This window comes from Homo sapiens, chromosome 5, assembly GCF_000001405.40.
Source record: "Homo sapiens chromosome 5, GRCh38.p14 Primary Assembly".
In the NCBI taxonomy this organism is placed as follows: Eukaryota; Metazoa; Chordata; class Mammalia; order Primates; family Hominidae; genus Homo; species Homo sapiens.
This window is the reverse complement of record NC_000005.10, coordinates 87,960,909-88,529,968: the sequence shown is the minus strand read 5'-3', so window position 1 is coordinate 88,529,968 and position 569,060 is coordinate 87,960,909. Positions and strand designations below refer to the sequence as shown.

The 569,060-nt window shown below is 37.0% G+C and overlaps 1 protein-coding gene, 3 long non-coding RNA genes, 1 other non-coding gene and 2 pseudogenes across 31 annotated transcripts, besides 19 other annotated features; 3 read left to right on the top strand and 4 right to left on the bottom strand.

Annotated features, from left to right (window-relative positions):
• Positions 27,569–27,678: an enhancer, noted in NCBI's record as "active region_22757". NCBI's record gives its function as "activates an Ori minimal core promoter by ATAC-STARR-seq in GM12878 lymphoblastoid cells {active_cell/tissue: GM12878}" and the evidence as "EXISTENCE:reporter gene assay evidence [ECO:0000049][PMID:35858748]".
• Positions 27,689–27,838: an enhancer, noted in NCBI's record as "active region_22756". NCBI's record gives its function as "activates an Ori minimal core promoter by ATAC-STARR-seq in GM12878 lymphoblastoid cells {active_cell/tissue: GM12878}" and the evidence as "EXISTENCE:reporter gene assay evidence [ECO:0000049][PMID:35858748]".
• On the top strand, positions 90,879–120,987 carry LINC02060 (long intergenic non-protein coding RNA 2060). The gene is made up of 6 exons (NR_105021.1): positions 90,879–90,984; positions 93,926–93,989; positions 100,119–100,188; positions 100,481–100,610; positions 103,176–103,467; positions 120,024–120,987. It is a non-coding gene; the product is annotated as a long intergenic non-protein coding RNA 2060 (long non-coding RNA).
• On the bottom strand, positions 93,295–261,087 carry TMEM161B-DT (TMEM161B divergent transcript). Of its 5 annotated transcripts, NR_105019.1 has the most exons (8): positions 260,850–260,953; positions 259,384–259,443; positions 247,863–247,927; positions 242,347–242,533; positions 238,493–238,585; positions 237,326–237,401; positions 119,775–119,896; positions 93,295–93,696 (listed from the first exon to the last, which is right to left on the bottom strand). It is a non-coding gene; the product is annotated as a TMEM161B divergent transcript (long non-coding RNA). The 5 variants fall into 5 exon arrangements; NR_039993.1 differs by lacking the exons at positions 237,326–237,401; positions 238,493–238,585; positions 242,347–242,533; positions 247,863–247,927 and having other exon boundaries at positions 260,942–261,087; NR_039994.2 differs by lacking the exons at positions 237,326–237,401; positions 238,493–238,585; positions 242,347–242,533; positions 247,863–247,927.
• Positions 132,378–133,254: an enhancer, noted in NCBI's record as "amplified fragment containing the chr5:87692532-87693408 (GRCh37) conserved CAGE region with expression in fetal brain, neurons and optic nerve". NCBI's record gives its function as "drives transgene expression in the brain and neural tube {active_cell/tissue: brain | neural tube}" and the evidence as "EXISTENCE:transgenic organism evidence [ECO:0001131][PMID:24670763]".
• Positions 132,378–133,632: a biological region, named in NCBI's record as "CRE1 CAGE-defined tissue-specific enhancer".
• Positions 132,521–133,632: an enhancer, noted in NCBI's record as "VISTA enhancer hs268". NCBI's record gives its function as "enhancer in: neural tube[6/6] | hindbrain (rhombencephalon)[6/6] | midbrain (mesencephalon)[6/6] | forebrain[6/6] | cranial nerve[4/6]" and the evidence as "EXISTENCE:transgenic organism evidence [ECO:0001131][PMID:17130149]".
• Positions 132,630–132,853: a conserved region, noted in NCBI's record as "conserved region; ultraconserved element uc.165". NCBI's record gives the evidence for it as "EXISTENCE:sequence alignment evidence [ECO:0000200][PMID:18176564, PMID:15131266]".
• On the bottom strand, positions 147,062–147,197 carry LOC124900200 (small nucleolar RNA SNORA70). Its single transcript, XR_007059149.1, has one exon. It is a non-coding gene; the product is annotated as a small nucleolar RNA SNORA70 (small nucleolar RNA).
• Positions 147,198–148,048, bottom strand: RPS3AP22 (RPS3A pseudogene 22; annotated as a pseudogene).
• RNA5SP187 (RNA, 5S ribosomal pseudogene 187) lies at positions 255,593–255,711 on the top strand (annotated as a pseudogene).
• Positions 260,838–261,337: an enhancer, noted in NCBI's record as "H3K27ac hESC enhancer chr5:87564449-87564948 (GRCh37/hg19 assembly coordinates)". NCBI's record gives its function as "activates a minimal SCP1, AML or CMV promoter by ChIP-STARR-seq in naive H9 embryonic stem cells {active_cell/tissue: H9 hESC(naive)}" and the evidence as "EXISTENCE:reporter gene assay evidence [ECO:0000049][PMID:30033119]".
• Positions 260,958–261,147: an enhancer, noted in NCBI's record as "active region_22755". NCBI's record gives its function as "activates an Ori minimal core promoter by ATAC-STARR-seq in GM12878 lymphoblastoid cells {active_cell/tissue: GM12878}" and the evidence as "EXISTENCE:reporter gene assay evidence [ECO:0000049][PMID:35858748]".
• On the top strand, positions 261,124–344,399 carry TMEM161B (transmembrane protein 161B). 23 transcript variants are annotated; one of them, NM_001349407.2, is made up of 15 exons: positions 261,124–261,248; positions 289,053–289,156; positions 301,441–301,524; positions 304,103–304,200; positions 309,250–309,406; positions 322,789–322,940; positions 323,470–323,530; positions 324,015–324,155; positions 326,894–327,007; positions 330,819–330,993; positions 332,204–332,300; positions 333,481–333,593; positions 339,708–339,813; positions 339,919–340,007; positions 340,436–341,653. In NM_001349407.2, exons 1-15 carry the CDS (start codon positions 261,246–261,248, stop codon positions 340,544–340,546), a joined length of 1,605 nt encoding a protein of 534 aa, NP_001336336.1. In that variant the 5' UTR covers positions 261,124–261,245; the 3' UTR covers positions 340,547–341,653. The 23 variants fall into 23 exon arrangements, 21 of the variants coding, with proteins under 21 accessions (NP_001336336.1, NP_001275936.1, NP_001275937.1 ...); XM_024454373.2 differs by lacking the exon at positions 261,124–261,248 and adding an exon at positions 279,788–284,285 and having other exon boundaries at positions 340,436–344,399; NR_110266.2 differs by lacking the exons at positions 339,708–339,813; positions 339,919–340,007; positions 340,436–341,653 and adding an exon at positions 308,209–308,295 and having other exon boundaries at positions 324,015–324,168; positions 333,481–334,922.
• Positions 272,321–272,974: an enhancer, noted in NCBI's record as "OCT4-NANOG-H3K27ac hESC enhancer chr5:87552812-87553465 (GRCh37/hg19 assembly coordinates)". NCBI's record gives its function as "activates a minimal SCP1, AML or CMV promoter by ChIP-STARR-seq in naive H9 embryonic stem cells {active_cell/tissue: H9 hESC(naive)}" and the evidence as "EXISTENCE:reporter gene assay evidence [ECO:0000049][PMID:30033119]".
• Positions 339,669–340,868: an enhancer, noted in NCBI's record as "CDK7 strongly-dependent group 2 enhancer chr5:87484918-87486117 (GRCh37/hg19 assembly coordinates)". NCBI's record gives its function as "activates an origin of replication core promoter dependent on BRD2, BRD4, P300/CBP, MED14 and CDK7 cofactors, with strong dependence on CDK7, by STARR-seq in HCT116 cells {active_cell/tissue: HCT116}" and the evidence as "EXISTENCE:reporter gene assay evidence [ECO:0000049][PMID:35650434]".
• Positions 340,901–341,101: a silencer, noted in NCBI's record as "peak5334 fragment used in MPRA reporter construct". NCBI's record gives its function as "represses an SCP1 promoter by STARR-seq MPRAs in K562 erythroleukemia cells {active_cell/tissue: K562}" and the evidence as "EXISTENCE:reporter gene assay evidence [ECO:0000049][PMID:32103011]".
• Positions 383,443–384,223: an enhancer, noted in NCBI's record as "H3K4me1 hESC enhancer chr5:87441563-87442343 (GRCh37/hg19 assembly coordinates)". NCBI's record gives its function as "activates a minimal SCP1, AML or CMV promoter by ChIP-STARR-seq in naive H9 embryonic stem cells {active_cell/tissue: H9 hESC(naive)}" and the evidence as "EXISTENCE:reporter gene assay evidence [ECO:0000049][PMID:30033119]".
• Positions 388,393–388,894: an enhancer, noted in NCBI's record as "OCT4 hESC enhancer chr5:87436892-87437393 (GRCh37/hg19 assembly coordinates)". NCBI's record gives its function as "activates a minimal SCP1, AML or CMV promoter by ChIP-STARR-seq in primed H9 embryonic stem cells {active_cell/tissue: H9 hESC(primed)}" and the evidence as "EXISTENCE:reporter gene assay evidence [ECO:0000049][PMID:30033119]".
• Positions 388,481–388,530: a silencer, noted in NCBI's record as "silent region_16161". NCBI's record gives its function as "represses an Ori minimal core promoter by ATAC-STARR-seq in GM12878 lymphoblastoid cells {active_cell/tissue: GM12878}" and the evidence as "EXISTENCE:reporter gene assay evidence [ECO:0000049][PMID:35858748]".
• Positions 418,605–429,692, bottom strand: LOC105379070 (uncharacterized). The gene is made up of 3 exons (XR_948547.4): positions 429,637–429,692; positions 426,918–426,948; positions 418,605–418,659 (listed from the first exon to the last, which is right to left on the bottom strand). It is a non-coding gene; the product is annotated as an uncharacterized LOC105379070 (long non-coding RNA).
• Positions 476,861–477,401: an enhancer, noted in NCBI's record as "H3K27ac-H3K4me1 hESC enhancer chr5:87348385-87348925 (GRCh37/hg19 assembly coordinates)". NCBI's record gives its function as "activates a minimal SCP1, AML or CMV promoter by ChIP-STARR-seq in naive and primed H9 embryonic stem cells {active_cell/tissue: H9 hESC(naive and primed)}" and the evidence as "EXISTENCE:reporter gene assay evidence [ECO:0000049][PMID:30033119]".
• Positions 477,402–477,943: an enhancer, noted in NCBI's record as "H3K27ac-H3K4me1 hESC enhancer chr5:87347843-87348384 (GRCh37/hg19 assembly coordinates)". NCBI's record gives its function as "activates a minimal SCP1, AML or CMV promoter by ChIP-STARR-seq in primed H9 embryonic stem cells {active_cell/tissue: H9 hESC(primed)}" and the evidence as "EXISTENCE:reporter gene assay evidence [ECO:0000049][PMID:30033119]".
• Positions 479,750–480,291: an enhancer, noted in NCBI's record as "NANOG hESC enhancer chr5:87345495-87346036 (GRCh37/hg19 assembly coordinates)". NCBI's record gives its function as "activates a minimal SCP1, AML or CMV promoter by ChIP-STARR-seq in naive H9 embryonic stem cells {active_cell/tissue: H9 hESC(naive)}" and the evidence as "EXISTENCE:reporter gene assay evidence [ECO:0000049][PMID:30033119]".
• Positions 514,325–514,825: an enhancer, noted in NCBI's record as "H3K27ac hESC enhancer chr5:87310961-87311461 (GRCh37/hg19 assembly coordinates)". NCBI's record gives its function as "activates a minimal SCP1, AML or CMV promoter by ChIP-STARR-seq in naive H9 embryonic stem cells {active_cell/tissue: H9 hESC(naive)}" and the evidence as "EXISTENCE:reporter gene assay evidence [ECO:0000049][PMID:30033119]".
• Positions 514,826–515,326: an enhancer, noted in NCBI's record as "H3K27ac hESC enhancer chr5:87310460-87310960 (GRCh37/hg19 assembly coordinates)". NCBI's record gives its function as "activates a minimal SCP1, AML or CMV promoter by ChIP-STARR-seq in naive H9 embryonic stem cells {active_cell/tissue: H9 hESC(naive)}" and the evidence as "EXISTENCE:reporter gene assay evidence [ECO:0000049][PMID:30033119]".

Below are 569,060 nucleotides of genomic sequence, written 5' to 3'. Positions count from 1 at the left end.
TGTACACAATGCTTATAGCAGCTTTGTTTATAATAGTTCCAAACTGGAAACAACAATGTTTCCTTCAGTAAACGAGTAGTTAAATAAATTGTGGTATATTCATATCATGGAGTACTAACATTAAAAAATGAAAGTACTACAGATGCACATCACAATTTTGATGGTTCAAGGGAATTATGGTGAGTGAAAAAAAGCCAACCTTAAAAAGTCACATACTGTATGACAATTCTATAAATGACAAAAGTATGAAAATGGAGAACAGATTCATGGGTGCCAGAGGTTAGGAATGATGGGGGGAAGGGGTGGGTGTGACTCTCAAGGGGGTAGTGCAACAAGAAATTTATTTGTGATGTTTCAATAGTTCCATATCTCAACTGTAGCTGTGGTTAAATAAATCTATACATTTGATAATATGGCATAGAACTATCTACCAATGTCAAGTTCCTGGTTTTGATATTTTACTATAGCTATACAAGATGTGAACATTGGAGGAGAGTGGGGAAAAGATACACAAGAAGTGTCTGTACTATTTTGGCAACTTCCTATGAATCTATAGTTATTTCAAAAGTAAAAGTAAAAAGGAATCCATTATTATGAGATTGAAAATACAAGCCACACATTGAAAGAAAATCTTTGCAAAGCATATACTTGACAAAAGACTTGTATCCAGAATATACATAGATTTCTCAAACCTCAATAATAAGAAAAAATACCTAATTAAAAATAGGCAAGATTCAAACACACTTCATCAAAGAAGATATATTGATGACACTAAAGCACATGGAAAGATGCTCACCATTATTAGTTATGTGGGAAATGAAAATCAACAGTACAATGAAATCCAATACTCACCTATTATTAAAAATCTTCTCATAGCAAGTGTTGGTGAGGAGTGGAACTCTAATATATTGGTGGTAATGTAAAATGTTGTGGCCACTTTGGAAAACAGTTTGACACTTTCTTAAGAAGTTAAATATACACTTATCATATGGTTCAGCCAATTCGCTTGGTAAAATGAAGCCCAAGAGAAATGAAAGCATATAGTCATTCAAAGGATTGTTCATAAATTTTGATGACTGCTTTATTTGTAGTAGCTACAAACTGGAAACGATCCAAATATCCATAACATTTGAATGGATAAACAAATTGTGGAATATCTATGCAAAAGAATACTACTCCGTATGAACACAGAATTAACTATGGATGTGAACAACATGGATGAATCTTAAACATAATTTTACTGAAGGAAAGAAGCCAAAGAGTACATCTTGTAGGTTTCAATTTACATAAAATCAATACTGACAGAAACTAGATCAGTAGTTGCCTAGAGTTGGGGAAGAAGTAAAGAAGAGAGTATTAAAACAGAGTATGAGAAAATTTTTGGAGCAATTGATAAGTTTGTTATCTTGGTTGTGGTGATTGTTTCATGGATTTATACATTTGTCAAAACAAATCAAATAGTTCACCTCAATTTAATATTGTACAGTATTTTTAAAATAAGAAGGTGAGACAGGTCTGGTATCTCATGCCTGTATTCCCAGCACTTTGGGAGGCTGAGGCAGGGGGATTACTTGAGGCCAGGAGATCAAGACCAGCCTGGGAAACACAGTGAGACTCTATCTCTAAGAGAAATTTTAAGAAATTAGCTGAGTGTGATGGTGCACACCTGTAGTCTTAGACACTCAGAAGGCTGAGGCTGGAGGATCACTTCAGCCCAGGAGTTCAAGCCTGCAGTGAGCTATGATTGCCCCAGTGTGTGGTCCAGCCTGGGTGACAGAATGAGACCTGTCTTCAAAAAACAAAACAAAACAAACAAACAAAGAAACAAAACCCAACATGTAAAACAATTGACATGGAATTTACTTTCCTCCCCTTTGAGAATACCTCAACTATTAGGTTGGTGCAAAAGTAATTGCGGTTTTTGCCATTTAAAGTAATGGCAAATAATAAAAGAATATGGTAGAATTGAAGTTGTGTGATCTCTCAGATGAGCTAAGGAAAGTCCTTGCAGCTTCCCCAAGTTTATTTTAGGACATGCATCTTTGGAGCTGTCAGCCACCATGTGAAAAGTGTGGCTACTCTGAGTTCATTCTGCTGGAGAGACCTCTTGGCAAGAACACATACAGAAACCCTGAGACTAGGTAGAGATAAAAAATGCCCAAAGGTTGGGTGTGGTGGCTCATGACTGTATCTCAGTGCTTTGGGAAGCTAAGGCAGGGGAGTGCACTATTCCACTCAGCCTGGTGACAGAGAGATCCTGTCTCCAAAAAAAAAAAAAAAGAAAGAAAAAAAAGAAAGAGATGCCTGTATAACTTCCTACTGGCAAGCTGTCTGAGGCCATCATCTGACTGTAACTTCATGATTGAGATCCCACACCAGAACAATCCACCTGAACCCTGAAAGTTGTTTTATACCATGAAGTTTTGGGATGATATGTTACACAGAAAAAGATGACTAGAATGCTACCTATTCTGTATTTTTCATTTTGATAGTATCACTTTTATTCTTTTCGGGAAAGAATGTGTTAACAGATGACTGGATGTGATTTGCGTTTTAAACATTATTACAGCTTTCCATATAAGTGAATTTGGAAATCAGAAAAAATGATTTGTCATTGTGTATGTCTTAGCTTCAAGTTTAGAATAGAGCAACTCTGTCTATGGATTAAGAAAATCACTGGCTTCAGTCTAAAACTTTCAAATTTAGCTGAAGTCAATCAACCAATCAAGAAAGTACTGAATGTTTGACTTCATGGAGGATGCAGATGTCTGGTCTGCCTTGTCCTCCAAGGGTTTATCACCTGGGTGGTGAAACAAGGCATTTTTGCAGCAAGATGTTGTGGAATGTCTTCATGAAAGAGGAAGAACTTGAACTATAAATGATAAATTTCAATATCAGTTATTTGAATGATTTTAATTACTTTTTTCATTTTTGTCTCAAAGGAAATTTTTTGTGCATGATTATCCTGTTAATATTAAACCTCAGGAAATACAATCTAAGAACTCTTATTTGCTAATCAGACAATTTTCCTCCCACTATTTATCCACCTCCTTCAACTCAGGATATTCCTGAGTGTATATTTTTCAAACACGTTGTCAGCTTTAATTTGAAATAATCTTAGCAATGGGACCATTGCAATCCAGCTAATGGGAGGATGAACAGGGGTGCTGCTTCATGCAATCATATTGGGAGGTGATGGATTTGATATAAATAGTGGTTAATAGCATTAACCTGTGTTAGGTCTTGAAAATGATTTCCAATGTTTTCACATTCAAAATTTATACAAGCGTAATGTATCTATCTTTGTACTCAGGCAATCCATAGCCACTGCAGGAAGCAAAGCCCTGGAATGTGTATTTTGAAAGCTGTTATGTACCGTTTAACGCTTTTAGAAAGTTTCTGTCTAGTAAACTGAGTGTTCCAGGTGTGTTGGAGACTGCCTGAACTGGCTTGCACAGGCCAAAGTTGTCACTTCTTTCTGATTCCACAGTCAGTGACATCACATGGGAAGCTTAAAACTAGCCATGGTGGGAGTATTTACACCACAGAAATGGCAAATGCTCCAAGGCAGGCCTCTCGCTCACCCCTCCTTCCACCCCAGAACATATTGTTAAATATTTACCAGTACAACCCTTGTTATACCTCCAATTCTTTAGATACGATTCAATTTCAGTAGATTTCTCTGAGCTGGGACTGGTTTGAAAGTTGATGAATTGTATTTGTTTGTGAGGCCAGTGCTAAATGGGAGGGTGTAAGAGTGAATTCCTGGGAAGAAAAAGAATCAGGTAGTTTTCAAGATAGTATTTAACACACACACACACAGGTACACACACACACACTTTTCCAGTCTCTGCCAATCCTCATGGGACAAAAAGCTGAACTCCTGATGTCTCCAGGAGACAAGTCGGTAGTAATGTCCAGTTGGGTGGTAAGAGTTAGCATCACTGGCTCCCAGAGCACAGCAGAAGCAAAGCTAAATCTTCTGGATGGGAAAGTTTGTACAGATAAGAGATTGGGCAAGCAAGATCACAAAGGAGAGTGCCTATCACGAGAGGTCTTAACATCAGGAAAAGTTCCAAGTGATTATGTGTGAAGATAGAACAAGTAAGTGTTAAATTAAATAATAAAGAAAGGAGTTGACAGAGGAAGAACATTAATTGTAATTAGGTATTAATGAATTTTTATATTTTCCTTTTATTTAATTAATATGCTTTTAAAATACTGTATTTATATTAGTAAACATTTATGTTTACATATCACCATTTTAGAAAAAAAAGCTATTTTATTGTAGAGAAAACATAATGGGAAAATAGTTCTACTCTGAATCCCTGTGTTGGGCCACAATGGGTTGTGAGGTGTTCTAATACTGCCTACTAAGAAATAAATGGCCTCAGGGATAAACCCAGACACATACAGAGTGACATCTAATGAAGAGGGAATTAAATTCTCTCTATGTCACGGTTTGAGAAAAAAACTATTTTGTGGGAGAACTGGACTGAAAGAACATGAAGGATTGGGAAGAACTAGAACAATGTGAAGCTTTCTATAGTAGGGTGGTGGGGATTTGGGATTTTAGAAGTAGATTTAAACTATAATCAGAGATAAGCACCTCTCAATCATAACCATGTTTGGATTTTTAAAATGTAGAATCCAATGATACCCATTGCATTGCTCTCCAAGTCTCTTTTAATTGGTTCTCCATTAATATTTATTTCTGTTTGAGTCTTACTTGAATAAATGTATCTGTTGCACAATTGAAATCTGTTCATCTGTAGGTTCTTTAAATAGAAGGTTATATCAGAAGATTACAGATCTCGACCGTGAAAGTATACATGATGCAATAACATGTGTACAAGAGTAAGTGTGCAATTTGCAAACCTTTAGCTCTAGTTTTCCAGTTGATAGGCCCAGGAGACAACATTAGTCCTTCATATCTGCTGTGTATTTTCCAAGTAGAGTTTCTCTGGGCTATTGCCTCCTGATATATGCTACTTCCCTACACCTCTGCACTGTTTCCTCCTCTCGTTGGCATTTACAGCTCCCAGGCTTGTATCACTTATGGATTTCCTTCATGTGCCATTTACCTTTTTTCCAAATAATTAAGCCCAAAATTACATTAGAGCTTGCTCAAGCTGCTTGCCACTTGGATAAATTATACATCATGACTTCTCCAGTCAATCACCATCTAGGATTTCCAACATTTACTCTATAAGTCGCTTTGTTTTATGTGTTATCTTCTCTGGCAGCTCTCAGAGGAGGAGGCTACCCAGGAAATTACAATGAGGAAAACATAGAGTAGTTGATTTTTGTTGTAACATTTCAACTTGCATATTCTTCCAGTGTCTCTTTTGTGGAAAAGAATATTATTATCCTTTTATATTACTGGTCAGCACTACTATTTTGGAAATCAGTAAAATGGAAAATATTTCCACTAATATTTCACTAAGGTTTAATTTATGTAAATAAATATGGAAATGATTTGCTTATATACTGCACTTTTATGAACAGTTTCAGTTTTCAAATTCTGGTAGATAACAGTTCTATTAGTTATTTTATTTTATTTTATTTTTTGAGACAGGGTCTCACTCTGTTACCTAGGCTGGAATGCAGTGATGCAAACACGGCTCACTGCAGCCTTGACTTTCTGTGCTCAAGCAATCCTCCCCATTCAGCCTCCTCAGTAGGTGGGACTGCAGGCATGCACCATCACACTCAGCTAATTTGTTTTAATTTTTATTTTTTTAGAGATGGGGTCTCATGATGTTACCCAGGTGGGTCTCCAACCTTTGGGCTCAGGCAATCCTACTGCCTCGGCTTCCCAAAGTACTGGAATTACAGGCGTGAGCTACCATGCCTGGCCTAGTTGTCTTTATTTTTATCCTTATTTGGAACTTGTCTAAATTTTGGTAAATGTGGGAGTATTTGCTCACTATTATATCCTCACCACCTAGAACATTGTCTGACATAGTAAGCTCTCCATAAATATTTGTTGAATAAATACTAAGAAAATTACTGGGCTGGGCACGGTGGCTCACGCCTGTAACCCCAGCACTTTGGGGTGCTGAGATGGGCAGATCACCTGAGGTCAGGAGTTCGAGACCAGCCTGGTCAACATGGTGAAACCCCGCCTCTACAAAAAAATGAAGAAATTAGCTGGGCATGGTGGCACACACCTGTAATCCCAGCTACTCAGGAGGCTGAGACAGGAGAATCGTTTGAACTGAGGAGGTGGAGGTTGCAGTGAGTCAAGATTGTGCCACTGCACTCCAGACTGGGCGACAGAGCGAGACCCCGTCTTAAAAAAGAAAAAAAAAAAAGAAAGAAAAAAGAAAATTACTGACTAATAAATTAATAAACTTATTCTCTGATGATAAAAACTGGAACATAAGTTTTATGATATAGAAGCCCTGCCTATATTGTCTACTGATGTCCACTACTTAGCAAGGTGCCTTGGCAATATAGTATGTGTGCAATAAATAAGTGTCTTCAGTATTCCAGAAGATGTCATCTAAAAAAGCAGGTCTGCCAATCTTAGTGTGAACTCCTTAGCGATTATTTATTTATTTATTTATTTTTGAGACAGAGTCTCGCTCTGTTGCCCAAGCTAAAGTGCAGTGGAGCCATCTCGGCTCACTGCAACCTCCGCCTCCTGTTTCAAGCAATTCTCCCTGCCTCAGCCTCCCGAGTAGCTGGGATTACAGGTGCCCACCACCATGCCTGGCTAATTTTTGTATTTTTTTTTTAGTAGAGACGGGGTTTCACCATGTTGGCCAGGCTGGTCTCAAACTGCTGACCTCAGGTGATCCACCCGCCTCAGCCTCCCAAAGTGCTCGGGTTACAGGCATGAGCCACTGTGCCCAGCTATCTCCTTAGCAATTTATATGACCAGTTATCTGGATCTCTGTCATTTCTCAAGATAATTACTCTAGAAGACAATAGTAAATAAATACTCCTGAGTTTCTAGAGATCTAGCCCAAAGTAACTCTGAGACATATTTTTTTTAAGTTTTCTCTTTTTTTTTCTTGGACATGTATGCAAATGTTGCTTTAAATTTCATAACATGTTTCTTATTACCTTAATATAAAATTGATATTTTAGTTACTTACTTGCTACTTATTTAATTCTTCCCCACAACCCCAAATATTCCAGTGTATTCAATATTAAGGAAAGATGTGCAACATGTCCTATGGCATCAATATCCACACACCCACACCTTCAATTCCAGAAAACGTAAGTTTGAAAACCATAATTTTATAAGTGCAGAGCTCTTAATCTTAAAAAAAAATTTTCTTATTACAAAGTAATATATATTTACCTTAGGAAACTTACGAATCAATGATAAGTGAAAAGAAAAAAATTGGGCTGGGCGCGGTGGCTCACGCCTGTAATCCCAGCACTTTGGGAGGCCGAGGTGGGTGGATCACGAGGTCAGGAGATCGAGACTAGCCTGGCGAACACGGTGAAACCCCGTCTTTAGTAAAAATACAAAAAATTAGCTGGGCGTGGTGGTGGACACCTGTAGTCCCAGCTACTCTGGAGGCTGAGGCATGAGAATGGCGTGAACCAGGAAGTGGAGCTTGCAGTGAGCAGAGATTGTGCCACTGCACTCCAGCCTGGGTGGTGACAGAGTGAGACTCTGTCTCAAAAAAAAAAAAAAAAAGAAAAGAAAAAAATCACTCACATTTTCACCACGAAAAATAGACTTAAAATTTTGGTATATATCCTTATGATTATATGTGTAATGTATGCATTTATAGATATTATTACTGTGATTTTGAAATTTACTTATTCTCCACTTAATCTACCACAGACGTTTTACCATGTTTAAAAATGTTCTTCACAAAATTATTTTAGTGACCTGGAATCTTCGTTCCCCAGGTCATTGCATCACTGGTTTCTTCTTACTTGTCAGATCTCAACCTTTTGGGCTCCTTAGAAAGGTTTTCCTTGATACTGTACAGAGTGGCTGCCACTCCCCACCCCCAGGTTTTTCCTATCCCATAACCCTTTTGCTACTTATTTTTTGTTTCCGTTAGTACCTCCTTGAAGCAGAGAAATGGTCTTTATTCATTGTTTTATTCTCAGTGCCTGAAACTTAGTAGGAACTCAGTAAATATTTTTGAAAAAAAAGAATACATGAATGAATAAAAGGAAGAAGAAAATTGCATTATGAACGCAACACTGTGACTTAATGCCCCTATTTTTAGACATTTAGACATCTCTTTTATTATCATAAAAATTACTTTCCTATATATATTTATCTGGAAAAATGTTTGTGCACACCCATGATTTTTTTCTTTTTTTAGTTTACATTCCTAGAACTAAAATTGTTGGGTCTAAGGATAGGTAAAAATTTTAAGTATTTTTAATATGTATTACCAGAAATTCTGACAATTTATACTCTTGTCAACAGTATTTCAGACTGCCACTTTATTCAAGTCAGTAATAGATTTTTGTCATTTTAAAACAATGATAAATGGAAAATTTCATCCCATTTTAAGTGACTTTTTAAATTTTGAGGTACACATATATATTATCATATAATCATATAATTATCTTCATATGCTTATTGTCATTTCTTCTTTTTTGTGAATTGTCTGTGTTCTTTGCTAGTTTAACCTTTTTAATTGATTTATGATTTCATTATATGCTAAGAACCTATCAAATTTTTTATTATTTATTTGCAACTTTTTCCCAGTTCATAATTTCTGTATCACTTTTTTGTATGGAATTAAAATTTTTGTGTTAAGTAAACTTTAAAACACATACAAAAGTAGCAATAACACACATAAACTCCATTTATTCATCATCCAGCTTCAAAAATGATCAACTCATGCCTAGTCTGTTTTACCTTCCTCCAGTCAGTTCTCCTGTTTTACCTCTTCCCAACTCCTGATTATGCTGAAGAAAATCCCACACAGTGTAACATTTAATTAGTCAATATTTGAATACAGATCTCTAAAAGACAAAGACTCTCCTTTTTCAACACAGACTCAAGGCTAAATTTGTAAATAGCTGTATAAAACAGACAAAAATCTAATATTTGTAAAACTTCAATCTTTTTCTTTGTGGCTTCTGCTTTTGTTGTTATTCTTAGAAAACCCTTCTTTACTCCATGATTTTATAAAACTGTGTTCATTTTCTTCAAATTACATCATTAATATCCAACCTTTTTATAAAGTTTTGCAAATACAAATAATTTAAAAAAGAGTTAAATTTCATAGCCCACACACTCCCAATACTATAGTGTAGACTATGTTCTGAAAATATTTTACAATTTATTTTTACAAAATTAGAATGCTACCATTTTGTAACTTAATTTATTTTAAATGCCATTCCAAGTTAACAAATATTGACTGACATTGTTATTTTCTAAAGATCCATAGTATTCTATTATAAAGCTATAATGTAACTTATTTTGTTCAATATCTTAATTTTAGATATTTAGTTGGAGTATAATTTTTTGACAATATACATAATTAATTAAGCACATATTGAACTTCTATGCCAAACACTATATTTGATGCTGAAGATATGAAGGGGATGGGGAACAAAAACAAGAACAATGCATCTTTCTGTATATGGCTTAATTTAATTATGAACATTTTTGTTTAGATATGTTTTACCACTTTCAACTGTTTCCTTTGGATAAATTCCTAAAAGTGAAAAACATTTAAATAAATACTGTCAAATTCTCCTACAGAGTTGTTGTGATACTTTACATTTCTACCTGCATTCTCAGTGTTAATACTAGGTATCCTGGTTCTTTTTAATCATTGATAGATAATAAGATTGGTGAAGAAATGGTGTCACTGTTATTTTATCCAGTATTTTATTATTGCTAGTGCCATTAATTACTTGTTCACATGCTTACTGAACCCTTGCATTTCTTCTTTTGTGAATTGCCTGTTCATGTTCTTTGCACTTTTTTCTTATTGAGGGGTTTGCCTTCTTTTATAATTCTGCTTTAAATTCAAACACTGACTGCATCACAATGGTGGTTGTATGTGGAGGTCATATGTGTAAAAGTGCTGAAAACTTTTAGCTGAGTAAAATTATTGTAAGCCCTTAAATTTGAAGTCTGTCTACAATAATAGTATAAACTCAAGTTGGAGACTTTTTAAAATTACTCAACACTATCTATGTAAATACTGGCTTATATTGAAAGGCTAAATTTAAGGCACCAATGTATGAATAGATTAAATGCTTCTTTAGAGGTAAATGTAAAACAATTATAGTTTTGTACTGAATGACATAAAAAATGGGCCTTTAGTGGTGGTGGAATTGCTAATGGGTTATAGAGTCTTCTGGCTCAAAATGGTAGTATTGGAAGTGACAAAAAGTCATTGTATCTGCTAGCTGTTAGATTATGCAAAATGATGTTGGGAACTCAGAGTAATTTTTAATGTGAATGTAACAAGAGTCACCAATGCAATTAGCACCCTTGTGGGCAATCTCAAGAGAAAAACCAAGGATTGAATTATTATAGTGTACAAAATACATTCTCACCTATGAGACAAATTGGTATGAAAACACAGACTTTCCTAGATAAGACTCTCTTTAGTTGGTAAATAGAGAACTGATTTCAGTTTCTAGGACCATTAATCTCCTACCTTTTATGGATAGTAAATTATATTTAAATTAAAACAAACAAATAGTATACCTGTCAGACTGTGTATCAGTATGAACACAAGCTGTCAACAACTTGTAATTAGGACCTCTAACCTGATCTGCTTAAATGGCTTTGACAAGTAGGGGAACATAAAACCAATTTTCTGTTTCAAAGAGAAAAATAACTTTTAGTAAAACATTTGAAATAAAATGACAACTTTTGTATTTTTTCCTATGACTATCATATTACATTTATATTCTCTAATCACATTTTTATATACAAACTGGATGATATCTCTTGTGTTCATGCCACATGTTTTTTGTTTTTGTTTTAAATTATGTTTTAAATCTCATGCCCAAGAATCGTGGTTTGAAAGTAAAATTACCATCACTCTTGTTTTTGAGCACATGTGAGGTCAGTAACACCACATTTCAAACCACATTAATTATCCACTTGAATGAGTAATGTCATAAGAATATTCTACTTGTCCTCCCTCCAGCATGGTCTGGTAAGAAGGACCACCAGCCTCTGGGAAACCACCAACCACAAAATAGACAGCATGAAGGAGTGGCAGAAACCACTGTAGCTGTCATAGAAAATGTGCTAGATGGCCTACTGTTGTTGTTCTGAGGGTATGCATTGGATAGGGGGAGACCGTTTTCATTTTTCCTGTGATTTCATTTAAAAACTTAAGAAAATAAACAGATACTATGGGAGGGAGTCAGGCAGGATCTTTTATGTAGCATGTGGTAGGAGGGAAAATCTGCTTTAAGCTTGAGTCACGTAACTGAAAATTCCAGAGGTATTCTTACTGCAGATACGACTGACTCTTTTTTTTAAAATATGACATCTCCTTCCCAGGCTTTGATCTCCACATTCTCCTCTTTTAGTTCTATTCACAGATAACCTCTACACTATTTTCTTTCAAAACTTGCAGCCATTGCTCTGACAGGACTTGGCTTAATTCAGATACCCATTATGGAATCAACACTGTGGTCAAGGAAATACTTGACTGAGCCTGGGCTATGGGACCAGAGTGGGGGAGGACAGAGTCTCCAAGTAACTGAATGTAGGAGGAAATGGCAATTGATGTTGTGAAGGCAAACCACAAATGTGTACTCCTGGAGTATAGGTTTTTCTACTACTGGGCTCTCTTCCTTTTGTATTTTGGGTGCTCCTGAAAGAGACATAGCTATAAGAGTAAATTTAGAGAATCTGTCTTGTCATAAGCTCACAAAGGAGGATATAGTCACTCTTTTTTGTTTTTCATGGTTTCCAAACTATGGAAACCATTACACAATCTATGCAAGAAAAACATTAGGAGGAGGTCCTCAGGGTTACATCAGTTCGTTACAAAATGGAGAATGACATTCTAAAAATCAGATTACTTTTGGTATAGAACTACTGAGGTACTGATGCTATCTGCAGGGTGGTCTGGAATGGCCAAATATTTCAGTAAACCTCTGCTTACTGCTATTGATTAAGATATTTCAGTTTTATGTAATTTTCAGGATGGGAGCTGGAAGGCTTTTAATTGATGAAGGTAAAGAATGTCTCCTATGAGCAAGAGAAGTCAACTGGACATACAATAGCATGATAGAAAATTTGGGGGTTTTCTCCTATAATTATTTGTATTCTTACTGAGAGTTGGGAGGAAAAGGGACAAATGGTTACAGGAGAGCTCTTTGAAAATGAATACCTTGAAAAAGAGGTTGTGATTTTAGCAGTATCGTGAACCACAGAGAGGCCTGGGAAGTGAAGTAGATGTTTATGCATTTGCTGGTAGTTGAGTTTATGATGGAGAGAGGAAAATGCAAAGACAAAAACACTTAATCCCTCTCACATTAGTATCTGATTAGAAAATAATTATTCCAGATAATTAAAAATAATTGTTTTGACTACTAGTTGCACAAAAGCTGTAACAAAATTTAAAATCATACTTCAGATTTTTCCTACCCAGCAGAAAATGTGTTACATCTTTTCAAGAGAAACTTGTTAGTTCCTTGTGGAAAACAGTATAGGTTTTGTGATGCATCAATGAGACATAAAAATACAAAGTGTTACCTTAGCAGTTATTTTTATTTATTTTTAACAAAATCATGAGTAATAAAGTATACAATGCTCTAATCCATATTTTTACTCTTTTCTAGGATAGTGTATTATAATAACTTCTTTGGATTGTCAATTTTTATAATAAACTTGTATCAGTTAATTACTAAATCTGAGGACTTCATCATGAAATAGATTATTGTGGTTTTCCTCAAATTGTTATGCTAGAAAGGAGAGAAGATGTGTTTGAGGAACAATCAATCAGTCAGCCACATCAAGAAGTTAACAATATAAAAGGTTAACACGAATAAAATATAAATTATATTATAAATAGATGAATATATTTAAAAGCTATATTTGTATTTCATAATGGGTTATATTGCACAATTGGGCTGCCAGAAGAAGAGATGAATGTATTTGTAAAACCACTAAATCTTTATGGAAATTGATGTATCTGAGGAGGTTTGTAGAAGGCAGAGTACAGAAAAGGTAGGTAGATATAGATGGGAAAATGATGCTGCACTCTGGAGAATAGTCTGGGAATATCCTTGGAGTTAAGGGGACCAGTAATATTTATGTGAATGAAGGGGTCAGAGAGCAGGGAGATATGAGGAAGATTAAATAAGCAACAGTCAATTAGCTTTCATTCCAACTGGTCACTTGAAGTCAGAGTAATCATTTTGAAGCACACGAGGATGACCTAGAATTGCTCAATCATTGGTGAAATTACAAGTGTTTACTCTGTATCCATGAGTAATTGCACTTACAAAATATATCCACGCCAAAATTATACACACAGAGTGAGTTTTACTAGGGAACTTTATAGCCTTTATCTTTTAAGCAATTATAGCTCTCCGAACTATGTATACAAAACGATTATAGAATTGTGGTTAACTACTTCTTTTAACCCCTCATATGTCCTGAAACAGTAATTTAGGGGAAAGAATAAAGAAAACAATTAAAATTTCACCTACACAAGGTAGATAGTTCAATTTGTTGTTTCTCTGCAATGTAATTTATCTACCATTTGCAATGGACTGAATGTTTATGTTTCCTCCAAATCCATACGTTGAAATCCTAAACCCCAAGTGATAGTATTAAGAGGTCGGGCCTTTGGAAAGTGATTAGGTCATGACGACAGAGCCCTCATAAACGAATTAGTGCCCTTATAAAAGACATTCCAGAGAGATCTCTCGCCCTCTCCACCATGTGAGGTTACGGTGAGAAGATAGCTGCCTACAAGGTTTTGGGCCCTCAGACACTGAATCTGCTGGTACCCTGATCTCGGACTTCTCAGCCCCTAGAACTATGAAAAATGAATTTATGTTATCTATAAGCCACCCAGTCTATGGTATTTTTTATAGCAGCCAGAATAAACTAAGACACAATGTACATGTGAAAAACCCTAGTTTGTTATAATAAACTGAATTCCTACAAAGCAAAATTTCAATTGTACAGCTTTTTTTCCTTATTTATTTTTAAATTGTAATTCCTGAAATAAAATTTTTGTTCTTTTGTAATGTGACTATTGGAGTTGTATTTGTGAGTTGTATTTATCGTCCATGTGAATGGCTTCTGTTCAGAGAAATATTTTAGAGGCATTACGGCTTAAGAACTTAATCTGTGGAACCTGATGGAATTGTGTCTGAACTTTAGTGAAGTCACTTAGCAGGTGCTATGGTCTGAATATTTGTATCTCCCCAGAATTTATATGATGAAACATAATCACCAATGTGGTGATAATGGGAGGTGGGGTCTTTGAGGGATGATTAGATCATGAGGGTGAGCCCTTATAAAAGAGGCCCAAGAGAGATGCCTTGTTCCTTATACCATGTGAGGACACAGCGCAAAGAATCAGAAAGCAGACATCAACTCTGCCAATGCCTTGAACTTTCTAGCCTCCAGAACTGTAAGAAGTAAATGTTGTTTATAAGCTACCCAGTTTATGGTATTTTGTTGTAGCAGACTGAATGATCTAAAACACTGGGTTTGAAACCTTGGGCAAATTGCTTAACCATAGTTAAGTCATAGTTTGCTTATTCATAAAATGGGCATAATGATACTTACCCCAAAGGTTATTGTAAAGATTAAATGGAAAGTGATATATGAGTAAATCCCTTAGCAAACTTTCTGGCATACAGCAAATCACCAAGATAGGATAGAAAAATTAGCATTTTAAATTTTATGTGAATTACATGGGAAATGAATATAAATTTTACACAATATAAATGGTTTGCATATAATACAAATTTAAACTACTACTGTAAAGTCTATAATGATAGATGTTTACACATCCCAGGGCTACCAGATATTATATAGTTCTTTGGTCCTTTTCCTTCCTTACTTCTTTCCATTTTTTTTTTAAGAGACAGGATCTCGCTCTGTTGCCCAGGCTGGAGTGCAGGGGTGAGATCATAGTTCACTGTAACCTTAAATTCCTGGGCCCAAGAGATCCTCCTGCCTCAGCCTCCTGAGTAGCTAGTACTATAGGCACCCCTCACTATGTCTTGCTAATTTTTTTTTCTTTTTTTGTGGAGATGGGGTCTCCCTATGTTACCCAGGCTGGTCTTGAACTCCTGCCCTTAAGTGATTCTCCTACCTCTGCCTCCCCAAAGAGTCAGTAGTATAGGTGTGAGCCAACACATCCAGATTTTTCTTTTTTTTTCTTTCTTTCTTCTTTCTTTCTTTCCTTCTTTCTTATCTTTTCTTTTCTTCCTTTCTTTTCTTTCCTTCCTTCCTTCCTTTCTTTCTCTCTCTCTCTTTCTTTCTTTCCTTCCTTCCTTCTTTCTTTCTTTTCTTTCTTTCTTTCTTTCTTTCTTTCTTTCTTTCTTTCTTTCTCTCTCTTTCTTTCTTTCTTTCTTTCTCCTGCTTCTGCTTCTGCCTCTTCTTCTTCTTCTTCCTCCTCTTCTTCTTCTTTCTCTCTCTCCCTCCCTCCCTCCCTCCCTCCCTCCCTTCCTCTGTTTATTTCTTTCTTTCTCTCTCTTTCTTTTTCTCTTCTTTACTCCTTTCCTTTCTTTTCCTTTTCTTTCCCTCCTGGAAATTCTTGATTTAAACAGTCTTGGGAGGAAGCCAAATACATAAAGCAGAGGAAAACAGAGATGCTATGGGGATTGGTGGGGAAGCATGGTGCCCAAACCTCCATCCATTCAATCACTCGTCCTGCTTCCCATCTCCTAATGGCATGGGAAAGGGCACCAAAGAAATCCCAAAGACTCTCTGGAAGAATTTGAAAACCATTTCCTAATTCTCTGCTTGTCAGTAGAAGAAAATGGATCCCAAAGCCCTGGTTTTCTAGTCATTAAGATGGCTGGTGAGAGAGTCAGGATGACTTCCAAGTGTAATGGTCATTGTGCTATGACAACCTGCCTGATTAATCCTCTGCTAAATATATCTAAGGGGGTACGAGACATCTGAATCACTGAGATATTCATTCAAACATGACCCCTGGAAGTTGCATATCTGGACAAGAGAAAATTCACAGACTGCAATTTAAAATCACCAAGTAGTCCTGAAAACTTTAGTGTCCATAAGACTGTTTCTGCTATTTGCATGAAGCCCAGTGGTCCTGTGATAAGCACAGAGGTAAGATGGCCTTTAAAAAAAAAGGTTCTGGAGAGGAGTTAAGGAACTGAGAGTTGGGACCATTGCAATTGCTCTGATTGAGTTGTAGTTTTAAAGAAGGAACTCAGTTCAATCTAGATTTCTTGGTACTCCCAACATTAGTTAGAATCTACTAAGAAAATATATCCAACATGAGAACCTAAAAACTATCAAATGTCCAATTCAGGCTACTTTTTATAATTAAAATAAAGAACAAAGAAATGAGGAAAGACTAAATTAGTGTGTCTCCTCAGACTAGAGAGGCAAAGGCTGAGATGATATAGCTGAAGCTCATGAAATAGCAAAGAATATATACAGAGTGGTTGAGCATAGACTACTCATTAAATAAAACATGTGAGAAATAGGTGGACTTCTTAAACCGATAAATTTGAGACTGATAAAGGGAAAACCACTACATTTTCTCTCCTGGTTGCACTTTGACTAAAAGAGTTTGAGAAGTTACCCACATTATTTGGGATTTTTAATTTTGTTCTCGTTTTTAATTTTGATATAAAATTCTCTGTATTATACTCACAAAATAAAAAGAATTGTGATTTGGATTTCCCAAGTAGCCTAGATGATTTAATGTACTTAGACAATTAGAATGATTTATTTGGGAATTTGGAGACACACAAGTCTCATTTGCTATTCTCTACATCATGTGTAGTCATTTGGAGAGATATTGCACCCTACATAAAATGTTTCCAGTAGCTACTGACTTCCAAAGAAAATCTTTTAAAACTTCTTACTCAGGCTGAGGCGGGTGGATCACCTGGGGTCAGGAGCTCAAGACAAGCCTGGCCAACATGGTGAAACCCCGTCTCTACTAAAAATACAAAAATTAACCAGGCTTGGTCGTGGGTGCCTGAAATCCTAGCTACTAGGGTGGCTGAGGCAGGAGAATTGCTTGAACCCAGGAGGCAGAGATTGCAGTGAGCAGAGATCGTGCCACTGCATTCCAGCCTCGGCGACAGACCCAAACTCCATCTCAATAAAATAAAATAAAATAAAATAAAATAAAATAAAATAAAATAAAATAAAATTCTTACTTAATTCTTCTGGTTATCTCAAGAAGAAAGTCTCAGTTTGATGTTATATGTTTTTAACACCTAACACTTGCTAATATCCCTTTTAACAATGAATAGTTCAGTAGACAACTGAATCTATGATGAACCTGGATAGGTTTGACAAGGCTCAATGGGAATAAAGGAGGAAGTCAAACCCCTGTTAGAGATCAGTATAGCTATTTGCACTATGAGTTCTGGAATCCACAAATCCAAGGTGTTTCCTATGTTCATTTACTCAAAGGGTCTAGTATACTTGGAAATTTTTTATCAAAAAACCGAAAAAATACAGGCTTTAAGAAAGGTTAATCTAAATGCACAGAGGACAGAAAAATATTAAGAAGTCTCAGGGTGTATCCCCAGTCTTTGGTGTTTCAAGTGGCATGGCTCTTTATGCCCCTAGTAGAGACAGAATATTGGATGGACCATGGCTCAGACTCACTAGATTAATACTTGTGCTTTTAAGTGAAATCCTCTATTTCTTTGAAAATACCTCTTTTAAATTGCAGATGAAGCTGATCTGGGGAAAGGTGTCCCTAAAGAGAAAGTAGCGTAAGTGCCCATGTTAGTGCTATCTTACTGTGTGCACAGGATAAATCTAATGCAGATTGAACTAATCTAAAGTTCAACATCTGTTTCATTCCAAGTGGAACATTTGAAATTCAATGCAAAGAAGGACTTTCAAGCCTGGCTTTTATTCTGAACAACTAATTGCAGTAGTCAGTTTCCAATTTTTGAGTCCATAAAGCCCCTTAGCTAGCCCCAATAAAAGTCCCATAAAGTAGCATTATGTTTGATGAATGTATTATAAGTTTCATTCGGTTTTTAAAAAGAGCCATTGTATATAATTTTATAAATTTTTGAATTCAGCAATATTGAGTATCAGTAATATTGAATATCAGTTAAGATCCTGTCCTCTGGAGCTGGACAGACGTGGCGTAGAATTTCACAGCTGTTATGGACTGATTTCGGGCAAGTTATTTATCCTAAGTCCAAGATTCTTTTTTCTATAAAATGGGGATACAAATAATATCACATAGATAGTATTAATGAACTAATGCTTGTTGAAAGCAAGCATTAAAAATACAAAATAATTTAAGTAAGCTCTTAGCATAATACCTGGCAAAGAGCGAGGGGTCAAAACATATTAGCTATAATTAATCACCATCCTACTAGCAGCTTTATTCAGCACTGATCTTTAGATTTAATAGCTTGGTTTATAGAACACAACAGGTTAAATGCATGTTTAAAAAGCATCTCTTGATATTTTCAAACCTGCAGATGTTTGACACAATGAAAATAAAAAAAGAATTTGTACTTTTTATCTGGGAATTTTGATATTTCAACATTCACAATGATAGCAGTGTGAAGTATGCCCATCCTAGTCTTCATTTACTCAAATTTTCTATGACACTCTCTTTAGCTAACTCTGCCCTGGAATGGGTTGTTTCCCACTTCCCTAAGGTAATAGAATGTGTAGAACTGGAGGGTGAGAGCTCAGAGCTCATCTCTGGGACAGCTCCATCAACTTTGCTTTTTGTAAGGGGGAAACTAAAGCCCAGAAGGGTTAAGTGGCGTGCACAAGTTTGACTGAGTCAAAATTTAAACTGTTTCCCATGCTCACTCCATTGCATCACACTGGTCCTCAAAACTGCAAGGGCTCAGCATTTCTATCCACTATACTTTCTAGGCCCGATTAGAAGTTATTTTCTAGTGTATTCTTAAAGTTCAAACACAAACTTTGACTTCAGTGCAAACATTAGTTTCACAAGATTTTTAAATGTTTTAGATATGCTTTCCAGAAGTTTAAGAGACTGAAGCTACACATTGTGGTCCATTTATACAAAGGAAAATGGACTTGACAAATACTGTTCTGGCAAATCAGTGCTAAATATAATCTTAGTTAAGGAGACATTTTCATTAAGCATCCTCTTTCAAATGCCAGCTAAAGCTTTTCCTGTGTATATGCAACATTGGGTATTACATGTAAAATATCCATACATAATATGTGTATTTTATTTATGACAGAGAGCAGTCATAATGTATATTAGGCACTCAGTTATTATTTAAATAATGTATTTGTGAATTCTTGATAATTTGTCTTGTTGTCTAGAGCCTAGGATAGTGCCTGGCACAAAGGCATTCAGGAGATATTTGCTGACATCCTGAATGAGTACTGTCTTACAGAGAACGTGCTGTTGCCAGTTAATGTGCTTTGTACACTATCTATCATGGCACAAAATTCAGCCCAACACCAATTTCAGTCCTTGAAATATTGTCAGGAACTTAAAAAAAGTGCAACTCAGTTATTCCAGCCTCTGTGATAGTTTTTTTAAAATATGCATTTGAAAACTGTGATTATTATATTATAATGTTACAAGTAAATTTCTCTTTGAGAATATATATTAAAATTTCCTTGCCTATAACCATCATACAGTGGCAAAGTAAAAACTCCAGTGGCTCCACAAAAACTCTTCAAAATAATTAAAGTAGAATTGCTGAGCAGATAGAATTAACAAGGGTCATGAATCAAGTCAGTTCGAAGGTGAAATTTTGTGTGGGGCATTGATATCATTTTGGCTCAGTTAAGAAAGAAAGAGGATCTTGAAGAACAATGCTGTAAATCATGAGGAAACAGGAACATGTTTTGGTTTTCTAGAATTAGTTAATTTTTTGTAAAGCAATGTTTCTAAGAAGACATTTTATAAATGTAGATATATTTTAAAATTGTCTTTCTCACTAAAGAATTGTGATATTTCCAAAAGGCATGCAGTTTTTCTGAAAATTTAAGCCAATATCTTGTTGAGAAAAATGCTTTTTAAGATCATATATTAAACCTTAAAGAGAAAACAGCTAAAACCCCAAATTGTGTGGAAAAAAGTCCTGTTCTGTAATTCTGTGTATGATGCTGGGATTAGGCAAATGGCTGATGGCTTGATCTGTCAGGGGCTAACCTGAAAACTGCTGACTTCCTGGATGTGAGCCAAAGGTTGCCCTTGGGGTTAAGATAAGCCAGTTAATCTCCTGACTGAAACAACTAGTCTAGACATTGAATTGCTCTGGCACGGTACTTGTCAGGGATGTTGTGGACTGACTACATTCTAATTTTGCCCACTGTGTAGTCCTGGAATTGCAGGGTGTTTTGGACAAGAGGATGGCACGGTTGCTATAACTTGACTAATTCAGCTGCGGAGACAATGTTATATAAGGTGGGGTGTTGGGTTTTGCATAATTTTTTAGATCAATTCCCAGTCACCAATGAAGAGAAAATAGCTGCATAATAGGTCTAGCTTGTTTTATTCATGCGTAAGGATGTAATAAGGAATCTGTAAGCTGGTATTAGACTGTGCTTCTGATCCTCTGAGAGGTTCTTCTGGCTGTGAGGATCCTTAAAAGTCATTGAGAGAGTCATTTGGGACTGCTGTATGCTGATGACTCTGAACTGAAAGACACATCCAAAATGAAAAAAAGAGTTTCTAAAGAGCCAGCACAAAAATAAAGGCAGTCATTGGACATCAAGCAGAAATTTGACACAAAACTCTATCATTACCTGGTATTTTGTTATAAGAAACACTAAAGCAGATTAAGAAGAAAAATAAGTGGTGCACAGGCCTGGAACAGCCTCAGCCTGGCAAGAATTGAAGACTCCAGCCCAAACCTGGATGTGATATACTGACTTGATCCATTTTGATTTGCACCATATCTTATTCAAGATTGAACTCTTACTTCATTTCAGGATATTTTGGGCTAGAAAGATGAACAAAATGAAGTTCTTCTTTTAATGACTTTATATTCCAGTAAAGATGGTGATGTCAAATGAGAAAAGAATATCACCAAGAAAAAGATGAACAGCCACCATCACATACTTACTTAGAGGAGATTGAGACCTCAGCCGAAATAAGCGAAGGATTCCGGACCCATTTAGAAATGTGTCCTCTTTAATTTTCTTATCTTACTTTACACATTCTTCTTCTACTCATCTAAACCTGTAGCTACTATTGTATTCTATAGACACCAAATATTTTATCTCTAACCTCCTCTCTTTTCTGTTTTCTTTACAACTACCTTTTCTTAGGTTTTCAAAAGTTTTTTATTTGAACTTTTCCAGAAATTTTCTAACTATTTGCCTTCTCCTCTTCTGTATACCTCCCTTTGGTCTAAAACAAATTAATGTCACCCCATGGCTTAAAATCTTCCCCAAACTCCCCTACCACCTGCAAGATAAAGTCCTTATTTCTTAACATGACTTATAAGGAACTTTTTGTATTGAGACCTGTCTACCTTTCCAGACTCATTGCTTCCAGCTGTTCGTGGACCAATACTAGATGCCAGCAATAGAGAAATCACTGCAGTTCCCCAAAGGTACCACATTCTTCTGTATGTCTCTTCTCTTCTATTCCATTTACCTGGAAAGTCCTTTTCTCCACTTATCTGCCTGCTGAATTCATTCCAATCATTCCTTAAAAGTCAACTCAAGTTCATTTCTTTAAAATGCCTCCTGCCCACATTTCTAGACAAAATCATGCACTTTCGTTTCTGTGAGCTCTCATCATGAGCTGTAATTATTTGTTTTTTTCATTTGTCTCATTATTTAGGATGTGAAAACTCCAAAGGCCAGTAACATGTGTTTGTGCCTGTATGTTATAGATAGATAAACTCATCTCGTACTCCCTATGTTTACCACAATTTCTGGTTCAAAACCAGATGCTTAAGAATAAGAAAGAATAGGAAGAAGAGCAAAAAAGAAAGAAAAAGCAAGCAAGCAAGCGAGCAAGACTTTTCTATACTAACTACACACTGTTAGCATAAACTGTTCTTATCAACACCCATGATTGTTTCACTAAGGTCTTTATGAACTCTGTATTCAACTATTTTGTCAACATAGAAACATTAAGATTTAATGAAATTTGTTCTTCATATACTTTAGCTTCTCATGATTTTTGCATCTCTAGGAAAAAAGTCACGTGTTCATGATGATCAAACACAGCTGTTTGATTGGTGTTAAAATGGATCTGCCTGATAAGACCTGGAACTGAGAACCCAAACAGAGCCTTAAGGTAAGCTCCCAAGGGAAGTGCTGGCAGTAGATATTCAGAGGCATTTTGGACAGTTGGGCAATCAGAGTGAGACTGACCCACAAGCAGGCAAAACGTGTATGCATTAGCAGGGGTGTGGAAGAGGGCTAGGTTTTGACTGAGGGTTGGAGAGGACATGAGCTGGTTTTTGACTGATAACGACAAATGAGTGATTCAGGCAGATGGAACCTCCGTGAAATCTTCTGGAGAATCCAGCTGTAAGTAGTGAATACCCAGTCACAGCAACTGGCATTCAGAAGCAGTTGACAAGCCTCGGCAGCCTTGGCAGGAGGGACAAGTCAAAGTTCTAGGTGTCAGAATTGAGGCAGAGAATCAAGTAGAAAATTGGTACAGCAGGATGGAGACCCAGAGTATTAGGACAGAGCTGTGTGGCAGAGGTTCAGTCACTGTGGAGTAAACAAGAACTCATTGTGATCCTAGAAAGTAGCAGCAAGATTATGGTAGGGCTGGTAGGAGGGTGGCCTGATACTGAGACACTGAATGTGGCCTCTGTTCTCTCTTCAGATACAGGATTGGGAGCTATTGGGAAAGGCTTGAAGCTATAGCTTGTGAGAATGACCCTCGATGCTAGAGAGATAATGGACAATAAGTTAAACTTCATTTTAGTCAGGACCCTGGGTACTTACAGTGTCAAAAGCTTCTTCCACTAGTAAGAATCACTAGAAAATTACCAAGACATACCCAATGGTCTATTTATTTTGTGGATGCATTAAAAAATTCTTCAAATAGCCCCATTCTTACTGTGCTTTGACCCGTACACTCCCTATAATTCAGAAGAGTGAAGAAAGAAACAGTGGAGGAGAGAATGTACTTAAAAATACACAGTTAACCTTTTCCTCAAAGCCAAAGCCTAAAGGGAGAACAGCAGTGTAAAGAAAGTAGGAGGAGGGCCCAGGATGACTTCTAAGGGAAAAAGAAAGGCATCTTTTGTCCAAAACTAAAGCAAAATCATGGCGATGTGATGTTGCTTTTTGTCCATAACTAGGTCATAATAGACAAATGAATTTCTAATGATGAAGAACTCAGGATGGGATAGGATCAGGGAGGGGAAAAGCAAGCCTCCCTCAATGTGCACCACATTCATTTGGGACAAGGATGGTGTAGGTGTGCTGTCTGTCAGCTAGAATGTGCATGGGCTTGGGAAGAGATGAACAAGAACAGAGAATGACTCCCTGGGCCATGTTGGGCATTAGTAGACTAGGTCATTCATTTTGCCTTCTGGGATAGCATCTTTCTTTTTGATATCCAAGATAGCTTTGTGATGTGTCATCTTGGCTAGGTTAAACCACTTTCCCCAGAATTCCCATTCAAGTGTGTTTCTGAGTTTTCCAAATGTAATTAAAATGTAATTAAAATGACTGCTCAGCCAGAAATTCTCTGTAATAAGTAAATACACTCACACACATACACACATGTGCATACATGTACATGGATATATGTGTATATATGTCTGTATATTTTTATATATATATATATATATTTAAAATACATATATAAAGGCATCTTTTGTCCAAAACTAAAGCAAAGTCATGGTGATGTGATGTTGCTTTTTGTCTATAACCAGCTCATAATAGATAAATGCATTTCTAATGATGAAGAGCTCAGGATGGGATGGAATCGGGGGGCAGGGGAAAGCATGTATTTATATGTATTTTAAAATATATATATAAAAATATAAAATACACACAAAAATGTGCATACTGGTTCTGCCTCTCTGGTTGAATCCTGACTGATACAATACCTCATCTTTAGCATATTTTTGTATCTCATGTTAGAGTTTGCTAAGGACTTCTGCGTGTTTATTAAGTCCTAGATGACAAAACTGGGGCCCAGAAACAGTAAGTGACCTAACCAATGCCATGTAGCCAGTTGGTGATCTAATCAAGACCTCAATTAAAGCTCAAGTTCCCCAGCCTGACAACATTGCTTATAATGTTAATGTTAACATTTCTAGTGTTATGTATAAAAAAGTTTAATAACAATAAATATACAAGTTAAAAGTACAATAAAACTTTTTTGGGGGTATAGGAAAAGCACAATAAAACTTTTTGGTGGGTACAGAAAAAAATGTATTACAATTTGGATTGAAATCGTAACTTCTCTTTATATTCCTGAAAATTATATAGAACTCCATTTTGGGGAGAGGATTGAAGTTTGTGATTAATTCCAATATTTATACAGAAAAATTTTTTAAAACCCAGAGAATTTAGCAATGGGTTTACCATTTTATATTATGATGCCTCCAGGGCTGGGTGTAGAGTGGCTAGGGAGGGCTGGGTGAGGAGAGATCTTAAAGAAGTAACAGATGTAAAGACCCAATAATAAACTAATACACCTGTGCAATAAGCATTCTATATTCTCTCATGTATTACTCAGATATAACAGTTCTAATTTAATCAACAGAAGATATCATGTCCCATCCTTGCTGCTCTCTAGAAGTATTTAATATCTCAATCACTGAAAGTCAGTATTGAAAGGCTTTAGTCTCTATCTATTATCTATCTATCTATCTATCTATCATCTATCTATCTATCTATCTATCTATCATCTATCTATCTATCTATATCTATCTATCTATCCAATTTTTTCCCCTTGGGAACAACAATAGGTATAAAATCCTAGGATAGGGGAAAATTTTGGAAGTAGTGATAGTTTTTATTTTTTAACTTTTAAAAAATATTTTTATTGTTATATCATAGTTGTACACATTTTGGAAGTTCATGTGATATTTTAATACATGTGTACAATGTATGATGATCAAATCAGGGTAACTAGGATATCCATCACCTCCGACAAGAGTAATTACTAAATTATAGGGTAAACGGCTAAAAACAATGCACTTAGCCTTAAGCATCAACATCTAACTATTCATTGTTTTTTTGTTTTTGTTTTTGTTTTTTTTCTCTTTTGGCCTTCACACAAACTGAGAAAGCCACAGCCCATGTAGAATGGAAATATAGTATTTTAAACCTTTTTTCTTCTGAATACAAAACCCACCTCTTCGCTGGGAAATTGCATTCCCATCCCAATCAGTCTTAGTGAAAACCACTGATTCAGGGTAATTTCCCAGGACATAGTGGGTGTTGTGGGAGTGACAGCCCACATAGAGGGAAAAACTGACTTAAGGAGGGCCTAGGAGGGTCCTCCCTCAGGATATCCTATACAAGCTTGTGGGGCAGAGGGCCATGCCTTCCTGTGTGGTGAAGCTATGGAAGGGTTGATGGTGGTTTACATCCATGTCTTCCAGAGTATGGGAAAAGACTGTCTGCAGTAGGAGTGAATAAACCTAAGTTGTAGAGAGATGCAGGGGAACGGGCCCGCTGAGAGGGAAGCCTGGTACTTCCAATGGGTGGCTCCAGCTATCCCTGAAGCCCTGGTGCTCCGGGGGGTAGCTAACTTTTGGATTACTCTAAACTTCATTTTGATGAGCAACCAAAGAGACTGGGGAATAAGGATTGGTGAAGTGCTCTATTTCTAGAGGCTTGTATTCCAAGATGTGTGTGAGAGTTTTGTCTGCTGGGGGGCCAGGCTAGTACCTGAGAAGTCTGGTCTGAGCTTGCATCTCTGTGGCCTGTGGAGACTTAACATGGAAAGGGATCATCCTGGTAGTTTATCCTTACACAAAATGGATTGGCCTGGGAGTGAAAACTAATTGTACTTGTAAAGTTTCAATTGTCTTTTCTTAAATAAAGGGGGGGTGGGGGCACGGTGCAAAAATTGGGGAAAACCGTGAAAGGGAAAAGCATTTTGAAAAATTTTTAAATGCCCCTTATTATTTTGTAGTTGCAGGATTTTGGTTTAATTTGAATCAGTTAACTCTCAGAGGACATCTGTAGCATTTAGAAAAGGATGGCTAATTTGCAGCAGATACGAGCTTTTGTGCAAAGGCAGAAAGATGTACTGTAACATATGATGCAGATCACTTTAGAGTAATTGAACCATGGCTTTTGCATGCTTTCGATCTTAAGCTTATCTCTATCTGAAGCCTGTAGAAAGTCTTTTTCCATTTACATAACAGGGCAAGAGATTATTACTACTAAAATTAGATCCACGAATTGCTATGCATAGTGCTTTGTAGCATAATCAAATTATGATAAAATAGCCTTTATTTCTTTATAGCTATATAATATAGTTAGGTTCTTTCACAATTTGTTTAGAAGTAAATGGGTGGCAGTACTATCTTATTATATTAAAACATTGCTGATTTTTGGCCAAATTGACAACCTTGCTTGATTGTTTTTTAGAGATGCTTATTTGAAGAATGGGGAGGAGCCTGACAAAGGCTAATATGTTTTCCTTTCTTGCCACTCCTCCCCCCAGCCTTTTTTTTTTAAATGTGAGCCACTGCTCGTAAGTTCTTCCTGCACATCCTTATCACTTACTGTGATAATACGATCCTGAGAAAATGGTTCCTGTTCATTTGATGTGACCAGATAAAGTCAAAAGCCTTATGCCCTGGAGAATCCTTAACTGTTTTCTCCCAGATTCTGAACAGGGCAAATCACAAAAACCTTGTCATCAGTTAAATTATTCTTGTAAAGATGTAAACATGGTAGGGGAGGGAAAACAAACTCAGAGAATCAAGGAAAAAAATGTGGCAGTGGGGGAAGAGAAGAAAATGGAAATTAAGACTTGCAATGGAGGAAAAAACAGCAGAAAGGAGAGAACAGAAAAAATACGACAAGGATATGGCTATGAGGGAAATGAAGGCTAGAGAGAGGGCAAAATATAAAACCAAGGGAAGCTTAAAACATGGTAAGAGCAGATTCCATCCCGTTTAAAGGCTCTGAAAGTTTCTTGATGGCTCTATTGAGCAGAACCCCCCACCCCCATCCCATTCTATATTATTGTTAATGCTAAAGGTAGCTGTAGCTGCAGAGGTGGCATTTCTTCTAATTTAATTTTCAGTTACTGAACTCAGTTACTGACTCTTTAGAGCCGGAGGGAGGATGAGCCTTTGTTAAAGCTGCAGCCGTTAACTTTCACTTTTCTTTTCAACCTCATTAGATTTCCTGAGGTTTAGTTCTAGACTTAAAGCACTGCACTGTGGCTAAACTATGTAAAATAACATTTTTGGTGAAAAGCAACACCTGCAAAAATGTCACACAAATTTCAACTTTAGTTGTACCCAGTGATGTCACCAAATGAAGTGCTAGTGCAGACGACACAAGTAATAGGGTATTAAATTTGTCACGGGCTTCATGGAAGCCACAGCCTGTGACTCCTTCATGGCATCCTGCAGTGCAATGATGAACCAGAAAAACTCCTTGTCTGGTGGCACCTTTATATTTGTGTTCAATGAGTAGCACACCCATGCAGACATAAGCCTCATTGAAGCAGGATTTAGAAGAGGCTGCTTCCCTGGTTTAGTCCACACAGGGCATCAAAATTCTGATTTAATTGGTATGGGTAACCTGTTTCCCATGTGTAGGGAGATTCTTGAACTCAGAATATTACAAAAATGACATTTTCTTGATTTCTTGAGAATGACTAAAGGCTGGAATGAGAACTACAGATGATTGACTCTGAACAATCAGGTACAATGATCTACAAAGTTTATACAATGCATGTGGTGATCAGTCTCTGCTGTCATGTCTTTCGGAGAAACATCTCTATGCTGGCCCAATCTGTGGATCCTGGGGTGGTGACCTCGTCCCAAATGGTCAGGGACAACCAGGGAGGCTTTACTGCCTCAGGACTCACTTTGCTGCTCAGAGAGTCTCTGTGCCTCTGGTCTCTATGACAAGCTGTTTTCTCTCCTCTGTTGTTGCATTCTGTTCTTTATGTGACATAGAAAGACATTTTAAAGCCACCTAAGTGGGACAAGTCCCTCCTGTGAAGGGTGGAAATCTAATTGGATCCACCGTCTCTTTGGTGCCTTGGCAGTGCCTATGCAACACCTTTAAATCTCCTGTAAGCAACGGTAACTTGGACGTACTGTGTAACCACTTCTTGTCCAATATCATGTACGTTTGCTTTTCTTGACATACTAGCTGTGTAAAAGTCACTCTAAAGGATACATAATGATATAGGAATTACTAAAGAAAAAGTTGGCTGGGTGGGTGGCTAAAATATTTTATATTTTATTATTCTCCATTAAAAAGGTAGTGAAATAAAATCAGATTTATTTGATAGAAATATGTACCAGATTTCATTTGGGCTTGTTCTAGAGGAGTATTTTCCACAAGATTTTTATTATTTTTTTTAAATTTTTTTAAATTTTAAGTACAATAGGAAATATATTTAAATCATGACCCATTTATTACAATGTACACAATTCTTACTAAGAAACCATGCGATGTGTTCTGATTGTTTCTATTCTATTTGTTTCATTTAAAAATGCTTGTCACATCCTACTACATTTCCTTCATTACCCGTGAATGGGGAGTGACACACAGTTTGTAAACTACTTTTCTATAATTTTGAGCACAATACGCACAAAGGATAAAAAAATTTCAGGCAGTAGAAATTAAGTAGTAGACACATGAGTCTAAATTCTAAACACGCAGTAGGTGTTTTGTTCTTGTTATTTTAAATATTGGATTTAATTGCAGATTATTTTTTGAAGATTTTGGTGGTAACTAAGCCCTTGTTACCCTGAATTCATTACAATGTTTCAAACCAGTTTTTAAGCACAGCATTAAGGCTCTTTGTGGCTACTATCTTATATAATCTTTAATATAACACTATGAGATAAAAGGCTTATTGGATGAAGAAACTGAGGCTAAGACTGAAGGCAATTTGCTCCAGGTTGAGATACAATTAGTAAGTAGTCAAGCCAATGTTCTCCCAAGTGCTGTGACTTTTCTGCCCACTGCCAGGCCCTTAGCTAGAGAGGGGCCAATCAGAATCACCCAAGAAGCTATTTCCACCCACACAGTCTCTCTTCCTATCCCTCCAAACTCCATCACACTTGGCTGCTGCTTAGACTAACGGAAAAGGAAAAAGTGGTTGGTTTTTCTTCAGCACTGTAAATAGACTTGATCTCTACACCTCCCCAGCGTGACATTTTTATATTATAGTATAACTTGGTTATAATATAATTTGATTTATATAATTTACCTCTAATGACTCACAACATATCATAAGTAGATTGAAAAGTACACCAATTCTTCATGGAAATTTTTAAAAAATTAAATATAGGCACAATTTGTTACTCTTTCTGAAGACAAAGTGATAACTTAGAGGTATTACTGCTTCTAATAAAGAAGCCATCTATCAGCTAACCAAAGCGTTCTTTTGAAAATACAACAGCCAAGAGAGGGACACCTCCTTCTTACTCCCCAGCTTTCTCCATGACCCAGTTGTTGGACTGAAGCTGTTGTTTATTGTAAGTAGTCTCAGGTCAAAGAAGCTGGACCCGAGATAAGGTATATATAGTACTAAATTAATTGGTTACAAGCTCCCAGAAATAAAGAATAGCATTGAAAATATAGCCACTAAGTTACCAATTTTAAATATTTATGTTTAATTATTTAAAGAAAAAAAAGTATATTTCTCTGCCTCAGCTTCCTTCACTTGATTCAGTAGAAGCCCTTGTAGTCCATATGCCTGGCACAGTAGGTTGGTGTGGTGAACACCACTGCTGCTCCTTGGTTTTTCTAGCTCTTCTCCTTTTCTGGCACCCGGGAGGATTACGCTTCTCTACCTCCTTGAATTTAGGGTTAGTCATGTGGCTTGCTTTGGGTAATGTGCAGAAGTGAAGTGCATCAATCTTAGGGGGCATTAACATGCCTACGTGGGATTCTTCATGTTTTCTCTTTCCTTTCCATATTGACCCAGGATGACACATGCTTCATACAGTAAGTGCTTCAGATGCTACCCATGGAGGATAGGTTTCAGAGCCTGCAGATTTAAGGTGAGCAAGCAATAAAGATTTGTCGTATCGTTCACTGAGATTTGGGGGTTGTTTGCTACCACAGCATAATCAAGCCATGCTATTATAGCTGGTAAATCAAAAGAGCTGGTTAAAGCAAAGAATCTTAAACAATAATTAAATGTTCTTTTTAATTTTAATTGTAATTTAAAATTCTTTTTAATTTTTAATAAAAATGTATATAAAATGACCAATATTTTTGTTGTTGTTAGCCAGGACTTTTCTTCAATGATGAGTGTGCTGACTGGATTTCCATATTGTCTTTCATGCAATACCAAATAGATCATGCTTTGTGCAGGGTTTTTCCATGCAGCAAGAATGCAAAGGCATGGGTGAAACCATATGACTGCAGACTCTTCTGGCTTCTTAACATTGCCCTTTGCAAATATTTCACTTTCATCTCTCTTAGCAAACCTTTTTCAAGAGACTTACCTTTATTAAGTCTTTCCAAAATACTCTTTTTCATTTCCATACAAGCACCTTTCATTCTTGTCACACTCATATTTTACTAATGTGTGGTATTTAATTAAATAATTGTATAATTCAAATAACAAGCACAAATGGCAGAAAAAATTTAAGAATAAACATAAGTGATTATTACAAGCATGTAATTCATCAAGTTAAAGCACAAGACTAGAGAATTCTAGAGAATAGCCTACTCATCATGAGTTTTGAGACTTTTAGACAAGGCCTAGAGAATCAGTATATTGGACACAAATCATGTGTATCTTCTCAGATCCCCTAGTTGACATTTCTTCTTCTCTTTCTCAGGTGGTATTTACTTGTACCAAGTCACCCTTCCACTTTAGATATGAATAAAATGCCATGTTGCGAGCATGGGATTTGGCCTCCTGAGTGGTTACCAGGGGACCTAAGAGTCCATTGGCAGTGCTGGGGAGATGTCCCCTTGTGTGATGAATCATGACCAATAGGAAATGAGAGATGGGAGGCCTCTCACAGGTGAATCTCTCCTTTCTTCATTCCATGGACAGCAATAAGGTAAGCTTCTCCTTATAACCTTTTTAGGAAGAAGTCCCTTTGTGCTGAGTTAAGTCTGCCGGTGTACTGTTGTCAACTCTTTTGAACTCTGTGTGAAGTGGTGACCATCATGATAATGATTTGCATTACTCCATGTCTTTTATTGCCTCACTTCTCTCTTTCTCTTCATCTTTATTACCCTGGGCTTATATGTCCATAGTGTCATCACTTTAATCCCTGCCTCAGGCTCTGTCTTCTAGAGGAACCATACAAAGACAGTCAGTTAATCTGATGAGTCAGTTAAAGAGGTTGATTTAAAAAGCTTCTATGGAATAGCATTAGTGCTAGGCAAGGAGACAGTAGGAGCCCAGAGAAGTGGTGGAATATCTAGAGTCATTCACAGTCTGTTGGACTTATTCAGGGAATACAACATATATTGAGATATCTAAAATTAATGAGTCCTAAAGGACAAAAATAGATCATTGGAGGAAACAAGGTTTTCAGTCTGGTAGGAAAGCTTAGGCATGATGAAGGAATAATAATACTATTAATAAAAATCATAACTAATATTTATGGATTCTTACTAAGTTCCAGCTACTATATTAAGTACTTTCGAAAACTTAATTAGATGAGATACAGTCAATTTTACTAATTTTTTATGGAGAAATTGTGGCTTAGGAAACTTAAGAGGTTTTCACATAGTCACTCATCTAAGAAATAGTGGAGCACAAATTCAAACCCAGGGTTTGACTCTTAACCACAGGCTTAAGCAAATATGGGAAAATATTTAAATGGAGCATGAGGCACATTATAGAAGTAGAGAGCAGTCCAGAAAACTGGGAACAATATCTCAGACTCCAAACAGGAGGACCACTTCATAAAACAGGACGGCCTGGGTATGAGTGCTGATGCAGGGTCAGAGGCTCTCTGAACAACTGTTCAGAACTTAAGCAGCCTCCCGGTACAGTAAATCAGATCTAGCTAGAATAGGCTCACTCTTTTTAGAAGAGACTGCTTCTACTTTTTATAGTAATTGTTGCAAATGACTAGATCTTTCAAATTTATTATTTCATTTATCCCATTATTCAACAAATATTTAAGATTTTCTCTGAGCCATGCAAAATTATTGGCACTGTGGATATACAGATAATTAAGGTACAGTCCAAACCTTAAGGAATTCACAGGCTGATAGAGAGGACAGCCAAGTACTCAAAAATGTATAAAGGAATAGCAGTAACATGGGAGTATGGGGAGCACAGAGGAGGGTACTGACCCCTGTCTGAAGTTAGAGGAATGGGGAGACTTCCCAGAGACAGTGAAGAAATTGATTCCTGAGAATGGGACATATTTTTCCCGGGAGACAAAGGGAAAGGAAGAACTCTCTAGGCAGAAGAAACAGCACTGGGAAAGAAATGGAATCATGAGCAAGTATACTGCATTCCAGAAACATGTGACAGCATGGTAGATTTGGAGTATAGGCAGAGTGGCCATGCAATTCACTAACAAAGTCAGAACGATAGTTTTGAGAGTGAAAGGGGTGCTTTTCCTCACTATTTTGGGACAATACAAATAAAAAGGAACTGTCCCAGGTAAACCAGGATGTTTGATCACTCCAAGTAAGGAGACTACAGGATGGAAAGGGTGTTGGAATTACTTAGACTTGAGTCTGAATCCAGGTGTGGATGATCAGAAGCAGTGTCTGTGTTCAGTCATCTTTGTAGCTGATTATGCCTCAGTGTCCTCCTTTGAATCAAAATGAATTGCTTGAAATTAATAATTTCTTCCTTGTAGATTTGTGTGATGACAAAATGAGATAACAGAAATAATACAATTGACACAATGCCAGCCTGTAGTATGTGCTCAACAAATATTGTTTCTCTGTGTGTACTCTTCCCACCATAGGCCAGAAATGGGAGACGAGGTTGGAGGATTAAGCCGGTGGGATTACCAACAGATTGCAAAGATCATGACAAGGAGTTTGAATTTTGACCTGAAAAAAAATAATTAGGCAGATAAATTTCCTAATCATGTTTGTGCTTTAGAAATATGAGTCTGGGCCAGGCATCGTGGTTCATGCCTGTAATCCCCGCACTTTGGGAGGTGGAGGCAGGAGGATTGCTTGAGACAAGGAGTTCGAGAAATATAAATCTGGCATAGAAAGACAAATACCGCATATTCTCACATATCAAGAGGAGCTAAATAATGTGTACACACGGGCATAGAGTGTGGAATGATAGACAGTGGAGGCTTGCATCAGGGAGCGGGTGGAGAAGGGTGGGTGATGAGAAATTACTTAATGCATATAATGAACATCAATTGGGTGATGGGTACTCGAAAAACCCTGACTTCACCACTATGCAATCTATGCATGTAACAAAATTGCGCTTGTACCCCATGAGTTTATACACACAAAAAAGAAATATGAATCGGGCGGCAATGTTTAAGATGTTTATCAGGGCTATGAGATATATCCAGGAGCTCCTGGTAACCTCTGGCACCATAAAGCCATGAGATCTTATGTGACTCTAATTTTAAAAGAATATGAATTTAATATTGTTGTTGAAACTCATCCTTTGCTGATTTTGGAAAATGGGAGTGGAAGAAGATATTACTGTGTTAAGGAGTCGGGCTGAGTCAGAGATGGTGATTTAGAGCAGGAAGTTCTGACAACTCCCTAAATCTGATTCCTGAAGTATGGTCCCAGACCGGCAGCATCAGCAGCATCTGGGAATCTGAACTTGATAGAAATGCAAATTCTTGGCTGTATGTAGACCTACTGAATCAGAAACTCTGGGGGTGGAGGTCCAACAATCTATTTTTACTAGACTTCCAGGCAATTCTGATACATACTATTGTTTGATAACTGCTGTCCTGATTCAAAGTACAGTGCAGAGGTAAAAATTAAATGGGAAATCAAGGTTAGTAAATCAGAGAATAGTGATGAATATGTCACCAAACTGAAGAAGAAATTGAAGTAAACATTAAAGCCAAAGGAATTTGGGGCTCCTGGAGATAAGAGGAAGGAGCCTCTGATTGAGAAAATAAGCAGTTGATATGATACAGCCTTTGAAAAACACCTGAAATAGGTACTGCAGCCTATATTAGTTTCCTAGGGCTGCTGTAACCAAGTACCACAAAGCAGATTGCTTAAAACAACAGAAATTTTGCTGGGCACCACCCTCACACCTGTGATCCCAGCACTTTGGAGGCCGAGGTGGGCTGATTGCTTAAGCTCGGGAGTTCAAGACCAGCCTGGGCAACATAGGGAAACCCCATCTCTACCAGAAAAATACAAAAATTAGCTGGGCATGATGGCAAATGCCTCTAGCTACTTGGGAGGCTGAGGCAGGAGGATCACCTGAGCCTGGGAGGTTGAGGCTGCAGTGAGCGGAGATTGTGCCACTGCACTCCAGGCTGGGCAACTGCACTCCAGTCTGGGCAAGCTGTCTCAAAACAAAAGCAAAAACAACCACAATTTATTCTCTCATAGTTCTGGCAGCTCCAAGTCTGAAATCAAGGTGTCAGCAGGGCTATGATCCTTCTGAGCCTCCAGATAAACTTCTTCCTGGTCTTTTCGTAGCTTCTGGTGGTGGTCTTCCATTCCTTGGCGTTCCTTGGCTTGCAGCTGCAACATTCCAAGCTCTGCCTCTATCAGAGCTTGGCCTTCTTTCTGTGTCTCTCACTCCATGTCCTTTCTCTGTGTTCTTCTTATAAGGACACCAGTCATATTGGATTAATGCCCACTCCAATGACTTTACCTTAAGTAATGACATCTGCAACAACTCTATTTCCAAATAAGGTCACACTTTGAGGTATTGGGGATGACGGTGGGGTTAGGACTTCAATATATTTTGCGGCCAGAGAGGGGGACATAAATCAACCCATAATGTAGCCCATCATCAGCTCTTATAAAACTGGCACTGTATAATTTGGGTTCCCTTAGAAATAGACCCTGAAATAGAGATTCATGTTTAATTCCACTCCCTAGGGGAGTGGGAAAGTAGGGCAGGGAGGGGAAAGCATACAATAAAATTACTGATTATACTTATTTAGAGTTTTTCAAGGGACTTCATTTTCCTAGGTTTCTGAGAATTAGAAAAAAAAATTGAGATAGCTCCCTGATGTCACAGAAGGGCAAACCTGGACAGAGAAAAATCTAACCTGCCCATGGCCATTTAATAAGATAGGGAAAAATTTAGAAAACATTTCCTGCCTCAGCCTCTACTCTGGTCCTTCAGCTACTCAACTGTGTCTGACTTGTCTGGAACACTAAGTAAGCAGAATTGTTACATGGTGCTCTTTCTAAAGAGGCATGATGGATTTCTTATTAATATTTCTTTTTAAGGTGGACACCATGCATTTATATATAGGTAAAGTTTAACACCATTTTTATCATATAAAAAAGGCTCAGAGATTTTTCTTGCTTAAGATTATGCATCAAGTTTTTGAGAGAATCTGGATTATAATCCAAATTTTTTTTTCTGTTTTGTATGCATTACTTCTTTTCACATAAACACAAAGATTTTTTGGTTACTTAGGAGCTATGTATACAATGTGATCCAGTCATCAAAATTGCTGCAATAAAATATATTTTACTGAAGATAGAGGCACCCCACCTAATCTGACCTTCCCATATTTAAACTGCGTGACAAGAAATTTGGCATAGTTAAGAAAGAAGTATTTTCTCCTTTATGGATTGTGTCCTGTAACTCAAAGATTTTATATACAGTATACATGTCCAGTGATGTTTGTTTTGATATCTAATGTAGTGATACAAAATCCAGTATAATTAACCACTGTAACTTTGGATGATAAGCTAACTGAAGTTAAATGTGAAAAAGTTTAGCCTACAAAGAATAATTTTTAACATCGGAATATGTAGCTGGTCCTGTGTGGTCAGGGGTGGAAAGAGAATCCAATTATTACTTTCCCAACATGGTATTTAGTGGGGAATCAAACTTCATGGGCCCATAATTTATAACAGTCTCATGCCAAAAAAAATTATTGACAGTATACTTGTGAGAGTTGTAATCCTACACAAAAATTTTTAGTGGAGTTATGAAATGTATGTGAATTTTATATTTTCTTTTGGCCGTGATTAAAGTTATAAGGAGGATTTTGTACTAATTATTTCTTTGTATACCTAAAGACTTGGTTTCAAATCCTGTCTCCCACTTATTGTAGTATGATTGGACAATTTATTTAATTGTCCTCTGTTTTGTCAGCTGTAAAGCATTTCAAACTTTTATTCCCATCTGCTAACGCAATGCCTGCCATATATTAAGTGTAATTAAAGAGTCTCATTCTAAATAAAACGACTTTAAAGGATTATCATTAGGATAACTGACAAAGCTTGACACCTAAAGTAGACACTCAATAAAAAATATTTTCATTCCCACTCATGGTGTGTGCTATTTGTATGTATCATGATACATGTTGGAAGAAGTATTTTTTAAAAACCCTCAATTTAGACTATGGACACTTTATTCAAACTCTGACAACTTCAGTTGTTTCTTCTCTAAAATAAAAAAAAGAACTACCCTTCAGTGTTGAGAATCAAATGTGTTAATGAATGCATGAGGTTCTTTGATTTTACTTTTTAATCTCTAAAATGGGAATTTTATTCATTACATATCTTAAAATGTTATGAAGGCCAATTTAGGAATGCATCTGAAAAAAATTTTTTAAAATCTGGTTAAGTATTGTACAAATATTAATTTTTGTTATGAAGAGTTCTAGAAACATTAGATTTATTTCTGATCAGTAAACATTTATTCTCTAAACATATAAAGTGTTTGCTGCACTCTCAAACTTAATCAAATCATTACATTGTTGAATATTATCAATCATGACCCTGTATTTAAAAAAAACTAATTTGTGAATATTTAAATTTCTAGGAAAACAAACATATCTGCTAATGATTATTACTATCACAATTCTTTACATTTCAAAAGTGTTTTGTTACAAGCTTCTTTTAATCAGTAAGATCTACTTTATGTTAAATATGTGATTTGATTAGTAAAGTTCCATTTTACATTGCCTTTTACAATCTCACTGTGTAAAATGTTTTTCTGTAATTAAAATGAACAAATTAGAAATATTGATTAATCCTTTGGATGAAGCCACCTGTAATCTCAATTACAAGGTCCCTGCCCCGAGGAAGCTTAGGTATGAAGTAAGATAGAAGACAGGCAAGACTGACATTGTCAATAAAATATCAATGGAGAAATTGATATTCAAGTGAGATACTGAAGGCAAAGAGGATGGGAAATAAGAGGGCAGTGGCCTGTGTAAAGGAGAGCTGGGAATGGCCGGCATTTTCAGAGAAAAATGGATATTGTGAGGTATAGTCAGGCACTGGTGATGAGAAGAAACAGGAAACATGTTGCTTGTGGCAATCATTGTTTTCCAGACTAAGGAGAGAGTGGACAGACGTTGAGTGTTTTTAGCAAAAGAATTATCAACTTAGAAGTTCTGGGAGATTAACTTGTCAGTGGAGTTCACAGTTGAATGGAGTGGAGAGACAGGAAAACTTCTAGAATACCTGTAGTTTGAGTATGACTTGTTAAGGGCCTAGAATGAATATAATGACAGCAATAGATAAAAGGTTAGGAAATGAGTTATTTAAAAAAATAAAAACTAATTGTACTTGCCAACTGATCCAAATGGAATACAGGGAAGTCAGAAAAAAAGATTTTTTTTTTTTTTCCAGAGGGAAAAGTAGGGGCATTGTGGTTGGTAAGGTGAACACAGGTATAGAAATGTTGGGTTAATCTGATTAGGTCAGTTTTGTAGCAGACTAGGGCTGGAGTCTTGAAAGTGGACTAGTTCTGTGAAGGAGAAAGTGTGGGCAGGTATTGCTAACCCTGGTCTCAGATACAGAACTCAGTAAGGTAGAATGAGTATGCCGTAAATCTCCCATTTCTATTGTATCCCTATTCTACTGAAGGCTTTCTCTAAGAGGCTCTTTGTTTCAAATTATCAGGTAAACTTTCTAGTTATGAAAGTTGTTTCAGCCTTCACACTGTCAACCATCACACTTATATCCTGTTAAATTGAATACCAAGAAAAGTTGTAGATTTTTGCATTCATTGTAATGGAATGTTCTTTGCAAAGCTTTAGCTATGGCCACTTAAATGTCAGCATTGTTAACAATGCTGTCTCTAAATTAGATACCTACAGGAAAGCTCTTTTAGTTGGAAGACCTTGCATGTTATAATGCTTCTTATATTTGAATGTATTATTAATAAGAAGTCACTTACAAAGTATATGTGCTTCCAGCTTCAGAAAGACATTTCCACTGTTCTAATCAGTGGGTTTAAATTCAGTTTTAAAAACTTTATGATTAGTTAGGAAAATCAACCCACATCAAAAAAGAATTTTAGGATTTTAGGCATTTAAAATATCTTTTACCAATCTTAGAATTGATTTTAATAAAAACACAACTTGAGACAATTATCTCTATTCACAACATTCAGCTGTTTCCAGCTACTTTGTCAGTTTGGTAAGGCATCAGGATTTCTTCTTATCCCCCCAAGAATGGAGCTCTGGGTTTGTAGCGTTTTCCCTGCTGTGATCCTGTTGTGTCCCTCTCTCATGACCGTATACTTTAGAAAGTTATGTGTGAAGAACTTGGGGCTGTGTGTTTGCGGGAGAGTGTGGACTCCTTTCTTCCTTCTGCTTTAAACAAATCACTCACATATCTAGCTTCCATGGTTTTCTCCATTAGTCTTCCTCATTTTCTTTTAGTGCTTCCTCTGGTGCAGATTCTTACGTCACTAAGAAAAGTATCTCCTATCAGTGGAAGTATTCCTGTTTCAGATATCCATAAAAAATTTGGCACTTTTTCTGAGTCTAGCTATAGAATTTCTTTAAAATAATAATGAAAAAATACCTCTACTTTTTTTTTTTTTTTTTTTTTGCCACTGAGCTAGAAGAAAGGTCTAAGGGAAATTTATTTGTGCTTTCAAAGTCACATGGTTCTTTAAAATTATGAGCCTTTAAAGTTACAAGCCTCCTTCAATAGCAGGAAGTTCACATTTACAGTTGCTAGTATTATTGTTATTCCAATACCAGTATTATAATAAACATTTGCATATCTAAAACCTAATATATTTCCATTGTTCAGGCATTAGTCAAAATAGGATTTCTTACCAACACTCACACAAATATGCACACCAAGTAGCAACTAATACAAGTTTTAGGAACTCAGTAGGGATTTATTTTCTTAATAAAAATAATAAATCGTTGCCAATATTCTTCCTTTTTACATACATACTGAATTTTTTCCTTTTTGAAGACTTTAAAATATGTCATTGAAACAGAATCTCTAGTTATTTAAAGTTTATATATAACAAAAAATACAGTCTAGAATTATACTAAGCATAAAATATAATACAAGCACTCAAGTTATGAGATATACATTAAAGGGGTATATATGCATGTACACAAGATGTGTAGCTACATATATATAGATAGGTAGATGGTTATAGACATATATGCATGCATATGTATACATATATACCTATACGTGTATATATTTACCTATCTATATATCTAGCTTCATATCTTTTTCTACATATCTATATGTACATATACATGTATATTTGTCTATATAATTGTAACTATAACTATATATGTACAAACACATTATGTTTAATTTATCAGCACTGAATTTAATCCTCCAGCCTTTCCAATGTTTAGGCAGCAACACATTTTAAAGATTAGTTAATTATGATTTTCTTAATATGAAAATGGAAAATTCTGCTAAAGTTTAAATTTAGAAAGAGTTACATCTAGAGTCTTCATTATGGTAAAATGCTAATTGCAAAATAACAACTAAATATTCTATTCTGTCATGTTTCACATTGCCTTAAGAGTGTGTGTGCCAAGTGTGGTATAAGCTGGTATAAGTTTGTATATGCTGATAAAGAAGTGCCATTCATTAGTCGGTAGCTTGTCCATTTGCTAATGTAAAGCATTTGTTCAGTTGCAAATCTCTCTTTCCTGAAGGCAAAGGACATGCTAGTGGCCTGGCAAGGTGGAATTCCTGCAGCAGCAGCAGCAGCAGCAGCAGCGGCAGCAGAGCCCAGCGTCAGAGAGACCCTCTTTGTAGATAAGGCCCCGCCCTTTCTTCCTTTAGACAATCTTTGAACCTCATCCAAAAATGAGAACAATTGAAAAATGTTGTCCTAAATAATTATTTTTAATGACAATATTTGTAAAATGTCTTCAATCTAAAGATGATTTATAAAGTGTATGTATCTACATTCTGTGTCCTCATCAAGCGTTCTCACTCGCTGTTTGCTCTGGCTCACTATTCATTAGCTGAGTTTCAACAATGAAGAAAGAAGGATTGATTAGTCTGTCACTGTACTTTGGGGCAGCCAGCCCCCCAAAACATTGCTAAACTTAGTTTACAATTAAATCTACAGGATGCTTTTGCAAAAGTACATACTTTATCATTTGAGATTTCTCACATGTGAAAACATGTGAGATCCAGAGCGCAAGACCACTCTAATGATTTAAGTCTTTTATTTTCACTTTAACTTGAAAACCTTTGCAGGAATTTTTGCTAGCCGCATAAAGTTTACAACTTTGCAACACAATTCTACAGACTGTTTTCCCCTCAATCTATAATAATTACTGTTATTTTCTAGCTATTGTAAATTGAGCACAGCATCATTCATTCAGGAAAGCTCTCCTGGCTTGCGTCATTTTAGCCACATTGTTCTCTGTGGCAGGTAAGACTAATCCTGTAGCATTTTAACTTCAAACTTAAAAGAAGAAAGCAGCACAGCCAAGACACAACTGAGTATAGTTCATCTAACTAAAGAGGCCCTGTTGCCTTTACTATAATGCAGTCACGATGCTCTGCCTTATGTTCCTAGGCTTTTCTTCTATTTGAGACAACTTCTACTTTCACACATTAACACCCTATGCCAAAATCCAGCCTGTGACTGCCTCGTCTGAGAGAATTGTGGGCAAAGTTCTAATTATTGCTTAGTTAGGTGCCTGCTCCATTTGACATACATGAGTCACTTTTGTTCTTTTCTTTTTTGTTGTCACAAGGCTCCTATTCCTTTAGATTTCTTTTTTATTTGTAAAGGGGGAAGTCTCTCCAGGCTTTTCCCACAGTGTCCTCCATCCAATAGGTTACAAAGGTACTAACATGCTAAATAGAAATGGTACCCTTGGGAAAAAATCCATTTCTTCTGAGGTTGTCCCTGTTCCGGTGAATGAAGACTTCTTTGAGGTTACAAATATGTTTAGCAACATCTCCATACAACTGATTACAGGTTGCTTCATTCAGACTCCAAGGAGAAAGCCCTCCTATCCTGGATAGGCATGAGGTGATGAATACACTCTTGGAACAAGGAAGCTTTATTTAAAAGACTCTTTGTGCTCTTCTGAGTACCCTAATGAGCTATCCAGGGTGGTGCATCATTGTGGGAGCAATCAGACAAGTCCTGTATCCTCTTTTCATTAATCCTGCTCTCTTTTGTAGCCGTGCTTGTTGTTGACTCACAGTACCCATCATTCCTTTGACTAAATAGTAGAAAAAACATGACTTTCATGTTATGGCCCACATCACCAAAACCATCAGTTTTTATATATGGCGAAGAGCAGCACAGGAACCCGATCTCTTGCCTCTATGCCTACGAGAGGTCTGGATTTTGCTTCTTCAAACATGGTTGCAGAAAATACCAACCTGAAAGCTTGAGGGGAATGCATGTTTGCTAAGTTCACTGTGTTTAATAAACCTCAAACCACTTGGAATCTAAATTGATTCCATTTAGATGCAGGCAGTCAGGCTGCATCTACACAAATGAAGTGAATATGTAGGAGCTTTATCCAGATAACTTGGGGCCCCTGTATATTTGGTGCTTTCAAGATTCAAATAATGCTTCAATTCTTTGTTTCATGTAACATGTAGACTCAGTCTTAATGGTAATGTTTTCTTATCTTAATATTCAGAGACTAAAATTCACACTGCATTTCATTTGTTTGAGACATAATTTATAATTAAACATTCACAATTTCATCATATTTTAGTAATATAGAGCCTGTGGAGAAATAGAATTCAAAATTAAATCGATTTCTAGATAAAGGTGAAATAAGTTCCTTGCTTAAAATATGCGATACTTTAGGTCTAAGGTAAGGTTTTTCCATATGATTTATTTTGATCATTGCCTTGAGTCTCCATTTTCCTTTGTATGTTTAATAATAGCCTAAACTATATATTGACACCATACTCAGAAACACTGTGACCTCTGCGAAAACCCAAGACAACATGAGTATGTAAAATTTATTTTTGTGGTCATTTACACCAAAATATCATGAAACACCTCATGGTTGATTTGATTATAAGAAAAAGAAGTGAGCGTGTCACACTATCCCATTCAGCTGGTAGCCGCAGACAGATGTAGGCAATTCAAAGCAGAGAGTGCATCCTCAGTTCTTGAACATAATTTTACTGGTGGAATTGAGAAACTCAGTGACTGTGTGGCACTTAACCATCCCTTCAAATCTTGCTCACACTGTCTATGGAATACTTTTCCCTTTAAATAACAGGCCGAAAACTTTTGGCACAGAGTATAAATGAATTAGAAAAGTTGTGTATAAGTAACTCAAAAACTCAAAACACTAATAATTCTCATACTTCTTGAAAAAGAAAACTACAATTCTTACCTGAAAATTAGTCAGTCAATGTACATTTCAGGATGTTTCATAATATACACCTAAAACCTGTACCTTTTGAGGCAAGAAGACAAAAGCCTTGTTTCTAATCCTTGTTTCCTCCAGCCCATTCGCAGCCCCTCGGCATTCTGGCACTCTATTGTATTTATTTTTAATTGAAACCTCAGTTATAATTAAACATTTGTGAGTGAAGGTAGAATGCCACTGCTTTAACCCAGATAAGTGTGCCTGGAGTTCATGGGCATGAGTGTATGACGAAAGATCAAATATCATGTGCAGCTGACATGTTCTGAACAGGTCCTGTATATCCATGTATAACTGTCTGTCCACAGTATAAAATTTGAGTTAGTGATTTAAACCTCTGTACTTAGAAAGTTCCCAGAGCAAATGAAAATGGTGTTCGAGGGTAAAGTGATAGAAGCAATATCAAAATAGTCAGTGAAAATAAACTCCCTGTGTGTATTCCTACGATTGTGCCCAAGGTGCTAATTACACTAAGGACAGGAATTAAAAGGGGAAAGACAAAGACCCAGAGCTCTGAGTGAGGCCTAATTGTATTTACACAGATAAAGAGACTAGATGGGGGAAGAAAAGAAACAACGGGCAAAAGTTCTCCATTTAGTCTTTATAATTAGTTAAGAAACATTTAAATTAATAACACATTCTGAGTAATGCAGCATGTGTGGCATATAGCACATTTTAAATTAATTCTTGAAATAGCTACTGGTGTCCTACTTTATTTCAATTTTGATAAATTAGCTTACAGTCACTTTTTGATGGGTGTCCCATAAAGTAAAAATTAGTATTTCATCTGCCATTAACTACTCTTCCTGTAGAAAAAAAAATAACATATATAAAAGGCAGAATTTAAAATAGATATTTGAAGTTGATCCTATTAATTTGTATTTTTAACAATGGCGTTAGAGAGGAAGAAAGGGTAATAAGTTTTATGAGCTTATTTGTGTAGCCTTATAGTAGAAAAATCTCTTGATTGTCCATGTTTAATATAAAACTGGTCACTTGCATTTACTATTCCTCATTGATATGATACAATAATCTTCTCTGGTATTTTGGAGCTCAGAGAAAAGGCCTCAGATTATAAGACTGCTTCAAAATAGCTAGCTTTTGTCCTAGAATTATGTAAAAATTTACAATCTGCTGATTACACTATTAGGGAGCTGCAGCCTCATTGACCTAATGTCATAGTTACCTTTGGAATCCTTAATGTCTTAAGGCATGATCCAGGGTAGTGCTTCTAAAAATTCTCTAGTTTGATTTTGTCTGCATCTGAGTATATGGAAGTGCATGTGTGTATTTGTACTTAATTTTGGGCAATTGGAAAAAAACTTTTCTATGTGATCCTTCAGCCTAGCAACGAATCAAGCTACTTTTCTTCATGTTTACTTAATTATTTTGTATGCTCCCCATCCAAGCAAGCAATTCAAGTATATGTAACAATCAGAGGGGACCAAACATAAACCAAAAAATGGTCATATGTAAAGCTCAGACAAAAGATTTAGGCACAATAAGGTGAATGTAAGAAGTAGCTAGAAGAATCATTAGCTTAATTTCTAGGTATTCTAATTTTTGTCCCTAAAAGTATTGCAACTCAAGAACAGATAAGTGCATCTTGTTAAATTGAGGAGAAATAAATCAGAAATGTTTCTTTTGATTTATAACTGTCATCAGTGCATGCATGTTCATGGGTACATTATTTTAAAAATATTTCTTTAAGGACTGGTTAATTCTCTCTCATACTTCAGTCCCCTCCCCCACCCTCATCTTTGCATTAATTTGTCTACCCTAGCAATAAGTGTATGCTTTAATCATATATATTTAACCTACTCAGGGTTTCTAAAAGGACATATTTATGTCTTAGAAAACCAAAGTGATTTCACTTTGTTCTGACAGAACAACGTACATTTCATTCAAGTGTCTTTTTTTAGGTGATACTCTTAGCAAGGGATTTTATTTACTGAATGACATTTCTGCTAACCTGGAAGGGAAGATATCCATTCTTCAAATACTGTCATTACCAAGCTTTAAAAAGACTTGATTGTACCATGTTAGGGAAACAGTGTCAGATTTTCCATCAAACTTTCTCCCACTGTAATAACTGAGCATAAAAATGAACTTCGAGTGATGAAATGACTACAAAGCAAATTAATGCAATCAAGTCATTAGTAACAACTCTGTCCATATCTGTTAAATATTTTCAAACTATTCTAAAAAAACACACCCAGAAGGCAAACTAACAGTGAATAGAAACAAAATGGTCAGCAGCGTGTGTCGCATGTTATTTGAATGGAAAGTAATTTATCGCGTCTGAAATAAAAGCTGTTTATTCTTGTGTTTCACTGTCTGTAACAATCTTTACCATTTATCTGTGAAAAAGTGAGAAACTGTACCGTTATTAGCATATGAATACTTGACACATCAAATTGGCTGTACAATAACAGAAGGACATTTGCTATTGGTGTATGCACACAGACAAAGCAGCCATTTTGAAAAAAATTGAAATGGTGTGGGTGGTTTAACCCTTTACTTATCTTGTAGGTTTCCCACTCCTGATTTTGACCGGAACAGTTTGGCAGTTAGAATCAGAATATTTTTATAGCAAATAAAAGTAATCACGGGCCATTATGTTCATGATAATTACGTTGATACATTCACTCTACTAGAAAAATAGAAGCGGAATGACAATAAAAGAGTTTGTGTGAGTGTGTGTATGTGTGTGTACATGCATGTGCAGGGTGGGGGAAGGGAGTGGAGGCCGGCAGTGTGTGGAGGGTGCAGCAATGAAACAATGCCTACGTACAGTTTTATTTCATGGCAACAACATACTGGTCCTTGGGTCAGATGTGTGAAACTATTTCTCAAAGAAACCGCATACATAATTGAGGCCCTCCGAAGGGTTCCCAGTTGAAGTTGCCAGGCTACATTCATTTCAAAAGCAGAGCCATTTGTTATCATATTTAAATTAACTCTCTGCACACTGAACTTGAATTTTAGAGTCCTGCTTACTTATAATTCTTAAAATAGTTGAGAAAGGGGAAAACATGTGTCTGGAAAATGGAAATAAGGTAGTCCCCACAAGGGACAGCAGTGGTTCTCATGCAGGCCTGAGGTGAAACAGCCTTTTATAGCTTAAATTTAGAAAGATCTGTTTGGAAACACTAGAAACAAGTCTTTATTTTCTCATGCAATTTTTTGTATAGATCCAGATGCAAGATTGTTGCAAAATCTTGTCATTTGTAATCTGTGTGTCAGCTAGGTTTTTACCCTTATCAATGTACTAACCTCATTCCCTTTCCTGCTCCCCCAGATTATTCTTTGCCGTGAGATTTAGAATAAGATAATTTCTAAAGTTGCACAAAATTTAAACTATTTTAGTTTAATATGTCAGTTCAATCTTGGCTATAATAAAATACACTTTTTTTTCCCTAATCTGTGAAACTTTACGCATTATTTTAAACAAAGTTTATGCAACTCACTAGATAAATGTTTTGATAATTTTGCCAATTGCTGATACATTCATTCAAACAAACAACTCAGTGGAAATCAAAACATGTAAACTGACTTGTGTTGGGACCTTGCTATAACTGCACAGAGGAAAAACTTTCCAAATGAAAATACTGTGCATGTTTTTTTTTACAAGATGCACAGAGACATGATTGCACATTATTTTGTCTGTTAAAAGTGTTTAAAGTTTAAGCTATCTCCATTGTTAGAATGTTCTCCATTACCTGAGTTGGTAAAATTAATCATGGGACAGACTTTCATTCTTGCTAAGTTTGATACATAGAACTAAATAGCCCATTCTGAATAATCCATGTATTTTTTCTTCTCTTTTGAAATACAAGTTTAAAGGTTTTAATCACTATTCCCTCCTCATTATAGGACACTAATTTGTTATGATTAAGAAAACCTGTGTTCATCATTGTAAGGAAAATTTAGCTTTTTAGACTGCAATGCATAGTAAAATTTCATTTGAAGGCAATAAAAAAGAAACAAAAAATAAAACAAAACAAAGCAAAAAAGTACAATGAATATAAAATACCATTAAAAGCTGTAATGTTAAAAGTAATCTTCCAAATACCTACCGAGTCTCTCATATAACATAAAGAACATCTTATTGTTCTCTTTTTAAGTAATTAGTACTTGTGAAGTCCTACTATAGCCATAGAAAGCAGAAACTGGTCATCTTAATGACATCTATTAATAATATAACAATTGATAGGCAACATGAAAGTTGAAAATAAGTTACACAATTTTAAATTCCTTTAAAATTGTTGAACGAACACATACAAAAAGTGTCTATTAGTCTTTCTTTTCTTCTAATAAAATGTGGTGTTTTAAAACCACAATCCATTTGCTTATTTAAAGTTCTGTGTGGCCAACAATACTACACGGTTAGTATGTCCTCTCAAGTGCTCTTTGAGAATCTTGTTTACTTATTGGAGGAAGTGATGTACAACACTGCAACATGCAGAGCAGTACTAGATCTTTCTTCTTCTTTTTGTTTTTGCAACTGTAATATGAGATTAAAAGTAAGAAGCTAAATCTTATTAAACAGCAGAAGCTTTTCAAAGATAAAACATAAACTTTATGGGAACATATAAAAGTTGCTTGTGGTGATACATTTCTGCTATTTCAAAGCTTTATCCAGGTTCATACTGACTATACATAGTTATAAATGTTAGAAAAATTAGGATAGATAAAACTTTGTAAATTCTTAGATTGGTTCATAATACAAATAATGTAATTTGGCTGGGTCAAAATTGAATCATTAATAATATCAGTTTCACAGCTAATACTTATATCAAACACTGGTCCTCTTTGAAAGCTTCAAGTTATCTTTCTTATGTAAAGTTCTCTTAAAGAAAACTGTTATATGCTCCAGGGGATTATTAACATATTTGTCAATTAACATTTAAAAGCCATTTATGGCCAACAGTTTGTCCCTATTGCTATTTTGTATTTTAAATTAGAATATTTTAATTAATGTACAGGACAGAAACTTTTAAAAAATAAAATGTAAAATTTCCTTTTTTGTTTGCTAAAGAGGTAAGTTTTTCTTATTCTGCAGAATTATTTTAAAATGTGTAATTATTTCAAAGAACCTAAGTATTGTGTAAATAACCATTTTCCCCCTCATTGGTCACTAAAATTACTCACTGAGTCTGACAAGATTCTATTTAAAGTTCCATTTTGGAATATTTCAAAATATGCTAAGCTTTTCTAAATCCAAAATTAAAATTTGAACTCAAGTGATTATTAATGTTTGTTTCATTAGCTAATTCTGTCAATCATCATAGAATTAAATTTGGAGATGACTAGATGTCAACATACCTCAAATCTGATGGCTCACCTATTTGGTACCCTCATTATCTTGACATTCAGTGTTTTTGGAAATTACCTACTAGGAGAAAAGCAACTGTGATATGACTGCAAAATGTCTCATCAATATTTACTGCAAAATGAAGAGATTAAGTTTTGAAAGTATAATGAAAAATAATTGTCTTCTCCTCCCCCTTTTTTCTCCCTCTCTCTTGCTCTCTTCCCATCTTTTACTTCTTTCTCGACCTCTGTTTCCTGCTTATTTCTCCTTTCTGAGCCTCTTAAGCTAAGCCAATCGACTCATAGGCAGCACGCTCTGGAGAAACTGGCACACATATGGCAATGAACTGGTTTGGTAAACATATGTCTTTGCAGGCATTGGATGTCTTGCCAGGAATGAGATATTCCATTTTGGGGAATGAGGGTGGGAAATGCTTAACCACCTACAGATGTTTTGCATCAAAAGCTAAAGAATTGCAGTCAAAGAGCTGCAAAATGTGTAATTTGGAATTTTTCCAGGTTTCTTTTTTTAATAAGAAAAAAGTTAACAGCTTTCCTATTCATCTCTTTTGAGAAAATTTACAGTCGATTCCCAGTTCTGCCCCATTCTAAAGTAAGGACAAAAGACTGAAACCGAAGCTGTCCATCTGCTCCATAACAGTAATGTTATAATGGGTGCTGTCCATTTTTATGCTATTGCTCATGTGTGCCCAGGGGACTGGAACTATTTAATTCACTGACTTCACAGCTCTGTTGTGTGTCACAAAAGGTTAAAAAAAAACCAACACACTTTTTAGCACCCTGTTTACAAGGACTCCCTGTAAACCTAACTGAAGTAACAGATTCCCACCCTGCCCCCCATCCTAGCTCCCTCTAGTTTTCCTTCTAATTTGGTGCATTCAGATAACAGGTAATAGATGGAACTCACACCATTATTGACTTGTCCTGTGCAAATAGTGGATATTTCAAATCTGCTGTGAATGTTACTTTCAAAAGCCCACAAATTCCAGAAGTAGATTTGAAAAGGAAGATGTTTGCCTTTAAGATTTTAGGATTAGACAACTCTGTTTTCCCAGAAGTCCAAGAATTAATGCTCTAGATTAGCAGAGAGTTAATGAAAACCTGCAGAGGAAGACCGATGACTTCTATTCCTCTCCACCAGGCAGGGGCTGAGCAGTCCATGCACAGCTGGTGCATGCTGGTGTTTTGCCAAGGCCGTAATGAAGCGTGTGCACTCCAGGGCATTTTCCTGGAAAGATAGAGGTGGCCAGAAAATATCCACTTGGTTCCATTCTATGGTCTTCTCAGAGCAGTGGTGCAGGGTGTTGAAGCTGGCACTCATGTTTGCTACCGAAGAGAGAATGTGGACATGAAGTTGAGGGGGTTTCTATCTATTCTCCACCAAGGAGGGCCTCAATAAGAATGTTTCAGTATATCAGATCCTTTCCGCAGCCCATTTGTGATCATGTGTTTCTGTAATATTTTTGATAATTAAAATATTAGCCATAAATAATGCACTATCCAGATGCAGTCATCACTTTCACTTTGGTACCATTAATCAAACTTTTCACTTCTCTATGGCAACTGTGAAGATATGTCTATATACCCTTGAAAACTAGTTTGTGTGTGAACAGGCTTAAAGGGCAGTGAGCCTCTCCTCATATGCCATTTAAAAAATATTATTATTTAAAAAAAAAATCCCAGCACTTTGGGAGGCTGAGGCAGGTGGATCAAGAGATCAGGGGTTCGAGACCAGCCTGACCAACATGGTGAAACCCCATCTGTACTAAAAATACAAAAATTAGCTGGGCATGGTAGCAGGTGCCTACAATCCCAGCTACTCAGGAGGCTGAGGCAGGAGAATTGCTTGAACCTGGGAGGCGGAGGTTGCAGTGAGCCGAGGTCGTGCCACTGCACTCTAGCCTGGACATCAGAGCGAGACTCTGTCTCAAAAAAAAAAAAAAAAAAACAATTTTCTTAATTTCTTTTTTCTGTAACAATAGCAAGTATTTATTTTGTATCCACAGGTTACAGGAAACTACTGGATGCAGCAAGCATCTGAAAACAAATTAGAAACGCTCTCTGACCTTAGAGAAATTCTATAACATTGTATATTTATCAGTTAGCACTTCTCAAACTCAATTTGTTCATTTGTTCATTCATTCAAACATTTCCTGAGAATCTGCCATGTGCTAAGCACCTATTCTGAAAAATGTTAATAAGGGCATCTCAAAAAATGAGTTCTGTTGTCTAATAAGTTTGGGAAACACTGCATATTATATTTCCTTTCTTTGAGATATAATAAGCACATGCTATGTATCAGGCAGGCCCTGTTCCGCTGTATTAATACATCTGAAAAATCCTTTATTTCACTTATATTTTCCCATAATTATTAGAACTTATTTTTCCCTCCAACCCCCCCTCTCCAAAACAAAATAAAGTAGTAACATTGGAATCCTAGAGTACTGAAAGATGAAGCTTGACATTCATTTGTGTAATACAGACAAAAGAATGGCAGTTAGAACAATTCTTGTTGCATTCATTTCTTTCTTTTCTTTCTTTTTTTTTTTTTTTTTGAGACGGAGTCTCGCTCTGTCGTCCAGGCTGGAGTGCAGTGACGCGATCTCCACTCACTGCAAGCTCCACCTCCCGGGTTCACGCCATTCTCCTGCCTCAGCCTCCCCAGTAGCTGGGACTACAGGCGCCCACCACCACGCCTGGCTAATTTTTCATATTTTTAGTAGAGACGGGGTTTCACCGTGTTAGCCAGGATGGTCTCGATCTCCTGACCACGTGATCCGCCTGCCTCAACCTCCCAAAGTGCTGGGATTACAGGCATGAGCCACCACGCCCGGCCCTATTGCACTCATTTCTAACGGTAATTCTAGCAGACTTGTTACCCAGAGTAACATTAGTAGGAAAATAGGGGCATTATACTTCTTGAATCCGGGTTCTTTAAAAAATAAAAATTCTGGATGTGTCAAGTTTGAAAACTAGAATCTTAGAACTAATGAGCACATTGTGAGAATACTGTAGATTACAAAACTGATTTTTAAATATAAATAAATTTTGATCAACTGATTCAACCAGGTGGACAAAGGTAGAATTTATTTCTAGAAAAAATTGATATGATGTGTTCTGCCAAGGCATAAAGCTTTCTTTCAACAACATATTGAACCTCTCTTAAAAATGTAGAGATATGTTAAATTCTTAGAAGCTGATGTTTGAGTGATCAATAAAAAAATCCTGAAACTTGTCTAGCCAGTGTCTAGAGACAGACTAAGATAACAGGATATTCTCAACTTCTTACTTTTTAATTTTAAAGTTTTGTTTTTATTCCATGAGAGGTAACTTTACAATGAAATATGTTTTCTTTGTGCATGGCTACTTTTTATGGACCTCATAAATTGGTGCTCAGGATAACTGGCAATTTTGGCTATCAGTTCAACTTCTGATGCCATACTGAAGGAAATTAAAATATGTACTCAAAAGAATGTGACAGTAACAATGATATTCTATAGATTTACATGATTTATGAAGAAGGATCCAATTGGAGTTTATGAATCTTCCAAAAAGACCTCACCATGGAACTATTACTATTATCTTTCTGATATTCTACTGAAAATGAAATACATTTACCAATTCTCCAAAGGCAATTTCTCTTCACCTCAAATAAGTCTTCCTTATAGGTCATATAAATAGAATTAAACCGGTTTATAATGTTTCCTTTTGTTTTCCTACCGAATGAACTCATTATAGCCAGCCCATTAGAAAATGAAATTAAAGGATTTAATTGTCTGTGCATATTAAATATATTTATAATTTATAAAAATAAATATTCTGAGATTGAGTAAATAATCTGCAATAATAGAAATGTGCATGTTGACATACTAGAAATACATAAGGTGATGCAGACACATAGCACTACAATATACAATACGTACCTCTATGAAGCATGTAGAAATTTCAGAGTCTAGAATCTAGACCAAACAAGGGCAAAAATGCGTTCTGGGAAACACAGGTGGAATTGCTAGTAGATTATAAATGGCAATTTAGTTTATTTAGACAATATCTTTGGATGAAATATTGCATTTATGATAATGAGGGAAGATTTACAACAATTAGCATGGTGATCTCTTGGAATGGGCATTCCTCTCCAAGGGGGAAAGTGTATTTGAAAATGTGTCTTTACACTTTCGGAATAACATGTTTCAAACTTGCCTTACTGACAGCTGCCACTTATCAACAGTTTATGTGAAATGAAGAATCAAGTTAACAATTTAACACTAATTAGAAGCATAAACAAAACTAATGATCCAGTAAACTTAACAAAGTCCCAAAGTCCCAAAGTCTCAGAGGTTCTGGAGAAACTTATTATTTCCTTAGTTTCAATTTCTCAAAAGCTCCTGGGAGGGCCTTTTAGCTTTTAGATATGATGGTCAGGCAACAGTAAGAAGGAAAACTTGAAACCATTTTGGAAGCCAGGTAAGCACTTTATTAAAAACCCTGTGTTTATTGTCATACAACATCTATACAAAACTGTCTATATATTTGTGAGATGACCAAAATTGCAAAAATGAAATGAGTCCAATTCAGAAAAATTAATTTAGGCTTAACTTTCTAAGGTAATTTTTTTCTAAAACAGATTTACTCAGTTTGAGCAGAAAAATGCATGATTAGTGTTGAATTCTAATTTTCTGTGTGTTCTGAAATGATAAAAAAAATTGAGAAATTTTGAAAAATATATACTTGAGGAAATTTTGAATTACAAATGGGTCATTTAAAAAAATAAAGTTAAACCACAGACAAATAAAACTTTAAAGATGTAGATTAAAAAAATCTCTTTAGTTATTCTAAAAAACAAAATTTCTTCAGTTATCCTAAAAAACAAAATAAAATTTTAAAACCTTCATGAAGTAAGACGAGCCACTTCTCGTCATTTCTGTGCTCTTGTAACATCTAATCTAATTCAAAAGGCAGAAGTTTCTATTATGTACAAGGTGCTGGGTCTCCAAGCTAATAAGGGCTCCTTTGATTTCCATATTTTTGTATTTTTTGATGGTTTTTGTATTTCTTCATCTCCATTTTTCCTGTATCCCATTTCCCTGAGTGGAACACCTATATTCTGCTTGAGACTCCTTGATTACAACTGCAGCAAAGATTTCATCGATGTGATCTGCCCACACTCATATTACTTTGTGTCAGTAGTGGTGAGTTCTTTGGAGACGGAAATTGTGCCTTGTTGATTTCTGATTTCCCAGTAACTCATATGGCACATGGAACATAGTGGGTGCTCAATAAATGTTCTCTGAATAAATCAAGTAGATTTAACAAATCTTACAGAGTATTGCACTTAAAGCTGGGCAAGAGGGTCCAGGGCACCATGCTTTAGAGCAGTGTTGTCCAGTAGAAATTTTTGCAATTGTGAAAAGGTTCTATATCTGCATCCAGGGCAATAAAGTAACTACTAGTCATATGTGCTATTGAACATTTGAAATGTAGCTAGTCCAACCGAGGAAGTGAATTACAATTTCACTAAATTATATTAATTTGAATTCTAATTAAATAGCCATGACTGACTAGTAGCTAGACAGCTTTAGTCCTTCAACTATGTCCCTTCCCATGACAGAGGACCGGTCCATGATAGCCCATGCTCCCCCTACAGACCAGGCCTTCAGATATTCAGAACTCCAGAATTCCCTGCCTACTATGTACTCATGTCCAGGGCTGCTTCATCTTCTTGCCTGGTCTATCTTCCCAAGGACAGAACTTGCTGCTGGTGTGCACATCCTGTACCAAAGCAGTGTCCAAGGAATGGCAGTTTGTTGTAGAGGGTGGCTGGGTAGAGACACCATGAACAGGTCTTACACATGTAGCTGACTGTCCCATACATGCTCACGAGACCTCTTGAAGTGCTGGAGGATGGGACAGGAAGCTGGAAGTAAGAGAGTAAGTGGTGCAACTTTCCCTAAGTGGCCATGTTCCAGGTTAGTGGTTTTATCACAAAACATATGCAAGAAATAGATTAATTCTTAGTACACCACACGCGGAATGATTCAATGATCATTCATTCACTCACCAAACACTTATTGAGCACCTACGGTATTCCAGGTAGTGTTCTAGGCTCACAGCAGTGAACAAAATCAGCCCTTGCCTTCATGGGGCTTATATTCTTGTGAGGAAGACAAGAAGCAAATAGGCACAATAAATGTGTGTGTGTATGTATGTGTGTGCTGTAAAGAAAATTAAAGCATCCTGAAAGAATAGTGACAAAGGTGTTCTTTTAAATAAGGTATTCTCTGTACAATCTTTCTAAGAAAGTTATTTTTGAAGAAAGACCCAAATGAAAGGAGGAAGCAAGTCATGTAAACACTTAGTGGGAAGAGTTTTCCAAGTAAAAGGAGTAGCACATGCAAAGACCCTGAGATGGGGGCATCCCTGCCATGTTCAAAAAAATAGTAAGAATGTTAGTTTGCTTGGAATGCAGTGAAATTGATTGAAATGAAGTAGGGGAGATAGCTAAAATTCAGATGATGTAGGGTGGTATAGGTTGTGCTAAGGACTTAGGATTTATCTTTTTCTTAGTTTGATGGGAATGCATCAGAAGTTTGTGATCAGGGTTATGACATTTGCTCTTCAAAAAGATCATTCGGTCTGCTTTTTGGAGAATAGGTGGTAGGGTGCAAGAGTGGAAGCAGGGAGACAATTTCAGAGTCTCCTGCAGTAATTCAGGTGGAAAATGCTGGGGGTTTGATTTGGGCTGTCAGCACTCATGTCTTTGCAGCAAGGCATGAGTTTAAAGTGACACAATGAACTTCTTTCAATCTTGTCAGTGTAGCTCTGCAGCTGTATGTGTGACCTCATTTAGAAATAATGTCCAAAGTCTGAATTTGAGATCTCTGTGATTGTGAGTCTCAGGGTCAAAAGGGCCTTCTACTCTCTCCCCAAAACGACTCTGCAACTAGCTGGATGAGCCTTATGGAAGCAGTTGTACCTCTGTCTAAATATCACAGAGGTTTCATAGACCTTCAGTAAAGCTTGTACTTACTGTATTACAACACCCAGTAACTTCAATTGCAACTGCTGTTTCTCATGAAAAGTCTCTGTGAATTTTCATGGTAGTAACATAAATCGCTTTCCTTTTGGACATAGGTACAAACTGCCTTCAAGAACTCTTAGGAAGCTGTAGTCAGACTTTGTGGGGGAAGGGGAGGATTAAAATATTCCAGGCCCATGTTTTCCCACTACAAAGTCAGTCTACTCCAAACAGCTAGCTTCATGTAGATTAGAGAGAAGCAGAAATACCTTTGCCTTGGTCTTTTTAAAATCTTCCACAAAAGACAAGTAAAGCCCTTTAAAAAAGGAAAAGAGCAGTTTTGTACATATATTTCTATGTCTTTTCTAAAGGTTTTTATTAAAATTTTTTGTATTTTTTTGAATCACTCACTGTAATATGGACTTTTTCCTCTTCCCCTTTTCCTCCAAGAACATAATATTATTGCAAGCTTTCTACCAAAAGATAAAATTACTGCCACAAGTAGTGGGAAGCCGCAGAAAGATCATATTCCAGATTGAATCGCTTCTGAACAAAATGGATGCTTTTTTAAACATTCTACTAAATGTGACTTTTCAAGGGCTGGTGTAGACAGTCCAGACGATAAAATTACCTAGCCTATCTGCAGATGAGAGGGAGCAATGGACCTCCAGGAAGACCTCCAACAACACATAGGGTGGTCTGTGTCATTTGGAAAGAGCTTACTGAGGTTCAAACTTCAGAGACACTAGTTTTCTTTCCTGTCCGATCACCTTCATGGTGATATAATATTATATTCCCATATAATATTTCATATATAAAAGGCCCTGAAGTGACTTTCAATATATAAAATATTTTATGGGAAATTTTTAAATGTTCTGTTTATCTTGTAGTTTCAGTGTTTCAAAGCACTGTCACATTTATTAAAAATAAACACATATGAAAGCATCTTATAAGTGGTAAAGCACTGTGCAAAAAAAAGTTATTAGGATTGTCACTGTTTCATATTTTCTATAAAATCCCAGAAAAGGCAAGTGTTATTACAACCCTCAAGATATAAAGAAGAAGTTGGAACAAGACCAGAAGACATTGGCTTTGTGTCCTTTTAGTGAATGATTTGGGGATTAGAGAGAGCCAGTTAAGCATTGTATGTATCAACTCTTTTCTAACTATACCACGGGTTGGATGCTCATTAGCTACAACTGAAGCAAAGATTTTTTCAGTGTGATCTGCCCACATTCGTGTTACTTTGTGTTAGTAGTGGCCAGCTCTTTTCATATATTTATAAATATATCCCCCTCTTAAATTATTTTTCCAATGCAAGTTTTACTCCCTTTCAGATCTTGGTATAACTATGTATAATTTTTTAAAAATATGTGAACTGCAAAAATGGAAAAGAGCAACAGTATATTATAGGAACAAAAATTTGGAACCTGGAAAGCAGACAGATAAGTATACCAGCTTTAGCAGATACAAGAAAACTGAATCCTGAGCTAATAATGGGGAAAATGAAGAACTAAGGCTTAGAAGTTAGCAGTACCAAGTACTCACAGGATAGGGTGTGAAGGGGAGGAGGGTGCCAACATTATATTGTATTCATTCCTAAGTTGTACATTTTTTTCCCTTTTTACAACTTTGAAATGGGTGTGCACATTTCAGCTGATGGCATTTACAATTGGAACTAGAAGAATTCTTTCTTTCTTAGATGGGAAATAATGGTGTGTCTTGTGATCGATGGAAACTTGTTTTAGAAATATGAAATACCTAAATCCATGTCACTGGTGTCTCTGCAGAAGCTGAGAAGGTGGGATCTCTAGATTGAGGGATGTCAGGTACATTTAGGGCCATGAGTACTATATCAAAAACATAAGAATAAGGTGATACCTACATTCTGTAGGCAGCATACTAAATGCTGAGATGTCTAGCTTTCTCCTTCCTCTCCACCCACTGATCTCTAGAAGCCAAAAATTCAGACTCCAGGAAGGGTATTGATGGAATACTTAGAGGGATATCTGACCAGCTGCTGAACAAAAGCCTAAAACTGATGTTGAAGGGTTCCCAAATATAACCTACCTATATCATCCCAAAAGGAAGATCAAAGTAAAGAAATTCCACCTACATGCTCAGAGTGCGATAGTATTTCAGTCTTCAACTCTTAATCATGGGCATACAACTAAGGATTAGGAGACATCTAAGGAAATCTAACAGAAGGAAGAGAAGCAAAAAAGCATTTTAAGGAAAGAAAGGCTCTAGAGGAGAAGAAAATTTTTAAGATTATAATTATTAACCTCAGAGAGGTAAGAAAAGTAAGAAACTTTCAACTAAACTTCTATTGAGTTTTTCAATTTCAGATATTGTGCTTTTAATATTTTTATGCTGATTGTTCTTTTTATGGAGTCTCCTGTTCTTACTTTATGATATAAAACTTGATAGAAGTACAGATTCAAAGCTAAAGGTGAAGAAATACCCAAGAAAGAAGTTCAAAAAGATAGAGAAATGGAAAATATTAAAGAAAAGGAAGAAAAATTCGAATATTGTTCCAGGTGGTACAGCCTCCAAAAATATAGTACTATAGTCCCTAAAAAAGAGAAAAGAAAATCATCAAAGAAATATTTTAAGAAAACTTCCAAGAATTAAAGGACATGATTTTCCAAACTAATAAAGCTCCAGTGCTTAACCTGGATGACAACACCAAGTCTCTGAAATTTGAAAACATTGAGGACTAAATAAATAAATGAATAAATAGCTTTCAGAGGAAAGCAAAACAGACAACTCAAAAGATCAGGATTAAGCATGGCTTTGATCTTCTCAACAACAGCACTAGATGCAAGAAAACAGTAATAATGTATTCAAAATTCTAAAGAAAAACCTAACGTTTCTAATCTAAAATTCTATATTCTACCCAATTTTCAATCAAATACAAAGTTACTATAAAAATAATTTCAGGGCCGGGTGTAGTGGCTCATGCCTGTAATCCTAGCACTTTGGGAGGTTGAGGTGGGCGGTTCACGAGGTTCATGAGTTCGAGATCAGCCTGGCCAAACCCTGTCTCTACTAAAAATACAAAAAAAGAAAATTAGCTGGGTGCAGTGGTGGGCACCTGTAATCTCAGCTACTCAGGAGGCTGAGGCAGGAGAATTGCTTGAACCCGGGAGGCGGAGGTTGCAGTGAGCCAAGATTGCTCCGTTGCACTCCAGCCCAGGTGATGGTGTGAGACTCTGTCTCAAAAATAAACAAATAAATAAATAGATAAATAATATATATATATATATATATATACATTCAGATATATAGTCTCAAAATTTTTACCTTTTATTCATCTATTGTATATCATGGTGACTATAGTTAAATAGTAATATACTGTATACTTGAAAATTACTAAAAGAGTGATTTGAAGTGTTCTTAAAATCACACAGAAAATGATAGGTGAAGTAATGCATATGTTAAATAGCTTGATTTAACCATTCCACAATGGATATATATATATATATATATGTACATATTATATATATATATCTCAAACATCATGTTGTATACCATAAATATATGTAATTTTTACTTACCAATTTAAAAAATATGTTTTAAAAAAAGAGATTTATAAAGACTGAGGATCCCAGAAGAGGAAGTAATTCTGCCTCTAGACTCCAGACTTTGGACTCGAGACTTGCAACATTTACTCTTGCCAGAATTTCCAGCCTGCTGGATTTCAGATCTGCCAGCCTCTACAACTGAATGAGCCAATCTCTTAAAGTAAATCTATTTTTATACACACAAACGCACACACATTTATATAAAGAATTACATGAGTTACAGAAAACAGGGTATCCACACAAAAAAGAATTGAACAGAATCTTACAGATGATGTTGATTGTCCTGGACATATCAAGATAAAAATTGTGCACCAGGTATAAAAGGCAACCAGTCCATAATTGACAGTGTGACTCAAAAGACAGGCATGTTGAAGGTTCTCATACTCATACTCTTTGCCTCTTTTCTACCTGAAAAAACTTCTAAAAAATAGATTTCATTAAAATAAAGGAGCAGACCCAGAAAGAGAAGACATTAGGTCCAGGAAATGAGAAACAATTCAGAAGGCAAAGGAATTTCTATAGATGATAGCAAAGGTATAGAAAGACAACTAAGAAATGGGCATGAAGAGCAACCAGATGAAAGTAGAATGTTGGTTCCAGGAATGAAGGCTTCAAGAAATAATATGTAGTTTTAGAAATGTGATATGATTGAACGTGTAGAAACTTGTACTAAGAAGTTATTAGAAGGTAAGGAAAATTAGCAATAGGTGCAAAGAAAATTAAATAGGTGAAAAAAGCAAGGCAATCAATAACTTCAGAAACACATAAAAATAAAAAAGGAAATGGAATAATTGTATTGTACTATCTGACACATGACTGTGAAAATATTTGATAGTCATTATAAGTATCAAATATTATACTGTTTGGAGATAGAGAAGGGAAACAGAGTAGGACAGTGTAAATGTTAAATCATCATTTATATTAATAGAAAGTCAAGAGATAGTATCTTAAAATGATGAATCAAAAGACAGTATACACATTATTTGGGAATATGTAGATGTGTAAATGTTGGATGAAATAGCTAAAAGAGTTGAAAGCGTATGCATCTATAAGAGAGTCCTGGATAAATAGGGGTTAAGGCAGAGAACTACTACACTTTATTAAAAATCTCCTGGCAATAATTGAATTTTAAAAGTACGTGACTGTATTCACAAAATAATTTATTTAAAAATATAAAAATTTAAAAAAAAATATATAAAAATTTTTATTGTAATTGACTGGTGCAGTGAAACATTACTAAGCAATGAAAACAAACATATTTAAAATAATTTGCAAAGAAAGAATAAATGAAAAACATCTGAATAAAAATTACTAATAATTCAAAACTCAGATTTTTATATTTCTCTTGATTTATTAGAAACATTTTAAGTTATCTTCAACTTGTTCTTTATCTTCCTAAAAAAATTATTTATGTACTTAAACATGCAGAGTTATAAACTCTTCTCTCTCTCTTACCACTAGAGCTCTTCATCTCAAATATTTCAGTTCAAATAATATGTCTATGGTAAACACAAAATCTTAAAAATACATTTTACTAGTTTTATCAACATTTTAAGACTATAAGGAGAACTTTGCTTACCCTTTGTACAAATGTCAGAGGCCAAGTGGTACCTTTAAAATGCCCAGAGGAAAAAAAACTTGCACCTGTAGGCGACCCAGTTAAAGCTGAGTGAGAACTGCAGTCTTCAACATGTGTTTGAGGTACTCTGTAATTTCACCTTGCCTTTTGCAGCCTGTGCTTGACTCTGCTTGTAGTTTAAGATTCCAGTTTGTTCTTCAGAGCCTTGCATCCCCAGAATGGCTGTTGGGACATCATTGTGAACACTAATTACTGTCCCCTGCCTCTGTACAGTTCTTGATGTTTCTACCCAGAACATAGACTAAACCCAATGTCTGATCATTCTGCTTAATATCTGCCTGCCTCACTCTACCAACACCTTATGGAGAAGCTGTGTGCTAGCCACATAGCCAGGTTTGGGATCAGTGACACCAGGTTAGAGTTAAGAAAGAGTGTTAAGAGTTAGCAGGAAGCCAAAGCAGAATGCTTTTAGAGTCAAGATCAAATACCAAGGACATCCATTTTAAACCTCAAATTAAAAGGCCGAAGAATACTGAAGATTAGAGCTGCAGTATCTATTAAGCATCAGAGTTGGGGAAAATGGGGAAAAATGGAAAGTGATTGAGAATAGTTCAAGGAAACAAAAGATCAGAATGACTATAGCATTAAGACAGGAACCAGGAAGAGGAAGGACAGGGTCCTTAAAACGGAAGGCCTGGTATGAGGTAGCTTCTAAAAAGCTTCATAAAACATCCATTCTTTCATTCAACAAATATGCATCAAAAGAGACTTTTAAGCCCTCATTCATCATCCGACTTATACTTATTACAAGACTATGTAAGCAATTACTTCATTATTTAATTCATTCATTCAACAAATATTTACTACTTGGGTTGGAATCCCTATTATGTCACTTACCAGCTATGTGACCCTAGGCAAATTACTTAACCTCTCTGCCTCGGTTTTTTTTTTTTCATTAGTTAAATAGAGACAAATAGTATCTAACTCACAGATTTATTGTGAGTATTACATGAGTTGAGACATGTAAAGTCCTTAGAACAGTATATGACTATTAAAAGGAAATCAATATGAGAAAATAAAATCAATAAATCCAAATATTCCTCCTATTTACTAAGTGTTATGGGTTAAATTGTGTTCCCCAAAAGATATGTTGAAGTCCTAACCCCAGTACCTGTGAATGGTACTTCATTTGCAAATAGGATTCTTACAGATGTAATCAAGTTAAGATGAGGTCATTAAGGTGGGCCTTAATTCAGTGTAACTTGTGTCCTAACAATAAGAGGGAAATTTGGATGCACAGAGAGAAGACCACCATGTGAAGTTGGAGGGAGCAATTGCAGCTAAAGAGTGCCTGGGGTGGCAAGAAGCTGAAAGAGAAAAAGAAATATCCTCCCTTCGAGACTTCAGGGGATATTGGACTTACAGCCTTCAGAACTGTGACAGAATACATTTCTGTGATTTTAAGCCACCCAGTTTGTGGCACTTTGTTACAGCAGGCCTAGGAAACTCATATAATGAGAATCTACTATGCTTTCAAGACTGTTCTAGTTTCTGGTGAACAAATGCTTAGAAATTTGAATTTTTTCCTAAGGATGATGTGAAGCTTTGAAGGAGGTGACATAATCACATTTTCATTTGCAGGAACACAGAGAATATTGTGGGAGAAACAAGTTGGAGGTAGGAGAAGCAGACAGTAGGCAGTCGCAGGAGGTCAAGAGAGAAAATGGTGGCCCTTGGTGAGGTTGGCAGACACTGGGACACAGAGCAATGGAAGTATTGAAAAGACATTCTTGTGGTGGAGTGTGCAAAGGAAATTAAAGGAGAGGTTTCTGCCCATAACTGGATTGATGGTGGTACCATGTAGTAAGATAGGGATCAAAGGAGGAGGCACACATGGGTTTAGGGGAAGAAGATGAGGAGTTACATTTTGGACATGTTGAATTTTAGGCATCTGAGGAACATATGAGAGAAATCCACTAGGTAGTTGGATATATGAATCTGGCACATGGGGCAAACAGATCTTAGCTGGAAGCATAAATTTGAGAACTATGAATACTGATGGCAAGTGGAGAAGATTATATTACGAAATTGGGTAGAACAGGGAGAGGTGTCTTATCTAGTGAACCAGCTTAAATAATGCACAAAACTTTTTTGTACGTATCTACCGGTTTTTTTTTTCTGGAGTAAGCACATAGCTTTCCTCAAATTCTCAAATGCATCAGTGGCTCAAAAAAAGAAGTTGAGAACTACCAGTATAAATTAAGAGGAGAAGAGGGCATGGGACCAAACACTGAAGCATATAAATATTTAAGAAATAATCTTAAAAGAGTGACCAAATAGGTGAAAGGAAATCTAGAATCATGTAGTCAAGGGGTGACAATGTTCAAGAATATGGGTATTGGCAGTTATGTCAAATATTTCCAGAAGCTCAAAATAAAAGGAAAATGAACTTACCTTCAGGTGGTTATTGTGACCTTGTCAAGAGCAATTTAAAATGAACTGGTTGGAACAGAAATCTTCATGCTGAGGGGTAAATGAGAGGTGAGAGAGAAGACCATCAAACTTTAAAATAAGAAAATCCATTTTTTAAGCTAATTTCAAGGTTAATAACCATAATTTATTCTGTGTTTTTCAAAATAGGTTAATTAACTTTCACCCTTTCTTGTACCCATTCTCCTTTCATTTACCTTGGAAACCCTGTTTTTTTCTTCTTATTATTTAGTGACATTCTGTTTTTTTTCTCTAAAAGAAAAATCAGAAGAAAAAAATCTGCAATGAAAATCATTAGGCCTACATAGAAACTAAAAGCAGTAGAATTTACATTGTGTCACAAAACATAAACTTACAGATGTACATTTTCATAGCAACAAGTGAGCACTCAAACCATAGTTGAATTGAATTTAATTATATTCAGAGAATCACTTGGCTGAACAATGATTGTAACATCAAAAACTTTGAGGCTTCCACGCAAGAGTCTAGGCTATGTCTAAATTATGTCCAAAATATGTATTGCAATTATCAACCAAATGGTTTGAGGAGAACATGCTGGTAAACCAAAGAATGAGTTGTTTAAATTTTTATTTTTCAAAAGATTGCTTTGGCATCACAGAGGCAAAAATACTGTTAAAGATAACTTTTTAAAAAATAAAATTATTCAATAAAAGAAATGAGGATTATGCAGATAATGTGGTTTCTTTTCCTTAATAACACAAAGCCTTAAAAGGACACCTTTTCTGTGAAGTCAATTACACAGAATTGAAAATGCTTCTCTCTCTTTCTCCCCACACTACTCTCACAATTCATGTAACAGTGGTGTGCTTACTCTTTTGTATGTACATTTCCCTCCACTACACACTAAGCCTCTTGAGAGAGGGACTGTAGCATACACATCTTAATGTCCCCAATCAATAGTACAATAACTGGGACTTAATAAATGCATTGAATAAATGAATGAATTTTAATTATTTACCCAAATACATCTATTAGTCTCATTCTGAATTTCCATTTATGTAATAAGAACTGGGATTTTTCTGCTAGCTTATAGTTAAGGATTACTATGTTCCCCATAATACATTTGGAACATTATTAATAAGACAATGGAAAAGAAAATGTCACAATTCATTTGAAATGCAAAGAGCAAATAAACAGCAGTTAAATAACAGACATTAAATGTAGCACATATGTCAAGTAATAACAAGAATGCTTTTCTTTAGAATTTGAAACATTGATGAGTGAGATTGTTAGTGCAATATAATTTTTTAGGCTAAAACAGAGCCTGATATGGAGTAATAGTTATGTGCATTAAAAGAAAGAAGAGAACAGTGAATCTGTAGAAGCGGTTCTACTGAGAGAAGACTCCATAACTTCAAAGCTTATTATTTGACGTTTTACAGGAGTAACTGGATTGCATATTGCTGGAGGAGAGAACGAGGACGGTTTTCTTTGCTTGTAGTAGTTACACTTTTATAGCTTCCTAGCTCCTCAGAGATCACAAGTGGACCCACTCAGGTCAAAGTTCCTACTTCACTAAAACAAAGCATAACAAAACAAACTTTAAACAGCAGCAGCAACAACAAAGAACAGCATACATACAGACCATTAGGTAAATTCACTGACTTGGACATTTATTTACTTGTCCAACTCCATCTATAGTTATGATGAAAGGGGAAATGAGAATTTTAAAGTGATTCTGATCTATTAATGATTACAATTAATAAGATGCACGGAAAGATAAAACCTCATTTTCATATTCTAAAAAATTTTACGCAGAGTATGGTGGCTCATGCCTGTAATCCCAACACTTTGGGAGGCCGAGGCGGGTGGATCACCTGTGGTCAGGAGTTTGAGACTACTCTGGCCAACATGATGAAACCCTATCTCTACCAAAAATACAAAAATTAGCTAGGTGTGGTGGCGGGTGCCTGTAATCTCAGCTACTTGGGAGGCTTAGGCAGGAGAATCACTTGAACCCAGGAGGCAGAGGTTGCAGTGAGCCAAGATTGTGCCACTGCTCTCCAGCCTGGGTGACAAGAGTGAGACTCCGTCTCAAACAAACAAAAAAAACTTTTAATGTGGCAATATTCACTTGGTTAACATTTTAAAAACCTGGATAGTATACACCCAAAAATACTTGTGCAATTTTAAAATATGGAATGATGATCTTTAGTATGATTTTGTAGGATAACCAAGTTTATACAACCCTGCAATACTTAAGAGACTCCACTAAAAAGTGTCACGGAATGACCATGGTCGTCCATTTATTTATTACATCATCATACATCTTTTGGAAGCCAGGTCCTGATATCACTTCTCTAGTGATAACAAGCAAAAAAGCAATTTAAAAGACATAGCATGTTTTTTTTTTTTCTACAGAAGACCATGTAAAATTTATCTGCTTATTGGAATTCTGAGTAAACTTTTCTATTTCTAACATATTCCAGGAAATCACACAAGAATGTTTGCTTGTGGAATTTCTGACTCTTGTTCTTGGATGATATACTGTGATGTCAATAATATTTGCAGCTACCGCATGAGCATCTTTTCCTCCAGATTCTTAAGTAAGAATCTAAGGATAAGGAAAAGGTGTCTTTTCTCTGACCATATAAGCACATCAAAATGAAGTTGCCACAATGAGTTTTTCATCCTTAAAATAAATGAGTTTTTCAAACAAATCAGCAAGAAAAAAAAAAAACAAAAACAAATAATCTCATCAAAAAGTGTGCAACGGACATGAATAGACTTTTCTTAAAAGAAGATAAAATGGCCTCTAATATGGTCTGTAATCCCAGGACTTTGGGAGGCTGAGGCAGGCAGATCATGAGGTCAGCAATTCGAGACCAGCCTGGTCAACATGGTGAAACTCTGTCTCTACTAAAAATACAAAAATTAGATGGCTGTGATGGTGTGCTTCTGTAATCCCAGCTACTCAGGAGGCTGAGGCAGGAGAATCACTTGAACTTGGAGGGCAGAGGTTGCAGTGAGCCAAGATTATGCCACTGCACTCCGGCCTGAGCAATAGAACGAGACTCCATCTCAAAAATAAATAAATAAATAAAAAGATATACAAATAGCCAGCAAACATATTAAAAAATGGCCAACATCACTAATCATCAGGGAAATGCAAATTAAAACCACAATGAGATACCACCTTACTCCTGCAAGAATGGCCATAAGTAAAAAGTAAAAAAACTATAGATATTGACATGGATGTGATGAAAAGGAACACTTTTACACTACATATAAAGAAAATGTATATATACACCATGGAATACTACTGAGACATAAAAAGGAATGAAATAATGTCTTTGCAGCAACTTGGATGGAGCTGGAGGCCGTTATTCTGAGTAAAGTAACTCAGGAGTGGAAAACCAAATAGCATATGTTCTCACTTATAAGTGAGAGCTAAGCTATGAAGATGCAAAGTCATAAGAATGATGTAATGGAATTTGGGGACTCTGTCTGTGGCGGGGAAATGTTGGGAGGGGGGTGAGGGATAAAAGACTACACATTGGGTACAATGTACACTGCTCCGGTGACAGGTGCACTAAAATCTCAGAAATCACCACTAAATAACTTATCCATGTAACCAAAAGCCACCTGTACCCCCAAATCTATTGAAATGAAAAAAGAGAGAGTAAAGAATCAGAACAAAGAAAAAATAGAAATATAAAATAAGTGAGTTTGGAAAAGGACTACGTCAAAGAAAGATGGCTTTCTGCACCTCCGCCTTCAAAGTGGGACAACTAGCCTCCATTTCTGATTCTCTCTCCCCATGAAAGAGAAAACATGAGATCATATTGAGTACTATTTGAAAATTGGAAGATTTTTAAATGTATTATTTTATTTGATCTTATGTATGCTTCTATAGTTATATGTGTAGCCCTACCTCACCTGACCTCCAGACTTACAGCCCAACTGCCTGCTTGAGATCTTTGCTGGCAGTTTAACAGGCATCTCAAAGTTAGCATACCAAAACTTGATGAGGTTCCCTGTGCTTTCCAACAATGCTCCTTTCCTATAGTCATCTTCCCTGCAGCAAACTGCACCATTATCTACCCTGCAGCCCAGGCAAGAAATCTCAGAATCAGTCTAATTTTGTATTTCCTTTACATTCAATCAATCCTGGAGCAAGTTGTATTAGTGTTACTTTCAAAACATATCCTGAATATGTCTACTCCTCAGCATGCCACAGCTACCATCTCAGTCCAAGACCACTGTCTCTCACCTGAGTGATGCCAAAGACCTCCTAAAACTGATCTATCGGCTCCACCTTTGCCACTCCACAGTCTAGTCTCCACTCAGTGAATCATCTTTTAAAAACAAAAGAGTGTGCCTCACTCCATTAAATCATCTGATGGCTTCCCCCTGCTTTCTCTTTCCACAGCCTACAATGCCCTATGTGGTTGGGACCCTGCTTCCCTCCTCTACCACATTTCATCCCACTCTTCCCCTTACTCACTGCATCCCAACCAGAGAGTCTGCCCATTTACAAGCCAAGTTTACACCTCCTTACAGCCTTAGCATCTGCTCTAATGCCCCAGATCTTACATTTGGTCATTTGTTTTGCTTTTTTTTTTGGTCATTTGGAAGTCAGCTTAAATGTCACCTCTTCTGATGTCTTTCCTGACCACTTAATCTAAATCTTAACCTGCACACATTCTATCCATTACCCTGTTGTTTTTCTTCCTTCGTAGCTCATATCACTATCTGATATTTTCCCTTTTTGTTTGTTGTTCAACTCGCTCGAGTAGAAAATATTATCCAGGAGAACAGGCATTTGATCTGCTATGTTAACTACTGTTCCCATAGCAGCTAGAACAGTGGTGGTCTGTAACAAGCAGTCATTAATATTTGTTGAATGAATACATAAATGAAGCCCCAGATATTTTTAAAAATTATATTTAGAAATGTAGCAATTAATAACACTATACTAAAAGTAACATTAGGCTGAACCTTTGTGACATAATCAATTATTAATGTTTCAGCTTATAAAGAGGCTAATAAATCCAGATGATAGTATTTCAGTAGTCAAAATACAGTATACCTCTGGGAAGTGGGTCTTTGAAGTATTATTATACACAAAGCAAACTTTCTGGGGTTGTTGGCCGAGAGGAACTCTAAAATTAAAAACAAAAAAATCCAGGGATAGAGTAAAATAGGCTGACAAAGGCACCTACATGCAGAGTGAATAGAGTGAGAGTTGTTCAAAGTTCTGATGGTGAAAGATGACCCGGGAAGTGAGAAAGTCACTAGGCAAGAAGAGCGGACTTCACCTGGGTGGACCTGAATTGAGTTCAGTTTACAATGAAGGTTTAGTGGGGTGGGATGCAGTTAAGAATTATTCTTGTATAATAACATCTTGTAAATACAGTAAACTTCAGTGAGAGCACTCTATTTAAAGGATTTTCTACTTTTTTATTAAGTTAGGTAACTCTCACTGAAACAGAGGAGATAATGCTTATATGGAGTATGGAAATGAAAAGCCTCCTGCAGAATACACACATTCTAAAAAAATTGTAAAAGGAAAAGATGAGATCCTGACAAAGTCCAAAAAAAGGATATAAATCAGTAAATGGTAACCTGGGCTCATAAGAGATGATACCAAATTTAGAGTTAAAAACACATGCAATCAGTCCTAATTATCCATGGCAACATGGCAAATGTTAACCCAGGGATGCTTCTCATCAAGCGGCAGTCAGAATTCAATGTGTGAATTTGGAATTGAAACTCATTTCACTCTCACACAACATAATTATGAGGTAAATTTTCTGGAAAAACAATGCATGTAATAGATTCTAAAGTCAAGTGGAAGTGATTTTTAAATTATTTGCTATTTTGGGTTATTCAGAGTGACTAAATGTTGATTTTATAGTTACATCATCATATATTTGAAATGAGTAAAAGAATAAATGAATTTATATAAAGTGAAACATTAGACTGGGGTGGTAGCTGGCTGCAAATAGAAAGGTGGGGCAGTTCAATATATAAGCTTTCATTTCTAGTATAGCTTTATGTTTTAAAATTTATAAATGTTATATATATATGTGTATGTGTGTGTGCACATGTCTGTGTTTGTGCGTGTGTACAAATAAATTTCAGGCTAAAATGTACCTGATAGATTATCAGGTCCAATCCTTCATTATTATGGGCTTAAATATTCTTTCCTTTACCATTAATCATACACTGATGAAAATCGCTGTGTAAAGTGTGGCTAAGGTACCTTAGCCGTGAGAGGTCCTGGGTTTTGACCAAAGTCACAGTATTGATTGAGGGTGGAACTGGCATGGCTCTTGACTCACAGTACTGGCCCCCTAAGAAACATACATCTCCATTTGTACCATTAGGTAATTCAAACCGATTCGCTTAGGACTATTTGAATAGATTATTTCTCTATCAAGTAATTTTTACTTTTAGTATCATTTTTAAAATTTTCAGTACCATTTGAATTACTTTTTTATTGTCTTCTAAAATTACCTGTTACAAAAAAGGCAAGAAGTTTAGGCCATGTTTTCCAACACTGTATGTATAATGATTTGAATTTTAAAACCCTAATATTTGAAGGAAGTATTCTTGGGCTCCAGATCTGTCTTTATTCTCTGGCTTACGCAACTATGGAAAAATTACACTTGTAAGTTCAGCATCCTAAAAATATGTGTTTTAAATATGCTATAAGAATTTGTCACTTTTTATGGATTTTTTGAAACCAAAAGAATATGTCTTCATTTCCTGTAGGGACGCAAACACAAAAGTGACTGTTGACACCTGATTTCCCTTTGGCAGATGACCAGATAGAATCAGCATTAACAATGTGCAGAAAATGCCAAATGTGGGGGAAATGACAAATGTGTCAGGTGATTTAATATTGAGTAAAGATAAAGGTTAACAGAAATGATCTTTTCTTCTCCGTTTGCAAAATAAGTTAAAAGTGCTTTTGCCTTTGTAAAATACTTTACAAAGTATGCTTTAAAATGAAGATAGTGGTTTTATATATGTTCTGTAAAAATACCGTTATATACCTGATAATCACAAAGCAATTTTGATCAGTATATGTTTAGTAGTAATGGGAGGCATTTAAACCCCAATACTTGGGGAAAAACTAAGTAATTATAATCAGATGATGAATTTCTTCAAGTAGGTTGAGCAATCATAATCAAACCTGAGAATATTTTAAGTATAAACTCATAACCAGGAGCTTGAGAACAAAGTCACTCATTCCATTTCTTGTTGGCCTGTTGCCATTAATACTGGTGTTCCTTGCTCTCAAGGAGTCTTGGTGACTCCTTGTCACCAGGGAGTTTAATGGCAGAGGATGGTGGATTGGCATGAACTGAACATCATGACCACCGACGAGAGTGAACTGAATAGTTTTTCCCTCTCCTTTTTAATGAGGATATCTTTATAACATCCTCCTAATTTAAAAAATATTAAATAGCCAATGAAGATAATTTTTAAAATGCAGAGAAGCACAAAGGAAAGATTCAAAAAAATTTTTTTTTAATCACCACTAATCTGACCACCTAAATATAATCCCTACTAAGATCTTGGCATATCTTTACTAGTGCTCCAGACTGTTTTATTTCTCAAATTATTCATAATGTCAGCAGATTAATTTTATTCTTTGGCATTCTGTTTTTCTTTTCAAATAAGGATACCAAGTAAAGTAAGAATAATTAAGGAAGAAGCATCTAGTTTGTTTTTATGAATAAATATGTTCATTAGAATAAAGCGTTATAGAGGTTATAAAAAGTATCTTTTGTCAGTTTGGCATAGGATGTATAATATTGAATGAATCGTTAAATTAGCTGTAGTCTACTAAAAAACTTATATATATATATATGATATATCTATATCTATATATACATATATAGATAGAATCTGAGTTATGATTCTGGATGTAATCATAATCTTAGAACAACCAGCACATTTCTTTTTGTGAAAGTTTTTATTCTCAGTCATATCTACAAGGTTTGTTTCAATATCTTTCTTTTTTTTAGCTTTAAGTTCAAGGTACATGTATCTTCCTTTTTTTAACTTTAAGTTCAAGGGTACATGTGCAGGTTTGTTACATAGGTAAGCTTGTGTTATGCAGGTCCAATATATTCTTTAGCAGCCTACTAAATACCAGAGACATTGAGGTTGGCTTGAAATTGGCAAAAAGTTATAGGCCCATTTTATCTCCTAATAAAAAAGTTTTGATGCCATTCTTGGATCAAATTGTTAATTTAAATATGATATGGCAATGTTTAGTAAAAAGCATGAATTAGGAAACATTACAAAAATTTTTCTTTTTACTTTTTTTATTATACTTTAAGTTTTAGGGTACATGTGCACAACATGCAGGTTTGTTACGTATGTATACATGTGCCATGTTGGTGTGCTGCACCCATTAACTCGTCATTTACATTAGGTATATCTCCTAATGCTATCCCTCTGCCCTTCCCCCACCCCACAACAGTCCCCGGTGTGTCATGTTCCCCTTCCTGTGTCCACTTGTTCTCATTGTTCAATTCCCACCTATGAGTGAGAACATGCGGTGTTTGGTTTTTTGTCCTTGCGATAGTTTGCTAAGAATGCTGGTTTCCAGCTTCATCCATGTCCCTACAAAGGACATGAACTCATCCTTTTTTATGGCTGCATAGCATTCCATGGTGTATATGTGCCACATTTTCTTAATCCAGTCTATCATTGATGGACATTTGGGTTGGTTCCAAGTCTTTGCTATTGTGAATAGTGCCGCAATAAACATATGTGTACATGTGTCTTTATAGCATCATGATTTATAATCCTTTGGGTATATACCCAGTAATGGGAAGGCTGGGCCAAATGGTATTTCTAGTTCTAGATCCCTGAGGTATTGCCACACTGACTTCCACAATGGTTGAACTAGTTTACAGTCCCACCAACAGTGTAAAAGTGTTCCTATTTCTCCACATCCTCTCCAGCACCTGTTGGGAAACATTAAAATTTTTTTTAACAGGGAAAAGGAATACAGACTGCTCAGCCATAACAGCTGTTAACAATGGCTAAACAGAAAGATATGGTAGAGCACTACTCAAATGTGGAGTTAGGGAATGAGAATAAAACCCAAATAAATAGTTTCTGAGATACAGTGAAAGCACGAATGAACTGATTTTAACCATGGAATAACTGAATTTGTTAGTAAACAAGGATTTTTCTAATGAGTTTATTGTACGTAAAACTTTGTTCTGCGCTTTTTCTATCCCTGATAAATAAGACTTCTCACTTTACTACCCAATTTTCATGGACACTAAACAGTATGAAACACACACACACAAAAACAGACACACACACACACATTTTTGCAAATCCTTTCTTTACTACTTTGAAGAGTAACACTGTAAGTCAATCGTCTTTATAAACTGGAACATTATGAATGGGGATGTTCCCATAATAGAGATATGAAATAGGTTAATAATTTCATATTAGATGCTATTGCTCTTCTGGGCAGGTATATTTCTTAGCCAATAACACAAAATCAAGAAACACATCCAAACCAAGAACATATTTTGTTGCTGTCTTTTAGGAAAGGAAGTATTCTTTCTTTTTCCTGGAATTAATTTCTTGACTCACAGCTGGAGTAACTTCCATTTTTATTTCCCAAAGCCTAAAACAAATTCCACACGTATTTTGGATCAGAATACAAGCATTTTGAAAAATCTATATAAACCAGCTGTTTACATGCCTCTTTTTTGTTTCATTGTTTACCTGCAAGAGGGTTTTTACATAGACCCAGGAATACAGAGAGAATTCTCTACAGCCAAATCTAGCATATCCTGTGGTACAATATTAGAAGAAAAAGTACATATTGTTCTCAAGATCAGATTCTTTAAAGCTGATACACGATGATAATCTGATAATAAATATCAAAATGAAGCTCTACATTTTTTTGCATTATACAGATCATACAGCTATATTGTGCATTTTGAGATTAACATAACCAAATATATAATGATGTCAGCAACACTACAATGTTAAACATATAAAAAATATTCTGGTTGCATTTACTCTCTATTTGGATATACAATGCTAGCATCAATTTTAAGATGCTATATTTTTTGTTACCAGAATACGTCTCCACAAGCAGCCAGTGTTTAGACAATAAAGCATCATATCAGTGTGTGTGTGTATCATTATATAAGTTAAACTCATATTTACTGATTTTGCAAAGGATTTTAAAATTATAATGACAATTTCTTAGATTATATGCATGCTGATTTTCCCCCTAGTATTCTTGTTCTCTAATCATATAAGTAGAGTTTTATGTGATGTACAATAAAATATGTGCTATAAAATCAGCAACAATTCTTACATCTTAATAATACCATAGTTTAACACAAAAATCATGCTTTCTTCCTTCTCCATTCCCTGAAAGCCACAAAACTCTATTAGTTATCTGAGTACATCTGCAGGAAGCAAGATAGGTAATTTTTAGAGGTATTCCAAATTGTAATGGCACAATTGGAGAGATTCTGTTTGAAAAACAGTAAGAAACTTAATTTCTGCAAGTAACTCTCTTGGACTCTCATTAAGCCAAAGCCTACACAGATTTGAAAATAAATAAATGAGTAAATGACCAGAATAGCCATGAAGTTTATAACTATCAACTAGGAGTCAGATAACCTGAATATGAGTTCTAGATGAAGAAGGGGTTGTGTACATTGATTGTGCTTGGCTCTATCCCAGGTGTTTGGTTTATCCTCACATCCTTATAGAATATGCATTACATGTTCCATTTAACAACTGTGCAAACAGAGACCCTGTGGTTTGATGTAACTTACTCCTAGTGACTGTGCTAGAATGAGCACCTGAATTTGCAAGCAAGGTCCATCCTCGATCCATTACAACATACATTCTCTGGCTCCATCACTTGCATTGAACTTCTTGCCTATTAGTTTCCTCATGTGTGGAAGGGAGAAAAGAATGCTCAATTACACATCTCCTAAGGTTTTCAAAGAATCAATTGCAATGTAAAACAACCTTTAAAACTATGTGGCCCCCTACAAACTTAAGGATTAAGAGTATAAAAAGCTAGGAGTTATTAGCAAGAAAAGCCAGAACCCACATTTCATCACAGTTCCTTTTTCCTTTTCTCCCTTTCCATTTATTCCTCTAACCCCTCTCTTCTGATTAATCTCTTCCTGCCACACTGAAAATTCTTGTTTCTGGCTGTTTAAAGTTGCCCAACAGGAGAACTGAGCTTAGATCCTAGGATATGCCCTCTTGTTTTCCTTCTATTTCATCTTCAACTCTCTGTAACAGGAGTTTGATTCAATTAGGAAAAGTGCATCTCTTCCTCTAAAGATGGCTAAATGAGTGAAAATAGGTTGGTGTCTTTGTTCAGTCAACAGCTTGTACAACTATATTTGGCCAGTGAACAATGCGTTGGCAAAGTCACCAATGACCTTTTATTGGCAAAATCCAATGGACACTTTAAAACTTCACCTTGTTTAAATTCCTTGTGACATTTGACAATGCCGAGAATTCCTTCACAGAACAAATCTCCCCTCCTTAGTGAAGCTGATACCAATAACTCCTGATTCTCTTCCTAAAGTTCTGACAGTTTCTCTTAGTTTTCTTCACAGGCTCTTCTTCCTCTAGCTTCTTCTAGGGTCTATCTGTGTAGAGAGCTCTTTTTCCTCACTACATACCAATAATGAGCAACCCATAAGTGACACTACATGAGGCTTGGGCTAAGACCTATAGCAGACTGAAATCTCTGAATGTGAGGAAAAACTCAAACCCAGCCCTTGGTAGAAGAGGTAGGATGCTCTGGGAGTGAGGCATTAGTGCTGCACTTGTTTTCTTGGTTCACCCCACTATGCACTACTCTATCCATTACTGTCTGTCCTAGAGAAGCCATAGGGCTGTAGTATGGAGACAGTTGGTGGTGACAAGGGGCATCTCATCCATGTTCATAACTAACACTTGTCACAAGGCCTGGTACACAATAGGTATTGGGGGACTATTTCATTGAATTGAATGAATGATGTTAACCGTACCACTTTGAGGTGCTGAGTGACCTCAGAAAAGTCACTTCACACTCTCTGGACCTCAGATTCTCCATGTGTAAAACAGAGAAAATAATAATAACAATGCTTTCCTGGAAATTTAATTTTAAGGCTGAACAAATATTTTTGAACCCTGAGGTGTTATGCAGATGTCAAGGTTAAAAGATTAGGGAATTACCTCCATGTTACTAATAAATGTGCCTAGTTATTACTAATTTGATGACTGAAAGAAAATGTTTGATTTTTTCATTTATAATTTTTTTATTCAATAAAACAGATAACCTAAATGTAGAAATTCACTTTTTTTCCTAAAGAATTTAATTAAATTAGTTTAATCTTGAATTGAAAATTACACCCAATTAATAGTTCTCTGTTTCTGGAATTTAATTAATCAGAAGTTGAAAAATGTGCCCACCTCTGTTTCATTGCTTCCCTGAGTGATACATGGAGCTCATGGCTTCAGCTCCTACTTCTTTGCAAATGACTATGGAACTATTGCAGTCTGACTTTTGTTCCCATAAATTCTCTGAACTGTTCTTATCAAGATGACCAAAACCTCCTTTTTGCTAAATCCAGTAGACACTTTTAGCCCTCTCTTACTTGACCATCTTAGCAGGATTTGACACAGTCAACCATCTCTCCTCATTGAAATGTTTGTGTAGCTTGGCATCTGTGACACTCTACTCTCCTGATTTTCCTTAACATTTAAAATTTTTCCCTCTCAGTTCTTTTTCTGCATTAATTATTCTTTGGAGTTATGTTCTTGGCTTTTTCCCCGTCTACATTTACTACTCAGGTAATCTCATGCACTCTTAGGCTTTTACTCATGATCTACATGTGGGTTATTCCCAAGTCTTTTCTCCAATTCAGGCCACTCTTCAAAGTTTCACACCCAAATATTGAGATGTCTTTTTTTGTTTTTGAAAAAAACAGCCAGATGTTCACAGACAATTTCAACTCAACGTGTTCAGCATTGAACCATCATCTTTCCCTTCCTCAGATATTCTTCCTGTTGTGTTCCTGGTTTAATGAACGAGTCCATGTAAAAGGGCTCATCCATGAAAGGTTCATGCATGAAAAAGACAGCAGTCTAAGTGTCTTAAGTAGAAGGAATATAATTTAGGGCCTCTGCACATGATGTTCCTTCCATCTGAAGTCCTTCCCCCACTCCCCAACTCCTGCCATGCTGCTATCTTTGTTCAGTTAATTGTTACTAATCCTAAGGTTTCTGATTTAGGTGTAACCTAATCCTGGAAAATTCCTTGACCCTCAAAGTCTGAATAAAGGGCCCTTCTTATACATTTTGTCAGAAATCAGTCATAGATACTTTTCTATCACAGATGCTCATCATATATCATATTGTATTGTAATTGTAAGTTTGTCTGTCTCACACACTAGGCTTTAAGCTACATGAAGGCAGGAACCATATCTGTTGTACCTGTCTTTGTACTCACAATCCTTAATACAATGGCAGGCATAAGCCATTTCATGCGTCTACCTGCATCCTTGCTGTTTGAACTGTCTCCCTTACCTTCCCAGTGGCACGCATTTTCTCAACATTCCTGAGTCAGCTCTGGTGTTACTTGCACTATACTTTTTTTCTTGACCTGAAAGGTAGAATGCATTCCTTTCTCCTTTAAAATCCATGCCCTTCTTGAAGATTGTTTACAAGTAGCAGAAATGGATTTCAACTATTTTCAGTGAAAGTGAGGCTTTATAATGCAGATATAAGCAGGTATGCTCAGATACAGCCATAGCATTGGCTAAAATCTTGAAACATTTCCATAATAGTTGCTAAATAGCCACGACCTGTGTTCCTACAAGAGCCAGCCCAGCCACTGCAGCCACTCTCCCTGGATCTCTCTGTACAAACAGAAACTAACTACCAGGAGATCCCCAGTATCTGCTCCAGCACCATGGATAGTGGTCATGAGGCCCTGGAGCATGGAAATATCTCTATTAATCCAGAAATACATGGTCTCAGACCTCTTCTTCTCTCTGCATATCTGCTCATATTTTTTATTCTTTGTCCATAGACTTTTATGTATCTTTAAGTACAAGAAGGCAAATGTAGCTACCCCAACTTCCTATTCCTTCCCAACACCTACAGAGACAGCATCTGTGATTGTTAATTTTTTAAACATTTGTATTATATAATTTATTTTTTCCTTCCTTTATGACACGTTATTGAATTTTATCATACAGAGGCACAATAGGAACTCCTAAGCCAGTGAGGGAAACTGTCTAGTAAACAGATCATTGCAGTTCAGTCTAAGTGGTACATAAAAATATGGACACAGTATCATGGGAACACAAATAAGGAATTAACTTTGCATGGAGGATTGAGTCCTGGATTAAAGATCTAGGCAGCATAGGGTTAGATTCAGGCCTGTTAGTGTAGGCCTGAACCCAAAATGCAATGACCAAGAGGGAAAGAGAGCTCTAGTCAGTCTAAATCTCACGTATTCTGTGCCTTACTCTGTTATAGAAAGAACTTTTACTTTTCCGTGCTAGCCCATCTCTATAGGGGTGAAAGCAGTTACTAAAGGTGTTTCGAATTTCTTTTATGGTTAAAATTCCTTCGATGTTAGCTTTGCCAACTGAGAAATGAGAACACATGGCAGCACTCACTCATTCATTCCACAAACACATAATGAAGTCTCCTACGTGCCAGTCATGATGCCGGGAATTAGTGGTTTATGAACAAGTTAAAATCCAATGTGACTGCTAATTTAAATTCCTGGGAGAAAAAGTCTGGCTTAAAATGGGTGTCAATCCTGGACTATTCACCGGTGACCACAGAGCAGGGTCACACATTGCAGAAATAATTGCATGTGTCCAACTCTGTACCTGGAGTAGATAGTTCCCAGAGAAAGGGACATGTGCTAAGCTCCCACCAAAAGGCATCTTCTTTACTCCCCTGAACACAGCCTAGGATGCTAAAGCAGCCTAAAGTACTCTTTTACACTTACTGCTATATATATATATATATATATATTTGTGTGCGTATATATATTTGCATATATATATTTGGAGACAGAGTCTCATTCTGTTACCCAGGCTGGAGTGCAGTCGTGTGATCTTGGCTCACTGCAACCTCAGCTTCCCAGGCTCCAGCCATCCTCCCACCTTAGCCTCCCAAGTAGTGGGACTACAGGTGTGTGCCACCATGCTTGGCTAATTTTTGTATCGTTTTGTAGAGACCAGGTGTTTCCATGTTGCCCAGACTGATCTGGAACTCCTGAGCTCAAGTGATCTGCCTGCCTCGACCCCTCGAAATATTGGTATTACATGTGTGAGCCATTGCTCCTGGCCATAGATTATTTTTCTAATAGACTGTAAGTAGCTTGAAGCGGGGACTATGACTTATATTTTAATATCCCCAGTGGCTAGAACAGCACCTCACACAAATAGGTGATCAGTAACTGTTCATTTAACACATAAATGAAAATGATAGAGGGGGAAAGCAACTAGAAACAATCATCTAGTCTATTTTTCTTGTATCTGTGTTCCAAACAGCACTAATACTGTAAGACACTCTACATCAGGAATAAGCAAATTTTTTCCATAAAGAGCCAGATAGTAAATATTTTAGGTATTTCAGGCCACATATGGTCTTTGTTGCATATTCTTCTTTGTGTTATTTTTTACCCTTTTAAAATGTAGAAGTTATTTTTAGCTCATGGACTAGATAAAAACAGGCAACAGGTGGAATCTGGCTCATGGGCCATAGTTTACTGCAGGCTGCTTTACATCATAAAATAAGTTTGATGTGGTAGACAGAATAATGGCTCCCAAAGATGCTCATACCCTAATCCTGGGGACCAGAGAATATGTTACCTTTCATGGCAAAGGGGAGTTTACAAATCTTATTAAGTTAAAGATCTTGAGGTAGGGGGGTGAGCCAGATGGCACCAATGTAATCACAAGGGTTCTTATGAGAGGGAGACAGAAGGACTAGAGGCAGTCAGAGACAGATTTGAAGATGCTCCACTGCTGGCTTTGAAGATGAAACAAGGGCCCACTAGCCCAGGAATGCAGGCAGCTTCCATAAGCTGAAAAAAGCAAGGAAAAAGATTCTCTCCTAAAGCCTCTAAAAGGGTTGTAGCCATGAAGACCCATTGTGTACTTGTGAATTCCAAAACTGTAAGATAATAAATTTGTATGGTTTTAAGCCAGTAAATGTGTGGCAATTTGTTACAGCAGTAATTGAAAACTAATATATTTGGGAAGTATAGTAGAGTATATTCCTCTTCTTGGATATTCATTATGTATATTACAGGCTCTAAGAAATCCTGATAGAGAAAATTGTTTCTATTTATTTCACAGAGAATTTTTCAAAGTCATTCTTAGTGGACACTTGTTTTGGCTGTCCAGCATAAGTTCTATCTGTATTCCAGTTATTTTTTATGGAACTCCTTCCTCCCCAATCTCACTGCATGTGGTTGGGAAGGAGCTGACCTCAGGTCTAGAAATAGGCATGTGATTTATATCAATAGCATGTGGTGGACACATGATCCATTTCTAGTGAATGGAAAGCAGGCCAAGAACGTTTCCAGAATTTACTAGGGAAGAAGCCTTTTCTTTCCAAAAATGCTATTAAGACAATGGGAAGGAGATTGAAACTGTTGGAAGCACCTGGCTTGTGAAAGGGGCTGACAAAGATGCAGAATCCGGAGATGAAAAGCACCAACTTGTATTAGTTTTCTGTTGCTGCTGTAACAAATTACCACAGACATAGTGGCTTAAAGCAACACAAATTTGTGATCCTACAGTTCTGGAAGTCAAAGTATGTTATAGGTCACTAGAGTAAAATCAAGGAGTGGGCAGGGCTGTGTTTCTTTCTGGAAGCACTAAAGGAGAATCTAATTTCTGCTTCTTTGGGTTGCTACTGTAGGACCAAGGCCCCATTTACTTTCTGCCTGTTCAATTGAGGGTTGTTCCCAAGTTCTAAAGGACACCACATTCCTTGGCTTGTGTCTCCTTTCCTTCATTTTCAAAGTCATCAACAGTGGGCTGAGGCCTTATCATGTCCATTTCTCTGACCAACCCTTATGTATTCCTCTTTCACTTTTAAGCACTTGTGTGATTAGATTGGGCCCAGGATAATCTCCTTAACCCTTAATCACATCTGCAAAGTCCCTTTTGCCATATAAGGTAGGATTTCACAGTTTCTAGTGTCAGGGCATGAACACCTTTAGGGGAACATTATTCTTCCCGTGATACAGGTACCAATGATATTCAAGCCACAGAGTCACCTAGGCCAATGGCCCCCTCTACCCCTACACTTTTCAGCTATCTGAGAGGATAATCCCCATTTTTTAGTTTAGCTAGCTTGAGATAGGTATTTCATAATGTGTAGCTTTAGGAAACCCTAACTAAAACATAATTGGACTAGAAACTCTTGCATTAAAAAAAAAAAAAAGTCGGGCATGGTAGTTCATGCCTATAATCCCAACAGTTTGGGAGGTTGAGGTGGGAGAACTGCTTGAGATCAGGAGTCTGAGACCTGCCTGGGCAACATGGTGAGACCCTGTCTTTACAAAAAATAAAAATAAAAAATTAGCTGGGCATGGTGCCATACACCTGTAGTCCCAGCTACTTGGGAAGCCAAGGCAGGAAGATCACTTAAACACAGGAGGTCAAGGCTTCAGTGAGCCATGTTCATGTCCCTGCACTCTAGCTTGGGTGATAGAGTAAGATCTTCTCTCAAAACCAAACAAACAAAAAATTGTGTGTATTTCTCTCAAAGAGCTGGTGTTCCAAAGCATACTCTGGGGAGTACTTATTCCCCAGCTTTCTAATTTTATAAAAGAAGCCAAAACCTAAAAAAAGAAAAATAGTTTTCCTAAAGTCACAAAACTAGTTCATTTCAGAATCAGTCGTGAATATCCAAATTCCAAACTCCCACTACAATGTTTGTCAGTACATGAAAAGTTCTTATTTATTTTTTTTGAGATGGAGTTTCACTCTTGTTGCCCAGGCTGGAGTGCAATGGCACTATCTCGGCTGACTCCAACCTCCACCTCCTGGGTTTAAGCTATTCTCCTGCCTCAGCCTCCCGAGTAGATGGGATTACAGGTATGCACCACCATGCCCAGCTAATTTTGTATTTTCAGTAGAGACAGGTTTCACCATGTTGGTCAAGCTGGTCTCGAACTCCTAACCTCAGGTCATCCACCCTCCTTGGCCTCCCAAAGTGCTGGCATTACAGACGTGCACCACCATGCCCAGCTATTTTTGTATTTTCAGTAGAGACAGGTTTCACCATGTTGGTCAAGCTGGTCTCGAACTCCTAACCTCAGGTCATCCACCCTTCTTGGCTTCCCAAAGTACTGGGATTACAGGCGTGAGCCACCATGCCCAGCAAGTTTTTCTTTTATTATAAATGTCTAGTTTTTCCTACAGTAGCCAACATCAGCACCTCCTTCTATAAAGACATGCACAGTCTCCATTTGTGCCCAACAGGCTAACATCTGGATTTTATTTGCTATCAAAACTACTGCCTTTCTGCCTATCTAGAGTAAGTCAACTCACTACTTGTTTGGTGGACTAATCATTTATTTACTCATTCATTCATTAACAGAATTACTTAGCTGCACTAATAAACCAAATTATCTCATAGTTGTTAAACATTCATTAAACTTTTACAAATTAGTATATCTTTTCTTTTTAAAGAAATGTTAGAAATGTTTAATAGAAATATTGCGTTCTTTCTGCAGACAACTGTTTGTTACTGTTTTAGTTCCTGACAACCTGGGCCAAGGTGACCTTGTTCAGTTCCTAGTGGGAAAATGCATCCTTTTTCCTGGCAAGGGTGAAAGAATGTACATTGGAGAAGGATTTCTAATTTCTGGGACTGAGAACAGCTTAGTCTCATAAGTCACTCATGACTAGCTCAAGAGGTGTCTGTGGTGTTTGATTCTGTTCCCAGCTATCAGCAATGGATTAAAGAAATGAAGTAGCATTAGCATTAAATGACTTAAGATTTTTCAGTGTTAACTTTTGTGTAAAACAGTATGCTTACAAATTTCACTTTATATATTTGTTTAATCAGTTTTTGAAACAGCAGAAGTAAATATGTGCTGCTTTGTGTTTTTCTCTCCTCCTACCTTCTTTGCTCTGCACCATGTGAGCCTAAGTGTATCCCTATGCTGGGCTCCTTTCCCAGCTGGCGAACTCAGTACCCCAAGGCCTCCTTTTCATCTTCTCCAGTGTTGGTTGAAGTCTGGTCCAGGGTAAGGTCTGTGGGACCATCTGGTATGGAGAGAAAGAAGGGTTGCTCCCTTCAGATCTCTTCAAGAAATTGCTGTGATTTCCCCACTCAGGCCAGAATCCACTGTGAGAGTGCATTTACTTCTTTCCTTGTCTATTCAGAGCTACTGCCTCAATTCTAGAAAGTATTTTTTTTTTAAAATATTTCTAGATTTTTTCCATGAAATGGAGATGAAATGCACATGCTTTTGCTGATATATGAGGCTTTGCTTTTCCCACTGTGGCTAAATTTTTAAAATAAGATAGGTGTAGTTTTATTTCCATTTTCATGTTAGTAGGGGTAAAATTGTGTGTGTGTGTGTGTGTGTGTGTGTGTGTGTGTGTGTAATCTATCTATCTACCAACTATCAAACATCTATTTGTCTATTTTCTCATGGTTAACAAAAACTAGGCTCCAGAGTCAAACTACCCAAATTTAAATATTTTAAATTCTTATTCTACTACCAACTAGCATCATAATTTTTGCCAGGTTATTCAACTTCTATATTCCTTATCTCTCTCATCTGTATAATAGGGCTAACATAAAATGATTTACTCCTAGTAATGAAATGAAATAATGCACATGGAATGCTTGGACCAGCATCTGATATACAGTAAGCACTTTAAAAAGTGTTAGCTACTATTATTATTGAAGTAAACTGTGTGTCTATGTGAACCAAGGAAAGAGATAAATTCTAGGCAGAACCAAAGGGAAGGGTAAAGCGAAGAAAAGTAGATATATCTAGGTTACTAGGAAGAAAAGGAAGAAGCTTAAGACTTCAATTTTTTCCCTCAATCAAACCACAAGAAGCTATAGCACATCCTTGCAGTAAGCCTCATCTTTAGGCTTTTCCATACAAGGGGATTATATTCCATAGCTTGAAAATACTAGATTGAGGAATTCTCCTGGTTAAGAAGTTTTCCAAGTACTAATTTGGTTACCTTGCTATTATTTTTACCATTATTTCTATGGAGAAAAACATATTACAGATTACAAACAAACAAAAGTAGAATAACTTTTGAAATGAGCGCCATCAGTAAACTTGGATAGCCTAGAGAGCATATTTTTGGTTGATGAAAAGAAAGGAATGTAGGTGTCCCATTGATGATCATGTTCTTGTTACCATCAAGCTGTATGTTTTCTGAAAAAAAGAAAAATAAAAATGAATTTTACTTTAGTCTTTAAACCTTTTTTTAGAGACAGAGTTTTGCTCTTTTGCCAGGCTGGAGTACAGTCACGCAACCATAGCTCACTGTAATCGCAAACTCCTGGCCTCAAGTGATCCTCCTGCCTCAGCCTCCCAAGTAGCTAGGACTACAGGCAAGTGCCATCATGCCTGGTTATTTTTTTTTAATTTTTGTAGAGATGGGGTCTCACTATGTTGTCCAAGGCTGGTTGGTCTCAAACTCCTGGCCTCAAGAGATCCTCCTGTCTCAGCTTCCCAAAGTGCTGAGATTACAGGTTTGAGCCACTGTGCCTGGCCAAAAACGATTTTTAAATGTTAATTTAATTTCAAACATGGGTAGAAGTAATATCTTTACTAACAAATTGTAAATTAAATATTTCATTGTATTTGTCTTTCTTGTGGAATAATAAAAAACAAACTTTTCTTCAAATGAGAATTCTTACAAGTTTATAGTGAATCTGGCAAGAAATGTTTCAAATTTTAAACACATGAGAAATCCAGGGGGTGTTTATCAATCATGGTACAAATATCTGAGGAAATAATTATTCCAAAAGTGTACAGTTACAGCCGATAGTAATTGCTACACAATGTAAATTGTTGTTTCCTTAAATTTTTAAAAAAGATTTTGCTTTCAGAAAAAATATAATTTAATTTTTTGGTTAATATATCTTGATATTTACACAATAGACAATAGTATCTTTAACAAAGAAGAACTTAATTGAAATGCCAAAAAGTTCAACCATTTAAATTATTTTCAATTTTATGCAAATAATAATGAAACTGTACAGAAAGTTAAAGTAGAAAATGTTTTTAATACAGTACCTCATAAAAAGTCTCAATCATATTTTATACTATTGAACAGTGTTTATTTATTTTATCTCATTGGATAGATGCAGATGAGATGGGATAGATTGTGTTTCTAAAACGAGAACACTAAATCAGCAAACAGCAAAGCCATCATCGCGGTATCCCTTTGGAGTTGCAATCCCTGAGTTTCATCTTGACTAAGACTCTTCCACTGTTGTAGCCAGCCCCTGAGATGGCCTCCAGTGATCCTTGTCTCTTGGTATCCTATGTTGATTCTTTTCACATTGAATAGGGCTGACTTGTGCAACAAATAAGGTATTGTGGAAATGACAGAGTGTGACTTCTGAAGCTAGGTCATAAAAATCATTGAAACTTCTATCCTTTTCTCTTGTATCATTTGCTTTGGGAGGAAATAGCTATTGTGAGGACACTCAAGCACCCTATGGTGAGATCAATGTGGCAAGGAATCCTTTCAGACTTGAAAGACCCTGAGCCAGAACCACCCATCCAAGCCACTTCTGAATTCCTGACCATAAAATCACTATGATAAAAAAAGTTTGTTTGTTTTAAGCTGTCAAGTTGGAGAAAGTTATTACATAACAAGAGATAACTAACATCCTTATCTTCAAACACCTGGATTATGGCTCATCTTTGGCCACGGTTTCTTCCAGCTACTATTCATATAATTGTTGGTAATATCTCCCAGATTGCAGTGATGCTTGCCCTTCATAATGCCAAATGTCTTCCACCAATCTCTAATTTTTTATTAGCCTTCAGCCTGTATTTCCTCCTTCTTTTCTTGAAGTCTCACACTTTAATAACATCTAGCCTGATATAAAATTTAGGTGAAACTTCCAGGACAGCCAGTTGTACATTCAGTCTCTTATTATTGCTCAAAATTACTGACCAGAGGAAAATTAATGATAAAATCAAACAAACAACATAGCAAAGTGCCACTGAAGAAAACAAGAATGATACCTGAATGCTCACTGGCTGAAAGCTTAAAATGGTACTAATCGTATGTATTGGATGACCGGCTGTGAGAAAAAGCCATATTTATTTATATTATATTTGAAACAGTCAGGATAGGTTAGGTTGTGCTATAATATAAACAATCCCAAAATCTTAGAGATTTTATAGAACAAAGATTATTTCTTGCTCACACTACTTCTCCATGGGCTGACTTGGTATTTTGCTTCGTATCATTCTCATTTCACATCATCCTAACTTCAGTCTAACTGAGTAGCAGTTGGAGCATTTCCAGTTACCACCACAGAAGGGAAAGGTTATAACAATTTGTACCCAATTTTGCCCAAAATCCATTGACCAAACTAGTCACACTGCCATACCTAATTTCAAAAAAGGGGAGGAAATATAATACTATTGTGTGCACAAGGAGGAGAATATCTGGTGAACAACACATATGCCACAGTATGTATACAAATTTATCCGAAATATTTCTGAGTTGAATAGCACCACATAGGTGATACTATATAAGAAATGCTTATAGGGTGACTTTTTTTCAGGCATAGGTGGGATGGGGTGAGATGAAGATGAAATGAAGTGGAGAGAGTATAGAAGGACCAAAAATGTTGCAAGGACAATTAACTGCGCTTATTTGTTATTTTTGTGTGTTAAAGATCTAATGTCTCATGGCATGGGGAAGAGGAAATGATGAGAGTAACTAGATGTTTGAAGACTCAATAAGTTAATGGATAAACTAATGAAGCATACACTTTTGAGTATCTCATTAGTGGTCTCAGGTGGCTCCAGGACTCTCAAAGTTAAACCAGTCCCTCTAGTAGTCTTTTTGATTAACTGATTGCCTTCCCTGGAATGCTCAGTACCTGTGCTAGGAGTGACCTAGGCTAGTCTGGAATAATTGAACCCATGGGAGATTGTGATTTTTCAAATCTGGACCACAATGAACTTGAGGTCTTTCTCTATAAGTTGTGGCATTTTCTTCCGTTACAGAATTTATGAATGTCCTAACATCACCCATGTGAGATATCTGTCATTAATTCATAAAGATAATTATAAGCATCAAGGTAATCAGAACTTTTCCTAAGAGAATTTGATCCTTAAATTCTCTTTCTCCCACATTTTGCAAAGTAAAAAACAAATTTACTGCTTTGACCAAATAACATGGTGAAAATTTTAAATAAATACAGTCATGCATTGTATAATACTACATAACAACATTTCAGTCAACAGCAGTCAATGTGTAATATTATAATGGAGCTGAAAAATTCCTGTCACCTAGTGACATTGTAACCATCCTAATGCCTAATGAAATGTTTGCATGTTTGTAGTGATGCTGGCATAAACAAACCTACTACATTGTCAGCCATATGAAGTATATCACATACAACTATGTATAGTGCATAATATTCGATAATGATAAATTACTCTGTTGCTCATTTATGTATTTACTATAGTATACTTTTAATCACTATTTTGTGTACTCGTTCTACTTATAAAAAAGAGTTAACTTTAAAACAGCCTCAGGCAGGTGCTTCAGGAGGTATTCCAGAAGAAGGTGCTGCTATCATAGGAGATGGCAGCTCCACACATGTTATTGCTTCTGAAGAACTTCCAGTGGGACAAAATGTGGAGGTGGAAGACAGTGATACTGATGATCCTGACTCTGTGTAGGTCCAGGTTAATATATTCATTTGAGTCTTCATTTTTAACAAAAACGTTTAAAAAGTATATATATAGAGAGAGAGAGAGAAAGAGAGAGGGAGAGAGAGAGAGAAAATTTATAGACTAGGATATGAGAAACATTTTTGTACAGCTGAACAATGTGTTTGTGTTTTAAGCTGTTATTACAAAAGTGTAAAAAGTTGTAAATAATTAAAAATCTGTAAAGCTACAGTAAGCTAAGGTAAATTTATTATTGAAGAGAGAAATTTTTAAGAACAAATTTAGTGTAATCCAAATATACGTTGTTTATAAAATATACGGTAGTTTACAGTAATATCCTTGACCTTCACATTGCATTCACCAAGCTCCCTTCATGGTAGTGCCCTATATGGGGGTATCATTTTTTAAAAATTTTTTAAATTTTTGATTATTTTTGGTTTTTAAGGAGTGGAAAGTTTAATAGGCAAGAAAGAAGAAAGAAGAAAATGGCTCCCCCGTACAGAGGGTGGGGGGCTCCGAATGGACAAATCCCCATTTAAAAAATCTTTTATACCATATTTTCACTGTACCTCTTTTAGATATGTTTAGATACAAAAATACCATTGTGTTACAATTGCCTACAGTATTCAGCACAGTAACATGCTGTACAGGCTTGTAGTCTAGAAGCAACAACCTATACCACATAGCCTAGGTGTGTAGTAGGCTATAACCTCTAGGTTTGTGTAAATACATTCTATGATATCTGCATGATAAAATTATCTAACGACACATTTCTCAGAAACTGTTCATCGTTAAGTGGCACAAGATTGTCATTGCCCACTATAAAATATTTTCCTCTTCAGCTGTTTAATAAACCTGTGTATAACCTTTGCAGTATTACTACTTAATAAGGTATTTTGAGATTTTTAAATGAAGTGTAAAATATCAAATAGGTTTAAAATACGATTACCCTCTGAATAAATGTTATACTGTGTCAAACTATTTGGACCACCAAAAGGTAAAAATAGAAAGAAATGTGTAAGTACCTTGATTTTTTTCTTCCCAATATTTTCAAATCTCTCTGGGACCATTTAAAATAATACTATTTCAAGATCTCAAATTTCAGCATTTCTTACCTATATCATATTTTCATTTAATAACTGCTCTGCTAATGTCTTTGCTTGTCATCTTGCTTTGTACCCAAGATTAAAGTATTGCATGTATATAAATACTGACTGCTCTATCACCTATTTTGTTACAAAAAGGCATTTCAATAGAATGTTTAGAAACATTCTTAAGGTGTTTGTAAATTTAAACTGCTTTCTGATCACAGCTACCAGACTGAGACACTTTCAAAAGTAAGTTATTTATCTATAATTTAAGTTTCAAATAGAAGCAGTCTCACAGTTTTTAGCATTTTATAGTTATTAATATCGTTATGAAATATTTTGAGAACATATTCTAGAAATAAGCAAGTTTTCAGCTTAGGGAAATTATAACTTAAAGCACGACAAACAAGTAATTACAGAACAATCTAAGGAATTACTAAGATGAGGAAGGGATGTTCCCAGAAGGAGAAAGCAATGGAAAGGCATCAAGTGAGGATATGAGAAAGATTTGCTAAGCTAGTTGCCACTGCTCTTTCAGGTGAAGACGTCATTTGAGTTTCACCAAGAAGAGCTGAGTCTCCCATATCAATAGTTGATCATTTTCCCTTATTCTTTGTCTGACCCAGGAAAGCAAATGAAAGCTGACTGGAAATGAAAAGGTGCAGGTTCTAATGTTAAGTTTACCTTACTTGGTCAAGGCCCCTAAGTAAACTGTCACTCATTATTTCTTCATCTCTGAAAAAGAGATGAGACTAGTGGAATTATATAATTTTATAGTTTTAGCACATCACTACCACAATTAGTATTAAATGAGTCAAACAAAAGGAAAACTTAGCCAAAATGAAATGAAGCCACTTTGAGATGAATAATGGCTTTCCATTTCCAATTAACCTAAGGCACTGCAAAATAACCAGATAATATTATCAGCACATAGCTAGTTCACCTGCTGTTCTAGAGTCTAGATTAAGCAAATCAAAAAAGTCTCTGGGCTCTTAGGTCAGATTGCTTTAGATTTAACAACAAAGAGGAGTTTCAAATTTCAAGATGCTAAAGAAAGTGTTTGATATAATAAATGGCTGATTATGAGATTGGGGAAAAGAAAAGGCTTGCTCTGATGAGTAACTATTTCCACCCTTTGTATTTAATTTGTATCATAAATGTTGGTATTTTATAATCTTTTATTTATTTATATTTATTTATTTATTTTACTTTTTCAAGCTAGGAGTAGGACTTCAGTATTTTATAATCTTTTACCTAAAGTTTTGTTCCAAAGTTGTGATAAAAGACCAAAAAAGGTAAAGTCAGTTAAGTATGTAAAAAAAGGGAAAAAAGAGGGTGACAAAAGATAAAAATACAGTCAATTTGAAAGGCAGTATTTCATCCATATGTTAATAATGGTATGAGTTCAGGACTTAGGAAGCAAGATAACTAAATGGTGAGGTTCTACTCCAAATGCTCCAGAATATACAGACACAGTTACAATGAAGTGCAGAACTGAGATTTGGATACAGAGAGTTCTCAATCTTTTTCTCAGCATAGTATTAAGTGACTACCGGCTTGGGGATGCCCTCCCCTTCACCACTCACGTAGACACACACAAAGGAATACTTGGAAACAGAGCAGGGCTTCCAGTATCTCATAAATACAACGACAGATTACCCAAGAATTATACTCTGGATTAGAGGAAACCAAGGATGGAAAATGTTCTTAAAAAGAAAATCCATAAAGAGATATCTGACCCTAACCTCAGCTACCAGAGCTACAGAGAAGAGAAACAAAGACTTTGTTATAAAGAAGACATTAAAACAAACACATGTACAACATTGATAAGCATTTTACTCAAAGGGAGAAAAGAACAGGAAGGGCTGAAAGTCTCCACACAAACCAATCTTTTTGATGAAAACATATTTCCTTTTTTCTTCTGGTCTCCTCTATAAGACAGTGCACAAAGTGCTCATTTATGTTTTCTTTGTTTTCATCCCAAAGCTAGAAGATCAAAGAGTTAATAAAACCTCCTAGCTATAGAAGGTCATTACAAAACTAAATGCAGCAATTCAAAGCGGAAAATAGAATGAATGCCAAGGAGATGTTTAACGAAGTAACAGTCTAGATGTATTCTTTGAAGAACATTTGCAGACTCGTTTGATTGCTTTAGAGCGCACAGGGAACAATGCGGCTGCATGGAGCTAACATTGACTGATGGTTGCATTCTGCCGGACCAAAGCCAGGCCGCTTAGAATCACAAGTATATTTGATATAGAACTACCTAATATAGTGGAAATATTCATGTGTATTTTGCATAGCAAAATAGTATTAAAAACTTCTACCTTTTTCCCCCTTGGGCCTAATTAAATGCCCAAACATAAGACACGAGTCTATTCATTGGAAAAATAATTTGAAGCACTATTTTTCCAAAATCTGACAAAGTTGGGTGGCAAGATAAGGGATTAGCTTAATGCTTCCCATTAGCTATTGAGATCCTCCTTCTTTTTCTTTTTTCTTCTTTTTTTGTTCTTTAGTGCTGACATCCTTATAATGGTAGCAAATACAGAATACAAAAGGGAGGCTTTGGAAATCATCAATATTGCCACATTGATTTATTCAAAAGAGACAGGCTGGTACACTGGTCTTGCATTACAATGTGACATGCTAGAGTTTGCCATTCACTGTATGCTGTCATCTAAATGTTTGTGTTCCCTCAAAATTCTTATGTTGAAACCTAATCCTCAATGCAATAGTATTGAGAGATAGGGCCTTTAAGAGGTGATTAGGTCATAAGGGCAGAGACCTCATGAATGAGATTAGCACTCTCATAAAAGAGGCCAAAAGAAGTTTGTTTGCCCCTTCCTCCGTGTGAGGACCCACCTAGAAGTCACCATCTATGAAGCAGGAAGCAGGCCCTCAGCAGACATGAAATCTCCTGGTGCTTTGATTTGGACTTCCCAGCCTCTAGAACTGTGAGAAATAAATTTCTACTGTTTATTAATTGCCCAGTTGAAGGTATTTTTTTATAGCAGCTCAAATGGACTAAAACACTGCAGCCCTGGGATCTCAGCATTAGGACCCATGAAACAGGTTACTTCCTGGAAAAGAAACAGCAGAACATTGGAGAACATCAGAAGTGCCCATCCTGTTGGTAGGGCCATGGCTATGTGGCAACATGAAGGCCAAATGATAGAGGGTATTTAAGGTCTCCTACTGAAGTCTAATCAGATGATGTTTTTCCCACTATTTGAAAACTTGGGAAAAAATTGTTTTCATGTTGAGGTAAAAGGAGATCTTTCCTAGGGTAATTTGAGGGCAGATTGAAGATTGGCATAGCTAGTAATGATTTTATTCAGGAGAGTGTAATTTAAAAAAGCATAGAAATATTTAAATAGCTGAGATTAAGCTTTAATCAATTAAACTTTTTAATTATTTGGGGCAAATAACTAACGTTTCACTATCAAATGAATCTGTTTTGAAGTACCATTGAAAGTTGTGCTGATGCCAATAACAGTCTTTTTGTTTGTCTTTTTGCATCAGTGGTGCATGTCACCTTCCTGCAAGGCAACTAGTTTGCAGATATGGCCAGAGGGGAAATTACTGGACAACAAAATGAAAAGGGGGCATAAGTCAGCCAGCTCTCTCAATCCTAGGAAAGGAAACTTCCCTCCTGCTTATGAAAGAGGACGATTGTGCCCAGTACCACTTATCCAGTGCCAACAATCTGGTAAACCCTCTATTCAGTGCTACACCAGGGCTACAGAAAGGTGACCTGGAGTTTGGGGCTGAGGTCAGGGAAAGGTCACTGCCTGAAAAATGAAACTAGTCAAAAGAAAAGAATCCTAGGAATGGGTGAGGTTACTCATCCACCAAAGTAACCCAATCTAAAAGATGGCATAGAAAGTATTTTTTTTTTTCTGGTAGTCTAGTGGTTGGGGAAAAAATAAAACAGAAGGAAAAGGGTTTTAAAAAATATATATTCAAAATTCCAAGCCTTTTAAATAATCCTGCTGGACCTTGCAAGCCTGTCCTAGCATGCTTTGAAGTGCAGCCATAAGAATCAGCATTTTGTCACTACCATGCCTACAGACTTTATTTTTTTACTTCTGCTTTTTAGGTTCATCAGTTCCCCTCTCCCCTCGCTGATTTTCCTCCCCATCACCACCACTGCAATTTCAAAACTAAAAATCAGATGTTAGGTATGAAGACACCATTACCCTGTTGTTTGAAACTTGCTCTGAACTAGCTGGTTGACCTTCCCCTCCTCAACATCTTCCTGGTACCTTTCTATAAAGGCAGCGTATCCAACACATGCCAGTATATGGACCTTAGTTGGTCATGGTATACCAGGAGTGCCTGTTTTAAATAACCCCTTTTAAGGTTAGAGGAACTTTAATTCTTGGCATATTTATTTGCCCTTTCATAGCTTTTATCTTTGAGATGTAGATGAGTGCTTACAGGGTGCCTGGAATGGAAAGAGGCTATAGGATGAAGGAGCATGGGCTCAGGGTTGCATATTTTCGGGCTTCCCCACCTCAAAAAAAAAAAAAAATCCGTGACATTTCTTTTCCTGGATGGCAAAATGAAAACATTTCATGAATAAATCTACAAATAAAATGATATCACTTTAAAGATGTGAAAAATCTAGGTGTACTTTGAAAAAGATTTTCATTTTAAATAGGTAGCCAGAAGCAGATATGTGCAATTGAAATGTTTACTATTCATCTGATTTCTTTTTCTAAGAAACACAAAAATCATGACATTAGAAAGAATTCAATTAACTCTCCTCAGTGTGTAGAAGGATGTAGAAGGAGTTTCAACTTCCTTTTGTTTTATATTTGTTGTCAAGAATTCATACAAGAAAGTCAATTTTATACAAAATAATTTTATAAAATTACTTTTAAGATAGTCAATTTCCATAGCTCAACTTCAGTAGGTCATATAACATGTCTTTTAATATGAACTCCTTAGCTTCATTAGTGCATTAAAAATTATTTATCTTGCAAAACAATAAATTAAAAACAGAATTAGGATGTCTTTGGTTTATATAGCCATAGTATTAAGTTAAAATAGTATAATGCATGTTATACAAACAGAAATGTAAATGTGGCCTAAAAGAAAATTTTTAAGTCAGTTTCACATTAAACATTGAATAGAAAAGTTGACTTATCTTAAGTAAAGCAAGTCACTACATCACTCTGCTACAGCAAATGTTTCCTTGTAAATGAGGATGAACTGACAATGCTTGAAAGTATAGTTCATCAAAATCACAAGAAACCAAATATTATGAATGTGTAAAATTCCATGTTTATTTAATATCAGTCACACAGTTTATTGAAACCAATCTTTGTAAAGACAAATAACATGTCTGAGGAACATAAACAATATCATATAGTTGAAATTCATCCTGTATTTTCACCTGAATAAAGATGTCATTACGCAAGAGTTTCAACAATAAAGACCCTGCCTTGAATTGGCATGGCATCTCTCAGAGCTTCAAGGCAGCACAGTCTTTCATCCAACTCTAGAGAGATTATCAACTCTGCATCAGGGAACTTCAGTGATTAGCTTGTCCACACTTAGCTACCATGGAACCTTCCCCCAGTATCTGCATTGGCCTCCAGTGTGGTCGGTGACATGGGCACCTTCTCAGAGCACATATCCAGAACTCGAGATGGGTATTCCTAGGACAAAAAATATGCAGATAATGTAAAAAGGCTCATTCTAGTCACGGAGAAGAATGAGTGTTATACTACTTAATAATGATACCAACGAATATTAATTTTATTGTTATAGTTGCCCATATATATTAAAGTTTACTATGTGCCAGGCACAGTGTTAAGCACTTTACATTCAGTAGCTCATAAAATGGACATAAGAACCCTGTAACTACTAAAATTATCTCTGCTCCAGAGGCCAAGAAACTTGAAAAAGTGATAGAAGCAGGGTACCTTTTGCATCATCAAACACAGCTCAGGTAAGACTAGTAGCTTCCTTCACTCAATGTTGTAATGAACTAATAGTTTCTTAAAAGCCACTCACACCTTTTTTTCTGCCCTGCCTTTCTCTCTTTCTTTCAAATTTATTTTTTAAATTTATATATAAAATGCTATATATTTACTGTGTACATCGTGATGTTTGGAAGTATATATACATTGTGAAATAGTTAAACTTAGCTAATTAACAAATTTATTACCTCATGTATTTACCATTTTTGTGGTGAGAACACTTAACATCTACTCTCTTAGAATTTTCCAAGATACAATCTATCATCATTAACTATAGTTACCAAGCTGTACAATAGACCTCTTGAATTTATTCCTCCGATCTAACTATAAATATGTAGCCTTTAACTAACAAGTTCCCCCCACCCTCAACCACCTAACCACTTAGCCTCTGGTAACTATCATTATACTCTCCACTTTTCTTTCTTTTTTTCTCTCTCTCCCTCCCTCCCTCTCCCTCCCTCCCTCCCTCCCTCCCTCCTTCCTTCCTTCCTTCCTTCCTTCCTTCCTTCCTTCCTTCCTTCCTTCCTTCCTTCCTTCTCTCTCTCTCTTTCTTTATTTTCTTTTTCTTTTTTTTTGTTTTGAGACAGAGTTTCAGTATTGTTGCCCAGGCTGGAGTACCAAATGGCATGATCTCAGCTCACTGCAACCTTTGCCTTCTGGGCTCAAGCAATTCTCTTGCCTCAGCCTCCTGAGTAACTGGGATTACAGGCACCTGCCACCACTCCCAGCTAATTTTTTTTTTGTATTTTTAGTAGAGACAGGTTTTCACCACGTTGGCCAGGCTGGTCTCAAATTCCTGATCTCAGGTGATCCACCCGCCACGGCCTCCCAAAGTGCTGGGATTACAGGTGTGAGCCACTGTGCCCAGCCTTATACTCTCCACTTCTATGAAATCATCTTTTTTAGATTCCACATGTAACAGATCATGTAGTACTTGTCTTTCTGTGCCTGGCTTATTTTACTTAACGTAATGCCCTCCAAGTTAATCCATGTTGTCAGAAATGACAGGATTTCCTTTTTTTTAATGGCTGAATAGTATTCCACTGTTTGTATATATACCACATTTTCTTTATTCATTCCACTGTTGATGGACATTTAGATTGATTCCATATCTTGGCTATTGTGAATAGTGCTGCAATAAACATGGGAATCCAGCTGTATCGTCAACATATCAGTTTCCTTTTTCTTCGGATATATATTCAGTAGTGAGATTGCTGGATCATATTTTGAGGTTTTCGAGGAACTTCCTTATTGACTCTGTAATTGCTGTACTAATTTTAAATTCCATCAAAAGTGTGCAATGGTTCTCTTGTCTCCACATCCTCACTAATACTTGTTATCTTGTTTTTTTTTGATAATAGTCACCCTGATAGGTGTGAGGTGATATCTGGTGGTTTTTTTCATTTGTGTTTCCTGTGTGATTAGTGATGTTGAATGTTTTTTTCATATGCAGTGCAGTACCTGTTGGCCATTTGTATGTCTTCTACTAAAAAATGTCTATTCAGGCCTTTTGCCCACTTTTTAATCAGGTTATTTGTTTTCATACTATTGAGTTGCTTTTATAGAGGCTGGAAAACTAAATTTCTTGATATTCTAGAAAGACTTCTTTCTGCCTTTCTGATAATATTTTTCTTTTTCTTACAATTTTTATATTCCAAACCACAACACAGCTCTCCTTGCAGCCAGGAGTGGCCATATGATGGATTCTGACTAATGAGATGCAAGCTGAAGTTGCTAATTGGGACTCCTAAAAACACTTTTAAAAAGTGATGGACTCATGATCTCTTCACCCTTCTTCTGCCTGTCTCGAATTGTCCATCCTCAGACTTCTTGATACACAAAAAATTTATTTTCGGCTAGGCCATGTTAATTTGGTTTTCCACTACTTGCAGCTGACTGTACTGATTATCTAAAACTGCTTTATAAAGTTTTGTGACTAGGGGGTGGGAGCAATGATCACTAATATTCATTAAGTGAAAGGATAAATGATTGAATTGTGTATCTTAATTGTGGTATATTCTGTACAACATTTTTACAATAAATTAATGTTGAATTAGTTTATTTCTATTTGATACTAAACACTAGCACATCTGAAATAGTTGTCAGTTTTTCCCCTTGCTAAAAGTACACAGATTAAAAAATAAGATAAGCCATCTGGGCCATGTGCACTGAAAGAATGGCTATAGCTCTTGCCCTGATTAGAGGGTTTCACAAACTAGCATTGAACTCACTGGGGGTTCAACAGAGAAGAAAAGGAGGAAATCCAGGAGATAAATTAAGGAATTTTTGGAGAAGGTGAGATACTTAAATTTTATAAATATTTTTCAATTAAATTGAATAAAACCCACTTTCTACTCTCCCCCTGTTAATGATTGAAATCCCATTTCCAACACTTATTGGGTATGTGATCTTAGACAAGGTTGTTTCACCTCTCTGAGGTTACTACATTTTTTAGCCATAAAGTCAATATTCTACAATCCATCTCATAGTATTATTTTTAGGATTAACTAAAACAATGGATGTGAATTGCCTAGTACTGCACTTGACACAAAATATAAAGTTAGCAGACTTTCATTCCCTCTGCCTCCCTGCTACCTGATTCCCCATGGCTCATTTCCATTGACAGAAGAATGATTTTAAAGACATCTGTCTAATCTCCGAAAGCATTTTTCCTTTTCTTACCTCACAGCCCAGTCACTATATAAAGACATCATTTCGTTGGACACAGATATTAGTGAAAACAATGCCTCCAACCAGGGTGTAAGTTTCTTGAAGGCAGTAACCATGACTTAAAATGTCTATGTCCCTTACAGAACTTGAGTTTCTAAAGAATTTCCAACTACACTATCTGAAAAGAAAAGAATTTTGAGCTATTTAATTTTTAAATAATTTTTATCAATCCAAATGACTCCTGTTTTTCAAGGTACAATCTTGTCAGCATTTCACCCAATAAGCACAATGCTTGAGGACCTACAAAGTAGTTCTAAACATAGACAAACCCATATTTTTGATGATAATATGAAGGCATACCAAAAAGAAAAGAATCCCAATATAACTTACAATATAATGGTTGTTTACTATGAACTGTTCACTATGCTAAGCACCTTCATACTTTACCAATCATCCTTTCTAAAACTCTGCAAAGTAGGTGTTGCTAGCTCCATATTATGGAAAGGATAACCAAGGATACAAGACTTGACTAGCACTAACTGCTAAGTGAATCCAGAACACCTTAGCCAGTGTGTGAATTCAGATCTTTTATGTTCCAACGTTTGAGTTCTTTGTACTTCACACACTGCAGAGCAGAAGACACGCAGATTATGAATTTCTGGGGAAGAAAAGTCAAAAATGTCCACATAGTTTGATAGAAAGCAACATTTTGGGATCTTAATTATTCAGATCCATAGCATCAAAATTAATTGTTGTTTATAAAATAAACAATAAAATAACAAATATTTTTAAAGCAACATACAAAGTTCTTATTTAATCTTTACAACATTTCTGTAAGGTAGATATTATTACCTCTTCATATGAATAGATGTTGAAATTCAGAGAAATAAATGACTTTTCTAGATAACAAACCTTGAACCCACACCCTGGCCTCAGGATAAGAGTTCTTTCCACCACACCACAATATTATACTTCCTGTGTTATTTTGCTTGAGTTTCAACGAAAAAAGGATAAAGAAATGGATGAAGGGTGTTATGGTTTGGCTCTGTGTCCCCACCCAAATCTCATCTCAAATTGTAATCCCCATGTGCCAAGGGAGGGACCTGGTAGGAGGTGATTGGATCATAGGGATGGTTTCCTCCATGCTGTTCTCATGATAGTGAGTGAGTTCTCAGAAGATCTGATGGTTTAAAACTGTGGCACCTCCTTCTTTGCTCTCTCTCTCCTGCCATCATGTAAGATATGCCTTGCTTCCCCTTCACCTTCTGCCATGATTGTAAGTTTCTTGAGGCCTCCCCCTCCCCAGCCATGCAGAACTGTGAGTCAATTAAATCTCTTTCATTTATAAATTACCCAGTCTCAGGTAGTTTTTTATAGTAGTATGAAAACAGACTAATACAGAAAATTGGTAGCAGGAGAGAGGTATTGTCATAAAAATAACCTGAAAATGTGAAAGTGACTTTGGAACTGGGTAACAGAGGTTGGAACAGCTTAGAGGGCCCAGAAGAAAACAGGAAGATGTGCGAAAGTTTGGAACTTCCTAGAGACTTGTTGAATGGTTGTGACCAAAATGCTGATAGTGATATGGACATTGAAGTACAGGTTGAGGTGGTCTCCGATGGAGATGAGGAACTTATTGGGAACTGGAGCAAAGGCCACTCTTGTTGTGCTTTCACAAAGAGACTGGCAGAATTTTGTCCAGAGATCTGTGGAACTTTAAATTTGAGAAAGATGATTTAGGGTATCTGACAGAATAAATTTCTAAACATCAAAGCATGAAGATGTGACCTGGCTTTTTCTGAAATCATACAGTCATATGTGCTCACAAACAGATGGTTTGAAATTGGAACTTATGTTTAAAAGGGAAACAAAGCATAAAAGTTTGGAAAATTTGCAGCCTGACCACGTGGTAGAAAAGAAAATCCCATTTTCTGGGGAGAAATTCAAGCTGGCTGCAGAAATTTGCATAAGTAATGAGAAACCAAATGTTAATAGCTAAGACAATGGAGAAAATGTCTCCAGGCCATTTCAGAGAACTTCTTGGCTTGGGAGGGAAAAATGGTTTCGTGGGCTGCTCCCAGGGCCCCGCTGCTCTGCGCAGCCTCGAGACATGGCACTCTGCATCCCAGTTGCTCCAGCTTCTGCTGTGGCTAAAAGAGGCCAATATATAGCTCAGGCCATTGCTTCAGAGGGTGCAAGTCCCAAGCCTTGGTGGCTTCCACATGGTGTTGGGTCTGTGTGTGTCCAGAAGACAAGAGTTGAGCTTTGGGATCCTCTGCCTAGATTTCATAGGATGTATGAAAATGCCTGGATGCCCAGGCAGAAATCTGCTGCAAGGGCAGAGCCCTCATGGAGCACCTCTGTACTAGGGCAGTGCAAAGGGGAAATGTGGGGTTGGAGCCCCCACACAGAGTCCCCACTAGGGCACTGCCTACTAGAGCTGTGAGAAGAGGGCCACCATCCTCCATACCCAAGAATGGTACATCCACCAACATGTTGCACTGTGTGCCTGGAAAAGCCACAGGCACTCAACATCAGCCTGTAAAAGCAGCTGTGGGGCCTGTACCCTGCAGAGCCACAAGGGAAGAGCTACCCAAGGTTTTAGGAGCCCACCTCCTGCATCAGCATTACCTGAATTTGTCATGGAGTCAAAGGAGTTTATTTTGGAGCATTACAATTTAATGGCTGCCTTGCTGGATTTCACACTTGCATGGGGCCTGTGGCCCCTTTGTTTTGAACAGTTTCTTCCTTTTGGAATGGGAACATTGCCTGTACCCCCATTGTATTGGAAGTAACTAACTTGTTTCTTTTTTTTATTTTACAGGCCCATAGGTGGAAGAGACTTGCCTTGTCTCAGATGAGATTTGGACTTGGACTTTTAAGTTAATGCTGGAATGAGTTAAGACTTTGGGGGACTGTTAGAAGGCAGGATTGATTTTGAAATGTGAAAAGGACATGAGATTTTGGAAGGACCAGGGGTGGAATTATATGTTTAGGCTCTGTACCCCACCCAAATCTTATCTTGAATTTTAATCCCCATATGTGGAAGGAGGGACCTGGTGAGAGGTGATTGGATCATGGGGGCAGTTTTCCCCATGCAGTTCTCATGACAGTGTGTGAGTTCTCACAAGATCTGATGATTTAAAAGTGTGTAACTTCCTTCTTTGCTCTCTCCTGCCACGATGTAAGATGTGCTCACTTCCTCTTTGCCTTCTGCCATGATTGTAAGTTTCCTGAGGTCTCCCCAACCATGCTGAACTGGGAGTCAATTAAGCCTCTTTCCTTTACAATTTGCCCAATCTCAGGTAATTCTTTATAGCAGTGTGAAAACAGACTAATACAAAGGCATGGACTAATCACCGTCTTTAGCCCTTCTTACTTCCATTATCTAAATTACTCTCTTCTGAACAAATACTTTTTTTCAACAGGTGTCTTCTGAGAAGTCATTTTGATACAGTATGAATTCAATAAGACAAGTCTTCCATTGAGCATGCTTGGGCAAGTAAATATTAAAGAGATTTTCTAAAGGTCTTCAGTTCATGCTTGGTGTTCAGCATGCCCTTTTTCTCCTCCTTAATGTTCGTTTTCAAATGAGCAGCAAAGAATAGCTTTAAGGGCTAGAATAGCTCTGGGGTATTTAACAGGTGCTGAAACTTATGTTTAGGTCACCAGTTCAGATCCCAAGATATATGGTTCTCTCTTCTGCCATTCATTATTTTAAGCAGGAAGACCAGACCAATACCTTTAAACTGGCATGACCTACCATAAAACTGTTCCTCCTTACCATCAGGTACTGGTGAGGAATCACCTGGGGTTGTTACCATTGAGAACTAGCAGAACAGTAACCATCATTTGCTCCAATGACACACGGTGCATCTCTTATGCTATTAGAAGCAGGACAGCTGGATATAAGCAACCAGGTGAGGTGGGATAGCATATATTCCTTGAAAAAACTCTTCTTGAGTTTGGGAAAGGTGGGATTATGGTGAGCAGCAGAAAGAACAGAAAGGAGTAGGTGACAAAGAAGAAAGATGATGATCCAAGTTTGGACTAAATTAGGACAGAAAGAATGATCAAACTAGTCAATAGCTAAACATGTGAGAGAAAAGGGGTCAAATGATGTGTCAACTTTGAAGACCAGAGAACCCTAGATAATAAAGATGAAAGTCAAAGCAGTTTACTCTGTTATTCTTAATTAGTCTTAGTTATCTTTTTATTATCTCTAAGTGTTATAAACATTGTCTTCAGGTATTACTAAGAAATGATGCTGAATTAGGAAGACCCAATAATATTTGTAGTTAATATCCTGGTTCCTGCAGTGGATGTAACAATGTATGTCATAATTTAGGACCTGTAAGGCTCCTTTCCATTTGGCTGTGCCAGATAGTGCATATTTTTTATTTTTTTCCTTCTCAGACCTTCGTTGACTGTTGTGCAATACCTTATTACCAAGAGTGAACACTTTTATTTTACTGTTCTCTGTAACAAATCTTTACTAATTTAATCATCAAAGCAAACTTGTGAGATCAAATTTATTATTATCCCCATTTTACAAATATGGAAATGATGCAAGAGAAAGCCCTGGTGACTTTCCCAAGGTTGTGTAGTTAGTTAGTAAAGTTAGGGTTTAAACTCAGTTAGTCTTCTCCAAATCCTTCTTCCTAAGCATCACACAATAATGTCTTGCTTAGATATTTCATGGAGTTAAAATATTTTAGTCTTCTAAGGATAAGAGTTCAGTACAAACAAAGTTATAGTTATGTTTCTAAGAATTTAGTGAACCCATCACTGACCTAAAAAGCCAAAATTGTTTTGTATTATAAATCTATGATTTAATTCCTAATCCATTTAGGTATGCAAATTATATTTTTTAGAAATAAAAGATTATAATATTCTTTTATCTACCTAATGACAACTATTATAGAAACATGAAAATTTCATGAAGAACTTAAAAATTATGATACTTAAATGGTTTTGTTCAAAAAGCTAAGCCAGAACTAAATAGGGCACCTCTTTGAGGAATGTCTAGTTGACAAATAATGAAAGAATCCTATATTCCTAACACCATTTCTGGGCACTATAAACATTGTTTGTATTAGTGAAAATGGTACTGCTGTTGGTGGCATTTCAAAAAAGGAAGCAGAAGCTGTACTTGGGAGCTGAACATAAATATAATCAGAAAAGATGATGAACTAAATCATATTTACAAAAGGATTTAAAATAATGGTTCATGAGTCCTGTAAAATAATTTCCCCTTTTTAACATAGAATCACATATAGTACCCTATTAGTTCATTTTTTTGGTGTCATTTATGCTATAAATCTCCTTGCTAGATAGGAAATCTAGGCCATACCACCATTCTTTAAATTAAGCTTACTGCTCTTGCTTGGTGATTGGATGAAATAAAACCAAAGATTACTTAATTTGTTTCATTTCATTTTGAAATCAATTTAGATCAGTGGCAATTAAATAGGCAAACTCCTAAAATTTATGGCATGGTCAGGGAGCATATGCATGGGAGTCTGCGTGTGTGTGTGTGTCTGTGTGTATGTGTCTGTGTGTAGTTTATGCATGTGCCCAACTGGAGACTATTGCAGTGATGACAAATATTTGGTAGTAGAAACTCGTTAAAAAGGGGAAAAACGAAAATTTAAAATGAGGTGAACTTTTTCTGTATTGCCTGTTTATCTACCAAAGTCATAGAAAACCCAGACTCATTTTAGGCTTCTTGAAAAGTAATCCAAAAACTGATTTAGCATCTCTTATAAGATGTGGACATATAGCTGGAATGCTAACATCACATTGTAAAAAAAAGCAACTTTCTACACTTTCCCCCCCAAAACCCTATTCTGATTGTATTCGTCTGCTTGGGCTGCCATAACGAAATACTATAGAGTGGGTGGCTTTAATAACAGAAATTTATTTTCTCACAGTTCTGGAGGCTGGGAAGTCTGAGATTTAAGTGTTGGACCATTTGGTTTCTGCTGAGGGCTCTCTTCCTGGCTTGCAGACTGCCACCTTCTTGCTATGGCCTCACAGACGGACAAAAACATTCAGTTCATAGCACTGACCAAAAATTATTTCCAGGCAATCCAGTGAGTAAAGTCTGACTATATTAGCCTGAGGCTTTTCTGAAGTATTCCTGTATCCACACAGCTCAAGTTTCCATCTCTGCTCTTACTAGAAGCATAAACTTTCTGTCTATATATCCCAGATATACACTATCTAAGAAAACACCAGAATAAAGTACAATAGAAAAGTGGTTCTCAAAATGAGATTCAAGAATTTCTGAAGTTCCGTGAAAATCCTATGTAGTCTATGGGTGGTCCCTGTGTTATGTAAAATAATCAATTTTGAGTGGCAATGTCCATCCTTTTTGTTCTGGCATGAGCTAATAATTTACTTATCAGATATAGTAGAATTATGTGTCAGCTCACTATTACATCATCAAGAAGAGCACTAATTCTGATAAATTACTTTGACAGGTACAGCTGGAATAGAAAAGATAGACAGTGGATTCTTTGGCTTCATCCAAGTGGGCTGAGGATTGAAGTATTTTTCCAGTCATGTTCTTGAACACCTACTTTCATGGCATGCTGACATTTCCAGACTACTGAAGATGTGATGATTAACTGATCCTGCATTTGATGAAAAAAAAAGTTTGCACATTCCAAAGGAGATAGGTTTCAAATGACTATATAGGGTACAATTTCCACTGAAGTGATTTCTCTTAATCTTAATCCTTAACCACTCTCATTGCTACAGTACCTTCCAAAAGTAAGCATAGTTCATAAAGTCTTCAGACTGCCTTTTAGCACATTAACATACTCTTCACAATCCCACAATAAAAGCACCTTAAGTGCAGGGATATTTTTCTTTATTTTCTTTCTTTCCTTCCCTCTCTCTTTCCTTCATTTCTTCTTTCTTTCTTTCCTTCCTCCCTCCCTTCTCCCCACCTCCCTCTCTCTCTCTTTCTTTTCTTTCTTATCCTCGGTGCCTAAGAATTTGTTCTATAGAAGTCTATTTGAATGAATGCATGGAGATACCTAAAGTAAGTGATTCTGAGGTACAGTGATACTTGATCACCTATATGTAAAATTACTATCATAAGGAAAGTGAGGCTGGGCATGGTGGCTCATGCCTGTAATCCCAGCACTTTGGGAGGCTGAGGCGGGTGGATCACCTGAGGTCAGGTGTTTGAGACCAGCCTGGTCAACATGGTGAAACCCCGTCTCTACTAAAAATACAAAAATTAGCCGGGCGTGGTGGCACGCGCCTATAGTCCCAGCTACTCGGGAGGCTGAGGCAGGAGAATCACTTGAACCCGGGAGATGGAGGTTGCAGTGAGCCAAGACTGTGCCACTGCACTCCAGCCTGGGTGACAGAGTAAGACTCTATCTCAAAAAAAAAATAATAAATTTAAAAAAAAAGAAAAGAAAAATAGGCTGTGGATATGGATGGGTAGTTCAAAAAATAAAAATAAAAAAAGGGCTCATAAGGAAAGTGAAAAAACATTAAAATGTACAACCATGTCAAACCATGCCAAAATGTCTGCTGATATAAAAAGCCCTTCTCAGTATCATATATAATCATTTACAACAGAACAATGGCCTCCAGTTTCATATCATCGCACCCCTGCCTAACATCTATGATTTCATGTGAATTTAAAAAGCTGCTCTCAATCCCAAGGTTTAGACTCAATAACTTTAGGCTTCAGTGCCCAATTCTATGAAATTTTAGAATAGCATCTACATTACAGTGCTCATGCATCTTACAACATGTTCTTTGATGAGAGTGTTTGGGGAAAAAGTGACCAGTCTCTGTCACCATTCCGATCTCCTAATTTCAGCTCACTTCTCTACTGGCATCTCTTTGGCCCACCAGAAATTTAAGAGAAAAAATATTGTGAAAAGACTATTTAAGTCTGGTCATTGAAGCAATTAGACAGTGCATCAGATTAAAATGACATCACTGTTATAACAAACTAGATTTCTTACAGCACTGGAGAAAAGAAAATTTACTGATGAACTTTGGCTTCAAATTTTGTAAAACTCTAAGACCAGTTGTCATTTATCTTGAAATACTTTGAGATATTTACCTCCTGAACTTAAAATGTCCAACTTTCTTACTTCTGCCCTTCTCCATAATTCTTCCCTCTTTCAAGCAATAAACGGCAACTCAGTCTTCTGGGACCATATCCAATATGGTCTCTTCCATGAAATCTTTCCTAACTTCTTCACTAAAACATGTGCTTTGATTAATTTTTCTTAACATATTTCTCCTTGGTCCAAGTCCAAGGCCTGTGTCTTACTCATTTGCCTGTCCCTAACATTTAGTAGAGTATCTGATTAGTACATGTCAGGTACTCAGCAAATATATGCTAAATGTAAATAGTTAATGAGTGCAACCATCTCCCAGAGATTTCAACTTCTCCCTAAAGCAGAATATAAACTGAAGTCATGGTAGAGGAAGCCATCTTAAAATTTGATATTCATTATTATTATTAAAGGAGCCACTATTTAGGAAGGAATAGAAGATAGACAATTTTCTCATTTGAACTTTCCCAGGGAGGGCATGTCCTTATATTGTCAGAGTGGGCAAAAATCAAACACATTATTATTAAGGCCAATTTAATTCTCATTGTCCTGGAGCCATTTAACATTCAACATAATTATCTGCTTGTACCATTAATAAGGAAGAGAAAAATATACACAACGTAAAGTTATCTACCTTGACAAAACCAGGTTTTAAACAATTCCACACTCTTCACTCTTTCCATGTTTATTATGTCTCTAAGGGGTCAATGTTATAACAGATTTTAAGTTTTTGGTCATTTCCTCAAGCAAATATTCTGAAACAAAGGATCCAATAACATTTTCCATTTATAATATCTCACTACAAATTTTTAATTTTTTTACAAATGAATTATTCAAGTTGCAATTGATAGAGGCTTCCTTTGAACATTATTTAAAGCTCTTTTTAAGTACCTAAAGGATAATAGAGAATAAGAAAATTCTTCTGTGATTGGTTAAAGAGCAGAGGTATGTGTGCTATTGACAATATGGAAAAATCTGCCAAGTGATTTTAATTAAGCCTAATAATGTGAACCCATACTTGATGAGTAGGAGAACTAAGCAGGAAGCCAGTTATAGAGGATGACATGAAAGATGGGAGATCATTGGGTCTGAAATTCTGGAAGCAAAGATAAATGACTTTTTTTTTTTAACCAAAAGGAATGAATACCTTTATGGCTAACTTAGTTGGCTTTTCTTCCATCAACTAGGGTATATTCTTTCCTCTCCTTAAGACTGTTTCCTTTTCTGTAAAATGTGACCATTGTAATACCCTTCATAAATGACCAGGATAGGCAGACCTGAAATAACAGTCCTTCCTGATCTCAGTCAGATAGGGTAAAAGCTGAGATAGAGAATGCTACTGGGAATTACATTGCAAAAGAAACATCTGGTTGGACGCAGATGTAATCCTAACACTTCGGGAGGCCAAGGCGGATGGATGGCTTGAGCCTAGGAGTTTGAGACCAGCCTGGGCAATGTGGTGAAACCCCATCTCTACAAAAATTAGCCAGGTGTGTTGTGTATGTCTGTAGTCCCAGCCACTTGGGAGGCTGAAGTGGGAGGATCACCTGAGCCCTGGAAGGTTGAGGCTGCAGTGAGCTGAGATGGAGACACTGCACTCCAACCTGGGTGGTAGAGTGAGATCCTGTCCCAAAATAATAATAATGATGATGATGATGATAATAATAATAATAATAATAATAATAATAATAATAAATGAAAAGAAAAAGAAACATCCAAATGGGAGGCTGAGTATCAGGGTGTATTCCAATTATGACACAACTATGTGTGACTTTGTGTTGATAAATAAGTAAATAGCTCTTTGTGTCAGATTCCTCCCTGATGAAACAAGGGAGATTTGCAATACACATAAAGCAGTTGACCCTGGGCAAAGTCCTAAAAATAATTTGTGGGTTACATAAATCAAATTAACTCACACTGACATGGATTCTTAAAGAAGCATTGTGGAATCCACACACAAACAGTGTTGCCTCTAGTCTACCCCACCATCCTCTTTTCAGAGATTACAGGAGAGACATTTCTAAAGGTTGGACACTTAAAACAAACTCTCAAATCACCTGGGCTGGGCTACATGACATGATGCTACTAGATGAATGGCAGTCTCATGAGTGAATCAAGGAACTGTAAAGATGAATTTCAGGCCTTTGTGAAAATGGCTTACAAGTGATCCCCAATTTCAAATGATTGTCATTTCTGTTTCTGCTCAGACATTCTGCATCCGAAACAGATCTGCTCATGAATCCTTGCAAGAAAATCTAACAGAGTACAGCAGAGTGTTCCCTTTCCTGGTGAGCTAATGCCCAAGAATATCCATTCTAGAGTCCATGGTGTGCATGGAATGATATTTCTTGGAATTTCCCAGGGACTGAAACTTCTCCAATGACTATTCAGCTGGGCTCTCAGAATTAGGAATAAACATGTCAGAGCCAGAGGGTGGGGTCTGAAAATGGAAATCCTCAAGATGAGACAATATTAGTTAGTTGGAAAGGGTGATAACTTTTCTCTGTCCCTAGTTCACAACCTGGGAGTGATTTAGACATTAGGATACGCAGTGTAATTTCCCATTTCAACCCTTGGTTTTATACTTCACTAATTGCTGTTAGTTATTTCTTTAGATAACCCAATAACACAGAGGTCTATTGGTCTCATTATTTGAATAAAGAAAACTGAGGCAGAGAAAGGATAAAAAATTAGTTCCCATCTGGCTGGGATTTTAAAATGTGTTAAATGTCTTACTCTATTTTACCTCTTTCCATATACATTGATTTTAACATCCAATCAATGCATGAACCAGCTTGACTTTGCTGCCCACCTTTTCATTCCCTCCACTCCAACAAGAGACAGGCTTCAATAAATAGATAATAAGTAGACAAGGTGATAAGAGAAAAGTTTTCAATCTAATTTAATTTAATTTAATTTTTGAGGCAGGATCTCGCTTCATTGCCCAGGCTGGAGTGCAGCGGAACAATTATGGCTCATGGCAGCCTCAATCTCTTGGGCTTAAGTGATCCTCCTGCCTCAGCTTCTGGAGTATCTGGGACTACAGGCGTCTGCCACCATGCTCAGCTAAATTTTTTTAATGTTTTGGCCAGACGCGGTGGCTCATGCCTGTAATCCCAGCACTTTGGGAGGCCAAGGTGGGCAGATCACTTGAGGTCAGGAGTTTGAGACCAACTTGACCAACATGGTGAGACCCTGTCTCTAATAAAAATACAAAAATTAGCTGGGTGTGGTGGTGCATGCCTGTAATCCCAGCTACTCAGGAGGCTGAGCCAGGAGAATAGCTTGAACCCAGGAGGCGGAGGTGGCAGTGAGCCAAGATTGTACCACTGCCCTCCAGCCTGGGTGACACAGCAAGGTTCCATCTCAAAAAAAAAAAAAAAAAAGTAAAATGTTTTATGGAGACAGGGTCTCATTATGATGCCCAGGCTGGTCTTGAACTTCTGGCCTCAAGCGATCCTCCCACCTCAGCCTTCCAAAGTGCTGGGATTACAGGTGTGAACCACCACACCCAGCCAAATATGCAAGTTTTTAATTTTTTAAGTCAATTAAAGATTGACTTTAAAAAGTCCATTTTAATTCAGAAGTGACCATTCTGTCATTCTGAAATTTTGTTCTTTGTCCTTCGGAATGTTTGTTTACTTGGCTGGAGCATCAGTGTGGTTGGAGTCCCTGCACAGTAGGAGGAAGTTGCTCCTGCATCCTTCTCAAACCTCACAGAAACACAAGGATTTCACAAAAATCTGTCGATTTCTTTCCTCAACTGCATTTAATTATGATATTTTTAAGACACAGAATTTCCTCTTAATTTAAAGCTTTCTTTTTCTAGGAGCATTTCAGTTTTTCATTTCTGTAAAAGCCTGTACTTTTTTTAAAAAAAAGATTCAAAGTTTGTCTTGCTATGTTTTCAAGAATTCGAGACTTGTAAACTTAAAACAAAACCCACTTTTACCTTTGCAAACCAGCCTCAAAAGAGAAAATAACCCTACTTTAGCTTTGAATTTAAAGTTAAATTTTATATTGAAGGAATTCTTTTCCATTCGCCTTCTCACTAAGTCATGTCTCACAATTCTGGCTTCATTTTTCTAACAGTTCCTCTTCAATAACCTTGCCAAGTCAATCTTGTCATAATGTGGGGATGAAGAAATCAAGTTTTATTGTTTTTCAACTTCAAACTTAATGTATATTGTTCACAAAGTGATGGAAAAAAGGCCATTTTGAAAAAATGATTCAAGCTGTCAAATAAAGTGGTAACATCCATTTGGTAGGTGGCCTACGGATAGCAGTCCTGATTTTATGATTTTCTGACCTCTCTGGGATTTGGGTTTCACATCTGTCCAGTGAGGGAGTTGGTTGCCAGCTCCCCAAGATATAGTCATTACCACAGCAGCCTCGTGCTTTTTACCATGTCACTGACTACAGCCATTATGTAATATTTCCACTGCTATATTCACTGCACTAATTTTCACTTAATGTTTGTCTTTAAACTAACTCTATTTTTATTTTTAACTTTAAGCATATTTTAAAAGGAAGCTTTGTGCATCTGCCATTTAAAAAAGTGTCATCCATATAGTTGGTAACCCAAAAAATTATATTTTTAATGAAAACCATACAGTATTATTAAATTCTGGCTCTACATAGTTATCTGCTAAAGACGCTGAGCCTGAGGCTTGTCTTCTGTTTCTCAAAAAGGAAGATAAAAGTGTTAGAGACTTCTTTGTTAGCACCAGACTGAGACTTTCTTCTTGATATAATTAGAAGTCTCAAAAAACCTGAAAGAGGCTAATTTTCTTATTGCGTTATTCACTATCCATACGCTTCCTAAAACTATCCTGTACACATTAGAGATCCATATTCCTCATCCCAGAAAAAAACTGGGCTGAATGTTGTTCTTAACAGTTTATTATATTGCAGATCTGTAATTTCAGTTTACAGACACACAAAAGACACAGAGGAGAGGTACATTCCTCTTCTGGTGCTTCAAAAAGCTGAAACACAAGCATCTTGTAAAAAGAGCTGACTCCTCTCTATACTCCATGACTCTGGGTAACTTGTTCGGACACGAAAAGGTAATAAGGAAGTGTGAATAAGAGCAGGAATGAGAATCCAACTGGTCAACTTGATTTGGTTGTTGTAAAATACCTTTATCTAACAATCAGATTGAAAAATGTCATTAAATAAATCAAAACTGTTTTTGTCAGAGCTGAAAGGCAAATGCTGGGATCAACTTGACAAAGTCGTTGTATTTTAATAGAGAATTGGTGCAGTTTTGGTATACTGCAAAATTACTCGACCATCTTTAACTTGTTATAACTACCAGTAGCCACTCATATAGTAAAAGTAAGTGTTTTAAAAGCAGAAATGAATAACTATGTCTGCTATACTTGTTCATAGTTTTGTTTGTATGTGGTTTTTTGTCGTAAGCTTGTATAGTTACACACAAAGTAAAACTTCAGTTCAAAAACTTTACTTTCCCCTTTGTTTCCCCTTTGCTGCTAGAGTTACACAAATGACCAAAGTTTATAATCTTTTCATTATCCAACATGAAGTAAAAATAATAATTAAAGCAGACTCATATTGAAAATAACAATAGAAAATTAGTGGGATAATTCACTGCTTTTTTTTTTTTGGTTTTTAGTTCTACTGCCAACATAAAACAGCATAATGGCAACTGAAATATCAATATTCTTAATACTCCATTTTACTTGGCAGTAACTGCAAGGAAACCTATCCATCTTGAGTCTTAAAGACAATTTCTAAAATTAAAGCTAGTGCTAGCCATTCCTGACACTCACTTCTGAGTAGATGGGTGGTTCACCTTCACCAGAAGCAGTCTCAAAAAATCCCCATGGCATCTGCCACTGTGAGAGAATTTCAAGTTCACGTAAGTTTCAGTTGCTCCTTTATGCCTTCATCTACTTAATTCCTACTTTACCTTGTCTAGAAAAAAAATAAATGAACACAGTCTGGGTCCACAGACTGCTAGGCAAGTTCCTCACAGGATCTGCAAAATCAGACTCTGGGTGGGATCTTGAAATTCTGTGACTTGGTGTTGTGGAGAGCAGTGGCCTGGGAATCAGGAGCCCTGGGCTCCAGGCCCAGCTCTACCACTAACTGTGTGACACTGAGCAACTCTCCTGTATTTACTGGTCTTCAGTATTCCCATCTCTAAGGGAAAAGGCGAGAAGGGACCTAGATAGTCATTTGTTGCTCTAACGTTCCATGATTCTGTCTACTTCCTATAGTGTTACAGTAGTCGTCTAGTGTTAAAAAATAATGTTAAATAATCTCAGACTTCAGAGTAGCAACTCAGTCTGACTAAAAGTTTTTAAAAGACCAGGAAGCATGAACTCTCATCCAGCCATGCATTTTATTAAAGAATTAATAATAGACTCACAAGTAGATAGATATTGTGATTTTGATTGGCTGGTTAACTCATTGCCTCTGCTATGTATTGACTTTCAGGAAGTTAGAGAATAATATAGACCTAACCATTAGGCAGTTGATCTTCAAATACACTTGCATTAATATTTTGTTAATTGCATTTTATTTTCATTGTAATGTGGCTAAAATTCCAGAGATAAATATCTTCCTTTATGTGAAGTCCTCAGGGAACAGTAGCACTGATACATTTATCATTAAAATAAATGCAGGCTATCTGCCCAACAATTATGTATAAAAATACGTTTGAGTGACTAGGCCAATAGAGGCCTTCATATTTTGTTAATTTTCTTTTGTTTTGTTTTTTAAAGAGACAAGTTCTCGCTCTGTCTCCCAGGCCAGAGTGTAGTGGAGTGATCATATTTTGCTGCAGCCTCAAACTCCTAGGCTCAAGGAATCCTCCTGCCTCAGTCCCCACATGCCACCACACCTGGCTAATCCTTAAACATTTTTTGCAGAGACAATGTTTTACTATGTTGCCTAGGCTGGTCTCAAACTCCTGGCTTCAAGTGATGTTTCCACCTTAGCCTCCCGAGTAGCTGGGGTTACAAGCACAAGCCACTGCACCCAGCTTAATACAGGCCTTCACGTAAAATCAATGGCTGACATCAAGCTTCACAGGAAGGGCATGTTTCCACAGACAGGTGGAATATTCCCAAGCTGGAGGACTAGCTGAAAAAAGGCACCCAAACTTTATTCACTTAAAGTCTTTACTTTTCCATAACAACTCCATCAACAGTGCAAAACTGAAAACCAAAGACTATGTTTCCCAAATATTTTTTTCAAAAACAAAAGATCTTTATTTATTTTAAATTTCAGCCAAAATGTGATAACTTCTAATCACACAATGTTATTGTAATATTCTTTTCTTTTTTTTTTTTTTTCAAGAGCAGTATTCTGACTTTAAGAAATGTAGGCTGGACATGGTGGCTCACGCCTGTAATCCCAGCACTTTGGGAGGCTGAGGCAGGTGGATCACCTGAGGTCGGAAGTTAGAGACCAACCTGACCAACATGGAGAAACCCCGTCTCTACTAAAAATACAAAATTAGCTGGGCGTGGTAGCGCATGCCTGTAATCCCAGCTACTTGGGAGGCTGAGACAGGAGAATTGCTTGAACCCGGGAGGTGGAGGTTGCAGTGAGCCAAGATCATGCCATTGCACTGTAGCCTGGGCAAACAAAAGTGAAACTCCATCTCAAAAAAAAAGAAAAAAAAAAAGAAAAAAAAGAAATGTAGCAGATAATATTAAGTTCCTAAGAGAGTCAGTCAACATCTGTTAAAATTCAGCCATTCTAAATAGGTAGCTGGTAAACTTTAGTGGGATTTTGTGCCTCAGCTTGTTATTAAAGTTACTCCTGAGAAATGATCTTCAGTTTGGTGAAGTTCCCTCCCTTTGTGCATTCAGCAAACTAATATTAAGGGCCTACTGTGTGTCAGACACACAGTAATCTCATATGTGTTCTTTAGCATACTCCCTTCTGATGAAGATAGATAAAAACCATCCCATGGCTCAAGCTTGGAACCACATCCTGGATGCCAAATGTCCACCCACTCCTACAAAAGAACAGAAAAGAGAGTCTGAGGCTAAAAACCATGAGAATGTGTTCTGTACCAGAGATCCCAAGATCTCTTTCAGCTCTTCTCCGACTGACTTTCCTGAATTATATACTTCACACCTGATTTCTTCATCAAGAGGAGGCAGCATAGCAAAGAATAATACTGCCTCTGTAGCCACACAAATTTGTTTCTGAATCCTCACTTCCCCACTTACTAGATGTGGAACTTGGGTATGTTCTTAAAAACCTCTTTAAGCCTAAGTTTCTTCTTCTCTAAGTTGGAAATATGCTGCAGGGATAAAATGAGATAATGTGAGTAAAGCTCTTAGTACTGCGCCTGGCAAATGATAAGCACTCAGTAAAGTGTAGCTTCAATTTAATCTTGTCATTAGCTGAGCATAGAGATGACAAATGAACTAAGATTTATTAAGTTCCTAGTGATCCTTGGGCAAAAAGAGATTCTAGAAATTACCCTCTCCCCAGTCTCTCTCCCCACCCCCACCCAAGTTTCTTCTTTATGGATTTGAGAGCTAATTCTCTAGCTTGTGTACCATGCTTTTCCTTAATATCCTCTTTCTAATTCCTCATGATTTACTTTGGAAATATCACCGTATATCAAGAAAACCATCAATAGAGAAAAAAAGAAAAAGAAAAATGGTAAAAATTTATATCATGACCTAAGAGATATTTATTAGTAGCTATTTCTATGTGGTAGAATTAATGATGATTTTTATTCTTTTGTGCTTTTTTGTGTTTTCCAAATTTCTACATTAACAAGTATTGCTTTTCAAAGAACAAAAAAAGGTATTTAAAAAGTGTGTGTGTGTATGAGAGTGTACGGCTAGAGGAAGTGACGTAATAAAATCAATAAAGATGTGGTTGTAGGAGACTGTGTGAAAGTAACTGAAACAGACATGACTACTGAAAGAAAATTATTTTAGTAAAAAGCCCAGGACTTAGAGCTAGAAGACACTGGGTTAAAGTCTAGTTCACTGCTTTGGTAGTTGTAGGACCTTGGTCATTTAACCTTGCTAAGCCTCAGTCTTCTTATCAATAAAATGGGAGTAGTAAGATCATTCTCCTTGTAATTCCAAGTAATTCCTTGAAATTTAAGGGAGATTGCATGTAAAAAATGTATGACACATTGTGCAGAGTTAGTGCTCAGATTACAAGTCAGTTGAAAAACTCCTGTACTAATTAACATTATTTCATGCACTTGGATGTCTCATCCATACCTGATGTGTAACAAGGTAAAAACTGAATGTAATATATTTTTTCTCGTTTTCCCCACCAAAACCAGCTCCCTTTCTTGTATTTATTATACTGTTCATGAAAAGTTCCACTGTAGCGTATTTCCCTATGTTAATAATATAGATTTATTCCAACCCTTGATTTTGCAATATTCAATCTGTTCCTTATTCCAATTGAGGTTTTCTCTGAAATACTGGTTTAGTTCCACCCTTTGTCTATATTTCCATTGACAGTCCTGGCATATGCTGCTCTTTTCCCACTCCAAATGGATTTTTAAACTTTTTTTTTTTTTTGAGATGGAGTCTCGCGCTGTCGCCCAGGTTGGAGTGCAGTGGCACGATCTCGGCTCACTGCAACCTCTACCTCCCGGGTTCAAGTCATTCTCCTGCCTCAGCCTCCCGTGCAGCAGGGATTACAGGTGTGCGCCGCAATGCCCGGCTAATTTTGGTATTTTTAGTACAGACAGGGTTTCACCATGTTGGCCAGGCTGGTGTTAAACTCCTGATGTCAGGTGATCCACCCGCCTCAGCCTACCACACCTGCTGGGATTACAGGCGTGAGCCACTGCGCCCGGCCCCACATGGATTTTTATGATGCCAGTGTCTCTTCTCCCGAACATATTCAAGTGGCCTACAAATCTTCAAACTTCATTCTCATCACATCACTCTTTTTCACTGAAGCCTTCAATCTCGTCTGAGTGTGGTGGCTCATGCCTGTAATCCCAGCACTTTCGGAGGCCAAGGTGGAAGGATCACTTGAGAACAGGAGCTTGAGACCAGCCTGGGCAACATAGTGAGATCCTGTCTCTACAAAAAAATTGAAAAATTAGCTGGGTGTGGTGGCAAGCCTGTATTCCCAGCTACTCAGGAGGCTAAGGCAGGAGGATTGCTTGAGCCTAGGAGTTGGAGACTACTGTGAGCTGTGATTGCAACACCCACTCCAGCTGCCCTCCAGCCTGGGTGACACAGTCAGACCCTGTCTCTTAAAATAAATAAATAATACATAAAATAAAAATAAAGCCTTCAATCTAAACTCTTCATGTTACATTCAGGACTCTGCATGAAATTGTAACCAACTGCACCTCCATCCAACACTTTATTTCTCCAACATCAGTTCTGAATATCCTAAAGGCCCTAGCTTGGCCCTGTCCTGTATACAAATTTACTTCATCATTGTTCTCTACACAGAAAATGGCTTTGAACGTTATTCTCTTTCAGAGTTTGTGAGCCTCAGGACTATCAATATTTGGGCAGCATTACTCTTTGTTGTGAGGGACTGTCCTGTGCATTGTAGGATGTTCAGCAGCATCCCTGACCTCTATTTTGTGACAACCAAAAATGTCCCCAAACATTGCCCACTCTCCCAGGGCAGGGGGCAAAATCATCCCCAATTTAGAACCACTCCTCTGCTATGTTTTTGCCCATATCCCATAACAACTGCACTCTCATATTACACTATAGGTGCACATTATAGTACTATGGACTTTTTAGAACATTTATCCCAAATTTAGCATTTGAATCTAAATCTGTTATAAGGATTCTCCATGTAATTTCCAGAGAGTTGTACAAGAGAATGCTGAACACATTGCATTCATTTTTCAAAAATCATCTGGATAGGGTGGTGCTTCATGTTTTCCTTCTTTAAAGGTGGCACGTATTATTAAATGAAAAGATCTCCTTCACCATTAATCCTCAGGAAAGTAACAATTTTTTTAAAAAGTCCTCTTTTATTGTTATGTAAATTACATCAATATGTATTTTTTACATATTATATTATCTTCTTGTTTGTCTATACTAGAACACATGTTCTAATTGCAGTGTAGGTGGAAAATGCAGTTAATATCTGAAGCTGTCTATAATTTACACAAATGTATCCAATAATGTGTTCATTAAATGTTAAATAATCAAGTATTAGGTGCTTTTTATAATGCATAAATTCTTAGTAGATTATTAAATAAATGTTTAAGAGAGTTTTATTGATTATTGGAGAAATTGGGTTTTTGCATGTACTAAGAATGCATTATTATTTTTCCCATTTACAATATAAATTATTTGCTTCTGTTACACAAAAATTTGCCTTCTCACATGTTTTCAGGAGTGGATTAGATTTAGATAATTAGAAATGGCTATAGTTACATTATTTGAGCACTTATGTAAAGCTTTGTGCTAAACATTTTGTATAGGTTTTTTCTTTAAAATAAACACCAGCAGACATACTTCGACAGGAAAAATAGAGAATAGATGTGGAAGAGAGGTAGAAGATCTCTCATTTTAAATTTTTTAGAAAATATGTAAGTAATTCTGGCTCTTAACTCTGACAGGAGATAAAAATCTGCTTGTTATCGTAAGGTAGGACATTTTGTTCCCTTACTTTCCAATTTATTTCTCCATCCACTGAATTCTAGCTTCTGCCCCCACCATATCACTAAAACTCCATTTGCCATATTCATCAATAGCCTCTTGTGGTGAATCCAATAGGTTTTATTCCTTATTGTATGTGATTCCTTGACTTTCTTTAACACTTTTAACCATTAGGTCCTTTTAGAAATACTCTATTCTCAAATGTTTATCCCAAGCCAAAATTCTTGCCTGATCTGCAGATGCAATATTCAACTAAACACCAGGCATCACAACTTAGATGTCTTACAGACACACCTATGATTCAATTATGTGACTGAATTCATCACATCTTCCTCATCCCAAATCTGCTTTTCCTCCTCTGTTCACCACTTCAATAAATGGCTTCATATCACCTCAATATTTTGAGCCAGAAATAAAGCATGATCCGTGAATTTCCCTGTCCTTTGCTCCTTTACCCAACCAGTCAACAAATCTGTTGATATTTTGTCTTTAACAGCTCTTAAACCTTTTATTTCTCCATCCTCGCTGCTACCACCTTAGTTCTGAATCTCACAGTCTTTGACTACTTTATGCAGCAGTTTCCTAATTGGCCTCCCAGGTGGTCAGCTAAGTATAAAAATAAAGTGCTTATTTTCCTGAACTGACCAATCATGTATGCTAAAATAGATAAGACACCTGACACAGCTGTCAGACAATGCACAATGTGGAACTAGGTACAACAAGACTGCAGGAAGAAGGCAATGAGAGTACTACCAAAGAGCCAGGGGACCTTAGTTCAGGTGGGATATAAAAGGCAGCTAAATGTGACTACCGAGTGTCATAAGGAAAAAGCCAAATTCTAAGGCAAGGACAAGAACCAAGGATCAGCAACTACTGAAACCAACCAGAATTACAGACAGAAACCAGGGAGCAGCAGTAGAGGGATTTATAGGATTCTGCAGAATATCTTATTTTTATCCAGACCATTTTTAATAAACCAGGTGTACACTTGCAGGTTCTTATACAATGGCATCTTGAAAGATGTCATGTAGCATCTTCCTTGAGATACATGGTCTTAAGAAGTGGGGTAAAATATTTTAACTGTATCCACAGTTAGAGATGACTGTATTGAGTCACAAGTGGTCAATAGGAGGGAATAATTCAGTAAACTATTCTGGAAAAAGATAAAATATATGTCTAATTATATGTCAATTTCAGCGCCTCTACCTCAACTTCATTCTAGGAGATCTTAAGGCAAAGAACTTTGCCTTTATCTCATATATAACTCTCTGTTTCTGCTTTGATATCTGCTTAGGCTACATTGGTCTCCCCCTTAGCATAATTTTGCTTATTTTGAAACAGGATTTTGTACAATTTGTTCTTGCTGCTTGCCATTGTATTAGACAAAGTGTTGACATGATACGTTGTTCTTTAGGTAGTAAACAGTCTGTAAAAATAATTAGTTACAGATAAATAATGCGTATAGCAAAGGATGTCATTTTAGCTAAAGTAAATACATGGAAATTGGTAGATTCTGAACAATAAGTTTCTTTAGGCATAAATTAAAATAATGTTTTGAGATATATATACCTACTAGGTATCCACAAAAATAAAAAATAAAATAATAATAAAATAATGTTTTGTTTTCCAATCAATATCAAGTTCTTGCAAATAATTCTTAGGCTTTGAAAACTACCTTCTCTTAATTTTTGGTGAAAATGTTAATGAAAGTAGATAAAATTGTTCTTTGCCTATCCAAATGTTACAAACTTGTATAGATAAAAATGTCAGGTCACCACATCCCTTGCTTAGTTGATAAATACAAGAAATGTACACAATAGAATATGAAGATTGTATTCTGTTTTTTTCAATTTTGTTGTTGTTGTTGATGTTGGTTTTTGTTTTGTTTTGTTTTTATTTTTATTTATTTATTTTTTTGAGTCTTGCTCTTGTGGCCCAGGCTGGAGTGTAATGGCTTGATCTTGGCTCACTGCAATCTCTGCCTCCCGGGTTCAAGTGACTCTCCTGCCTCAGCTTCCCAAGTAGCTGGGATAACAGGCATGTGCCACCACACCTGGCTAATTTTGTATTTTTAGTGGAGGCAGGGTTTCTCCATGTTGGTCAGGCTGGTCTTGAACTCCCGACCTCAGGTGATCTGCCTGCCTCAGCCTCCCAAAGTGCTGGGATTACAGGCGTGAGCCACCACGCCGGGCCTGCTTTTTTCAGTTTTAAGAAATTTAATCTGATACGGGCAAAATAAACATAAAGATATGCAAGAATTATGGAACAGATTATATGAAATGCTGTACAGTTAAGAGTAATTAATAATGATTATGATAGCTATTAATTAATAAATTCATTCTATTTGTAAGTATTTATAATAGTGAAATAGAAAGTGACTTTATGTTAATGGATCATGAGAGAAAAAGAAAAGTTTGTTTGTTTTTTTTTTTTTCTGAGACAGGGTCTCATTCTGCCACCCAGGCTGGAAAGCAGTGGCATGATGATAGCTTACTGCAGCCTTGAACTCCTGAGCTCAAGGGATCTTCCTGCCTCAGCCCCCTAAGTAGCTGGGACTACAGGTATGCCACCACACCCAGATAATTTTTTTTTTTTTTTTTTTGAGACAGAGTTTTGCTCTTGTTACCGAGGCTGGAGTGCAATGGCGAAATCTCGGCTAACTGCAACCTCCGCCTCCTGGGTTCAAGCAATTCTCCTGCCTCAGCCTCTTGAGTAGCTGGGATTACAGGCATGTGCCACCATGCCCAGCTAATCTTGTATTTTTAGCAGAGACAGGGTTTCTTCATGTTGGTCAGGCTGGTCTCAAACCCCTGACCTCAGGTGATCCACCCGCCTCAGCCTCCCAAAGTGCTAGGATTACAGGTGTGAGCCACTGCGCCCAGCCAATTAATTTTTTAATTTTTTTGTAGAGACAGGGTATCTCTCTGTTGCCCAGGCTGGTCTCCGATCCCTATCCTCAAGCAATCCTTCTACCTCAGCCTCCCAAATTGCTGGAATTACAGGCAAGGGCAATTGCACCTAGCCAGAAAGTCTAGGTTTTGGGGAGAGTGGGTATGTGGAAATGTAGTAGAGGATAAAACCTGTTCAAGGTATCATCTAAATGTCTTGACCATAGATACTTTTTTCACATTTCTTCTGAGAAGACAAGATTTTTAAAATTATAATATTCTCTACGTCCAAATGGTTCGGTGCTGACAATTATCCCAACATCACCTCCATATTAACATGGTAAAATGCCACAAGGAGCAACTCACTGATGCTACCTAATGATCTGATTCTCTGAGCTAAAAAAAAAAAAAAAAAAAAAGTGTATTTGCACAAACAAGGTGATGTCAGGATCTAATAAAAGTATGAAGGGCCTGAATCAACAAATATGTACCTGGTTGATATTGCCACGTCACATCAGCTTCTAGTCTTCTGTTGTTTCCAGTGAAACTACCTTATATTTTTATCATACTGTATAGTTTGCAGAAAGATTTCACATAAATTATCACATTGGATCTGAAAGAGAATACAGTGAGTTGAGTAGGGCAGATTTTTGTCAATGATATACTAATAAGAAATACAGACATCTAGAATGTGGCCATAACATATAATAAATACGATGCTGATTTATATCTCCCCTCAGATTAGGAGCCGGGGAGGGATGAGAAGTTAATTGAGCTGAGCATCTCAGGAACAGGAAGTCACAGCTGAGCAGCGAGAGTTGATTCCACCAAGAAAAGAAATCAGCCTGGACAGAAATCTTCATCTCAATACCAAAAGGCCCTTTTGAGTTTTTCTAGCAAGAGTCCCCAGTTCCGGGAAGCCAAGCACAGGGCAAACTCTCTGTGTAATGGCTTCCAGACTGCTTGGTTTTGGATCCCTTCTCACATAGTCTGAAGGGAAAGGAGGCGTACTTATTTCATTAGATTATATGGAACATCAGAAATCAGGTGGGGTGGCAGTGGTGGAATCTCTTAAAAGTTTTTTGAATTCCTTAGTCACTGAACTGGTTCTAGTTAAAACTAAAATCCTGAGCAAAGAGATTAAACAAAAGAAAACAATATCACAGATACTGAACAAAAGGAAATAGTTCATGTATCTGAAGAGCTCTTTAATCCTAAGCATAGTCAAGAAATAGTTGAGGGGACTTGCCTAAATCAATTTCACTTCAGAATGAAGACAATGTCTGGGTCACTGACCAACATTAATAGAAGAAAAAAAATCATTAGCTAAATAATGAAGTGACAGGAGTGAAGGAAGGTGAGAGGAAAGAACACACTAAAAAGGAAAACAGAAGACATGAGCAAAGTACAAAGGAAAAGTAAAAGAAGTTGAATTTTTCTCATTTTTTTCCACTTTGATAAAACATTCAAAACAAAGAGTATAACCATACCTACTGTATAAAGGTTTAACATGCAGGAATTAGTTACACATCAACATAAGACCAGTTAGAAGTTCACGTCCAAGGTCAATGATACATTTTTCTTATTGCAAATCTTATATTTAGAAACCTAACTATGAGGTATGAGGACTGACCCTGACAAAAAGACAAACATTTTACAAAACCAAAATACACCTAATTCTCTAAATAAAAATGTTTTCATCAACACATTTTAAATATTATATCTCTAAAATCAGGATAAGTTTAAGTCATAATATGATAATATGGAAAAATTTGCTTTTCAGGTAATGTAAAATACATGTATTTCTGCATTCACAAATACATTCCACTTGCTAAATAGATTTTGGTTTCGATTTTACTGACATATGCTTAATAAACCCAAAGTTCTAAGCATGTTCTTTTAGTAAAATGTCAATTTGCACATACATTCAATTTGCTTCCAGTCTTTTTTCCCATATGTTTATTGACTTTTAGCTTAGTCCCTGAGGTTCTTACAAATTATTTTCTCTTCCCTTAAGATGGGGACTGATGTAGCTCAAGCTATGCACCTAAAAACTTAGTTGTAAGTAAAAAATAGAACAATAAAAATAACAACCTGGAGTTATCTCAGTTATGTGCTCTGCACCAAACAAGACACTTTGTTAGGTAAATCAGTTATTAGTGCTTCATTTCAGAATAGTCTCAATAAGATGTTTTTGCACCTTATTGTGGATTTTAATAAATTTTTGGCTGAAACAAATTGAAATTTATCAGCCTACATAGTGATATCCACCATAGGCAAATATATTCAGGGAATTTCTGTTTGGCTAACAACATCTTCCAGTGAACACCCCCACTCCGTTTTTGTCACACATGTGGTGGTAAAGAAAGGGAAGAGAAAAATCTTTGGAGATGTTGTGATAAAACACACAATTGTAAAGTCAAAATGCTTGGTGGAGAGATTCTATTTTCTCTAGAAAAAGGTATATTTCAATTTACCTCTGCCTCGAACAATTGTCTAGTCATATTCTGACAGTAGTTTAGTCGCTTGCCGTAAGTCACACAGTTTGCAGCATTGCTAGAGAAAGAATCTAAAACGTGATGCTCACCTCATTCAAGACTGTATCTTTTTTTAACAGGAAAAAATGGAAAAAGTTTTAAGTTAAAACAGAGTTCATAAACATCAACGAGGGGTTGAAGAGGGCAGTCTGAATCCCACAATTTTTTTTAATTATTATTATACTTTAAGTTTTAGGGTACATGTGCACAACGTGCAGGTTTGTTACATATGTATACATGTGCCATGTTGGTGTGCTGCACCCCTTAACTTTACACTCAACTATGCATGGTCCCAGATGCCCAGATAACTCAAACTTATGGTTTGAAGTTTTTGGTTACTGGCTAGCATCCATTCTGATTGGTTGCTATATCCATTTTAACTGGTCTATTTATATTTAACAGCTTTATTTACTTATTTTAGAAACAAAGTCTCACTCTGTCACCCAGGCTGGAGTGCAGTGACACAAACATGGCTCACTGTAACCTTTGACTCCTGGGCTCAAGTGATCCTCCCGCCTTAGCCTCCTAAGTAGGTAGGACTACAGGCATGTGTCACCATGCTTGGCTTTTTTTTTTTTTTTCGAGATGGGGTCTTGCTATGTTGCCCAGGCTGGTCCCAAACTCTGGCCCTTAAGCAATTCTACCACCCTGGCTTCCCAAAATTCTGAGATTATGGATGTGCGCCACCATGCTGGGCCTTAACAGCTTTATTGAGGTAAAAATTGATATGTAACAAACTGCTCATATTTAACTATATAATTTAAATGTATCTCTACGTATTCACCTGTGAAGCCATTATCACAATCAAGATAATGAACACATCCATCACCCCCCACAAAGTTTCCTCATGCCTCTTTGTAATTCCTGCCTCCTAACCCTCTCCAATGATAACTGCTGATGTGCTTTTGTCCCTATACGTTAGTTTGAATTTCCTAGACTGTTACATAAATGATTTGTATTTATTTTTGTCTAGCACCTTTCACTCAGAATAATTATGTTGATTCTTCCATGTTGTAAAATGTATCAGTGGTTTATTCTTTTGTATTGCTGGTTAATATTTCATTGTTGGACTATACTATGATTTGTTTATCTATTCACTTGTCCATGGACTATTGTCTAAATTTTTAGGGTTATTAAGCTATGCAGTATTGAGCTTTAGATGAGTGTACAACTATTATTCCATTTAGCCTATTTTTCTAACCCTACTTAGCAGTTCCTCATTATGTAATTCTTCGAAGGAATATTTCTATTTCACAAGACGTCAACATCTTAGGGTTTGCAAGCTATTGCACTTTTTTCCCCTTTAATTTAGGCTGGATTGGTCAGCTTAGTCAGTCAACAGTGTTTGAGAGACCTGAATAGCCAAATTAGGAAAAAGTATTGAAAGTTTATCTGAGATCCTTGGGAATGAAGATAGTTTTCCACTGAGTTTCATTGATTCTTTTCTTACTTAATCTTTTGTTTCTGTTTGTTTGAAGAAACTATGTAAAACTGAGGTGTTACTAATTTTTTAAACAAAAATTAATTACAGTCATATTTATAACTAAGCTAAGTGTAAAAGATATAGTTAGGGGGTAAACTCATTTTTATTTTCTAATTTTGAGAGGCATTTTTAAAACTAAGAGTGTTTTTTTTTTTGGAATTGAAAAAATCTATTGATGTTCTTCTTTTAACTGAAGGATATAAGACCAAGATGGGGCAGATTTCTAATTTTACTGATTGGCACTGTAGGAAAATGCTCATATTTCACAGGTATACCATTATTAATGCCCAATCCCGTAGTCCTTTTTCATGCAGAACTCCCACTGGGAGTACCACATGAGAAAGAAATGCAGGATGAGACCCGATTATTATAACTCACAAGACTAATTATGACTTTGAGTTTTCCTGGATAAGCTAATTCTTTCTGCACCCTGGGATCAGTAAGCACAAAAGTAGTCTCACTGCATTTAACATTACGTATATTTACAAATAAATTCGAGACACTAAACAGTATTTCAGTTCTCCTCCATTTTCTTTGTAGTTTGTTTTTAAAATTGTAAAAAAAATTTTAAGACAATGTCACAGGTGTAGTTTTACTTTAAAAATAATAATAAAGCACACACCAGTCATTTATTTTTTGGCTTTGACTCATCTGTTTTAAATAGACTGTTTATTTTTATCAGCATCACTGGTGAGTAAGACTAAGGAGGGACATGGGAAAGCAAGGATTAAAGAGAACTTGAAAGAAAAAAGAACGATAGACAAATAGGAGTTGGAAGGAAAAGACAGAAAGAGAACGACTGTTGTAGATAAAAGAAGACTGTGGCAGGAGGGGCTTAATTTTCATTTTTATTTGTGGAGAGCTTTGTGAATGACATAAAATGATTAGATATTCTTGAATGATTTAAAATCTGTGTCTGATTTTCTGGCTTGACAAATCTCACAATCAATGATTCCAGAGTTTTCTATGATGCCACTATCAACAAATCCCTCCAACAGCATTTTTTATTCAGTTATGCATTGTATCTCTATATGAGAGAAAGTCTTTTTGTGTACTAAGTAATTTCCATGTTGTGAGGTTTCTGGTCTTCAGATACCTCCAATTTTATGCTTTAGTCAGAAAACTCACATAGCATTCAAAAAGGAAAACTCAAAGCAATATAGACTTTTGTGCCCTTTACAAAGAATTAGAGCTGTGTGCCCCTACCAATATAGCAATATATTATATAAGGTCAATACTCCTTTTCACATGCCTCTAATGCAGATACATTTTATGAGGTAGAACAGCAAACACTGAATCACTCTAGTAGAGATGCACAAAACAAGTAATTACAGTTAGTTGCAGAAAAATAATTATCCAGTTGTGTGATGAAAACCAGTTTTTAACTGGGAGGGGAAATTCTACCAAAAAAGCATTTGTGAAAGCTAAATGTTGTGATCTGGGAAACTTCCAAATGCAGCTGTATCACCAAAGAGAGGTACCATGCTTTTTTTTTTTCATAATAGCACATTGTACAATGGTACATTGAATGTAATACAGTATGCTCGTGTACAAGGCACATATAATTACTGCTATTTTCTGTTGACTTTTCTGTCTAAATGACCATTTTCTCTATTACCAATTCATCTAATATTTTAGCAAGAATACCCTTTATTGTCACTTAATGCTTACCAGGTAGTCCTTGATTATGATTAAATAGACACCAAGGATCACTAACAGTTCTTATTTGGTGTCGGCTATTACTATCATAAATGTTACCGCATATTACATGTGTTCAAGATATATAAGATAGCATTTAATATAGGAAAAAAAGCAAATGGGGCTTTATTCATAATGTGGCATATTTTTCTATACATTAGAGAGGACATCAATGAAATGTGTACATTTCCACAGAAGGTATTTATCTCAAATATCTAGTGTTCATTCTGCTCTTACATACTCCTAACCCTCATTGAAGCCAAGAGGATTTTGCTTCCTTACTGTTAAGCATGGCTGTTCTGGGCCTTTTAACTAAATCCACTACCATGAATGAAGTTACAGCAGAAACAGCAAGTACAGCTACATTTAGGCTTATATCAGCATTTCCGTTTAACACATTTTATAACTACATTTAAGGAATGTGGAGGTTATGACATGAAATGACAAAACCCAAGCATGTGAGCTGGATGAGACTATCTTTAGCCAGGCTTCCTGGGCCAACGGGAGTGAAGTATATGGCCTAAAGAAAGAGGCTCAGCTTTGCCTCAGAATTTTCAGGAGTGTGGAGGCTCTTTTTAAAGTCTGAATATTAAGCATATCTTATCTATATACCATAATGGCATCTGTGGCCAGCAAACAAGCCTGTGAAGCTCGAGGAAGTTTCCATCCTAATCCTTTCAATTGCTTCTTGCTACTTCCTCCTCCCTACAGCCATATACTGGACTCCATACCACTACAAAATGAAAAGAGCAAACAAATAAGACTACCTTTGGGGCAATTTCCATGGTTGCTTTCAAATGAAATGCAACTTTTCTGCGTTTAGTAATTTGAGTTACTAAACTCTAAAACTGGTTTAGTAATTTGGGTGTAGAAAAGAATTTGTCAAGATAGAACCTTTAAAAATCCATTTTATTATATGATGATCAATGTTAAAATAATGACAAATCTATCTATATTGCACATACCTGTATACATATATCTGTATACTCTTGTGAAATATAGAAACCTTGGTGTGCATACCAAAGGCTCTGTATTCATTTTTGCTTAGTTATTATCATTAACATCTTTGGGACATTTATCCATTGTAAATCTATCTTTATCTCCTCATTTTCTAATCAATTGTAGAGCTTGATAGTAAATACACATGTTAGTGTGACATATTACATTGCCATTAATAACAAATTATTATATACCATATTCTAAATGTTTTAGCAGACTAACATTTTCTCTTGGCAATTTTAATGATACAGCATAACCAAACATAAATTCTGAAATTGTATCTATTGAGATTTTGAATGGAAAAATATTATTAAATCTGTTGCTACTTTGCAAGCTATTTTATTTTTAAAAAGGTAATGTTTTCTTTTAAAACATGGAAAGATAAATATTTGTTGCTAATTTCATACATTTATTTTGGCATACAGCATAGTGATTATTAATAATTGTTCTCTTTAAAAAGTCGACTACTCATTAGGGGGATTGGGTTTTTAAATATAATGTTAAGATTAGTGTAATTAAGTACTTTGAATTCTAAAATACTCATTTAACCACTCCTAAAAAAAATCTAAGTTGAATGCTTTTAAAAGTTCTTCAAAAACCATTGTCAGTTTTATTTTGTAAAATCCTTTTCAAAAATTAGTCTACCACTGTGAAAGAAATGCTTTTAATAGAGAGATGAAAAAAAGCGGGGAGGAGGGATTCAGGAGGAGAAAAATGTCAAGTGAATCAATATGATTAATTAAATTAAATGTGGATTCATAAAGCTCATATTCACAGATTTACACAATATATTCACAGTGACATTTAAAATATGTTTGGAAATCCCTAAATAAAGTCCCACGTACATGAAGACATTTTTCATCTTTAAAAAATAAAAAAAGTATCTACGTAATAAAATCATATATCTTTACTGCTAACTACTATATATGTTAATAGTTCTTTGACAGAAAAACAGGAACAATTTTAAGATGTAAAACTTTTAAAGGAAAATATATCCAGTTTTGCTACTTTCTGAGAGGTTTATCCTTAAGCCTATCGATAATCTTGGCTACAAATATAACATAAATACTTTTTCTTGTTTTTAATCCATATCAAGGTCGTTTTGGTGTTAAGCCATTAAATTTACAACTCTATGCTGTTCTTCTACTGGGTCACTAAACTGTTAAAACTTAGCAGGTCAAATATTTATAAGAATAAATGTTAATTTGTACAAGTTGTGAAATATGATGTAGAGGAAAAGAACTGGTTCTTAAGTTTCTGAAATATATTTAAAAAAAAAAACTCAGGCAACAACACAAAGACAAAAGTGATACCTTAAACCTACTTGTAGAATTAATATCTCTGAATGATAAAAATGACAACAGGGTCTTTAACACAACATAACACCTAAAATAAGAGATTTGGAGAGAATATCCAGGTTCTGACAGTACTTACTGGTGTGATTTTTATGTAAGTCAATTTAACTTAAGAAAATTAATAGTCTTTAGGTATTAATTCTGAGTTGTTTATGATTACTCTGTCACAAAAGTCTATTAATGTTAGTGGGTTTCTCCTCCAATCCTGTGTATTTCATATTAGTATAAAGCCTTTTATTCCTGCTTTCATGAAGAGTATATTATATTGCTTTCACAACAACTCAGTCATAGCTCAAGCTATTTTAACAAATGACAATTTTTCCCTGTAAAAAAAGTTCCAAGATAAAGATTTTACATCACAGAGAAAATGGAGGAAAATTGAGAGAATACTTTATTTCCTTTAGTAGCTTGCTATTGATGATGAAAAACAAGGAAACAAATATAATTGGTAAAACAAACTCCAAAGGAAGTTTCAAGTATCTCAAATAGGGGAATATTCTTAGTTGTAAATAGCTCAATTTTATTTCTAGAACCTAAAATATGTATCACTCTCCCCCCCAACCCCAATCTTGCTTCCAATTTCAATACTTCAGCCTTATCAAGTAAACAAGCTATTGTTAGAATAGAAAACCCAGCTAAGGTTTGAGGGCTGCTGCCACGTCCCTCTCTTCCTAGCACAATTCGGTGCCAATAGCTTTTGGAAAAGGGAAGAAAGAAAGGTCTGCCACTGTGGTGTGTGGAAGTAAAGGGGCAGAGGGGCATCACTTCAATCTCTTGGCTCTGGTTCTTTCTCACTCTCGCATCTCCAGGGAAAAGAGATGCTCTTCATTCACAAAACAAAACAAGAAAATCTCTATAATTATTTTTGGCTCAGCTCCATTGAAATTCATTCTCCTGGAAGCGTCTCTGTTTTAGATTAAAACAATGCTTAGAATATTCATTCTCTGCTCCCCTTTTCTTTCTTTCTCTCTCACTACCCCTGCATGCCACCCACCCCCAACCCACCCACCCACCACCATTTTCCTCTTGCTTTCTCTGTTTCTCAGTCTTGGTTTCTTTTGCCCTCTGCCCCTGCCTTTGGTTATATTTTTTCTTAATAGTACCAAAGTTAGGCCTCAGAGATTGCTAACACCAATGCCTACAAGTGCCTACTCAAGGTCTCCATGTTTAATGTCATTTGTTCAATCTCCTCCCCTCTTCCAGACAGTGAATTTCCCCAATCCTGTGTCACTGGTCATATTTTATGATTGTGGATTTGCTGATATAATGTTTCAAACCAAAAAATAGATCACTTCTTGTCTTACCCTGTTCAGTAAAATTGGGAATACAATTTACTTTATCTTTCCTACAGACCTCTCTTCAATATCCAGTCCTCAAAAGATGAATAAAATCTTCGTTGTCCATAGTAGATGGTAGTTATTAAATTTCAGCAGCAAAGCATAGAAAATTATTATTTTAAAAATCTAAATTCCACCATTTAGTCAGACAAAATTTAATGCATGAAACAAGGATGTAACTGTACAAATTTTTTCTTATCACTTTTAACCTTGATTTTTTTTCTTTATGGTAAAACTTTTGCCTCTTCTCCTTACTAAGGGATAACAATTTCAGCAAATGGAAAGTAGAATTCCTTTTCCAAACAAAGTTTGTGTGTACATATTAACAAAACTTATTTGTGCTATGAAATGTGGGATCCAGTTTCCTGAAACAGTGGATTCATTTTGGATCCTACTACAAGACAATAATTTTATTTATAATGACTTACATCCTGTGGAATTCCAATTTCTCATACCTTTCAATTTTTGGTGACTGTAGACAAAGTTGCTGATAAACTTTTACAGAAAGAGGCGGATCTTATACCTACATTCATTAACATTAATGCATTATTCTATTTCTCACTTTCTAATTGGAATAATGAATTTGAGTTCGTTTCAAATTCTTGGTTGTGAGCAAAGGCATCCAACCTTAGTACCCATCACCCGTGGAGTGCGCTTCCTATTTAGGGGTGCATTTCTGCCCCTTTGAACAACGAATGTTTTATGTGGATACTGTATTCATATATAAGTAAGCTCTACCCTTCCTGCACCATCTTGACAAACAAAACAAAATCCTGACAGTTGCCCAGATCTGAGATGTCTCTAGGATTTCCTATATGCTCAACAACACAAAAGCAATTGTGTAAGTGTGTATTTAAAAGAGTTTGAAAATCCATTTCTAAGACTTCACAAGAACTGATTACTGAACTCCATTTGGTTTACCAAATAAAGATGAGAAAGAAAAAAAAAAGAAAACCACAAACACTGCCATTAATTACACTGTAAACATTAAATAAATATTCTTTCTTTCTATCCTTTGCCCTTTTCAAAAGGAAAGGTGGTAATTTACATGTACTGTGCTTCTTTCTTCTCATTGTTTTAATTCCTTTCTTTCTGGCTTCTTTTTACTTGTATAGAAAAGAGGTGGACATGTTTGAGAAGATAGAAATGTTTACCTAGTATATTTGTACATTTTTTTTCATATAAAGAAAGAGCCTAGGCACCTTCTACTTTGTCTTATGACCTTTGTTAAGCCACTAATCTGGAAGCTGCATTTTAATTACAAAATATTATAAAGGGAATATAGTAGGAATACACAACCTTTGATTCCTAGCCAAATGAGAGGAAGTTTAATAGCAGTGTATGGTTGCAGGAATGGTTATGCTTGGGATCCATATGCATGTTCAACTCACACATTCAGGCAGTGCAATAAAGCAGGGAAAAAACAGCTGATACACAAAAGGGACCGTCTAGACAGTACCCCATCAGTCTGGCTAAATTTGGTGCTGGCATTCCCAATGGGATTGTAATATAATTGTTCTGGTGTCTGCGTTCATTCTCCCTGTCAAACACCATTCCAAATATACATCCTTCTCCCCCCAACCCTTCTTGTTCCACAAATATGAAGCCCAAACTGTGCCATGTTGGAGAGGGTGTTAGATGGCTCAAGCCAAAGAAAATGTTATAATTTAGCAAAATCACATTGTTTAATTCCTTGGGAAAAAAAAACCCTGTTACATCTTAGCTTCAAATAGAATTAGTTTCAGTCAAATTTTAATAATTTAAATTAAGAACATGGAAAAGATTTCAATGCAAATACAAATAACCTGAAAATATTGAGCACCTTAGATGAAAGCAAATAGGCCTTTTTACTCTTTTATATTTATTAGCCTCTGTCAGAAAATTTAACAGAAATCAGAAATGTGAAAGTGTAATGATCGACATGGATCATAAATTCTAATGAGGAAAAAACCTAATGAAAAAAATGTTAAGCAAAAGCATTGAAAAAATGCAAATTGTGTATTTTTTCTTTCTTGGGCTTAAAGCCATAATTTTTTTACTCTAAGCACCTTCTGAAAGTTGAATTTGTGATATTTATATATGAACAACTTCATATTTTTGGCTTTTAATAAAAGAAACCAGCCATATTTACCCATCAATTTATAATAACAATTAATGTTTTTAAAATATTTTGGTTTAAAACACTGAGAAAATGAAAATCACTACTTACAATATACAATAAACCAAAAAGCACATCATTAACATGAATAATACACAGATTATTGGCAAAAACATTTATAATCTAAAAACTTCCACAACGTTGAAATTAAAACTGTCAGATTCCTTTTTTTTTTTTTAAAGGAAAATGCAGTCTTTAGGATTACCATATAATATAACCACCAGATACATTTATTTTATTTTCTGTTTTAACATGTCACCTCTGGGCATTGTTTAGATATTAAAATTGGGCAGTAAACCTATTTCTTAATCTTTTTTTAATTCCAAAAAAAATTATTTTGGGAAAGAAGCTAGGCTGTTTGTTTTGTCTTGTTTTATTAAGTGTAAATCTATGTTTGTACTTCTGATTTTGGAGGTTTAATAATCCTTTCCTTGATGCTGTAAATAGAAATTGGTCTCCCACCTCCCAGCAGTTTTCAGATTCTAGATTAGGAACCCAAGTGAGTGAAGAAATCTCCCAACCCCCATCAGGGACTACTCTAACTAGAGAAAAATCAAAGAAAATACTTCAGGCACTACATCCTGCCTTTATCCAACTTCAGGAGGCTGAGAGACAGACACACTAACCAAAACGGGGCACAAGCGAGAAATGGCTGTTCCAGAAAGAAGCAACACACAGAGCCTCAACTCGCACAAAGACAGAGCACCAATTACACAGAAAACCACCACCAAAGGAACCCAGAAACACTCAGACATGCTTTAGAGATGCCTTAAAATGCTCACGTGGAAAAGAAAGAGAAAATAAGTTTAAGAGATTGTATCCTTTTATTTTTAATTTTTAAAAATGTAATTAGTGACTTCATACTTTTTCCTTCTTTGTATAAAATTGCTATTCTGATGTGCACATGGGTACTAGAAACAGTCATTAAAAAGATAATAATATTTGAGCATAGTGCCTGCCTGAAGCTGGGTATTTTGCCTGTGATTGTTTTTTTTTTATTCGGTTTTATTTTACTTTTTTAGAATACACACATGGTATAAAGTGAAAGAAAGGCATACTGTAGGCCTCTGTGAGATGAAACAGCGTAGCAAAATCTGAATTTTATACTTAGTTTTCAAACTATTGAATAATATCCTAGGAGACCTCTTAGGTCTTAACTGGATTAAAATGAATATATTTGTGCTCCGGCTCTTTTCAGCTAACTAATGTGCATGTGAATTGATAGTGTGCGAGGGAGCAGGCGAGAGCAAGTGTATATGACACCGGGAGTTGATGCAGGGGCCAGGCCGAGTGTGACTCTGTGAAGGAGCGTGCAGGACGGTGTGGGCTGCCTGGACAGAGTGAGAAATGAAAATTAACAGGCCTTGGGGTCTGGTGCGTTTTGTCCAGAAACACAAGAGAAGCTTAGTTGGGATGAGGGGGGAGGGGCAGGGTGTTGGTGAAGGGAGGGTGGAGAAGGAGGTGTGGCGTGTGTGTGTGTGTGTGTGTGTGTGTGTGTGTGTGTGACTCTGAGGTTTCAGTTATGGCTGAGCCTTGGGTTTTTGTTTTGGCGGTTCCCAGCATAAATAGGCTGAAGTTTCAGGTTCAGGGTGGAGTGCATGCCAGGGGATGGGATCGTCGTTCTGAGTTTCTCTTTCTGGCCCTTCTCTATGGTTGCTGCTCAGAACATTGCTGCTGTGAAGGAGTAGGGGGAGAAGCAAGGGATGGGGGTCTGTCTGCAGCTGCCCCTCTCACACTTGAATAAAAGAACTTTTTTTTTCAGGGGTAGGGAAGCTGTGAATACCTTTCCCAATAAGAGATGAGGCATATTGAAAACTATATTAAATTACCCTGATTAACAATTTAGCCACGAACAGGGGAGCTTTGGGAGATCTCTATAGGCAGGACTGGGGGCTATTCATGCCAGCAGCTAAGAGGTCGAAAGGTTTCTGAAGTTCACAGGCTCAGAGCCTTTGTTATGCTAACAGACAATCTCAAATCAGCTGCCTAGTGGAGTGTGAAATATAAATGATTCCTTGAGAACTTCCAATAAGTTGTCACTCTTGCTCTCCAAATACCAGGACAGGCTGCTAATTTCTAGCGGGCCCTTTTGCAACATTGCTAGCCCTAAATGAATGCCTTTGTAGTTCAAATAATCTTTTCAAGGGAGCTGTCCTATCATCATAGCCCAAATGCATCTTGGTTTTGACTATTAAATGAAAATCAGGGCTCAACTGTGCTTGACTTTTCCAAGCGCCCGATGTTTGGGAAGGATGGTGGCAGCTCTCATGCACAACAAGTTAGCACCCACCGCAGGAGGGCCAGGGCATTAATAACAGCCCACAGCCCCGAGCTACCCCAACTCTCACCCCCACTCCCTACTGGGAACAAAGCTCCTGGAGAGATTTACGTGACTTCCCTTGGGCTGGACTACCTTCCTCTTTCAACCACACCAACATTTCTTTAATTTATGGACCCTCTATCCAAGAGGATAGCCAGCTGACCTGCTAGCATCTGACTGGTCACTTCGAAGCATCAACTTTGGGGATGGATCTATTCATTCTTCAAGGCAGACAAGGCCAAGGGGAAGAGGGCAAGGTGTGTGTCCAGGCCATGCCCCTAGTATCAGATGCCTGTGGATATTATTTTATCATTTTCCCATAAGAAGGATGTGAACATGGCTTATGATCTTGAGTGTGACCTTTGAGCAGGTCCCGATGGATAGAAAACCAGTCCTGGCTCTCGGAGTCTAAATTGCAAAGCTTTTAAAATAAGGAAAAGCACCCCCATTCTAAACCTCAAACAAGCTGAGGGGAGTGAGAATGAGAATCTATCAGGGAGAGTGTGCTCAAACATTCTTATAGAAAGGACAATGCAATTTATACAAATAAAGAAAACACACAGACAAGAGGACAGAAATCAAAGGAAATTAGAAATCCATCTGCATCAGCCTTCACAAAGGAAAGGATAAAACCTTACAGCTTGGGTCCTGAAAATTTTGATATTTATGACTCCATGACCTCCACTTCCTTGCTGAAATATAAAAAGGTCCATGATATCACAGAAGACTCAGCTTTTTCCAAACAGAGCAGGTTTGATTTTTGAGGCCAGGAATGGGAAGAAATCAAATGGACTACATTTCTTAGTATATAATTAGGGTAAGTTTACATTCATATAAACAATATTTTAAAATACTTCGTTAAGTAACTTTATGAAGCTGGATGATACAGCCATACAGAAAACCCGAGGGCCTTGATTTCCTATCATCTTATTGTTCTTCTAATTAAAATGATTTTAAATAATTACATCAAAAATATTCTGGGGGAGTTAGTTTCTACTGGTATAGAAACTGGTTTAAGTAAACACTTCTTTGTACTCTAGGTATACTAAAACTTATGACTATTAAAACATGAATTAGATATAAGTAAGAATGGTGGCATAACTTTCATCAGTTTTGAAATCATCTAGCTTACATTTTAAAATCTTTTTAAAAAAGCCGGGGTACACAGTACAATTGTAAAGGACTCTGGGATTCAATTCAGAGATTTTGGTCCTTAGATAGGAGCCAGTGTTTAAGAACCAGGTCATCTTTGTCTTTCAAATTCTTATTTGTTTCACTCAGTAAAAGAATCTGCAAATAATATTGCTTAGGAAAATTCGTTCAGATTACTGACATTACAGGAGTAAAAGTTTATGGTTTCTTCTGCCAAATGTCAAAATTAGACAATAATGTATTATTGATCCACTCACACCCTTCTCAGAGGGACTTAGCATCCTTGTTATCCTTATTTTATAGATAGTAAAGTGACTGGCTTTGGATGCACTTCTAATTATACAAAACAGAAGGCAACATTGATAGCTAAAAGTTCGGCGTATGAGAGACAATGTGCCTAAATTTAACTTTTCATCTCTTTTCCATTTTTAAAAATTTAATTAATATTAAATGGTAGAGTATCAACACGTTATTGACACATCCTGGACATTCAAAAGACAAATACATTCCCTGTGCTTTCCAAATACTTATTTTACCACTTCGAAGTGTCCTCTCTCTTTCCGTCTTTAACACATCAAAACAGGGAAGAAAGCGCTTTTGTGTTATAACTACAGAGAAAACATTTGAGAATGTGTCAATGCACTGAATACCAGCACCAGTTTGGGGGTTGGTTTGTTTTTTCCCCCTGCCGTGGTATTTCTTTTCCCTCTGCTTTTGCAGTCTTTAAACTCTGACCACTTTGAGAAAAGCAATGGTTGAAATGAAAAGTTAGAACAAATTGCATCAAACCTGTGTGTTGCCAGAATATGAGCATGATGAAAGCAGGGTTGGGACATTATGGAGCCATAGCTGCTCTCCACACACAGAAAATTAAAATAAAATAAAACGTAAAAGCTGTTTCTGTTTCTCTCTCTCTCTTTCTTAAATACCTATGACCTAAGAGAAAGGGAATTCCTGTTTAAAAAAAAGTTTCCAGGGTTGCCATTTCTCCATAGTGGGGGTGTCTGAATGCGCGTGTTTATGTGCGTGCATGTGAGTGTGTGTTTGGGGAGAAAAGAAAGAATGGGGAGGAGGAAGGGCAGATAACTTTACTGACATATTAATTCTTTAGATAGCAGTAAATGAATGGTCCAAATAGACATTTGTTTCTCTTAATAAGTTTTGTACAGGTCTCTTACAAGCTGTGGCATATGCTTCATTTATATGTATATTTATTTAGAAGGTTAGAGAATAATAGGTGTAGCTTGGCTATAGTAGCAGTTATTATTTAAAGTCCAAGAGGTTACAACTTTCCTTCTACTCTAAACGTGAATACAAAGGTCTCTTGTATATGCCTCTTGCTTTATGTTGAGGGCCAATTAAAAATAAAGATAATATTCTAACTGTCGAGGCTTAGGAGGCGAAAGAATGAGGCTAAAAGGCAAAACGACTCCAAGATGGCTGCCTCTTCCTTCTTCCCCCTCCTTACTGCCTGTTTTCCACATGAAAATTAATGTAATATTTTGTTTAGAAATCACATTGTAGGTCATTTGCAAATGAGGCAGGCTCTGAGGCACCCACATCTGCCCAGAATACCCTCATGATGCCATCGAGGTATGGAAAGAGATTAAAATGCAAACATTCAAATGTATTTAGGTTTGTACATAGTGACTAGACTCACATACATACACACTTGAATGTGTGAACAACACACACAGCTGTAAATGGAATAAAAGGCCAAAATCCTTCTTAATTCTTAGAACAGAAGGGCAAAGGAAAGCGCCAGGCCACCACCTTTCTCCCCAAAGGTTAGAAAATGCACTGTTCATGGTCTGGATTCGATGTTTTAAAAAAGATATATCTTACTGATGACTCTCTCATTAGCCAGCCTTCTGAAGTCTGGGGACACAAGATTTCCATAAATTATCTCTCTAACTCATCTCATGCTGGTGCAAAATGCAAAGCTAAATTTTTTTTAAATTTTTAATATTTTTTTAAAAAGAGAAAATACTAAGCTAACCAGCTTCCTGACAAACATGTTAAAAGATTAAGCTCACCAGTAATTAATACTATTAATTATAATAAATATATTTTTATCATAAAATTCCATCCATAAAGCTAAACTAAAAATAATGTAGGAAATAAATAAAAGCGTATTTGGCTCTTTCTAATAGATTTATAGCAGGTTACTGAGCAGATTTGACTGCACTAGGCAAAGAACAAAGCAAATGGTTTAGTTCCTATAGGAAATATACTAAAAAGAAAAAAAAGGAAAAACCCCACAACCCTTTATCTAAAAGCCATCAGGGACAAGCACTCAATACAAGTTAACAAGCAGGAACTGATAAGATAACATTTATATGAGGTCAGAAGTCAAATGCCAGTCAAAGGCTTTTAACCTCTTGGGTCATAAACAGGAATAGTTAAAAGTGAGAGGTAGTTATTTATCGGATTTTAAGGGTACCTGATCATTGCCACAGAATCACCGATGATGAAACTAATTGGGATTTATAGAAAAAGAACTTTGTAGCTGTTCAAAGAAAATTAACCTACAAACCCACAATTCTTCAATTGGTAGGGAGAAAAACAAACTAAAAACCCCTCTTTTGGGAGAGAAATAAATCTGGCAATTTAAACAGTAACAAAATCTCTCTCAAAATCAATAATTTATGACTAATGTACATATCGATTAATATATAGTAAATGATTTTAAAAATAAATTCTGTATTAACAATGAAACAACAAAAATAAGCATTATATAAGGTATTTCCAAGTTTTGTTCTTTTTCTTTGTTCCTTTTCAGACCCTCTAAATTAGACAGAATATAACTCCATATCACAATATTTCTTGCCCTCAGAATGCCATCATTTATAAATTTAAATATATATATTCTAATAGCAATTATTTTTAAACATTGGAATATTGAAACTGCGTAATTAAATTTGTATCTTAATCTATCCAGAGAAACAGATGTTTCTTTTATTTGCTGTCAGAATAGTTTTTCTTTGTTTTGATTTTTGTCCTTTTTGTCTCTTTTTAGGTTTACATTCCAAACTCCCAAACGTTCCTGGTTTCTGCATCCATGCTGGTTCATATTTTCAAAGCATACCCACCCCTCTTTTTTCTTTTGTAATAAAAGAAAGCAGATCTAGATATTTCTTTCTAGAGAGAGGTAGAGGGATTGTTGTTAGGCCTGCTAAGGCCCACTGTTTCTTTAAACAGAGTCCATAATACCCTAGGCGAACATTGTGGATTTAAAATGCTTTTAAATATTTATCACTAGTATTTTATCATCATATTCAAATGACACCTGGAGTGCACTCACCTTTATTGACAATCTCTGTTCTGAAAGTCCATTTGCTTCCTTAAAGCCCCCCAAGCAGAACAAGGACTACCCGTTTTCATTCAGTTAATGTTTAGTAAAAAACCAAGCAACCTTAATCAGCATGCTGATTGCATCGTCAACTAACAAATAATTTACTACTCTGAGCATTGCATTCCATTAAAAGCTCATTAAATTTTCTGTTCTCCAATGGGAGGTTTAGCTTTTGAACTGCATGCTTTTGCTTCGAATGATCATTTATTCAATCTTTGCAAAATGTTGTGGTTTGTTTTTTCCTAAAGTATAGGTGAGCATTTCAATACCTATAGATTGCAAACATATGGAAACACAGCCCAGAGTTGGAGAATGTTCAATTTGATTTATAAACTCTGTTTAATAAAAATTCAACACAATCTCTTGTACTTTTAGTAAATTCTGAAACAGTTGAGTATATCTGTGGTTATGTGTGACCCAAACATAATCTCAGAAATATTAGTATATAATCTAAAATATCAGATCCTTTCTTTAATGCTTAAATTTTTCTTTTCTGCCTATTATAGCTATAATTATTTTTTTCTTTGTAAATAGTTGTTTTCTACTGATGAAAAAGGGGCATGATACCACAAAGCTCTTACCCTATTTGATGCCAGACTTAATACTTCGGGGGGGAGGGGGGTGGGCAGTGGCTAGTTACCCAAAGAAATCCACATTTTCTGGGGTTTGCACATTTTTTTACAAACTCATAATCCCCTGAATTGTTTTCATGCCCAGACTTGTCTAGGAAAGAGTGTATTTATTATTTTTAATTTAGGGAAATGTAAGAAAATATCAGGCACCCAAATTAACATGCATCTTTGGATTGCTAATTGTGCTCATTGCAAATTTGGGTCATTTTGCATGAGTGACTCTAATGTAGGGCTGAGATTGCCACGCAGCCAGCGCAGTGGATTCCTGATTCCCCGTGCTAATCCTGAACTCGGTGATTGTGTCAGGTGCAGTTCTGTATGCTCTAGCAGCTGGCTCATCCTCATCAATGCAAATAAGGCAACTCCTACAATCAGAGCCTCGCGAGTGTGAGGCCTGATTGCTGAGGGCAGGCTAAAACACTACACAGACTCTCACTTTCAAATCCCGCTAAGTGAGAAGACAACTGCAATGTCCCTCCAGTTCAAAATCAACCTTTCGAAAACAAAACAAGAAGAAAGGGATGGCTACAAAGAGGAGGAAAACCCCAATGTTTGGGAAGTGGACTTGTTTAGATGGGTTTTATTTAGATACAGAGATAATGTAAAGTGCATTTCAACAAATAATTATTTAGCTCCTATTCTGTGCAAGATACTTTGCTTTAAGAGCTGCAGGGGATACAAGGGTGAGGAAGAACACACTTCCGGCTTCCAAGGAACCCTATCACTTGATTGCAGAAGATGGTAAACATTAAGATAATAGTGGAACTGTTATTAAGGAGCAGTCACGAAAATCATAAATGAAAACCAAAAAACATACTTTTAAGGGAAGTATTTAGATATGGCATATTTGTGGCATAGACGTTAAGAGCAAGGCTTTGGAAGCTTGGGGTTCAAATCCCAGCTTTGCCACTTACTTGCTCAAGTTACTTTGCCTTTCTAAACTGTAATGTCATCATCTGCAAAATGGTGGCAACACAAGCACCTAGCTCAGAGATCTTGAAGAATGAAATGAGATTATGTAAATAACAACTTACCACAGTGCTTGGCACATAGTAAGTGCTCAATGTCAGCTATGATTATTATTATTCCCTTCTTAACACACAAAGAAGGAGGGGATCCAAAAATAACAGTGTGCCACAGTTTGAAAGGCATTTATTTGATCTTGTCTCTAAATTTCCATTTTACATGTAGCACTTACCCGGTGGAAGTGAAAATACAGTGAACGCTAAAAAGCCCTGTGTCTCTCGGTGGTGTCTGGACAACCCTGGCAACTCGGAACATGAAGGAGAGAACAAGAATTCCCTGTGCTTTTCCTTTTCTTCTTTTCCAAACACGTGTGCAGACTTCCCCTGCATTTCAGCCCCACCCTCTTTATTTTACTGCCTAATCTATAAAGGAGGATTAACAGCAGCACGCTGCTTTGGCATAGAGCAGATTCTGGGTGAGGACCTGTAGGTAGAGTTTAATGAATACAATTTTCTAGGACTGTGAGTGCATATTTTTAGCTCCATGCTGGGCTTCAGCGTTGGCTCTTGAGACAGATGAACAGACTCTTTGATCAGACTTGGGTGTTGCTCCAAGAAGAACCTTTTCTCAGAAAGTCGTTAGGAAAAAAAATTGTCTTCTGTTGCCCTTATTCCTAATGTGCACTCTATAGATTCAGATTCCAGATAACTTGTCCTGATCTCAGTAAATTAATTGCATTGCAACATTGAGTTACACCACTGTGGAAAGAAAAAGTACTTCTGGGCAGGAACAGATCCACTTTCTCACAAAAGAGAATGGCTGGTGTTCAAGTGTGTGGTTGCCATCCTTTCCCTTTTGAGAGTAGGGTAGAGGTAGTTAACCTTCCTGGGGGAGGTTTGGCCTAGACAACATCATAGACACTATATCCCCCCTGGAGTTACCAAACAATAAAACTGCTTCCTTTGCCAAACACAAAGAATGGTCTGGAGTTGGATATTAGCAAACAGCAAGCCACATAAAGAAGACAAAAAAAAAAAAAAAAAAAAAAAGGGAGAGAGGGAGAAGGAAGAAAAGAATAGGAAGAAGGATGGAAGAAAGGAAGCAAAATTACGTGAAGAGGAAAGCATAAAATAAGATCGCTTTTCTGCTTTAGCTTGCCAGAGAAAGAGGGCAGCCATCCACTTTTGTCATGATTTTAGCTATTGCCAGGCAAGGATGGGAAGGTGGAGAAGAATGGATTTTGATGTAATGCCAAGCAGGTCAGGGATGAGGCACCGGGTCTTTGGAAATAGCTGAGACTTTAATACCTTGGCATTGGGAGAGTGTGCACAAGATGGGGAAGGATTTGATCTTTTGCATTCCTGCTCAGGACCCTCTCCTACTCTATCTAATAGGATTAACAGATATTTTCCTAAGCAGAAATCAAAATGTGTCAAATCATCTGAGGCAGTCAATTTGTTCACAATGCCCACGTTCTTACAGTACAGATGCAGCACTATTCAAAAACAGTTTCATTTCAAGAGATACAATGCAGCAGAGATGTAAACATTTATCTTCATAATCTTACCCTCCTTTCAGACTGCTTAATTTTTCCCAGTGATTTTCCCCTCCTCTTTCACTCTCCCCGCCTCACCCCCCGCCCCAGCTCAAGCTTCAAAACATCTAGTACAAAAAAGACATGACTTCCCCAGAGGATTCGGGTCTCAGTGATCCTGATGATGCAATGTGTGCTCTCCATTATTCCTGGGAGCTCACTGGATATGTTCCTGTATCCCGCCTCACAGCTTCAGTTGTCCTTATTTTTGCATCCCTTACAAATCCTCCTTAAACACCTGCAAAGGTTACCTCCACCTCTTCCTCCCACCTCATTCCAAGTTATCAGGACTCCTTCCCCACCCTTGCCACCCCACCTCTACACTCTTTTTTATTTTTATTATTGCTATTATTATCCTCTCCACCAGCACAGCCCATGTGGTTTCTCCTTAGGGAGGCATTAAGTTGCCGTCCCTTGGGCTATCTTAAAACTGCTTTTCCTCTTCCAGCTCCTTTTGAACACAACAGACCACCGTCACCTTTGGAAGAATGAATGAAAGTAGTTAGAGTAGGATTCCAACTTCACATTGTTGGCATTCCTGAAAATCTCATGCATTTTCATTGCCTCCTCCCCACTTCCCTTCTTTCTCATTGAGACCCCATAGCAGCAATTAGAAGCTCTGAAATGAATAGAAACAATAGCTACCAGTGTGTGTAATTCTTAAAACTTGAATAGTAGACATTTAGCAAGCAGAATAAAGGCCGATTTTATTCCTCTTTCTTATCACTTGTATATTCAGTATACATGTATAGTTTTTTTTAAAAGTAGATTACTCGCTGGGTGCCGTGGCTCACGCCTGTAATCCCAGCACTTTGGGAGGCTGAGGCGGGTGGATCATGCGGTCAAGAGATCAAGACCATGCTGGCCAACATGATAAAGCACCGTCTCTACTAAAAATACAAAAATTAGCTGGGCATGGTGGTGCACGCCTGTAGTCCCAGCTACTCGGGAAGCTGAGGCAGGAGAATGGCTTGAATCCAGGAGGCGGAGGTTGCAGTGAGCAGAGATCATGCCGCTGCTCTCCAGCCTGGGCGACAGAGCGAGACTCCATCTCAAAAAAAAAAAAAAAAAAAAAAAAAGTGGATTACTGACTATAATCTCCATAACAACATATTTTTCACTGATATATTTTGGGTGTCTATTTCACCATAATTCTCTATGTGATTGTGGTGTCAAAATATGATGAATTGGTCCATTCTCCCTAGAAAGTCCTCTCCACCATTTTTCCTTCCCATCTGTTAAAACCCTACCCATTCTGTGGGATCCAACTTACACCACATCTCTTCTAGGAAATTTTCCCAGATCCTCCCAGAAGAGTTGTTCTCTCTCCCGCAGGGCTCCTAGTGAGGATGTTTATGTCTTTCCTCTCTCACCCACTGGAGTTAGTTTTGTATTCTAGCCACTGTTGATGTCTGTCTGCACCCAGACCAGGAGGCCTGGAGCACAAAGAACATATCTGTCCTTTCTGGTTTCTCTATCACTCCTACAAGAGGACCTGGCACAGCAGAGCGACTCTATCAACTGAAGATGACATACGTATGGATGATAGCTCAGCCTTCTGAGCCTGAGAAAAGGCCACCAGTACCTGTTTTGAGCATGTCTGGATGAGGGAGATGTCAAGCTACTCCTGGCCTGCTTCTCCCAACTCATTCCCACTTATACATGACAATGATTTTGAGGCTTCCTCACATTAGAATTTTTAATATTTTTTCATCTAAATGCTCGTCTTTAGTAAATATGTAACTAGATGAATTGTGAAGTGAGAGAATTAAAAAGTGCTATCTTATATCTGAATGAATAAATCATTTATATTAGCTCTTCTGTTTCTTGGCTAGTCTGGAATTGGCAACAAATACCTAAGCATCAGTACTCTTTGACATAGTGTATTCATTTATTTTTATTTTTTAAGCAGTCTGACAAGTTATTTACCGTATCAATTAGCATTGGCCTGAAAAGGAGTTGTTGTGCTACATGTGTTTATGTTCAGCTTTTGAGTTGTCCTGATAGTTTTGGCTTTTATTTGTACAGGTATTTATCTTGAAAGGATCACCACCACCACCACAAAAACCCTACCTCATAGTTTAACATTTTCTTAAAACCATACCTTGTTTGCAACCCCATCATCTCAGTATTAAATTTTTTTCTCCCAATAAGGCAAATGACACTTTAGCCTTAGTTAATGTAAAAACAGGAAGGTGTTAATCTCATTTCCAACATGTCAGCTCTTCCAGGTAGGGTATTAATACGCAAGATCCCCTGCTGGCAGCCTCAACAGAATCTTTCCAGCTGTGAAGTGAAGTCCAAACCTGGTAATTTTTGCTTTCTTTTATTGTGTGTGCTCAGGTCTGCTTCATTCATTGAAAAAGGTATAGCAGTAGCTAAATGCATATAAAGAAACAAACGGATGTTTCCAAACTATTGACTTAACTCTGTACTCAGACACTATGCTAGGTTTGTTTTAAAATATTCACACACTACAAACATTTGGGTATGTTTGATGATAAATAGCAACTAGGTAAGACATATTTGAAATATCTCCTGAGATCTATAATTTTGCATCAGAGAACTCCAGTCCATTGTCACCAATAGCTTTGTTTAATTTGCTTTCTTTAAAACAATAGTCTGGACTAAACAAGGAACAGTAGGGGCTATGTTGTAGGAAGTATTTTGGGATCCTTATCTAACAGAAAAAATTATATTCTTGAAGTAATGTGGGAACCAAACTTTTAATTTTTATTTTTTCTTCACATTGTAGAGATGAAAGGAAAAAAATGTTTTCATAGTACTGAGTTGGTGTGGACAGTGTGAAGGAAATATGTTTCCTACAGAAATTTTTAGGAGTTTGGGGAATTGGTTCTACTTATCCTACTCTATGTGTATAAACACCAAAGGTGTTTTTTTAGGGGCAATTTCAAAAGAGGGCAGTTAGAGCAAAGAGGAAATCAGTAACTATAGTGAATATATAAGAACATTAAAATCAAGTTTTCCTATTTGTAAATGTGATTAATAAGAAAGCTTAATTTTAAAAAATATGATGTAAATATGATTAATAGGTTTTAAAGAAAATTTCACATGGTTCCAATTTAAGAAAGAATTAGAATAGCCATTTTAATTTCACACAGGAATGGAATTATACGTGGCTTTAAAAAGTTATTGATAAATAGACTGTAAATACTGACAAGCTATTAGTTCATTTGAACTAAAAACAGGAGAGAAACAGAAAAAATAAAATGGGATGGCAGCACAGACAAAATAATATTTACAGGGTGGGCAAGTAAGAGGATGTGGCCATAGAAAAGTATGAAAAGACATGGGCCCTGGAGGCATGCAACTAGTCTTATACCTAGTTGAGGAGAGATTTGAGAGGAGAGATAGTGATGACGCCACTGAAGAGGTTAATTTTTGCCCATGTCCTCCCACTTGCTAGCCACATGTTCTTGTTTCATAGTTGAGACAGGTATTATTATGCCCACTATACAGATAAAGAGACACAAATGCAGAGAAGTTGAGGATCCTCTGACAAAGAGTTACATGCCAGCTCCAGCCCTGTGATTCTTTTTTATTTTTAATTTTTATTTTTTAAGTTAGGATGAGAGCTTAAAAACTGCGAAAGGGAGGGAAAAAAGATGAACCAAAAATATGTGAAATTTTTAAAAAGAGTCACTGAGGAATTCTGAGCTGTCAGGTATATTCAGAAAAATAAAGCAGGGAAAAAGTGAGATGATAGGGTTTTTAAAAATTCCTGTTCAAGTTCGTAACAGGCACAGTGCCTCTTTTTATTCATCTCCTGCCTGTACATATTTTCCCACACACCATTCTGTAGTGATAGAATTCATTCCCTTGCCCACTGGGTCAGTATTTTATTACTTTACCGGTTTCTTTTTGTAATAGCTTTTTATACTCCTTGCCAGTGAAAGTATACTCCCAGAAGAAGAAGATGACCAAAGGAAGGAGAACGTGGGCAGGAAAGGCCTGGCAAGCAAGGTCACTGTTAGAGCCACGTCTTGATTGTTCCATTTCCCCAGTGGGCACTATTACACATTTCCCCTTAAGCATGAGGCCATGTTATTTTCTGTGTCTAGCTTTTACCTAGAACATGGATGAGCTCATCAGAAAATATAACAAAATTAAATTCTATCATTGCTCATTGCAACCACGTAGCTGATATTTTATGTATTGCATCTTAAATCTCCTTCTGGAAGTGTAACAATTATAGCCTGTATAATTTGTACCATTGTTGACATTTTTATCTTCTTGAAAAACAATTTAGTACAACTTTAATTGAAGATCTTAAGCCTCACAGGTTAGTGGGCTTGGAGCAGGATGCGGAAATAATGGGAGAAAACCACTCATCAAAGTAGTTAAATGACTTGAACTCGATCACACAATTGGCTGAGTCTGGATTGAGAACCTGGAGTTTTATTTTAGGCTCTGGATCTTACCACATTGCCTTTCAAATTCATTTCAGCTGGACGCGGTGTCTCATGCCTGTAATCTCAGCACTTTTGGAGGCCAAGCTGTGAGGATTACCTGAGGTCAGGAGTTCTAGACCAGCCTGGCCAACATGGTGAAACCCCGTCTCTACTTACAATACAAAAATTAGCTGAGCATGGTGGTAGGTGCCTGTAATCCCATCTACTCAGGAGACTGAGGCAGGAGAATCACCTGAACCTGGGAGGCGGAGGTTGCAGTGAGCCAAGATCACACCACTGCACTCCAGCCTGGGCAAAAGAGTGAGACTCTGTCACAAAAAAAAAAAAAAAAAAAAATTATTTCAGCCAGTGTTTATTGATCACTTGCCATGTGTTAAATGCTATAGAGAATTGCATTAGAATTCTCCACTTGTGAGCTTATTCTTTTATTAGGGTATGTCCAAACAGGTCTAGAAGAAAAATTTTAAAACATCTTTTGCAGGAAGAGAAATTTCTAAGTCAAAACATTCATTCCCCCAAAAAGCAAAACCCTAACATATATTTAAAATTATGCAACAACATAGATGAGGGAAATCTTTAGCTATAAGTAGTGAAAACAATCAACACTACAAAACTATTGGCCTTATTTGTATGTCTGCCAAAATAAGTAAAAACATAGGCAGTGAAAGAAAAACTTGACTACTAAGATACCTTCCTTACTCAAAGCTACCATCTCCAAATATTCTCCGAGTCAACCAACAAATATCAAGTATTCATTTCCTGTCAGGCACTGGATTAGAGATCTGAGAAGGAACAAAACAGATGTAATTCCTACCATATTGAATGAAATAATTTGAATATCTTTTCTACTTTCAAAATATAAGCTAATATACTTTCTGGCCATTCATATTTTAGTAAGAATTACTTTAAATGAATAATCAATTTTCTTGGCTCTCTGTTATGGGAGGATATTAGTTAGTGACAGCTCAGTTTTATTGTTCATGGTGAGGTTGCAGGGCAGAAAACAGAGAAAGAACAATAAAAAAGCGAAAGGTCATTTTAGAACATGAAGAATGTGGGGAGGGTGTCCCAGAATGCAATGCCAACAAATATCGAGTACTCATTTACTGTCCGGAACTAGATTAGAGACCTGAGAATTCCATGGAATGATGCCACCATGAAAAGCTCATGGTTACCTTAGGGGTTTGGGTGTCTAGAGAAAGGTAGGAGAAGAGTGACCAAGGAAACATTGCTTTCTTATTGCATAAGGATCTTGGTGTCAAATTCATTGACTCAGGAATCTGTGAAGTTAGAAACCTTATTAAAGAATTTGGATTTTTTTTCCCCACAAATAGAACTCTTTTTTTTATGGATAGGATTTATTGGTTGGCATTAGGAGATGGCCACACAGTGGAAGACTTCATGAGTACAGAGCTTGTCATTTGTCCAGAGAGTCACAATTGGGGATGTATTTGACTCCACAGTCATCTGGGATGAGCTACTTCTCAGCCACCATGTCTCCAACTTCATTCAAATTGAACTTGATAAAGCACCACTTCTTTGAGATGTGGATCTTCTGGCAGCCAGGAACTTGAACTTGGCACTGTGTAGGGCCTCAATCACATGCTCCTTGTTCTGCTTGGTGCAGATGGACCTGATGACTTGGCCAATATGAACCCAGGCTATGATACTCTGAAACTTTCCAAAGGCAGCTTGCACACCTCTCTACAGCCTACACTGGGACAGCATAAGGTCAGAGACATGAACATACACTGGAAAGGGCTGCCTTCAAGGTCCCTTAGAGGCAACCCATACAAGAAGCAGGCTGCATACACTACCAAGGAATCTGCTGTTTGCAGCCATTGCACACCAAGCCCCCAGGAGGAAAAGAGCTCGGTCAACTCAATTGGCTGCAGACAGATAGGCTTTTTTATTTGCCACTATTAAAATCAAACTTTAAACAGATTCTTGGACTTGTGGCTCATATCCATCAGCTCATTCAACGTTAGCACCTGTCTTGTCCCCAGTAGCTTTTCCAGAACAACTAACTTCATCATGAAACTCTATTAGTTTTCCCAATTCAAACTTGGGTTTCTTCAGCATTTTTACTTTTCTAATGAATACATCATGAAGAGGATAAATAGATTGGCAAGCATTTTCTATGTCTTTTCCAATGTTGTCTGGAATCAATTTATTGAACACTTTTTTGAAGTCGTTTGTCTGCACTTCTGTGTTTATGATTTCCATCATCTCCTTCTGAATTTGACAGACCTGTTGGTGCTGAGCATAAGAGGTCTTCTGTATCTGATTGTTGCATTTTCTATAAAATCAATACAGAACTGACCAAGCAAATAACCATCGGTAGTCTTGACATTGACATGAGCTTCAGTCATGGTCTACCATTTTTTGACCATGGAACACATTTTGTCATGGGTAAGATCCATGCCATGGAAGTTAGTCAGGCAGTTTTTGCCCTGAACATCTTCAGTAATCAGCTAGTTTATTCTAAATGCAACTTCATTATTCTGCAGATCAGCAAGACCCACTTCAAACACATGACCCTTAAGGTCATCAGGTGCAATTCTTGTTCCTTGAATCCTAGTGTCTTTCCAATACTCCTTATACTGACCATAGCAGGTGCTTTCACGTGATACCAGTCTTTCTTAGAAAATGGATCAACCCCTTTCTTCTTGGCTTCCTTTTAGCCACCTTTCATAAAACGCTTATTCTTGCCAGCCACCATGGTGCTGTTCAGAGACCCAAAAGGCAAGAATTTGGATTTTATCAACCTTGAATAAGGTCTGCAAAATATCACTTCTTAGTAATCTTTCATGAGTGATCATTCTAGCCCCAGAAAGATAGAAAGACTGTTATATGTTCCTATATGTACTGGCTCATGATATGGTCTGACATAGGACAGTCTTTCTGTCTGTTCTATATCAGACCATATCATGAGCCAGATAGCTGATATTTTAGGTAGGTTTAGAACAGTTTTTTTAAAAAACATTTTCTACCAAAGCATCCCTAACTGGTAGTACAGGAGAAAGTTTTGAGTGGCAAAACTCCAACAACAGAATTATACCAGTGATGGTAGGGAACAAGAGAACTGTTGAGGGTAAGTCAAGGCAGGAAGTTTGAAATGCCTTTAAAATCTTGTGGTTGTTTTCCTTAAAAATTTAAGCAATTATTATATACTACCCCATAACAGGTTCATGTTTTTTATTGTTTTCATTTTTGTTTTCAGACAGGGTCTCGCTCTGTCGCCCAGGCTGGAGTGCAGTGGTGCCATTAGGAATCACTGCAGCCTCAACCTCCCAGCTCAAGCATCCTCCCACCTCAGCCTCCCAAGTAGCTGGGACTACAGGCACTCACCACCATGCCAGGTTAATTTTTTTTTGTATTTATTGTACAGACAAGGTTTCTCCATGTTGTCCAGGCTGGTCTTGAACTCCTGGCCTTGAGTGATCCATAAACCTCAGCCTCCCCAGGTGCTAGGATTACAGACATGAGCCACTGCACCTGACCTCATGTTTGTCTTACATTTAAGCAATGCCCTTTAAAATACTTGCTAGTATTCAAATTGACTTTCTGGGAAGAGATGCCATGATAATTGTGTGGTCTCAGTCCACCCACACACTTCGGCACATGCACGAGGATGTTTTACAGGGTTTTGTTGGGGAATATACTGAATACACATGTTCAGTTGTCTGAGCAGTCACAGTGCCATGGTTTAGTTGAATTCAGAGTACCTTGAATTGGTTTGTAAGAGTGTGATTGGTCTGTCTCAGATTCCCATTCATTACTGGGACCCCCAAGTTTCCAAGGATTTTTCTATGATCTACATCTGCCTGCCAATGATATGGGCTTGGATGGCCAGGACAAGTAGAAAATATGAGACCCAGCATTCCAGGTCAAAATGATTCTGGGTGAAGCATCCCTGCCAGCCATCCCCCATATGGGCTGTTGTTGGGGTGATCAGACCCAACACCAGGTCGTGGGGGTGAAGAAGTCCAGCAGAATCAAAGGATTGAGAAAAACACAGTTTGAGAGAGAAAGTGGGACCAGGGGGCCATCACAAGTGTGAAGGCTGCAAAGGCCCCAAGCTCTGGGAGCCCACGCTATTTACTGGTGCTCAAACAAACAGGTGGTCAGGACGTGGGGGTTGAAAGGAAACAGTGTATCAAGTGAATGAGAAACATATGGCTGCTTGAGATAACAGGAGTGCTAGAAGCAAGGAACCAGCAAGTCTAGCAGACATGCAAGCCCTGCCTCAGCTTCTCTCCCAACAGTCATCTTTTCTCCCAACAAGCTGTTAATAGAATTTTGCCTTTTAAACATCCCCCTCTACTACCAGACTTGGCCCCAGAGAAGTCCGACTGAGTGTAAGGCACAGAGAGCACAGAGAAGCTGATGCAACTTTGCTATTATCTAGGTTCCTTCATCCCATCAGTATTTATTGAGTGTGTGGCAGGCATCATTTGAGAATGGGGATAAAACAGTGAAGACAGAAAAGGTTACAGTGGTAGGCAGAATCCTGACTCCTGAAGATGTCTGTGCACTATTCTCTCAGAACCTGAGAATAGTTACCTTAAATGGCCAGAGTCTTTAGCTGGCCACAGTGGCACACACTTGTAGTCCCAGTTGAGGTGAAAGGATCACTTGAGTTCAGGAGTTTGAGACAAACCTGGACAACATAGAAAGACCCCTGTCTTTAAAAATAAAAGTAGGCTGGGCGCGGTGGCTCACACCTGTAATCCCAGTATTTTCGGAGGTTGAGGTTGGCGGATCACTCGAGGCCAGGAGTTTGAAACCAGCATGACCAATATGGCAAAACCCCGTCTCTAATAAAAATACTAAAATTAGCCGTGCATGGTGGGGCATGCCTGTAATTCTAGCTACTTGTGAGGCTGAGTCACAAGAATTGCTTGAACCCAGGACAGGGAGCTTGCAGTGAGCCTAGATTGCGCCACTGCACTCCAGCCTGAGCAAAAGAGTGAGACTCTGTCTCAAAAAATAAAATAAAATAAAATAAAATAAAATAAAATAAAATAAAATAAAATAAAATAAAATAAAGGCTTTGCAGATGTGAGGGTATGGACTTTGAGATGGGAAAATTATCGTGGATTAGGTGGGCCTAATCTAATCGTATGAGTCCTTAAAATCTGAACCTTTTTCATGCTGGGAGAAAGACGAGATAAAAGAAAGATAGATTCAAAATGTGAGGCCAGGCTTGGTGGCTCACACCTGTAATCCCAGCACTTTGGGAGGCCAAGGCGTGTGGATCACCCGAGCTCAGGAGTTCATGACCAGCCTGGTCAACATGGTGGAACCCCATCTCTACTAAAAATGCAAAAAGAAGCTGGGTGTGGTGGCGCATGCCTGTAATCCCAGGTACTTGGGAGGCTGAGGCTAGAAGATTGCTTGAACCCAGGAGGTGGAGGTTGCAGTGAGCTGAGATCACGCCACTGCACTCCAGCCTGGGTGACAGAGTGAGACTCTGTCTACATTTAAAAAAAAAAAAAAGGAAAAAGAAAAAAAAATGTGAGGGATTCAATCCACTGTTGCTGGCTTTGAAGTGGAAGGAGCGGCAATAAGACAAGGAACACAGCCTTGACAACATCTTGATTTTGTCCCAGTGAGACCTGTGTCAAATTTCTGATCTCCAGAACTATAAGATGATAGGTTTTGTGTTATTTCAAGGTACTCAATTTGTGGTAACTTCTCACAACAGCCAATAGGAAACTAATAAAGTTCCCATCCTCTTTGTGCTTGTATTCTAGTGAAAATAAAAATAAATATAAATAACAGGGCATTTAAATATTCTAATAAGAGGTAGGAAGGAAATGAATGAAGTGATGTGAATGGGACTATAATGGACTCATCTGTCAACTTTTTAATGCTTTAAGAATGCTCCAATGCACGAATTTTGGTGTTAGGCAAAGATTAGCTCCCCCATAGGAGTTATTTATGTATCTTTTTTCCAGCTAGAGACAGGCATTTTACTTAGGCTCCACTAATAATACAGCCATGCTAGAATTTAAATTAGAGGCTACTGATGCAAAAGGGAAGGATAGTTCAGGTAATTTCTCTTTCTCCCTCCCTCCCTTCCTCTTTCTTTCCCTTCCTCCAGCACTCTTTCCCACTATCTCCTTCTCACTCTCTATCTCCCTCCCTCCTGTAATAGTAGCTGGGGCTACAAGATAATATAGGGCACAAAACAGCCAACTTGCCTTTGGTAGCCAGAATTACTCCTTCATCAGATAAATTCTGCTTCTGCAATATAGCTTTAGATGCTGTTCTGGAAGCTGAGCCCAAGCCTAGCTCTCCAGCCCTCTCAACAATTCTGTAAACCACAAAACATCTTTTTATTACTCTCTTTCTGCTTAACCAACTGAAGTCACCTTTGATCTCTTGCAACTGAAGGTCCTGAAGGAAATAGATAGTCATTAGACTTTGGACACTGTGGTTAAAGAGGTCTCTCTGAGAAGGTGAACTGGGGCAGGAAGAATGTGAAGGAGCAATTAATATGAACAGCTGGGGAAGCAGTCAGGCTGAAGAAATGTAAAGACTACGGTACTGGAGCTGGGGTGCAGAGAAAGCAGGACAAACAACGCCCTTGCCTTTGTGGAGTTTACCTCTGGTAGGGGGTATCTAGACAGTTAAAGGGAGTCAAATGATAGGCAACATAATTTCAGATACGTGTTATAAAGGAAGCAAAAGAGAGAATTGTAGGCTTCAGGCCAGGAACTATTTTGGATAGGATGGGCAGGAAAGGCCTCTCGGAAGGAAGTGACATTACACAGAGACATAGGAGATTTATGACTTGGAGCATGTCCCTCAAATATAATATTGGGACTCTTTGCTCAGGGAGGTGAATTTCCTAAGAGTTCTTCAAACAAAAACATAAACAAATATTGCAGAGTCATCTCTACCAAGGTTAGGAATATTGGGAAAATTCAACAGATGTTTGAAATGCTCCTAGAGACATACATTTTTCAATAGCAGTTGTGATCATCTTTTTGATGATGTTCTCAACTTTGAACTTGCCAAATACAATTATTTTTAGGGAATAATGCCTTACATTATGAACATTTGTTCACATCTACAAATTAGCTTGAATTTTGTCTTGGATACTTTCTATGTGAATAAGTACTAAAAAAAAAATAAGACAGACACAATGTTGGTTCTTCGGCACTTTTGTCAGAGGCTCTTCTAGTTTGACGGACTAGGCTGTCAACATTGGAATGAAGCCAGTGCTAACAGAAAGAAATGTCAGCTTCAGGCAACAGTCTTCCAAAATAATCTGTTTGCAGGTGGAAGTTGCTGGTTTTATGTGAGCACAAAAAATTAATTATCAATGAAAGGGTATTTACTTCTTTCAAAGTCCATATATTTATTGACAATTTTTTTTAAATCTTCCCAGAGAAAAGAACTGTTTTCTAAAATTGATTAATCAACTTACTGACCTGAGTCAAAGCTTTGATGAAAAACAAAATGAATGTACTTTCTTATATAAATCCCAGAAAACATAGGGCAGGTGGGTTTTTGGCTTGTTTTTATCTAAAGCAGTTATCTGAAGTATCTTTTCCTCTGAAAAATCAGAAAATTATTCAAGTAAAACATTAACAGATTTACTGGTAAATATGGCAAATTGAACATATACATCTACTTTTACTTTCTTCTGAAACCCCACATCTTAGATGGTGCAGGGGTGAGGCAGAGGCGCTCCTCACTTCCCAGACAGGGCGGCCAGGCAGAGGTGCTTCTCTCTTCCTAGTCAGTTGGGCGGCCGGGCAGAGGTGCTCCACACTTCCCAGACGGTGGCCTTTGCCCACTTTTTGATGGAGTTGTTTGTTTTTTTCTTGTAAATTAAGTTATTTGTAGATTCTGGATATTAGCCCTTTGTCAGATGGGTAGATTGCAAAAATTTTCTCCCATTCTGTAGGTTGCCTGTTCACTCTGATGATAGTTTCTTTTGCTGTGCAGAAGCTCTTTAGTTTAGTTAGATCCCATTTGTCAAACTTGGCTTTTGTTGCCATTGCTTTTGGTGTTTTAGTCATGAAGTCTTTGCCCATGCCTACGTCCTGAATGGTATTGCCTAGGTTTTCTTCTAGGGTTTTTATGGATTTAGGTCTTATGTTTAAGTCTTTAATCCATCTTGAATTAATTTTTGTATAAAGTGTAAGGAAGGGGTCCAGTTTCAGTTTTCTGCGTAAGGCTAGCCAGTTTTCCAACCTCCAGTGATGATACCTTTGCCATATTCTATTGGTTAGAAGTTCAAACTTCCACTTATACTCAAGGAGAGGAGTTTCTATAAAGGCAGAAATCATGGGGGTAATCTTAGAATTCTGCTATCAGAGGAGGGGAGGGGATCATTAAACAAACAGTACAAGACAACTATTCAGACTTGAAACATATGATTTTCCAGATTGAAATAACTCATTAAAATGCCAGCATACATGATGAAAATAGATCCACACCAGACTTCGAGAAAACTGTTGGCTACAGGAAACTCTGATGAGAGGGTTCATGTCACAAAACAGATTAGAGATGGAAATGACATTATATTTTTAAATAGCAATACTTCAATGTCAAGGGCAATGGAACAATGTGTTTAAAATTATAAAGCAAAAATGATGTCTACCCTTGAATTCTATACTTAGAAAACCTACCTATCTAATTTCAGTATAAATAAAGACATTTTCAGACATGTACGATCTCAATTATTGCCCATGTACCTTTTCTCAGAAGAATGCCTGAGGATTTGCTCCATTAAAAAGATGGGAAAACAAAACCAAAGAATAGTACAAAGTTTTGTCATCCATTAAAAAGATGAGAAAACAAAACCAAAGAATAAACCAAAGGATAATCAGCATAAGAATAAGGCAAAGGGAATCCCAAGATGATGGTAAAGGAGGATCCCAAACTATCATCGTGCAGGGTTGACAAAGCAACACACCCGGAAAGATTTCTTCCATAAGATGAAATTGAGAATAAGAGAAGAAATTGATAGAATATGTACTGCATCTTAATATACTTGAGAGAAAGTTAGACAGTTGACAGAGTTTGGGCTTGCATTAGTGATAAACAAGTCAGGGAAAACCAAGAAAACAAACAATAATATAAAATAATTAATCCAAAAAGTTGTGCAGGAAAGGAAAAGAAATACTTGTTGACTACATGGCACAGCTATTTACTAGATGACATAGGCAGACACGTGGCACATGAATAATATTTACTATGGTCATAATAATGTAAACACTAAATTGGGGTATAAATATACATACAGAATGAAGAAATGGAAAAGTTGTGTATGTGTTGTAGGGACATAGGGAGGGGAAGTAAGCTAGATCTTCAACTTCTATTGCAATAGATCTGTAGATAACACCTAAAGCTGTGAAAAAAAAACCAAGAGGCTATGCAAGCATCCTATTTGGAGACATGAAGGTAAATATCAAAATATCAGTCAAAAATGATAGAAGTGCTTCTGGGGAAGAGAAAATAGAACAGGGAAAGAGAAGGCAGGAACCTCCATTTTTCTATAGCAAGGTTTATAAATGTATTTTACATTTTACATTGTGCATATATAACTCTGTTGCAAAATACAAAAGAAACAAGTCCAAGCAGAAGTGATCAAATAAAGCAATTATTTAGATAACTGCTTCACTTTTTTATGCTAGGTACATTGACTAATTACTCACATAAGTTCACTGTAATGTTCATTTTGTTATGTTTAAAATAAAGTTTACCAAAACTTAAACATCAAATGAATGTTTTCCTTCAGAGCTTTTACCTTAAGAAGTAAGGCACTTAGCTCAAAGTTGTTGCAACTACTCAAAATATTTTTGGAGCTGTCTTTATAATTTCAAAGCCTATGACAAATTTCTTTAAATAGCTTCAGAAGTGTCAATTCATGGATTTAATATTTTATAAGAACCAGAAATCACATGGCAGGAACATGTGATACGCCTGCTCCTGCTTCGCCTCCCTCCATGATTGTAAGCTTCTTTTGGCCTACACAGAAGCCAAGCAGATGCCAGCTCTGTGCTTCCTGTAAAGCCTGCAGAAGCCTCTCTAACTAGTTCCTGTATCTCTTTGACATATGCCCATTGTGGTTTTCTGTTTTTGTTTCTTGAGCACTTCCTTACTTTCTGGAACTACCAGATACTCCACACTTATCTTGTATATTTTCTACCTCAATTCTAGAATCAGCCATCTCCCCAAGGAGCCCTGGTTCCCTTCATTGGAGAATGATATTACAAAACACAATCTGGGTACTAGGTGTGCTAGTTTCTTCTGGGGCTTCCTTGCCTCTAGGCTGTTTGATAAAAGGGAAGGTGAAATGAGGAAATATGTGTGTGTATACTAACTCACGTATATATGCACATACCTCTAATTTTTTTCCTTTATTCATCTGTGTCTATGTTAAGCTAAACATGATTTCATATTGAAATCTCCAACTCTAATTCATTACCATATGGATCATTCTAGCCTGTTACACTTGCTGATTTGTAAGCTCCCACTCCAATGGGTGAGAAACCTGGCTTCCACCATCCATCATTGTCTTAGTCCCATTTTGTGTTACTATAACAAAATACCACCAACTGGGTAATTTACAAACAATGAAAGTTTATTTGCCTCATTGTTCTGGAGGCTGGGAAGTCCAGGATCAAAGGGCCACATCTGGTGAGGGCTTTCTTACTATGTTGTATGATAGAAGTCACCACATGGCCAGGAAGCATGTGTGGGAGAAGGTAAGAGGGGGCCAAACTCACTTTTTTAAGGAACCCACGCCCATGGCAACTAACCCACTCACATGATAACAGGATTAATCCATTTATGAAGACAGAGCTCTCACGATCTAATCACCTCTTGAAGGTCCCATATCTCAACACTGTTGCGTTTGGGGTTAAATTTCCAACACATGAACTTTAGGGGACATATTCAAACCATAGCGATCATCCATTTACTTAACTTTTCAATTCCAGTATACATGTATGCTGTGTATATGTATTCATACCCCCATGGGAAAATTTACTTGATCAACTATAATAAGGTGCTTATGTACAGTTGCTTTTGCCATTAGTCTTACAGATTCCACTCATTTTCAAATTCCTTAGGTCAGCAACTGATTCTTCAACTACGTTTAGTGAGATTATTTCATATAATTGCAGTACAATTAGATTCTTATGTCACTGTTGCATTTCATTCTGGGATCCTCCAATCTCTGAAATATCTTTAAATTTGCATATATTGTTTTATTCTTTTTGCCATAACATTAGTTTTATGGGTTTTAACAAAGGCATGGCATTATGTAGCCACCATTATAGTAACATATAAAAGAAGCTCACCACTTTAAAACATTCCCCTGTGCTTCTCCTAATCAACATCCCAAACCATTACCACCCAAAGCCCTTGGCAACAACTAATCTTTTTTTAATGTCTCTATAGTTTTGCCTTTTCTAGAATGTTATATAAATGGAATCATAGCTTTCTAGAATGATCTCTTTCACTTTGCAATATGCATTTAAGATTCTTCCTTGTCTTTACATAGCTTAATGGTTTATTCCTTTTTATTACTAAATAGTTTTCCATTGTATGGATGTACAACAGTTTGTTTATCCACTTATCTTTTAAAGGACATCTTGATTGCTTCCAATTTTTTGGAATTATGAATAAACATTCATATACAAGTGTTTGTGTGGACATAAGTTTTCAAATCAGTTGAAATACCTAGGAGCATGGTTGCTGGATTATATGGTAAGACTATGCTAACTTTATAAGAAACTATTAAACTGTTTTCCAAAGTAGCTATGCCATTTTGCATCCCATCAGCAATGAATGAGAGTTCCTGTTGTTTGGTATCCTTGCCAGCAATTGGTATTGACAGTTTTTTGGATTTTAGCCATTTTAATAGATGTATAGTGGTATCTCATTGCTATTTTAATTTCTATTTCTCTAATGATAAATGATGTTGAACATCTTTTTAAATGCTTATTTGCCATCTATATATCTTCTTAGGCATATTTCTTTTTATATTTTTATATATATATTATATAATAGATATAGATATATATATCTATATATATCTACATATATAGATATAATATGCCTATATATCTTCTTAGGCATATTTCACCCTAAGTTTTTCCTTAAGGGTGAAATGTGGTCGGCTGGATTTCACACTTTTTAATTGGTCATATTCTTGTCCTAATTTATCCTGATTGGTGTTTTAATAACTCTCCAAATCTCTGCCTCACTTTTAGACTCAGTATCTTGGAACTTCCAAGGGCCTAATCTCTTTCTTTAACTGTAAATTTTTATTAGTTTAAAGCTCAGAAGGATTCCAAATTCTTAATGTGAGGAAGAAGGACATGACTTCATTGTTGCTTCATTAAGTTCTATACTAAGTATTTTTTCTCTTTAAAAAAAATCATCGTATTTAACTGTAGCCATACCTCAAATATTTTCAAACTGCTTAACCTACTTCATAGGTTTGTTTTTATTATCCCAATATTTTCCTTTAAGCTTTTGTTTAGTGTAGTGGTTCCCCAACTTTCGTGTATATCAGAATCTCAGAGAGCCAGAAAAGAACACTGACCTGGGCTCATTAAATTAGGATGGGGCATGGACTTTTGTATTTTTATCAAGATCCCCAGGTGTTTTTGATATCAACCAAAGTTTGAGAACCACTGGTTTGGTGTTTGGAGAAAAGTGAAAGTGAGGCAGTCCTCTCCAGCTGAGGGCCAATCTAACCCTGAATAGAGAACTCAGCCTGTCTAGACACCAATAATAGCTTCAGAAGCCAGTGCTGTTATCTCACTAAGTTCTCAACCTAATACTTTACTGAGGTTTGTGCACAAGATTTTTGTCTAGAGTTGAAATTGAACATCAGTAGAATATTTTTACAGAACAAGATACTATAAAAAACTGGGTTTATTCTGCAGAGTTCACCAAAGAAACATTTTAAGTCATCTGGACACATCGTACTAGGTTAAATTAAAACTGTTAAAAGATGTGCCTCCAGAATTTGCATTTTAAGAACTACAGGGCAACATACAGGGCAGACAATCCATACTTCTTTTCATATTACTGGTTCACTACTCTTCTATGCAATAAAAATTAAATGGCATTTTTTTTACAACAAAGCATTAAGCTAAATTGAGAATACCAGATTCAACAACACAGCATGTTTTATAACTAGAAAGCAACTATTTCTCAGATATTTTTTCTTTAAAAACTCAGTCTTCATGTGCTTTGTGTCCTAAGCTATGGCTAATATTCAGTATAACCTAAGAGGGAACAGTTCCATTCCAAAGAAAAACTTCATCTCATCAAAACATTATTTGCATATTCATAAGATTTCACCTTCAGGCAGAGACATGAGCTCTTTTTCTTGCAAGCTATTACATCAATAGAAATATACAAATAAGCATCAAGAAAAATGCGAATAAGGATATTAAATGAAAAAATGTTCACTCACCAGTGCACAGTTTAATATTAGGTAAAGAGTATGCTTGCTTGATCACAAGTAAATTTTAAAGATAAATAATTGCACTCATTGTTCATATAAATATTTAGCTGCCATTATTACTAATAATTGCTAATACTGATGAGTGTACTTCTAAGAAATTGTTTGAATTTGCTAGAAAATATGCTGACATGACTTTCTTGGAAAAATATCTAAATTTTACTGGAGGGGCTATTTTTTAAATCAAAATGACACACCAAGGCATGGATGAAAGCACTTTGCTTTTTCAAAAATCTCTCCAAACTCAATTGTAATCCAGAAATGAGTATTTTCCCATGAAAATACAAAATATCAAATGCTTGAGCATCTCTTGCCAGAAACTGGATTATGCTCTTCATTTTACCAGTAGCTAATGATCACTCTTATGAGTTACTATATTTCCTCAAATTTTTGCTGTGAGGGTAACTTTGAAATCACTATCAGGCAAACATAAATGCTTTCGTTTTTTTTAAGAAACTTAAAACTCTTCCTCTTAATCTCATTTTCAGCATATTTGGATGTGTCTAAACTGTGTCTTTAGTTTGTCCATATCAGATCATTTCAGTCTTTCCTCCAAGTTAAAAGGGATCTTATTTATTTCATTTAATACTAATCCTAGAAAGCAAGAAATACACGAAAACCACAGATCCTTAATGGCTTTGATTTATTAATCACTGTCAAATACTTCTGTTTGACCATCACTGAAGCACTAACTGTAACAGTGTTGCATAAGCAAAGCATTTTGAACAGCAGTGGGACACAAATCCTATTAGTGAGGGAGACCCTTCCTAAATAACTTTTTATCAATACTTAGAATTATTAATTTACTGATTAGAAACAAAAGATGTCCCCCATAGTTAAACAAAAAAGTTGACTTCCTTAAACATAATCATGCTATTCCAGTTTAACAACTCTAAAAAGTAGTCTGAGGTGAGGTGATCACAGTTGCCATGAACTAAGCCTGCCTAAAGTTTTAGCTGGCTTAAGAAACCAAAGACAGCCTGCTGCAGTTTGCAAAAATGCTGATTTATGAGGCTCAGGTCATTATTTATTGGTGTCTAGACTTAGAACTTCTTTAACCTTACACTTTAACCTTGGGGGCCCCAAACCAGTTTCAGGGTCAGCAAAGTCCTTTGGTTGTATTTTTGTGAGAATTGAGGATCAGTAGGTGGAGAAGCCATGCTCTAGCCTTGGAATACATTAGAGAGTGGGTTGAGAGCACTTCTGCACAGCTTTTGAAGGTGGTTGCCTTCAGGTTGTTAGCTCACACCCCAGCCTCAGAGCACATCTTATGACTTTATTCTTTATATGGTTTTCTTCTGAAGCAGTGGAGTGGTTTTAAAATTCCATTTCTGACCCACAAGACCCTCAGTGATCCTGTTCTTGCACCCCACATAAGCTACTTTCCTTCATTCATGCACTGCAGGTACAAGTCTATTGTTCACATCTATTAACTAGACATATTGAAAAGGCCTTTACATTTTCTTCAGTGCAAATCTAGAACACTTTTCTCAATTTTAAGTTCTAATAATCATGCTAAGACTTTGATACATGCAGGCCACAAGTGAGAAAATAGACTACATTTAACTTAATTAAATCCTTCTTGTCATTCTGAAACACCGATTTTTAAGGAATTGAAATGTACCTGAACTGTAAATATTTTTTAAATAAGTCACTCAAATATATGTGAAGAAGAAAATATCCAAACCTCTCATATGTATTTCAAAAGAAATTACATCCTCTAATGAGAGTTATTGTTGAAACTGAATTAGTGTTTAGTAGTTAAACCAAGTCATAATACACTGCAGGTCTTTCCTGAATGTCCTACATTTCTCAGCAAGAATCCACTTTTTGCTCAACAACTTTATTCTTAATTCACAAAAGAAAAATAGTTTCACCACTGATAAGTAAATTAAAAGTCAGTGTTAGAGGAATAGTAATCATTTTATAAATGAAATAGAGAGAGTAATTTTCATACTTGGATGTCAAAAGAGAAATCCCAAGTCTGCCATTTGCTTGCCTAAAATGCATGACATGACTTTATGAATATTCATATATGACCTTATTACAATACTAGAAACTGGGTTTATTACCCACTAGATTTGAAAAAACAACAACTTGTTTGGGATCACATAAGAGGGTTTTTGGTGTTTTGGTGCCCAAAGAAGAATGATTTATTGAAGAAAGAAGATGATTTCTGAAAAAAATTTAAATGTATGTTTACATTTGTGTGTGTGTGTATGTGTGTGTGTGTATGAATGCACATATGTAATTATCTGTTACAAAAAAATTCTGCTGACATTGATTACTATCCTCACATGCAGATGTGGCTGAAAAGACTATTTCATAACAAATAACACATGTAGAAGTATAGATGAATGAAGTTTGGTTTGGGGCTACAGGTCTGTTGTAGATCCCGCTGAGGTCTTCCCCTCCTAGACCCTGTCTAGACACTAAGAACAGCGAGTCTTGACCACCAACACTAACATCCATGCATCATCTCTAGGGTGGACAGACTGTCAGAGATCCAGATATATTCTTCATTGTAATTAATCTGCTGTATAGACAAACTGAGCTAATTAGTTTGGTCAAAAGTTTTGGTCCAAACTGTTCTTAGAATGTTCTCTGACATTATACATGATGAAGCTATTTGTAATTTGTAAATTAAAGAACTAGATGACTAAATCAGTTAATTTTGCCAGGAATAAAAGAATTTCAGAGCATTAGTCACTGAAAATATATTCCTAGGCTTCCTGGGAGACAGTAGAGCAGGGAAGAATGTATGGGATTTGATTTGACTAATCTAACATGGTTAGCCATTACCTGCCACGTTCCAACTTAAGCAAATACGCAAACCAATGAAAAACCTTTATGCTGTGAATGAAGAAGGAAGAGCTGAGCCAGAAAATGATGAGATATCTGAAAAGTTCTTTGGAAACACATCTTCTACTTAGGACCCTTTATTGATGTACTGTGTTTAATTTCTGAAATTGTCTAATTCCAAACGGGAAACAAAATATATGGGTATGTTTTACACAATTTTACTCTCTAATCTTTAAAGATGTTATTTAATTGGTTTTTTTTTAATAATAATGTAATAAGCATCTGCAAAAGCACCACACAAGACAAAAGTCAGGACCACGGCGGAAACCTGTAACTAACCTTGTGGTTCGTATCAACTGGAAAGAGCCATCATTCAGCATCCTATTTCATAATTCCAGTGCTTTTCTTTTTATGTAGTCTTCGGGAATTTATAAACAGTAGTTGAAGAATTGTGTTTTTAACTTTATATAAAGAGCATCATGCTATATGTACTCCCCTCTATTTTTCACACCAAATTGTGTTAGGCAATGAGCTCTCTTGCGCCTTTTTGTGAAGTTAAGTGGTGTAAGGAATGTTCAAAATATCGTTGCGTCTTGGGACTTCGGTTGTACTACCATGGTTCCTTCAGATGCCATGATCTTTTCCAGCACAGTCAACAATTGTGAGTAAATACACATATGACAGCACACACAGTCACAGACATAGACAATTAGGGAAGAAATTTGCACATGGGTTGCAGCTTGCCTAGTCGGTTTACAGATTTTTGATTGGAGCAGTTGATCTGGATGTCTATCAATAACAATGCCTGATAGGAACATTCAAGAGGATGACAAAACTACGCAGTTACCTTTAATATGATTATATATCATTTAGAATGCTTTATATTGCAAGCACTGAAAATCCAATTGAAACTAGCTTAAACAATAAAGAGGATTTACTGGTTCAACAGATTGTTAAGTAGTACAGTATAAGCTTCAGGACAAATTTGATTCAATGACTTAAAGACATCAAAATAAAATTGATTTATTTTGTTTTTTCTTGTTTTGTTGGTCTCTCTTCTCTGCCTTGTACATCATCATCTTCATTCTAAAATTGGTTTCTCTTGTCCTGGTAAAAAGACTGTAGAGAGGTCTAGCCTAGGCAATGAAGCAAGACTGTGTCTCTAGAAAATTAAATTAAATTAAAATAAAGGGAAAAAAAGAAAGAGAGGACTAGCTTTTGAAAGATACCACAGAAAATGGAGGAATCTGCTTTCCTAGAAGCCCCCAGAAAAGTTAATCTCATGCTGCACTAGTTTGAATTAGTAAAAAGTCTCTATAATACTTGACTTCCTCCAATATGCTCTTCAAAACGCTGTTATTAATTACTTATTATCCCTAAATAGCTTCACTGATTTACGTAACTCTGGAATTTGTTGTCTCTAAAAAGTGTACCCAATGATGTATCAATATTGGTCCATTGGTAGTAATAAGGGTACTACACCAATGCAAGATGTTAATAAGAGGAAAACAGTTTGGGGGTGGGGAGAGCATGGGGGAAGGAGTGTAATTCGTTTACAATCTTTCTGTAAACTTCATATAGCTCTAAAAATAGTCTATTTTTTCTTCTTTTTCTTTCTTTTTTTTTTTTTTAAATAAAGCAATCCTCTGGCCAGCTACCTTCTTTTTCTGCACACAATGACATTCCAAAATTGTCTTTCCACTGTGTCCTTTGACATTGTTACCAGAAAAGGGGGTATTGATCCAGACCCCAAGAGAGGGTTCTTGGATCTCACACAGAAAGGAATTCAAGGAGTCCCAGAGTTTAGCGGGAAGAGATAGTTTATTGAGAGCTAGTCTGTTACAGAGGAGGACATCTTTAGAAAAGCAAGGGGAGGAATGCACTGCCTTTGTTTTAAGTTGTTCTTATATAAAAAAGAAAAATGTAAAGACTAAACTAAGCTGTGCCTACGTGCGGGTGGGCTGACAGCATGACAAAATTTATTATTCTATTGATTTAAAGAAAACTATCCTTGACATTTTAGTGTGTAAGGACATCAAAGCATAACTATAATTATCTTGAAAGCATATATTGTCATGGGTATTGGAACATCTGGACTTTCTGTTGTAGGAGCTTGTCCTTGCAAGCATTACTAAGCTGCTTCCTTAGCTATAAACATCTTAGGACCATGGGTTGTAACTGGCAAGGAATGTGCCTTGCTAGTTTTAAGATGGGGTTTTACTTAAAATGGCATTACTTCAGCTTTCCTAAGCTCCTGCTTCCCTAACGACATGCATCTCCAAATTTATTCCTAGATGATTCCTCCACCCATCTTTGGACAGAAACATGAATATCATGACACTTCCTAGGCAGCAACATCAAATATCTTCCCAAGATATGCCAATACAGGGAAAAATATGTTATTCCTTCAATCCCGCCATCAATAATATCCAAATTTACTTTTAAGTGAAACTGGACAAATATACAATCTAATAAGGAATGTGTTCAAGTTTTATCGCCTCTTACATCTTCTGAATATAATGATTGGTCAAAAATTAAAGACTTTTGGAAAAAATGAAGAATATATTCAAAATGTTTATAAATAATTCTTTGATTGTTATTTTTCCTTTGTTTTCTCTTTGCATACTCAAAAGAATGTGACATTTATATTTATTTTTAGTTGTACTTTTTGATTAAGTAGCAGAATATCAATATCCTGGGGTATAAATAGCTCTAGCTGAGAGCAAACAAAGGCTTCTGGGTGCCGTGTAGTACAGAGCCAACACAGTTATCATACATTTCACTTCTAACAAAAGACATCAGGGTTAACAAAATTGTTTAATTTGCTTAGGCAGGATGAACCTTGTGCCTCTGCAAATTATTTCATGAGCTTTATGTTGAATAATGCTCTGGAGAGATACTTTTTTCTCCATTTATACCTGAGTAGGAGTTAGCGTCTAGTTTATTTCAAGTACATAATATATGTGAAAAAGCGCTTGCAAATTAGAGGAATTATTGTAACACAAGTCTGCCTTAAGACATACAGGCTCTCAAGTTAAACAGGAATTACATTCTTTAGCTAACAGATTTATGGAATGTAATGAAATTTTGCTACCGGGTAGTAAGAATAGACTGTAGTCTTTTTCAATGGAGAATCAGATAAAGTAAGTTGGAGACAGTGTCGAGAAAGAACAATGGAGTCGGTGTTAGAAGCTCCATGTGACCTTGAGCTGCTTGACTTCTCTGAACTTTAGTTTCTTTATCTGTAAGGTAGTAATTCTAGGACCTATTATTATTAGGATCAAATTATATAACAGATATGAATGTTTTATGCCTTTCAAAGAGCTAACTATATTAATTTACCATGTTATTATAAAAGAGGTAAGGGGACTATCCTAAGGCACATGAAATAGGGTGAGAGGAATATTCTGTGATATACAGGGTAAGCTGTATTAATGAAGAAAGTCTTTGCTAAAAGTCTCTATAAACCCAGATAAGTGTTCTGAGAACTAAGGGAAAGTGTGTAAAGCAGAGCTTCTCAACCACAGTACCCATGAGAAGCACCCAAATCTGGCAAAAAAAACAAAAACAAAAACAAAAAAAACTCCAGGATCTCACCTAGCATGTGTATTTAAAATAACAAATGAAGTGAACAAATGATTTTGAGGGACACACTCATTTAAGAATTACTGGTCTAGTCCAGGAATAAGCAAATTTTTTCTGAAAGAAGCAGCTGGTAAATATCTTCTCTTCTGCAGGCCACATAAGGTGTCTGTCTTACCTTCTTTGTTTTTTTAAAAAGCCCTTAAAAATGCAATGAACATTCTTAGCTCCCCAGCTGTGCAAAAACAAGCCACAGTGGAATCTGACTTTAGATAATGAAAGGGCTCACATCATGGTTTTTAATTTAGTGCATAATACATACACAATATATTACAACTATGTGGATGCTTCTCTTTTTCATTTTTGTGAAATATTTGAATATAGAGTCTCGACTTACTCATTTTTATATTCCTGAAACCTAGCATATTTCCTGGCACATCACAGTTACTCAATAACTATTGGATAGATGGATGGAAGAGAGAAAGTCTATTAAGAAAGTTTAATCTTAGCAGCTATAACATTTGCAAAATCTATTCAATGGTAAGAGAGATGACGGTTTCCCAGTTAATTTCATTATTGTAAACAGTAAAAAAAAAAAAACAAAAAAAAACCTACTGGTTTAATATTAATACTTGTTGACATTAACTATGTCAAACAGATATTGACAAAAATCTATTTTACTTGTTTTGAAAAAACATAGTCTTGATTTTGTGGTACTTTAAGGAAGATGGAAGCTCATATCTTGGATGCAATATTTAGAAAAATTTCTCTAAAAATTGTGTCTGAGGATGAGAATGGCAGTATTGAGAAAACTATCAAATTGTATGTAAAGAAGAAATTTGTCAGGGAGATATTTGATCTCTACCAGTTATGTACTTAAAGCTCTGGATTAGTGCTGAGTATACTTTGTTAATTCTTTAAATGTGACTGGTTATAAGAATGCGTTCCCTAATTTAAAGCTATTGATAGTAACAATATGAACATGATTGTGAAGTATGACATCACAGTGCAGTCATAGTCCTCTAATTGTCTTAAAATATGTCTGCTTCATGTGGTCTCGCTTCTTGGCCTTTTGGATATCAAGATCTGATATCTTGTCACAGATCAAACTGAGTGCCCAATTTCTTGATCTGATTACTGCTTTCACTGCTTTCTCAACTGAAGTAAGCCTCTTCAGTAGTTTTATGGCTCACTTTTTGCCTAGGTTTCCCTTTACGACAGCTTAACTCCATCTCACAGGACAACACTGAGCTGGGTGTTTGACTACCGCTCCTTGATTCAAGTGAACGTTTCTTTCTAAATTGCTGCATTAGCCTGCTAACAGTCTCCTACTTCTGAGATCAACTGCACCAATTCCTCATGTTTCTCGATTTTGCCCTGTTTATCCTACCTCATGGATATTTGTCCTATCCCGTGGCTGTTTATCTTATCCCTGATTTGCTTAATAGCATTTTAGATATTGACAATATGGAACTTTCCCTATCTCTGAGCTATTGGGAAATAGCTACAACAGATAATTAATACTCCCTCACCCCCTGAGCATACTTTTGTGTTCCAGGACAAGGCTTACTGCAAAGAAACAGCCTAACATGCTCATCATCACTGGCCATCAGAGAAATGCAAATCAAAACCACAATGAGGGATCTAGAACTAGAAATACCATTTGACCCAGCCATCCTATTACTGGGTATATACTCAAAGGATTATAAACCATGCTGCTATAAAGACACATGCACACGTATGTTTACTGCGGCACTATTCACAATAGCAAAGACTTGGAACCAACCCAAATGTCCATCAATGATAGACTGGATTAAGAAAATGTGGCACATATACACCATGGAATACTATGCAGCCATAAAAGAGGATGAGTTCATGTCCTTTGTAGGGACACGGATGAAGCTGGAAACCAGCATTCTCAGCAAACTATCAAAAAGACAAAAAACCAAACACCGCATGTTCTCACTCATAGGTGAGAATTGAACAATGAGAACACTTGGACACAGGAAGGAGAACATCACACACCAGGGCCTGTTGTGGGGTGGGGGGAGCGGGGAGGGATAGCATTAGGAGATATACCTAATGTAAATGACGAGTTAATGGGTGCAGCACACCAACATGGCACATGTATACATATGTAACAAACCTGCACGTTGTGTATATGTACCCTAGAACTTGAAGTATAAAAAAAAAACAACTCACTGAGGTCCTTCTTGTTTACCTATGACAAGACCTGCCACAGACCCTCCAATTCTCATTTTTTGCCTCATAATAATTACCTAAGCTGTCTACATTGACCAATCTGGACAAAATACTGAACTTGACCAAAATGTCAGGCTTCTCTCCCACCCCCAAACTCCTGAACTTTGCCCCATTTTTGAGTATTGGAACACAGAACAGTCCCTCCTGAGCAGCCTTTCCAGATAATCAGCAGATATAAGAAAAGACATTTCCCGATCAACTGTCTGATTATGCCACCTGCTCATCCCACTCCCCCATACCTGATTCCTTCTAGCCTTTTTCTACCTTCCTGTAAAAGAAAAATTCCTTTCTGCATGACCTTTTAAGTGTTTGCAGATCTTACAGTCAAAGCACTCTCCCTATTGCAATAGTCCCCTTTCCCATATTGCAATAACTCTTTTGAATAAAATCTCTTCTTATCTAAGCAGATTTGTGTTTCTTTCACAATATCATTACTCCAGCAAGTCTTGGGTTAGATAACTCTTCTAGGAGTATCTATTGCGTTAGATACTCCTCTGAGGGATTTCATAATGTCATGTGATTATCCCAATCAGAGGACTGAGAGGGCTGATCACATTGGGGAACAGGGTTGTGTTCCTGCCTGAATTCCTCATTAGAATGTGAACTTCTGAGGGCAGGCTCTGGGCTCTCTTTACCTCATAACCCTGATCCCTCATAGAGTTCTGAGACAATTGAGAGTCTAATTAAGGGTAACTATTTAATTTTTTAATTAAATTAAGAGCCAACCTTTTCCCCTGTGAAGATGGACAACTGGCCTGAGAAACCGTTTCTGACTTCTGTGAGTAAATGGACTAGGGGTGAGGAAGGGGACATCACATGGGGATTATTTCTTTCCTTCTGCATAGGAATGACATTTGAGCACAGAAGGGGCAATTTTGATTAGACAAAGGTCTGGCAGCAAGCACTGCCACCCTTCACTGTCCCTTATCAAACTATGTAGGAAAGCAATTTTGATTATTGTTGTAGAGGCCATCAGTTCTAGAAAAATATCCCAGAAGAAAATGGGATTTTTTATTCCTTCTGGCTCAAAATAGTGGCTTATACACTTCTGGAGATGGAAGGAATACCAGCTTCAATTTATCAAACACATAAAATGTTAACTGTGTCATTTTATTGAACCTTTATGACATACATCACCAAAATATGATTTATACTACATCAGGAATTCTGCTTCCACACTCTCTACTCCAGCCAAGGGATCCAGTCTCACCTCAAGGACTCCAGCTGAAAGCCTCAGTGTAGGTAATACAGGAGACTGGTTTCTATGTTCAGAAATAGTTTCTGACCTGAGTCAAAATGTCTTTAGAATAGTAACTTTTTTTTTCCCCTCAGGAGTGTTCTAATCTTATTATTCAGATTCTTGCCTAAATTCTTGACTCACTGTTAATTTCCTTATCTAGTTAGATCTCCAACTTTCTTATACTCAAAACTTTTGCCTAGGAACTATCTCTGCCCAATCTAATTTGGTGTTTTGTGGCATCTTGGTCTATCTCACTTCTCTGTCTGGGCCCTTGGACACAATCCATCAATGTCTAATCCACCCAAGCACCTCTAATCCATAGCTACTCTTGAGCCTGATAATGGTTTGCATCCAGCTCATACTGACATCCCATTGGCTGCTCTGCTTCTCCCTGGGTACATGCCCCACCATGCTCACTACGACTCTTTGTTGGCTACTTGTCTTACACTTTTGCATGCTGCTGTCCACAGTTCTAGGAGTATACCATGTAGTTCAGAAATAAAGCATCTGAAAAACTCCAACATATTTTCATTAGTTTTAATGAAAGTAATACATTTACATAATTTAAAAGTCAATGGAGAGTACAGTCAGGAAAAGGTGGGTGTGGGTGTAGGAGACAGTAACTTTACAGTGCAGAAATCTGTCAAACACTACCACAGACAGATTATCAAGTCCAGTATTAACAGTGATAAGCCATGTTGACAGTATGTACCCTTGATATAATATAATGAAAATGACACTTTACCTCTAAGGTCTTCCTCTCAGAAACCTATAACCCCAACATAATCATGAGAAAAACATCAGACAAACTCCAATAGAGAGCCATCTTACAAAATACCTGACGAGTATTTCTTACAACAATAATGTTAAGATTATTAAAAACAAAAATGTCTGGGCAGCTGTCCCAGCCATGAGGAGCCTAAAGAGACAAGACAAATAAATATAATGTGGTGTCTTGGATAGGATTCTATAACACAAAAGGAACATTGGGTAAAAACTGAAAATTTCAGCCAGCTGCAATGGCTCACGCCTGTAATTCCAGCATTTTGGGATGCCAAAGCAGGCGGATTACTTGAGGTCAGGAGTTTAAGATTAGCCAGGTCAACATGGCAAAACCCCATCTCTACTAAAAATACAAAAATTAGCCAGAGGTGGTGGCATGTCCTGTAAGTCCAGCTACTCGGGAGGCTGAGACATGAGAATCACTTGAACCTAGGAGGTGGAGGCTGCAGTGAGCTGAGATTGAGCCACTGCACTCCAGCCTAGGTGATGGAGTGAGACTCTGTCAAAAAAAAATAATAATAACCTTTAAAAATTTGAATGAAGTATGGACTCTGGTTGATAATAACTTACTAATGTTTGTTCATTAATTGTAAGGAATGTATCATTCCTGAAGTAAGATGTCAATAGTAAGGGAAATTGTTACGGGCTATATGGAAACTTTGTATTATCTTCTCAAGTTTCCTGTGAATTTAAACTGTTCTAAAAAATAGTATTTTTAAGAAAGAAAAATGGTATAAATAAATTAGATGACTGGGAAAAAAATCAGTCTAACTATAATACTTAAAATGAAAAGCAGCAGGTCCATGATTACCATAAGTCCTTTGTCCTAGTGGCAACTATTTTCAATTCATTGAATTGTTTCTTATGGCTTTAATGTATATTTCTAAATAATATGCTTTTGTGGCAGTTTTTTTCATTTATTCATACTAGACATTATCCATTGACTTCCTGTGACGGCAGATGAGGACTTAGCTCTCTTCCATCAGGTCCCTTCTGCTCATTGCCCATTACATTTTCACAACTTTTGGTTAATCCACATTCAGTGTTCAATTTACTGTAATTATGTAATCTTATGTACTGTTAAGCTACATTGTGTTCTGATTACTTTTCCTTTATGAACACCATTTGCTTTTACCGAAATTAATAACTGCTTCTTTTCAACATTTGTTTGGTTCTCTATGTACATATAGCTAATTCTTCCCAAACATTCTAAAAGCTACATGGTTAAACCCTCTGGACTTTATTTTTCAAAATAACAGACATCAGAAAATTTATCCATTTCATTTTGTTCTGGCCCTTTTTCATGCAAGCCTTCGCTCTCTCTATCTCTCTCTCTCTCTCTCCTCTAGATTATGCCTTAGGTATCATTCCAAAACTTTGTCACCCTTCTGATGAATCCTATGTTTTTTTGGATTAGATTTCCTCTTTCTCAGCATACTTTCTCATTTAGATGTAGGACATTCTTTAGTATCTTTTTTTACTCCTTTCCATCTTTTTTTAAAAAACCCATATTTTATTTTTATCAACATTATTCATGTACTCAGTTGAAAAGAAAAATCATTTTATAGGTATGTGCAGAAAAATCACAATATCCTTGTTTGGGGTCCCTAGAAAACTGGGTTCAAAGCAGAAGTTTATGTTTTACATATATTTTTTATGGTGCAATCCCAGGAACACAGTAGTGAGGGAAAAATAAAGTAAGAAAGGAAAAGAAGGGGAAGAAATAACAGGGTATGCATTAATTAGCTAGTCTCAGCTTTTCAGTAAGTGTAGCAGATTGGTCTTGTGAGATGTCTTCAACAAGGTCATTTAAAATAGAGAAAAAATTATCTAACAGTTCATGTCTCCCTTTTGTTGAAGTCTGCTCCACTAAATATCAACTTCCCAATGTTTCCAGACTGTCTAACATATCCAGGCAGGTGCTGAGGAAGCCTTAGTCCAGGAATGCAGTGGTGACATCTGAGGTTTAAGCCACAGTGCACACAGACAGTGAGTGGGTCTATGTTAATGGCAACCTCTACCTGTTCACCAGCAAACTGCATCCATGTGAGCCCTGCCAAAGAGTAACTTCTGAGGGAGCATGGGTGCTAAATAGATCCAGTGGCCTTTTGTACTTCATTGGTTACAGAGATGAGTTGAGGGGAAGGAGAAGAGAGGCTCCTTTCCTAAGACATGAGTCAAGGAACTTTTAGGTTGCTCCTATGAGCAACATAAGGAACCAGGAGGAGATACTGCATCAGCCCTGACCAGCACAGAAGGCAGAATGCCATAATGACACAATCCTTGCCATGGAGTTCAACAAACCTTCCACCCACCATGGTAAAAATCTTTTCTCTGTGGCCTGTGAGAATGCAATTCATGTCAGGTGATCTAACTGAAGAGTCATCAGAAGCATTAAGCAGATTGCTGGTTGTGATGGTTAATATTATGTGTCACTTGGACTGGACTAAGGGATGCCCAGATAGCTGGTAAAACATTATTTCTGGGTGTCTCTATGAGGATGTTTCTGGAAGAGATTAGCATTTAAATCCATAGACTGAGTAAAGAAGATTGCTCTCACCAATGTGGTTGGGCATCACCCAATCAATTGAGGCCTGAATTGAACAAAAAGGCAGAGGATGGATGAATTTTATCTCTCTGCTTGAGCTGACACCATCTTTTTCTGCCCTGGTTCTCAGACCTTCAGACTTGAATCTAGACTTACACCATCTCCATCCTCCTTCCTGTACCCCCTAGTTTTCAGGCCTTCAGAGTTAAACTGGGTTGTACAGTGTTGACTCCTCTGATTCTCAGGGCTTTGGGTTCAGATTGGGACGCGATTACTGACTTTCCTGTGCCTCCAAACTATAAATGCCAAGGGTTTTAAGGGCTCAGGCCTTTGTCCCTGGCTTTGGGCCTGAGCTCTTAAAACTCTTGGAATTTCCTGAGTGATAGAAATGCCTTTTATCATTAATGAGGCCCTTTTTAACACATGTGAGTTTATGCTATGAGGTGGGGCACCTAGAGAGTCTCAGGATAGAGCTGGTCACCAGAAAGACCAAGTGATTTCAGAGTTGGAGTTCCTAGAAGATAACATAGGAGGAAAGCTAGATGACCTTGGTTTAGTGATGACTTTTTAAATACAAAATCAAAGGCATGGTTCATGAAAGAAAGAATTGATAAGCTGGGTTTTATTAAAATTAAACATCCTTGCTCTGCAACAGACACTGTCAAGAGAGTGAAAAGATAAGCTATAGACTGAAAGAAAATATTTGCAAAGGACAGTCTGATGAAGGATTGTTATCTGAAATACACAAACAACTCTTAAAACTCAACAATAAGAGAATAAAAAAATCTGATTAAAAAATGGACCAAAGATCTTAACAGTCATTTTCCTGAAGGAGATATACAGATAGCAGATAAGCATATGAAAAGGTGCTCCATGTCATATGTCAGGAAGGATGTGCAAATTAAAACAATGAGATACCACTACACATCTATAAGAATGGCCAGAATCCAGAAGAATGACAATGCCAAATGCTGGTGAGGATGTGAAGCAACAAGAAGTCTCATTCATAGCTGGTAGGGATGTAAAATGATAGAACCACTTTGGAAGACAGTCTAGCTGTGTCTTACCAAACTAAGCATGTCTTCATTACATGATCCACCAATATTACTCCTTGGTATTTACCCAAATGAGTTGAAAACTTAGGTCTACACAAAAAACCTGCACATAGAAATTTAGAGCAGATTATTCAGGATTGCCAAAACTTAGAAACAACCAGTATGTTCTTCAGCAGGTGAATTATTAAATAAACTGGTACATCCAGGCAATGGAATATTACTCAGAGCAAAAAAGAATAAACTATCAAGCCATAAAAAGGCATGGAGGAAGGCCAGGCATGGTGACACATGCCTGTAATCCCAGCACTTTAGGAGGTTGAGGCAGTTGGATTGCTTGAGGCCAGGAGTTTGAGATCAGCCTGGCCAACATGGTGAAACCCCATCTCTACTAAAAACACAAAAATTAGCCAAGGGTGGTGGTGCATGCCTGTAGTCGCAGCTGCTTGGGAGGCTGAGATGTATGAATCACTTGAACCCGGGATGCTCTGGGAGGTGGAGGTTGCAGTGAGCCCAGATCATGCCGCTGCACTCCAGCCTGGGCAACAGAGGAAGACTCTGTCTCAAACAAAAACAAAAACAAAAAAGGCATGGAGGCTTAAATGCATATTACAGTGTGAAAAATCCAATCCGAAAAGCCTATACACTATATAATTCCAATTATTGCCATTCTAGAAAAGGCAAAACTATGAAGACAGTAAAAAGATCAGTGGCTGACAGGAGTTGGGGAGATAAAAGGGATGAATAGAGAGAGAACAGAGGATAATTTTAAGGCAGTAAAAATACTGTATGATATTATAATGGTGGATAGATGTCATTACAAACTTCTTCAAATCTATAGAATATAGAATAGAAAGAAGGAATACTAATGTAAACTGAGGACTCTGGGTAATAATCATGTGTCAGTGTAGGTCCATCAACTGTAAGAAATTTTTTACTCTGGTGGGAGATGTTGACGATGAGGAAGGCTGTGCATGTGTGGGGCAGGGAGACTATGGGAAATCTCTGTACCTTCCACTAAAATTTGCTGTGAACCTAAAACTGCTCTAAAAACAATACCTATTGAAAAAAATCCATCCCTAGAGAATTGTCACTTTCTGACATATCTGGAAATTCCTGGAAAATCTTTATTTGCAGGGCTTGTCATTATTTGACTTGTCTCAGATCTTGCTCAGTGAAAAAAGCCCTATCCCCAGAGTGTTTTTCAAAAACAATCAGAGGAAATTGTTTCACATTGCAGTTTCCTGAGCTAGTGATACCAGTAGTGGCAAACAGAGGAAGACCAAAAGACTTAAAAAGAATATGTAGAAAATAAAATCTCCATGAGAGATTTGAAAAATCCAACATATTCCTGAGAATCCAGAAGGCAGAACAATGTGCTTGTCCAGAAAAAACACCTGAGAACACCCTTATATTTCAACTGTGGCTGATGCTGAGGCCCTGTGCAATCAGGACGTGAGGCTAAAGCAAGGTTATAAACTACTGGAGCCCCACTATACATATGGAGACCTTAGGTGAAGAGTAGAAGACTTATTGTTTTAAGGCACTTAAGGAAATCTATGTCCAATCATTACCTGACTACAAAGTTAATCAAGGATAAACATCGGCAGCTAAATACAAGGAATACAGACTTCACAGAATCAATCCAGACAAGTCACTGAACAAAACAAGTAGTGAAAAAGAACAATAACTAACAGCAACAACAATAAACTCTGGAGGGAGTAGATACCTGATTTCCAGAATTGCCACAATCCATCTTTTACAATGTCTACCTTTCAATTAAAATTATGAGACATGGGAAAAACCCAGAAAAGTAAGGTCCATACAGAAGGGAAAAATAATAGTTCACAGAAACTGTCCTTAAGGAAGCCCAAATATTGGACTAGTAGACAGAAACTTTAAATCAGCTTTTATAAATATGTTGAAAGAACTAAAATCACATCTAAAGCATTAAAAGAAGGTCTGAGAATGTTTCGTCAAATAGAAAATAACAATGAAGAGATAGAAATTATAAAATAATTTGAATAGGAATTTTAGAGTTCAGAAGTATAATAACTAGAATGAGAAATCTATTAGAGAGGCTCAACAACAGGTAAGAGTTAGCAGAAGAAAAAAAGCACTGAACTTGAGGATAAATTGGCTGGGCATGGTGGCCCATGCCTGTAATCTCAGCACTTTGGGAGGCTGAGGTGGGTGAATTACCTGAGGTCAGGAGTTCAAGACCAGCCTGGCTAACATGGCGAAACCCTGTCTCTACTAAAAATAAAAAATTAGCCAGGCATGGTGGCGCATGCCTGTAGTCCTGGCTACTCAGGAGGCTGAGGCAGGAGAATAATTTGAACCCGAGAGGTAGAGGTTGCAGTGAGGCAAGATCATGCCACTGCACTCCAGCCTGGGTGACAGAGTGAGACTCCCTCTCAAAAAAAAAAAAAGAAGATAAATTAATTGAAATTATTCAGTCTGAGGAACAGAAAGAAAAAAATAAAGAAGAAAAAGGAATAGAGCCTAAGATATCTGTGGGACACCATCAAACATCTAACATATGCATAATGGAAGGCCCAGAAGGAGAGGAGGGAGATAAAGAGGTGGAGAGAATATCTGTAGAAGTAATGACCAAAAATATTCCCAATTTGATGAAAATCATTAATCTACACATCCCAAAAGCTCAACAAATTCCAAGTAAAATAATTGAAATTATTGCACACTTAGACATATCATAGTCCAAATTGTCAAAAGCCAAAGAAAAAAAGATAATCTTTTTTATTTATTTATTTATTTTTTTTTTTGAGACCCAGTCTCGCTCTGTCACCCAGGCTGTAGTGCAGTGATGCGATCTCGGCTCACTGCAAGCTCCGCCTCCTGGTTCACGCCATTCTCCTGCCTCAGATTCCCGAGTAGCTGGGACTACAGGCACCTGCCACCACGCCCGGCTAATTTTTTGTATTTTTAGTAGAGACGGGGTTTCACTGTGTTAGCCAGGATGGTCTCAATCTCCTGACCTCGTGATCCGCCCGCCTCGGCCTCCCAAAGTGCTGGGATTGCAGGCGTGAGTCACTGTGCATGGTCCAAAAAAGATAATCTTGAAATAAAAATGACTCATCATTTCAAGGGATTGTCATCAAAGAATTCTATGTTCATCAAAACTATCCTTAAAAATCAAAGGGAAACTAAGATGTTCTCAGATAAACAACTGCAAGAGTTTATGACTGAAAGACATGTACTACAAGAAATATAAAGAGAGTACTTCAGGCTGAAGTGAAACAACACTAGATAGTAACTTGAAACCACACAAATAAATAAAGAACTCACATAAAGGTAACTATATAAGTAAATATGAAAGACCAGTATAAATTTATATTTGTTGCTATCTCTTTTTGTCTCCTATCTGACTTAAAAGACAACTGCATAAAGCAATAATTATAAAACTGCTTATGGGTTAAAGTTGCAGTTTATATGATAATAACAGCATAAAGGAGGGGAAGGAAACAGAGCTAAACTGAAGAAAAGTTTTGGCATTAATCCAAACTAAGAAATAACTCAAAAAAAGTAAAAGAAATGACAAGTGAATTAAAATGGTATACTAGAAAATATCTATTAACATACAAAAAGGCAGTAATGGAGGAATAGCGGAACAAATAAAGACATAAAAACAAATATTCAAATGACAGCAATAAATTCTATTAAATGTAAATAGATTAAACACTCTAATCAAAAGGCAGACATTGACAGAATGGATTTAAAAAACATAATCCAACTATGAGCTGTATACAAGAGATACACTTCACAAAGACAAATAAGTTGAAAGTAAAAAGATGGAAAAAAAGATACACTGTGGAAATAGTTACCAAAAGAGAGCTGGGGTGCCTATACTAATATAAACACTAGTCTCAACTGGGCCAGGAAGGAAATCATTGCTCTTCCTTTATGACTTAACATTTATCTGTCTAGAATTTAGTAATTATCTTTTCTTATTTGCTTAGTTTTCCATGTATTTATTTGATTCCATGCAAATTCCTCACAATCATCTAAATCTCCTTTCAAAATGTTCAAACACATCAGGTATTCCAATTTTATGTTCCTAATGGTGTTTCTCATAGTGTCTTCTGCCATGCTACAATATGTATGGGTTACCCTCTATGCCTGCATTTTTCATCCTAGTATCTGCTTTCATAACATCATGGTTATTACTTTCATCTCGTCTTGGATTGAAAATACTGCTTCTGGTTTGCCAGGCCTTCCTCTTTCTTGGTTTGTTCCCTCATTTTGGTAGAACTTAGCCTCCAAGAGCTTCCTGAGAGAAGGAATAAGGAAAAATTTTTTTTACAAATTTCCTGCCAAAAACCTATTTATTGTATTCTGAAACTTGCTTAAAATTTGGCTTGGTATAAAATGTTTGGTTGCAAGTCATTTTCTCTCAGAATTTTAAAGGCATGTTTCCAATGACCTTGAACTTCCTGTACTCCAGTGTCAAATATTCAACAATTTTGATTTTTAATTCTTTTTATGTGACCTATTTTTTCTCTCTGAAACACTATCTCCACTGTACTAAAATTTTACAATGACGTGTCTTGGTATGAGTCTATTTCATCTGTTTTCTGGGACACTCTGTGGGTTCTTTTTTCTTACTTCCTATGGATATTTAAAGATCTAGCTTACATATAAAATTTGGTGATCAGTGAAAGGCATACAGGAATAAAATACAATCAGAAAAAGCCAAGAGGCTCCTAATCACAGATCTAGAGACACCATAATACAGGTGAGTTCTGGCTAACTCAAGGAAGAGGAGGGAAATATGTTTAAAGAGAAAGAATGGATTAGTTGTTTTAACAAGTATTCAACCCCAATTGTAGTGACTAGGGCAGAAAAACAGAGAGACTGGCAAAATAAAGTTTTTGTGTGGAAGGTTAGTAGTTCTGGGTCATTTTGAGGACAGTTTTCCTCTCAATAAAATATAATATACATTATAGTCTTAATCAAATGTTTTAATGTAAGGTAGTCTTTCAGACTCAGAATGCCTTTTATTTTTTATCATGTCTACAAACCTCTGGGCTTTTAAAAATTTTTTAAATTTTTATACTTTAAGTTCTAGGCTACATGTGCACAACGTGCAGGTTTGATACATAGGTATACATGTACCATGTTGGTTTGCTGCACCCATCAACTCGTCATTTACACTAGGTATTTCTCCTAATACTATCTCTCCCCCAGACCCCCACCCCTCAACAGGCTCCGGTGTGTGATGTTCCCCTCCCTGTGTCCAAGTGAACTTATTGTTCAATTCCCACCTATAAGTGAGAAAATGCAGTGTTTGGTTTTCTGTCCCTGTGATAGTTTGCTGAGAATGATGGTTTCCAGCTTCATCCATGTCCCTACAAAGGATATGAACTCATCCTTTTTTATGGCTGCATAGTATTCCATGGTGTATATGTGCCACATTTTCTTAATCCAGTCTATCATTGTTGGACATTTGGGTTGGTTCCAAGTCTTTGCTATTGTGAATAGTGCCACAATAAACATACGTGTGCATGTGTCTTTATAGTAGCATGATTTATAATCCTTTGGGTATATACCCAGTAATGGGATGGCTGGGTTAAATGGTAATTCTAGTTCAAGATCCTTGAGGAATCACCATACTGTCTTCCACAATGGTTGAACCAATTTACACTCCCACCAAAAGTGTAAAAGTGTTCCTGTTTTATCACATCCTCTCCAGCATCTGTTTCCTGACTTTTTAATGATTGCCATTCTAACTGGTGTGAGATGGTATCTCATTGTGGTTTCGAATTGCATTTCTCTGATGACCAATGATGAGCATTTTTTCAGGTGTCTGTTGGCTGCATAGATGTCTTCTTTTGAGAAGTGTCTGTTCATATTCTTTGCCCACTTTTTGATGGGGTTGTTTGTTTTTTTTCTTGTAAATTTGTTTGAGTTCTTTGTAGATTCTGGATATTAGCCCTTTGTCAGATGAGTAGATTGCAAAAATTTTCTCCCATTCTGTAGGTTGCCTGTTCATTCTGATGGTAGTTTCTTTTGCTGCGCAGAAGCTCTTTAGTTTAATTAGATCCCATTTGTCTATTTTGACTTTTGTTGCCATTGCTTTTGGTGTTTTAGTCATGAAGTCCTTGCCCACGCCTATGTCCTGAATGGTATTGCCTAGGTTTTCTTCTAGGGTTTTTATGGTTTTAGGTCTAACATTTAAGTCTTTAATCCATCTTGAATTAATTTTTGTATAAGGTGTAAGGAAGGGATCCGATTTCAGCTTTCTACATATGGCTAGCCAGTTTTCCTAGCACCATTTATTAAACAGGGAATCCTTTCCCCATTCCTTGTTTTTGTGAGGTTTGTCAAGGCTCAGATGGTTGTAGCTATGTGGCATTATTTCTGAGGCCTCTGTTCTGTTCCATTGGTCTATCTCTCTGTTTTGGTACCAATACCATGCTGTTTTGGTACTGGTACCATGCTGTTTTGGTTATTATAGCCTTGTAGTATAGTTTGAAGTCAGGTAGCATGATGCATCCAGCTTTCTTCTTTTGGCTTAGGATTGTCTTGGCAATGTGGGCTCTTTTTTGGTTCCATATTAACTTTAAAGCAGTTTTTTCCAATTCTGTGAAGAAAGTCATTGGTAGCTTGATGGGGGTGGCACTGGATATTATCCAGGAGAACTTCCCCAACCTAGCAAGGTAGGCCAACATTCAAATTCAGGAAATACAGAGAACGCCACAAAGATACTCCTCGAGAAGAGCAACCCCAAGAGACATAATTGTCAGATTCACCAAAGTTGAAATGAAGGAAAAAGTGTTAAGGGCAGCCAGAAAGAAAGGTCAAGTTACCCACAAAGGGAAGCCCAACAGACTAACAGCAGATCTCTCGGCAGAAACCGTACAAGCCAGAAGACAGTGGGTGCCAAAATTCAACATTCTTAAAGAAAATAATTTTCAACCCAGAATTTCATATCCAGTCAAACTAAGCTTCTTAAGTGAAGGAGAAATAAAATCCTTTACAGACAAGGAAATGCTGAGAGTGAGAGACTTTGTCACCACCAGGCCTACCTTACAAGAGCTCCTGAAGGAAGCACTAAATGTGGAAAGAAACAACCGGTACCAGCCACTGCAAAAACATGCCAATTAGTAAAGACCATCGATGCTATGAAGAAACTGCATCAATTAATGGGCAAAATAACCAGTGAACATCATAATGACAGGATCAAATTCACACATAACAATATTAACCTTAAATGTAAATGGGATAAATGCCCCTGCTAAGAGACACAGACTGGCAAATTGGATAAAGAGTCAAGACCCACCAGTGTGCTGTATTCAGGAGACCCATCTCATGTGCAAAGACACACATAGGCTCAAAATAAAGGGATGGAGGAAGATCTACGAAGCAAATGGAAAGAAAAGAAAGCAGAGGTTGCAATCCTAGTCTCTGATGAAACAGACTTTAAACCAACAAAGATCAAAAGAGACAAAGAAGGCCAGTGCATAATGGTAAAGGGATCAATGCTACAAGAAGAGCTAACTATCCTAAATATATATGCACCCAATATAGGGGCACCCAGATTCATAAAGCAAGTCCTTAGAGGCCTATTGGACTCCCACACAATAATAATGGGAGATTATTAGACACATCAACGAGACAGAAGGTTAACAAGGATATCCAGGACTTGAACTCAGCTCTGCAACAAGCAGACCTAATAGACATCTACAGAACTCTCCACCACAAATCAACAGAATATACATTCTTCTCAGCACCACATCACACTTATTCTAAAATTGACCACATAATTGGAAGTAAAGCACTCCTCAGCAAATGTAAAAGAATAGAAATCACAACAAATTGTCTCTCAGACCACAGTACAATCAAATTAGAACTCAGGATTAAGAACCTCTGCCATTTTTTGCCTGAAACATATATTTTTTGAAGTGTAAGTCTTGTATAAAATGTTGTTAATTCTAAATAGGATTGGAATGAAATTTAAGAAAATATGTTCTACTATCAAAATTCTAGTGCTCAATTCTTTTCTTTTCTTTTTTTCCTTTGAAGCTGAAATCAAAACATTTAACTTAAGGTATACTACCATGAGTACATAAAACAGTATTTTTTAGATGATATACTGTTAAAGCAGAAAAGGAGTTTAGAAAGGATGGGAAGGGATAGGGTTAACTAGAAAATGTGGCAAATATTTTGATTGGATATTATTTTATTTGCAGTATCTTATCTCTATTTAAATCCTGTGACATAAAGATAAATAAATTATATGTGGTCTGTACAATATGTAATATCAGCTTTTCCAACGTACACTTTTCTTTTTTTCCAATCTGTGAAGACTGACAAAGGGAATTTAACAAAGAACTTTTATTCTTTCTTTCTTATCTCATCTTGGGAGATGAACTTAGTAGACACACCAATACTTAACTATTCTATTCCCAAGTTATTTTAATTATTAGGATAAAAAATTTTTGTTCCAATGAGAACACTTGGACACAGGAAGGGGAACATCACACACTGGGGCCTGTCATGGGGTAGGGGGAGGGGAGAGGGATAGCATTAGGAGATATACCTAATGTAAATGACGAGTTAATGGGTGCAGCACACCAACATGGCACATGTATACATATGTAACAAACCTGTACATTGTGCACATGTGCCCTGGAACTTAAAGTATAATTAAAAAAAATTTGTTCCTCGAGGCAGTAATACTGCAACAGTTCATTGGACTTTACCAGAGGGAAAACACTTCTAAGGATGTGATTCATTAGGTCTGAGCTCTTAAACATTGAATGTAGACATTTATCTAAAAACTAGATGAATGACACCAAGCAAAAAATAAAACTTAAAAGTGAGAAATTTAACCTGTCCATGGATCAACTTTTATTATCTGGACATTATTAGTTAAAGCAATGACTAATAAAAGCTGAATGAGCCTTGTAAACCTAATTTTTAAAATTATATACCCTGAGAATAATTTTTGTTTGCAAGATTTAAGATGATCATGTTTCTAGATTCTCAAAAGATATTCTTGATCCCTCTCTTATTCAACCACGTAAAAACTGTTAATTGTATAGTGAGGCTTATTGGTCAAAACAGAAAGGAAAAAAATGCAAGATTTTAAAATATGTGGTAAATACCACAGAAATTTGAGGAGAAGGAGGCAGAAACTATCAAAAATTTGAGAAGTGCATTTTAACAATGACAAAGTAAAGGAACACATATGAAACTAGAAGTCCAACTGGAAAATATGTATTTACCTGAATCACTACTAGTAACAATGTGTTATTTTGAATTGAGAGGGTGCTCACCTGTTAATATTTCTCCATAGCATTACTGTTTATTCTCATATCTAAAATTTTTAAAAAGTCAAGTTGCCCTGTTCTTTTGGGTTTAGCACTAAAATCCTGAATTACCACCAAAGGGTACATATTATTCTGAGCAGGATAGTCCTACAGATTGAAGATTTTAATTATATCTAAAAGTAGAGTTCTGGCACTTTTCTTCCCACTTGTCCCCAACAACAGTATCCTGTAGTTTGCAAAGACTAGCTGAGTGATGAATCAGACAGAACCTAAATTAACTCTGTGAGCCTTTTAATGTTGACTTCTAACTCACAAAAGTACACTATCATATGAGAGGATTATACCACCAGGCTTCAAATAACCACATGAATAACTTCTATTATAGAGATTGTATTAAAGTGTGTAAGTGGTTTGAATGGACACATGCTCTTGAAGTCCAGACCCCGTGAGCATAAATTAGTTAAAAAATAAGTCTCCAAGGTGCTGCCAGGAGTGATGTTCCAAACCATTAAAAAGCACACAATTCTTCCGGTTAGTATTCACCATGGAAGTTGTTCTCATTATGATGAATGCCAAAGTCATCCATGAAATGCCTTCCCTTCACAAATGCAGAGCAAAGACAGCAGAATGAGATAGTATTCAAATTAATGAAATTCTCACAGTGTAATTTTTGAAACTTCTTATGAAAGTCTTTAAACCTGCAGAAAAATTTAAAAACAGCATATTTATATTTGTTTTAAAACAGCACTTTTGATATCATTTTAATTCAATGATTATGAGATTTCATGTATCCAAGTATTTGAGTGCTTGTTTTTGCTTAATCTTCTGTTATTAATTTTAAATTGTATTGTTTTATAGTGAAGAATAAGGTCTCCTTAATTTTTATTTTTAAAAATTATCAGGGTTTTCTTTGTAGTCTATTTATGATCACCTTGTCCATGGATTCCTGAACAATTTGTCCTTTGTTCACGGGGCACATATATACAGTGTGTGTGTATAAAAAATATTCTGCTGGGTGCGGTGGCTCACGCCAGTGATCCCAGCACTTTGGCAGGCCAAGGCGGGTGGATCACAAGGACAGGAGTTCAAGACCAGCCTGGCCAAGATGGTGAAATCCCGTCTCTACTAAAAATACAAAAATTAGCTGGGCATGGTGGTGGGCACCTGTAATCCCATCTACTCGGGAAGCTGAGGCAGAGAATTGCTTGAACCCATGAGGCGGAGGTTGCAGTGAGCTGAGATGGTGCCACTGCACTCCAGCCTGGGCGACAGAGCGAGACTCCATCTCAAAAAATAAAAAATAAAATGAAAAACTTTCCAAGTTGATCCAGACTTTCATTTAGTTAGGACCTTGTTTTAAAATTTCCAATTGAAACTTTAATCTAATAGAATACTAGTTTCCAAATTGGTACAAAACAAACCTATGGGGCTTTGGTAAAGTGGGAAAATGACAAATTATAATATTGCCATATAAAAATAGCTACAATAGTGCCATATAAAAAATAGGCAGGAGATTTCTACTTCTTGGAAAATGGAGTGGAAGTACTTTCCCCTATTTCTCCTAATAAGTACAAATAAAATCCATAAATATGATAGATGAGAAAAATATAAGAGGATTTTGGAAGGTGGAGAGAAGAAGGCAGACTGACTAGAAATGACAGGACCTAAGGAATGCCACAGTGGTTAAGTTCCCTGGGTTTTCTTCTTGCCTCATATATTCCATTCTTAGAGCTGAAGAACCTGAAAACTTGAAAATGTTAATAGGCACAGACAAAAAATAATTATCCAACAAAACTTGCTATCTCTAACCAAAGAACCAGAAAAGGAATAACTTAGCAAGACTAAAAACTTACATAAGTAATAATCACTCTACTCTAGCTGAACCCCACAAAACTGTGGTCCCACCCCCACCTCCATCAGTAAAGGCCAAGTGGGGAGCCTAGATTTTCACTCTTGTAAGGTTGTAGTAAGGATCCCTAACATTCCCACCTGGATGATACTAGAAAAGGAAAGGAAGGAGCTAGCTATTATCCCACCAGTTAGGTGATGAGCATATTCATCCCCATCCTGTCAGTAGAGACAAAATGGAGAGCCTGGATTTTCACCCCCACCTGCCAGTAATGACTTATTCCTTCCCCTCTATGCTGGGACTACACCAGAGGAAATCTAATGGAGAGCCAAACTTTCATTATTATCCCCGGTAATGAAACTATCACCTTAAGGGTGTCAGTGGAGGCCACCTTGGGGAGCTGGGACTCCCACCTTTGCCTATCAGTGACAAGGAGTCTCTCCTGCTCAGGTGTCAACAGAGGTTGGGTGGAGGACTTTTCTTTTCTTTCTTTCTTTTTCTTTTCTTTTCTTTCTTTCTTTTTTTTTCTTTTCTTTTCTTTTCTTTTTTTTTTCTTTGAGAGGGTCTTGCTCTGTTGCCCAAGCCAAAGTGCAATGGTACAATCATAGCTCACTGCAGCCTCCCACTCTTGGGCTCAAGCTTTCCACCTACCTAAGCCTCCCAAGTAGCTGAGACTGCAGGCATGAATGACCATGCCCAGCTAATTAAAAAAGATTTTATGTAGAGTTAGGGGTCTCATTACATTGCCCAAGTTGGTCTCAATCTTTTGGGCTCAAGTGATTCTCCTACCTTGGCCTCATAAAGTGCTAGGATTACAGGCGTGAGCCACTATGCCCAGCTTGAGTGGAGAACTTGACCTTTTACCTCCAGCTGGAAGTAGTGAGGTGATGCCCTCACTTTCCCTGCCAGAGCACTATAAAAAAATTAAGCCAGCTAAAACAAAAAGTTTACAGAATATCCAGAGTTTCATAACATAATATATAAATGTTCAGGCTGCAATTAAAAATTATTCATGCTAAGAGCAAGGAAGATCTCAAACAGAATAAAAAAGACAACCAGTAAATGCCAATACCAAGATGACAGAAATGTTAGAATTTTCTTACAAAGATTTTAAAAAATGCATTGAATGAAAATGAAATTATAACACATCAGATTTGTGGAACACAGCTAAAGCAGGACTTAGAGGGAAATTTATGCAGTAAATGTATAACTTAAAAAAGGAGGCCAGGTGCCGTGGCTCATGCCTGTAATTCCAACACTTTGGGAGGCCTAGGCAGGTGGATCACTTGAGGTCAGGAGTTTGAAACCAGCCTGGCCAACACGATGAAACCCCATCTCTAATAAAAACACAAAAAATTAGCCAGGCATGGTGGCAGGCACCTGTAATCCCATCTACTCAGGAGGCTGAGGCAGGAGAATCCCTTGAACCCGGGGGGTGGAGGTTGCAGTGAGCCGAGATCACGTCACTGTATTCCAGCCTGGGTGACAAGAGCGAAATTCCATCACAAAAAAAAAGAAAAAAGGAAATGGCAAATCAACAGTAGAAGCTCTCACTTCAATAACTAAAAAGCCAAGAGCAAAATAATTTTAAAGCAAGCAGAAAGAAGTAAAGAATAAGGATAATAGCAGAAATCAATGAAGTTGAAAACAGAAAAACGACAGAGAAAATCAATGAAGCAAATCACTGGTTCTGTGAAAAGATCAATAAAATATACAAATGTCTAGCAAGACTGGCAAAGAAAAAAGAAGAGAAGACACAAATGACAAATATCAGAAATGAAACGGGATATCACTACAGAAGAAGATATCAAAATGATAATAAGGGAACACAACACACATAAATTTGACAATTCCTTGATAAACACAAACTATCACAACTCACCCAATATTAAATAAATGTGAATAGGCCTGTAACTATTCACGACATTGATAACTTAGAACTCCTGAAAAAGAATCCTCCAGGCTCAAATGGTTTTACTAGAGAATAGTACCAAACATTTAAAGAAGAATTAACACTAATTTTATATAATCTGTTCCAGGAAAATAGAAAAGAATATTTCCCAATTCATTTTATGATATCAAAACTAGACAAAGATAGTACAAACAATAACAGCAACAACAAACTACAGACCAAAATTGTTGATGAATATTGATGAAAAAAACCTTAACAAAATATTAGTAAATAAATTTTAACAACATACAAAATACATTATCCACCATGATCTAATGGAGTTTATTAATGGATGCAAAGATGGTTCAATTTTTATTTTATTTTACTTTTTTAATTTTTTGACTGGGTCTTACTCTGTCTCCCAGGCCGGAGTGCAGTGGTGCAATTCGGCTAACCACAACATCCACCTGCCAGGTTCAAGCAGTTCTCCTTCCTCAGCCTCCCAAGTAGCTGGGATTATAGGCGCCTGCCACCATGCCCAGCTAATTTTTGTATTTTTAGTAGTGACATAGTTTCACCGTGTTGGCCAGGCTGGTCTTAAACTCTTGACCTCAAGCAATCCACCCACCTTGGCCTCCCAAAGTGCTGGGATTACAGGCATGAGCCACCATGCCCAGCTGATGGTTCAATATTTAAAAATCAATATTCAAAATCAGTCAAATCAATGCTATTAAACAGACTAAAGAAGAAAATCACAAGATCATATCAATTGACAAAGAAAAGGCTTTTGGCAAAATTCAACTCCCATTCACATTCACAGAGAGAGAGAAAAAAATATCAGAAAAGTAGGAATAGAAGGGAATCTCCTTAACTTGATAAAGAGCAACTACCAAAAACTTACAATAATATACTTAATGATGAAAGAATGACTGCTTCCCCTCTAAGATTAGGAAAAAGGCAAGGATGTCCACTCTTACCATTCTTATTCAACCTAGAACTTAAAGCTCTAGCCTGTGCAATAAAGCAAGAAAAGGAAATTAAATTATACAGATTGAAAAGGAAGAAATAAACTGTCCATATTTGCAGGTGGCATGATGATCCACATAGGAAATCCCAAATAATTTATAAAATACTCTTAGAACTAATAAGTGAGTTCAGCAAGTTTGCAGAATATATGATAAACATACAAAAATCAATTGCATTTATTTTTCTTTTTCCTGTCTTTTTAAAATATAAAATATTTTTACTTTTAATTTTTGTGGGTACATGGTAGGTGTATATATTTATGGGATACATGAGATACTTTGATATAGGCATGCAATGCATAAAATCACTTCAGGGTAAATGGGATACAAATTACCTTAGGCATTTATTTCTTATTTGTGTTACAAACAATCCAATTATTTTCTTTTAGTTACATTTAAAATGTACAATAAATTATTATTGACTGTAGTCACTCTGTTGTACTATCAAATACTAGATCTTATTCATTCTAACTGTTTTTTTGTATCCATTAGCCGTCCTCCCTTTCCTCTATCCCCTAACTACCCTTCTCAACTTATGGTAACTATTATTCTACTTTCCATCTCCACGAGTTCCATTGTTTTAATTTTTAGCTCCCACAAATAAGTAAGAACAATTAAAGTTTTTCTTTCTTTGACTGTCATATTTCACTTAACAGGATGTATTACAGTTCCATCCATGTTGTTACAAATGATAGCATCTCATTCTTTTTTATGGCTGAACAGTACTCCATTGTGTATATATACCACATTTGCTTTATTCATTCATCTATTGATGGACACAGGTTGATTCCAAATCTTGGCTATTGTAAATATTGCTACAACAAACAGGGGAATGAAGAAATCTTTTTGACACACTGATTTTCTTTCTTTTGGATATACACCAAGTAGTGCAATTGCTGGATCATATGGTAGCTCCATTTTCAGTTCTTTAAAGAATCTCCAAACTGTTCTCCTTAGAGGTTGTACTAATACATTAATACATTCCCACCAACAGTGTACAGGAGTTTCCTTTTCTCCACATCCTCACCAACATTTGTTATTGCATGCCTTTTGGATAAAAGTCATTCTAACTGGGATGAGATAACATCTCATTGTAGTTTTGATTTGTATTTCTTTGATGATCAATGATGTTAACCATCTTTTTATATACTTGTTTGTCATTTTTATGTCTTCTTTTGTGAAATGTCTACTCAGGTGCTTTGCCCATTTTTAAATATGATTCTTGGATTTTTTTCCTGTAGAATTGTTTGAGATACTTATATATTCTGGTTATTAATCCCTTATCAAATGGATAGTTTGGGTCCCATTCTGTGGGACGTCATTTGGGTCCCAAATATTCTCTCCCATTCTGTGGGATGTCTCTTCACTTTTTCTTTTATTGTTTCCTTTGCTGGGAAGAAGCTTTTTAACTCAATGTGATACCATTTAACTACTTTTGCTTTAGTTGCTTGTGCTTGAGGGGCATTAATCAAGAAATTTTTGCCTACTCCAATTTCCTGAAGAATTTTGCCAATGTTTTCTTTTAGTAGTTTCATAGTTTGACATCTTAGATTTAAGTCTTTAATCTGTTATGATTTGATTTTTGCGCATGATGAGAAGTAGGGGTCTAGCTTCATTCTTCTGCCTATAGATATGTAGTTTTCCCAGTACAATTTATTGAAGGTACTGTTCTTTCCCCAATGTATGTTCTTGGCACCTTTGTCAAAAATGAATTCACTGTAGAAGTATGGATTTGTTTCTGGGTTCTGTATTCTGTTCCACTGGTCTATTTGTTTTTATGCTAGTACCATGTTGTTTTGATTACTATCACTCTGTAGTATAATTTGAAGTCAGGTAATGTGATTCCTCCAGTTTTATTCTTTTTGCTGAAGATAGCTTTGGCTATTCTGGGTCTTTTGTGGCTCCATACAAATTTTAGGATTTTTTTTCTATTTTTGTGAAGAATGTCCTTGGTATTTTTATAAGGATTGCATTGAATCTGTAGATTGCTTTGGGAAGTATGGACATTTTAACAATAATGTTTATTCCAATCCATGAACATGGAATATCTTTCCATTTTTTGGTGTTATCTTCAATTAGTTTCATTGGTGTTTTATAGTTTTTATTGTAGAGATTGCTCACTTTTTTCATTAATTGCTAGGTATTTAATTTTATTTGTAGCTATTGTAAATGGGATTACTTTTTAAATTTCTTTTTTCAGATTATTCACTGTTGGCATATAAAAATGCTACAGATTTTTGTATGTTGATTTTTTATCATGCAATTTCACTGAATTTGTTTTTCAGTTATAACAGTTTTCTTATGGAGTCTTTGGTTTTTTCCAAATACAAGATCATATCATCTGCAATCAAGGATAATTTGACTTCCTCCTTTCCAATTTAGATGTCCATTATTTTTTCTCTTGTCTGATTGCTCTAGCTAGGATTTCCAGTACTATGTTGAATAACAATGGTGAAAGTGGGTATCCTTGTCATATTCCAGGTCTTGGAGGAAAGGCTTTCAGCTTTTCCCCATTAAGTATGATACTAGCTGTGGGTCTGTCATATATGGCTTTTATTATGTTGAGGTATGTTTCTTCTATACTCAGCTTTTTGAGGAGTTTTATCATTAAGAGTTGTTGAATTTTACCAAATGCTTTTTCAGTATCATTGAAATAATCATATGGTTTTTGTCCTCCATTCTGTTGATAAAATGTATCACACAGATCGATTTGCATAAGTAAACCAACCTTGCATCCCTGGGATAAATCCCAATTGATCATGATGAATGATCTTTTTAATATGTTGTTGAATTTGGTTTGCTAGTAGTTTGTTGAGGATTTTTGCATTAATGTTCGTCGGAGATATTGGCCTGTAGTTTTCTCTATTGATGTCTCTTTGTCTAGTTTTGGTATCAGGGTATTATCCTGACTTTTAATGGCAAAAACCTCAATTACTTTTTAATAATACTGGCCTTGTAGAATAAGTTTGGAACTATTCCCCCTTCCTCTATTTTATAACATTTTTTTGAGTAGGATTGGTATTAGGTATTCTTTAAATGTTTGGTAAAATTCCAGTGAAGCCATTGAGTACTGGACTTTTCTTTGCTGGGAGACATTTTATTATAGCTTCAATTTTGCTACTTATTATTGGTCTCTTCATGTTTTGGATTTCTTCATGGTTTAATCTTGGTTGTATGTGTCTAGGAATGTATCCATTTCTTCTAGGTTTTCCAGTTTATTGGCATGTAGTTGCCCATGGTAGCCTCTAATGATCATTTGAACTGCTGCAGTATTGGTTGTAATGTGTGCTTTTTCATCTCTAATTTTATTTATTTGAGACTTCTCTTTTTTCTTAGTTTGGCTAAAGGCTAGTCAATTTCATTTCTCTTTACAAAGAACCAACTTTTCATTGTCTTGATCTTTTTTTGTTTTATTTCAGTTTCATTTATTTTTAGTCTATTTTTTTCTATTAATTTGGGGTTTGATTTGCTCTTGCTTTTCTAGTTAATTAAGATGCATCATTAGGTTGTTTATTTGAAGTTTCTCTATGTTTTTATGTAGGCTCCTATAGCTATAGACTTCCCTCTTGGTAGTGCTTTTGCTATATCCCATAGGTTTTGATATGTTGCGTTTCCATTATCATTTGCTTCAAGAAATTTTTCAATTTCCTTCTTAATTCTTAATTCATTGATCCACTGGTCATTCAGAAACATGTTATTTAATTTCCATGTGTTTGTATAGTTTCCAAAATTCCTCTTGTTATTAATTTTTAGTTTTATTACACTGTGATTAGAGAAGATACTTGATTATTTCCATTTTTTTATGTTTTAAACTTGTTTTGTGCTGAGAATAATAATAATGTGTATTCTGCAGCCATTGGACAAAATGTTCTATAATTATCTATTAGGTCCATTTGGCCTATAGTGCACATTCAGCCCAGTGTTCCTTTGTTGATCTTCTGTCTGGTTGATGTGCTTAATGCTGAAAGTGAGGTGTATAGGTCACCAGCTATGATTATATTGAGGTCTATCTCTCACTTTAGCTTTAATAACATTTGCTTTATATACCTGGGTGCTCCAGTGTTGGATGTATATATATTTATAGTTGTTATATCCTTTTGCTGAATTGACCCATTTTCATTACATAATGACTATTTTCATCTGTTTTTATAGTTTTTGTCTTGAAATCTATTTTGTCTGATATAAATATAGCTACTCCTGCTTTTGTTTTGTTTCCATTTGCACAGAATACCTTTTTTCATCCCTTTATTTTTGGTCTGTGTGTGTCTTTGTAGGTGAAGTGTGTTTCTTGTAGGCAACAGATCCCAGGTCTTTTTTTTTTTTTAAATCTATTCAGCCACTCTATGTCTTCTGATAGGAGAGTTTAGTCTGTTTAAATTCAATGTTATTATTAATAAGTAAGGACTTACTCTTGCCATTTTGTAATTTGTATTCTGGTGTTTTGGGGTCTTCTCTTCCTTCTTCCTTCCTGTCTTCGTTTTAGTTAAAGTGATTTTCTCTGGTGGTATCTTTTAATTTCCTGCTTTTTATTTTTTGTGTATCTATTGTATGTGTTTTTATTTGAGGCTACCATGAGGCTTGCAAATAATTTGTTATAATCCATGACTTTAAACTGATGACAGCTTAACACTGATTGCATAAACAAACAAGCAAAGAAAAAACTAATAAAAACTCCATACTTTAAGTTTGTCCTATCACTTTTTAACTTTCTGTTGTTTCTATCTATATCTTATTGTATTATCTATGTCTTGAAAAGTTGGTGTAGTCATTATTTTGATTGGTTCCTCTTTTAATCTTTGTACTAAACATATGAGTAGTTTATACACCACAATTGTTGTTATAAGATTCTGTGTTTTTCTGTGTATTTACTATTACCGGTGAGTTCTGTACCTTCAGAAGATTTATTATTGCCAATTAATGTCCTTTTTTTTCAGATTGAAAACCTCCCCTTAGCATTTCTTGTAGGACAGATCTAGTATTGATGAAATCCTTCAGCTTTTGTTTAGAAAATCTTTATTTCTCCTTCATGTTTGAAGGATATTTTCACTGGATATACTATTCTGGGGTAAAAGTTTTTTTCTTAGAACTTTAAGTATGTCATGCCACTCTCTCCTGGCCTGTAAAGCTTTCACTGAAAAGTCTGCTGCCAGAAATACTAAAGCTCTACTGTATGCTATTTGTTTCTTTTCTCTTGATACTTTTAGGATCCTTCCTTTATTCTTGACCTTTGGAAGTGTGAATATTAAATGTTTTGAGGTGTCTTCTTTGGGCTAAATCTGCTTGGTCTTCCACAGCATTCTTGTACTTGAATATTGATATCTTTCTCTAGGTTTGGAACGTTCCCTACTATTATCCTTTTGAGTAAACTTTCCAGCCTTATCTCTCTCTACCTCCTCTTTAAGGCCAATAACTCTTAGATTTGTCCACTTGAGACTATTTTCTAGATCTTGTAGGCATGTGTTATTGTTTTTTATTCTTTTTTCTTTTGTCTCCTCTGACTGCATATTTTCAAATAGCCTGTCTTAAAGCTCACGAATTCTTTCTTCTGCTTGATCAGTTCTGCTGTTAAGAGATTCTGATGCATGCTTCAGTATGTGAATTGCATTTTTCAACTCTAGAATTTCTGCTTGATTCTTTTTAATTATTTCAATCTGTTTGTTAAATTTATCTGTTAGGATTCTGAATTCATTCTCTGTGTTATCTTGAATTTCACTGAGTCTCCTGAAAACAGCTATCTGTCAGACAAATAGCTGTTTTAAGGAAACTCAGTGAAATTCAAAATAAAACATGAATTATCTGTCTGAATGGTCACATATCTTTGTCTCTCTGGGATTGTTCATCAAAATCCCAGCAAGGTTTCTTGTGGCTATAGATGAGATTATTCTAAAATGTATATACAAACTAACAAAAAAAAAAAAAAAAAAACGCAAAAGAAACTAGAAAGCTAAAATGATTTTGAAAGAAAGTAATGTGGGAAGAATCAAATAAGCTTTGATTTCCAAGCTTATTATATAGCTACAGAAATTAAGACTATGTGGTATTGGTGGAGAGATAGTCTTATAGATCAATGAAGCAGAACCTGAAACCCAGAAATAGACCCATACAAATATGCCCAACTGATTTTTGTCAAAGGTGCAAAATAAATTAAATGAAGGAAAAAAAGCCCTTAAGGCTGGAGCAATTGAAAACCCATAGGCAACCCCCTCCTCCCAAAAAGAACAAATTTTAAAAACCAACCTGAATTTATGTCTCATATATTATACAAAAAGTAATTCAAAATGGATCACAAAATTAAATGTAAAACATAAGACTATAAAGCTTTTAGAAAAAAAAAAAAAAATAGGAGAAAGTCTCTGGAACCTAAGGGCAAGGCAAAGAATTCTTAGACTCGACACCAAAGCATGATCTGTAAAAGAAAAAAGTTGCTAAATCAATTTGATTAAAATTTAAAACTTTGGCGAGCAAAACACCCTATTTAGAAAATATTTGAAACCATGTACCTGACAAAATGTGGATCTAGAATGTATAAAACCCTTAAAATTCAATGGTAAAAAAGCCAAGAATCCGGCCAGGTATGGTGGAACACACCTGTAAACCCAGATCTTTGGAAGAATGAGGTGGAAGGATTTCTTTTTTTATTTTATTTTATTTTGTTTTATTATTATTATACTTTAAGTTTTAGGGTACATGTGCACAATGTGCAGGTTAGTTACATATGTATACATGTGCCATGCTGGTGTGCTGCACACATTAACTCGTCATTTGGCATTAGGTATATCTCCTAATGCTATCCCTCCCCCCTCCCCCCACCCCACAACAGTCCACAGAGTGTGATGTTCCTCTTCCTGTGTCCATGTGTTTTCATTGTTCAATTCCCACCTATGAGTGAGAACATGCAGTGTTTGGTTTTTTGTCCTTGCGATAGTTTACTGAGAAAGATGGTTTCCAGCTTCATCCATGTCCCTACAAAGGACATGAACTCATCATTTTTTATGGCTGCATAGTATTCCATGGTGTATATGTGCCACATTTTCTTAATCCAGTCTGTCATTGTTGGACATTTGGGTTGGTTCCAAGTCTTTGCTATTGTGAATAGTGCCACAATAAACATACATGTGCATGTGTCTTTATAGCAGCAATGATTTATAGTCCTTTGGGTATATACCCAGTAATGGGATGGCTGGGTCAAATGGTATTTCTAGTTCTAGATCCCTGAGGAATCGCCACACTGTCTTCCACAATGGTTGAACTAGTTTACAGTCCCACCAACAGTGTAAAAGTGTTCCTATTTCTCCACATCCTCTCCAGCACCTGTTGTTTCCTGACTTTTTAATGATTGCCATTCTAACTGGTGTGAGATGGTATCTCATTGTGGTTTTGATTTGCATTTCTCTGATGGCCACTGATGGTGAGCATTTTTTCATGTGTTTTTTGGCTGCATAAATGTCTTCTTTTGAGAAGTGTCTGTTCATGTCCTTCGCCCACTTTTTGATGGGGTTGTTTGTTTTTTCTTGTAAATTTGTTTGAGTTCATTGTAGATTCTGGATATTAGCCCTTTGTCAGATGAGTAGGTTGTGAAAATTTTCTCCCATTTTGTAGGTTGCCTGTTCACTCTGATGGTACGCAAATCAATAAATGTAATCCAGCATATAAACAGAACCAAAGACAAAAACCACATGATTATCTCAATAGATGCAGAAAAGGCCTTTGACAAAATTCAACAACACTTCATGCTAAAAACTCTCAATGAATTAGGTGTTGATGGGATGTATCTCAAAATAATAAGAGCTATCTATGACAAACCCACAGCCAATATCATACTGAATGGGCAAAAACTGGAAGCATTCCCTTTGAAAACTGGCACAAGACAGGGATGCCCTCTCTCACCACTCCTATTCAACATAGTGTTGGAAGTTCTGGCCAGGGCAATTAGGTAGGAGAAGGAAATAAAGGGTATTCAATTAGGAAAAGAGGAAGTCAAATTGTGCCTGTTTGCAGATGACATGATTGTATATCTAGAAAACGCCACTGTCTCAGCCCAAAATATCTTTAAGCTGATAAGCAACTTCAGCAAAGTCTCAGGATACAAAATTAGTGTACAAAAATCACAAGCATTCTTATACACCAATAACAGACAAACAGAGAGCCAAATGATGAGTGAACTCCCATTCACAATTGCTTCAAAGAGAATAAAATACCTAGGAATCCAACTTACAAGGGACGTGAAGGACCTCTTCAAGGAGAACTACAAACCACTGCTCAATGAAATAAAAGAGGATACAAACAAATGGAAGAACATTCCATGCTCATGGGTAGGAAGAATCAATATCGTGAAAATGGCCATACCGCCCAAGGTAATTTACAGATTCAATGCCATCCCCATCAAGCTACCAATGACTTTCTTCACAGAATTGGAAAAAACTACTTTAAAGTTCATATGGAACCAAAAAAGAGCCCGCATCACCAAGTCAATCCTAAGCCAAAAGAACAAAGCTGGAGGCATCACGCTACCTGACTTCAAACTATACTACAAGGCTACAGTAACCAAAACAGCATGGTACTGGTACCAAAACAGAGATATAGATCAATGGAACAGAACAGAGCCCTCAGAAATAACACCGCATATCTACAACTATCTGATTTTTGACAAACCTGACAAAAACAAGAAATGAGGAAAGGATTCCCTATTTAATAAATGGTGCTGGGAAAACTGGCTAGCCATATGTAGAAAGCTGAAACTGGATCCCTTCCTTACACCTTATACAAAAATTAATTCAAGATGGATTAAAGACTTAAATGTTAGACCTAAAACCATAAAAACCCTAGAAGAAAACCTAGGCATTACCATTCAGGACATAGGCATGGGCAAGGACTTCATGTCTAAAACACCAAAAGCAATGGCAACAAAAGCCAAAATTGACAAATGGGATCTAATTAAACTAAAGAGCTTCTGCACAGCAAAAGAGGTGGAAGGATTTCTTAACCCCTGGAGTTTGAGACCAGCCTGGGCAACATGAGAAGACCCCATCTCTATTTTAAAAATAAAAATGTTAAAAAATTTTTTAAAGCAAGGAATCCAATTAAAACATGGGATAGGCAAAAATTATGAAGAGACATTTCACCAAAGAAGATATACAGATGGGCAGATAAAAATAAGATGCTCGACATCATTAGTCATTAGAGAAATGCCAAAAATCACAATGCGCTAACACTAAGCACCTAACAGAATGACTTAAAAGAAAATAGTGACAACACCAAATATTGGCAAGAATGAGGAGGAATTGTATCACTCATACACCACTGGTGGGAATTAAAAATGGTACAGCTACTCTGGAAATAGTTTAACAGTTTCTTTTTTTTTTTTTTTTTTTTGAGACGGAGTCTCGCTCTGTCCCCCAGGCTGGAGTGCAGTGGCGCGATCTCGGCTCACTGCAAGCTCCGCCTCCTGGGTTCACGCCATTCTCCTGCCTCAGCCTCCCGAGTAGCTGGGACTACAGGCGCCCGCCACCACGCCCGGCTAATTTTTTGTATTTTTAGTAGAGACGGGGTTTCACCGTGTTAGCCAGGATGGTCTCGATCTCCTGACCTCGTGATCCGCCCGCCTCGGCCTCCCAAAGTGCTGGGATTACAGGCGTGAACAGTTTCTTTAAAAACTAAACATGCAAACACTTTCCAGCCCAACAATTTCACTCTTGGGCATTTATTCTAGAGAAATGAAGACATGAGTTTACACAAAAACCTGTACTTTGATATTTTTGGTAGCTTTGTTTCTAATAGCCAAAAACCGGAAATAACCCAGATATCCTTCAACAGGTCTATGTGATAAAAACAAACTGGTACATACATACCATGAAATATTACTCAGCAATAAAAAGAAAGTATTGATACACACAACCTACTGTAATCACCACAGAATTGTACTGAGTGGAAAAAAATGCCAAAAATTTACACATTGTTTATTACATTTATATAACTTTTTTTTAAATTGAGACAGAGTTTCACTCTGTCACCCAGGGTGGAGTGTTGTGGTGCAGTGGCACGATCTCAGCACACTGCAACCTCCACCTCCCAGGTTCAAGCGATTCTCCTGCATCAGTCTCTCCAATAGCAGGGACTACAGGTGCTTGCCACTACATCCAGCTAGTTTTTGTATTTTTAGTAGAGATGGGGTTTTGCCATGTAGGCCAGGTTGGTCTCAAACTCCTGACTTCAGGTAATCCACCTGCCTCGGTCTCCTAAACTGTTGGGATTACAGGCGCGAGCCACGGTGCCCGGCCATTTATATAACATTCTTAAAAAGACAAAATTATAAAACTAGAGAAGAGATTAGTGGTTGCCAGGGCTTGAGGAAGGGGTTAATGGGAGAGAAGTAAGGGTGGCTATAAAAGGGCAAACAGAGGGATCTTTGTGTTTATGGAAGTGTTCTGTATCTTGGTTGTATCAATGTCTATATCCTGGTTATGATATTGTTCTATATTGTATTCCTAAGATGCTACCACTGAGGGGAACTGGGTAGGTAAAGGGTATACTGGAATCTCTTTAATATTTCTTACTCCATGTGAATCTACAGCCATGTCACAACAAAAGTTTTAATTTTAAGACACAATTTTTAAAAACAGGCAAGATATTTGGACATTTACCAAGAAACCGTGAGAGTGACAGAACAGAAATATGATATGGCAGACCTGGGGAGGGAGCAATAAAATATAAGGAAGAAAGTGAAGCTTCCAAAAATCAAGAAACCCCTATAGGCAATATTGATGTTTACATTAATGTATATATGAACTACAGCCAACTACTTGCTGAGGTAAAATTAACTGACTGAGATCCACTAGTTGTGACCTACTAAAAGATTTCATCTTGAGAGAAGGAAGGATAGAAAGTGAATCTTAAATTGATAAGCACTCTTTCTCCACAATATGGTTTACATACTTCAATATAAGACATTTAGAGTAAGACCCTATCTGAACCTTCTTGTTTAACTTGACTGCAATATCCTGTGATTTTTCTCAAAGATCATTTATTCTGCAGTTCTAAATATGTGAACTGAAAATTGATGGTAGTTGGGAATCTTGCCTTTTTGTCTCTTATTTGGGTGGTGTTAACTGCAACAAAGCAGAATTTTCTGCAGTTGTTCATGTAACTTAATGGACAAATTGATGACTTTTTCTCTAGTCACTACTATTGACTCTCTACATTTCACATTATTTAATGCTTACTCCACCATTAAATTGCTACAGTCCTAATGTGACACTGATGGCTAATTTTTACTGAGTACTTACTGCATGCCAGACACATACTAGGCACTATTATTTATAAACTATTTATACATTTATTAACTCCTTAATAAGTATCATTTAATATTTATTAACATTTACTAACTTCCTACCAACCCTATGGGTTAGATTTTGTTATTATCATAATTTTACAAATGAGATACAGAAAGGTGCATTAGTTTACTCTAGGTAATCCCTGTGCTACTAAATATTATAGTGAAGCCAGTACACAAATTTCAGTGATTTTAACTCCAGAGCGCATGCTCTTAGCCACTGTGCTTTTTAATTGTGTTATTATTTTTTATTGCTCTATAGGCCTGCTCTATTGCCCAGGCTGGTGTGCAGTGATGCAATAATGGTTCACTGCAACCTCAACTTCCTTGGCTCAAGAGATCCTCCCACCTCAGCCTCCTGAGTAGTTGGGACTACAGGTGCACACCACCATGCCCAGCTAATTTTTAACCTGTTTTAAGGAGAGGAAGTCTCACTATGTTGCCCAGGTTGATCTTGAGCTGCTGGCCTCAAGCAATTCTCCTGCCTTGGCATCCCAAAGCACTGGCATCACAGGTGTGAGCCACCATGCCTTGCCTTAACCACTGTGCTTTATGGCCTTTCATGAAATTGCATTATGTAGTAACATATATGAGAGGTCTCTAAAAGCTGTGTGATACAAATATAAGACATGATGGATTCTAACTAGTTTTGCCTTGCATTTTGGTACAGCCAGGTGACTGAATTTGGGTTAATGGTATGTGGGCAAAATGATACACGTCACTTTCAGGGCTAACCCATAAAGCCTTCCTACCATGATCTCCCATTTGCTTCTGTATCCTTTAACTGAATAGAAAGAACTTCAAGGACGTAGAGGAGGGCAGAACTACAAGGTAGAAGGAATCTGAATCCCTGCATTGCTGCTGAGAGAAGAGCTACCTAGCCAGGAACATCCACATTGGACTGTTGCTTGAATAAGAAATATACTTTCATTATTTTAAACTATTTAAATTTGGCATTGTTTATCATTAGCCAACCTTGAGTAAACACAAGATGTTAGTAGTATTATTATTGTCTGAGTTATCTTCTGTCTTTTGTTCTTTTTCTTTTCTCATATAAAGCCAAGTCCTTAATTCTCCAAGATTTTGTTTACAGTCCTCTTTATTTCCTTTACTCAATCATCTGCTCAGCAATTTTATGTTCGGTGATCTGTTCCATGTGAGTAAATCTGAAGTTTCTTCTCTCTTCCTCTCTCTTATTTATTTTTAATTTTAAAATACTGTTATTGTGTATATTTGAGGTTTGCAACATGATGTTGTGGAACACATATAGATAACTATAGAAACATAGATAATGCAATGGCTATTACAGTGAAGCAGATTAACGTATCTATAATCTCACATAGTTACTTCTTTTTGTGACAATAACAGCTAAAATCTAGTTATTTAACAAAAATCCCTAACACAATACAATTTTATTAACTTGGTCCTTAGGTTGTACCTTAGATCTCTTATTCCTCCTTCAGCGGGATAGTATTTTCCTGTCATTTGGTCACCTCTATCTAGGTGTCCTTTTCCTCACCCTTCAGACCAGTTATGAGTAAACCTACCTTGTCTTTACTAATCTGGACCCTGACATCTCTACTTCTGTGCGCCCAGACTGGAAACGTAACCTTGAATTTATCTTTGATTCTTTTCTGTCCTCCCTTTCTCTCCTCACAATTCAATCAATTGTTGTAATATTCTCCCTCTACAGCCCTTCTCTTTTCTGTCCTCTCTTTTTCTTTTCTATTGTCATCGTTATTTCCGCATTGCATAACCCCTCCTGAACTCTGTAACATCTTCCTAACTGGAATTTGAATTCAGATCGGCTTCACTTCAGTCTCTTTCTTTCCCCCATAATCAAAGCTCTAATCAAGTCAAGCTAGTCACTGATGGCTAGGCTATTAACTGCTGTAATAATTTTAAATGTCACAATTTAACATCCAATATCATCAAACAACAATAACAAAAATAATTCTTAGCTCCATTTCATTCTCCTATACCTCAATAGATGCTTTATGTGCCAGCTAAGCATCACAGCATTAAACATGAACAGCCTAGGCCATTTTCAACTACACATCTACCTGGACTCTTTTTTTCTTGCTTTCTTTCTTTTTAAGAGACAAAATCTCGCTGTGTTGGCCAAGTTGTTCTTGAACTCCTGGCCTCAAGCAATCCTCTTACCTTGGCCTCCCAAAGTGCTAGGATTGCAGACATGAGCCACCATGCCTGGCCTCTTTTTTTCTTTTCCTTTCTTAAAGTGTTGAACATTTTAACATTACATTTTAAAAGCTTTATATTTGTGATACGTAAGATATAGGACTGCTGCTTATTATAGAAGTTACCTCGGCTTATCAAAAGAGTGCTCTTTTGTCAAGGACTATCTCAAATGCCACTTCTTTCATGAAGCCCCTTTTAAGAAACATTTTCTATTATGAAAAAATTAAATATATAAAGACATGAACAAAATTGCACAACGAACCCCCATGTGCCCATTATATAACTTCAGTAATGATGAACTCATACCGAGTCTTGATTCACCCCTACTCACTGCCTTCTCCTTTATCAGGTGCCAAGGTGAACACAACCACTCCCTTCTCTTTGCACCTCTCTTGAAGCACTAGCATTGCTATATGTATTTTATACCTATTTCCATACATTTTGTACTCTCTCCTAGATGTAAAGTCCCTTGAAGGTAAAGTCTCTATGTTATTGCCTTCAGCACCTATCCAGCACTGAGTCTAATAGACAAAAAACAACACATTTTTTGAATTTGAATTGAAATACCTAATGCTATTTTAAAAGGAGTTATTTTTCCTAAAGTTAATAATCAGATCTTTTGAAAAAAATTATCTCTATGCAAAGCCAACATGAGCACCAATCATATTTTTAAATTTTCTGAGGAGGAGATCCATGTGCTTCTTTAGTAATCCAATGCCCTGTTTGGATTATCTCAATAATCACTCAATTCTATACTGGGCGTTAGCTCAGGGTGACATTGGATAAATCATGTGGAATTAGCATAGTGAATATATTCTCTTTGCCTGTTTCCTTATTAGCAAACTACATATTCCCATTCTAGCTCACAAAAGAATTATGAGATTAAATAGCACAGTCACCTATTGATTACACAGGTTATGAACCATTGAGAGTTTATTTTGTGCCCTATCTAGATCTGTTGTCCAATTTTGTGTTTTTTATTATTTACTAATTGTCCTCTCAGAAGATGATGCAAAGGGATGAAGAGGACACAAAGCTTAAATTATGTAGCAGTGAGGGTCAGCAAAAAATTTGGCTGTGTAGAAAATTAAATCAATTAACTAAAATGAAGATCATCTGTCCTTGATTAATATGAATGATAAAGAATCATCTGTGAAGCATGTTGAGTTCCTTAGAGAAAGTCTTTATTTGTGGTTGTTAGTGTTTGCGTATCTGTATGTCTGTTTTTGTGTGTGTGTGTGTGTGTGTGCATGCGTGCGTGCATGTGCTCGCTTTATCATGGACAGCCTTTTTCTTCAAATTTAATATTTTATTGATTCAAGAATTTCATCAAAAATTAAGAATTTATCAAACCTTAAAAGAACATAAAGAATTGAAAATATGAACTTTGTGAAACCATTTACCATGTTTCCATGATAATTTCTACTGTTGGGAATAAAATTGTGGATTGTTTGGTTTCTATTATGCTTATGTGCACTTTGAAGTGAAATACTAAATCCAGCATTAAACCAAAAATGAGATTACAGAAAAGACTATGCAAAAGACTCTGTCTAATATATGGTCAACTAATCTTTGACAAAGACTCCAAGAATACACAATGATGAGAAAGAATAGTCTCGTTAATAAATGGTATTAGGAAAACTGGATATGCTGATGCAAAAACAAGAAAATCAATCAATCAGATCCTTATCTTACACCATACACAAAATCAACTCAAGATGGATTAAAGATTTAAATATAAGATCTGAAACTATTAAGACTCCTAGAAGAAAACACAGGTGAAAAGCTCCATGACATTGGACTTAACAATGATTTCTTGGATATGCCACCTAAAGCACAGGCAACAAAAGCAAAAATAAATGAATGGGATTACATCAAACTAGAGAGTTTCTGCACAGCATAGGAAACAATCAACAAAATGAAAAAGGAACCTATGGAATGGGAGAAAATATTTGCAAGCCACATAGCCATAAAAAGAATTAATATCCAAAACATATGAGGAACTCACACAACTTAATAGCAGAAAAAACAAAGAACCTGAGTTAAAAATGGGCAGAGTGTCTCATGCCCATAATGCAAACATTTTAGGAGGCTGAGGAGGGAGGATTGCTTGAGGCTGAGAGTTCAAAACCAGCCTGGGCAACATAGTGTGATCCTGTATCTACCAAAAGTTAAAAAAATTATCTGGGCATGGTGCTATGTGCCTGTAGTCTTAGCTACTCAGGAGGCTGAGGCAGGCAGATTGCTTGAGCCCAGGCATTTGAAGCTGCAGTGACACACCACAACACTAAAGCCTGGCTGACAGACAAGACCCTCTCAAAAAAAAACAAACAAGCTAAAAATTAAAAATAAAATTAAAGTGGGCAAAAGATCTGAATGTACATTTTTCCAAAGAAGACATAAAAATGACCAAGAGGTATATGAAAAGGTGCTCAATATCTTAAATTATCAGGCAAATGCAAATCAAAACCACAATGAGATACCACCTCGCACCTGTTATGATGACTATTAGCAAAAAATTGAAAGATAACAAGTGTTGGTTAGGGTGTAGAGAAAAGAAAAGTCTCATACACAGTTAGTGGAAATGTAATTAGTACAGCTATTATGGAAAACAGTATGGAGGTTTTTCAAAAAATTAAAAATAGAACTATTGTATGATCCAGCAATCTCACTACTGAATATATATATCCAAAGAAAAATAAAATTGATATGTTGAAGATATAGCTGCACTACCACATTCACTGCAGAACTATTCACAATAGCAAGGATATGGAATCAATCTAAGTGTCCATCAACTGATCAATTAATAAAGAAAATGTGATCCACACACACACACAAAACACACACACACACACAATGGATATTATTTACCCTTTAAAAAAAGGAAATTCTGACATTTATGACAGCATTGAGGAACCTGGAAGACATTATAGTAAGCCACACACGGAAAGACAAGCACTGCATAATCTCACTTATATGTGAAATCTAAAAAAGTCACATTCATGGAAACAGAGAGTAGAAGGTTGGTTACCAGTGGTTAGGGGAAAGGAGAAATGGGAAGATGTTGGTTAAAGAGTATAAACTTGCAGCTATAAGATTAGCAAGTTCTGGAGCCCTAATGTATGGCACGGTGACTATAATTAATAATAATGCATTGTATACTTAAAATTTGCTAAGAGAGAAGATCTCAAATATTTGCATCGTACACACAAAGAGATAACTGTGACGCAATAGATATGTTTATTAGGTTGATATGGTAACCATTTTACAATATATACATATATCACAACATCATATTATACACCCTTAATATATGCAATTTCTACTTGCCAACTATACCTCAGTAAAGCTGGGAAAAATTTATTTATTGAACCAAAAAAATCCGTGCATTAAAAAAAGACTAAACAGTTACATTATTATGCAAGGTTGATGTGAAGGTAAAAGTATTGTAGGTAACAAGTGAGCCTAAAGAATTACCTAGCATTACCATTTCATGATGTTTTTGTAGTTTTTGACTAATAGTATGTGTAGTTGCTCTGATAAAATTATAATATTCTATATTAGAGTAGCGGAGAATAATTATATACTTTGGTGGTATTGAGTAATTTGGAAATTTGCAAAGATCTAAGGATGCATCTTTGAAAAGGCCAGCCTGGTTTATCATTGACAAGGGTATATAGAGTACCGGGAGAAGTCATCTTTTTAGCCCTCATTACTTGAGTTGGGCAGTGCCCTAAAGTTATGCAGAGAAATTAGCTGGGTGTGATGGCACATGCCTATAGTCCCAGCTACTCGGGAGTCTGAGGCGGGAGAATTGCTTGAGCCCATGAGTTCCAGGTTGCAGTGAGCTATGATCATGTCTCTGCACTCCAGCCTTGGTGACAGATTGAGGCCTGGTCTCCTTAAAAAAAACACAAACAAACAAAAATGCAGAGAAGCCAAAGCTGTGGGGCCATACTGAAACTTGTTGGGTGCCCTTGTCTCTATGAGAAGCACCCAGTGAGATGTTTCTCACTGGTCTTAACAAGATATTGCATATATTCATTTCTTTTTTATTGTTATTTTTTGATTTAAATACTTACTATTAAAATAAAAATGTTTGAAAACTACTGACCAGGTTTCCCACAACCTCAGCTTTCCTCTACGTAAGATTTTACTTGCATCTAAAAAATCTCTGACATACCTGTTAGGATCCCATTTGTGAGGTCCTTTATCGATTACATGATTATTAGTCCATGTCTGAGTTAGACGCTGTCTTTCAAAGCCTTCATTTCAAATTCATTTAGTTACCAGTTTTTCACACTAGATAAATTATTTGGAGTCTTTCATTAGAATTTATTTTCCTAAGCATAAGCCCCTCTTTTCCCTATAATTTTCATTTGTTCTTCACTGCTTACCAAATTATGGGCAATCTCTGTATCCTGGCATTTTAAATCTTCGATCACATGGCACCAGAACTGTCTACCACTGCATGCCTACATGTGCCTTAGAGTGCAGTAGAGCTGAGGGCCAGGACAATATCTCACACATGCTGTGTTAAGTCTTACAGAAACAATATCAAACAACTAAATCTGCCATTGTCGCTGTTATGCTTCCCATTGTCAGCCCCAAGTCACTAATTTTTTTTTTCTTTTTTGAGACAGAGTCTCACTCTATCGCCAGGTTGGAGTGCAGTGGTGCAATCTCAGCTCACTGCAGCCTCCACCTCCCGGGTTCAAGCGTTTCTCCTGCCTCAGCCTCCCAAGTAGGGATTACAAGCACGCACCACCATGACCAGCTAATTTTTGTATTTTTAGTAGAGACAGGGTTTCACCATGTTGGCCAGGATGGTCTCAATCTCCTGACCTCGTGATCCACCCGCCTCGGACTCCCAAAGTGCTGGGATTACAGGCGTGAACCACCACACCCGGCCACTAATTTTTTTTTAAAACTCTGATTGAAGGAGAAAAATGTTTTGTTCTGTTTTGTTTTGTTTTCTCTCCCTCTCTGAAAAAAAATGCTTACATTTTATGGCAAGTTGTCTCAGTTTGTTTTGTGCTGCTATGACAGAGTCCCACACCTCCCATAACACCTCCCATTAGGTCCCATCTCCCAACACTGTTGCATCAGGTACTAAGTTTCCACCACATGCTTTTTGGGGTATATATTAAAATCCTAGTAGAACTGAACATTTATATTTTTTAGTTTTGTATTTCTTCTGTTTTTCAAGAAATAGCCTATTTCTTTCCATTTAGAATATATTTTTCAAATCTTCACAACACATAAGCAATATATTTAATATTAAATCTGTAACATGACAATAAGGTTAATAAATGTTAATAAAACCACCAGTTTGTTTACTTTCTGAAAGTATATAAGAAAATAAAAATGATTGATTACTTTATTTGGTAAATTTAGTACTTCTAAAAGATGTCAAATGAAAGACTGAAATCCCTCATTTATTGCCAGACAAATATAACAATGAAACACAGCTTTATCACAGTTATTTATGTAATTAAGCATTCTGTTTTATTTTAGGAATTCTTCGGAGGAGGTACTCTTCACATTTAAAACAAAAATTTTGTTTATTATCTTAAATCAAAGGTTTGAAAACCACATGGTACATTTTTTTTTTTTTTTGAGACGGAGTCCCGCTCTTTAGCCCAGGCCGGATTGCAGCGGCACAATCTCGGCTCACTGCAAGCTCCGCCTCCCAGGTTCACGCCATTCTCCTGCCTCAGCCTCCCGAGTAGCTGGGACTACAGGCGCCCGCCACCGCGCCCGGCTAATTTTTTGTATTTTTAGTAGAGACGGGGTTTCACCGTGTTAGCCAAGATGGTCTCGATCTCCTGACCTCGTGATCCGCCCGCCTCGGCCTCCCAAAGTGCTGGGATTACAGGCGTGAGCCACCGTGCCCAGCCGGTACATTTTTAATTTAATATTAACTAAAAATATGCAAGCAACTAATCTTAGTTGTTTTCTGTTTACTTCTATTCCTGGAAGATTTCTAACATAGTCTCATGCCCAATTTTCTAGAGATAGCTTGCAGCTTATCAGCTTGCTTCCATTTAGTAATAATTGGGGTATTTGGATGCACTAAATAAAATATGATATATCGCAGATTTTGGCAATGCATATAAGTTACCTTAAATACTTTCTGCTGATTGCCCAGTGACTATATTTATGCATATTATATTTATATATCTTATATATAAAAACACATACATGAATTCCTGAAAATGCGTTATAGACTGAGTGATGTTTGTCTTCAATTATAGTACGTGTTTTTCTTTTTCCTTGAATGGCTCTTTCCAGTTTATTCTGTGACTCAGCTACACTAACCACAGTTCAACTTAAACACTGAAATTGCTTTTACATTGCTTATCCAGGTTGGGGGAGAGGATGGAACAGGAGGGTGCAGAGGTTTGGGGACCATGGAGAATGATGAGAAAGCTCAGTGGCTGGGTCCGACAGTTTCTTTAGAAAATGTAATTCAATCTACTTCTCCTTGGCTTTGTATTTGCAACTATTTGAAGTTATGTAAATATTTTCATCTGTTTAACATCTTAGCTTTTCTTTCCCATGCTCATGTCCTCATAACGAATACATTGTTATCAAAAGAAATTTATATTAAAAAAGAATGAATTTCCTGCTACTAATTCCTCTGGAGTATATACCTAGAGTTACCCAAGTGGGAAGCAGTCAATTCAAATTAACTGCCACTTGGAGTCCCTGACCCTCAGAAACCACTGCTTGTTTATTCCCTTCCATTGTGTCTTGTTGCTTATGGCACGCCTCTTCTAAGAGTAGTCATACATGTTGTGCTTTAGTTTCAGCTGCCCTGAGGGATTATTTGCATTTTGGAATCTTTAGTTTCAGTCAGACCATAATAAACATAACGTCAAATTTTGTTAAAATTAGTCCTGAACTTTTCACATGATGTGATAATAAAAAATAGAATACACTCTACACAATATGCATTCTACAATGGAGTTAAAGGCACATATAGGCTGGGTGCAGTGGTAATGCCTATAATCCCAGAGCTTTGGGAGGCTGAGGTGGGTTGATCGTTTGAGCTCAGGAGTTCAAGACCAGCCTGGGCAACACGGTGAAACTCCATCTCTACCAAAAATACAAAAAATTAGCTGGGTGTGGTGGTGGGCACCTGTGGTCCCAGCTACTTGTGAAGCTGAGGTGGAAGGATGGCTTGAGCCAGGGTGGCGGAGGTTGCAGTGAGCCAAGAATGTGCCACTGCACTCCAGCCTGGGTGACAGAGCGAGACCCTGTCTCAAAAAAACAAACAAAAACAAAAGGTGCACATACGATAGGAGAAAATAAGGTAGACAAGCCTTTATCAGCAAACTTAAATGCTGTGCTGTTTATCACAAACTGGAAATATTTTACTTATGTTACATTATTTTATTCATTTTACATTATTTATTCCTTGGCACAACCCTATGAGAAAGATATTCTTATTATTCCCATTTTATACACAAGGAAACTGAAACTTAGATTAGTAATTAGATCAAGGCCACACAGATAAGAGAGGCTAAGAATTATACTCAGCTCTAATAGCCTTCAGAGTTGAGGCCTGTAAGCATTGCATATGGTACAACCTTGGAGGTACTGAAGATCAAATTAAGAGAGAAAAAACAAAAATGAGAGAATATGGAACAATTAGTAAATAATTATATCACATTGCATAAAACAGTTACATGGTAATAACTAGACTTTTCAGCTCATAATCCAGACTATTATTTTTAAAAATTATATATACAGGGGGAGTAGGACACATCTAATAACACTTTTAAGAAAAGAAAATCCTTGTAACCTCAAAATGGGGGTTTTCTCTGTAACTGAAGAATTAAAAGTTACCTACAGGCTAATAATAAATTTTAAATGCTATTTATGAGTTTACTCCCCTATATTCATTGACCCTTACTCTCTATCTCCCCCAGGGGATTTTCTTTCTCCTCTTAGCCTCACCTCTTTAGGTACCGCCCATCACTGAGATCTTAGCACTTGATCTCTTTTAATTCTTCAGAGTTCGTTCATTCAGCTCTCATTACTATGCAGAGAAATCCTACGGTAGACCCAATGTGAATGACTTCAAGAGAGATAAGAGTTCCTTCTTTATTAAACAAGATGTTGAGGTTACTACCCTTTCTACGTTTCTTAGTTTTTTCTCTTTTCTTTTATTTTTCATCTTAAACTAACCCTGGATAAACTCGTTGAACTTTGCCATTCTAAAATCCAGAGATTATATAATCTAGAGAAGGTTATCTGGAGAGAATCCAGGTCCAATACAAGAGTCCATACCCTTATGCCTTCAGACAGCATCTGGCAATTGCCCAGTCCACTTTTCTTGATTCCATTCAGTCAGTTCTGGAACTAGACTTTGAATGCCTTTCCTTGACCATTCTTCAAGTTGCCATCTCAGACTACTGCAAGGCCATCAGGCTCTCTGTCACTTATCTTTCCCCTGACTCTACCAGCTTAGTTTCCTCTGTACTCTTGTGTTCTTTGCTTAGTTACATTTTAAGTCAAGGAATCATGCTCTATTTTACTTCTGTTCAGAATCTAACACTATGTTGCAGAGAGTTGCACCTGGATTCTATCTAATGAGACCCTCCAAGGGAACTGCAGTTCTAACTTTAGAGAGAACTACTTGTTTTCAATTTTGATTATCAACTTTATAGCTTTGTATGGATTTAGCCACTGAAGGGGAAAAGAGAGATACTTTGAAGCAATGGTCCTATTTTTACAAAAGACATTATTTTATAATTTTCAGGGTAGGCAAAGTTACTCAAATAAAGTTAAGAACTAAAGAGTATACACCAAGTGTCCTGCTTCTTTTTTACTTTTAGGCAAATATCCCAATTGTTAGTTTTTATTCATTCTGACATCATATCTGGAGAATAAGTTTTTATTTGTGCATACTGAACATGACGTAGTGACATATGATTAAAGCAAGTTTTTATACATAGAACTGCAAAATTTGCAGCAAAAATAAGGCATCAGGCTTTGCTACTTTAAATATATATCCACTTAAAACTACTATTTTAGGAAAGACGATTAAAGTAAGGAACAATCAAAAGTGAAAAGATAGCAGCACCTCCCTTTGAAGTGGAAAAAGTCCCTTGGTCTAACTAGGGAATGCTGACTTGGAAAAATTGGTAGTTTGACACCGTGGAAGAAATAAAATTGTCATGAACAAAGGTGAAGAGGGATTATATTTGTCAAGAAGAGACTCCTTCTGGATGAACTATCTGAGGGCTGTGGCATGTCACATCTTGTCTTGGAAAGTTAATGACTGGTAATGTTGGAGGAATAGGTCTTTTGTCAGATCATTATAGCAGCCTAGTTACAACTGCCTTAAGATGTAATGACTGGTTCAGATAAGGGGCCAAAATACTTCAGGTGAAACATGACTCTATCCAATCACCTTTTCCCTGATTAGCAGAGGGAAGCCAAGGCAGTCTTACCTAGAAGGCACTAAGGGTGAGCCCTAGGGCAAGAACACAGAAGCTGCTTTTGGTCCCCAGAAAATGAGGGCTGAAGAGTTTGCTTGGCTCCTGACACTGTGCACGTAGTCAGCAATGCTTTGCTCAGCCTTGCTCTAGTATGAACAGAGCTGGTTTTGGAATTTACTCTTCTTATTTTAAGCATCCTGGAAGAATGGAAAGCAAAAATTAACCTAGAAAATTGAATGAGGCTGGATGAAAGGTGTTCTTGTATTAAATGAAATATTTTATTGCTCTTTACAAAAAAGGATGAGATCCCATGCAGTTTAGGTACATATCAGGAAGTCAGTAGGAAAACTGTCCCTTTCCAGGCATGCTAGGGATCAAATTTAATGCCTGGGTACAGTGAAAGACATTGGTTTTTCCTCACCTATTACTGCATCCCAGTTTTGATGTGTGTTTAGATCTCATCTAATGTGAAAAATGAGAGGACAAGAAAGGCTCCTATTGAAGAAAAACACCAAGAAGCATTATTAGGATGACAAATACTCTTTTAAACTTCACCTTAACTGTTAATTTTAAAGATAATTTTCTCTTGTTTAAAAAAAAAAATCATGCCAGGTGCAGTGGCTTGTGTCTATAATCCCAGCACTTTGGGAGGCCGAGGATCACTTGAGCCCAGTTGAGACCAGCCTGGGCAACATGGTGAAACCCCATCTCTACTAAAAATACAAAAATTGGCCAGGCATGGTGGTGCATGCCTGTAGTTCTAGCTACTTGGGAGGCTGAGGAGGGAGGATGGCTTGAGCCCAGGAGGTGGAGTTTGCAGTGAGCTGAGGTCATGCCATTGCACTCCAGCTTAGGCAACAAAGTGAGACAGACTCCATCACAGGAAAAAAAAAAAAAAAGAAAAAAAAAGAAAAACATTAGCCAGGTGTGGTGATGTGTGCCTATAGTCCCAGCTACTCAGGAGGCTGAGGTTGGAGGACGTTTGAACCCAGGAGGTCAAGACTGCAGTGAGCTCAGATCATGCTGCTGCACTCCAGCCTGGGTGACAAAGTGAGACCCCGTCTCAGAAAAACAAACAAACAAACAAACAAAAAGGTACACACTTAACATGCTGCTTATTACTACCCCAAGTGATCTATGGATTTAATATCAAAATGCCAATGATGTTCTTCATAGGATTAGAAGAAATTCTTTTTCTTTTTTTTCTTTCTTCCTTCTTCTCCTTCTATTCCTCCTCCTCCTCCTTCTTCTTCTTTTTGTAGAGACAGGGTCTCACTATGTTGCTCAAGCTGGTATTGAATTCCAGGGCTCAACTGATCCTCCCACGCTGGCCTCCTAAAGTGCTGGGATTGATTACAGGTGTGAGCCGCTAGGCCTGGCTGAACAAATAAGCCTTAAAATTTGTATGGAACCACAAAAGACCCTGAAGAGCCAAAGCAATCCTGAGCAAAAAGAATAAAAATATACTACAAAGCTGTAGTAGCAAAACAGCATGGTACTGGCATAAAAACAGACACATAGACCAATGTAACAGAATAGAGAACCCAGATATTAATCCTCACATTTACAGCCAATTGATTTTTGACAAAGACACCAAGAACATACATTAGGGAAAGGATAGTCTCTATAATAAATGGTGCTGGGGAAACTGGATGTCCATATGCAGAAGAATGAAACTAAACCCCCACCTCTCACTCTATTAAAAAAATCAATTCAAAATGGACCCAAGACCTAAATGTAAGATCCAAAACTATAAACTACTAGAAAAAAAAAAAGGAAACACTTTAGGACGTTGGTGTGGGAAAAGATTTTGTGAATAAGACCTCAAAAACATAGGCCATGAAAGCAAAAATAAACAAATGGGGTTATATCAAACCAAAGAGCTTCTGCACAGCCAAGGAAGCAATCAACAGATTGAAAAGATAACCTACAGAATGAGAGAAAATATTTGCAAACTATTCATCTGACAGGGGATTAATATCCAGGATATACAATGAACTCAAATATCTCAACCGTAGGAAGCAATCTCATTGTAAAATGGGTAGGTGATCTGAACAGACGTTTCTCACTTGATCTCAGGCAAAAGGCCTACAAGCTATGAACAAACATTTTTCAAAAGAAGACATACAAATCTCCAATAAATGTATGAAAAAAACCTCAACATCATTAATCACTAGGGAAATGCAAATCAAAACGACAATGAGGTATTATCTCATCCCAGTAAGGATGGTGATTATCAAAAAGGTGAAAAATAGCAAATGCTGATGAAGATGTGGAGAAAAGGAAACTCTTATACACTGCTTATGGGAATGTAAACTAGTACAGCTACTATGGGAACGGTATGTAGATTCCTAAAAACACTCCAAATAGAACTGCCATTTGATCTAGCATTCCCACTACTGGGCACCTACCCAAAGGAAAGGGAATTGGTATATCAAAGAGACATCTGCACCCTCATGTTTATTGCAACACTATTTGCAATAACCAAAACATAAAATCAACCTAGGTGTCCAACAACAGGTGAATGCATAAAGAAAATATGTTATATAAACACAATAGAATACTATTCTACCATAAAAAAAGAATGAAATACTGTTATTTGCGGCAATATGGATGAACGAAAGGACATTATGTTACATGAAATAAGCCAGTAACAGAAAATTAAATAAACATCGCATGCTCTCATTCATTTGTGGAAGTGTAAAATAGTTGATTTTGGGTTGGTGCAAACCTAATAAAACAGGTTTTGCACCAACCTAATAGAACGGGGGCTGTTAGAGGCTGGGAAAGATGGGAAGGAGGAGATAGGGAGAGATTTATTAAAGGATACAAAATTACAGTTAGATAGGAGGAATAACTTCTAGTGTTCTATACTACTCCTGAACCCAAAATATCTGAGACAGGTCTCAGTCAATTTAGAAAGTTTATTTTGCCATGGTTAAGAATGTAGCCTCAGGAGATCCTGGTGACATGTGCCCAAGGTGGTAAGGTTACAGCATGCTTTTCTTTTTTTTCTTTGAGGTGGAATCTTGCTCTGTCTCCCAGGCTGGAGTGCAGTGGCGCGATCTCAGCTCACTGCAGCCTTCGCTTCCCAGGTTCAAGTGATTCTCCTGCCTCAGCCTCCTGAGTAGCTGGGTTTATAGGTGTGCACAACCACGCCCAGCTAATTTTTGTGTTTTTAGTAGAGACGGGGTTTCACTGTGTTGGCCAGGCTGGTCTCAAATTCCTGACCTCAGGTGATCCACCTGCCTCAGCCTCCTAAAGTGCTGGGATTACAGGGTGTGACCCACTACGCCTGGCCACAGCTTGCTTTTATATATATTTAGGGATACATAATACATTAATTAATACATGTAAGATTTACATTGGTTCAATATGGAAGAGCAGGACAACTGGAGGTAGCAAGGGGTGGGATGGGAGGGCTTCCAGGTCATAGATAGATTTAAACATATTTTTATTGGTTGAAAGAGCGATTATCACTAGAAAGGAATCTCTGGGTTAAGATAAGCTCCTGATTCGATCATGACTGAACTGTGTAACCCTTGCCAACCCCTCATTCAGGGCCCAAATCTTGTCTCTTGAATCTCTAATTCCTCATCACGTGGTAGATTTCCCAGAACCAAGATTCTTCCCCCTGTCCTAATGAAAAATGACCACACTGGAGATTTCCATTGCTGCAATTCACCTATCAACTGATTGAAGTCTCTTGAGGCAAGACATCACCTTGAGTTTGCTAAGCCCTATGATTCAAATGGTGCCACCGTCTTTGAGGCCAGTCCTTACAGCTAAGATTATTTCTGAGATCCTTCTGCCATTTCCGAGCTTTCTTTCTGACAGTTGTTGAGTTTCCTGCATGCCTCGCAAGTGAGCCTGCACAATATTTTGCAGAGGCACAGAATTAGTATTTATTTAGAGCTGTGTTTTGTAGGGGGATTTGGGTAAACTGAATCACTTCTCTGAGTCTCATTTTAAAATCTGTAACATGAGGAAGTTAAAGAGTCTCTGAGCCCTAAAGTTTAACATGTTAAAAATTATCCTAACCAATGATTTAAATATACTGACAAAGATCAAGATGAGCTCATCAATCTGCTTATCTCTTCAGAAAAAAATATTCCTCAGAAAAAATTAAAAACAAAATGAATCTCATAACTTTACTTAAATCAGAATAGGTACTATTGGCAGACTAGAATTTTAAGGAATCTATAAAAGCACAAAAGATAGAAGCCAGACAGGATCAGACTGATACTCGAAAAAGAATTCCTGCAAAGTTGAGAGTAGACTTGGAGTTTTTCATTCACTCATTCATTCATTCATTCACTCATTCATATATGTATTGATTTAGATATTAAGTAAAAAGTGCCTACTAGGTGCCAGGCACTGTTTTTAGCACTAAGGATAACATAGTGAACAAAACAGAGTCCCTACCTTCATGAAGATTTCAATCTTGTAAGGAAAACAGACAAGAAGCAAGCAAATAAACAATAAGTGATACATGCTTGATAATGATGATAAGTACTATGAAGAATAAAATAAAGCAGTGTAAGGAATTAGAGTGTAAAGTGGGGCCAGAGGATGCAATTTTGAATAGGTTTGTCAGCAAAAGCCTCTCTGAGGAGGTGACATTTGAACAAAGACCTGAAAGAAGTATGTGAGCATGCCAAGTGCTCATCTGAGGGAAGAACATTTCAGGCAGAGTGAACAGTAAGTATAAAGACCCTAATCCAGGAGTGTGTTTGGTGAATTGAGGACTGAGAAGGTCCCAGTGGCCAAAGCAGAGTGAACACCAAAGGCAGAGGGGACAGATCATTAAAGCCTTCTAGGAAGGCAGGGTAAGGACTTAGGAACGCAGGATTTTGTTCTAAATGCGATGACATGCCAAAAGAGAGTTTTAAGGCACAATTGGACTTGTAGGTTTTTTTTTTTTTGTTATAAGAGACAGGGTCTCGATGTGTTGCCCAGGCTAGAGTGCAGTGGATTATCTACAGGGGTGATCATAGTACACTACAGCCTCCAACTGTTGAGTTCAAACAATGCTCTTGCTTCAGCCTCCAGAGTAGCTGGGGTTACAGGGGTGTGCTACCACAATTTGCATTTTTTTAAAAAAGGATAACTCTTGCTTTTATGTGGCAAATAACATGAGGGAGGGGGTACAGAAGGAAAGAACTGAAGTAGGCAAGCCAGTCAGAGGTTACAGGGAAGGGCCAAGCAGAGATGGTGATGATTTGTTCTAGGGCAGTAGCCGCAGAGGTTATGTGGAAAAAAAAAAAAAAAATCAGAAATACCTACAACTAATTCTAAACAATGATTTGAACTGGAAATAAAATAAATAAAGTAAATTCCAGATTATTATCACCTGGAATGATACAATATGGCAGTAGTAGGAGAAAGAGGACCAATGGGAGTGAAATTGATCAAGGGCAAGACACAGATGCTGCTTATTTATAGGAGTTGAAGAATAATACATGTAAAATGGTGGTTAAAATTGAAATATTTGTGAGCAGAAGAAAAATCAGAGGTATAATTTCTATGCTACTGAAATAAAGAAGAAAGCAACTTAATTTCACAAATGGCAAAAAAGAAAAAAGTTGTAAATTGTATAAAATGTCAGGAATAAATAAAATCACAATCAATATAAATAAATTAAATCCTTCTAATGAAATAAAGCCCATATATAATTGGGCTTTAAAAATCCAGCTATAGGGTGGAGCCAAGATGGCCGAATAGGAACAGCTCCAGTCTACAACTCCCAGTGTGAGCAATGCAGAAGACGGGTGATTTTGGCATTTCCAACTGAGGTACAGGGTTCATCTCACTAGGGAGTGCTGGACAGTGGGTGCAGGACAGTGGGTGCAGTGCACCATGCATGAGCTGAAGCAGGGTGAGGCATTGCCTCACCCGGGAAGTGCAATGGGTCAGGGAATTCTCTTTCCTAGTCAAACAAAGGGGTGACAGATGGCACCTGGAAAATTGGGTCACTCCCACCCTAATACTGCGCTTTTCCAACAGGCTTAACAAACGGCACACCAGATTATATCACACACCGGGCTCGGAGGGTCCTATGCCCCTGGAGCCTCTCTCATTGCTAGCACAGCAGTCTGAGATCAAACTGCAAGGCGGCAGTGAGCCTGGGGGAGGGGCGCCCACCATTGCCAAGGCTTGAGTAGGTAAACAAAGCGGCCGGGAAGCTCGAACTGGGTGGAGCCCACCACAGCTCAAGGAGGCCTGCCTGCCTCTGTAGGCTTCACCTCTGGGGGCAGGGCACAGACAAACAGAAGGCGGCAGTAACCTCTGCAGACTTAAATGTCCCTGTCTGACAGCTTTGAAGAGAGTAGTGGTTCTCCCTGCACGCAGCTTGAGATCTGAGAACGGGCAGACTGTCTCCTCAAGTGGGTACCTGACCCCCGAGTAGCCTAATTGGGAGGCACCCCCCAGTAGGGGCGGACTGACACCTCACACACCCAGGTACTCCTCTGAGACAAAACTTCCAGAGGAACGATCAGGCAGCAGCATTTGCGGTTCACTAATATCCGCTGATCTGCAGCCACCGCTGCTGATACCCAGGCAAACAGGGTCTGGAGTGGACCTCCAGAAAACTCCAACAAACCTGCAGCTGAGGGTCCTAACTGTTAGAAGGAAAACTAACAAACAGAAAGGACATCCACACCAAAAACCCATCTGTACGTCACCATCATCAAAGACCAAAGGTAGATAAAACCACAAAGATGGGGAAAAAACAGAGCAGAAATACCAGAAACTCTAAAAATCAGAGTGCCTCTCCTCCTCCAAAGGAATGCAGCTCCTCACCAGCAACGGAACAAAGCTGGATGGAGAATGACTTTGACGATTTGAGAGAAGAAGGCTTCAGAAGATCAAACTACTCCAAGCTAAAGGAGGAAGTTCAAACCAATGGCAAAGAAGTTAAAAACCTTGAAAAAAAATTAGATGAATGGATAACTAGAATAATCAATGCAGACAAGTCCTTAAAGGACCTGATGGACCTGAAAACCACGCCAGGAGAACTACGTGACGAATGCATAAGCCTCAGTAGCCGATGCAATCAACTGGAAGAAAGAGTATCAGTGAAGGAAGACGAAATGAATGAAATGAAGCAAGAAGAGAAGTTTAGAGAAAAAACAATAAAAAGAAATGAACAAAGCCTCCAAGAAATATGGGACTATGTGAAAAGACCACATCTACGTCTGATTGGTGTACCTGAAAGTGATGGGGAGAATGGAACCAAGTTGGAAAACCCTCTGCAGGATATTATTCGGGAGAACTTCCCCAATCTAGCAAGGCAGGCCAACATTCAAATTCAGGAAATACAGAGAACGCCACAAAGATACTCCTCGAGAAGAGCAACCCCAAGACACATAATTGTCAGATTCAACAAAGTTGAAATGAAGGAAAAAATGTTAAGGGCAGCCAGAGAGAAAGCTCGGGTTACCCACAAAGGGAAGCCCATCAGACTAACAGCTGATCTCTCGGCAGAAACTCTACAAGCCAGAAGAGAGTGGGGGCCAATATTCAACATTCTTAAAGAAATGAATTTTTGACCCAGAATCTCAAATCCAGCCAAACTAAGCTTCATTAGTGAAGGAGAAATAAAATCCTTTACAGACAAGCAAATGCTGAGAGATTTTGTCACCACCAGGCCTGCCCTACAAGAGCTCCTGAAGGAAGCACTAAATGTGGAAAGGAACAACCGGTACCAGCCACTGAAGAAACACACCAAATTGTAAAGACCATCAAGGCTAGGAAGAAACTGCAACAACTAACGAGCAAAATAACCAGCTAACATCATAATGACAGGATCAAATTCACACATAACAATATTAACCTTAAATGTAAATGGGCTAACTGCTCCAATTAAAAGACACAGACTGGCAAATTGGATAAAGAGTCAAGACCCATCAGTTTGCTGTATTCAGGAAACCCATCTCACGTGCAGAGACACACATAGGCTCAAAATAAAGGGATGGAGGAAGATCTACCAAGCAAATGGAAAACAAAAAAAGGCAGGAGTTGCAATCCTAGTCTCTGATAAAAGAGACTTTAAACCAACAAAGATCAAAAGAGACAAAGAAGGCCATTACATAATGGTAAAGGGATCAATTCAACAAGAAGAGCTAACTATCCTAAATATATATGCACCCAATACAGGAGCACCCAGATTCATAAAGCAAGTCCTCAGTGACCTACAAAGAGACTTAGACTCCCACACAATAATAATGGTAGACTTTAACACCCCACTGTCAACATTAGACAGATCAACGAGACAGAAAGTTAAAAAGGATATCCAGGAATTGAACTCAGCTCTGCACCAAGCGGACCTAATAGACATCTACAGAACTCCCTACCCAAAATCAACAGAATATACATTCTTTTCTGCACCACACCACACCTATTCCAAAATTGACCACATAGTTGGAAGTAAAGCTCTCCTCAGCAAATGTAAAAGAAGAGAAATTATAACAAACTGTCTCTCAGACCACAGTGCAATCAAACTAGAACTCAGAATTAAGAAACTCACTCAAAACTGCTCAACTACATGGAAACTGAACAACCTGCTCCTGAATGACTACTGGGTAAATAACGAAATGAAGGCAGAAATAAAGATGTTCTTTGAAACCAGTGAGAACAAAGACACAACATACCAGAATCTCTGGGACACATTCAAAGCAGTGTGTAGAGGGAAATTTACAGCACTAAATGCCCACAAGAGAAGGCAGGAAAGATCTAAAATTGACACCCTAACATCACAATTAAAAGAACTAGAGAAGCAAGAGCAAACACATTCAAAAGCTAGCAGAAGGCAAGAAATAACTAAGATCATAGCAGAACTGAAGGAAATAGAGACACAAAAAACCCTTCGAAAAATCAATGAATCCAGGAGCTGGTTTTTTTAAAAGATCAACAAAATTGATAGACTGCTAGCAAGACTAATAAGGAAGAAAAGAGAGAAGAATCAAATAGACGCAATAAAAAATGACAAAGGGGATATCACCAACGATGTCACAGAAATACAAACTACCATCAGAAAATACTATAAACTCCTCTACGCAAATAAACTAGAAAATCTAGAAGAAATGGATAAATTCCTCAACATATATACCCTCCCAAGACTAAACCAGGAAGAAGTTGAATCTCTGAATAGACCAATAACAGGCTCTGAAATTGAGGCAATAATTAATAGCTTACCAACGAAAAAATGTCCAGGACCAGATGGATTCACAGTCGAATTCTACCAGAGGTACAAGGAGGAGCTGGTACCATTCCTTCTGAAACTATTCCAATCAATAGAAAAAGAGGGAATCCTCCCTAATTCATTTTATGAGGCCAGCATCATCCTGATACCAAAGCCTGGGAGAGACACAACAAAAAGAGAATTTTAGACCAATATCCTTGATGAACATTGATTTAGGATTGTCTTGGCAACATGGGCTCTTTTTTTGGTTCCATACGAACTTGAAAGTAGTTTTTTCCAATTCTGTGAAGAAAGTCATTGGTAACTTGATGGGGATGGCATTGAATCTATAAATTACTTTGGGCAGTTTGGCCATTTTCATGATATTGATTCTTCCTATCCATGAGCACGGAATATTCTTCTATTTGTTTGTGTCCTCTTTTATTTCGTTGGGGAGTGGTTTGTAGTTCTCCTTGAAGAGGTCCTTCACATCCCTTGTAAGTTGGATTCCTAGGTATTTTATTCTCTTTGTAGCAATTGTGAATGGGAGTTCACTCATGATTTGGCTCTGTTTGTCTGTTAATGGTGTACAGGAATGCTTGTGATTTTTGCACATTGATTTTGTATCCTGAGATTTTGCTGAAGTTGCTTATTAGCTTAAGGAGATTTTGGGCTGAGACGACGGGGTTTTCAAAATACACAATCATGTCATCTGCAAACAGGGACAATTTGACTTTCTTATTTCCTAGTTGAATACCCTTTATTTATTTTACCTGATTGCCCTGGCCAGAACTTCCAACACTACGTTGAACAGGAGTGGTAAGAGAGGACACCCTTGTCTTGTGCTGGTTTTCAAAGGGAATGCTTCCAGTTTTTGCCCATTCAGTATGATATTGGCTGTGGGTTTGTCACAAATAGCTCTTATTATTTTGAGATACATGCCATCAAAACCTAGTTTATTGAGAGTTTTTAGTATGACGGGCTGTTGAATTTTGTCAAAGGCCTTTTCTGCATCTATTGAGATAATCATGTGGTTTTTGTCATTGGTTCTGTGTATGTGATGGATTACATTTATTGATTTGCATATGTTGAACCAGTCTTGCATCCCAGTCATGAAGCCGACTTGATCGTGATGGATAAGCTTTTTGATGTGCTGCTGGATTCAGTTTGCCAATATTTTATTGAGAATTTTTGCATCGATGTTCATCAGGGATATTGGTCAAAAATTCTCTTTTTTTGTTGTTTCTCTGCCAGGCTTTGGTATTAGAATGATGTTGGTGTCATAAAATGAGCTAGGGAGGATTCCCTTTTTTACTGTTGATTGGAATAGCTGCAGAAGTAATGGTACCAGATCCTCTTTGTACCTCGGGTAGAATTCAGTTGTGAATCCGTCTGGTCCTGGACTTCTTTTGGTTGGTAGGCTATTAATTGTTGCCTCAATTTCAGAGCCTGTTATTGGTCTATTCAGAGATTGAACTTCTTCCTGGTTTAGTCTTGGGAGAGTGTATGTGTCCAGGAATTTATCCATTTCTTCTAGGTTTTCTAGTTTATTTTCGTAGAGGTGTTTATAGTATTCTCTGATGGTAGTTTTCATTTCTGTGGGATCAGTGGTGATATCCCCTTTATCATTTTTTATTGCATCTATTTGATTCTTCTCTCTTTTCTTCTTTACCAGTCTTGCTAGTGGTCTCTATCAATTTTGTTGATCTTTTCAAAAAAACAGCTCCTGGATTCATTAATTTTTTGAAGGGTTTTTTGTGTCTCTATCTCTTTCAGTTCTGCTCTGATTTTAGTTATTTCTTGCCTTCTGCTAGCTTTTGAATTTGTTTGCTCTTCCTTCTCTAGTTTTTTTAATTGACATGTTAGTGTGTCGATTTTAGATCTTTCCTGCTTTCTCTTGTGGGCATTTAGTGCTATAAATTTCCCTCTACACACTGCTTTAAATGTGTCCCAGAGATTCTGGTATGTTGTGTCTTTGTTCTCATTGGTTTCCAAGTACATCTTTATATCTGCCTTCATTTCGTTATTTACCCAGTAGTCATTCAGGAGCAAGTTGTTCAGTTTCCATGTAGTTGTGTGGTTTTGAGTGTGTTTCTTAATCCGGAGTTCTAATTTGATTGCACTGTCGTCTGACAGTTTGTTGTGATTTCTGTTCTTTTACATTTGTTGAGGAGTGCTTTACTTCCAATTATGTGGTCAATTTTAGGATAAGTGCAATGTGGTGCTGAGAAGAATGTAAATTCTGTTGATTTGGGATGGAGAGTTCTGTAGATGTCTATTAGGTCCACTTGTTGCAGAGCTGAGTTCAAGTCCTGGATATCCTTGTTAACCTTCTGTCTCATTGATCTGTCTAATATTGACAGGGGGATGTTAAAGCCTCCCATTACTATTGTATGAGAGTCTAGGTCTCTTTGTACGTCTCTAAGGACTTGTTTTATGAAGGTGGGTGCTCCTGTATTGGGTGCCTATATATTTAGGATAGTTAGCTCTTCTTGTTGAATTGTCCCTTTACCATTATGTAATGGCCTTCTTTGTCACTTTTGATCTTTGTTGGTTGAAAGTCTGTTTTATCAGAGACTAGAATTGCAACCTCTGCTTTTTTTTTCTTTCCATTTGCTTGGTAGATCTTCCTCTGTCCCTTTATTTTGAGCCTATGTGTGTTTTCCAACATGAGATGGGTCTCCTGAATACAGCACACTGATGGGTCTTGACTCTTTATCCAATTTGCCAGTCTGTGTCTTCTAATTGGGTCATTTAGCCCATTTACATTTAAGGTTAATATTGTTATGTGTGAATTTGATCCTGTCATTATGATGTTCACTGGTTATTTTGCCCATTAATTGATGCAGTTTCTTCATAGCATCGATGGTCTTTACAAATTGGCATGTTTTTGCAGTGGCTGGTACCGGTTGTTCCTTTCCATGTTTAGTGCCTTCCTTCACGAGCTCTTGTAGGGCAGGCCTGGTGGTGACAAAATCTCTCAGCATTTGCTTGTCTGTAAAGGATTTTATTTCTCCTTCACTAATGAAGCTTAGTTTGGCTGGATATGAAATCTGGGTTGAAAATTATTTTCTTTAAGAATGTTGAATATTGGCCCCACTCTTCTGGCTTGTAGGGTTTCTGCCAAGAGATCTGCTGTTAGTCTGATGGGCTTCCCTTTGTGGGTAACTCAACCTTTCTCTCTGGCTGCCCTTAACATTTTTTCCTTCATTTCAACCTTGGTGAATCTGACAATTATGTGTCTCAGAATTGCTCTTCTCAAGGAGTATCTTTGTGGTGTTCTCTGTATTTCCTGAGTTTGAATGTTGGCCTGCCTTGCAAGGTTGGGGAAGTTCTCCTGGATAATATCCTGCAGAGGGTTTTCCAACTTTGTTCCATTCTCCCTGTCACTTTCAGGTACACCAATGAAATGTAGATTTGGTCTTTTCACATAGTCCCATATTTCTTGGAGGCTTTGTTTGTTTCTTTTTACTGTTTTTTCTCTAATCTTTTCTTCTCACTTTTTTTCATGAATTTGATCTTCAATCACTGATACCCTTTCTTCCACTTGATGAAATCAGCTATTGAAGCTTGTGCATGTATCACGAAGTTCTCATGCCATGGTTTTCAGCTCCATCAGGTCATTTAAGGTCTTCTCTACACTGTTTATTCTAGTTAGCCATTCATCTAATGTTTTTTCAAGGTTTTTAGCTTCCTTGTGATGGTTTCAAACATCCTCCTTTAGCTCAGAGTATGTTACTATCAACCTTCTGAAGCCTACTTCTGTCAACTTGTCAAAATCATTGTGTCCAGCTTTGTTCTGTTGGTGGCGAGGAGCTGTGATCCTTTGAAGGAGAAGACGTGCTCTGATTTTTAGAATTTTCAGCTTTTCTGCTCTGGTTTCTCCCCATCTTTGTGGTTTTATCTACCTTTGGTCTTTGATGTTGGTGACCTACAGATGGAGTTTTGGTGTAGATGACCTTTTTGTTGATGTTGATGCTATTCCTTTCTGTTTGTTAGTTTTCGTTCTAACAGTCAGGTCCCTCAGCAGCAGGTCTGCTGGAGTTTGTTGGAGTTCCACTCCAGACCCTGTTTGCCTGGTTATCACCAGCGGAGGATGCAGAATAGTAAATACTGCAGAACAGCAAATATTGCTGCCTAATCCTTCCTCTGGAAGCTTCATCCCAGAAGGGCAGCCGCCTATATGAGGTAAGCCCCTACTGGGAGGTGTCTCCCAGTTAGGCTACACAGGGGTCAGGGATCCACTTGAGGAAGCAGTCTGTCGGTTCTCAGAGCTCAAACGCCGTGCTGGAAGAACCACTGCTCTCTTCAGGGCTGTCAGACAGGGATGTTTAAGCCTACAGAAGTTGTCTGCTGCCTTTTGTTCAGCTATGCCCTGCCCACAGAAGTGGAGTCTAGAGGCAGTAGGCCTTGCTGCGGTGGGCTCCAACCAGTTCGAGCTTCCCAGCCACTTTGTTTACCTACTCAAGCCTCAGCAATGGCAGGCACCCCTCCCCCGGCCAGGCTGCTACCTCAAAGATCGATCTCAGACTGCTGCGCTAGCAGTGAGCAAGACTCCATGGGCCTGGGACCCACTGAGCCAGGCACAGGAGAGAATCACCTTGTCTGCTGGTTGCTAAGACTTTGGGAAAAGTGCAGTATTTGGGCGGAGAGTGTCCCGTTTTTCCAGGTAGTCTGTCATGGCTTCCCTTGGCTAGGAAAGAGAAATTCCCGACCCCTTGCACTTCCCAGGTGAGGTGATGCCCTGTCCTGCTTCAGCTCACTCTCCGTGGGCTGCACCCACTGTCCAACCAGTCCCAATGAGATGAACCAGATACCTCAGTTAGAAATGCAGAAATCACTTGTCTTCTGCGTCAATCACGCTGGGAGCTGCAGACTAGAGCTGTTCCTATTTGGCCATCTTGGAATACCCCCTGGTAATGTTTTCTTAAATACAAAAAGCACTGACCATGAAAGAAGAGTTTGATCAAACAGACTTCATTAAAATTAAAAACTTCTGTTCATTGAAACATATCATTAAGAGAGTGAGCAATGATCTACAGATTAGGAGAAGAAAAATGTAAAACAACTATTGACATATGACTTGTACCCAAAATATATAAAACTTGACTACAAATCAGTAAGAGAAAGACAACTCAATGTTTTAAGAAATGAACAAAAGATTCAAGTAGGCCTTTCATAAATGTAGATATTTAAACAGACAACAAGCAAATTAAAAAGAATTCAATATCATTATTCATCAGGGAACTGACAATTAAAACCATACTCAGATTCCATTACATACTTTCAAAATCAGCACTACTACTTCTATACATTGTTGGTGGGGTTTAAATGGGTACAACCACTCTGTTCCTCCCATTTCTATATCCCCTATACCCATTAGCAAATTTTCATTCTGCCACAAAATTCCTTTGCTTAGCATAAGGTGATAGTTTTTTTTTTTCATATATAGCTTTTCCTTTCTAGTCCAACTGGCAAATACCAAGGACATAATAAAAACTAAACTTATAAATCTGTACCAGCCTCCTTCCTTGTCTATTCATCCCATCTTTACTTTCCTTGGTTCCTTACTACAAGACAAAGTGACCTGTGTTTCCTCACTTATCATGGAGAGACCCTTAATCTATTATGTCTAGTTTAACAGGTAAATGATTTGTATATTGATGAAAGAATTACTAGGAGAGAGTACACATGGAAAGCTCCCCCAAAACCAAAAACTTAAAAATTTTTTTTATTACTTTCAAGGGGCTTTGTATATACTAATCACTTTATAAATAGGAATGAATTTGGCATAATAATAATCAGACAAAAACTAAAGACCAGAATATTTAGGGAAGTGAAGTTGTTCTCACATTCTAGGTATGAAAAGATAATGACCCTCCAATCTTGTCTGAGTGTCCCTTCACTTTATCTCAGCAGAGGTAACATGTTTCCTTTCTTCTATTACAGACGTCCAGAACAGCAAATTAAAAAAAAATCCACTTCTTTTTCTCTTTTTCCTCATAGTCTTTACACATTGAAATCACTGTTTTCCATGGCCAGAGATTTCCTGCTAGCCTCTCTTCAAAAGCAGTCTGTGCTCTTCCAACCTTTCCTCTCCACAGCACCCCTACAGTCAAATCCGAACTTCAGGAGCCAGTGTTACCTCTCAGTCTTAGTGCTTTCAGGAAATTCACTTTCAGGAAAAGGATTTGATAGAGAATTCACTTTTTTCCACAGGTGACTGCTTTAAGGAATTATCTTTTAAAATCTTTTAAATTATGTTTTAAAATGAATTTCTGATGGTGGAATATTAAAGTCTGACAAACTAGTAGAGGGATGGTGGTTGGATTTTTAGGTTAGTAACCTTCCCTCTAACCTTCCCTCTGCCCCTTATAGCTACAACAGTAGATCTCTTTTCCAGTAAAGCTAGTTCTGTTTTCAACAGACTACAAAGTATAGCTATATGATCTGCCCTTAGTCTCATGTAACTTTGATCTATTTTCTTTCAGAGGTATCTCCTTCTCAAAAAGCCAGGAGGAACTGGCAAAGAGTTGAAAAGAGTTTTTTTTTTCACCCAGACTGAAATGACCTAAGTTGCAAGGACTGGGTGATCTCAGTTTCTTTGCAAAGTACAAAGTATTGTTTTGCGTGGTTGGTAGTAAACAAAGAACAGAATGCATCACTGGTAACACTTAACCAAAAACAACTCTTCAGTTTATGACCTATTGCCTAAATCAATGGCAGCTTACAATGGACATGTCTGTAAGTGGAGACCCTGAATATAATAAAATGCTAACATTCACGACTTCTGTAAAAAGCATTAGTAACTAAATAAATCCAACCATTGCTGCCTTTGCACTGAGCATGAAGAACATTTCTACTGTTTAATAAGAATGAATATCATCTCAATAGTTTCTAACATATAATATTCAAAAGTTATAAACCTATTGCTTTAGCATTTTAAAGTCAGGGCCTTAGTGTGGAAGGTCTATAGCCCAAAGAGAGCAATAGCATTTTATATGATGTTAATATTTTACCATTGTTTGAGGCTCAAATAAAGATTAATAAGGGAATCCCAAAAATTAATAGCCAAAGCAAAAACTTATGGAGAGATGGTGGACTCAACTCTTTGCGATGCATTACTAAAAGGTAGGTATAGAACTCTTTGAGGCTCTCCCTCATTAAATACAAAATCTGCTCCTTTGGTCTCTTTGTATAAATAGTAAATATCAAATAAATATCAGTGATGTGGGGCTAACATTAGCATCCCTATACCTAAGTCAAAATTGCACCACCTAATAATAATTATATGCTTCCATCCTCAATTTTTGTCTTTGACATAGCTTCTTGTTTCTTACACAGACAGTTGAAATTTGGCATCTACAAGTAAAGAATGAATTTACCCAAGGAACTGGTGGCCATGGCCTAAGGAACTAGTATGACAGATTGACTAAGGATGTTAATAATCATACTTGTAGCTATCATATATGCATAAAGTACTTGCTGTGTTAAGGACTGCTTTAAGTCTTTAATGTATACTAGCTCATTTAATCCTTTCAAAACTCTATAAGGTAATTATTATTCCCAATTTACAGAGAACAAATCGAAGGAAAAATGAGATAAAATCGTCCCTAACATTGCAGTTAGGAACTGCCAAAATTTGAAACTAGGCACTCTCACTCTGAAGCGACATTAGTAGCCACCTGAACTCATTAAATTAGTCAATCAGTTATTCATATATTCGTCAAATATTTATCAAATATGCACCACATTTTCAGCACCGTGGTAGACCCCAAGGCATACATGAGTGAGTGATATCAGATATGGTACCTACTTTCATAGAATGTACTAGCAGTCAACATGAACATTAATCAAATAGTTACACAAACAAATGTAAAATTGCAATGTTCCTGGCACACAAAGGAGGGATGTATGATGCTATGAGAATCAATCAGGGAGATTAGGGAAAGTTTTGCTGAGGGACTCACATATGCACTAGATATGAAAGATAGGCAGCCTTAAACTAGACAAAGAGGAAACAGAAGAGATTTCAAGGCAGAAGAAACACCATGTACAAATTCTCTGTGGTAAGTGGGAATAGAAAGAGTACTAGTAATTGAAAAAAGGCCAGTGTGAGGTGGGGTCACAGAGTGTAAGAGAAAGAAGAGTGCAAGACAAGGATGGAAAGGTTTTATAGGTCATGTTAACTTATGTCTTTGCCTTATTTTTTCAAGCACTGAAAGATTTTATATTATTTTATTATTTTTACTCTTAATTTTTTAGAGATAGAATCTCACTCTGTCACCCAGGTTGGAGTGTAGTGGCATGATCATGGCTCACTGCAGCTTCGAACTACTGGGCTCAAGCAATCCTTCCACCTCAACCTCCCTAGTAGCTAGGGCTGTGCCACCACCCTCAGCTAAATCTTTTATTTTTTAGAGATGAGATCAGTCACTGTGTTGCCCAGGCTGGTCTCAAATTCCTGGGCTCAGGTGATCCTCCTGCCTTAGCCTCCCAAAGTGCTGGGATTACAGGTGTGAGCCACCATGACCAGCCCGAGCACTGAAAGATTTTAAATGGGGGAAATTACATAAATAGCCTTGTATTTTTAAAAGCCTACTCTAACTTTAATGTTGATGATGGGATGGAAAAAGACCAATGAATATGCATAAATGAGTTAAAAGGTTATTGTAATAGACCAAGTGACAGATGACTGGACTGGAGTGAACAGGGTGATAAAGAGAAGTGGATTGAATCAAGCCATCATAGGCTTGATTTTTTTATCATAGAAAAATTAATATGGCTCTCTTGCAAAACGATCTAAGCAAGTTTGGTCACACACAACTATTTTGTTCTTTTTGACAGATAAAGGTAGTCACCAACTGTTGAGTGAAAGGGTTGGCTACTAAGTTACAATAAAGCAAGTCTTGGGCCAAATTCTGTTGTACACACAAACATTAAAAAACTATGGCTGAATGTGGTGGCTCATGCCTATAATCCCAGCACTTTGGGAGGCTGAGGTGGGCAGATCACTTGAGGCCAGGAGTTCAAGACCAGCCTGGCCAACATGACATAACCCTGTCTCTGAAAAAACACAAAAATTAGCTGGACGTCCTGGCACACGCCTGTAATTCCAGCTACTCAGGAGGATGAGGCAGAGAATCGCTTGAACCTGCGAGGCGGAGGCTGCCGTGAGCCAAGATCATGCCACTGCACTCCAGCCTGGGAGACAGAGTGAGACTCCATCTCAAAAAATTAAAATAAACAGTTATTGACAGGGAGTCATACACACAACAATTCATATAATCTCTTCAATAAACTCAATTAACATCCAATTCTCTCTTTCATGTATTAGTTATCCATGATGCACAACAATTTACCCCAAAATTTAGTGACTTGAAACAACAATAAATATTTATTATATCAGAGTTTCTGTAGGTCAGGGATTTGAGAGTAGGTTGGCTGGATAGTTTTGGTTCAGGGTCTCTCATGAATCAAGATGTTGGCCAGGGCTGTTGTTACCTAAGGCTTAACTGGGACTGGATGGTCTGCTTCCAAGATGGCTCACTCACATTACTGACGAATTAATCTTCACGTTTCCAGAATATCTTATTGGTTACACAGACCAGCTCTATTTGATATGGGAAGAGACTATAAAAAGAGATGAACACTAAGGATCATTGGTGTCAGGTCATTGACGGCCAACTTGGAGGCTGGCTATCATATATGACTACCACATGTATGAAAGTTCATTTAAGGCAAACGCGGCAATATTGAGGCAGGATTTAGGCAACCAGAATCCATGGAATCAATAGCTAGATAAGGGACATTTTAGAAATCAAACCTTGGATGCCATTCCTAAGGATAAAGATTATGATGCTTACTAGATTTTTACAACCCATTTTGCAAAGGCAGAATGTCTAAAATATATTAGCCAATGCACACACTTTGAACAACACTAATTTCACCAGTGAAAACACATTGCCACATTGCTTATATTCAATATACTAATTAGAAAAATTATAGCGTTGTTCAAGATAAGTACGACTTGAGCACTTGACATAGCTTCCTCTGGAGTGCGGCCTTTTGATTAAATACTTTCTGACCATACATGGGAATGTGACTTCTTAATTATGGCAAACAAGTGCACTTATAGCCTAAATTAACACACATAATATCACACACACACATATATCCACACAGTATCATATTATCTGTGATCATTTATTTGAAAGTAAATTACAGACATCATAATACCATCCATTATTTAGAAGATGCAACCCATGAGCAAAAGTAACTATCTTGGCCAATGACTATCACCAAATGGGGCTGTTCATGATGGATAAAATAACATACAATGGAAATTACTGAATGGTCATTAGTAAAGCATTCTGGATTGGAATGTGTTACAGAAAAAGCACTTATATTGATTTTTATTTTTGAGGACAAAGAATTTAAGATTATATTATAGGGTTAACATGAGAATTACACAAGTTAATATATTATTTCGAAGCACTTAGGACAAGTGCCTGGCACATACTAAAGTTATCAGTGTAAATGTGATGATGATGACAATGATGATGGTGGTGGTGGTGGTGTTGGTGATCATCTAACAACTTCAGATAGATACATGTCCCTTTATGATTATCAGTTGTATTGAACACAGCTATACTACCCAGATTCCTTTTCAGGGCTGAAAGAATTCTTTGCTCAGCTTCTGGGAATGACGTTGGCTGACAGCTCTCAAAATATCAGCTCCATACAGGAATTGCTCTCAGCCTTACTCAAGGTCACACTCATCTCCAGGAGTCAGCCATTAGATAAATGAGTGGCCATTGATGTACATACAGAGGTTCAACCCCCTGCCTTCATTTGGGATGCCTCTAAAGTGCCACTCTAGCTTTAGAGCCATCCTAGGGTCAGCTTAGGCTTTATTGTAAGTACATCACAGTGAACTTCTCCCTCTACTCAATCCTGCATTTCACCAGTGTTGATTCTAAGAGCATTCTCGAATAAATATTCCTGCATGCAAATCTCCTTCTCAGGGTCTGTTTTCCAGGGAACATGATCAAGCACATCAACGTTATTTAGTAAATTAGAAGGCTGTATAGCTGGGCATGATGGCTCATGCTGTAATCCCAGTAGTTTTGGAGGCTGAGGCAAAAGAATCGCTTGAGGCCAGAAGTTCGAGACCAGCCTGGGAAACATAGTGAAAGCTTGTCTCTACAAAATATTTTTTAAAATAATATTTTTAAAAATATTTAAAAAGAAGACTGCATACACAAATGTACCTGGCCCAGCGCAGTGGCTCACGCCTGTAATCCCAGCACTTTGGGAGGCTGAGATGGATGAATCACCTGAGGTCAGGAGTTCGAGACCAGCCTGGCCAACATGGTGAAACCCCATCTCTACTAAAAATACAAAAATTAGCCAGGCGTGATGGTGCGTGCCTGTAATCCCAGCTACTTGGGAGGCTGAGATGGGAGAATCGCTTGAACACAGGAGGTGGAGGTTTCAGTGAGCTGAGATCGTGGCATTGTGCTCCAGCCTGGTTGACAAGAATGAAACTCCATCTCAAAACAACAACAACAAAACAACAACAATAACAACAACAACAACAACAAAAATGTACCCTTTCTATTGTTTGGTAATGATTAACACAGGGTATAAGTATGAGATAAAGTTATATATGTAATTAAAAGTATTGTTCATTTAGATTAGAAATTTGACATCTTAAGTTGGTACTAGAGACTAATAGAACAAATTATTAATTGAAATGTTTATCATATTAAATACTTCCTTACTGGAAAATTTGAAAATGTATATACAACTGTTCATCTAATGTATGGGAGCACAAAAGGCCATGAAAACTTTTAACACAACAAACCAAGTTAGGTACAGATTCTGTTTGTCAGGATAGGCTAGGGAATAATGCTGATAGTTATAAACTAAACAAAAATCTGAGAGTCCTATCACATGACAGTTTCTTACTCAGGCAAATCTGCCAAGAGTGCAGGAGTTTCTCCATGTCAGCCCTTCACATAGTGACTCAACATTCCAGATTGCTCCCTTTTCCTGGTGTCTCCATTTCAATGTGATATCTCAGGGCTCTTTGTTCCAGAAAAGACAGTATGGATGGGCAAATCATACACTGACTCTTACATGCTTTGGCATGGAAGTGATACATATCACCTTTGGTCACTGTCCATTGGTAGATATAGTCACATGGCCCTGCTCAACTTGCAGAACTAAGAAATGTAGAATTTTACATATCCAGAAAAGACAGGAAGACTGAAAATATTGGCAAATATTGGTAATCTCATTGACAGAAGTTATACTTCCCAAAGAAAGCTAATATTTTAGTATCCATAAGGATTATCTTATTAAAAATCCACTTTTTATGTTGTTTTTGAGATAGGGTCTCACTCTGTCACCCAAACTGGAGTGCAGCAGTATGATCACAGATCACTACAACCTCGACCTCCTGAGCTCAAGCAATCTTCCCACCTCAGCCTCCCTTGTAGCTGGAACTACAGGTGCATGCCACCACACCCAGTTATTAAAAAAAATTTTTTTTTTTAGATATGGAGTCTCACAATGTTGCCTAGGCTGATCTTGAACACCTGGGCTCAAGTGAGCCTCCCATCTCAGCCTCCCAAAGTGCTGGGATTACAGACATGTGCCACCCAGCAAAAATTCCTCTCTTGAGACAAACTTCCTGCATAGATTTTATCCTAGAAAAGTAATTGTAAGCTCCTATGTTTATTATGTAATTTGAATGACAGTAAATTTATTAAGTATATAGACAGACTCAGCAGCTAAAGTAGAATTTAGCAAGGCATGGATAGTCTCTTCAGTTGTAAGATAAACAGTAAAAATAGACCACTTTGAGTGGGCAGTGAAAATTTTGGTATAATTTTTTTTTCCAGAGGTTTCCTTGAAAAGATGATGTAAAATTTAAAAATAAGAATAAAACACAGTCACATGTTGCTTAACAGACAAGAATAAGTTCTGAGAAATGCATCATTAGGTGATTTTGTTGTATGAAAATCATAGAATATACTTACACAAGCCTAGATGGTATTGCCTACTACACACCTAGACTGTACAGTATAGCTGATTACTCTTAGATTATAAACATAGCATGTTACTGTACTGAATGCTCTAAGCAATTGTAACACAATGGGAAGTACTTTGGTATCTAAACACAGAAAAGATACAGTAAAAATACAGTATAAAAGATTAAAAATGGTACACCTGTCTAGGGCACTTCCATGAACAGAGCTTGCAGTACTGGAAGTTGTTCTGGGTGAGTCAGTGAGTGAGTGGTGAGTGAATGTGAAGGCTGAGGACATTACTGTCTAGTACTGTAGACTTTATAAACACTGTACACTTAGGCTACCCCAAATGTATTTTTAAAAATATTTCTTAAATAATAAATTAATCTTAGCTTACTATAAATTTTTCATGGTTTTGTTCCTTTTTAACTTTTAAAAAACTATTGATATCTAATAAATATACATATTTCTGGGGTACATGCATACAATGTGTAAGGATCAAATCAATGTATTTAGGATATCCATTACCTCAAACATTTATTATTTCTTTGTGTTGTGAACATTTCAAATATTCTCTTGCAGCTATTTTTAAATATACAATAAATTATTGTTAACTATAGCCATCCTACATGCTATTAAACATTAGAACTTATCCCTTCTTTCTGTGTTTCTACCCTTTAACCAACCTCACTTTACTCACTCCACCACACCCTTCCTAATCTCAACTTTTTTTCTACTCTCTACCTCCATGAGATCAACTTTCTTAGCTCCCACATGAGTGAGATCATGCAATATTTGTCTTTCTGTACCTGGCTAATCGCACTTAACATAATGACCTCCAGTTCTGTCCATATTGCTACAATGATAGGATTTTATTCCCTTTTTGTTGCAGAATAGTATTCCATTGTGTATATATAGCACATTTTCTTTATCCATCTGTTGAGGGATGCTTAGTTTGATTTCATACCTTGACTATTGTGAATAGTGCTGCAATAAACAATGGAGTGAAGATGTCTCTTTGATATACTGATTTCCCTTCTGGGGAGATAAATACCCAGTAGTGGGATTGCTGGATCATACGGAAGTTGTATTTTCAGTTTTTGAGAAACCTCCATACTGTTTTCCATAATGGCTGTATTGTTTTTTTTTTGTGTGTGTGTGTGTGTTTTGAGATGGAGTCTCACTCTGTCACCCAGGCTGGAGTGCAGAGGCATGATCTCGGCTCACTGCAATCTCCACCTCTCAAGCTCAGATGATTCTCCCACGTCAGCCTCCCAAGTAGCTGGGATTACAGGTGTGTCCCATCATGCCTGGCTAATTTTTGTATTTTTAGTAGAGATGGCCAGGCAAGTCTTGAACTCCTGGCCTCAAGTGATCTGCCCACCTTGGCCTCCCAAAGTGCTGGGATTACAGGCGTAAGCCACTGCACCTGGCCAATAGCTGTACTAATTTACATTCTCACCAACAGCGTATGTTTCTTTTTCTCTGAATCCTGGTCAGCATTTATTTCTTGTCTTCTTAAAAATGTTTAATTATTAGTATTTTTTTAGAGATGGGTTCTCATTATGTTGCCCAGGCTAGAGTGCAGTGATCACAGGTGTGATCATAGCGCACTGCAGCTTAAATTCCTGGCCCCAACCTCCTGAGTAGCTGGGATCACAGACACATGCCACCACACCTATTTTTTGCCTTTTTGATAATAGCCATTCTAACTGGGGTGAGATGATATCTCACTGTGGTTTTGATCTGCATTTCCCTGATGATTAGTGATGTTGGGCATTTTTTCATGTATTTGTTGGCCGTTTGCTTGTTTTCTTTCGAGAAATATCTATTCAGATCCTTCGCCCACTTTTTAATGGGACTTTTTTTTTCCTGTTGAGTTTCTTGTATATTCTGGATATTAGTCCCTTATCAGATTAATAGTTTGCAAATACTTTCTGTCACTCTACAAGTCATCTCTTCACTCTGTTGATTGTTTCCTTTGCTGTGCAGAAGTTTTTTAGTTTCATATAATCCCATTTATTTATTTTTGTTTCTGTTGCCTATGCTTTTGAAGTCTTAGACATAAAATCTTTGGCTAGACCAATGTAGACCAATGTCCTGAAGTGTTTCTTCTGTGTTTTCTTTTAGTAGTTTTACAGTTTGGAGTCTCATATTTAAGTTTTTAAATTCATTTTGAATTGATATTTGTATATGGTGAGAGATAGGAGTTTAGTGTCATTCTTCTGTATACGGATATCCAATTTTCCCAACATGATTTATTAAAGAGAATATCCTTTCCCCAATGTATATTCTTGGCATGTTCACAAAAAATCAGTTGGCTATAAATAGATAGATTATTCTTGGGTTCTCTATTCTGTTCCATTGGTATATGTGTCTGTTTTTATACCAGTAACATGTTGTTTGGGTTACTTAGCTTAGTAGTATATTTTGAAGTCTGGTTGGGCAATGCCTCTCACTTTATAATTTTTGCTCAGGAATGCTTTGGCTACCTAGGGCCTTTGTTGTTCCACACAAATTTTAGGATTTTTTTTTCTATTTCTGTGAGTAATTTTATTGGTGTTTTGATAGGGACTGCATTGAATCTGTAGATTACTTTCAGTAGTATGGTCATTTTAACAATATTAATTATTTCTATCCATGAACATGGGATATCTATTTGTGTCCTTTTCAATTTCTTTCATCAATGTTCTGTCGTTTATGGCATAGAGGTCTTTTACCGCCTTGGTTACATTTATTTCTAAGTTTTTTTTTTTGTAGCTATTGTAAATGGAATTGCTTTCTTAATGTATTTTTCAGCTTGTTTGTTATTGGCGTATAGAAACACTACTGATTTTTGCATGTTGGTTTTGGATCCTGAAACTTTACTGAATTTGTTTATCAGCTCTAAGAGCTTTTTGATGGAGTCTGTTTTGTCTTGTTTATTAACAGTGTCTTGCGCTGTCACAACCCAGGCTACAGTGCAGTGGCATGATCATTGCTCACTGCAGCCTTAAACTCCAGGGCTCAAGTGATCCTCCCACCCCAGGCTCACAAGCAGCTAGGACAACAGGCATGTGCCACCACACCTGGCTAAAGTTTTTAACTTTTTTTAGAGATTGGGGTCTCACTATGTTGTCCAGGCTGGTCTTGAACCCCTGGGCTCAAGTGATCCTCCTGCCTCAGCCTCTCAAAGTGCTGAGATTACAGGCATGAGTCACCATGCTCACCCTTTTTGGTGGAGTCTTCAGGTTTTTCTAGATATAAGATTATGTTGTCTGCAGAGAAAATATATGACCTCCTTTTTTCCAACTGGATGTCTTTTAATTCTTTCTCTTGCCTGATTGCTCTGGCTAGGACTTCCAGTACCATGTTGAATAAGAGTGGTGCAAGTGGTCATCCTTGTCTTGTTCCAGTTCTTTGCAGGAAGGCTTTCAGCTTTTCCCTGTTCAGTATGATTTTAGCTCTGGGTTAACCATATATGGCCCTTAATATGCTGAGGTATGTTCCTTCGAGAGTTTTTATCATGAAGGAAGTTAAATTTTATCAAATGCTTTTCTGTATCTGTTAAGATGATCATAAAGCTTTTGTCCTTCATTCTGTTGATATCACTTATTAATTTGCATATGTTGAACTATGCTTGCATCCCTGGGATAAAGCCCACTTGATCATGGTGTATTATCTTTTGATGTGTTGTAAGTTTTTTACTTTATAAACTTTTTATTTTTAAAAACTCTGTAACTCTTGCATAATAACACAGTTTAAAACACAAATACATTGTGCAGCTGCATAAAAATACTTTTTCTTTATATCCTTATGCTATAGGCTTTTTTCTATTTAAAAAATTTTTAATTTATAAAAATGTCTTAAATACTGTAATCCCAGCACTTTGGGAGGCCGAGGCGGGCGGATCACGAGGTCAGGAGATCAAGACCATCCTGGCTAACATGGTGAAACCCCGTCTCTACTAAAAGTACAAAAAATTAGTCAGGCGTAGTGGTGGGCACCTGTAGTCCCAGCTACTTGGGAGGCTGAGGCAGGAGAATGGCATCAACCCAGGAGGCGGAGCTTGCAGTGAGCCAAGGTCGCGCCACTGCACTCCAGCCTGGGCAACAGTGCGAGACCCCATCTCAAAAAAAAAAAAAGAATGAAGACACAAACACATGAGCCTAAGCCTACACAGGGTCAAGATCATCAATATCACTGTCTTTCACCACCATATCTTGTCCCACTGGAAGTTCTTCAGGGGCAACAACACACAGGGAGCTGTCACCTCCTATGATAACAATGCCTTCTTCTGGAATGCCTCCTGAAAGACCTGCCTAAGGCTGCTTAATATACTCTAAATATACTCTAAAATAATGATAAAAAGTATAGTATAGCAAATATATAAGCCAGTGACAGTTGTTTATTATCATTATCAACTATTATATACTGTGGATAATTGTGTGTGCTAGACTTTTATACTAGACTGGCAATGCAGTCGGTTTGTTTACACCAGCATCACTACAAACACGTGTGATAGGTTGTGCTACATTACAATTACTACAATGTTACTAGGCAATAGAAAATTTTCAGCTTCATTATAATCGTACAGGACAACCATTGTATATAAGGTCAGACATTGGCCAAAATATCGTTATGAGGTACATGGCTGAAGTTGTTTTATGTATAAATAAAAGTGAGCTTTGCCTAAATTTAATTCCATGTTTGAGCATTCACTACTTTAAAAAGGACTCTCAGGGCACTGTAGCTCATACCTGTAATCCCAGAACTTTGGGAGGCCAAGGAGAAAGATCGTTTGAGTCCAGGGGTTCAAGACCAGCCTGGACAACACAGCAGGACTCCGTCTTAAAAATAAATAAGTAAATAAAATAAAAGGAGTAAAATTCTCCTGTCAAGTAAGTATACCTCACACCCTTATTTCTATGGCATTCTTCAATAAGAAAAACATTCGTATGAGAAACATTCCATATTATAGATTATAAAACAGCTCATACCATGAAAAGTTCAAACATGAAAAGAGTCCATGAAAACAAAAGTGAATGAAGATACAAATTTCCATGCTTTCCAGACCTTAAAAATAAACATATTAAGTTATTTTTGGCATACAGTCCTATAGAATTTTATCACATGCAATTGTTTAATATAATGATCACTATAATCAAGATATAAAACTATTCCATCACTCCAAAGAAATTCTCTTACGCTGCCCATTCATCATCACACCCTCCCCACAACCCTAACCCCTGGCACTACTGATCAGTTCTTCATTGCTGTGATTTTGCAATTTGAGAATGTTATATAAACAGAATCACATAATACATAACCTTTTGAGATTAGCTTTTATTTCAGTCAGCATAACAGCCTTGAAATGCACTCAAGTTGTTGTATGTATCAACAGTGCTTTCCTTTTTATTGCTCAGTAGGATTCTGTGATAGGGTTATACCAGTTATCAATTGGAGGACATCTGATTGTTTCCTTTTGGGCTATTGTAAATAAAGCTGATATGAACATTTATGTACATGTTTTTGGGTGTAAATTTTGATCTCCCTAGAATGAATATCCAGTAGGTGTATTACTGGGTTGTATAGTAAGTGCATGTTTAACTTTATAAGAAACTGCCAAACTGTTTTCTAGAGTGGTGATATCATTTTACATTAGCATCAGCAATGTATGAGAGATCGAGTTACTCTGCATTTTATCAGCACTTAATATCATCAGTACTTTTTATTTTAACCATTCTAACAGGTGTCTGGTGATATATCTCATTGAGGTGTTAATTTGCATTTTTCTAATGGTCAATTATGTTGATATATAATAATGCTTTACACTTACATCATGTCTTGCATTTTTGCAAATAATGTTTTAAACATCTCAGTTAATCTTCACAAGTACAGTGTGGCTTATTTATTTTATGTATTTATTTTTTTCGAGACAGACTCTCAATCTGTTGCCCAGACTGGAGGGCAGTGGCTTGGTTTCGACTCACTGCAACCTCCACCTCCCAGGTTCAAGGAATTCTTGTGCCTCAGCCTCCTGAGTAGCTGGGATTGCAAGCGCCTGCCACAACACCGGGCTAATTTTTGTATTTTTTAGTAGAGATGCGGTTTCACCATGTTGGTCAGGCTGGCCTTGAACTCCTGACCTCAAATGATCTACCTGCCTCGGCCTCCCAAAGTGCTGGGATTACAGGTGTGAGCCACTGCACCCGGCCCAGGGTGGTTTATTTCAACTGATAAAAAGCTGATATATAAATCTGGAAGAGAGAAAAATGTTGTTACTCCAAAGCAGAATCAAAAGAGTTTCAAACTCAAAAAGAGATAGAGGTACTTTAGTCAAACGTCCCCATTTTATGGAGAACTAAGTTCCAGGGGGATTAAATGGCTTCTCGTACAGCTGGAATCACACCCAAAAACCACACTTCTGATGCTTGAATCTCTTCCATAATGTCCTATCAAGGAAGTGATAATTTATGCTTGAATCTTTCAAGTGACTGGGAAACCACTCATTTTTTGCCCTGTTCTTTTTGGATGTGTTTCCTGACATTGAACTGAAATGACATATAAGCAAGTGACTAAGTCTGCAAGTATTTTGACATCGAGTTGAAATGGCTTGCTATAGCTCCTGCCAATGGGTCTAGTTCCATCCTCTGAGACCTTCCAGTGGAAGCGTGATCACTTTTTCACATGGCAGGATGTCAGATGCTTGAAGACAGTCATCATGATCTCATATATATATATATATTCCAGGCTAAACATTTACATTTTCATTCAACCGTTCTTAAGGTGAGTTTCTTCATCATTCTGCTTGCTTTTATGTAAACCAGTCCTAGATTTCTTAGGGTGCAAAATACTGAAGAAAATATTCCTAGTAATACAGCCAGGTAATACATTTTCCAATTATTCATAACTGCTGCAAGAAATAATGTAATGTCCTTGCCTTTCACTTAGTATATCATGAGTATTTCTTTATATCATTAAAAACTATCTGTAAGTGTATTTTTAAAATTTTAAGTTGAATCCTTTATTTTAAAATTGTGTTTATTTTTTGAATGTGTTACACGCAACATGGCACAAAATTCAAAACTTTCAAGAGGTTTTACAGTAAAAAAATCATTTTTTCCCAGACTTCTAGTTGACTATAACATGCTATTCTAGAATGTGACATAATATTTCAGACACCTGTTTTTTAGAGACATAACTGTTTATGATTATGACACTATCATATGGCTATACTATCTTTTTAATCATTCATGTTAAACTTTTTTGCCATTATAAATAATTTGATTATGAACTTCCTTATATATATATAACATGAATATATTTTAGATTATTTTTAAAGTAGATTCTTAGAAGGAAATTGCTGCATTAAATAGTATGGCTTGTACATAATTACTTTCCACAAAATTACTATTTTATGTTTGCACCAGTAGTATATGTTTATGGTAAATATTATTTTTTCCAGCTTATTAAATGTCTAAAGGTGTTTCACACATGCCAGTCCCTGTGCATATCATACAATTAACTGTAGTTTTTTTTACTAAATATAATGCTAAATAATGCCTTACAATTAATATTTGTTGTATTTTGTGTTTACAAGTTTGTTTTATTCACCAGATTTTAAACTCCTGCAGTCTAACATACCTTATTCATATTCTAAAGCCTAACATAGACATTTACACAGAGTTGATATTCCAGAAATTTGTGACATCTAAATGAGTGAATAAACTTAAAAATCCTACTAGTTTGTTGGACTCTGCCTATATTGTTATAGACTCTCAAAATTTTATTGATTCTAATTATGCCCATACAGAATTTAGCCCAGAGTCAACATCAAGCTGTTCCAAAGTTTGGAAAAAATACTATCCTTCCTGATTTTGAATCAGGTAAAAATTTGATAAATATGGATTCTATGTTTTCTTTTAAGTCAATGAAACACAGAAGACCGAGGACTGTAATTCTATACTAAAAACCTCTGGAGAGGCTGACTGCCATCTAGGAGTCAGTACCCTTTGGATGCTAAGTCCTTCCCTGACAGTACTACCATCTAGCCTCCCCAACCCCTCCAACTTACTCACAAGGATATGATAAAAAAAAAAAAGTCAGTAATACCTCATGGGCCCAGAAAAATATTACCTACTGCATTTTATTGGTTGACTAGCCTAGTAACACTATCAGAAAGAAAATTAAATTAGACTGAAATTATTATAGATAAACCCGTGCTGTATTCGATTGATTACTGCTTTCTCTTATAGATGCTCCCAGAGCATCCTTTAATTATTCCTTTTAGATTGTTGCCTAGGATCAGCACGGTCCTGGCTGGTTATCAGGGGTGTTGGAGAATCTCAGTTGAATGAATAAAGTCCTAGTCAAATAAAGATTATTTATGTGGGAGGGTTTCCATGTGATATGGATTATCATTTTATATCACTGGCACTCCCGTAGATGTCCATAATCTTTTCTGTATTTCTTAGGGTTTGTGACTACTTAGACTACTGAGAAAGTACTTTTTCCTATTAATAGTTTGGATAGGGTCGAGTAAAGTACCTGCATACAGACAGCTGTGACTCCTGCTACACGTGAAGGGGATGGGAAGTGGGAAGCAGTTGTCAATTAAACAGAGACTCTTCCTGATCACATGAAATACTCTTTGGGTGATCTTTGGATATTAGCTTGGCTGCCACATGACTTCCCGGTTCTGGTAACCTGTAGTAACCCTATCAGGTCTATTTCAAACTCTGGCAATCTCTGTCAGAGCAGAGACTGTGGGGTCTGTAATTTGCTCATTCCATTCTGGTTCACATAGTCCCGCCAAGAAGTCCCTCAGACCTCCTCTACCCTCCAGCACCCGTTTCATTATCTCCCATTCCTTCCAACCCAGGAAAACCTAATTGTGATGGTTAATTTTATGTGTCAACTTGGCTGTGTTAAGGGCTATCCAGATAGATGATAAAACAGTATTTCTGTGTGCCTCTGTGAAGAAATTAGCATTTGAATCAAGACTGACTAAAGATCTGCTCTACCAGTGTGGGTGGGCATCATCCAATTCACTGGAGGCCTGCCCAAATAGAACAAAAAGGGCAAAGAAAAGGTGAATTTGCTTTATTCTTGATTTAGGACCTCCATCTTCTCCTACCCTTGGACATCAGAACTCCTGGTTCTGCAGTAGTCAGACTCTAGGACTTATACTAGCATCCCTACCCCACATTCTCAGGCCTTATTACATTGGGTATTAAGTTATTGATTCTCCTGGTTCTCAGCCCTTTGAACTTGATTACACCACTGGCTTTCCTGGTTCTCCAGTTTGCAGACGGCAGATCTTGGGTCTCTGTGATTGAGCCAATTCCCATAATAAATAATCTATCTATCTATCTATTATCTATCTATCTATCTATCTATCTATCTATCTATCTATCTATCATATATCATCTATCTATCTAAAAAAGATAACCTGAGATACAATAAAATTTTAAAGAGTTTATTTGAGCAAACAGTGATTCACAAATCGGGCAACTCTAAACCAGAAGTTGTTTCGGAGCTCTGCTGAGCACAGCTCAGCAGTGGGGAGGCTTTTATAGGAGGAACAGGAAAGCAAAGAAAATATTTATTTGGTTATAGTTATATCATTTCCTTCTTTGGTCATCCTCTTGGAAAGTCCCTAGCTACATAATTATAAAGCTGCTTCTGACTGATTGAGCTTAAGTTGTGTTATATTCATTTACCGGAAATAGCTCCAGTTAACTTTTAGATTATGTTTGCAAATCAAGTAAGGTTAACTTATGAGGCCTAACTGGGTTTCTCTGCACAGAGATTCTTCAGGCATGGTCTCCATTTTAATTTGCTTTAACAACATGTATCATTCTATTGGCTTTGCTTCTCTGGAGAATCCTGACTAATACACGAGTCTTTTAGAGATATTACCGGATTCTCTTTGAACTCTGTGTATTAACTTTACAGGGTTTCTGTAACAAACTACCACAAACTGAAGGCTTAAAACAATAGAAATTTATTCTCTTACAGTTCTGAGGCCAGAAGTCCAAAATCAATGCATTAGCAGGGCTGTACTTCTACGGGAGGATTGAATATCTGTCCTTGGCCTTCTCCAGCTTTAGTGGCTGTCAGCATTCCTTGATTTATGATCACATTACTCCATTCTCTGCCTCCACGGTCACAACTACTCCCTCCTCTTCTCCATGTCTTCTCTTCTGTCATATATGAATACATGTCATTGACTTTACAGTCCACCAGATAATCCAGGATGATCTCCTCATCTCAAGGTTCTTAATTACATCTGCAAAGACCTTTTTATCCAAATAAGGTACCATCCACGATTCTAGGATTAGGAGGAAGGCTTACCTTTTGCAGGGGCCACCATTCTACCCCTACATCTTACCTAAGAATAAAATTTTTTCTTCTTTCAAGCTTTGCCTCTTGAAGCTCTGAAGAAATTTAAGACCTGTTCTTTTCTCATCACCTTAGCTTTGAAGACTTAGGTCTCCATTTAAGCACTCTTTTGGCAAATTCAGTCTATTCTTTTGTTTCAGTTGATTTTTTTTTTTTTTGGAATTTCTTCTTCTTTTGGTTAAATGACACCAATGGGCAAAAAAGTTACTTAGTAAAAAAAAAAAAAAAATTCAGGGATTGAGATTTCCACTTTTCAACCTGAAGGCCGATGTTTTCCCATGTTTAGTGTTCTATTACGTTTTCCATAATTCCTCAAAGATGAGTACCACTGTTCTCAGATCTCATTTGTACTTTTCCCCCCAAAGGCTGTAATGTAAAATACTCAGAGCAAATGTTATAATCTAAATTCAAACTCTTAGGTACTCTCTTAGAATTTCTTCCCCTAATTAGGAACAGTATTGCTTTCTGTCAATATCTATAATATGCTTCTGAGTAATATTAACAAGTTGCTCACTGGTGTGAGCCTGGCTCAGTGTTTTGAATGTATTACTTCTATTAATGAGAAAAATCTGATGGGAAGGATATCGCTATGTCCATTTTACAGATGGGGAAAAGGATACCCAGAATAATATAACTAGTAATGTTGTCAAAGACAAAATTTCAACAAATGTAAAGATCTAATTGGCTTTTATTAGTGATTCCAGAATTGGGCAGCATCTCATTCTATAAAATGGAATACTGCTTCAGTAAGTTGAGCAGAGGAAGTGGGCTTTATAGGCAGAAAGGGGCTAAAGAAAGCAGAACTAAGGAATACAAAGTGTATTGATCATTTCAAAAAGTTACTTTCTTTATAGGGTTAAAAAAGAGAGGACTTCCTTATCACGCTGATTAAAACTGGCCTGTTTGGAGATTTGGTTGTTTTCTCCCTCCTGATTTCTTGGAAGGTCAGATAAACAACTTAGTTTTGGTTCAGTGACCTGGAGTTTTAGTATGAGTGACTCCATTTTGGTTTGGTCCGGAGGGGCCTGGTGCAGGAGCCCAATCCAAAACAATAGCCTCCCATAAATTTTGTTAAGCAGTGTTGAAACAGAATTAAACCCAGGTTTGCCTGGCCCCACAAACACATGTTCTTTCTATTACATCAACCCACTTCTCTAGTTTCCTTTGTAGAGAATGAAGCAAATAGTAGTTAAGGAGTTCTTTCTCTGTCAGCTCTAACCTTACAGTAGAAGCTGCTAGTGGGCATTTCCCTTTCTTGATCATCTTCTGGTTCTGAACAGAATTTTAAAAGGCCTGTTTTTTGTCCTTCCTTAGCATTTTTTGCAAGTCTCACCTCATTTGGGGGTTTCAGGTTTCTTGACACTATCCTTTAGGGCCCATGTTACCTTCTTATAATTATCCTTGGTATGCGGTTGCTTTCTCCCAAGGTTTCTGTCACTTCCAATTAGCCAAACAATTCCTCCTTTTTGGTCAGAATTAGGTTCCCAGTTGCTCTGCTGGGACATTAAATCATGAGAAAGACAAGTCAAAAACTTGTCAGATGTTTTTGATTTTAGCCCAATAAAACTTTTAATGTGGTCCAGCTATTTAAATTTTCTTTTTTGTTTGTTGCATTGTTATAGGTATTGACAAATAGTATACTGAGGGCATTGTTATCAACAATTAATTCCTTTATGGAGAATTCCAATGTAGCAATATATTTGAAACCAGTTTTTGTTGTTTTTGGAAACAGGGTCTCACTCTGTTGCCCAAGCTGGAGTGCAGTGGCATGATCATGGCTCATTAAAGCCTCAACCTCCCAGGCTCAAGCCATCCTCCTGTCTCAGCCTTCCAAGTAGCTGGTACCACAGGTGCGAGCCACAATGCCTGGTTAATTTTGTAATTTTTTTGTACAGATGGGGGGAGGGTCTCACTATGTTGCCCAGGCTGGTCTTGAACTCCTGGCCTCAAGCAATCCTCTCACTTTAGCCTCCCAAAGTGCTGGGATTACAGGCCCGAGCCACAGTGCCCAGCTGAAATTACTTTTAAGTCTTTTGTATAAAATGCTAAAGCAGTTCCAAGCTTCCCATTGTCTATATGTACACATGGCTATTTTAGCACATTCTGATTTGTTAGCCTCCACTAAAGTTCGCCATGTGGAAAAATATTTTCTTTCTAATAAACTAATCTATCTGTATATCACATCTTGAGTGTAATCCCAAACCAGAAGATAGGAAATGGGATGGGGAATAGGACCTCTTTGAAGCAAAACATGTCAGAAAGCCTATGAAATAAGACCATAAAGTAGAGGGCCATGAATTGGGGTGGGAAAAATATTGTAATTCTTGCTAACTTCGAAGTAAGATTTAGGATTTCTTTCCATTGTGAACATATGCAAAAAACCACAGTGTTATTACAAGTATTTTGGTGACTTTTTCACTTATCAAAATCACAAACATTTTCCTATCACATTACTATATTTGTAGATATCTCAAGATACAATTATTATTATTATTTCAAAATTATTCATTAGACCTGCTAGATTTTATTATTTATTTAATGCATTAATAAAAAGTACAGGTATAGTATACATTTGTTAAATATTTTGATTACCATATTTTAGTATAATTGATTTTATTTATAATCCTGTGCATTATATTTGATGTACAAAAGACATTACTCTAAAAAGGACTCTATAGGCTTCACCAGACTGTCAAAGGGATCTGTGGCATAAAAAAGGTTAAGAAAATCTGTTATGGGCTCTGGCATGGTAGTTAAGAGCATGTAGTCTGATGTCACACTGCTTGGGTTCAAATTCTGCGCTGTCACATATAATATGACTTTGGTTAAATTATGTATAGTCTTTGTGTCTTAGATTCTTCATGTGTAAAATGGAGATAATAATGCCTACCTAAATGTCTTGCTATGAATATGAAGTAATATCAGTAACAAGCTTAATACAATGCCAGGCATATAGTATGTTATTTATCCCTGTATCCACCCAGATGAAAAGAGTTTCATTTGGATCCTATTTATATTTATTTATCTTACAAATTTTTTTTTTTTACTGTGTTGTCACTAACACAGTGACTAACACTGACTAAAGTTTTAAATTATATTTTAAAATACTGACTAGTTTTAAATTATATTTTAAAAATACATGTATAAGGAAGAATGATAAAGACCCACATGCCCTCCATCCAGTTTAAGGAGAAAAAAGTTACTTTTACTCTAAAAAGGATGCATATAATTCATTATCCAAACAATGACAATTTGGGGAGTGACAGTGCTATTAATCATTACACCAGGCAATCAGCAAACCAGAACTGTGCTAGGTAAACCAGGACTGTTTGGCCAAACCAACACATATAATTATCATACTTTTAAGCTCCTTGTTCACCTTTTCCTTACTTCATTCCCTTCCCTCTGTAGCTAGAGGAAATCACTGCCTTGAATTTGTGCTTATCATTCTTTTGCTTTAATTTATAGATTTACTTATGTTTGTACCCTTAGGCTATTTACTTTCATTGGTTCTTTATATAAATGGAATCCTACTGTAAAATTCTTTTGTGAATTTTTATTTGCTCAACATTTTGTTAGAGATTTATCTATGTCCATGAACTTGTAATTTATTTTTTCCACCACTATATTCTGCTGTATGAGCATATACAATGTATTTAATCACTCTACTGTTGATGGACAGTGGATTTTCTTCCACGTTTTACTGTTATAAATGCCATTATGAATTTTCTTGCTCATGTCTCCTGCTATACATTTTTCCTGGGTCACAGAAGATGTGCATCTTCAGCTACTAGATAATACCATATTGTTTCCCAAATTGATTATATCAATTCATACTCCAACCAGCAATGTATAAGAATTGTAATATTGCCAGACTTTTACATTTTTGTTCATCTGGTGGGTGTGAAATGGTATTTCCTTGTGGTTGGGTATCTTTTCAGGTTTTCTCCTGTATGAATTGCCTGTTTGGGGTGGAAAGCATTATCTTCATTTTCATTGAATTGTAGTGGTTCTTTACACAGTGTGAATACTAATCCTTTCGATAGTCACATGTGTTGCAAAGATCTTTTCCCAGTTTGTGACTTGTCTTTTATTTTCCTATGGTGTCTTTTTCCTTTTTAACTTTTTATTATAGAAAATGAAAACATACCATAGTATCCCTTTATCTATGGGTTTGCTTTCCATGGTTTTAGTTAACTGCAGTCACCTCATGTCCAAAAATATTAACTGAAAAATTCCAGAAATAATTCATTAGTTTTAAATTGCACATCATTTTGAGCAGCATGATGAACTCTGCCATTCTGCTCCATCTTGCCCAGGATGTGAGTCCTCCCTTTGTCCAGTGTATCTATGCTGTATATGCTACCCACCTGTTAGTCACTTAGTAGACTTCTTGGTTATCAGATCAAGTGTAGCAGTATCACAGTGTTTGTGTTCTTTACTTTACTTAATAATGGCTTGGAGTGCAAGAGCGGTGATGCTGGCAATTTGGATATGCGAAAGAGAAGCTGTAAAGTCCTTCCTTTAAGTGAAAACATAAAAGTTCTCAATAAGGAAAGAAAAAACACAGTATATACAGGGTCCAGTACTATTCTCAGTTTCAGGCATCCACTGGGGGTCTTGGAACACATTCCCTGCAGATAAGTGGGGATTTACGGCATGTAAAAGTATGAAGAATAGAATACTTAGTCCCCATATACCTATTACTCAAAAATTCTCAACTCATAACCAATCTTGATTTATACTACCACCCACTTTCTGCAACTCTTATCTTGAAGCATACCCCAGACATTATATCACTACATCTCTAAATATTTCAATATGTATTTCTAAAAGATAAGGAATCTTTAAAAATTACTATCACACAAAAATGGTTTAATTCCCTAATATCATCAAATATTAAGCATTCATATTTCTATAAATGTGCCCTTACAAAATTTTTCAAAAACGAAATTTGAATAATGATACAGATAAAATCCTGTGGTAGACAACCTCCAAAATGGCACCCAATAATCCCTTCTCATACTGTACTTGGTTGGTGTGTGTGTCTGTGTTAGTCTGTTCTGCATTGCTATAAAACAATACCTGACGCTGGGTAATTTATAAAGGAAAGAACTTTATTTGGCTCACAGTTCTGCAGGCTGTAGAAGCACGGCACCAGCATCTGCTTCTGGTGAAGGCCTCAGGAAGCTTTTCTTCATGGCAGAAGAGAAGGGGAGCAGCATATCACATGGTGAGAAAGGGAGCAAAAGAGATGACAGGCTCTTTTAAACAACCAGCTCTTGTGTGAACTCAGATAGTGAGAACTCACTTATTGCCACAAAGACAGCACCAAGCCATTCATAAGGGATCTACCCTCATGAACCAAACACCTATCACCAGCCCCACTTCCAACACTGAGAATCACATTTCAACATGAGATTTGGAGGGGACACACATCCAAACCGTATCAGTGACCCACAGGTTGGCTACATATCTGTGTAATAATATGTCACTTTGGGGGCTAGGTCAACAACGGCATAAAAAACCATGGTGGCTTCTGCTTCTCTCTTGGATTACTTGTTTTAGAGGAAGCCAGGAAGCTCTATGAAGAGGTACATGTGGTGAGGAAGTGCGGTATTCTGCTAAACAGCTAGTGAAGAACTAAAGTGTCCTGCCAATAGCATGTGAAAGTGTATCCTCTGGTACTAGTTAAAACATCAGATGATTACAGTCTCAGCTGATGGTTTGACTGATAACTTCACAAGAGACAATGAATCAGAACCACTCAGCTATGCTGCTTCCGGATTTTTGACCTTCAGACACTACATGAGATAATGAATATTTATTGCTTTGCATGTTGTATTTTGGGGCAGTTTATTATGCAGCAATAGAAAATCAGTATACATTTTGGTACTCAGAAGTGGGGTGTTAGCAAAAACCTAAAATGTAAGTGTGGTTTTAAAACTGGCAGTGAACAGAAGGTAGAACTTGGAGGAGAGTGTTAATGAAAGTTTGAAGAGCTTTGAAGAAATTTTTTATAGAAGCATAATAGATAACCTTTGAGGAGGCTGCAGGTGACATCTTAACAGATTAGAAAACTCTTCTTGGAAACTAGAGGGAAGGAGATCCTTGTTACATAATGGCAGAAAGTTTAGCAAATTTGTTATCCACAGATATGTACAAAGTAGAAAAAATGCCTAATTAACTCATTGATCTAGCAAAGGAGATTGCCGGCCAAGTGTTAAATATTTCATGTGTATTTTTTCTTGTTGCTGATAGTAAAATGTGTGAGAAGAGAGACCATCAAAGTAAGGACTGTTAAACAAAAAGGAGCCATGGCTGGGCATGGTGGCTTATACCTAAAATCCCAGAACTTTGGGAGGCTGAGGTGGGAGGAATGCTTGAAGCCAGGAGTCCAAGATCACCTGGCCAACACAGCAAAAAACAGACTCTATTACAAACAAACAAACAAAAACAAGTCAAAACTTGCTGGATTTGAAGATTCCCAGCCTGTGCAGATGACAAATGTGCTAAAATTGGGGAATATCTCTGAGCAAAAAGCAAATCTAGGGCACTGCCAGTAAAACATAAAGTTGAGGCTGTAGTTATAAAGTCCTTTAATAGCTCAGAAAGATCTTAAGTTGTGCCTCAGAGTATTTTCATCAGACAAACGATGTGTCTCAGAAAATCTCTGAATAACATCACAGGTTTTTAAAAAGTTTAAGGGTATTTTCATCAGCAAAAGCTTGAGGCAGAGTTTATGTGGGACGAGATGTGTGGTTGTTGCTTTTGTCTGATGGAGTGAACTCAAAATTCACAAGTGAGCCACAAAGTTTTTAAGAGAAGTCTATTAGCAGAAACATGGCCAGCCTGGACTGAAAGGCACAGAGAGAACCAAATGGAAAGAAGCTTGTGGGACATCCAAGCTTCTATAGGCAGAAAGCAGGCAGAAGTGTAAACAAGAAAAAGAAAGGGTGACTCAGTGAGTAGATCCAAGATCCCAGAAGGCAGAGCTAAGAGAATTCTAGGCCTTGAAACTTGACCAAGCAACTGCCAATCTGTGCCCAGGTGGGTTTCAGAATTTCTGTGAACCTATGTACCTCCAATATTCCCTCTTTTTAAATATACATGTCCACATTTATTATCCTATTCATTTTCTATTACATGTGGAAGCAGAGACTGTGTCTTTAGTGTATGAGTCTTCAGATCAAAAAGAACTCTTCTTGAGGAGCTGTACTTAAGTACACCTATGAGTGTCATCCACAATTGGAACTGATTTAGATTTCTAGACCTTGAACTAATGGTGTCATAGGATGAGAGCTTTGGAGAGCTTTTGGAGGGGATGAATATATTTTGCAAATCAAGAACTATCAATCATTGGGGCCAAATTGTGACAGCTAGCTTCCCAGTATTCATGCTCTTGTGTAATCTCCTCCCACATATTGTCAGGGAAATGTCTGTGTGACTAACATTATATAGTAGAAGTAATGTTACATCACTCTGAATGATCATGGTTTCTGTCTCTCTCTTGGATCACCTGTTCTAGAGAAAGCCAGTTGCCATGTTGTGAGAAAACACAGGCAGCTCTACGAATGAGCCCTCTAGGAAGTGGATCCTCTAACACCAGTCAAACTTTCAGACTACAGCCCAGCCAACATCTTGACTGCAAATTCATGAGACCTTGGGCCAGAACATCTAGCTAAACCACCTGTGGATCCTAAGAAAGTGTATAAATATTTTTAGATTTAAGCTAGGGTGATTTGTTATACAGTAAGATAACTAATCCAAGTTCACAGGTTGCTTCATATTGAACTAAGTCTCTTGTAATCTACGGTTTTCTCCACTTGTCCTTCTCGTCTCCTTTTCTCCTGCAACATATTTGTTGAAATTAATTTGTCCCAATATTCTCCAAAATTGGATTTTTCATTTATATTTTCCATTCCAAAATATTACGTTGTGGTAGGTTTCATTGGCTTAAAGTTTTAATGGTGTTTATATTTTCTGCAAATTGGATGGATCTAAAGACCTGATTAGTATCAGGGTCAAATTTTTGATAAGATTTTAACATCAGTAGTGGTGTTTTTCCATTAAGAAACATATGTTTTCTTGTCTGTCATGTTAGCAGCTGTTGAAATGCAATAAATAAATCCATTTGTTCATTAGGAATTTCAAAATGGCAATTTTCTATCATTCCTCCATTTATTAGCTAGAATACATGTACAAAGAGAACCCTCTCCTCATCTACTATGTGGTTACTTACAGTTCACATACAAAAGGCAGGACAAATGCCTAATTACTTTAAAAACAAAACAAAACTGATTTTCAAAATAATGAATTGATGCAACAGCATCTTCTACTGTTGACCAACTAAATGCTGTTTGTTTTACAATCATTATGTACTCAGATTTAAAGACACTTGATATGTTCCAATCAATTGCATTTACTGTCCTTATTGACACTCAAATGGTCTCATCTATGGCCAGAAGGATGCTTTTCAGTTGTCTCCTGAGTCCATTTGATATGACACCCTCGTAGTCTCTAATAGCTTCCTTGCTATCTTGCACAAGGTATTCCAGGCTCATCTTGTATGTTTCCTGGGCATGACTGAAATTAACCGCTATTCTGAGGGTTTATGGAGTCTTGAACAGAGGTTTTTAACTTTAACATATTGGACATACATGTTTTCCTTTATACATATTACATTTCCCTACCATAAGATCATAAAAATATTTTGCAATCTTTCTTTTGAAGGTTTACTATGTTTTCCTTTCACACTTACATCTTAAAGTCATCTGAAACTACTTTTTCTGTATGGTGTTAGGTAGGGAGGACCAATTTCATTTTTCCCCCATATGAATATGCAGCGTCATCTATTGAAATGATCTAGCTTTCCCTGCTGGTATGCAATGCCATCTCTGACATAAGTCAAGATTCCTTACAATCAGGATTCCTTATAAATCAATTTTTCCATCTCTAAGCCAGTATTACAATATCCTAATTACTATGGTTTTAACAGATTTATTGAGGTACAATTCACATACCAATTTACTCATTTAAATGCACAACTGAATTGATTTTAGTGTATCTACAGAAACGTGCAACTATACATTTTAGAACTTTATTGCCTCAAAAAGAAACTGCACCCTTTAGCTGTCACTACCTCGGGCCCCCATCACCCCAAACTTTGTAAGCCCTAAACAACCACAATCTATTGTCTCAATACATTTTCTACTTTATACACTTTGTTTAAATGGAATCATAAGTGGTCCTTTGTGACTGGCTTCTTTATTTCAGCAGGCTTTCAAGGTTTATCCACATTATAGCAGGTATTAGCAGTTCATTCCTTTTTGCAGCCAAATATATCCCATTATATAAAGGTGTCACTTTTTGAGTATCTTTTCATGGATAAACATTTTATCTTTTGATGGATATTTGAGTTGTTTTTATTTTTTTGCTGTTACGAATATCTACAAGTCAATTCTATCTTAAATCTGCTTCTGGAGTATCCTGAATTCTGCTTTTTGTCATACAGACTTTAGAATCAGTTTGTCAAGCTCCTTGAAAAACTCATTTGGGATTTGTATTGCAATTACCTTCATTGTGTAGTGGAGAACTGCCATCTTAACTCGAGTCTTTTAATCATTGAACATGGCAATTTTAAAATTAGACATTTTTAAATGCCTGTCAATAAAGTTTTGTAATTTTCTACAGAGGTCTTCTATACCTTTTGTTAAGTTACCTAATTTATATTTTTAAAGGAATATAGTAAATGGTATGTTACAAAAATCATTTTCTAACAGTTCATTTCTGCTGGAAAGAAATGCAATTCACTTTTGTATATTGATAGTCATATTATCTGTTTTCACATTGCTATAAATACTGGAGACTGAGTAATTTATAAAGAAAAGGGGTTTAATTGGCTCATGGTTCTGCAAGCTGTACAGGAAGCATAGTGGCTTCTGCTTCTGAGGCAGCTTCAGGAAGCTTCCAATCATGGTGGAAGGCAAAGGGGGAGCAAGAGCAAGAGAGAGGGGAGAGGTACCACACAATTCTAAATTACCAGATCTCCTAAGAACTATTTCAAGGACAGTACCAAGAGGATGGTACTAAACCACGAATGAGAAACCCATTCCCGTGATCCAATCTCCCACCAGGCCTCACCTCCAACATTGGGGATTACAATTCAACATGAGATTTGGGTAGGGACACAGATCCAAACCATATCAATAGTATATTCAGAATCCTTGCAAAGCTCTTCAATAATTTATCTGTAGACTAAGTTATGTTTATTTACAATTTTTAATCTTTTGTTTTTCTTGCCTTATAATGCTGGCTAGGATCTCCAACATAGTACTTGTTCCTGATTCTAATGGACTGCTTCAAATACTTCATCTTAAAATATTGTTGTTGTAGGTTTTATTGGCTCAAGGAAGTTCTACACAATTCTAATTTGCCCAAAGGTTTATCTATGTCTGTTAATTTTTTCAAATAGTTTTCTTTTCCTGCATCTGTTCAGATAGCCAGATAGTTTTTCTAATCTCTTAATATACTAAAATACATTCCTGGGTTAAATTCAACCTGATCATGTTTTATTATCTTTTCTTAAAAACACATTTTCTAAGGTCTGTTTTATTTAGGATTTTTGTCTTTGCGAATATGACAGGGCTGTAATTCTTACTGCCCTTATCAAATCATTACTGCCCTAATAAAATCAGGGCAGTAATATTAAGCTTCTGTAACCTTGATGTTAAATTTGATAAGGGCAGTAAGGGCCAATTCCACAGTATATAAGTGGAATATACTGTGGAATGGTTTGTGTAAAATTGTAATGATCTGTCCTTTGAAGGTTTGGCAAAAGTCTCTGGGCATCATGATTTCTTACATCAACATCCCACCATTTATATTTTCCATTACATGGCTTTTGAAAAGTTACATTTTCTGGAACTGCCTACTTCATTTATATTTTCCCATTTATTATTAAGTTGTTCATAATTTCTCATCAATCTCCACAGCATTTGTAACAACATCCCCATTTTCACTTCTAATAATATTTATTTATTTATTTTTTTCCAAGAGACAAAGGTCTTGTTATGTTGCCTAGGCTAGTCTCAAATTCCTGGCCTCAAGGGATGGTCCCGCCTTGGCCTCCCAAGGTGCTGAAATTACAGACGTGAGCCACCACACTCAGCTTGGACAAAATATAAAACAAACATCTGACAGCATTAGAGACAATGAAATATTCAGAAGGAAAAAACAGAGTTGTTGAATCCAGCATTTACATTAGCTTTTCCTCTGGAGTATCTTCTGATTCCTGAGGTGATGGCTGAAAAGTTGAACAGAGTTTCTAACCCATAGAATTAAAAAGACAAAAACTGAAGTTTAGGGCCTGATCTGGTAAACTCTGCATGCTTGAGTTGGGACTTCAGAGGTCTACATTGTGAAAGTATGAACAGGAAATAGACCTGCCTATATTCTAATTGTCTCTATCACTAACCAGATTAAGAAGATCTTAGATTACTAGTGTCCAAAGGTCTTGCCAGGAGACATAAATTCTTTCTTTAGAAAATACCATCATATTGGACTTCAAAGTATAGTTTCCTCATATACAGTTCAATCAAAACAATTCTGACATTCAATTAAAACATAACCTAAGCCAAGTTTTATATATTTATAATGTTTATAAAATAAATAATACAAAATAACATAAAAATAAGGGACATAAAAGCAAGACAATGTGATAACAGCAAGAAACAAGAAAAGTGTCAGATAATAGCAGACACCATAGTTATTAGATACAGGTTTTAAAGTAATTATGATTAGTATGTTTGAGGAAATAAAAGATTGAGATATTGGATAAACAACTGGAAACAATAAAACAGAATCAAGTAGAAATGTTTGAACTGATAACCAAAAATATAACTAAAATAAATGCTTCAAGAGAGATTTAACAAATTCGAGACTACTAAGAGAAAATAGTGAACTGAAAGTTAAGAAGAAATATTCAGGATGAAACAGACAAGAAAATAAATGGAAAATACAAGGGACAAAGTGAATTGTCAAATACAAATGTAAGTGGAGTATCAAAAGAAGAGGAGAAAGGAGAGTGAAAGCAGAAGCAATGTCTGATCAAACAGAGCTAAGAATTTTCTCAAACAGCCTAAGGACATCACAGCCAGATTCAAGAAACATTATCAATCTCGAAGCAGAAAAAAACCACACACACAAAAAAACAAACACAAAACACATGTGGGCACACCAAACTTAAGACAAACCTCTTAAAAGTAGCCATCCAAAAAAAGATTACCTTTGAAGAGAAAAAAACAAAATGGACATTATGTCTTAGAGGACATAATGGAAGCCAGAAGGAATAAAATATATCTTCAAAATGATAAAATAGCTGCTAATTCAGCAAAAACGTTCTTAGAAAATGAAAGTAAAATAAGACAGTGTCAGGACAGAAAATCTGAATGAATTGTTACCAGTAGATATTCGAAGAAATATTAAAGTATGTCCTTCAAGAAGAAATAAGGTCTTAGATGGAAGCTCAGATTCCAGGAACCACGAAACACAATAGAAAAAGTAAATGTTTTATACAATATGAAATGTAAATTCATATTGTATAAAAAATGTCTTGAGAATTTAGGAAATACATATTAAGAATATACAATGTATATAACATGAGGTGTGGCAGTAAATGAAGTTGATGTGTTCGCAGGTCCTTACATTGTCCTGGAAGAAGTATAATACCAAATTATCTTAAAGATGATAAACCAAGGTTCCATGTTTTAATACCTGAGGTGAACAGTAAAAAGATACTAAAAGACATCTGTCAAGCTTATGAGGTAGAAAAAATGGAATAATTAAAAATAATCTAAAAGGTCTATAGCCATACCACCCTGAATATGCCTGTTCTCATCTGATCTGGGAAGCTAAGCAGGGCTGGGGCTGATTGGCACTTGGATGAGAGTCTGCCTGGGAATATCAGGTGCTATGGCCTAATTAAGAAAAAAAAAAATCAAAAAGGCAAAAGAAGACAAAATGAACATATAAGAGGTGGGACAAATAAAATAAGAATAATGACAAATTTAAATCCAAGTATGTTAGTAATTATGTTACATGAAAGCTGACTCTTTATGCCAATTAACAAATTACCAAAGTGGATTTTAAAAATATATTATCTTATATTACTCTTTGGATTAAAATGCTCTCATTTTTTTTTCCATTGCACATAGAATAAAATCTAAACTCTTTCCTGTCTTTCAAAGGTAACATGATCTAGCCCTTTCCTATCCCTCCAAAGTTACAGTATTTGCGTCTTAAGTCACTATTCTCTAACCATGCAGGCCTTCTTTTGGCTCCTGAAATATTCCAGGCTAGATCATGCCTTAGATTTTGCAGTTGTCCCTTCTGCAAGCAAAGGGTTCACCAATTTTTACAAAGCTGGATTCTCTTGTCATTTACACAGCAGCTTAAATGGTATTTTAGTTTCTTTAATCACCTAATCTAAAATAGTCATGTTTGAATTTCATGCCTAGTACTTACCACTGTCTTCTGTTTTTGTTAATTTATGGCTTATTACTACTAAAATGTAAATTTCCTGATAGTAGGGACAATATCTGCTTTATTTACCACTATTTCCTCAGAGTGTAGAAGAGTGAATGATACAGTTTTATATTCAATAACTATTTAATGGATGGATAAAGCTAATTAAAGTTTTAAACAGATAGGTACTTTCAGACAGTTTTGTCTTTTTACTGCTATTGGTGGTACTGATTGTTTAAAGACTTTCTTGATACCAAAAAATATCAAATGGATGTATGTGAGTGGTCCTTGAAAATGTGCACTGTACAACCTGTGTAAAATTGCAAGGGTTATTTCACCAATTAATCAGCTATGTGATATATTCCTAGATACAACTGTGGTAAGCTACATGAAAATAAAAATTCAGAAGTCTACTGAATTGTTAAAGGTTGCAATATACTTCAGAATAACATTTAAAACATTTTTTTTTCCAGCCTAGAAAGATGAGAGTAATATAGTGGATGTTAAAAAGCATGTTGAAAACAAAAAAAATCCTCATCCTTTTTTTTTTTTCTTGAGATAGTCTCGCTCTGTCACACAGGCTGGAGTGCAGTGGTGCCATCACAGCTCTCCGCAACCTCTGCTTCACAGGCCCAAGCGATCCTCCCACCTCAGCCTCCCAAGTAGGTGGGGCTACAGGGGTGTGCCACCATGCCTGGTTAATTTTTATATTTTTGTAAAGAGGGGGTTTTGCCATGTTGGCCAGGCTGGTCTTGAATTCCTGGCCTCAAGTGATCTGCCCAACTCGGCCTCCCAAAGTGCTGGGATTATAGGCATGAGTCACTATGGTCAGCAAAAAAAATAAATAAATAAATAAATAAAATCCCCCAATATACAAAGTTTGTTTTAGAGTGTTAATGCCAGCAGTGGGGATTGATATATTTTGGTTACTTTTTGCAATTTGTGCTTAAAATTTGTTTCATGTCAAAGCAATCATACTGGCCACAATTTTGCATCCTGCTGTCTTAATATGGGCAACTATAACCAAACTACCATAAACTGGGTGACTTAAACAACAGAAATTTATTTCTCACAGTTCTGGAGGCTGGGAAGTTAGAGAAGAGTGCCAGCATGGTTGGCACAAATTAGGCCCTCTTCCTGATTTGTAGTTGTCTGTTTTCTTGCTGTGTCCTCACATGGTGAAGAGCAAAGAAAGAGTGGAAGCAAGCTGTCTAGGGTCTCTTGTTGTAAAGGCACTAATCCCATGCAGGGCTTCACCCTTATTATTTAATCACCCCCCAAAGGCCCCACCTACTAATATCATGTCATTGGAGATTAAGGCTTCAATATATGAATTCTGGTGCGGAGGGAGGGGGGACACAAACATGCAGTCTATAAAATGCTTTTTAATTTTTTGAGACAGGATCTTGCTCTGTTGCCCAGGCTGCAGTGCAGTGGCATGATCTTGGTTTACTGCAACATCTACCTCTTGGACCCAAGTGATCCTCCCACCTCAGTCTCCTGAGTAGCTGGAACTACGGGCACACCCCATCACACTCAGCTAATTTTTAAATTTTTTGTAGAGAAGAGGTCTCACTATATTGCCTAGGCTAGTCTCCAACTCTTGTGCTCTAGTGATCCTCCCACCTCAGCCTCCCATAGTGCTGCAATAACAGGAGTGAGCCACTGTGCCTGGCCTCAAATGCTGTTTTAACTTAGACAATAAACATTTTCCATTAGAAAGACTAGTCTAATGGCTCTTTAGAACAGCTAGATAAAATTCCACTAAGCATATATAACAATTGATCAATCTTATCGTCTGTAAGACTGCAACAAACTTTTTACCATTATAGGTATTACTACAAATAACGTCTTTGTCATAAAGCATTTTAAGGGCAATTTAAATGAAGTAACTGTTTACAACATTCACTTAAATGATATTTGTTATGGGGAAGGCGAGAAAACAAAACAAGGTCCCAGCTGTGGAGGAATTTATAGTCTAATTAGGAAAACAGTATATGTTAGGGGAAAAAAAACTACAATGAAAGCATACGACACTTAACCTTGTTCAGAAACAGTAATTTCTTAGCAGAAAAACTAAGCAGAACATTTTGCAAAAAATATGGACTGAACTGCGAAAAAGTGATATATCTTAATGGTTTAAAGAGTTCCAGGTCAGTGTGGGTATCGTACTTTTTGTTGGTCTTGAAAGCATTTGAGAACAGTTCTCATTCAGGACATTTCAACTCATCACAAAGCCCGAATGGTAAGCAACCAAGACTTTTCTCAAAGATTATGCTCCTAATTCCCTTGCTGAAACTACTGAATTTCTTTTCATCTCCATCTATCTTTTCTTCCCTTTCATAACTGTCCCCTTTCTTTGTATCTTTGTCAAAGACACTCACCTATTTTAAATAATGGAAACAGAGAAATTACTGTACTTCAAGGCAGGCAACCAATAGATAATAATATTATTCTACCAAAAAAAAAAGACTGGGTGGCACTACCTTAAAACATATATCCATTTTAATCATTAAATAGCATTACTTATATAACAGATTTTTCACATGTAATTGAGAGAACTGTGTGAAACAGAACATTAAAAGATATTAATCAAGAGTTATTCATCAACTTGCCATACAACAAATAAGGAACACTGCACTCTGTGATCTATTAAAAATGATAAGCAGATAATCAAAACTGCGATTTCTTTTCATGGTTTTACTCTAGCAGGAATGGATTCCATTCTGATAGTAATTCCAGTTTTACTGTCACATAGAAGGAGATACTTTGCGAACCTCAATGACTGCCAGGTTTAGGACAGATATTAAGAACCACAGTGTCAGAAATGAAAGAGTACAACTTCACAGAATGTGTTGTCTCTGACAGGTTGATAGCCACTTACCTTCTCCATCTTTTCTTCCTCAAGGATAGCAGCTGCTTCCCACAGATACACCAACAGGCAATTCCAGCCCCTCTCTACCACACTTACCATTTGCAGGTGCCTGTGGCTTGTCTATTTACAACCTTGTCCCTACACAGCAGAAGCGGAACCCTTCAGGAAGTTCTGGATTCATCCTCAGCAGGATCTGTTTCACAAACTATTCTCCAGTCCCACCTTCCCTCCAGGTATTCTGTCAGTACTTACGATTCCCAGATCTTCTTTTAATTGTCACGCTGTTCGTCCCCTCACAAAATCAAGTTTAAACTAAAAAAAAAAAACAAAAAAAAAAACCCTCATACACTCAGTCTGTGTCCCCTTTCCTGACATAAAATAACTGGCCCTGTGCATGCTTCTTTTGGATGGCTGAGAACCCCGATTCCTTTGGGCCATTTACAGCTTGGATACCATACGCTCCAGGTACTTTGATAAGCAGGGTGAAATTTAATATCTATAACAACGCCTGCCTACTCAACCTTCTTAACTTCTCCCAAAACTTCCTAGTTTCCCTTCCCAATTCCAACTTCATAACAAAACATCACACTATGGCACAAAGTGAATTCATGGATGAAATTACTAACAGCTACAACTTAAGTAAGGACCCCAAGTCGTGAGACAAATTTCTGGGTTGAAAGTGCTCTGTATATCCATTTCAAGCCTGCCTCCAGTACGATGTCTCATTATAATCAAATAAAAAGGCAGAAAAAGTTGAATGGAATAGAGTTTGGAAAAAACACAAAATTAAAAGTTGTATGAGAGTTTCACTTATTTGCATCTGATATAAATATCTATACATCTATAGAAAAAAAAAACCCTCATACACTCAGTCTGTGTCCCTTTTCCTGACATAAAGCAACTGGCCCTGTGCAAGCTTCTTTGGGATGGCTGAGAACCCCGATATATCGATATATTTATAGATAGACGTCTACATATCTATCCAAATATCTATATCTATCCATATATCTACCTATCTATCTATCTATATATATATCTATATCTATCGATCGATATCTATCTATATCTATCTATCTAGACTTCCCTGGTGAGGGAGTGAACCGCTGCCTGACGGGGGCCAAGACTGGCAGAGCAGAGACGCGGTTTGTACATGAGGGGAGGTGGTGGCCAGAGCAAAAGTGAACCGCAGGCTAGGCAAAGACCACAGCACACAGCCATACAGGTGTCCAGGACCGTCAGATCCCAGAGCATCTATCTATATAGATAGGTATCTATATGGAAAACGTCCATATTGGAACGTATTAAAGAGGCAGAATTTTCTTCCTGGGTTCTCTGCTCTTGGTAGATGTTCTTCCGGCTTCAATTGCCACCTGTGAATAGTGAAGAAACTTCTCACTATGAGATTCCATTGCCCGGAAGGAGGGTAGAGCTACGGTACCCACTAAGGCAGGGAACAGAAGCAACAGACGGACAGGTCTGTGGAAATGAGGATATGCTAATAAGGGACCGAGTCAGGAAAACTAGAGGGTAACAAGAGGGCGTCAGTTAAGCTGAGACAAAATGACGGCCAAAGGTGGTCTTTACTCTCTCTAAATCACCTGGGTCTGGAGTCGACTCCCATCGCGCACCCTCACTCCCACCCCTGGCCCCCTCCCGCCCCCCACCCGCCCCCCTCCCTCTCCCCTCCCGCTCCCCACACCAACGTGTGCCTCCGTCACCTCTCAGACAGTGGATGCGTTCCTGTTGAAACCACCCAATCTACCTCAGGGTCCTCGCAAGCGCAGCCACCACGATCCGCCCGCCCACGTACCTGTGCTGCGCCTGCGCCTCCTCCGCTCTCTCAAGGTCAGCACCGCCCCCAGCCCACAACCTGGCACCCACGGAAGTTGCTTTAGAGGACGTCCTGCGTATCTTCACCTCTGCGTGGCGTGGGGTCGACGGCGCTCTGGAGAAGGGAGGAACTTCCTGTCCCGCGCGCGCACAACTTCCGGCAGAGCCGGAAGACCCTCTCTTTCGCTGTTTGAGAGTCTCTCGGCTCAAGGACCGGGAGGTAAGAGGTTTGGGACTGCCCCGGCAACTCCAGGGTGTCTGGTCCACGACCTATCCTAGGCGCCATGGTGAGTTCTTCTGTGAGGGCAGGAGTGACAACGGTGGGGCGAAAAGGGCGGGGAGGTCAGTACTGTGAAAAGAGCCATCAGGTGCTCTGCTCAGAATGGAGTTGAGACGTTGGGATGAGCTGCTGGGTAGGACCCACCACCTATCTCAGGGTGTCTGAGCCCCTGAGGAAGCAGCATTACGCCTACCTGTCTGGGAGACTAGCGGGCCGGAGGCAGGGGCGTATCTGTCAGGGAGTATGGACTGGGTAGCCTGCCTGTTCATGGCCCATTTACTGTGTATGGCCTGTGGCGCCAGGTGATCCCAGAGTTGACCTTGCCGGGTCAGTCACCTCTTCTGCGCCCCCTTCTCCATCCGCGGAACAGTGGCCAAGAACTTCAGATCTTAGAAATGCTTTTAGCCTCTCCAGGTGGACACAACGGGTCTCCTTGTATAAGATCAACACCTGTCATTTAAAGAAACGGTAGTCCCCTTATTCTTTACACTTAGCCATTTCATAATTGAAAAGGGTGTCAAATAAAAAACCCGAGTTTAGTAAGGACAGACTTTATTCGAAAGGAATATTGCAGGGGTGTGGAGGAAGGTTGAAGGAACTGTTGCAGTAGGGAGAATGACCGTAAGATTTGCATGCACCTTAAAGGTTAGGCAGAAAGGGTTTGTCTTTTGTTGGTAGGGGTAAATAAGATGTCAGGAATTGGGATGAAAATATGGGTATGATCCGGCAGTAACCAGATAATGTTTTACCCTGAGCCCATGTATTCTGAGGAGGAGCTGTTAGGAGAGGTTTGTATATGTTGTTTCAGACTGAGGGAAGGACAAAATTCAGGTACCCGAGAGAAGAGAATCTTAAAGTTTGGTTAATAAGTATTTTGTTCCGATTGATCTGTGGGACAGGTACTTCAGCAAGTCATTTACGAAGCAAAGGATGGGAATTAGAAGGGTCTAGTTATGGCCTTGTTATAGGTAAACAAGGGGTAGGGGGGTATGGATCAACCCTTAGTCTTATCTAAGTTCTACAGGAAAGATGATTCTTTGCAGTAAGCCAATTTCTCAGAACACAAACGGGGGCAAGGGGTTTCTTAACCTTTGCTGTTTTTCAAGATCACGGGGCTCTGGTGAAGTTCATTATTGTCAGTTTCTTCACCGTATACAAGATTTCAAACCCTCACTTGCAGAGGCTTCTGTCCTGGAATTTAGCTTCAGTTTGTCTTATATTTTCAGGGCCAAATATTGCCAACATTCAGTTAATGTGTGTGGTGATTGGCTTTTGAATGACTTTTAGAAACTTAGCTGAATGTAGAACAAAGACCTTCAAAATAATGTAGTTCCTGGTGCACTTTACCAGATAACCTATCTCTTTAAAGTTTTTTTTTTTAAGCCTCAGTGAATAATATGGTTTGTATTAAGAAAGTTGTTTTTCTTTTGTATCAGTGAAATTAGACAAGGATAGGGAAAACAGAACTGGGAGAAACCAAAGCCTAGTAATCACTCTTCCATCCCCATTTTTACAGAAGAAAGAATCTGGGGTCTAGAAATTGACAGTGATTTTTCTAAAGTAACAGTAGTTTGGCAGTCTGGACTAAAACTCATATTTTCATTTTTTAAATTTAAGATTAATTTTTGACTTTTTGGTCTGAAAAGTTGAAGGTAAAGTATAATTAAAATACTTAAGTTCATCATAGTCACAGAAAAGCTGAACATGAACTTGTTCTCAGTGTTTTGGAATACTAGAAGTAGAATCCTGCTTATCCTGTCGGTTCAAAAGAGATGGTTAATGTTTGGAACTAATGTAATCTTATGCTGTTTTTCTGAATGTCATTTTGGAACTAACTAGTTGGCTCTTTTCCTTCTGGAAGTGCTTATATTTCTGAGCTAATTATCTTGGCTGAGTTTTATCTTTCCCAGCTATGAAATTGATAATGTCTGTATATGCAAGTGTGGTTAATGCTTGGAATTTTTCAAAGGGAAGAGTTTAACCATTAAATGAAGTGAACATGGGCTGAATTTATTGAGGATTCAGCTTGTTGAAATCAGAACTTGTTTTGCATTGCTGGGGCCTAATGATATTATGAAAAGAACATTAGTATTGACCCCAGAGGACCCAGATTCTGCCCATTGTTAGTTATATGGATTTGGAAAAGTCACTCAATTTTGATAAGAGTTCCAAATTCCTCCTGGGTAAGAGAAGTGGGACTTGATGGGTATTAAAGCACCTTCTTAAATTTATGATTCCATGACTACTCAACATTTTTGAGGATAGTTACATGTTTCAGATTAAATAAAAGTTAGTCTGATTTCCACTGTTTTGTTTCCATGCCATTTTGGCTTAAGTTTGATTTCTTTTATCATTCTCTTTTTCATTTTTTTCATAAGTCACATAGATAGTACTTGGAATCTTTGTATATTTGGCCAAGTCTTTCACTACTGTCTTAAATACTGCTCCAGAATGGAACACAACTCTTGGAATGTTTTGATTTAATTCTTGTTTTAATCAATGATAAACTAATTCTGTGCTCTCATTCTCTCATACATTATGTATACCGATACTCAATAGATACCTGTGCCTATAACAAGGTTTTTGTATTATGAATGAAGGAGAATAGGATTATGATCCAGACTGAAAATACTGAACTCACGCTTAATTTTTATGCTTTCAAGTTGTTGTGAAGACAAGTCTATAGGAAATTTACTAATGGAATAAAGCCATTTGCTCTATTGCACTTTCCTTTTTGAAAATTACAGACCAACTTTGATCAAATATAAATCTTTCTACCATTCAAGCTAATTTGTGGAAGATAGGTAGATTAGAGCTAGCTCCTGGAATTGCAGATATCACGGCTTGCATCTGTGTATCATCCTGTAGTAACTTACTGCTGTAATTGAACAATGGTTTGTGGGCAGGTGTGGGAGAGTAGGCCATGGGGAGGTTATAAACCTTTGCCATAATCAATTGGATTTGATGAAAAGTTTTCTTTTTGAGGGGAGTGGAGGGGAGTGTTGGGAAGAGTGTGTAAATGCTATAAGAGAAACACATATAATAGGCTCAAAGAGTACAGTGGAAAGAAATTATTTCTAACTGAGAGCAGGTTGGGTCATGTAGTAGGTCACAGGTTCCCAACCCCTGGGACTGTGGACTTGTACTGGTCCATGGCCTGTTAGGAACTGGGCTGCACATCAGGAGGTGAGTGGTGGGCAAGTGAGTATTAATGCCTGAGGTCCACCTCCTGTCAGATCAGTGGTGGCATTATATTCTCATAGGAGCGCAAACCCTGTTGTGAACTGTGCATGTGAGGGACCTGAGTTAGGTGACCCTTAAATGACAATCTAATGCCTGATGATCTGAGGTGGAACAATTTCATCCCGAAACCATCCTTCCTCCACACTGCCTCCACAATGTGTGAAAAAATCGTCTTCCATGAAACCAGTCCCTGGGGCCAAAAAGGTTGGGGACTGCTGTAGTAGGTGACTTCAACTGAGTTTTGAAAAGTGGGTTAATATACTAGTTTTCAAGCTTGAGTTTGCATAGGAATCACCTGTGATACTTGATAAAAAACACTTCTCTGCGCTGATAATTTGGGGTAGCATAAAGTTTTAGAATTGTATTTTTAAATTTTTTTTCAAATTTTACTTTAAGTTCTGGGATACATGTACGGAACATACAGGTTTGTTACATAGGTATACATGTGCCATGGTGGTTTTGCTGGATTTATCAACCCATCATCTATGTTTTAAACTCTGTATGTATTAGGTATTTGTCCTAATGCTCTCCCTCCCCTTGCCCCCCACCCCCTGACAGGCCGCAGTGTGTGATGTTACCCCCTCTGTGTCCATGTGTTCTCATTGTTTAACTCCCACTTATGAGTGAGAACATGGTTTGGTTTTCTGTTCCTGTGTTAGTTTGCTGAGAATGATGACTTCCAGCTTCATCCATGTCCCTGCAAAGGACATGAACTCATTCTTTTTTATGGCTGCATAGTATTCCATGGTGTATATGTGCCACATTTTTGTGATCCAGTCTATCATTGATGTGTATTTGGGTTGGTTCCAAGTCTTTGCTATTGTAAATAGTGCTGCAATAAACATACGTGTGTGTGCATGTATCTTTAGAGTAGAATGATTTATAGTCCTTTGGGTATATACCCAGTAATGGGATTGCTGGGTCAAATGGTATTTCTGGTTCTAGATCCTTGAGGAATCACCACACTGTCTTCCACAATGGTTGAACTAATTTACCCTCCCACCAGCAGTGTAAAAGCGTTCCTATTTCTCCACAGCCTCGCCAGCATCTGTTGTTTGCTGACTTTTTTAATAATTGTCATTCTAACTGGCATGAGATGGTATCTTATTGTGGTTTTGATTTGTATTTCTCTAATGACCAATGACGATGAGCTTTTTTTCATGTTTGTTGGCCACATAAATGTCTTCTTTTGAGAAGTGTCTGTTCATATCCTTCGCCTACTTTTTGATGGTGTTGTTTTTTTCTTGTAAATTTGTTTAAGTTCCTTGTAGATTCTGGATATTAGAATTGCATTTTTAATAAGTTCCGCAATTAAGTTTTGTTTTTTTTTTTAAATCCTTACTCTAGCACTGGATGCAGTTAAGAGTTAAATTGATGGACCTTAAACCCCTACTAGAGAGAAATGCAAGTATAAGAGACTTTGATGGAGATACTGGAGGTCCTTTTGCCAGCTGAGTGGTAATTTGACATGCGCAGTTTGAAGGATGGATTCGGTCATGTATTAGCAGTTAACCACTAAGGTTAACTTTTAGAGGAAACATTCAGGTTTCTTCTCAGTTCTCTGACTTTATTTTCTTCTGACTGCTTTCCTTCACTGCTTTCTTACTACAGAGGCCTAATTGAAAAAATGTTATAGACTGACTTTTCTCTTGGTTAATATTTGGTTGGTTCAAGGTTGGTTTTTAAGATTAGTTGATACTTTGGGCTTTGATCCACTTAAAAAAAATTGGTTCTTTTGTTTTCTCCGCAACAAAAGCTTAAAGTGCATTAAGTTGATTTCAGAAAATCAGAAGATATTCTAAAGTGTTCATTTCTAAGAGAGAAGTTATTATTTTCTGACTGTTGTTAACGTGGTTTTGCCCATGTTAGTAAGAATGAATACAGCTTGTCTCAAAGGAACTTTTTAGAAATAAACTTAAGTGTAAACTCTTTGTATACCACTTACTCTTGAGTTATAGAAAAAAAGAAATCCTTACAGTCATGGTGAAATGAATATTCTTTTGGCTTTGAAATGACTGTACCTTTTGTTTCACCAAACTTTAAAAAAAGTTCTTAAATCATTCATTTGTTTTTATTCACCATCTGTATGCCAGGTACTGTTTTTGGCAACAGGGATATAACTGCTTAAAAACAGAGACAATCTCGGCCCTCATTTATTGGGAGAGGCTGATGATCTCATGATGAAATGGGCATGTAATATGTCAGTTGTGATACATTTAACAGAGAGAGTAAGGGGATAGAAAATGCCTGTTTTAGATAGGGCATGTAGGGAAAGCTTCAATGAGGAGGTGACATTGTAGCAAATTTGGATGCATAGATATTCAGCCCACGTGCCTGGTACCCATATTTATTAACTGCTCCTGTAAAATTATTGTAGTACAGTGTATCTAAAAAGCAAGCAAAGAGCTCATACTGTTTTTAATTATATAAATCTTTCCATAAATTTATTTACTGTCAACTTTCCAAACAGTAAACAGAAAAATAATAGAAATGTGTTTTTTTAAAGATAGTAATCGATTATATGAAATTTCATGTAATAGATTTTATTTTTGTGTTGCATTAAAATTTTTTTGCAGACTTTTTAAAGAGTAGTTTTAGGTTCACAGAAATCTTAAGAGGAAGATACAAGAGATTTCCTAGATATTCCCTGCTCCCACACATGCATGTCCTCTACTATTATCAACATCCTTCACCAGAGTGGTAAATTTCTTACAATTGATGAATCTACATTGACACACCATAATTGCCCAAAGTCCATAGTGTACTTTGGGGTTCATTCTTGGTGTTGTACATTCTATGGGTTTGGATATAGTTGGAATCTTACAGTATGTAGACTTTTCAGATTAACTTCTTTCACTTAAGAATATGCATTTAAGGTTCATCTCTGTCTTTTCATAGCTCAATAGTCCATTTCTTTATAGGGTTTAATAATATTCCATTGTCTGATGTACTACAGTTTATCTATTCACCTACTGAGGGATATCTTGGTTGCTTCCAGATTTTGGCAATTATGAACAAAGGTGATATAAACTGTATGTACAGTTTTTTGTGTGGACAAAGGTTTTCAGTTCCTTTGGGTAAAAACCAGCAAGTGCAATTGCTGGATCATATGGTAAGACTGTAAGAAACCACAAGTTGTCTTCCAAAGAAGCTATATCATTTTGCATTCCTACCAGCAATGAATCAGAGTTCCCATTGCTCTACATTCTTGCCAGCATTCAGTGTTGTCAGTGTTCTGGATTTTGGCCATTCTAATAGGTGTATAATGGTATTTCCTTATTTTAATTTGTATTTTCCTAATGACATGATGTGGAACATCTTTTCATATTCTTATTTGCTGTCTGTATGTCTTTGGTGAGGTGTCTTTTAAGGTCTTTGGTGCATTTTTAAAATCAGGTTGTTTTCTTGTTGAGTTTTAATTAAGAGTTTGTTATATTTTGTATAACAATCCTTATCAGATATGTCTTTTGCAGATATTTTCCCCTGGTCTGGTTTGTTTTCTCATTTCCTTGACATTGTCTTTTACAGAGCAGATTTTAATTGTAATGAAGTCCAGCTTATCAGCTCTTTCTTTCATGGATCATGCCTTTGGTTTTGTGTCTAAAAAGTTGTTGCCTTGTCCACAGCCATCTATGTTATCTAACAGGACTTTTATAACTTTGTGTTTTACATTTAGGTCTATGTTCTATTTGAGTTAACTTTTGTGAAGAGTGTAAGGTGTGTGTCTAGAGTCTTTTTTTTTTTTTTTTTTTTTGCACATGAATGTCTAGTTGTTTCAGTACCATTTGGTGAAATTTGTTTGTTTTTTTTTTTTCTCCATTGTATTGCCTGTGCCCTTTTGTCAAAGATCATTTGACTATATGTGGGTCTATTTCTGGCCCCTCTATTCTATTCTGTTGATCTGTTTATTTCTTCTTTCATCAATAACACAGTCTTGATTATTCTAGCTTTCTAGTGAATCTTGAAGTTGGTTAATGTCAGTCCTCCAACTTTGTTCTTCAGTATTGTGTTGGCTCTTCTGGGTCTTTTGCCTCTTCAAATTAACCTTAGAACATTTCTTTCTTTTCTTTTCTTTTCTTTTTTTTTGATACCCTTAAAATAACTTGCTTGGATTTTGATTGTAATTGCATTGAATCTGTAGATTAAGTTGAGAAGGACTGCCTCCTTGGTAATATCCTTTTCATGAACATGGAATATCTCTCCATTTATTTATTCTTTGAATTCAGTTATCAGAGTTTTGTAGTTTTCTTCATACAGGTCTTGGCATATTTTATTAGATTTATACCAAAGTATTCATTTTTTTCTGGGTGCTAATGTAAATAGTATTTTTAATTTCAAATTTCACTTGTTCATTGCTAATATATAGGAAAGTGATTGACTTGTATATTAACTTTGTATCCTGCAACCTTGCTATAATTGCTTATTGGTTCCAGGATATGCCACCTATTTTTAGTCTTTTAAGTTATTGCAGTTCTTAGAGAATACAATTACAACTCACTTACCCAATGATTTTTATGTTCACATCTTTTAATTATATAAAACAGACGTAGTAGTTCTGTTGTTAAAGTAGGTTAAATATCTTTTGTGTTTTGGCTATAAACTATAAGATTTAGAAAACCTGAAACAACTTAAACTTTTGCTACTTTGAGACTTGGGATCTCAGTATCTTATTTCAATTAAAAAAATTCTTAATCATTATGAAAATCGATGTGCTTGTATGCTGCTATTTCTAAAAATGACTTTGTGAAAAGTGGCCTGGCATGGTGGCTCATGGAAGGCTAAGGCAGGAGGGTCACTTGAGGCCAGGAGTTTGAGACCAATCTGGACAACATAGTGAGACCTCTTCTTTACAAAAGGTTTTAAAAATTAGTGAGGCGTGCTGGCAAGCACCTGTAGTTCCAGCTACTTGGGAGGCTGAGGTGGGTAGATCACTTGAGCCCAGGAGTTTGAGATTGCAGTGAGTTGTCATCAGGCTGCTGTGCTCCAGCCAGGGAAACAGAGTGAGACCCTGACTCTTATAAAACACAAAAATAAAAACTAAAAATGACTATTTGAAAAGTAAAAATAAATACATGGCATTGAAAGTGTGCTTGAACTAGAATTCTATGATTTTTATAGTTTGATTCAAGTTTCTGTGATTCTGATTATGTAAATTTGGAAATACTGTTGAACATTTAGCTGAATGTACATTATGGGATACAAAGAGAGGAATATTCAGTTTCTATGGAATTCAAGAAGGGTTTCATAAAGAAAGGTTTGGATTAGATTTTTGAGGGTAAGTAGAAGTATGTCCGTTGGGTAAGAAATTGAATTTTACTTTTCCTCAATAACGATAACAGCTGCATTTATTTTACATTTAATATTTACCAGGTATTATTCTACATTCCACTTATATTGACTCATTTAAATCTTTATGAAGTAGTTAAATTCTGTTTTTTTAAACCTTTATCTTACAGATGTAGAAATGGAGGCTCAGCAAGATTGGAGTAACTTCTCCAAAATCACACAGCTAGAGATGACAGAATTTGACTTTTAACCCAGGCTTCTTGTCCCTTGTGCTGTTGTGCCAGTCTTTTGTTTGTCTTGAGTAAGATTCACTTATGAAAAAATTGAATTTCACAAGTTCAATCTAGTGTTTGAAATTCAAAAACATTTTCCTATAGAAATCATAATTAGTAACGATATTTTTAGAAAATGTTTCCCGAACCTAGTTAACACCTAATATATCTCTATAGTATTCAAGCAATTAATCATTACTATCCGGCATAGCAGTACTGATTGACATTTTTAACTAGGTGTCAAACACATCTGCCACTGCTGCAGTAAGTCATAAGATTCTTTCATATTTCTTCTACCTTAACTGCATCCACTGAAGGCACTGCTTTACACCAAAGCCTTAGTTTCTCTTAGGCCTGAAGATGCACTTCTAGTAACACTGATGAGTTGAAGAGCAATTTGAGAAATTGGGGATGAGTTGTGCTGAACTTGAATTTCTTATCAGTGTAAGCACTTAGTGAGTTACACTTGTTCCAAGCCTATCTCACGGTTATCCCAGTTCTTTTCCTGAGGACTCTTCTTTCCACTTGGGCTATTTTCAATTAGAACTTTGTTTCTTCTTCAGGTTGCAAAGAAGAATGTAATCTTGTAGAGTACCTTGCCTTCCCTTCCATACATTCAGCAGACATAGTTCCTTTAAGGGATTTTACTGCTAGGAGAATTTCATAGGTCATATTCCCATGTTACTGCTTCACAGGTATTTACTTATTTACTTACTTATCACAGAAATCCTTTAGGGGAAAGAGACAATAATGATGGGATGTTGTAAATTTTTGGAAGTAGAGAGGTTCGGATTGTGAAGAGGAGATGAGATAAATAGTAAGTGGCACTGCAAAGAGAAAGGGAGATTTTTCTCTACTAGTAGAAGTGGCTTATGAAGAAGGAACTTCAACAAGCTGTTCTGCTCCATTTTATAAATGTATGATTATAGATTGCCAATAGTTAATGCCGTGAGTACTTGATACTGTAAGGCTATGGCTGTTTTTAAAGTAAGATTAATACTTTTATCTTTGTGATAAGTAATTAGAAGCCCTTTGAAATACTAATCTAAATTATTTGTTTATATAGCTATCTTATGTCTGCCCTTTACACAGCGCTTAGCTGATTTTTGTTATCTTTTACCTGGTGATTGCCACCATTTGCCCCAATGTGCTGAACCACTTAGAAAAAGCAATGCCATAGTTTCCTGCTTTCTTTTTCTAAAAGAAAAAGTCATACAGCAAGGTTCTGTTACTGAAGCCAAAACTTCATTAACTTGATTATTATTGAGTATTTTTGTTATTTCTGGAGATTTTGGGCCTTTTTACAATGAATATAAATGATCAAATTCTTATGGTTTATGGGGATATGTATTTAAGTATTCGTGTTCCATAACTAGAACCATTTGTTTCTGCATTCGCCCTTGGTCAAGAGAGAAAGCATGACATTTTTTTCTTGAAAGGTTTGTTTTTATTGATGGTTAAATTTATTACTAGAATTTTATTTGTTTAAATTAATGCATACTTACTCCTTCCTCCCTTCCTCTGTGAGATTAATTAACATCAGGACAATGAAGCTTCATTGTATCAGTTATTACTAGACAGTTTAGTTGTTTGGGTAGGATATTGCGTGTCGAATATAGCAGTCTTTTCTTATCACAATCTTTACGAAAAAGTAGAAAAGAGCCTGGATAACTGGAATTAGAAATAATTGCCAACAAAATATGTTTTCTAGTCAATAGGGACAGATAAGCACGCTTTAAAAACATTCATTGTACTGCAGGTCATAACTTTAATTGAGACATTTAGTTCTTGATGATTAAAACTATTTTCTAATTTGATTTCAACTAACATTTACTGAATGCTTATTCTTGATTTTAATAGAGAGCTTCCCACTTAATCATTCTTATCAGAAGTGTTTAATGTCATCATAGTTCTTTCTCTTGATAGCCACTGAAAAGAAAATGTTCAGGTTATAAAGAAAATGAATCATTTAAAAAGAGAGAATTGGCCACGTATCTGAGAGATAGATCTTTTTTAAAACTATGGAACTGTTGGCATTCACAAGTCTTTCTTAAGAGAAATTCCCACAAACTACTAATTGAGGTGAATATGATGGGTGGTAGGCTAGGTTTACTCCTTTAATTTGGAACTCTGATTTCCTTTCAGGTCTTATAAATATTAGCTTATTTAATCTTTATGAGAATGGATTATTATTCATTGCCATTAGCAATAATTACACAGGCTTTGATGGTGGTTTAGAAATGTTAAATCTGTGAATGCCAATGATTAATTGTGTATTTAGCTAAAATATTGCAATCATAGACAACATGATCTGTTTGGTATTTTGGAGATCATTTGCCAGCTCTTGTCATTTTGTAGATAAGGAAAGAATCCCAGGGAGAGCTTTTCTAATTGCTGTGTAGCTAGTTAGTGACGGAACTACTTCGATCCTAGTGTGTTTAATTATTTAATGCATTAAAAATATTCACAATGAATGCATTTACCTAACTTAACAAATTTTCTTGGCTTTTGTGTATGGCTTAAAATTTAATTAAGCTGAAATTTTTATATTAAATTTATTTAATGAAGCTTTCTCAGTGCACTTTGAGCAAAGTTTTGATTTTTAGTTTGTTAAAAGGAAAGGTGTTTTTGTTTTGTTTTGTTTTGTTTTTGTTTTTGAGACAAATTCTTGCTCTGTTGCCCAGGCTGGAGAGCAGTGAGTGGTGTGATCTCAGCTCACTGCAACCTCCCCTCCCAGTCTTGCGATTCTCGTGCCTCAGCCTCCCAAGTAGCTGGGATTACAGGCTGTCGCTGCCACTCCTGGCTAATTTTTGTATTTTTACTAGTGAGGAGGTTTCACCACGTTGGCCAGTCTGGTCTGGAATTCCTGACCTTGAGTGATCTGCCTGCCTCCAAAGCCCTGAGATTACAGGCTTTAGCCACTGCACCTGGTCTTAAAAGGAAAGTATTTGTAACACAAAGCTATCTCATTAAAATGAGGAGATTGTCTTGTAAAAACAGATGTACTCCTTCCTTTGAGAAAGGAGAAAGCACAATATATTGTCTTTTACTCTTAAAGTGAATAATTTTCTTTATGCTAAAGTTTAGTGTGTGACACACAGTAGGAACCTGAATGCAATGAAGAACAGTGGGAAAAATTTATGCTTTATCCATTTATTTTATCAAAAGGTAAAGATTTATTCAACTTGTGTTTAATATCTGCCATCTCCCACCCTCCTGGGAATGGAGGCTGAAGAAATGAGATGAATGCCATTTTCAAGGGGGAGAGACCCTTAAGTTAGTGGTCACAATTGAGCATGATACAGGTTATTTTGGAGTTACGCATATGTTCTTTAGTAGAAGTTGGAAAGTCAATGAACGTTTTATAGTGCACATGAATGTTGAAGACTCAGTAGCAGTTGGTCTAAACAAACTGATTTGTACATGTCAAACATGTCTTTTCATTAATTGATTTTGGCTAATGACTTCTTTGAATACATACCTGTAGAGATATTTTCTATAATGTCAGAAAATACTCTTAAGGAAAAGTGACAGAATTTAGGAAGCTTTCTTCCATTGAACCTTTTATTTGTTACTTTTTAGTACTGTAATGAAACATTTATGCATGTCTTGGCTAGAGATTAAGTGGCTTGTTAATATGTTTAAGAATATTTTGTTCCTTGTCAACACTTTAATGACTATGGCATTGCTTTATATGAGATATTACATTATTTATTCAACCTCTTTTAACTGTGGAAAGTTATCTTTTAAAATAAACAACTGTTAATTTGAACACCAATATGTTAAAATGGTTTGTGACTTGTGTTTAATTAGAATGTTTTCTATTGTTATGAAAAAGTATCTTTTTCCTTTCCCTCTTTGTTGTTGGTCTTCCATTTGCCTTGTCATTTATACTGCGGAAAATGTCTTTTTATTTCTAAATTTAATCAAAATCTGATAAATGACTTTATATTGTCATCTTTATCCGAAAGTCTGGAGCTGGTATTTTTTAAGATAGTTACATCAAATTCACACATTCTACTGTTGTAGTTCTAATCTTTAAAAAATTTAGAATGTATCTAGGCATTGAGGATTTATGCTTTTTGACCTTTGAAAGGGTCAAAAAGCTGTACTGAGGTATTGAGGATTTATGCTTTTTGACCTTTGGAAGGACATTAAATTTCTTGTTTTTCTGATTTAGAAAATGGCAAAAAAATTATGCTTTCACTTTTTAAGGAAATTAAAAATGTATTTTATGCTGTAAAACAGTGCTGACAAACCCAATTAATTCTGTAAACAATTAAATTTGGAAATAGATAAATCTGAGTTCAAATTATAGTTGTTGACAATTATGTTTTATAATTCTATTTGTAATATTAAGATGAACTATATGAAATTGCCATTTTGTAGGTCAAGACAATTAAGTATTAGCAATTTCATAGGATTCAACCAATAAATGTACATTAGATATCAATAGGTGTTCTTATTCTTTAGCTGCTTTTCTACCAAATTCTTCTGTTCTTTCATTTCATATTTAGTATAGGCCCCCATTTTTTACTTCCAGTCCAGTTTACTGTGTCTGTAAGCGCTGCAGGTATGTTAGAAAACCAGTGAAGGCCACAGTAGTGGGATACCAGAGATGCTCTATGGGAAGGAAGTCTGCTGGTCTCTTCATGATTGTTTTGTGCTGCTTTTATCAGCTTTGGCATTATATGGGAGAATTTCTCTTCTGGATTAGACAGTCCTCAGACCTACCAAAGAACCTATTGGAAATAACCATCTTCAAAAACCCAGTTTGGGTCCATCAGTTCCACATACATAGTTTCATCACACTTTTCTTCTCAAGTTTCTAGACCTCTTAGTCACATTGCCAGAGTGGTAATTCTGGTTTTTATCTTATGACATGACATTTTTTTCCTCCTTTGAAGACCCTGATCTTGGTGTGGTTATTCTTCAAATTTTTCTTTCAAACCTTGTCCATTTTGGTGCTTTCTTTGGTTCTTTTGATTACCCACTTAATCATCCTGGATTTTCCTATTCTTGTAACCTGTATAATGTCCCATGATGATCAATCTTTTTTTTTTTTTTCCCTTAAAATTTTTTTTACAGTTACAGAGGGTCTCACTTTGTCAGGCCGGAGTACAGTGGTGCACTCATGGCTCACTGCAGTCTCAACCTACTGGGCTAAAGTGATTCTCTCACCTCAGCCTTCTGAATAGCTGGGATTACAAGCACATGCCACCATACTCAGCTAATTTTTTTGTTTTTACTTTTGGTAGAAGGGTGTCTCGCTATGTTGCCCAGGCTGGTCTTGAACTTCTTGCCTCAAGTAATCCTCCTGCCTTGGCCTCCCAAAGTGTTGAGATTATGGACATGAGCCACCACATCCTGCTAAATCAATCATTTTTCTGATGTTTTTACCTAATATGCTGAATCATGCAGATTTGCAGGTGCTTGGCAATCATTCAATCAATTCTATGTTCCTCTTTTGTCAAAATTTTCACAAATTTTAGCTGTCCCTTCTTCCTCTCCTTTCTTTTACAGCTCAACTCCTTACCCCATTGTGGTTCTTAGGAGATGATCTGAGAATTTTGAATTTTGAAATTTGAAATAATCTATAATAAGTTCTTCAAATAACTCTATCTACTGGAAGGTAGGACATCTAGAACGTTGACCTAGTTTTTCAACTACCCTGATCAAATTCATATAAACTGTGAGACCTCTGTTTTCAGAATTAATACATCTCCATACCTATATGTGCTTTCAATTCAGTAGGATATATGAGATCTTGTAATAGATAAACTTTTTTATGTTTTTGATCTCATCTATTTCTGACCCTTAAGCAGTTAAATTCCCACATTTAACTCTTCAGCACCTCCCTAATGTTGGTTCCTTCCCTTTTGCTTCAAGCATGTACATTTCTCTCTTATAATAAATATATTTTATATATATATGTATTCTAGTAACTGTCAGATTTTTCTTTTATTGCTTAGTTTATCCAATGATTATGCCCATTATTTCCATTTTATCTTTACATAATCACCTAAGTCTTATTTTACTGAAACTTACAGAGATAATTACTAATCTCATGCCTAATTTATTTTTTCTCTAAAAGTTTTAATTTTAAAAATTTTGCTTTTGATTTAAAAGCTGTTTTGCTTCAAGCTTTTATGGTATTGCTTGGACTATTTCAGTGGATTTCTAATATAGTTCCTTGCTTCCAATTACTTTTACCCCTTCAATTTATTTTTCCCATTATAGTTGCAGAGTCATTTCTCCAAACATATTTGATTTGGTTACTTCCAGGCTTTATATCCTGGGATTATTTCCAAGTACTTGCAGAAGAATCCATTGTGTGCAACCCATACTAAAGTCTAGCCATGTGGAACTTCACATTATTTCTGGATTGTGCCATTTGTTCTCCTTGTCTTTGTACGGGTAGGTATAACTGCCTGACCTTCTCTTCCTTTCCTGTTCTGATAGTGGAATACTCTTTTTAACCTTGTCAAACTAGTTCGGATGTCACCTCTGTGAACCAGTATTTCATAGACTTCCCTTGTATATTTAATCACTCTATTGGAGTGTTCCCATAACACTGGAGATTGATCTCTACCATACCACTTATATTTTATTTGTAGGTGGCAGTGAGGAGTGATTAACACTTAAAGTGTTTGATAAAATCCACATACGATGAAAGAAATAAGTTAAGTATTCCCTCCAGGACCCATGGTAGACTAGATTGTAGCCAAATTAATGGTATTTACATATCCAAAGAGAGTAATTTTTAGATAGGTTTTATCTAAAGAAAGAGTGTATCAATAAAAATAGCTAGAATTGAATGTAATTTACCCAAAATTATTTGGGGTTTGAGAGTATTCTACCCTCTAGTGTGGTATTTTGTATATTTCATCAGACTTTCATCACTCCTTGAATGAAATATGCTTTAATGATATTTGCTGCTTTCTGCCCTAAATCACTACTCACCAAGCATCCTGTTTCTAATTTGGCTTCCAGTATATCATTAAGACAGTAATCGAATGGAACACTTAGTAAACCTAAATATCTGATCCACTTCATAGTTTGTTTCACTGTATGTTAAGTGACAAAACTCTTACAAACTTATTACAACCAGTCTCCAATACATAAAGATTGATCATCCTTTATGTATTAGCAAAAGCCTATTTGCCGTGTGTTCGGAAAAGCCGAGGATGCACCCAAGGTGCTTTCCTTGGGAGGCCTATCTGAAGCTTGTCAGCCTTCTTCGTGAGTTTCTTTCAGTCTACACCTTTTCCCGTCAGTGGTTCTAGTATTCTACCAATCATCCAAACTAAAACATCTTGAAATAACCTTTGAAACATTCCTCAGTTTTATTCTACAGTTGTTATACTTTATGTTCAGTCACATTCAGAGTTTGATTTTCTTCTGAAGTAGATTTTTGTTCTTTCCTTTTGTTTCAACGACATTTATCTTATTCTTAGTTTTTATCTTTAATTGATTAATATATCGCTATATCTAATTTTCATTATGTGTTACTTGAATTATTTCAGCTCCCTGCCCCTGCCTGTTTAGAAGTCCTAGGTGATCTTTCTATTAAACATTTCAGCTAAATACCTTCTCTTGGTTTTAAAGACTCAAGGAGCTAAAATTCAGTCTTCATCCTATTTTCCACAGTTCCTTTTTATTTAGTAAGTTTGCTTTGGTTGAGGTAGGCGTTTTGCTGTTGCAAATACCTTCTGTGTTCACACTTGTCATTTAGCCTGAAATTCCCTTCTCTTTACTTTTCTGTGATTTTAGTTTCTGTCTTTAGGTTTCATCTACTCTATGAAACTTTATCCAATTTAAAAAAATTCTACAACCCATATTCATAGTACCGTGCAATTTTGTGCTCAAATATTATTTTAATATGTATATTTATTGTTACGTAATATGTTAATCTTGGGTTTTAAGCTCTGTTAAGACAAATTCTTTTATAGTAGCCCTGTTCATTCATTCAACAAGTAATCAAGTGTGCTACTATGAGCCATCAACTATTCTAAATGACATTGCTCTAAGTGTTTGGGATATAACAGTGAACACAAACATCTTTGTGCCAAGTGCCTGATGATAGCCAGGAAGATACTGGATGTATATTAGATAGACAGCATGTTCTTGTTAGTTGAATTTTCATATGCTTTTTCTATTTATAGATATAATTTCTGTGGCGACATAATTTGGATTTACAGTGATTTTTAACATTGTTTAAGATCATAAATCATTTGTTATATTGATATATAGTTCTTTTTGAAACTACCTTTGCAAAATTATGACAGCAAGAGAAATCTGACATAGTTGACTCCCATCTTGCTTCTAACCTCCAGGCTGTTCTAGGTCATTTTTGGGCATTGGCCAGGCTAACCTTGGGAGGCATTTATTTTATAGTTTAACTTTGAAGCTAGGATGATAATAGTTCCTTCCTAAAACTAATCCCCCCTGTTGAAACAATCTGAAACTGCCTTTTAAGACTAGTGAAAGACCGCAAGATTAGAATTGTGGGAGGAGCTTGAGTTCTGTTAAGATGTAGGTGTAGTTTTTATAATCCCTTATTGCTCAGGAGTCATGTGGCCAGAAGTCACAAGATTTGTGACTTCCCCAGTTACTCCTACAGATAACATCACTATTGTAATACCTAAGATTGGTTTTTTTGAGATGTTTTTCAGACTAACCACATGCAGACCCATGATTCATGACTCATCTGGTCCTGTGGCCCAGTTGAGTATATGAGGCAGACTCAGTATATGAGGACCGTTTTCTTTACCCCTATGATTTCATCCCCAACTAAGCAGCAGTCTCCATTCCCTAGCCCCCCTGTCCACCAAATTGTCCACAAAAGCTTTAGCCTCTGAGACTTTGGGCAGTGATCAGTCTCACTCAAATCAGTCGCTTCTCACTCAAATCAGTCTCACTCAGTCAGTTGAGCCATTTCTTCCATGTAGTTGGCCTTGCATTAATTAAACTCTTTATTGCAGTGCCGTGATCTCTGTAAGTTGATTTTGTCTATGCAGCAGTCAGGAAGAGCCCATCAGGCAATTACACATTTAGGGGCTTGTCCAAGATCTGCCCTTCTGGGTGCCTGTCTGCTATCTCTCAGCCTTCCACTGGTACAATGGAACTGGGAGTGAGCTCGGGCGTTTCTTATTTGTCTCGAACTGAGGGCCATCTCTGATACGGTCTCTGCCAATGAGACGCGGTCAACCCATAGTGCTTGGGCCTAATTGCAGTGAAGAAACAGTTACTGGAAGATGTCTTTAAACTAGGCTGGTGAGTGTACAAAGCACTACCAACATCCTCTTCCTTCTCCTGTTCTGGTTGGCGCCTTTTGGGCCAACCTAGCTCTCCTTAGATTGTACAGAGAGTCTTGGTTTAGGGAGATTTCTCTCCACTTAGATGGAGAACAGGGGCTTGTTTGGAAAAACACTTTTCTGGTCAGGATTCTGGTTCTGAGAGGCCTCTTGTCTGTCTTTGTCTGTGTTCTTATATGTATATCACTCTGGCTGGAATGGGAAATATTAATGATAGGCTTTTTATAGTTCTATGAAATGGAAAAAGGATGATTTTTCTTTTGTAACACGTCTTGGCCCCCACAGCTATAGCAGAGCATGCAGGGTCACCAAAGCCACTCAGGAAGAGGGAACCAGAAACCTGGCAAGCTAACAAAAAGGTAAGAATTTCTTACCAGCCAGGCTTCTGGTCTCGGTCTCTCTCTCTCTCTCTCTCTTTCTCTCTCTTTCTCTCTCTCTGTGCAAACTGGCAGAGTGAATGGTAAAAATCACTGTTTGTCTCCTTTGCAAGATTTTGATTAATGGGAAAAAAGATTTATGAGTCTAGTCTTAGGCTGTAATGAATCTGGTGTCTTTCTGTGTTGTTCTATCATGGTGAAAGATACCATAGGATAGAACATAGATATAGGACCCCTGCAAGCCTGCTGGTCCAGCTGGCCCTGCAGATTGGTTAGTTAAAACTTTGTTGTGGGTTCCTGAGGCAAAAATGGGATGAGGTTTCCCTCTTGTCTTCTTCTGTGTCCTTGGAGCTTGACTTTGTGACCACGTGGGGATACTCCCTTGGTCTCTGCCATCTGGAGGTGGGAGTTTTGGGGTTCATGTGAAACAGCTGATCTGAAAGGACTGGAAGTCTGAGAAAGGCCAGCACACTTTCGGCCCCAGTGTATCCAGTCCTTCAGTGAGTTTTGTCTTAAAAGGTCCCATCCCTATGGGCCTTTTATTGTCTTTTGCTATCTTAAGCCCATTCTTTCTGAGAGAATTATTGGGGATAATAATTCTGGGGAGTAGGGATGCTTCCTCTACTCCTTCTCTGGAAATACCTCTTGCTTATATGGTAAAAACCTGGAAAATTACGATCTGAGTTTTAAAAAAAGTTTTTGGGTTGAGTTGCCATTGGAACTACGTGCAAGATTGAAAGAAAAAAAGATTTTAGAAATCTTGTATTCCAAACAATTGAAAAGAGGTTAAATAACAGTGTCATGACTAGCCTTGAGAATCCCCTTGTGCAGTTAGAAATGCTTTGCAAGCTCAAAAATGACTGTGCTAGGCTCCTTCTGGGAAGAGTAATGGTGACTGCCCAGCACTGAAGCTCAGTAGCTAAGGCTTTTACCTTTTGTGATGATGGCCTGGATTCAATACCTGGCTTAGGGACTGAGTCCTTTCTGGTTTGACATTTATGAGACATTTTGCCTCTTATTGACCCTTTTCCCTCCCATGGACAGCTTTCCATTTCCTGCTTTCTTTCTGTGGAGGGCATACAGGGCTTTGAGGCCTTTGTATGTAGATGGTTAGCTGGGAAACTGAGACTCTGGAGAATGTGGCCAGACCTAAATGTGAGTTGTACCCAGTTTGCGTGGCAAAACTTTCCTTTCTTTGTGCTACTTTTGCCATTTGTAAAACCACTTTCCATTTCTTTGGAAATACCTAATGTGTCAGTGGTTAAGTCATAATCTTAGTTAAGGCTTACTGGGGAAAAAAAAGAAGGCTTAAAAGCCAGAGGTGTCATCTGTTTGTCCTGGCTAGAGTGTGGTAAACAGAGATTTAAAAGGATTTCCTTAAAAGAGCTCTATGGTTAAAAGTCAGGTTAATTAAAAGCTGGTAGGTAAGCTATACATATATTTAAAAGGCCTTTATAAGCTTTTTTGTCTTCTTGGATCTTGTTTTTTTGAGGAAAAGTTGTTTTTTTTTTTTTTTTTCTCAGTCGACTGAATTGTTTCTCCATTTGCTTCTGTCTGTCCTCTTACTACCCATGATGCCCACATGAGATAACCTAAGGCAATTTCTAGCAGCCTGGGTCTCCCTGGGAAAAACAGAGGTACCACAATTTTGGAAGAAATCTCTGTTTTCCTCATGGAACCGCAAGAATTGTAAGCAGAGCGATCCCTCTCAGAATCAAAGTTGCTGCTCTGTTTTGTGTAGTGTTATCTGACTTTTTTTACTTTTGGGGACATCAGAAATTACTTGGCATTATGAGAGAACTTTTAGCTTGGTGTGTAATAGCTAGGTAGGCGATATACTTTTAGGGATGGCTAATGGCAGTTACGTAGGGGATATTCAGGTTTTTGCATGTTTAGATAAGAAAAGCATGCTTTTGACCACCTGGAAGGTATGGAAACATCCTACCTCCCGCTGAGAAGTAAGACTCCTGTGGGAAGAATGGGCTGATTGGCTTGGGGCTGGCCACCAGCCTTGGAAAAATGTCCTTGCAGTTAAATTCACTATTTTGTTCTGTAGTGTTTCTGTCTTTTGGGGACCCAGGATTTGGTGTAAAAATGGGATCCTTGATTTTTATCTGGATCTTTCCATGTGAGGCAGATATCACCGATGATTCTCAAAACTTCAGTCCACTGTGTCTTGACTCATGCATTACCTTCCAAAATGCCCTTTTACACCTTTTTGCTCTCAATAATTTCTCATAGAATCCTCTTCCTGTCTTATTACATTGTATTGTAAGCAATTACAGTTGCAGTACCTTTACAATTGTATTGTAATGTGTGCTTTTCCCCCATTGTTAGTGGTCCAGTGCCCCACACATGTAGTTTGTTGTTCAATAAATGTTCATTGAATACACCAAATAGACCGGTGAAAAAAGCATTGAGTTGGAAATTGTCTGGGTGCCAGATACATCAGTAACCGGGTAGTTGAGTGATGTTTGTTGTTTGGACCCTGTTTTCCTTATACATAAATTGTTCAAAGATGGTTTGTTTAAATACATCTAGTGTGAATTCTAAGTTTTATGTGAACTTGGGTTGAAATGGCAGTTTACATCTTCTTTTGGAGTATAAATTATATGAGCATCCCTAAGAAGTCTGTCTCAACATATCTTGCTGTCTCTAAAACATGTAAACAGTCAAGAAACAAATGAATAGGAAGGTCATTGGGATATAATATCCTCTTTTTTATTTTCTCTTTTCTAACATATTTAGGGAGATAACTGAAACCATTTGGGGTGGTCTGAGTCCCAAGTATATATGCAGATATGCCTTTCAGTAGTAAACAATGTATGCTTTGTTTTGATCTGTCAGCAGGAGAGCTAGTTTAATGAAACATAAATGTCAACTCTTGAGGTTGACACAGTACTCAAAGTTTGAATTTATAAATTGCAGCACGTTTGTATTTAAGTTTTTAGAGTTTTATTTTCAGTATTAATAAAGCAAGACAAAATACTGTTATTTGGGTACATTTTATTTCTTGGAGAATTGTTTAATTTTTCTTGTTAAGAATTTTTGTAACCTTCCAAGAAACTATTACTGACAACAATTGTAAGGATCATTCTTCTAGAGACTAAAGGCAGATAAGTTTTTCTTGCTCTTCATGGCCTTAGGTTAATAGATGTGGAAAGGTTGAAACCTAAGTTACCCCAATGTTTCACCCTTCTTGGGTGCTTATGAGCTATTTTTTTAAATGGCTTTCCCCAGTTCCAGTTATCAAGAGAATCAGTGCCTAGAGGCATTGAATCCAGACAGAAACCATCTCTTTGGTCAGTTATTGTTTTGAAGCGTTAATAAAACCATTAAGGCTACTTGAATCAATGACCCATATGGTTGTGTGTTTGAGACCTCAGCCATGATAGACTTGGTATTTTCATTGCATCTCTGCTCATTTGACCAGTTTTCTATTGTGAAATTTATGTTTAAGATTATGGATAAATTTATTCAAGCATTCTCCTTTAATTAAAAATTATGAAGAATATTCAGGATATTTGATATTTGAACATTTCAAAGTTCTGCTTTTGTATAAACTTATACAGTGACACTAAATTGGTTGGTGAAGACAGGTTATTAGAATGGTTTGTTTTTGAATTTTAAATGATTGTGTTTCTTAGTTAATGAACTGGCTACTTTATACATTAATACATTAATCCCTGGCATGTACACTGTAATTGTCAATTGCATAGTAATATCTTAAAAATTGATTTTAAGTTCAACATTAATAATATATTAAATTGATAATACATATAATTCTCTAAAATGATTGCTATTTTGAAAGTATATTCTGAGGATTCGTTTTTAAATTTACATGAAAAGGAGCAACTGGTGAAATATTTTCCACATAATTTAAAAATTATCTCTCCAAAAACTTATGTAGATTAGATTCCTGTATTGGTATAAAAGTTACTTTTTTTTTTCAGTAGCACATATTTAGTCACCTAAGAGCAGATACATTGTAGGATAGATCTGTTGACTTATATAGAAGAATATAATAATATATTTATTTAGCATAGTATTCAGATGATGTTTTGGGAAATTATTTTCAGCCTCATTTAAGAAGAGGGAAATGGCATAGTAAAGAGATAGAGTGAGGTTACATTTTTGTATTGAACATTATTTTAGTCAAACATTAACACTGAGAATGTACTATGATGTTTGCCTTTCTTTGGGTCATTCTGTTTAATTTCTTCTTTGCTTTTATGTTTGATCAGTCTCTGAGTTCTTCAACAATGTCTCTAAAATGTATTTCTCTTCTGGGTACTGAAGATACCACTGTAATTTAAAGTTTCATAATTTCTTGTCTGGATTATTACAGAAAGCTAGTTGGTATTTCCTAATTCTAGTCAATCCAGCTCACTGATTTTTGCTTGTTTGTTTTTGCCTTAACATAAATTTACATCTTTAAAGGTATATCTGTCAACAGTATCTCATCATGTTTGGTGATTTGGAGGAAGGGGAGAGTTGGGCAAGATGCCCTCTTCCCCAGTTTATATACTGCCTCATATGTATCTTCCAGGTCAGTCTTTCTGAAATACCATTTAACAGTTATAACTAGTAGTTGTGACTGAGACATAATTTTTGCTGTTAAGGAGCAGAAATCATATACTTTTAATAAATTATTATATATGTTTGTGAGAGATTTTACTGAATTATGACCTTGAAGATTCCGTGTAATGCTGTTAGTTCTTTCAAAGCTAGGTTGATGTTGCCATTGTTTACAAAACTTCCCATGACTACAAAATGATCTCTTGCTTTTAAGTCTGTAATCTCAGGTAGACCAACCTTCTGGCATACTTACTAATGTATTTCTTGGTCTTGTTCTGCCTGAAAGAGTTCTTTGTAATGGCATTCATTGAATGGAGATTGTAGAACTTCTATCAGAAACTCACAGAAAATAGGATAGTAAATTCAAATGATAGGAAATGTGAAAGAAAAGGGTAAAAAATGCAACCTTTGATGTTAGGTCAGTAGAAAAATGAACTGAACTTTAACCTAGTTGATAGAGTTTAAGACATTAAAATATCCACAAATAAAACCATAGTTGAGTCAGGTTTGGTAGACATTTTAAAAACAGTTGGGTAACATGATACCTCTAGTTTTGTTCTTTTTATCCCGTTTGCAAATGACATGATTCCATATCTAGAAAACCCCACAGTCTGTGCCCAAAAGCTCCTTAATCTGACACACAACTTGAGCAAAGTTTCAGAACAAAAAATCAATGTATAAAAATCAGTAGCATTCCTATACATCAACTCCAAGTTGAGAGCCAGGTCACGAATGCAATCTGACTCACAATAGCCACAAAAAGAATAAAATTCCTAGGATTACAGCTAACTAAGGAGGTGAAAGACCTGTATAACCGGAATTACAAAATACTGCTCAAAGAAATCAGAGATAACATAAACAAATGGAAAAGAATTCCATGCTCTTGGATAGGAAGAATTAATATTGTCCAAATGGCCATACTGCCCAAAGCAATGTGCAGATTCAGTGCTATTCCTATCAAAACTGCCAATGACATTCTTCACAGAATTAGAAAAAACTATTTTAAAATTCATATGGAACCAAAAAAGCTCAAATAGCTATGGCACTCCTAAGCAAAAAAAAAAAAAAAAGCAAAGCTGGAGGCATCACATTACTCGACTTCAAATTATACCACAAGGCTATAGTAACCAAAACGTTGTGGTAGTGGTACAAAAATAGACACATAGGCCTATGGAGCAGCATAGGGAACTCAGAAATAATGCCACACACCTGCAACCATGTGATCTTTGACAAAATCAACAAAAACAAGCAATGGGGAAAGATTTCCTGCACAGTAAATCGTACTGGGATAACTGGCAAGCCATATGCAGATGATTAAAGCTAGACCCCTTCCTTACACCATGTACAAAAATCAACTTCAGATGGATTAAAAACTTAAACCTAAAATCAAAAACCAATAAAAACCCTGGAAGATAACCTGGGAAATACTATCCTGGACATAAGACCTGGGAAAGACTTCCTGACAAAGATGCCAAAAGCAATTGCAGCAATAACAAAAATTGGCAGATGGGACCTAATTATACTCTTTTAAAGAGCTTCTGCACAGTAAAGGAAACTATCAACAAACAACAGACAACCTGCAGAATGAGAAAATATTTGCAAACTATGGATCTGGCAAAGGTGTAATATTCTGAATGTATAAGGAACTTAAACAAATTTACAAGCAAAAACCAGACAACCCAATCAAAAAGTGGGCAAAGGACATGAACAGATACCTTTCAAAAAAAGTGGGCAAGGAACACAAACAGACACCTTTCAAATGGAGACATTTATGTGGCCAACAAACATATGAAAAAATGCTAAACATCACTAATCATTAGAGAAATGTAAATCAAAACCACAGTGAGATACCATCTCACACCAGTCAAGGTGGCTGTTAATAAAAAGTCAAAAATAGCAGATGCTGGTGAGGTTATGGAGATAAGGAATCACTTATGCTCTGCTGGTGGGAATGCAAATTAGTTCAGCCATTGTGCAAAGCAGTTTGGCGACTTCTCAAATAACTTAAAACAGATTACCATTTGACCCAGTAATCCCATTATTGGATATACATTCGAAGGACTATAAATCATTCTACTGTAAACACACATGCATGTGTATGTTCATTGCAGCACTATTCACAATAGCAAAGACATGGAATCAACCTAAATGCCCATCAGTGGTAGACTGGATAAAGAAAATGTGGTATTAAATACATATATACCATGGAATACTATCCAGCCATTAAAAGAATGGGATCATTTCCTTTGAAGCAACATGGATGGAGTTTGAGGCCTTTATCCTAAGCAAACTTATGCAGGAACAGAAAACCAAATACCGCATGTTTTCATTTATAAGTGAGAGCTAAACACTGAGTACACATTAACACAAAGAAGGGAACAACATACACTAGGGCCTACTTGAGGATGGAAGGTAGGAGGAGGGTGATGACTGAAAAACTACCTATCAGGTACTATGCTCATTACCTAGGTGATGAAATAATTTGTACCCCAGACCACTGTGACATGCAATTTACCTATATAACAAACCTGCACACATATCCCTGAACCTAAAATAAAAGTTAAATAAATAAGTAAAATGGTCCTGTTTAAGAACCATTTTTAATTTCTTTTTTGAGAACTGTCTGTACATATTTTTTCTTTTTTAAATTAGGCAATTGATCTTTTACTAATTAATTTATAATCTCTATAATATCCAATAAGTAAATTAGCTCTTTTTGGTGAGTTCTACTTTTCCCCAGTTTATCTTTTTACATTGTTTATATTATAGTTTCTTCATGCAGAAATTTTATTTTATTTTTTTCAACTTGTTTTGATCTTCTTTTATCATTTAGGAGACTGCTGTCTCTTTTTGAAAGTCTTTATTCTTGACATCATAAGAAAAATTGTGTCTTCTAGTAGTGATAATAACAGTGACAATAAAAACAAATAGTACTAACATAACTCTGTACCAGGCACAATTTCTAATCACAGCTTGATGAAGTAGATGGAATTTCTAACTCAATTTTATAGAAGGGGAACTAGACTTGCAGAATGTTTGATTAAATAACATGTCCAAAGTCATGTAGCTAGTGGGTGATGGAGACCAGCTTCTAACTCATGCAGTTTGGGTTCAGAATCCATTCTCTTAAACCAATAGGCATACTGTTTTTTCTTCTTAAATTTTTTAACATTTTTAAGTGCTTTTTTGGTATAGAAGGTTTGAGGTAGGAATTCAACTTTATTTTTGGAGTACTTGGCTAGAGGAAGAGCCAGCAAATGGGAGGATAAAGGATTGATCATCAATGTAGTAATAAAGCAAGGAATATGGTGTACCATGTAGGATACTGCTGAGATTTAAGTTGAGGAAAAATAATTTGTCAAGATGGAGTGAATCTTCCTTTATGGTATATGTTTCAGTGGAATATGCTGAAGTAGAAATCAGATGGATACTGTGTGGGAGATATGAGAAAATGGAAACAGTGAGAACAAGTCTTGAAAAGTGGCTGTGAATATGAGGTTGAGAGAAGGCTGTCGAACGGGGAAATTACTGTTATTCTCTAGAAAAAATGAAAGAGACTTACAGGTATTACACAATGCTGATAGGAAGGATTCAAAATAGAAAAGAGATTAAAGAAGATAGAGGAAGACTATTCAATAGCGGAAGTTCCTGAAAATCAAAGAAAGTGGGCTCTAAAGCACAGATAGAGAGATTTGCTTTCTATAGAAGATGCTCTATTATTTCTGGGGTCTAAGAAAAGACAGATGTAGATATAAGTGACTTTGTGAGCTTATTGGTGGGAAGTGAGAGGGTTCCCATTTGATTGTATCTATTTTTCCTGTAAAGTAGATGTCCTCTACCGAGTGGAGAGTTAGACGTTTGAAGGGGGTTGGAGATGTGAAGAGAGGAAAGAAGGTTTGAATTAGCCATCATGGAGAATATGGGAAGGATTGATGAGAGTAAACTAAGAGGATTGTTGGACATTAAGACCCATTCACTGGAAGTGGGTGGTAACAGCATGAGTTCAGTTTTCTTTATTAGTGACTTTCAGGCCAGTTCTGCCATCACACTTCGTATAGTTAATGGTTTGTGATCACTACCACCTAGGATTAAAACCAGGCATATTACTTTTAAAGCTTGTCAAGCTAATGTTTTTAGTGTGTAGAGTAAATTGGAGAAGGATGAAGAAATCGCTTTCCACTTCATTTTGATATCCTTAATTTATGCAGAACATTTCTTGAGAATAGATTATAGATGTGTATACTAATTCATTTTAAGTTTATATTAGACTATGTGATCTTGAATACCTAATTGCCAGAATTTAACAGTTGTCCCTCAGTGTCTACACAGGGGATTTGTCCCAGGACCACCCCATACCAAAATCTGAGGATGCTCAAGTCCCTTATATAAAATGACATAGTATTTGCATATAACCTATGCACGTCCTCCTATATACTTGAAATCGTCTCTAGATTACTTATAATACCTAATACAATGTAAATGCTATGTTAATAGTTATACTCTATTTTTAAAATTTGTAGTATATTTTTAATTGTATTATTTTTTACTGTATTTTTTTCCTGCATATTTTTGATCTGCAGTTGTGGAGCCTGCAGATATGGAGGGCTGAGAGTAATGTATTTTAATAGTAAACTCATTTTTCTTAAAATGTAATTTTCAAAATGTACAGAAAGTTTTCCAGCAATGTCCCCAAATCCAAAATCATTCATTATTAAATTTGTTTGTTTTTTTTACACAGGGTGTGATAGGTATACAGCTGGTTGTTACCATGGTGATGGCCAGTGTCATGCAGAAGATTATACCTCACTATTCTCTTGCTCGATGGCTACTCTGTAATGGCAGGTAAGGCAAGGATAGGCTGATTTCAACTGACACTTTCAATCTCTAGTTTACCAAACTGATTAAATTCCTAGTTACTGTTTCTAAAACTTTAACAAAAGGAAGTCATAAGAAAAATCTAGCTTTCTTATTTCTCTTAAAAAATTAATTTTTTTTTTTTGGAGACAAGACCTTGCTATGTTGCCCAGGCTATTCTTCAACTCCTGGCTTCAAGCAAATCCTCCCACCTTGGCTTCCCAAAGTTCTGGGATTGCCTCATTATAGCTTCCTTATTACTCTTAGTTTGAGATATTAGTAGTTTATCTGTTTAGCACAAAGGTAATAGGGTCATGGACAAGAATTCAGTCCTCCCACCCCTACCTTCTTTCTTTTTCGGTCTGTGGGCACTGAAAACACCACATATTTTTCTAATTACCTTTAAAAAATTTGATCAACAAGGGGGTGAGAAATTGTAAATCCAAGTGCTTAAGTATTTTTGCTATTGTTCGAAGAAAATACTGAAAGCATATATTCTATTGGTGGCTCAGTCCAGAATTTATTATAATACAGATATTAGGAGTTCATAGTTTTACTGCAAAGAATTTTAAACTGTTTAATTTAGCAAGGAGGGGGATAAAGTTATGTTGTGGGATTTTAATTTTGTCTACTACACCATAGGCTCACAATCCCTACTCCTTCCACAAAGGAGCTAAGTAGGCTTGCTGAAACATGTACCTCCCACCCCTCAACAAAATTAGATTAAAAAAGTATAGGTATAGATACAGTGGGGAGAAATCAAGGAAAGTCTGCACACAGAAATACATGCCAAAATCCTGTGTAGTTGTGAAAGGTAAGTGATAAATTTGGTACCATGACTATTTATTTCAATTGTTCATTTCAGTTAAATAACCAAATTTTGTTACTGCTTTCTTTTGGTTAGGCCTATTGAAGTTAGAAAAACAATGGATACCTGTCCTAGTAATGATTTCATGTTCTACAAGACAAATACGCTTTTCATTCAGGGTCATCCCATTTACAAAGCTTAAATTTCCTTCACATAATTTATTTTCTATTTTAAATTATTTGTATTCTTCTCTGTGCTTTCTACTTTTTCCATATTGATGTTTAATATTGAAAAATATTATTCAGACTGCTTTAAAATTTTTTTGGAACAATGTGATACACAGGTGTGTGTGTGTATACTGAATGTGTGAGAGAGCTGTTCACAAATGCACATTTTGAGGAACAAAATAAATAATGGCTAAAGTTTTGGTAAAGTGTAAAATAAGTGAAAATAATCTTTAACTATTTTTTTACTGTGTAGGCTTAATATGCCTGTGCAATCTTGTTTACTGATTTAGCTTAGCAAAACCATTTTCGAAGATCAGGAAAAGATGAACATGAGCTGGGCAAATTATCATTAATTTGAAGTAAAAAGGGTCTCAGTAAACTAAGTAACATACATTAAGGCAGCTTACTTTCTCTTGAGAATTGCGTGTTTCTAAACTATGTTTATGATGTAATGTCACTTCCTTATCTCCTTTGTCTGTAAAGACCTTGACAATCTTGTCCCATTTTAGTGTACATGCATTTTCATCTTGTTACATATTCTGTTTTCCATCTATTTCTATAAAATTTATACTCACTAGTGAAAACTAAAGCCTGAGAGATCAAAAAGCTGATTATCTTTATTAATATTGGAAGATTTATATTTAAAATCTTTTTCTGATCAGAATGTGTCGTAATATACATAGATAATTTGAGAGTAAGCTCAGCCTTTAAAAAGAAACACGAAATTGGTTTTCTTTGTGATCTTGACTTGCTTTTGTAAATGGATTAACTTTTGTGTTAATTAATGCTGCCTGTAATGCCATATCAGGTTCTAAGGATATCGAGAAAGTCTAGTAGTGGTTACTTTTCTGCTATAGGTAGTTTCATTTCCTCTCAATTTTGTTTTGTTTTGTTTTTAAGATTATCTACCTTTTTTAATGTTAAGTCCTGAAATTTTGAGGTCATGTTGTCATTTATCTCAATCGAATAAGATTATTGATTTTATCCTTTTGGCATAATTATTATTTTATGAGCCTTTTGTAATATATAATAATTCTGTTTTAATAGAAAAAAACCTAAAATTATAAATTGCCTATGTAAAAATATTACTGATCAGAAATGACAGTTTGCATTTTAAATCATATGATGCAGTTGGGTTGAAGAGAGAAATCCGAGGGCATTCTTTAGGGTCTATAAAGTGCTTAAAGGAATTTAAGGAGAGGATCATGAATTTTTTTTTACAACTATGAATAGTGTAGGATGGCTTGGGAGTGACTATATTGAATAGAACTATTTAAAAGAACTATTCAAGTAAATAGATGTGTAGATAACATGAGAGATTAATCATGAGTATGACAGAAGAAATTTGTTTCTGTGTATATCATGTTAATATTCATTTATTCCATTGGTATCCTAAATTGTAAATAAATGTTCTTTTTTTTTTGTTATGGCTTCTCTTTTGGTGTCAATTAATCTGTCCTGTCTCTCATTGACCTCTTTCCCTTTGAAATGGAGAGTTTGAAGTTGCAGCCGATTGTAGTGCAGTTCGCCCTCCATATTTCTGGATTCAGCCAATCATGGATCAAAAATACTCAGAAAAAAAATACAAGTTTAAGTTAAAAACATACACTATAAAAGCTATATAGCATCTGTGTTGTATTAGGTATTATGAGAAACCTAGAGATTATTTAATATATAAAGGAGAATGTGCGTAGTTTTTATGCAAATAAAAACTTTTGTATAAGGAGTTTTAGCATCTTTGGATTTTGGTATTCTGGAAGGGGTGTTGGGGGCATTGGATGGTCCCCCACCTACCCCCAGTTTCCCTCAGATACCTGGGGACAATTGTATGTCGACTTAATGAGTAAGCCATTTTCCTGAAAGAGTTAATACCTTGACAAAATAAGCAATTATACTTGAAGGAATAAGCAGCTTTTACTTACAAATTAGTTTGTTGATTTTTAATATTAAAAAATTGACTAATTTTGTAGCTCTTGTTAAATAACACATATTGCTATTAGTATTTTTTTTAGACTGTTCTTTTAAACTTTTTTTTTAAAAGAAACTGTATAGTAGTCTGGTTTAACTCTATTAATATTACCCTTATAATTGTTTAAAATTTTATACTGATACAATTTTTTAAATGTTTTGTTTCATTTAGATCTGTTCATTGAGCTAGGGAGGTGTGGTGATATGTTACAACTTCCAAAATCTCAGTGTTATAAAATTAATGGAAGTTTCTCAGTTTCTTCAGACAGGAAGCAGGGTCAAAATGGGGAATCAGAAAGGGATTGGGCAGCTCTCCAGGTAGGTCCCTCACAAAATGATGACTCAAGGGCTCAGCTATCCTCTGAGCTATCCTTCTTCCCTTAGGACTCCTCTGTTCCCCCTGCTACCTTGGAGTCCCCTGCTAGATTGCTGTGCCAGTTGGTGAGTGAAGAGAGAGTGAGCTGTGGATCTTTCAGGAGATTCTTAAGTGTCAAACTTAGAAGTAGATACATCATTTTTGCCCACATTACATAGGCTGGGGCCTTGTGACTAGTTCTGGCCAAAGTGCAGGGGAGGCTGGGAAATAATACTTATGGTATAAAAAACAAGATTGGTGAGTACCTAGTTACTTTCTGCCATAGGTGATATTATCTCCATTTTTACAAATGACAAAACAAGTTTTAAATGATTTACTCAGTTTCACACACTGATAAATGAAACAGATCCAGACCTCTTATCCTGAAAGTCTGATTCACAGTCTAGTATTTATGTGATTTATGGCTGCTCATCAGTTCCACATCTTGTCCTGGAACTGTCATACTTGAATAGAGTTTTAAATTTGGTTGGGGAGACAAATACAACTTTTCTACAATCACTGTGACTTTTGTTGGCAGTTTACGGAGTAATTTATTTAAATTATTTTCCTTTTCTATTTTGTTTTTCAAGCCATACTTCGTCTTTTAGAATATATCCTATAGGTTATAAGTAGTATGCAGTTCACTTGCTATGTTCTTATGGATTCTCCATGACAACATAATCAGCTTTTATTTTAAATTAAATTAAAAGGCACATCAGCATTTGATTACCAAAAGCATGCTAAGTATTAAGTAGAGTTTAAGAATCTAATGCCCTCACACTGTCTCTTTCTCTTTCCTTCCTAAAAGGGAACAAAAATCCTTAGAAGTTGTTTCTCTGTTGTGAACTGCTTTCCCTCATATAAGGAACACTTGTTCTAACAGTTGGTCATATCAGTTAAAGACGTTCTTATCATGTCCCATATACCACTGATTTGTAGCCAAAGTATTCACTACTTTGTATTGTAATAAAAGTTCCTTTTTGTTTTGAAGTTTGCTTGGCCCCTCTTTTCTTGGAGAGGTAAGTGTTAGGTTATATTCTTTGTACATTTGAATAGTGGGTTTTGCATGAGGAGTAGGATACTGCTTTTTCTCTGTGATAGCTTCCTTGCTGAACCTGCTTTCTGTTTTTTCTAATTGCTCAGTTCAAACCTCATGCGTTTTTCTCTACCCCTTTATCTTCTGAAGTCTAGTTTGGTCTGCTGCTTCCCTTCATAAGTCCCTCACTGAAAATATATTATGGTCAGATTTATTCTGATTTTTGTCTCATCCCATATCGGTTAAAGAGGGTGTTATAACACCTTCATATCCAATTGCTCTAATTCTTTTTGCCTGTTCTTTATTGCATGTTGCCTGATCCAGTAATCTGCAAGTTCCCTTTGATGAGAGAAACCTACCATTCAGATGCACAGTAGGTGGGACCTATGACCTAAGGGAAAAATTTAAACCTTCAGCTACTACCCTTAACGGAATGCCTGAGTCCTTGCTCTCCTCGCCTTAGCTTTTTTAACTTCCAGTTCCAGAATGTTCATGATATTCTATCAAAATTTCTAACAAGTGTATATAATGTGTACAACAAATAGCATTTTAGCTACTTGCGCTGAAAGATTGTCTAGGTTTTAAGTGGTATTTGTTTTTGCTTAAGCCTCCCCTCCACTGGTCAAAATTATAGATTTAGAATGGAGACTAAAACTGTCATTAGTGACTGTTTTAGTAGGTTAGGGCTGCTATTACAAAGTACCATAGACTGGATGGCTTCTCAACAGCAGAAATGTATTTCTCAGTTCTGGGGGCTGGAAGTCTGAGGTCAGCATGCTAGTATGGTCAGGTTCTGGTAAGGACCCTCTCTCAGGTTGCAGACTGCTTACTTCTTGTATCACCACCTGGTGGAAAGAGAACAAGCTAGTTCTCTGACCTCCTTTTAAAAGGGCAATAATCCTATTAATGAGGGCTCCACTCTCACGAACTAGAAACTCCTGAAAGTTCCCACCTCCAGATACCATCACACTGGGGATTAGATTTCAACACAAGAATTTGAGGGGGGTGGGGACCATAAACATTCAGTCTATAGCAGTGACCTATGTTGTATATCATGAAATAGAGTTTTATATGATTATGTATTAAAGCTTATTTAGCTTGTGCTATTAAAACTGTGCTTTTCTGTGTTTGCTCACATTTAGGTTTCTATTTTAAATTTCTAAAAGTTTTATTTCTTAAAATTTCTAAAGCACTATAAATGCTACTTAAATTTTAAAAATAAAGTCTAGGTCAGGACATTCTATATTTTCTGCTACATATTTTTTCAGTGTTGAACTGTTTTAGTAAGAGTTGTAGTTGTCTGATAATATTTTATATTAGAGGTTTATATAAGAATGATCATTGAGAAATTAATTTAGTAGAGTACAGTATCAGATTGGCTTTATTATCAGAGTCACTGCAGATAATCTGAGCATAAGTGAAAAAAGCCACCAAGTAGCCAAAGTAAAAGCTATGTACTGAAAGTTGTATATTTAACTTAAATATGAAAGGCTTATTTATTTATCTTAGAGACAGGATCTTGCTATGTTGCCCAGGCTGGTTTCAAACTCCTAGGCTCAAGCAATCCTCCTGCCTTAGCCTCCCAACGTGTTGGGATTACAGGTGTGAGCCACCACACCCAACTGAGTTTTTAAGTGAGATTCTGTTAATACTTACTCTCAATTTTCTAAGAAATATATTTTTTCCCATTTCAAAAAGAGTACATTCTACATGCTACATTCTAATGACTTTTATATCTGTATCTGTCTTCCAAGCCCATATTAGAAAGGCAAGCATAGTGCAGCAGTTGCAAGCAGGCCGTCATTTTATTGAGATAGACATACCACTTAATACCAAAGGAAAAGACTGGAAATTGAGACCAGAATACAAAATGTAGTAGCTGGGAACCATGCTATGTGGAATCAAACTGTATATGCAACACTGACTGCTAAAGAAAATTGTGAAACTGTACTTGTAGGTTTTACTTGGAATCTATGATCACAGACCTTAGATGGCTGCTTTATACTGCCTGGCAGAGTTTGTATGCTGTACTTCTCAGACAACTTTTTCAACCTAAATCCTTTCTCTCCAAAACTTAAGCATCTGTACCTCAGCCTCACCCTAAGCTCTTGAAACAAGCGCCCATCACTCTCATCTGTATACTACCAAACCACAACTCTGGTTAAATGTGCAGCCCCTCTTCTTTATCTTTAAATTTGTAAAATGTATTTTATCACCTGCTCCATTTCAGTTGGATTATTCCTGTTACCACACACACTTTTTTTTTAAACTTCTCCCATTTAAAGTAACAACAACGAATAAAGAAGTCACAGCCCTACCTCTCTCCCCCTTAAAAAACAAAGCCCCTCCATATCCATTTCTTAGTTTTTGGCCATTCCTCTATTTCCCTTTGTAGCCAACTTTGTTGAAATGTTGTCTACATAAACTTTACTTTTTCACTTTCTCATTAACTAGTGTTATACTATCTTTTAGTTCCTTTTTAGTTGGTTTTATTAATCCCTATGGATTTAGGTGCCACAATTATGTAATCACCTCAAATTATCTCTGAACTGCAGATTCTAATATCTAGTTGCCCTGTCACTTTTACTTGATGTCTCATGGGTACTTAAAACTCAGCATTTTTAAGTTCTTGATTTCTTCCTGATCTCTTCCATATCAGAAAAGGTACCATCATCTTCAAATCAGAAATGTAGATATTATCCTTTATTGCTTACTTTTGTTCACTCTCTACCTTTAGTCCATCAGCAAGACCTGTTGATTCACTGCCCTTGTCTCCCTCTAATTCACAGAACAACCAAAGGGATCTTAAAATGTGAATCAAATTATTTATCTACATTGCTTTGAGACCATTATTTAGCATAAAATCTGAAGTCCATACTATGACCTATTAGCCTTTGCATGATCTGTTCCCTTCTTACCTCTTCAGTCCCCTCTTATGTTTCTCCTTGAAGCTCTTGCCTCATTGCCTTTTAGTTACTGTAATGTCCTATGTTCTTTCATGCCTCTGTGCTTTTGGATTTGGTGTTCTCTGCCTGAAATGCTCTTCTTCTGTTTTCTCATTCTTTAGGTTGCTGGTTAAATGTCTCAGAGAAGTTTTTCCTCACCTAATATCTAAGGCTGTCTCTCACATTTTCACCACTTGTTTCATTCTTTCATGTGGTATGACAATTTATTTTTCACTATTTAATTGGTTAAATTTTACCCCAACTGGAATATAACCATCAAAAAGGCAAAGGCTTTGGCTTTAATTGGTTGTGATTATATCTCCTCTGCCTAGCAGAGTATCTGAATACAGAAGGTTCTCCCTAAGTGACTGATAAATGAATGAATGGGTAGGTGAATAACAGACTAGAAGTGACCCTAAAAGTATCGAGCATCCTTAGATTCCAACTTTGAACAATAATTCTCACTAATAAAGATAACCCTGAGTTATCCCATAGGAAATGTAATAAATCTAAGCCATTTTAGAGAAATGAGTTTACAAAATAAGATTTAACAAATATGAGTATATTTAAAAAGAAAATGTGTCTTAAGGCCAGGCGCGGTGGCTCACGCCTGTAATCGCAGCACTTTGGGAAGCCAAGGCGGGCAGATCATGAGGTCAGGAGGTGGAGACCATCCTGGCTAACACGGTGAAACCCCATTTCTACTAAAAAATACAAAAAATTAGCCGGACATGGTGGCGGGCGCTAGTAGTCCTAGGTACTCGGGAGGCTGAGGCAGGAGAATGGCATGAACCCGGGAGGCAGAGCTTGCAGTCAGCCAAGATCGTGCTACCGCACTCCAGCCTGGGTGACAGAGTGAGACTCTGTCTCAGAAAAAAAAAATAAGAAAATGTGTCTTAAAATATTTCATTACTATAGGGCTCTAAATAAAATCTAATTTTTCCTATACTGAGAGTTCTTTCACTAATTATTATTTCTCAAAGCTGAACAACTAATTTTAGTCTTTATACATGAGTTATTCTGGATCATTTTCTTTTATATGAGTTATTTCTTATAAGTGTTCTTCTAAATGTTATGCACTCATCTTCATTATTTGTGGATTTTGTTTTGTGATTTGCCTACTTGCTAAAATTTATTTGTAATTCCAAAATCAGTGCTTTTATGGTCATTCATGGACATAGACAGGGACGAAAAATTTGAGTGGTCCATACATGCATGTTCCTGGTTGAGGTCTAACAAGGCAACAGTCTGCCTTATTGTTTCGGCTGTCATACTGTAAACAAATCTCCTTTTTATGATCTGTTTAGGGCCACATTTTTTTACAATTTTGCTTTTCGTTGGTGATCTTGCTGTTTAAAATGGCCCCCAAGCATAGTGCTGAAGGTAGTGTCTAGTATTCGTAAGCACAAGAAGGCTGCTTTATGGAAAAAAATTGCTGGAATGACACACAGAACTAAAAAAAAATGCTATACTTAATGATTACTGGTATTAGGTAAGCTTTGCTCAGGGATGAGTTATGCTTTTGGCTGTGAATTCAATGTTAGTGAATCAATGATATATATTAAATAAGATATCTTTAAACAGAAACACACATAAAAGAAGCTTGGGTATTGATCAGTTTATGAAAATGTTATGACCAGAGGCTCGCAGGAACCTAACCCTGTATTTCCCCTAGGAGCAATGGTTCAGTGTTTGTGGCAACTTTATAAAACCTAACTACCGCGAATAACGAGAATCAATTCTGTAAGTTAAAATTCTGGACTTCAGTATAAATTCAGGAAGTGCCTCCTTACCTGTTTATTGTAATTTAGGGACTTTTAGGTTGGGATATATATATTTTTTATCGTAAATTCATTAGGCAAAGAACTGAATTCCGTTTGGTTCAGTTACTGTTTTTGAGCACTTGCTCTATGCCAGTAACTGTACTAACTTTGAAGTATACAAAAAGCAAGAAAGCCATAAAATCTTTTCTCCAAGAATCTTTCACTTAGGGTAACATTCCATTTTAATCCAACTTATCTGAAACCAACTGAGTATACTGCACTTGTATTCTGACAGTAATTACCTGGAGTTAGTACAGACCCCACAGGTTAAAGGCGAAGTTCTCCGTAAGATTGTCACCACTTCAGATACCAGTTTCAAGTTTTCAGAGTACCCAGGCCACCTGCACTTCTCACTTATTAATAGGCTACAAATTTGAGGATTCCCATGATCCCCTCAGATCCAGTAATCTGCTAGAATGATTCATAGTACTTAGGAAACTGCTTTATCTATTATTACAGTATTATTTAAAGAAAGCGCATAGGGTAAGTTCTGGGAAAGAGCAGAGTTTCCATGCCCTTTCACTCTGAAGTCAGGATTTCACCCTCTGGGCACATCAATGTGTTAACCAACAGGAATTTTCTCTGAGCTTTGAAGTCCAGAGTTTTTTTGAGTTTCATTATATAGGGACAATTTTAAGTCATTGATACGAAATTGATTTCAATGATCCAACTTAATTTCCAGGCCCCTCCCATCACTGGAGGTCAAGTTCCTGAAAGTCCTGACCCTCTAATCATGTGCTTGGTGTTTCTGATAATCAGCTCCATCCTGCAGCTATCTGGGGCCCACCTTGACCTACCTCATTAGCATAACAAAGATACTTCTACACTCTTGTTTTTATAAGGACTTTTAAAACTCTGTGCCAAGAACTGGGGACAAAGAGCAGATATATTTTTTATTATACCACAAGAAGACTGCTTGTAAACAATAGGAGATAAGAGTTTGCCAAGTAGGGGCATAGGTGTTCACAAGGAGAGAAGAATATATGCAAAAAGCACCAAGGGATGAAAGAATTTGTGAGGAAGAAAATGTCACTTAGTCAAGCCAGAAAGTGTCACCTTCAAATGGGAATGGTTGAAGGTGAATCTGGAGAAGTAGGCATTGGTCAGATCATGAAAGGCTGTAGAAGCAAGAGATAATGCATGACCCCCATACACATGTGGGCCTTGAAATATGTGTTTTAATGGGAATTTTCAAGTATACAAGGAGTAGATAGAATTATGAATTCCTGTGTACTCATCACAATTAATAGCTGATGGCCAAACTTGTTTCATCTGTACTTCCCCCAGCGTACATTTCAGTATATATATCAAAAATAATGAGATTTTTAAAAATTACCACAATCTCATTATCATACCTAAAATTTTTTAATGTAATCAAATATTCAGTGGGTACTCAGATTGCCAGTTCTACAGTTGTTGCAGTTTTTTTGTTTGTTTGTTTTGTTTTGTTTTTGAGATAGGGTCTTACTTTGTTGCCCAGAGTGGAATGCAGGGGCACAATGATGGCTCATTACAGCCTTGACTTCTCAGGCTCAAGCAGTCCTCCCACCTCACCCTCTCCCCCGACCACAGGTGCATGCCACCAGACCTGGCTAGTTTTTTAATTTTTTGTAGAGATACGGTCTCACTGTGTTGCCCAGGTTGGTCTCAAACTCCTGGCTTCAGACAATCCTGCAGCCTTCTAAAGTTCTGGGATTACTGGTATGAGCCGCCATACCTGGCCTGCCGTGTTTTTAAAACAGCAAATCAAAGAGACTGTGCACCATGGCTAATGCTTATAATCCCAGCATTTTGGAAAGCTGAGGAGGGAGGATCCTTTGAAGCCAGGAGTTCGAGACTACCCTGGACAACCAAGTGAGCCCCTGTCTCTATTTTGAGGACGGGGGGAACAGCAATTGGGAAATTTCAAATTTAAAAAATCTAGATTTTTGTAATTGAAGAATTGGGGGGTCTAGCATACTAGATATGCATTTTTTCCTTTGTAATAATAGGGCCTTTGTCAAAGTTTTTGCCTAGCTGCCTTATTCATTGCTTTTCCCTGTGAGGAGCCTTGGAAATGATTTAAACAGGCATGGGTCTTGATAAGATTTGTATTACGGAAAAATAAGTAAAGGTGGTCCACCTTTCTGTAAGATAAAAAAAAAAAAAACCAATAACTAGAGGTAAGCTCAGATGGATTTGATGAGTAATGTGTCCACAGGAAGGCAGGGAGGATACCAGTGAGAGAATTTTGCAGTAGTCAGATGTTCAGAGGAAGATACACTGAACTAAGGTCTGAACTAAGGTCTCTGCAGTAGGGCAGAGTTTAGAATTTTAAGAGTTGAGAAACAGAATTAATAATAGCATGTGGAGAGGGCACATTGAAAATAAGATATGAATATCAAATTTAAGTGATTTGTAGATAGTTGGGATGACTAGGCAAGCCATGAAATTCAGGATGAGCCACTTGGTGCTTGGGAGGGAATAATTGATTAATTTGGATCGTGAGTATTTCTTCACTTCAGATTAAAGTATTTTGACTGTGGTAGAGAGGGATACAACCAGTTGTTGGATCCTTACCTGAGGAAGGTTAGATATAGCTAAAAGTGAAGTGTTTTTTAATACAATGATTTTCTGTAATTATTCTACACACAAAGTTTGAGAATTCTCGAACTAAATTAAAAAAGGGAAAGAAAGGAAAGACTACCTGTAAATGTGAGAATTCATTCAAACACCTCTCTTTTTAAGATAACTCTCAATTCCTTCAAATGAGGGATTAGTAGAGAATTAATGTGCTCCTGCCCACTTGGCTACAGACTTCACTTTATTTACTTTTAATAATAAGCCTGTATAATCTTAATATGTATTAATACATTGTCATTTGTAAGAAATATACATACAAATGGCATTGTAGGACCTGGCATCTAGTAAGTGGTTGGTTAAGTGTCTGCTGGATGTTTATCTAAACCCTTTTAAAGTTTAAGAGTTAGTATTTGTTTCAGATTACAGTTTTCACCTGATATTTCTCGACAGTGTCTTCACAAATATGAAACTTAATAAATATTTATAGGATGAAGAATAATTCTGGTGATTTTAAGCGCTTTATTTAAAAGAATTCTTTTTTTGCTTAGTTTGAGGTGGTATCAACATCCTACAGAAGAAGAATTAAGAATTCTTGCAGGGAAACAACAAAAAGGGAAAACCAAAAAAGATAGGTAAGTTTTATTGAGCTTGTAAAGTAATAAATATTTAACACAATTTATATAAATACATTTTTATGCTTTGATTAAAGAAACATGTACCAATTATGTTGTAAGTAGTTGATAAATTTGAGATCAAAACCCATGAAAATCTAATCTGTAGTAATATATACACACAAAATAGTGATTATTTTACTCAAGAACTTTATTCTTTGTTTAAATCATGAAAACAATATAGCCATCATACTAAAGAAAATGTAATTGGGGGTTGACTGGGGAGAGACTTATAACCCATATCTTTATCCTACAACTAATTAAAGACGTCAGTTGGTTTGGGTTATTTTCCAGTTTTTGCTGCTACTGTGTATTGTGGCATTGGGGAAATTAACCTGCTCTTGGCCTCAGTTTCCTCATTTTATAATTAAAAGGGAGGGACAATATAACTGTGTAGGTCCCATCAGCTCCTGAATGTTCTTTTCATGTTTAAAGTTTATGAAGAGAACTACCTACTAATTGACCTCACAGAACAGACCATAGAAGCCTCATCTGTGACTTGGACAGAGTAAACAAAACAATGTTTTGAATAATCCTTCCAGCTTTAAGATTTTATATCTCTATTTAAATAGAATTCTTAGGGAAAGTGTATGTTAATTACCTCTCTGAATGGACCGTAGTTTTCTCAACTGGGGATCTAGGAGGACTTCTTAGGTCCCCTGTGACTCTGAAATGATTGATTGACAACAAATTATAACCATATTTCTCATGTATATCATAAAAATGCTAACCTAGCCTAATACATTTATAGAAGCTAAAAAATGATTAAACATTAATGATTATTTGGCATCAAATTGGAAATTTGAAAAGACTGTCTTTTTTGATCTTACTACCATCCTTTTTCACTTATCATTACAAATATACCTGGAAGCTCATTGGACTATTAATAGTAAACCTTCCTTCTTTTTATTCCAGTAGTTAAGTTCTTTAATAAAATAGTCCTGCCTAACATTATAGTTTCCAGAGCACTTTTATACACAGTTCTACTTAATCCACAAAACAACCGTGTTAGCTAATAATTTAATTTACACTTTACTAATGAGAAGCTAGGATCAGAGATGTTAAATGAGTTGCCCAAATTTACATAACTAGTAAGGTTACGTACTGGTAACCAGGATTTGAATCTAGGTTAGTTTTTAGTTTCTGTTTCTTTTTAACTATTCCCCTTCCACCCATTTATAGCTACTATGTTCAACATTTGTAAAATTTAGTTATGTAGAAAGAGTCTCACTCTGTCACTCAGGCCGAAGTGCAGTGGCACAATTCTGGCTCACTGTGGCTTCAACCTCCTTAGGCTCAAATGATCTTCCCACCTCAGCCTCACGAGTAGCTGAGACCAGATGCATGCAACACCATGCCCAGATGATCTTCCCACCTCAGCCTCCTGAGTAGCTGGGACCAGATGCATGCAACACCATACCCAGCTAGTTTTTAAAAAAAAAAATTTGTAGAGACAGGGTCTCCCGGTGTTACCCAGGCTGGTCTCTCCTGAGATTAAGCAATCCTCCTGCCTCGATCTTCCTGGCCTCTCAAAGTGTTGGAATTACAGGTGCGAGCCATTGCACCTGGCCTGAATCCTTATTATAATGCCTTGTAATGAATAATTCTGTTCTGCAGTAATTTTTAATAGGTTGAACATGCCTTATAGTTACAAAAAGATACATTAACATTGCTGCCTTGTTCCTAGTAACAAGAATTATTGTTTGGTTTATTAACATGAAATTATTTTTTACTGAGGCTTTCCAGTTTTTTATTCAAGGATAAATGCAAAGTTGTTTTTCAGTATTGAAATTAATATTATTAAAACTTAGTTGAAGCTGGCCATGGGGGTGTGTACCTGTAGTCCCAGCTACTCAGAGGCTGAAGCAGGAAAATTGTTTGAGCCCAGGAATTTGAGTCCAGCCTGGGCAACTGTGTGTCTAAAGAAATACATAAAGTAATAAATTGAAACCTTAGTTTATTGCTTTCTATATGTTTGTCTTTAAAAATTAAATTTGGGAATCATACAGATACACCGGAAGAATTTGTTTTCCTTCATCTGTGATTTTTAGTAAAAACTATTCCAAGTTAGTCTTTCATGTTTCTGAATTTCTCATACACGTAAATCTTTCTTCAACTCTGACTTGCATATGGTTCCGGGTCTGTTTATATGTATGTGTGTGTGTGTGTTTATACACGTCACTTCAAGGAGAAGTGCACTTTGTCTTCATTTGCATTTACTCTTGTGCCTAAAGAGAAAAGAGAGTAGGAGAAATGGGTGTGAAATGCTAAGCTAGAAAAAAAAAGATTTTGTTGCAGTAACTAATTTAGGTAATTATTTCCCTGGTAATCTGTATATTCACATGATAATTTACATTCAGATTTTATAGTACCCCTTTAAAAACTACCTTTGAGTACTTTACCTCCTTATTGATGAAATATTAGAAATTCTGCCTTTTCACTGTGAAATTTAAAACTTCATCTGTAATTAGTTTGAAACAAGCACTTGGATAACAGTGTAGGTAACTTGTTTTTTGTGTCACTTGTCTGATTTTTATAGGAAATATAATGGTCACATTGAAAGTAAGCCATTAACCATTCCAAAGGATATTGACCTTCATCTAGAAACAAAGTCAGTTACAGAAGTGGATACTTTAGGTAAGGGAAATCTTGATAAAATGTTCTATAAATCTCAGTTTTATATTATAGTAGTGAAAGTACTTTCATTTTAATCATTAAGTCCATTATAGAGAATATGGAATCTTTCTAAGAACTTAGAAGCTCAAATGACTTCATTTGAATTAAATTTATTTTTTTGTTCACCTAACTTGTATTATTTTTCCTATTTTCGGAAGAGGCTAACTTACACAAATTTATTACACAGTTTCTGTTTATTAGATTGAGGTCACAGTCAATTTTTATTATCTAGAATTCTAGACTTCCTTTTACTGTTTATTTCAGTCTGCCCTTTTCTAATGTGGCTTGCAAAACTGCATTTGAAATGTCCGGCCTTGAGCAGCCCAGGGGTTGGGGTGCCTACTTTTATGCAGTTGAAAAATCGAGTATGACGTATGACTTTTTACCCCCCATAACCTAACTACTAATAGCCTACTGCTAACCAGAAGACTTACCAATAACATAAAAAATCAACACATATTTTGGCTGGGCGCGGTGGCTCACGCCTGTAATCCCAGCACTTTGGGAGGCCAAGGCGGGCGGATCATGAGGTCAGGAGATCGAGACCATCCTGGCTAATGTGGTGAAACCCCGTCTCTACTAAAAATACAAAAAATTAGCCAGGCGTGGTGGCAGGCGCCTGTAGTCCCAGCTACTCAGGGAGCTGAGGCAGGAGAATGACGTGAACCCGGGAGGCGGAGGTTGCAGTGAGCCGAGATCGCACCACCGCACTCCAGCCTGGGCGACAGAGCGAGACTCCGTCTCAAAAAAAAAAAAAAAAAAAACAAAAACATATTTTGTGTGTTATGTGTATTATATACTGTGTTATAACAATAAAGTAAGCTAGAGAAAAGAAAATGTTATTAAGAAAATCACAAGGGAGAAAAAATATATTTCCTGTTAAGTGGAAGTGGATCATCATAAAAGTCTTCAACACTGTGATACTCACTTTCAGTAGGCTGAGGAGGAGAAGGAAGAAGAGGGGTTGGTCTTGCTGGTCAGGGGTGGCAGAGGTGGAAGAGAATCTGCATATAAGTAGACACGCACAGTTCAAACTGTATTGTTCAAGGATCAACTGCATTTCTATTGAATTACCCATATTTAGAGTAATTCAATTTTATTCTCACATATAGTAGAAAGGAAAATGGTTTTAGAATACTGAACTGGATTACAAATCAGAAAAATTTACTTATTCAGGATTTACTTTCATCCATTTATTTCCAAATAGGTCATTTAGTTTTCCTCCTATATATTATAGAAATGTAGTATCTCAATTTTTGTAATTATATAATGACAATGATTCTAGTTTAAAATAATATTAATATGAAATTATTTGAATCCTAGAAGGGAAAGGCATCTAAGTTGATAACAATTTAAAACACTGGTTTTTAAACTTGGGGATATATCAAAACCACTTGATGAGTTCTTTGAAATAGATTCCCTACTCCTATCCTTGAAGATTCAGTAAATCTAGAGTAGGTTTTAGGAATTTGTATTTTTAAAAGTGCTCCAAGTGATTTTGATTTTTGACTAGGTTTGAGAACCACTGGTTTATGTGATAAATGAAATGATGCGTGTTTTTAAAAAATAATTTTGATAATGTCATATAAGGTGTCATTATGTAATTTGACCCTTCTTGGGTTAAATCATACCACCATCAAAAAATCTTAAGAGGTCCAGCATCTCAAATAGGATTATTTTGTGATACAAAGTGGCTTCGAAATACGTGAAAGTTTATTATTACATCTGTAAAGGTTGTATGTATATGTAAAGCATGTCCTAGAACTAAAAAATATCAGTGAAGAACAATATAAATCACTTGTCTAATATGATTTAGACTGTTTTTTTTTTTTATTTTTTTTGAGATGGAGTCTCGCTCTGTCACCCAGGCTGGAGTGCAGTGGTGCTATCTTGGCTCACTGCAAGCTCCACCTCCCAGGTTCACGCCATTCTCCTGCCTCAGCCTCCTGAGTAGCTAGGACTACAGGCGCCTGCCACCACGCCTGGCTAATTTTTTTGTATTTTTTAGTGGAGACGGGGTTTCACCGTGTTAGCCAGGATGGTCTCAATCTCCTGACCTCGTGATCTGCCCGCCTCGGCCTCCCAAAGTGCTGAGATTACAGGCATGAGCCACTGCACCTGGCCCATTTAGACTTTTAAGACTGGTTATGTCTTCCTCTTTTTTCTTTTTAACTGTTTTACATTCAACATTTAAAACATTTAAAGGCACTTTGACTTTTTGATTAGTAGTTGTCACATTTGTTTCACTACTCCTATATGCGCTTACTTGTATAAAATGTTCATAGACGTGTATAAATACAAGAATATATAAACATTCTTCCTGATTTTTAGTAGTTTTGACATTTTTACTAATAATGTTTATTGAATACTTTGTCAGCTAATTAATAAGATCTTAAAATTATTGAGTATCAGACATTGTTATAATATTTTACTTGTATTACCCCATCTGCACAATTCTGAAGTGGGTAACTTACCAGTTTTTTTTTTTTCTTAACTCATTAGAAAGAAGAGTTGAATAACATGGACAGGGTTACACACTGAATGTGGTACAGCCATTTAGTGAGAACTAGGCTATTTCAACGAACTAAAAAAAAAAAATGAATTTAGGGTATTGTAGCTTTAGCATGTAGTTTATGGAGTATTTGGTTTCACTTTTAGGATTTTGAGAACTAGTTGCAAATGATACTCATTTATCAATTGGTCATGTAACATCAAGAGCATTTCCAGTTAACCAGAATAGCAGGGAGATGTTCATATATGTTTATAAGTTTTTGTAGTCATTTGTGAATGCATGTTGTATATATGTGATTAGGTGAAAGTATGGGGTTTTCTGTCTTAACTTCTTTTGACTTCAATATTTTATTAAAAGGCATATATATAATTGTATTATTGATTACACAAGGAATATAACACTTGAGTTAAATAGCCAAGAATATATATAATTTGTACTTTCATGGAATGTATATATTATTGATGTCCCAATAATTATCATGAAAGTCTGTCTTAATTTGTATTATCTATTATAAGAACCTCTTAAAGAACATTAGAACTTTTGAATGTCACTTCACTGTCTGCTATGAGTGAGTTACGTGGAAGAAGTCCCTATGAGTATGGGTAGGTTTGGAGAATTAGAATGCTTATTTCAATTATTGATAATAAAATTGAAAACCGTAAATGGATTTTGGTCTATCCTTTCCATCCACTTCCCTGACCTCCTTCCAGATGAAAGCCCAGTATGGGTGATTTTTTTTTTTCTTAGCAGGGGGAAGGGATTGAGGGTAAGCATCCTGTAACCACATCAGTATCTTTCAGGCTTATGTTCAGAAACTGTAGGTCAATCACAATAGAAAACCTAAAGCAGGGCTGGGGGCAGTGGCTCATGTCTGTAATCCCACCTCTTTTGGAGGCTGAGGCAGGAGGATGGCTTGAGCCCAGGAGTTTGAGACCAGCCTGGGCAATATAGTGAAACCACGTCTGTACAAAAAATTAAAAAATTACCCGAGTGTGGTGGTGTGCATCTGTAGTCCCAGTTACTAGGAAAGCTGAGGTGGGAAGATTGTTTGAGCCCGAGAAGCTGAGGCTGCAGTGAGCTATGATCACACCACTGCACTCTCAGAAAACCTAAAGCAGTTAACCTAAAAGTTAAAGTACGTTGAAGCAGATTAAGAATGTTAAAATAACTTGATGCAAATTTAAAAATTAATCATAATAGGATTTTGGAAAAATGTTATGATCATCTTATAGAAATGGTACAAAATTTGGTTAGTTTGTTTTGATACTACTTTTAATAGGTCTTACTGTATGTGATATTTTCAAAATACTTTTTCTATAAGGATATCGTATCTTCAAGTGTAATTGCATTATATTTCATGACTAAAAATTGTCCAAAGCAATGCAGATCATTTTATTATGTGCCATAAGAACATCTGAATTGATGGTTATGTACATGATTTACTTCCACATTTTTAGGAGGCCTTCTAAAAAATGATGTTGATGTTTTGGACTACACTCTGGTAGAAGTAAACCAGAATACCTATGCCACCTGAGATGCAAAGGGTGATGGAATTATATTTACTTTCAAAGAATGTTAATTTCAATGTAAACTCTTAAGAATGGAATAGTTTGTTGAAGGGGTATGGTTTTATAGAAAATCAACAGACATTTTATAAACTTTTTTGCAGAACAAAATAGGGTATAAGAGGTATATTTAGTTTATTATTTTATTTTTCTTGAGATGGAGTCTCTCTCTGTCACTCAGGTTGGAGTGCCATGGTGTGAACTCAGCTCACTGCAACCTCTGCCTCCCAGGTTCAAGCTATTCTCCTGCCTCGGCCTCCCAAGTAGCTGGGACTACAGGCACCTGCCACAATGCCCGGCTAATTTTTGTACTTTTAGTAGAAGCGGGATAGTCTTGAACTCCTGACCTCAGGTGATCCGCCAACCTTGGCCTCCCAAAGTGCTGGGATTACAGGCGTGAGCCACCGCGTCTGTTCTTGTTTATTATTTTAATCTGTAGTATCTCACAGAATTACTAGTTTACAATTAGTACAGCCAATAATTGTAACATAAAGTTAAACTCTTACTTCACAAAAGTGAACAGTATAACTAAATTGTTGTGTTCCAGACTAAGTTGTTTTCTGAAGTTAAGGTATCATAGCTAGATATTTAAAAGAAAATATTTACTAATAATTTCTGTAAAAAGTAGCTAATCAGTTAAGACAATACCAGTAAATTTGCAATCATACTTTACCAACAACTTAAATAACTTTTGGTAATCTTTTAACGTTTATTTTAATTTGTGAGGTATTAAAATTTAGTTTGGGATGCTAACATCCTCAGTCTATTTCTTGCATTTTTAGATTCATATATTTGTAAATCTTACATTGCAAATGAACAAATAAAGTCTAGCGTATTTTAATTATAAATAAATCCTCATAAGTTATTTATGAAAATGTAAGTGAAACTGTTTTTTTTGACCTTTTTTTTTTTTTTTTTTTTTTTTCTTTCCAGCATTGCATTACTTTCCAGAATACCAGTGGCTGGTGGATTTCACAGTGGCTGCTACAGTTGTGTATCTAGTAACTGAAGTCTACTACAATTTTATGAAGCCTACACAGGAAATGAATATCAGCTTAGTCTGGTGCCTACTTGTTTTGTCTTTTGCAATGTATCCTTCAAAACATCATTAATATTAATTTATTTTGCAGATAACACCATTAGATCTCATCTCTGATTTGAGAAAGATTTTATGTCATTAGATAACTTTTCTTTATTGAAATCTTTTTTATGTAATTGAAAATATTTTTCAAAGTAATAGAGGTAAATAATTTAAAAAGCTAAATATAAGAAAAATGCCAGTGCCCTGCTTTTTCTTATCCAAGTCTAATGTCACAGAGACAGCCACATTCACCTCTTTTAGGCATTTCTTTTGGGAATTCCTTCCTTGTGTTTAAATATTTTGTGATAATGTTACTATTTATATATTATTGCACCTTTCTCCCTCTTCCCTTTTCTTCCCTTCTTTCATTCTCCCAAAATAGTTAGAGATAACATTTTATTAAATTTATAGTCACTTTTACCATGTTGTGCCTATGAAAATATTATTTACAGCCAGGCATTATAGTGTATTATTACCTTCCTTAAATAATTTTTTATTTTTATAATTGTGGAAACTGTAAACTTCCACAGAATTGGTAGAACCTCAATAGTTCAGATACTTCATTTCTGTTTTTTTTTTTCCCATGGAAATATCCTCCTGGAGCCCTCAGTTTTCTAAACTTCCAGCATAGCTAATATCCTGTGACTTTCTTCACTGTCTTCCAAGAATTCCCTCTACCCCTGTCTAGATCTCATGATTTCCTCTTCCTTGGTTTATTCTTTTTCTTTTTTGCAGAGTGCAGAGTACATTCTCCTATGGTGTCCTTAGAAAGGGTGCTAAATTGTTTTTTGAAATCTTGCTTGCCTGGAATTATCTTTATTTTTTCCCTCATACTTGATAGATAGGTTGGCTCAGTAGAAAATTCTAAGAAAGAAATAGGTTTTCTTCAGAATTTTGAAGTCTCTTGAGAAATTGGATATCCTTTTGCTTTTCATGTATACCTATCCTTCGCCTTGTACATAAACCCTCTGGAAGCTTTTTTCTTTTTATTCTTCTGGTTTCTGACATTTTATCCTTGTGCTAAGTTCTAGATTTACCCTTTAAATCTGAAAACTCATGTCTTTTACTACTGGGAGATATTTTTGTTTTCTTATTTTTATTAAAATTATATATGTTCCCTACTCTTTTCTCTATTTCCATCTCTCCAGAGGCAACTTCTTCTTGCTCTTCTCTGTTTCATGCTTACTTTTATATTTCTATGTACTTTCAAGGCCATTCCTTGATTTTAGTTTTAAGCTTTAACTATTGCCATTTCACTTTGGAAATAAGGATTAAGCACGTATCTTTGGGCTGGCAGTTAGCCACTGATCAGTTTCTATTCATTTCATCTTCCACATATAGTGATGTCATGTTTTTAGAACAGTATTCAGTGTTTATGTTATGATCATGTAAACACCATTCACAGATGAATACTTGCCTTAATATATTCAGAAGTATCAAGTAATATGTCAATTTCATCTTGAGTAGAGTTTTCCTCCTGGAACCCTCAGATAAGCCCCAGTCTAGATTGGTTGACCTTCCCACCTGATGTGCACCTATGCCCCTGGTATCACTGATTGTCATCTTCTTAGAGATTCTCTTTGCATCTCCCTCAAATTGGAGCTCTTTTTAAAGATATTCTATGTCTGCCTCCTACTTGGTTTACTTTCCGATTTTGGCAGAGCATATTCTCCAGTATCATCTTCAAAAAGGTTGCATGGGAACTACATTTTTTGTGACCTTGCGCTTTTGAAAATATTTTAAATTTACCCTAAGAATTAATTTTTCCTTTGGCTGAGAATAGAATTCCAGGCCGAAAATTATGTTTTTGTCTTTGAAGTTCCATTCTTACTCTTAAGAACTGCAGCTGCCAATCCAATTTCTGATTTATTTTCTTTTTCTTTTGAGACAGGGTCTCACTCTGTTGCCTAGGCTGGAGTGCAGTGGTGCAATCACATCTCTCTTTATTTTCTGTAGAGACAGGGTCTCCCCAGCTTGCCCAGGCTGGTGTCAACTCCTGGCCTCCAGGTTCCTGCCTTGGCCTTCCAGAGTGCTGAGATTACAGGTGTAAGCCATTGCGCCCAGCCATCTGATTTTTTTTTAAAGTTCTGTTTTTTTCTCTGCATTATCGTTACCATCTTTTTTTACCTAGCCACCTAGTGTGTTGAAATTTTATGATGATGTGCCTTATTTAGGGTCTGTTTTCATCCCCTGTGTTGGGACTTTACCAGTCTGTGAACTGATGTTCTTGAGTTCTAGAAAATTGTTTTGAATTATTTTATTCGTGTCTACAGCCATACCACTCTGGACACACCGAATCTCATCTGAATTATTTTATTGGTGATTTTTCCCTTCTCTATTTTCTCTCTTTCTGGAATGCTTATTATTCAGATATTCGATCTCCTCAACTGGTTTCCCAAGAATGTCATCCTCTTTCTTGCATGCTTGAAAGAAATATGTTTATATTTTTATATTATTTGGTTTTCTGGGAAATTTTCTTAAGTTTCTTAATCTTTTATTGAGTTTATTATTTTGAATTTCTGATATAATTTTTAATTTTCACAACCTCTTTTTCTTCTGTTCACCTGCCCCTTTGATGGAATTCTGCTCGTTTTATGATTACATTATCTTCCCGTGTCTATTTAAGATATTAATGATAGATTTTGTTAAGGTTTTTTTTTTTTTTTCTGCCTAGTATCTTTTTACTCTGAGTTGCTTGTGTTTGGTTGCTGTCTTTCACATCACAGGCTTTTCTTAGAGAGCTCTAGTGATTGGTGTTTGCCTGTCCATAATTAAGTGTGAGACATTAAAAATCTGAAGGGAAGCTTTGAGCACATGGTGAGGTAAGTTGCTGAATCATATGGGTAGGCCAGAGATTATCTTTTTACCCTCTCCAAAGCATAAATCTCCATACTTGCTTCAGATGTGGGCAGATTGAACTGGTTACTTTTAAAAAGTACTAATTTCATTAGTACTTATTTCTAATACCTCCTATTATTACCCCCCACCACCCCCTCGCCCACCGCTGCCGCCACCACCACACACACATTCAGTAACCAGCACTTTTACCCTAGTGTAGAGAATTATTTGTCATCTAACCAATTCCTTATCCTTTTGGGGAGTTTTGCAGTAAAAAGTCAAATTTCTTCTCAGCTGTCCAATTGAGGTTCCTCATTCTGTTGAGTCTGCTTTCTAGCTCCCACAATTTTATTGCTTTTTCTCTTACTTCATTTATGTTCCTTAAAGCCAGATTCCTTTACCATCATTTTGGTGGGATTTAGGAAGAGATAAAAAGTAACTGATTTGCTTAATCTGTCTTTAAAAAAATTTTTTTTAGAGACAGAGTCTTGCTCTGTTGCCCAGGCTGTAGTGCAGTGGTATGATCATAGTTCACTGCAGCCTCTAACTCCTGAGCTCAAATGTTTCTCCCACCCCAGCCCTCCGAGTAGCTGAGAGTTACAGGCACGTGCCACCACAACTGGCTAGATCTGGGAAGTCTTAATAACTGCAGTACAGACTTTTAATCTTATTTTATCCATTCATCAACCCTGTATTTGAAGGTACCTCATGTCTACAGTACTTTTCCCAGGTTTCTGATGAATGAATTGGCTTTCTTCTTACTGACTTCCTCCCCTTGCAGATCAAGTATAGCAGAAAAAGCTGAAACCTAATTGCTTTTCTATCCACTTAACATCTTCCAAAATTTTGTTGATATTTATTTATTTACTTACTTACTAATTGTTGTCTCTTTTTCTATTATCTGTTCTTGAGGTTTTTGACTTTTTTATGTGCCTTAGTCAGATTGTGAGAATGAGCAGAGGAAATGCATGTCTTACATCTTAATATTTAACCGGAGACTGTGGCACCATCTTTTAAACCTGTTAAGTGGATACCATTTAAAATCTATGATATAATTTGACAGTTCATCACCAGGTACTACCTTTCCGTTGCCTCTTTTGGATTGATTTAGGTATAGTTTAGACTAGAAGAGCCAGAACAAAGTCTTAAGAGTCAATATCCTCACAAAGTATGTAGTGTACTGGATAGAAATACTAATCATGTGTCAGCTGAGAAACATCTGAGATATCCAGTGTTGCACTAACTCCAAGAGCAGATTTTAAATTCAAGCACATAAAATATTCCTGTTTAATTCTGTAGTATTAAATATGTGAAAATACCATTCAATCAGAATAAAGACCTATCCCTCGACATCAAGTCATATAAAACACATCAAAAATATTTTCCCGTGATAATTAGCATGAGCTGATTATATGTCATGTTACTTTTTTTTAGATTTCAGTGAGTTATCATGTTCTCCAAAATATTGCCTTTTCTTTTTTTTCCCCAGAGACAAGGTCTCACTCTGTCACCCAAGTTGTTGTGCAGTTGCACAGTCCTAACTCACTGTATCCTTGAGCTCCTGGGCTCAAGTGATCCTCCTGCCTCAGCCTCCAGAGCAGCTAGGACTGCAGTTTCACCCAGCTAATTTTTAATTTTTATAGAGATGGGGTCTCACTATGCTGTCCAGGCTAATCTTAAACTCCTGGCCTCAAGCCATCCTTCTGTCTCGGCTTCCCAAAACACTAGGATTACAGGCATGAGTCTTTGTGCCCTGCCAGTATTGCTTATTATTGAATATTCTTTTCCTCACTTTCTTCATGGTTTACACATATGTGGGAATACATATACTTGATATGCAGTTTTATTTTAATGTGATTGAGCCCTTGATACATATGTACCAGAGAAATTAGAAAAATATACTTTTTAATAGCTATTCATATTGTTTATGTGAGTAAATTTTATCTTTCATTTTACTCTATAATGCCTAATAATGTGGGAGCAAAGGTCCCACACAGCCTTTAGCACTGAACTGACTTTGCTTCGTTTTAAGTAATCCATTCCTGAAAGGCATCAAACAGTAACATCTCTGCAGGAATCCTGTAGCTCGCTGGCTGTCTCCCTATCCCAGAGAGGACAGAAAGTTCTGAAGAGCTTACAGGCCAAGCTACTTTCTGCCAGCTTTGATTCTCCAAAAAGAGGGTGGGGAAGAAGGCAGTAAAATTGTGTGTATGCTTGAGTATGTGATTTTTTTTTTGTTCAAACCTGTAGCATGTGATAAAGTTACCTACCACCTTTAAAGGCATATAGGAGACCAGAATTAAATTCCAGATATCCAGTTTAACACCAGAGAGAAATAAGTTTACATCCTATCTTTTATCTTTAGTTATAACATAACCTGTTTTTCCTTTCATACCCTATGATTGGAATATAGCAGAAGTAACCCCTGTCTGGCTTCTCTTTGTTTTCTTATTGTATGTGCCTACTTAGTAGTCAAACACGTGTCTGCATTGATTACACAGGACAATAGCTTTGCTTGATTCCATAGTCATACATACCTCAGTTAATTCAGAAATTCTCTGCAGTTGTTACTGATGAAATGTTCCTTGTTAAAATGGTCCCCAAATTAGACACATAAAACTTTAAAAATCAGTTCACTTAAAAGGAAGCAAAGTATTTAACTTCCATGGTCATTTTGTTGTCTTTCCCCCCTCACTGATATGTGACATACATAAGACAGCAAATTATGCTTTCTACAGAATCTTAAAAGTTCTAAAAGCACAGGAATGACTTTTTAAAATTTGTGACACTAAAACCTTGAACCCTGAAACCTAGAACTGAGTCTTCTCTTGTCATCAGCTCTGCTTTCTGCTTCACCTGAGTTGTTCATGCATCTCAGCCATCACAGCTGCTTTCAATCTCACTCCTAAACCCAAACTAATTCTCAGCTCTACTCTTCTTTCTTTCTCATTTGTAATTCTAACCATCTTCTCTGACCAAGTCTGTGTGTTCCACTTCCATTTATGCCAAGTTACATGTTATGGGGAAGGAGAAAGGTAAAGAAACCCTTGCAATGAGGATGGAGTATTTCTAGTAAATGTCTTTCCTGTATGATGGCCCATGAAGTCTTAGAGTTGCTGTAGGCGTGTGTACTGGTTTTATGGATATGAAGTGTATCATTTTTGCTTATGAAAAAATGAAAAGTAAAAAGGTAAAAATGTTGCTTGCAAAGCCAGAGGTCCTTTGGTGGAAGTAAAACTTTAAAAAATGAAAATATTTTACAATGTATAGTTTTTTTTTTTCCCAAGAATCTTTCTTAGAAATAAGCTGTAGCACAGAGAGTAATACTGAGTCAATTATGTGAATTTGAGTGAGAAGAAAGCTATTCTACAAAGAGTGATAAAGCTTCTCAGTAGTCCTATTATATTTGGTTAAAGGCCTGGATCATTAGTCACATTTCCACAGTGCTTGTATTTTACAATGTGGAGGTTTAAGGTACAAAACCCTATTATGTATGTTTTCATGGCTGTGTTAAAATTTTAATTTTCTTTCGTTGCCAGGCATACAAATTTTATACAAAGCTAAAAGCTGTGACTAGTTTAAGTTAAAATAAATTTTAAGGTTTTCTGGTTTAATAATCAGTTCTATATGTAGATTTGTTTATTAAAAGTCTACAAATGTTGTTTTTATTTGCTGTGGGAAATAAACAACTACAACAAACTAGTACAACTTAGTCACCATTTCTAAATTCCTTCAAAGGCTTTAACTATATTCTTTTATTTACAAAAATGTTCTGCTTTAGATTAATAAGGAAAAGCAAAACATTATACCCTGAAGTAAACTGCATAAGATTTCAGTTCTAGTGAGAAAAGGAATGAAACTCAGAGTTATTGAATCTGAGCCAAGGTACTTGTTTTATCTTGAAAAGTTGTATATGTCATGTTATGTCAACGCTTGTTTGTTGTATGAACATGGAGATTTTTTTGTGACATTAATGCTGTCATATTACTCAGATTTCAAGACAAAAATCTAGAGTTAAATAGAGATTTGGGGTAATAGGACATTATTTCTGTTTATTAATTTATAATTGAGTCTGACTTTGCTCTTTTAGCTGCAAAGTGATAATTTTTTTTCTGAAACTGAAATTTTGTTCTGAAAATAAAAATTTTTCTGAAAATAAAAGATAGTTTTCTTTTGTATTTTAAATAAAGGTTGTATATTATGCTTTCAGAAATTTTTGGCTATTCTCTTCACAGTCTGGTTAGGTTGAGGCTGGCTGAAAGCTTTTTTTGTGGAATGGCGTTTTAAACAGGCACGATAGTTTTTTGCTTATATCTAAGGGAATTTTAGGTTCTTTTTCTCTGTAATTAAAGTAATGGAAACTGCATATCTAAGAAAGTATGAAAAATATTTTAGTTTAAAATTATTTTTGTTAAAAAATTTTTTTTAACATTGGAAGATAGGATCAGATTATTTTTAAGACTTTTACTTAATAGGTCATTAGGATTAATGTACTTATTTTTAGTTTTCAGTGTATATCTGTAATAAGTTCTTGGTACAGTTTCTAGGTTTCTTTGCAATGTAGAATGTGAAGTATAATATATTTTGAGTATTTTAGTTGCCTTTTCTTATGGAAAAACAGAGGTGGAAGATTTAATTATTTGAATAGAAAAACATTAGGGATTTTATTTAGTAGCAGTGATCAGAAAAACAATAGAATCTTTTTTCACAGAATAGAAAAACTCAGTTTATATAAAAATCACTTAGTTGAGTGGAAATGTGATCTATTTTAAAGAGATAATCATAAATTTGTGAAAGTTTTTTGAGAAATCTCTATGTTTATTCCTTAGGATACTATTTATCATACTTGTGTATTAGCAACAAAATATTTCTTCTTGGAATATGGTCTATTTCTTCTCAAAAGAGCATTGAGATAATCTCGCTCCATCGCCCAGGCTGGAGTGAAGTCATGGTCTTGACTCGTTGCAGCCTCAGCCTCCTGGATTCAAGTGATTCTTGTGCCTCAGCCACCTGAGTAGCTGGGACTATAGGCACGTGCCACCAAGCCTGGCTAATTTTTTGTATTTTTGGTAGAGATGGTGTTTCACCATGTTGCCCAGGCTGGTCATGAATTCCTGAGCTCAGGCAATTTGCTCACCTTGACCTCACAAGGTGCTAGGATTACAGGTGTGAGCCGCTGGACCCAGCCCATAATAGTACTTTTATAAGTGTATGTTATTTAATTAAGTTGTTATTCTAAATCTGAGAGAAATTTGCCATTTTAGACCTAAAACTTGAACCTGTTCATCATTTGGAAGCTTATCTTCAGCTTGAAGGTAAAAATATTTAAAATACTTCCTCCTGAGGAAATTGTCCTACTTGTCCTTGACTTTTCTTTCCTATTAGAATTTAGTGTCTTTCTTTCTTGATTTGTCAAAATGTTTTGGTGGCGCTTTCTGCTAAAGCATGAATGTGGGGTAGGTAACTATTTTTAGACTTTGCAGTTTTGAAAGTGTTTTAATTTTATACTCTTTCTGTTGGCATTTGGTTGGTTATAGAATTCTAGGTTATCCATATTTTTCTTCATAATTTTGAAGGCATTGCTCCATTGTCCTCAACCTTGAAAATTGCTATTAAGAATTACTTATCATGGTGATATTTAATCTTTTGCATATACCTAGTTTTGCTTTATTTTTCTTCTGAGGAAACTTTTACAGTTGTCTCTTGATTTGTCTTGTTTCTGAAAGTTCATGCTCATGTACCTCATGAGGATCTTTTTTACTTCCTTGTGGTGGGCTTTTGGTAGGCTCTTTAATTTGGAAACATCAAGTTTAGAAAATTTCTTTGATTATGTCTTTGAGAATTTCTTCTGTCCGTCCCTCCACTCCCATTTTCTTTCTCTGTCTCACTTTCATTAGTCAGATATTGTATGTTCTGGATTAACCTCTCATCATCAGTTTTTGTCTTACTTTTTTTTTTTTTTTTTGGATGGAGTTCTGCTCTGTTACCAGGCTGGCATGCAGTGGTGCGATCTCGGCTCACTGCAACCTCCATCTCCTGGATTCAAGCAATTCTCCTTCCTCAGCTTCCCGAGTTAGCTGGGATTACAGGCGCCCGCCGCCGCGCCCGCCGCCACGCCCGGCTAATTTTTATATTTTCAGTAGATGGGATTTCGCCATGTTGGCCAGGCTGGTCTCAAACTCCTGACCTCAGGTGATCTGCCCACCTCAGCCTCCCAAAGTGCTGGGATTACAGGTGTGAGCCACCACGCCCGGTCTTGTCTTACTTTTCATTTTGTCTTTTTGTTCTGCTTGATGGAACTTTTGACTTTTTTTTTTCTTATTTTTCCTGTCCTGTTTCTCGTTGATGTCTAACCATTCATTTTTCATAGCATCCTGATCTTATTTCAAAGATGCATTCATCTTTGTCTAGCTTTATGAAATATGCATATCCTATGTTTATAAATATCTCTAAATAAAAATATGTATGTATCTGTTTCTGTATGTATAGTTATATACCCAAACTTCATTCTGCTGTGTCTGTCATCTCTTTTTTTCTTGAAGTTACTTTTTTTCTGTTGCAGATTTTAGCTCGTATTTTTTTTATAAGATGTGATACTCTAATACATCTTATTCGATGTATTAGATACATCTAATAATAGTTGCCTAACTATGGCTTGCAGTATCTGGGTTGCAGCCTGTTTTTGTACAGCTCTTGAGCTAAGATGGCTTTTTAACATTATTAAAGGATTAGGGGAACAAAGTAGGCAGAAGAATATGCTACAGAGACTGCATATGGACCACAAAGCCTGAAGTATTTACTATCTGGTCTTTCATAGAAAATGTTTTCCGATTCCTTTTTTAATGTCTGAGGATTCCTTTCATTTTTAAGAGATGGCCTCTAAAAGCTGATTGGAAGCTCTGTATGTAATTAGGGCTTGGTTAGTTTCACTAAAGAATAGCTTGATAATACTAAAACCAGCTTTATTTTAGGTAGCCCATAGTGTCATTGTTTATTGGTCTTTTCCTTGAGGCCTTTCAGTTTCTCTAGAGGAGAATCTCTTAATCTCCTGCCTGGAGTGTACAAAACTGCTACACATGTTTCCAAGGTGAGTACTACCTTTGACTGTGTAGACTTTCACCTAATCATCCTGTTTTTGATGCAGTTGACTAAATCTAAACTCTTCTGTGCCTCAGGTTCAGTTTCTTCAGAGGCAAAAATCTTAGTCTTCTGCTGGAGTCAGAGTGGCCTGGCTGCATAGAAAGGCAATCAGAGTGGAGAGTTGTGAGTCTAGTTGCCACCTACATAGAAGTCAGTGCACAGCACATCACTGCCTGTATACTTCTTAATCTTGTACCTCTTAAAATAAATTATCATAGAATTTTAAAAATTTAAACACAATCAGGAATGGTATCATTATCTGTTTGTATTGTATTGATCCATATGTTTTTGTATACATTCCCATATTTTTGGTATTACATGTTAAATATTTAATTCAGTTGTCTAGAAAACATTAAGTTGTTGCTGAGAACTAGGAAGACTTAATCTTTGCTTTTCAAAATAGCCCTGTGAGGTTGTGGACTGGCGGCATTTTACAAATGAAGAAACTAAGACACAGAGAAATTAATTTTCAAGTGGAAGATCACATAGTTTAGTAAGAGTAGAACCAGGATTAAGCCAGACACTCTAGGTCTAGAGAATGCTTTCTTTACAACTTTGTCACACTATAGTTTAAGATAGTATATGATTACATGGCGAGTGAATTATATTAGTAAGTGATACAATAAGTTCAAAAGAGGAAAAGAATGGCCTCAGCTGGGAAGGTAATGTTAAGTATCATGAAAGATATGGAGCTTTTGTTGAGTCTTGGATTGGGTAGGAGGAGGGAAGAGTTCAGATGATAGATTATGATCCAAGACAGTGTAGTGATGACACTCAGGAGATGGCAAGTACACTATTCTGATTGAGGTGGAGATTTGGGGACTATTGAATGAAAGCTTGAACATGTGAGTGTGGCCAGATCATAGTATTACATACGGGTTATTGGGAGATGGTGTTCTAATGTGGAACTCAATAAATAATTAGGTTTTTAAGATTTATCCAGTATGCAATATGAAGTGAGGATGCAGTGATTATACCATTTTAGGCATTTGTGGTGTGGGACTGTAAAGTATTAGTGATAAGTGCAAGATCATGCTTCATGTCTGGATCAGATTGCATGTAATTTTGTTTTCCTTTAGTGTTGACATATTTTGTAATTTCATTATTCTAGGATAACAAAGTGTGGTGGTAGGTGTAATTTTTGGGAAATTTTATTCTGATGATTTGGTACCACTTTTGGCCAAAGATACTATTTTGTTTTTCAGTGTAAGAAAAGAAGTTGGAAATTGTCTCCTTATAGATTCTAGTAAACATTTTCAGTAAAAATAAAGCAGTGTTTTTCAAACCTGAGTTTAAGGCATTTAGGCTATGAGAGATCATAGCTGTATCTTAAAAGCAGTTCAGTTGTAGTTTTGCAGTTTGACTATATTCATCTTTCTTTGTCCTCTTCTAATATGTAAGCTCTTCCTTATAATGCCAAGAAAGAGATGGATGGACCTGTATTGTTTGATACAGGTTGAGCATTACAATCCAAAATCCGAAATGCTCCAAAATCCAAAACTTTTCCAGTACTGACATAACACCAGAAGTAGAAGACTTTACACTGGGCCTCATGTGAGAGATTGCAGTTAAAATGCAGTCAAAATTTTTTTCATGCACAAAATTATTAAATATGTTGTATAAAATTACCTTCAGACTATGTGTGTGAGATATATATGAAAGGATTCTTCTGATTATGAGAATGTTTTAATTCTTTACTTCTGTCAGGGCAGTTCTGTTTTGAAAAGATTTTATGTGTTACTGCTAAAAGTACCACATTGACTTAGGTGCTATGTACAGTGTTTTAGAGGCAATGTAATCAATAGTTACGTGCACAGATTCTAGATCCAGACTGTCTAGTTTTAAATCTCAACTTTCTCTAATCTAGCTGTGATTTTGATATTTTTACTTTTACCTCTCTGCCACAGTTGTTGTTTTTTTGTTGCTGCTGTTGTTTGTTTTTTGTTTTCCTGAGACGGAGTTTCACTCTTGTTGCCCAGACTGGAGTGCAGTGGTGCTATCTCGGCTCACTGCAACCTCCGCCTCCCAGGTTCAAGCGATTCTCCTGCCTCAGCCTCCCGAGTACCTGGGATTGCAGGCGTGTGCCACCATGCCCGGCTAATTTTTTTTTTGGAGACGGAGTCTCACTGTGTCACCCAGGCTGGAGTGCAGTGGCGCGATCTCAGCTCACTGCAAGCTCCGCCTCCCGGGTTCACGCCATTCTGCTGCCACAGCCTCCCTAGTAGCTATGACTACAGGCGCCCGCCCCCATGCCCAGCTAGTTTTTGTATTTTTAGTAGAGACGGGGTTTCATCATGTTAGCCAGCATGGTCTCGATCTCCTGACCTCGTGATCCAGCCGCCTCGGCCTCCCAAGGTGCTGGGATCACAGGCGTGAGCCACCACGCCCGGCAATTTTTGTATTTTAAGTAGAGACGGGGTTTCGCCGTGTTGGCCAGGCTGGTCTCATACTCCTGACTTCAGGTGATCCGCCGGCTTAGACCTCCCAAAGTGCTGGGATTACAGACGTGAGCCACTGCGCCCGGCCCACAGTTGTTTTTTGTTTGTTTGTTTGTTTGTTTAAGTTTTTTAAAATGTCTGTAAAGTAGCAATAATAATGTGGTTAGTGTGAGAATTAAAAGTTAATTGGTAATGCCCGGCATATGGCAAGTACTAAGTGATAGCTGTTAATTTTCCATGCTTGACATAAACTTTACGTAAAGGTTACTTTTCTAGGTTTGTTTGCCAAGCACCTTAGTTTGTTTTGCGATTTCAAGGAGAACAATTTGGTGTATAATGGAAATCTGAGTTCTATCTTTGGGCCATGCACTGATTTAACCTTGATTAAATCAATTTGTGTGTGTTGGGGTGGTTCAGATAAGATAATCTCTTCAGCCTATTTTAATAGGTGAACATGTTGAAACTTTTGCTGTTTTTGAATACTCAGTTGGAACTTGTTTTCTCTAAAGATTTTTTCTTATTACTAATGTGAAGTGGTGACCCCAGACACTTAGTTTTCATACCACAGATCAACAATAGCTACTAGTAAAATTCTCAAATTTTAACTTGTTGAATTATTACGGAGGATTCCTGTGTTATGTGTTTAATTATAAATGTAAACTGGTTTAACAGACATGCCTAATAAAGACAGTTCTCTAGAATAACCTCTACCCTGGCTTTTCATGTCACTGAGAACATACTGCATAAAAATCTTGAAATAACCTTCTAGTAAAATTTGAGTGAGATAAACTAGAAATACATTCCCTAGCTACAACTTAGTATATGGGTGCTCTTTTCCTTAATTTAAAAGTGTTTTAAACTCCACTTGGAAATAAATGTTGTAGTCAAATTTTATTGCAATCAAGTCCTATAAAGATCATTGTGTATAGCTCCTATAAATTTATTGTGGTTTTTCCTGAACTTTTCCTTCTGCAGCAAAGTTCTATTTTCATTAACTACACACTATTTTAAAGTAGAAGATGGTGGTGAAAGATCTGTTTGTGTCACCTTTGGATTTTTTTTCTTTGTCAAAGCAATGGCAGTGTTGATTGTAACAGAAAATTATCTGGAATTTGGACTTGAAACAGGTAATAGTTTCATACAACTTTAAAAATCAATTTTGCTTTATCTAGTGTTAATATTTTTGACTTCAGTATTTAAGTTTTATGTCTGATAAATATCTAAAATTAAATTTAAAGTGTATACTCTGTAATGTTCAAAATAATTAACCTTTATTATTAAGATCTTCATTTTTTGCTTTTGTTTTAGCTAAGTTTTTAATTAATGTTTTTTTCCAAAAATACTGTCTCGTTTTTTTCCTTACAGTTAAATAAGTTTCTGTAATGCTAAAGTTTACTCTTATAGTTGAAGAATTAATGCAAATTTTATGCACACTCATGGAATGTACAAATATCAAAGGGACGTTTTCAAAGACTGTTCCTGCTAATAACCAAATTTTATTGCATTATGGCATACTAATTAACACATGAAAGAGCTAAGCTAGTCACTTCAAAATTTAAGATGCTCTGTTTTCTAACATTTTATTTCCATGGAAAGATTCTGTATTTCACATTTGTGATAAGAGTAATCTGTTGTTTTTTTTTTTTTCCCCCACAGGGTTTACAAATTTTTCAGACAGTGCGATGCAGTTTCTTGAAAAGCAAGGTTTAGAATCTCAGTAAGTTTTTGAAAAATTAAGCATTATTTAAATTTAACCTTTTCTATTTTTAATAAAGCAGTATTTACTATAAATAGCTGTTTTAAATTAGTAAAGAGTTTTAAGTTGGACTGTCACTTCTAGAAACATCCTTACTCATAATTTTTATGACTATATAAAGTTAGTGTCTTTTATAGAATTCTTATGTAAATTTGCATTTCTTAAATTCCTCTCCCTCAAGAGATTAAATTTATATCCAAGTTATATGTCAATTCCCTGTTGAATGTGTAGGTTAGGTTGCTGTGACTATGACTAAAGAGATGCCTCATTTAGTTTACAGTTCACCAGAATCCATTATAGGTACTTGAATAATAGCAATCTTTTTGTAGAAATTTGCTTTGTTTTACTGTTATTGTTATTTGTAAGATAATTGATTAGAAGAAAAGAAATTCTTCAAAAGCTAATTATAAAAATTTATCAGCTTTTTAAAAAATTTTATTTTTAGGAGTCCTGTTTCAAAACTTACTTTCAAATTTTTCCTGGCTATTTTCTGTTCATTCATTGGGGCTTTTTTGACATTTCCTGGATTACGACTGGCTCAAATGCATCTGGATGCCCTGAATTTGGCAACAGAAAAAATTACACAGTAAGCGGAAAATGTACATAAGCACATGCAGATAAATATATGTTTTCCATCTTAATGAAGGTATAATATTGTAATGTAATCATAAATTATTGTATTGAAAATTAATAACCATTTGATGTCACACTACTTCCTCTTTCAACTATAAGCAAGTTTCTTTTATTTGCTTCTAAATTTTAAGTCTTGTATTTAAAAAGATACATCATCGATTACTAAATTTGTCTTACCTGTTAAAATGAAAATCTCAAAATTTATGTTATTTCTAATTCAGGGGCTTATACTGCAATCTCTACAACTAAACTGAGGATCCATAGAAATTTCCCTTAAAAAATAAGATCATTTTACTTTAAAATATTGTTTTAAATTTTCATATATATCTATTTAAATTAACTTTTTAATGTAAAATTTTACTTAAAAACATTTTAAAACTTAAAGTTGTATGTAAGAGGTGTTTGTTTTCCTTAAGTTACTGACCTGCTTATTAGACTCTTATTAAAATAATACATTATTTTGGGATTGTTAGTACTCTACAATGTTATATGTTGTACATTACTTCTAACTACCAAATTCTATTTTAGTTCTGAAGTTATATGTTAGTTTGGACAAGTCACATTTCATCTTCATATGTAGTTCAAAGCCCATTTACTATATTCTTTGTGCTTGTCACAGATTTTTTTTTGTTGATGTAGACATCTTGGCAGAAAGATAGGCTTATATCTACTTCAAATCATATGCAGATCAAAGTTCCTGTCTCATCGTTTTGTTTTGCAGTAGAAGCCCAACTTGAGAATATTTCATTTTGATATGTGTATTTATAACCATTAAGTTTATCTGGGTAATCTTATTTCCTAACATTTCTATTCTTTAAAACCTATTTTTAATGATGCTGATTCTTTAGTCTTTTCACATTCTTGTCTCTCTTACCTGTCATTTCCCTTTAATTTAATTTTGACTGTCTTTTTTTTTTAACCTCACTTCCATTTTTCTACATAAGCTTTGTACATGTGTTTACTTACTATCGCCTCCCACTACACACTCCTTCATCCCTCTTCTTTTTTTTTTCTCCTTTTACTCAGTGTGCTTTTGGCTGCATCCCGTCTTTCTCCCACCACCCGTCTCCCTAATGGCTTCTTTTAAGACAAAACCTGGTTCTCCCCCTCCTCTCTGCACACACACTTCAGTCCACTAACCCCAGTGTTATGATTTAAATAAGCTGAAAAGGGTGGGTGGAGGGGAGCCCTTCACAAGCTACTGAAACCGCTGTGGGCTGCTCCTTGATACTAGAGTGTTCCCTAGCAACACTGCATACCTAATACTGCTGCTTTCTTCCCCACATCCGATGGTTTACCCAGTCTGTGGGATGAAAGAATCACTTTATAAAAACATTTAAAGCATTTGGTGGTGGTTGGAGGTGGAGTGCACATTTTAGTGTCCTTTTTAGTAAAATGTGGCTTCATTTTAAGATTTTTTCCCTTGGGGGATTTGGGGTTTTATTTTATTTTCAGTTTATTGCAGCCCCTCATTGTGTTGTAGCACTCTGCCTTGATACAAGGGTGTGGGCAAGCTAGTTCTGTTGTGAGAGTAACATGACTGGCACAAAGAGCAGCATTCTCTTCACCCCCATGGCTAGGCACTAGGATGTGTTTTTATATCAGAGGTTAGAGCGGGAGTTCTGCCTTTCCCTGTTAGGTGTTTGTGGCTTCCTGACCCAGCCCTGTTCACTCACACAGATCACTGTCTGCCTATGTAGTGATACTTTAAAATGTGGTGTTTGTGTGTATTTTGAACCCTCCAGTTTAGCTCTTAAGTGTGGTTGATAATGAAAGCAGTTTATGGTAATAAAATGGGTGAAGAATTTGCGTTTTTTCTAAAATAAGAAAAATTTTTATCAGCCATCTATCTCTGTAGGATACAAACTTGGACAATTAACAATGAAGTTATAGCGCAGACCTGAAACCTTTGCTGTATTAGGTATATTGCCTTGTCAGGAGTAATGCAAATTATATATATATATATATATATATATATATATATATATATATATATATATATATATATATATATATGATAGGGAAATTATTTCAAGTGTGTTCATACTCATTCAAAAAGAAATTAAAATGTGGAATCACTTAACGATTGTTAACAATGGAAGTTAAAAATTATAAATGATCATTACACGTTAAAAGGTTCCTCAGTTGCGGGTTGTTGCAGTAGGTTCCGTCTGCCATATGCCTTCTAGTAATATGGACCTGGCTAATCACTATCATTTACTTGTAGATAATGAGGAGACACTTTGTTTCAGTTGCCCTAGAAAGTATCAGACGACTCTTCTGTACTGAAAATCCATTAGATTCGTTGACTATATAAAGTTAGAATCATTAAATACCTGCTTATTAAATCAGGAATAAAGTATGAGATTATTAAAGAATACTAGAATAGAAGTGAACAAATCTGAATTTTAGTCCTATATTTACATTAACTTATTGCCAAGAGCAAGTCATTTAACTTTTCTGTATCTAAATGTTCTCATTTGAAAAATTAAGATAATGATATAATTTCTCACAGGCTCAAATCAGTGTTAAATCATAATGATAAATATAAAATGATGGTGACAGTAGTATCGTAAGTAGTAGAATACTGCAAATAAGCTCCTACCTCCATTTTAGTAAGACCCCAGCTTCTGTAGTTTATTAGCACGTGCTGTTTCTGAATTTTTATATTTATTTCTTACGTACTTTCAGAACTTTACTTCATATCAACTTCTTGGCACCTTTATTTATGGTTCTGCTCTGGGTAAAACCAATCACCAAAGACTACATTATGAACCCACCACTGGGCAAAGAAAGTATCCCTTTGTAAGTATGGGCATTTGAGGGCTGATTTTTATCACCAAAACTGCTTTACTAAATGTTATTTACTGTATTTCGTTTTCAGTGATAAAATCAGGACACTGTATTTTTCAGACATTAATAGGAATGCTAAAAGATGTGTTAGAAAATTGAAACTACAGACCATCATGTAACATTTTTGTGATCTTTATTAGTTAATGTTAATGATTATTACCTTGCACTAATATTACCTTACACACTATTTTTTTCCTCCTCTTTATGTCCAGTCGTCATCATTTTTCTGTTGTCATTGTGGCTATTGTTCAGATACCTTCTGGAGTTCTTTTGTTTTAATTTTGAAAATTATGGAGGAAAAAAGTATAAATGGAAACTCATATACTCAACTCCTATGTTTGACAGTTGTTAACATTTTCCATATTTGCTTCATCCATTCTTTGTTTTGTTTTTTGATGAAGGATTTTTGAAGTAAATTAGAGACATAACAGTTTTATCCCTTAGTACTTTCTTTAGTTTGCACCTCTAAAAAAAATAAGGATATTTTCCTATATAACAATAACATCATCGTACCTAACAGTTATCTAATACTAATACCTTAATATTATTATCTAATACTAGTTTATATTTCTACAGTTAGGCAACTGTATTTTAGCAGAAGAAGATGGTGAGGAAACAAACAGTTTATTAATAGGCATTAATAACTAGACTTGATCTGTTAGCCTTGTAGAACTGTTAGAGTAATAGAAAGTTTCAGACAGAACTGGTTCAAACTCCAGCTCTCCTCCTCACTAAAATCTTCATTTGAGGCAGGTTATTTAACTTCACTGAGCCTCTGTTTCCCCATCTGGAAGATGAAGATAATAGTATCTAACTCACAAGGTTATCATTGGAATAAATGAAAGAACACATGTAATGCAACCAGCTGGAATTAAGTGCTTAATAAATGTTCTTTTCACTGCTTTGCCTCATCAGAATTAAAATAGAAATACTTGACTAGTCATTGACTCCGCAGTGTACCTTTTGTATTGTGTCCTTCTTTTAGATCCTGGTACCAGTTTGTCTTGGAATATATATAAAATCAGTGATGACCATGATAATTTCTCTTTTTAGAGTTAATCCTATTGAACCCAGGAAATAGCCACTGAAAAAGTAATGCTTCCCCGCCGCCGACACACACTAATTACCTTAATGGTAATTTAACTTGACAGATTCCCTAAGTATTGAAAAGTAATTCTAAGGATCTAAGGTTCTAGAAAAGTCTCAGAGAAACTACTAATTCATATCTTTGATACTGAAAGCATTCCCAATCCTTCCTTGAGATTTTGGTCATGGAAACTGGATTTCATACTCCTGTAACTATGTTCCCTGATTTTTATATTTGCCTTAGTTAAATTGAGAAAATAAGGAAACTAGCATTTATAAAACACTTATATACCAGTTATTATGTGAGATATTCATACTTTACATATTGTATCTTCTTATGGTAATTGTCCATTTGTTGCTGTTGTCATCCTATTTTATACATGAAATAACAGGCTCAGAGGTTAAATAATTTGACTAAGGTTATTCAGCCAGATCGCGTGTACATAAAACACTTGGTAGTTATACCAACATTCACTTCCCACTTCCAGTCTGATTAAACTTCATGTGGATTTATTAGTAATGAATACTTTATTTAATAGAAATGGGAATAAGGAACTTTTCCCTTGTGTGTATATTAAATTATAGGAAAAATATTGTTTGTATATAAAGACCTGAGGTTCTCTTTCTATAGCTTTTTCCCCCCTTTGTCCCATCCCCATTTCTGACCTGTTTCATAAGCATTCCAAGCAAAATTATAGTTTTACCTCTGCTCTCTTTTATTCTTCTTTAATTTGAATTCGTGGTTAAGTTATTAGAGGCAGTTTTTAATTTTTGTTAAAAATCTAAAATGCATGTGATAGATTGTGAAAAAATGGCTGCCCATCAAAGAGGGTAGGATGAAGGAAAAATAAAGTGACAGGTTCTTCTTCTGTCACAGACAAATTGGTTTGTGGAAAGGTCTTTGTAATCAGAAGCAAAAATATGGTATAATGTAGTTTCAACCCAGAAATGTGTTTGAGTCCATCATGTGTTCTGATAAAGCATTGAAAAAAATAAAATATGGTAAACAGAGTCCATGTGTGCTCATAATCTCCTAAGAAGAACACAGCATATACAGGAAAGCTCAGAATGGCATCAGGAATTTAAGGTGGTTTCTTCTGCCTGTTCTTTCCCTATATACTTTAAGCTCCTCCTCATGCTCCTTCTTGAGATACTCTATCAGATCAACTTCTTCAGATATTTATGATGGTATGGAATAATCTAATTAGAAAGTACTATTTAATGACTATTATCCTAAATCCTCAACTCATAAACTGAACAAATAATTTTCTAGTTCACTACCTTATTCTGTTCCTTTCATTCACGTTACCTGTTATCCTCAAAGGCTGTGAAATAGCTGTCTTCAGGCTGCTCCCAGTTAGTTGTCCTTGTTGCACAACTGGAGGGAGCACAGTATTGTTTATAGGTCCCCAGGAAAGGGTCAAGGCTGTGGGTAGGCTTGTGTCTTACGTACTGTTACTCTCACATGATGGCTCCTAAATCTCATTGTTCATTGTAGTGGAAACATGTTGATAAAATGTTATGCCTTTATCTTTCTTAGCCAACATTGCTTTTCCATTGAAATTTTATGTCCATGTCCCCTCATGACTTAATAAAAAGAAATGAGAGAGTATATATAGTAAAGCCTTTGTCCCATCCCCATTTCTTACCTCCATTTCATAAACAGTTCGAGCAAAATTTTACACTTCAAATTTTCCTATATTGTAGTTTTAGTTATGAGGGTTTTTTTTTTAATCTTTTCTCATTTGTTCTTTATATGCATCCATTCTACCGTCATGTTCTTAAGAATTTCAGGGAGACCCTTCTGAGTTCCAGGTTTTATCTGGCAAATGAGTCTGTGCATTACAATAGTCATTTTAAGTGCCTGATAGGTACTAGATATAAGACTAGATGCCAAGGGTGGTCTAGTCACTACATTCAAATTACTTGCAATGTAGTTCTTCATCAGAGCAGAAACCCATGGTCTTTTAAAAACATTAAACACCAAAAGGACATCAGAAGTTATCTCTTCTTTCTAAAAATTCTTTAAGCAGCCCTCATCAGTGGTCTGGTTTCTGAAATGGTGTCCTTCCGTTATGTATTTTCACCTGGAATCTTAACCTTAACCTTGAGGAATTGCTCAGAACCGAGCCAGCTTCAACGCATAGCAAGTTAAATGAATTGTTGTAGAGGAATCTCAGGCACCTGATTTCTTCATGATATATCAGAATTTTTGATTTTCCAGTGGTCCCAAGTAAAAGCTCAGCAGATTGAAAGATCCCATCCAAGTAGGTATATGATCAGGCAAAGCTGTAACCAGTGATGCTGGGTGATTGACTTGATTAGTCCCACAGGCAATCCCTGCAGTTTTCTTTCTTTCCCCAACTTGTCTTTTCATGTCACAGCCAGTTTTTATCCATGGAGGAGGGTATATAGAGAAAAGGATCTCATGTATTGCTCTACTTTTTTCTTCTAGATACCTGTTAACTTCTTACGCTTTCATGATACATTTATCTAGTTCTGTTATTCAAGTTAAAGTATTATACAGTTAAGTCTATGGCAGAGTCAGATTCTTTTATGTGTCTAACTGTTGCGAAGTATAGACTTCTTATATCTTATATGGTGACCATTAACATATAACGAGCATGCTAGCATATTGTTGTCTTTGAGAGCACCGTATCAACTTTTTGATCTGTAGAATGACAGAAGCCACATTCGATACTCTGCGACTCTGGTTAATAATCCTGCTGTGTGCTTTGCGGTTGGCCATGATGCGTAGTCACCTGCAAGCTTATTTAAATTTAGCCCAAAAATGTGTGGATCAGATGAAGAAAGAAGCGGGGCGAATAAGCACGGTTGAGCTACAGAAAATGGTAAGTTTTATACCCTAGTCAAAATGAAAAATAGCAAAAACCGCACTGTAAAAAAAAAAAAAAATTGGTTTCCTTTAGTAGATAGTATTTCAACCCATCATATTCTTATTATAAATAAACAGAACAATCTTAAGTTGACAGATATCAAAGAGACCTTGATCTGATTTTGGTGCCAAGTGAGGTCTTAATTCCTCTTCCTGCCTTAAGTGCTTGGTGTCATACAGTGGGTGGTACAAAGCTGTTTTATGCCTAATATTGCTAAATGGGACCCTTCTAATTGATTTGAAAGACATTATAACATATTGTCCAGACTTTAAGACTTAAAGAGTAGGAAATACTACTTTTAGTGGCTAAATTTATTCATTTTAATATTACTCAATTTACTTGAACATGAAATGTAAGTATTTAATTTATTTGAGGCTTCCAGAGAATAAAAGGACAAGGAATCCATCTGCCACTATAGTGGACCAATAACCTCATTCTTTTTTTAAGAGAGGTGGTTTTTGGCTACCTTGCTTTATTATTATTATTGTTATTTTATTTTTTGTAGAGACAGGGTCTCTCTGTGTAGCCCAGGCTTGTCTTGAACTCCTGGGCTCAAGTAATCCTCCTGCATCACCTCCCAAAGTATTGGGATTACAGGCGTGAGTCACCACGCCCAACCAGCTTCAGTTTTTGATTCACCTCCATAGTTAGGGGCATTTATTAAGATTTAAACAACTTTTTTCTGTTTTACCTTTTATATATTTTTATATTTTCCATAGTTTGACTTCAAATATGTTCATGTAGAATGGGGACTTAATGTTTTTATTTATGAGGGATTTATGCTCATATGTGGCTCTGCCTACTATTGTTATTTAGTTGGATATTTTAGGTAGATGCCCTTACATTGTGTTTTATCTTTGAAATATAAGTAAATATATACCATTTGAATCTTAGTCATTATTTTCTCCAATATATATACATCATTTAAGAATTATTTTTAAGGAATCTATTTTAATATTCTCACGTTCTAAAAACTTGTCTTCAAATTGAGCCTTTCCAAAGTCATTTTGGGGACATGTATCATGCAGCACAACTTACTGACATTTAGCTTCCTTCTTGTGAAAGGATTATCTCTTAAGTATTTTGGTATGGCAATTATATGAAAGTTTAATTCACTCCTAACATGTCAGTTGCATTAGACACTTAAGAATGTTGTTGGTTGCAGGTGGCTCGAGTCTTTTATTATCTTTGTGTCATTGCACTGCAGTATGTGGCGCCTCTGGTAATGCTGCTTCACACAACTCTGCTTTTGAAAACACTAGGTAGGCATGCCCTGGCAACTAGGAAGCATCTTTTACTTTCTACCTATAATTAATAAAGCTTTTTGTCACCAACAAAGAAATGCAACTCTTAAAATTGTTTCTCTTTTTAAAAGTTGTAAAAAGAACCATGGGAAAGTTTTAGCTGTGGAAGGTGATTTATCATCTTCATTTTGAAAACTCAGGCCCATGGTTTTATAACTTTATGCTTTGTCTTCAAGAATTGTTTACTAAAGGTTAAGTCTCAGATTTACCCAGTAACTTTAGTAAGCACTGTTGATCTTAGTTACTTTCATGTTATAAGAGGATGATTTAAGGTTTTGTTATTGCCTAACATTTAAATTATTACAAGGCAATTATAAACTTACATAAATTACAGAATGCTATGGTAAGTTCTAGTTTAGATAACTTACATCGAAACGGTGAAGATTTCTCAGTACAAAATTCTACAAGTCTCTTCACTAAGCTATCAAGTCCCCATGTGGTGGTGTTATTCAAGAGGTGTCTATTATTGCATTGATCATTTCCCCTTTCTTAGATCAGGCAATCAGCCACTGTTAGGGTTTAAGAAACCTGAAAGAACTAAAAGCATTATTTAGCTTCATGGACCTAGTAGGTGTCATAGACTTGATGATAGGTATAGGTGCCCTGTAAGAATCTACGGAATGTAAAGGGATAGGTAGTTCAATTGTAAATTAAGTGGCTCATATCCTATCCACTGTAGGAAAGTATATGATGAAATAAATTTTTGGAAGCTATTAATAGGTTTTCACATTGAAATCATAGTTTCTGAGAAAGGAATTTATTTTGATATTCTAGAAGTAGAAAAGATTTCTCAGAAGTTATTGAATCTGTCCTTGTCACTCCAGTAGAGTTAGCTGATTAATTTCTTATACAATGAGGAAATTGTTTTGTTATTTTACCAATTTTTAGTGCAGTTAATTAAAAATATATCAGACTTTTTGCTTTAATGTGTACCTTTACTGATGAGGCCAGATAGTCTCTAGTCAGGTTAATTTTTTACAGATCTAGAAGGATTATTATTTTACTTTATTTTTAACATAAAATGATGTACTGTGCCACTAAACATATTGTTAATTTCAAATATAGGAAGATTTTTTTTTAATAAAAAGCTTGGTAATTAGTTACTCTTCAAATTGTATTTGTGTCTTTGATTTTCTAGGTAATCATTCCTGGGGTATTTATCCAGAATCTATCTCTACCTTACCAGTGGATAATAGTCTACTGTCCAATTCTGTTTACTCTGAATTACCATCAGCTGAAGGGAAAATGAAGGTAACTGTTACACAAATAACAGTGGCACTGAGCAGCTTAAAAAATATTTTTACTCCTCTTCTTTTTCGAGGACTTCTGTCTTTTCTGACCTGGTGGATTGCTGCTTGCCTCTTTTCTACAAGCCTTTTTGGGCTTTTCTATCACCAGTATCTGACTGTGGCATGAATCTCAGTTAACAAAAAAGCATATCCAAATCACCCTTTAAATTAAAATATCTGTGCCCTTAAAGGGCTGATGAAAACCAGAAGAAAGCAAATACAATGGGAAAAAAAAAACATATCAGAATGTCTTGTATTAAATGTTTCCTCTGTATTCTCAGGGTGAATTAATGTAGTAATATTTAAAATTACAAAATAGATTGTTAACTGTTACACTGTGGCATTGGAATTTTAACTCTTTGTATTTACTGGTATGAGAGGGCTATCTACAAGGGTAATATTTCTGATTACCCTGGTTTACAGAAACCTCCAGCAGTCTTTGAAACATCTCACATGACTCTAGTTATTGATTGCTTTTAATGGTTTTATGGTACTGTTGATAGTCATAGTGGCTGCCTATAGAACAATCTTCAAACTGAGCCATGCTTTAGGGGAGGGAAAGGGGCTAAAGTCTCTTCTGTTGGTAATTTATTAGTTACTCTTGAAACAATAAAATCCAACAGAAAGGAAGAGATAGCTACTGTATATTACAGTAAAGAAAGCTGCATAGTTATTTTAAATTTAATGGAGATGAATATGGTTAAAATATATAACTACTGCTGCTTGAGAATAGCAAGAGTATTGTTTTAAAACATATTCCACCCAACTTGAGAGTTCTTTTAAAATGATTGGCCATATGAACATTTGTAATCTTGCCATTAGGTTTGGACCTGCCATATTTTGTTTTATTCTGTGATCCTAACTAGTTCCTTTTAATAGGCTAAAATATTTATCAATACTGATCAGACTTTAAAGAAATTACTTTGTAAACCTGCTGACTACCTGTATGTATTGTATATATATTATATATTAAATATATAATATATTGAGATTATAAAAGATGAAAATATTGAATCCTTATAATATTTTAAGTTGCAGAATGTATGTTAAAAAGTGACTTGAATGAGATGTATTTGTATCTAGAAATTTTATTTCTTTTTGGAATGAGATTAAAATACATTTTGAAAGTTCAGCAGAGTAAGCAATTTATTTGTGTTGCCTATGTGTGAGTGTATTTAAAGTTTTATGGACGCTTAATGGTTTCTCCCAAATTAAAATTCTTTTTCTGTCATTTCCAAAAATCAGAATCTTTCCCTCTCAAATCAGGTCTACAGGTATCATGTATGCCTTTGTTAAATAGGACTTGTTTTAAATTTGTAGTTTCTAGAATTAGAAATATTTTTGTTTTACTGGCCAAAACGGATAATTTGAATGAAACATTCAAGGGAAATGAAAAAAAGTAAAACTCTTTTTGATGCCTTTTACATCTAAAGTTCAAAATGAAGGGTCAAGATTGTAAAATGTGTAAGAGATAAAGGTAGTTTTTTTGTCTTTTCAAATAAATGAATACATGCTTTTCCATATAACTCTTAAGAGGCTGTCTTTATGTTTCAGTGCTGTTAACACTGTTGAAAGCAAGTTTGAAACTCTTCTTTTGGAATAACTTTCAGGGCTTTTAAGGTTCACAGTCATCTGAAAATTTTAATATAGCAAATTCCTGTCTTTGGGTGTAGATTTAAATATTTTGGAAATAGCCATGTTTTAAAAGGAAAGGAATGCTTATACACTGCTGAGGATGTAAATTACTTCCAGTCCTATGGAAAACAGTATGGAGATTCCTCAAAGAACTAAAAATAGAACTACCACTTGACTGAGCAGTTTCATCATTAGGTATCAATCCAAATGAAAGGCAATCATTGTATCAAAAAGAGACCTGCACTCATCTGTTATTGAAGCAGTATTCACAGTGGCAAAGTCATGGGGTCAACCTAAGTGGCCATCAGTGGTTGATTGGATAAAGAAAATGTGGTATGTATACACCATAGAATACCATGCAGCCGTAAAAAAAGAATGAAACTATGTTCTTTGAAGCAACATGGATGAAACTGGAGGCCATTATCCTAAGTGAACTAACTCAGAAACAGAAAATGAAATACCAGATGTTCTTTTATAAGCGGGAGCTGAACAATGAGTACTCATGGAAATAAAAATGGAAACAGTAGACACTAGGGATTCCAAAAGAGGGGAAGTGGGAAGGAAATGAGGGTTGAAACACTACCTGTTGCATACTATGTTCACTATTTGATTGATGGGTTCACTGGAAGTCCAAACCTCAGCATTGTGCAATACACCCATATAGCAAACCGGCACATGTATGCCCTGAAACTAAAATAAAACATGTAAAAAGTTGAGTAGTAAGTACTTAAACTGGATAAAACTGACTGAAATGAATTGTGAATATATCCTAATGACGCTTCATGTGTATTTCCAAAGGAAGCATTTCAAATATATTTTGAGATATATCAGCGTCATCAAAATGTGTTTGTTTTATAATAAGATGATACCAAAATTTCACATTTGTTTTGTATCTGAAAATTCTCACATGTTGGACTAGGGAAGAATCTCACCTGGTATTTATAATCATTCTTACCAAAGAGCTACATTTTAAAAAGTAAAATTGAAGTTATTATTTTAAGTTTCAAAGATTGTACAGTGCAGTAATATGGTGTAAAAGACATAGAATTCATTATTGGATGGAATAATGTATATTCCTAAAGTTCTGTTAATTCATTCTTTTTAAACTTAAACTCTAAGTATACTCTGGCTTGAGCAAACCAAGTATTTTAAGTAACAGGTTTGGTTTAGTTTTTTTAGCCTTTCAAAGCAAATTTGAACTAATTGGTTTATTTATGCATTTTGTCTTTGAACCAAGAGTTATGTTCTTCAAATACAAAAGAGTTTGTACTTTATGTAAACCAAGTAATATTTTAATATCCCCAAATTAGACCAGTATAGTTCTTTTATTTTGTATGTTATACTTTAGTCAATATAATATGCTTCAAAGCATATATAAAGTTATTTTTATTGTATGTGTTTGCCCTTATAATCTTGGTTTTGTATGATTAGTAGGATTGCGACAATTTATTGGTTCCTGTCTTTCCGACTACCCCACTTGCTAGCCATTGCACTATAAAATCAGAGCTGTATTCTTCCTCCTACCCCCATTGATTTGTCTGAAATGAAAAGCATATAATTTTATCTTAATATCCATGTGCATTTTTATTATATCAGTATTTTTCCCAGAATCCCAATTGATGTGCGTAAAATGACCAATGCATACAAGCAGAATGGGCTCATTGTCTTATTGTTTCTGATATAAATATCATTGGTAAAATAGTGGCATTTCTTCCTCAGTTATGATTCAGAAGAGATATTCATCCATTAATGGAATTGACAGGTCCAGGAAGCAATAAATAGAATTCATTATGAAATCTATAATTGGAACTTCACTGGATAGATATTATTCTTTCAAATGAAAGATTGAATTCTCAGTATTTTGAAGCCTAAGGTCTCAACATTCTCTGAATTCATATACAGTTTCTGAGCCATCACTTAATTGAAGATGTTCTATCAAGGTATATGGCTTTATTCAACAAAATAAAACTAAGTGATTTTTAAATGCAGATCATCCTGTGTCTTTGCAAAGATTTAGGTGTCTTAAGGAATCAGATTTAAACACACTAGTGATACTAGAGCTTGAACCCAGTGTCTCGAATACTTGTACCATCTCATCTTTTAACTCCTATCCATCTTATTATGTTCATACCTTGGGTTTAGAGCTGAGCTCGTTATGTGCCATGAAGACTCTGACATGGACACCAAGGATGGTCAAAAAGCTAATGTCTTGCTTGATGATATCTTGGGATTAAAATAAAAGCTAATGTCAACCTTTTCCTTTTTTAAAGTGGTAAACATTTTCACATATTTTTGTTTTGTTCCTAAGGTGGGGAACAAAAACAGGTAGAGCCTTTTTACATATATGTCTTCTGTTACCATGGGACTCCTTTTTTAGCTATGAACTATTCATGATGGACAGGCCTATTTTTAATGGATCAGAGTGTGTATTTTTCCATCCTATTGTTTTTTGTTTTGTTTTCTTTTGTTTTCCTCCCACCACTCCCTGCATGTGGTTACTGTTCTTTCTCCCGTTTGGGGAAAGACAATTTATTTTCTTAAATAAAGTAGTATCATAGTTTCGTAGGCAGAATGCTAATCTAAGAATCAGAAAACATCTCATCCCATTTCTGTCTATAGTTTTTTTTTTTTTTGCATCTTTAAAATGAATTTACATTAAATGTGTGGCTATATACATATATATATATATATATATATATATATATATATATATATATATACACTTTTTTTTTTTTTTTTTTTTTTTGAGACAGAGTCTTGCTCTGTCGCCCAGGCTGGAGTGCAGTGGCGCGGTCTCGGCTCACTGCAAGCTCCGCCTCCCGGGTTCACGCCATTCTCCTGCCTCAGCCTCCTGAGTAACTGGGACTACAGGCGCCCGCCACCATGACCAGCTAATTTTTCGTATTTTTAATAGAGACGGGGTTTCACAGTGTTAGCCAGGATGGTCTCGATCTCCTGACCTCGTGATCCACCTGCCTCGGCCTCCCAAAGTGCTGGGATTACAGGCGTGGGCCACCGCGCCTGGCCGGCTATGTATTTCTAAATCTGATAACTGATTTCTCTGTGTTATGAGAAAAACATACAGCTATGTTTGATTTTAGGAATGGTTACAGATCATGTTGGAGGGCATTCATTTATTGTTATTTGAAAATGACTTCACAAAGAGTGTTTTCTCTGGAATAATTTGGTTTGTACCCATTTGGTTATTTTTCAGTAAATACATGTTGAGTGCCTGTAATGTGCCATAGGCTGTTCCACACACCCTAGCTACAGCAATGAACAAAACAGCAAAATCTCTTCCCTCCAAGAGCTTAGCATCTAGTGGAGAGAATGCAGACAATAAATTAAGATGAAGAGTCTAATATAGGATATCTGGATGTGTATTGTTGTTGAGCTGGTGTCCCTGTTGGGGGAAGGAGGGTCTAGGACTTCCTCTTCTGCTATCTTGCTGACATCATTTTCCGTTTGGAATTACATCTTTAATATGTTAAAAGAAAATAGCTACTAATGTAGGATTCCATGGCTTTTAATAGAAAGACTTTAAAAAGAAAAACTAAGGAGATTTGTGGTCAGGATGAAGGGCAATAATCATAGATGAAGACATGGAAATGGACAAGGAAGACATTATAAATATTTAAGCAAATGGACAAAAAACAATTATTGAATGCCTGTGTTATTTTAAAATTCAGCATATTTAAAGTTCACAATAACAATGGAAAAGGAAAGGATAAATGAGGTTAAAACAATATGTTTTTAGCAGTATCATGAAAGTGTGAATGTAATTTGTATTGTAATAAAAGAATAATGTACACTGTAATCTCTAAGATAATCCATAAAAGAATCTATAACAAGTAAATAAAAGAAGGAAATGGAATAATATTAATTTAAAAGATGAAAACAAACCAGATGGGACTGAAATCAAAAGTAGTGGAAATGAATGCAACTATATCAGAAATTAGATTAAACATAAACAGAAAAGACATAGAATATCAACAAGAAATCTTGCAGTTAGAAGCAGTATGGAAACTCCACAAGGTGGCAGTTATGCATTGCAAAGGACACCAGCGAGCTTCCACCTTGGTGGGTTTGGGGAATTCCCGCACTGACTCAGAGTCTCCAAAAGCAGCATCTGCCCCTTTGCGGGCATCAGTCACAGCCCCTCTGCTCCCTCAAGCACCTGATCTTGTACCTACTTATTCTAAAGAAGAAAAGGACTTTCTCCAGGTAGAGGGAGGACAAGTGATGGAGGAAGGATGCATTCGGTTACTAGATGGGAGAGTAGCTGTGCCACAGCTGCTAGGAGCTGCAATTGTACTGGCTGTGCATGAAACCACCCATCTAGGTCAGGAGTCACTTGGAAAGTTGTTAGGCCAGTATTTCTACATCTCGCATTTGTCAGCCTTTGCCAAAACTGACACAGCGGTGTGTTACCTGCCGACAGCATAATGCAAGGCAAGGTCCAGCCGTTCCACCCGGCATGCAAGCTTATGGAGCAGCCCCCTTTGAAGATCTCCAGCTAGACTTCACAGAGATGCCAAAGTGTGGAGGTAACAAGTATTTACTAGTTCTTGTGTGTACCTTCTCTGGGTGGGTGGAGGCTTATCCAACACGAACTGAGAAAGCTTGTGAAATAACCCATGTGCTTCTTTGAGATCTTATTCCTAGATTTGGACTGCCCTTACGGATCGGCTCAGATAATGGGCTGGCGTTTGTGGCTGACTTGGTACAGAAGACGGCAAAGGTACTGGGGATCACATGGAAACTGCATGCTGCCTACTGGCCTCAGAGTTCCGGAAAGGTGGAGCGGATGAATCAGACTATCAAAAATAGTTTAGGGAAAGTATGTCAGGAAAAAGGATTAAAATGGATACAGGCTCTCCCTATGGTATTATTTAAAATTAGATGTACCCCTTCTAAAAGAGCAGGATATTCCCCTTATAAAATACTATATCATAGGCCCCCTCCCATATTGTGGGGACTTCCAGGCACTCCCCAAGAGTTAGGTGAAATTGAGTTACAGCGACAGCTACAGGCTTTAGGAAAAATTACACAATCTCAGCCTGGGTAAATGAGAGATGCCCTGTTAGCTTATTCTCCCCAGTTCACCCTTTCTCCCCAGGTGATTGAGTGTGGATCAAGGACTGGAACGTAGCCTCTTTGTGCCCACAGTGGAAAGGACCCCAGATTGTCGTCCTGACCACTCCCACCGCTGTGAAGGTAGAGGGAATCCCAGCCTGGATCCACCACAGCCATGTAAAACCTGCAGCACCTGAAACCTAGAAGGCAAGACCAAGCCTGGACAACCCTTGCAGAGTGACCCTGAAGAAGACAAGCCCTGCTCCAGTCACACCCGGAAGCTGACTGGTCCACGCATAGCCGAAGCATGAGGAAGTTCACTGTGGAACTCATTTTTTTAAATTTTGGACTTGTACAGTAAGGACTTCAACTGACCTTCTTCAGACTGAGGTAGGGTTAAAAAAAAAAAGTTAAAATAGTCTTTTTGTTTAAAAAGGACTTGTGTGTATAATGCCACCCAGTACAAGGTATGCAGCCCAGGAAGTGACCAGACTGATGTGTGCTATAACCCATTAGAACTACTTAATCCCTGTTGGAAAACAGGAGAGTATGTAACTCTAGGAGTCAATGGAACTGGACTGGCAGGAAGACCTGGGTAGTGTAGATGAGAGTGAGAACTCCCGCTAGTGAGTGAGGTTCTCAAAGGGGGGAATGAGGAGAGAAGCCATTTCTCTTACTGTCTCCTGTCTGAAGACGAGGAGGAAGTAAAAGTTGAAAAACAAGAAGAAGGAAGTCAGTGGCAAGACCAGCCGGTGCCACTGATGACCCGGCCTGAGGTTAAAAGATTAACCACCCCCCCCAACTCTAACCACATGTGCTCTCAATCCATCAGACCCTTTCACATGGAACCCCTTAGAGCTGTAAGCCATTAAAAGGGTCAGGAGCTCTGTCTTCGGGGAGCTCAGCTCTTAAGATGCGAGTCTGCTGACGCTCCCAGCTGGATAAAAAACCTCTTCCTTCTTTAATCCAGTGTCTGAGGAGTTTTCTCTGCGGCTCGTCCTGCTACAATTCCACTTTCTTCTGCCTGCTTTATTTTATCCTTTATACTTTTTGTATCCTCAGTCCAATCAAGTTGACACTCAATATTAACCATCACAACCACATTCTGGGCCATTCAAATAAAAAATAGATTAAGAAATGTAAAAATACTGAAATTATTTGTAATGTTTTTCTGATCACCATGGAATTAAGCTAGAAATGATCAAAAAGACGACCAGGCACATTGGCTCATTCTTGTAATCGCAGCACTTTGGGAGGCTGAGACGGGTGGATCATCTGAGGTCAGGAGTTTGAAATCAGCCTGGCCAACATGGTGAAACCCTGTCCCTACTAAAAAAAAAAAAAAAATACAAAAATTAGCTGGACATGGTGGTACACACCTGTAATCCCAGATACTCAGGAGGCTGAGGCAGGAGAATCGCTTGAACCTGGGAGGCGGAGGTTGCAGTGAGCTGAGATCATGCCACTCTACTCCAGCCTGGGCAACAAGAGTGAAACCATGTCTCCAAAAAAAAAGTAAAAATACTGAAATCATTTGTAATGTTTTCTGACCACCATGGAATTAAGCTAGAAATGATAAGAAAGAGAACAAAATTTCAACTGCCTTAAGTTTAAGCATTCTATTTCTATATAGTTCATTGTTTAAAGAGCAAATAAAAAGAAACTATGAAGTATTTTGAAAGGTAAAGAACATGACATCAAATTTTGATGCTATTTAACCCATTGTAGAACAAAATTTAAAGTTTCCCATTCAAGAAGCTATAAGAGATCATCAAACCTAAGGAAAGTAGAATTAAAGGAATAATTCAGCAAAAACCAATGAAATACTACACAAATGTATAATAGAGAAAATTAAGCTAAAAACGATTGTTCCAAAAGATTAATGAAGTTGATTATATTCTTATCAAAATTGGTTCAAGGAGAAATAAAAACAGTAACCCATATCAATGCTAATTAAAAAACAGTAATCAAAATATGAGATGACTACAGACATTTAAAAAGTAAGAATACAAGCAATGAACACTTGAAAAATTAGTAATTCTTGTTACAATAGTGTCAAAAAGCAAGTTAGAAGTAGCTTTTTACCAACATGTATAAGACCTGTACACTGAACTCTACAAAATGTTAAGAGAAATTAAAGTAGACATAAGTAAATGATATGTTTCACATGAATGTATTGGAAGACTCAATGTTGTATAAATGTTATATAAATTAACACAAATGTTATATAAATTCAACACAATCCAAATAATAGTTTCACCAAATTCAAACAAAAGTTTTCTATCTGATCTTAAATTTATATGGAAATGTAAAGTACTTAGATTGTCCAAAGTATTTTGCAATGGAAAAAGTTAGAGGATTTGAAGATTTACTATAAAGTGATGTTGTGATTCTGCCATAAAGACAAACAAATGGATCAATGAAAGAGAGAGCTGAGAAATAGTCTCATACTTACACACTCATTTAATTTTTGACAAAGGTGTCAAAGCAATACAATGGGGAAAGGAGAGTCATTGCAACAACTGGTGCTAGAATAATTGGATGTCCACATTTTAAAAAAATGAACCTCAATCCCCACCTCATACTTTACACAAGAATCAATTCAAGAGCCAAATGTAAAAGCTACAACATAGTTTGGCAATTAGTGGTGGATAGAGATTTCTTAGGACACAAAGTATTAACCATAAAATTGGTTTGTTGTTGTTGTTGTTGTTGTTGTTGTTTGAGACAGAGTCTCACTTTGTTGCCCAGGCTGGAGTGCAGTGGCACAATCTCAGCTCACTGCAACCTCTGCCTCCTGGGTTCAAGCAATTCTCCTGCCTTAGCCTCCTGAGTACAGGCGTGTGGCTAATTTTTTTTTTTAGTAGAGACGTTTCACCATTTTGGCCAGGCTGGTCTCGAACTTCTGACCTCAGCTAATCCACCTGCCTTGGCCTCCCAAATTCCTGGGATTACAGGTGTGAGCCACCGCACTTGGCCCCCATAAAATGGTTTTTAATAATAAAAGATTTCATAGAAATTAAAAACTTATGCTCATCAAAAAAAGGAAATAGACATGTTAAAACTTGAAATAAAATACTTGCAAAACGAGACAAAAGACTGGAATCAGGATATATAAAGAATTAAAAAAAATAGATTAGGAAATGGGTGAGACATTTGAATAGGCACTTCACAGTTGACCATTAAGCACATGAAAAAGTGTTCAACCTCTAGCAATTCGATTATGATGATCCTTGGTATTGTTTTATGTTTCTTATTACTTGGGTTCATTCAGGTTCTTTGATCATTGGCTTTTTATTTCAGGCCACGTTAAAGGCTGACTAGTTTTTCCTCCTGAGGAAAGAGGAGAAATTTGATTGCAATGCATCGTTGGACTTTACAATTTTCTTGACATCTGTTTCTGCAAAAGAATGTGTTTAAAGGGTGTTATATTCTTAAAAGTGCCTAGGATGGCTACATAAAATGTTTAGTAAAAGCACTGCCTGTATAAATACATGTAAGACCTTTCAGTTACATACTCAGACATGTGGAGTAAACTTGATACTATTAATAGTTTTCTTTGACTCTTTATAGGTGTCGATTTTGCTTGAGAATATTGAAGGTCTTGACAGAAGTTGTGGATTTCAGTTTTAACAAATGTGTTTTAAGTGGAAGAGCATTTTCCTGGTCTTGTCCCTCCAATTTGAGAATTAGAAATGCCATGTTTATGATTATTCAGCTGTATTTGTTGCTAACTTGTAAAGCAATACAAACATTTTTTGGTCTGTTTGACTGAATTTGTCCCACAACTCATTGTTGCTCTGTTCATTTTTTTCCAGGTTTCTTTTTTCTTTCTGTGTTTCATTTTGGATAGTTTTTATTGCTATGCTATGTTTTCAATTTGTCTTTTTATTTTTGGCAGCATCCTGTCTGGTATTTAACTAATTCAGTGAAATTTTCAATCTCAGACATTTTAAAAAACCTTTAGAACTAAGTTCAAATTGAGTCTTTAAAAATACGTTTATGCTTTCCTCTACTTTCTTGAACATATAAAATATAGTTATAATAGCAGATTCAATGTTCTTGTCTACTAATTTTATCTTGTGTCTATTGAATGATTTTTCTTTTCATTGTGGGTCATGTTTTCCTGCTTCTTTGCATCACTGAAAATCGTTGACTGGATTCCAGACATTATGAGTTTTGCCTGTTGAGTACAAGGTATTTTTTTCCTTAAATAGAGTAATGTACTACATAATAACTTTTTGGTCAACAATGAACTGGGTATATAACGGTGGTCCCATAGGATTATAATGGAGTTGAAAAATTCCTATCACCTAGTGATGTCGTAGCCATCATAACATTGTAGTGCACTGCATTGCTCATGTTTGTGGTGATGCTGGCGTAAACAAACCTGCTGCACTGGCAGTCATATAAAAGCCTAGCACACAATTATACACAGCACATTATACTTAATAACAATAATAAGCTACTATGTTACTGGTTCATGTATTTGTTACACTTTTTATTATTACTTTAGAGTATAGTCCTACTTATTAGAAGAAAAAAGCAGGTCATTTAGAAGGTATTCCAGAAGAAGACATTGTTATCATGGGAGATGACAGTGCCATGCTTGTTACTGCCCCTGAAGACCTTCCAGTGGTATAAGATGTAGAGGGTAAGACAGGGATATTGAGGATTCTGATGCTGTGCAGGCCTAGGCTAATGCAGGTGTGTCTTGTTTTCTAACAAAAAGTTTAAAAAATAAAAATAAAAAGCTTTGAAAATAGTAAAAAGCATATAGAATAAGCATATAAAGGAAGTAAATATTTTTGTACAGCTCTGTGTATTTGTGTTTTAAGCTAAGCTATTACAAGAACCCAAAATTGAAAAATAAAAAGTTTATAAAGTAAAAAGTGACAGTAAGCTAAGTTTAATTAATTATTGAAGAAAGACAATATCTTTGTAAATTTAGTGTAGCCTATGTATACAGTGTCTGTAAGTCCACAGTAGTGTGCAGTAATGTCCTAGGCCTTCACTTTCCCTCATCACTCACTGATTTATCCAAAGAAACTTCCAGTCCTACAAGTTCCATTTATGGTAAGTACCCTAGACAGGTATACTATTTTTAATCTTTTATACTGTATTTTTACTATACTTTTTCTGTTTAGCTATGGTGAGATACACAAATACTTAAAATTGTGTTACAATTGCCTGCAGTATTCAGGACAGTAAGAAACTGCACAGGTTTGTAGCCTAGGAACAATAGGCTATACCATATAACATAGATGTGTAGTAGGCTGCACCATCTTGGTTTGTGTAAATCCACCCTATGATGTTTGCACAATGATTAAATTGCCTAATGACACATTTCTCAAAACCTATCTCCATCGTTAACCAGTGCATAATTGTATTCTTGAGCTTTGTGCTGGGATCCAACTAAGTCAGTAGGAAACCAAGGAGGCAGTTTTGATTCTTTTGAGGCTTGTATTTAAGGTGAGATCAGACTTTAATTTCATGCTAATTTTTACCCATACTGAGGCAATACCCTTTTGAATACTTTACCAATGCCCCACGTATTAAAAGGTTTTCCTACTTTGGCTAATGGGAACAGGAATTACACTATTCCTATCCATGTATGAATCCAGAGGATTATTCTGCCTGTCCTTTTTGGTGATTCTTTCCCCAACACTTAGAAATTTCCTCAAATGCATGCATTGGTCAGAACTTGGCTGAAGATGTGAGGGAACCTTCAACCTCTATAGATAGAGCTTCCTCACACCGCAGCCTTCCTTTCTGGTACTCTTTTCTGTCAATTGTAGTTCCCTTAGCCTTACCAGATTCTCAACTCAGGAAGACCACTGGGCTTTGTTTAGTTTTTCCCCTGTGCTGTGACTGGACAATCAAGTCAGTAAGCTGGAACAATCAAGGTTTCAAGTAGAATTTCTTTAGTTATTTAGTTTTGTAAAATAGAGGAATGAATCTGCTCCCTATTAATTTCACCTTAATTGGAAGAGGAAGTCCCCAGCTTCTGATTTTAATTTCTTCTTAGAGAATTTTTATTCCCCCAGTAATATTCCTTTCAGAGACAGGCTTCCATTCACATGCAATTTTAAAAGATGTGTAACTCAACATTATTAGTCATCAGGGATATGCTAATTAAAATCAAAATGAAATACCACTATACTAAATGTAGACAAGGATATGATGCAACTGGAACTCTGATACTTTGTGGTACAACTACTATGAAAATGACATGGCTACTTTGCAAAAAAGTTGTAATAGTTTCTTATAAAACTAAATTTATACCTATCCTGTGACCCAGCAATTTTACATTTATGTGTTTACTCAAGAGAAAAACACATCTACAAAAAGGTCAAGAATGTTCATAGCAGCTTTATTCAAAGTAGTCCCAGACTAAAAAAAGCCCAGGTGTCTATCAGTAGTAGAATATGTACACACACTGGTATAAATATACAATGGAATAATAGCAGTGAAAAAAGTACAAACTGATGATTTATGCAAAACCTGGATGAATCTTTAATATGCTGAAATAAGTCTTTTAAAACAGAGTGCATACTGTAAATTCAATTTATATAAATTTCTAGAATAAACTAATGTACGGTGGAAAATATCAGAAGAATGGTTGACTTTCAGGAAGGGTAGAGGTAGGGATTGACTGGGAAGAGGCATAAGGAAACTTTCTGGAATGAGAATGTTTTATATCTTGTAGGATTTGGGTTAAATGGGTATATGCCTCTGTCAAAATTCAATGGATGTCCACTTAAAATTTGTGCATTTCATCTAATGTAAATTTTACCCAAAAAGGAAAAAACTATGAGGAAAAAAACTAAACATATTGAACTCGAATAATATGCAAAGAATATTTAGGGGGAACTATATCTGTAATTTACTTAAAAATTCCCACCGAAATAAGATAAATTGCTAGAACTATGAGTGATGAGTTGATAGATACATTTTAAAACATAAAATATGTAGCATCCAAGTGAAGCATACATGTGTGTTCATTGTAAAATTCAACCTTCCAAGAATATTACTTGAAATATTATAATGAAATTTTGAAAAATGAAGAGTATATAGGTTGAGCATCCTAAGTTTGATAATATGAGATCTGAAATGCTCCAAAATCCAAAACTTTTTGAGTGCCCACATGATGCTCAAAGGAAGTACTAATTGGAGCATTTTGGATTTCAGACTTTTGGATTTGGAATGCTTAACTGGTAAGTATAATGCAAAAATATTCCAAAACCAGAAAAAAACCCCAAATCTGAAACACTTCTGGTTGCAAGCATTTTGGATAAGAGATAATCTGTATTATGAACAGCCTTACATCAATAAATTTGACAAATGAAGCGAAACATTTATTGGAAAAGGCAATTACCAAAGCAGCAAAAGAAGAAATAGAAAAATCTTAAGTAAAGGAAATCCATTATTTAAAAATTTCTGTACAAAGAAAATTCATAGCCCAGATGGCTTTATCTGCAAATTTTGCCCAATAGTTGAGGAAGAAATAATAACAATTTTGCACAAACTCTTCCAGAGTGAATGGTTCCTTACTCTTTTTATAAGGCAAGGTAATATTGACTGCAGAATCTGACAGGCATATTACAAGAAAGGAACAAATTAAAAACCAATCTCTCTCATAATTATAGATGTAAATACCCTTAGTAAAAATATTAGCTAATCCAATTTAGTGATATATGCATCATACCAAGTGAGATTTAATCCAGGTTCATTTTACATCTAAAAGCCAGTTAACATAATTTATCAGATTGAGAGGAAAAAATGCAAACAGCTAAACTAAATCTTATGATTCAGGAAAAGCATTTGACAAAATGTAATAGCCATTCACAATAAAGCTTTTCAGAAAATTAGGATGAGAGAGAAGCACCCTTAATTGGAGGAAGATTATCTACTAAAAACCAACAGCAAACATTAATCATGAAGCATGTTATTGAAGACTTTTCTCTTGTGTTCAGAAATGAGACAAGGATTCCTACTATGACCATTTCCATTTAGTCTTGTACTGGAGGTCCTAGGCAGTAAAGTAACGCAAGATCAAAACAAACAAACATTAAGATTAGAAGGGTCAAAACTGTCATTATTCACTATTCAATATGATTGTGTATGTGTACCTAAAATATGTATTTAAAATTCCTCATAAAAATATAAAAACTAAACTGTATTTGCAAGGTTGCTGTACACAGGTCAATATTTAAAAAATTAGTTGTGTTTTCACATAACAGCAACTGACTGAAAACAATATTTTTAAATGTTGCCATTGACCGTAACATCAAAAGCCCCCAAATACATAAGACTAAATCTAATAAAAGATGTGCCAAGACCTCCTCACTGAAAAATTACAAAACATTTTTGTAAGTGAAGAATTTCTAAATAAATGGAGAGATATATAAAGTATTATTGCACAGATGTCAATCCCTCAAATCTACAATTTCAGTACAGTCTCAATAAAAAGCCCAGCAGCTATCTTTGTGGAAACTAGTAAATTGATTTAAAAATTCATATGGAGTACAAAAAACCAAGATTTGTTGATGCAATTTTGAAAAAGAAGAACCCAGAGAAAATGATACATTCTAAAGTTCTTCTAATAAAGTCGATGTGCTATTGCTAAGTGGTTTTAGAGAAATATGACCAATAAAACAGACCAGAAATTCCAGGAACTGACCCATACACACACAAACACCTACTTTAATTTTTTTTAAACTTTAAATTTTTGTGGCTACATAGTAGGTGTATACATGAGATATTTTGATACAGGCATGCAATGCATAATCACATCAGAGTAAATGGGGTACCCATCACCTCAAGCATTTATCCTTTGTTACAAGTCATACTGCAAATAAGTACAAGAAGTGATCTTTTCATTTAATGATGATGAATCAGTTGCATATCTATACAGAATAAAAGTGTATGTTGACCCTTTTCTCAGACCATACAAAAAATTACAGACAGATTGCAGGTTTAACCTACATGTGATTTTTGACTAGGCAAAACTGGGGAAACTGGACCAAAAAAAACCTGCTTATAAAGAAAATTGGTTAAATGGACTATATTAAAATTAAAAAACTCTGTTCACAAGAGAAAAATACCATCAGGAGGGTAAAATAAGACCTTGTAATGAGATTTTAAAAAACTTTCCAAAACACCTCATACCCAGAATCTACAAAGTATACTTACAATCAATTATATTTATATATTTTTAAAAGACACCAAAAAAAAAAAAGAAAATGGATGTCACAAATGAGGATATCCGAGTGGTCAATAACATGAAAACATGCATGACTTCATTAATTATCAGGAAAATTAAAGTACAGTGTGGTACTACTATACATCTAACAAAAGGGCTAAGTTTGAAAAGGTGGAAAATATCTTCAACCTCATTCTTGTTGGTAAAATAAGAAACAAAAGATGGAAAATAACAAGCATTGGCAAGAATGTGAAGAACTTTCACAACGTAAATGAGGATTTAAATTGCTGTACATTCTAAGCAATTGCTATATATTGCTATGTATCCTAATTGCTATACATGTTAAACTGAAATACTTAGTCATTTTCTTCTAAGGCTGATCGTGTTTCCTTGTGACAATTTCACTGGTAAGTATTTACCCCCCAAATTCCATACATGTTATTAAATGACATGTACTACACCATAGATAATAGCACTTTAGTCCCAAATGGGGAAATATTAAAATGTCCTTCAACATTAGAATGAATAGATAAATTGTGGTACATTCACAATGAGTGACATCAAAATAGATAAATCCTGGTAGAGTCACAATGAAATACACAATATCCATCAAAATGGATAAATTGTGGTAGAGTCACAATGAAATAGTAGATGTAGTGTATAGCAATGGGAAGAAATAGTCTATATGCAACAATGTAGATGAATCTCACAAACATTGATACTAAGACAACATGCAACAAAAGACACTGCAATTCCATTTATGCAAAGTACTAAAACACAAACATGCTGTTGGAAATCTGGGTGGTGTAATGATTGCAAAGTAGCTTGAAGGGGGCTTCTGAGGTGCTGAAACTATCTTGCTTCTGAATCTAGGTGCTAGCTACAGAGTTGTGTTCCATTTGTGAAAATTCAAGCTGTGGAGTTATAATATGTGCAGTTTCCTATATGACTGTGATGCTTCTGAGAAACAGCTAAAATTAGTGATGCTACTGATAAGTATATGATAGGCTGTTAAAATAGTGGAGCTCCCCCCACCCAGCAAACATCATGAAATCATACATAAAAATATATTTATTTTAAAATCTTAATTTTACTCCTGCCCACTCCTGAAAAAAAAAAAAAGCTAATCTGATATCCTATTTGCTGAATATGAAAGTCTAAAATGGCTACAATAAAACTTTTTATAATTTTAGTAATAGTATTTTAGTATTTAAAATCTTAATCATACTGATTGGGATTACCAAATAGATATTGAAGAATGGACTTGTAAATGTACAAACTGATGTTTCAATCAGCATTTTTAAGAATTGTTTTCAACATTGTTAATCAGTTTAAACTTTGAAAATTATCTTGCTTGCTCTTGAATGTGGTGATAACTCTTATATGTTTGATAACTTTGGTTTTAAGTGATGCCAACTAAATAATACAGCAACTGTAAGATCAAAGGTCAATAATTATTTTAACTTTCAGTTGGGTGGTTGCTCACATTATTTCTCTAAATACCACACAACCTGGTTCTTCTTAGCTCCTGCATATCATGAACCAAAAGGAACATCATGTAATCCTTTAAAGCATAGCACCCAATCCTTGATTGATTACTTGATAACTGGGGAGTGTGTATGCTATTTTTAATAATAAAGAAGACAAATAGATTCTAAGCAGCTATTATTAGGTTCCTATTTATACCAATGTCTAATTATAGGATTTGTTATTATTTGGCATTTGACATTCATTTTTGGATCAGACTTTTAATAGTTTTAAATAGTATGTAAATATAAATAATATATGTATAACAGTTAAATATTCAGACTTATTATGTTGCTCTTGGACAAATTAAGAATTTTCAGTTCTTATATGTATCTAGACAGTGTAAAAGCTGTCTGTTACTCTGGGTCAGAGTCCTACTGCCTTAACATATAAGCTTTTCTAGAGGAGTCAGGAGTTGGGAAAGAGTAGTAGTCTAAGGCTGCCTCTGTTAATGTACTATGATGTTATTACATGTAATGATTCATTTATTCACTGAATCATATATTTATAAATAAAATACATATATGTGTATATATAATATAGCAATGAGCCATCACTACATTACCAATTGGAATGGCTAATATTCAAAAACCCAACAATACCAATTGCTGGCAGGGATGTGAAAAAAGAACTCTCATTTGTTCCTGGTGGAAACGTAAAATGGTACAATCACTTTGGAAGACAATTTAGCAGTGTCTTATAAAGAAAAGTTTTTCACATATGAAAAAAAGCTCAACATCACTGACTGTTAGGAAATGCAAGTCAAAACCACAATGAGATACCATCTCAAACCAGTCAGAATGGCTATTATTAAAAAGTCAAAAAACAACAGATGCTGGTGAGGTTGTGGAGAAAAAGGAAGGCTTCTACACTGTTGATGGGAGTGTAAATTAGTTCAACCATTGTGGAAGACAATGTGGTGATTCCTCAAAGACCTAGAGGCAGAAATACCATTCAACTCAGCAATCCCATTACTGGGCATATACCCAAAGGAATAAAAATTGTTCTGTTATGGCAACCCCCTTTGGGTCCCCTCCTTTTGTATGGGAGCTCTGTTTTCACTCTATTTCACTCTATTAAATTTTACAACTGCATTCTTCTCGTCCATGTTTGTTACGGCTCGAGCTGAGCTTTTCTCTCGCTGTCCACCACTGCTGTTTGCCGCTGTCGCAGACCCGCCCCTGACTCCCATCCCTCCAGATCTGGCAGGGTGTCCTCTGTGCCTCTGATCCAGCGAGACTCCCATTGCCACTCCCGATCATGCTAAAGGCTTGCCATTGTTCGGGCACGGCTAAGTGCCTGGGTTTGTCCTAATTGAGCTGAACGCTAGTCACTGGGTTCCACGGTTCTCTTCCATGACCCACAGCTTCTAATAGAGCTATAACACTCACCACATGGCCCAAGATTCCATTCCTTGGAATCCGTAAGGCCCAGAACCCCAGGTCAGAGAACACAAGGCTTGTTACCATCTTGGAAGTGGCCCACCACCATCTTGGGAGCTCTGTGAGCAAGGACCCCCCGGTAACATTTTGGCAACCATGAAGGGACCTCCAAAATGAATTGAAACTGTAAAACTACAAATGGTTCTTCAAATGGAGCCCCAGATGCAGTCCATGACTAAGATCCACCACGGACTCCTGGACCGGCCTGCTAGCCCATGCTCTGATGTTAATGACATCGAAGGCACCCCTCCCAAGGAAATCTCAACTGCACAACTCCTACTATGCCCCAGTTCAGCAGGAAGCAGTTAGAGCCGTCATCGGCCAACTTCCCCAACAGCATTTGGGTTTTCCTGTTGAGACGGGGGACTGAGAGACAGGACTAGCTGGATTTCCCAGTCCCTAAGCCTAGCTGGGAAGGTGACCACATCCACCTTTAAACATGGGGCTTGCAACTTAGCTCACACCCAACCAATCAGAGAGCTCACTAAAATGCTAATTAGGCAAAAACAGGAGGTAAAGAAGTAGCCAATCATCTATTGCCTGGGAGCACAGCGGGAGGGACAAGGATCGGGATATAAACCCAGGCATTCGAGCCGGCAACGGCAACCCCCTTTGGGTCCCCTGCCTTTGTATGGGAGCTCTGTTTTCACTCTATTTCACTCTATTAAATCTTGCAACTGCAAAAAAAAAAATAAATAAAAAGAAATTGTTCTATTATTATTATTATTACTATTATTATTTTGAGAAAGGGTCTGGCTCTGTCACCGAGGCTTGAGTGCAGTGGCATGATTTTGGCTTGCTGCAACCTCGGTCTCCCAGGCTGAAGCAATCCTCCCACCTCAGCCTCCCAAGTAGCTGAGACTATAGGCATGTGTCTCCACATCTGGGTAATTTTTGTATTTTTTTGTAAAGATGGGATTTTGTCATGTTGCACAGGCTGGTCTCAAACTCCTGTGCTCAAGCAAAACACCCGTGTTGGCCTCCCAAAGTGCTGAGATTACAAGCATGAGCCCCCATGCTGGGCCTAAATCATTCTATTAATATTATAAAGATACATGCCTGCATATATTTATTGCAGCGCTATCCACAATAGCAAAGACATGGTATCAACCTCAATACCCATAAATGGTAGGCTGGATAAAGAAAATCTGGTACATATACACCATGGAATATTATGCAGCCATAAAAAGGAATTAGATCATAACCTTTGCAGGGACATGGATGGGGCTGGCGGCTATTATCCTTTGCAAACTAATGCAGGAACAGAAAACCAAAACCAAATACCACATATTCTCACTTATAAGTAGGAGCTAAATGATGAGAACACATGGACACATCAGGAGAAACAACACACACTGGGGCCTATTAGAGGGTGGGGCATGGGAGGATGGACAGCATTAGGAAGAATAGCTAATGGATGCTGGACTTAGTACCTGAGTGATGGGATAATCTATGTAGCAAACCACCATGGCACATGTTTACCTATGTAACAAACCTGCACATCCTGCACATGTACCTCTGAACTTAAAAGTTGGAAATAAAAAAAAGAAACGTTCTTCCATACCATCCAGCAACCACACTCCTAAGGTATTTATTCAACTCCTTTGAAAACTTATGTCAATACAAACCCCTACACACAAGTGTTTATATCAGCTTTATTCATAATCACCAAAAACTGGGAGTAACCAAGATGTTCTTCAATAGGTGGATGAATAAACAAACTATGGTACATCCATGCAATGGAGTTCTACTCAGCAATGAAAAAGAATAAATTATGAAGTCACACAAAGACTTAGATGAATCCCAATTGCATATCGCTAAGTGAAAGAAGCCAATCTGAAAAAGCTACACAGTGCATTATTCCTGGCACCAATATCTTGGTTTCTTTTATTTTTTGTGGGGGTAGGAGGCATGGGGTCTGGCTCTGCCTGGCTAGAGTTCAGTTGTGCGATCTCAGCTCGCTGCAACCTCCACCATATCTTGGTTTCTAATACCATTAGTCAACAAATGAACCAGGGCTCTTTGAAGAAATGGCCGATTCTAGAATTGGGGCAGTAAATATACAAGATGAGCATGGAACATCTTGTGCCAGAATGTACAAGAAGTACTCAAAACAAAACAAACAAAAACCACCACTGCTACCACCAACAGAAAAGCCAGAACCAAAGTCAAACCCAACAAAAAAATAGGAAAAAAAAATAATAAGACTATGTCAAACGGACACAGGAGCCAACTGAAAAGTGCTCCCAATGTTCAAACTGGAAAAATTTGAGCAGCACAGTAAAGTGGTATTAAATTATAACCCGAAGCATAACGTGAACATCCATGAGTCCATACTGATGGAAATAAATGGTTGAATAAATCAATAAATGGGGCAGAACAGATAAATCTCCAATGCAGATCAGTTCCAAATAATTTGCATACATCTTCCACCCTCAAGGAAGGTGAGCATAACTCCTCATTTCTTTTTTCTTTTTTTCTTTTTAGCCAGAGTTTTGCTCTTATTGCCCAGGCTAGAGTGCAGTGGCATAATCTCGGCTCACTGCAACCTCCGCCTTCCAGTTTCAAGCAATTCTCCTGCCTCAGCCTCCCAAGTTGCTAGGATTACAGGCGCCCACCACCACGCCCAGCTAATTTTTTTATATTTTTAGTAGAGACGAGGTTTCACCATGTTGGTCAGGCTGGTCTTGAACTGCTGACCTCATGATCCACCCACCTCGGCCTCCCAAAGTGCTGGGATTACAGGCATGAGTCACCACACCCAGCCCAACTCCTCATTTCTTAAATGTGGAAAATGCAAAGTGACTTTCCTAGGAAAAGTACAGTATGAAAAGGAGAAAAAGAATAACTATATAATGAAGAAACCTGAAAAACATCACCTTAGCCAAGTGATAAAGGTTAGCATCAGCAATGATAAGTTATGTTAATAGTTTGTACTGTTGATATGATGGGATGAGAATGGCATTTTGCCTCTGTGGTGTTTCTCCCACAAACCCATAATACCAGTCGAATCATGAAAGAAATATCAGCAAAATCCCAACTGAGGAACATTTTGCAAAATACCTGACCAGTACTACTCAGAAATTTCAAGAATACCCAAAACGAGGAAATTCAGAGAAACCTAAAAACAAGAAGTGACTAAGGAGACATGACAACTAAATGTAATGTGGTGTACTATATAAGATCCTGGAACAGAAAAGGGACATTAGATAAAAACTAAGGAAATGTGAATGAGGTATGGACTTCAGGTAATGTATCAAAAGTGGTTTATTAGTTATAATAAATGTACCATACTAATATAAGATGTTGATAATATGGGTACCTGGGTTTAGGGGATGTGGAGCTCTCTGTACTATCTTTGCTATTTTTCTGTATGATAGCTCTCCCTTATCTGCAGTTTTGATTTCTGTGATTTCAGTAATCAACCTATGATCAACCATTGAAAATATTAAATGAAAAATTCCAGAAATACACAATTTACAAGTTTTAAATTGCCACTATTCTGAGCAGCAGGATGAAATCTCTTGCTGTCCCACTCCAAAACATAAATCATCCCTTTGTCCAGTGTATCCATGCTGTATATGCTACCCACTCAATTGTCACTTAATAGTTGCCTTGGTTATCAGATTGACAGATCACAAGAAGAAGGGTGAGTACAGTACAATAAGCTATTTTGAGAGAAAGAGAGAGAGACCACATTCACATAACTTTTATTAGTATGGTGTTATAATGTTTTCATTTTATTGTTAATCTCTTACTGTGCCTAATTTATAAATTAGATCTTATTATATGTATAGGAAAAAAACATAGTATGTATAGGGTTTGGTGCTATCTGTGGTTTCAGGCATCCACTGGGGTTTTAGAACATACTCCCAGAGGGTTGCTGGCAAGATGGCTGAATAGGAACAGCTCTGGTCTGCAGCTCCCAGCAAGATCGACGCAGAAGGCGGGTGATTTCTGCATTTCCAACTGAGGTACACAGTTCATCTCACTGGGACTGGTTAAACAGTGGGTGCAGCCCAAGGAGGGTGAGCCAAAGCAGGGTGGGGCGTTGCCTCACCCGGGAAGCACAAGGGGTCAGGGAACTCCCTCTCCCAGCCAAGGGAAGCCATTAGGGACTGCACTGTGCACTCCAGCCCAGATACTGCTCTTTCCCCACAGTCATTGCAACCCGTAGACCAGGAGATTCTTTCCAGTGCCTACATCACCAGGACCCTGGGTGGCCTGGGTGGCCTTTTGGGCAGACACCAAGCTAGCCGCAGGAGTTTTTTTTCATACCACAGTGGTGCCTGGAACGTCAGCTAGACAGAACCCTTCACTCCCCTGAAAAGGGGGCTGAAGCCAGGGAGCCAAGTAGTCTGGCTCGGCTGGTCCCACCCCCAGGGAGCCCAGCAAACTAAGATCCCCTGGTTTGAAATTCTCGCTGCCAGCACAGTAGCAGTCTGAGCTCGATCTGGGACACTGGAGCTTGGTGGGGGAAGGGACATCTGCCATTGCTGAGGCTTAAGTAGGCGGTTTCACCCTCACAATGTAAACAAAGCCTCCAGGAAGTTCGAACTGGGCGGAGCCCACCCCAGCTCAGCAAGGCCACTGAGGCCAGACTGTCTCCTCTCTGGGAAGGGCATCTCTGAAAAAAAGGCAGCAGCCCCACCTTATAGATATAACCCCCACCTCCCTGGGACAGAGCACCAAGGGGAAGGGGTGGTTGTGGGAGCAGCTTCAGCAGACTTAAATGTCCCTACCTGGCAGCTCTGAAGAGAGCAGTGGATCTACCCACACAGCATTTGAGCTCTAATAAGAGACAGACTGCCTCCTCAGGTGGGTCCCTGACCCCTGTGCCTTCTGACTGGGAGACACCTCCCAGCAGGGGTTGACAGACACCTCATACAGGAGAGCTCTGGCTGGCATCTGGCAAGAGACCCTCTGGGACAAAGCTTCCAGACGAAGGAACAGGCAGCAATCTTTGCTGGTCTGCAGCCTCCACCAGTGACACCCAGGCAAACAAGGTCTGGAGTGGACCTTCAGCAAACTCCAGCAGACCTGCAGCAGAAAGGCCTGTCAGAAGGAAAACTAACAAACAGAAAGGAATAGTTTCAACGTCAACAAAAAGGATGTCCACTCAGAGACCCCACTGAAGGTCACCAACTTCAAAGGCAAAAGATAGATAAATCCACGAAGATGGGGAGAAACAAGTGCAAAAAGGCTGAAAATTCAAAAAACCAGAATGCCTCTTCTCCAAAGGACCACAACACCTCACCAGCAAGGGAACAAAACTGGATGGAGAATGAGGGTGACGAATTGACAGAAGTAGGCTTCAGAAAGTGGGTAATAATAAACTCCTTCAAGCTAAAGGACCATGTCCCAACACAATGCAAGGAAGCTAAGAACCTTGAAAAAAGGTTAGACAAATTGCTAACTAGAATAACCAGTTTAGAGAAGAACACAAGTGACCTGACGGAGCTGAAAAACAGCACGAGAATTTCGTGACTCATACACAAATATCAATAGCCGAATCAATCAACTGGAAGAAAGGATATCAAAGATTGAAGATCAACTGAATGAAATAAAGTGAGAAAACAAGATTAGAGAAAAAAAGAGTGGAAAGAAATGAATAAAGTATCCAAGAAGTACAGGACTATGTGAAAAGACCAAATCTATGTTTGATTGGTGTACCTGAAAGTGACGGGGAGAATGGAACCAAGTTGGAAAACACTCTTCAGGATATTATCCAGGAGAACTACCCCAACCTAGCAAGGCAGGCTAACACTCAAATTCAGGAAATACAGAGAACACCACAAAAATACTCCTAGAGAAGAGCAACCCCAAGACACACAATCATTATTATTAGACAGATCAATGAGACATAGAATTAACAAGGATATCCAGGACTTGAACTCAGCTCTGGACCAAGGGACCTAATAGACATCTACAGAACTCTCCACCCCAGATCAACAGATTGCACATTCTTCTCAGCACCACATAGCACTTATTCTAAAATTAACCACATAATTGGAAGTAAAACACTCCTCAGCAAATGCGAAAGAATGGAAATTAAAACAAACAGTCTGTCAGACCACAGTGCAATCAAATTAGAACTCAGGATTAAGAAACTCACTCAAAACCGCACAACTACATGGAAACTGAACAACCTGCTCCTGAATGACTACCGGGTAAATAAACAAATGAAGGCAGAAATAAAGATGTTCTTTGAAACCAATGATAACAAAGATACAACATACGAGAATCTCTCAGACACAGCTAAAGTAGTGTGTAGAGGGAAATTTGTAGCACTAAATGCCCACAAGAGAAAGCAGGAAAGATCTAAAGTCGACACCCTAACATCACAATTAAAAGAACTAGAGAAGTAAGAACAAATAAATTCAAAAGCTAGCAGAAGACAAGAAATAACTAAGATGAGAGCAGAACTGAAGGAGATAGAGAAAGGGAAAACCCTTCAAAAAAATCAATGAATCCAGGAGCTGGTTTTTTGAAAAGATGAACAAAATAGATAGACCACTAGCCAGACTAATATAGAAGAAACAAGAGAAGAATCAAGTAAATGCAATAAAAAATGATAAAAGGGATATCACCACCGATCCCACAGAAATACAAACTACAACTAGAGAATACTATAAACACCTCTATGCAAATAAACTAGAAAATCTAGAAGAACGGATAAATTCCTGGACACAGACACCCTCCCAAGACTAAACCAGGAAGAAGTTGAATCCCTGAATAGACCAATAACAAGTTCGGAAATTGAGGCAGCAATTAATAGCCTACCAACCAAAAAAAAAAAAAAAGTCCAGGACCAGATGGATTAACAGCTGAATAATACCAGAGGTACAAAGAGGAGCTGGTACCATTCTTTCTGAAACTATTCCAAACAATAGAAAAAGAGGGACTCCTTCCTAAGTCATTTTATGAGGGCAGCATAATCCTGATACAAAAACCTGGCAGAGACATGACAAAAAAAGAAAATTTCAGGCCAATATCCCTGATGAACATTGATGCAAAAATCCTCAATAAAATACTGACAAACCGAATCCAACAGCACATCAAAAAGCTTATCCACCATGATCAAGTTGGCTTCATCCCTGGGATGCAAGGCTGGTTCAACATACGCAAATCAATAAACATAGTCCATCACATAAACAGAACCAATGACAAAAACCACATGATTATCTCAATAGATGCAGAAAAGGCCTTTGACAAAATTCAACAGCTCTTCATGCTAAAAACTCTCAATAAACAAGGCATTGATGGAACGTATCTCAAAATCATAAGAACTATTTATGACAAACCCACAGCCAATATCATACTGAATGGGCAAAACTTGGAAGCATTGTCTTTGAAAATCAGCACAAGACAAGGATGAACTCTCTCACCACTCCTATTCAACATAGTATTGGAAGTTCAGGCCATGGCAATCGGGCAAGAGAAAGAAATAAAGGGTATTCAAGTAGAAAAAGAGGAAGTCAAATTGTCTCTGTTTGCAGATGACATGATTGTATATTTAGAAAACCCCATCGTCTCAGCCCAAAATCTCCTTAAGCTGATAAGCAACTTCAGCAAAGTCTCAGGATGCAAGATCAGTATGCAAAAATCATAAGCAGTCCTATACACCAATAATAGATAAAGGGAGAGCCAAATTATGACTGAACTCCCATTCACAATTGCTACAAAGAGAATGAAATACCTAGGAATACAACTTACAAGGGATGTGAAAGACCTCTTCAAGGAGAACTACAAACCACTGCTCAAGGAAATAAGAGAGGACACAAAGAAATGGAAAAACATTCCATGCTCATGGATAGGAAGAATTAATATCTTGAAAATGGCCATAATGCCCTAGGTTTGATGCTGTCCCCATCAAGCTACATTGACTTTCTTCACAGAATTGGAAAAAACTACTTTAAACTTCATATGGAACCAAAAAAGAGCCTGCATAGCCAAGACAATCCTAAGCAGAAAGAACAAAGCTGGAGGCATCATGCTACCTGACTTCAAACTATACTTCAAGGCTACAGTAACCAAAACAGCATGGTACTGGTACAAAAACAGATATACAGAACAATGGAACAGAACAGTGGCCTCAGAAATAACGCCACACATCTACAACCATCTGATCTTTGACAAACCTGACAAAAAGAAGCAATGGGGAAAGGATTCCTTATTTAATAAATGGTGTTGGAAAATGCTAGCCATATGCAGACAACTGAAACTGGATCCCTTCCTTAAACTTTATACAAAAATTAACTGAAGATGGATTAAAGACTTAAACTTAAGACCTAAAACCATAAAAACTCTAGAAGAAAACCTAGGCAATACCATTCATGACATAGTTATGGGCAAAGACTTCATGACTAAAACACCAACAGCAATGGCAACAAAAGCCAAAATTGACAAATGGGATCTGATTAAATTAAAAAGCTTCTGCACAGCAAAAGAAACTCTCATCAGAGTGAACAGGCAGCCTACAGAATAGGAGAAAATTTTTGCAATCTATCCATCTGACAAAGGGCTAATATCCATAATCTACAAAGAACTTAAATAGATTTACAAGAAAAAAACAAGCAACCTCATCAAAAAGTGGGCAAAGGATATGAACAGACACTTCTCAAAAAAAGTCATTTATACAGCCAACAAACATGAAAAAAAGTTCATCATCACTGGTTATTAGAGAAATGCAAATCAAAACCACAATGAGATACCATCTCACGCAAATTAGAATGGCAGTCATTAAAAAGTCAGGAAGCAACAGATACTGGAGAGGATGTGGAGAAATAGGAACACTTTTACACTGTTGATGGGAGTATAAGTTAGTTCCACCATTGTGGAAGACTTTGTGATTCCTCAAGGATCTAAAACTAGAATTACCATTTCACCCAGCAATCCCATTACTGGGTATATACCCAAAGGATTATAAATCATTCTACTATAAAGACACATGCACCTGTATGTTTACTGTGGCACTGTTCACAATAGCAAAGACTTGGAACCAACCCAAATACCCATCAATGATAGACTGGATAAAGAAAATGTGGCAAATATACACAATCGAATGCTATGCAGCCATAAAATATGGTGAGTTCATGTCTTTTGCAGGGATATTGATGATGCTGGAAACCATCATTCTCAGCAAACTAACACAGGAACAGAAAACCAAACACTGCATGTTGTTACTCAGTGGGAGTTGAACAATGAGAACACATGGACACAGGGAGGGGAACATCACACCACAGGGCCTGTTGGGGGGCTAGGGGAAGGATAGTATTGGGAGAAATACCTAATGTAGATGATGGGTTGATGGGTGCAGCAAACCATCATTGTATGTGTCTACCTGTGTAACAAACCTGCACGTTCTGCACATGTATCCCAGAACTTAAAGTATAATTAAAAAAAAAAAAAAAGAAAGAAAAAGAAATTTTCCAACTCAAAAAAAAAAAGAACATATTCCCTATGGATAAGGGAGAAAAACTATAAATACAAAATTATTTTAAAATAAAGTTGTTACTTTATTATTCTAAAATATAGAAATATTAAAACAAAAAATTATTTAGAATAATAAAATAAAAAGTTTATTAAAAAATTTATAAAGTTTATCCAAATGTTTATGAAAATTATATAAATATTAGATTTCAGGAATGTGGAGAGAGTAAGACCAGAGCTCCCAGTCAGGTTTCTAAATGTAATGGTGTTTTTTGCTGTTCTGTAGCAAAATAAGAATAGGACAATGTAATATATTTTTCATGAAGCTAAATTGATACAATATAAATAATTATTCCTTATTCTGAGATTGTAGAGTTTGTCATGTTAAAATATATTTTGCTTTGAAATGGTGCTAATACTAGGTCTGGTCTGCCAGTATAAAAAGTTGATATTGGTCCCTGAAATAAAAAGTCTGAGATCCATATCCTTTAGAAAATCAATTCCTGACAACTCAGAGATTTGCTCCTCTTCCTAAGCAGAGCCAAAATATTATTGTTCCATGGTGTTTTCTTATATCTTTCTCTACCTATATTTAAGAGTGTGGATGGGTATCCTATACCTCTGGACCCTCAGGCAAAGGAAATCAAAGCAGAAGAACCAAGTAAAATAAAACAAAGATTTCCCACAATCTCCCTGGCATCCAGTGGTAGGAGGACATGCCAGCTTTTTCCAAATTTCAGAACCCATGTAAAAGACTCCTTTATTAACTCTTACCAGTGAAGAAGAAAATGAAGACTAGAGAAGATGGTACCTCAGGGCAATGGATTCAGAAAGTAAGTGATGTAAATCTGTTTTTAACAGAACCCAAAAAAGGTTAATTGTGGGCTTTTGTGTTTTAGGGTGCAGTGAGCTAGGCATTTTTCTTCTTAGATTGCGAGAGTTAAAAGTTCCACTGCCTAACCTTTTGAGGTTATCTGAAAATAATTAAAACCTCTATCAACTTCCACAACTGCTATTGCCTTGCATGATAACAATTAAATGAAAAAAGCCAGGCGAAGTTTCAAATGTTCTCATTGATAGTCATGCCTCTCTAAAGTAAGTGTGTGGATGTTTTAGTGATGTGTATTCTTTATTAAAATGTGCATTAGTTTGTCCAGCAAACATTTAGTGGTTGCTATTTGCCACTGTAATGTGTGTATTGTGCATGTAAATGTGAACAAGACATTCTTTGCCCCTAAATGGCTCATAATCTAGTTTAGAGACATAGTTGCCACACAGTATGGTAAGTGCTTCATAAAGGACTAATACAAATTTGATATCTAGAGAAAACTTTATGGAGGACCAAAGCTGTCTTGAAAGTTGGCTCAATGTTAAGAAAAGACAGATTATTCAAAGCGAAAACTTCAAACTTCAGTTGGAATAATACTGAAAAGAAAAGAGAAATTCTCTATCACAGATACAGGGGAGCAGTATAAAACATTATTTAAAACACTATTTTAGATGCCTGGGAATCTGAATTATAACCTTTTATAATTTATACTCCTGCTGTGAGAGGGATTCTTTATCCATAAGATGAAGGAAAAGAAAATAGTCTGAGTCCCTTTCCTAAAACTTTATCTTTGTAGTTGCTAATAAAACACATGTAGCAGAAATCACTAAGTGTATAGAGGATATATTTATCCAGAGACACAGCTAGAGAAGCTTAGAGGTGGGCTCATGTTAGAGAAAATGGATGAAGGTATGAGTTCTCTCCTGCAGAGAGAAGAGAGGCAGACTTACAGGGGAGTGTCTTTCCACATTCAGTGCCAAGGCCAATATCATGTGTCAATCTCAAAAGAAGACAATCATTTGCTACTAGGCAAAATTATAAAAGTTGCACCAGCTGTTTTCCTAGGTGTCCTACAATGTTAACATTACCTGAAAAAATTGTAGTTAAGATGGGTGGTGATTCCACTCAGACATCCCCCCGACTTGCAAAGCCCCTGAGGTTGGGTGAAGTTGGTTGGAATGGCTGGGCATTTGGCCAAGGAAAGTTGAATTGTTGATGCATGTCATTTGGGCTTGGTGAAGTATATTTATGTGGTGTTCTGCCACTCCCATGTACAGTTAAGTTTTGCCTGCCATCTAAATATAGGACTAACTTCTAGGATATTCCTAACTCCCAGCGTGCTGATTCATCCAGCATCATGTCATGTGATGCTGGGCCAGAGGTGGGTCACCTAATAAAAATATTATTTTTCTGGGTATTTTTACATTTGTGTTATTTTCAGTGTTATAATAATTGAGATTTGATATGATATTTTATTCTAAGTAAATATCCACTTTTTAACCTAATCGTGTCTACATAATTATATATTTTTCTTTTCTTTTTTTTTGAGATGGAGTCTCGCTCTGTCGCCCAGGCTGGAGTGCAGTGGCGCGATCTCGGCTCACTGCAAGCTCCGCCTCCCTGGCTCAAGTAATTATCCTGCCTCAGCCTCCCAAGTAGCTGGGACTACAGGCACGAGCCACCATGCCCGGCTAATTTTTGTATTTTAAGTAGAGACGAGGTTTCACCATGATGGCCAGGATGGTCTTGATCTCCTGATCTCATGATCCACCTGCCTCAGCCTCCAAAAGTGCTGGGATTACAGGCGTGAGCCACCGCGCCTGACCTATTTTTCTTAAAGAGGATCCCCAAATTGTTTATGCTTCAGGCTCTGCAAAACATGAATATGCCCATGCTTAATTCATCTAATGGGAATTAGATAAATTCAACACACTCTCCCTCTTGCTCATTATAATGATCCATCAGTCAAACCAACAACAATACTCTTGTCCATCTGCCTGCTGATTGCTAATGCATAGAAGTACAAGAGGGTGAAATTTTTATTTCATATTTAGACATATAAATATTACAAAAAGGTAAATTATTGGCTGAGGTACTGTTTTCACCTGCCTGATTTTCAGTTACATGTAGCTAGTTATTCCAAAACTCCATGTGACTATCATATAGTTTTTCCTTTGTTTAATATTGAGAGAGGATGAAAGGCACAGAAATGGTCTAGAGATGAGGATACATTGTCACCAAGGAGGTACACAAGACAGAAGGAGAAGGTTGAGAACTTTGAAAGCCAAGTCCAGTGACAATCCTATTAATAATCAGCCTGATTGTTATAAATAGAAGATGGACAAAGGGACCATTCTTCACTGGAAACTTTAAAAAGCAGCTTCCAGTGACTCTAGAAGCTACACTGGTTTTCTAAAAAGCTGCCTTTCCAATTTACTCATTCGACAAAGGGCTAATATCCAGAATCTACAAAGAACTTAAACAAATTTACAAGAAAAAATCAAACAACCTCATCAAAAAGTGGACAAAGGATATGAACAGACACTTCTCAAAAGAAGACATTTACGCAGCCAACAGATACATGAAAAAATGCTCATCATCACTGGCCATCAGAGAAATGCAAATCAAAACCATAATGAGATACCATCTCACACCAGTTAGAATGGCGATCATTAAAAAGTCAGGAAACAACAGGTGCTGGAGAGGATGTGGAGAAATAGGAACGCTTTTACACTGTTGGTGGGACTGTAAACTAGTTCAGCCATCGCGGAAGACAGTGTGGTGGTTCCTCAGGGATCTAGAACTAGAAATACCATTTGACTCAGCCATCCCATTACTGGGTATATACCCAAAGGATTATAAATCATGCTGCTATAAAGATACATGTACACATATGTTTACTGCGGCACTATTCACAATAGCAAAGACTTGGAACCAACCCAAATGTCCATCAATGATAGCCTGGGTTAAGAAAATGTGGCACATATACACCATGGAATACTAAGCGGTCATAAAAAATAATGAGTTCATGTCCTTTGTAGGGACATGGATGAAGCTGGAAACCATCATTCTCAGCAAACTATCGCAAGGACAGAAAACCAAACACCACATGTTCTCACTCATAGGTGGGAATTGAACAATGAAAACACTTAGACACAGGGTGGGGAACATCACACACCAGGGCCTGTTGTGGGGTGGGGGGAGTGGGGAGGGATAGCATTAGGAGATATACCTAATGTAAATAACGAGTTAATGGGTGCAGCACATCAACATGGCACATGTATACATATGTTAACAAACCTGCATGTTCTGCACATGTACCCTAGAACTTAAAGTATATATAAAAAAAAGCTGGCTTTTCAGAGACCACATAGCAAGAGAATAATTAATAAAATAATAACTCTATGAGCATCCTGAGGAGCCTGTAGCTTTCTTGGACTTGATTTTTATCAGATGAGTGGAAATATGGTTAAAACAGTTAACCCACAGAAGAAGCTAATTGGAAGGATGAGGCTGAAGGGAAGCCTCCCAGTTTAGGTGGATGACTTTTGAAGGCTTTTGTATATGTTAAAAATACTACAAGAGGCAAGATAAATTGATTCAAATCCTATGTATGCTACTTGATATGGCCCAGTTACCTCTACTGTACTATGAGGACTTTCCATACAGTATTTTCCATACAGGGTTGTCAGAAAATGAAATTGAGATAATCAATGGCTGGCACACAGAATTACAAGGGTTCATTCTCAGAATACATTGAGAAGGGAGGGTGCTTACCAAACTCCCGAAATTTTATGCAAATATTTCTATAGGTAAACATTTTGAGGAGCAACAGGTTCACAACTTTTATTAATTTCTTGAAGTGATCTGTGATAAAATAGGCTAAGAAGAATGGAAGTAGGAGCTCATTTATGTTTGTGAATGAATTGCAAAAAAAAAGGTCTGAAATTTTCTAGAAGTAGAATAGTCATCAAAATGTAAAATGTCTGAGACAGAAGAGAAATTGAGTGAGGTTATAGTGGGAAAAGTATTCAAGTTGATGTTGATCAGATAAACTAACACTATATTTGCACTGATTCAGTGTTATTCTTGCTTTCTAAATCTATTTTTTTCTATGCCTAAGGAAGTAGAAAATATTTTCTTCTTTTTCATGTTCTGAGCTATGAACATGGCTCAGTTTTCAGTGCAAGTAATTTAAAAAATTTGATAAGGGTTTAAAAGTTAAGGATGTGGTCCTGGATCTACATCTAAATAATTATGTGGACTTGTGCAAGTAATTTGCCTCAGTTTTCCCAAGTGTGAAGTTGTAGTGATGAACCGTTTCTTCTTCTTAGAATAATGTTTAAAAAATGGGCTAATAAATAAAAATATATTGAATGTCTTTGAGTGAAGTAGCTATTTAAAATCAACATGTTAACTAATCATTGGAGAAATGCAAATAAAAACCACAATGAGATACCATCTCACTCCAGTTAGAATGGATCTTATTGAAATGTCAAAAAAATAACAGATGTTGGTGAGGTTGCAAAGAAAAGAGAATGCTTATACACTACTGGTGGGAATGTAAATTAGTTCAACTATGTGGAAAGCAATTTGGTGATTTCTCAAAGACCTTAAAACAGAACTACCATTCAATCCAGCAACCCCATTATTGGGTATATACCCAAAGGAATATAAATTGTTCTCCCATAAAGACACATGCATATATATGTTTATCACAGCTCTGTTTATGATATCAAAGGCATAGAATCAACCCATCAATGGTAGACTAGATAAAGAAAATGTGGTACATATACACCATGGAAAACTATGCAGCTGTAAAAAAGAACAAGATCATGTCCTTTGCAGCAACATGGGTGGAGCTGGAGGCCGTTATCCTAAGTGAACTAACACAGAAACAGAAAACTAAATACAGCATGTTTCACTTACAAGTGGGAGCTAAACATTGCACACACATGGATATAAAGAAGGGAACAAAAGACACTATGGCCTGCTTACAGGTGGAGAGTGGGAGGAGGGTGAGGATCGAAATACAGCCAATCAGGTAATATGCTTATTATCTGGGTTTTGAAATAATTTGTACAGCCAACCCTGACACACAATTTGCCTATACAACAAACCCGCACATATACCCCTGAACCTAAAATGAAAGTTAAAAAAATAAAAAATAAAATTAAAATGTTATAACATGTTTTTCTTTCAAAGATTAATCTACTTTTACACATTTTAATAGTAATGATATTATCTCAATAAATTAAACTATTTATTGAGAAGCTTAAATGTACTATTGGTATCTACATTTCAATATCCATTGGGATTGATGGTCAACATCTGGTTTTTTTGTTTTGTTTTGTTTTTGAGACGGAGTTTCACTCTTGTTGCCCAGGCTGGAGTGCAATGGTACTATCTTGTCTCACCGCAACCTCCACCTCCCAGGTTCAAGCGATTCTCCTGACTCAGCCTCTCGAGTAGCTGGGATTACAGGCATGCACCACCACACCTGGCCAATTTTGTATTTTTGGTAGAGACAGTGTTTCTCCATGTTGGTCAGGCTAGTCTCGAACTCCTGACCTCAAGTGATCTGCCCGCCTAGGCCTCCCAAAGTGCTGGGATTACAGGCATGAGTCACCTCGCCTGGGCTCATGGTGAACATCTTAAGTCACTAGTTTCTTTAACTATCTAGTGGATTTTACATAATTATATGATTATCATTGATATCCTATTGTCAAAATCCAAAATCCCCATGTCTCATTGCACACACACTCATTCACTCTTCACCCAACTAATCCAATAAAGCGTTAACATAAAGATCACTTTTTCAGGGGGCCATCCTTTGAATCTCTACAGTTGAATACCTTTCTGTCTTGCACATTTAATTACTTGTTCAACTCTTGTTTTCCCTGTTAGACTGTAAGAACCAGGTGGCAGAAACTGAGTTTTTTTATACTACCGTATCCCTAGGACTTAGTAAACAGCTTAATTTATAGAAAGAACTCAAAAAAGTTTATTATCATCGTTATTTATTTTAAAACCATCCTAAACTTATAGAAAAGTTGCAAATACAGTACAGAGGGCATGTTTTACTTATTTATTTATTTATTTATTTTTAATTTGCTGGACCATTTCATAGCAAATTGCTCACAAGATGCCTCTTTACTCACTAAAATTGTAATGTGTCTGTGTCTTGTTCTTTTTTTTTTTCCAAACAAAGACACTCTCCTATGTAATCACAATAATCATCAAAATCAGGAATTTGATATGGATATATGATTCCCATCTAAACTTTAGACCACAGTCAGGTTTCACCAATTGTCCCAATAATGTCCTTTATAATGACCTGGTGCAGAATAAAATTTAGTTATTAAAGTAATTAAATTTAGTTATTCCAGCCTTTTCAGGATGAAATAGTTCCTCAGTTTTGTTTGTTTGTTTGTTTGTTTGTGATGGAGTCTCGCTTTATTGCCAGGCTGGAGTGCAGTGACGTGATCTCGGCTCACTCTAACCTCCGCCTCCCGGGTTCAAGCAATTCTCCTGCCTCAGCCTCCCGAGTAGCTGGGATTACAGGCACGCACCACCACACCCAGCTAATTTTTGTATTTTCAGTAGAGGCAGGGTTTCACCATGTTGGCCAGGATGGTCTCCATCTCCTGACCTTGTGATCCGCCCGCCTCGGCCTCACAAAGTGCTGGGATTGCAGGTGTGAGCCACTGCGCCCGGCCGCTCCTCAGTCTTTTCTTGGTTTTCATGGTCTTAACCATTTCACAGACCAGTTATTTTGGAGGATGACTGTCAGTTTGGGCTTACAGTATGTTTTCTTATGAGTAAATTCAGGTTATTCAGCTTTGGCAGGATTATCACACAAGTGATACCAAGATTTTCTCATTTCTCAGCTGGCACACAATTACCGATGATGTCTACTTAAAGTCCTAGATTAAGGCGGTGTTTGCCTCTGTAAAAATAGTCTTTATCTCTTTGAATTATTAACTATTTTGTGGAGAGATACCTTGAAACAATACAAATATCTTGGTCCTTCATATAAGTGAATAATTTATTTTTATCATATAAACCCATCTTTGTTCAATGGATCATTATCTCTTACTATCATTACATATTTTGATGCTCAAATTATCCCATATTTAGCCAGAGGAAGCCTCTTCAAGCTGGTTCCTGTGACCTTTGATGTGTCCCCATCATTCTTTGAGCATATTTTACTTTCTGGTATAGCAAGACATTCCAGACTCATCTGGCACTTTCCGCACTCTGGAGTCAATTACTTCTCCAAGAAACCCTTGTTCCTTTTAGTGAATAATGATATTTTTAAAGCCACAAGCTGAGCATTTAGGTGTGTGTTTATTTCTTGTCGATTGTCATTGTTTCTAGACCTTCACAGTGGACAGTGGACAGAGAACAGAACTGTGGAACGGACAATCAGCCCTCTGTATTTGTGGGTTCCGCGTCTGTGGATTCAACCAACTGCAGACTGAAAGTATCTGGGCGGGGGGGAGGGAAGAATGTTTGCATCCATACTGAATATGTACAGACTTTTTTTCTCGTCATTATTCCCTAAACAAAACAGTATACCAAGTATTTACATAGCATTTAAGTTGTATTAGGTATTATAAGTAACCTCGAGATAGTTCAAAGTATATGGGAAGATGTGTGTAGATTGTATGCAAATACTACATCATTTTATATCAGGGATGCCATGGATTTTGGTGTCCTCACGGGGTCCTGGAACAAATCCCCCATAGATACAAAGGGTCAACTATATGTGAATACACACACACAGACACAAGTGTACACACATACACACATTTACATTTACTTTCATATTCATCAGTATATATTGACAACTGTGAATTCACATTAATACCTCCAATTCCTCCAAATCAACGCCAACAGGATCCATTCTATCTCCTTTTCCAGATTTGTAACTCCCTTCTTTGACAGTGAGAAACCTGTCTCTTGTTATCCTTCATACATTTACTTACTAGGCAATCTCCCTGTTTGTAACAAATCTCATGTCACCCGCACCATGCACCCCATGGTGTGGATGCTCCATTTATCCTGCCTGGGTTGTGACTCCCTCCACAGGACTGGCACTGCTGACCCTCTGTGGAGAAGCTGCTTAACCCACTTCAGCTCCAACATCAGTACTGGGGCCACTTTCTGCCTGGATGCCCTCCTCACCTCCTTTGGCTCAAACTCCCTGCTCTGTATCATGAGGAATGTCTTAATCTGTTTGTGCTAATAAAGTACCACAGACTGGGTAATTTATAAAGAACAGAAATTTATTTCTCACAGTTTGGGAGGCTGAAAGTGCAAGATCAAGGCACTGGCAACTTCAGGGTCTGGCGAGGACACAATCTCTGGTTCCAAGTTGGTGCTTGTTGCTGCCTCCTCCAGAGAGGATGAATGCTCTGTCCTTACATGGTAGAAGGAACAGAAGGGCAGAAGGATGTAGCCTCTTCCTTCTAGAACTTTTATAAGGCACCAATCCCATTCATGAAGGCAGAGCCTTCATGACCTAATCACCTTCCAAAGGCCTCAACTCTTAGTACTATCACACTGGATCTTAGGTTACAACACATGAATTTGGGGGAGAATACATAACACTCAAACCATAGCAGAGGCCCCCCTACCACCAGCATGGATGCCTACCTTGCTCAGCCCACCTGATGCCTCTAGGACTGCATTGTTCAGAAAGAGCAAAGGATCAAAGATTACATTTTAAACTTATGAACGAAAACCAACTTAAAATGTTATTGACCTTTTTTTCAAGTTTATCGAAACTCTAGATATATCTTATCTCTTTTTCCAGACTAATATGTGTTTCTCTGGATATATGATAGAGTTCTGATTTATCAGAGGAGGAATATAAAAAATATTCCATGCTTTTTAAACTTTTATTGTTAAGTTTTTGTATTTGTTTAGCTCAGCATTTCTCAGCTGGAGCATTACTGCCATTTTTGGCAGGAAATTCTTTGTTATAAGATTGTCCCACATACTGTAAGATATTTTGTATCCCTGACTCTCCATTCACTATTGCCACAAAAGGCCCCCCACTAAAAACTTGGCATAATTAAAAAACAAAAACAATAATAAGTTACTCTATCCATTTCCAGCTGCTTCCTAGGAAAGCAATCTTCCCTTCCTTGAGAACTGCTGGAGCTCTTTGTAGTTTGTATAATAGCTGTTTCCTAATGAATCCTTAGGTTCACACTAATTCACATGGAGACTCACATAAAACAGTTCTGTCACCATTTGTTCTACAACAAGTGTGTTAACCTTGTAGAATCCATGCTTTTTTGGTCAAGTAATATCATATCCTCTTTGGCTTGGTAAGTGTCTCCAGATGATTCTGTTTTAGGTTCAGAGGCCCACCACCAAATGCTGCTTTGTAAAGGAATTTTCTTCAGTCACTAAAATGTCCCTGAAATTAATTGAGGCATGTAAGCCATAAATACAAGCTGTCTGAAACAACTGGTTAGAAATATTTAAATTAAGGCCTCAATGCCATATATGAAATGTAAGTGTGTTTTTGGCTTCTTGGCTATATATTTTCATAGAAATGATAGATTTTTTGTGTTGGGACAAATTAACTTCTAGTTAAGAGTTAGGGCTGCACTCAGTATGCTCTTTCCAGAGCATCCTGAGCCTGTCACCTGCTGATATGCTGAAGGCAATGCCATTCTTCCCGATTGGACAAGGAAGGACGTTGTTTTCTCTGGGACTCACAGTCTTTTGGAACAATTTCATCTCCTGTCTTCACCATGTGTATTTATGACAGTCTACCTGCAGTGGGAAGAAGTCATAACCCCTTCAGCTAGAGAGCTGTTTCTTTCCCCCTGGAACTAAAACAAATAAGAGCTCGCTTGTGTTTTGCCCTTATCTTATAAATTTAGGTTTTCATTTGCAGGAGAAAAAAATCTGCTCCTTATTCCACCAACTGTACAAATATAGAAATGAGAGTTAAGTTTCAATGCATGATATATTTGAAAATAATCACCTTAGACTTGAAAGTAAGATCTCTATGAACACATGGTATGATTTTAAAAATTAGTGGTGTGCATCTGCCGACGTGAGCAGAAGCTGTGGCAGAGATACTTATTGCTTCCTAAATACGTAATTGCTCCCCACACTTCCCAGCCATATTCCAGTTAGGTGGGGGCCATGCAACTAGTTCTGCCAACTAGTGTGAGCTAGAGTTTGGAACAAAAGTGATGCACGTCACTGCAGCCTCAAATTTATAAGGGTATGTTCATTTTATGCATGCTTTCAAGTAAACCAAATTTGAGTTGCATTAAAACTGGACATAGAATGTTTCTGTTAAGATAATTTCACCTGTCCTGGAAAATAGAAGACATTATTGCACTAGTTTGATGAAATGCCTCTGTTTATAAACTAGTGTTTGGTTTTATTTGGTTTGGTTATGAACAAACCAAATAAAGAGTTAATATAAGTCATTAACTTGAAGGACCTAATCTGAATGGGATGGACTTAATAATTCAAAGACAAAAGCAAACTAGGGAATTGTGTTAACATGTTTCATTGCTCCTCAGATAGTGGCTTAAACTAGAAGACAGTAATTTTAACTCATGCTACTTTAACTGCATAATCCATTTCCTTTTTCATCCCTACTCTTATTTTCCCAGACAACATGGTACATATTATTTCAAGGGCATTCCCAAAGAGTTGCATCAGCAAAGTCTTCTTTGCAGCTTTAAATGGCCTCTTTCAGTTCATTTAGGATTCTAGACAGATCACACACACACACACACACACACACACACACACACACATCCCTACCTTCGGACAGCTTATCTAAAATAAAATATTTCTTCATCTGAGAACTTTTAAGAATTTCATTACTTGGTGCTGTTGAAAAAGGGGGATTTTGTGCACTGTGTCCTTATGACCTTTTTTTTCTCCAGGTGAACAACAAAAACAATGAGAAAAAACACAGAACAATTTCACACCTAAAATTGAAGGAGTTGATTACTGTCATTTTGATGATGTGCCTTTTATACGTTTGCAGTGGTTAAGAAAGACTTTATGGTTTGGAGCATGAGCACTTTAAAGTGATTCAAAATTATCGAAGAGCTACAAATTTTATAAAGTGCTTCAATTTGTTACCAACTAGAGCAGCAGTGGAACGATTCTACAGAGCTTTTAGTACTATGCACAGCCTGCAAATGCTCTCATAATCTTCCCAGGTGTCTCTCCTTTACATGTGGGGGCTTGGAATTTTCCTGCCCAGAGACACTCCATCACTAACAGTGACAGAGCTTCTCTTCTTGAGGCCTGCATACCATAAAAGCAGTGCTCACATATGGGTTCAGTTTTGGCAATGTTGCACACTCCCAATCAGCCTCTTATGGTTGTTTGGCTTTGCCAGAAGAAAAAACTATTGGTCTAAAAATGATTGGACAATTAAGCACTCAATTTGGTGTGTGGAGGAGCTTAGGCATGTGAGAAGTAAAAATAGGTGGAATAAGAGTGTCAAGGTGGCTTGATTGACACTGCCAAACGAGTAAATGACTTTTCAGTCCCTTTGAGTCATGAAAAATACTAATGTTTAAAAAGTTAGTGCTTTTGAGAGAGGCTGAAACTTTGTAAAAGCAGGGTTTAATGATTTCTTTCTGCTTTGCTATTAGCTTCCAGTTTTTACTGGCCTTTGATTTACTTGTTTTAAAACAATAGTAAGCTTTGCTTATGTAAAAGAGAAAAAATAAGGCATAATTTTTGAAATTTAAAATGACCAGGTGGCTTAGATATTGGCTTATAATATAGGGTTCCACTAGAACACAAGTACAATTTTTCCTTTCAAAATTAATTTACACAGCTAAGATGCATCCTGAATGGTACATGGCCTCTCCGTGTGATGGCCGTAAATGACACATTTTATTTCTTTAGAACTAGAGTTGTAGAGCTTAGCTAGTTCATTAAGGAGAGGGCAGTCTTAAATCAGAACAAATCTAAATGCGTAAAAGTCAATTTAAAGGCATAACCAATTCTGGGAGGGATTTACTATTTCTCTAGTATATGAGTACCTGATGACTTTAAGAGTGTTTGGAAAACTTGGGACTTTGTGGTGATTCTTGCCTGAGTTGAGGTCAGAGTCTACACTTCCAAGACCCTTATCTTAGCTGTGCACTTTTTACTACCATGCTGTTGATTATTCATTCCATTTAAGGGCATGAGGCACTATTTTAGAAGAGGATTTATACAGCTAATGAGTAATTTTAAAAACAACATGCTATTTGAGTTTTATATGTAGAAATATAGCATTTATATATAGAAATATAGCATTTGCATTGAGAATTATTGATAACAATTAATTTGAGTTCCTGTTACCCAAACATTTAAAGGTATTAGGTATTTCTCTCCATCTGGCTGTCATGGTGGAGTTTCCGGTGAATACCTCAGTGAATATCTCTTTTATCACCTAAACTGTTAAGCAAGGCTGATTTCTGATAAGATCTAAGACTTCAGAGCAACAATATATATGGTAAGACAGAGAGCCTACTTCATCACACTTCCTCAAGGACAACAGCAGGAAGATTGTATATCATTTTAAGATAAAAACTTTCCCAGAAGATTTTATTTTTCCCCTCCCTCTACTTTCCTTCTTTTTTGTCACCTGAAATTAACCAATACATGTAAAAAACCCACAGTGCTTGACTATTACTACAATTTTATCATTTTTATTATTTCTTCCCTTTCTTTGCCTGCTTACATTTTTTCTTCCAATAATCATGGGTATCCCTGTCTTTGTTGAGATGTCACTTTCTCTTAGGAAAATTGGAATTGATGGTGACTTCCAACTCTCTGCTTGGAAAAAGACCCTGTTATTACCATTGCAAGTGTGTGCACTGACCCACCATTGAGGGTCGCAATCTGTCGCAGGCAGTGCTCTGTTGGGGAATTTTAGCCAGGTTTATTTACTTCTGCCTGATCCACTTTGTGATTTATTTGATTAAAGTGCAAGCACTTTGGTATTTGTAAAACAGAGTGTAAAATATGCAAGCATTCTGTTTTCATTAGGAAAATCTATGAACTATGAGTTGAAATTGCCAAAACTTGTAAAATAATCAGGAATGAGAGATATTTGTCCTTACTTCCTAAGCAATCAACTGCAAATAAGGTCCATTTGTATACTGAATTAATAGTATATTTTAATTCAGCTCCAAAGTCAAGCAGATATGATATGAAACTTTTTAACCTTGTTTCAAGAATGCATTTATTTACCATGATGATTATGTCTAAATGTCCATTCAGTATATTTTATAGAGTTGATCTAAGAAAGGAGATCTGATCTCCCTTCAGTGATTCTTTAGGAAGTTCTTACTTTTGAATTATCTAAGTCATGCTTTTGTTTTTAAGTTAAATATATTAAATGAATACAAACATTTTATAAGCTGGATATTATTTAGACTTAAACCCTTTATGCCATGTAAAGCTCTTCCCCTCTCATTTCTACCTATCCAAATCCTATCCCTTATTTTCTGCTGGGTATTCCAATCATCTTGGCTTAAAGCAAACTCTCCCTCCTTTGAATACCTATTATTGCACTTGCTCAGGTGACACTTACGACATTTATTGAATGCTGCAGACTCTTATTCCTAATACATCTTAATATATCTAATTTCCCAAACCTGATTGTCAGTTTCAGAACCTTGTCTGGATGCATAGTTCTTTCAACATTTACTAGCACATATTTAGCAATTGACCACAACGTGCAAAAGTTATGTTAGCATTGGAGTTGCAGTGGTGAAGAACATAGACATGACCACAACTCTCGCAGATCTGTTATATAAGGTGAACATATGAATTAGGGTCAAAGAATGTGTGTAATTTTCAGTATCACTTACAATGCTTTGACCATTGTGAGGGTACAGAAGATACTTTTGCGGAAGGATCTAAGATTCCGTTTTTGTTGGTAAGCAAACTTACATCTAGTAGTAGAATGTCAACTGTTGTTGTGTATGCTTTTGCTACAAGTAAGATTTCTAGTTTCTTTAAGTTTACTTAAAAAGGATGTGTGGTATATATAAATTTCAATAATCAATAATCCAAAGTTGTCTTAAGGATCTTAATACTAACATAGGGTCCCCTAGAAATAAATGTTACATATCCATTTCACATTATGAAACATAAGTTTGAAAATGAGTTGTAAGATCATTCAAATAATCAAAGAGTGTTTTAGAACTAGCTGAATCTTCCTGCTAATTTATTTTGTAAATTAAATTCAGGTTCATGATTGATTAAAAATTGCCAATAAAAAGGAATACATTCATTGTAGTATTAAGTAAAGTATAAACAATATTAGAAGAGTCTTAAATTTTTTAAATATAGCTTCTGGTTCTTTATGGCAATCTGACCTTCCTGAAATGTTAAAAAATATAGAAAATAATATTTAAGTGTATAAAACAAAGAACACCGGAAGAGGCCAATAGAAAAGATAGTTTTTTTTTTTTAAAGTTCTAGGAGTTGAAAAATGGATGGAGGAGTGGAAAATGATATACCAAAGCTGAAGCAGCCACTATTTAGAACATGTGCAGAGGTGACTACAGCATAAAAGGGGACAGTCTGCCATGTGGAACCCTCAAGGGCTTGCAACTCAGAAATACCAGGGGTGTGGGAGCATAAGAGATACGTAACTAAAAACAGATATTTAATTGATTGCATGTGAAACTACCAGTGCCCCCATATCAGTGTGTAGTATATAGGTATTGTACCACCTCCCAGACAAATACAATGAAGGGACTTCGCTACAGAAATTGCCAAAATGGGTACAGGGACGCTCACGTAGGTATTGACATTTCAGAGCAAAGACCTCTGAATTATGGCAAGTATGTGTTCCTCCATACACAGCTTCTCAATCACATTTCATTAATTAAACTGTCAGTATATAAGACTCTGCCCAAGTTCAGAGAGCTACCAGTCATTTTACTATATCCTAATTATAAACAGAAACCAAGTATCTCTAGTCCTTTGAAAAAAGCCAGCAATATAAATGAGAAAGACAAAGCAAAACAAAACAAACAAACAAAAATCTGAAAACAAAAAACAAGTCATAAAGAGAGAAACAGACAGTCAGGAAGACAGCAACATCCTGTAGGAAACAGGCAATTCAGGAACAACAGCCAAAAAAACTTAAAAATTCTAATTCATACATCTCAGATATTAAAAATGTAATGAAAATGCATCAGTAAAACAAGAATAGGATGTTATCTATCTATATATAGACATAAAATAAGATACTATGAAAATAAATTATAGACCAAGAAGTTTCACTTGGTACTTAAAAATGTGATTATCAGAGTAAAAATATATCAGTTAAATGGCTGAACAATAAAATTAAGTAAATTTCAAAAAAGGTAAAACAAATAGAAAAATATGTGGAAAATATAATGGAAATGCAAGAGATAAAGAGTTTAATCTTGGAGACTAACTTCAACTAATAGGAATTTCAGAAAGAAATAAGATAAGTAAAGGGAGGTATTAGACAAAGTACTAGAATTTTTCTTAGAGCTGAAGAGCATGTGTAATTAAATTGAGAGTATCTATTGAATGTTCAGAACAATGAAAAAATGCAGACTCACATTAGATAAATTATTTGAAACTACAGAACACTAAGGGTAAAGAGAAGATCTTAAAAGCTTCCAGAGAGGAAGAAAGCCTGAACTTTTACAAAGGAATGAGAGTAAGATTGGATTAATCTTCTCATTAGCTATAGCAAAATTGTGAATCAATGTCTTAAAATGTCTGAGGGTAAAATATTTAAAACCTAGAGTTCTACACACAGCCAAATTATCAATATAATTTGAAAATTTAATAAAGGACATTTTTAGTCAAGAAATAACTTAGAAAAATTGTCTCCCACCTGCTTAGCCTTAAGAGGTTACTTGAGCACAATAGTGGAGAGGAGAGAGGAGGTGATCCAAAAATAACATGAGATCCCATACAGAAAATGTTGGCTACAGCCCAGAAAGTAATGAAGGGATGTCTCAGTCTGTATTTTGTGCAGTTTGGATAAATATTTGTCAAGACTGGAGTAGAAAAGAAGTTGGCTCATGGAGAGAGGCATTTAAATAAATAATAGATTCCAAGGATTTGATACCATTCTTGAGAATATGAGAAACCTATGAAGCCAACAATAATAGACCATTCACACTAAAAAGAAAGGCAATAGGAAACTCTAGGAAAAACAAAAGGCTGCACAAGAGGAATTACAATTATGGTTGTGCAATAAATAATATTTGTTTCATCATGACTATTTAAAACCTTTCTTGATTTTCAATTTTATGTTGAACTTATAAAAAGTACAAAAATCTTAATTTTATGAATTAAATAGCAGAATATAAGGTCATCAATTGTAATAAGATAAACACAGAATGCAAAGAATATTATTTAGGTGGTGACAGGAGGAGAGCCAAAGTATGAAATCAAGAGATATTACTTGTGGTTAATGAATCAAGAAATACATGTGAAAATGTATTAATTAAAATTAAAAAGACAAACAATATAGGAAAGAAAAATAGTGATGTAACTATATTGGGAAATGGTGTGGAAAGTGGTAAGGGTAAACTATGTCTGCGTTTTTTTATGGCAGAAGTTTGTGATCATGTCCAAAATTGATAAACCAAAAACTAGATGTGTAAATATATTATTTACCAATATGGTGGTAATCAGCAGCAGAAGAAAAATCAGAGACAGTTAAAAACATTAAAGCTGATTTTTAAAATGAGGAGCTGTAATGGAGGTGGAGAAAATTGGGGCAAAAGACTGTAGCTTTTCATTGTAAATCATTCTGTACTATTTTAAAAATCATGTATATGCTTTACTTTGATAAAAATTAAAAATATTAAGTAAATATAAATCCTTATGGACAGAGAGAACTCCTCTTACTGAAAAATTAATGACCAGATTAAAAATTCTGTTCACTCTCATTTCAAGCTCTCTCATACAAGTATAGTAGTCTTCCTCTTTTTCCAGGCCTCCTCCAGATGTGACATTCTTTATACCTTCAAGAAAGTACTTTCCATGAGGACAGGGACATTGTGTGCAAGTTCACCTCTGAAATACAAAGGAACATAACTGTTTTGTTTCATATTAACTGTAACAGAAAATTCTCTGAAAATATAAGGATGGGAAAAACAGAAGTAGGATGTTGTGGAAGCAACTAGGGGAAGTATAACCTAACTGAATACTGGCATTTCAATTTTCAAAATAAAGCCAACGCTGCCTCAGACAACAATTAGGATAGAATTCAGTCCTGTAATCTACATCCCACACAATAATAACTTATATTTATCATGTGCTTATTATACATGTTACTTTGCATCCATTATATTTAATCATTAAAATTCCAAGGGGTTAGTATTTTTACTGCCAATGTATGGTTAAAGAAGTGACTCAGAAAAATTAACTCAGAGAGGTTAGGTAACTTGTCCCAGGTCTCATAGTGGATAAATGGGGAGTTAAGACAGTGAACCCAGCTCAGCTGACGCTATAATCCATGTCACGCTGCCTTTTCTTTTCTTTCTGTTTCCACTAGTGATATAAGCATAGTCTTTGGATTCTCGGAAGCACCTGCTAATTTTCTGAAATTTTCTTTAATTTTGTGTTCCTATACTTCTTTCCACAAGTTATATGAGCATTAATTTAACACTTTTCTGTGTGAAGTACCACCTAATCGCTAGGAGTTTTGTTTCTGCAACCAGACTGCCTCCATTTAAACCTTGACTCTAGAATGCCAGTCATCAATATCATATGATGCTAAGCAGTGGGTTAACCTCTCTAAGCCCCGCTGTCCTTACCTGTAAAATGGTCATTATTGTCCATGCCTCAGATGGTTTTTCTGGGGGGATTGAATGAGATAATCCACACAAAGCACTAAGAACAGTGCATGACAATGTAACCTTCTGGCCTTCCTAGTAAGTTTGATTTTACTTGCCCCAATTTCCCTCTCTTGGAAGACTTCTAAAAAGAATTTTATGATAATGGAGTGCTTAGCAATTTTATTTCAGATTTATGACATATACTTAGTGTCTTATTGTGTTCATTTTGTATTTTTATTTAAGAACATTTATAATATAGAACCCACGCTAGTAATCACTAAAAAGCTGCCACTTCTTCCGCAGGTCTAAATAGTCAAATAGACATTGGGTACCTTGCATATTTATTCATTCATTTAATTCACTCATTCTCTCAGACACATGCCAGGTATGCTGAGAGGAATAAGGTGATGACACATCAGTGTTCTAACTATATCTACAAGAAGATGGGCAAAATATAGTGCCCAAACTGGTTTTTGAACTTCTATCTTGTGTGAATGCTAGCTGTGGTAGGAATTAAAATAATGGCATATAGAATTCCGAATATTCCACTGTTAGTCACTTGTAATCTGCTAACATTTAACACTTAAACGGTTGTGGACTAGAATAGCAGAATGGGCCAAAAATCCTGTCAATGAATGCAAGAGGATCTTAAGCAGCTTAATTGAAATTAAAAAAAGGTAAAGTTTCAAAAATTGTATTCAGCCTTTATTCTGTAATGAGAAGAAAAATGCCAGTGCTTTAATTATAAACACGATTTCCTAAAGCATTCCAAGTTTTCCTTGTAGACTTTCAGGGCCAGGGATTGACTATCCTTGTGCCTGCTTGGATAGAAAAGGGCTTGATAAAAGTGCTGTGTCCTCTGGCACAGTTTAATCACTTAATACCTTGTTCCAATTGAAAACATAACCCAACCCTATTCAGATGATGGAGCATCTACACTTGATCTGCCTATGGCTTGTGCAGTCACTGATATTTCCAAGGAAAGTCTTGTGATTATCAAAATGGAAATTAATTTCATAGACTTGAGGCTGAACTAAAAAAAAATGTTCATTGTAGTAATCTGCTGATGTTGATTCCTGAAAATGTTGCTTAGAGTAAATAAACTCAGCATCAGCCTGGAAGAATGGGTCTAGGTGAGGACTGCATATTGGGAATAGAGGTGAGATCGGGGTCAAGGGGTGAAGAATTGAGCAAAGATTCTTTGTTACCGGAGAAAAAGCTTCAACAATACTATCAGAGAGTATATATTTTTGTAGTTCTTGATTCTTATAACCACTGAAATGAACCAGCTGTCTTCCATAGAAAGTTATAAAATTATCAAAGGTATTAATTTACCAACTTCAATAGCTGAAGGAAAATTTAAGCTTGTTTTAGGGGCATGAAATTCTTATAGATAACAACATTTCTGAGAACATCATTTCCTACAACGACAAGCAGTACCAGTGAAGAACTTTACATCTCGTTTGATACCTTTAAATTACTTTAAGAACTAATCATTTCATCCATGCAAAGGAAGAGCTACAGTAAGGTGCAAATAAGATCACAAAGAAGTAAAGCTTCTGGCATAGTCTTATGCCTAAATTGTGATGTTTGCTTTGAAAAACACTGAATAATGACAGATCCAGTTACTCTGCACAGTGTCCAGAACTTTATGGACTTGTAAGACTAGATGGACTTGGGGAGCTCATCTGATTCAATTTCTTAATTGTATGGATAAATTAGGCCCCAGCAGAATACGGCATCTCATTTAAAGTCACTAGACATTTAGAGGAAGACCCAGAGTTAAAAATCTCTTCATTTTTAGCTTACTGATCTTTCCAACATTTTACATTCCAGGATGTCTAGAAAAATTATTACTTATATCCAAAATGTAAATGCAATGATTGCTGTGGTGGTGGTTGTGTTCTCACTTATGAAGGCTTCAAGTGTAGATCAATGGTTCTTTTTTGAATCATGAATTTCACTGGGTATCCAGTGAAAGAGATGACCTCCTTTACATAAAAGTAAAGATATATGCATAAAGATACACAATTCTTTTTCATCCTTACTGTATATTAATGGACTCTTAGACTATTAGGAGTGATGGATCAGGTTAGGAAGTCTTTGTAGACAGTGAAAACACAGAGTATTATTGGTTCTAATTATGTAAAATATTCCGGGGAAATTTTAATTTTGATATTATTATTGCCTTGTTATTTTTATATAACTGCAGAATACATTAAAGTAAAATATTTCAAAAACTCTACAATTTCTGAATTGGAGATTATTTAGTTAGATATCTCAAATTAAAAAAGCTGTGACATACTAAGAATAAAAGACTTGAATTTCCCTGGCTAGTTAATAGCAGAGAAAAGACTATATTATGTTGTATGCATAAATTTATACACATATACTAAACTTTAGAGCTGCTTTATGAGAAAAGCCAATTTAAAGGACAAATTTGACTTTTAAAGGATACATTTCTTGTCAATACTATCTATTCTGATTTCTGCTTCAACATATTGGGACATTATGAAGTAAAAGGAGGAATTAAATTAAGAAATGCCCATTAATATGTCTATATTTTTAAAATACCAGCTATTTCTAACTCAACTGTGTAAAAATACAGTATATTTACATTTACAAAAAATTTTGAAAGCAATTTTCATGAAGCTTTAAGTTCAAGAAATGTTAACATTACTTTCAAGGGAAAAGTATTTGAAAATGGAAATACTTTTTGAATTGTTAAATCGATACATTTGTTAACAATCAGGTGGTTTCAGTTCATAAACCACATACAAGCAAGCAGAATAAATAGGAAATAAATTAGGTGCTATTAGAAAGGATTTTAATATTGCAATATTATTGTAGCCATGTACCAGAAACTTCTGTAAAGGATCACCTGGAGGTGATGGGGCCCCAGCATTTGCCTGACAGTCGGTCTGTGACTCACTCTCTGAGAAACGCAAATGCGGATCCTCAGTTTGTCCTGTTGAGGCATTGCTGCCTCCTCTGGAACCGCTATTGTTTTGGAACAACAGTGGCACATCTGCGACAAGATTCGTTCCCACTTCCACACTCATCCTGGACCCTTAGAAACTCTGGGAAGGGAAAATTGTTTTGACTTAAACTCCGTCCAGAACACTGGGTTTTGAAAGGGAGTTATTGCCAGGTGATTAATTCCCACTCCGGAGGTTGTCAGCTTGCTAGAGACGGCTGGTGTCCGCTCGTGGTGTGCAGGGGGGTACTTCCTGCCTGCCTCAGCGACTCTTGTTGCTCTGGGCCCAGAGCTCGGCTTAGTATAGTGAACGACTCCTCTCCGCCCCTCCTGCCCGCCAGGGCTTTCAGGGTTCAGGTTTTAGGTGTTTAACTTTGAACACCATTCATTTCCAGATAACTTTGACCCAGCTGGCCAAAGGCATCAAATGATCAGGAGTGGGTTCCAACTCTGGGGCCTGCAAGAAGAGCAAGCGCTGGCTCTGCACTTCTAGAAGTTCTGCCAACTTTGCTCTTGTTGGTTTCCCGACCCGCTCTCTTCAACTCTCTTCTGAGAGCTGGAGAGAGTAAAGACGCCTCTTAAAACGGAATGCTGAGGGACAGGTTTAATGTAAATAAGAGGCGCCAGAGTCCGCCACTGGTGCACTTGGGCACCAGGTCCCTACCTGGATCTACTCTGCGCTCACCCCTTGGGAATGCGGGACATGAGTAAGATGTGACACCCTGAGCACATTGCTGCTGCTAGAGGACATTGCACGGAGTCTATGCTTTGTTTCGCTTTGCTTTTTAAAATTTTGTACTCTCGTGTTCTGCTTGGAAACATGTTTTACTTACCCACTTACTCCCAACACATCCTCTTAGCTCTTTTTCTGCATCCCTTAACCCCCCAAGATGAACGCGCGTGTCAGCAGCTGTTCTGACTTGCCTCCAGTGACCCACAGGCCAGCTTCTCAGCCCACTATCCCTGACCCCCGGGGTCCCGGGGTCATACTACTCGACTCCAGGCATGAGGGTCCCTCCATCTCGGGACACTACTTTTGGGACTTTTCCGCCCACCGCGGATGAAAGTCAGATAACAACCACTATCAGGGACGCTACGGCAGCCGGGAGCCCCGGAAAGATTGGGCCAAGCCCCTTCCAGAGCCTCTCGTTAGGTCTCAGAAAGACTTTTTTAGGGTCCCTACTCCCTTTTCATCTGAGCTTTACTCTTGACTTTTGTTATGAATTCCCAAAAGGAAGGCAGGCAATAGGGGAGGGACCATGGAGGAAAAAATAAGAGCTAACAGGAGACACTCAGATTATATATTTATTTTATATAAAGAAATGATACATATGTAATTTTAGATTTTCTTCCGAATTAGAGTTCTCAGGCTATAGAAAACCTATTTTTAACACCCGCTTCTCCCATAACGGCCTTGATTGCTCAAATTGCTTCTAATTGGATGGCACACATTACTGGAGACGAAGGACGAATGACAAGCAGCCTTCATTCTTTTGCAGATTTAGATAATGTCTCTGGATGAATATCTTTTCTGATCAGGAAGAACAGGAAAACTCTTAAACTGCCTGCAGTTTTCATAAGGGGTTTGTGCAATAGGGGGAAATGTCCTGACCATCACACGAGCATGGAAATTGATGGCATTTTACAGAAAGCACCGCATAATAATCTAGTGCCACCGTTTTTCCTCCCGGATCTGTCATGGTACAAAGAGTAAACACACTTTTTTTTTTTTAAACTCACTTAGCCTTCCTTCCATCTCTTATGTGGGATCTGTAAAAGTTTTCAGTAAACCTCTTTAAAACGTATACGTTATCCATATCCCCCTTCCCCTTGTTCAAGGCTTGGCCGGCCCTGAGTGCCCTTGGTGCGGCGTGCCAGCCCTGACAGCCGCAAGCAACGGTCATTATTACCTCGCAGACCGGCGCATTTCAGAGTCAGCGACTAGCGGATACCCATGGGCTCCGGGCTATTGTACCACCGAGAGGTGTAAACCCAACTGGAGTTTGCTGAAGGCAAGCTTCCAAGGTGAGGGCTGGGTTTTCTCGGGTGCTTTCGGGCCGATCCGGGGTGGGGCACCTCAGAGGCTAACACTCATCTAAAGCTGGTAGAGGCTGAAATATTATGGACACCTGAACAAATCCGAGACACGCATGATGTCTCGCTAAACTGCAGTTTCATTTTTTCCACTACCCAGAAACAAACAAACAAACAAATACATAAATAAAGTCATTGTTCTAGGCCAGAGAAAATATGCCAACAAGAAGTCACCCTTTCTGTTTCAACTTCAAAGGCAATGGATTTTTCTTGCAATTCTTTTATTTTAGAAAAGGAAACTCAGAATGGCAGGGGGAAGCCCCTCCAGGCCACTTTAAATTTCTTCACAGTAGAGTCCTGGGCGAAGAGTGAAGATCCTGGGATAAGGGTGTTTGTGGGTTCTTTGAATGGAAGCCCACCCAGGGCACCTGGCTGCAGAGTAGGGCGTTGGCACCGCCCGGATCGGTAGCCCGCCGCCTGCGCCTTTCCACCATGCCCAGGCACAAGTTTCCTTTTCTCTTCGTGCAGCAAAGTAAGAATGCCCCAATTTTTGAGGAATCTAACTCTTCTGCTGCATTAAAGGCCCACATGCTCTATAGTTTCACATTTTACATTGGCCCTGAGAATGAGGTTATTAGTCTCATAAGAAAAGATTGGGCAGTAAGAAATGCTAAAAGATGGAATTCCAAATTGGCCCCTGCAGTAGGAGTGTGCGTCACCCCGGCCTTGGCTGGGTCGCCAAACACTGTCGAAACTTTCTGGCTGTCTTTAGAAGATACCCTCTACTAGTCACTTGACGGGCAGGAGGTGCAACGCGGAAGGAAACATCACGGATTGGGGGTACTGGAAACTTTTAAAAGGTCTGGAAAATCCCTCCGATTTAGTGGATGCTTTTCCGCGGCAGTTTAAAAACTGAAAGGCAACATAGAAGCTTCTACTTTAAAAAGGTAGCCCTGGTGATCCAATCCCGATCTTTTGGCTGGCAAAGAGGCAATTGCCTGAAAACGAAATTGGCATTCAAAAAGGGTCAGGTACAGCCCAGAGTCCCTGTACTCATTTTAGACTCAAGAAAAGGCGCTTCCCATCCCTAGCTCTTTTAGAAAGAGAAAGGAAAAGGAGGAGAAAGCAGAAAGGGGGGAGAGCCGAGAGCGCAAGAAAGAAAGAGAAGAGGGGGATATTTAGCAAGTTAAAAGGTTAAATGTTTGAACAGATTTGTAAATATATAGACAACCCTTGTTATTTGGGATGTGTAATAATGCCTTTTTGTGGCGCTGTCTGGCTGGGAGGCTGCCGAGGACCGCTCCCTGGCACCTTCTTCACTAGGAAATGAACAGTAAGTTCATGGACTCAAAAAACAAAAACAGGGCTACCCTCCTTTGGAGGAAAGGGAATTCTCCCTCTATTCGGTCATTGAAAAATAAAAAGAAAAGAAGAAAAAAGAAAGTAAAAGGAAAGCAGGATCAATGAGATTTTATTTTTCTTAGGTATGATTTTTCAGGGAGCAACCCAGAAAGCTGTCTTCAGGCTGAAACAATTTCAAAGTATTGTTTAAGCGGATGACATTCTCCAGCACTCAGTTATCCATTGTGCATCTATTATATCTTTGAACTCAACTCTCTTGTCTAACAAGGTTGTGTGTGTGTGCCTGTTGTGTATGCGTGTGTGTTTAGAAAACCTAGGTTCCCCAGTGGTGCTTCCTTGGCTGAATAGGGTGGGTTTCTTTCGTTTTTCTCGCATTGGTGTTTTCTGGACAACTGTACTGAGCGCTGTTGATGGCATCGGTGCTCTGCCCGTGCCCGTGGGCGGAGGACATAGGCTGTGGGTGTGTCCCGCCCGCAGGCGCGCGTGCGTGTGTGCGTGTTTGTGTGTGTGTGTGTATACACCCATTCTCTGGTGTGCATCAAATGGAGCCTTTTTTTTTTCTTGCCCGTGTCTGCGTCCTGCGTATATTAGTATTATGCAAATAGAGTCATTTCGCTTGAGTATTTTTTTTGGAGGGGGAGGGGATGAACCATTTTAATTCTTCTCTAGTATTTTCTCGGCAGTCTTTCCACTGAGTGTGAATTCATTTGGATGCCTTTTCTGAGGTCCGTCTCTGTGTGTGTGTGTGTGTGTGTGTGTGTGTGTGTGTGTGTGTGGAGGGGGAGACTGCGTGCCGGTCAGTGGGTGTGTGCCTCGGTGTGTGGAAGAGCGTGCACAGCCTGTGAGAACCTTGTGAGCGATATGTGTTCTCTCCAGGTGTTCTGTTTGTCTCTACCTCCCGTGCTTTGCGTTCTCGGAGGTGATTATGTGCATATTTACATATATGTGCCTATTCTCTTGCCTTCATGTATTGTCTTTCTCCACAATCCAGACATTGCATATATATTCTCTTATCTTTTGGCAAAGTGCCTTTTTTATTCCTCGAAGAATATTTATTGATGTGATAATCTGAAATGAAAAGTGGTCTCCCATGAAGGAGATGGAAGAGAAAGGAGTGTTCATCTTTCTTAATAGATGGGGCAGAGCCAGTTGACTGGATCACAGGGTTTCTCTGCACTTTCTGCGTGTGTGTCTGTGTGTGGGGGGTGGGGGCGGGGGCGGGGGCGGAGGCGGGGGCGGGGGAGGAGGGAAAAGGAGCCTTTAACCAGAACAAAGATAGGCCATCGCGCCCCCTTGCGGACAGGCTGCATATTGCGCCGACCAGGCCCGCCCCGGCTTTCTTTAGTCGAATGAATCTTGTAATTTCCTCCGTTAAACCATTCAGGGGCCGCCTCTCAGACCCAGCCCCCGGCCATCAGCCAATCACCAGGCGCCATGCAAATCATCTCTTCCGTTCTCCAAACCCGCGTCAGCCTCTGCGGCTGCTCTGGCCACCCCGCCCCAGCCTCATTTCCTCCCCTCCCCTCCCCTTCCCTCCTTCGCCCCCGCCCGAGCAGCTGCCGGGGAAGAGGGCAGTGCTGGGTGCCTCATGCATATTCAGACCGATCCTCCTCCTCCCTCCACCTCCTGCCCCCTCCTGCCGCCTCCTCCCTTTTCCCCGGCCGCGCCCGCGCTCCTGGACGCGCAGTTCTCCGAGCTCTGGTCCTGAGCCGCTGTTTCCCAGAAGAAGGCCTACGTGAGCTCTTGGAGCAGACGAGGGAAAGGGAGGAAGGCTCTACCCTTAAAATCCTCTCGAAGGTCAAGTTTGAGGCTTGCCGAAAGGAGGAGAAAAGTGTCGAAAAATGCCGCTACAGGGTTTGCGGGAAGGTTCTGCACGGAGACTGGTTGGAAATGCCTTTCTCCCCCTAAATACCAGATTAATTTCTCTGAAACACACAATGTATTTGTCATGCCCAAAGGATGATGATAGATGGTTTTTTAAGCCCAGAGTAAAGTGTGCATTTGTCTTGTATATCAAGGCTACAATGAAACCACGAAGAACTGGAGAGGAGATCACCCAGCGTTGGCTGCTTAATAGGAGCGGGGAGAGCGAGTGAGGAGTAGAGACGGGGGGCGGGGCGAGTGGTGGCCCAAGACCTGCTCCAGGTGGGCTGTTCCCTGTCGGCTCCTGGAACAGGACGGGTAAGCCGACTAAGAGCGCAAACGGGGACCCATGAAAAGAAAAGAAAAAACAAGATCCGGGAATAGTTTGTTACTGTTATTTACATCCAGACTCTGGTTTTCCGGCCCTTTACAGCTGCTGGTGAAGAGTATTCAAGCTTTGAATACTGCTCTGAACTGACCTTGAGGCACATTGAGAGGAAAAATCACTGGAGAAAATCGCGGTTTGTGTAGTGCTTTGAGATCCTCTAACGCGAAAGCAAGAGAATTGTGAAGTGACCTTGTTTCATAGATCTCTCTACGTCCACATTGGAATACTAAGGGACTTTTTAGTGAGAATTGAGTCAGTTCCCCCTTAAATCTTACACCGCAGAGAAGTGAGTAGAGACCGCAAGATTTAAAATAACATTTTGTCAGCTTTTATTCTTTCAACACATTTTTATGGAGTGGTGCTTATTGTGTGCCAGGTACACAGCATCTTTTTCCATGCGAAACACATTACGCAGGCAGTGATTTGCAGGTGTACCGGAAATTAGGGAAAGGGATAGGAATTCTGGATGCTTTCTGTTCTGGAATTGCTCATTGTCTTGCAAGAAGAAGAGATATAATAACAGATAAATATGGCACAGTGTAACATGGAGCATGGAAACAGCTTAAATATCTGTCAAAAGTGCAGTGAATTAATGTATTGGCATATCCCTACAGTGAAATACTCTTTATGAATTGACTATCTTAAAAGCAATGTTGGATGAAAAAAAGCAAATTGCAAAAGAATACATGTGATATTGGCCGGGCGCGGTGACTCACGCCTGTAATCCCAGCACTTTGGGAGGCCGAGGAGGGTGGATTACGAGGTCAGGAATTCGAGACCAGCCTGGCCAAGATGGTGAAACCCGTCTCTACTAAAAGTACAAAAGTTAGCCAGGGGCGGTGGCAGGCGCCTATAATCCCAGTTACTCGGGAGGCTGAGGCAGGAGAATTGCTTGAACCCTGGAGGCGGAGGTTGCAGTTAGCCGAGATCGCTGCATTCTAGCCGGGGCAACAGAGCAAGACTCCGTCTCAAAAAAAATGTGATATTGATGCAATATTAATATCTATTAACGTAAAATTATCCTTCCCATAACAATTTGTTGGTACGTAACTATGTAATAAAAGTATAAAAGCATGTTGGGGAAGAATGCGTGCGAACTCCAGCATGGGGGAGACCCCTGGAAGAGAAGGAGCCTTTATCCACATGGATATTGGCTATATGAGTAATGTTTATTTCCTTAAAAAAATCTTAGAAAGAAGCCAGAACATAGAGAGGTATGGGAAGGCTTTACAGAAGAGCTAACTTTGAAGCTAAGTTCTTGAAAGTGATAAGCAGGAGTTTAGTAGGAATATTTGAAAGACAATTCTTCTTCTTGAATACATGAGAATGAGAAATATAAACTATGTGAAGCTTTTGAACTTTTGATATTTAGGTTAAATACAGTACAATTCACTTTTTCAGGGATATAAATTCTTTGAGTTTTACCAGTGTGTAATGTAATCACGACCACAAGCAAGAAACAGAATTTCATCATCCCCCAAAACTTCTTTGTGCTGCCCTTTGCAGTCAATCCCTCCCAATATCCTGTAACCCTGGAAACCACTGATCTGTTTTCCATTCCTGTAGTTTTGCCTTTTACAGAATGTCATATAAATAGAATCATACAGTATGTAGCTTTCTTCTGTGTGGCTTCTTTTTACTAGCATAATGGATTTGATCTTCATCTGTGTTGTTGGGTGTATCAACAGTTTGCTCTTTTTGATTGCTGAGTAGTATTTCATTGCATGAACGTACCACAGATGGTTTATCCTTTTAAAAGTTGTTGAAGGCCATTTGAGTTGTTTCTGATGTACAGTTTTTTTTTAATTTTTTTATTTTATTTTTTTGAGATGGAGTCTCGCTCTGTCGCCCAGGCTGGAGTGCACTGGTGCGATCTTGGCTCACTGCAAATTCTGCCTCCTGGGTTCACGCCATTCTCCTGCCTCAGCCTCCTGAGTAGCTGGGACTACAGGTGCCTGCCACTAAGCCCGGCTAATTTTTTGTATTTTTAGTAGAGACGGGGTTTCACCATGTTAGCCAGGATGGTCTCGATCTCCTGACCTTGTGATCTGCCCGCCTCAGCCTCCCAAAGTGCTGGGATTACAGGTGTGAGCCACCACACCCAGCCCTGATGTACAGTTTCTTAATTCCAGGGACTGGGTTCATTGCTGTCATGTATAATGGGGATCTTCTGTGAATGGCTATTATATTACATATAATAAGTGTGTACCATTATTTCCCCTGAGAGGCTAATCTATAATCTGGTGTTAAATACTGTGTAGAGCTAGGTAAGAACCTACCCAGCCAACTATATAGAAAAACACACATGTTCACAGTATTTCAGAAATTGCCCTTCAGCTTACTTACTTGTAGTGAGTTCAATAGAAGATACTCACTAAAGATGCCAGCTGATGACCAGCATGTGTGAACTTACATATATGTAGTGGAGGATTTAAATTTCTTACTGTTTGAGCACCTATGACTTTCCTAGTGTGGAATTATTCTTTGTTTCTAAATATTTCCTAAATTCTCCTTGAAAGATTGACCTTTGCTTTCTGAGGTCTGAGTGGAGGTTTACTTGCAGGCAGTATCCCCATACATTTGATAGAGGATGACAAATTCACATAACCAATTAAGGAGTTCTGAGCACTTGTAAGGAGTCACAGTAATTCCAGATTCTGGACTGTACTGTCAACACTCAAGTGTTTGATTTCCTCTTGTTTGTTTCTCATCAGGACCCTGAAAAGCTGATAGCTAGGGTACATAGATTGGGTGCTGAGTTCAGGCACAGAGTAAGGAAGCCTGTGGGTACATAAGCACTTATTAATGTATCCCTTGAATTCCAAAGTCAAATATCAACTGTTTGTTGATATTTGGAGCCTTATTTATTTATTTATTTAAAAAACCTCTAGTTCCTCATGGCTATTTGAAAGCTCTCTTTCAAAGGCAGCTGTAAGAGTCAATAACGTGCAAGATGGTAAGGAGAAGTGTAAATAAACATTCACAGATTGATGACCTTTTGGGTGTGGTTCAGAGTCAAGAAAGGACAATCCCAACTGTAAAGACTGATGGCAGTATTGGGATGCAAGGGGTGCTATTGTCTAATCCTAGTCTTCTTGCTAGAATAGGCTGTGTTTTGAACTTAAAATTGTATCCAGTTGCTACATGTGAGAGTGCATGTCATCCCTAGTTTTAGTTCTTATAATCAGCATCACCCTCTGGCAAATGATACTGGAAAAAAGTTTTAATTAACAATTCAACTAAACAAATGGTAAAATAAACAATAGGAATTTCCTTTGGATACATTCTTAAGTAAACGTTATAAAGGTTATAAATCAAGGAATGTAAATGCCACATTTTCACTTTGTTAAGTTCTGTGCCACCTTGGAAAAAAGCCTACTTTATTTGTACCACAATTTTATCTCTTATAAAAGGGCAGAGGACTAAACATGTTGCTATTTATGATTTAAGATTCCCCCGGCAAGAAGCACTTTATGAACCCTAGACTTTGCTGTGATAGAACTCTTTCATTAGTCATGCCAAATTGCAATGATTGAGGCATCCACCATTTTCCCAATTAATTATAACACACCCAAGCTTCATGTTTCCTGGTGCACTTTGAAGATTTTGAGAAAGTGGTCATTTCCTCACAATAACCTAATTTACAGCCCCTATTCAAACAAGGTAATTTAGAGCATGCACTCTTAACTTGTTTAGTAAACATGTCCAAGCTAAGAAGTGTTGGCCCTGTGAAGCTCATCAGTCCAGTGACTTAACAGTAGTTCTTCCATTAAAAGAAAATCACTGTCCGGGTGCGGTGGCTCACACCTGTAATCCCAGCACTTTGGGAGGCTGAGGCGGGCAGATCACAAGGTCAGGAGATTGAGACCATCCTGGCTAACATGGTGAAACCCTGTCTCTACTAAAAATACAAAAAAATTAACCAGGTGTGGTGGTGGGCGCCAGTAATCCCAGCTACTTAGGAGGCTGAGGCAGGAGAATGGCCTGAACCCGGGAGGCAGAGCTTGCAGTGAGCTGAAATTGTGCCACTGCACTTCAGCCTGGGCAACAGAGTGAGACTCCGTCTCAAAAAAAAAACAAACAAACAACAAGCAAACAAAAAAAAAGAAGATCACCTTTGCGCTTTGTGCTACAAATAAATTGGTGCTGACTTAGTACCAAGACTGTGATTTCTAATGAAAATTAAACTATTGATGGTAAAACAAAATAACAGAAAAAAAAAAAGAAGAGACACCTTTCAAATGACCACCAAATTCATAATCATGGATTAAGCCAGTGAAGATTTTCTCTTGCAGGCACTGTCTTTTAAAATGAGATTCTGTTCAAGAGTGTTACAGTAGCATAATATAAATCGGTGGCTATGGCTTTTAAACTCTGGTTCTTTCTCCTGTAAAGCAGCATAAGTGAGTGCCTTATCATAACGTCGGAATAATGACATCTCAAGGCCTGCATGTTGCATTCACAAGCAAGGAGAGTCCCAGAACGAGGTTGACTCAGCAGTACCTGACCAGGCTGCTTAATGCACTGATGAATACCATTGCCCCTAGGAATTAAATATAGAGGTGCCTGGAGCTTGTGTAAAGTTCTCTGTGCCATTTGAAAAAGGTACTCGGAGAAAAGATGGGCTGATTTTTAATTTTAATGTTTTACTCATCGGTTTAAGTACATTTATGGTTTGCTTTGCAAAATGTCAACAGACATCCCAAGTGGTTAACATTTTTAAAAGACTGAATATTCTGTATTTACTCTAATATCATTTTTAAAATGTGGTCATCAATGCCTACAGGTTCATCTGTTAAGACAATCCATTCAAATGATTATTAAAAAATAAATTCAATAACAATTTGTTATTTTCCCCATTGTCTCGAATTCTCGTTGATTAGAATTCCAGCAACATAAAAGTAAAGGTTTCATTTTAGTTTTGGTGCATTTAGGAAGGACTGCAAGTGAAATTTCCATCTGTAAGATGGCTAAAGAATACTCTGAGAAGGAATTATGTGTTACCTACTAGTATTAGTGTTCATTATTATATTACACAGACCATTATACATTTGTATATTATATACTCGATTGACAAAGCACTTTCATATAAATTATCTCACAACAATCTTATAAGACAGATTGTTAAAGGTAATTATTATCTTTATTTTACATTGAAAGATACTGAGGTTCAGAAATATTTAAAATAGCTGTCATTTCAAGGAGTATACTTAGTGGCAAGTAGTATTCTAATAACTTTACATATTTTAATTCCTTTGATCTACACAGCAGCTGTAGGAAGTGGATAGTATTATCATCATCTTCATTTTATAGATTAAACCACAGAAGAACAGAGAAGTCAACTAGCCTGTCCAAAGGTGCACAGTGAGTAAATGGTAGAGTCAGATGGTGATACACGCCATCTAATTCCAGATGGAAGTGCCTACACATTATATCTCTCTGCTTAGCCAAGGTTCAGCAACTTGCTTCAGGAAATTTGTCCATTAAGTATTGAATCCTGAATTAGAGCACGAGTCTCCTGACTTCCAGCAAAAATGCTTTTCCATCATGCATTTTGTTGTGACTTCTCTCATTATCTTTTGTTTTATCTCACGTTATGTTTTACTACATTATGTACTTCTCATCCTCCTCTTAATGGAATGTGAGTTTCCTCAGTGCCAAAAAGAAAGGATGATTCTTTTTATATGTGGACTTTCCCCTTCATACCTGAAAATTCTCCTAACACAAGAGGTACGCTTTTAAAATGTGTTAAGTTGAATCAACATCGTAGAACTCTCTGAACGCTTTAGGCCTAAAACTTACAATAGGAATTTTGGTGATATAAAAATCGTTGACAATGGGAATGGGATAGTAATTAAACTAAAAAAGGAAAGGGATGATGTAATAGGAAGGAGCAAGATAACAACAAAACAACAATGTTTATACAGCCCTTACTATGTGCTACACGCTTTTAATGGATCAACCTATTCAGTCCTTACAACAACCTATTATTATCTCCATTTTATGAATGGAAAGACAGGCGCAAAAGTTATGTAATCAGTTCATGAATACATGTGTTTCTGGGCATATGTATGTAGTAGAGGGAGAAAAAAAGTGATAAATATTGCTTGGTTTTTCTACCTCCCAAGCCAAGGATTTCCTGTGGTTTTCTAGGTGTATGTATTTGTTTGACTTTTGTCAGGTGGTTTCTATTCTATATGCCCTATCCTACTGACTTTTATTCCTCCAGTCTCATCTCTGCATGACACCACAATTATTTTTCTAAAATACATATTTGATCCTGCTTCTCCTTGGTTTAGAATGTTTGTTGACTCCTGACCGCTTACAAGTTATGTGGCCTGCTACGCCATAGCCCTGTTTTACATTTTCATAATCATTTTTGCCTCTTTCCCCAGACTTTTTATTATGATTGTATTTAAACCCTCTTTCATCCCTGGGTGGACTATGTACTTTAACTCTTCTGTGACTTTACCCAGGTTGTTCACTCTATCTGGAATGTTGTTCCCTTCATTTTTACCTGGGGAATTAAACTCATCCTGCAGGATGAAATTCAAACATATTTATTTTTGGAGTCTTGTGATCCTACGGACAGAATTAATATATAACCCTATTAATATAAACATTTGACCCTTGCACAACATGGGTTTGAACTGCACAGGTCCGCTTACATGTGGATTTCCTTCTGCCTCTGCCACCCCTGAGATAGTCCAATCCTTCCTCTTCTTTCTCCTCCTCAGCCTACTCAAGGTGAACACAATGAAGACAAAGACCTTTATTATGATCCATTTCCACTTAATAAATAGTATATTTTCTCTTCATTCTTAGTATTTTCTTTCTTTCTTTCTTTTTCTTTCTTTTCTTTCTTTCTTTCTTTCTTTCTTTCTTTCTTTCTTTTTCTTTCTTCTTTTTTCTTCTTCTTTCTTTTCTTCTTTCCTTCCTTCCTTTCTTTCTCTTTCTTTCTTCTTTCTTCCTTTCTTTCTCTTTCTTTCTTTCTTCTTTCCTTTTTCCTTCCTTTCCTTCCTTCTCTTCTCTCCTCTCCTCTCCTCTCCTCTTCTCTTTTCTCTCTCTCTCCCCCCCACCCCCACCCTTCTCTTTTGAGACAGTTTCTTCCTCTGTCACTCAGGCTGGAGTGCAGTAGCATGATCACAGTTCACTGCAGCCTCGAACTCCTGGCCTCAAGTGATCCTATTATTACCTCAGCCTCCTGAGTATCTAGAACTGAAAGCATGTGTTGCCATGCCTGGCTATTTAGAAACTTTCTTTTTAGAGATGGGGTCCCGTTACATTGCCCAGGCTGGTCTCAAACTTCTGTACTCCAAGCAAACCTCCTGCCTTAGCCTTCCAAAGTGCTGGGATTACAGGCAAGAACCACCATGCCTTATGATTTTCTTAATAACCTTTTTTTTATCCAGCTAACTTTATTATAAGAATACAGTATACAATATATTTATCACACATAATATGTGTTAATTGAATTTATGTCATTGGTAAGATTTCCAATTGACAGTAAGCTATTAATAGTTAAGTTTGGGGGGATATAAAAGTTATATGTGAATTTTCAACTGCCTGGGAGGCTGGTGTCTCTAACCCTTACATTGTTTAAGAATCAATTATACTTCAATTTAAGCAACAACAACAACAACAGCAGCAACAGCAGCAGTAACATCTAGTAACATCTAGTAAATGCTGAGGTGCTACAATTCGGTTACTGTTGATGAAGAAAATTAGATGTAGAGGCTCTATGTAACTTGCCCAAGATCACTTGGGTAGTAAATTTTCAGACAGATCTGGCTGACCTTCAACCCCCAAAATCCATAAACGTAACCACTTTGCTTTGCTTCCTCCACTGATACCACCAGTTTATTTATCTCTTTCTCTTCAATAATATAAACTCTAGATAAAGAGTTTTTTTTCCAGTTGAATCAGAACTGGCTTGAATCTTTTCTTTTTGATAGGCATAAACTTCAATATCATACTCTTAGATTACCTCTCTCCCCTCTTCTGTAGTACTCAGGAGTTCTTCAGGTTTACAGAATCCCCAAGGGAAATCATTTGGCCAGTAATATGGTTTGACTCTGTGTCCCCACCCAAATCTCATGTTGAATTGTAATTCCCAGCATTAAAGGAGGGGCCAGGTAGGAGGTGATAGAATCATGGGGGTGAACTTCCCCCTTGCTCTTCTTGTGGTAGAATTCTCATGAGATATGGTTGCTGTAAAGTGTGTGGCACCTTCCTCTTTGCTCTCTCTCTCTCTCTCTCTCCTGTTGCCATGTGAAGATGTGCCTTCTGCTATAATTTTCTTGAGCCATAATTTTTCTAAGTTTCCTGAAACCTGCCCTGCCATGCCTCCTGTACAGCCTATGGAACTGTAAGTCAATTAAACCTCTTTTCTTTATAAACTACTTAGTCTAAGGTAATTCCATATATCAATGTGAGAATAAACTAATACAGGAAATTGTATTAGTTTAATAAACTAATTGTATAATTAGTTTATACAATTTATATTTATATTAGTTTATACAATTTATATATAAACTAATATATATTAGTTTATAATTGTATATTGTATAATTTAAATAAACTAATTGTATTAGTTTATTTCTCTACAGAAATACTAGAGAAGTAGTGCATTCCTATAAATATACCTGAAAATATGAAAGTGACTTTGGAACTGGGTAATGGGCAGAAGTTGGAACAGTTTGGAGGGATTAGAAGAAGACAGGGAGATGAAGGAAAGTTTGGAAATTCCTATAGACTTGTTGAATAGTTGGACCAAAATGCTAATAGTGATATGGACAGTGAAGTCCAGGCTGAGGTTATCTCAGATAGAGATGAGGAACTTATCGGGAACTGGAGTAAAGGTCACTCTTGCTATGCTTTAGCAAAGAGTCTGGCAGCATTGTGCACCTGCTCTAGAGATCTGTGGAACTGTGAACTTGAGAGAAATGATTTAGGGTCTCTAGTGGAAGAAATTCCTAAGCAGCAAAGCATTCAAGATGTAACCTGGCTGCTTCCAAAAGCCTACACTCATTTGCATAAACAAAGAAATAACCTGAAACTAGAACTTATATTTAAAAGGCAAGCAGAGCATAAACATTTGGAAAATTTGCAGCCCAACCATGCAGTAGAAAGGAAAAACCCATTTACTGGGGAGAAACTCAAGGCTGCAGAAAGCTGCATAAGTAAAAATGAGCTGAATGTTAATAGCCAAGACAGTGAGGAAAATGCTTCCCGGCCATTTCAGAGGCCTTTGAATCACAGATTTGGAGGCCTAGGAAGGAAAAACTGTATTTTTTCCTGGTTTTATGGGCCAGGCCCAGGGCCCCGTTGCCCTGTGTAACCTTAAGACATGGTGCCCTGCATTCCAGCCACTTCAGCTTCAACCATGGCTAAAAGGGCCAAAATACAACTTAGGTCATTGCTTCAGAGGTTGCAAGTCCCAAGCCTTGGGATGGCTTCCATGTGGTATTGGGCCTGTGGGTGCACAGAAGACAAGAGTTGAGGTTTGGAAGCCTCTGCCTAAATTTCAGAGGATATATTGTAAGGCCTGGATGTTCAGGCAGAAGTCTGCAGCAGGGACAAAACCATCATAGAGAACCTCTACTAGTGCAATGTGGAGGGGAAATATGGGGTTGGAGCCCCCATACAAAGTCCCCACTGGGGCACTGCTTAGTGGAGCTGTGAGAAGAGGGTCACCACCCTCCAGACCCCAGAATGATAGATCCACCAACAGCTTGCACTATGTGCTTGGAAAAGCTGCAGGCACTCAATGCCAGCCTGTGAAAGCAGGAGCTTTACTCTGCAGAGCCACAGGAGCAGAGCTTCCAAAGACCTTAGGAGCCCACCCCTTGCATCACTGTGCCCTGGATGTGAGACTTGTAGTCAAAGGAGATGATTTTGGAGCTTTAAGGCTTAATGACTGCCCTGCTGGATTTTAGACTTTCATGGGCTTGGAGCTCCTTTGTTTTGGCCAATTTCTCCTTTTCAGAATGTGAGCATTTACCCAATGTCTGCACCCCCAATGTATCTTGAAAGTAACTAACTTGTTTTTTATTTTGCAGGTTCATAGGCAGAAGGGACTTGCCTTATCTCAGATGAGACTTTGGACTTGGACTTTTGAGTTAATGCTGGGATGAGTTAAGACTTTGCGGGACTGTTGGGAAGGCACGGTTGTGTTTTAAAATGTAAGAAGGACATGAGACCTGGGAGGGACCATGGGTGGAATGATATGGTTTGGATCTCTGTCCCCAGCCAAGTCTCATGGCTAATTGTAATCCCCAGTGTTGGAGGAGGTGCCTGGTGGGAGGTGATTGCATCATGGAGGTGAACTTCTCCCTTGCTGTTCTCATGATAAAGTTCTCACAAGATCTGGTTGTTGTAAAGTGTGTGGCAACTTCCGCTTCACTCTCTTTCCCCTGTTACAATGTTAAGATGTGCTTGCTTCCCCTTCACCTTCCGCCATGATTGTACGTTTCCTGAGGCCTCCTCAGTAATGTCTCCTGTAACAGTCTATAGAACTGTGTGTCAATTAAACCCCTTTTCTTTATAAACTACCCAGTCTCAAGTACTTCCATATAGCAATGTGAGAATGAACTGATATAGCCAGTCTTTTCCTAGAAGAACCCTGGTGCCTGGTATCTTCTAGGGCCTTGTGGCATTGCTTCCTTTTACCATATTGCACTGCACAGAGCTCTAGGCCAGGATGATCCCTTAAATAAGGGTGATTTCCTCATGATTCAGATGTTGGTGCCCATCCTTTTATTTCATATATCATCCAAAGACCCACCAAAGATACGCCATGCTAGGGGGTATTCTCCATCTCAGAAGATTCCATCTCTGAAGAACAGAATAGAAAACTTCATGGCATCCTCTTGCTGCAGAGGCAGTAACAAAGCACCACTTAAGTCTTCAGCAGGTCATTCTGTTAATCAGTTAAGTCTTCAGTGGTACACCCCATTTAAAAAACAAAAATGCAAAAACTTAGTTATACACATAAATGAAAGTTTCTCTTTTTATAGGAGTCACTTGTTATATTACAATTATGCTGCCATTGTTCAAGCACTTTTTGAATTCTTCTTCAGATTTTTTAGATCCTACAGTCCAATCTTTTTGTTACTTTTAAAGAGAGCAAATATTTATACTTGAAAATGGATTTTATTTTGGAAAGAGCCCAATATTATTTGGCTTTGTTTTTTGAATAAAATCAGCATGAAAAGCTGTTTTTGGTAGAAAAGGAGGTGAAACTGTAAAGTAATGACACATTTTTTGAGTCTTACTGAGGCCAAAAGGGGATATTCAAATATAGTGCCAGCAATGGAGTGTGAGGGTAATAAGTATAGAGCTCCCTAATGTGACTACACTAAGAATGGGAAATCTGAATACAAATATTCTGGTGTATTTGTGACCAACCTAGTCTGATTACATCTGTGAAGGCACAGCTTGCATATTTTGTCCAAAATTCTTGTTGAGACTCTCTAGTTGTAGACCAATGCATCTCAAATTTATTGTGAACCTGAATCCCCTGAGTTGTCATTAAAATCAGATTTGCTTCAAGATTTGAATGGCCTGGGTCCTGAGAATCTGCATTTCTTACCACTCCCAGGTGAGTTTGCACATGGATATTGCTACCCATGCTAAGTTACACTTGGGTTGGTTTGTTCCTTAGTAAAATATTTGTTTGTGCTCATGTACATATGAACTTTGCCTTGGAACAGAGAATTTTTTGTGTACTTTATCGATGAAGAAGCGGCAATGACCTGTGCCATTTTCCTTACATTGGATGTTTTCTTTGTTCAGAATGTAACAGAAATTTCCATAGAAGTATGAAAAAGTAGTTTAAATGTTCAACTTAATTAATATTGTATAGCAGATATTATCACATGAGAAAAAGCAAAGTACACTTTGATATATTTAAAGCTGCTATTTCTGATTTGACAGTTTTTGAAACTGATGTAACAAAAGTGCTCTTGCTAGCTGGCTAAAAACAAAATCTTTATTTCACAGCTAAAATGTAAATAGCTAAGATATACTCGGAGGACTAAATTTCACAGCTACAAAAACACAGCTGTGAAATATAACTTTAGAGTTTAATAAAGGCAAATAGTTTTGCATGCTAACAATGGATATTAGAAATAAAGATGAGAATGATTTTGTTAGAATTTTTTAGTGTTTAAATACCTTCACTAATGTAGCCTGTTTAATTGAGAACATTCTCAAGTTACCTGCCATAAATGTGTTTATTTATTGAATGCTTACTATGTGTATCTTGCTAGGAATTAGTGATACAGAAATGAATGTGATATTATTTCTTTAAAAAGTTTTTAAAATTATATAATATGTTCTGATTTTTGAGTTAATTCTTTTTATATTTGTAGAGCTAGTGCATGCAAATTTGAAAACATACTAGGAAATACAGAAAAAAGGTTAATAAGTAAAATATACATTATTAAAAATCAAATCACTGTTAACAATTTTATGTTATATTTTAAGTTTTCATTGACCTAATTCTAAATATTATTACTTCTGGCATTTTGGTGCACTTACACTGTGGCAATAACTCTTGCTGGCCAGAGTCAAGATATACTTAAGTAAAAATTTTATACCTGTATTGACCTCAGCTGAATTTTTGAAACCCACAATAACTTTGTGTAAGGTGTGTGTGTAGATGCATATATACATCTTTAGGGCGAGGAATGGGATTTTCTATGGGATCAGCCCTTTCCTAATATTTGAAGGCTATTTTAGATTGCAGTAAGGAACTGGAGAAGTAGCTGGAGATTCCATTTAATTTTAGATATGCATAGACCAGAGACCCTTTATGATATAACTGAGTAATATCACCAGAATTACTAACATACATGTGTGTTCTGCTTCCTCAGTTTTGTGATAAGGTTTTTGAATTTTGATAATTTTGAATTGGGGGTTGGTGTATCTGGTTCTTTACTAAAATCTGTTGCACATTTTTCTTATCTGTAAAATAAAGTACATAAACTACATGTTTTCAGAGTTTTCATGAAGTTTTAGAATTCTGCTTTTAAAAACTCTTGTTTTGCAAGTAAATAGATCTATACTGGTAGGCACCCTCCTATACCTTTGATAATAACCTTTAAATCAATGCCAACCTAAGGTCTCTTTTAAAATCTCAAATCTACAGTAATAATCTAGGACAGGGTCTGGGAAACTACTGCCTTCAGGCCAAACATGGCCCATTTCCTATTTTTGTAAATAAAGTGTTATTGAAACACAGCCACATCTATTCACCTAGGTATTGTTTATGGCATATTTCAAGGTACAATGGCAGGGTTGGGTAGTTGTGACAGAGACTATATTTACTATCTGAACCATCACAGGAAAAACTTTTTAACACTTTATCTAGATTAATAACTTTCTGGATTGATAAACATGTTTTTCTTCAGATACTTAGAGTGACCAAGAATAAGTATGGTATCATAGCTATCATAACAGGAAGTATGGATACAGAAAATATGCTTGGGTCATTTGAAGCAGCTCTTGTTTTTTAATTTAGGGTTATTTCTAAATAGAATTTATTTGGACTTGATTTCTATAGGTCAGCTGAATCTGCATCAGGTAAATATCACATCTGATGTCCTGAGAGAAACTAGGATGTTGCGGGGGATACTCTTTGAGCCTGGCTAGATTCATTTTGAATGGCTCAGGCAGGAGTATTTTCAGTTAATGTAGCTACCCTTTGTAATAACAACCAGGCCAAGAAAGCTATGGGTTTTAAATATTCTAAGATTAGAGGTATCATTTCACAAAGAATAAGTATCAAAGTCATGTTTATAGTTGATATACACAGTCCTCATGAAGATTAGGCAGTGCCTTGCTCAGGAGACCAGTCCCTGGGGTCTTTGAAAGAAAATGAACCCTCTCTGTGATAAGAGGTGTAAATCATCAAGTATTTAGGAGGGAAGTGAGTTGCAGCATTACTAGTGAAGATGTTCTAGTTGACCTATAATTATCTGCCCTTTCCAAGACCACTGATTCAGAGGAAGCCTAGTAGAGACAGACCTCTCTGAATTCTCAATGAAGTCTGAGGTGGCAGAGTTTGCAAAATGAATTAGACCAGGCTGGAGACTCATGTTTTGTCATGGGAAGAGAGGCATGTGCTACGTGGAGAGGGACTAAAGAGAAGACAAGTAAAGGAAACCCAAAGATAATTGGGAGAAAGGTGAGAGTAAGGGAGGGAGAGGGCATTTCCTGACATTCTCTGTATTATTCCCTTCTTGCATTGCCATAAATAAGTACCTGAGACTAGGTAATTTATAAAGAAAAGAGGTTTAATTGGCTTATGGTCCTGCAGACTGTACAGGAAGCACAGCAGCTTCTGCTCGGCTTCTGAGGAGGCCACAGGAAACTTACAATTATGGCAGAAGGCAAAGGGGGAGCCAGCACTCCACCTGGCCAGGAGTAGATGGAAGATAGAGAGGTAGGGAGGTACCACACACTTTTAAACCACCAGATCTCATAAGATCTCTATCATGAGAACAGCACCAAAGAAATGGTGCTAAACTATTTATGAAGGATCCACTCCCATGACCTAATCACCTCCTATCAGGCCACACCTCCAACACTGGGGATTACAATTCAGTGTGAGATTTGGGCAAGAACACAGATCCAAACCATATCACCTTCCCAAGGCCTAAACAGGGAAATCTTGCCCTTCTAGGTACTACCAAATGTTGGTAAGTAGAATTTAATGACCTGTAAGTTTTAGACAGTGTATTATTCCTTGAACCTTTCGTAAAAGTATGATAAAATATTCATGAGAGACCAGTTTGTATCATCTGGCAAAAGGGTTCTGGAATGAGTGTCAATGTTATAGGAACATTTTTATACTGTTGATGGCAGTGTAAATTAGTTCAACCATTGTGGAAGACAGTGTGGCGATTCCTCAAGGATCTAGAACCAGAAATACCATTTGACCCAGCAATCCCATTACTGGGTATATACCCAAAGGATTATAAATCATTCTACTCTAAAGACATATGCACACGTATGTTTATTGCAGCACTATTCACAATAGCAAAGACTTGAAACCAACCCAAATGCCCATCAATGATAGACTGGATGAAGAAAATGTGATACATATACACCATGGAATACTACCAGCTATGATGAGCTTTTTTCATGTTTTTTGGCCACATAAATGTCTGTTCATATTCTTTGCCCACTTTTTGATTTTTTTTTTTTTTTTGTAATTTTGTTTAAGTTTCTTGTAGATTCTGGATATTAGCCCTTTGTCAGATGCATAGATTGCAAAAATTCTCTCCCACTCTGTAGGTTGCCTGTTCACTCCAATGAGAGTTTCTTTTGCTGTGCAGAAGCTCTTTAGTTTAATTAGATCCCATTTGTCCATTTTGGCTTTTGTTGCTATTGCTTTTGGTGTTTTAGTCGTGAAGTCTTTGCCCATGTCTATATCCTGAATGGTATTGCCTAGGTTTTCTTCTAAGGTTTTGTGGTTTTAGGTCTAATGTTTAAGTGTTTAATCCATCTTGAGTTAATTTTTGTATTAGGTGTAAGGAAGGGGTCTAGTTTCAGTTTTCTGCATATGGCTAGCCAGTTTTCCCAACATCATTTATTAAATAGGGAATTCTTTCCCCATTGCTTGTTTTTGTCAGGTTTGTCAAAGATCAGATGGTTGTAGATGTGTGGTGTTATTTCTGAGGCCTCTGTCCTGTTCCATTGGTCTATATATCTATATTGGTAACAATACCATGCTGTTTTGGTTACTGTAGCCTTGTAGTATAGTTTGAAGTCAGGTAACGTGATGCCTCCAGCTTTGTTCTTTTAGCTTAGGATTGTCTTGCCTATACAGGCTCTTTTTTGGTTCCATATAAAATGTAAAGTAGTTTTTTTCTAATTCTGTGAAGAAATTCAATGGTAGCTTGATGGGGATAGCACTGAATCTATAAATTACTTTGGGCAGTATGGCCATTTTCGTGATATTGATTCTTCTGATTCATGGGCATGGAATGTTCTTCCATTTGTTTGTATCCTCTTTTATTTCATTGAGCAGTGGTTTGTAGTTCTCCTTGAAGAGGGCCTTCACGTCCCTTGTAAGTTGTATTCCGATGTATTTTATTTTCTTTGTAGCAATTGTGAATGGGAGTTCACTCATGATTTGGCTCTCTGTTTGTCTGTTATTTGTTTATAGGAATGCTTGTGATTTTTGCACATTGATTTTGTATGCTGAGACTTTGCTGAAGTTGCTTATCAGCCTGAGGAGATTTTGGGCTGAGACAGTGGGGTTTTCTAAATATACAATCATGTCATCTGCAAACAGAGAAAATATGACTTCCTCTCCCCCTATTAGAACACCCTTTACTTCTTTCTCTAACCTGATTTCCCTGGCCAGAACTTCCAATATTATGATGAAAAGGAGTGGTGAGAGAGGGTATCCTTGTCTTGTGCTGGTTTTCAAAAGGAATGCTTCCAGCTTTTGGCCATTCGCATGATATTGGCTGTGGGTTTGTCATAAATAGCTCTTATTATTTTGAGATACATTCCATCAATACCTAGTTTATTGGGAGTTTTTAGCATGAAGGGTGTTGAATTTTATCAAAGGCCTTTTCTGCATCTATTGAGATAATCATGTGTTTTTTATCATTGGTTCTGTTTATGTGATGGATTACATTTATTGATTTGTGTATGTTTAACCAGCCTTGCATCCCAGGGATGAAGTTTTTTAATGTGCTGCTGGATTCGGTTTGCCAGTATTTTACTGAGGATTTTTGCATTGATTTTCATCAGGCATATTGGCCTGAAATTTCCTTTTTTTGTTGTGTCTCTGTCAGGTTTTGGTATCAGGATGATGCTGGTCTCAAAAAATGAGTTTGGGAGCAGTCCCTATTTTTCTATTGTTTGGAATGGTTTCAGAAGGAATGGTACTAGCTCCCCTTTGTACCTCTGGTAGAATTCAGCTGTAAATCCGTCCAGTCCTAGGCTGTTTTTGTTGGTAGGCTATTAATTACTGCCTCAATTTCAGAACTTGTCATTGGTCTATTCAGGGATTTGACTTCTTCCTGGCTTAGTCTTGGGAGGTTATATGTGTCTAGGAATTTATCAATTTCTTCTAGATTTTCTAGTTTATTTACATAGAGGTGTTTATAGTATTCTCTGATGGTAGTTTGTATTTCTGTGGGATCAGTGGTGATATCTCCTTTATCATTTTTTATTGTGTGTATTTGATTCTTCTCTCTTTTCTTCTGTTAGTCTGCTTAGTGTTCTATCTATTTTGTTAATATTTTCAAAAAACCAGCTCCTGGATTCATTGATTTTTTGAAGGGTTTTTCATGTCTCTGTCTCCTTCAGTTCTGCTCTGATCTTTGTTATTTCTTGTCTTCTGCTAGCTTTTGAATTTGTTTGCTCTTGCTTCTCTAGTTCTTTTAATTGTGATGTTAGGGTGTCAATTTTAGATCTTTCCTGCTTTCTCTCGTGGGCATTTAGCACTATAAATTTCTCTCTAAGCACTGTTTTAGCTGTGTCCCTGAGATTCTGGTACATTGTGTCTTTGTTCTCATTGGTTTCAAAGAACATCTTTATTTCTGCCTTCATTTTGTTATGTACCCAGTAGTCATTCAGGAGCAGGTTGTTCAGTTTCCATGTAGTTGAGTGGTTTTGAGTGAGTTTCTTAATCCTGAGTTCTAGTTTGATTGCACTGTGGTCTGAGATACAGTTTGTTATAATTTCTGTTCTTTTACATTTACTGAGGAGTGCTTTACTTCCAACTATGTGGTCAGTTTTGGAATAAGTGTGATGTGGTGCTGAGAAGAATGTATATTCCGTTGATTTGGGGTGGAGAGTTCTGTAGATGGCTATTAGGTCCACTTGGTGCAGAGCTGAGTTCAATTCCTGGATATCCTTGTTAACTTTCTGTTTCACTGATGTGTCTAATGTTGACAGTGGGGTGTTAAAGTCTCCCATTATTATTGTGTGGGAGTCTAAGTCTCTTTGTAGGTCTCTAAGGACTTGCTTTATGAATCCGGGTGCTCCTGTATTGGGTGCATATATATTTTGGATAGTTAGCTCTTCTTGTTGCATTGATCCCTTTACCATTATGTAATGGTCTTCTTTGGCTTTTTTTATTTTTGTTGGCTTAAAGTCTGTTCTATCAGCTATTAGGGTTGCAACCCCTGCCTTTTTTTGCTTTCCATTTACTTCGTAAATATTCTCCATCCCTTTATTTTGAGCCTATGTGTGTCTTTGCACGTGAGATGGGTCTCCTGAATGCAGCACACTGATGGGTCTTGACTCTATCCAATTTGCCAGTCTGTGCCTTTTAATTGGGGCATTTAGCCCATTTACATTTAAGGTTAATATTGTTATGTGTGAATTTGATCCTGCCATTAAGATGCTAGCTGGTTATTTTACCCGTTAGTGGATGCAGTTTCTTCATAGTTTTGATGGTCTTTACAATTTGGTATTTTTTTGCAGTGGCTGGTACTGGTTTTTCCTTTCCATATCTTGTGTTTCCTTCAGGAGATCTTGTAAGGCCGGCCTGGTGGTGACAAAAACTCTCAGGATTTGGTTGTCTGTAAAGGATTTTATTTCTCCTTCACTTATGAAGCTTAGTTTGGCTGAATATGAAATTCTGGATTGAAAATTCTTTTTTTTAAGAATGTTGAATATTGGCCCCCACTATCTTCTGGCTTGTAGGGTTACTCTAGAGAGATCCACTGTTAGTCTGATGGGCTTCCCTTTGTGGGTAACCCTACCTTTCTCTCTGGCTGCCCTTAACATTTTTTCCTTCATTTCAACTTTGGCGAATCTGACAATTATGTGTCTTGGGGTTACTCTTCTCGAGTAGTATCTTTGTGGCATTCTCTGTGTTTCCTGAATTTGAATGTTGACCTGCCTTGCTAGGTAGGGGAAGTTGTCCTGGGTAATATCCTGCAGAGTGTTTTCCAACTTGGTTCCATTCTCCCTGTCACTTTCAGGTACACCAATCAAACATAGATTTGGTCTTTTCACATAGTCCCACACTTCTTGGAGGCTTTGTTCATTTCTTTTCACTAATCTTGTTTTCTCACTTTCTTTCATTCAGTTGATCTACAATCTCTGACATCCTTTCTTTCGCTTGATCAATTCGGCTATTGATACTTGTGTATGCTTCACGAAGTTCTCGTGCTGTGTTTTTCAGCTCCATCAGGTCATTTATATTCTTCTCTAAATTGGTTATTCTAGTTAGCAATTCCTCTAACCTTTTTTCAAGGTTCTTAGCTTCCTTGCATTGGGTTAGAACATGCTCCTTTAGCTTGGAGAAGTTTGTTATTACCCACCTTCTGAAGCCTACTTCTGTCAATTTGTCAAACTCATTCTCCATCTAGTTTTGTTCCCTTGCTGGTGAAGAGCTGTGATCCTTTGAAGGAGAAGAGGCATTCTGGTTTTTGGAATTTTCAGCCTTTTTTTTTTGCTGATTTTTCCTCATCTTCCTGGATTTATCTACCTTTGGTCTTTGATGCTGGTGACCTTTGGATGGGGTTTTTGTGTGGACATCCTTTTTGTTGATGTTGTTGCTATTCCTTTCTGTTTGTTAGTTTTCCTTCTAACAGTCATGCCCCTCTGCTACAGATCTGATGAAGTTTGCTGGAGGTCCACTCCAGACCCTGTTTTCCTGGGTATCACCAGCGGAGGCTGCAGAATAGCAAAGATTGCCGCCTGTTCCTTCCTCTGGAAGCTTCCTCCCAGAGGGACACCTGCCAGATGCCAGCTGGACATCTAATGTATGAGGTATCTGTTGATCCCTGCTGGGAGGTGTCTCCCAGTCAGGAGGCCTGGGGGTCAGGGACCCACTTGAGGAGGTAGTCTGTCCCTTAGCAGAGCTTGAGCATTGTGCTGGTAGATCCACTGCTCTCTTCAGAGTTGGCAGGCAGGAATGTTTAAGTCTGTTGAAGTGGTGCCCCCAGCTGCCCCTTCCTCCAGATGCTCTGTCCCAGGGAGATGGGAGTTTCATATATAAGCCCCTGACTGGGGTTGCTGCCTTTCTTTCAGAGATGCCCTGCCCTGAGAGGAGGAATTTAGAGAGGCCATCTGGTACAGTGCCTTTACCGAGCTGTTGTGGGCTCCGCCCAGTTCAAACTTCTTGGTGGCTTTGTTTACACTATGAGGGGAAAACCGCCTACTCAAGCCTCAGTAATAGTGGATGCCCCCCCCCCCCTACCAAGCTGAAGCATCCCAGGTAGACTTCAGACTGCTGTGTTGGCACTGAGAATTTCAAGCCAGTGGATCTTAGCTTGCTGGGATCTGTGGAGTGGGATCCGCTGAGTGAGACCACTTGGCTCCCTGGCTTCAGTTACCTTTCCAGGGCACCGAAGGGTTCCTTCTTGCTTTCGTTCCAGGCACCACTGGGGTATGAAAAAAAACTCCGTTTGGCTAGCTCAGTGTCTGCCCAAATGGCCACCAAGTTTTGTGCTTGAAAACTGGTGATCTAGGCACCTGAGGGAATCTCCTGGTCTGTGGGTTGTGAAGACCATGGGAGAAGTGTAGTATCTGGGCCAGAATGCACCCTTCCTCACGGCACAGTCCCTCATGGCTTCCCTTGGCTAGGGGAAGGAGTTCACCGACTCCTTGCACTTCCCAGGTGAGGTGATGCACCACCCTGCTTTGACTTGCCCTCCATGGGCTGCACCCATTGTCTAACCATTCCCAGTGAGATGAGCCGGGTACCTTAGTTGGAAATGCAGAAATCACCCGCCTTCTGCGTTGATCTTGCTGGGAGCTGCAGACTGGAGCTGTTCCTTTTTGGCCATCTTGCCAGCCATCTGTTTTTCTTAACTGTAGTTTTTATTGTGTGGCTCACATATAGTGAAGAATTTTCTTAAGTCTCTATTGGAATACTTAGGATGACAGAGAATCTTTCTTTTCAGGTATGAGAGGTAGTCTGGGAAACTGGCCAACATAGTGACATTTCCTGGGCATTTAAGCTTTTTTTTTTTTTCCACAACAATGGGCAGAATATTTATTATTGGGACTGTTCTAGGAACTCTAAAAAATTTGGCCATGATAATCATGGTGACTCAATTTTTCCGTCTGGTTCTCTTTGAATGTGTTGTATAGGCAGAGCTTATTGTTAGCCCTATTTTATTTTTCAACCTTTTATATTTTTGGAGGATGGCAGTCCTTGTTTATTGACAAAAAGGTGGCATAAAAAGGGTGGCATACTCATGCATATGCAGGAATGATTTGAGGGTATTCTGAGGTGTCTGGACAAAGAGACGTTTCCCAATGTTTCCTTAAACTCCGTACCTTAAGGGATTCATTTCCATATGCTAAACACATATTTTTTTTTCTGTGTTATTCTCTCTTAACAACTTAGTGTGGATAATTTTTATCTAATTTCTTTATTTATATTTTGAGCAGATTCAACCAGTATAATAGACATTCAACGCAGTCAGTCTAATGAAAGAGGAGCAGAAAGGATGCAGAGAGGAAAGAGGGAAGCATATTTGTTACGTTATTTTACTGTATAAATACTTCAAATACCTGTATTATAGGCTTCATGGGTTTTCTCTCTTCAAAAGAACATTAAAAATAGTACTAAAACCAATTTACAAAAGAGGCATGAGTTGGTTATGTGACATTGTTTTTTTGTTGCTATAAGGACTTTTTTACTGCCGTTAAAAGAGTTTTTCTTCAATACTACAGATGAGGATCACATTTGGTATGAAATATCTATGGAGTATTTATCAATAACTTGGAGGTGCTTAGTTACATTTTTCAATATTAACATAATGAATAGATTCACAGAATCCTGCTCTTTAATTATCTGACCTCTAAAATCTTTTGTTATTGTTTGTTTCCCTACTTTTTCTGTTTCAGTTTTCTGGTACACATATGAATGCTTGTTCTTATCTTTAAAAGTTGTAAAGTGGATTCATTCCAATCAGAAAATACGACCACATTCATTAAGGATTACTTCAAAACATGGTATAAAGATGCTGCATTAAAAAAAAATGTTTCCTTGTATAATTTTTTTTATCCTAGTCTTGTGGCAAATATGCCAGGAAATTTTAGTTTTCTGCAAAGGATATATTTGCCTTGGCATCTTATTAATACTGGTTCCAATCAGAAGTCTGTAATTTCCCTAGATCAAAAAGCATACTTTTTAAAAAACATGTTGAAATGTGTATTTAGTGTAAATGCACAATTTGCTGTAAACTGTGGAGTATGTTTCTAGTGAGCCATGTGATAACTAACTATGCTGTATTCTCCCTGTGACCCTGTGAGCCCCTCTCGGGTAAGAACAATACTCTCTTCATCTTCTTATCTCTGGAGCCTAACACAATGTTTAACATACTTCAGGTGCCTATGACCTGACATGTTGAACCAATGACTTAGTAATGATGTAATAAGAGTAAATAGGCATGCTTAGATAGATAAATATGTAATGGGTGAAAGCAAATACTCCATGACAACGTTGTGATTCCATATGATATGGTTTGGATTTGTGTCCCTGCCCAAATCTCATACTGAATTGTAATCCCCAGTGTTGGAGGAAGGGCCTGGTGGGAGGTGATGGGATCATGGGAGTGTGTTTTTCCCTTGTTGTTCTCATGACAGTGGTGAGTTCTCAGGAGATCTTGTTGTTTAAAAGTATGTGGCACCTCCCCCTTCTCTGTCTTCCTCCTGCTCTGGCCATGTAAGATGTGCCTGCTTCTTTTGCCATGATTGAAAGTTTCCTGAGGCCTCTCCAGCCATGCTTCCTGTACTGCCTGAAAAACTGTGAGCCAATTAAACCCCTTTTTTAAACAAATTACCCAGTTTCAGGTATTTCTTTATAGTAATGCCAGAATGGGCTAATATACCATATTGCATATATTGCATGAGAAAATAATAGAGATTTGAATATACTTTCTTAGAGAAGTTTACTATTAGACATTTTAGCCTTCAGTGACTCATTTATGGGGAACAATCTAAATGCTAGAGTGATATTTGGAGCAGCCAGTTATTTGAAACAATGTAAATATATGACTCCAATAGTTTATCATATACTATCTGGTATTGTTAGTTTTCTTATGTATATATGTATCATACCTCCAGCTAGGATTGTAAATTTGTTGAGGGTGGGCTCTTGGTAGCTTTTGTTGTAAATTTGTTGAGAGTGGGATCTTAGTAGCTTTCATTTCCCATGTATGATAGAGGTTCAATAACATTTATCCAATGATAGTATTAGACTTCTGATTGGAACTCACTGAATGTAGACCTTCTGCATGTTTCCTCAAATGTAAAATCGGGTGAATAAAGCCTTTTCTAGGCTCTTCATACAAAATTTATATTTATGCTTTCAGTCTTGTAAAATGATTTCGTAACAATAAAAATTAAGAATGAGTGTGTTGGCAGTCTTACAACTCAGTGTTTTAGCATGTGCATTTGAAAGATTACAGAAGCTTCTGGTTTTTGACTGGCATGTGAATCCTGGTTGTGCTACCTCTTGTAACTTGGCAAGTACGTGTAAGTTTTTGGAACCCTTGTTTGCTCTCTTACAAATGGTATTTGTAATTTTTTTCCTTATAGTATTGTTGTGAGGTTAAATTTATAACATGATTAACTCTTGGGGGTGTGCCAAACATGTGGTAGATACTCAGCAAACATGAGCTTCTTCTTCCATCTTGGTTTTCTGTTTAGTTCTCATGGCAATCTGACCAATTTTACAGCTTCAGATAAAATAGGCCTTTCTTTAATCAGCATTTTCCCATGAACTCCAGACCTGGAGTTCCTGTCATCTAGAAGGTGAGTGTTTCCAGTCACCTTCCAGAGATCTACATATTTGTATTCTCACTTGCCTCTAAAACTTGACATGGCCCAAACCGACTTTAGTCTCAGCCCATCTTCACCTTTCAGAATTCTCTATTTGTTACTGAAATTATCATTCTGTAGCTACCAGTTCAAAGACTATGGTCTGAGTTTTACACACTTTCTTTTTTTCCTTGTGCATTTATTTTGCTGAAGTTGGGAGAACTGATTAAGTATATCAAAGTAGAAGACCACCTGTTTCCCTTACATCCAAACAATGTCTAAAGGATGGAAATTGCTTGGTGAGGTCAACATATTCCAAATCTGGCTGTAGATCTTCCCACAGCCTCCAGGTAGAGGACTCTTTTCTTAGAATGTGCTGGGTAAACACTGACTCATCCTTTTCTGGGTTATTGTTGTAGGTTCCTGGCCATGAACTCCAATTTGAACAATTTTGTAATTCAGTTAGGCACAATACAATTTATTAAATTATGCCTTTCTTCATAATGATCACATTCCATGCCTGCCACCTAGGTTTACATTCTGGGTTAGACTTGGTTGTTCTCAGGTTTCCTTACCTTCACATTTACATACATTTATTTTACTTGCCAAGATTATAAACAAAACTCATTGATTACAGATTGATGATTTCTAGTTTCACTGTGAAGGAAACTTATATACAATGTTGCCAATCAGTCCATGGGGTTCTATTTATTTTTATCTCATATCTTGCCCACATCCCCACCTGTAATCCCAGCACCTTGGGAGGCTGAGGTGGGAGGATTGGCTGAGGCCAAGAGTTTGAGACCATCCTGGGAAACATAGCCTTACCCTCATCTCTACAAATAATAAAAAAATTAGCTGGGCTTGGTGGCACAAGCCAGTAGTCTCAACTACATAGGAGATTGAAGCAGGAGTGTTTATTGGGCCCAGGAATTTGAGGCTGCAGTGAGCTATGGTTGCGCCACTGCACTCCAGCCTAGGTGACAGAGCCAGACCTTGTCTCTAAAAGCCAAAACAACAAAACAAAACAAACAAACATCCCACTACTTCCAAATTCATTGGCACCATCCTGGAAATTGCTACCTTTCACCAGCATCATTGTTGTAGCCTCTGGTGTCAGGCTACTTTTGGTTGAAGCTAACACAAGAACAAACTAAAAGTAGCTTTAATCATCAGGATTTAATTTTCCTTTCACATAAAGAAGATTTTAAGCAGGAGTTTCCACGGTTGCTTCAATAGGTCTGCAGTGTCAGGGCTCTGGAGTGGTTTTCTGCGACTTCCCTGACCTTCCCTTTATGGTCACAGTATAGCTGCTGCGGCTCCGTGCATCAGGTTCTCACACAAGAGCATTTCGCTGCAGGAAGGGAGAGGGAGGATTTCTCTTCATGAGTCTTCCTTATCAAGGGAGAAAAGCTTTCCCAGATAACTCTCAGAAGATTTCCCTCTATATCTCATTAGCCAGGATTTGTTCACTTTCTTATGCCGTAGTGCAAATGCAGCCAGGACCATAAGTAGCTGCTATTTTTAGTCTCCATATTTGTTAGTGAGAAATAGGAAGATTGGAAAGCTCTCAGGTTTTTAAATCCACCTTGCATTTCTGCCAAATGTGCTTCCTTGAGTACATCACCCTCGTCTTAAACTTCCAGTAACTTCTATTGCTAGTAAATACAGTTCATTCCAGCTCCTTTTACTCCCTTAGTTTATCTCCTACTTTACTCTCCCATTGGCGGCTTAGTGAACCCAGAATAGAACCAGCTTATCCCTTGTTCATGCCTTTGCTCACGACATTTTCTCCTCTTGGGATCTCTTCCCCACAGTCTTCCACTGAACACCAACTTAGACATCAATGCTCAGCTCCATGACTGCTTTCTCCATAAGTCTTCCTTGTTCTCATTAGTTGTAATTTCCCCTTTCTTTCAACTTCTGCACTTTCTCCATATCACAGAGGCTGACCACTCATGGATTTAACATTTAAATTTGATTACTCACAGGACCCCACAAAGGTGCAATTCAACGGTCTTTGTAACATTTCTAAGGTATAATCCCAAATCTTGTCTGCTGCAAAGCTGGCATGCAGGGGTGAATTTTCTCACTGGGGACTAAGTCATGCGCTGCATAAAATTGAGACCTCAGTGAGGCTTCGATGTTTTTTCCTTATTGTAATACAGGCAGTAAGTTTTGTGAACTCATTACAAGCTGTGCTTCATTGTGGAAAATGGCTGTTAATCGAGAGATAAAACCTTAGATGAAAGTTGAAAAGGTGGTTAACTTTTGGTTTGAGGAGAGGTACTGGAAAGGGTAATTCTCCAGAAACTGTGAATTATGATACCTAGGAGCCTGGAAAAATACTTGCACATTCTTGAGACTGTGGTATAGAGGTTTCTTACCTTGTATTGTAAGACTCCTTGAAGACACTAAGATTTCAAAAGGCTGGGAGAAATCAAACAGTGTGCTGTGATGGCTCTGGAAACAGATAATTGAGGTTAAATTATAGCTCTGCCTGTTCCCCAAGACAAGCTGACCTTTTGGAAGATTCTTGATAATGTGAACCTTCAGTTTCCCCTTCCATAAAAGATGGCAAAAATACCCACCTCATAGCTATTAAGTGGGATAATACCTGGAAAATGTCTTGTAAATTGTAAAACTATAGATAATTAAGTGATAACAATTATGTGTGTCCATACATCTATCAGGACAGCAAATGCTCAGAAAAGATTTATTTAATGACTGAAAAAATGAATGAATAAATAAATGAATGAAAAGCTAATATAATAGCCTACTTATAGGAAAAAATGCAAATGCTTTTATTTCTAATAGTATCTCTGAGGTTCTAAGGCATTTTATTTGCTTGCATTACTAAAATATGAAAATCAATAAAATCATTACTAAGAATTAAATATCAGTAGATTATAACAACGTTAATATGAAGCTGAATTTCTTTTTTGAATACATTGACTATTCATAAACTGCTGGGCCTACACTTTCACTGTTTACAGCATTAGTGGAGGCCCTCACGTGCATCACAGCTTTGTAGTTCCTCCGGGACTATCTATTATCCCACAGATCCATTATCATCTATAATTCTCTTTAAAAACCTAATAAAATTTACTGTAAGATGCCTGTGCTGTGTATTGTCTTCAAACATAACCTTTTCCACATCTTTTTTGAGTGTTGAGCTTTTAAAAGGGTCTGATATTATTGGAATATCAGTTCACTTGTGCTTCAGATTTACACCTCTCCAAGGTAGGGAACATGTTGCTACTCTCCTGGCTAGAAAGGGATTCAAGAACCATGGGAATCTGTGAATAGCTTGACACTGCTGCTGGGCCAACCAAACCTAATATGCAACAGTGCCACGAACTGGACTAGGTGTGCATTAAATGGTTTTTCCAATGACCAGTTATAGAAAAATAATGATTTGTCTTCCTCTTTAGAACATGCATTATTTCAGCTAATTTGCAGGTATTTAAATGAATTAACTTTGTTAATTTAAATAATTAACAAAATAATAGACTAAGGAGATCCTGGAACTCCACACTAAGATATTTCTCTTATAATTCCACTACAACTCAAAGTTGGCTTTATCATTGGACATTATTCTAATTATATTAACTTTTTGGGATTGAAGTTAACTTTTTTTTTTTCAACACATGGTCAATGTTATTCTATCTGTGGGGTCATTAACTATTGTCCCTGGTCAGAGCCTTTGCACACGTGATTAAGTTAAGGATCTTGTTAAGTAGAGGTTATTCTGGATTATCCAGGTGGGCCCTAAACATAGTCACAAGAGTTCTTATACCAGGACTGTAATTATTCAAAAGTGGAAGGTGATGTGATTACAGAAGCAGTGAGAGAAAAATGATGTGATGCAGGGCCATGAGGCAAGGAATCAAAGCTAGAAAAGACAAAAAGTGAATTCTCTTGAGAGCCTCCAGAAGGAATCAGCTCTTCCAGAACCTTTAAGCCTTATTTTGTACTCATGACACCCAGACCTGTAGCAGATTCAATTTGTGTTGTTTTAAGCCACTGTGTTTGTGGTAATTTCTTACTGCAGTGGTAAGAAACTAATATAGGTGGTTCTGGCCTGAGTGGATTGGTGGTTCTGGGTGGTTGTCAGTGAAGGCTCTTCTCTCTTCACAATCCAGTGCATTCTAGGACAGCCATAAGCAGACGCTCCTATTTCATCCTCCTCACTGTGTCTTCTAGGGCAATAGGCCCTCTCCCTTCCAGCTAACTTTGCTAGAATCAGGCCCCAGATGTCAGCAGCCCATCTGGTGAACCCTATCCTTCACTCTTCCATCTAGTCTCCTTCTCTTTATTCTTAAAGTCTTTTCTTTTATTTTTTCTCAATAGACATTGATGGTCCATAAACCTTAGAACCAGAATCAACTTCATGAGCTATCTCCCCTTCTCAAATTCATGGAAGATTTAATTTTCAAATATTCCCTGGTGAAGAATGGAAACATTTATGTTTCATCCTTCTAATGCAAGAAGCGGGGGAAGGTAAATAAAGCAATTTATTTCTGCATGAAAAGAACATTTGTGTCCTGCCACACAATTGTGTTCTGGAATTCCTAAGTAATCTTTCTTTCTTGTTTTTTTTTTTTTTTTTTTTTTTTTTTTTTTTTTTTTTTTTTTTTTTTTTTTTTTATGGCAGAACTGGAATTACTGCTTAGGTTGCACACCCACACCCTTCCTGGTGCATTTTTGATAGTAAAAGAGAAAATATTCCATACTGTGGGCATATGTCTGACAAATAATTCTCTATAATTTCTTGCTTTGGTAAAACTTAACCATAGTCCAGGTTTTATACTACAAAAATGCCTATAACAAGTGATTGCAAGTCAAAAGTAAGTATTATATAGAGTTGGAAAAAATCTTATCTATCCAAAGCCGTAATTTCCAAATAAAGCTCCTTTCTGAGTTGGCAGCACATATGTATAATTTAGGCCTATTCTGAATAAAAGTGGCTGAGTTATCAAAACTCCATTAACCTAATTTGTTTAGATGGAAGTAGTACCTTATGCCTGGCTTAAACAGAATTTAAATGAAAAAGGAGAAGAAATATCATTCTATATAATTAAGGTGGCAGACCCCACTCATTTATAAAAAGAGAAGATGTAAAGTCAACAAAAGAAACCCTGTGGTATAGTGTTTGGCTTTGAAAATGCTAAATAAAAGGAAAGTAGTCTAATGGCAACAATAACAGATATGTGATGCTTATTCAGAATCTTCAAATGCAAAATTTTCTATTTCTTTTTTCTCATTGATGCACATCTCACAAAAATGCATAAATGACTCTCATTTTGTCTTCTAGACTGTGGCCTATCATGTTAACTCCTGAGAGCCTTTAGAGTAACATAAAGAAAACTCTGTCAATAACATCCATCCATCCAAATGCTGTCAATTTGAAACCTTATTACTAGAAGTTATAGGCTCTGGAATTATCCTTGTCAAATCTAAGGAGGAAGCCAACCTTTCCAGCCGTCTCTTTTGCATCTCTGAACTTCTTTATCATTGCATTTCTAGGGCTAGGAGTAATGGTGTGACAATTGCGTGGTGCTCCCTCCTCTCTTCAATTCTGTTTCTAAGGGTCGGGATGACCTACAGAGTGATAAGCTAGTCGTTCAGTTGAGCCAGGTGTCCTTTGAGAAGCTAAGAAAAGGGATAACAAAGTCACAAAGTCATTAGTGTACAGTATATTACAAGCCACAAGTGACAGCTCTCAGTGAGACTATCCTGCTTGGGAGTCTGCCACTTCCTGATGGAATCACCCCATAGCAGGCAGGAACCGACATTTCATCAAACATCTATGTTTGGTAGTTGAGCAAGAGTTCACAGGCTTAGAAATTAGAGTAGATATAATAGAGTTGATTAACAATGGAAAAAGGAGGATACATATTTTGTGCTTTTTTGATCCAGGAAATAAGATCCTTTATTCTGTACCATCATGGCCAGGGTATCTTAAAAAATTAAAATGTAAACCGGTGAAAATTTTTACAGGTGATGGCAGGTATAACTGGAGGCCTCATAGGCCACTGAATCCTGCTCACCACATCTTCCAGTCTGTAAAAAGACAGTAAAGACGAAAACAAAAACAAAGCAAATCCAAAATAAACAGCAGATTACTCATCCAATATTGGAATTGGTTGATTTTGTCAGCTCTCAAGATCTCCAGTAACTAAATTCTGTCTTCTGATCACTGCCAAGTTGTTGAATATTGATTAGATGAGTTCTAGTTATCCTTCTCACTTTGAGCTTCAGATTCTATGTCTAGTGAACCCCCATCCCAATTTCTGGTTCACTTCTCTTTCTCTGGACTCTACCTAGGAGCAAATTGTTCCTTTGTGCTATTTCGCTATTTCTTCCACCTCCAGCTCAGGCCAGACCTTTCTGCCAGAGAGATCTCTTTCCCCTTTGTTCTCCCTGGAGTCTGTGGCTTAGGCTTAATGAAGCTAACAGACTGGGGTGGGGAATAGGGGTTGGGGAAAGAGAGGGTAGGCTCCAGGTGTTGCTCCTGCTGGTCCTAAACCATCAGTGAGCACTAGGGCATTCTAATATTGGAGTATTCTTATCTAAATTCTCATAGTTCTTCTTTGTGTCTTGAAGACAATTTTGTGATGTTTAAAAAACTGTTGTAAAACAGATATACTCAAGAGGAGAACACATTTCAAGCACTTTCTAAAAGTGTTTTTGTCCTCTAGTTACTTGAATTACCTATTAATCAAAACACTTTAGGCTGTAGAAACAAACACTCCCCAAATTTTAGTGGCTCGAACAAAAAAAAGGTTTATTTTTCACTCAGGCAAAATGTGTATATTGGGTTGGCAAGGGGGTTCTGCTCTTCAGCATCACTCAGGGACCCTGATGACCAAAGCTCCATATGACACATGCCTCTAGAATTGCCTTAGGTCAAGAGACATGGTGAGCTGTGCATAGCATGCAAAGCGACCACTGGAAATGACACGTCACTTGATTACGTTCAATTGGCTAATGCAAGTCCATGTTTGTATCTGCTTTGTAAACCAGAATATTTGTGAATAACCCTAATGAGTCATAGAGGCAGCCTTTGCCATTTTGTGCTACCAGATCCTATGGTTATTCTGTTATTTTCCCCTGTTTTTATAAAACTTTCCTATATTTTCGATTTATTTTTCACAAATGCTCTTTCTACCTCTCTTCTATAAGTGAGCCTGGCTTTCTTATTAATGATGTTACCTCCCATGAAATTCTTGCCAGGACAGCTTTCTCTTTTTCCCTTCTTTTATCGCTAACAGAGGACAAAGAAAGAGGATTAATCTTCTTCCTTCTCCATTGCCCATTCCTGAATATTGTTCTGGCTGTTGAAATTCAGCAATCTCTTCTCTTTCCGACTGTCTCATGCATCCTCCTTCTCTCCTAGCTGCCATGGTATTTGGAACTCTGTGGTACTTTTTTTCCTTACCCAGTGAATTTAACCTATCACTTTTTTTATTTTTATCATGTCGGTGATTCCACAGTTCGTTACCTCCTTGACACCAATGATCCTCAACTCCTCTCCATCCTTGGATCTCATCATCTATCTCCACAGTCTCCAATTCTGAGTATCTTGCCTTTTCCACAATCTCTTTAATGTCAGCCATTCTAAATTTCTTACTCATACTGATCTTGGTCTTTTTTCTCATCACAACCCTGACTCTGCTCTTTTTTGTCTTGTCTGTTAACTTCCTTCCAACTTCATTTCCGTCTAGCTTGTTTTCATGGTCAGCCGACTCAGCAGTGCCTTCACTTAATGCCTAAAATTTCCCGTGGACCTTGAACTTCTAAATATTTCCTTGCTAGGCTGAGAAAGCTGCACTGATTGAGTCTGCCACAAATTTATGCTTGTTCACTTTAACTGAGCTGTCCTTTCTGCTCAGCACTTCTTTTATTCATCTTTTGCTGACTCACTGCTCATCCCACACAGCCCTTTTTCCAATTATTTTTAACTCTTTTTAGGATTCAAGCTCTGCTCCAGATATGGCCCCAAAATACCTTTCCAGTTTTATCTCTCACTGCTCTCCAAAAGCTCTTTGCTTTGTGCTTTCCAAACTTCATGTTTGCTCACTGTTGTACACATTCCGATGAAAATGCCCCCTACTTTGCACAGGCATTTCTCCTCTGAAAGAGACCTCTATTTGTTGTAAACATCCGTGCAATTTTTATTACCTTCTATGAGACTTAGCAAATACCTTCTTATTCTAGGTACCTGTACATATGTACATCTCCACCGTTTTATTTGTGCCCTTTAAAAGTAGAAACCACGAGGGTTTGTATACATAGTGTTTATCAGTGGTGTTTTGCCCTTAGGTGATCAGTTGGTGTTTGGTGAATGCGTTGGAGAAATAAACATTAGTCAGTTGTCTAGAGAATTTTTTTTACTTCTCCATACAGAAGAAAAGTTAATATTAAATGTAAGGACTTTAAAAATCTATATTTACTATTTAAATTTTAATGCAACAGCTGTGGTTTGGACTACTAATAGATTTAACATATTTGGGGAATAGTTAAAAGAGTTGTGTGAAAGAGCCCTATTTCTTTTTTTTATTTTTTTATTTTTTATTTTATTATTATTATACTTTAAGTTTTAGGGTACATGTTTATAACATGCAGGTTTGTTACATATGTATACATGTGCCATGCTGGTGTGCTGCACCCATTAACTCGTCATTTAGCATAGGTATATCTCCTAATGCTATCCCTCCCCTCTCCCGCCTCCCCACAACAGTCCCTGGTGTGTGATGTTCCCCTTCCTGTGTCCATGTGTTCTCATTGTTCAATTCCCACCTATGAGTGAGAACATGCGGTGTTTGGTTTTTTGTCCTTGCGATAGTTTGCTGAGAATGATGGTTTCCAGCTTCATCCATGTCCCTGCAAAGGACATGAACTCATCCTTTTTTATGGCTGCATAGTATTCCATGGTGTATATGTGCCACATTTTCTTAATCCAGTCTATCATTGTTGGACATTTGGGTTGGTTCCAAGTCTTTGCTATTGTGAATAATGCCACAATAAGCATACGTGTGTATGTGTCTTTAGAGCAGCATGATTTACAATCCTTTGGGTATATACCCAGTAATGAGATGGCTGGGTCAAATGGTATTTCTAGTTCTAGATCCCTGAGGAATTGCCACACTGACTTCCACAATGGTTGAACTAATTTACAGTCCCACCAACAGTGTAGAAGTGTTCCTATTTCTCCACATCCTCTCCAGCACCTGTTGTTTCCTGACTTTTGAATGATCGCCATTCTAACTGGTGTGAGATGGTATCTCATTGTGGTTTTGATTTGCATTTCTCTGATGGCCAGTGATGATGAGCATTTTTTCATGTGTTTTTTGGCTGCATAAATGTCTTCTTTTGACAAGTGTCTGTTCATATCCTTCACCCAATTTTGATGGGGTTATTTGTTTTTTTCTTGTAAATTTGTTTGAGTTCATTGTAGATTCTGGATATTAGCCCTTTGTCAGATGAGTAGATTGCAAAAATTTTCTCCCATTCTGGAAGTTGCCTGTTCAGTCTGATGGTAGTTTCTTTTGCTGTGCAGAAGCTCTTCAGGTTAATTAGATCCCATTTGTCAATTTTGTCTTTTGTTGCCATTGCTTTTGGTGTTTTAGACATGAAGTCCGTGCCCATGCCTATGTCCTGAATGGTATTGCCTAGGTTTTCTTCTAGGGTTTTTATGGTTTTAGGTCTAACATGTAAGTCTTTAATCCATCTTGAATTAATTTTTGTATAAGGTGTAAGGAAGGGATCCAGTTTCAGTTTTCTACATATGGCTAGCCAATTTTCCCAGCACCATTTATTAAATAGGGAATCCTTTCCCCGTTGCTTGTTTTTCTCAGGTTTGTCAAAGATCAGATAGTTGTAGATATGCGGCATTATTTCTGAGGGCTCTGTTCTGTTCCATTGATCTATATCTCTGTTTTGGTACCAGTACTATGCTGTTTTGGTTACTGTAGCCTTGTAGTATAGTTTGAAGTCAGGTAGCATGATGCCTCCAGCTTTGTTCTTTTGGCTTAGGGTTGACTTGGCAATGTGGGCTGTTTTTTGGTTCCATATGAACTTTAAAGTAGTTTTTTCCAATTCTGTGAAGAAAGTCATTGGTAGCTTGATGGGGATGGCATTGAATCTATAAATTACCTTGGGCAGTATGGCCATTTTCACGATATTGATTCTTCCTACCCATGAGCATGGAATGTTCTTCCATTTGTTTGTATCCTCTTTTATTTCATTGAGCAGTGTTTTGTAGTTCTCCTTGAAGAGGTCCTTCACATCCCTTGTAAGTTGGATTCCTAGGTATTTCATTCGAAAGAGCCCTATTTCTTATAACATTCTTAAATTCTCAAGTTCCTGTCTATGCTGGTTAATTAAGACCTATACTTCATTTTTTTTTGAGATGGAGCCTCGCTCTGTCACCCAGGCTGGAGTGCAGTGGTGTGATCTCGTCTCACTGCACTGGGTTCATGCCATTCTCCTGCCTCAGCCTCCCAAATAGCTAGGACTATATGCACCCGCCACCACGCCCAGCTAATTTTTTGTATTTTTAGTACAGACAGGGTTTCACTGTGTTAGCCTGGATGGTCACAATCTCCTGACCTCATGATCTGTCCGCCTCTGCCTCCCAAAGTGCTGGGATTACAGGTGTGAGCCACCGTGCCCGGCCTACTTCATTTTTCTTTATATGTATCCATGTATTTAATATCTGAATCAATAAAGACAATCACATGTTATGTTAGAGCAAACAATTAAATCTTGATATCCTGAAATATATTTTGTTAAAAGTAGACCTTTCTGGAATTTGTGTATAATCCCTTTTCTCATCCAGAGTGTAGAATCATTGGAGAAATGAGACAAAAGATAGTCAGATGAAAAGCCCAAGTGTTCACCAAGGCTAATAGTGGAGAATGTGGGCAATAGTGAAATCCCTATCATCAAACTGCAAAATTAGTCACAGGCAGCACTGGATCAGAGCAGGGCACCTCACATGGGGCCTGCTGCGGTACAACTTCCAGCATAGAGGAGCAAAGCAAGATGATAGCTTCCTGTGGGAACCAAGAGACACCCATGCCTCTGACCTCTGTGTCTGTTGTAGGTAGGTTTCTCTACCTGATGAGGAGAGAGATGCTGTGGGGCAAAAATGTACGAGTGGTTAGGGAAAAATACCTTCTTAGGGAAACCAAAGGAATGGGGTGAGATCATTTCTATCTAATACTCCTGAACATGATGATACGATGCATGCATACATGGGATGATTGAGGGTCATCAATGATGAGCAATCTAGTCACTTCTGTCTGTGGTGATTCTAATATTAATGAAATGGTATATTTATTTGTAATTTTATTAAACACTATTAATATATCAAATTAGTTTAAAAACCTAGCTTCTTGGCTAAAACAACTTGATGTACATTGTTACTTTACTAGGTTTAACCACATAACACATGGAAATGATAATCCCTAATCTAAATAATTAAATTAATAATTATTTTGGGAACTACAATGTCATCATACAAACTATACACCTTACTGAAGAGAGATTAATGTTAATAGAAGAAACGTAGACAGGCAATTTTGGCCCTAGTCAGCACCTTCCCTAAAACTTTTAAGGGTGCATATATATCATTTTTAGCTTCAAAAAAACTTCTTCTTATTTACTACATTTTTGATTATCTTAGTTTGTTTGTGCTGCTTTAACCCAGTACCATGGACTAGCTGGCTTATAAATAACAGAAATTTATTTCTCTCAGTTCTGGAGGCTGAGAAGTTCAAGATCAAAGTGCGGGTACATTCGGTGTATGGTGAGGTGCCATTTTCTGGTCCATAGAGGCTTCTAGCTGTGTATTCACATGGTAGAAGGAGAAAGGCAGCTCTCTGGGGCTTCTTTTACAAGGCCACTAATTTTATTCATGAAGGCCATGCCTTTATGTCCTAATCAACTTTCAAAAATCCACCTCCTAATGCCATCTATATGGGGGTTAGGATTTCAACAAATGAATTTTGGGGAGATGCAAATATTCAGACCATAATGTGGGTTTATATATAAGTAAAACTATTTATTTTAGTTCCATTCATTGATCAGTTCAATTTATCAAACAACCAGTAGATTAAAGGAAATAACTGGTTTGATGGTTCAGTTAACTGACAAGTAATTTCCTGGATTTACTTTTGCTTAGGTTTAATTTTAATTTTCTTTTCTTTAATAAACATATAACAAAATTTAATTACTACCTCAACCATTTTTAAGTGTACAGTTCAGTAGTGTTGAGTATATTTACATTATTATGCAATAGGTCTACAGAACTTTTTTATCTTGCAAAACTAATTCTATGTCCATTACACAAAAATTTCCCATTTCTCTCCCCTCCCTCCCAGAACCCTGGCAACCACCACTCTATTTTTTATTTCTATGAATTTGACAATTTGGATATCTGATGTAAGTAGAATCATATAGTCATCTTCGACTCCTTCTTTCCTTCACAGCTTCATCTTATTAATCACCAATTCCAGTCAATTCCATCTCCTATAGTCTGAATTTACCTTTCAGCCCCTCAGTTCAGGCCCTTATTATTTCTCTCCTGGGTAGTGCAACAACCCTCCACCTTTATTCTTGTCCTCTTGCAGTTCCTTCTTCATATCACTGTGACTTCTCTAAAATTGGATTTGATTTATTTACTCCATCACATACAATTCTCTACATATTTCCAGTTGCTTCTTGTCTAAGCTCCTTAGCATGGCATATATAGTCTTTCACAGTCTGGCTCTGCCCTCCTCTCTGGCTCCCTTTTCTCCCTCTGACCCTCAATCTGTTCATAGCTCCCCAGCCACACTGAATCTTTCCTTTCTGTGTGTTCTGCACACTTGGCTTTCCTTATGGAATGACCCCTGCAGTTTTTTCTCTCCTGGATAATATCTAACTATCTTGCAAGTCTCAATTGAAAATTCTCTTTTCGATGCCCGTAGAACTCCATGTCTAGCCATTCTCTAGCAGTTTTCACATTGTTTTCCAACTGTTTGTGTGTCTATCTCTTGATGGTAAATTCCTTAAAGGCAAATTATTTTATTTTTGGTCATTTATTTTTTTCTCTAGTGCCTAGAATAGTATCTGGCATATAGTGGTTACGCAGTGATTATGAGCAAATAATGACATTTTAATCTTTGTGAAATTCTTTCTTTAGAAACACTTTACAACTCAACTAGTTCAAGAATATAATGCTTTTTTTAAAGCAGTTTACACTTTTATGTTACCATTCTATCTGTTATTATTATATAAAAGGATCCACATGTATTTAAGGGTGCCTACAGGCACTAACAAATATATCTGTATATCTCTTGGAAGTCTCATCTATAACCTAGTTGTCTAACTTATTTAGGGCATTGTTTTCAAATTTATTCTTTCAATTAACAAAATTCTACCCTTTGTGGTTATTACTCCATGGGGTGCAAGCACACAATTTGAAACTTCAATTAAAATACATAAACCAAAACAGCAGCAGTTAAAACAACATATTTGAAAAATTCTCAGCTAAAAATGATGCCCAATCGAAAATGGCAATTTAGAAAGATATATACACACAGAAGCTATGAGGAAGAAAATGTTGATAATTTAGAAATAATCTTTATTTGTGTCATAGAAAACAGATGTGGATTTATACTTTGCCATTTTAAATCATCATCTCTTACTTTGAGGACACTATCTTATTCCTAGTTGTGTAAGTAATCAATATTTATACCATTGTTTAAAAAATCACTGAGAGATTGGGTCACTACCTTCTAAGTATTTTTGGTGGCAGAATCATTCCAATTACAACAGGAGGATGCCAATAGAAGCCTCAAGATTGAGAGTAAAATGGGAGAGAACTGTATTTTTCAGTCACAGCATAGAATTCCACTTACCCTGAAATCCTGTCTGGCTTTGTCTTCAATGCTTTGAAATAATCAGAGATGTTTTGATTATTTCACTGTAAATTATATTGTTTTAGGCTTTTGGTTAAAAAGTTGAGGTTGAATAGTCAACACAAATATCTAAACAATGAGATGAGGACATGTAAAGTCTGGTCTACACAGTTACAGGGCTTAGTGACAGAACATTTTTGTCTAAACATTTTATTCTTTTAAGAAGTTATGTTATTCTGAATCATGCTGCAATGAGCATACATGTGCATGTGTCTTTATATCAAATGATTTATATTCCTTTATATATACTTGGAATATATGATTATATACTGAGTATGGGTACATACTCGGTAATGGGATTGCTGGGTTGAATGGTATTTATGTCTTCAGGTCTTTGAGGAATCACTACACTGTCTTCCACAATGGCTGACACATGCACGTGTATGTTTATTGCAGTGCTATTCACAATAGCAAAGACTTGGAACCAACCCAAATGCCCATCAATGATAGACTGGATAAAGAAAATGTGATACACATACACCATGGAATAGTATGCAGCCATAAAAAAGAATGAGATCGTGTCCTTTGCAAAGTCATGGATGGAGCTGGAGGCCATTATCCTTAGCAAACTAATGCAGGAGCAGAAAACCAAATACCACCTGTCTTCACTTGTAAGTGAGAGCTAAATCATGAGAACATAGGGACATATAAAGAGGAACAACACACACTGGGGCCTTTCAGAGACTGGAGGTTGGGAGGAGGGAGAGAATAAGGAAAAATAACTAATGCGTACTAGGCATAATACCTGGCTGATGAAATAATCTGTTCAACATACCCTCATGACACAAGTTCACCTATGTAACAAACCTTCACTTGTACCCTTGAACTTAAAAGTTGAAAAAATGTTTTTCAAATACTTCGAGGGAAAAGAGGTTTTGTGAGCTTCTGGGTAGAATTTCAGGACGTTTTCCAGCTCTCCAATAAAATATCTATTTATTGAGATTCTGCTATGTACAAGACACCATGGTAGATAAAAGGCAGAATGAGTTACAGTACCTGCCTTCAAGGAATTGACACTCTATTGGAGTAAAGAAAGTATGTACATGGACAGAACACAGGCTGGTTAAACAGTGGATAGAATATATTTGTTTACCTTGTACCCTCTTGAAATACCAATAAAATGAGAGAAAATATGTGAACTAATAGGCATAAGCAGAATGGGAGGATATATAATAATAGATTAAGCCCTTTTTAGAAGATAGAAGTGGATGTAGAAGTTCCCAGAGGCGGAAAACCTGATTCTAAATATGTACAGAGGGTAATGGCAATGAGAAACATGAAATTTTGCCACAAAATCCCAGAAAGTCTCAGAGATTAAAGACACTTGGTATCATCGAAGACAGAAATAATGTAAGGAGTTGAAAACAGGGAGAACTGGTTGGACATTTCTATAACAAGCACCTAGAGCTCCTTGGTTTTTCCCTTTGCCAATGGTAACAGGGAAGAGTGGTTTTATTTTGTGAAAAAATTGAACTGGAGAGGCTGAAATGAATGGTGGGAAGAAAGACACTATATATTAAAAACAGGAGGACTAGAGGAAAGCCTTCAAACTGAATGTTAAGCCCTCCTTGAGCTGCTTGGCTAAAAGAATACTTGAAATCAGGCCTCTATCCTCAGGCAGAGTGGAGAATTTTCTCCATAGCTACTGAACTAGTATAGAGTGTTGGTCTGTGTCTGTCTAAAGAGACCGATATTTGGGAGTCACCCCCCTAAAGGGCTATGTCTCTAGCCAGCAGTGAAACCCACCAATTGATAAGTTCCACCTTCATATACATATTCCAAACAGCTTTTTAGTGTTTCACTCTTAAATGTGAATGGGCAGCAACTTACTAGATACCTGATGAAAGCCTCCAGCAAGAAAAGCAGAGGAGAGAAAAGGGTGGGGGATGGGGGAGGGGAGAGAAAGAGAGAGAGAGAGAGAACCAAAAGAACTTAGAGGAAAATATAGATAAGGCAGAAAACAGAAGAAATGCACTCTTCTACCTCAAAGCCATTGATAAAATCCTTAGAGAGCTGAGCGAATATACCTTATATGTGAATTAAGAACCATTAAAAAGATACTCAAAAAACAACAAAAAAGAGCTCTTGGAAATTAAACATCAGATAGCCAAATTAAAAATTAAAAGCAATAGAAAATTCAGAACTTAAGACCAATTTTCAGAAAGTGGAGGAAAAAGACAAAGAAATGGGCAAAAATCAAGAAAAGATAAGAATATTAAGAGACCAATCTAAGGCCAGGCACAGTGGCTCACTCCTGTAATCTCAGCACTTTGGGAGGCAAAGGTGGGCAGATTGCTTGAGCCCAAGAGTTAGAGACCAGCCTGGGCAACATGTGGAGACCCCATCTCTACAAAAATAAAGAAATTAGCTGGGTGTGGGGGTCTACACTTGTGGTCCCAGCTACAAAGGAGGCTGAGGCAGGACGATAGCTTGAGCCCCGGAGGTCGAGGCTGCAGTAAGCCATGATCACACCGCTGCACTCCAGCTTGGGTGGCAGAGTGAGTCCCTGTTGAGAGAGAGAGAGAGAGAGTGAGAGAGAGAGAGAGAGAGAAATCCAGAAAGGCCAACATCTTACTCCTAAAATGTTCAGAAAGAGAATGAAAAAAGAAAAAACTGAACAAAGACATTATAAGAAAATTTCCAGAATTAAAGGACATACATTCCAGCATTGAAAGAACCCACTGAGTGCCCAGAATGAGGGCTCGTGAAGGATCCACAGCAAAACACCTCGCAAGGAAATTTCAGGACAACACAAATATAAAGAAGATTCTTTAAAATGCAGGTGAGGAAAAGTAGCTTGCTTACAAAGGATCAAGAATTATAACGTCATCAAACTTCTCAATGTCAACAATGGAAGCTCAGAATTCCATATACATTTAAAGAATACATTAAGTACAGAGGAGAATGAATGCATTTTGTAGGCAGAATCTCAGAAAATTTGCCTCCAATGTTTGCAGAAGCCATTTGAGACTTTCTTTAACAAAATGAAAGCATAACTCAGATAATGACATGGGAAGGATGCAAGGATTCCATGTAGGAGAGAAGAAGAAGGAAGAGCTGAGATGGCAACTGAGTTGCAGAACTACAGGATAAACAGTCTAGAATGGAGCAGGGAGAGGGAGGGCTCTAAAGGGCTGTGGTAAGAGGCTCCTGTTTATCTTCCTGAAGAGGCATGCTAAACGGACTTCAATAATGTGCAGGTTCTTCTTTTTTTTTTCACTTTGATAAAAAATGAAGTTAAAATAAATCGTATTAAAAAAAGATGTTATATGCTACTAAATAGGTTTGCAAACATAGTGCTTTAGGTACTGAAGAAATAGAGATTCATTCGGCTTAGAAGACAGCTTTTGGGGAGAAAGATGAATTTTGAAGGATAAGCATGGCAGAGATGGTCAGTGTTTGCTACACATCCACGTACCCATCTTTTGTAGGCCTTCTTGCATTTAGACCAGGTCCATGTGACTGGGATGTGACCAATGGGATGTGGGTGGAAGAGATGTAAGTCATTTGCAGGCCTGGCTTTTAAAATAGGCCTGCAAAATCCTGTGGTCATTTCTTTCTCTGCAGCAGCAATCTTAGGGGCCGGATTCCAGATGGTGAGGAGAAAGCCTGATACAGATTTCATTTTGCATGAGTGTGAAATCATATTTATTATGTTAAACCACTGAGATTTGAGGCTTTATTTGTTAACACAGCACACCTTAGGTGTAGGCTATGTGGTATGTAAGAGACAGCATAGAATAGTGATTAAAGGCAGGGATTCTGGAATCAGACTGACTGGTTTAAAAACCTGCTGTCACCTCTTATTAGCTGAGGGATCTTTGGCAAGCTAATTTTAATGTCCGTGAGGCTCCCTTTATTCATCTCTAAAGTCAGGATAGCAATAGTAACTTATCTCTTAGGGGTGCTTTAAAGATTACATTGTTAAGATCTATGTATATGTTGGCTATTATTATTATTATCATCTCAAATGTAGGTGCCTTAGTCTGTTTTCTGCTGCTATAACAGAATACCATAGACTAGGTAATTTATAAAGAACAGAAGTTTATTTGGCTCATGGATCTGGAGGTGAAGATGTCCAAGAGCATGGTGCTGTCATCTGGCAAGAGTCACTCCATGGTGGAAGGCAACAGGTGGAAGAAAGCATGTGGGAGATAGTGAGAAAGGTGAACTCCCTTCATAATAACACACTCTTGCAATAACTAACCGACTACCACAATAAAGACATTAATCCTTTCATGAGGACTCTGTCCTTGTGACACAATTCTTTCTTATTAGGCTTCATCTCACAACACAGTTGCATTGGGAATAAAGTTTACAACACATGAATTGAGAGAACACACTCAAACCATAGCAATAGGGAAGCAAGGAATGGCATCCTAGGGGGAAGCAATAGAATGAAATTGAATGATAACTTCTCTTTGAGTTGTGGAATATAAAGAGAAGTTATCATTACTTCTCTTTTGAGGAAGAATGGAATATAAAGATGATTAAGGGTACTGTCTTAGTTCAGGCTGTTATAATGAGGTACTATAGGCTAGGTGGCTTATAAACAACAGAAATTGGTTTCTGAAGGTTGGAAGTCTGAGATCCAGGTGCCAGAGTGATTGGGTTCGAATGTGGTCCCTTTTCTGGGTTGCTGATTGCATGCTGACTTCTCAGCATATCCTCACATGATGAAAAGAGGGTGAGAGAGCTCTCTAGGGTACCTTTCTAAGGACACTAATCTGTAACATAGTATGTAACGTAGTAACCTCCTAAAGACCCTGTATTAGTCTGTTCTCATACTGCTATGAAGAAATACCCAAGACTGGGTAATTTATAAATAAAAGAGGTTTAATTGGCTCACAGTTTTGCATGGCTGGGAAGGCCTTAGGAAACTTACAATCATGGCAGAAAGCAAAGGGGAAGAAAGGCACCTTCTTCAGGGGGCAGCAGGAAGGAGAAGTGCTGAGCAAAGGGGGAAAATCTCCTTAAAAAACCTTCAGATCTTGTGAGAACTTGCTCGCTATTGTGAGAACAGCATGAGGGTAAGCACATTCATGATTCAATTACCTTCCACTGGGTCCCTCCCAAGACACATGGGGATTATGGGAATTCAAGATGAGATTTGGGTGGGGACACAAAGCCAAACATATTAGGCCTTACCTCCTGATACTGTAATGTAGGGTTAGAATTTGACACATGAATTTTGGAGGAGTTTAGACATTCAGTCCGTTGCAGGTATATAGGTTAGTGTATTTATTAGAGCATTATCAGGGAAAGAGACACAGTAAGAATAATATGAAATAAGGAGTTTATTATAGGGATTAGACCTCATATAATTATCAGAGCTGAAGAAGTCTATGGAAGATTGTTGGCTACGCTTCTGGGGGTGGGCGTGAAGGTCAGCAGGATCAGCAGTTTGGAAAAGAAGCTGGACGCAAAGAGGAGGAGAGAGAAGACAAATGGGAGCACATGAGAACAATTTGGAACCTTCATCTATCACTGCCTTCAACTTTGATGTAAGTACCCTGCAGAAGGTGATCCAGCAGACTGGCATAGAGTGTGTGAGTGGTGATGGAGCCTGGCACCAATACCCACTAACCTTCATGACATCATAGCTCCTGCTGCACTTTTGGCTTCCTTGGGAGTTCCTTGGGCACTTTCTCTTGTATCCAACTAACTTAGACTTACATAAGGAAGAGACTTTGGGAAATGTCAGTCCAGACTAGTGTCAAACTGTGGAGCGACCCTAGATGCCATGCTGATGAATTTGGGCTTTCCTATGACGGCTATGGAAGGCAGTTGAAGACTGACAGGATTAATAGACTCAGAATGAAAAGAAGTGGGACCCTCAGCTAGGTTGCTTTTGAGGATGTTGATGTGTTGTTAGAGTTGATCTTATTCACTATTTATTGCACATCTACTCTGTATTTATAAAGCAATTCTGCCTTATTTCATTACCTGGGAAGGCTCAGTGCACCTGTGTTTTTTCTGTTCATAAAGAATAATCCTTATCACTAGTACATATGATAATTCCAGGGACAGACAGTGTTAGACATAGTGGATACAATTCAATGTCATTGTTGGTAAAATAGTAATAATATCATCTGTTTTTAAGTGCTTTAGGCCCTTTGCAGGAAAGATATCACTGGATGTAGGTATAAAGCCAAAAAGGAAATTCAAGATGAAGGATGCTTATATGGTGATGGCTTAATAATATCTTTCAGTGAGACAGGTGAACTGCAGTGTTTGAGAAAAATGAATGTTGCTACTTAATGGTGCAAGCTGTCCAAGTTTAGTCATTTTAAAGAGTAGTTCTCCTTTTTGGAAGTGCTAAAACAAAGGCGTAGTGAGTCTCCAGACAGAAAAAAATAACTCACAACAAGATTTTTATGGCCCACTCTTCTTTCATTCTAAATTCTCTCCTTCTTCAAGGAAGGAGATTTCACCATACATTTCACCATATATTTCAAGAAGCCTTCTCTGATGGCCTCGTTCACAAGCTATCTTTTCTCAATTTTTGTAGTACTTTGTATTAGTTTTTGAAAAAATAATTCTCACCACATAGTGTTATCTGAACACTGGGAAATAGAGTAGGAGAAAGAAGGCTCAGAAAGATCTAGGTTAGAATCCTTGTTCTCTACCCGTTTGTGTGACTTTGGACAAGACACCATCTCTTAGATTCAATTTCAATTTCCCAAAGTTTTGCCTAATTGCATTGTAGTACCTACCACATAGGTATAAAATAAATGACAATCTTCTCCATCCTGCATTTTCTTTCTTTAAATGTATTACAGTATCCCCAACTGGTTTTAATAACCTTAAAAATAAGAATATTATCTTAATCACTGTTGACTTTCTCTCAGCATTAGCACAATGTCTGGCTGTAGGTGCTCAATATAATGCCATGATTAATAGATTAAAGAACATGGATGTAACCCCCTCTAGTTTGGGTTCTGACTGAATAATGCTGCTGGGGATGGGGCAGATCCCTTGTTTGGATTCTTGAACTATACCTTCCAAAAGTAGCTGTTTTTTCATCAGAGAATTAACAGTGCATACCTCAATGGAACTTCTATGATTACATCCACTGCTGAAGGTTGAACACAAGCAAATGTACTTTTGGAAAGAACAGAAAGGAACTTTTGTGGTTTCCCCACCCCTAGTTCTCACCAGGGCCCTGGGGATGCTTTCAGAAGTAGAGGATGATGGAGTGTTGACTTCTAGAAGTCCACCTTCCTGTCTTGAGCAGAATATCAAAGTGAAGGCAGCCTTTCTGAGAGAGCTTCCTCCCATGCTGGGCCCCACTGAAAGACCATTATTAACCCCACCAATTCATGTCCAAGTGGCATCAATCATTTGGATCACACAATGGCTGACTGTACATTATGACATTATCTCTGAGTACGAAGGTGATAACAATAATAATCATTTTAAAAAAGCTCCTGGCATGGCCTCGGCCAACTGAGGACCTTAGCCAGATCTGTCATACTTGTTCTTAACATGAAAGGTTTGGCTTTTCCCTTGCATGCTCATACATCACTGGACCTGTCAAGGGTTTCTGTAGGACCAGTTGACATAGCTCAGAACAGCAGCTGCTGGATGGCTTTGGGGAGCCTGACTCAAGAAACAGTTGCTGGGGTACAGGGACCACAAGCATTCTGCCAGAGACTGACATCCTATTGTGCTGTCCTGCCACTGCCCTCAGTAAGTCACAACGAGGAGTAAACTGCTGTCACTGAGATGAAAGGCCCCCTTCCTCTGATCTCTCCACTACAAAATTACTTCAGTGCCACACTGTATTTTATGTCAATACCTATTTTATTTTTCAAAATTGAAAAAGATATAAGTACATTGTTCCCTGAATTCCTGATGCTCTGGGTAACCTAGCAACTGAATATGCCACATAGCACACAACAGAACATTATCATGCACTCCGTTCAACTAACAAGCAAGCAGCACAGATTTCCCTTGCAGATGATTTAGGCTAAATTAATGGTTAATAGTTGCTATTAATATTAAAAATAATAATAACCTCCCTTTTTCATTTCTTAGAGCTAGATTTGTAGGGAATAATGCTTGGTTCTAATTGTACATGTGGGAGAGTGTTTTTCACTGAGCCTACATCTTGCAAGTGATTTGCATGGGATTTAGGTAGCCAGCAGCATGCTGCAAACTGATAATCACATGAAACAGAAGAATACATTCAGGACAGTTGGAAACCATGCAAAATTTTCAAGTTCAAAATTGACTCATGCTTTCCACCTCTGGGAAGCTGCTGTCAATAAGGGGCTTAAGTGCATGGATCAGAAAGTCTAGCCAGGCTGACACTGCCCTCAGTCCTCCCAGAAGCCTGCCAGGAAGCCCTCTGGCAATCAGCTCTAGGACAAGAATAGAGCCGGAACAAGAGTCAGGGTCAGGGAGAAGTTCAAGAATCTCTGACCTGAAAGAACATGGGCAAGGTCATGGCACAGAGCAAGAGTCTGCTGAAGAATGGCAGAGGTTACGGGGAAGGGAGGAAAGAGTAGAAATAGAGGCTTGGACAGAACAAAGGAGGAAAGAAAGGACATTTTCAGTAACAAGGAGGAGAGCGTGAAACACATGCAGCATCATGAGACAGGAGGAGGATGGGTTGTTTTTTGGTAACAGGAAGTTCAGGGGTTGGTGGATAGGTATCTAAAATAGGCTTTTGTGTCTACTTGTCCTTCACTTTAGATTTCCTTTGAAGTTGACCCATCTATTTGTGTTTTGTGAAAGTCAGTGACTTTTAAAGTCAGTTTAAAACACACATATACACATAAAAAACACACATACACACAAAACACACATACATACACATTTTAGTTAATGGGGCCTTGTGAATAATTCACTGTTCACTCTTTCTCCTTTCCCCTCTTTTAAAAGCAATCAAATTAATTTGGTAGCTTCTTTGCTGAACCACCAGAACTTTAAGAAGCTTTTGCAACTTCCTTAGAACTCAGACCTCAAAAAAACCCCTTGAAAAGTCCTGCTGTTTCTCTCCTTAACTAGTCACCTCAATCTGAAGAACTAAGGTCCTTTCATTTTGAGTACGTCCTGCTGCTTTTTAATAATCTACGAGTGAATTAGGTATTTTCGCCCTCAGGTTACAGCTGTTGCAAATAATGTTTCCTTCCAATCATGAAGAAAATATTTTAATACTTTCTGAGACTCTGAACAACCTGTTATATGAATGAGAAATATGCCCAGTGTCTCATCTAGATTGAATTAACTTCATTTGCAGATATCAGTATATAAAGCTGGATCCTGAAATATTATTTTTTTAAAAATTAGAACAAAAGTTTAGGAGCGCTCTTTGCTTGTCAATAGTCCAAGTCATTTTACTTATTTGGATGCATTTTTGATACTGTTGTCAGGAATAGCCCCTCCTGTGCCTGGTTTCTAAGTGCTTGCAGTTTGTGCCGATTAAGTAGCAAAACCATTTGGTTGCACTCCTTGCCACTGGGGAACTGACAGGACACTAAATATCATTGCAGTGCAGCAAAGCATGGAGATGCTCCAAGAACAGCAGAGCTGAAAACATGAATACAATGCATAAGCTTTTGACTGGTTGGCAGAAGGATAATGGAAATCCAGGAATCAACAACAATCTGAAATTGTGCAGTATTTGGCATTGCTAGATTTTAAGGACAATATTTTAGAAAGCAGAGAATTGGTGTGATGATTGTTCCATGAATGCAGAGAAAGATCAGCTGCTTTTAAAAAAGGTCACATTAATGTATTTGTGCCCAAACACTTGTAAAAGCCAGACCACCCACGGGGAATGTGTTCTTGTCAAAGCCTCAAGTGGAGTGACCTGTGCATCCGAGGGTTTCTGTTGCTGAGGTGATGGGATGGGAGGCTGGGAGAGATGGCTGCCTTCTGAATTTCCAAGAGCCTTTAGGGCAGTGGCACAGAAAGAATGCACCCTTCAGTGCGTTAGAATCAATCTGTTAATTGTGTCAGGTATAGGGTTTTAGGGAGAGTATGACTTTACAGTTTGCCTTCAAAGTAGTTAACTTCTATTTTCTCTATTCTAAAATGCTCTGTGTTAAAACAGCATTAATAGAATGAAGAAAATTTCAAGAGCAAAATTGAGCAATCTTAGGACAGATTATGAAGTTAATTGACTGAAATGTTCATGGTTTTAGTGCATTACAGTGAGAGTCAGAAATCAGGAAAGTCACTGTTAACGAGAAGACCACTGGGACCCTCATTTTCATCTGAAAATCACTGCAAACAGATGGATATCTGTTTAAAAAAGATAGAGTGGCTTTAAAGGTCAAATTGGAATTTTGTAAGTTCTATATGGTAAAACATGTAAGGTGACAAATAATACAAAAAAATAGTCCTTCAGAGTTCTATGAAGACAGAGCAAAAAATGCCCCTCAGGGCATTATGGAAGAATGCTGTAGGGAAGGAACCCCTCCCCCATGACTAAGCATTCCTGTCCTCTATAGGACAGAGGGTGGCCTGGCCATACTGCCATTTAAATAGAGAACTAGGGAATATCTCTTAAGTATAAGGGAGAGGTGACATCCTTTGTTCTCAATGAATCTCAGTACTTTTCAGGGTTGGGTCTTTCTCCCTTCTCCTACAAATACCTCCAATCGGGACAAGAAATGCCCTCAGGCCACTCATAAAGATGAAGGTGTTAGAGAGTCACTTAGAGCCTTCTTAGTTGGGTGTCTATATCTTAAAAGCAGATGGTTGGAGCCAGTATCATTTAACCTAACAAAACACAATATTAATGATAGAATTCTGGAGATCTCCAGTGAAAGAGATTTATTCTGATGGGGGACAATCCCAATATCTCTCTGTTTCCTGCCAGTAAACTGTCTATGAGCATAACCACAGCCTATCTTTCAGTTTTGTCTAAAAGGCCTTACAGCATATGAAATATTCCAAACTTTTTATTGGAACATTCAACTTAGCAAAAACGTATAGTATAGTCCTTGGTGTACAATTTTGTCTACAGATGCCATCTTGTTGTGTTTTAAATTTTAGTTACTTGATAAATGAAGATAATATTAGGTTAGAAACATTTTTAGAAAACATCTTGTAGATCTCTTCATAAAGACAATGATAGCAACCTATATGTCATATAATTTTACTCAGTTAAGAGTCACTATAATACCTTTAAAATGCATTAGAAAGCATTAGTGGATAACATACTTAAAATTTCTTAAAGTAATACAATATTTAAGGATGCAATTTATTCTTCCTTGCAAATATAATTGTGGTTCAGTTCAGAAAACAACCAAAAAACAGAACCAAAAAAGTCCCTTAGGTGATTTCAAATTGGATGTTATTATTAAGTATGTTAAAAAACAATGGTCCTCATTTTCTTTCATTCACTCCCCTATCCTTTATCATTTTTTTCTTTCACTCTCCACCCCATGTTGGAGTGGGTCAAACATATTCTGGCAAAACAAGAATGCCAGTATGACACTCCTACTGAAGAGGGGAGTGGGGTGGGCGGGATGGGCTGCAGGACACTGTGATTAGCAGCCCTGCCAAGTGTCCAGCACATGGAGTATGCATTAATGGGCATTTATGATAACTGTGCTTGTGCTTGCAGCTGCATAGCAAATGAATTCTGCTGTATTTTAGTACCCCATGCAGCAGCTTTCTTTTGCTATTTTGTGAGGAGTACGTCTTAAAATTCAGGTGCGGCAGTTTGTCTGGATTTTGTGTCATGTTTGAAGATGAATGGCAAATCAAGGCCAAATCATCTTCAGAAAGATAATCTGTTGGATGAGAATCCAGAACACTGAGAGGGCATGTGAGTTGGAGGATGCTCCATGTCATATCCTAGGAGCCCAGGATGCCTGGCAAGGAGAGATGGCTGTTTCCCCTTGTTCCTGAATAATTAAATGCCCTTCCATGGCGTCCTTATTGCTTTTCAAACATGCAGTGGACACCAAAAAGCTTGCTGGAGAAGGTTTAAAATTTCTTTTCCATCAAAATAAAGATTCTGTTTTAAACCATAAGAGGAAAAATGTTTAATAAAGAATTTTGAAACTGTATTATATTGAAGTATTTAAAATGTCAGCAGAAGAATTAGGAAAATTTAGGAGGCATTTTTGTTTCCAAAAATAAAATGCCCACCCCTGAATTAAAACATGGGCTTTAGTCATAATTTTTCATGCAGTTTTGAATTTTAATTATAAAAGTGCCAACTATGGAATAATTGGCTGGTACCAAGAATTGATTAATTCACACTTTTTAAATGTTTCTAGTTTCTTTCATTCAAGGACTACCAAGCAACACACAAATACTGGCACAAGCTAGAGATCTGACTTCCAAGTTGGGAGGATAACTTTGGCCTTGCTTTCTTACGCTGAGCAGCTGGGAAGTGGTGTCCACTGTGTGTGTGTGTGTGTGTGTGTGTGTGTGTGTGCACGTGCATGTGTGTGTGTATGTTTGTGTGTGTTCATATGGGTTCTATTAAGAGATGCTTGTTAGTTAATACATTTGTTTAGGAATATTTTTTAAAAATTTATAGTACCATAATATGTACTGACTTATAACCCTTGGCAATCTGTATATTTTCCAGGAATTGCAGATATAAGCATAGCTTTATTTCAAGGTGGGTATACTTAAAATTATGACAAAAAATGATGACAAAAGAAAGCAACAACAATAACAAACAACAAAACCTACTCCAAACCACACACATGCTGGCATACATGCACAAAGGAAACCTTGAAGTCCATTAGTCCAGTCACAGATAGCAGACAACTGAGCTAATCTGTTATCTTCAGATATCAGAGGAATATTGTGCTCTGGTCATCTCCCTACAGGGTCATTTGCTTGGCAGTAGGACAATGCTAGACACATGCTAACGGGGTTAATTGCAGCCACATGTAGGTTTTCTTTTTGGATGACAGGCCACTGCCTTAAAATTGATCCGCACACTGTCGGGGGACTAATTCTGGGCTTCCTTTCAGCCCCATCCTCATCCTGTGACAGACTGCTGCTACCTACAGGCCTTCGGACACACTTGCTTGGGTTTGTAGGAAGTGTGGGAACAGGCACAGAGCTGGGTCAGAGGGCATAAAGCCAATGTCGCTACATGCATGTCTCTGCTTTTGTACTGGCCCTGGCCTCATCCTACTTTATGCAGATTTTACCTCCATGAGATCCAGATTGTGCCATATGGGATTCCTGTGTATGACTAGCGAGGACACATGCCTGTGGGAACTATTCTAATGAAGGACCAACCCAGGCGCTGCTGCCTGAACAGTTGCTTTTCCCAGGAGATGGTCGCACACAGAGGAGAATTTTTGTAAGGGGGGGTTAGGGGTTATGTCTGGGGGCAAAGGCATTCTCTGTCTGGGAAAAGAGTTGTGTGTCTGGTTCTTTACAGAGTGTGTGTATGGAAATGGGAAGTTTTAGGGTAGAATTTTCTGAATAAAAAATTTACTTTGTTTTCTGTGATTTCTTTTCTCCTTATTTTTTCTCCTTTCTGCTCTTTGTCCTTTTATTATCATTATTTCTTGCACATGGTCTTGTGTATTGCCTTTATCACTTCTGATGTTTGCTTTCCTTCCATATAATTATGCTTAATTTTAAAATGTCACGCTTGGATTTTTTTCTCCAATAGATTGTGTAGCTTATCTGTTGCTTCAAGTTATATTTAGTCATACTTCCTTTGCTTATTCTGCATTACTTAATCAATCCTCATATATTTTGAAGGTATCTCTTCTTCTCTCTCTTTGTGTTATAACTTTGTACATTTGTATTCCTTAGCTTTAAAAATCCTCTCTCTTCCTTTTTTCAAATGTCGCTGTTTGTAACTCTTTGTCATATGATTTTATTTAATCATTTACGATAGATGCATTCATTTTTATAGTTACTAAACAAAATGAAAACAACAGACGTTCTTTTTGTCTTTCTTCTCATTTCTACTCAAATTTCTCTATATCCTTAGCCCGTTTTAAAGCATTTAATCTTTTTATTCATCTTTCTGCTCTCAGAAATAATTCTTTTCTATTTTATGAATGCATCCATCCCTAAATACAAAATTCTCTCTATTTATAAATATATTTTCTTTTTATACACATATTTCTCTCATCTTTCTAGTTGAAGTGAATAATTTCATCGATTGCAGTTTTATTATGTTTTGTTTTAATAGTTATTATTCTCTGAGTAGTGCTTCTACTTTTCGGAGCTTGAGATTGAGTCTTGCACATAGAAAGAGTTCATAACTTGGAGTCAGATGATCTGGGTAGATCAGTCTGAGATCTGGCTTAGTCTCTAGTAGTAGATTTATTTATGTTCACTTACTCACTTATTCACTAACTACTAATTTAATTAAGCATGTCTCAAAGTCTGCTCTGTACCTCTCCTAGGTAAATACTTGTTCACTTGTATCTGTCATTAACCTGATCTTGGATTCCTCATTTGAAAGAACCCTCTTCTAGATTGGGTGATTCATTTTGGTGGGACATTTAGACTTTCTTTTACAAGAAAAGCAATTATGCACATGACTATTTTCCTGATGAAAACTTTTGAAGTTGTCAATAGAAAAAAAATATTGAGAGTTGAGACATGCAAGATATCCTCTTGCTTATATTTTACAACTTCAATTGAATTGGCCAATATCTGTTTCCAAACAACTTTGGTCTTTCATAAAGACATCATCCCTGGAGTTAGTTTCAATTGTGTTTACAGCTGGAGGTGAATTGATAGGTAGGGCTTTTCTTACATGTGGGTAGTATATTTTTACAGATGCTGAGGAGCCTTTTGGCTTCCCCAAATACCTGTGTGGCTTATACCTGATATTCTACAGTTAGAAATTCACTCCTTTATCTTGAGGCGTAGTTTTGTGTTAAAATAGAAACACTCCTGAAAGGGTAATATGTCCAGTCATTAATGCCTCATCATATCGTTTTCTCTAAAGGAAACATTTTGGTAGCTAGAGGAAGCCAGCTTTAGAGGGAAAATTAGAAATTGTAGGGAAGTTTGGTAGTTACTAAAGACACAAGAAATTTATGTTTTGTTTATTATCAGCCCTATTAACAGAGCAACTATTGCCATAGAATAAAACCTGTCTTCGTTCTTCATTGTCAGAGTGGTTAAAAGTCCTGGCTTACCTATGCTGAACTAGAATCATTTTTAATGGGGCCTTCTTTCACATTCAAAAGTAATCCAGTTTTATAAAATATATAGTCATCTTACTTTTAGGGGATATGGTAGAAGACAAGAATTAAAGATACAATGTCACATTCATTGCTTTTAAAAACATTTTATTTTGTTATTTATTATTTTATTATTTATTGATATTTTAGCTATTACATGTTTATATGTTTTCATTTCTTTCAATTGATTTTCTTTGAATCTTTATACATCATTACTACTTTTGGTGTAATTTATTCCACTTTGGGCACTTCTTCCTCTTCTGAACTAAGAACAGATATATTCCTCTAATTCTCCTATCTGATGCCCTGTGAAAGGCTAGTGCCTATCTTCTGTTACAGAGATTAGGCTTGATTTGTGTGAAACCTTTATTCTGGAAGTTTATATGTTATAAAATCAAGGGCAAGAGATTAAGGACTAAACTTTTGCACCTGTCATTTACAGGCTGTAGGACTTTGGACAAGCTATTTAACCTCTTTGAGCCTCGGTTTTCTTTTCTATAATGTGGGGACAATATTATTTACCTCTCAGACATATGGTGAGAATTAAATGAGATCAGATGCACAAAGGCCTGGCACAGAGAAGCAGAATGAGAATATATGATCCTTTGTTTTTGTATGGTTTCACTTAAGGCAGCATATTATTGCAAAGAGGTTACTCTTTATAAAGTAATGCTGTTATAGTAATGATGGTAAAAGTAAGGATATATTAGTGCAATTGTCCAGTTCCTTAGGGAATCACCTTCCTGGTGCTGACTTACTTCTGATTCTCTTTTTCCAGAATAAAGTCCCCTGTTTCACACATTGCCTTAGAATGTTCAGGGGATGTGGAAATATTCTTTTAAATTCCGCCAGGAAACAATGTTACTGAAAGTCCATTTCTGGCCACAAATTTCCCCAGAATTTCAGGGAAATGGTCATGACCACAGAAAAGGCATCATTTCTATTAGGTTTAAAACAAAAGAAAATAGAGAAAAAAAAGAATCAGACTTCAATCCCAAACAACCTTCCTGGATTTCTGTGAGTGCCTTCATGAGGCTGTTACAGCCTCTTCAGGTTTGCAATGCTCAGTGCTAGATTTTCAAACTGATCATGCTGTAATACCTTTGCTATGTCTCCTGTTACCTTGGCTGCACATCAATCCAGTCATTCTTCCATTAAGGATATTGGAGAGAAGAAAGTCAACTTTTTTTTCTACTTTCTTAAAAAAAGTAGCTAGTATTTAATGTGGAGAATGTTTAAAAATTTTCATTTGGATTTAAAAATAGATGTCAAAGGGTCTATATGATTTAGGTTCAATTTATATTTTAAAAAGGATAAAAAAATTTAATTCCAATCCTAGTCCCAATTTGCTTCCTTTTGTCATTCATTCAAGCATGCACTTGAAGGTGTTACTATAGTATGATGAATTTCTAAAAGTTTAGGGTAGCTCTAGGTCATACTATGAGTTTACAAGAATACCATGATTCAACATAGACCGGGTGACCTTTGAAAGGGATTTGAGCAGGGCCCCATCCAGTTCCTTGACAAAAGAAAGAGAATTTACGGTGTAGAAATGGGATTGCTTTCTCCTCCTTTCACTTACATTGCTGAAATAACTATAAGGTTAGTCTGCATGGAACAGGACATTTCCTTGGCTGGCCTGGTTGTTGTTATCAGGCTAGATCCTGTAGTTTCAAATTTAGTTTAAAGCCAGAGTAAAGTCATTTATGTATCCCAGAATCTTGCATGAAGAGGTATACAGGGTTAAGAGACTCCTTGCATGCATCAGGCTGTACCTGTATGCTAAACGTGCACCCTAAAGATAGTATTTGTGTTCATTCTTTCCAAAGAGGATTCTCAGCCCTGATTTTTCCATTGTCAAAAGTGATAAGCTACTATAGAGACTCAACTTCAAGAACCACTAATCCCCATAAAAGGCCAGCAAACGAGGAAGACAGGTTAAGGTCATTAACTAGAAGCTACACTGTTTTTAACTGATAGAGGGGATGCTGGCTAAAGAAAGTTCTTTTATTTTCAGAACTACTCTACCAAGGGAGAAAGCATGAACTTGCCGCTATGAAAAGTAACCTTGTTTGTAACACAACTAAGCCAATTAAAGAGATGGCTTCATTTTTTGGAGGAGTCCCAAAAGAATGAAGCAGGCTTTGTGTAAAGGAAATAATGCTTATATGGCCAAGTTTTCCACGGTCATTTCCCTTTCTTCTAGGTTTTGTTGAGCTGCCACGTGGGCGTGTGTTCACACCATGTGTTTATGCATAAGAGATACTTCTCTATTCAATAGAATAGACCAGCTTTACTCACCGATTCTGTGATAACTTATGTATTAGTATATTGGTTTTTGCATTTTCTCATATAGGAAAACTGAAATCATTTGACCAAGATAAAAACCTTAAAAATATTTTTATTCTTTTAACAGAAATGAAATTGTTCTACTGTTTCCATGTATTATTCCTTACTTCTAAGTGTAAAACAGATAAGAACTTTTCTGAATGATGGATTTTGTCAATCCATTAGGAGGGACCTAATGAGCCCCTGCTATGTCACTATTCTAGAAACACATTTTACATTAAGTGTGACTTGCAGCTTTTCAGTGTTTGTTCTATAGATTGCATTAGAGAATAGGGTAGATTATGATAGGGTACAGAATGAAGGTAAGGGATCACTTCAAAACATGTAACTACGAAATCTTTGGCTAGGTGCTGAACAATTAGAGACTTTTAAAAATGCTCAAATGTTGCCTCTTGTTATTGAAGACATTAGGATATGCTGTATACCCATTGACACATACTGTTATTGCAATAACAATATGGATTCCCCAGTTTCTCCTAGCTTAGTGAAATTTGCCTTACTGCAAAAACTCTATATTGCTTTTGATGGTGACACTTGATATACCCAATTCTGATTAATAAGACAAATAAGTTATCTGTGGATTTAAGTTACCATTAATGCTTTCATATATGGAGTAAAAATGAAGTATGAGTCAACCTGCATTCAAGTATATTAGTTTGCTCTTGCTGGTGAACAAATTAGCACAAATTTAGTAGTTTAAAAAAACATTTCGTATTTTAGCTCACAATTCCGTAGGTCAGAAGTCAGATACAACATGCAAGAGTTCTTTGCCCAGAGTCTCACAAACTAAAATCAAAGTGCTGGGCTGCATTCTTCCAAGCTCATGTGGTTGTGGCAAGATTCAATTCCTTGTGGTTCCAGGACTGAACATTCCATTTCCTTGCCGGCTGTCAGTTGGGGCAGTTCTCAGCTCCTTAGAGGTCCCCATATTCCTTGCTGTGTGGCTTTCTCTGTCTTCAAACCAGCAATAGAGAATCTCCCTGATGTCAAATCCCTTTCACTCATTAAATCTCTTTTTTTTTCTCCCCAGAAAAAGACCTGTCCCTTTTAAGATATCACCTGATTAAGTCAGGTTCATCTAGCATAATCACTCTTTCTTAGAGTCAACTGATCTGGCACCTAATTACATCTGCAAAAACTCTTCAGAGCAGTACTCAGGGTCGTGTTTGACCAAATAACTGGGAGAAGGTGTATGCATACCAAGGGGTAAAAATTTTGAGGGGCCATCTCAGAGTTCTGCCTGAGTTCATCCAAATTATTAAATTAATTTGTGGGATTAATTTAATTTTTTAACTATAAGGAAAGCCTAAAAAGAACAAAAGAATTTGGCTTATGCCCTGATCATCAAAACACTTACTTTATTTAATTTTATACAGGTGACTCCCCCAACCTCAATCATGCCAGTTTGGTTCGGCATTTCTATTGAAATAGATGTAAAATAAATGTAGATAAAGATATGTAAATATGAATATATACTTTTTACACTCCTATAGGGACAGACCTAACATACTAACTGTATAAACTGAAACCAAATACAGAGTGATCTGCTTCAATCAAGCAACTATTTATCATTCATTTAGTATTTGCTAAGTTTCAGGCAGTGTTCTCAATGATGAAGACAGAAATGGGGTGCTATGCCCCAAGTTAATTTCTAAATCTAATTAAATATCAATTAAAATATCAAAGGCATTTTAAGAACATTGCAATCTATATGCAGGGATAATCAAATAATAATATATTTTTAAAAAGTATTAATAAGGAGAGTATTCCAAATGATACTTAATAATATGGCAACAGCACAGTGATTTGCACAGGGTGGTTCAACACAGGAATATAGGCAAATCAATGCAATATAATTGAAAATACAGAAACATCTGATATATATGCCTTTAATATGAGTTTAATACAAAATAAAGTTGGCCTTCGTAATACTGATATTATGCTATGAAAACTATGAACTGTTTGGGAGAAAGTAGAGTTAGATTCCTTTTTTATTACATATAAAAATTTTAGATGATAAAAAATGTAAAGGTTAACAATGAGAACTTAAAATTATATGAGAACATAAGGTGAATATTTATTTCATTTTGGGGGCAGATAAAATCTTCTTAAGCATAATCCCTAAAGCAGAAGCCAACACAGAAGTTGTCAATTACAGAGGAAACAAATGCTTCTGCAGATCAAAAACACCCTAAATAAATTAGAAGGGTAAGTTATAAAATAAGAAAAAAATGTTTCCACAAATATGGCAGGAAAGGATTAATACCATTACTGTGCAATTAGCCTTTACAAATCAATAAGTAGACCGATTCAAAAAGAAAAATGCAAAATGAATAAGTAAAAATTCACAGTGAAGAAATATAAATGCCCCTTCACTCCCCCAAAAAGGAAAAACAAAAATGCCCAAAATAACTGATAAAGAAATTTAAATTGAAGCAATGAGATATCACTTCATTGGCAATCTATCAAAGATTTAAAACAGGGAATGATTTTAAAAAAGTTAGTACTATATTAAATGTTGGAGAAAATGTAGAGATATGAGCATGCAGACCTTTTGCAAGCTAATCAATTTGTAGAAAAATCCTGAAAAATATGTATATTATTTAATTCAGAATTCAAATTATATTAATATATATTTTAAAACAGCTAAGAATAAATGCAAAGATTTAATCAAAATGTTTATTGTAGTATTATTTATAAAAATTACATAGTCTAAGTACCCAACAACAAATTATGATAACTTCAAATTATAGACTATTATATAGTATTTTGAATTATTTTGTAAAAGAATATTTCATTCTCTTGGGAGGCTGAGGTGGGCAGATCACTTGAGGTCAGGAGTTCAAGACCAGCTTGGCCAACATGGTGAAACCCCATCTCTACTAAAAATACAAAAAATTAGCTGGGCATGGTGGTGCACGGCTGTAATCCCAGCTACTCAGGAGGCTGTGGCAGGGAGAATTGCTGGAACCCAGAGGCAAAGGTTGCAGTGAGCCAAGATTGCACCACTGCAGTCCAGCCTGGATGCTCTGTCTCAAACAAAACAAAACAAAACACAACAAAACAAAACAAAAAAACTATTTCATTCTCTGGTGAGTTTTAATTATATACATACTTTAAAAAGAATTCTTCCACCATATACAATTTATTCACTCACTATATGTATTATTCTAAAAAGTTAGCAATTTAATTGTTTTTGATTTATGGGATTATAGATAGTATGAATTTAATTTTCTTTCTGCTGATTTTTATTTTCTAAATTTTCTATGATAAATGTGCTATTTTTAATGATTTATCCCACAATTACAAATAAGAAACTGTCAGTGGAACATAGCAGAAAGAGCACAGATTTTGAAACCCCAATGCACATGCAGTTGAATCCTGGTTCATAGGTCACTGGCTATCCTGTGGAATGATTGTGCTTCAGTCAAGTGCTTGCCCTGAACCAATTGACCCCTTGGCTGAGGAGGCAGGGTCATGTGTTCAAAACAAGGCTGCCTAGGGACTAGCCTTCAGCAGAAGCTGTAGGTGTTGCAGTTAGTCTCAAGAGTGTGGTAGACTGTACTATGAAATATGATATACTAGTAAGTGCTAGACTTCTGGACTGAATAAAATGCTATCCAATAATGGAGACAGGGAACATGGGCTCCTGTGACAACGTCACTGAAAAGGTGACACTGGTCTGGACTTTTCAAGATGGTGTAATTCACCAGATGGAGAAGGAGAAGCAGAGCAGGGAAAATGTGTTAAAGGCAGATGAGACATTACAAAAGAAGGCACAGAGGCCTGCAAAACTGTGTGTATTTGGAGAATAGTGGAATATATGGTTATTGATGTGAGGAGTGGTGGCAAAAACAAACAAAGACTAGAAAGGTAAATGAGAGGTAGATTCTGGCTCTGCAAATGATCCTTTAATTTAAGGACTCTTCTGCTATAATTCAGGAATTCTCAGCCCTGGCAGCACCTTAGAATCACTTGGGAGCGTTTAAAAAGCAGGGATACATGGGTCCCAATCTGGTTTCAAAGTCCAAATTTCTGGAGACTGGACTTAAGTATGTTTTGAAGGACTCTCAGGTGATTGAAACGGCAGCCAAAGTCAGGAGCCACTATTATAAACAATGTTATTTGGCTTATCTGTCTCCTATTTTCTGTACAGTGTGTACAGTGTCTAACTCTCTCTTTTGTACTGAGGCTATTTTAACCTATACGTTAGGCTCTCAGGGTATTACTGGCTAGAAGATTAGTCTTGGGCTATAATTTTCTTAGACTTTAAGAGGTTGTTAACACATCTCTACCTTTAATAGTTTCATCACATCTCAATTTCTTTATGATTTGCAACTCTCAAATCTCTAAGTTAAACTCACCAAGAAATTTCTACCCCTATTAAAACTTTTTCCCAGAGCCATGCTGCTGAGGCCTGTCTAAGCGCACTCCATGGCAGGCATACGTCTTCTGCTTGTTCTTCCACTCAACCTTGCGGCCTTTTTCTGCCTTTCTTGGCTTATTCGTGGACTCTTCCCTTTGGGACTTTTACCTGTCAGATGATTCTTTCCACAAAAGTGGGTGTAACTTTCCTCTAATCTTCTCATAGGGTGAATTCCTTTCAAAAGGCTATTATTTATTCTTAGAACATATATATTTCCTTATAATTGTCAATATCCTATTTTTTTGTTTAAAAAATTTTGAGACTGACAACTCTGGGCTTTCTTTATCACCACAATCTCTGAATATGGCAAATGTGGAAGAATTCAAACTCTTAAGCAATGCTACTCTTTAGAAAGGGCACGGGTAGGGCACAGATTATTTCAGTGGTAGTGAGAGCTAGCCAGGCTGCATAGGTTTTCTTACCTTTAATATTCAGAAGTGAATCAAGAGATTCATTAAAATAAAAGGCACTAACCATGGCCCCGTAGTCCTAGAACTAATGAACACATAATAAACCCTAGTTCTTTCTAGAAAACTCCGAATGACACAGGCTAATAATCTATAAATACTCAGGAATCATTGTTATCTCAATCTGCCTAAACATGAGTTTGTCATACTGGCTGTTGGTTTGAGTGGATAATGAGAAGCATTCTTCTCATCCAGTTAATTACTCTCGACTACGCTGGTGTGTTCTGCTTCTTCAGATTTTCCCTTGGCTCTCTGAGGTTTTCATAATGTTTTCAACTTTTGTGTTTTCTATAGGTCTTATATCTTTTGTCATTTAATGGTGTCTTCTGAAAAACAGGGTGATAGTATAAGAAACTAAATGTTGTCTTTCGGACGGTGAGAAATCTATACTTAAAGGATTATTTTTAATTGCCTTATCAGCTGAAGGCATGTTTCTGTTTTTCTGTACAAACGCGAATAGGCATTCAACATATAATTAACATTTTTTTATTATGAAAATTGTCTATGTAAAAGGAAAATATATATTGGGAGCCAGCTAAGCTGACCACTATACCACCAACACACTCAGAAAATCTACATTAAACCATCAGTGTGGGATGATTTTGATGTCAGAGTTTTCAGAGATCATTCAAGTCAGCTCTTTCGTTTTTCCAGGGAGGGGACAAGACCGTAAGGAACTTGCTCAGAGTTCCACAGGAAGTCACTAGAAAGTGTTTTTATTATCTTCATATTTGAGGTGAAACTGAAATTTGGAACATGTGCTCCACCTTTACTTTGGCAAATACTGAATTTTTTTCATGTTTTTTATTTAGGAAAAATCACAATTAACCCTTTCCTTTAGTAGTATATAAGGAAGTGACCATTAAGTTAGATCTAATTATTATTAGCTTTAGTTTCTCATATGATTTTTACAGTGGTGTAGACATCTTCTGAGATATTAGACTTTAATTAAAGCAATGATTTGCATGATACTGCTGCTGAAGAATATAACATACAGCATATCTATATGTGTGTATATATACACATATATGTACACATATATACACATATATACACATATATACATATATACACATATATACATATATACACATATATACATATATACACACATCTATACATATGTATACACACATATATACATATATACACATATATACATATATACACATATATACATATATACACATATATATACATATATATACACATATATATATATGTTTAGATCAGTGTTTTCAAATTGTATTCATTGAGATGGCAGTAGTGTTCTGTGAAAAAAAGACATCCCTGATGAAATAAGCTTGGGAAACCTATTTTAAAGAAAGCTTAGCAAGATTCTCCTCTGTAGGACTATCTAGAACCTTAATATTCTTTTGAGTACTGTGAATCTCTCTGTTGGGGTAAATGATGTAATATTTCTCAAATATATTTGCCCATGGAACTCACTTATTTTTTCTTTATTAAATAACTAACATTCCATCAGAATGCCCATGTTTTGAGAAACACAACTTATAAAATGCAGTTCTCAAATATCTCTTTCAGCTTTTCTGAAACTCAATTTTATTTTTTAACTTTTAGTTTAGGTTTGTGGGTATATGCGAAGGTTTGTTACATAAAATTGTGTCATGAGAGTTTGTTGTACAGATTATTCCATCACCCATGTATTAAACCCAGTAGTCAATAGTTTTTTCTGCTTCTCTACCTCCTCCCACCATCTACCCTCAACTAGACCCTAGTGTCTTTGATTTATTCATTGTGCTCATGAGTTCTCATCATTTAGCTCCCACTTATAAGTGAGAACATGCAGTATTTGGTTTTCTGTTCCTACATTAGTTTGCTAAGGATAGCTCCACCCATATTCCTGCAAAAGACAGGAACTTGTTCTTTTTTGTGGCTGCGTAGTATTCCATGGTGTATAAGTACTACATTTTCTTTATCCAATCTGTCACTGATGGGCATTATGTTGATTCCATGTTGTTGCTATTGTGAATAGTGCTGCAATGAACATATCATGTGCATGTGTCTTTATAACAGAATGATTTATATTCCTCTGCGTATATACACAGTAATGGGATTGCTGAGTTGAATGGTAGTTCTGCTTTTAGCTCTTTGAGGAATTGCCATTCTGTTTTCCACAATGGCTGAGCTAATTTACACTCCTGCCAACAGGGTGTAAATATTCGCTTTTCTCTGCATCTTTACCAGCATCTATTATATTCTGACTTTTAAATAATGGCCATTCTGACTGGTTTGAGATGGTATCTCATTGTGGTTTTGATTTGCATTTCTCCAATAATCAGGGATATTGAGCTTTTTTTCATATGCTTGTTGGCTGCATGAATGTCTTCTTTTGAAAAGTATCTGTTAGTGTCCTTTGCCCACTTTTTAATGAGGTTGTTTGTTTTTCCCTGGTAAATTTGTTTAAGTTTCTTATAGATACTGGAAATTCATTGTTGGATGCATAGTGTGCAAAAATGTTCTCACATTCTGTAGGTTGTCTGTTTACCCTGTTGATAGTTTCTTTTGCTGTGCAGAAGCTCTTCAGCTTAATTAGTTCCCACTTGTCAATTTTTGCTTTTGTTGCTATGGCTGTTGGTGTTTTTGTCCTGAAATATTTACTGTTCCCATGTCCAGGATGGTATTGACTAGGTTGTTTTCCAGGGTTTTTATAGTTTTGGGTTTTACATTTAAGTCTTTAATACATCTGGAGTTGATTTCTGTATGTAGTGTAAGAAAGTGGTGCAGCTTTAACCTTCTGCATATGACTAGCCAGTCACCCCACCACCATTTATTGAATAGGAAGTTTTTCTCCAAAACAGACAAGCTGTTTTTGTCAGCTTGGTCAAAGATCAGATGGTTGTAGATGTGTGGCATTATTTCTGGGCTCTCTATTCTGTTCCATTAGTCTATGTGCATATTTTTGTATTAGTACCATGCTGTTTTGGTTACTATAGCCCTGTAGTATAGTTTGAAGTCAGGTAATATGATGCTTCCAGTCAGCTTTGTTCTTTTTGCTTAGGATTGCCTTGGCTATTTGGGCTCTTTTTTGGTTCCATATGAATTTTAAAATAGATTTTTCTAGTTACATGAAGAATGTCCTTGGTAGTTTGATAGGAATAGCATTGAATCTTTAAATTGCTTTGGGCAGTATGGCCATTTTAATGATATTGATTATTCCTATTCATGAGCATGGGATAAGTGTGGCATGTTTTCCCATTGGTTTGTTTCTTCTCTGATTTATTTGAACAGTGTTTTGTAGTTCTCATTGTACAGATCTTTCACGTCCTTCATTAGCTGTATTCCTAGGTATTTTATTCTTTTTGTGGCAATTGTGAGCGGGATTGTCTTCCTGATTTGGCTCTCGATTTGACTATTGTTGGTTTACAGGAATGCTAGTAAATTTTGCACATTGATTTTGTATCCTGAAACTTTGCTGAAGTTGTTTATGAGCTTAAGGAGCTTCTGGGCTGAGACAATGTGGTTTTCTAAATACAGAATCATGTTGTCTGCAAACAGAGATTATTTGACTTCCTCTCTTCCTATTTGGATGCCCATTCTTTCTTTTTCTTGGCTGATTGCTCTGGCTGGGACTTTCAATACTATGTTGAATAGGATTAGTGAGAGAGAGCATCCTCGTCTTGTGCCAGTTTTCAAGGGGAATGCTTCCAGTTTTTGCCCATTTAATATGATGTTGGCTGTGGGTTTGTTATATATGGCTCTTATTATTTTGAAGTATGTTCCTTCAATACCTAGTTTATTCAGAGTTTTTAACATGAAAGAAGTGTTGAATTTTACCAAAAGTCTTTTCTGTGTCCATTGAAATAATTATATGGTTTTGACTTTTGTTCTGCTTATGAGATGAATCACATTTATTGATTTGCATATGTTGAACCAACCTTGCATCCTGGTGATGAGGCCTACTTGATCATGGGGGATTAGCTTTTTGATGTGCTGCTGGATTCAGTTTGCAAGTATTTTGTTGAGGATTTTTGCACTAATGTTAATCAAGGATATTGGCCTGAAGTTTTATTTTTGGTGTGTGTCCCTGCGAAGTTTTGATATCAGGATGATGCTGGCTTCATAGAATGAGTTGAAGAGGAGTCCCTCCTCCTCAAATATTTGGAATAGTTTCAGTAGGAATGGTACCAACGCTTCTTTGTACATCTGGTAGAATTTGGCTGTGAATCAATCAGATCCTGAGCTTTTTTCTGGTTGGTAGGATATCTATTACTGATTCAGTTTTGGAACTCATTATTGGTCTGTTCAGGGAATCAATTTCTTCCTAGTTCATTCTTGGAAGGGGATATGTATCCCAGGATTTTATCCATCTCTTTTAGGCTTTCTAGTTTGTGTGCATAGAGGTGTTCATAGCAGCTTCTGATGGTTATTTATATTTCTGTGGGGTCAGTGGTAACATCCTCTTTATCATTACTAATTGTGTTTATTTGGATCTTATTTCTTTTCTCCTTTATTAATCTAGCTGGTGGCCTTTTTATCTTATTAAGTTTTTCAAAAAAACAACTCCTGTATTCCTTGATTTTTTTAAATGATTTTTTGTCTCAATTTCATTCAGTTCAGTTCTAATTTTGATTATTTCTTGTCTTCCACTAGCTTTAGGGTTGATTTGTTTTTACTTCTCTAATTCTTTCAGTTGTTTTGTTAAGTTGTTAATTTGAGATCTAATTTTTTGATATGGGCATTGAGTCCTACAAATTTCTCTATGAACACTACCTTATCCATGTCTCAGAGATTCTGGTATGTTGTATCTTTGTTCTCCTTAGTTAAAAAGAACTTATTGATTTCTGCCTTAATTTCATTATTTACCCAAAGTCATTCAGGAGCATGTTGCTTAATTTCCATTTAATTGCATGGTTTTGAATGATTTTCTTAGTTTTTGGCTACTATTTTTATTGCACTGTGGCCCGAGAGTGTGCTTGGTATGATTTCAGTTCTTTTGCATTTGCTGAGGATTGTTTTTTGTCCAATTATATAGTCCATTTTAGAATGTGTGCCATGTGGTGATGAGAAGAATGTTATTATGAGGTGGAGAGTTTTGTAGAGGTCTATCAGATCCATTTGGTACAATTTGGGTTCATTTTCATACTGTTATGAAGAAATACCCAAAACTGGGTAATTTAAAAAGAAAAAGAGATTTAGTGGACTCACAATTCCATATGGCTGGGGAGGCCTCACAATCATGGCAGAAGGCTAAAGAGGAGCAAAGGCATGTCTGACATGGCAGCAGGCAAGAGAGCATGTGCAGAGGAACTGCTATTCATAAAACCAGCAGATCTTGTGAGACTTATTCAGTATCATGAGATCAGCATGGGAAAACCCACCTGCATGATTTATTACCTCCCACTGGGTCCCTCCCATGACACATGAGGATTATGCGAGCTACAATTTAAGATGAGATTTGGGTGGGGACACAGCCAAACCATATCATTCCACTTCTGGTCCCTCCCAAATCTCATGTCCTCACATTTCAAAACAAATCATGCCTTCCCAATAGTCCCCCAAAGTCTTAACTCATTTGAGCATTAACTCAAAAGTCCACAGTCCAAAGTCTCATCTGAGACAAGGCAAGTCCCTTCCACCTATGCACCTGTAAAACCAAAAGCAAACAAAAGCAAGTTAGTTTTTTCACAATGGGAGTAAAAAAAAAGATAAAATGGGGGTACAGGCATTGAATAAATACACCCAATCCAAATGGAAAAATGGGCCAAAATGATGTGGCTACAGGCTTCATGCAAGTCTGAAATCCAATGGGGCAGTCAAATCTTAATGCTCCAAAATGATCTCCTTTGACTCCACATCTTATATCCAGGTCAAGCTGATGCAAGACATAGACTCCCACAGCCATGGACAGATCCAGCCTTGTGACTTTGCAGGGTAGAGCCCTGGTCCTGGCTGCTTTCATGGACTGGCACTGAGTATCTACCATCCTGGGTTCTGGAGGACAGTGGCCCTCTTTTCACAGCTCCACTCGGCAGTGCCCCAGTGGGGACTCAGTGTGGGGGCTCTGACCTCACATTTCCCTTCTGCATGGCCCTAGCAGAGGTTCTCCATGAGGGCTCTGCCCCTGCAGCAAATTTCTGCCTGGACATCCTGGAGGTGCTTTCTCTTTTCCATACATCCTCTGAAATCTAGGTGGAGGCTCCCAAACCTCAATTCTTGATTTCTGTACACCTGCAGGCCCAACACCACATGGAAGCTGCCAAGACTTGGAGCTTGCACTCTCTAAAGCCATGGTCCATGCTGTACCTTGGCCCCTTTTAGCCATGGCTGGAGTGGCTGGGAGGCAGGGCACCAAGTCCCTACACTGCACGCAGCAGGGGGGAACTTAGACCTGGCCCAGGAGACCATTTTTTCCCTCCTGGGCCTCCTGGCCTGTGATAGGAGGGGCTGCCTCAAGGTCTTGGATATGCCTTGGAGACATTTTCCCCATTGTCTTCGTGGTTAAGTTTGTCTTCTTGCTACTTACGCAAATTTCTGCAGCTGGCTTGAATTTCTCCCCAGAAAATGGGTTTGTCTTTTCTACTGCATCATCAGGCTGCAAATTTTTCAAACTTTTATGCTGTTTCCTCTTGAACACTTTAGAAATTTCTTCCACCAGATTCCCTAAATGATCTCTCTCAAGTTCAAAGTTTCACATATCTCTAGGGCAGGGACAAAATGCTGCTAGTCTCTTTGCATAGCAAGAGTGACTTTTACTCCAGTTCCCAAGAAGTTCTTCACTTCCATCTGAGACCACCTCAGCCTGGATTTTTTTGTCCATGTGATTATTAGCATTTTTCTCAAAGCCACTCTAGAGTTTGGAACTCTAGAAAGTTCTAAACTTTCCCACATCTTCCTGTCTTCTGAGCCCTCTAAGTCTCTAAGAAGTTCCAAACTGTCCCACTTTTTCCTGCCTTCTTCTGAACCCTCCAAACTGTTCCAATCTCTGCCTGTTACCTAGTTCCAAAGTTGCTTCCACATTTTTGGGTGTCTTTAAAGCAGCACCCCACTACTCCTGGTACCAATTTACTGTATTAGTCCATTTTCATAATGCTATGAAGAAATACCCAATATTTGGTAATTTATAAAGAAAAGAGGTTTAATAGACTCATAGTTCCACATGAGGGGGGAAGCCTCACAATCATGGTGGAAGGTGAAGGAGGAGCAAAGGCATGTCTTATATGCTGGCATGCAAGAGAGTGTGTGCAAGGGAACTGCCCTTTATAAAACCATCAGATCTTGAAGACTTATTCACTATCATGAGAACAGCATGGGAAAACCTACCTCCATGATTCAATTACCTCCCACCAGGTGTCTCCCATGACACATGGGGATTATAGGAGCTAAAACTCAAGATGAGATTTGGGTGGGGATACAGCCTAACCATATGAGGTCCTGAATATCTTTGTTAATGTTCTGCCTTGATGATCTGTCTAATACTGTCAGTGGAATGTTGAAGTCTCCTATATTATTGTGTGGGAGTTGATGTCTCTTTGTAGGTCACCAAGAACTTGCTTATGAACCTGGGTGTTTCTGTGTTGGGTGCATACATATTTAGGATAGTTAACTCTTCTTATTGAATTTAACCCTTTACCATTATGTAATGCCCTTCTTTGTCTTTTTTGATCTTTGTTGCTTTGAAGTCTGCTTTGTCTGAAATTAGAATTGCAACTCCTGCTTTTTTCTGTTTTCCATTTGCTTGGTAAATTTTCCTCCATCCCTTTATTTTGAGTCTATAGGTGTCATTACATGTGAGACAGGTTTCTTGAATACAGCATACCATTGGGTCTTGCTTTTTTATCCAGCTTGCCACTTTGTGCCTTTTAAGTGGGGCACTTAGGCCATTTACATTCAAGGTTAGTATTGATATGTGTGGATTTGATCCTGTCATGTGTTGTCAGCTGGTTATTATGTTATCTTGCTTGTGTTTTTGCTTCATAGTGTCACTGGTCTGTGTATTTAAGTGTGTTTTTGTATTAGCTGGTAACAGTCTTTTTTTTCTATATTTAGTGCTCCTTTCAAGATCTCTTGCAAGGTAGGTCTGGTGGTAAAAACTCCCTCAACATTTGTTTATCTTAAATGGATCCTATTTCTCCTTTGCTTAGGAAGCTTAGTTTAGCGTGGTGATATGGTTTGGCTGTGTCCCCACTCAAATCTCATCTTAAATTTTAGCTCCCATAATTCCTACATGTTGTGGGAGGGACTTGGTGGGAGGTAATTGAATCATGGGGCAGGTCTTTTTTCCTGTGCTGTTCTCATGATAGTGAATAAGTCTCATGAAATCTGATGGTTTTATAAAGGGGAGTTTCCCTGCACAAGTTCTCTTCCCTTGTTTGCCACCATGTGAGACATGCCTTTCACCTTATGCCATGATTGTGAGGCCTCCCCAGCCACATGGAACTGTCAGTCCACTAAACCTGTTTTTCCTTATAAATTACCCAGTTTTGGGTAAGTCTTTATCAGCAGTGTGAAAATGGACTAATACAGCTGGATATGAAATTCTTGGTTGAAGATTTTTTTCTTTAAGAATATTGAATATAGGCCCTGAATCTCTTCTGGCTTGTAGAGCTTCAGCTCAGAGGTCCCACTGTTAGCCTGATGGGGTTCCCTTTGTAGGTGACCTCACCTTTCTCTTTAGCTGCCTTTAATATTCTTTCTTTCATTTTGACCTTGGAAAATCTGATGATTAGAGTCTTGGGGATAATCCTTGTGCAGAATCTTGCAGGAGTCTCTGTATTTCCTGAATTTGACTGCTGGCCTCTCTAGCAAGGTTGGGGAAGTTGTCATGAACAATATCCTGAAGTATGTTTTCCAGGTTGTTTGCTTTCTTGCCCACCATTTCAGGCATGCCAGTGATTTGTAGATTTGGCCTCTTTACATGATCTCATACTTCTTGGAGGTTTTGCTCATTCCTTCTTATTCTTTTTATTTGATTTTTGTCTGACAGTCTTATTTCAGAGAGCTAGTCTTAAAATTCTGAATTTTACTTCTCAGCTTGGTTTATTCTGTTGGTAATACTTGTGACTGCATTGTGAAATTATTGTATTGTGTTATTCAGTTCTGTCAGACACATTAGTGTTTTTTTGTTTTATTTTTTAATATATTGGCTATTTTGTCCTTTAGCTCCTGTATGGCTTTCCTGTGATTCTCAGTTTCCTTGGACTGGGTTTTTCTATCCTCCTGAATCTTAATGATTTTTATTCCTATCCATATTCTGAGTTATATTTCTGTCATTTCAGCCAACTCAGTCTGATTAAGAACTCTTACTGGAGAATTCGTGCAGTTGTTTGGAGGACACAGAACAGGCCATTTGAGGTACCAAAGTTCTTGCATTGAATCTTTCCTATCTCTACATTTGGGTGTTCATTTAACTGCAGTGTATATTGAGTACAGTCAGTAGAGTTCTTTTCTGGATGTTTTCACAGGGCTGCAGCTTTGTGCAGTGTCTTTATTTGAAGCTGACTTCTTGTCTTTGGTTTCAGAGGGGGTAGGTTAGTAAGGTAATTTTGTATTGAAGCTTTGAAGTGTGATTCAGTAGGTGGCACTTAGATATATTGGTTGGTTGGTAGACTCTTGCTCAGTCATATGCTTCCTCTATGTTTTCTCAGAGTTGCAACTGTGTTTCCTCTCAATGCTCTGAAAGCGTGGGTTCCTCTCCATCTTGACTGCTGGCTGTAGATTCTGGCTTGGCATTCCTGGGCTGCCCACTGCAGTTTTGGGGTGATCTCAGTATTTATGTTCCTTTCCCAACTTGGAGAGAGTAGAAGAAGGGACCTTAGTAGTGGTTGTAGCCAAGGGTCTTTTGCTTGTCTCCTAGGGGCTCCACCCCAGAGGGATGCAGGTCAGCAATAATTAAGTGCAATTGGGCCAGGATGGAGGGTCTGTGCTGTGGGTGCAAGTCGGGGGTTCCTTGTTTGGTGAGAAGCAGTGGGGGTGGATGGGACCCGTGGAAGATGGACTGACCTCCTCTGTTTGGGTCTGCTGCAGCTTGTTGAAGGTGTGGATAAGGCATTTAGGGTCTTTGCTCCTTCATTAGTCTGAGAGTAGCAAGGCCAGTTTCACTGCAGAAGTAGTGGCAGAGAGGCTTTCAGTTGCCCCTGGGGGCTCTGTTCAGGGAGTTGCTGAGCTGCTTACTGGCTTGATACTCTCAGTGAGGGGTGGCTGGAGGCCCAGGCCTGGAGAACTTACCCAGTGAAGAGATACGGGAATGGGCACCCATGTTAACAGTCTGGTCACTTTTCCTTAGGGCTGCTGCAGTATGCTGGGAACTCACTCCAGTCCATAGTCACCTCAGATTTTCTAGTACCTGGAGGTACCAACAGCGAAGGCTGCAAAACAGCAAAGATGGTGGCCTGCTCCTCTCTCTAGGAGCTCTGTTCTATGGAGGTTTGACTCTTTTGCCAGTCCCAATGCACCTGTAGGAGGTGGCTACAGACTCCAGTTGGGAGGCCTCACCCAGTGAGGAGAAATGCGATTGGGGATCTGCTTAATAAAACAGAATGGCCATGCTTTTAGTGGAGCAGCTGTGCTGTGTTGGGGATCCACTTCAGCCTCTGGTCACCTCAAGACTCTTCAAAGCCTGAAGAGTGGAATGGCTAAGTCACCCAAACAGCAAAAACGGTGGCCCACCCCTGTCTTTGGGAGCTCCATCCTAGAGAGGTTTCAAATCCTTGTCAGCCAGAAAAAAGTGGGGAGGGTGGCTGGAGACCCTGGTTGGGAGGTCCCTCCCAGTTAGGAGGAACAGGATTGAGGACCCACTTGAAAAAGAAGCCTGACCACTTTTTTTGTAGAACAGCTGTGCTGTGCTCAGGTACTCCTTCCGCCCCGGTCAGCTTGGACTCTCCAAAGCCCAAAGGCTGGGACGGCTAAGTCACTCAAACAGCAAAGATGGAGGCCCACCACTTTCCATGGGAGCCTCCTTTCAGGTAGGTACAATGCTGCTACAGGTGGCTGGCTGAAATTCCAAGCCAGTGCATCTTATCCTGTGAGGTACCTTGGAAGTAGGGACTACAGACTGTTGCTGATCAGTGCCCTGGATTCAGCCCCTTTCCTAGAGGTATGTACAGGGTCTAATCTCCTGCTTTGCTGGAGCGGCAGCTATTTTTGCTGGGAAGCCTGAAAAACCCAGGTATCTAAGGCTTCTGGGTCTCCATGTGTACCTGTGTGGCTCCATGTAGCTCTGTTTGTTAGACTGAAGGCCCTGGTGGAGTGGGTTCATGAGGGGAGCTCCTGACCTGAGGGTTGCAAAGATCTATGAGAGAAGCATGGTTTTTTGGGGTTGCTCACTCATACTCACTGCATCCCTGGTGGGGGCAGGGGGAGGTTCCCCTGGCTCTGTGTCACTCCCGGGTGGGCCGTCATCCTGCCTTGCTTTTCTCCATTCTCTTGGGTCGAGTTGTTTCCTTGCATTAGTTCCAATGCATGTACCTGGATGTGTCAGTTGAAGATGCTGTATTTACATTCATTCCCTTTCATTCTTTTGTGTGAGAGTCATGTACACTAGCTGCTTCTAATCAGCCATCTTGGCTACCCCCCTCAGTATTATTTTTATTTTTTAAAATTTGTACAAATTTATGGGGTACATTTGAAGTTTTGTTACATCTATATAAGGCATAGTGATTAAGTCAGGGTATTTAGCATGTCCATCACCTGAGTACAGTACCTATTCGTGAAGTATAATCACCCTACTCTGCTATCAAACATTGAGTTTATTCCTTCCACCTTACATATATTTGTATCTTTTAATCCATGTCTTTTCATCCTTCCCTTTCCTCTCAATTCACCATTCCCAGTCTCTGTTATCTATCTTTTCACTTTCTACCTTTGTGTGATCAATTTTTTATTTCCCACATATAAGTGAGAACATGCAATATTTGCCTTTTTTTTTTTTTTTGAGACAGAACCTCACTCTGTCGCCCAGGCTGGAGTGCAGTGGTGCCATCTTTGCTCACTGCAACCTCCGCCTCCTTTGTTCAAGTGATTCTCCTGCCTCAGCCACCCAAGTAGCTGGGACTACAGGTGTGTGCCACTATGCCTAGCTAATATGTGTGTGTGTGTGTGTGTGTATAATATATATACACATATATATATAAAATATATATACACACATTTTTATATATATATATATATATATATATATAAATATATATGTATTATTTTTTTTCTTTTTTGAGACAGAGTCATACTTTATTGCCCAGGCTGGAGTACAGTGGTGTGATCTTGGTTCACTGCAACCTCCCCATCCTGGGTTCAAGCGATTCTCCTGCCTCAGCCTCTTGAGTAGCCGGGATTACAGGCATGCACTACCATGCCAACCTAATTTTTGTATTTTAAGTAGAGACGGGGTTTCACCATGTTGGCCAGGCAGGTCTTGAACTTCTGACCTCAGGTGATCTGCCTGCCTCAGCCTACCAAAGTTTTAGGATTACAGGCGTGAGCCACCGTTCCTCGCCTAATTTTTGTATTTTCATTAGAGACAGGGCTTCGCCATGTCGGCCAGGCTGGTCTCAAATTCCTGACCTCAAGCCATCTGCCTGCCTTGGCCTTGCAAAGTGCTGGGATTACAGATGTGAGCCGCCATGGCCTGTCCAATATTTGTCTTTTTGTACCTGGCTTGTATCTCTTAAGATAATGACCTCTAGTTTCATCCATATTTCTGTAAATGACATGATTTCATTCTATTTTATTGGTGAATAGTATTTCATTGTGTGTGTGTGTGTGTGTGTATATATATATATATATAAAATATTTTCTTTATCTATTGATGAACATTTAGATTGATTCCATATCTTTGCTACTGTGAATAGAGCTGCAATAAATGTGTGAGTGTGGTTACTTCTTTGATATATTCACCTATTTCCTTTTGGGTAGGTACCCAGTCGTGGGATTACTAGATCAAGTGGTAATTCTATTTTTAGATTTTTGAGGAATCTCCATATTGTTTTCCATAGTGTTTGTACTAGTTCATATACCTACCAATAGTGTATGAATTCCCTTTTCTTCACATCCTCACCAACATATGTTATTTTTTGTCTTTTTAAAAATAGCCATACTTACTGGGGTAAAATGATATCTCATTGTGGTTTTGATTTGCATTTCTCTGATGATTAATGATGTCAAACATTTTGTGATAAAACTGTTGGCCTTCTGTATGTCTTCTTATGAGAAGTATCTATTCATATCTTTTGCTCACTTTTTAATGGGATTATTTGTCTTCCCATTGAGTTGTTTGAGTTCATTGTATACTCTAAATATTAGTCTCCTGTCAAATTAAGTGTTTACAAAAATTTTCTCTCATACAACAGGTTATCTCTTCACTCTGTTATTTCTTTTGCTGTGAAGAAGCTTTTTGGTTTAATTCCCACTTGCTTCTCTTTGTTTAAGTTGCCTGTGATTTTGAGGTCTTAGTCATAAGGAATTTGCCTAGATCAATATGTAGAAGACTTTTCCCTAGTTTTATTTTATTTTATTTTATTTTTTGACAGAATCTTGCTCTGTCACCCAGGCTGGAGTCAGTGGTGTGATCTTGGCAACCTCTGCCTCCCGGGTTCAAGAGATTCTCCTGCCTCAGCCTCCCAAGTAGCTGGGACTACAGGCATGCATCACCACGCCCGGCTAATTTTTGTATTTTTAGTAGAGACAGGGTTTCACCATATTGGCCAGGCTGGTCTTGAACTCCCGACCTTGTGATCTGCCCTACCTCAGCCTCCCAAAGTGCTGGGATTACAGGCGTGAGCCACCATGCCTGGCTGATTCCCTAGATTTTTTCTAATACTTTTGTGGTTTCAGGACTTACATTTAAGACTTTAATACATTTTGAGTCAATGTTTGTATATAGTGAGAAAATAGGGGTCTAGTTTCATTACCCTGTATTTGGCTGTCCAGTTTTCCCAGCAGCATTTATTGAAGGGTGTGTTTTTTTACGAATGTAAGTTCTTGTTGGCTTTATTAAAGATCAGTTGACTGTAAATTTGTGGCTCTATTTCTGGCTTCTCTATTCTGTTCCATTAGTCTATACATCTATTTTTATACTAGTATCACGCTGTTTTGGTTATTATAGCCTTGTAATATATTTTGAAGTCAGGTAATGTTATGCCTCTCTAGCTTTGTTCTCTTTGCTGATGATTGCTTTGGCTATTCAGGTTCTGTATTTCATTCCACATGAATTTTAGGATTGTTCTTCTAATTCTGTGAAAAATATCATTGGTATTTCAATAGCAATTGCATTGGGTCTGTAGATGGCTTTGGGCAATATAGTCATTTTAAGAAAATTAATTCATCCAATCCATTAGCATGGAATGTTTTTCAATTTCTTTGTGTCATCTTCATTTCTTTCATCAGTGTTTTATAGTTTCTTTGTAGAGATGTTTAACTTTCTTTGTTGAATGCATTCCAAGGTATTTTATTTCTTGGTAGCTATTATTACTAGGATTTTCTTCTTGTTTTCTTTCTCAGCAAGATCATTATTGGTGTATAAAAACGCTACTGATTTTTGCACATTGATTTTGTATCCTGAAACTATGGAATTCATTTATTAAATCTAAAATAATTTTGGTGAAGTCTTCAGGTTTCTCTAGGCATAAGATCATTTCATCAGCAAAGAGGACAATTTGACTTTCTCTTTTCCCTATGTAAATGCCTTTTATTTCTTTGTCTTTCCTGATTTCTTTGGCTAGAACATCCGGTACTATGGTGAATAGGAGTAGTGAAAGTGGGCATGCTTGTCTTTTTCTAGGTTTTAGAGGACAGGCTTTCAACTTTTCCCTATTCAGTATGATGTTACCTGCGGGTTTGTCATATATGGCCTTTATTATGTTGAGACATGTTGTTTCTATGCCTAGTTGGTTGAGACTTTGTATCATGAAGGGATGTGGAATTTTACCAAATGCTTTTTCTGCATCTATTAAGATGATCATATGGCTTTTGTCCTTCATTCTGTTGATCTAATGTATTATATTTACAATTTGCATGTGTTGAAGCATTCTTGATCCCTTGGATAAGTACCACTTGATCACTTGATTTTATTGTACCATCTTTTTGATGTGCTGTTAGATTCAGTCTGGTAGGAGGATTTTTGTGCCTATGTTCATCAGAGGCATTGACCTGTAGTTTTCTTTTTTGTTGTTGTTGTTTCCTTGCTTGGTTTTGGTATCAAGGTGATGCTGGGCTTATAGAATGAGTTAGGGAGAACTCTCCTTTTCAATTTTTTGGAATAGTTTCAGGAAGATTGATAATAGTTCTTCTTTGTACATTTGGCAGAATTTAGCTGTTAATCCATCTGGTCTTAAGATTTTCTTTTTTGGGAGACTTTATATTACTGATTCAATCTCAGTTATTCGTCTGTTCAGGTTTTTCATTTCTTCCTGTTTTGATCCTAGTAGGATGTATGTTTTCGGAAACTTATCTATTTCCTCAAGGCTTTTCATTTTGTCAGCATGTAGGTGTTCATGTTAGTCTCTGAGGATCTTTTGTATTTCTGTGATATCAGTTGTAATATCTCCTTTTTCCTTTCTGATTTTGTTTATTTGGTCTTCTCTCTTCCTGGTTAGTCTAGTTAGTAGTTACCAGTTGTTTTTATATTTTCAAAAGAACGATTTTTCATATCGTTGATCCTTTGTATTGCTTTTTGGTCTCAATTTCATTTAGCTCTACTATGACCCTTGTTCTTTATTTTCTCCTGCTAATGTTGGGTTTGGTTTATTCTTGCTTTTCTGGGTCTTTGAAGTGCATTGTTGGATTGCTAATTTGGAATTTTTACACTCTTTTGATGTAGGCATTTATTGCTATAAACTTCCCTCTTAGCACTACTTTTGCTGTATCTCACAGTTCTTAGTATGTTGTGTTCCATTTTCATTTGTTTCAAGAAATTTTTTGAATTCCATCTTAATTTTTTATTGATCCAATAATCATTCAGGAGCAAAGTTGTTTAATTTTTATGTATTTGTATAGTTTCCAAAGTTCCTTTTGCTATTGATTTCTAGTTTTATTCCATTGTGGTCTGAGAACACACTTAATATGATTTCAAATTTTAAAAATTTTTCTGAGACTTTTTATGTGGCCTAATATGTGGTACATCCTGCAGAATGTTTCAAGTGTTGATGGAAAAAAAAATGTACATTCTGTAGTTGTTGGATAGAGTGTTCTGTAAATGTCTGTTAGGGCCATTTGGTCTAAAGTCCAGTTTAAATTCAATGTTTCTTTGTTGATTTTCTGTCTAGCTGATCTGTTTAATGCTGAGAGTGGAATGTTGAGTCCCCCACTATTATTGTATTGAGGTTTATTTCTTTCTTTAGATCTAGAATATTTGTTTTATGAATCTGGGTGCTCCAGTGTTGGATGTATATATGTTTAGAATTGTTAAATATTCTTGCTGGATTGATCTGTTTATCATTGTATAGTCATCTTATTTGTCTTTTTTTAATTGTTCTTGGGATAAAGTCTTTTTATCTGATATAAGTATAGCTACTCCTGCTGACTTTTGGGTTCCTTTTGCATGTAATAACTTTTTCCATTCCTTCACTTTCAGTTTATATGTGTCTTTACTGCTAAGGTGAGTTTCTTATAAACAGTACATAGTACTCCTGCTGACTTTTGGGTTCCTTTTGCATGTAATAGCTTTTTCCATTCCTTCACTTTCAGTTTATATGTGTCTTTACTGCTAAGGTGAGTTTCTTATAAACAGTACATAGTTGGATCATGCTTTTTAAAAAAATCAATTCAGCCATTCTGTGTCTTCTAAGTGGAGAATTTAATTCATTTATGTTCAAGGTTATTATTGATATATGAGGCTGTGTTTCTGTCACATTGTAAATTGTTTTCTGATTGTTTTATATATTGTTTATTCCCTTATTTTTCTCTTATGGTTTATTCTTTAAGCATTTCTTATAATAAATTGCCTCAGCATTTGCTTGTCTGGGAAAGACTTTACTTCTTCATTTATAAAATATAATTGTGTTGGTTAAAGTATTCTTGGCTTCTTGGCTGTGAGATTTTTTCTTTCAGCACTTTAAAAATATCATCCCGTTCTCTTCTGGTCTTTAAACTTTCTGCTGAGAAATCCACTGTGAATCTAATGCGGTTTCCTTCATAGGTGACTAGGCACCTTTCTCTTGCTGTTTTTAGAATTTATTCCTTATCATTGACTTTAGATGGTCTGATAATAACGTCCCATGGAGACCATTTTTCATTGTATCTGCCCATTGATCATTGAGTCTCCTGCATCTGAGTGTCTAAATCTCTTGCCAGACTTGGGAATTTTTCATTTATTATTTTGTTAAATTGATTTTCTAATCCTTTTGTTTTCTCTTTGCCTTGAGAATACCAATAATTTGTGTATTTGGTCACTTTATGTTGTCTCAAATGTCATGAAGGCTTTGCTTATTCTTTTTTGTTTTTTTTCTTTCTTTTTATCTGACTGGGTTATTTCAAAAGGCCTGTCTTTAAGTTCTGATATTCTTTCTTCTGCCTGATCTATTCCATTGTTGAAGCTTTCAAATATATTTTGTATTTTCTTCAATTATTTGTTCAGTTCTAGAATTTCTATCTGGTTCTTTTTAAAGTTATCTATGTCTTTGGTACAGTTCTTATTTATATACTGAAGTGTTTTTCTGATTTCTTTGTATTCATCTCAGAATTCTTTTGTATCTCACTGAGCTTCTTTAAAATCAATATTTTGAATTATTCATCTGGAATTTTGGTGATTCTTTTTGATCAAGATCTATTGCTGGAGAATTATGTGTTCTTTCTTTGTCATATTGACTTGTTTTTCATGTTTCCTGTGCCCTTTTGTTGATTTCTGTGCATCTGTGAATCAGTTTTTCCTATTTTTGAAATTACTTGTGGGGAGGACTTTTTCCTGAAGATATATCTGTGGTGTTGGTTGGGTAGGGCACCTTGGCTTTGATTCTGGATGCATATAATAGTGTAGTCTCTGTATGGATTATTTGGCTGTAAATGGTGTTAGTACTTTCTGTGATTTCCTCAGAGGGTTAGGGTGCACATATTAGCACAGGCTGTAGTGAAGTTGTGCTGGGGACTTGGAAGTCAAGTGGGCCAGACTTTAGGCCCCTGTGTTGGCAGCAGTGGGCTGAGCATGCCTATCTTTGTGCCCCAGGGTGGCATATGTTGGCACCTGTTTTGGCAGCTGATTCTTAAGTCTCCAGGTGGCTTGCTTGAATGCTGGTAATGGAAATGGTGGGCTAGGTGGGTAAGCATGTCCTTAGGTTCCTGGGCAGCTGGTGTGGTATGGGTAATGGCTGTAGCACTAATGGGATGACCTTCTGGGTCTTGAGTGATATAGATTGGTGTTGGCGGTGGCTGCAGTTCATGGTCACTCTCAACAGCTCCAGATACACTGCTCCCAGACTCTCCTATTCTCCATGGCATCAGAGCCACAGCATCACTCAGAGGGAGGAAGGGCTCTAACATTTTATGCAAGCCAAGCACGGCGTTCATGTCATCTATGGGGTTACAGTTACCACTTACTGCTCCAGACAAGTAGACTTTTGGTTCACCTGCCCTGGTATCTTGTAGAAGCAGGGGTGGGCATGCAGAGTGGGAAGAGCTCTATGTGAGATCTCAAGCACAGGGGCCACTCCACCAGTGGAAGGGCATATTAATCTTTGCTTGCACAGTGGAGCTCAGAGTTTGTGCCACTGCTGGTGGCAGAGCCACTTCTTTCTCCCAGAAAGGGAGCTCTTGGCCTCTGGAAAGAATGAAGTTTGGTTTACTTCATCATAGAGGCTGCCTTTTGTTGCACTGCACCATCCTTTCCCTGGGGAATGGCACTTCCTGTGGCCTAGAGTATTGAGGACCTTGCAGCATCTTTGGATTCAGCCAGTGCTCTGCCACTGCAGCCCTCCAGGTGGACAGTGATGAACATAAGTGGGAAATTCTGAACCGTGGAGATATGGAGCTGTTGCCCTCAAAGCAGAATTCAGTCCTATGACAGCTATGCTCCCCAAATGATGCTCTGTTGCAACTATTCAGGTCTGTGTGGGCATGGCCCTGTAGGAGTTTCCTGTCTGGTGCAATGCCCTTATGGGGTCTCTAAATCACCAGCCACATTAGTGTCAAGGTCTGTGTGGGTAGAGAAGCTCTTCTGTGTTTAGATTGGAGCAGTCTGTGGCCAGGATGTGAAACTCCAAAGCTCTCACTTACCTTTTTTTGCAATTTTGAGCCCTTTGGGGCTCCCAGCTGATCTTGGCTAAGCTGGCCACTTGCTTTCTTTGACTTCTATGCTTCAGGTGTTTTCTGTGAGTTCTCTGTTAGACTCTAGGTTCTCTCCCTGTTATTCTCTGTTGACTCTTCTTTCTGGACAAGGTGGGTGTATAATGTCTTGAGTCAGCCATCTTGAATCTTTTTTTGGAAACTCAGTTTTCAGGTAACTCAATTCTAAATATTTATGCTGACATTTATGATTTTAATTTAAAATTTTCTAGAGGAGATTAAATTAAATGATTAATAATTTAATCATTTAATTTTTAAATTATGATTTTAATTTAAAATTTTCTATTCTCTTACAAGGAGAATATAGTCCAGATGGGTTCTGTGACTTGCTAATTGTGCTCTCTTCTCTCTACTCCATTACTCTGTCCAGACAGGCTTCCTTGTGATCTGCTCTCCCAGCACCAGGACACCCTCTTTTATTTCACTTTCCGTGGGTGTTCCCATTGTCCATTTGAGAGTGGGCCCCCTTCACTGGTTTGGGAGCTCCCTGAGGTCAGGAACCATGCTATATTTGCACTTGCATTTCCTAGCACAGAGTCCGTTGTTTAATTCAGCATGTATTTATTTGGCACCACTAACAAGACAGATAAGAACTCAGGCTTTATAGATCTTCTGCAGTCTTTTCGGTTAAAGAAAGACGCAATTGACTTAAGATGCATGAAATTCCATGGTAGAAATGCAGCCTGTTCTTAGAGGGGCACCCTAGGGAAGGTTTCCTTTGGGAGTGATAACTATTTTGAGACCTGAAGAATGAGCAGGAGTCAGTGGAAAGGGACATGTAGCAAATTTTGCAGAATAAATATGCACTGGAAGAATTCATATGTTCTGGGTGGAAACAGAAATTTGATTATCTTATTTTCATGAAGATCCTCTTTATTTTTTTCATTGGAAGTAGTTTCTTTTTCATTTTTATTTTCGATTCAGCATGTACTTGTGCAGCTTCATTACATCAGCGTATTGCATAACGCTGAGGTTTGGGCTTCTAGTGAACCCATTAACCAAATAATGAACATGGTGTTTAGGGACTTAGAACATAGGTAGTTTCTCAACCCTCACCCCCTCCCACCTACCCCTCTCTTGGAGTCCCCAAGTGTTTATTATTTTACTTCCTATGTCCATGAGTACCCATTGTATAGCCCCCACTTATAAGTGAAACCATGTGGTATGTGATTTTCTGATTTTGAGTTATTTCACTTAGAATAATGGCCTCCAGCTTCATCCACGTTGCTGTAAAGGACATGACTTCATTCTTTTTTTATGGCTGCATAGTATGCCACAGTGTATATGAAACACATTTTCTTCATACAGTCAGTTGTTGATGGACACTCAGGTTGATTTCATGTCTTTGCTATTGTGAATGGTGCTGCAATAAAAATATGAATGAAAATGTCTTTTTGATAAAATGGTTTCTTTTTCTTTGGGTAGATACCTAGTAATGGGATTGTGAGGTTGAATAGTAGTTCTATTTTTAGTTATTTGAGAAATCCTCATACTGTTTTCCACAGGGGTTGTACTAATTTACATTCCTGCTGACAGTATATAAGCATTCCCTTTTCTCCACATTTTTGCCAAAATCTGTCAATGCTGACTTTTTAATAATAGCAGGGCAGTAACCACCCAGGGTACACAACCAGTATGGTGCCCATCATCTCAATTCAGGCCTGAGGGAAGTACAGGTGCCTTGTGCATGATAGTCACCTGGTCCTCTGTCCTAGGGAAGTTCCCAAGTCACCGCCAACAGTTTTGCCCAGGGTTTCAAAAGTAGAGGGGCTTCCCAACACTTTGGGGGTCAGCAGATTGTTGCAGGGGTGAGGGCATCAGAGAAGCCGCCACACCCATGTACCCTTTCCATGGGACTTCAAGTTCCTCGGGGCTCCATCTCTGCCAGACTCTTGCTGCTTTCCTTTTCTGATGCCTAGCTTCTTCCTGCGGGCATTACAACAGGGCCTTTCTTCCATCAGTATTCTATTCAGATAATTCCATTCACCTGTAACTTTAATCTTTCTGAGAAGAACTGGCATCCGATGTTGCTAATCAGCCATCTTGGGAGAAAAAAAGCAATTTCTTTTTAGTTGTTAAAATTATTGCATTCATTTTTGAAGCTCATGAAGGTTTTGGAGGCATAATTAAGAAGTTTATATTCACATATATTTTACTGCCTTTCTATTCTTATTGCTATAATTACTAGGATTCATTTTCAAATTTTTATCAATACTTTTTTGGGGGAAAATTTTTTCTGCACAAAATAACTTTTATAACATTTGAAATTAAAAATTTATGCATATAAATTTTATAAAACAGTGAAATCTTTACATTTGGCATATGTCTGCATCAAAATAAATTTTATTTAAGATAATTTGTTTTACACTGATTTTAATCACTCCTATAATGGTCAACACATTTTCAAAGTCCTTTTGCATATATTATGTCATTTCTTATATTAAATTCATAACATTTTCAAATAGTATCAGTCATGATCACTCCTCATGCAGCCATGCAAAGTAGACAATACCAGCATTGTCCCTTTCTAAATAGCCCTGACTGGACACAGGAAGAAGAAACTGAGTCAGAAAGATGACACATAATTAGTCTGGTCACAGAGTAGTATTATGTAAGGCACTTAGTTGTTTTTGAATTACTAAACATTTATTCATTTTGTTTCTTATGTAAATTTGGCAGATTTCTTTACCTGCTAGGTAAGTACTTCATTGCAAAGAACCTTGCGAATTGCTCTGGGTCATCTTACATGATAAATTATTTGCACTTACAGAAATAATAATTTATGCTTTACTTTACTGACCACTTAATGCCTAGGTATAAGGGCTGTCTAATATGAGTTTTGGTTTTGAGTCTCTGGCACTTTGATATTCATTTGCAGAGATAGTTCAAAATATTTAAATTATATGGCTATTACTTTTCTAATGTAATATGCAAGTGTAGAATGTTTGCACACACCACACTTTGTCATTAGTGGTGTCTCTTACATTTTCCTGACCCATGTTCCAATTCTTTTTTTTTTTTTAAGTTTTTTTTCTTTTATTATTATACTTTAAGATTTAGGGTACATGTGCACATTGTGCAGGTTAGTTACATATGTATACATGTGCCATGCTGGTGCGCTGCACCCACTAACTTGTCATCTAGCATTAGGTATATCTCCCAATGCTATCCATCCCCCCTCCCCCCACCCCACAACAGTCCCCAGAGTGTGATGTTCCCCTTCCTGTGTCCATGTGATCTCATTGTTCAATTCCCACCTATGAGTAAGAATATGCGGTGTTTGGTTTTTTGTTCTTGCGATAGTTTACTGAGAATGATGATTTCCAATTTCATCCATGTCCCTACAAAGGACATGAACTCATCATTTTTTATGGCTGCATAGTATTCCATGGTGTATATGTGCCACATTTTCTTAATCCAGTCTACCATTGTTGGACATTTGGGTTTGTTCCAAGTCTTTGCTATTGTGAATAATGCCACAATAAACATACGTGTGCATGTGTCTTTATAGCAGCATGATTTATATATACCCAGTAATGGGACGGCTGGGTCAAATGGTATTTCTAGTTCTAGATCCCTGAGGAATCGCCACACTGACTTCCACAATGGTTGAACTAGTTTACAGTCCCACCAACAGTGTAAAAGTGTTCCTATTCCTCCACATCCTCTCCAGCACCTGTTGTTTCCTGACTTTAATGATCGCCATTCTAACTGGTGTGAGATGGTATCTCATTGTGGTTTTGATTTGCATTTCTCTGATGGCCAGTGATGATGAGCATTTTTTCATGTGTTTTTTGGCTGCATAAATGTCTTCTTTTGAGAAGTATCTGTTCATGTCCTTTGCCCACTTTTTGATGGGGTTGTTTGTTTTTTTCTTGTAAATTTGTTTGAGTTCATTGTAGATTCTGGATATTAGCCCTTTGTCAGATGAGTAGGTTGCGAAAATTTTCTCCCATTTTGTAGGTTGCCTGTTCAGTCTGATGGTAGTTTCTTTTGCTGTGCAGAAGCTCTTTAGTTTAATTAGTTCCCATTTGTCAATTTTGTCTTTTGTTGCCATTGCTTTTGGTGTTTTAGGCATGAAGTCCTTGCCCATGCCTATGTCCTGAATGGTAATGCCTAGGTTTTCTTCTAGGGTTTTTATGGTTTTAGGTCTAACATTTAAGTCTTTAATCCATCTTGAATTGATTTTTGTATAAGGTGTAAGGAAGGGATCCAGTTTCAGCTTTCTACATATGGCTAGCCAATTTTCCCAGCACCATTTATTAAATAGGGAATCCTTTCCCCATTGCTTGTTTTTCTCAGGTTTGCCAAAGATCAGATAGTTGTAGATATGCGGTGTTATTTCTGAGTGCTCTGTTCTGTTCCATTGATATATATCTCTGTTTTGGTACCAGTACCATGCTGTTTTGGTTACTGTAGCCTTGTAGTATAGTTTGAAGCCAGGTAGTGTGATGCCTCCAGCTTTGTTCTTTTGGCTTAGGATTGACTTGGCGATGCAGGCTCTTGTTTGGTTCCATATGAACTTTAAAGTAGTTTTTTCCAATTCTGTGAAGAAAGGCATTGGTAGCTTGATAGGGATGGCATTGAATCTGTAAATTACCTTGGGCAGTATGGCCATTTTCACGATATTGAGTCTTCCTACCCATGAGCATGGAATGTTCTTCCATTTGTTTGTATCCTCTTTTATTTCCTTGAGCAGTGGTTTATAGTTCTCCTTGAAGAGGTCCTTCACATCCCTTGTAACTTGGATTCCTAGGTATTTTTTTCTCTTTGAAGCAATTGTGAATGGGAGTTCACTCATGATTTGGCTCTCTGTTTGTCTGTTGTTGGTGTATAAGAATGCTTGTGATTTTTGAACATTGATTTTGTATCCTGAGACTTTGCTGAAGTTGCTTATCGGCTTAAGGAGATTTTGGGCCGAGACAATGGGGTTTTCTAGATATACAATCATGTCGTCTGCAAACTGGGACAATTTGACTTCCTCTTTTCCTAATTGAATACCCTTTATTTCCTTCTCCTGCCTAATTGCCCTGGCCAGAACTTCCAACACTATGTTGAATAGGAGTGGTGAGAGAGGGCATCCCTGTCTTGTGCCAGTTTTCAAAGGGAAGGCTTCCAGTTTTTGCCCATTCAGTATGATATTGGCTGTGGGTTTGTCATAAATAGCTCTTATTATTTTGAAATACGTCCCATCAATAACTAATTTATTGAGAGTTTTTAGCATGAAGGGTTGTTGAATTTTGTCAAAGGCCTTTTCTGCATCTATTGAGATAATCATGTGGTTTTTGTCTTTGGCTCTGTTTATATGCTGGATTACATTTATTGATTTGTGTATATTGAACCAGCCTTGTATCCCAGGGATGAAGCCCACTTGATCATGGTGGATAAGCTTTTTGATGTGCTGCTGGATTCGTTTTGCCAGTATTTTATTGAGGATTTTTGCATCAATGTTCATCAAGGATATTGGTCTAAAATTCTCTTTTTTGGTTGTGTCTCTGCCCGGCTTTGGTATCAGAATGATGCTGTCCTCATAAAATGAGTTAGGGAGGTTTCCCTCTTTTTCTATTGATTGGAATAGTTTCAGAAGGAATGGTACCAGTTCCTCCTTGTACCTCTGGTAGAATTCGGCTGTGAATCCTTCTGGTCCTGGACTCTTTTTGGTTGGTAAGCTATTGATTATTGCCACAATTTCAGATCCTGTTATTTGTCTATTCAGAGATTCAACTTCTTCCTGGTTTAGTCTTGGGAGAGTGTATGTGTCGAGGAATTGATCCATTTCTTCTAGATTTTCTGGTTTATTTGCATAGAGGTGTTTGTAGTATTCTGTGATGGTAGTTTGTATTTCTGTGGGATAAGTGGTGATATCCCCTTTATCATTTTTTATTGCATCTATTTGATTCTTCTCTCTTTTTTTCTTTATTAGTCTTGCTAGCGGTCTATCAATTTTGTTGATCCTTTCAAAAAACCAGCTTCTGGATTCATTAATTTTTTGAAGGGTTTTTTATGTCTCTATTTCCTTCAGTTCTGCTCTGATTTTAGTTATTTCTTGCCTTCTGCTAGCTTTTGAATGTGTTTGCTCTTGCTTTTCTAGTTCTTTTAATTTTGATGTTAGGGTGTCAATTTTGGATCTTTCCTGCTTTCTCTTGTGGGCATTTAGTGCTATAAATTTCCCTCTACACACTGCTTTGAATGCATCCCAGAGATTCTGGTATGTTGTGTCTTTGTTCTCGTTGGTTTCAAAGAACATCTTTATTTCTGCCTTCATTTCGTTATGTACCCAGTAGTCATTCAGGAGCAGGTTGTTCAGTTTCCATGTAGTTGAGTGGTTTTGAGTGAGCTTCTTAATCCTGAGTTCTAGTTTGATTGCACTGTGGTCTGAGAGATAGTTTGTTATAATTTCTGTTCTTTCACATTTGCTGAGGAGAGGTTTACTTCCAAGTATGTGGTCAATTTTGGAATAGGTGTGGTGTGGTGCTGAAAAAAATGTGTATTCTGTTGATTTGGGGTGGAGAGTTCTGTAGATTATTAGGTCCGCTTGGTGCAGAGCTGAGTTCAATTCTTGGGTATCCTTGTTGACTTTCTGTCTCGTTGATCTGTCTAATGTTGACAGTGGGGTGTTAAAGTCTCCCATTATTAATGTGTGGGAGTCTAAGTCTCTTTGTAGGTCACTCAGGACTTGCTTTATGAATCTGGGTGCTCCTGTGTTGGGTGCATATATATTTAGGATAGTTAGCTCTTCTCGTTGAATTGATCCCTTTACCATTATGTAATGGCCTTCTTTGTCTCTTTTGATCTTTGTTGGTTTAAAGTCTGTTTTATCAGAAACTAGGATTGCTACCCCTGCCTTTTCTTGTTTTCCATTTGCTTGGTAGATTTTCCTCCATCCTTTTATTTTGAGCCTATGTGTGTCTCTGCACGTGAGATGGGTTTCCTGAATACAGCACACTGATGGGTCTTGACTCTTTATCCAGTTTGCCAGTCTGTGTCTTTTAATTGGAGCATTTAGTCCATTTACATTTAAAGTTAATATTGTTATGTGTGAATTTGATCCTGTCATTATGATGTTAGCTGGTTATTTTGCTCGTTAGTTGATGCAGTTTATTCCTAGTCTCGATGGTCTTTACATTTTGGCATGATTTTGCAGCGGCTGCTACCGGTTGTTCCTTTCCATGTTTAGTGCTTCCTTGAGGAGCTCTTTTAGGGCAGGCCTGGTGGTGACAAAATCTCTCAGCATTTGCTTGTCTGTAAAGTATTTTATTTCTCCTTCACTTATGAAGCTTAGTTTGGCTGCATATGAAATTCTGGGTTAAAAATTCTTTTCTTTAAGAATGTTGAATATTGGCCCCCACTCTCTTCTGGCTTGTAGGGTTTCTGCCGAGAGATCCGCTGTTAGTCTGATGGGCTTCCCTTTGAGGGTAAACCGATCTTTCTCTCTGGCTGCCCTTAACATTTTTTCCTTCATTTCAACTTTGGTGAATGTGACAATTATGTGTCTTGGAGTTGCTCTTCTCGAGGAGTATCTTTGTGGCGTTCTCTGTATTTCCTGAATCTGAATGTTGGCCTGCCTTGCTAGATTGGGGAAGTTCTCCTGGATAATATCCTGCAGAGTGTTTTCCAACTTGGTTCCATTCTCCCCATCACTTTCAGGTACACCAATCAGATGTAGATTTGGCCTTTTCACATAGTCCCATATTTCTTGGAGGCTTTGTTCATTTCTTTTTATTCTTTTTTCTCTAAACTTCCCTTCTTGCTTCATTTCATTCATTTCCTCTTCCATTGCTGATACCCTTTCTTCCAGTTGATCGCATCGGCTCCTGAGGCTTCTGAATTCTTCACGTAGTTCTCAAGCCTTGGTTTTCAGCTCCATCAGCTCCTTTAAGCACTTCTCTGTATTGGTTATTCTAGTTATACATTCTTCTAAATTTTTTTCAAAGTTTTCAACTTCTTTGCCTTTGCTTTGAATGTCCTCCCGTAGCTCAGAGTAATTTGATCGTCTGAAGCCTTCTTCTCTCAGCTTGTCATAGTCATTCTCCGTCCAGCTTTGTTCCATTGCTGGTGAGGAACTGCGTTCCTTTGGAGGAGGAGAGGCGCTCTGCTTTTTAGAGTTTCCAGTTTTTCTGTTCTGTTTTTTCCCCATCTTTGTGGTTTTATCTACTTTCGGTCTTTGATGATGGTGATATACAGATGGGTTTTTGGTGTGGATGTCCTTTCTGTTTGTTAGTTTTCCTTCTAACAGACAGGACCCTCAGCTGCAGGTCTGTTGGAGTACCCTGCCGTGTGAGGTGTCAGTGTGCCCCTGTTGGGGGGCGCCTCCCAGTTAGGCTGCTCAGGGGTCAGGGGTCAGGCACCCACTTGAGGAGGCAGTCTGCCCCTTCTCAGATCTCCGGCTGCGTACTGGGAGAACCCCTGCTCTCTTCAAAGCTGTCAGACAGGGACATTTAAGTCTGCAGAGGTTACTGCTGTCTTTTAGTTTGTCTGTGCCCTGCCCCCAGAGGTGGAGCCTACAGAGGCAGGCAGGCCTCCTTGAGCTGTGGTGGGCTCCACCCAATTCGAGCTTCCCGGCTGCTTTGTTTACCTAAGCACGCCGGGGCAATGGCGGGTGCCCCTCCCCCAGCCTCGCTGCGGCCTTGCAGTTTGATCTCAGACTGCTGTGCTAGCAATCAGCGAGATTCCGTGGGCGTAGGACCCTCCAAGCCAGGTGCGGGTTATAATCTCGTGGTGCGCCGTTTTTTAAGCCGGTCGGAAAAACGCAGTATTCGGGTGGGAGTGGCCTGAGTTTCCAGGTGCCTTCGGTCACCCCTTTCTTTGACTAGGAAAGGGAACTCCCTGACCCCTTGCGCTTCCTGAGTGAGGTAATGCCTCGCCCTGCTTCGGCTCGCACACGGTGCGCGCACCCACTGACCTGCGCCCACTGTCTGGCATTCCCTAGTGAGATGAACCTGGTACCTCAGATGGAAATGCAGAAATCACCCGTCTTCTGCGTCGCTCAGGCTGGGAGCTGTAGACCGGAGCTGTTCCTATTTGGCCATCTTGGCTCCTCCCCATGTTCCAGTTCTTCAGTGTCTTGAAAGTTACTGCGTAGTAGCAGGTAAGAGTTGACCTCAATCAGAGCTAGACTTTGTTTCTAATACTAAGATAGGAATCTGTTGTTAACCAATGATTATCTAAAAATGTAGCATAAAAAAGGATCATAATGTGGTTGACTCTAATTTGGGATTAAAAATGACCAGATCAAGTGGTCAGAATACAATGTATTGAATTTGACTATACTAGTTCTTTTTGTCCTATAGAGTCATTAGAAGGCTCTAATATAGTAACAACATGTCTTTTATCTAGAGCTCACTCCTTCAGCTACTAAACCTAATGGTAGATATGGCTATGAGCAAGAGAGGCAGCCAAAATCAACAACAACAACAAACCAAAAAGCTTTTAAGAAGCAAATGCAGATGCCAAGATGTCTTCACACTATATTTCACATATTTAAGACAAATATAATGCCTCATTACCTCATATAATTTCAATGTCAGGTTATCTGGGTTTCTAGCCTGTTAGAATTTGAAATTGGAATAATAAATTGACTACTAGACAAAGGAATATTGATAATATTAAATAGATATAGCTGAAAACATGAAGAGATAAAAATAAGTATCATGTATAATAAATACTTTCACTTGTATGGAAACCTGATTCACTATCAGTGCCAGATAAACAGGGGGTCATTATATTTTGTAAAATAGCCAGAGTCTGCATATAAAGATTGAAGATTTCCCTACACACTTAAGTGCTTAAAAATAATATTGAAGAGCCCAAATTTGGAGGCTTTATTTTCTGAGTGATTCTATAAAAGAAAAGAGAGACCATAATAACTGTTCCCTTTTTAATCATTTGCCCTTACATTTGTTTTGTTTTATTTTATTTTTCATGAAAATTTTGATGTCTCTTGTCTCCTTGCCCTCTTCTCTTCAGAGAGCCATTTAATGTCTGTCAGATGTCATGTTATATGTTATAATAACACCACATGATTATATATAACACCATAAAACATATGTGTGTGACAGCTAGTCATAACCATGCCAATGATGATGATCAGATTCGATTATACATTTTTAAAAGTCTATATGACATTTACATCATAGGCGACTTCTGTGCTCATCTTTGTGGTGGTAATTTTTAAAATCATCTTTCTTTTTTCTTTTCTTTCAAATTAACCATTGCATGGAAAAAAAGATAATATCAAGCAAAAATTATGTTTGATGAACTTAAAGATACATTTTTTCAATCTCAATATTTTTGTATTAAACATTTGTAGTCATTGCATAAATTTTAGGCCATCTAAATTATTTGTAAGCATAAAGTAATGATTATCAAGCATGTTATTTTAGAAAAATTGCAAGAAATAATTTAGAAAGGAAGTGCAAATCTAATATTGTATGGAGGAGTAAATCAAAACAAGACTACATATGTTAAACTAGGAAAATATTATTGAACAAAATGAAAAAATATCTATGAAGAACGAAATAGAAGAAAAAATTGTTCCTGGAAAAAATGAAAAAGTAGAGGAATTTTTAAAATCTGTCCATTTTAATGACCTGATAACAGGGAAGAAAGTGGAGTTATATGTGAGTTGATTTGCTGCAGTCGCATGAGAACCACATTTTGTCTCAGAACTGCTGCATGTGGATCTGTGGAATGACTTTAGGAGGAATCCTAAGTGACTAAATTTCATGCAACAATCATTATTGTGGGCCTTTTTAAGTGATGCCCCTCTGTCTTTCTAGATTCTTATGTTATGTTTTTACAACTTTTACATTTTTCATGTGTTTCATAAAAAAACTCATAATAAAGATTTTACCCAATTGTAGCAGAAAGCCTTAAACAGAGCTGAAATACCTCAGTCATTTTCTTTTGATGTCTCTCAGAAATTAGCTAAGTTAAAGCCACTCATAATGTTACACTATAAGAACTTAAAATGGAGGACAAAATGCTTAATATTCCAAGCATGACCCAAATACTAAATACAAAGAGATCTGACAGAAAAGACTTTTGCTGAACTCTATGGAGAGCTATATTTGAGAAGAAAAAACCCAATAAATAAATAAAGTAAAAAAATAAAACCTCAAACTAAACCAACCATAAAAAATTCAGTGGTTACCTAACTTATACTTCATGTCATTTCGTTTCATGCTAAAGTAATGGCTAGCTAATTAGGATTTTTAAATAAAACTGTGTGATGCTTTTTTTTTTATGCTTTGCAACGTCTTAGTCAGGTATCTGCAAATAGTATTCGTGTCAATTGTCTAAGAGAAAAATATAGACTAATTAAAATGCTAATCTTTAGTAAACACATAAGCACTTGCATGAAAATTAAACACTTGTGTTGCTAATTCATGAATACATGCTCAGACATCAGGAACGCTGCAACTAGTGTGGACTTCAGTCTTGGGCTTAACAGCCTCGTCTACATGTCAAATCCACTTCAGGGCTGAGAGTATCCACCATTGAAATCACCCAGTGTGCCTTCTCACAAGAGTATCTAAGGAGAAAAGAAAAGTGATGTGTACTTTGAGAAGATTATTTAAAGCCTGCAGATTCATTAGGGGAGAACTTAATTGTGATAGAATCTATAATCCTTTCAGTTCATCCCATAAATAATAACAGTCTGAACTCTATTGAATCACATGGCCTTTTTTGCAAAAACCTATAGAAGAGAGTCCTCAAAACTGAATAGATGGAATTGAATGGACCTGATAAGTGGGAACTAGAATTTGATGGACAGCCTTTCACCTCTAGGTTATTGGTTTGTATCTGACCCAGGTGATGAAAAGTCGTTGTTCTACAATGGCTGTTTAGTAGTTTTCTGTGTAATGAGCTGTTGGCTTCAGTCCATTCCTCAGTGGACAGGTGTCTGATCGCATTCCCAAATCACCACTCCACTTGTCAGTCACATTTGAGGTCAAGGGCTAAATAGGAACTGAGGCCAAAATACTTTCTCATTCTGATAAGTACAGACCTTCCTTTGTTGGTTGACTTGGTTGAAAAACAAAAACTGCCATTGTCACTGTTCATGCTCTGCCTATATGCTATGTAAGAAGATTTTATTGTTTAGGACTTCTATCGTAATGAAAAATTATTAGTTTCTTGAATGTACATGTTTTTATTGTGACATATCATGAAAAGAGAGATGCCTAAATACACTCTCAGTCCCAAAGGACATTAAAATTTACATTTATTAATCTAACTGTAAGAGAAATATGTCATACTGAGAAAGCATTGGCATCTGGTTTTAATTCACTGACACAGAAGAATTGTGATATAGGCTCCAAATTCTCAGTAGTAAAACTGGCAATTAGAAGATAGCCAGCAGCTGAACATTATATGATCTTTCTGTCTGGAAGAACAGCTCTCTTTGAGGTGGGAGGTAGAAGAAGACATGTAGAAAAGACTCTCTATTTAATGCCTTCTGAAAAAGTGGGTATAAGCTGCTTCTGATAAAGTGGGTATAAGCTGCTTTAGTTTAAACTTGGTTTAAATACTATTGTTTCTATATTGTCCACCATTATACAAAGGTGGATTTATATTTATTAGCATTTCTGGAAAAGTTTGTGGCTTGGATTGATAAGTCAAGGCCAGAAGCCGGAGAACTCAGTTGTTTAAACCCACTGGATGTTTCAGACAAAGATGTGTTTTAAGTAAGAGTCATGCAGCTCTTGTTCACTGGCTTCTGTAGCTCTGGTCTTTACTCACTTAAGAAAAATAGTACCAACTTGGGTCATCTTATTGTCTGTCCTGGTGGGGTTTATTGCTAAATACATTTCTAACTTATTAAAAGTAACTGGATTGAATGACAAACTTTAAATCAATCTTAATTATCATGTATCTCATAGTTCATTTTTAAGCTTGAATCTATGTGATTAAAAATTACTAGCTAGCTCATTACACTGTTTCTTCTACTCATTGATCTAATAGCAAACATTCTATTGCTACAGTCCTTAGAAACTGAAAAAAATGACAAAATACTAGGAATCCTAAGGTTTGACATGAAACCAAGGGCTGTATTATTTCTTGAGAGATATATTTTCATACCTGTGCCCAGTTTTCTTGCCTCACTTTTATATTTATTTCTTTTAGGCCTATTGAGAAAATGATGCATTTGTTCAAGTTTTTGAAAAAACAAGCGGTAAAAACACTTGTTATTGGTAAAAACAAGTGGCAAGAATTTCCATGGGACTATCTGTAGACAAATTTCAATTGGTGTTTTCTCTTTATCCTCATAATATTTATGTAATTAGTAAACTTGAAGGGTAAAAATTTGACTTGAACTGTGACAATACCTAAATAGTTAATTTTTCTTTCCTTAGAAAATGAGCTTTATTAATGTAAATAGCTACTGAACTTTTTGAAACTTTAGAAATACCATAAATATTTATTGAATGCCAACCAGGTAAGAATAAGTGAGGGCCAAGAGTCTTAGAAAAAACACTTTAATAATTTTACTCTAAAAGGCAGTCAGGGTTGATACGATTTGGCTCTGTGTCCCCAACCAAATCTCATCTCAAACTGTAATTCCCATGTGTCAAGGGAGGGAGGTAATTGGATCATGGAGGCAGTTTCCCCTATGCTACTCTCATGAGAGTGAATGAGTTCTCATGAGATCTGATGGTTTTATAAATGTTTGACAGTTCCTACTTCAGAAGCTTTCTTTCCTGCCAACTTGTGAAGAAGGTGCTTGCTTCCCCTTCTGCCATGATTGTAAGTTTCCTGAGGCCTCCTCAGCCATGTGGAACGGTGAGTCAATTAAACTTCTTTCCTTTATAAATTACTCAGTTTGGGGTATTTCTTTATAGCAGTGTGGAAATGAACTAATAAAAGGTTATTTGTATTATATTCCCCTTCTTCAGTGAGATTGTAAGAAAACAATGAGTACCCCTTTGTATTGGGTGGGAGGTTCCTGAAGCAAGAGGTAGACTATTTTATCTTCAGAAATTCCTACTGGACTTGAGGGATTGCTTTCTAAACCCTGACACATGGAGAATCATATGTCGTGTTATCCATATTTAACCTGTTTATTCATATTGCTCTTGTCAGTATGTAGTCTGATCAGTCAACACCTGCCTGATTTGGAAGGGTTTAATTCTTAGTGCTTTTCTCATGCTTGTTAAATGATGCTTACTGAAGTCAACATAGCTTCAGGCCCACAATGCAGGATGCTGATGATGGAGTGTGTTAAGCAATGCTGCCCACATTTCTAGTGCCCCGTTAGTATTTGTCTTCCTATCTTATATCAGATGCTCTACCTAAAGATGTTAATCTTCAGAACAATAAGCAAGTTGAGTTCATATTCCTCCAGTTTTACTTAAAAATCATGTTGGATACCTGTGGTATTAAGTAACTGTGTGTAAGGTGAAGGCTTTGGGCAGGTGGTAGAGGCAGCTTGTGGCAGCCCCTTTCCCCCTGCTCAGAGTCAGTGCTGATTATTAACAGGAGATGGGTGCTGAAATAGAGGACTTGAGTGGGAGCCTACACGATTATCAAAGGTGTGGCATGCATGTGTGCTTATGTGTGCGTGTGCGTGTGTGTGTGTGCACATGGTGTTTTAAACACAACTGTATTCAGTTAATCACATTGGTGGGAAACAAGTCTTGTGGTGGCATTGGTAGGTTTGCAGCAAGTTATTCAGTCTGGCAACTATTGCAAATTAGGGCCTTATTCAGGAAGGGATATCAGTTTAAGAGTAGACAGAACACACTTACTGAGGTTAATTCAGACCTTCTTTGAATGGGGTACATTTTCTTAGAAGCAGCCACAAAGATAAATGCATCACGTGAACCTCGGAACCGAACTGCTGAATGAAGATATTGGAGGACTGGAGCTATTCATTTCCATTTACAGAATCCAAATTGCTGAAAAGTCATGGGAAGGCAGGAAAGAGACTTCTTGTTTTTTAAAATGCTCCCTGGCATTTGTCTGCCTGCGTCATCCAATGTAGTATCTCATTCTGCTGCCACCCGGAGTCCCATTCACTGGTTTGTTTAACCTCAAAGTGGGAAAGTAACTAACACAAATACATTCATTGTCCATGCTCTAATAGAATTAAGGTTCCCAATACACTGCCTGCATTTGAATGAGGTTTGTTACACACTGGCTTTTATGGTCACACCCTTTTCCCTTGATGGTTCTTAAGAATGGTAGAAGCAGGAGACCAGAAATTTTGTAAGCTCATAAATATGAAGCACACTGTGCTTAAATAACGCCAGGGTGGTGATACAAATGGACCAATGCCAGGAAACTCAAAGTTAAAGCTAACAATTCATCCTTACATCACTATGAATAAGAAGGGAGGAAAAAGGGGCACTGTGTTAGTTATGGTTGTGCTGCCAGCAGATTGGGATAGCTCTAATGGGCCGGTGTGGCACAGAGCTTTGAATTGCACAGTGTTTACCCAGAAGACAGGAAGTAGGTCTATTCTGCTTCAGAAAGGCCAGCTCAATAAATTAGGGAATTACATAATATTGTTTATTTCACACTGTACATTATCAACTTGACTGTAAGCATTTAGAAATAAATCTATATCTAGTATCTTGCCAGTTGGTGGCAAAGACTGGTACAGGACACTTAAAACAGAAGCAGTTATTATGGGACTGTGTGGGCAGGACCATGGCATTACATTTGTGGTGGTAAAGCAGCAAATATTTATCTTTTTTTAACACTAAGGTGAGAGGAAGATGAACGTTCTTTAATTAACAATTACTGAACAAGTAACTTTCTAAAATACAATCAATCACTTTTAAAAATAAAATAAATTACATGTCATTTTCTGCTTGATATGTAATTGCATTTGATTTGTCTTGTTCTTAATATATGCATTTTATTTTCATAATCTTTAACTCCATATTTTATATAAACTAAATTTCTTAAAACTCCACATTGCTATGCTCTGCCTTACCTTATTTTTCTTTCTTCTGCAATGGATTTTAGTGCCAACCCAGATTCTTCAATGCCTTAGGTAACCCATGGTTGCAGGCAATGCCCCTTTGGCAGCCACTTTAGTTCTTTTGGGTACTAGATTCTCTTTGGAGCCAATTAAGCCTGAAGAATGCCTGAATCCTTGAATAGCTGTACTCAAAAGGCAGTACGCATAGAGATATCCTCTTGGAAGTGTATTCTTTTTCCCAGCAGGTTTTAAAATATAATAATAATAATGAAGACACTGCTACCGCTGCTACCACAACCAGCTAATAGTAGTTTACTCCATTCTCCCTATGTGTTGGGCACCGTGCTAAGTGCTCTTTGTGAGTTATCTTATTTAACCTTCATAAAAAACTCTGTGGAATAGGTCCTATTACTAATCTCATTGTATCAGTTAGAAATGCTTACAGCTGCAAGTAACTGAGAGCTCAACTTAGAATAGCAGAATAAATTAAACATAGGTGCTTTTTTTTTAACATAAAAAGAAGTTTTGAGATAGGCAATTATGGATAGTTACTCTGTGTCTCAGTGATGTCAGGGCCAGTATATTTGGGATTCTCCAGGCGTTTCCCTCAAATTGCAAAATGATTGCCACAATTTAAGACATCTCTTCTGCATTCAAAGCAAGAAGATAGAGAAAGAGGTAGAGCTATCTACCTCTGTCTCTTCTAGAGGCAGCAAAGGGTTTCTTAGTGTCTCCTACCAGAGATATATCTCACTAGCCGTAATGATTCCATATGGACAGCATTATATCCTAGCTGGAAAGTAAGTGGCTAACTCTTTCACCTTCTATTGGTGTAGCCAGACTAAGTATTTGTTATTCCTACGTAGAGATAAGGATAACAGGGCACAGATAGGCTAATTGCCTAATTTTAAGGAGCTGGTGAGTGGCAGTGCCAGGATTTGAACTCAGGCTGTGTGATTCCAGAGCCCACATTCTTAATCAGGATGACACCTGGTTTTCTCCATTTCTTTAGTTCATTTTTTCCCCATATGGTGATGTGGCAACCAGAGGGAATACTTAAATAAAGTAGTTCTCATATAATTTGAATCTACAGGACTGTTTCAATATCAGTTTAATTTATACAGCCCTCATTTGCCACCGTATTGCTAAAGATGGAAATCTCCAAAGCATATTATCTAACTGTATTTAAACAGGCTATCATCTTGTCACTTACATGTGTTACTGAATAATCTCACCACTTATGGACAAAAACTATTATTTTAAGAGCTTTAATTCCTCTTATTTTTTACACTGAGAACTGAGCATGCCCAAGTATGCTTTGAAACCTGTAATTAGGATACAAACTGTCTTATTGCCAAGCAATTCTTCCTTCCTCTCACCACAAACTCCATAATAGTTTTCTATTGCAGATAATTGTCAGAGATATTAGCGTATTTTTTCTTAATTAAAAAAATAGCATTAGAGCTTCCTCTCACTTTTAAGGTCCCTTGGTTATAAATTTGTTAGTTGTTTTATTTGATTAGCAGTTAGCTGTAATTACAGACATTTTGGGGATATCTGCATATCTTTCCAAAATGTAAGGAAGCTAGAAGATACACAGGGGTCCACTTGCTAAAAAATAAAGCAACAGGGAAGGGCTTGTTCCAGTTCTCATTGCCATTCTTTTCCCTGGGAGTTACTAGTGAATAGAGCAGGTATAATACCTAGCAATGCCACATATATTATACACTGGTTTTATTTGGTTCATAATAAAGGTGATGCATTCCAATTCCAAAATGGATGAGACTTACATAAAGTCTAAAAAAAATCGACAACTTTACACCGTGAAGGTCCTAGAATATGTAAACATAAAATATGTAATCTATCTTTGATTTGCGCCATAATGATCCTTTGCTTTGAAATCATGGCTATATTACCAAACTGACAGTTTTAATGGAAAAAGTGGCTTTCAAAAGCTGCTGTTGAAAACACACTGCATAATTCTCCAAGTCGTGAATATTTTACTACCAACATATGCAAGAAGGCAGTGAAAACACACTGGCATTTTATTCCCTGCGAGCTGGAATGGAAAACATTCACTGGTGTTAAAACTGCATATTTGTAATATATGAAAATTCTTAAATACCTATGTATGTACACTGTTGTTACTGGCAGGAACACCACTTCATAGAGTCATTTGGAAGACAATAAATGTGTATATTTTCATTTGTAATTTTCTCATTCAGCAAATATCCATTGGGGCCCATTGTATGTCAGGCACTGTACTAGGCTCAATACGAAGATGAACAGGGAAAATCCCCCACGACTGCTATCAGTGAATTCAGTCTAGTGGAGGTGTGTCATGTAGAAGGCTCTGGGTGAATGCTGTGGAGGCACTTAGGGAAGGCTGGAACTCATAGGCAGGGAAGTCAAGTGCAAAGTTCCTTGAGTTTCTTGCAGCCTGTGGAAGGTATGTTTGGGCCAGAGAACAGTTGATGGCCCTGTTTGGCTGTGTACCAGCTGATAGACCCTGCCCTTCTGTGGCTTTTGTGGCCAAGACAGTGTTAGTTGGGGGACTGAGAGGTAATAATTTTCCCATCAGTGCCAAGTCTGAGCATCAGTGCTAGCTGTTTTTAGAAGTGATGAGAAATGCTAGTTCCCTACACGGAGACCTGGGACCCCTGGTTCCTTAGGAAGTCAAGGTAGGGTACAGCCCATTTTTCGGAAGGGAACTATTGGCCATGCTTCCCCCTAGCTCACTGACAGGCCACCAAGGATAAACCTTGATTGGATCTTGGATTAAAGTAAAAAAAAAAAAAAAAAAGAAAGCTATAAATAACATTTTGAGGATAATTTGGGATATTTAAATATGAGCTCTATGATAGATGACATTATTTGTTTAATTTTAAATTTCTTTGGGTGTGGTAATTGTATTGTTGCTAATAGGAGACTGTTGAGGTACTTAGGGGTACCCCATGATACTTAGGGGTATCATGATACTGGCAACTGATTTTTCAGATGGTTCAGGAAAAAATGTGTGTGTGTGTGTGTGTGTGCATGTGTTCATGTACTTGTGTGGTGAGAGAGAGATTGAACAAGTGTGCCAAACTGATAACAAATTACTGAATTTAGGTGAAAGAAATGTAATTTTTTTCTTCATATGGCTTTCTCCCTGCATCTCTGTGTGTCATCTTCTCTTTTTTAAAGTTTCATATTATTGTAATTGGCATATAATAACTTTACATATTTATGAGGTACAATTTAATGCTTTGATACATGTATACATAATGATCAAATCAGGGCAATTAACCTCAAATATTTATCATTTCTTTGTGGTGAGAACATTCAAAATCATCTCTTCTAGCTATTTTGAAATATGCAATACATTATGGCTAGCTATAGTCAGCCTGCTGTGCAATAGAACATCAGAATTTATTTCTCCACTGACTAACTTTTCCTGTTCCTTTCATCTTACCTTGTCTCCCCAGCCTCTGGTCACCACTATTCCACTCTACTTCTACGAGTAACTTTTTTAGATGTCACATGATTGAGATCATGTGGAATTTGTCTTTCTGTGTCTGGCTTACTTCATTTACCAAATGTCTTCCAGGTTCATCTATGTTCTTAAAAATGACAGGATTTTCTTTTTTTTAATTGCTGAATAATATTCTTTTGTATAAATATTTCATATTTTATTTTTGCATTTAATTGTTGTTGAGTATTTTGGTTGATTCAGTATCTTCACTATTGTAAATAATGCTGCAATAAACACCAGAATGCAGATATCTCTTTAATGTACTGACTTCATTTCCTTTGGATATATACCCAGTAGTGGGGTTTCTGGATCATATGGTGGTTTTATTTTTAATTTTTTGAGAAACCTGCATATTGTTTTCTACAATGGCTGCACTAATTTACATTTCTACCAACACTATGTAAGGGTCTCTTTTTCTCCACATTTTCGCCAACACTTGTTATCTTTTGTCTTTTTGATAATAGCCATTCTAACTGGAGGAAGGTGTATCTCATTGTGGTTTTAATTTGCTTTTCCCTGATGATTAGTGATGTTGAGCATTTTAAAATATATTTGTTGGCCATTTGTATGTCTTCTTTTGGAAATGTCTATTGAGGTAGTTTGCCCATTTTTTAATCAGATTATTTTTTGTTGTTGTTTTGCTATTGAATTGAGTACCTTATAAATTCTCGACATTAACCTCTTATCAGATGTGTAGTTTGCAATTATTCTTTCCAATTAGGTAAGTTGTCTCTACATTCTGTTGATTATTTTCTTTGCTGTGTAGAAACTTTTCAGTATGATGTAATTACATTAGTCTATTTTTGCTTTTACTGCCTGGGCTTTTGAGGTTTTAACCATAAAGTCTTTGTCCAGAACGATGTCATGAAACATTTATCCTATGTCTTCTTCTAATAGTTTCATAGCTTTCAGTCATATATTTAAGTCTGTAATCCATTTTGAGTACAGAACTTTTTTAAAATAAGATTTTATAGCTTTGTATCCAGAAAATTCATAAACAATGACAATATATGTGCCCTAATTAGGACAGTTTGCACAGAAATTTAGTGGCTAAGTTTGGCCCACTGTTGAAAAAGACAGAATTGTGTAATTCAAATGTGTTTATGAAATTAAAAAACTTTTAGATACCATTGTAACAACTATATTACAATCTCTTAGCTAAATGAGTAGTTACTGAACAAAGTACACAATAAAGGAATTAATATATTTTCCAATTATTCTTCCAGCCTAGGCATATCAGTCAGATTTCTGATATTTGATCTATAAAAATAGATGCAGAAATAGATATGGACTTAGAGGGAAAAAATTATACAATTGGGTTTGGACAAAAGTTCATCCCCTACTGTCTCCCTAGCCCCTATTACTACTTTTTATGGGAATGCCTCCTGTTTTATTATACAATATATGTCAGTATATCTAGATGTTGATTAGGTTATCAAACTTTTGAATTTCCATCTCACTCTTACTTCCTGCTGTCTCTTTCAGTGTCCATTAACTTCTTGACAACATTGCAGGAGGGAGAAGAATTAAGAGTACTATAGACTGAATTCCTCCCACCCTGCCAAAATCCATAGGTTACAACTCTAACCCGCAATAGCTTTGAATGTGACTGTATGTGGAAATAGGGCCTTTAAAGAGGTAATTAAGGTTAAATGAGGTCATAATATAACCAAAAAGGAAAGCTGCAGACCAATATCCCTGATGAAGATAGATGCAAAAATCGTCAATAAAATACTAGTGAACAGAATCGAACAGCACATCAAAAAGATAATACATCATGATCAAGTGGGTTTTATCCCAGGGATGGAGGGATGGTTTAACATACACAAGTCAATAAATATTGATAAGCCACATTAACAGAATTAAAAACAAAAACCATATAATCATCTCAATAGACGCAGAAAAAGCATTTGATAAAATCCATCATCCTTTTTTTTTTTTTTTTTTTTAAGACGGAATCTCGCTCTGTCACCCAGGCTGGAGTGCAGTGGCGCGATCTCGGCTCACTGCAAGCTCCTCCTCCCGGGTTCACACCATTCTCCTGCCTCAGCCTCCCAAGTAGCTGGGACTACAGACACCCGCCACCACGCCTGGCTAATTTTTTGTATTTTTAGTGGAGACAGGGTTTCACCGTGTTAGCCAGGATGGTCTCGATCTCCTGAGCTCGTGATCCGCCCTCCTCGGCCTTCCACAGTGCTGGGATTACAGGCGTGAGCCACCGCGCCTGGCCCATCATCCCTTTATGATAAAAACCCTCAACAAAATAAGCATAGAAGGGACCTACTTCAAAGTAATAAAAGCTATATATGACAAACACACAGCCAACATCACACTGAATGGGGAAAGCCTGAAAACATTCCCCCTGAGAACTGGAACAAGACAAAGCTCCCCATTTTCACTACTTCTATCCAACATGGTACTGGAAGTCCCAGACAGAGCAATCAGGCAAGAGAAAGAAATAAAGAGCATCCAGATTGGAAAAGGGGAAGTCAAACTGTTGCTGTTCACTGATGATATGATTGTACACTTAGTAAACCCTAAAGACTCCTTCAAAAGTTTCCTAGATATCATTAAAGAATTCAGTAAAATCTCAGGTTACAAAATCAATGTACACAAATCAGTAGCACTGCTATACACCAACAACAACCAAGCTGAGAATCAAATCAAGAACTCAATCCCTCTTACAACAGCTGCAACAACAACAACACACACACACACAAACTAGGAAAATACTTAACCAAGGAGGTGAAAGCTCTCTATAAAGAAAACTACAAAACACTGCTGGAAGAGATCATACGTGACAGAAACAAATGGAAACACATCCCATGCTCATGGACGGGAAAAAATCAATATTGTGAAAATAACCATACTGCACAAAGCAATCTACAGATTCAATGCAATTCCCATCAAAGTACCATCATAATTCTTCACAGAGCTAGAAAAAATATTAAAATTCATATGAAACCAAAGAAGGGCCCACATAGCCAAAGCAAGACTAAGCAAAAAGAACAAATCTGGAGGCATCACATTACCTGACTTCAAACTATACTGCTTGGCTATAGTTACCAAAACAGCATGGTACTGGTATAAAAATAGGCACATAGGCCAATTGAACAGAATACAGAATACAGAAATAAAGCTAAATATTTACAGACAATTGATCTTCAACAAAGTATACAAAAACATAAATTGGGGAGAGGACACCTTATTCAATAAATGGTGCTGGGAAAACTGGCAAGCCATATGTAGAAGAATGAAAGTGGATCCCCATCTCTCACCTTACACAAAAATCAACTCGAGATGGATCAAAGACTTAAATCTAAGACCTGAAATGATAAAAAAAATTCTTTAAGATAACTTCAAAAAAAAATAAACAACTCTTCTGGACATTGGCTTAGGCAAAGAATTCATGACTAAGACCCTAAAAACAAATGCAACAAAAACAAAAATAAGTAAATGGGACATAATTAAACTAAAAATCTTCTGCACAGCAAAAGAAATAATCAGCAGAGTAAACAGACAACCCACAGAGTGGGAGAAAATCTTCTCAAACTGTGCATCAGACAAAGGACTAGTATCCAGAATCTACAAGGAACTCAAACAAATCAGTAAGAAAAAAAAAATGATCCCATCAAAAAGTGGCCAAAGGACATGAATAGACAATTCTCAAAAGAAGATATGCAAACAGCTGACCAACATTATGAAAAAATGCTCAATATCACTAATCATCAAGGAAATGCAAATTAAGACCACAAAGAGATACCGCCTTACTCCTGCAAGAATGGTCATAACTAAAAAGTCAAAAAATAATAGATGTTGGCATGGATGTGGTGAAAAGGGAACACTTTTACACTGCTGGTGGAAATGTATATGAATATAACCATTATGAAAAACAGTATGAAGATTACTTAAAGAACTAAAGGTGAACTACCGTTTGATTCAGCAATCCTACTACTGGGTATCTAGCCAAAGGAACAGAAGTCATTATATGAAAAAGACACATGCACATGCCTGTTTGTAGCAGCATAATTTGCAAATGTAAAGATATGGAACAAACCTTAATGCCCATTGAGAAATGAGTGGATAAAGAAAATGTGGTATATATACACCATGGAATACTACTCAGCCTTCATAAAAAGAAACAAAATAATGTCTTTTGTAGCAACCTGGATGGAGCTGGAGACCATTACTTCAAGTGAAGTAACTCAGGAATGGAAAATCAAATATCGTTTTTCTCACTTATAAGTGGGAGCTAAGCTGTGAGGATGCAAAGGCATAAGAATAATAAACTTTGGGGACTTGAGGAGAAGGTTGGGAGGGGGATGAGGGATAAAAGACCACATTTTGGGTACAGTGTACACTGCCTGGTTGACGGGTGCACTAAAATCTCAGGAATCACCATTAAAGAACTTACCCATGTATTCAAAAACTACCTGTACCCCAAAAACTATTGAAGAAAAATGAGGTCATAAGGGTGGGGATCCAATTCAATATGAGTGGTGTCCTTATAAGAAGAATAAAAGACACCAGGTATGCACAGACACAGAGGAAAGGCCGTGCGAGGACAGAGCAGGAAGGTGGCCATCAGCAAAGCCAAGAAATGAGGCATCAGGAGAAACTAAGCCAGCTGACACCTTGAACTTGGGCTTTCAGCCTCCAGAACTGTGAGAAAATAAATTTCTATTGTTTAAGCTAACCAGTATGTGATATTTTGTTATGGCAGTCCAAGCAGACTAATGCAATGAGAAAAGATTTAAATGAATTAGCATGCTTATTGACAAGTAAAGGACTGCTGGCTGCTCCCCAATATTTGTTCTCCTTTTCCTTTCCTTTCTAAGTGGTAAAACACTGATTATTAACTAGTTGCATGGTTTCCTGGAATAAAGATATATTTTCCAGCCTCCCTTGTGGCTGAGTATAGACATATTATTAAGTTCTGGCTAATGGAATATAAATAGAATTTGTATACACCTTTCAAAAAATGCTCTTAAAGAGAGAGAGAATGTAACTCCTTCTTGCCCCCACCCCCTTTTTTTCCCTTTCTTACTGACTGGAATGCAGTCACGATGGCTAGAACTTAAGTAGCCATCTTAGATCATGAGGTAGAAGACATATATTGAGGTGTCAACTGCCTAGGTCTTTGATTGTGGGGTCTTACAAAGAACCTGGACTGTTTATTTACAGATTTTGTTTATTTGAGAGAGGGAGAAAAAAAATCTCTCTTTTCTCAGTTGTTATATGTTTGGTTTTATGTCATTTATTGCTAACCCTATTTTGAATTATTTAGCTAACTGCTCCCATGTAATTTTCACCTCTATGTCCTTGATCTACTCTTCTGAATAACATAGTATGGAACAGGTCTAATTATATTTCCACATGACAAGCATAATGCTCAAAGACTAATACCCTGTCCTCCCTAGGTCTGTAAACTAACTTCGGTTGGCCCTCCATGACAGTGGATTCAACCAACCTTAGGCTGAATATATTTGAAAAAAAACCACACAATAAAAATAACATACAAAATAAAAAGATACAAATAAAAACAATACAGTGTAACAATTATTTACATAGCATTTACATTGTATTAGGTATTATAAACAATCTAGAGAGATTGAAAGTATATGGAAGGGTGTGCATAGGTTATATGCAAATACTGTGCCACTTTATATAAAGGACTTGAGTATTTGCAGATTTTGTTATTTGTCAAGGGTCCTGGAACTAATCTCCTGCAGATACCAAGGAACAATTGTATAACTGATACCTCAACCATACCTCATAAGACGGCTCTTTGACCACCTTAATCATTCTCCTGAGGCCCTGGTTTATTCAGTCATTCTTTATTTCCATAAATTGAGAGTTAGCTGCATGGTATATATTTCATATAACTAGAAATTATGCATCACAAAATAATTCTAGTTTTGGGTGCAGTGAAAGGAAATATTTGGTAGGGAATGACCTGAAACTGACTTAGAAATGATTTTTAGAACATATTTTTCAATTTATTCTTATTCTTTAAATCATAGATCTCAGTTGTACTAATAGATATATCAGTTTGCATAGTTCCTTACTCAATAATGTTTTTCAACATCTGACCATTGGAATTACCAAAGAGAAGAGAGAATCTTCTCCTATTGCTGGGCAGAAATGGGTATGCTAATAGGTCATTTGTTTCTCACAGTTCTGCAGCTGCTCTTCTAGTTAACATGGTGAAAGGTAAGCTGGATGGCGAACTTGAGCAATTTGCTGCAATCTGCAATGTAGAGAACATTTTTCAAAACTGTCTTAATAATAGCCTAACGTGTGAAGTTATATCTCATCGTGGTTTTGATTTGCATTTCTCTGATGATTAGTGATGTTGAACATCTTTTCCTATACCTTTTGGCAATTTTTAACATCTTTTTTGGAGAAATGTCTTTTTAAGTCTTTAGCTCATTTAAAAAATCAGGTTATTGTTATTATTCTAGCTACTGAACTATGGGAATTGTTTATATATTTTGGAAATCAACCATTTATTTGATATATAATTTGCAAATATTTTCTCCCATTCTGTAGGCCTTTTTCCTACTCTGTTGATTGTTTTCTTTGCTGTGCAAAAGATTTTTAGTTTGATGTAGTCTCACTTGTCTATTTCTGCTTTTGTTGCCTATGTTTTGGAAGTCATATCCATGAAATGAAAAACAACACGTGTTGGTGATGATGTGGAAAAATTAGAACCCTTGTTCTAATTTCTGCAAAATGGTGCAGTAACTATGGAAAACAGTGTGGAGATTCCTCACAAAATTAAAATAAACTACCATATGATCCAGCAATCCTACTTCTGGGTACTTTTCCAAAAGAACTGAAATCAAGATCTTAAAGAGATATTAGCACTTCTGTGTTTGTTGTAGCACTAGATGCAATAGCCAAGATGTGGGAAAAACCTAACTATTTATCCCCCATTTTATTTATTTTCAATAAAGAAAATGTGATAGAAACAATGGGGGATTGTTCAGACTTTAAAAAAGGAAATGCTGGCGTGTTTTATACTATGGATAAACATTGAGAACATTATGTTAAGTGAAATAAGCCAGTTGCAGAAGGATAAATACTGTATGATTTCACTTATATGAGGGATCTAAAATAGTCAAATTCACAGAATCAGAGAGCAGAATTGTGGTTGCCAGGGGCTTGAGGGAGGGAGAAATGGGAGTCACTAATCAATGAGAGTAAAGTCTCAGTTATGCAAGATGAATACATTCTAGAGGCCTATTGTATAACATTATCCCTGTAATTAACAACACTATATTGCACAGAAAATTTTCTAAAAGGGTAGATTTCACATTGTGTTCTTTACAACACAAAATAGTTTTGTTTTGTTTTTTTTTGTTTTGTTTTTTAGAAAAGCTGTCTTTTCCTTTTGCATGCAAGAGTCTTTATAGGCTTGAATAAAAATGTCTTTGCAATGTTCACATCTTGGGTCTGGATCAGCTAACCAAAAACATTTATTGAGAATTTAAGTTGTATATATAACACATTCCATTGGAGTTAGAGGAAGTAGAAGATATAGAATTTTTGCACTTAAGAAGTTTGTGTGTTATTATAGACTTTTTGATAATTGTCTGAGAGGATCTATAAGAAACCCAAAGAACTGGATAATTTCAGTGGTAGAATCTAAACTATATTAGGACAGAAATGAGGTATGTTTTGCCTGCTACTTTAACCTACTACCAAGCACAATGCCTGTCATACTTTATGTACTCCTGGTTTATTTTATTTTGAGGTATGTTTTGCCTGCTACTTTAACCTACTACCAAGCACAGTGCCTGTCATACTATATGCACTTCAGGTTTATTTTATTTTAGTATCACTTGCTTGAATGAAATAGGGCTTTTAAAGTATATTTTCCTGATACAATGCCAAGTGCAATGAACGATCATAAAACTGGTATCTATTTTGATCAATGTCTATATAACATCATGCACAGATGGAGATTTAGCATTATTTAGTTGACCTAACGAATCTGGCAATCTAGTCCACATTTCAATTGATGTATTTGACAGATTGAATAGACATAAATAAATATACATTAAAACTTCACCTGTCTGAATTTGGTGGATCCAAAGCCATAGATATATTCTGGAAGACTTTAGCAGTGTCTACTAATAGAAGAAATTACTTATGAATACCTAGTTTTGAATTTTTTATTTTGAGATAATTTTAGACTTATGGAAGAGTTGTAAAAATGGAGCAAAATTTTTTCTTGTACCTTTCACCCAGCTTCCCCTAATGTCAAAATGTAACATACCAGAGCACAACTGGCAAGTGAAAAAAAGAAGAATTAATATTTGCACAATACAATTTACTTAGCAAAAGACTGTTTGGACTATGCTGATTTTTCCACTGTATTAGTCTGTTTTCACAAAGACATACCCAAGATTGGGCAATTTACAAAAGAAAAAGGTTTATTAGACTTACAGTTCCGTGTGGCTGGGGAGGCCTCACAATAATGGTGGAAGGTGAAAGGCACATCTTACTTGGCAGCAGACAAGACAAGAGAGCTTGTATGGGGAAACTCCCCTTTTAAAACCATTAGATTTCATGAGACAAATTCACAATCACGAGAATAGCATGGGAGAGACCTGCCCCTATGATTCAATTACCTCCCACTGGGTCCCTCCCACAACACATCAGAACTGCAGGAGTTACAATTCAAGATGAGATTGGGATGGGGGCACAGCCAAACCATATCATCCACTAATACTCTTTTCCTTCCAGGATCAGATCCAGGATCCCACATTGCATTTATTTGTCATGTCACCTTAGTCTGCTCCAATCTATGACAGTTTCTCTGTCTATGACAGTTTCCTTTACTCTCATGACCTTGAGACTTTTGAAAAGTACTGGTCAGGTATTTTGTAGAACATCATTCACCTTGGGTTTGTCTGCTATTTTCTCATGACTATATTTAAGCCATACATTATTAGGAAAAACATCACAAAAGTAATGTATCATTTTCAGTGCATTATATGGAGGTACAGCATGTAGATATGTTTTATTACCTGTGAAATTAACTTTGGACAGTTGTTTAAGGTGATTTCTGTCAGGTTTCTCCACTGTAAATTTACAAGTTTTCTCTTTGTAATTAATAAACATTTATTTTGGAAAAGGAACTTCGAAATTATCCAAATATTCTGTTTCTCTTGAATGTTTACTCACTAATTTTAACATTAATCAGTGGATCTTGCCTGCAGCAATTATTGTTCTAATGGCTATTTTCCATTTCTCTCATTTCTTGTATATATATTAATTGGAAAAGAATAAGTGAGTAAGTAGAAAAGCTGTGTCCCTTCTGCTCCATTTATTTATGTTTATATACATAAACATTTTAGGTAAATAAAAATCTGAAATCAAGGATACTTATTCTTTGGAGTATAAGCTAATATTACTTTAATTCGCTTTGGTGTTCAATTTGTTATGAATTTAACCATTTGGCATACCTTCAGGTTGACTCCTGTAACCTTTCTGTATGCCCCTATCATTTCTTTAGTATTTCCTTATCTTTATTTTCTAGCACAACAAGATGCCCCAGGCTCGGTTTGTATTTTAACTACCGCAGCCTTGGAATCAACCATTTTTCCAAGAAGCCTTGGTTCTTTTTATTAGAGAATAGTACTTAGAAACCAAGAAGTGGATGCTAAGTGTGATCATTCCTACTGAGATATTAGTGCTTGTAATCCCTTGCAGCAGACAGAGCTAGGAAATATCTTTGTGTGTAGTTACCCATGCATACACATATCCATTTTTATTTTTATATCTCTCTTTCTGTATATTTATGTTTTAAAAGAAACAAGCATAAGTTCATACTCATACAATTTAGCACGTTTCATTCTAAAACCTTTTCCCTTTATTTATAACTTCTTTCTTTCACAGTGAGAAACCTAGCTCTTAATACCTACAATATAGTTATTTACTTATTTAACCTCATTATTCATATGAAGTATTTTCCAGATTACTTTTCCACATCCCTGTAATGAAGAAAAGTATCAAGTGGAGTACAGAAATACAATGTTCATATGTAGTTCCTTTCGTCTTTAACTTACCATATCTAGTCAAAATACTGTTTTCCAAAGTTACTTACCTCAGCTTCTTTCTTCTTTACCTCCTTTAATGCAGTTATATAATTTATTGTTATACTATTAGATTCATTTGTAAAAATCTACACTGACTTTTCAATTTCTCCTATATATTATTTTTGAAAAAAATTATGTAAGAAAGTTTACTTTGTGGTATACATTTCTATGGGTTTTGACAGATGGATAAAGTCATGTGAATAACACCACAGTTCTTTACACAACAGTTCCATCAACCCCACATTCTCTTGCGCTGCCCACCTTGTACTTAACCCCCAAATGTCTGTTTCTACTACTAGAAAATTAACTTTTTGGGATCATGCCTGTCTGCACCCATTTTTGGATTTTAAGTTCTTATAGAGCTAAGCTGATGCTCATTAGATCCTTGTTGAATAGTTTGTATCCTAACAGTTAGTATATTATTGGTACTGCTAAAAAATCTAAGGGATTGAATAAATGAATGACTCAATGTGCATATAGATGATGAAGGTGATATTTTGTTTGGAGGTTGAATCACTTAACTATTGCTGTTAACAAACTTTATCAAAACTCAGTGGCTTAAAACAATAAGCATTCATTTAGCTTAGGAGTCTGTTGGTTGATTGGATAGTTTTTCTAGTTTTTCCTGTCTTCATTGGGTTTGATTGGGCTCATGTACTGATTGTCAGTCGGTTGGTTAGCTAGAGTCTGGCTGGTCTAGAGTGGCCTCACTCACCTGTCTGGCCAGGATAGGCTGGGCTTGTTTTATATAGCAGTGGCAGTGTTCCATGAGAGTAAGTAGAAGTGTTCAGGCCTCTCGATTACTAGGCTCAGAATCAGACAGCATTACTGCTACTGTATTCTAATGGCAGAAGCAAGTCACAAGATGAGCCCAGATTCAAGAAGCAGGGAAATAATCTCCACTTCTGGACGGGAGGAACTTTAATGTCAAATTGCAAAGGGCATGGATACAGTGATCAATCTATCACAAAATCTATGTAAATATATTTGAAGGCCTCACAAGGACTCTTAATGTAAATATTAAAGCCATCCATCCTGTTCCCTGCTGGCCATGATCTTGTGTGTTTATTTTCCTTAGTGGCTTCCCCTCACTCCAACACATTTAAAAAAACCTGATTCTGGAAAGCTGATGTGAGACTCAGAGACCAAAAATTGGCTCTTATGAGGGGTTTATCATAATTTTTTAAAATAATTTCCACTTGTTAGTCACACTTCCTCCTCTTTGCCTACCCCATTATTTTTACCCCTTTTGCTTGTACATAAGTTCTTCAAATATAAATTTATAAGTTCATTGAAAAAAGTGAGTAAAATGATCACTGCACATTTACATATGACAAAAGGAAACTTTTCAGAAAATTGGGATCCTACAACTAAACCACATTCTGAGAATATAAAGGCTTGATTGTATATCCTCTTCTTTTGGATGCTTACTTCTTTGTTAATAGGCTTAATTACTTGTACACAATTAATTGTATAAATTAAATTATATAGCATGATACTATTTCTGGTACTTGAACTGTTTTTCTTATAGTCATTCCATTCCAATCAGAGCTTTTTATATTATTCCCTGTATTATTTTCCCTTCATGATTCTCACACCACCCGGTGACAGCTTTCATTAGAGTGCAGTCAGTTTTGCTTTAACAGTTATCCTAAGTAGTAAACAATGACGGTGGATGTATCAGGGCTGACATGTTCCATCAATCTAAGATACTTGAAAAGGAATGGTTAAATTGATGCCCCAAAGTTTGATTTTTGCTTCAACACTTTTTGTTGGTTTAAGCAAACTGCTGGGTACAGATGTCTCTAAGTCCTCAGACAGCCTCTGGAAAATTCAACACATCTTGAATAAAAATGTGTTAGAGAAAAGAAAATGATACCCAGAGTCCAAACAGGTGCATCAGGCAATGCATTTAATGAAGTTCCTAAATTTTGATTTTGCAAAACAAGGCTTCAGTATGAAAAAAAGAAACAGGAAAGATGATAACGACATGATTTGCAACAATTGCAATATATATGTATTGCTGTCTTTAGGGAATAATGAATTATTCTAATAAATCCTACATCTATTATGGAGAAAGAAATTCTCTTTAACTATATTTAATGGTGTTAATTTAGAGGCAAATGATATTAAAATGACTGAATATTTGGGAAGAAAAACAAAAATACCCTACACTTAAAATTTTTTAGTAGCCATTTGCTAAAAAGGCAATTCTTTCTCATGATAAAACCACTCAGGAACCATACCTTTAGGAAATGATGGGGGAAAAAGCAATTGAGGCAGCATGATAGTTGACTGTACTAGGGCAGTGATTTTTCAAACTGGACTCTAGGGATTCCTAGGTGTCATGTCTCAGAGACTGTCACATGGGACTTAAGTTGATGAGGACCCACCTTGCTCTCTCAGATCTCTCCAATCCTCTTCACCGTTGCCCATCATCAATCTATGAGGTGGCTCTAATTACATTTGTTTTGTTTGTTAGATTTACTTGAAAAAAGTTCTAAAGAAAAAGTAAACTTCTATCCTAGAGTATCAAAAGAAAGAAAGAGAGAAAGCGAGAGAGACAGAGAGAGAGAGAGAGAGAGGCAGGAGAGAGACAGAGAGAAAGAGGAGAGAGGGAGAGAGAGAGAGAGAGAGAGAGAGAGAAAGAGAGAGAGAAAGGGAGCTGAAATCACAGTATACCCTTAATTTAGTATGTCTAATTATTCCAATATTGTAAAGGTGGGTAAGCCAGAAACATAGGACAATATCAGGCAAAGGTAAACCAAAACATGGCAGCAATGTGCATATGTTTATAACAACTTTCACTAATATTTCTCACAAATGGAAGTTAAGTAGAATTCAATAGCTCCATTTTAAGGATATTTAGAGAAAGCAGGCATAGTGCACATGAAACTAGATATCTTTGAATCCTGCAAAATATTGGACAACCAAAAAAATTCTCGAATTTGTTCTTTTTCCACACAGGATAAATTTGAATTATCTTTCTACAGTCATTAAGTAATAGTTTCTAGTTTGTTTAGTTTTGTTAACAGTAGATTTTCAAAAATCATAGGAAACAACATCACAAAAGATAGCTCACTTTACATTTTTTGGAAAATATTTAAATAACAAAAACCACAGCTACATCTACTGACATCATCATTTCATAAGAGAAAGGCTATTTTAACATCAAAATTTTAGGAAGAGTAACATTTCAGATAAAATAATATAGAAGGCCTGGGCGGGGTGGCTCGTGTCTGTAATCCCAGCACTTTGGGAGGCTGAGGTGGGTGGATCACTTGAGGTCAGGAGTTCGAGCCCACATGGCCAACATGGCGAAAGCCTGTCTCTACTAAAAATACAAAAATTAGCCAGGTGTGGTGGCATGCGCCTGCAATCCCAGCTACTCTGGAGGCTGAGGTAGGAGAATCACTTGAACCCGGGAGGTGGAGGTTGCAGTTAGCCGAGATTGGACCACTGCAGTCCAGCCTGGGTGTCAGAGCAAGACTTTGTCTCAAATAATAATAGTAATAATAATAATAATAATAATAATAATAGCAGAGTAGCATGCTATTTGTCTCTCTGTCTCTGTCTGTGTGTGTTTCTTTCTCAAACAGACTAGTCCAAACTCTTTTCTCTCTACATTCCAGTAGTACAGAGGTGATGGAAATCTAAGTTGTTTGTAGTCTTTTCTATTGATAAGGAGATAGAGTACTTTCTACAACAATCTGGCAACATAGTTTACTGGGACACAGTACTGAGAAATAACATGGATCATGGCTGTCTGTATGATGACCCGGACCTGCAGGTCACACTGATCAGTTTCAACTTGTATTAGAGGAGATGATGGCTAGAAGAGATTGCTAGAATGTATTGTCCACCCTCTAGCTGTTTCTAGATTTCTGTGACTTTACCTACATATATATGGGTAGGTGATTTCACCAAAAACACAAAGTGACTTTGTGATAGACCATATTTCAGACCTCCTAACATTTTTTTTAGAGACTCTGTGAGATAGGGGAAGACAATACTTAACGCTGATTGACTGCCTCATATGTTTCCAGAAGGATAGCAAGATTCTTACATATGTATGCCATTATCTTAAAATAATCCTTATGGGTTTTGGTAGTTATTATTACCTCACCTTTACTGATGGGAAACTAAGACCTACTAACTTAATAACTTAAGTAACTTGCACAAGAACCCCCCTCTCCTTCCCCCAGAGAGAGAGAGACAGAGAAGGACAGAGAGAGAAAGAGAGGGAGAGATACTTGTGCAGCCTGGGGTGGCAAGGCAGGGCAGTGGTTAGGTGGGTGGAAACCTTTCTGAATTCTGCTTTTGCTTTTCCTCTCTGTGGGGCAATCACTGCACCACAGGTTCCTCTCATGGCAGGAATCAGTGATCACAGCGCTTGTGTGGATCTGAGAGTTCGCCAAATGGTAAGATGGCAGGGTTTAAGCCTTGCTGTGGTGGGGAGTGGATGAAGACAGGTACTAGCTCACAACTATTCTCAAGCATTCACCCTTTCCCCATGAACACCTGGGGTTCAGCCTTTCCCCAAAGGACATCATGAAACAGAGGAACTGGTATATCCAGGCGTACATGAGCTCACAAATGAAAATTACTAGATGCCTGTGAAGTACAACCTAAGAAAGAAAGTCAAGTGTGGTGGCTAATGTTAGCTTTCTACAAAATTAATTATCTTTCTTGCTAAGTTTGACTACATTTCTAAGCCTCTGCTTCATTTAGGTGTGGTCATGTGATTAAGTTTTCATCAGCGGAATGTAAACAGACATGATTTCTGCTACTTCCATCCTTAAGTCTTACGGCACTGGGCATGCCTCCTCTTTGCTTTCTCTACCCTTTCCACTGGTGGGGACCCAGGCTTGGTGGCAACTCATCTTAACCATGCAGATGATTCCAGTGACCACGGGATGGTTGAGCAGCCCAATGGGAGGAAGCCGGCATTGTGAATGATCGCATGGGGTGGAGCAACTCACTGACCACTGCTTTCCCCACACCTGTCACATGAGAGAGCAAAAAATATCTATGTTCTTTAAGCTACCGCATTTTGGGTCTTCCTGTGATAACACTTTGGCCATATCCTAACTTATGTAAAAAGAAATTGGACAATATATGTATCTTGTGTGATCTAAAGCAGAAATATTGAAGCATAATTGCCTAGAATTTAGGAGAAGCATGATAAAATGTACTTGAGGGATTTAGAGAAGAAAGCAGCAAACTGAAAAAACAAGAAGAAACTATAAGAAAGTGGAAATGTTAGGTTTCAAATTGACTTGCTTTTTCACCTTTTGGCTTTCTCTGAATGTCACAGGTACCTAATAAATCACAGGAACCATTCATCTGTCCTCTGTCTTTCTTTCCCAACTCGTGGACATCTCTTGGATGCTGTCATTTGCTCTTCTCTTTTTCCTTTTAAGGTTTATGTCTTTCACATTTCTTTGCTGTGATTTTTTAAAGGGATTTTTAGAATAAAACATAGATAAGGCAAATGTATTCTACATGTAAAGGGAAGGCTCGAGTTCCTCTTACTGATCTTGGTTTTTGGATCATGAACATTTCTTAGATGTTTGTAATTTCCATAGTGTAATTTGCTTTTACAAAGTAGAAAATTTATAAGTGTTTGTCAAAAATTAGGAGAAGTCTAAGTAAATTATGGCATCCATGTGTTGGAATATTAATTTTTAATGACAAAAAAATTTTGAATTTTTTGAATGACAAAGAATTTTTAATGACAAAAAATTTACACAATAATTTTAATTTTAGAACCTATACAAAATTGTATATACATTGTGTATCTCAAGTATGTATGCTATGTACAGAATGGTATATGTACAGGATAAAGATTGATAGAAAATCTGATGAAATATTATGTTAAATCTAAGAGTTGGGATTACTTTTCTTCAGTAGTTTATGATTTTTTTTTAACTCATTGCTCTTTAAAGTCCTTAGATGATTTGACCCTATTAAAAGTTTGTGGCTAAATCCTATACTTTTCTCTGACTTTGTATAGTATCTGTAACTTTATGATACAGGGAAGGGTTGGCAAACTACAGCTTGCAAGCCAAATGTTTTTGTAAATAGAGTTTCATTGGAACACAGCCACTCTCAATTATTTATCTTTTCCATGACTGCTTTCATGCTACAATAGCAGAGTTGAGCAGTTGTAACAGAGGCTGTATGGCCTGCATAGCCTAAAATATTTACTCTCTGACTTTTTACAGAAAAACTTTGCGGGCCACTGGTATAGAGGAGGAACGGCTTTGTCACATCTTACACATAATATACATATTTCCCTGCTCCAAAGTATATTCTTAAAGGTCTCCTAAAATAAACTGATCTTTTTCTCACAATGCCATACTGGATTATTTTTAATTTTGTCTAATTTGAAAATATTTCAACTTATATTACTTAAACAAATATTTAGAGAGGTCACACTGTGAATCTAGACACAATGGTGGGTGGAGTAACAGTGAAATAAAACAAAATTAAATATTTCCTAGCCATAAAATTTTCATAGCCTAATTCTGAGACTATTGATGCTCTGATTTTATCATTATCCTCCCAAAAAACTGCCCCCTAGGTGATTTTCTTTTCAATAATTGAAAGAGTAGATTTAAATACTGGACACAAACTTTTGTGCTGATAGATGAAACTTTTGCTTGAGTATGTAGGTTTCTATGTGCATATTATGATCTGCTGAAAACTTTCTGAATGCTCTGTGCCACTCCCTGTAAATAACCTTCCTAATGATCTTCAAGGGGTATCTCTTTTCAAGCTGAAAGATTCCACTAGCGGTAACCTAATGGGATATTGATGCTCCAATATGCTCCAGGAAGAGATGAACCAGCCCACCTTACTCACAGTTGCATTTCTTGTATTTAGTATTGTGGCTTCAAAGCATAGTAGGTGCTTAATTAATAAATGACCAGCAAATAAATCCTTGAAAGAGTGCATGAAAGGATCTGGATCTGGCTAGCCTTTTTCTTTTAGAATTCTATCACAATTTAGATGTAATTAAGGAACTGATACTGAGCTGACACAGAAGATCCTGCTAAAAGGAGAGTCAAGTCAAAGACAAAGCACCTATTTCACAACTTTTGTCCAAAGTGGACCTACATACAAAGACTGCTATGGTCATCTTAATGTAATAATAATAATGATTGTTAATTTGATTAATATTGATATTTGTATGGTGCTCAGTCTTTCCCAGCAAGCCTAATGTGGTTTGAATATTCGTCTCCTGATGTTGAAACTTAATTGCCATTGTGACAGTATTAAGAGGTGGGACCTATAAGAGATTTTTAGGCCTTGAGGTCTCTGTCCTAATGAATGGATTAATGACATTATCACAGGAGAGGATTCCTCATGAAAGGAGGAGTTCAGCTGCCTTCTTTTCCTCTCTATCTCCCCTCGGCTCCCCCACTCTCTCTGGCCTGTCTACCTTCTGCATTGTGAGGATATAGCATTCGTTCACCATGTGATATTGCAAAAAGAAGGGCCTTGCAGGAAACATCATTCTAGACATAGGCCTTGACAAAGATTTTATGATGGAGACACCAAAAGCGATTGCAACAAAAACAAAAATTGACAAATGGAAACTAATTAAACTAAAGAGCTTCTGCACAGCAAAAGAAATTCTCAACAGAATAAACGGACAGCCTACAGAATGGGAGAAAATATTTGAAAACTATGCATTCCCATCTAGTGTCTAGAATCTCTTAGAAACTTAAATAAATTAACAAGAAAAAAACACAAACAACCTCACTTAAAAGTGGGCAAAGGACATAAACAGACACTTTTCAAAAGATGACATACATGTGGCTGACAAGCATATAAAAATGCTGAACACTAATCATTAGAGAAATGCAAATCAAAAACACAGTGAGATACCATCTCACACAGTCAGAATCGCTATTATTAAAAAGTCAAAAATAACAGTTGCTGGTGAGGTTGCAGAGAAAATGGAATGCTGGTATGCTGCTGGTGGGAATGTAAATTAGTTCAGCCACTGTGGAAAGCAGTTTAGAGATTTCTCAAAGAACTCAGAACTTCCATTCAGCCCAGCAATCCCTTTATTGAGTATATCCCTGAAGGAATATAAATCATTATACCATAAAGACACATGCACGCCTATGTTCGTGACAGCACTGTTCACAATAGCAAAGACCATGGAATCAATCTAGATGCCCATCAACAGTGGGCTGCTTAAAGAAAATGTGGTACATATACACCATGGCATACTACATACACAGCAATACAAAAGAATGAGATCATGAACTTTGAAGCAATATGGATGGAGCTACAGACCATTACTCTTAGCAAACTGACTCAGGAATAGACAACCAAATACCACATGTTCTTACTTATAAGTGGGAGCTAAACACTGAATACACATGGACACAAAGAAGGGAACAGTAGACACTGGGGTCTACTTAGGGGTGGAGGGCCAGAGGAGGGCGAGGATTGAAAAACTACCTGTCAGATACCATTCTTATTACCTGGGTGGTGAAATAATCTGTGCACCAAACCACTGTGACATATAATTTACCCATACCTGCACATGTACCCCTGAAAATAAAATAAAAGCTTTTTTTTTTTTTTTTTTTTTTTTTTAAAAAAAATGAAGGCTTTCACAGATGCCAGAACTTTGATCTTGGACTTTACAGCCTCCAGAACTGTGAGAAAATAAATATCTGTTCATCATAAATTACCTAGTTAGTGACATTCTGCTATAGAAGCACAAAATGAACTAGGACAAAGTCCTCATTGATTATTCAACACATCCATTTGGTAGGGAAACTCTAGCAGGTTAGGATGTTGTGTTGCATTTATAAAAACACACCAAAAATGACACTTCAGGTAGAATAAATTCTATCTCCTATTTATAAAAATCCAGCAAAAATGACACCTCAGCTAGGATAAATTCTATCCCCTAAGTCATGAGCCAGTATGTATTTCCTCCTATGAGTGGATTGGCAATCTGTATTGCTATGGTCGAATGAGACCTCACCACAATTTATGAGTTGAAATTTCATCACTAATATGATAGTATTAAAAGGTGAGACCTTTGGGAGGTAATGAAGTCATGAGAGCAGAGCTCCCACAAATGGGGTTTATGCTTTTTATAAAAGGGATTGAAGGGAGCCTCCTAGCCCCTTTGGCCCCTTCCACCATGTGAAGACACAAAGCAGGTGTCATCTATAAGGAACTGGCCCTCGTCAGACATTGAATCTGTTGGCATCTTGATCTTGAACTTCCCAGGCTCTAGAACTACTTTCTCTAAGGTATTTTGTTATAGTAGCAAGAATGAAGTAAGACACCTGTGATAATAAACATTTCCAGGACCCGGAGGAAATCCCTGATTCTGTCAAGTAAATGAGACTCTAATTAAACAAATAAGAAGCTTACACATTTCTTGCAAAACAGAAACAAACAAAACAACTTGAATTGAAGATAGTCTAATAATACACGTGCAAGGAACAAAAATCTTTAAGCTATTTTTCTGTGTGTAAGGTCTCTTTATCTACCACATAATATACTTAAATAATAAGAAGCTAGACAAAGAAATTTGAAAGGATCAAAAAGATTATTTAAATTATCTACTTTTGTTACAATGCAACTCGCCCCAAATGTATTTTGCACTTTAAAATTCAGCTAATGTGGAAATACAACATAAATATAATTTATAAACTAACAAAAATGTCTGTACATTGGAGGTCATGTTCAAATTTATTACTGACAGGGTACTAGATCAATAATTGGAGACCATTACCTCAGTAATCTGAGGAAATAAACCTTTCTTAGGAAATGCCTCTTTAATCACTAAGATTTCTAATCAAATACCAATTATTATCTATGTACTTTTTCATTAGCTAACTTTTATTGATATTTATCATAATATTGATATGTCAGTGTATTGATATCTTTGTTTTTATTAAATAAAAATTATAATGAGCAAAGGTAATTAATGATGATTATTTTGCATTCCATGATAATGCTTCCTATTTCATCTGCCTTAATGGTTTTAATAAAGGACAAATAAAATTTTACTCAATTAAAAAATTTTTAATTTTATTTTTTAAAATAAATTTATTATATATTTAAATATATATTATATATTGTACATTTAAGTATATAAAATATGATATATATTTATTATATATTTAAATATATAAATATGATATATTATATATTTATTATACATATTTAAATATATATATATATCATGATGTTATGGAATACATATGGATAGTAAAAGGGCTACTACGGTGATATAAATTAATACACTTACCTTACAGTTATCTTTTTTTGTGTTTTTGTGGCCAGAGCAGCTAAAATCTACTCATTTAGCTTGAATCCTAGATACAGTACAATTTTATTACGTATAGTCCTCATGTTGTACGTTAGATCCCAACACTTGTTCATCCTATATACCTGCTATTTTACATCCTCTGATCTGTATCTCCCCGTTTCCTCCCTGCAGGCTGACCCTGGTAACTGCTCTTTTTGTCCTCTATCTTGGTATATTTGAATTAAAAAAAATAGATTCCACGTATAAGTGATATTATGTAATATTTTTTCTTTCTTTGTCTGGCACGTTTTACTTAGCATAATGTGCTCCAAGCTCATCCATACTGTGACAAATGGCAAGATCTTTTTCTTTGTTTAGGGTGAATAATAATCCATTGTTTATGTATATATACACTACAGTGTATTTATCCATTCTGTTCATGGACATTTAGGTTGTTTTCATATCTTGGCTACTGTGAGTAATCTATAATGAACATGGGAGTGCAGATATTTTTACAAGGTGGTGATTTTATTTCCTTTCTGTATATGCCCAAAAGAGGGATTTCTGGGTCATATGGTAGTTCTATTTTTAATTTCTTTAGAAACCTTCATACTGTTTTCCGTAATGGCTGCACCAATCTACATTTCCACCAACAGTGTGCAAGATTTCCCTTTTTTCCCCACAAAAATTGAACTCTATTTATTTAAGTTAACAGACATCTTAAAATATGTACCACATGAAATGTGCCCTGATATGTCTTATTCAGAGATGCAAATTTGGGGAAGATCTCAAGGACCTTCTAATATCTTGGTTTATTTCCAGTAGAATAAAGTTCAAGCCAGTATTTTCCAGAATAAGCAAAAGATTGTGATTGAAGCAAACCTGATTATGGTTTGGATGTTTGTCTCCTCCAAATCTCATGTTGAAATGTCATCCCCAATGTTGGAGGCAGGGCCTAGAGGGAGGTGTTTGGGTCATATGGGTGGATCCCTCATAAATGGCTTGGTGCCCTTCCCATGGTGATGAGTGAGTTCTTGCTGTTAGTTCACATGAGAGCTGGTTGCTCCCTCTCTTACCATGTGACATGCCTGTTCTCCCTTTGCCTTCTGATGTGACTGGGAGGTTCCTGAGGCCCCAGCAGAGACCGAGCAGATGCTGGTGCCATGCTTGTACAGTCTGCAGAGCCATGAGCAAAATAAATCTCTTTTCTTTATAAATTACCTAGTCTTGGGTATTCCTTTTTAGCAACGCAAAACAGACTAAAGCAAATCTCAACTTGTCTTTTATCAGGACTACACAATAACCAAATTAAGTTACAGTCTGTTTATTCTGATTTCAAAGGATATTTGTTTGCTTTGTATTCACAATTCCCACTCTAATCTAGAGCTACTGTTGTGACTTGGTTGGGGTTCCTTAGTTAACCTTGGACTGACTGTGTTGTGACCGTTTCTCACGTTGCAGCTTGCCTTGACTGTTTCTGGAAGAGTCCAACACATTCAAAGAGGGGGGATAATTATAAATAAGTGAACCATTTTTTTTCTAGTAAATAATAAAGACTTTTAGAACTCAAAGAGATCTTAGGAATTAGCTCATTCAAGTCATACCTAGTAGTGCTCTGATAAGAAATCATCCGGGTTGAGTGTGATTCAAGTTTATAAACATATGAGAACCTTCTGTAACTAGATGCCTTCATGTACAATTATTCCATTTATGCATCCACTGTTAGGAAACTCATAAATTCATAAGAGAACCTATTTCATTCTTCGGCAGCTCTAATTGTTAAAAATTTATTTTGTATGCTGTGTGTTAATATATGCCTTCCTGAAAATTTCAATAGTTGATTCTAGTTCTAATGAACTGAATTCTTCTGACAAATGTCTCTTGAATCTTGTACTCCCTAGAACAATTTGAAAACAAGTATGAAATGCATATTTTGAGTCACACGTTTTCATTTTTTTGATGTATTGAAAGAATGTCTCTTAAAGCACAAAGCTCAAAGATTTTAAAGGAAAAGACATCTTTGCTATTATCAAATGTTCAGCCATTTTAAGCATCAGTAAGCAAGTTTAGTAGCATATAAACCAGAAATTATATCATTTATGTCAAATTCTACTTTTTGACTCTCTTTTATGATTATTCCTCTGGGAAATCTAGGCTAGATCTTGAATCGTTACTGATTCAAATGCTGTTCTCCATTTTCTCTTTTAATTTTCAAAAAATATGTTGGAAACCAGTGAAACCAAATTTTACATCATCATAGATACAAAGAATGATTAAATCTGATGACACTTAACTCCAGGGAAGGAAAGAAGGCTATTTAAGTTGGGCAGGTGATTCTGCTTATTCTTCTGGTCAGTGAACACTAGGTGCAAGTTTGCTGTTCTCCCTGTGGGACACAGTAATCCTATATTCTGATAGTGTGAGCATCTAATCCCCCTGACTGGAACTCTAATATCTAAATATAAACATTTTTTTTCCAACAACATGACTCCTAAATGCAAGCAAACCTAAGCCAGCTGAACTGAGGACATGATCATTGGAGCCAATGCAAGGAGAAAAATTGCCTGTGTCGGACTTACTGAGAGGTGTTACTGAACTCTGTGTGATTTTTTTTTGGTAATTATGACTAGTCCCTTCCTGCTTTGACTTTAAAACTTATTGATGACCAGGTAAGATTTAACCTAAAGGTTAATGTTTTTTTTTCTTCCTTAACATGGATAGTTAGGGAAGCTTTCCCTAAAATACCCTATTAAAAAAAAGAACTTTTAAGAGAGATTCTAGGAAAAGATATGACAGCCTCTGCTTTAGTTTTTAAGTCATTTCTAGCCAGACCAAGAAATGAAAATGCAAGTATTAGAAGCCCATTCAAATCAAAGGAAGAGGGTATTAACTTTGAGCTTAAATATTTATAACTGGAAATTTGGCTTTCTCCAAATATACAGAAATATATGGATTGTTGGAAATCTTGTTGTGTTCCTCAGGAAGTTATTCTCCACTGGACTGGTGCTGGCTGATAGAGACTCCAATATGCAATATGCCAAAGTGGTCATTCCTGAGAAGTTAAAATGAGGATAAAAGAAACGCCTATAATCCTTTAATTTCATTTCCTTTTGGGATTTGTGTGTTTCCTAGAAACTCTGGGTGTTTCTCTGAGTGGGAAATGGAGAGATGCAGTAGTCACTTTACTTGTTATCTACAATTTTTTGCTTACAGGAATTTGAGACATGTCAGTGACAAGGTGAATATATAGGATGGAGAAGAGAAATGTTGTTATTGAGTGATGAGAATTGGATTGAGTGAATGTTACCATTCAACTTCAGGTGTGCTAACCTAGTGATTTCAAATAAAAACACTTTTGGTTCTTATTAATACTTTATTGACACAATTAGTGCCAGGTTTTAAAGTAAAATGAACTTTCTTTGTTTTAATGATACACATTAATATACTAGAACACTGCTGACATTTTCTTATTTATTTTCATTTTATATAAAAAATTCTTAAACAGTGTTTACTATATGCCAAGTAGATTCTAAGCACTTGACAGATACTAATTCATTTAATTTTTATAACAACTTTATAGAGTAGGTACTATTGTTGCATCCATTTCACAGATGGGAAAATGGATATGGAAATGTTAAGCAACTTGGCTAGTCAGAGGCAAAAGCAGGCCTCCTCTCTTCCATTTAACCTCAGATTGTCATGTAAATATTATTTGAAACATGCGCCCTGATTAAAAAATAGTTGGGGGAATACTGTTCCAAGGAATAAAAATAAAACTAACCCCCAAATGCTACCACTACCACAATAAAACAACAACAACAACAACAACAACAAAAAACCTGTCTAAATGCACAGCTGAGCTCACTGGAAGGTAATCATTAGGTCCCTGAAATGAACCTGAGTGGTAACCTCAATAGCTGATGCCATGGTTACTAGAGGTGAGAGTGGGTGATAAATTGGGTGGTAGAGACTGAGTCATGGTAAAATCTAAGGACTCTATTTCTGATGCTCAAATGAAGATATCAGATTAGGATTTAAATCCATCCAAAGAGGTGCATCAAAACTCATATCTTCATATAATGTTAGGATGCTCAAAATGCTACAACTTCAGTGAAAGCACAAATAGAAAAAAAATTATCCATTTTCTTTTGCTCTGGATTCTTGGTAGAATAAAAAAGCTCCTTTTAGAACATGCAACCATGGCCATTCGTGCAAGTGTGAGGGTTAAATCCCCAAACTAAAAAGTTAACAAATAATTAGTAGTACTTTTGCTAATGACAGCTAGCAGAAGAAAAACGAACATTTTTGAGGGACATTCCATGCACTGGACCTCAATTCCCACAGTGAAAAGCCCTGCTGAAGATGAGCTCATAATCCAAATCTAAGTAACTACACTAAAAAATATTTACCAAGAGTGAGAATCAGTGAAACAACAAACTGTAAGATAAAACCTGAGACTTTTAGATATTAGAACACTTGGATAATAGAAAATACATATGTTTAAAAATAACTAAACATATAAAAATAAAATAAATAAAGGAGAAAAAAAGACATGATTAGAAAAGACCAAGCATATTTGAAAAATAATCAAATGGATTTTCTAGAAATCAAAAATGAAGTCACTAAAATTAAAAACTTGATAGAATGCTTTAGTAGTAGATTATACGCAGGTAAAGATAACTAATGGACTGTAAGATTTGAGGAGATTATTATAATGCAGCAAAGAGGGTAATATAGTTGAAAATTATAAAAAAGGCATGGAGGATAAAATGAAATTTAACCTATGCCTGATAAGACTCCCAGAAGGAAAAAATAGAGATAATGGGGGAGAATTTTTCAGTATCACAGTGAGTGCCAGAAGTGGTAAATAAAAATGATCTTTTATCTAGATACATCACAGTAAAACTGCAAAACACCAAATACCAAGTGAGAAATCTTGAAAGCTACAGCAGAAAAGGATTATCTCTTAAGAATATATATAAAAGAATTCCAACTAAACAGTAGACATATCAACAGCAACAGGAAGCCAGAGATAATGGAAAAATCTTCACAAGGGTGAAAGAAATGAACCGCCAACCAAAAAATATATGTCCAGCTTCACTATCATTTAGGAGTTAGGGAAAAATATATTTAAAGTGAGCAAGCAAGCAAACAAACAAAGCATCTACTATACAGTAAGAAGAAAATTTAACCTAAGAAAAAGGACTAAGATGTAAGAATGTTGAGTAAATAAATTTGTAAACTTGTCTTTAAATCTAAAAAGTTACCTATAAACAAATATGAAAATATTGAATAATTTGGGGAAATTAGTTCAAATAAAGTAAATAAATATTTATAAAATTTACATATAAAGGAGGAAAGAACAGAGTTAACACATTCTACAGTTCTACAGTAATTTGCCTGTCATATATCTTCTTTGGTTAATTTCTGCTCAAGTCTTTAGCCCATTTAATAATGTGTTTAAGTTTTCAGAGTTCTTCATACGTTCCTGTTACAAGTTCTATTTCAGACAGGTGATTTACAAATCTTTTCTCACAAACTGTAGTGTGTCTTTTCTTCCTTGTAACAGTGTTTTTTGAAGAGCAAAGTTTTAAGTTTTGATAAGTCCATTTATCATTTTCTTCTTTTATGGGTTGAGCTTTTGCTGTCATAGCTGAGAATTCTTTCCCTAACATTAGATCACAGAATTTTCTCCTATGTTTTATTCTAAAAGTTTTACAATTTTCAATTTGACATTTATATTTGTGATTAATTTTGAATTAATTTTTATATAAGATATGCCATTGAGGTTGAGATTGATCTTTTGGCACATGGATGCCCAATTATTTCAACACCACTTGTTGAAAAGTCTACTTTTTCTGCTTTGAATTGTCTTTACATATTTTGTCAAAAATCAATTTGAGGGTGGAGCCAAGATGGCCAAATAGGAACAGCTCCGGTCTACAGCTCCCAGCCCGTGAGTGACGCAGAAGACGGGTGATTTCTGCATTTCCATCTGAGGTACCAGGTTCATCTCACTAGGGAGTGCCAGACAGTGGGTGCAGGACAGTGGGTGCAGCGCACCGTGCATGAGCCAAAGCAGGGCAAGGCATTGCCTCACTCAGGAAGTGCAAGGGGTCAAGGAGTTCCCTTTTCTAGTCAAAGAAAGGGGTGACATACGGCACCTGGAAAATCAGGTCACTCCCACCCTAATACTGTGCTTTTCCAACGGGCTTAAAAAATGGCACACCAGGAGATTATAACCCTCAACTGGCTCAGAGGGTCCTATGCCCACGGAGTCTCCCCAATTGCTAGCACAGCAGTCTGAGATCAAACCGCAAGGTGGCAGCGAGGCTGGGGGAGGGACGCCTGCCATTGCCCAGGCTTGATTAGGTAAACAAAGCAGCCTGGAAGCTCGAACTGGGTGGAGCCCACCACAGCTCAGGGAGGCCTGCCTGCCTCTGTAGGCTCCACCTCTGGGGGCAGGGCACAGACAAACAAAAAGACAGTAGTAACCTCTGCAGACTTAAGTGTCCCTGTCTGACAGTTTTGAAGAGAGTAGTGGTTCTCCCAGCACGCAGCTGGAGATCTGAGAACGGGCGGACTGCCTCCTCAAGTGGGTCCCTGACCCCCGAGCAGCCTAACTGGGAGGCACCCCCCAGTAGGGGCAGACTGACACCTCACACCGCCGGGTACTCCTCTGAGACAAAACTTCCAGAGGAATGATCAGGCAGCAGCATTTGCAGGTCACCAATATCCGCTGTTCTACAGCCACTGCTGCTGATACCCAGGCAAACAGGGTCTGGAGTGGACCTCTAGCAAACTCCAACAGACCTGCAGCTGAGGGTCCTGTCTGTTAGAAGGAAAACTAACAAACAGAAAGGACGTCCACACCAAAAACCCATCTGTACGTCACCACCATCAAAGACCAAAAGTAGATAAAACCACAAAGATGGGGAAAAAACAGAGCAGAAAAACTGGAAACTCTAAAAAAACAGAGCACCTCTCCTCCTCCAAAGGAACGCAGCTCCTCACCAGCAATGGAACAAAGCTGGATGGAGAATGACTTTGATGAGTTGAGAGAAGAAGGCTTCAGATGATCAAACTACCCTGAGCTACAGGAGGAAATTCAAATCAATGGCAAAGAAGTTAAAAAGTTTGAAAAAAAATTAGACGAATGGATAACTAGAATAACCAATGCAGAGAAGTCCTTAAAGGAGCTGATGGAGCTGAAAGCCAAGGCTCGAGAACTATGTGAAGAATGCAGAAGCCTCAGGAGCCGATGTGATCAACTGGAAGAAAGGGTATCAGTGATGGAAGATGAAATGAATGAAATGAAGCGAGAAGGGAAGTTTAGAGAAAAAAGAATAAAAAGAAATGAACAAAGCCTCCAAGAAATATGGGACTATGTAAAAAGACCAAATCTACGTCTGATTGGTGTACCTGAAAGTGACAGAGAGAATGGAACCAAGTTGGAAAACACTCTGCAGGATATTATCCAGGAGAACTTCCCCAATCTAGCAAGGCAGGCCAACATTCAGATTCAGGAAATACAGAGAACGCCACAAAGATACTCCTCGAGAAGAGCAACTCCAAGACACATAATTGTTAGATTCACCAAAGTTGAAATGAAGGAAAAAATGTTAAGGGCAGCCAGAAAGAAAGGTCAGGTAACCCACAAAGGGAAGCCCATCAGACTAACAGCGGATCTCTCAGTAGAAACTCTATAAGCCAGAAGAGAGTGGGGGCCAATATTCAACATTCTTAAAGAAAAGAATTTTCAACCCAGAATTTCATATCCAGCCAAACTAAGCTTCATAAGTGAAGGAGAAATAAAATCCTTTACAGACAAACAAATGCTGAGAGATTTTGTCACCACCAGGCCTGCCCTAAAAGAGCTCCTCAAGGAAGCACTAAACATGGAAAGGAACAACTGGTACCAGCCACTGCAAAAACATGCCAAAATGTAAAGACCATCAAGGCTAGGAAGAATCTGCATTAACTAACGAGCAAAATAACCAGCTAACATCGTAATGACAGGACAAATTCACACATAACAATATTAACTTTAAATGTAAATGGGCTAAATGCCCCAATTAAAAGACACAGACTGGCAAATTGGATAAAGAGTCAAGACCCATCAGTGTGCTGTATTCAGGAAACCCATGTCACGTGCAGAGACACACATAGGCTCAAAATAAAGGGATGGATGAAGATCTAACAAGCAAATGGAAAACAAAAAAAGGCAAGAGTTGCAATCCTAGTCTCTGATAAAACAGACTTTCAACCAACAAAGATCAAAAGAGACAAAGAAGGCCATTACATAATGGTAAAGGGATCAATTCAACGAGAAGAGCTAACTATCCTAAATATATATGCACCCAATACAGGAGCACCCAGATTCATAAAGCAAGTCCTGAGTGACCTACGAAGAGACTTAGACTCCCACACAATAATAATGGGAGACTTTAACACCCCACTGTCAACATTAGACAGATCAACGAGACAGAAAATTAACAAGGATACCCAGGAATTGAACTCAGCTCTGCACCAAGCAGACCTAATAGACATCTACAGAACTGTCCACCCCAAATCAACAGAATATACATTTTTTTCAGCACCACACCACACCTATTCCAAAATTGACCACATAGTTGGAAGTGAAGCACTCCTCAGCAAATGTAAAATAACAGAAATTATAACAAACTGTCTCTCAGACCACAGTGCAATCAAACTAGAACTCAGGATTAAGAAGCTCACTCAAAACCACTCAACTACATGGAAACTGAACAACCTGCTCCTGAGTACTACTGGGTACATAACGAAATGAAGGCAGAAATAAAGATGTTCTTTGAAACCAACGAGAACAAAGACACAACATACCAGAATCTCTGGGACACATTCAAAGCAGTGTGTAGAGGGCAATTTATAGCACTAAATGCCCACAAGAGAAAGCAGGAAAGATCCAAAATTGACAACCTAACATCACAATTAAAAGAACTAGAAAAGCAAGAGCAAACACATGCAAAAGCTAGCAGAAGGCAAGAAATATCTAAAATCAGAGCAGAACTGAAGGAAATAGAGACACAAAAAACCCTTCAAAAAAGTAATGAATCCAGGAGCTGGTTTTTTGAAAAGATCAACAAAATTAATAGACCACTAGCAAGACTAATAAAGAAGAAAAGAGAGAAGAATCAAATAGATGCAATAAAAAATGATAAAGGGGATATCACCACTTATCCCACAGAAATACAAACTACCATCACAGAATACTACAAACACCTCTATGCAAATAAACTAGAAAATCTAGGAGAAATGGATAAATTCCTGGACACATACACCCTCCCAAGACAAAACCAGGAAGAAGTTGAATCTCTGAATAGACCAATAACAGGCTCTGAAATTGTGGCAATAATCAATAGCTTACCAATCAAAAAAAGTCCAGGACCAGATGGATTCACATCTGAATTCTACCAGAGGTACAAGGAGGAGCTGTTACCATTCCTTCTGAAACTATTCTAATCAATAGAAAAAGAGGGAATCCTCCCTAGTTCATTTTATGAGGCCAGCATCATCCTGATACCAAAGCCTGGCAGAGACACAACCAAAAAAGAGAATTTTAGACCAATATCCTTGATGAACATTGATGCAAAAATCCTCAATAAAATACTGGCAAACCAAATCCAGCAGCACATCAAAAAGCTTATCCACCACGATCAAGTGGGCTTCATCCCTGGGATGCAAGTCTGGTTCAACATACGCAAATCAATAAATGTAATCCAGCATATAAACAGAACCAAAGACAAAAACCACATGATTATCTCAATAGATGCAGAAAAGGCCTTTGACAAAATTCAACAGCCCTTCATGCTAAAAACTCTCAATAAATTAGGTATTGATGGGACATATCTCAAAATAATAAGAGCTATCTATGACAAACCCACAGCCAATATCATACTGAATGGGCAAAAACTGGAAGCATTCCCTTTGAAAACTGGCACAAGACAGGGATGCCCTCTCTCACCACTCCTATTCAACATAGTGTTGGAAGTTCTGGCCAGGGCAATTAAGCAGGAGAAGGAAATAAAGGGTATTCAATTAGGAAAAGAGGAAGTCAAATTGTCCCTGTTTGCAGATGACATGATTGTATATCTAGAAAACCCCATTATCTCAGCCCAAAATCTCCTTAAGCTGATGAGCAACTTCAGCAAAGTCTCAGGATACAAAATCAATGTACCAAAATTACAAGCATTCTTATACACCAATAACAGACAAACAGAGAGCTAAATCATGAGTGAACTCCCATTCACAATTGCTTCAAAGAGAATAAAATACCTAGGAATCCAACTTACAAGGGATGTGAAGGACCTCTTCAAGGAGAACTACAAACCACTGCTCAGTGAAATAAAAGAGGATACAAACAAATGGAAGAACATTCCATGCTCGTGGGTAGGAAGAATCAATATTGTGAAAATGGCCATACTGCCCAAGGTAATTTATAGATCCAATGCCATCCCCATCAAGCTACCAATGACTTTCTTCACAGAATTGGAAAAAACTACTTTAAAGATCATATGGAACCAAAAAAGAGCCCACATTGCCAAGACAATCCTAAGCCAAAAGAAGAAAGCTGGAGGCATCACACTACCTGACTTCAAACTATACTACAAGGCTACAGTAACCAAAACTGCGTGATACTGGTACCAAAACAGAGATATAGACCAATGAAACAGAACAGAGCCCTCAGAAGTAACACCACACATCTACAACCATCTGATCTTTGACAAACCTGACAAAAACAAGCAATGGGGAAAGGATTCCCTATTTAATAAATGGTGCTGGGAAAACTGGCTAGCCATGTGTAGAAAGCTGAAACTGGATCCCTTCCTTACACCTTATACAAAAATTAATTCAAGATGGATTAAAGACTTAAATGTTAGACCTGAAACCATAAAAACCCCAGAAGAAAACCTAGGCAAGACCATTCAGGACATAGGCATGGGCAAGGACTTCATGTCTAAAACACCAAAAGCAATGGCAACAAAAGCCAAAATTGACAAATGGGATCTAATTAAACTAAAGAGCTTCTGCACAGCAAAAGAAACTACCATCAGAGTGAACAGGCAACCTACAAAATGGGAGAAAATTTTCACAACCTACTCATCTGACAAAGGGCTAATATCCAGAATCTACAAAGAACTCAAACAAATTTACAAGAAAAAAACAAACAACCCCATCAACAAGTGGGTGAAGGATATAAATAGACACTTCTCAAAAGAAGACATTTATGCAGCCAAAAAACACATGAAAAAACGCTCATCATCACTGGCCATCAGAGAAATGCAAATCAAAACCACAATGAGATACCATCTCACACCAGTTAGAATGGCGATCATTAAAAAGTCAGGAAACAACAGGTGCTGGAGAGGATGTGGAGAAATAGGAATGGTTTTACACTATTGGTGGGACTGTAAACTAGTTCAACCATTGTGGAAGTCAGTGTGGCGATTCCTCAGGGATCTAGAACTAGAAATACCACTTGACCCAGCCATCCCATTACTGGGTATATACCCAAAGGATTATAAATCATGCTGCTCTAAAGACACATGCACACGTATGTTTATTGTGGCACTATTCACAATAGCAAAGGCTTGGAACCAACCCAAATGTCCAACAGGGATAGACTGGATTAAGAAAATGTGGCACATATACACCATGGAATACTATGCAGCCATAAAAAATGATGAGTTCATGTCCTTTGTAGGGACATGGATGAAACTGGAAACCATCATTCTCAGCAAACTATTGCAAGGACAGAAAACCAAACACTGCATGTTCTCACTTATTGGTGGGAATTGAACAATGAGAACATATGGACACAGGAAGGGGAACATCACACTTCAGGGACTGTTGTGGGGTGGGGGAAGTGGGGAGGGACAGCATTAGGTCCCTCATGACTAAATGACGAGTTAATGGGTACAGCATACCAACATGGCACAAGTATACCAACATGGCACAAGTGTACATATATAACAAACCTGCACATTGTGCACATGTACCCTAAAACTTAAAGTATAATAATAATAAAATTTAAAAAAAAATGCAATCTTTGGTTAAAAAAAATCAGTTTGAAGGATTTGTTTGGGTTCATTTCTGTATTTGCTATGATCATTCATTTATATGTCTGTCCCATCATGAATACTACACTGTTTTAATTATTGTAATTTTATGATAAATCTTAAAGTTGGGTAGCATGATTTCTTTGACTTTATTCTTTTTCAGAATTATTTTTGTAGTCCTAGTTCTTTTGTCTTTTCAAATAAATTTTACAATATATGTTTTCCACATAAACAAAAAAATACTAGTATATACTTTTATATACAAATATGTATTTTTGTATATATACAAAACTATATACAAATATATACTTTTCTCTCTATATAAAAATATATACAAATATATACCTTTCTATACATACACAAATTTTGCTGGGATTATTATTGGAATTATATCTACAGCTCAATTTAGGGAGAATTGACATCTTTACTATGTTGAGTTTTCCAGTTCATGAACACATGCTTCTCCATTTACTTAGATTTCGTTGAACAATGATGTGTAGTTTTCAGCATTGTTATATTTGGCCCTTCTCCAAATTTGTATGCTGACATCCTAACCTGCAGTAACTCATAATGTGACCCTACTTGGAGGTAAGGTCTTTATAAAGGTATCAAGTTGAAATGAGCTCATTAGAACAAGACCTAATTCAATATAATTGTTGCACTTATAAAAAGGTGAAATTTGGAGACACATGCACATGACAGTATACCATGTAAAGATGAAGACAGAGATTGAGATGATGCCAAAGAATGCTAAAGATTAAGATTACTAGCAAACCACCAGAAGCTAGGAGAGAGGCATGAAACAGATTCTTCCTCACAACCCTCAGATGGAAGCAACCCTGCTAATACCTTGATCTTGGATTCACAGCCTCCAGAGCTGTGAGACAATACATTTCCGTTGTTTAAACTACTTAGTTTGTGATACTTTGTTACAGCAGCCCTAGAAAACTATTACAAACATCAAATGTACGTGCTTTGATAGATTTATATTTATTTCATTTTTGAATTTTTCTTTCTAAGGTTTTAATATTTCCCTAGTAAATGCAGAATTTTTCATTTGTCTCATATTAAGACAGGAATTTCTCAAATTTGTAAATTTTTTTTGATATTTCAATTGAAAATACTGTTATTTAAAAGGATACTACAAATTTCAAGTTAGATCTCTGGGCTGTTATCAGTAATTTTTTCACCTTTAGTATCTATTTAATTCAATTTGCCCAATTAAATGTGTTTGCATCCTATTTGGCAACTTCACTGCATAACTGCGAAGAAACACTTAGAATCAAGTGGTATATTGATATTCTATGACTTATATACTCTAGGTATTTCTTGAAAGTAGAGTTAAAGCAAACACTTATTGCATTTCGCCATGTAAGCCACCAGTCCCCAGAAAATAATTTACATGTTCTATGACATTAAATGAGTTAAATTTTCATTAAATTAATTTATTTCTCAAAAAGAAGGCATTTTAAGATCACATCCATTAAATCTAAGAGTTTTGCTTAACATTTCCCTCCTTCTCCTTAGCACCCTTACAGCCCCCACAATATAAGGCTTAACTGGCCTCATATTACATTTAATCATCAAATCAGTTGTCTCAATACTTTTCTAATCCCTGCATACCTTTTTTTGTCACTAAGATGTCTTTCTTGGTTGTTGTCTGGTTATCCCTGGTAGATTAGGTGTCCACGTGGTGTACTCCATTGATAGCTCTCTTTTACCTGTGTATCATGAGATGTTTAAATGGACTTTGTGGTTTTCCTCTGCCAAACCAGGAGTTCCATGCTGGCAGGGAGGGAGTCTGCTAGCCCCCTGTGCATATCCTCAGCCCTCACACAATGCCTAGTCACTATGCATTTAGCTCTAGTACACAGCTGCAGGTGCTCCATATTTATACTTTTAATGAATGAATGAATGAAAAGAAAAACAGTAGCTGAGTCGAATAATTTTTCCATAAAATTCTAATTGTGTAACTATCTAATGTAAACAATTATCTTTTCTTGGCATTAATTATCTATTTAACTGGAAGGCTAAGAAATCTAATACATTCAAATTTATAGACATAACCTAAATTAATCATATCTCACTAGCCACATTTGCTTTCAACACTTTATTCCATGTTTGTAATACTGGTGTCAACATTGACATCAAATATTCAAATAAAATATAAGCAGCTTGAAATTTCTCAGTGAATTTAAACTCGAACACACCAGGAGTTGCAAGGTCAAGAATTCTCTGTTTTTCCCTGCAGGAAGAGTGATTTACCAGTAAGTAAATTGAGGCAAGGGTAAGAGTTCTGTCTTCGCTTTCATTTTCTCTCCTCATAAAGGGATCTAATAGTAGCCATCTTGGAGGGATTGGTGGGAATTAACTGTGGAGTCCCAGGAGCTCCTTAGAAAAGGGTAATACACATACGCAGAAAATGATTTTTCACACTGAAACTAATCAAATAGAATCCAGATAAACATTATTTAGTGCTTATCTCTTAGGACATGAACAGACAGAAGGTTAGGACTCTATCTTAGTGAAATGCTAAGCGTAATGGCTTTGTGTCCATCCAACTATGGCTCCACAACTGAGTTTTTCTGTTTTATTTTGATATTTGGAGTTGCTTAAATACAGTCAGTGCTCAAGAAATGCTGACTTAAAATATTTCATGATTGAGTCATTCATCATCACATGTTCCTTCGAGGTAGGTAAAATGCTGTCACTCTCACCTGCCCATTCTTATTTGATAAATGCTAATTGATATTATCTGACTTTCAAATAAATTGTAAGAAGGTGGGTTTGTTACATCCCTTCCTATTAATTTCGGTTGAATTGTTCTGACTTTTACCTAATCCTGATGAATAGCTTGTACCTGATTGTCTTACTGTTTGCTTCACACCTCAACACTATTGGGAATAATATAAAGGAAAGCTGCCTGCCCTAAACAGAAAGGAAGAAAAAAACCATCAAGGGAATCAGCATAAAAAAGATAAAAGAATGAATATAATGATAATACAGAGGTCTATAGATTCTTGGATGTTATAATGGCTCCCTAGAAATAAAAGTCTTCTCTAAATAGGAACCTGAAGTTTTATATATTTTTTATTTCTAATATACATAATTGAAAAATTTAGTCTAGTATTTAGTTGTAATCATTGCCATTTTTAAATGACTATGTATACATATACAAGATGAACAATCTTTCTTTGTATAAATATGGATTGCCTGCCTTAATAATTAATAGGCTGATGTATTCTAGGGAAACAAATTTCCTCCTTTCTAAATTTTTCCAGCATGCCAATCATCTAACTCAAAACCAGTTATTATTGTTTAACAATTCAAAAATATGCTTCGTAGAGTAAATAATTTTCATTCCCTAATGCCATGTGGCCTTAGTCTTTCAGGCTTTTTTCTGTTTTGGTAGTGAATCAATTGAAAATATAGTAAGAGTTGATAGCACAAAACCAATTTACTATAATTATTTGTGATGAAGAAATTAACTTTAAACTAAGCTACACTCTCATTTGCTTGTGATCAGTGCTCAGGGACACTGATTATATATTTAAAAAAATGGAATTAGCTTTTGTCTAATGTTTCTTGGTTGCACTGTGGTCTTAGCTTTGTTAGTACTTCTGTTCCCAGTACTGTTTTAAGAGGAAAGAAAGAGGCATGTAGCCAGTGGAGAAGGTTGCAGGGCACCTAGAGCTCTCTACATGGAATAATTTGAGAATTTAGATGACTGAAAGTCTTGACATGGAGTTCAATTTGAAAGAAACCCTCAAAAGGCACTGAGCTGTCAATCATTTTTTTCCACTGAGTCTAGAGCGTTGTTTTACAGGAACAGCAGTGGTCCATCTTAAATTTCTACCAAAAGATAAGTCAGTAACTTAAAAAAAGTTCATAACAACAACATCTCTAAAATCAAATTGCCTTCCAGAGGAAAGTAAATAAGTGAAAGCTGTGAAGAATGGAAGCAACAGAGACTAGGTCATTGCTGTATCATTTTCTATAGCATCCTAAACTGCGATAAGTACCTGATCATAGCTGCGTCTCAATTTCTAATCTCTGAGCCAAGTTAGTACAACCTGGTGTGATTTGAAATCACCCCCAAAGAGTTGATGATGCCTCATGGAAAACAGTGAAAGACATTCTATTTAGCAGATATTATCCCTTTCCAAGTCCAAAAGGCTATTTTTTTTTTCCAGCACATTCTGCCACTTTCATTTCTGATATTAACGCAGATCATCTTTGTTCATCAGAGGATTTGCTTCTGCCTCTTTCATTTCAGTTTCACCCTAATTTAGCTTAGGATGTAACAATCAAGCTCTATTCTTGCAAAGGAGACTGGGCCAATATATTATGGATTATTCAGTCAATAACTATTTCAGGTGGAAGGAGTATTGCAGGAACACTGCTTCTGGAGTTCTAGTTCTAAGACTTTTATTTTATGCCTGCCCATGAGTTCCAGTTCCAATGTTGATCTTGGATTTTTAATGGACAAATTAAGGGAAGTAAAGAGTGGAGAGTGTAGTTTATTGACAGAAGTTTCTATCAACACTCTTTCCTCAATCCTATTTACCCAAGGATAATGTAATTTCAAGAGATGCTAGAATCCACAGAATGGCATTTTATTTTTTTTTTCTATAGGCCAGCCTTATTGATGAGTGTGTGCTGGTTGACTATAGTCTAGAAAGATGCCTTCCTTGGTTCCTTGATCCCTGCCTAACTCTGTGCCAGTCAATAGGTACTGGTCGATATTAGAGAACTCTAGCAAAAACAAACAAACAAACAAACAAACAAACAAAAAACAAACTTGGAGAAACTTGAGGAATTGATTTAGCAGTCTCAAGTTTCTTTGTCTCTGGGCATGGAAGACTGGCCTTAGGAGTGCACAGTAACACTAAAAGGGATAATATTTAAAAAAATAATTGTAGGCTGAGCGCAGTGGCTCATGCCTGTAATCCCAGCACTTTGGGAGGCCAAGGTGGGCAGATCAGGAGGTCAGGAGATCGAGACCATCCTGGCTAACACGGTGAAACCCCATCTCTACTAAAAATACAAAAAGCCAGGCGTGGTGGTGGGTGCCTGTAGTCCCAGCTACTCGGGAGGCCGAGGCAGGAGAGTGGCATGAACCTGGGAGGCAGAACTTGCAGTAAGCCGAGATCGTGCCACTGCACTCCAGCCTGGGAGACAGAGTGAGATTCCGTCTCAAAAAGAAAAAAAAAAAATTGTGATCTGCTCTGTAGTCCAATGGGGGCTCTGATGCCTTCTAAAGAAATCTTTTTTAAAAAGCCTCAATTCTTTGCCTAAGCCAATGTGTAGAAGGGTTTTTCTGATGTTGTCTTCTAGAATTTTTATGATTTCAGGTCTTAGATTTAAGTCCTTGATCCATCTTGAGTAGATTTTTGTATAAGGTGAGAGATGAGGATCCAGTTTCATTCTTCTACATGTGGCTTGCCAATTATCCCAGCACCATTTGTTGAATTGAGTGTCCATTCCCCCCTTTATGTTTTTGTTTGCTTTGTCGAAGCTAGTTGGCTTTAAGTATTTGGCTTTATTTCTGGGTTCTCTATTCTGTTCCATTGGTCTATGAGCCTACTTTTATACCAGTACCATGTTGATTTGGTGACTATGGCCTTACAATATAGCATAGTCAGGTAATGTAATGCCTCCAGATTTGTTCTTTTTGCTTAGTCTTGCTTTGGCTATGCTCTTTCTTGGTTCCATATGAATTTTGTGTTGTCCTGTCTAGTTCTGTGAAGAATGATGGTGGTATTTTGATAAGAATTGCATTGACTTTGTAGATTGCTTTTGGCAGTATGGTCATTTTCACAATATTGACTCTACCCAAAAGCAGATGCAACAAAAACAATGATTTTTTTATTAGGTGGGATTTAATTAAACTAAAAAGTTTCTGCACAGCAAAAGAAACAGTCAGCAAACAGACAACCCACAGAGTGGGAGAAAATCTTCACAATCTATACATCCAACAAAGGACTAATATCTAGAATCTACAAGGAACTCAAACAAGTTAGCAAGAAAAAACAAATAATCCCATCAGAAAAAATGGGCTAAGGACGTGAATAAACAATTCTCAAAAGAGGGTATATAAATGGCCAAAAAACATTTGAAAAAATACTCAACATCACTAATGATTAGGGAAATGCAAATCAAAACCACAATGCGATATCACCTTACTCCCCCAAGAATGGCCATAATCAAAAAAAAAAAAAAAATAGATGTTTGCAGGGATATGGTGAAAAGGGAACACTTTTACACTGTTGGTGGGAATGTAAACTAGTACAAACACAGTGGAAAATAGTGTGGAGATTCTTTAAGAATTAAAAGTAGAACTACCATTTTATCTAGCAATCCCACTCCTGGGTATTTGCCCAGAAAATAAGTCATTATACAAAAAAGACACTTGCATAAGCATGTTTATAGCAGCACAATTTGCAATTGCAAAAATATGGAACTAGCCCAAAGTCCATCAATCAATGAGTGGATAAAGAAACTGTGGTGTATATATACATATATATATATATATATGTGTATATATATACATATATACACCACAGTTTATATATATATATAGTGTGTGTGTATATATATATATAGTGTGTATATATATATATATAGTGTGTGTATATATATATATAGAGAGAGAGTGTGTGTATATATATATGTATATACACATACACACAATAGAATACTATTCGGCTATAAAAAGGAATGAAATAATGGCATTCACAGTAACCTGGATGGAATTGGAGACCATTATTCAAGTAAACTAATTCAAAAATGGAAAACCAAACACAGTATGCCCTCACTCATAGTGGGAGCTAAGCTATGAGGATGCAAAGGCATAAGAATGATACAATGGACTTTGGAGACTTGAGGGAAACAGTGAGAGGCAGGTGAGGAATCAAAGACTACAAATTGGGTACAGTGTATACTGCTTGGGTGAGGGGTGCACCAAAATCTCACAAATCACCACTAAAGAACTTACTCATGTAACCAACACCACCTGTTCCCCAAAACCTATGGAAAAAAAGCCCAATTCAACTAAGACATAAAGAATGCTTCTAAGAAGGTGAAACAATCTGGTTTCTCTAGGGTGTTGCTAAGATTGGGAGTTTACACAGATTTTTAAGGGAAGACTGAGAGTCTTTCATGTCCACTTCAGTCTGGTTCCAAGTGTGTGGTGATCTTTTATGATGCTCCCCTATACTTTTATGGGACTTTGGTCAATAAGAAAGATATCAGTAAACTCTTTTCTACCTACGAATACAGGGGTATGTTAAGGCCCCTCCATCTTTGTTTATTTTCACTTAATGTTACTGTGAGACAAGGGAGATAGTTGGGTACCACCTGGGATTGTGTAGGCCACTTCAGGAAATAATGGATGCAAGGATGAAGAAAAATGAAAAGTGGCCAGAAAAGAAATGTTGACTTCTTGTTCCAAATCTATTGTTTCATAAAACAATCGAAGCCGTTTTCCAATGTCAGTTTTCCCAACTCTCATAAGGAGATGGCACTTCCTATTCATGATTCCTTATGAGAACAATGTGACATTTAATAAACTGCTTATGAGGAAATATAATGAAGAATATTATCTAAAATAACACTGTTATTTTGTTTATGTTTCTTTAAGTGGAGAGTAGTTTTATGTTATTCAAAACGTGGTTTTATAGAACACATAGACTCCAGTCTAACTGCCAGGGTAAGCTGAGCCTAAATAATTTATTTCAGAATGTTCTGTCACTTTGTACTGGCACTTTAATGGAAAAGGTTCTCTAGTATTCATTTTGATGAATAATTAGTTCAGGAGGAATCTCTAGATTGTAGTCTTGGATTGCAGAGTTGAAATTTAATCATTTCAACACAGTTGTCTTCAATGCCAACATAAACCAGAGATAAATTATATCCAATCAGTGAACGGATTTAATGCATGGTTCACAGGTTGTGGGAACCAATTAATATTTGTAAGCATATTATCAAAATTCTTAAGGGCATTATACGATTTGCATTATAGTAGACTGGGTTCAAGTTAAAAAAATTATTCTAACTTATATTGCATCTGGAGCAAGGGAAAATGAAAAAAGACATTTTTAGTTGGGCTAATACTTTCCATTCTGAAACGTAGCTTGGATATAATAAAGAATAAAACACTGAGAAAAACAATTGGTAAAACCAGTATTGAAAAGATTGACAAAGCGTTTTTTTCCCTCTCCCTCTTCCAAAGGCGAACCTCCACACAAAATCTTAGCCTGAAGTTTTAAATTGTCTGCTACAGACAATTGCCACTTTCCAAGTGCAGACCGGCAAGTGCACAAAGAGCAAAGTTTAGTCAAAGTTCATTTTCAGGTCATCCACCCTGGAACCATCAATCTGGACAACCTCTGCGTAACCTCTTCCAAGATTGTGGACTGGAACGGGATCCTTTGCAGTCTCATTAGAGCATGCAACAATTAATTTGTCCTAAATAGGAAATTAAACAGTCAAGTACAGTGTAGAAAAGAGGTCAGAAAATGGGTCTTGAGGTGCATTCACAGCCACTGTTTGGGAGATTTCCCCAGGCCTATAGGAAGGTGGGGCAGATTCCAAAGAGAAATCACTGTGTAGGACAAACACGACAAAAGCATACAAAACACATACATAAGTGGAAGAGAAATTTAACCTGAGAACAAATTGCCAGTGTTTTTAATGGTGCTCAGGCTTGTCTGTCTTTCAGGAAACTTAGGGTGAGAACTCAGGCAAAGATACCTCACAAATCCAATGCGTATAAACCCAGAAAACTCAACACCATTGTCCTTGAACCTTCTGATTGTATGCTAGTCTTGTATTCATGAGCTAGAGATTCTGCTATGAGAAAATGGGAGAAAAAGGTCTGATGTAGAGTTCTATTGAGTTAATGTTGTTTGTGAAGTCATAGTGAATTGAACCATTGTCTTCCAAGATACCATTTTGACCTAATTAGAGAAGTTGAATGGTTATCATTAGCAATGCACACAGGAAATTTTGGAAAATAGATAAAATGCTATTTCTTAGCAATAGAAGAATATAAAGTTCTCAACTACTGTCTTATACAAAACTATATCTATCTATGTCTATCATAAGTTTGCTGTATGATATCTATGTATCATATTTTTTCATTAGTTGAAAGTCTTTTTATGGTAAAATAGAAATGTAAAAATCATGGCATTATACGTTATATGTGTATATGTGATCAGATTTATAAAAGCCTCTACATCTCTTTGTAATTGATGAACTTAGTACAATGTAAATCTATAATAATAAATTATAGATTTATTTAGTAAAATAGTATACCATATATGCTATAAAGAATAAAATATAAATAATGAAATAAAAGCAAATACAGATCGTTGACTGAGAAGTAGCTCAAGGTAACAAGAGTTGGAAAGTAAAAAGGTTCTAAAAAGCTAACGTTTATCAGAAATTTATGGTTACACAGCATCAAGAAAAAAGATAAAATCATTCTCAAGCCCATTGAATATTTCCCATAAATGTAAAAAGACACATCTTCAAACATTAAAAATTCTGACCATTAACTTACTATGGGATACTAAGTCTCTAATTCTGCTTCCTCCACATCATATTAAGTGTTAATGTTAGCACCTTAGTCTTATAAGACTATCCATTTTTTTTCCTGAAAATAAGCAATTATCTTATAATCTAGCCTTTTAAGTATCACATTTGTTGAAGTATAATTTACATTCAGTAAAATTTACCCTTTTAGGTGTATAATTCCATGAGTTTTGATAAATATATACAATTGTATAACCACCACCATAATCAGTTCCATCCGTATTGAACAGTTCCATCATCCCATGAAATCTCCTCATGCCTCTTTGTAGCCAGTTTCCTCACCCTGTTCATGGCCATCACTGATACGATTACAGTTCTTTTGGTTTTACATTAGTTTAACGTTTAGTTTTGCATTTTCAGACTATCATATACATGGAATCCTTCATGTGATTGTTTCTATCTTTTTCACTAAACATAATGAACACATGTTGTCTTCAGTAGTTTGTTCCTTTTTATTGCAGAATAATATTCCACTGTAAGAATGACAACAATTTATCCATTAACTGGCTGAGGGGTATTTGAGTTGTTTCCAGTGTTTTTTTTTTGTTTTTTTATTTGAGATGGAGTTTTGCTCTTGTTGCCCAGGCTGGAGTGCAGTGATGTGATCTCGGCTCACCACAACCTCCGCCTCCTGGGTTCAAGTGAGTCTCCTGCCTCAGCCTCCCAAGTAGCTTGGATTACAGGTGCGCACCACCATGCCCAGCTAATTTTGTATTTTTAGTAGAGATGGGGTTTCTCCATGTTGGTCAGGCTGGTCTCAAACTCCCTCCTCAGGTGATCTGCCCGCCTCAGCCTCCTAAAGTGCTGGGATTACAGGTGTGAGCCGCTGCACCTGGCCTGTTTCCAGTTTTTAGTGATTATTAACAAAGCTGCTATAAACATTCGTGTATAGGTTTTTGTGTAAACATAAAGTTTAATTTCTCTTAGGTAAATATCTAGGAGTGGGACTGCTGGATGATATGGTAAATGTATGTTTAACTTTGTAAGACCTTATAAGAAAATGCCAAATGATTTTCCAAAGTGACGGTATCATTTAGTCTTCCCACTAGCGATGTTTGAGAGTTCTAATTTTTCCATATCTTTGCCAGTACTTGATAACATCGGTTTTTGAATTTTAGTAGTTCTAATATATGCATAGTAGTATCTCATCATAGTCATGTCATAAGCTATGACAGAGACAGTAGAGTTAATATAGCCTTGGGGTAAGACTAAATGTATATGCTTGCTTGTCCATTTCAAGTAAATATATACTGCTTATCCTCTTTCCGGATAGGAGTGGGAATGATCACATTTTCCAGGTTTTAATATGCATTTCCCTAATGGCTAATGATGTTGAACCCTTTTCATGCACATATTGCCATCCATATTTTTTCCTTGGTGTAGCCAAAATATTACCAAGTTCTAAACAAGTGCCAGTAGCTGCCCACTTCCAAACTTCTTGTTTAATGAGAAAAACGAAACCTTATTTGTGTTACGCCAGTGATAGATGTTCTTTGTTGCATGAAGCTGAAGGCATTCCCAAATTACACAATCTTCTTTTTAAATTATGACTTCATGTTCACATTTCTATATCCCCCTTATTTTTTGTTAATGGCATCGTCATTACCCCATCATCTAAGGCAGAAAATTAACCATTTTTAATTTTTATTGCTCTCTTATCTCTCAAAGCAACAATTTACATCTCTTGCTAAACTATTACAATATTTCTGTCACTGGTCTCCATGCCACCAGTTTTTCCTCCACATTGATATTAGCCATTTCAACTTTAAAATGCAAATGTGACACTGAAACTTTCCACTTAAGACCTTTAGTAGTTTACCATTGCCTGTAGGGACAGATCTGAAGGTCTTAGCATAGCATGCACATCCTTTCACAATCTTTCCCCAGTCTACCTTCTCAGCTTCATCATCTGTCTCTGCTCCTCCCTTTGCTTCCTGCACTCACTCGTGTTTTATGCTCCTATAGAACAGAACGATTCATCCTTCTCTTTCACAATTCAGAGTCCTTGAAATGTTGTTTGCTCTGTTGGCTTTCGAAAGGCCTCTTCTCTTTCTCTTATCTGGACAATCTCTATTCATTTTTCAAGGCCAATATCATATGTTACTTCTATAAAACACTCCTCACCCCTTCTAAGGAGAGTTCTATACTTCCTTCCCTATGCTTCCATGGAACTTTATCCCTTCCTTTATTTTCGTACTTTCTCATATTAGGTTTTTATGTGATGCTTTTCTCTAACAGTGTTTTTGAAATAGGTGATAACTATAAATGATATTTTGAGATCTCTGAAACAACTGCACTGTGATATTAAAAAACTGGCCATAAAACTACCAATCTCATAAAATTATTAAAAGTGATGACGTTCAGTCTATAAATTAATCAGGAGAAATGGGGACATAAATTTTAGCAAGTTTGTGTCATTATGAGTTTGTATAAAGGGTTTTGTTAGAAGAAGTAAAGGCTTAAGACCACATGACATGTGAACTATGTTTCCAGATAAGGAGATGTCTGAACAAATGACTCCTTTTTTAATCACCTGTTCTATTTTTTATGATTTAATATATGAATATCTTTTATATGATTGCATTTTAGATTTGATTGATTTGAGTTTTTAATTGTTAAATATAGAATTGATGAGACTTGGTTTTATGGGAATATAATTGGATGTAAATTAGGCTTTGGTCAAATTTTAACTGAAAATATATCAGGGAAATTTTTAATCTTTTTTTTCTTTTTGCCTCAGTTTCCTCATTTGTAAAATTAAAGTGCCAGACTAGATGACCTTGAAGGTCCTAAGGAAGTTGAAGAGTTGAAGATTACAGTTTTATATAGAGGAAATAACTGTGTAGTTCATCAACTATTTCATTTTTCAAGATATTATTTTGGCTTCTGGAAGCCTATGAAAAATCCCCTCATTTACCACTATTTGTATTCATTATCTAGACATTGTCTTCATATAGATATGGTACTAGTAATCACATCAGTTCTAATATGGAAAATGATGTGTTTCTTCCAGTAGCCAAATTTTAAACATGAAGCATGATAGGCTTAAGGAACCAGTGCTGTCAGAATTACCTATATTTAATTATTGCAAAACCATATCATTTTTTAGAACTGCTTCAAATCTTGAGAAGATTTAATACCATAGAGCCTGATAAGTTCTACAGCCTAAGAGGCAGAGCTGCTTGCACCGCAGCCTACGAGGTGCTGCAGAGTTCTTTCTTGTGTTCAGCCATAGTCAATGCCGACTGCCTTTACATCGTTTGGTGAATTGGTTAGAGCAGCATTCCCAAGTATGGAATATGCTACCTCTACAACCTGAAAAGAAATATTAGGTATGATTCTTCATGGTAGGGATTCTGCAACATAATAATTTGCCCTTTACATAGGAGGGGATGTTCTGGCATACGACACATCACTCAACCTCTTAAAATTGTAATGTTATATAAAATTTGTAGGCCCCTGAATCTTTATAAGGTTTATCCTCTACCCTCTAGAGCACATGTGTTTTAAAGAAGGCCTCCTACACACTTGCCAATTTTTTTTTTAAATTATACTTTAAGTTCTAGGGTACATGTGCACAATGTGCAGGTTGGTTACATATGTATACATGTGCCATGATGGTGTGCTGCATCCATTAACTCATCATTTACATTAGGTATATCTCCTAATGTTATCCCTCCCCTTTCCCCCCACCCCACGACAGGCCCAAGTGAGTGATGTTCCCCTTCCTGTGTCCAAGTGTTCTCATTGTTCAATTCCCACCTATGAGTGAGAACATGTGGTGTTTGGTTTTTTGTCCTTGTGATAGTTTGCTCAGAATGATGGTTTCCAGCTTCATCCATGTCCCTACAAAGGACATGAACTCATCCTTTTTTATGGCTGCATAGTATCCCATGGTGTATATGTGCCACATTTTCTTAATCCAGTCTATCATTGTTGGACATTTGGGTTGGTTCCAAGTCTTTGCTATTGTGAATAGTGCTGCAATAAACATACCTGTGCGTGTGTCTTTATAGCAGCATGATTTATAACCCTTTGGGTATATACCCAGTAATGGGATGGCTGGGCCAAATGGTATTTCTAGTTCTAGATCCCTGAGGAATTGCCACACTGTCTTCCACAGTGGTTGAACTAGTTTACAGTCCCACCAACAGTGTAAAAGTGTTCCTATTTCTCCACATCCTCTCCAGCACCTGTTGTTTCCTGACTTTTTAATAATGACCATTCTAACTGGTGTGAGATGATACTTCATTATGGTTTTGATTTGCATTTCTCTGATGGCCAGTGATGATGAGCGTTTTTTCATGTGTCTTTTGGCTGCATAAATGTCTTCTTTTGAGAAGTGTCTGTTCATATCCTTCACCCACTTTTTGATGGGGTTGTTTGTTTTTTTCTTGTAAATTTGTTGGAGTTCTTTGTAGATTCTGGATATTAGCCCTTTGTCAGATGAGTAGATTGCAAAAATTTTCTCCCATTCTGTAGGTTGCCTGTTCACTCTGATGGTAGTTTCTTTTGCTGTGCAGAAGCTCTTTAGTTTAATTAGTTCCCATTTGTCAATTTTGTCTTTTGTTGCCATTGCTTTTGGTGTTTTAGACATGAAGCCCTTACCCATGCCTATGTCCTGAATGGTGTTGTCTAGGTTTTCTTCTAGGGTTTTTATGGTTCTAGGTGTAACATTTAAGTCTTTAATCCATCTTGAATTAATTTTTGTATAAGGTGTAAGGAAGGGATCCAGTTTCAGCTTTCTACATAAGGCTAGCCAGTTTTCCCAGCACTATTTATTAAATAGGGAATCCTTTCCCCATTGCTTGTTTTTGTCAGGTTTGTCAAAGATCAGATGGTTGTAGATGTGTGGTATTATTTCTGAGGGCTCTGTTCTGTTCCATTGGTCTATATCTCTGTTTTGGTACCAGTATCATGCAGTTTTGGTTACTGTAGCCTTGTAGTATAGTTTGAAGTCAGGTAGTGTGATGCCTCCAGCTTTGCTCTTTTGGCTTAGGATTGTCTTGGCAATGTGGGCTCTTTTTTGGTTCCATATGATCTTTAAAGTAGTTTTTTCCAATTCTGTGAAGAAAGTCATTGGTAGCTTGATGGGGATGGCATTGAATCTATAAATTACCTTGGGCATTAAGGTCATTTTCACAATATTGATTCTTCGTATCCATGAGCATGGAATGTTCTTCTATTTGTTTATATCCTCTTTTATTTCATTGAGCAGTGGTTTGTAGTTCTCCTTGAAGAGGTCCTTCATATCCCTTGTAATTTGGATTCCTAGGTATTTTATTCTCTTTGAAGCAATTGTGAATGGGAGTTCACTCATGATTTAGCTCTCTGTTTGTCTGTTATTGGTGTATAAGAATGCTTGTGATTTTTGCACATTGATTTTGTATCCTGAGACTGCTGAAGTTGCTTATCAGCTTAAGGAGATTTTGGGCTGAGATGATGGGGTTTTCTTTATATACAATCACGTCATCTGCAAACAGGGACAATTTGACTTCCTCTTTTCCTAATTGAATACTCTTTATTTCTTTCTCTTGCCTGATTGCCCTAGCCAGAACTTCCAACACTATGTTGAATTGGAGTGGTGAGAGAGGGCATCCCTGTCTTGTGCCAGTTTTCAAAGGGAATGCTTCCAGTTTTTGCCCATTCAGTATGATATTGGCTGTGGGTTTGTCATAGATAGCTCTTATTATTTTGAGATATGTCCCATCAATACCTAATTTATTGAGAGTTTTTAGCATGAAGGGCTGTTGAATTTTGTCAAAGGCCTTTTCTGTATCTACTGAGATAATCATGTGGTTTTTGTCTTTGTACCTCTTGTAGAATTCGGCTGTGAATCCATCTGGTCCTGGAGTTTTTTTGGTTGGTAAGCTATTGATTATTGCCACAATTTCAGAGCCTGTTATTGGTCTATTCAGGGATTCCACTTCTTCCTGGTTTAGTCTTGGGAGGGTGTATGTGTCCAGGAATTCATCCATTTCTTCCAGATTTTCTAGTTTATTTGCATGGAGGTGTTTATGGTATTCTCTGATGGTAGTTTTTATTTCTGTGGGATCAGTGGTGATATCCTCTTTATCATTTTTTATTGCATCTATTTGATTCTTCTCTCTTTTCTTCTTTACCAGTCTTGCTAGCGGTCTATCAATTTTGTTGATCTTTCCAAAAAACCAGCTCCTGGATTTATTGATTTTTTGAAGGGTTTTTCGTGTGTCTATCTCCTTCAGTTCTGCTCTGATCTTAGTTATTTCTTGCCTTCTGCTAGCTTTTGAATGCGTTTGCTCTTGCTTCTCTAGTTCATTTAATTGTGATGTTAGGGTGTCAATTTTGGATCTTTCCTGCTTTCTCTTGTGGGCGTTTAGTGCTATAAATTGCCTTCTACACACTGCTTTAAATTGTCCCAGAGATTCTGGTATGTTATGTGTTTGTTCTCATTGGTTTCAAAGAACATCTTTATTTCTGCCTTCATTTTGTTATGTACCCAGTAGTCATTCAGGAGCAGGTTGTTCAGTTTCCATATAGTTGAGCAGCTTTGAGTCAGTTTCTTAATCCTGAATTCTAGTTTGATTGCCCTGTGGTCTGAGAGACAGTTTGTTATAATTTCTGTTATTTTACATTTGCTGAGGAGTGCTTTACTTCCAAGTATGTGGTCAATTTTGGAATAAGTGCGATGTGGTGCTGAGAAGAATGTATATCCTGTTGATTTGCGGTGGAGAGCTCTGTAGATATTAAGTCCACTTGGTGCAGAGCTGAGTTCAATTCCTGGGTATCCTTGTTAACTTTCTGTCTCGTTGGTCTGTCTAATGTTGACAGTGGGGTGTTAAAATCTTGCATTATTATTGTGTGGGAGTCTAAGTCTCTTTGTAGGTCTCTAAGGACTTGCTTTATGAATCTGGGTGCTCCTGTATTGGGTGCATATATATTTAGGATAGTTAGCTCTTCTCGTTGAATTGATCCCTTTACCATTATGTAATGGCCTTCTTTGTCTCTTTTGATCTTTGTTGGTTGAAAGTCTGTTTTATCAGAGACTAGGATTGCAACCCTTGCCTTTTTTTGTTTTCCATTTGCTTGTTAGATCTTCATCCATCCCTTTATTTTGAGCCTATGTGTGTCTCTGCACGTGACATGGGTTTCCTGAATACAGCACACTGATGGGTCTTGACTCTTTATCCAATTTGCCAGTCTGTGTCTTTTAATTGGAGCATTTAGCCCATTTACATTTAAAGTTAATATTGTTATGTGTGAATTTGATCCTGTCATTATGATGTTAGCTGGTTATTTGGCTCATTAGTTGATGCAGTTTCTTCCTAGCATCGATGGTCTTTACATTTTGGCATGTTTTTGCAGTGGCTGGTACCAGTTGTTCCTTTCCATGTTTAGTGCTTCCTTCAGGAGCTTTTGTAGGGCAGGCCTGGTGGTGACAAAATCTCTCAGCATTTGTTTGTCTGTAAAGGATTTTATTTCTCCTTCACTTATGAAGCTTAGTTTGGCTGGATATGAAATTCTGGGTTGAAAATTCTTTTCTTTAAGAATGTTGAATATTGGCCCCCACTCTCTTCTGGCTTATAGAGTTTCTACTGAGAGATCCGCTGTTAGTCTGATGGGCTTCCCTTTGTGGGTAACCCGACCTTTCTTTCTGGCTGCCCTTAACATTTTTTCCTTCATTTCAACTTTGGTGAATGTGACAATTATGTGTCTTGGAGTTGCTCTTCTCGAGGAGTATCTTTGTGGCGTTCTCTGTATTTCCTGAATCTGAATGTTGGCCTGCCTTGCTAGGTTGGGGAAGTTCTCCTGGACAATATCCTGCAGAGTGTTTTCCAACTTGGTTCCATTCTCCCCATCACTTTCAGGTACACCAATCAGACGTATATTTGGTCTTTTCTCATAGTCTCATATTTTTTGGAGACTTTGTTCATTTCTTTTTACTCTTTTTTCTCTAAACTTCTCTTCTCACTTCATTTCATTCATTTGATCTTCCATCACTGATACCCTTTCTTCCAGTTGATCGAATCAGCTACTGAAGCTTGTGCATTCGTCACGTAGTTCTCCTGCCATGGTTTTCAGCTCCATCAGGTCATTTAAGGACTGCTCTACACTGGTTATTCTAGTTAGCCTTTAGTCTAATCTTTTTTCAAGGTTTTCAGCTTCTTTATGATGGGTTTGAACTTCCTCCTTTAGCTCAGAGAATTTTGAGCGTCCAAAGCCTTCTTCTCTCAACTCATCAATGTCATTCTCCATCCAGCTTTGCTCCATTGCTGGCAAGGAGCTGCATTACTTTGGAGGAGAAGAGGTGATCTGATTTTTAGAATTTTCAGCTTTCTGCTCTGTTTTTTCCCATCTTTGTCGTCTTATCTACCTTTGGTCTTTGATGATGGTGACGTACAGTTGGGGTTTTGGTGTGGATGTCCTTTCTGTTTGTTAGTTTTCCTTCCAACAGTCAGGACCCTCAGCTGCAGGTCTGTTGGAGTTTGCTGGAAGACCACTCCAGACCCTGTTTGCCTGGGTGTCAGCAGCAGATGCTGCAGAACAGTGAATATTGCTGAACAGCAAATGTTGCTGCCTGATGGTTCCTCCGGAAGCTTCGTCTCAGAGGGGTACCCAGCCATGTGAGGTGTCAGTCTACCCCTACTAGGGGACGCCTCCCAGTTAGGCTACTTGGGGGTCAGGGACCCACTTGAGGAGGCAGTCTATCCCTTCTCAGATCCCAAACTCTGTCCTGGGAGAACCACTGCTCTCTTCAAAGCTGTCAGACAGGGACATTTAAGTCTGCAGAGGTTTCTGCTGCCTTTTATTCAGCTATGCCCTGCCCTCAGAGGTGGAGTCTACAGAGGCAGGAAGGCCTCCTTGAGCTGCCATGGGCTCCACCCAGTTTTAGCTTCTGGGCCGCTTTGTTTACCTACTCAAGCCTCAACAATGGTGCCTTCCCCTCCCCATCCTCGCTGCTGCCTTGCAGTTGGATCTCAGACTGCTGTGCTAGCAATGAGCGATGCTCCATGGGCGTGGGACCTTCTGAGCCATGTGTGGGATATAATCTCCTGGTGTGGTGTTTGCTAAGACTGTTGGAAAATCACAGTATTAGGGTGGGAGTGACCCGATTTTCCAGGTGCCATCTGTCATAGCTTCCCTTGGCTAGGAAAGGGAATTCCCTGATCCCTTGGGCTTCCTGGGTGAGGTGATGCCTCGCCGTGCAGCCACTGTCCTGCACCCACTGTCTGACAAGCCCCAGTGAAATCAACCTGGTACCTCAGTTGGAAATGCAGAAATCACCCAAATTCTGCGTCACTCATCCTGGGAGCCGTAGACTGGAGCTGTTCCTATTCAGCCATCTTGGAACCTCCCCACACTTGCCAATTCTTGATCATCTTGTCTGATTAACATGATGCTATCAATATAGTAGACCAATGTGATGATTTGTGGAATGTCTAGATGAGCCAGGTGATTCATCTAGATTCTGACAAAGATTGCAGAGTTAATGTAGACTTGGGGCAAGACTAAATGTGTATGTTTGTCCACTTCAACTGGATATGTATTGCTTCTTATCCTCTTTCCTGATAGGAATGAAAAAGATCACATTTGCCAGATCAATGGCTACAGCTTTTACCGGAGGCTGTATTAATCTGTTTTGATAAACACACCACATCTGGCACAGCAGCTGCAATTGGTTAAGTTATTGGTAGTGAAATGTCATCTTCAGGATCCATCTGATTTTGTTGTATTCATTAGGCAATGATGAATTTAAATAGAGATGTGATGATGTCCACTACCCCTACATTTTTTTAGGTCTATAAGTGTGACACTATCCTCTGCCATTATTGCCAGGATGAAATATTATTTTGGCTTATAAAAGGAAAGTTTCAGACGTTTGCATTTGGGTTTCTCTACTGTGGTAGGTTGTACCTTACATACCAAGGACCAATTGTGGAGGTTCTGCATACTACCAACTATGTTCAGTCTAATTACACATTGGAGACCAAAGAGGTGATCACCATGGACTTAGTAGACGGACCTGCTGTAAGCCATACCTAGGTCAGGACTCTACTTTATACTTAGCTCCCATATATCTCCACTTTAACAGGGGCCATGATGACTTCTGGGCCTGTGGTTATCAATGTTAACATGGATCCTCTGTCCAACAGCCCTAAAAATATATGAGTATTCCTTTCTCAAGTTTATGGCTTAGGTCCCCTTAGGGAGAACTAACAAATATACTTGCTACAGGGTTATAAATTTGCTTCTCCTAGGGACCCAGCATCTCTTTCAGTCATTGAATTTTATGTCTCAAACTGGCTGGAGCCTATAAACAGCTTTTTAGTGGAGCAATTGCTCTCATTCTCTTGATTACCCATCCTTGATTTTTTTTGGTTGTATAAATTAAAAAATACACTTGTTGGCTGTCCATCTGTTTCTCCTAAGAATGCCATGTTCTTTCAACCATGTCATCCCATGTGTCATAGTCCTATTCCATCCCTGTCAGGACCCTGACCTTGGAACAAGAGAACTGCTGGGGTTGAGAATTTAGCTGTAAATATGCTATCTTTTTTTTTTTTTTTGACACAGTCTTGCTCTGTTACCAGGCTGGAGTGCAGTGGTCCCAAGTAGCTGGGACTACAGGTGTGCACCACCTTACCCAGATAATTTTTTGTGTTTTCGGTGGAGACGGGGTTTCACCATGTTGGCCAGGATGGTCTCAATCACTTGACCTAGTGATCCGCCTGCCTTGGCCTCCTAAAGTGCTGGGATTACAGGCGTGAGCCACTGCACCTGGCCATATGCTATCTTATAATTAAGCTCTGGGCCTGATATTTTGCCTTTCTGGCACTTTGGTTGCAACAGATTAAAGCCCTTTAGATGCTGCCAAGGAGGCCCTGTGGCATTCATACTTTGACTTAAATTATTGATTAATTTTCCTGTCTTTTGTTATAATCTCTGTTACTAAATTTCCCAGATTTCCTGAATACCTGAGATATTGCCCACACCAATGCATTCCCTTTCACTAGGTTGCCATTGACAAAGGTTTTATCAGTGGACCTGTTATAGCCTGCCAGGGACCATCAGTAATCCACTTAGCACAAGGGACAAGGTCCTCATTGCCATCTGGCCAGTGAGTGATCCAGCTCCAACATTCCATTTTAGAGCCCGCTTCCTAGGATTACTCTTGGCACTGTCTTTTATCAAATTCCCTGGAAAAATGCTCTAATTGAGAAATGTGTTTTCAGGAAGTTTCAGATTTATTATGGAAATTGTCTCATGCAATTATGGAGGCAGAGAAATCCCATACTATGCCTTCTGCAAGCTAGAGAACCAGGAAATTTGGTGGTATCATTCAGTCCAAGTCCAAAGACCTGAGACAAGAGGTAGAGTGAGTGGGGTGGGCAGTGGCTGGTGTACGTCCTGGAGTCTGAAAGCCTGAGAACCAGGAGCTCTGATGTCTGAGGGCAGGAGAAGATGAATGTTTTAGCTAAAGGAAAGAGAAAGGAAATTTGCTTTTCCTCTACCTTTTTGTTCTATTTGGGTCTTCAACAGATTGAATGATGTCCATACAAATTGGTGTGGGTAGATCTTCTTTACTCAGTCTACTGATTCAAATGATAATCTCTTCCCAAACACCTTCACAGACACACCCAGAAATAATATTTACTAACTATGTGAACATCTCTGAACCCAGTCAAGTTGATATATAAATGAGCCATGACAATATGTAAAGGAGTCAGGTAAGAAGGATTGGGCAAAAGGAGAGGTTGAATGGCCATGCAGTTGCAAGAAAGACCTCAGTTAATCATATAGGGAGCTCTGGAGCTTTGATGGCCTTTTAGAGCTGTCTGAATTCAAGGCTTGGGGACCAAACATTTGTACTCCTACATTAACTGGTTGTTAAGTAAAAGTTGCCTTCAAAGTAGAGTGACTTTGGGGAGGTGACTTTCTTCTACCAAAGGCAATTTCTAAAAGAAAACTCTATTGTAAGCAGTCAATAGCTAACATTCCTGGAAGATATGGGAATGAATGTCATGGTCTTGAAGGGGTATCTTGGCAGCACACTACAGCATCCACTACAGATATCATAGAAAGTGGTGTTTAGTATCCTCTTAAATTTTCTCTGATTTAAGCGTCATTTTATTTTAGTACTACTCTTTAAAAAATGAGTGTTTTATTTATAATAAATAGATAAAAGTAAATTTGAGTCTTCATTAAAAAGCCAAGACACATAAGCTTTCTAATTTCTAAATTTCTAATTTTTTTTCTCTGTGATTGTTAAATTAAATTTTCTCGAGGTTGAGGTAATTGGAGAAATTGATTTGGCTCTAAGTAACTCAGTAGAAAAGTCAGTATTGGAAAACACTTTTTGCTTAGCACCTACCATCTTTCTTGTTTAAAATTAAAAAAAAAGCCAGAGTACATTATTTATATTCTTTCCAAGGGATATTCCTCTCACTCAATCAGGACTGAAGCATGCATTGTCCCGGCTGCTGAGATTATTGGCTGTCATAGCTCACAGTTGAATTCTCTCTCCAGTATTTGTTCATAGTCAAAGGATGCCACTTTGCCTACAGTTATGTCTTATTCCCATTTCATGGCACCCCTTATCCTGCAATTGAGCAATGTGAGGTAAAAAAGGCTCAGTCCCTTTGAAGCACCATCTCACTGATAGTCTCCCACAAGAATAGCTAATACCTCTATTGTGATTGCCTCATGGCTTAATCCTTCCTCTACCCAATTCTGCCTTCCCTTTTTCCTTATGAGAGAACATTCCCCAATAAATATTTTGCAGGCAAATATCCATTTCAAAGGCTGTTTCTAAAAAACCCAACATTGAAAAAATCTTTTCTGTAACTTGATTATGGGAGAAAGAAAAATAATTCTCCAAATAATTATGATAAAATTGAGTAGATACATAATGTGTTGAATTCTAAAATTTAATTTTTAAAGATAGGAGTTACATTTTATATTAAGCATATAAACATAAAAATATGTTTAAATTGATAATTATGATTAATTTTTAGTACTTACTATCCAATTGTAATCAGCAGTTTATTATTAATAATCAGAAATTTCAATTACTCTTTCTCTTCATATACAATTCCAGGATTCTCAGGGAGCAGTCTTTCACTAAATTGTTTCAGAAAGAGTGAGGAAAAGGAATTGAAAACATTTTGAGAGAACTATACCATTAATGACCCTGGAAACAAAACAGAAATGGGAAAAAATTGTGTTCTCAGAAACAAAATTTGTGTCTGGCAAAGAAATTTAATGTCTCTGAGCAATTATTGTCCTTTTTGTGAAACAAAGACAATGCTTTAGCACAAACTCTGGCTTAATGTTCATTTAGTGTAGACTCTACTTAAAAGCATTTTGACACCATCTTACAGACTTTTGTTACAGGCAACATGGCTGAATAGATGTTCAGAAAACACTACTTAAGGAATAACACTTCAAATGCAGATAAAATATAAAACACTCATTTTAAAATGCATGGCTAATTCATGAAGTGAAGGAAATCTTCAGAAGCCAAAACAAGAAAACATGAATCTAGAGATGTAAATAAACATAGTATTGGACATTTGCTGCGCGTATCTGCATTGCCTAGGTGACCTATTTGGATTTGTTCAGGTTGCATGCATATCAGGTAAGATCTCATCAGATACCCTGCACAAAGTCTACTTTGCTATCAGAGGCCACTACAGCAACGTCTCTTCTTAGATTACTTAGGTGTGACTCTGACACCAGTCCTCTGTGCTTAGCATACTCAGGGCATGCGTATTAGGATCTCTGAATGGTAACTAAGTGAGCAGCAGGTGACTCCCATAGTACCCCCTAGGATTTTTTCCTAATTTTATATGCAAACATCAATTCTTGACAAAATATTTCAATATGAAAGGCAGGACTTCAATATTTTTAGAAGTAATATGTAATCTCTGCATAGGAATGGATTCTTAATCAACACATCAAAATCATAAAACATGATGAAAGAGAGATAAATATGACTGCATAAACTTATCAAAAGGCCCCTAAAACAGAGGAAACATCAAGTCACAAAGTGGGAGAACAATTACAACACACACAGCTGAAAAAGGATAATGTCCACAACATTAAAAGAATTTTAAAGCAATAATAAAAGACAACCCAATAGAGAAGAAGGAAAAATACATTAATAGACATTTAACAGAAAGAAGAAAAATAAACAGCCTTTGAAGAGATTTTCAACTTTATTAGTAATCAGCAATATGCCAACTGAAACCACGGTGAGATACATTTTACACACATTATTAATTGGTAAAATTTAAAGGTGTTATAATACCAAAGATTTGGTGAAGTGGTGGTAAACTACACAACTACTTTAGAAGACCCCTTGGCATAATCTAATGAAGTTTATATACTTCATACACTGCTTCATATACTTCTAGAATCCATCATTTTCATACATAAACTTTAGTGGTTTATAATTGTTAAGTCCTGATGTGTTGGGACAGTCTTTCAGAGCACTTTTCCTGGGATAATTTTAAATAATATCTCTTTGCTTTTCCAAAGTTTTCTGAGTTTGGTGACAAAATTTACAGTTTATAATCACTTTTTTTCCTTTATTTTTAATTTTTATCAGGTTTGTATTCCCTCCTTTGATGTAGTCACCTTTTAAAAATGATATATCTCATTGTATTATACATATAATTATTTACTTTATGCATACCTATTATTGGGGATTAGGTTTTAGTAATTTTGTACTCTTTTATTTTATTTATTTTTGTAGAGACAGAGTCTCACTATGTTGTCCAGGCTAGTCTTGAACTCCTAGCATCAAGCAATTCTCCTGATTCAGCCTCTTAAAGCTCTGGGATTACAGGCATGAGCCACTGCACCCAGCCTAATTTTGTTCTCTTACACTTTATGTGATGTTTTTTTTTCCTTCTAAAAATTTGCAGGTATGACAAAGCAATTAGACTCAACTTTTATATCAGGTATACATACCCTTGATAGGGTACATATGGCCCTCCTGAGTACTCTGCTTAAGTCAGGCTGATAGTTAAGAAACCTTGAACAGACAGTAATATCTGATAGCTAACATGGGGAATTATCTGACCGAACCATTCTTTCTGCTTTTTTATTCATCTCTTGGTGATCATATACATCTTTTTCTGTTTCTCTCAACATCCTAAAACAATTTTTTTCCTTGAGAGACATAAATTTTTTCCAGACTTCCTTAGAAATATTTTAAAAGAGAACCACCCCCAGGGACCACTATCTCAACTTCTAGCTCATTTAAAATTGTCCTTCAGAATCTCTTGAAAAGTTTCTCCCTATCTCCTTACAAAATTAATTCTGTTTTTCAAAAACAAAGCATTCTTGAAACAAACAAACAAACCAAAATTATAGTAGTCTTGATGCTTTTTATTGCCTATACATTTTTTAGTTATTAGTGTTCCCATATTTTTCATAATAAATGCATTTTTAACCATATTATCACCTATATAGATTGTTGTGTCATTTGCTTAAATATAACCTAGTGTTATATGAAGAAATTCATTCTGAGTTAGCACATTGGGGATTGACAATAATTGTAAATAGTGCCACCCTGTAATATTTTAGGGCAATGGTAACCACCCTGTGTTAGTAATTCAGAATATGTTTATTTCATCCCAGTAAACTCCATTTATGCAAGATGAGATTTTGCTATTAGTACATCTTCTATCATCCCTTTTATCTTTTCATATTTAAATACTTACCAAGCTTCTAATTTGCTAATGACAAGAGGATACAATATGTGCTAATTATATAAATACAGTGTTTCCTGGTGCTTGATATACTTTAGTGTAAGTTATCTGTCTTTTAAAAAGCATACTATTTTCCCACGTCCTAAGACATTTTAGAAATAGAAACAGTAGCTTTGGGTATATGACAACAGTAGAACTGTAGAGTATGCAAACTCTTCAGTGTATATTGTCATAGCAGTCTGAGTTTGTGAAGAACGGTAGGACCATTATATCTCTCCACGCTTTAATATTATAGTATGAATATGAGCTGAACTAAATATGACTGATCAAATCAGTTATTACAGCCAATTCTGTGTTGAAATAAAGAAAATTCTATTTGTGGAGTGTATAACAGATTTAAAGAATATCGGCAGTTTAAAACAGTTCCTGACCTAATGGAAGAGCTGTGCCCATGGAGGATCAGAACTGTTCAGTTCAGTTTCTGAAGGTTTTGGAGGCTTGTATAAAGGCTATGATTTTATTGATAATTTTGTCCATGTCACAACCCAAGAGGATTAATAAAGAGGTTTTTCATTTTTAAGAAATACAAAGAGTTCCCTTATGCCTTAATTGAAAAAATAATTTGTTTGACAGCAATATAGATTAACACTTACTTGAGAAACCCTGAGTTTGTTCTAAAAGAGTAGGGTTCCCCACTCTCCACCTTGTTGTATAAAGAAAAAAATCATTCTCCATGTCACTTCAAATGTAAGTTATCCAGTTTGAAAATGATTAAGGAAAGAGGAAAGCATGTTGAAGAGCACTGTGACTCTCTTGAATCACATTTCTAAGAACATGACATCACAACATAATGGTTACCTTTTGTGTTAGTAGAAAGTGATGGGAAATAGTTGCTGAGTTATGACTGAGGTAACCCACCAAAAATAAGTGTTTCTCATATCAAACTGTCAACTCAAATATCTTATTTATCCCTTTGTTCTTCCTTTGGGAGACTACATGTTGGTGAAGGCATGTGTGGCAATTGAAAAGACTTGGACTGATCTTACCTTCAAGATCGAGCAGTTTTGCTTTATCTGCTAATTACAAGATACCTTCAAATAACTTTTGCTTCAATAGTTCATTTTTTCCCTAATGAGTACATGGAAATTGTGGAAATAGCATTCTGGAGATTAATGTTTTCTTCTGATTCTTTTCCCATCAGTTGGTTCATTATGTTGGACCCTGAGGTGGTGAATAAAAGTGAACATTAGAAGAAAACACCTGACTTGGAGGTGTTTACAATTAAGCCAATAAGAGTAGAGAAAATTGAAATAGCAAAGTTTAATTCTTAGTGCAATGAAGAAAAAATTATTTTGAAAATGACAAATTTCTCCCCACCATGGGCCAGTCTATCAGAAGATATACTGGGTGCCTAATGCTAAAATGAGTTGGTGTTGAGGCGGTCTATCATTGGCATGTTTACTTGATTTGGTCATCTGTCTTTCTACCAAGATGTCTTTCCAGTAAAAGAAGAAAATGGATTGCTGGACTGCTGCTCTTTCGTCCCATCATATAACTTTTATATTGAATCAGCATTTTAAACCTTCATCGAAATGGAAACTTATGATCCGGAGTCTTTTGGGAAAATTCTACCAAACATTATTTTTTGTGTGTATACAAACACGCATGTGCATGCGCACACGCGCACACACACAAACAACAGTGCCAATCTTATACAAAGTCTTCTAGAAAAAAAAAAGAGTGACTGCATTCCAATGTGTTTATGAGGCCAGCATAACCTTAAAAGCAAAATCTGAGAAATCAGCGTAAGGCAAATATCAGGCTAATCTCATTCATAAACAGAGATACCAAAATTCTAAATCAAGATTAATAAACAGAATCTAGCAATATATAAAAAGGCTATTATATCAGGATCAAATGGAATATAGTCCAGAAATGCAAGAGTATTTACCATTTGCGAATAATTTTTTTAAATTTACAACATTAACAGAATAAAAGAGAAAAGTAGATACAGAAAAATAATTTTATAAAACTTATCTTCCATTCATAATAAAAACTTTAGGAAATTAAGAATGGGATGGAAGAGTTCCTTAATCTGATTATGGTGCAGATGTACAAAAAGCCTACAGCAAACATCATACTTAAAGAAGAAATGTTGAAAGGTTTCCTCTGAGCTAAAAATGAGAAAGAAAGGCCTTATTTCTATTAAACATTGTTTTGTAGGCAAGGAAAACTAAAAGCTTCTTTTCCCAAGATGGTGAATTATGAATAGCAAGATAGTGCACAAGATTCAACTCTGCGGGCTTCAATTCAAGACAGAAAATGGAACTCCACTAGAATCACACTAGAATCATGAAGGATGCCTCAGATCTTGGGGAGGAGAATGTGGGCAAACAGGCCCCATGATGGCATCTGGTCAATAAAAATAAGTGAAGCCCCAGTACGTGAGAGAGTCAGAGAACCTCTCTTTGTGACTCAGCTTTCCAGTGGGGATCCAAGCAACCCAGGCCAAGGGAGAGCACTTTGTTTCTCCCAAACCCTGGAGCTAACTTGGGCACACATTTAGAGACTCTGTGAGGGAAAGACACTGGGGAAAGCTGAAGGCATTCCCCAGAACCGGGACAGGCTGCAGGCATTTTTCCCAGACCTGGGACTGAGAGCATGCCACTTTTAATGTGGGTGTGTATAAAGTCAGTGATTCTTTGGCTACTTGGGCAGCTTGGTTGCACAGGCATTTTAGTCTCAGGCCAGAGATTGGAGTGCTTGCTCTGGAGTGAGGTAGGGGATTCTATAGCCAGAATTGTGGAAAGTGCCTCAGCAGTGGACACTGGAAATATGCTCTCCCACGTTGCAGGCCTTGGGTGCGAGGAGAGCTGCTACAGCTGTGGTTTCTCTTGGGAAACTAGACTTGCAGCTGGGGAAGCTTGGTGACCTAGAGCACATCTTCATGTGCCATTGCTGGGTGTCCTGGTCTGCTCCCCTGAGATGGTGGTACAGTGAGCCCTCTGCTCCACCTTCCAGCATATCTAGAGGCATTTAGAGCACTCACTTGCCTGGAGGTCCAGCTCAGGCAGCTGCCTTTTCCTTCCTGGACACAGATCATGCTATAGAGGAACTCTCGTCACTCCATGCCTCAGCAGATCTCTTGGCATTCAGAGTACCCACTTGCCTGGTTTAGTAGGCTAAGTAGCCCCAAACCTCCTGTGCAGAGATACTGGTGCAGGGGAGCTCTTTCCCACTCCATGCCCAGGCAGATCTCCAGGCATTCGTTCAGAGGACCTGCTCACCTGGGTCAACAGCCTGAGCTGCCCCACTCTTCCTGCACAGAGATTGTGGTGCAGCAGGACCCTCTCTACTTTATGGTCAGGCAGATCTATAGGCTTTCAGGGGATCTACTTGCCTGGACCAGCAACCTAAACCACTCCATCCTTCCTGTGCCAAGATCATGGTGCAGCTGTGCCTTCTTTGCTCCAGGCAATTGGAGCAACTACTCACCAAGATAAGCAGCCTGAGCTGCCCCATCCTTCCTTTGCAGAAATTGTTGTGAAGCTGGGCCCTCTATGCTTCATTTCCAGGCATCCCACTCTCCTAGGTTAGGCCTTTAGGCTACCCATACTCCCCACGCAGAGAAACTGGGGCTGAGGAGGTCTCCCAGTTCCACAGCTAGGCACACCTCTGCATGCTTGGTGGCTGCCCATGGGATTCTCCCTTGGTGCTGGTGTTTTTGCCTGCCATTGTGGGACCTGTAGGTGGGTCTGCCTGGTTTGTGTATGTTGTTCCCGTCTACCTGGGGCTGAATAGGGAGCTCATTGCTCATTCCTCAGATCAGCCCATTGGCTGATGTAATAGAGAGCTTCTCCCACTAAACAAGGATCAAGTAAATACCCAGCTGCATTGGCTATGGCTGGCTCTCACCCATAAATGCCATTTGGTACCTTGTAGGTCAAACTGCACAGCCCAATATAATATCTGTCAAAAGAAGTGAGTAGGGCTGTAGGAGCGAAGCCAAAAGACACAACACAGCATTCTCTATGTCACACTCTCTAGGGAAGGAGAAAAAGGGAAAGAAAAATAAGCAATAATATTATAGGGAAAGAAAGAAAGCAAAAGAAAAAATTCTACCTGCATGAAAATCATTACAAAAATTAAAAATGTCATCATCCTCAGATGAGAAGGAACCAGCATAAGAATTCTGACACCATAAAAAATCTGAGTGTAGTCACACTACCAAAGGATCACACTAGATCTCCAGCAATGGTCTGTATTAGTCTGTTCTCACACTGCTGTAAAGAAAGAAATACCTGAAAGTGAGTAATTTATAAAGAAAAGAGATTTAACTAGCTCATGGTTCTGTAGGCTGTACAGGCTTCTGCTTCTGGGGAGGCCTCAGGAAACTTACAGTCATGGCAGAAGGTGAAGAGGAAACAAGCATGTCTTAAATGGCAGGAACAGGGAGAAGAGAGAGGGAGGAGGTGCTACGCACTTTCAAACAAGCAGATCTTGGGAGAACTCTATTATGAGACAGCACTGGGGGAAAGGTGCCTAACCATTAGAAACAACCCCAATGATCCAATCACCTCCCACCAGGCCCCATCTCCAACATTGGGGATTGTAATTCAAAATGAGATTTGGGTGGGGATACAGAACCAAACCCTATCATTCTGTCCCTGGCCCCTCCCAAATCTCATGCTCTTCTCACATTGCAAAATACAATCATCCCTTCTAAGCAGTCCCCCAGGTCTTAACTCATTTCAGCATTAACACAAAAGTGCAATCTAAAGTCTCACGTGAAACAAGGAATGTCCCTTTCACCTATGAGCCTGTAAAATCAAAACAAGTTAGTTATTTCCAAGGTACAATGGGGGGTATAGGCATTGGGTAAATATTCCCTTTTGAAAAAACATAAATCAGCCAAAACAAAGGGGCAACAAACCCCATGCAAGTCCAAAACCCGGCAGGGAAGTCATTAAATCCCAAAGCTCCAAAATAATCTTCTTTGACTCTATGTCTCACATCCAGGCCACACTGATCCAAAGGGTGGGCTCCTAAGGCCTTAGGCAGCTCTGCCTCATGGCTCCACAGTACAGCCTTTGCACCTGCTTTCATGGGCTGGTATTGAGCACCCCCATAGCTTTTCCAGGCACATGATACAAGCTGACAGTGGATCAACCATTCTATGGTCTGGAGGATGGTGGCCCTCTCCTCACAGCTACACTAGGTAGTGCTCCGTGGGAACTCTGTGTGTGGTCTCCAATCCCACATTTTCCCTCTTCACTTTCCCAGTAGAGGTTCTCCATAAGGACTCTGCCCCTTCAGCAGACTTCTGCCTGGACATCCAGGCATTTTTATACATCCTCTGAAATCTAAGTGGAGACTCCTAAGCCTCAACTCTTGCCCTCTGCACACCTGAAGGCTAAATACCACATGAAAACCTTGGCTTGTGGCTTGCACCCTCTCAAGCAGTGGCCTGAAATGTATCTGGGACCCTTTTAGCCACAGTTGGAGCTGGAGTGGCTGGGACACAGGGAGCAGTGTCCTGAGGTTGTGCAGGGCAGTGGAGCCTTGGGCCTTGCCCATGAAACCACTCTTCCCTCCTAGGCCTCCAGGCCTGTGATGGAGGAAGGGTTTGGTGGTTGGGGGGGCCTGCCATGCAGGTCTTTGAAATACCTTCCAGTCATTTTCCCCATTGTATTGGCTACTAACATTGGGCTCCTCTTTACTTAGGCAAATTTCTGCAGAAGGATTTAATTCCTTACCTGAAAATGGGATTTTCTTTTCTACCTTATATCCAGGCTGCAAATTTTTTGAACTTTTATGCTTTGCTTCCCTTTTAAATATAAATTGCAGTTTCAGATCATTTCTTTGCTTATGGAAATGAGTATAGGCTTTTAGATGCAGCCAGGCTACATTTTGAACGTGCTTAGAAATTTCTTCTGCCAGATACCCTAAATCATCTCTCTGAAGTTCAAATTCCCACAGATCTCTAGAGCCCAGGCACAATATTACCAGTCTGTTTACTAAAGCACAGCAAGAGTGACCTTTACTCCAGTCCCCAATAAGTTCCTCATCTCAATCTGAGACCTCCTTAGCCTGGACTTCACTGTCCCTTTTACTGTCAGCATTTTGGTTGCAACCATTTAACAAAACTCCAGGAAGTTCCAAAGTCTCCCTCATCTCCTTTGTCTTTTTCTGAGCCCTCCAAACTGTTCCAACCTCTGCCCATTATTCAGTTCCAAAGTTGCTTCCATATTCTCAGGTATCTTTATAGCAATGCCCTACCTCTCTGGTAGTAATTTTCTGTATTAGTCTGTGCTTGCAATGCTATAAAGAAATAATTGAAACTGGGTAATTTATAAAGAAAAGAGGTTTAATTAGCTAATGATTTTGCAGGACAGGTTTCTACTGCTGGGGAGGCTTCAGAAAACTTCCAGTCATGGTGGAAGGGGAAGGGGAAGCAAGCATGTCTTACATAGTGGGAGCAGGAGGAAGGGGGACAGGTGCTACACACTTTTAAACAAGCAGATCTCGGGAGAACTCTATCACAAGGCAGAACTAGAGGGATGGTGCTAAACCATTAGAAACCACACCTATGATCCAATCACCTTCCACCAGACCTCACTGCCAACATTAGGGATAACAATTCAACATGAGTTTTGGGTGGGGACACAGAGCTAAACCATATCAGGTCCCTAATCAAATTGGAAACTCAGAAATAACAAATGAAAAATTCAAAGTGTGGATTACAAGGAAGCTCAATGAGATGCAAGACAAGGTTGAAAATCAACACAAGCTCCTGAAGCAATCCAGGAAATAAAGGAAGAGATGAATATCTTAAAAAGACATCAATCAGAGCTTCTGGAATTGAAAAACTCACTTAAGGAATTTCAAAATTCAGTTGAAAGCTTTATGTATAGATTAGACCAAGCAGAAGAAAAAATTTTATGGCTTGAATGCCAGTCTTCAGAACTAAGCCAGTCAAACAAAAATAAAGAAAAAAGAATTTTAAAAAATGAACAGATTTGACAAATATGGGATTATGTAAAGTGATCAAACCTATGAATTATTGGCATTCTTGAGAGAGAAGGAGAAAAAGTAAACAACTTGGTAAACATATTTGAGGGAATAATTCAAGAAAATTCCCCTAATCTTGCTAGAGAATAAGACATCTAGATACAGGAAATCCACAGAACATGTGTGAGATACTATACAAAATGAACATCACCAAGGCATATGTAGTCACCAGATTGTCCAGTGTCAACACCAAAGAAAAAAATCTTAAAGGCAGCTAGAGAAAAGATCAGATCACATACAAAGGGAACCCTATCAGACTTCTAACAACAGACTTCTCAGCAGAAGCCCCACAAGCCAGAAGACACTGGGGCCTATTTTCAGCATTCTTAAAGAAAATAAATTTCAACCAAGAATTTCATATCCTGCCAAACTAAGTTTCATCAGTGAAGGAGAAATAAAATCTTTTCCAGACAATAAGCACTAAGGGAATTCATTACTGCTAGGTGAGCCTTACAAGAGATCCTTAAGAGACTTCTAAACATGGAATTGAAAGAATAATAGCAGGCACCATAAAAACACACTTAAGAAAATAGCCTGCAGATCCTATAATGCAACCAGACTATAGAAACTACAAAGCAACCAAATAAAAACTTCAATATGATTAAAATCTTACATATCAATATTAACCTTGAACGTATATGGTCTCAATGCCCCCACTCCAAAGGCACAGAGTGGCAAATTGAATAAAAAAGCAAGACCTATCTCTCTGCTGTCTTCAAGAGACCCATCTCAAATGACACATATAGGCTCAAAGTTGGAAAGACCTATTAAGAAAATGGAAAACAAAAAAGAGCAGGGGTCACTATTTATGTATCAGATAAAATAGACTTTAAACCAAAAACAGTAAAAAAAAATTAAAGAAGGAAATTACTTAATGATAAAAGGTTCAGTTCATCAGGAAGTCTTAACTACCCTAAATATACATGCTCCCAGCATTGGAGCACCTAGGTTTATAAAACAAGTACTTCTAGACCTGTGAAAAGACTTAGCCACACAATAATAGTGGGAGACTTCAGCAACCCACTGACAGCATTAGTCAGATCATCAAGGCAGAAAACTCACAAAGAAATTCCGGACTTCAATTCGACACTTGACCAATTGGAACTAATAGACATCTACAGAATACTCATCAACCACAGAATGTACATCTGCACATGGAACACACATTGAGCTCAATTACATGCTCAGTCATAAAGTAAGTCTCAATAAATCCCAAACGATTAAAATCATACCAACCTTAATCTTAGACCACAGTGGGATAAAAATAGAACTCAACATCAGGAAGATCTCTCGAAAATGCAAAATTACATGGAAATTAAACAACTTGCTTCTGTATGATTTTGGGTAAACAATGAAATTAAGGAAGAAATCAAATAATGAAAACAGAGACACAATATACCAAAATCTCCTGGATGCAGCAAAAGCAGTGTTAAGAGGAAAGTTTGTAGCACTAAATGCCTATTTCAAAATGTTAGAAAGATTTCCATTTAACAATCTAACATCACTCTTAGTGGAACTATAAAAACAAGAACAAACTAACCCCAAAACTAACAGAAGAAAATAAATAAATAAAATCAGAGCAGAGACAAATGACATCAAGACCCAAAAATTCATACAGAGAATCGATAAAACCAACAGTTCTTCTTTGAAAGGATAAACAAGATCTATAGACCACTAACTAAATTAACAAAGAAACAAACGGAGACCAAAATAAGCAAAACCAGAAAACAACAAAGGTGACATTACAGCTAATCCCACAGAAATCTAAATGATCCTCAGAGAGTGTTACAAACAACTCTATGCACATTACCTGGGAAATCTAGAGAAAATAGATAAATTCCCGGAAACATATAAATTCCTATGATTGAGTCAGGACAGAATTGAAACCCTGAATAGACCAATATTGAGTTCTGAAATTGAATCAGTAATAAACCTATCAACCAAAAAAGCCCTGGACCAGATGGAATCATAGCCAAATTCTACCAGACATACAAAGAAAATCTGGAGCCAATTCTACTGAAACTATTCCAAAAAAATTGAAGAGGCCAGACTCCTCCGTAATGGATTCTATGAAGCCAACATCTCCCTGATATCAAAATCTGGCAGAGATACAGGGTCAAAAAACTAACTACTGGGCACTATGCTCCCTTCCTGGGTGATGAGATCAATCATACCCCCAGACCTCAGCATCACGTAATATACTCATGTAACAAATGTGTACATATACCTTCTGAATCTAAAATAAAAGTTGAAATTATAAAAATACATAAAAAAATTAAAAGCTACTGGGATTTGAAAGATATGGAAATTTTGTTTTTAATGATATGATTGCATACATCAAAAACTCAAAACAGTCTACAGACAGAATGTTATAATTAATAAGTTAATTTATCAAGTTTCTTTGTACAAGGTCATATACACATTTTCATATATTTCTATATAGCTAGACAAGTTAGAAAATCAAATGCAAAGATGACTATTTACAGTAGCATGTTGGCTATTGATATGGTTTGGCTGTGTCCCCACCCAAATCTCATCTTGAATTCCCATGTGTTGTGGGAGAGACCTGGTGGGAAGTAATTGAATCATGGGGGCAGATCTTTTCCGTGCTGTTCTCATGATAGTGAGTAAGTCTCACGAGATCTGATGGTTTCTATAAGGGGGAGTTTTTGTGAACAAGTTCTCTTTTTGCTTGCTGCCATCCATGTAATATGTGACTTGCTTCTCTGTGACTTCCACCATGATTGTGGGGCTTCCCCAGCCATGTGGAACTCTAAGTCCAATTAAAACTCTTTCTTTTGTAAATTGCCCGGTCTCGGGTATGTCTTTATCAGCAGTGTGAAAATGGACTAATACAGTAAATTGGTACCAGTAGAGTGTTGTGTTGCTGAAAAGACACCCAAAAATGTGGAAACGACTTTGGAACTGGGTAACGGACAGAGGTTGGAACAGTTTGGAGTACTCAGAAGAAGACAGGAAAATATGGGAAAGTTTGAACTCCCTAGAGACTTGTTGAATGACTTTGACTAAAATGCCGATAATGATATGGACAATGAAATCCAGGCTGAGGTAGTCTCAGATGGAGATGAGGAACTTGTTGGGAACTGTCGCAAAGGTGACTCCTGTTATGTTTTAGCAAAGAGACTGGCAGCATTTTGTCCCGCCCTAGAGATTTGTGGAACTTTGAGCTTGAGAGAGATGATTTAGGGTATCCCATGGAAGAAATTTCTAAGGAGCAAAGCGTTCCAGAGGTGACTTGGGTGCTGGTAAAGTCATTCAGTTTCATAAGCGAAGGAGAGCATAAAGATTTGGAAAATTTGCAGCCTGACAATGTGATAGAAAAAAAAAAAATCCCATTTTGTAAGGAGAAATTCAACCTGGCTGCAGAAATTTGCGTAAGTAATGAGGAGCCGAATGTTAATCTCCAAGACAATGGAGAAAATGTCTCCAGAGCATGTCAGAGGTCTTCATGGCAGCCCTTCCCATCACAGGCCCAGAGGCCTAGGAGAAAGTGGTTTCATGGACCAGGCCCAGGGTCCCCATGCTGTGTGAAGTCTAGGGACTTGGTGCCCTGCATCCCAGTCACTGCATTTGTGACTAAAACGGGCCACAGGCACAGCTCGGGCTGTTGCCTCAGAGGGTGGAAGCCCCAAGCCTGGGCAGCTTCCATGTGGTGCTGAGCATGCCAGTGCACAGAAGTCAAGAATTGACATTTAGGAATGTCTGTCTAGATTTCAGAAGATGTGTGGAAATGCCTGGATGCCCAGGCAAAAAAGTTTGCTACTGGGATGGGGCTCTCATGGAGAACCTCTGCTAGGGCAGTGAGGAAGGGAAATGTGGGGTCAGATTCCCCACACAGAGTTTCTACAAGGATGCTGCCTAGTGAAGCTGTGAGAAGAGGGCCACTATCCTCCAGACCCCAGAATGGTAGATCCACTGATAGCTTGCACTGTGCACCTGGAAAAGCCTCAGACACTCAATGCCAGCCTGTGAAAGGAGTCAGGAGGGAGGCTGTACTCTGCCAAGCCACAGGGGCAGAGCTGCCCATGACCATGGGAACCCAACTCTTGCATCAGCGAGACCTGGGTGTGAGACATGGAGTCAAAGGAGGTCATTTTGGAGCTTCAAGATTTGACTGCCCCACTGGACTTTGGACTTGCATGGGTCCTATAACCCCTTTGTTTTGGCCAATGTCTCCTATTTGGAATGGCTGTATTTATGCAATGCCTGTACCCCCATTGTATCTAGGAAGTAACTAGCTTGCTTTTGATTCTACCGGCTCATAGGCAGAAGGGACTTGCCTTGTCTCAGATGAGATTTTGGACTGTGGACTTTTGAGTTAATGCTGAAATGAGGGAAGACTTTGGGAGACGGTTGGGAAGTCATGATTGGTTTTGAAATGTGAGGACATGAGGTTGGGGAGGGGACAGAGGTGGACTGATATGGTTTGGCTGTGTCCCTACCCAAGTCTCATCTTGAATTCCCATGTGTTGTGGGGGGGACCCAGTGGGAGGTAAATGAATCATGGGGCAGGTCTTTCCCATGCTGTTCTTGTGATAGTGAGTAAGTCTCATTAGATCTGATGATTATCATAAGGGGGAGTTTCCCTGAACAAACTCTGTCTCTTGGCCTGCTGCCATCCGTGTAAGACATGACTTGCTCCTCCTTGCATTCCCTTCCCCAGCCATGTAAGTCCAATTAAACCTCTTTCTTTTGCAAATTGCCTAGTCTCAGGTATGTCTTTAACAGCAGCATGAAAATGGACTAATACAGCTATAAATCAAATAAAACTTATGTAAGTCTTCTTCAATCTGTAAAGCATTATTGATATAAAGACATAAATTGATGGAAGTATATACCAGGTTCATTGATTAGAGGTTGCAATATGATACAGATGTTACTTCTCCTCTAATTCATGTATGGATTTAAATCCCAACGGAAATATCAGCAGTTTGTTTTTTTAAATGTAAGTTAACAAGCTGATTCTAAAATTTATATGGCAATGCAAAGGGCTAAGAATATTGAAAATACTCTTAAAGCAGAAGAAAAATATGGACTACTTGTGGTATGAAATATTTGGGTTAAAAGCCACAGTAGTTGATGGTAGATCAATAGAACAGAATAAAGGGTCTAAAACCAGATATACACAATCATGAATGCTAAATTTATCATAAAGGTTGCAGTATAGAAAAGAGATGAAACAATTGATAGATGGTGCTGGGTTAACTGAATATTCATATGGGAAAAAATGAAAGTTGACCTCTAACTTACATCATAATAAGTAAGTCTACTTGGATAGTAGATCTAAATATAAATAGTAAACAAAAACAATTTCTAGAACATAACAAAAAAGGTCTTTATGATCTTGGCATAAGGAAAGATTTCTCAACAAAAAGCACTAACAGTAAAGAAAATATTAGTAGGTTGTACTAAATTAAAATGAAGAAGTTCTAATTATCAGAAGACACTATAAGGAAAGTGAAAAGGCAGACCACACAATAGAAGATATTTGCAATTCATGCAGTTGACAAAGGTCTTGTTCCCAAAATGCAGAAAGAATTCCTAAAAATCAGTAAGAAAAAGCTATATATAATCCAATAGATCAGCAGACCCCTGAGGAAGCACTTCACAAAAGAAGATCTTCAAATGGTCAATAAACATCTGAAAAAGAGCTCAGCTTTTTGAGTCATCAGGGAAATGTAAACTAAATCCGCTCATGCCACTACACATTCAACAAAATGGCTAAAATTTAAAAAGACTGATGCAGAGCAATAGGAATGCTTTATACTCTGCTCATAGAAGTTTAAGTTGATAAAACCCAGCTTGGGAAATTGCTTAACTCTATCTACTAAAGTTGTACATATCCATAACTTATTACCTAATATTTCCACTTTCAGGAATATCATCAATAGAAATTTGACACAAAATACATATATAAGAATGTTTATGGTAGCATTATTCACAGGGCACAGGCTGGGAAGAACTAATGTTTGACAACAGTAAGATGGATAAATAAATTAATGCATATTTATACACTTAAACACTATATCCAAATATAAATGAACTTCAGTTACATGCAATCAATTTCAAAAGTTAGAAGACACCAAAGGATATATATTGTTTATTCCATTTATATAATGATTGAAAATAGGTAAATGGTGTTAAAATCAGGATAGTTGTTACCTTTGGGGAAAAGGGATTTGGAGGGGAAAAGAGTAGACTTCTGAGGTGCTGGGAATATTTTCCTCCTTGACATGAGAGGTGTTTATACATATGTGTGCATATATGTTATCCAGAATCTGAACCAATTCTCTCCATGCCAATACTCATCTGCTGGTCCAAGCCACCATAATCATCACAATTTCTCATTCTCATATCTCATGTGGCAATAGCTTTTTGATTTTTTCTCTGATTTTACTCTTCATCCCCTTTAATGTGTTCTCAACACAGTAACGAGATGTTTCTTGTAAAATTAAGTCAAGTCATATAACTCTGCTGCTCGAAGTCCTGCAATAGCTCTAGATTACACACAGAATAAAAGCCAAGGTCCTTATAGCCACCAATAAGACCTGCATTCTGGTTCCCAATGACTTCTGTGTAGTCACTCCTTATTACTCTGCCTGCATTTCCCCTATACCACAGTGCCCTTTTTCCAGTTCCTGGAATACACCAGTGTTATTTTTCCTTAAAGCCTTTGCAGTGCAGTTTCTCTAGTTTGCCATGTTCTTTCTCAACATGTCTGCAGGCTAACTGCTCCCACTAAATCTCTTTCTGATGTCACCTTTTCATGATGCCCAGTATTATCACTCTTATTTGAATGGCAACTTGCCCCACCCCATCAGCTCTCCCAACTCCCCTTACCCTGCCTTCATTCTTTTTAAAAAATATAACACTGATGTTCTTCTAACATACATTATGCTTTTATTTGAAATTCTTATTGCTTTTCTCTCTTTTCTTAGATACAGCAATACATTTATTATATGTCACTTTCCAAAGGGCTTCTTGTTTTCTTCACCCATACATCTCAAGCACTTAGAATATCATAGGCGCTCACAACAGATATTTGTTGAATGAACAAATAAGCAAATTTATTGAATCCCTAATATGTAAACCGAATTCTGCTGGGCACTGGGAGTGTAATGCTGAGCAAAACCAGAAATAGATACTGCTATCATAGAGCTTTGCCAATTTGAGAGACAGTTAGCAGATGATAACATAAATAAATGCTTAGCTACAAAGTGTATTAAGAGCTAAGCATGCTTGGAGAATGTACAATTGAGAAATTTATCTCAGTTAGAAGGTGCCTCTCCTATGGGCTGGATCCTGCCAAAGGGTAGGAACTATATCCGAGCCATCTTTATGCTATCAGTCCAATCCACTATGGCAATAATAGTCAATTAATTTCTATTGAACAATATTAAATCTATTCAGGTAAGCCCCCCATATTATATAGATAAAAATTATTTAAATTATTCTTCAAAATGAACCATTCATTTTCACCTTGCCATGAACGTAGTAAGTGATGTTTGTATTTACAATATGCCTGGTCAAACACATATTCATATGAGAAAAATTATAGGCAATAACTGTAAAAACACATTTTAAACTGGAATGTCGTAGAATCTCAGATATCAGTATTACTACCAAAATAATACTAATGGAAAATATTTGTATTTTAAACTAAACTTCATGACACCTTTAGGAACTATAGGCAGAATTTGAATTTTTAAAAATAGGATACAATGGCAAGTTTATTTGATGAATTGGACCACATAAAACACAGTTGATTTGTTTCTGAGATACGTCCTAATTTCACAGGTTGTTGCAAACTTTTTAAGGGAAGAAATTTTAATAACTAATTTTTGAATTACTATTTATTTAGCACATGTTATTGGGGCTTGAGTTCACAGGAATATTAAAGTCCTATGGTAACAATTAGGAAAAGAGCCAAGGGTATATCAGAATGCTGGTATTTACCTTAAGCAAAAGGGATATAATGCTCCCCTGAGATATCTGTTTTATGTAGGCCAAAGGCTTATACACTGATTTTCTATTTAAATCAGAAACCCAGAGAATTGAGTGTTTAAAACAACAACAAAATAACCCTTATTGAGTGCTACTTGAGGCACTTTACATATATTAACTCATTTAAAAGTCAATGATTATTATGAACTCAAGTTTACAGGGTAGACCCTGAGGCTCAGAGAGAAAATTATCTCTTCCTAGGAGTGGGATATATTTGAGATACCATATTAACATTGGAATATTTCAGAGAGGCAGTGGAATGGAGCAAAAAGGTATGGCTGTGGAATCAGATTCACATGAGAATACTCACTGCCACTAATTCCCTGTGAATCCTTGGGCAAATCATTTAATCTCTAAGAATTGAAGTTTTCTCATCTAAAAAATTGGGTAAAATAATGTATTCCACTTATTTTATTTATGCCATTTCTATCCACATGGGCTTTGAATTGGGTATCAAGACCATTAGACGAAGGTAGGTCTTCTAACACCAACATCAGATTATGCAATAACTTTACTTTCCTTTTTCCCTTCCTTTTTCTCTTCCCTGCTTTTCTCCTTTCCTTTCTTTCTTCCTTCCTTCTTTTCTAAATAGCTACCATTTGTTACACATCTTCTTCAGGCCAAGTACTTTGCATACATATATTAAGCTTTTCTTTTTTTTTCTTTTCATCTTTCTTTTATTATTTTTTTCAGTTAATCTTTTCATCCATCTGTTGAAAGGGGTATTGGCAACCCTAAATTACAGAGGAGATAGGCATGGGTCTGGTAGGTTGTCATTGCAAGTCATACAGGAGTGCTTAGACCACATACTCCAAGTAATAAAAAGCTAGAACAAGGTTAATCTACACATGAAAGGAACATATTCATTTATGAGTTTTGTTATAATACTTGGGGTTCAGTGTGGACAAAGTATTTGGGGAGAATGTTGTTAAAGTTGGGATGAAGAGTTGGAAGGCAACAATGGCTGCTATTTATACATGTGTCAGGAACTGTGGCAAGAACTTTTTATGCATGACCTCTCAGCAACTCTGTTTATTTATTTATTTTTAAAATTTTTAATTTTTGTAGGTTTTTGGGGGAACAGATGGTATTTGGTTACATGAGTAAGTTATTTAGTGGTGATCTATGAGATTTTGGTGTACCCATCACCCGAGCAGTATACACTTAACCCAATATGTAGTCTTTTTTACCTCACCCCCTTCACACCCTTTCCCCCTGAGTCCCCAAATTCCACTATGTAATTCTTATGACTGCATCCTCATAGCTTAGCTCCCACTTATGAGTGAGAACATACAATGTTTGGTTTTCCATTACTGAGTTACTTCACTTAGAATAATAGTCTCCAATCCCAACCAGGCTGCTGCTAATGCCATTAATTTATTCCTTTATATGGCTGAGTAGTATTCATATATATATATATATATATATATATATATATATATATATATATGTATTCATATATGAATACATAGTAGTATTCATATATATATACATATATATATATATATATATATATTTGATTGATGGACATTTGGGTTGGTTCCACATTCTTGTAAATGTGAATTGTGCTGCTATAAACATGCATATGAAAGTATATTTTTGTATAATGACTTCTTTTCCTCTGGGTTATATACCCAGCAGTGGGATTGCTGGATCAAATGGTAGTTCTAATTTTAGTTCTTTAAAGAATCTCCACACTGTTTTCCATAGTGGTTTAGCTTTTGCATGGCAAAAGGAACAGTCAGCAGAGTAAACAGATGACCCACAGAGTGGAGAAGATCTTCATAATCTGTGCATCTGACAAAGGACTAATATCCAGAATCTCCCAAAAATTAAACAAATTAGCAAGAAAAAGACAAACAATCCCATCAAAAAGTGGGCTAAGGACATGAATAGATAATTCTCAAAAGAAGATATACAAATGGCCAACAAACATATGAAAAAATGCTCAATATCACTAATGATCAGGGAAATGCAAATCAAAACCACAATGCGATACTACCTTACTCCTGCAAGAATGGCCATAATCAAAAAATGAAAAAAAATAGATGCTGGCAGGATGCAGTGAAAAAGGAACACTTCAACTCTGAGGTAAAAGTCTTTTAATCCCACTTTACATATGATAAAATTGAGGCCCAAGGGCATTAAATAAATAATCATGCATGATTTCAAGATGATATCCAAAATTTTTCTTTACATGTCTAAATAGATTCAAATATGTAGTTTCTCCCATACTGTGAAGTTAGTAGTTTAAAATAAATACTTTATACTCATCACAATACAAGTACACAATATATGAATATGGATGAACTTGACAAACATAATGCTGAGTGAAAGAAGACAAAAAAAGTACATAACATATAATTCCATTTATATAAAGATCAAAAACAGGCATACCTTATCATTGGACATTGGAAATAAGGATTGTGGTTACCTTTGGAGGATAATGATTAAGAGAGGGCACCAAGTGCTTTTGGGGTCCTGGTGACATTCGTAATCTTAATCTGGGTGCTGTTTTACAGCTTCACTTTGTAAAAATGTCATGTGTTTTCCATGTTTATTTTACGGAAATTTATTGAGTTACACTTAAGATTTTTAAAATTTTCTGAATATATGCTGACTAGACACTATACTTTGATAAAAAGTAAGTAAATAAAGATTAAAAACAAGGTCCTCTTTAAAAAGATTTTTTTATAGCTTTTACTGCTTGAGCCTATGTTTTGATTTCATTTTTATAACAGAATTTTATCCTAATGGAAATAAAAAATTTGATTGATTACTTTGCAACCAGAATGCTATAAGTCTTAAAAAACTTTTCTTGAAGAGTAAGCTATCCTTAAGACTTTTATTAGTACACAATTGGCAATATAGAAATGTATTATAAATTTTGATAAAAATTATTGAGCATGAGATTTTTAGAAATGCACTTTTAAATCAGTTGGGTAGGCCTTTTCTTGGGGATGCATAGTTGGAATAAAAGAGGGTTCAATATCAATTCTATTTCTATTCTATGAATATGGGAATGGAATGGACTGGAAACCTTGAATAAGAATGGAAGGGGTTTATTTTTAACAACAATATCTCACAACTATTTGAATTCCTTTTTGCGGTAGAAACCAAAATCCACAATAATGTATCACCAAAAAATATTTTTAATACTCTTTCATCATGATCTGTTCTTCACTTTTGTTGAGAGCAAAGAATTATAAAAGAATTTGCAGAATAGCCTTTATATTTATTTAGTTTCTAAATGTCTGGTGAGCTTAGTTGAAAGGGTTTCACTAAGACTATTAATTTCAATTGACTATTAATTGTATCTGTTTCTCTTTCATTTAGAGGCACTTTTTAAAAACAACTGATATATTAGGAAACTTTTGGAAACATTGAAACATTGTTAATTTCTATACCTTTGCCAATACAGAAATTGTTTGGTAAATTGCATTTATTATATCATTTGCTTTAAATATTTTTTCATCAAAACTTTGGCATGACAGATTAAAGCATTCAAATTATGGAACACATCTGTCATATAACCAAATAGGCAAAGCCGGTTTTCACTATCAAACCATTTAGGTAAGTTAGAATTACTTTCTCTCAGACAAATCTGATCTCATTTATCAATTCATGTAAATGTGTTAAGACACACTCCCTGATATCTCACTTCTTAATGTTACTTTAGAATAGACAGATCACAGAGCCTTACTAGGAGTTATTGCCTAAATAAAATACAGTTCCACTGCTTTCAAAATTTCTTACCCATACACTCTATGCTTTATTTTCTTAGGCTCTCCTTTAACAGTGATGCACTTTTTGTAAATAGTAGAGTGATGGGAGACACGAGGTTCTTAAACTCATTATCACTCCCTCTGCTTTATTGTGTGCAACATGTACATCCATTACATCCCTACAGAGGCCAAAATCCCCTACTTCTATGCCACACTTTGCTCTTAACAGAAACCTGTATAATATAAAAACAAGCAAACAAACGTGAGGCCTAACAATGATTTACGAAGTTTTTGTTAAAGAAGCCATTAGTACTCATAGTTTAATTTTTTTTCTCTGGGACCCTGGAGGTTTTCAATATTTCAAGCCATTAAGATATAGTAAAATTTGGAATGAGAGATTTTGTTTATTTTCTATTTACCTAAGTACATATGTGTGTATGTATGTATATGTTTGTGTGTTTATATAGAGGAGAAAAGAACAAATATGAAATTGAAAAAGGTGAGGCGGGGGAAACTGTCATGAAGGCTCCCATCTAAAACCATTTTCAGACAGATCAATTTTGTAAAAGAACATATAGGGAAGGTGAGTATCTGGAAAACTATTCTCTTAAAACTATATTTGGCTGTGTATCCCTTAGAAAATCGTTATGTATCCCCAAGAGTTCTCTTTTTGAAGAATGCTGATATAAAATTACTGGTTAGGAGTTCTGTGTGCTCAACAGAGTCTAGAGGGCAGTGGTGAAAGTGGCTGAAGCAGTCATGGAGCTGACTGGTTATGGAGGTGAATGCGTTTACAGAGGGACAGAGGCCTGACCTGGGTCAGGAGCAAGTGAGGTTGGGAGGTGGGCATTGATATTGTTGAGTAACTTGAAATTTACTCCATGGTGGGAGAAAACAGGAGATTCAATGTGTGTGGGAGGGTGTTGAGGGAGAAGCAAAGTGTTTATCTTTTGCCAGGAAGAGCCTCATATGGATTAGGCTGTGGTCATTTGACATAATGATTGATTTGGAGGAAAACAGGATAAGAAATTGTAAGATCAGGAAGAGGATGACAGAGACATTTCTGCTACGGAGATTGGGATTATTAAAGAGAAAGGAAAAGAAAAACTATATTTTTGTTATATCCTCATTTGTTTCTAGCAGTATTATATCCACAGTAAATTCTTGGTAAATACCTGTCAATTGACTGTGTTATTTCTTAAGCAATGTAACTAAATCCTCTCTGTGTCTGTTAAAACCACTGACAACTCAGAAGGGGGAAATATGGAGAGTCACTGTTCTCTATTCATCATGTATCAGGTGAGGGGTAGATCGAATTTTAGCAATTTATTAAAGGAATTAGAATTTTGGGAATATATCATCCTATAAAATTGTATGGTAGTCAAATAATCTGTGTTGGCTAAGTTGCTTCAATTATGAAGTCATTCAGTAGTGGACTTCTAGTAGTAGTTTTGATAATAGATTGTAGTTTTAAATAGTATCTGAGAAACATCTTTCTATTACTTCTGCATTTTCCTAAAGAAACAAATATTATGGAAAATAAATGTGCAATGGGTTTCTGGGAAAGAATGAAATTGTGTATATATTTTAATTAAAACAAGATTTTCTTCAAAATTGTGGTAACCTTTACAAATATGAGAGAAAACACACAAAAAGATGTGAATGCAATTATACACACAACTTGGGAGTTTGCCAAAGCAGAAAAAACAATTCTCATTAGTTAGCAAAGATAAGAATAGAAATAATGGATTTAAATTTAAACAAGAAGGATTTGAAAGATTGGAGAAAAATTTAACAGATCGACTGGGGAATGAAATCAATTTCTGGAAGAGATGACATGATCAAAATTATGTGAAACCTTAAAGTTGCAGCTTGAGGAACACATAGTAGGAAAAAGTGAAAGAAAGACAGGTGATGTCCCGCTGGGGGGATTGGATAAGATGATCTTCTGAAAATCTCCTCTAGGCCACTGTTACAGAAGGAGGATGTGCTGTGGACTTAGGATTCTCTAAAGACAGTGAAGAAAACATGTGAATAGAGGGGCAGAGAGGGTTTCAATCCCTGGTGGCCTCTTTTCCTCATAGTGTGAACAGAGAGGAGTTGTAGGCTGTGCGTGTGTGAGAGGGCCTGGTGCTGTAGGTGGGTGGGACAGTTCTTCTGTTCATGTGTAATAGCTGGTTGGCTGAGCCTGGGAGCCACGCATAGGAATCCTATGTATCTTTTTTTCTTTCATAGGTATGGGAATTCAGGGAACATGAAAGCAGATTTTCTCATTACCACCAAGAAGTACAGTTTTAAGGGCAGATAAAAGATATTCTTTCCTAGAATAGCAGGGCTAATAAATGGTCCTGTGAGATTCACTACTTTCCAGGCACTAGGAGAGGTCGTGGCTGAGCACAAGGGATAGACATATTTTCTCTTCTCAGCTCAGAATTCACCGAAGAGTATGTTGCTATGTGGGTGGAATTATTTCTCCAAGACAAATGAGCATATGCAGAAAGTAATTGGGGAGGACAGAAAATGTTCATGACTATTTCTATTACACCTGGGGAGCCAACTTGAATACAGAAGGGGTGATGTAGGACCGATTATAAGAATGATGCCTTAACATGTTCCTGTGCTTCAGGTTGCCTGCTAAAGGGTTATAGTCTATTGTAAATAAATAGAGCCATCCTTCAGCAGATTTAATTGCTTGCTTTTTGCTGGGAGATTAGGCTATCTATGAAGCACAAAGGCTCTGCACATGTCTCCCTGGACTTTTTGCTGTGTTCACACATTTGCAATCTCCACCTGTTGTTGGACACTGCCTTTATCAGGTGATGTCCTTCAAATAGCTGGACTATATTATGGCCAGCTGTGCCCCATGTAGAAAATAACTTTGATACCCACTGTTGAATTATGTTCCCTGTCCCTAAAATCATATGTGGAAGTTCTAACCCCCAGTACCTCAGAATGTGACCTTATCGGCCAGGCGCGGTGGCTCATGCTGGTAATCCCAGCACTTTGGGAGGCTGAAATAGATGGATTGCTTGACCTCAGGAGTTTGAGACCAGCCTGGGCAACATGGTGAAACCTCATCTCTAGAAAAATACAAAAAATTAGAAGGCATGGTAGCATGCATCTGTGGTCCCAGCTACTCAAGAGGTAAAGGCAGGAGGATAGCTTGAGCCTGGGAGGTGGAGGTTGCAGTGAGCCAAGATTGTACCACTGCACTCCAGCCTGGGTGACAGAGTGACTCTGTAGCACAAAAAAAAAAAAAAAAAAAAAAAAGAAAAAGAAAAAGAAAAGAAAGCATGTGACCTTATTTGCAAATAAGGTCTTTATAGAGGTCATCAAGTTAAAGTCAGGTCATCAGGGGAGGCTGAATCCAAAAATGACAAGTATTTTTATAAGAGTGATAATTTGGACACAGAAATACACACAGAGGGAAAACAACATGATGAGCCAAAGAGAGAAGCTGGCCATCTACAAGCCAAGGTTAGAGGATTGGCCAGTCCTCTTACAGTCTTCAAAGTAACCAATTCTGCCAACACCTCGATTTTGGATATCCAATCTCCAGAACTGTGAGAAAATAAATTACTGTTGTTTAAGCCACCCAGTTTGTGGTACTTTGTTATGGTACCCCAAGCAAATTAATAATACCAACTAATTATGGATTTACATAGACTTCATTCATTCATTCATTCTGGTATTGAGTACCTTCTGTGTTTTAGATACAGAGAATACAATAACCTTGATCTCAACAAATTTCTCGCTGCTTGATGAAGATAGATACATAAACTGACAATTTTAAAGGATAACTAGAAGAAGGATTGGGAGGTATTCAGTTCAAATATTTGGTATGTATTATGTACTAAGCAGGGTAATTTAGAGTTAAAAAGCACAGTAAAATTCAGCTCTGCCACCCTACTTTTAAGCTTGAAGAACTATTTATTCTAGTAAATCCGCAAAATGGGAATAATGATATATTCTAATGGGATTTTTGTAAGTATTAAATGAGATAACAAATGTAAAATGTTTAGTTTAGTGCCTGTAACAGAACATAGAGAAGGTAGTATTACTTGCTGCTTATGGAACATGTCACAATTGGAATGGTATGCAGAAAAATAATTGAGTTGGGGGCTGACCAAATAACCAACTAGAATGTGTGGTTTAGAATTCTACCTTGCTATTTATGCATGGGAGGCACAGCTTGAGTTTTTACAAAGGTATCAGTAATAGTTCATTCAGAAATATCTGGTTAGACCTTCCTACTTGTTTGCAAGGTCTTGGGGGCCTCTAAGCCCTCTCCCACTTAAGAGGAATAGCTTGTTTTGGGACCTCCAAGAGGAATGAGAGTGCCTTGGATTTGATTATGATACTTTCATTTTAAGCTGGAAATTGGAATTTGCATGGCTGGT

Coding starts and splice junctions, on each gene's coding strand:
- TMEM161B (XM_024454373.2), top strand. CDS start 284,202: ATGTTTGGTGATTTGGAGGAAGGGGAGAGTTGGGCAAGATGCCCTCTT. Junction 284,286..289,052: donor GCCTCATATGTATCTTCCAG/GTCAGTCTTTCT, acceptor TTTTTTACACAG/GGTGTGATAGGTATACAGCT. Junction 323,531..324,014: donor AAGCAAGGTTTAGAATCTCA/GTAAGTTTTTGA, acceptor TTTTATTTTTAG/GAGTCCTGTTTCAAAACTTA.